Here is a 576,716-nt window from a genome sequence, read left to right on the forward strand (position 1 = left end):
AAACTCAGGTTTTACTATATAGTCTGCAGTCAATCAGGAAGTAAAGGGCGGGGAATGGGAACGGGATGGGGGAATTGGGATCATGTTTTGCTAAAGGGGGAATGGGAACAGGGACAGGAACAGGGACACAGGCAAGGCTCTGTGGTGTCAGAGCTGGGAAGGGGGACACTAAAGAAGGAAACTGGAATCATACTTGCTGGAAGTTCACCCCAATAAACATTGAATTGTTTGCGCCTTTGGACTTTGGGTATTGTTGCTCTCTGTTCATGCGAGAGGGACCAGGGAAGTGAGAGGGTGAAGGAATAAGCCCCCTAACAGGTACAGGTGTTCCTGTACCTCGACGACTGGCTGATCAAAGACCACTGCAGATCAGAAGTGGAGGCGCAGGTCTGCCTCATAAGAAGGATGTTTGATGAACTGAGTCTCCTTATAAACAAGGCCAAATCGACACTGTCCCCTCTGCAGAGGATAGAGTTTATAGGGGCAGTGCTAGACTCGACTCAAGCCAGGGCATACCTCCTGGAAGCCAGGTTTCAACCACTGGGCGACATCATATGGCAAGGAATTGCCTGAAGCTCCTAGGGCACATGGCCGCTTGTACCTACATAGTACAGCATGCCAGACTCAGGCTTCACCCACTCCAGTCATGGCTAGTGTCAGTATATTGACCAGTTCGGGACGCTTTAAACAGCATCATAACCCTGCCTCGTCCGATACTAGACTCCCTCCGGTGGTGGCTCGATCCACAGGTAGTATGTACAGAGGTCCATTAGGACAGTTGCATCAGATCTGGGATGGGAGGGCGCATTTGGGAAACCTCAGAACACAAGGTCTCTGGTCTCAAGTGGACCTTGCTCAGCATATCATGTCAGAGAACTGAGAGCGGTGCACCTGCTGTGCCAGGTTTTCAGAGCCCACATATCAGGCAGAAGGAGTAGGGGGTTGAATGGGGTGGCAGGGAGCAGTCAGGGGCAGGGGTTCCCCACAGGGGCAGTCAGGGGACAGGGAGAAGGGGTGGTTGGATGGGGCAGGAGTCCCAGGGTGGGGGCCATCAGGGAATGAGTGGGGTTGAATGGGGCAGGAGTCCCGGGGAGGGGGGCAGATAGAAGGTGGAGGCCAGGCCACGCCCCCCTCCCCTAATCAGCCCTCCATACAATTTACGAAACCCAATGGGGTCCTCAGGCCAAAAACTTAGCCCACCCCGGTGTAAATACACTGCAAAGCTTTCCCTAATGTGCTCTCTGAGGGCTGGTTTAACTCACAGTGCTCTACATCTGCAAGTGTAGCCATGCCATGAGTCAGGTCAGGCACGTCAGCATAGCTATGTCAGCAAGGGGTGTAAAAGAACCACACATCCTGGCTGACGTAGCTATGCTGGAGAAACCACCAGTGAAGACACTGCTATGCAGACAGAATAGTATTCCTGTCAGCATAGATAATGTTATTTGTGAAGGTGAACTCCTCATTCTGTTAGTATATGCTATGTCTATGCTAGGGGTTCTGCAGTTTTAGGGTATATAACAAGTAGTAGTAGTGTAGACAAGGGCTTATATTGGTACAAAAATCTATATAGAGACCAGTCCCCTTCTCTAGTCACTAGGGCACACACTTTCCTCCGAAAGCTAGCACATGCACTGGCAACTTTCCCATGTTCAGTGCCAGTAGCTGCTATTAAAGATGATAACAGAGTGAAATCCTGACTCTGTTGATGTTAATGAGGAGACTCCCATTGACTTTAATGGGGCCAGGATTTCACTGAATATTTCATACATCTTTGTGAGAATCTCTGCTATTTCACACTGGATTTTATTTTACTTTTTTGTTCCTTTATGACTTTATGATGTATAAAGCCTGAAAGGGTTGGTTGGTTGGTATTTCCCAACACCACCACAAAAGTTCTTAAAGTGCTTTAGGCTGAGCTGGGTTTGTTGTTAGAAATTTGGGTGTTGTGTACCCTGGAAAACTCTATGGACAACAGAAGAACTAGTCAGATTATGACATCACAGATAATAAGGAAGTAAAGCTTGATCAAGTGAGATGAGAAGTGATTTTTTTGTATTCAGACTGTTTATAGGCGACTTGCAAAGAAAAAAATAAAAAACATTAAGCTACTGCCTTTGTCATCGATAAAGGAAGATGGAAAGATTTATTTTACATTAAGGATTTTTTTCCTGCTTGTTTTTGCCATTAGACATTTGATTGTTAATTTTTTTTTCAAACCTAAAAGACTTTATGGTGACCAAAGAACTACAGAAGAACATAAAAAGGCCATACTGGGACAGACCAAAGGTCCACCTAGCCCAGTATCCTGTCTTCCGACGATAGCCAATGCCAGGTGCCCCAGAGGAAATGAACAGAAAAGGTAATCATCAAGTGACCCATTCCTTGTTGTCCATTCCCAGCTTCTGGCAAACAGAGGCTAGGGACACGATCCCTGTCCATCCTGGCTAATAGTCATTGATGGACCTATCCTCCATGAACTTATCTAGTTATTTTTTTAACCCTGTTATAGTCTTGGCCTTCACGACATCCTCTGGCAAGGAGTTCCACAGATTGACTGTGCTGTGTGAAAAAATACTTCCTTTTGTTTATTTTAAACCTGCTGCCTATTAATTTCATTTGGTGGCCCCTAGTTCTTGTGTTATGAGGAGTCAATAACACTTCCTTATTTACTTTCTCCACACCAGTCATGATTTTATAGACCTCTATCAGATTTTCCCTTAGTCATCTCTTTTCCAAGCTGAAAAGTACAAGTCTTATTAATCTCTCCTCATATGGCAGCCATTCCATACCCCTAATAATTTTTGTTGCCCTTTTCTGAACCTTTTCCAATTCCAATGTATCTTTTTTGAGATGGGGTGACTACATCTGCACGCAGTATTTAAGATATGGGCGTACCATGGATTTATATAGAGGCAATATGATATTTTCTGTCCTTTCTTAATGATTCTCAACATTCTGTTAGCTTTTTTTGACAGCCGCTGCACATTGAGTGGATGTTTTCAGAAAACTATCCACAATGACTCCAAGATCCCTTTACAAAAACCATGTTGACTGTTCCCCAACAATCATGTTCATCTATGTGTGTGACAATTTTGTTCCTTACTATAGTTTCAACCAGTTTGCTGGGTACTGAAGTCAGGCTTACCGGCTTGTAATTGCAAGGATCACCTCTGGCACCCTTTATAAAAATTGGCACCACATTAGCTATCCTCCAGTCATATGATACAGAAGTTGATTTAAATGATAGGTTACAGACTACAGTTAGTAGTTTTGCAATTTCATATTTGAGTTCCTTCAGAACTCTTGGGTGAATACCATCTGGTTCTGGTGACTTATTACCTTTTAGTTTATAAATTTGTTTCAAAACCTCCTCTATTGACACCTCAATCTGTGACAGTTCCTCAAATTTGTCACCTAAAAAGAATGGCTCAGGTTTGGGAATCTCCCTCACGTCTTCAGCTGTGAAGACGTATGCAAATAATTCATTTAGTTTCCCTGCAATGGCCTTATTGTTAGTATCTCCATCATCCAGTAACCCCACTGGTTGTTTATTAGGCTTTCTGCTTCTCATGTACTTACATTTTTTTTTTATTACTTTTGAGTCTTTTTTCTAGCTGTTATGACATCCCAAGAATCAGAGTGAAAGTTTACCAACTGAGTGGAGAAGAGCCTTTTAGTCTAACTTTTTAAAAGCTTGTGCTAAATATTAGGATACCACCAGTGAGTCTTGGAGTACAATCAAATTTGATATTTCTGAGGTTTCTCAAGTAAAAACCACTTAGAAAAAGCTTTATGAAAAATGCTTTCATTGTGGCTTTATGCATCATAAAGATGCATAAAAGAGCACAGCCCCTCCTATTTTGTTATTAAGTTCAGTTTCTGTTAGGCCTAAAGGTTGATTTCTTAGGAAAAGTGCTCGGGAATGTCAATTTACCCATTGTGAAAACACTTTGCTGCTTATGCAGATAAGTGATAACTGATTACACAGCTTTTAACCTGTGTCCAAAGGGCCGCAAATTGAAATCAAGGAGCTCAAAATGCCCTGCTAAAGTAATTCCCAGTCATTCTGGGCTCAGAGTGTATCACGCGCTTTCCTGCCAAATAACAATGTCCCTTTGGAACATTTCAGTCTAAGGCTGACTGCTCTTCCTCAAGCAAGCATCAGATTCACTAAGTTCCAATGGGAGCTATTTACAGCAGATAGCCAATGAATCATTGAGGAACTCCATTTTTTACAAACAATGGGGAAAATTCCCAGGGAAGTCTAAGGCAGTGGTTCTCAACCTGGGGTATGTGTGCCCCTGGGGGGGTACACAGAGGTCTTTCAGGGGGTATATCAGTTCATCTAGATATTTGCCTAGTTTTACAACAGGTTACATAAAGAACACTAGTGAAGCCAGTACAAACTAAAATTTCATACAGACAATGACTTGTTTACACTGCTCTATATCATATACACTGAAAAGTAAGTACAGTAAAAGCTTTTTTATCCAGCATGTTGGTGGAATGGGGAGTACTGGTAAGTGAAATATGCCAGTTAACTAAGAGGGATGGAGTTTAGTGTGGGAGGGGGCATGGGGCTGGGGCATGGGAGGGGGGATGTGGGGCGTGGGCTCTGGGAGGGAGTTTGGGTGCAGCATGGGGTACGGGGCTAGGAGTTGGGGTATGGGGGTGGGGGTGGGGTGCTGTGCCAGATCTGGGGAGCACTCATTTCGAGCGGCTCCCTGCAAGCAGCAACCTGTCCCACCTGCTCCTCGGCGGAGGTGCAGCTAGGCGACTCTGCACGTGCCTCCAATGGCAGGCACCGCCCCCGCAGCTCCCACTGGCTGTGGTTCCCAGCCAATGGGAGCTGCGAAGCCAGTGTTCAGTGCAGGGGCAGTGCATAAAGCTGCCTGCCATGCCTCCGCCTAGGAGCAGGCAGGACAGGTCGCTGCTTCTGGGGAGCCAGGCGGAGCTTGCTAGCCCCGCACCAACCAGACTATAAATGAGACTTTCTATGAAGATTAGAAATGCCAGCTTATAGAGCTTTCTGGCTGGTACAGGGCTGGATAACACAGCTTTTACTGTACAATATTTATATTCCAGTTGATTTATTTTATAGTTATATGGTAAAATGAGAAAGAGAGTAAATTTTCAGTACTAGGGTGCTGTGACACTTCAATATTTTTATGTCTGATTTTATAAGCAAGTAGTTTTAAGTGGGATGTAACTTGGGGGTACGCACGACAAATCAGACTCCTGAAAAGGGTACATAGTCTGGAAAGATTGAGAGGTACTCATCTAAGGGATTCTCAGCATCTTATACTTTTTTCTAGGCCCTTCAATGTTGCACTAAGTGCAATCAATGTTGCACTTTTTTCTAGGCCCTTCAATGTTGCACTAAGCTCTTCAATGTTGCACTAAGGCAAGGTTGCAGCTACATCGCTGGAGCACTTCTGGGTAGACACTCACTATAGCAATGGATGGAGTTCTCCCATCCCTATAGTTACTTCACCTCCCCGAGAGCCAGTAGCAGTAGCTAGCTAGAATTCTCCTATCAACTTAAAACTGTCTATACCAGGTAGGTCGGCTTAACAATGTTGCACAGGAGTGTGAATTTTTCACACTAATTTTTAGTGTAGACCTCAGCTAAATTAGGGGAAATTCATTCCTGTGCCCATGCAGACACCGATGCAAAGACCAAGAATTGGGACCCCAATCTTTGGGTTACCAGAGAATGATTCAACCCCAGAGGTTGGACTTGCACCCTGGCTGCAATGACCTCTATGATCTTTGTGGCACTGGGGAACAATTGGCATATAGAAAAACCTTGGCCATGCTTCCTCCTGCCTCTGACTCACTCCTGAAGGACCGCTGGCACGTGCTAAGGAGGCTTTCTGCATTCTGTGCATTCTCCAGTGCAGGCCTTACAGTTCCTTTACACCAACTTCATGTTTCCCTCAGTCAGTGTATCTAAATTCAAAGGTGATTTAAAAGGGGAGGAGTGTAAATTACACTTCAATTAATGAGCTTAAGGAAGCCTACATCAGTATAACATACATACTGAAGGACCAGAAGGCGTGCATTTCACCAGTTTAGACTCAATTACTCATTTGGCCCCAATGTGCTAATGGAGTAAACTGCAGGATCAGAGTCCTAGTTTACAATCAAAAGCATAACCAAACGGGGGTGGGGGGAGGGGGAAGGGATGCTGACTACATGGAGAAAAGTAAATTAGACTTTTACTGTTATATTAGTAACTAGTGCTGGCTGAAAAATGAAAAAAAAAATTGCAAGAAAAACTTTGAAGTTCTTTTCTTTTTCCAGAATTCAAAAGAACTTATTTTTCGTGATTTTTTTTTATCAAAATGGTCACCAAAATGGTTAAAACAATTTTAAAATAATTTTATAAAAATGTAAATTAAAAAAATGAAACATGTAATGCAAAATATTGATATACAAAATTCTGAACAAAAACTTCGTTTAAAAAACAACCATTGCCTATAAAAAGAAATTTAGTTCCAGAAATTCCATCCAGTCCTGTTATTAATTAACATGGATAAGGTATTGTTATCACTTTTTTACCTCAGCGATCAGCCAATTTTCAGAGTCCAAAGGCATCCCTCCATAAGGAGGCAAAACAGATAATAGTCAGCGATGGAGGGGGGTGGTTATGCAATCCTGTTTACTTTTAAAGAATGTACAAAATTGTTTTTTCTCTGAACACAGGAGGAATCAAACGACAGGAGACAGTTTCTTTGCTTATAGTCCAAAGCTCCTTTCCAGTCAGCACTCTAACCAAAAGCTCTACCCAATAGTTCTCTGTTTTAGCATTTTTTCTCAGAGCCGTGCTATCAAGGTTTCTTTGGCTGTGTCTAAGCCTTCTTTATTCCTTCTCTGTGTTTCTGCAGCTTCATGCACACATACCCCACCACTCAGGGCCGATGCAAGGATATTTTGCACCCTAGGCGAAACTTCCACCTTGCGCCCCCCCGCCCCACCGAGAATCACTTATTAAAAACTTTCAAAATGAATGCTGCATAATGTGGCATTGTTCATTAGAATTAATACACGTTTGTCTTGAAAATTTATTTAATTATTTAGTCTACATATTTAATGAAAATAAATGAATAACCTGACAGTGTTGACATTGTTATTGTTTTCACTTTGCACAACATAGCATGGATCTTAAAATAAATCACAGACCTTATACACAATACACTGTCACAGAGTAACACATTATAATTTATTTTTCTTCTTCGAGTGCTTGCTCATATCCATTCCAGTTAGGTGTGTGCGCGCCGCGTGCACGTTCGTAGGAAGATTTTTACCCTAGCAACACTCGGTGGGTCAGCTGGGCGCCCCCTGGAGTGGCGCCACTATGGCGCCGGATATATACCCCTGCCGACCCAGCCACCCTTCAGTTCCTTCTTACCACCCGTGTCGGTCGTTGGAACAGTGGAGCGCGGCTTAGCTGACCTCCACTTCCCTACCTACTCGTAGTTGTGTATATAGTTATATAGTTATAATCCTTTTATATATATATTTATATAATTATACATTTTTTCTTTACTAGCATAGTTAGTTTAGTAATAGTTAGCGGGGTTCGGGGAGTAGCCCCTTCCCCGCACCTAGTGCCGGAGCCCATGCCCGGCTCACCGAGTTTTAAACCGTGCTCGGCCTGCCACAAGCCGATGGCGACAGGAGATCCGCACGACTCCTGTTTGAGGTGCCTCGGGGAATTGCACTTCACAGCTAAGTGCCCCATTTGCAAGGCTTTTAAGCCAAGAACAGAATGGAGCGGGACTTTCACTTATCCCTCCACCTTCAGCACCGAGCGCTGGTCAATCGGCGGGCAGAAGCGCCTCCCCGGCACCGGACCCTGCTGGCACTGCCAAGGCCTCTCGGCACCGGCCGTTGCCGGCACCGAAGTCGACTCTGCATCGCTCCCTCTCTCCGAGGTCAAGAAAGCCCATAACTCCTCCTACCAGTGCCTGACAGCTCCCCGGCACGCGCTGTGGTTGAGCTCCCTGCTCCTGCTGCTTCCATGCCGACGGCACCGCAGCCAGAGAGCTTGTCCAAGTCGGATCACCCAGCACCGACACCGGAAGAGGCACCGATGACGTCAGCACCGTCGATTCCGGTCCCGCGGGGCCGCCGAATCCAGTGCCTGACTGCTCCCTGGCGCGTGCCGTGGTTGAGCTTCCTGCTCCTGCTGCTTCCGTGCCAACTGCACCGCAGCCAGAGAGCTTGTCCAAGTCAGATCGCCTGGCACCGACACCTGCTGAAGCACTGACGACGTCGGCACCGTCAATCCCGGTCCCACGAGGGCCATCGAATCTGGTGCCTGACAGCTCCCCGTACGCGCTGTGGTTGAGCTTACTGTTCCCTCCACGCCAGAGACATTCCCAGTGGCGAGGGATCTCATTGCCATAACAGAGTAGATGCTGCGTGAACCCCCGACACTGCTGGTGCGGGTAATACAGTCTCTTGCAAGCCTTCCTTGATACGACCATCCTCTGTCGGCACAGCAGAGCGGCACCGTTCATGATCAAGGTCCCGCAGACGCTCCAGGTCCCGTCGGCACTCCCGCTCCCGACGCCACTTGCAGTCCCGGTGCTGTTCTCCTCCTCAGTACCGGTTGCACTTGCCACACCAGTCGGTGTCCCGTTCGCCGACCCACTACTCTTGGCACCGTTCCAGCTCCCGGCACCGCTACAGGCACCGTGACTCCCGTAGCCGCTCCCGACATCGAGCCTTGAGATCTCGGTTGACCTCCCGGCACCACTCTGGTCGCAGGTCCAGATCTTGTTCCAGGTACCGGTACGCCCCCTGGTACCGGTCCCTGGTGCGGAGTTGGGCAAGGTCCAGTAGAGTCAGAGACTCTGACCATGATTTTTCAGCACCTCCATGGCCATCCAGACATGCATCAGTGTCATCCCACGCGGACAGCTCTTATGCTCAGGACCGCGATTCTGATGTGCCCACCAACAACTTGAGAGCCCATCAGGACCTCCTAAGGAGGGTAGCACTCTATATGGACCTCCAGGTGGAGGAGGTCCCGGAGGTAGGGGACTGGGTAGTGGACATTCTATCGGCGGTTGCCTCGCTAGAGGGGCCCTACCCGTTTATTCAGACCATCCAGGCGAATGCCGATACTCTATGCGGAGTACAACTACTTGTATGTCCGTCCTCCTCCCTGCTCACTAGTCGTTCAGTCTGTTAAGGAAAGGGAATGGCATGGTCAGCAGGCGCCAGCCCCAAAATCGAAGGAGGCTAGGCGAATGACCCTACTCAGCCGCAAGGCGTACTCTGCAGGGGCCTTATAGCTCTGCGTGGCAAATCAACAAGCCTTGCTTAGCCCATATCATTATAACACCTAGGTGACGGTGGATAAGTTTATGGAGCGTCTCCCTCAAGACTCCCGCCAAGAGTTCACTGCCCTCTTGGAGGAAGGAAAAAAGGTGGCCAGAGCTTCCCTCCAGGCCTCGTTGGATGCAGCAGACTCAGCAGCCAGGGCTCTGACATCGGGTGTTACCATGAGGAGCATCTCATGGCTTCAGGTTTCAAACCTCCAGTCGGAGCGGCAGTGTACCATTCACAACTTACCATTTGATGGTAAAGGCCTCTTTGCTGCGAAGACAACCCCAGGCTGCAAAGCCTGAAGGACAACAGGGTCCTAATGTGCTCTCTCAGCGTGCATACCCCGACGACCTAACGCAGGCCTTTCCGTCCCCAGCCACACTGCCGTACTCTGTGCCTAGCCACAGACAGGTCTTTGGCAGACGGCCCGGCCGAGGTGGTCGCAGACGACCGTCAGGACCCCTAGAGGGCCAAGATCGAGGTCCCTCGCAATCACCACTGGGACCAAAGACGAACTTGCGAAGGTGCACCCAAGAGCGGCGTATCAGTTACAGGCGAGATCCCACTCCTACTTCCTCTTAGCATGGTCCCAGTTAACTTCAGATCGCTGGCTCCTACACATGGTGGAGTATGGGTACCACCTTCAATTTGTTCCAGCCCTGTCCCTCTTCAGGGACCCCTCTCAAGAGCAATTCCTCTTACAAGAGGTGCAGACACCGATGGACGAAAGGGCAAGGGGTTTTACTCCCGTTATTCCCTAATCCCCAACTCGTACGGAGGTCTCAGACCTATCCTAGACCTGCGAGGACTCAACCAGTTTATGATAAGGTTGAAGTTCCGCATGATATCTCTGGGAACCATTATCCCGTCCTTGGATCATGGAGACTGGTATGCCGCCCTCGATATGAAGGACGCGTACTTTCACATCGCCACCTTCCCTCCGCACAGGAGATACCTCCGCTTCTAGCTACAGCCCCACGGGTATTAACCAAGTGTATGGCCATAGTCGCCACCCACCTCCGCCGACGTCGGATATGTGTTTTCTGTATCTGGACAATTGGCTTATCCGAGGAGACTCCGAGACACAAGTCACTCAGCATGTGGGCATCATCAAGGACCTATTCACACATCTAGGCCTGATGATCACTATAGAAACATCCACTCTGGTTCCCACGCAAAGGTTAGACTTCCTAGAAGTTATCCTGGGCTCCGACCTAGCTGGAGCCCACTTACCACAGCCGCAGTTTCAGGTGATGGCAACAATCATCCGAGGTCTGCAGACTTTCCCAATGACCTCGGCTCGCACTTGTCTCGGTCTCCTGGGTCCCATGGCTGCCTGCAAGTTTGTAACCAAACATGCCAAGCTCCGCCTCTGTCCTCTCCAAGTTTGGCTCAAATCGGTGTACCGCCCGGACAGGGACCCAATGGTCACGATAGTCACCATTCCCTCGAGCACCCTAGGCTCCCTAGAATGGTGGCTAACTCCCTCCCTGGTGTGGGCAGGGATGCCGTTCCCCGCCCCAGCCCTCACTGTCCCTGATGATGGATGCGTCATCTCTTGGCTCGGATGCTCACCTTGGTCACCTTCGAGCTTAAGGCCTTTGGTCTTCTCAGGAGCTGGCGTTCCACATCAATGTCCAAAAATAAGAGCAGTCCGCCTGGCGTGCCAGGGGTTCCAGCAGCAGCTGCGAGGCCATGGTGTCTCAATGTTTACAGCCAACACAACGGCCATGTGCTACATAAACAACCAGGGAGGGACATGGTCCTCCTCCTTTTGTCAGGAGGCCATCCATCTCTGGGACTTTTTCAGAGCCCACTCGATAAATCTTGTAGTGTCCTTTCTCCCAGGCATTCGGAACGCCTTAGCGCTTTAACTCAGCAGGTCTTTCCTGTCTCACGAGTGGTCGTTCTGCCCCGATGTGATGCATTCTGTTGCCAGAAGTGGGGATTTTTCCCCACATAGACCTGTTCGCTTACCGCGAGAACAGGAAATGTCCGAGGTTCTGCTCCTTCCAAGGTCTCTCCCTGGGATCGATCTCGGATGCTTTCCTCATGCCGTGGAAGGGCCAACTCCTTTATGCCTTCCCACCATTCACCCTGGCTCATTGGGTCCTGCTCAAACTTTGCAGAGGCAGGGCGCGCATCATCATGATCACTCCAGCGTGGTCCAGGCAGCACTGATACACCACGTCGCTCGACCTGTCAATAGCCAACCCAATTACCCTGCCACTCCACCAAGACCTCATAACTCAGGACCATGGCAGGCTTCGCCACCTGGACCTGCAGTCTCTTCACCTCACGGTGTGGCTGCTGCGTAACTAAACCGGGGTAGCAGGAAGCCTTCCACCTGGTCAACGTACCTGGCTGAGTGGTAGCGTTTCTCCTACAGGTGCGAAACGCTTGATCTTACTCCTACTGAGGTCTCCATCCCCTCTGTTTTGGACTGCCTTCTGGCCTACAACAGCAGGGCCTAGCAGTGTCATCACTGAGGGTACACTTGGCAGCCATCTCTACCTTCCACCCAGGCTAAGGTGGTCGTTCCGTGTTCTCATACTCTATGGTTTCAAGGTTCCTCAAGGGCTTGGAGCGCTTACACCCTCAAGTACGCCGGCCAGCCCTAACCTGGGACCCCAACCTGGTTTTAACCAGACTTACGTCTCCCCCATTCGAGCCGTTAGCGACCCACTCGCTGCTATACCTGTCTTGGAAGACAGCTTTCCTCGTAGCCATTACATCGGCCAGACGAGTCTCCGAGCTCAGGGCTCTTACAGTGGTTCCGCTGTACACTATGTTCACAAAGACAAGGTGCAGTTACAACCACACCCGGCTTTCCTCCCTAAGGTGGTTTTGGCCTTTCATGTTAACCACACTCAACGCAATGGGGGCAACAATTGCACTCCCTGGACGTCTGTAGAGCGCTCGCATTTATATTCAGCGGACAAAACCATTTCGCAAAACGCCCCAACTCTCGGTCGCAGTAGCAGACCAAAGGAAAGGCCTACCTGTTTCCTCTCAGAGGATCTCATCTTGGGTGATGACATGCACCCGCACTTGTTATGATTTGGCTCACATTTCCCCAAGCCACATCACCGTGCATTCTACCAGGACTCAGACTTCATCTGCCGCTTTGCTGGCTCATGTACCTACCCACGAGATCTATCGTGCAGCTCCATGGTCCTTGGTCCATACTCTTGCTTCGCATTATGCTCTGGTTCAACAGTCAAGAGATGCTGCAGCCTCTCAGCAGTTTACATTCTGCCACATTTCACTCCGACCCCACCGCCTACATAAGGCTTGGGAATCACCTAACTGGAATGGATATGAGCAAGCACTCGAAGAAGAAAAGACGGTTACTCACCTTTGTAACTGTTGTTCTTCGAGATGTGTTGCTCATATTCATTCCAAACCCACCCTCCTTCCCCTCTGTCGGAGTAGCCGGCAAGAAGGAACTGAAGGGTGGCTGGGTCTGCAGGGGTATATATCCAGCGCCATAGCGGCGCCACTCCAGGGGGGCGACCAGCTGACCCACCAAGTGTTGCTAGGGTAAAAATATTCCGAAGAACGTGCACGCGGCGCGCACACACCTAACTGGAATGGATATGAGCAAAACATCTGGAAGAACAACAGTTACAAAGGTGAGTAACCGTCTTTACCACACTTTCAGTTTAGCAAATTTAGAAACAAGTTCCTCCAAGTCAATGCTGCGAGCAATGTCATGTTCTGCTGACAAGGTAGGTAGCCCAACAAGTCTTTGTTGCAACATTGATGTTCACATGTATGTTTTTATCAACTTGAGCTTCGAGAAGCTTCGCTCACCACTGGCCACATAAACTGAGAGAGTCAAGAGGATGCGAAGAGCAATAACTGTTTTGGGGACACTATCCGTCAGTTTATTTGTGCATAGGAAGTTCAATATATCCTGCAGTGATGCACTCTTTTGGACTTGTCATGCAATAGCTTGCAATTCATTGCACAAGTCAAAGGCATCAATATCTTTGGATTCACCATGTTGCAAAGCTTGCTCCAGATTCAAGCAATCTTCCATAATTTGCTTTGGTGTTGTATTTTGCAAACTGTAAACATCATATAGGAAGCCAAATACCGAACTAATTTGCTGCATCAATGTGAATCTTTCTTCAGCTGAATGTATTGCTGTGTCAATGACTGCAAATTAATAGTTCACTTTGAATTTTTCTTTCAGATTATAAATAGGTTCGTCATCTGCTTCATATGTGAACTGCTTACTCTTTTTTCTAATACGGGATTGGATCTGGTTCAAAAAGTGCCGGTACATCTAACTCCTCCACAAGTTCACCTGCATCTACCAATGTTTTCTCAAAGTCTGCATCACTTCTGCGGCCTACAATAAACTTCTTGGTTTCTCCAAGTTCATTAATGGCGTCACTTATGTTGAATTCTTTCGCCTGAAGTTGTTTGCTAGTCATGTTGATCTCAAACAATATATCATACCACACAACAAGAGAAACAAGAAACTTGAAACTAGAAATAGCTTTTGCAAGATCCTTTGCATCAATTCGTGACCTATTGCCAGATGATCCTGTTAGAGTAGTGTCATCACAGATCTCTATCAGAGCATCATAGATGTCACCAAGCTGATAGCAAAGAGGTTTCAAGGCATCAATTCGACTTTCCCATCTTGTTTCATTCAGTGGTTTAACTGTGAGATTAGATATGTGGTGTATTAGAACTTCCTAGCGATGTGTAGAAGCTGAGAACTACACATAAACACATTGAACTAAATCAAAGAAGGCAGTTGCCTCCAAGCAACACTTTGCAGCATCATTAACAACCAAATTCAATGAATGTGCACTGCAAGGAATGAAAAAGGCTCATGAATTAATATCCAGAATTGGTCGTTGGACACCATTTTCTTTCCCTTTCATATATTGCTCCCATTATTGTACCCTTGACCACACAAGTTTTCTATAGGCAGTGACATCTCTTCTAACTGGTGAAGAATAGTTTCTGTCATACCAGCTCCAGTTGTCTCCATAAGTGACACAAATCCCAAGAAGTGTTCCTTTATGCATACTGATTCAGTCTCATTCTCTGTCTCTGAAGTAGGCCTATCCACAAACCTAATGATTATGGTCATTTGTTCAATGTGGCCTGCATCTGGTGCACAATCTAGAATGATTGAAAAGTATTTTGCAGCACAAGCAGATGCTAGGATTTTTTGTTTGATGGCATTGGATAGAAGCTGAATAAGCTCATTCTGTATGTCTTTCCCTAGGTGACGTAAACATCGAGTAAGAGATCAGGATGACCTCTCCTGAAAATTATGGAATGTTGATTGTAATCAGAAATACACCCTTTCTGGTCACCTACACTTCCTTCCTTCATTCTTTCATATCAAAATCTACTACATTTTATTCTACCTTTATAATATTGAATTATTTTCATTAATAAAATTTATAAAATTAGAATGGCAGATACTCGGTCATACTGGGGTATCGGGTTATATGAGGAAGGGAAGCAGACTGGGTTTGGTCAGTGGGGGTTCAGGTTTGGCTGGGGAGTGCAAGGGGAGCAGACCAGGTTTGGGTGTGGAAGGGCATGGCGGACGGGGTAGGATTCAAAGAGCCGCAAGGTGAAATGGGCGCTCTCCTCTCCAGTCCCTGGCATGCAGCAGTGCGCCAAGTCTGTGCAATTGCAACAGGGCAATGGGAGTGTGTCACCAGTCCGTCCTGCACCCGGGCTGAGGAGTTGAATGCTGGGCTCTTGCTCTGGCAGGGGGGTAAGGGGCAGGCAGAACTGTGAGGCAGAGAGTGTGCGGCCCTCACACCAAAGCAGGGTTGGGAGGGTAGAAAGCTGGGGCACAGGGAGGTGAGTTAAAGCAGCTTAGCCGCCCCTCCACACAAGAGAGCCCACAGAGCTGTCAGCCTTGGCCTTCCTCCCTTCTCTTCCCAGGGAGCAGAGCCTCTGCCCTGGAAAACCTGCAGCCTGCTCTCCAAGGAGCATGCCATGTGCAAGCTGGCCCCAGCTGCACCGCTCTGACAGCACAGCTCAGCCCCAGCAGGGGAGGAGGTGTCTTACACACCCCCATTGTCTTACACACTCCCACCCCCAAGCTGCTCCACTCTTCTTCTAGCTGCTGCTGTGCAATCTACTACAAGACAGAGGAGGAGCTAGTACTGTAATAATGTATCTACCAACACAGCAATCTGTACAATGAATGATTCACAACCAAAGGACTTCACATGGCAGGAGTCAGAGAGCAACTGGAACTTCGCTGGCTTTCTAAATGGCAGGAGCCAGGAGTCGGAGAGCAACTCACTGGGAGCGTGGTTCTTATCACCTTCTCCTCCCTATAGTCTGCGATCTAACCAAAGGACTTTGCTGGCTTTCTAAATGGCAGTAGTTGGAGAGCAATCAGGGCCGGCGCTTCCACTTAGGTGACCTAGGTGGCCGCCTAGGGCATCAGGATTTGGGGGGGTGGAAATTCAGCGGTGGGTCCTTCACTCCTCCGGGACCCACGGCCGAAGTGTCCCGAAGACCAGGAGCGTGGAAGGACCCCCCGCCGCAGAATTGCTGCCAACAATCAGGCGCGCGGAAGGACCCCCACCTAGGGCACCAAAAACCCTGACGCCGCTCCTGAGAGCAATTCATTAGGAGCATGATTCTTATCACCTCCCTATAGTCTGTGATCTAACCAAAGGACTTCCCTAATCACTGCCTTTGTAAATAGCAGGAGAGCAATTCATTGGTTGCGTAGTTCTTACCGACTTCCTCCCTATAGTCTGCGATCTGCAGCCTGAGCCTGCATCTATTTTTAGGCACCGGCTTTTCAGCGCCCCCCAGATCTCGGCGCCCTAGACGGCTGCCTAACTTGCCTAGTGCTTCCACCGGCCCTGCCACCACTCAATGCCCCATTTTCTACATCGGTCTCCAGGGAAACCACAAGCTACTCAAGGCTTGCCATGTGCCTGTGTTTTGGGTGGTGGCTCCTACTCTTACAGCTACTACTGGCTAAAAAAAGGAGCTTGTTTCTTATATTTTTCAAGAATGATGGACAGTGGCTATGCCCATCAGCGTCAATGAGGCTTTTATGGGCTAAATTCCTCCCTGGAATAACTCAGTTGCTGTAAATGGTCATCCAAGATGAAGATGCCTGAAATCAGAGTGCAGTCAGTGGTGCCAGCGCAGCCCCTCTGTGACATCTGCAACCCCTTTCAATAAGCTTCATACGCACTGCTGTGCATGGACTGACCCAGGAGCAAACTCATCCCACCATGGGTCTAGAAGCCAGGTAAAGCCTTAGGCTGGAGTCTGAGCTTATCTACAAAAAGAACAGGAGTACTTGTGGCACCTTAGAGACTAACAAATTTATTTGAGCATGAGCTTTCATGGGATACAGCCCACTTCATTGTATGCATAGACTGGAGTCTGGAAGGTGCCACAAGTACTCCTGTTCTTTTTGGGGATACAGACTAACACAGTTGCTACTCTGAAACCTGAGCTTATCTACAGTCCCGTAAATCTTGGTCTTTGCAACAAAAAGTGTAGGGTGGTGATACCCATGCAAGTGATATAAACTGGGGGTGGGGCAGAGTATCACCCACAGAAAGGGTCTAAAAATTAGTGGAAAAATAAAAAGCAGTGCAAGGTTCACCAGCTCGCCAGGGACCCCCTATTGCCAGCTACAGACAGCGCGGCCCGGTGGTACCCCCAGCCCCAGGGAACCCCCGCACCACACATAATACATTGGCTAGGTTTATGTCACACAGGTCATGGGCTTCAAATCCCCAACTTCCAGAGACCTCTGTGCCAGTCTCTGCTTCACCCTAGGGGCTGTGGGACTCTGCAGCGGGCAGCCAGCGGGGCACTGCAGGGTTCCAGGGACAGGCTCCTGGGGGGGGGGCCGAGGGCAGCGAAGGGCTGGGGTGGGGGGGCCGTTTTCCCTGTGGGAGCTCCCGCCCGGGCGCACCCCGCAGCAGCAGCCGGGCGAGCATGTCAGCGGCGGGGTGACGCATGTGGCGGCGCGCGGGAACCCGCCTAGCGCATGAGGAGCCCGTAGCGCGCGCGCGCGCTAGTGCGCGTGCAGGTCCGCGGCGGCGGCGGTGGGGGCGGGTAGAGCCGCCCGCGCGCCGTGTGGGGCACCACGTGCCGCGAGCCCAGCGACGCGAGGGGGCGGGGCGATCCAGCGCGGCTCGGGCCTAGCGGGGCGGCGGGATGGAGCCGCAGGAGGAAGTCGGGGCTGCGGGGGGCGGCGGCGCGGGGCTGCTGGAGCTGGAGCTGTCGCGGCGCGGGGCGGGCGAGGCGGGCGCGGTGGCGGCCGAGCTGGAGGCGCGGCGCAGCGGCGAGACGCGGCGGCTGGTGCTGTCGCGGCGGCTGTCGGGCCCGCTGCCCGCGGGGCTGGCGCGCTGGTTCCCGGCGCTGGAGGTGCTGGACGTGAGCGGCACCGGGCTGGCGGCGCTGGGGGCCGAGCTGCTGGAGCTGCCGCGGCTCCGCACCCTGCTGGCCAAGAACAACCGGCTGGGCGGGCCCGGCGCGCTGCCCAAGGGGCTGGGGCAGGCCCCGCTCGCCCGCTCCCTGCGCGTCCTCAACCTCAGCGGCAACCGCTTCGCCGAGCTGCCCGCCGCGCTGCTGGGCCTGCGGGGGCTGCAGAGCCTCAGCCTGGGCGGCAACCGGCTGCACAGCATCCCGCCCGAGATCCAGGCCCTCAGCAGGTGAGAGCCGGGCCGCTGCCGGAGAGCCCCGGGCCGCGCTGGCGGAGCCCGGCAGGCCCCCGAGGGGCAGCGAGGATCCCCGGCCCCGTTTCGGCTGGGGAATCTCAAGCGCAGGGAGGAGAACACAGGTTCGCTGGTCGGGCCCTGTGCGGCCCTGCACGTTGCCACTGCGAGCTCCTGCCCCTGAGGAGGTGGCGAGGCTAGGGCAGAAGGTGCCCCTAGAAAGGCCCAGCTGCCCTCCCCTTTAACACGTCAGCCTGGCCAAGGTGTCCCATAGGGCCTGTCAACTGTTGGGAACAGGCCACGTCCACCTTGATTGAATTGGCCTCGTTAGCGCTGACCCCCCTTTCCCCCCAAACTTGGTAAGGCAACTCCCATCTTTTCCTGTGCTCTGTATTTATACTTGTCTTGGATTTTCATGCCATGTATCTGATGAAGTGGGCTGTAACCCATGAAAGCTTATGCCCAAATAAATTTGTTAGTATCTAGGGTGCCAAAAAAACTCCTTTTTTTGTTTTTGTTTTTTTCTGATACAGACTAACATGGCTACCCCTCTGTAACCTGTTGTGACAGTAAGGCTGCTTGTGGTTTTCATATGAGTTAAGATGGTCAGGGTAAACGCCTACGTGGCCCCAGAGTCTCTACCTTATGTGATAGTGACAAACAGCCTTAATGCCTTCACTTGGATTTTACCTCGTTAGGTAACTTAAGAACACACCTATTTTTTTTCTAGTGAAGTTGTGTCCTGAGAGTATGTCTAGGCTATGGGAAAAGATGTGGTTTTAATTGATTAGCTCGTTTGAGCTAGCCCACCCCATTTGAAATACTTGTAACGTAATCTAATTGCATCAGACAATTTAACACTCGTACACCCCTGTTAGCTGGTAAATGCTGAATCTAGGAGACAGCTTGAGGTAGCTGTTTAAAAAATGCACTTTCTGTACTATAGAGTATTCTAACTAGATAGACAAAATTGAGTGTTTTTTAGTGCTCTATCAGGTTACGTGCTACAGTTGTCCAGTCTTGGATGTTAAACGTTATGGGTTTCTAGTTAATACTTGAGGTTATTTTTCCAGTTTTAATCAAACCTCTGATGATTTAGCCAGTCTGGTGTTGTTTCTTGGACTGAGAAAGTAGTGAGTAATGATTAAGTTTTTTAATTGGGGAAGAGAGGTTATCCCATTAAAAATAGTTGGTGTGGGAATATCCATCTGACGTGCAATGTCTCCCTCACTAACATACCACGTTTTCACTTTAATATAGAGCTTTAAGTAGCATATTTTTTTTTCTTCTCCTTTCCTCCCATCTTATCTGACTTTAGGCTATAATAATAGCTTCATACGTGCAGCCAAAGAACATAAGAACGGCCATACTGGGTCAGGTCAATGGTCCCTCTAGCCCAGTATCCTGTCTTCCGACAGTGGCCAATGCCAGGTGCTTCAGAGGAAATGAACAGAACAGGCAATCCTCAAGTGATCCATCCGCATCAGGGAACTGACTGTTTATTTTTTGCAACATCCACTAACCTCCAAAGAAGAGAAGCAGACATTAAGCATAGCTTGGTATAAGGGAAAGAATTTCTGAGCTCTGCTCTTGACTAAGCTACTCAGAGGGATCTAGATCTTCTGTCAGAAGCTTGATCTGTTTACCTTATGCTGGATAGGCTGCTGATGTCCCTGGGCAAGGTTCAGGAAGATGTAATGTAAGTATAGTGAATCATGTGGAAACCCTGTGTCCTCTTACTGGAGTCTTCAATGTGCTTCAGAGTTTGAACCTATGTACACTTAAGCAGTGACCACTTATTCAAAAACAAGAACCCAGATGTCTGAGAAGAGTATATGTGTAGGAGAGTGGGGAGAGAAGTGTCAAATCACCTGTAGGTCTTGTCTGTCTAAATTGGTACAGAAACTGCTTTAGTTAAAACAGTGCAACTTCCTTGTGTGGTATTGTGTGGTATTTTGGTTTTAAGAGTGCCTTATACTGATTTCATATAAATAAAATCTTTAAGGCACTCTTAAACCAAACAACGACACAAGGGAGTTGCACTGAATTAATTAAATTGATTTCTGTACTAGCTTAGGGCTTGTCTACACCGGCACTTTACAGCACTGCAAATTTCTCGCTCAGGGGTGTGAACACACCCCCCCCACCTGAGTGCTGCAAGTTTCGGCACTGTAAAGTGCCATTGTAGACAGTGCACCAGCGGTGGGAGCCATTCCCCTCGTGGAGGTGGGTTTTTGTATCATTGGGAGTGCAGTGACTACACAGCCATGTTAAAGTGCTGCCACGACAGCACTTTAACGTTGCTAGTGAAGACGTGCCCTTAGGTTACATTGGTACAACTTTCTTACCTTGACAAGGCCTAAATTTTCCCCCATGTCTCTAGTCCTCTGTATACTCAGCCCTAATTCTCATTTGGTGAACTGCTGTATAATTTGGCCATTGAGGTGACTAGGGGCATGTTCTCAACCTATTCAAGATCCTGTGCTAGTTTCAGACTACAATGTCAGTTGTGCCTACACTGTGCAATAGAGCTTGGGTTGCTGCAGATTTTAGTTTAACAGTCAAGAGTAGCTTATGCTTTGTTAGTGGTGATTCAGTGGGGCCCAGCACAGAAGCTCACTAGAAGCCTAGAATATCAGGCTCCAATTCGAAAAGCCAGTGCTGGTCCATGTACCAATAAGTGAAAATGCTGTTCTGTAGCTGTGGAGCTTCACTATTAACAGATACCCAAGTGTGTTTTTGCCTTAGAAAAACAGCTTATTGGTCACAATACAGCAAAAGGTAACTTCATCTAGTGTAGGCCAAGCCTAATAAATATACTCACAGCTTCCCAAGCTATCTGTAAAGTTAAAAGTAATCAGGCCTGTGCCCTCTCTTGCTACTTCAATGTGTAAAGAGAACCTGGATGATAGTATGCACCCCTCAAAAGCATTTCTGACTGTTATATTAGAAATAAAGTATGTTCTCAGAGAGTCTTTGAAGAAGCAATAAGGGCATAACACAGCTACAAAGAAAGTAAACGTCTAGTGCATGCCAGCAAGGTCCATGCTGGCCGGTTAGTGTGCGACACACAGGTATGGATTAGTACAGGGATCAGCAACCTTTGGCCCGCTACCCGCCAGGGTAAGTACCCTGGTGGACCAGGCCAATTTTTTTTACCTGCCGCATCCGTAGGTTCGGCTGATCATGGCTCCCTCTGGCTACGGTTCACTGCTCCAGGCCAATGGGGGCTGCGGGAAGCGACATGGGCTGGTGCTGGCCGCCACTTCCCGCTGCCCCCATTGGCCTGGAGCGGCCGAACCTGCAGATGCGGCAGGTAAACAGACTGACCCGTCCCATCAGAGTGCTTACCCTGACGGGCCGCGGGCCAAAGGTTGCCGATCCCTGGATTAGTATTTACCCCACACTTTTATGTACGCTAATGTACTGTGTGGGCAGCCTGCGCAAAGAGGTAAGTTTTAAGTTTCCTCACCTTGACTTGTTCAGTTGAGTTATGAAAACATTCCCAATCCACTTTGGGAGGGATAGCTCAGTGGTTTGAGCATTGGTCTGCTAAACCCAGGGTTGTGAGTCCAGCCCTTGAGGGGGCCACTTAGGGATCTGGGGCAAAATCAGTACTTGGTCCTGCTAGCGAAGGCAGAGGGCTGGACTTGATGACCTTTCAAGGTCCCTTCCAGTTCTATGAGATAGGTATATCTCACTCTTAAGTCCTCTGTCGAAAACAACAGACTTGATATCAGTAGTGCTGAGAGAGAGAAATAAGCAGACAAACTAACCTTTCAGACATGCTTCTTTGGATTTATGCTCTCTTTTCACTATTCTTTTCCTCACAGGTCACTTTAAACTGTGTTAGCTGTTTCTGATATGTATTGCCCAATTTTGCTGTTTAACTTCTTTCCACAAACCATTATATGGGAGTAAAATAAAAGAAACATGCTCTCTTGCTGCTAGTAATTCATAGTTCTTTATATTACTCATTTGATGCACCCTGGAGGAGCCATTATTTGCAAACTGGCATGTGTAATATAACTTAACAGTGCCTCTCTTCTAGTGGAGGCAGAGATAATATTTGGGGCTTGCATACATGTGAAAATTCAACTGGAATAAGGTAGGATAAGAATTTAGAGTGTATTAAATATTCTGAAAAATTACATATGTGGATGCTCTTATTCCACAATAAGAGTGTCTTATTCCAAATTAGCTTAAACCACTTCAGATAAGGCAATTTATTCTGGAATAAGAGCACCCACATATGCAGTTACTCCAGAATAGCTATTCCTGACTGACTGCCCTTGTATAGTAACCATTAGTGTGGGGCAGTGCTACTGTGGTTCTGATATATACACCTGCAATCGGAGTAAGCTTCTTCACAGATGAGTTTCAAAAAAATGGGGCTCAGTCTTTGTAATGCTACTCAGACTTGTCTCAAAGTCATTACATGAAAGGATCTCAGTGGAAATTGTTAACAGCTTAAGTAAACATAGCAGTTGGCATCTTGATTTTTGCTGTTAGGAACTTGAGTATTCTATTCTTGCAGTTGTACCGGTCTTTGGGTAGTTTAGTTCCTCTTCAGTGGAGTTACTCCAGATCTGCATCAGTGCAAATGAAAGGGGAATCATTGTGTTTCAAACCAATTGGATATCAAGAACACTTAAACTAAACTGGTTCTCATCCACTTTCTTAACTTCATTATTTTCATGCAGCAGTTATTGTTGTCTTTCGTACTCCTGATTAACACACAACTGTTGAAGCAGTGAGAGTGTGTGAAAGGCTCAAATGAATGTAGCTGGGTCCTACAGAGCAGTCTGCTGAGTAGAGCAATCACCAAAATTATTCACCAATTCACATCAGGGTGGTTACAGCTGAAAAAAACTGTTGGTTTTTTTTTAAAGGCTGAAATATTTTGTTTTGACGTTGTGTTTAGAAATGAAATGTCACTTTCTTTGACCCAAAGAGGGTTTTTGTTTTGCTTCTCATTTTAGCAAGGAAAAAACCAAAATAATTCAGTGTTTGGTTTGAAATGAAACAAAAAATTTTTCTGGATTTTTCAGTTTGGCTGCCAAACTGAAAAATCAGTTACTCATTTAGCTCTGCTATAGAGCAGAGTTTCTCAAACAGGGATCGCCGCTTGTGTAGAAAGAGCCCCTGGCAGGCCGGGCCGGTGTGTTTACCTGCCCCGTCCGCAGGTCCGGCCGATCACAGCTCCCACTGGCTGCGGATCACTGCTCTGGGCCAATGGGAGTTGGTGGAAGCAGCGCCAGTATGTCCCTTGGCCTGTGACACTTCCAGCAGCCAAGTGCTAAGTGTGTGGGTAGACTTGCAACTGGAGCTGTGGTAAAGATACGATGTTAGAGGCAACCCACTAGAATTACTTTCTTCAAACATTTTGCCAATAATTTCAGGAGACTGATCTTAAATTTGTTGCGTCTCAGCATCTGCTGTGTTGTTCTCTGTAGAAATGACAAATCATAGAAAGTGGTGGGGATAAATGTATTATCAGATTAAACTCTTACTTCCTCGCTCCACTTGCAGACCGGATGGGGAAACTTCTTGTTAAAATTTGTTTTAGGGAAATTTTGATCTCATACCTGAATTTAAAGTTCTGGGGAGATCTTTCCACTGCCAGCTGTTAAGTTTTATGCTAGTCAGCATCTTTGGGCAGTGGGGACAGGCATCATTAGTTGTAAAGAAAGGATAGATCCAAATGTTGGAGCACTTCTACGCTGGGAAACTAAATGTTAAAGAGCATGGCCCTGAGGTGGTATGGTAATTAACAGGATGTTAAACGTGAGTTAGTACTCAGCGGAGAAAGGAACTGTTGTGTTTATCATAAATCAGTCAGAAATTACTAGGCAGCAGGTTTAAAAAAAGAAACGATATAGTTCTTCACACAAGGCACAGTTAACCTGTGAAACTCTTTGCCAGAGGATGTTGTGAAGGCCAAGACCTATAACAAGGTTAAAAAAAGAACTACATAAGTTGATGGAGGATAGTTCATCAATGGGCTATTAGCCAGGATGGGCAGGGATGGTGTCCCTAGCCTCTGTTGGCCAGAAGCTGGGAATAGACGACAGGATGGATCACTTGATGATTACCTGTTCTGTTCATTCCCTCTGGGGCACCTGGCATGGGCCACTGTCAAGAAAGCAGGATACTGGGCTAGATGGACCTTTGGTCTGACCCAGTATGGCCATTCTTATGTTTTTAATAACTTTTTCAGTAGTGTATCCTTAAAAGGGTGGAGAATCCCATGCTGTAGCTGAGATCAGTGTAGGGAGGGTTAGAACAATAATTTGAGCCCAAGGTGTACATGCAAAAAAAATTAGATCCATGTGATGTTGTAAATATCTGATTATTTTTGAGATGAAGCTCCAGAACCCCTCAGTCAAGTGACCCCAAATTTGGATGCTAATCCTATTCCACACAGCAGATTTCAATACCATCTAAGATGCAATGTGGATTTTGGTGCACTTAGAGAGTCAACTAAGCTGTAAGTGACACTCAACATTAACTGTAGAAGAGCTGCTCCACTATCATCTTATTATGGTCATTGATAATGAGTCAACTTTCTCTTCCTATGGTATGTCTTAAGAAAAATTGTTTTATCTACAGTGCAAGCTGTAAATCTCTCGTAAACAAAATGAGACCAAGCGCTAAGTGAAACTGCAGAAATGAGATTAACCAAGTAATGAAGTCGTCTTCTCTTTCAGTTTAGAGTTTTTGTACCTTGGAGGGAATTTCATTACTTCAATCCCACCTGAGTTAGCAAACCTGCCTTCTCTAAGTTACCTAGTGCTGTCTGACAACAAGATCCAGAGTATTCCTCCTCAGCTGGCACAGTGAGTATATCCAACTAATTTGCTGTCTTCAGCCACCAGCCAATGCTCAAACCTCTTTATTCTGCAAGTGTAGATAAGAGTACCTGGGAAGATCTGGTTGCTCTTTAGTTCTTAATCACAGGTTAGGTCTGCAGGGGGCGATTCTCAGCGCCAGGCAATGCAAGGAGGACTTGTAAATTCAAAATATTGTGAAAGTGAATGTCCATTTTAGGATTTCGTATAGCAGCCATCACTGTAACATCTAAGCACGGACACAGGAAGTGTGAAAGTTGAAATGCCAATAGCAAAAATAAATGCCATGCTATACGTTTTTCATCATGTTGTGCTCAGCTTCCTTTGCCTTCTACCCAAAATCTTTTCCTGGTTTTATTTGCATGATACTCTTGTATAGCGTCTCATTCAAGGATATCAGAATGTTTAAAACATTCACTAAGGTTCACAACACACCTCTGAATGTAAGATTTGTTTTATCTACTACAAAATAGAAAAAAATCTACATGGTAGTTCGATAGAAAATAAAGACTACCCTGTGCAATTGAATCTCCAAGCTAAGGTGATAAAAGCGTGGGGGTTTCCAAGTTGGAATTTCATCAGGATAGTAGGGTTTAGCATTACTACTCTTGACATGGGATCTCTGATATCAGGTGTTCATAACCTTAGTTTTGTTTCATTTGAAAGATGATTCTTCTGGCAGTACGATGTCCTTATGCAGTATGAGGAATATTGGTTTGGTGCTGACAGAGGGAAGAGCTCTACATACAAAAATATGTCTCCCAGTCACTCACCTGCTCTGACCTTGCTTAGCTCTTGAGCTCTGACAGGATCTGAGCATGCGGTGATGCAGGTGCAGACAATGAAAGCATGGGGTTTGCCAGAGTTGGCTAACTGGTAGTGTGATCATCTTTAATTTTTGAGTGAGAACCAGTGACCTATTCAGAGCATTGTGTGGAGCCTTTTGCGTACATACCCTTGGTGCAAGGAAACATCCCTCTAAAAAGCATCTTTTTGTGTAGCACTATTTAGTTCCATACTAGTTTTTTAGGGTGGGTTGGCAGACACATTTAAGACCCTGCTTATTTCTTTAACATGCATTGAGGAGCTGAGCCAAGTTCTGCATAGGCTAATCTGTGTGCTAGACCAGCAGCTCTGTTAGCATGGCTGTGTGCTTAAAGGAAAAAGCCAAAGGAAACAAGCTAGTGAGAGAGGTAGTAAATGAGTGGTGCTTTGTAATGCTTGTTCCTCTTAGACTGTCTTCCTCTTGATTTTTCAGGTTGCATTCCCTACGTTCCCTTAGCCTTCACAACAACCTGCTGACATACCTCCCCCGGGAGATCCTCAACCTGGTTCACCTGGAAGAGCTGAGTTTGCGAGGGAACCCACTGGTTGTTCGCTTTGTCCGTGATCTGACTTATAATCCCCCAAGTCTCCTGGAACTAGCTGGACGCACCATGAAAACCCGCAACATTCCCTATGCTTCCAGTGATCTCCCAGGGAATCTTGTCAGATATTTGAGCCTTGCCAGCAACTGCCCCAATCCTAAGTGCGGAGGTAAGTTAGCTGCTCTCTGCTCCCTGTTCTTACCTGGCGGCTTTTCTATTTCTTTCTAACCTAGCTCTTCTTTTAGTAGCTTAATTGCATGTGTTGTCATATCAGTCAGTTCCTGCTGTGAGCATTTCAGTAGCCCCAGGTATTGTCTTCCTCAAGGGACTGTCACTGCATCTTAACTTGGGCTGTCTCTACCCTAAGCAAGAAAGTCCCTGCAAGGTCATTGATTGCTTAAAATCTTAGCACTGGTTTGCAAACACTGCACAGGAGCACTGTTTTTGATAGAACTGTGTTAGCTGGTACGCAAAATGCACTTTTAGAACTATGCGGCTGTACCAGCATGTTCTGGGATTTCAGAAGCGTTGAGCACAACTGTCACATGTAACCTGTATGCAAGGGGTTTTACAGGCATTATACAAGACTGGGGAGTTCCAAGTAACACTTTGCAAGGGATTTATTCTAATTCAAATGGTCTATTTCTTAGTCTGTTCCTTAACTGCCACTTCGGTCATGGTTCTGTCTGCTTCTTACCACTTAGTATGATAGCTTCAAAACAAGGAGTGGATGGAGGATGGAGAGGCCATAGATTGGGTTGCGTTGAGTGGGAGAGGAATTTATTTCCTTGCATTTTACACATCTTGGACAATGAAAATAGATCGATTGGTTTCACTTTATCATGAACTAGCAGTGTGCTGCTACAAATGCTGCAGAGGCATAGTTAACTCAGAGGCAGCTACAATTCAAAAAAAAAAAAAAAAATCCACAAGTACACCTCTAGCAGCATTTCTGAAAATGCCTGCGTCTGAATAAGAACAATCTCCCTGCAGTAGTAGGAGAACATAACTGTGTCTTACGGCTTTGTTCTGTTCTTTTCTTATGGAAAATAGCATCCAAGTTCAGCATGGTAACTTCAGTCAAGCAGAAGAGAAATGGGGTTTTGAGGGAGAGAGCTTTTATTTATATACACACACTATTGATAACTGTTAGAAGGGGCCTGGTAGACTGGAAAATACAGCGGGTAAATGGATTTAACATTTAAAGACATGTTTGACAGTCCCCAGCATGACGTTCCCACTTAATTCTTAGAGAATTTTCCTTTTCTGTGGAATGAATTGGCCATTGTTTCTCTCTTCAAATAGTACTTTTCCCTTCTGTAACTCTTTCACCTGGGTGTAACAAGTACTTTAGAAACACAAATTCTCTCAAACCCCCGGGAGGTAACTAAGTATTATCTCCATTTTACAGGTGGAAAAACTAAGCATTTAAGTCCCTTGAGTTGTAAGGCCACACAATGAATCGGGGACAGAGCTGGGAATAGAACACAGGTGTCCTGACTTTCGGTGCCCCACTTCCAGCCACTTCAGCAACTACTTAGCAAACACTCTCCTAGGATGAGAAAATTGTTGGCAAAATTAGGCAAACTGCTACTTTCTCTGAAAAAATCCAATAAATGTGTTACTAGAAGCTGCACATAAACTGATCCTTTCAGTTTCCCCTTCAGCACACAGATACGCTCCTCCCCACCAAAAATTTCTTATTTCCCTAACTTTTGCTATTTGAATTCATCTCTAAGATGAGGCCAGGTGCATTAGAAATCATGGCTGGCTTGCTCATTTCTGTAGAGCATGCAGGTTTCAAACCGCTGAGTCATTGTTCTAAAAACTGCCTTGCTTTCCTTCCCCTTGCAGGTGTCTACTTTGACAGCTGTGTCCGACAAATCAAGTTTGTTGACTTCTGTGGGAAGTACCGCCTGCCGCTGATGCACTATCTGTGCTCCCCAGAATGCTCCTCCCCCTGCAGCTCCGCCTCTCAGAGCTCCACTTCCCAAAGCGAGTCTGATTCAGAGGATGAAGCCATTGTTGCTGCACACAGGATGCAGAAAGTTCTTCTTGGATAAAAGGGAGTGGTGGACTAGAAAAGAAACTGTCACTAAAGCAATAATGGAAATGCAGAGCCGGAGGCTCTTCCGTGAGGGGCTCATTAGAGACAGTCCTGTAAGCGGCAGCACATCTGAGCAAATCTGGAATTGCTTGGTATGATCCTGCTTAGAAGAACTAACTCAATGCCTTGCCTACATGGGGATGTGGTGGGGCTAGAGTTATCACTAAACTACCATGGAGATCTGTGTAAAGGGAATCGGGGAGAGCAGACCTGCCATGTCTGGGAAACCTGTCTAAAGGGGTTTTTGATAGCATGACACTTCAGTACTGTGATTGGCTTTAGCACCATATGGAGCAAAGAAGACTGATCTTGTTGTGGGGTATTATGCTGCGGTAAATCAGCGAGAATGTAACTCTGCTATTCTGGGTATATGGTCTCCAATGCTGTATTTATCAGCAAATCTTTCTCGTGTCATCTTCAACACTGTGCTCTCCTACTTGATTTCCGCTTACATATTTACATACTCCCCCCCAAAAATTAAAATTGTTTTTGTTGGGGAGGGATTTTTTGAAGATCTGAGTACTGTCTTCCTTTGCTCCAGACTTAGGGTCGTCATCTACTGTAGATGTTAGTTTATTACAGCACTAGTATTGAGCCAGTTTGGTATTTATCTCCTTTTTTATACTAGGCTGCTGTTAGTGTCTCCTTCTGACTCATCTTTATCTCCTCTTTGCAACTGGTGCATCCGTGTCCATGCAAAGCATCTCACTGAGCCTTGCCACCAGTATAGATCTACAGCCGTATGCCCCTGTCTAAAGGACCAAGTGCATTGCCCTCCACTGTACTTTAAACTCATCTGGCCCCAGTGGAGCAAATGTGTGCCTAAGCTTGTGTAAATTCCATAGTGCCTCTCACTCGATCTTTCTGTTGTCCTCTTATTGAGGATAGCTTTTCACTTTTTACAATATAACTTTGCATATTGGAGGCCACTCACTAAGGCTGTCATTGCCTACATTAGGCGTTAAGCAAAATCTCTGTGTGAGAATCTTATTCCACGGTGTCAGCAACTTGTGCCTTGAAAAAGCTCACTACTTTCGTTCAGCTGAAATACAAATTGAGGAACATTGCAGAGCACTATTCTTCCTCCTCTTTCCCCCCATCCCAGTATGAAAAGAGAAGCTGGTAGGTGGAAGTGGAAGGGAAGCTACTTTGAGCATGTTGTGTGGGAGCCAAATTGGTGTTGAAGGCTGTTGTATGTTTTAGTTTTGCATTCACTCTTGTTCATGCATTCCTTTGCATTGTTCAGATAACGTAGCCACTTACCTTAAACTGTATTTAAAGGGAAACTGCAGAGATTAGATATAATTCTGTAGCTAAATATTTAATACATATATCTTTTAAAGAGTTAATGAAATTGACAGGTATTTCCATCTCTTTGCCAAGGAGAGCTGATGGTGAGTTTCTGAGTGCAGGTAGTTAATGTGAACAGTGGGATCACGTTTTTTTTTAAAAAAAAAAGCAAAAATATCTACTTGATGTGAAGCAGTTTATACAGTTGCCAATTCTTTTATGTATCTCTCTGTTCAGTAAGAGGCTAGACTTTCAGAAGTCAATAAGGAATATCTGAATGAGTTCTGCAGTTGCCAAATGCAATTTCTCATGGACTTCTGTCCTGCTCACTGTCTGCTTTTAAAATCTTTGAATGAATTGTATGGGGACGAATTGACCTCTTTTTGTTCCTTACTCCTGTTGGCAGTAATGAATGGAAGGGATTTAATCCACTGAGTAATGAAACTTAATCCCTACAATGCATCTTTGTTACCCAGTTCAAATAACTGTTTTTAGTGCATTTTATTCACACCAGGGAGATTATTTTTCCCCTTCTGCTTGAATAGTTCCAAGATACTTCAAATAGACTTCTTCAGGGTGCACTCTAATACAGGAATAACTCCATCTTGGAAATCTCTCTGATTGTTTTGTTTTTCTGAAGAGAGCATTGGTGATTTTGTACTGAACACTATAGGATTAAAGGGCTTTAATTCAGTCCTCTTGTGGAATTTTATCATGAGCAGTGTGTTACTTTACAAAGTCTTAAAGGTGCCTTATGGTTTATAAAAGTATATTTTGCTAAAAATGTATGAATATAGAATATTTCTAACAGTATTTCATTATGACCTGTAAACTGATTGTAACACCTAAGTGAAAAATGTTCTTTCTGAAAACTGTCTCTGTCCATTATTTGGTAATATCTCAATTCTAGTGTGGTGAGAAATGGAGGATTCCATCACCAGAGTCATAGAAATTGAAGATTTTCTCTTTCCCCATTCTGTATAGGATTAGAAAGTAGAACAGTCTCCTGGAGGAAGTAGTAACACTCTTGCCCCTTGGGTCAAGTAAAATTATACTGTAGGCAGGATTGTGTATATTTTATGAAAGTCATTGTAGAATTTTGCTGCAGAATCTAGATTTTAAAAAAATCTTGACTTAATGGTTCTACAGATAAATGTGAAAACACAACCTGATTGTAAACAGAGTGGGTAGTTTTCCTGAATCTGCCAGCAGCCTGAAACAGTAGTGCTAAGAGGTGTGAACTGCCCTATTTATCTCAATGGGGCACTAATGCTGAAACCAAAAGGTGACAATTTAAATATCAACATAGCTTTCTGCTTCACTGTTGATCATTTTAGAAACTTTCAGTAAACCTGCTTATCCTACAATCCTAAACTGCCTCCTAGGTGCCAGTAGCTTCAGCTACCTCCCTCTTGCCACAGCCTCCAGCTTTTGCACTGCAGTTAGCAATTGTCAGTACAAAAATCTGTCCCATATTGGAAAATGGGACAATGTAAAACACGAGCTTCTTTTGAGTGTATTCAATTTCATGTTTAATTATAAACCTCAGTATTTTAATTTAAATGGAGCTGCTGCAGACTTTCTCAAGTGCTGCAGATTCTACAAAACTTGTCCACTGCACATAGGTCCAGATTACTGTAGTTTGGGGGGCTTTGGGCTGTCTTCTGCCACCAGCAGTCTTCTGCTATAGTAGAAGAAAGACTAAATCTGGCTTCATGCTGTACCTGATTACAAGGCAGCAGGCATATCTCCCTGACCCCGTTGCTTGTCTTTCTGGGAGCATGCCCCATAGCCCTCTTAACTTTTATCCTGGCTATCACCACTTATGCTTTGAGGGCTTTGTATGTGATCCTTAACTGAAATGAGTTAGATGACTGCCTGAAGCTGATAAATGTTGAGCAAACCAAATGACAATTTACCTGCTATTACAGAATTGCCAAGACTACATGGCATTTCTCATGTAGGTGAACTGGAAACACTTCCTATACAGACATGAATTTTCCCCCATTCCCTCACTGGGGAGGTATACACTCCCCCACCCCGAACTTTCCCAAACCCCTCCAGTTACATGTTGCCAATTCAGTCAATTGGAAATTTGAATTGAAATTGAAACATTAATACACCCTTTAAAAGCATGTACAGTCTATGCAGGGCCCTCCCAAATTCACAGTCCATTTTGGTCTATTTCATGGTCACAGGATTTTAAAAATTGTCAATTTCATGACTTCAGCTATTTAAATCTGAAATTTCACAGTGTTGTAAGTGTCAGTCCTGATCCAAAAAGGAGTGTGAGTGGGGGGAGGGGTGTCACAAGGCTACTGTACTGGAGTTGTGGTACTGCTACCCTTACTTCTGCACTGCTGCTGGCAGCGGCACTGCCTTGGAGCTGGCTGCTGGAGACCAGTGGCTGCTGACTGGAAGCCCAGCTCTGAAGGCAGAGCCACCGCCAGCAGCCGTGCAGAAGTAAAGGTGCATGCTATGGTATTGCCACCTTTACTTCTGCACGGCTGCTGGCGGGGGGCTGCCTTCAGAGCTGGGACCATGGCCAACAGCAGCTGCTCTGCAATGGCCCAGCCCTGAAAGCAGCACAGGAGTAAAGATGGCAATACTGTGACCCTCCTAACATAACCTTGTGACCCAACCTCCCCTGAAACTCCCTTTTGGGTCAGGACCCCCAAGTTGAGAAATGTTGGTCTTCCCCATGAAATCTCTATAGTATAAGGCAGGGGTAGACAATCTATGGCACACATGCCAAAGGCGGCATGCACGGTGATTTTCAGTGGCACTTACACTGCTTGGCTCCTGGCCACTGGTCCAGGGGGCTCTGCATTTTAATTTTAATTTTAAATGAAGCTTCTTAAACAGTTTTAAAACTTTATTTACTTTACATATAACAATGGTTTAGTTATGTATTATAGACTTACAGAAAGATACCTTCTAAAAATGTTAAAATGTATTACTGGCACATGAAACCTTAAATTAGAGTGAATAAATGAAGACTTGGCACACTACTTCTGAAAGGTTGCTGACCCCTGGTATAAGGTAAGAGCACACCAACCACTAGATTTCACAGGCAGAGACCAGTTTTCATGTTGGTGAATTTGGTAGGGCCCTAAGTATATGAAAAAATACCTGTACCTGAGAAAGCATAATGGGTTTGAAAAGTATGAGCAAAGACTAGCTTCCTCACACAGCTGTTATTTATCACTATATTAGTGCATTTGTTTTGGCTGTATTTGCCTACCTAATTTCAAATTATTCTTCGTAAGCAAGGTCTGAATGAACTCTCCCTTGATACTCAGGGTTTAGCTACACTTGCAGGTGTGCCGCTCTGGGAGTTAAAGCTGTTTTCATACAGCTGTGTAGGGAAAGCGCTGCAGCGGTGTTGAGAGTGGTGCATTATGGGCAGCTATCCCACGGAGCACCTCTTCTGATTTTGGCATTGTGGGGAGGGGGCAGGTCATTCTGCTTCCTGTCCCAACACCCCGTGATGCATCGCTTCACATCCCAGCAATCCCTGTTTTTCCATCCATGTTTGGCACCATTTTGACTCTCTCAACGGTTTCTGTGCAGCGCGATTTCTGTGGGAAATGGAGCCCGAACTGCTGAGGAGTATGCTGACGAGTCTCGCCAGCACATCATGTTTGGCAGTTGAGCTATTGCTTAAGATCCAAAGTGATGAGAAGTCCGACGATGATAGCGAGTCACGTGATGCGTACAACACGAAATTGCTTGTGGCATTCACGGAAATGCTTAGCACAGTGGAACGCCGCTTTTGGGCTCGGGAAACAAGCACTGACTGGTGGGATCACATCGTCATGGAAGTCTGGGATGATGAGCAGTGGCTGCAGAACTTTCGGATGAGAAAAGCCACTTTCATGGGACTATATGAGGAGCTCGCCCCCACCCTGCAGCGCAAGGACACGAGATTGAGAGCTGCCCTGTCAGTGGAGAAGCAGGTGGCTATTGCAATCTGGAAGCTGTCAACTCCAGACAGCTACCGATCGGTCGCGAACCAGTTTGGAGTGGGAAAGTCGACCGTTGGAATCATGTTGATGCAAGTTTGCAGGGCTATTAATCACATCCTGCTATGAAGAACCGTGACTCTGGGGAACGTGCAGGACATTGTGGATGGCTTTGCACAAAAGGGTTTCCCTAACTGTAGAGGGGCAATAGATGGGACGCATATTCCTATTCTGGCACCACCCCACCTAGCATCCAAGTACGTTAATCGGAAGGGGTATTTCTCCATGGTTCTCCAGGCGGTTGTGGATCACCGTGGGCATTTCATTGACATTAACACAGGCTGGCCCGGAAAGGTGCATGATGCATGCATCATTCGGAACACTGGCCTCTTCAGGAAGCTGCAGGCCGGGACTTTTTTCCCAGACCGGAAGATCACAGTAGGGGATGTTGAAATGTGCATTGTGATCCTTGGAGACCCCGCTTACCCATTAATGCTGTGGCTCATGAAACCATATACAGGGAACCTTGACAGCAGCAAGGACCGGTTCAACTACAGGCTGAGCTGGTGCCGAACGACTGTGGAGTGTGCTCTTGGCCGTTTAAAGGGGTGCTGGCGATCTCTGTATGGGAAGCTAGACTTGGGGGAAAGCAGCATCCCCGTGGTTATATCCGCGTGCTGTACCCTCCATAATATTTGTGAAGGGAAGGGTGAAAGATTCAGTCAGGCATGGACCTCCGAGGTTCAACGTCTGGAGGCTGAATTCGCACAACCAGAGAGCAGGGCTACTAGAGAGGCCCAGCACAGGGCTGCAAGGATTAGGGATGCCTTGAGGGAGGAATTTGAGGCTGAAAACCAACAGTAATGTTTGGTGCTTTGCACGGGAGTGAAGTGCAGTGGTTACAATATTAGTAGGAATCTGTGTTTCCTAAGCTGATTTGCAGTGCCTGTTTCTTTCCTGGGCTAAGGTATCTTTGACTTTCTGCAATAACAGAGACTGTTTTTTCAAAGCCAAGAATTCATTTATTGAAAAGAAAATTACTTTATTGACAGACACACAACTTTTTGGGAACCTAAAAGGGCAGGGGGGTGGGATGGAGAACTGTACAGTCACAGGTTTGAATATGTCCTGTCTGGAGTGCTGTGCAATGACTGCTGCACTTCAGGATGGCTGTACTGCATGGTGATGGAGGTTGAGTGCAGAGGGTAAGGGTCGTAGTTCTCAGGGCTGGTTGGTGAACATACAGGTGTTGGAGGCAGCTGGTGGTGGTAAGAACCTGGATGCTGGGGAAGGGGGTTTTGAGCTGCCATTGGGGCACAAGGGAAAGAGCTTTGGGATGGGGTGGGGGGAGTCGGGCGCAGTAGTGCTCTGCCTGCATGGCTACGAGCACCTGGATAGAGTCCGCTTGGCGCGCCAGGATGCTTATCAGCTGCTTTATGCTTTTCTTCCTGGCCGCTGCATTTTTCTGGCGGATCCTGCTTTCCCTTTCCATCCAGTCCTGCACTTTTTGATTCTCTGTGACAGAGTGATCCATAACTGGTTGCAGCATGTCGTCTTCGTTTTTTCGTGGCTTCTTCTGGAGGTCTTGTAGTCTTTGAGACGTTGATAACACGGGCAGCCGAGCTCTCAAGTTGCTTCTGTAAAGGCAAAAAATGCAACACTTAAGAGGCAGCATTGTTTATACCAGACAGTTATTCCCGCACAGTTAAGGAGTGTAACAGTCTTCACAATAGCATAATTTTCCCATACCAAAGAGAGTGCACGTAACCCACGGGAGCCCTGAAATGGTGAGTAAGGGGGACTGATTGCTTCAGGGCTCTACTGTCCTCAGGGTTTCTGTGCATTGGGGAAAGCAAACAGCTGCAGGGGGCACCTACACTGAACACTATCCCAACATTTTCCACAGGAGTTGATCCTGGAAGATATCTCACTGCTGTGGGTCACCTGGGAAGAGCGGGAGGGTCTTCTACAGCAATGCGGATTCTGCCCTGGCCCCTATGCAGCTTGCCTGTGTGCAGCAATAGGCCCCCCCCCCACCCCTTGCGGCACAGTGACGCGGACATGTTAGCCTGACTGGGACAAGGACCACAGTGGCTCTCTCAATAAACTTGCGCAAGCGTATTGCCCACGCTCTGGCTGAAACTTTTGAAGAGATTACCGAGGCCGATTACCGCAACGTGATAGACCACATCAATGCACTATTCCGTATCTAGGCATGCATGCATGTATGCAGCCCTAACCCTCCTTCCTTTCCTGAAAAATTTCCATCATGAAAATAAAAGCCGCTTACCAAGAACCTGCTTCTCTGTTTGTCCTCCACCAAGTACCGGCTGCTGCGACTGGCTACCTTCCTCCTGGCTTGAGAAGAACTCCTGGCTGTATGCCTCCTGGGACTCCGGTGTGTCTCCCCCCACCCCAGTACCCTCACTCTCACTTTCCTCCTCCTCCTCCTCCTCCCCCTGCTCTGATGCGTCCATCGTGGTCCTCGGAGTGGAGGTGGGGTCACCCCCAAGTATTGCGTCCAGCTCTTTGTAAAAACGGCAGGTCGTGGGGGCAGTGCCGGAGCGGCGGTTTCCCTCGCGGGCTTTGCAATAGGCACTCTGCAGCTCCTTCACTTTAACCCTGCACTGCAATATGTCCCAGTCATGGCCTCTTTCCAGCATGGCCCTTGATATCTGCCCATAGGTATTGTAATTTCTACGGCTGGAGTGCAGCTGGGACTGCACAGCTTCCTCCCCCCAAACACTGATGAGGTCCAGCAACTCACCATTGCTCGATGCTGGGGCTTGTTTGCCATGTGGAGCCATGGTCACCTGGAAAGATTCACTGATTGCACTCCACACCTGGCTGAGCAAACAGGAAGGGGATTTTTAAAATTCCCAGGGCATTTAAAGGGCGGGTCACCTGAGGCCAGGGCTGTAGAGTTTGAACTGATGAGCAGAGTGGCTGAACAGGCATTCTGGGATACCTCTGGAGGCCAATAACAGTGCTTTTGGTGGCCACACTGGTGGAGCAGTGCTGCATGAGCAGTGCTATAGTCCTTATTCCCCAGGTCGAGGTGGAGTACAACCAGCGCTGTAGCCAGGGAGATACAGCGCTGTATGTGCCTTGCAAGTGTGGACGGTGAGTGAGTTGCAGTGCTGTAAAGCCGCCACCAGCGCTGCAACTCTCCAGTGTAGCCAAGCCCTTAGTGATGAGCCAGAGGTGAGTGGAAAGGTATCAGGACCAGACTATTTACATGAACAGACAGAGCTAAGCTGCCCACGTGAACAATTTTGGCTGGTATTGGGTTACAAATCACTTTAGTATACGCCATCCGATCTTAAACCAAACTTTGCATCCCTTGATAATCTACGTTATTCCCAGATCACCAGAAACTTCTACGCTTAAACACTGTACCGTTCACTTTCTTTTTCTTGTTTTCTTTTTTTTTTTTGTTAAACACGATCTTAATTAAATGTAACGTTACCATCCCTACTGTAAGAATGAAGGACAGCAGAACTGTACTTCGCCTGCCTGAAGGAGGAGGGTTTCCGTCAGTGCTTAATTTTTGCCAGGGCTGAGGCCTGCCACCTCTAGGCTTGGCAGTTCATAGCTCTGGGACCTCTTGGCTTATCAAATCAGTTACAAAAGAAACAAACTTGCCTGAGTCCTGGCACCTCTTTCATTACAAATAAAGCACTGCACATCCTCAAGTGCACTCCTTAAGCAGGAGGTTTGGAGGCCGTACCCTAGTGAAGAGAGAGAGTGAGTGGGCGGGGCACAGGTGTTCTTCTTCGAGTGATTGCTCATATGCATTCCAGTTAGGTGTGTGCGTGCCGCGTGCACGTTCATTGGAGAAACTTTTACCCTAGCAACACACGGCGGGTCGGCTGAGCGCCCCCTGGAGTGGCGCCGCTATGGCGCCTAATATATACCCCGGCCTACCCGGCCACCCTTCAGTTCCTTCTTACCACCCGTGTCGGTCGTTGGAACAGTGGAGTGCGGCTTCGCTGACCTCCACCTTCCCTAGCTACTCGTAGTCTCTTCTAGTTATATTCGTAGTATAGTTTACTGTTATTGTATATATATAGTTCATTAGAGTTAGTTGTAGTTCATAGTTATAGTTGTTAATTAGTAAGTGTTGCGGGGTTCGGGGGATAGCCCCTTCCCCGCACCCGGTGCCGGAGCTCATGCCTGGCTCACCGGGTTTCAAGAGTGTTCGGCCTGTCATAGGCCGATGCCGACAGGAGATCCCCACGACTCCTGTTTGAAGTGCCTAGGGGAATCGCACTTATCGGCTAAAGGCCCAATTTGCAAGGCTTTTAAGCCAAGGACAAAAAAGGAGCGGGACATTAGATTGAAGCAGCTCCTGATGGAAGCGGCCCTGACACCGTTGCCCTCGGCACCGAGCACGAGCCAGTCGGTGAGCAAAGGCACCCCTACGGCACTGGGCGGCGCTAGTACGCCTAAGGATTCCCGGCACCGGCCACCGCCGGCACCGAAATCGACCCCACGCCGCTCCCTCTCCCCGAGGTCGAAGACGGCGAAGGGTCAGATGACAACGCCAGTATTGCAGCCAGAGACTGCACCTAAGGCTGACTGCCCGGCACCGATAACTGCCGCGGCACAGCCAAAACCGGTGCCGTCGACTCCAGCTCCACGAGGGCAGTTGAGTCCGGCACCCGACAGCTCCCTGGCACCGGCCGTGGTAGAGCTCATCTTACCATCAACTCCGGAGACTTTCTCTGCGGTGAAGGACTTGATTGCCATCACTGAAGTGGCACCGCCGGTGCGGGTATTGCAGTCCCTGGGCAAGCCGACCCTGACCAGACCGCCGTCGATCAGCGTAGGGGACCGGCACCGATCAAGATCACGGTCCCGCTGCCGCTCTGAGTCAAGACGTCGCTCCCGATCTCGACATCGCTCTCGGTCTCGGCACTGGTCCTCGCTACGGCGCCAGTCGGGCTCTCAGCACTGGTCTGGTTCTCGGCACCAGTCAGTCTCTCAATCACCAACACGCTACTTGTGGTACCGCTCCAGCTCCCGGCACCGTACCAGGCACCGTATCTCCCGGAGCAGATCAGGGCGTAGAGACTCAAGATCCCGGTCGACCTCCCAGCACCAGGCCGGTCGCAGGTCCCGGTCTCCCTCTCGGTACCGCTATGAGTACCGGCACCGGTCCCCATGATCAAGAGGTGCAAGATCGGTCGGGACTTCGGCTCCAGGTTTTGCTGCTCCACCTTGGCCGTCCAGACACATATCCGCATCCTCCCAGGCGGACAGCTACTACGACCGGGACCGGGATACAGAGGTACCGGTAGGGGTGTTCCAGGATTCTCGGCCGCAGGACATGGGACCTCAGCAGTGGTCTTTCTGGACACCCTGGGCTTGGTGGTATGCCCAGGGTGCTCCTCTGGTCCAGACCCACTCTGCTGCCTCAGAACATCGGGCACCAGAGGCCACCATTTCTCGCCCCCCCACGGTTGAGTCGGAAGAGCACGTCACACATCCTCCGGACTCCCCGGGGCATCTGGAGCAGGAATCGTCCCAGGAGCAGGAGGCCATCCAAGACCCCCACATTCCAGGGTATCTTCCTCTTCCTCACCGGATGAGGCTGTGCAGATAGCTAAGGGTTAATGTCTCTTTCACCTGAAGCACCTGACCAGAGGACCAATCAGGAAACCGGATTTTTTCAACTTTGGGTGGAGGGAAGTTTGTGTCTGAGTCTTTTGTCTGTCTGCCTGCTTTCTCTGAGCTTTGGAGAAGCAGTTTCTACTTTCTAGTCTTCTGTTTCTAAGTGTAAGGACAAAGAGATCAGACAGTAAGTTCTATGGTTTCTTTTCTTTGGTATTTGCATGAATATAAGTGCTGGAGTGCTTTGATTTGTATTTTTTTTGAATAAGGCTGTTTATTCAATATTCTTTTAAGCAATTGACCCTGTATTGTATCATCTTAATACAGAGAGACCATTTGTATGTATTTTTCTTTCTTTTTTATATAAAGCTTTCTTTTAAGACCTGTTGAAGTTTTCTTTACTGGGAAATTTCAGGGAAATTGAGTCTGTACTCACCAGGGAATTGGTGGGAGGAAGAAATCGGGGAGATCTGTGTGTTGGATTTGCTAGCCTGATTTTGCATTCCCTCTGGGGGAATAGGAAAGTACTTTTGTTCCAGGATTGGGAACAGAGAGGGGGAGTCACTCTGTTTGGATTCACAGAGCTTGTGTCTGTGTATCTCTCCAGGAGCACCTGGAGGGGGGAAGGGAAAAAGGATTATTTCCCTTTGTTGTAAGACTCAAGGGATTTGGGTCTTGGGGTCCCCAGGGAAGGTTTTTCAGGGGGACCAGAGTGCCCCAAAACACTCTAATTTTTTGGGTGGTGGCAGCAGGTACCAGGTCCAAGCTGGTAACTAAGCTTGGAGGTTTTCATGCTAACCCCCATATTTTGGATGCTAAGGTCCAAATCTGGGACTAAGGTTATGACACCCCCCCACGGTTGAGTCGGAAGAGCACGTCACACATCCTCCGGACTCCCCGGGGCATCTGGAGCAGGAATCGTCCCAGGAGCAGGAGGCCATCCAAGACCCCCACATTCCAGGGTATCTTCCTCTTCCTCACCGGATGAGGCTGTGGCAGGGACCTCATCATCAGGGACCCCGCCGATAGACCTCAGGGCCCATCAGGACCTCCTGCGCAGAGTGGCCCTCAACATCAACCTCCCAGTGGAGGAGGTCCAGGAAATCGAGGACCCCGTGGTGAGCATCCTCACCGCTGATGCTCCCACCTGGGTCGCGCTGCCGTTCATTAAGACCATCCAGGCCACTGCTGACACCCTCTGGCAGTCTCCAGCCTCCATTCCACCAACGGCAAAGGGAGTTGAGAGAAAGTACATGGTACCCTCTCGGGGGTACAAGTACTTGTACGTCCATCCTCCTCCCTCCTCCTTAGTTGTCCAGTCGGTCAACGAAAGGGAACGACATGGCCAGCAGGCACCGGCCCTGAAGTCCAAAGAGGCCAGATGAATGGATCTCCTGGGTCATAAGGTGTACTCAGCGGGGGCCCTACAGCTCCGTGTGGCCAACCAACAGGCTCTACTGAGCTGCTGTAACTATAACACTTGGGCTGAAGTGGGTAGGTTCTCCGAGCTGCTACCCCCGGACTCACGCCAGGAGTTCAATGCGTTCCTGGAGGAGGGCAAGAAAGTGGCCAGGACCTCTCTCCAGGCCTCCCTGGACGCGGCCGACTCGGCAGCCAGAACCTTGGCCTCGGGGATTACCATGAGGCGCATCTCCTGGCTCCAGGTCTCTAACCTGCCTCCGGAACTGCAGTACACCATCCAGGACTTACCCTTTGATGGCAAGGGTTTGTTCTCGGAGAAGACCGATCCCAGGCTGCAGAGCCTGAAGGATAACAGAGTCATCATGCGCTCGCTGGGGATGGATACCCCCATAACCCAGCGTAGACCGTTCAGGCCCCAAACTCACCGCCTGTATTTTCCACCTCGCCAGAAGCAGGACCTCAATAGAAGGCGCGGGCGGGGAGGCCGCAGACGCCAGTCCGGTTCCCAAGGAGGCCAAAACCAGGGACCCTCTAGGGCACCACCGGGCCCCAAGGCCAACTTTTGAAGGTGCGCCCGGGGACGGCGTACCAGCCTCAGAACAGGATCCTCTCCCTCCCTTCTCCAACCGCCTCTCCCACTTCCTCCCGGTGTGGTCCCAATTAACATCAGACTTTGGGGTTCTGCGCACAGTGAAGCAGGGATACCACCTCCAATTTGCTTCATCACCACCCTCCCGCCCCCCTTCCCGGTCCCTCTTCAGGGACCCCTCTCACGAGCAAGTCCTCCTACAGGATGTCCAATCTCTCCTCGCTGCAGGGGCTATAGAGGAGGTACCTCTAGACGAGAGAGGAAAGGGGCTTTATTCCCAATATTTTCTGATTCCCAAGTCCAAGGGAGGCCTCAGACCTATCCTAGACCTGCGCGGACTCAACAAATGGATGCTCAAGCTGAAGTTATGCATTATCTCCCTGGGAACGATTATCCCCTCACTGGATCCTGGAGACTGGTATGCCGCCCTCGACATGAAGGATGCGTACTTCCATATTGCCATCTTTCCACCGCACAGGAAGTACTTTCGCTTTATGGCCAACCACCAGCACTTCCAATTCACAGTCCTTCCCTTCGGCCTCTCCACGGCCCCGAGAGTGTTTACGAAGTGCATGGCCGTCGTTGCCGCCCACCTCCGCCGGCAACAGATACATGTGTTCCCGTATCTGGACGACTGGCTCCTCAAGGGGTCCTCTCAGTCTCAGGTACGGCAGCTCGTCAATGTAGTTATGGACATATTTTCCCAGTTGGGACTACTCCTCAACACCGAGAAGTCCACCCTGGTCCCCACGCAGAGGCTGGACTTCATAGGGGCAACGCTGGACTCCCCTCAAGCCAGGGCCTACTTGCCTCAGCCCCGCTTCCAAGCGATCGTATCAATCATATGAAGCTTACAGGCCTCCCCGGTCACCTCAGCTCGCACCTGTCTCGGACTCCTGGGGCATATGGCCGCATGTACTTATGTGACAAAGTATGTCAGGCTCCGCATGAGACCCTTCCAAACGTGGCTCCATTCGGTCTTCCGCCTGGGCAGGGACCCTATAGACGTCTTGGTGACAGTTCCCCCCAGCCCCCTCCGCTCCCTCGATTGGTGGCTAACTCCATCCCTGCCACAGCCACCATCGATGACCTTAACGACGGATGCGTCATCCCTCGGTTGGGGGGCCCACCTAGGTCACCTGCGTACCCAGGGCCTTTGGTCGTCCCGGGACCTGACACTCCATATAAACGTCCGTGAGTTGAGGGCAGTCCACCTTGCCTGCTAGGCGTTTCAACAACATCTGCATGGCCGTTGTGTTTCGGTGTTCACGGACAACACAACGGCCATGTACTACATCAACAAGCAAGGAGGGACCCGCTCATCTCCCCTGTGTCAGGAGGCCATTCAACTCTGGGACTTCTGTATAGCCCATTCGATAGATCTAGTGGCGTCCTTCCTTCCGGGGGTCCAGAACGCTTTGGCAGATTGGCTCAGCCGGTCCTTTCTATGTCACGAGTGGTCAATAAGACCGGACGTCATCCATTCACTCTTCCGGAGGTGGGGATTTCCCCGCATAGACCTGTTCGCCTCCCGCTCAAACAGGAAGTGCCAGGAGTTCTGCTCTTTTCAGGGTCTCTCCCCGGGGTCAATCATGGACGCATTCCTCCTGTCGTGGAGGCACCACCTGTTGTATGCCTTCCCTCCGTTTCCCCTGGTTCACAAGGTCCTGTTGAAGCTCCGCAGGGACAAAGCGCATCTGATCCTGATCGCACCTGCGTGGCCCAGACAGCACTGGTTCACCACCCTGCTAGATCTGTCTGTAGACACCCCAGTTCCCCTCCCTCTCCTCCCGGACTTGATTACACAAGACCACGGCAGGCTTCGTCACCCAGACCTGCGAGCTCTCCACCTCACGGCGTGGCTCCTGAGTGGCTAAATGCGGCAGAGTTGAGCTGTTCCGTGCCGGTTCAGCATGTTCTCCTCAGCAAGGAAGCCTTCCACCCGCTTCACGTACTTGGCAAAGTGGAAACGCTTCTCTTGCTGGTGCGCAACTCAGGGCGTTACTCCTTCGGATGCCTCGATCCCCACGGTCCTAGACTAGCTCTGGTACCTTAAGCAGCAGGGCCTAGCGACATCCTCTCTGAAGGTGCACTTAGCGGCCATATCCGCTTTCCGGCCAGGCGAGGGCGGCCACTCCGTGTTCTCCCACCCCTTGGTCTCTCGGTTCATTAAGGGCCTAAAGCGTCTCTATCCCCCCGTACGTTGCCCTGCCCCTACCTGGGATCTTAACTTGGTCCTAACCAGGCTCATGCTCCCGCCATATGAGCCGCTAGCGACTTGCTCACTCTTGTACCTATCGTGGAAAACAGTGTTCCTGGTGGCCATTACATCGGCCAGGCGGGTCTCCGAACTAAGAGCTCTCATGGTGGACCCCCCCATACACTGTTTTCCATAAAGACAAGGTACAGCTGCGCCCTCATCCGGCGTTCCTCCCTAAGGTTGTGTCTGCCTTCCACACCAACCAGGACATCTTCCTCCCAGTCTTCTTTCCAAAGCCCCACTCTTCTCGGCGGGAGCAGCAGCTACGCTCCTTAGATGTACACAGGGCACTCGCCTTCTACATTGAGCATACGAAGCCGTTCCGAAAGTCTCCCCAACTGTTTGTGGCGGTCGTGGAACGGATGAAAGGCCTGCCAGTCTCTTCCCAGAGGATCTCCTCCTGGGTGACTGCATGCATCCGCGCATGCTCTGACCTAGCTCATGTCCCTTCGGGCCACCTTACGGCGCACTCTACTAGAGCTCAAGCTTCATCAACCGCCTTCCTGGCGCGCGTGCCTATCCAGGAGATATGCCGTGCAGCGACCTGGTCATCGGTCCACACCTTCACCTCGCACTACGCGCTGGTCCAACAATCTAGAGATGATGCAGCCTTTGGCGCAGCGGTTCTGCATACCGCCACATCTCACTCTGATCCCTCCGCCTAGGTAAGGCTTGGGAATCACCTAACTGGAATGCATATGAGCAATCACTCGAAGAAGAAAAGACGGTTACTCACCTTTGTAACTGTTGTTCTTCGAGATGTGTTGCTCATACCCATTCCAAACCCACCCTCCCTGCCCACTGTCGGAGTAGCCGGCAAGAAGGAACTGAAGGGTGGCTGGGTTGGCCGGGGTATATATTAGGCGCCATAGTGGCGCCACTCCAGGGGGCGCCTAGCCGACCCGCTGAGTGTTGCTAGGGTAAAAGTTTCTCCAACGAACGTGCACGCGGCGCGCACACACCTAACTGGAATGGATATGAGTAACACATCTCGAAGAACAACAGTTACAAAGGTGAGTAACCGTCTTTTTCGCTTGTTGGCTCTGCAAAGGGCCGGTGCAAGGATACTTTGCACCCTAGGTGAAACTTCCACCTTGCCCCTCCCACCCACACCCCTTCTGCTGGAGCATCGATTATAAACTTTCAAAAATGAATACTGCATAATATGACATTGTTCATTAGAATTAATACGTTTGGCTTGAAATTTTATTAATTTCATTATTTAGTCTACATATTTAATTTAAATAAATTAATAATCTGACAAGGTGCGGGGCTGGCTGGCTTTGGGGAGGGGGCGTGCAGCGGGGTTGGCTGAAGATGGGGTGCGGGGCTGGCTGGAGGCAGGGGAGGGTGTGTGGCAGGGGTTGGCTGGAGACGGGGTGCGGGACTGGCTGTGGACAGGAGGTGAGGGGCTGGAGGCAGGGCGGGGGTGTGGGGCTGGCTGCGGACAGGGCAGGGTGGTGCGGCAGGGGTTGGCTGGAGACTGGATGTGGGGCTGGCTGCGGGCAGGACATGGGGTGTGGGGTTGGCTGGAGACGGGGTGTGGGGCTGGCTGTGGGCAGGGCAGGGGGTGTGGGGCTGGCTGCGGGCAGGGCAGGGGGTCTGGGGTTGGCTGGGGGAAGGGGGTGTGGGGCTGGCTGTGGGCAGGGCAGGGGCTGCTGGAGACGGGGTGCGGGGCTGGCTGCACATGGGGGTGCAGCAGGGGTTGGCTGGAGATGGGGTGTGGGGCTGGCTGGAGACGGGGTGCGGGGCTGGCTGTGGGCAGGGCAGAGGGTCTGGGGTTGGCTAGGGGTAGGGGGTGTGGGGCTGGCTGTGGGCAGGGCAGGGCAGGGGTTCGGGGTGGCTGGAGACAGGGCAGGCGGTGCAGCAGGGGCTGGCTGGAGACAGGGGCTGGCTGCAGGTAGGGGGGTGTGGAGCTGGCTGTGGGCAGGGCAGGGGGTGCAGCAGGGGCTGGAGGCAGGGGTGCAGGGCTGGCTGCAGGTAGGTGGTGCAGGAGGGGCTGGTTGCGGGCAAGGTGGCAGGCACTGGGGCCGTCCCTAGATATTCTGGGGCCCTACGCCGCCCCCCCCCACGGGGGGGTATCCCAGGCCTCTGCAGGAGGAGGATCCTTGGGGTGGGTGGGGGCACCCCAGGCCTCTGGGGGGGGCTGGCTTGGGGGCAGGGGGGAACCACCCCCCAGCACTCCCCAGCGGCACAGCTGGGGCTGGGCCTGGGTCTCCGCACTTTCCCCCGCTGGTGAGTGCAGGCCTGGCCCTGCTGCAGAGCTCAGGGTAGTGGGGGCGGGGGCCCTGGGGAAAAGCCAGAGCAGCAGGGAGCAGTGCAGCGCCCCCGGCGGCTGGAGGAGGAATGACATCACTTCCCAGCCTGCTGGAGCTGATTAAAGCTGCAGCACCGGGTGAGCGTTTTGGGCACCGCTTTTTGGCGCCCTCAAATCTTGGTGCCCTAGCCGGCCGCCTAGTTTGCCTAATGGTTGCACCGGCCCTGGCTCTGCATAAGAATCACTGGCACTTATTTGACTTGAACCTCTCTCCTGTTTAAAGACAGAGCTGATTAGGCTCCATAGAGGGCCTTTCCGTTGGTTAAGTGACCAATAGAGCTGAAATCACTGATAATCAGGTCTAAGTACTTAGATCTGCTGGAGGACTGTGTTTCTCTGGAAGAGAGACCAGCCTGCACTAGTACCAAGGTACCCCTCTGAGAGCTGCAATATCCCTGCTGGTTGGGTGGGAAACTCAGGTTCGATTCCCTGACAGGGAGGGTGGTGCCTTTTGACTGAGGGAGAAAGAAATGCCTTCCCCAGGCAGCTCATTCCTCACCCCCTCCATATATGGTGACTTCCGTTCACGCCCTATAGTACTGATTTCCACCTCTAGAGAGACAATTAGCCCGCGAGGCCACCCCTGCCTGCTTATCCTAGCGAAAGCCTCTCCATGGCCTTCTGCCACTGCACCCAGCTTCAAGACCTGCACATGGGGGCATGCTTCAAAGTCGCCAAGGGAAATACTCCAGCCAAGGGCATGAGGACAATCGCTGAGCGAAACGGGGTAGCAGCTGATCAAGAGGTGAGGAAGAGAGAAAAGCTGACAGACAGCAGACTGGCCTCCTTTTTTCCCTTCGTGATGATTTTAACTGTGACAGTAATGGGGAGAATTAAGAAATACCTGTGGCTGTAGGTGAGGTAGATGGCCACCCCAAGAGCACAGAACTGAGCATTTTCCACCCTGCTTCTGGGTCACCGTACGGCTGGCCGTGATCATATAGTGGTTAGTACTCTGCCCCGTGGCCGCAGCAATCTCAGTTTGCGCGATGGCCTTGCTTTTTCTTGGGGGAGCTCCTGACATGTGCCTAGTGGCTCAGCCTCAGGGCCGTCCTTAGCCATAGGCAGAACAGGCAGCTGCCTAGGGCACCACTAGGTCTGGGGGCACCACTCTCCTGGGAGCCTGGACAGATGGGAAGCAGTGGAGCATGTAAGATCAGGGCTGCTGGGTCCTAGGGAGAGATGAATGCAGCACAGTCTGAGGGAGGGGGTTGGCTGCTGGGGTCTCTGGGAAGGAGTGAGGGAAGGAACTCACCTGTAGGGTGACCAGATGTCCTGATTTTATAGGGACAGTCCTGATTTTGGGGTCTTTTTCTTATATAGGCTTCTATTCCCCCGTACCCCCATCCTGGTTTTTCACACTTGCTATCTGGTCACCCTAGCTGGTGGCAATTGGTACCTATATAAGACAAAGCCCCAAATATCAGGACTGGCCCTATAAAATCAGGATATCTGGATCTGGACACCCTAGCAGGAAAGCAAGTCTCTCCGCCGGGCTGACACTGATCCATCTCATCCAGGGGGAGCTGCACAGGGCAGGATGAGCTGCTGTGGCTTCATGGGTGCCCCGTCCCTGAGATCAGATGCTGTGCCAATTTCACCATGCTCAGTTGGGCTGGCGGTGGTGCCCATTGGCATGTGATCGGACCTGAGGGTTTGCTGCTGCTGTTGCCACTCTGCACCCCAAGAGGTGGAATTTGGGGTCCTGCAGTTTTCCACCTATCTCCTCCTCTACTGCAGCTGTTGGACCAGCAGGCTGGGGCGTGAGCCAAGCATGAAAGCAGTACTTTGTTTCCATTTAGATTGTCATTTAACAAATTTGGTCCCCAAAAATGCTTGCTAACAATCCTGAATTCAATTTCAATATTTTTTTTAAAATCAATATCTTAGCCAAAAACAGAAAATTAAGTTGACAATTATTTGTGACAAGTTTGGTATGGGGAAGGGAGTGGGCCAGTTTTCATCAGAGAAACAAAAAATGTTGACTGACTTTCCTATAGCCCTGTTACTGCTAAATAGAGCCCTCCAACAACTGTAATATGCTCATCTCCTCACTAACATATAGAGAAGGGGTTGGCAACCTACAGCACACATGCCAAAGGTGGCACGCGAGCTGATTTTTGATGGCACACAGCGGCAGGCTGAGCGGCTGAGCCTACCACTGCTCTGGGGTTCTGGCGGCTGCCCCATTGCCACCTGGGGTCCTGGCCGCTGGCCCCACTCAGCACCCACTGCTGGCCTGGGGACCCCTAAGGAACCCCAGGCTGGCAGCGGGCTGAGAAGGCTGGCAGCTGAGACCCTGGCTGAGCCACTCAACCCACTGTCGGCCTGGGGTTCCATTCACTCAGCTGGTAGCGGGCTGAGCAGGACTAAATTCAACGAAATAGGAAAACAAGAGCAACTAATGACAAAATGCAAGAACCTAGAACAGTGGTCCCCAACATTTTTCGTCTGGTGCCTGCCAGACAAAGGACCGTGGCAGTGGACGAGCATCCGCCAAAATGCCACCGAAATTCAGCAGCATTTCAGCGTCAACGCCTCTGGATGACGCTGCTTATCGGCAGCAAGCGGCGTCATCCAGAGGCATCGCCGCTGAAATGCCGCCAAATTGCGCTGGCATTTCAGCAGATGCTTCTCCGCCGGCCAGTACGCAGGTGCACTGAGAGGCCCCTGTGAGCACCATGGCACCCACGGGCACTGCGCTGGAGACCCCTGACCTAGAAAGCCTCTTAAAGCCTGGCTATCATTTTGATTTAAATGGACTTGAACTGTATGAAGAATTGAGTATACTGTCATCTGTGTTGCCACATGCAAAATCGATGATGGACATTGTACAGTTTACTCATACCAGCAAACTTGTTGACATATATCCTAATGTGTACATTGCCACTTGTATTCTACTGACAATTCCTGTAACAGTAGCATCAGGAGAATGGAGTTTCTCAAAACTAAAACTCATTAAAAACTATCTCCGCTCTACAAGGAGTCAGGAACACTTGACTGGTTTTGCTATTCTTGCAGTCGAACAAGACATCACTTTGTCTTTGTCATACGATGATATTATTCCTGATTTTGCAGCTAAAAAAGCCAGAAAGATTGCTTTTAATTAAAAACAAATCCTTGTTTCAATACCTCTTCATATAAATTTCGAATAAAATGTTGACAAATTAAAAACATTATATTATTTGCATCATTCTGTCAAATCAGAATTTTTTCTATAATGCTACTTTACTGCTAGTCCATCAGCATTACAGTGTGCTTAACGACATTAAACTGGTTTTAATAACGTGCATGTGGCAAGTTTTCCAATAGTGTAAGCTTATGTTTGTGTTGCTAAGAGCAAGACAGGCACAGGGGCACCAGTTTAATAATCCCGCCTAGGGCACCATAAATCCTAAGGATGGCCCTGCTCAGCCTGATGGCATCCATTTGCAAAGAGAGCCAGCAGCTGACACCTAGTTTCCGCTTGGTAAAGGAAAGTCAATCAGGTAAATCCATCAGGAAAAGAATAACGGGGAAGAGTAACAGGCATTCTCCCTGGATGCCTAGATCCAGAAGCAGTCACTATCCCCAGGACTTCCATTCATGCCCTGCAGCGCTGATTTTCACCTCCAGAGAGATAATTAGCCTGCAAGGCCACCTGTGCCTTCTTGCCCTAGCGAAAGCCTCTGCATTGCCTTCTGCCACTGGGCCCAGCTTCAAGACCTGTATGGTGGGGCCCATGGTGTGGTGTAAGCTGACCATAGCTGGTCACTTGGAGCTACAAGCATTGTGCGAGGCTCTGCCCTGTTCCTCCTTAGTATAGTGGCCGTGCAGGAGGGAATGAAGGGCTGCGCACCTAATTAGTGGAGGTGCTCAGGTGTGGCTCCACTGATTAGGTGCCTCCTGGACCCTGGAGAGAACGTGAAGGAAGGTGAGGTGATGGGTGAATTAGGGGAATGTTGGGGAACAGGGAGTGGGTGAGGGTCAGTGGGGTGAGGTGGGTGTGGGGAGTCCTGACTCCCAGCTTGGCTGCAGCTGCTGTGGAGGGACAGGACTCTCTCCCAGCCCCAGGCTGTGCTGGGGGAGCAGGCTGCATGGGGCTAGGTGTGGGGAATAGGGGGTGGGTGGGGTGATGGTGCTGGGGAATTTGGGGTATCCCCTTGTTTCTGGGGAGAGACAGTCACAGGACTCTCTCCGAGCCCCAGGGTGGCTGGGAGGAGCACGGGGAGGTGGAGGAGCAGGGGGGAGCAGGCTGTACGGGGGGTGGGGTGCCAAGATTTCAGGCGGGTTGGTGGCAATTGGTGGCATGGGGGGATGTGTCTATATGGAAGGTGGGGTGCTGGGGAAAGTCCATTGTCTGATTAATTACCAACTGACTGTTGATATAATTACAAGATCTGAAATATGCTGGGGATAATATGATGGGAAAGGCATAATGTGGCACCGCCACTATTTTCCACTGTTAGATGGGGAAAAATTAGTGGATGCTCTGCACACACTAGCAGCCAAGCTCCCCTCACCCCCCACTATCCCTCCTCCTCCCCCTCCTCCCCTGAGTGCGCTGTGTTCCCACTTCTCCACCTACCTCCCAGCACTTCCCACCAGGCTGCCGCCAAACAGCTGTAGGGAGGGGGAGGAGTGGGAACATTGCACATGCAGGGGAGGAGGCGGGGAAGAGATGGGGCTGGGGCGGGGATTTGGGGAAGGAGTTGGAATAGGGACAGGGAGACAGCAGAGTTGGGGTGGGGCCTCAAGGAAGGAGTGGAGTGGGGGCAGGGCAGGGGGCAGAGTGTGGGGGTCGAGCACCCAGGGGAAAGCGGGGAAGTCAGCACCTATGCTGTTAGAATTATCGAGCAAACACAAAACTGTGAATCAACTGCAGTTCTAGACCAAAATATTTTTCACCTGGCATCAGCAGGGAGAGATAAAGAGCTTGCTTTTGGCCATGTTGAGTTTCAGTTAACAGCTGGTGGACCTCTGCCAGGAGATGATAGAAAGTTTGGGTTAAGATTTAGTTTGATTGGAGGGAGACAGATCCAGAGCAGAGAGAAAAAGAGGGCTGAGGAACTCTGTATTAGCAGATCTTAATGTGGGATCTGACTTGGTGTTTTTTTATTGTAAAGCATTTAGGCCGCTTTTGTAGATAAATGTTAATAATTTGTCCTCTTCCTAGAGTTCTGAGAAGGTTATATGAGTATTTTTAAAGAGTGCAGATTAGGTTGCAGTGAGGTCTTAATATGTGCAGGATCAGACTAAAATGATGTCAAGTCCACACAGTGAACAAACTGAAAAAACACTTTGATCTTTCTGTTGTAGTGAGCTTATGGATAAAGTACAGCAATCCCTGGTTAAAAGCAATAATCTGTGATTTTATTTTGATTGGTGTGGCTTTAAGAAGCTGCTTTCATGCTATTTACTCTCTCTATGACTACACAACACAGTATTTAGCACAGGAGTAGGCAACCTATGGCACATGTACCAAAGGTGGCACGTGGGCTGATTTTCAGTGGCACTCACACTGCCCAGGTCCCAGACACCGGTCCGGGGGGATCTGCTGCCGGCCTGGGGTCCTGGCTGCCAGCCAGGGGCTCTGCAGCAGCCCCCAGCTGTGACCCATTGGCCTCAGACTGGGGCAGTGAGAAGGCAGACAGGGACAAGAGGGGGCGCAGTCCAGCACCCCCACCTCAAAAATTGTTCTAGTGCCACTGTGCTGGGATATTTTTAAGTCCTGATTTGCTCCTTACATCACTATCATGCCACGTGGAACAGCGCACTGCGTTTGACGTTGAGATTAGAATGTACATCCAAGAACAAGAATCAGAATTTTCTCACAGATTTCAAGATTTCCAGCAATTTGGCCCAATGCTTTCTTTTCTAATTAAACCTGAAAAGGTCAACAAAAGCGACTTGAATTTGTCTGTATTTCAGTGGATGGGTGTTGAGGATTTTGAAATGCAGCTTTCAGTTAAAAAGCTCAGAATTGTGGGCATCAAAGTTTGGAGATCTGCGGAGAGAGATCATGAGGCCTCTATTCTGACCTGCTGGACGTCACCGTTTGAAGAAAATTGCATTTGCAATGCTTTCAGCATTTGGATCCACATAGCTGTGTGAACAGGTATTTTCACACATGAAATCTGTCTGTCCCTCTTGGAGCCTGTTAACAACTGATCACTCAGAAACCTGCATACACCTTAAAGTATCCAAATATGTGCCAGACACTGGAAAACTCAGCAAGGAAAAGTGAGGGCAAGGATCACACTAAACTGATAAGATCTGCATTTTAATTAAATTTTAAATGAAGCTTCTTAAGCATTTTAAAAACCTTATTTACTTTACATGCAACAAGAGTTTAGTTATATATTATAGACTTCTAGAAAAAGACCTTCTAAAAATGTTAAAATGTATTACTGGCATGCGAAACCTTAAAGTAAAGTGAATAAATGAAGACTTGGCACACCACCCCTGAAAAGTTGCCGACCCCTGATTTAATGACATGACTGTGTCACCACAGCCATGCCACTAAAAGTTGTGCAGTGTAGCCACTGTTTGTTGGCTCTCCTGCCAACAAAAAACTTCTACCCCCCAATGAGAGGCATTCACGTTGTCGGCAGGAGAGCGCTTCTGCCAACAATGTGCTGTTCACAGCAAAACTTTTGTCTTTCAGTTTGTTTGTTTTTTAACACCTCTGAAAGACAAAAGTTTTGTCGTTCAATTGCCAGTGTAGACATAGCCTTAGATACTGAGCCTGCAAACAGTTATGTATGTGGAGGGCTCCCATGCATAGGTGTTTGCAGGACTGGGGCTTTAGTGAATGAATACTGGAGCAAAAGCATGTGGATAGGCCTAGTTCATGACATTTGCATGGTAACATTTCAAACAAATTTGCATAGGTGTTAATGGCTTAAGGCAGGGGTCAGCAACCTTTCAGAAGTGGTGTGCCAAGTCTTCATTTATTCACTCTAATTTAAGGTTTTGCGTGCCAGTAATACATGTTAACATTTTTAGAAGGTCTCTTTCTATAAGTCTTTAATATATAACTAAACTATTGTTGTATGTAAGGAAATAAGCTTTTAAAAATGCTTAAGAAGCTTAATTTAAAATTAAATTAAAATGCAGAGCCCCCCGGACTGGTGGCCAGGACCCGGGCAGTGTGAGTGCTGCTGAAAATCAGCTCGCGTGCCGCCTTCGGTACGCGTGCCATAGGTTGCCTACCCCTGGCTTAAGGTAAGAAAGAAAAGGATTCTTTTAACAGCATGATTCTTTTAACAGCATAATTCTTTTGGAGTGTTGTAGATATCTGAAAACTGTGATCTTAATGATTTTTTAAAAAAAATCTTGTGTTCCTAATTAATACATGGTAAATTGTTAAAACTGGGAGAACTTTACCATGGATATTGTTTATTTGTTTGGCCTTTCAATCAGAGTTGGATACCAGACAAGTAATTTCCATTAAGTTTTAGAATTTCTTTGGGGAGAGGTATTGGAAACCATTAAGGCCAAATCTTTGCTATCTAGTATAGTTCTGGCTCTTCAGAATACTCCTATTGATTCATAAGTAGCAGGCACTAGGTGTGGTGCTAGGTGTTTTCTAGAATGAAGTCCTTATTTGCAAGCTCTTTGAAGCAGGGATTTGTCTGCAAACTCCATAGCCATGTGTTAATGTGCTCCTGGGCTTCTGCTCTGAATTTCTGAGCTGGTGACACACACACAATGTGAAACTAGAAGAACTTTGACTATTTCTAGAAGTCTCTATTGCACTTGCAGTGTGGGTCCTCCTAAACACTCATTTAAAATACCCATAACCAACCATGTGATGTTTTACTTCCCTTCATATTTTCAGTGTTGTCACCGGTTTGTTTGTGGTTTTGTTTGCTGTCTGTGTCACTTTATTACTCATTTTTACTGTTCTATGTGTCTCCAGAATTAAATTAAGAGTTGACATCCCAGAGAAATTGTATAAACCTGAGCGAATGCTTTTTTCTCTCCTTTCCAGTATCAGAAAATATTGTATTAATATTTGCAATGAGAGCATGACTATTTCTAGTTGACTCATAGATTTGTTTAGCATCTTAAAGCTGAGCTATGTGTGAAGATAATATGCAAGCAAAAGGGATAGTATTGTGAACTGTAAAAGTCCGCAGCATGCTAGTGTTTTGGCAGATGCTTCATTTTTCGAGAGCAGTTTTCCCGGAAGATTTAGTGGTCTATGGTAGGAGTAGGTTATTAAATTGGGCCTCTGATGCATATTTTTTATGCTTTTGCTTAATGCCCATGACTTTGTTTTATTTATATAGCTGTTTTCAGTATGCCACATTTGGTATGTTTACTAGCTTGACTTGTTACAAAGGATGATAAAATACATGTACTCAAGAGCAGTGTTAATTTTCTTTTTATTTGATTTGATATTAAATAAACATCTTAAGCAGTGCACCTTGTTAATTATCCCTTGTTTTAATATTTCTTCTTCTTCCATACCTATGAACTGTTTTAAAATATATATTATTTCTAGGTTTTTTATTTGTAGTGGTGGCGCACATCCGCACATACCTCGATATTGGTGCTGCACATAATAACATTCATTCAGCACAATGATGGAAAAAATTAGAGGGAACGTTGCTCACCACTATACTAACAAGGAACAGGGCAGGGCCTCGCACTACACAGCGCCCCAAGAGACTGACTATGGTCAGCTTACACCACACCAGGGGCCCTATCCAGTAACAACACCCCTTGCTCTCTTCTCCTGCCTAAAGGCTTTGGCTGCAGCAACAGCCCTGGGAAAAGCCTTGGCCTGCCTCACATGGCCCTGCCCAGCAGGCCATCTTTGGGGGCTACACAGCTCCTCCCACAACACCTGCCTGGGACTTTTCCCTCACTGATGAGCTGCTCAGCACCTTCTTCCTCTCACAACCATTTCTTTCTACCCTCCCCCTTCTGCACTTCAGACGTTCCTCAAAGTCACACCATCCCAAACTTACCCAAGACCCCTTTCACTTTAGAAGCTCCTCTTGAGGGCTGTAGCTTCTCAGGCCTGCACAACCTTTCTCTCACTGCGTAGTGGCTGGACATTCGAAACACAGCGGTTTCCATGATGAGCTACACTGCTTCTGGACCTTGGTGCCCAGGAAGAATTCCTGTTAACCTTCCTCATTACTCTTTTCCTGATGGATTGGGATAGAGATGGGACTAAGCCCTTCATTGCAAGTGTCTTTCCTACCCTGGCCCTCAAATGAATGTAATGGAACTCTCTAATTTGTCGAGGTAATTTTTATTCTAATCCTGTCCTCCAAAGTACTAGCAACCCCTTTCAGCTTGCAGTCATCGGCAAGTTTTATGATCATGCCTTCTATTATACAACAATACATTAATGCTATTCATGCTATTAAAGGAATAGTACTGGACCTGGGATAGACCTTGTGGGGCCCCAGTAGATACATCCTGCCAATTTGACAGTGAACCATTGATAGCTACTCTTTGAGTATTGTGTTTCAGCCTCTTTTGCACCCAACATATAATAATTTAATCTAGACCACATCTCCCTAGTTTGCTTATGAGATTGTCAGATGGGAGTGTGTGAAAAGCCTTACTAAAACCAAGAGAGAGTCTGACTACAGCTCCCCTCCCATAACTAAGCCAGTGATACTCAGCTCTCAGGAGTTCAGTTGCCAAATTAGCCACCAACATTACCCAAAAGAGCCACAGTAGTGTGACTTCATTGTTTCATTTACTATATATATATATATAATTCTCACAAAAAAATGACTGACCGAGTATTGTTTGATCAACTACAATTGGTTAATAATATAGTAAAAGCATCCTAATTTGTTAATAACTTAGAATGGTTAATAATTAAATCACACAGTGTTTTAATATCATGTGCTGGAAAGAGTTGCAGGAGACACATTAAAAAGGCACTTGTTGCTTGCGAGGCTCAGTCTGATTATCACTGCACTAAGATAATAACCGTGTCAAAAAAGGAAATGGGTTGGTTTGGCATAATTGGTTCTTGACAAATACATTTGGACTATTACTTATAATTCTATTATCCTGTAGGGCAGTGTTTCCCAAACCTGGGACGCCGCTTGTGTAGGGAAAGCCCCTGGCGGGCCAGGACGGTTTGTTTACCTGCCGCATCCGCAGGTCTGGCCAATCATGGCTCCCACTGGCTGTGGTTCGCTGTTCCAGGCCAATGGGAGCTGCTGGAAGTGGCGCAGGCCGAGGGACATAGTGGCCACCCTTCCCGCAGCCCCCATTGGCCTGGAGCCGTGAACAGCGGCCAGTGAGGGCTGCGATCAGCCGAACCTGCGGACGTGGCAGGTAAACAAACTGGCCTGGCCCACCAGGGGCTTTCTCTAAACAAGCAGCGTCCCAAGTTTGGGAAACACTGCTGTAGGGGATTACAAACATTGTTTTAATAATTTGTTCCACTATCTTTCCAGGTATCAAACTTAGGCTGACTGGTCTATAATTCCCCAGGTCCTCTTTGTTCCCCTTTTTAAATGTAGGTACTACGTTTGCCTTTCTCCAGTCATCTGGGACCTCACCCATCCTCCATGAGTTCTCAAAGATAATCACTAACAATTTACCAAAAACAATGAGGAGTCCTTGTGGTACCTTAGAGACTAACAAATTTATTTGGGCATAAGCTTTTGTGGGTCCATCTAGCCCAGTATCCTGTCTTCCAACAGTGGCCAATGCCAGGTGCCCCAGATGGAATGAACAGAACAGGTAATCATCAAGTGATCCATCCCCTGTCACTCATTCCCAGCTTCTGGCAAACAGGCTAGGGACACCATCCCTGAACTTCCTGGCTAATAGTCATTGATGGACCTATCAATGGTGACACGTCACTACTGACCAAGCCTTCTTGTTCTCCTATCTCCCCACTTCAACAATGACATCTTCAGAGACCTTAAAGTAACTGCACCTGTGTTGGAGGAACAGCCTGGGATTCTACTGGGAAGAGGAAAGGAGGAAAGAAAAAGCCTACTAGACTGGCATGAATACACTGAAAGAGAGTCCAGCCTCAAAGGAAGAAAGGGGGTACTTACCAACCATAATTCTTGCTCTCTGAATGTGGAGCTTACATAGATTCCCCACCGCAGGAGTTACACGGTAGCCTTGGGACTATTTTTGAAGAGCCTTTGACAGTTAGGGCTCAACCGCAACACTCCAGACAATAAATACTCTACCCTCTCCATCTCCATAGTCTTCTGTGTATCTGGGCTCTGAAGCAAAGCAGTGAAAGTGGGTCTGTGTGGCTTAGTGGAAGCAGTGCATCAAGAATAAGAATTATTGTTGGTAAGACGTTCTAGTAGGGGACTGGCGGTCTTGCTGCACCATCGTGCTGGAACAAGAGATCTTGACTCAGGGAAAGTGGGAAAGTCCTCTTGGGGAAAGACCCTCAGAGAGTGTCTGACACTTAGTCCTGGACACTCAGATAGTGGAGGCAGAGGCATTCCTTCAGGAACCTTTGGGTTTTTTTGGAGCAGAAGACCTTAAACATGTCACCATTCCTCAAAAAGACTAGTGATGCAGGAGACAAAGAACCACGGGGTCAAAAGCTCCAAGGTGCACAATACCTGTATCTGGGAAAAAGTTAAACTCTAGAACTCCCTGGGCTCACATCTGAAACTCTAAAGGAGTCCCTGTGCCCAAACAAGGATCCTCTTGAGAAGAATTGCAGAAGAATGGCAAGTAACCTGCTTTACTCAATTCTGGCAGGAACTGTAGACCTCATGGCTCCAATGACAGCACCAACTTGATCCAGAACAGTGATTTTTCACAGCGCAAAGAGCTCATCTACCTGCAGTTGGAGGATAGGGGAGAAAAAGGGGGGTCTGAAGAAACTCCTCTGAATTGAGCCAACTGATCCAAAAGGGTAACAATTTGGGCTTAGCACCAACGACTGGTCTGAGTTCTCTGACATCCCCTCCAACAAAGCCTGAAGAAGGTGTTGACTCCTGATACTTTGGCCCAGACAAAGCCAAACTTTGGATGTGAGAAAGCTAGGGCTGTCAAGCAATTAAAAAAATTAATTGCAAGATTAAAAAAATTAATCTTAATTAATCATGCAATTAATCACACTGTTAAACAATAATAGAATACTATTTATTTAAATATTTTGGATGTTTTCTACATTTTCAAATATACTAATTTAAATTACAACACAGAATACAAAGTGCTCACTTTATATTTATTTTTATTACAAATATTTGCACTGTATAAAAACAAAAGAAATAGTATATTTCAATTCATCTAATACAAGTACTGTAGTGCAATCTCTTTATAATGAAAGTTGAAATTACAAATGTAGAATTATGTACAAAAAAACCTGCATTCAAAAATAAAACAAGGTAAAACTTTAGAACCTAAAGTCCTCTCAGTCCTACTTCAGCCAATCAGTCAGAAAAACAAGTTTGGTTACAATTTGCAAACAATAATGCTGCCCGCTTCTTGTTCATAATATCACCTGAAAGTGAGAACAGATGTTCGCATGGCACTGTTGTAGCCAGCATTGCAAGATATTTATGTGCCAGATCTGCTAAAGATTCATATGTCCCTTCATGCTTCAACCACCATTCCAGAATACATGTGTCCATGCTGATGATGGGTTCTGCTCGATAACGATCCAAAGCAGAGTGGACCAATGCATGTTCATTTTCATCATCTGAGTCAGATGCCACCAGCAGAAGGTTGATTTTCTGTTTTGGTGGTTCAGATTCTGTAGTTTCCGCATCTGAAGTGTTGCTCTTTTAAGACATCTGAAAGCATTCTCCACACCTGGTCCCTCTCAGATTTTGGAAAGGCACTTCAGATTCTTAACCATTGGATCAAGTGCTGTATCTATCCTTAGAAATCTCACACTGGTACTTTCTTTGCATTTTGTCAACTTTGCTATGAAAGTGTTCTTAAAATGAACATGTGCTGGGTTATCATCCAAGACTGCTATGACATGAAATATATGGTAGAATTTGGGTAAAACAGAACAGGAGACATATAATTCTCCCCCAAGGAGTTCAGTCACAAATTTAATTAATGCATTATTTTTTTAACGAGCATCATCAGTGTGACGGATTCAGTCACAGAGACCCCCTTGGGCCTGTCACCTGATGTGCTGAATTTGCCTCTGAGCCCATTTTCCCTGCCAGCTTGGGACTCCAGAACCAGGGCTGGCACTTACCATGAGGCGAACTGAGGCGGCTACCTCGGGTGCCAGAGTCGGGGGGCGGATGGAGGGAACGCCACTAGGACCCAGAGTGTAGAAAATTGTGTCTGCTGCTGGTGCATATGTATTCTCTCTGCTCTAGATGCACAGAGATAGAGCAGTGCTGCGCTGGAGGAAGGAGGGGACAAGAGACATAACAGGCAGGCAGTAGAAAAGGTAAAAGGGAATAACAGAAAGCAGCAGGAGCTGCAGGGAGAGAGAGGAGGAGGAGCCTCATATGTACCTCTCTAGCACTCCCAGGAGCCTGGACTGATTAACACCAGCTTCTCAGGGAGCTTCCTGTTTCCTGCTGCTTCCCTGAACCCACTTGAGGAGAACAGGCAGTCAACTGAAATAGTAGGAGCCAGTTAGGCCCTTAAGATGCTGATATCTTCCCTCACTCAGGCCCTGCTACCAGCCTGCTTATTTGTCCCCTTCAATTGAGTGTTCAGAGCCACTATAGCTGGCACAGAACAGCAGTCATGAGTGAAAGAAGAAAACGCCCCTCTGGGGCAGCATTCATAAAAAGAAAGAAAGCAAAGGAAGCTTTTCTATCTAAGCAGGAGGGAGCTCTCCTGAGATACATAGACACAGATGTTCATGGTGAGCCTTCCGGCCCCAGTGAGGATGTAAGTGGTGAGGAGATGCCTGATCTTCCAGTTAGTCAGAGTGTAGGTGACCTGGCAGCTACTGCAGCATCCATATTTCCATCTCAAATGGATGTAACCATGCACATTCCTGAAGAAAAGTGTAGATCAGAGAAGAATGTGGTGGAGATGCAAGAAATGGCTGCTGCTGAGTTTAGTTCCTTAAGTCTAGATGATCCAGGACTGTGTACCCACTTGAGCAGTAGCCTGAGGGACTTCATTGTACTGCATGGGCAACAGCAAGGGGAAAACTTCATGTTCCCCAAAAACAATGAAAATAGAAGTTTCCATCCAACACATTACTGGCATGAAATCCCCAATGGTGACAAAATGGAGAGGCCATGGCTTATGTACTCAAAACCCCAGAATGCTACATACAGTTTTTGTTGCAGACTCTTCCAGTCTAATGTTCCAGCCACATTGGGTTCTACAGGAACAAAGGACTGGAAAAATCTGGCTAGAAATCTGGCATGCCATGAGAAGGCAGCAAATCAGCAGAGAGCATTCCATAGGTGGAAAGAGCTTGAGACGAGACTAAGGTTAAAGGCCACCATAGATGATCAGCATCAAGAGAAGATTGCATTATGATCTCTTTACTGGCAAAATGTTCTGAAAAGGCTCATTGCCATTGTGAGAATGTTTGCTACTCAAAACCTAGCACTGTGTGGCACTTCAGATCAGCTGTATGTGCCAAACAACAGAAACTTCCTTAAAACTGTGCAGCTGATGGCTGAGTTTGATGCTGTACTCCAGGAGCATCTAAGAAGAGTCACTACCCAAGAAATGTACACACACCACTACCTTGGAAAAACAATTCAAAATGAGATCATAGAGTTACTTGCAACAAAAGTCAAACAGAAGATTGTGGCAGATCTGAAGTCAGCAGGATATTGCTCTGTTATTCTGGACTGCACACCTGACATCAGCCATACGGAACAAATGACTTTAGTCGTGCATTTTGTAACAACAACAGAATCTAGGGAAAATGTCCCTGCAGTGGTGACTGTCAGAGAGCATTTTCTAGAATTTATTGACACTGATGATACTACATGAGCTGGTATGACAAATGTGCTTCTTAAAAAGCTGGAAGATACAGGAATTGCGATAGTTTACATGAGAGGTCAGGGCTACGATAATGGTGCCAACATGAGAGGAAAGAACAGAGGAGTGCAGACAGGGATCCAAGAATTAAACCCTTGAGCTTTTTTGTCTCATGCAGTTCTCATTCATTGAATTTGGTGGTCAGTGATGCAGCATCAACTTCTAGTGAGGCTGCCGAACTTTTTTAATGTAATTCAAAGTATCTATGTATTTTTCTCTGCATCAACTCATCGATTGGAAAATTTTGAAGCAACATCTGGGAACATCCTCTCTGACACTGAAACCACTGAGCGCCACATGATAGGAAAGTCGAGTGGAGGCGATAAAGCCTATCAAACACCAAATTGGGAAGATAGATGATGCCATAGTTGCCATTATGGAAGATAATTCTATGACAGGAAGTGTTCATGGGAGAACAGTGGCAGAGGAAAATGGAATCATCAGAAACATACATAACTTCAAATTTCTGTGTGGCTTAGTGTTGTAACATGACATACTGTTTGAAATAAATGTTGTAAGCAAGAGACTCCAAGGTGTTAACCTTGATATATCTGAAGCAATAGAACAACTGGACAAAGCAAAGTCATACCTATAGTCTTACCGGTCAGATGAGGGATTTCAAAACATTCTGAAGAGTGCACAGAAGTTGGCAGAGGAACTTCACACTGAAGTTATTTTCCCACCCATTCAAGAATACAAGAGTCACTGAAAAAGAAGACATTTTTATTACGAGGCACAGGATAATCCCATAAGAGACCCCAAACAACAATTCAAAGTTGAATTCTTTAACTAGGTTCTGGTACAAAGACTTACAGTTCCTTTAGGCACTTTTAGAAAATGTTTATCAGAGCTATTAGATAGGGGGCCTTCCCCAAGGCATGAGAGACACTTGTCATGTCTATCTGAACCAGAGACCATCTAGGGTTAAGAGGAACACCTCCTAAACCCCAGCTCACTCCCTCTCAGATAGGTTCACCATCTTGTGGAGGACACCAGGCAACCTAAGAACACTCAAAGTTTGGCAAGATCATTGCAAAATTAAAACAATTTTTTTCAGACACAATACAACTATATTTAAAGCTGTTTTAAATAACATGATAAAAGAGAGAGTTGGTTTTTTGCTTCCTCCATCTATCCAAGAACAAAGAAAGTGCTCCTTGAGAACTACTGCTCAAAAATGGTCCCAGGGCTAGGCAAGCAACTACTGCAGTGCGGTTCTGTAGAGGCCATGTCATGAAGGAGATATTTTTTTTTAATAAAATAAGCTTTGGAGCATTGACAGAGAGACCCTGGACCCAAATCCCCACCACAACCTCCTGTTTTTGAAGGTAGATTCAGGCTGGTTCGTTCTAATTAGAATCAAGACTGCTAACAATGCAATTCCTATGGATATTTTCCACACTACACCACTCTGCAGCTCACACTGAAAATTGCCAGCCAAAGGAATTCCTGAAACTGTGGATTTCATGGACGTTTAGCTTCAGTGTTTAAACAAGCTTTAAAACCACAAGCCTCCATTCCCCCTTTCCTAGAAAGAGCGAATAATTAACTCTGCATCCTCTGTGACCTCCAAGATAGTAATGCTAATGAGGTTACAGAGTAAATCTTCAGAGCACAGGACATATTTGCACGGTGGTATCTGGACAGAAGATTAAATGTCTGCAACACATTTCAGAAGAGCTCAGGCTACATACACCCAACACTAAGGCTCAGGGCAAGACAGCTGCATTGTACAAATTAGATGCAGAAAGACACTTCCAACAAACTAGGTGCAACTCTGAGAAGATCTGACATGGATATGGATAATGAGAACGTTCACAGTTACATTAGCTAGGATTTAAACAATTAGAAGGAATATAAAACCCTGGTGTATAGGGGATGAGCTCACCTCCAACTGAAAAAAAAAAAATCAAAAAACCCCCACCAAACTTCAGTGAGCTGGATATTCCATTGTCCATCATGGTGTTTTTTGCACATGCCTCTGAATCATGCGGTGTCGGAGAGGTTACCGAATGAGCTGGCCACTGGTGTGACAATTCCTATGTCAACTAATATTAAGCCCCATAAGCAGAGGTGAAAGTAAGCCAGTCCGGTCCAGTACGGTGTATTGGCAAGAGCCAGTATGCCATGCCGGACCACATCGGCTTCTGCGGCAGGGATTTAAAGGGCTCTTCGGGGAGCCCCGAGCCCTTTAAATCCTGGCCCGCAGCTCCAGCGGACGGCCCCGGGCTGGGATTTAAGTCGCTCCTCCAGGCTTCCCTGGTGGGAAGCCTGGAGGAGCGCTTTAAATCCCAGCCCTGGCCTGCCGCGGTGGCCGGGCCGGGTCGAGCGGCAGGGAACTTGGAGGAGCCCTTTAAATCCCAGCCCTGGCCTGCAGCCCCGGCCCACAGCTTTGGCAGTTGGGCTGGGGGCCGGCATTTAAAGGGCCCGGAACTCCACGGAGGCTGGAGCCTCGGGCCCTTTAATTCGCCCCAGGGGCTACCAACCACCTCTGCAGCTGGGAGCCCCCTGGGTAATTTAAAGGCCCTGGGACTCCCCAGGGCCTTTAAATCTTGAGGCCCCACCTCTTCCGGTTGAGGCCACGCCTCTTCTTTTAAAGCTTTTAAAACTTTTAAAGCAGTATAAGTGGGACCTTAATTGGTTCCAGCTGTCTCTATTAGCTAACTGACCCTTTGTCAGTTAATTGAGGTCAGGTGCCGGCATTAGCCTAACGACCTTAACTGGTTAAATTGGCGTCAGGTGTCTTGATTGGCCTGGAGTAGCCCTTGTTTGGCCATCCAGGGAATAGGGATCTGCTCATTCTAAGGCTGATATACCTGCCTTCCACTACCCTCTTATATCCTTCTGGCCTGAGTGTATCACACTCTGTCAATCTGTTTCTTCACTTCAGCAGGTGGGTATTGTAGTTTTAAGAACACTTGATAGAGATCTTGTGGGTGTTTGTCTCTGTCTGAGGGATTGGAGCAAATGCGGTTGTATCTTAGAGCTTGTCTGTAGACAATGCATCGTGTGAGGTAGTCTGGATGAAAGCTGAAGGCATGTAAGTAAGTATAGTGGTTACTAGGTTTCCGGTATACGGTGGTGTTTATGTGACCATCGCTTATTAGCACCGTAGTGTCCAGGAAGTGGATCTCTTGTGTGGACTGGTCCAGGCTGAGGCTGATGGTGGGATGGAAATTGTTGAAATCATGGTGGAATTCCTCAAGGGCTTCTTTTCCATGGGTCCAGATGATGAAGATGTCATCAATGTAGCGCAAATAGAGTAGGGGTGTTAGGGGAAATATATAACATTCAAAAACCAATCAAAGAACACTTCAACCTCCGCGGTCACTCAATTACAGACCTAAAAGTCGCAGTACTCCAATAAAAAAACTTCAAAAACAGACTCCAATGAGAAACTGCTGAATTGGAATTAATTTGAAAACTGGACACCATTAAAATAGGTTTGAATAAACACTGGGAGTGGATGGGTCATTACACAAAGTAAAACTATTTCTCCATGGTAATTTTTCTCCCACTGTTACTCACATCTTCTTGTCAACTGTTGGAAGTGGGCCATCCTGATTATCACTACAAAAGTTCTTTTTTTCTCTCCTGCTGATAATAGCCCACCTTAATTGATTAGTCTCATTATAGTTGGTATGGCAACACCCTTTTCATGTTCTCTGTGTATATATCTTCCTACTATATTTTCTACTGCATGCATCCGATGAAGTGGGTTTTAGCCCACGAAAGCTTATGCCCAAATACATTTGTTAGTCTCTAAGGTGCCACAAGTACTCCTCATTCTTTTTGTTGATACAGACTAACACGAGTACCCCTCTGAAATCTGTCCTTTAATGTAAATAAACAGAAATCTAGGCACATGTTTATTGTCTATCAGGATGAAGGAAAAAAAGGACCCAAACCCAATTTCTTTGTGTTTTTGTGTGTCAGTGTGGATCCCATAGTAGATGGACAGGGGCCTCATGGGCGCAAGATTGAAGTCTTCTGAATAGCATGGTCCATCAGGGCCATTCATGCGCCCTGAGCTTCCTTGTGCTCCTATGTAAGGATGTGATGGGTGGGGTGGCCACAGTCCCTCACTTGATTCTGCTTACTGCCTGTGGCAACAAGACAGAACCCAGTAAGTGTCCGACCCACTTCTCTCTTGAGACACACTAAACAAGTTATTTTTCAAACTATTTGGTGAAGAAATCTTATCTTCACACTTTCATCTAAAGGACATTCCTTTAAAAGAAGGGGGGGGATTGATTGGCAATCCCCTTGTACACCTCTTTTACAATGGGGTGAGGTGCTTGGTGCCAACTGCCACCCTTCATGGCAGACTCCAAACCCTGCAACAGACTGATCTCCAATAAGGACAGACACAGCTGATGTCTTTTCTGCCTAGAACAGGGCCATATCCCAGACAGGTTCTCTATGTACAAGTCCTTCTCTTCCAGGACCCTAGAGCAGTCCATGGGAGTCACTTTGGACCCAGAGGTGACCATCGCAAGACTGGATAAACCATCACTGGCCAGTGCTTCCTTGAGTTCACATTCGACCATGGGTTGGTGTCATAAACAGATAGCTAAGGGTTAATGTCTCTTTCATCTGGAAAGGAGTAACCTGAAACACCTGACCAGAGGACCAATCAGGAAACAAGACTTTTTCAAATCTGGGTGGAGAGAAGTTTTGGGTGTGAGTTCTTTGTTCTTTGTCTTGTGTCTGATCCTCTCAGCTCTGAGAGTGATTTTTCTGTCTCCTGCCTTTCTAATCTTCTGTTTCCCAGTTGTAAGTACAAAGAGATAAGACAGTAGGTTTATATTGTTTGTTTTTTGTATTTACATGTGTGTAGTTGCTGGAATGTGTTAAATTGTATTCTTTTTGAATAAGGCTGTTTATTCATATTTCTTTTAAGCAATTGACCCTGTATTTCTCACCTTAATACAGAGAGACCATTTTTATGTATTTCTTTCTTTCTTTTTATATAAAGCTTTCTTTTTAAGACCTGTTGGAGTTTTTCTTTAGTGGGAATTCCAGGGAATTGAGTCTGCAGCTCACCAGGGAATTGGTGGGAGGAAGAAGTCAGGGGGAAAATCTCTCTGTGTTAGATTTACTAAGCCTGACTTTGCATACCCTCTGGCTGAAGGGGGAAGTACTGGTGTTTCCAGGACTGGAAACAGGGAGGGTGGAGTCCCTCTGTTTAGATTCACAGAGATTGCTCTGTGTATCTCTCCAGGAACCCAGGGAGGGAACACCTGGAGGGGGAACGGAAATGGTTTATTCCCCTTTGTTGTGAGACTCAAGGAATTTGGGTCTTGGGGTCCCCAGGGAAGGTTTTTCAGGGGGACCAGAGTGCCCCAAAACACTCTAATTTTTTGGGTGGTGGCAGCTTTACCAGGTCCAAGCCGGTAACTAAGCTTGGAGGTTTTCATGCTAACACCCATATTTTGGACGCTAAGGTCCAAATCTGGGAAAAATGTTATGACAGTTGGGCACGGGAAACAAGGCAAAGAGGATGCCAACAGAGTTGACACCAAGCACCTAAACATGAGTGAAGTCCTTGGCGCACAAGACCTCTACATCAACAGTCTTGGCACTGAGTGCCTTGGTAGCAACAGTCTTGGCACCAATTACCTCAGCACCGATAGCCTCAGTACCAGTGACTCCGATTTCTATACTGGCTACCTTGACACCAGCACTTTGGGCAACTAGGCCTGTTCAAAATGGGATTCTCGTAATTGGACCAAGCTTAATCATAGTGCTGAACCAAAGGGAAGTTGCAGAAGGAGGACATAATATATCACTCCTTTAAGGAAAAAGCCCCACCGCAGGTGGGCAAAGCAAGAAACCCAGCACCCATCCTGGTACCATGATGGAGTTGAACAAGGACCTGAGATATCCATATAACCTCCAAAGACTCTCTTTGTATCAAAAAGTCAACCAGAACCAGATCTGGCACTGGCTCCATACCACCCCTCCATGCCACCCTTTGAAGAGTAGATAAACTTCTCCTTGCTGAGACTGAGCACAGATTCTTCTTTCCTGCCATCAGAATATGACCCTTAGGAGGGCTCCAGGGAGGCCCCATTCAGATCACCACCCCAACTTGCATAGGAGTGACACTTAGCCCAGCCAGTCTCAAGCAGGCCAGTATCCATACAGCATGCCACATGGGCCATATTGACCTTACTGGGGACCATGCTACCATGTTTTGAGGAGCAGTTCAATCTCCCATGCACCTAGGAAGAGGAGAAGATCCCACTCCCCAGTGTCTTCACTTGCTAAGCCCCCCACAACTGAACCAGATATAGGCCCAGAGGAAGAGGAGACAACAGAGGGATGACTACAACAACCCCTGTTTCTACCCCAAAATTTTCCTCATGGCTGGACAAGGCAGTAACACGAGCACCCACTCACCCTTGCAATAGATGACTTTGGAGCCTCTTTAGAATCACACTCCCTATTAATGAAGGGATTCTAGAACTGGCCACAGCACCGCAGCCCCAGCCACTTGTCTTTCCACCTTCACGTGAGTGGAAGAAAGGTATCAGGTGCCTCTGAAATGTTTCAAGCTCTTTTGCACCCACTCAAACCAGGGTCCTTGGCCGTCCCCACAGTGGAACAAACATCAAAACTTACTAAAGGCACTCCTGAGGACAAGGACCATAAGAATTTAGACCTGTTTGGATGTGTCATAAACAGATAGTTAAGGGTTAATAGAACAGGAGTACTTCATCTCTCTTTTGCCTGTAAAGGGTTAACAAGTTCAGTGAGCCTGGCTGTCACCTGATCAGAGGACCAATCAGGGGACAGGATACTTTCAAATCTTGAGGACGGGAAGTTTTTGTGTGTGGTGTTAGTGTTTGGTGGTTGTTCTCTCTGGGTTCTGAGAGCAACCAGACGTGCAACCAGGTTTCTCTCCAATCTCTCTGATATAGGCTCTTATGTGCTCAGAATAGTAAGTACTAGGTAGATAAGGCGAGTTAGGCTTATGTTTGTTTTCTTTATTTGCAAATGTGTATTTGGCTGGAAGGAGTTCAAATTTGTATTTTGCTGAAAGGATTTTAATTTGTACTTGTATACTTAGGCTGGGAGGGTATTCCCAGTGTCTATAGCTGAAAGACCCTGTGACATATTCCATCTTAAATTTACAAAGATAATTTTTACAGTTTTTCTTTCTTTAATTAAAAGCTTTTCTTGTTTAAGAACCTGATTGTTTTTTTTTATTCTGGTGAGACCCCAGGGGACTGGGTCTGGATCCACCAGGGAATTGGTGGGGAGAAAGGAGGGAAGGGGAAGAGAAAGGTTAATTTTCTCTCTGTGTTAGGATTACTTTCTCTCTCAGGGAGAGTCTGGGAGGGGGTGAGAGAAGGAGGGGGGAAGGTGAATTTTCCTCTCTGTTTTAAGATTCAAGGAGTTTGAATCACAGTAATCTTCCAGGGTAACCCTGGGAGTGGAAGCCTGGGAGAGGCAACGGTGAGGGAAAGGATTTACTTTCCTTGTGTTAAGATCCAGAGGGACTGGGTCTTGGGGGTCCCCAGGCAAGGTTTTGGGGGGACCAGAGTGTACCAGGCACTGGAATTCCTGGTTGGTGGCAGCGCTACAAGTACTAAGCTGGTAATTGAGCTTAGAGGAATTCATGCTGGTAACCCATCTTTTGGACGCTAAGGTTCAGAGTGGGGCATTATACCATGACAGGATGAAAGGCATATTTTTCAGCCTCAGTGCAGTTTTGGGTGGCAACCATACCAGGTATTATTCAGCAAGTATAATGACCTCATGTGATATAGAGTCACTCCTTCCTTTCAAAAATCCCACCAGAGTACAGGCATGAAATGAAGGAGAGCATCAAGCAAGGGCAAATGGTCATGAGAATGTCACTGCAATACAGCATGGATGCCTTTGATATGGCCACAGCTGTCACAATGAGCCAGGCTTGCGGCTGTAGGTATTGAGCATATCACACAAGTGCCTGTCAAGTGCAAGACATGATAGACAACCTGCTTTCGGGGGGATGGAGCTCTTCAGCCAGGAGGACAGATGAAGCACTCCATTCCCGCAAGGGCTAGATTATGGCCTCTGTTCCCTACAAAAAGCCCCAAAAGTATCAGCTCAAATAAAGGCAAAGGATGCCTTTCTACTCCTGGGGCTGACAGTCAGAATGCCAGCAAAGGAAGAAACCTACATACTCTTGGGGGCACTCATCTTCTACTTCTTTATCAAACACAGCACCCTCTCAGAGGTAGCAAATTTCTCAGAAGTGTTGAGAGTCACATCGGAGCTTGCCCTCACCTTTGGGAACCATCTTGCCCCATTCCCTCAGGCCTGGGAAGCTATCACAGCTGACAAACTGGCATTAGACATCATTGCGTAAGATCACGCTCTACATTTCCATTCACAAACCACTATCTGCGTCCCGTCCCTGTCCCTCTACTGGGACCCTTCTCACGAGAGCCTGTTACAAACAGAAGTGGCTTCATCGCTCTGTCTAGGAGTCATTGAAGAGATATGACAGCAGTACAGGGGAAAAGGTTTCTCATGCTAATATTTCCTCATCTGGAAGAAGAAAGGGGTCTTGGTCCTGTCCTAAAGCTGGGGAAACTGAACAAATACTGTGCATATACCACCTTAGATTCAGGATGGGAAGACTTGCCTCCATCATTCCATCTCTGCAGGCTCCAGACAGGTTTGTGGCTCTTGACTTGCAGGATGGTCCATATAGCCATTCACCCTGCAGACAGGAATTACTTGAGGCTCACAGGGCCACATCACTACCAGGACAAGGTACTGCCATTAGGACTCTCCATAGCATGAAGAGTCTTTACAAAATGCCTAGTGGTGTTATGGGCATCGCATGCCTCTGAAGATATCCACATCTACCCTTACTTAGATAATAGACTGATCAACGGCAGGTCCCAGCAGGAGACAGCAGTCTAGAATAAGCTCATTTTCTGTTTGCCTAGATGGGCCTTTGGTGAAATACAAAAATAGACTCTCATCCCATCACAGACGATTATGCTCATAGCAGCCCTAATAATCTCCAGGTCAGTGAGAGCATACCTTTCTGAAGACAGTTTCCTGCCAATGCTGTTGCTAGTGCTTGGGATAGAATCAGACTCTACTACAATGGTATGGATGTGACTGGAGCTGCTATGCTGTGTGTGCATGTATGTAAGTGACACTATTTGCCGGACTTCACCTGTGACTGCTCCAACTCTAGCTTGGGTCGGTCTATTCCCCAGAAAAATACCTGATGGACAGGGAAGGCATGGTCCCTCCTCATCTTGTCACAGACCTGAGTTGGTGGAAGGAACCCAGAAATGTGCATGGAAGGGTACTATTTGGTGCACCCTCCTCAACAAAACCTGTTAGAAGCACAGTGGGGCCATCTAAAAATGCAGGAGACTTGGTCCCCTGAGAACATCTAGCTCCACATCAGTGTTCTGGAGTTCAGAGCAATCAGGCTAGAGGGGAAAGCAGTGGATGTGTTATTCCTTGACTTTAGCAAAGCTTTTGATACAGTCTCCCACAGTATTCTTGCTGGCAAGTTAAAGAAGTATGGGCTGGATGAATGGACTATAAGGTGGATAGAAAGTTGGCTAGATCGTTGGCCTCAATGGATAGTGATCAATGGCTCCATGTCTAGTTGGCAGCCAGTATCAAGCAGAGTGTCCCAAGGGTCAGTCCTGGGGCTGGTTTTGTTCAATATCTTCATTAATGATCTAGAGGATGTTGTGGACTGCACCTTCAGCAAGTTTGCAGATGACACTAAACTGAGAGGAGTGGTAGATATGCTGGAGGGTAGGGATAGCATAGAGAGGGACCTAGACAAATTAGAGGATTGGGACAAAAGAAATCTGATGAGGTTCAACAAGGACAAGTGCAGAGTCCTGCACTTAGACGGAAGAATCCCATGCACTGCTACAGACTAGGGACCGAATGGCTAGACAGCAGTTCTGCAGAAAAGGACCTAGGGGTTACAGTGGATGAGAAGCTGGATATGAGTCGACAGTGTGCCCTCATTGCCAAGAAGGCTAACGGCATTTTGGGCTGTATAAGAAGGGGCATTGCCAGCAGATCGAAGGATGTGATCATTCCCCTCTATTCGACATTGATGAGGCCTCATCTGGAGTACTGTGTCCAGTTTTGGGCCCCACACAAAAGAAGGATGTGGAAAAATTGGAAAGAGTCCAGTGGAGGACAACAAAGATAATTAGGGGGCTGGAGCACATGACTTATGAGGAGAGGCTGAGGGAACTTGGATTATTTAGTCTGCAGAAGAGAAGAATGAGGGGGAGATTTTGATAGCTGCTTTCAACTACCTGAAGGGGGGGTTCCAAAGAGGATGGATCTAGATGGTTCTCAGTGGTGGCAGATGACAGAACAAGTAATGGTCTCAAGTTGCAGTGGGGGAGGTTTAGGTTGGATATTAGGAAAAGCTGTTTCACTAGGAGGGTGGTGAAGCACTGGAATGGGTTACCTAGGGAGGTGGTGGGATCTTCGTTCTTAGAGGTTTTTAAGGTCAGGCTTGACAAAGCCCTGGCTGGGATGATTAGTTGGGGATTGGTCCTGCTTTGAGCAAGGGGGTTGGACTAGATGACCTTCTGAGGTCCCTTCCAACCCAGATATTCTAAGATTCCCTGGCTTTCCTACCCATTCTTCTGCACAGTTTCTGTGATGCCTATTGCATCATTATCTTCATTTAATACAAGGAACTCAAGTTCACCCACTGTAGTATTTAGACTGGTTGCATTTGTATACAAGCATTTATAAAATTTGTCAATATTTAGTTGTCTGCCTTCATGTGATGCAATTGAATGGGTCTTTCTTATGTTTGACTGTTTCTTTTGAGTTCCTACCTGTACTTAATCAACTTCTGTCCTCTTCTCTTTACTGGGATATAGAGAATCCTCTTTAATAAATCCTCCTCTAAAGGATATCTCTGTTCAAACTGTGTGCTCCTCTTTACCTGTCATTTTTTTCCCCAGCCCTTAGTTTGAAAATTCCTCTATGACATTTTTAATTGTGTATGCAAGTGATCTGGCTCTGTTTTGGTTACGGATTTGATCTGAAAGTAAATATAAGATCTCTGCTGATAAAATTTGCAAATTACACAAAAATAGCAGATAAGTAAATTATGAGAATAAAGCAATCTGGATTGCTGAATAAACTGGGCCCAGTCAAACAAAATTAGTTTTAATACAGCCAAATGCAAGGCTGTACATTTTGGAACAAGGAACGTAGGTCGATCAGACAGAATGGGGGACTGTATCCTGGAAAGCTGAGACTCTGTAAAGGATTTAGGACAAACAACTGACCATTAGCTCCCAATGTTAATGCAGCCCTTGGATGTATAAAGAGGGGAGAAGTGAACAGAAGTACAGACGGGATTTTACCTCTATATATGTCATTGGTGAGACTAATACTGGAATACTGTGTCCAATTCTGGCATCTATATTTAAAAAAAGATTTGAAAAATTGGAGAGGGTGCCAAGAAGAGCCACAAAAATGATTCAAGGACTGAAAAAAATGCCTTACAGAGAGAGGCAATCTGTTTAGTGTATTAAAAAGGAGACTGAGAGGTGACTTGATCACACTGCATAAGTAGAGAAAATATGGTTACTGACGGGCTCTTTAACCTACCAGAGAAAAGCATAACAAGAACAAATAGCTGGAAGCTGAAGCCACACAGATTCAAGTTAGAAATAAGGCACAAATGTTTAACAGTGAGGATGATCAAACATTGGAACAAACTACCATGAGAAGTGGTGAATTCTCCATTTTTTGATGTCTCAGATCAAGATTGGATACTACCCCTTAAGCTCTCTTATGGAAGTAGTTGCCACAGGGATGCTTTGAGGCTGTGTATGGGAGAGGAGGTGCCCACCAGACAATCACTGTAGTAAGATGTGGGCCACGCTACAAACTGCTGCCTTCAGTAATGCTGGTGAAAGTGTCCTTTCTCGGGATGTGTGATGTGTATGTCTCAATAATATTTAATTTAGATACAAAACAGGATTCAATCCCTGAATTCTGGGCAAATTTGGTTCCTAATTCAGGTTCAAACTACACAGCTGCTTTCCTTTGTTTCCATAACCAAAACAAAATCAGAGAGCCAAGAACCCCCTAACTGTGGGGCTCTGATCCATCTCTAATTTCAATAAAAATGTTTTAAAAAAGCAAATATTAATCAATTATTATTTTACAGTAGATGTTAGGCACTGTATAAACATAGTCCCTGCTCTAATGATTTTACAATCTAAATCAGGGGTCGGCAACCTTTCAGAAGTGCTGTGCCGAGTCTTCATTTATTCACTCTGATTTAAGGTTTCGTGTGCAAGTAATACATTTTAATGTTTTTAGAAGGTCTCTTTCTATATGTCTATAATATATAACTAAACTATTATTGTATGTAAAGTAAATAAAGGTTTTTAAACTGTTTAAGAAACTTCATTTAAAATTAAATTAAAATGCAGAGCCCCCCAGACTGGTGGCCAGGACCCAGGCAGTGTGAGTGCCACTGAAAATCAGCTCTCTTGCTGCCTTCGGCACCCGTGCCATAGGTTGCCTACCCCTGGATTAGAGAGAATAATATGATGCTAAAAGGGTTAGTCTGGCAGCTTTCACTACACTCTTAGAAGCAGTGCTGATTATGCTATATTGGCTGCATCAGATCTGCAGCTCTAGCAGGTTGCACTATGGTTCTGTTAGCATTTCCCAGCTAAATAAGTCAAAATGTGGCTGGGAAAGTCCTATAGAAAGTGTGTGTGGCTCAATCGAGGTCGTTCTTTCTGCTGGGTCAGAATTGAGTCGGGGTGCTGCGGCTGGAGGCAGTACAGGTCTCAGAGCCTTTTCCTGTTGGCCATTGCAAGTCCTGTGGTACTCATGGCAAAGTCAGGGTCATTAGCACCACTGGCCAAAGTCCAGTCGTTTGACCTCTTCGGTTCCCCTAGTTTTCGCTGCCCCAAGCAGCGCACCGGGGGCCAGTCCGTGTGCCCTTAGGGCGGCAGGCGCATTTCTGTGGTGGCGGCAGCTTCTCTGTTTAGCTGAAGCCGCCCCGGAGAGCTAAACAGAGAAGCTGCTGCTGCCAAATTGCCGCAGCTGCGGAAAGCGCCTGCCACCCTAAGGGCACACGGAGTGCCCTCGCCACCCGCGGCGGCAATTCGGCGCGCTGCGGGGGGCAAACCAACAGGGACTGCCGCCCCTTGCGGAATGCCGCCCCAAGCACCAGCCTGGTGCCTGGAGCCGGCCCCGGTTTGCTGGGCTCAGTCACTGTCCTTCGCGCCCCTGGCCTGCGGTGTCACACGGCAGCCGCCCGCGTTCCAGCCCGAAGCCGGGTGACGCCCCCGCCGCTCTCTCGCTCTGCAGCTCTGCTGGGGGCGGGGGAGCCTTAAGGGACGAGGGGGATCGCTTGAAACGCGCCTGGCCTGAGCCTGTTCGCGGAGGCGCACCAGGGCCTGGGACTGCAGAGCTTCCCGCGCACCGAGCAGGGCGGGGGCCGGGCGCGCTCTGACAGGCTCCTGGCTGCTTCCCCGCGGGGCGGGGCGCTGGGGAAGGGGCGGGGGCAGGCGGAGCCTGGCAGGGCGGCCCCTCCTTCCCTTCCCCGGGCCCCGGGTTCCCCCTGGGCTGCCGGACCGTGGAGCCGGCATAGCGCTGAGCTACCGAGTGACTTTCCTGCTCCCCTTCCCGGGATCCTGGAGGCGCGGGGCGGGCCGGCCTGGCAGCGGCGGCTTTTCTACGCCCATCCACAGTGCCCGCCCCCGGGGCACCCACCGCCCCAGCCCCACACAGTCGCCGGCGTCGTGACTCTCCCCAGCCAGCCCCCCCCCCCATATGTGCTCGCCTCCCTGCGCACAGAGGGGGGACCCGGGGCTGGCGCTGCAGCCTCCTGCTGGGCAGGAGTGACGGGCCCCCTGCCCCGCACCTGGCCGAGGAGAGCGCCTGCTCCGATGCGTGAGTCTGAGAGTTTCTCGTTCATCTTAACCCCCTTCTCCGAGCGAGAATTGTCTGTTTCAAGTTCCCCTCCGTTTGGGAGGCACCCCCCGCCTCAGACCCTTCTCCGGGTGGGGTGACAGATTTTGGGGGGCTCTACTTACAGTACCTGGTTTTCTTTCTTCAGCCAGGGGTGGTGATGGGCTATCTGGAATCTCCCTGCACCTTGCTGTGGGTGGAGGATAAAGAATTGCACAGGCTTCCTCTAGCTGGGCACAACAAATTTTAAACAAGAAGCACAGAAACTGTTCTTTTTAATGTGTGTGTGTATTTTCACCGAAAAATGCACTGGCTGCTCAGATAGAGATGAAGGAGGGCTGATAATTTTTGCAGAGTTCATGGAAAGTTCAGCTCACTAGTTTATCTGGGTTAAAGGGTTAAAAAAAGTTGTAAAAATAAGGCTGTGATCCTGCACCTAGTTCTGTGCAGGCACAGGGATCTGTCTAGACTCTGTGTGGAACCAGTTACAGGACTGGGACCTAAATGCCCTCCCAGTGTTACTAACAACACAGGGAATTAACTTCAGGTAGTAGTTTATTAAAATGGAAGGACAGTTAAAATCTGACTTGCTTTTCTACATTAATGTTCTGTTTACTTTTGTGTTTCATTCAGTTTGGACAATCAAGCTAAAATAGTTAGTTCCACTTATTCCTTCTAAGAACATAAGAATGGCTGTACTGGACCAGACCAATGGTCTGTCTAGCTCAGTATCCTGTTTTCTGACAGTGGCTAGTGCCAGATGCTTCAGAGGGAATGAACAGAATAGGGCAATTATGGAATGATGATCCATGCCATGTTGTCCAGACTCAGTTTCCGGCAGTCAGAGATTTAGGGACACCCAGAGCAGGGGATTGCATCCCTGTACATCTTGGCTAATAGCCATTGATGGACCTGTCCTCGTATTCTTTTTTTAACTCAGTTATACTTTTGGTCTAAGTCTTTTTATTACTATGGCAGTGCTCCATACATGTTCACAGAGGAATGAGCAGTGCTTTCTTGACTCTCCTGCATTAACACAGGGCAGTAATGTTTGGGTTGCAAATACTGTAGGTAAAATTTGCATGATTATAGAAATATCTCCTATGTAAATTACTAAACCTGCATTTGGGGCCTGACTGGCATTTTTTGAAGTGACAGGCAGGTGTAATCACAATTTGCAAATGTCTTGTTGCAGATAATTTTTCTGAAAAAGCTATTGTGTGTAAATACAATTATTTTGACAGCATCCTGGAAACACCTCAGCTCTCTAAAAGACAGTGCATTAAAAACATTTTTGCTTTGTTGTTTGGCATTTTGTGGTGACACAGCTGAGTGCCTCACTGAACAATTTCTAAAAATTAAAAGCAATCTTCTGGAAAGATCCTGTTTATAGTGGGATCCTACTGGTGCTTGGTAACTGCAGGGACTTCTTGCAAGAAGATTTGGTAGCAAGATGCCAAATTACGGATCTGTTCAACTACTTGTTTCACAGAAGGCCAAAGGTCCTCAGCAAGTTTGTTGGATTGTGTATTTTATTTTTGGGCTGGGGTGGTGAGAGGGGATGAGATGTGAGGAACCCTACTGTTAAAGTTGCCGTACAATCAGTCAGCATCAGGGAAGAGAGAGAGGGAAGCTGATGTGTCTTTCAGTGTTGAACCATCGTTATTCTACTTCTAAGCAATGGGAAAACTGGGAAGTACTTGGCACCCAAGCCTGAGAGAGACTGAGCCTCTTCAACTTCACGAGTCTTCCCTGGGAGTTAAGGGAGCTTAGCACCTCCTACCTCTTGGCCCTTTGCATATTTCAGAGAATGCAGTTTAATTTTTTTTCTAGGTGCCTTTGCCTAAGCCTGAATTTTCCATTGCAGGTAGTTTGCAGACTAGAAAGGTCTGAGGAGTCGCCTGCCACTGAAAATGTTGCCTGTAGGAAATTAGATCCCAGGTAACTCGGAGTTGTCTGTTAGAAGCCGTAAGTATTGTATTTCAGCTGGCATTTCTTATGCATCCTTTGTGTATCTCCTCCATTGCCTTATACATACAGCATAACTGCATTTTGTATGTATCTTTCATACATACCCCAACACTATACAGTTAGCCCCAGATCCTCAGAGGTTCTTAGGTGCTTAAATGCCTTTGAGGATCTGGACTTGAGCCTGGGTGTTTATGTTCTAGTGCAACAAGTAGATACGGATTTGATGCAGGAATCACTGGGGAAGTTCTATGGCTTGTGTTATGCTGGAGGTCAGATTCAATGAGCATTATCATCCCTTCTGGCTCTTAGATCTGTGTATCTGACTTTACTGCCACAAAAATATGTTTACTCCTATTAGGCCAACATAACTATGATGGAACAAGCTGGGCCCCATTCTGCCTCTTCATCAGCAACACAACTATTAACTAAATTGCACAGCTGCCCTAGTCCTGAAAAAAGATGTTACACTTCCTGGGGTTATCAACCATCCTGAAATTTGTGCCATCCGATTTTTGTAGCAGTGCTGCTTTGCTCAGCTCCCAGAGTTACTAAGGAGACCTCAGTATGTTTGGAATGCTTGGGTGCTATTGTGAGGGATCTCATGAAAACAGTAGCTCTACCTTGAAGCCTGGCTTAGAGCATCTTTAGAGCACTGTTCTGCTCTGAAAAGTGACTTATCTAAAAACAACTCCTTCTTTCTCCATAGCTCTTCCTCTTAGGCATATAGCTGCTGACTTTAATGATTAATTACATTGTATTTTTAATTAATTGTTCCCCTGCACCTGCAGTGTGAGCTAGATGCCTATTGTTTTATAAATCAAATAAATAATCAGGTTTTACTGCCTTTTACTCCTGTGAGCCCTACAGAAACAGCACAGCTAAGAGGGGGAGAGCTGTAGGCTATCCTTCTTTGTGCATCATTGCATAATTATTCACCATGCTCTGGTGACACCTGTACAAACTCATTGAAGGCAATGGCAGTAGGTGTCACAGAGGAGGCATAATTTATCCTGCAGAATCTTTACTGCTGTTGATGGAGGTGACAAGGAAAGAGCCCAGCATGACCCTGCGATCCCAGAGTCAGTTGGCAGGGCTGATATTTAGAAACCCCTCATTTGACTTGCAGAATGAGCACATTTGGTATGGATATTACTGAGACCATAAACCAGAGCCCCACAGTGCCATTTTAGAATCACTTTTCAGAGTAGACCTGTACATTAAACGCTGGGTGGCGTTGGCAGCCTGTGATATACAGGAGGTCAGACTAGATGATTCCTTCTGGCCTTAAACTTTATGAATGTATGACACTCTGACTTGTCCTTGCATGGCCCATCACCATATAGCTGGGCATTGGGCAAAGGATGAAGCAGCAGTAATTGAGAGCTGTGCCCAGTGGCACAGAGATGAGTAATAATTCAACAGCCAAGCAAGATGAAATCTCCAAACAGTGGGAAAGGACATCACAGGGAACCTCAAATGTCTTGGAAGGTTATAGAGGAAAAATGGTTGTCCATGGATCTCAAACCTAGATTATTGAGGCATGATGAGTATATGCCAGTATGCCCCTGATATTGCATCCCACTATGAGGATAATAGTCCACAGCATGTTGATTTAGAGCTACAGTGAACAAGTGCAAATGTCAGACTGTCATGATACAACATCATGACGTGTCTTTGTCCTGCAAGACAATAGAGCACAGGTGGCTGCCCTCAGTAGCTTTGACTCTCATGAGTAGAGCATTCAGGGGTTTGTACTATGGAGGAGTTTAAATATTCATGAGAAGAGAGATGCCTGGTTCAGAGTCTGAATCTGTTGAAATATTCATTGTCCTCAGTGATGCTTATCTTATATTGGAGTAAGAAAGCACAAAGTGGCAGAGAGTGGCTCCTCTATTGGGCAGTGGAAGCAGGTGTCAGGATGTAGAAACTATAGTTAAATATTTCAAAAGATTGGCAGGCTCATGGGGCTGGTGGTAGAATAGCTCATCCTTCACTCTAGGGGACTACTTGGAATCCAGGCTGGGCTAGCAGGGTTGAAAAGCGATGATCATTTCATGGGTGTTTGGTGATCTCTATGAAATGAGTCTGGGGGAAGAGAGCGTCAGTCCAGTTCCCAGTGGACAAGTGTCCACAAAACCACCATCACATCTGATCCCCTAGTAGGCATTCTCAGCAAAGGAGATAAGGACTTCCAGGCACAGGGACTGAAGTGTGCTGGTACCAAGAGGTTTGGTGTGAGACACATTGGTGGGTGGTAGAGTGTTGTGGTTTGCCCTGTTGCTGTTTGTGGCTAAACAGAGGCTACAGATTTTCTTTTAAAAGTAATAAAAGATCTAATTTCACTTCATTATTTCATTAAAATGTAAGAGGGTTGTTTCCTTCTCCCAGAGTTCCTCTACATCCATGCTGGGTAATGGACTGATGCGTGTGCACCCTTATGCCCTCTGCTTGATGGGGATAGGGTGTGCATGTGTGCGTGCATGATGTACTGTTGTCCTCTGTTCTGTGCGCTGAAGTCAGTGTTTGGCGGTCAGATGATTCCGTCATGATGGTAAGTTTCCCAGCATCATGCCATTGCATTGGCACAATCTAACCTTTAATCACAACATTGTGTTTCAGCAACATGCCCTGCAGTGGTGTGATGGATCATGACGAGAGGTGATTTGTGGGAGAGGCATGAAGGGTCAAGTGCCCCTTCAGCAGGGAGAGGAAGGGGCGGGACCAGAGCTGGAAGAGAATTGACAGGGCCAGAGTTTCTTCCAGCCACGCTGCCTAGGATGCTGTCCGGTGCAGCGCAGCAGCTGACTGGGAGATTGCATGGCTACGGCAGCAGCAGGCTGCGCCCCACCCAGGCTCAGCTTCTGGGGACAGCGGCTGAGTGAGTTGGAGGCCCCCCCCCCCCCCCCCGCCTCTCCAGCATGCCCAGAGTTGGCTCCTGTGCCCAGAAGTACTCGCTGCCCCCTCCACAGCCAGGCTCTCTCACAGCCAGCTGTTGCTGCGCACAGAGCATGCCGGAGGGCGGAGGGGGCTCCAACTCACTTAGCTGCTGTCCCGGAAGCCAAGCCTGGGTGGGAGGCAGCCCAGCACTCTCCCAGGTAGCTGCTGTGCTGCACCAGGCAGCATCCTGGAGTGGCTCCAGGGCTTGGCTGCTAGAGAAAGCAGCCGAACATGCGGGGGGAGCTGGCACAGTGGGAGGATAGAGCCCCTCCAGGAGGATGGAGAGGGGACAGGGAGAGCACAGGGCCCCTTGACTGGTAGCAGCGGGGTGGGGAGAAGTCACCTGGGGAGGTCACAGGTCCTCCCCTTCAGCAGGTGCCCCCAGTATGGGGGGGCACCATCATGGGGAGGAACATCTTGCACATAGTGACAAAATTTGAACAATTACATTAGATCTGGGGGGTGTAGTAATCTTAGCAGGTTAGTTTGCTCTTGGTATCTCTCTTTATTGATTGAGGCCTGAAAAAAGCCAATAAGCCCCAACATTGCCCAAGTGATATTAACCTGGCTTTGGGGGCAGTGATCACAATTCCCTTCCCCACTGCACAGGTGATACAGCTCAAAACAGTGACATCTCGGTGGAGGTGGCTACAGCTCTCCCTGAGGTCACTGAGATCTGGTGTCATGACCTGCAGCCTTTCAAACAAAGTTGTTGGTCAGGGCTGCGTCTTAATTGTCCAGCTTGTTTGCAGTTGAGTAATCTGCAGTTCTCCCTGCCCTCAGCCATTTAGGGTCCAGCCTCTGCAACAACAGTGATCCCAAGCCCCTGGCCTGAATGCTGCACTAAAACAGGCCCCTGGACTGGGATGCCAAGGGAAGTTAAACCAGTGGTTCTCAACCAAGGGTCTGGGGCCCCCTGGGGGGCTGCAAGCTGGTTTCAGGGAGTCTGCCAAGCATGGCTGGTGTTAGACTCGCTAGGGTCCTGGGCAAAAAGCTGAAGCCCCACCATGCAGGACTGCAGCCTGGGGCCCTGAGCTCCAGCGTCTGAGGCTGAAGCTGAAGCATGAGCAACTTAGCTTCATGGTGCCCCTTGTGGCATGGACCCCCAGGCGATTACCCTGCTTACTACCCCTTAATGCCAGCCATAGATTTTACATGGAGAAAAACAATTGTTGTGGTACAGATGGGCCATGGAGTTTTTATAGCATGCGGGGGTGGGAGTGGGGCCTCAGAAAGAAACAGGTTGAGAATCTCTGCGCTAAACAACCCTTTCAGTGGAGCCACTCTAGGTAAGATCTCTTGCTGTTTCACTTTCTGCATTTGCAGAGCCTGCCTGATACTTAGGGAAAGTGCTGTGAGCGCTGCCACGCTTGTCGCCTGGAGCTGTGGATTATCTCAGCATGATGGAAAAAGAGAATCCAAACATGGAGGCTGCGTTGTTTCCCTGTTGCTTTTGGAAGGCAGAGCTGTTTACAGTTTTTCTTCATTTAGTCCATGCTGCGGACTTACACATGGCATTCAGCAATCACCATAGGAGGCTTCACTATGGGGAGGGGGTGTTTAGATGGTATGGAATTGTTTAGAGTCCGTTACAGAGCCAAGGACTCTTGTTCTCTCCATCCAATAAATTCTTTTCATGTCATAAGCAGCTTCGGTGCGTCTTTGCGCCAAATCTCCTTTTACTGTAAGTTTTATTTCCCATTTTTCTTTCTTTGGGAATCTATCCATCTCTTCTCTGTGTATTTCTGATGTGCTTATCACTATACTGCCAATAGGATTAGGCAAATATTCTGCAAGGTGCAAAGAGCTCTTAACTCTGTAGTGGAGGATTTGAGTGCTTAGCACCTTGTAGAATTATCCTCATGGTTCAGAAATTCTGAGTGCTGCTTTTTTTTTTTTTTTGGTGCATATAAATATCCTTTATTGCTGAATATAAACAGTAGATCATGGAGTTAAAGGGCCTGGACTTTCTCTCTCTCTCTCTATGTTTTATATATCCTAGAACTTAATAGTGATAATTTTATATTTCAATGCTAATGAAACTATGATCACTTTTTTACATTAATACCTTTTGCTTTAGTGAATGAAGCCAAACACAGCTGGACTTCCCTCACTCTGAAAGTCAGGAAGTGAAATTGCCTAAAAACAGAATGTAATTGACCAGCCTGCTTTCATCTCCCAAGGTAAACAAAATGCAAAGAACAAACAAGCAGCATCAGTGGCAATAAATTAGATTTTTTAAAAAATCATTGTTTTAATAAGCTTGGGTATTAGCAGCAAAATGGTAAGATTTAAAAATTGAAAGAGGCCACCTGGGTCTATTTATGTGGAAATATCTCCCACCAGAGGAGGGATCCCAGCCCTGCCCACATAGAGTGGTTACCTACCTGCTTCAAGCCCATTCTCTTCCTCTTTCTTTGCACTGAGCTGAGGGTGGGATTGCACTGAGCACAGGGCTAGGGGTGAAGGAGTAGGCTGGGAGTTGGGTATAGGGGCTGGCCAGGAGCTAAAATGAAGGAGGGGGCTCAGGGTTGGGCCAGAAGGTTTGGGTGTGGAGTGCTTACCTGGGCAGCTCCCATTTAGTGTGAGGGGTGCAGGTGGGAATGGGGGGGCGGCAATGCAGGAGCTCCCATTTGGTGCTCGGGGTGGGGGGGGAAATGGTGGTGCAAGAGTCAGGACATGGGGGTGTGGGGGGCTGGGGATGTGTGGGGGTCCAGGAGTCAGGGCAGGGGGCTGGGTGTGTGTGAGGAGGGTGCAGGAGTCAGGGCAGGGGGCTGGGGCCATGTGGGGGGGGGGCAGGAGTCAGGGCTGGGGTTGTGGGGGTGCAGGGGGCAGGGCTGGGTATGTGTGAGGGGGGTGCAGGGATCAGGGCAGAGGGATGGGGATGTCGGGGGCGCAGGGATCAGGGCAGGGGCTTGGGGTGTGTGTGTGGGGGGGGAGTGGAGCAGGATGGGAGTTGGGACTCCTGGGCTCTGGGAAGGGGCTGGTGTCTGATGCTCAGGGGAAGAGTGCTGGGAGCAAGGACTCTGGATTCCTAGGTTTCCAGCTGGGCTCTAGTTGTTCGAGGGAGTGGGGGGCAGATGGAGACTAGGGCTCCGGACTCCTGAGTTCTGCCCTCAGTGCCAGAGGGGAGCAGGCTCCAGTGACCTGGGGTGGGGAAAGAGGCACGACCCAGCTGTTCCCAGGGTCCAGCAGGCGGCAAACTGCAGCTCCTGGGCTTGGGTTCGGGCTGTGGGATGCGGCCTTCCCCAGTATCGAGCTGAATTCATCCCGGCACCAGGGCTTCAACCCCAGGGCAGCCTGCCGAGTCCAGGGAGCGGGGCTGGCCATGCTCTGGGTACGTGGGCGCACGGCGCAGCTGGGACCCAGGACCCTTCCCCACTTACAAGCCTCGCAGGCGCTGCAACTTCTGTGGGGCCAGGTCCCTCTTCCTGCCCCTGCTGGCAGGGCCGCTCAGACTCCATGGACACCAGGTAGCAGTATGGAAATGCTAACCTGGAGAAACAACCTCCCGCCGAAAGTGACAGAGGTCAGGAAAGCATGTGCAAATGCTGGCGGAGAAGAACAAGCTGGGCAGGATCTGGGAGCAGGCTGAGTGGGGCTGGCGGCTGGGACCCCGGCAGACAGCAGCATGCCATTAAAAATTGGCTCGCGTGCCGTCTTTGGCATGCATGCCATAGGTTGGCAACCCCTGGTCTAGATGCTACACCCCTCTCCCCAACCAGTAATGACTTCACTTGTTTCCCTTCCCCTCCCCCTCTAGCATATTGTTTCCTAACAAGCCTAACGGGCATAACCAAAAAGCTTGACTTTCTTGTTACTTTCTGAAAACTTCTTAGAAGCTGAAGCACTTAAGTGAAGATGCTGCTACACCAAGGGGAAAGCTTCTCTTGTCAGCATAGTTAATTCACCTCCCTCAGCCACAGTAGCTATGTCGATGGGAGAAGCCTTCCTGTTGAGATAGCTCTCTCTGCATGGTTGGTATAACTACATTGCTCAGGGGTGTGGATTTTTCATACCCCTGAGCACCATAATTATACCGATATAGGTCTGTAGTGTAGACCTGGCCTGAAATTGGAGGCTATGGGTTTCTAACAGTGATCTGCTAAAATCTTAACAACCAGTTCCCTAAAAGTTCTGATTTAAGGGATGTGCCACAGTATGTATTTTGTACCACTAGGGGTACCATACCTCCGTATTTTTCCGGGAGGAATTTTTAAATTTAAAAAATTCCCCCGAGACAGTGATTTAAAAACTGAAAAGCCTGATATCTCCGGGAAAATACAGATGTATGTTAACCCTACCTAAAGTTCTTTTTCAAAAAGATGGGCCTGAACTGGAAATGAGCTCCGTTTCACATGTGTGGATCCCCGTCACTCCCTTGGGGTGTGCTAGGGTGACCAGATGTCCCAATTTTATAGGGACAGTCAATTTTTTGGATTTTTTTCTTATATAGGCTCCTATTACCCCTCACCCCCTGTCCCGATTTTTCACACTTGCTGTCTGGTCACCCTAGGGTGTGCACATGTGTGGGTCCCAGCTGCTCCCTGCCCCCCCCCCCCCATTGAAGCAGGTGTGCAGGGTTACTGCCCTGAGAAGCAGGGCACCAGTGGACATGGGGCTGGCTGTAGACAGGGGTGTGGGGCAGGGCCAGCTGGAGGCAGGGAGTGTGACATGGGCTGGCTGCAAGAGGGGCTGGCTGTGGGCAGGTGGCGCGGGTACTCACATGGGGAGAGTGGCTGGGAGCAGCACGACACAGCCGGGAACCCACCATGCAGCAGCAGGAGCCCCAGGGCCAGAGGTCCAAGGAGCAGCAGCAGCAGCAACAGGGCCAGGAGGCAGCCCACATGGCTCCTGCAGCGCAGCGCCCCCCGGTGGCCGGGAGGAGGAATTACACCTTCCCAGCCAGAGCCCATCAAAGCTTCCCTCAAAGGGAAGCCAGTTAACAAGCTGTTCTAAACCCACTTCTAAACTTAACAGCCGGTTCCTGCGAACCGGTGCAAACCGGCTCCAGCTCACCCCTGGTTTCTAGTATCAAAACCCTTTCAGTTATATTCCTGTAAATATGTCAAAGTGACAGAAGCCCAGAAAAGGAGGGGGGAAGACAACTTGCAAACAATCAATGTGCTTCAGTTTTGTGTCAGTGTGATGGGGTGTGACTCACCACTGTGGCACCCCCTGTTGGATGTCCCAGGACCACAGCATCCTCTTCATGACACAGCCCTCTGGCTATGCTGCACTCTGTGCTCCCCACTTCCTTGGGCACAGCAGTCCACTGTCCAGCCACTTCCCTAGTGGTGAGTGGGGGCAGGCGGGACCCACACCTACCCACTACTCCAGGTCCTGACCCAGAGACCCTGTAGATGGTAGCCACATGCTGCAGCCGCTTCAACCTCTTAGTCTACTTCCCTGGGCCACTTCCCAGCAGCTTCTCTGCCCTTGTCTCAGGGCCTCAGTATGCCAGCAGTCAGCTGCGAGCTCACTCTCATGATCCTGCTCTGCTCTGCTCTGCTCTGCTCTGCTCTGCTCTGCTCCTGCAATGCAGCAAGTTCTCCCTCCTCAAGCTCCAGGGAGTGACTGAAGCTGCGCAGTAGCCCTTCTTATATGGGCCAGCCCAGCTCTGATTGGCTGCTTCTCACAGTCCTTCTCTAATTGTCTGTCTCCTGCGCAGTCTCCATAGGGCTCTATTAAGTCCTTGTGGGGCACACACCCCATCACAGTCCCCCTCAGAAAACACAGATACCTGCACATAAACCTGACCCACCATTGTTAACCTGACACATTGCAACATTAGTTCAACACTGACTTGAAGGAAGGGTGCCTGTTGCATCACAACCATCACTTCCTGCAACACTCGGGCTTCTCGTTGACATGCCAGCCCTGTTTTGTATATGAGAGCTGACAAGATGGCCACCTGAGCTTCCTGATTGGAGCTGAGTGCAGCAGTGAACTGCAAGTGACAGGGCACCAGCCCTAATTATTACTGCGGAGTGATGTGATTTGCACTGCAACACTGGCCATTGCATAGCAAAGGCATTGGAGCCTTCCCAAAAGGGGTGGGGAGGCAGGTGCCCTCACCCCCAAGGTCCTGTCCTCCTCCCCTCGGAGACTCTGCCCTGGCTAAACCAGAAGTCGGAGTGGGGTTGAGGAGCCCTGCATCTGGGGTGAGGCCAAAAGCATCCCCCCTACCTGTGTCCCTGCCCCTCAGACGCCCCTCCCAAGGCAGGTGGAGGGACCCAGGCTCCCCACAGCTGCCCATGCAGCTCTCCCCAACCTGACTCTGGCTGTGGGAGGGGCCTTGGAGCCATCACCTGGTCCTAATAAGAGCCATGTGGGCAGCTGTGGAGAGCCACGACATGGATGCTCCACCTGCCTGCGGTGCAGGGGGTCTGGCAAAAGCAGCCCTGTGCACCCCACTCAGGGCAGTTGGAGGGATCCAGGCTCCCCACAGCTGCCTGTGTGGCTCTTCCCGTGGCCAGACTGTGGCTCTGAGGCCCCCCTCCCAGCCAGAGCCAGGTCGGGAAGAATCACGCAGGCAGCTGTGAGGAGCTGGCACAGAGTCACAGACCTTCCACCTCTACCTGTCCTGGGTTGGGCAGGGACACGGGCCAGGGGCTGCTCTCAGCCCCCCTGCATTGCAAGCAGGTGAAGGGTTTGCATGGCCCACACCAGCTGCTGGCCTGGCTGGGGCTGCCACAGAGAAAAGTGGATGGGCTATGGTCCCCGCCCCATCCCTGTACCGGTGCCACTGTCGCATAGAGTTCTGCTGCTGGGGGCTGCCATGTTGGACTTATCATGGGGGGCCTTAAAGAAGCCATCATCTCCTGTTCGCCTGACAGCTTTCTGAAGCTTGATTGATGCTCTTTGCTTTTCTGGGCTTCTGTGAAAGGAAGTAGTGTGATTTCCACAAGCTCTAATTAGAGGAGGGAGAGCAAATGAGATGGCTGTTGCCTTTTGGCAATATTCACATCAGCACTTTATTGCATACTAATGAATGCTAATTGTCCTTGGTGACCAGCTTTTATGGAAACACTACTGAATCCATTTGCATAATAGCATGAAAGTGTTTTTGAGAGGCTAGGACCTTGGAAAGTTTGAAGAATCCCCTTCTCCTGCAAAGGGGCAGCAATGCACTGGAACGCAAAGCCTGCTTTGAACTTTGCTTCCTGAGCAAAGGCTCTGATTCCCTGCCAGCTCTCCATGTTATGCCTGAAGCAAAGCAATTTCTAGATCTCTGGGCTTCCACACTTTTTTTTTTTAACCTTTTAGCTCCCTTTTAGATTCGTGGATTGTGATATTCTAGTTTGACCTCCTGTGTAGCACAGAACTCCCTCAACATAATCCCCAGAGCAGATCTTTTAGAAAAACATCCAATTTGATTTAAAAATTGTCAGTGATGGAGAATCCCCCACACCTGGCTGGATGAGTATATGAGTGTCCCTTCCCTTATTCCCTCCAGCCTTGCATCCCGTGTGAGAGGAGTTCCTTTGTTGAGAATTTCTCAGATATTATTTTGTATTCAGTTGCTAACAAACAGGATAGCCCATGTGTGCCACTCTGGGCAGGGCTTGCGTGGGCAGGGGAAGTGTACAGAGAGCCTCCCCCTCTTTCTGCACTGTCACAGTCGGAGTCCCTGTGCTAGGGAGAATCTCAGATGCCTGGAGAGTTCAGGAATGGTGTGGCTCTGCACAGGTCCCTATACAGGGCAGGGAGCAAAGCATACAAAGTGGTCCTCTTTGGGGAGTGTGAGGTTCACCTTGTTGGAAAAATTTGGTCTTAGAATAAAGATGTGAGCATATGGGATTTACGGTGCAACCTTTGCTTTCCTTGCTGAGAGAAGCTCATGGCCATCTGTTATTAGGTGTGCAAGACCACTGGGGTGATCTCTTTGGGGGAAGTCACAGAACTAACTTATTTCCTTTCTAAAGAGCTTGGCCCTTTCACTTGGGCCAGGCCATACTCTACTAGTGGCCCAAATTGTACTCCAACCAGGGAAATCCCAACCCTCTGTGCAGGAACTCCATGAGCTTTTTTAGAGTTTCCTATGAACTTCTTCATGGTGGGGCGGGATGGGGTTTGCCTCTCTCTGGAAGAAACAGGGCTTTGGCCTCCAGATCATACAGATCTTATGATACATGAAAGTACTTGTGTCTGGGAGATTTGGTAGGGACTAGTGCTACCCATGGTGCAGTCCTGTATTTGCACCAGCTCCAGAATCCTGTGTCCGCTTTATCTGGCTCTCTGTCCACGTGCTCCAGTGACCTTCTCATGGGCAGGGAGAAAACCACATATGGAGTGGGAGAATGACCAGGCATGCTCTGGGCTATTAAATAACATGACTCATTTGCCATGGGTGTGCCTTTCTCTCTGTAGCTCTCTGCATCCTGATACCGTGTCTGAGGGCTCTGGCACACTGTGCATTGGTAAGATTAAATCCAAACCAAATTTTTCCTGCAACAGTATCCCTTTTTATTTGTTCAACCTGTCATCTGTGCACTGGATTATAAAATTTTACATTGATTTACATAAAAAAAACCCTCAATGACTGACTCTGGGATATATAAGTGGCAGTTGCTGCAGTGATCTGAAGTCAAAGTAGCAATAGTTTGGGTGCTCTGATCTATCTTGTCACCCAGATAAGCTTGCCATTGTGATAGACAGCCCCTTACACCTAAAAATCACAACAGTATTCAAGTTACTCCCTGTCCCAAAGGACTAGTCACTTACCCCAGGTCAGTTGCGCCTTAGATCTCTCCCCAAAGACAATGCTTGTAGTGGATCCTATAACTTCTGAAGATTTATTATATTGGAAAAGGAAACGAGAGTTATTTACAAGATTAAAGGTGGGAAACATAGATACACACAAATGAGTTCCAATCTTAAATTTCAAAAAATAATAGAAGATTCTATAATAAGCAAGTTCTCTATGTCCTTTAGGGCTAACCCAGGCCAAGCACTGGGGATCTTTTGCTTATGTTTAGTAATCCTTGCCTCTCAAATTTGAAGCAGCATAAAAGATACACTTCCTCCTTGTCAGAACTTTTTATTCCTTCCCCTCTTCTGCTTTGAGTTGCCAGTTCAGCTGTTGGGAGCAATTTACTTGCACAGCTCCTGTTCCTGGGGTGGTGGGGGTGATCAGCAAAGTCTTTTGTCCTCTGAAGTTTCACAATGGTTCGTCTGGTACTGATGGGCCTCCCTTGGTTGGGCAGAAGATAACATCTCCTGTTGGAAACTGGTATTTCACACTTGCTAATGCTTCTCTCCTGTCTAGTGATTTACAGTTACGGAGCAAACCGCTTACATATTACCTTATACATGGGTGGCGGGTGTCGTAGGTATGGGAAGTCTCTGCCTTTCCAAACAGCCTGATGTGTTCCCACCCATGCTCCACTCCCAACCCCCATCCTGCCTGCTATAAGGCTGTTCCCTTTGTGCCAGAGGCTGGGGCAGGAAGGTTGGGGGCCAGGCTACGCCACCCATCTTCCCGGCGCTGGGGCCATGCTGCCTGCCCATCTGGGGGGAGACTTCAGGGGTGAGGGAGCTGGCCTGCTGGGGGTCAGGCTGGGTGGCGCGGCCTGGGGAGGCTGAGGCCATGCTGTCCAGCACTCTGGGACCAGGGGTCTGGGGCTGTGCTGTTTGGTACTCAGGGGCCGGTGGGGCTAGGGCCGCCCTGCCTGGCGCTCCGGAGTGTGTGTGTGGAGAGGGGCTGGGGATACTAGCCTGGGACAGTGCCAGTGGCCACAGGGAGAGGGGGTAGACTGGGGGTGCTGGGCAGGGGCCTCGGGCGGAAGGGGTGCCCATGAGCTTATACCATGGGATACAGATGTTATAATGCTTGCAGCAACTCACACACATTTCATAAAAACTTAACACTTTCTTAGAATTCTAATACCTTTTTTAACAATACTAACACAGGTGAGCCAGATGGCTTCCAGCTATGTATTGGTCAGCGTTCAGTTGAGACCTGGGGCTCTTGGCATAAGCTGTCACCTGGCCTGCCACACCACAGCTGGATTCTTGAAAGAGCAGAATTGTGTTGGTATTTGGATTGGGATATCTCAGAAGGAAAAAAAATACAGTCCTGTGGTAGGCCAAGCAATTGTAAAGCCTGTATATGGTTGGGAACTGATCACAAATAAAGAACATGGGTGTTGCACCAGACTGAAGTGTCCCTGATTCACGGAGGAGAGGGGCCAAGGGGCTGAATCTGGAGGGACACTGTGGGTACCTTGTTACACACATGTACAATTTTTTTGCATAAACCTTTTAGTAATAGGCTCATATAGGACAACTACTGAAACAGTTGCTTCTCTTTTCACTAAAGAGGTAGCCCTCCTGCTTTTTGGATGCAGAGGTGTGGGGCTCAGTTCCATGCTGGAATGGATACTTCACAAATACAGATAATCCTGTGGAGATGTTTTAACTTACTGGGGGCCACATTCTCAGATGATGTAAATCAGAATCTACACAAATTACACTAGCGGAGAACCTGCCCTTACGTTCTGTGGCAATATGAGCCTTTCAGAGTAGCAGCCATGTTAGTCTGTATCCACAAAAAGAACAGGAGTACTTGTGGCACCTTAGACACTAACAAATTTATTTCAGCATGAGCTTTCGTGAGCTACAGCTCACTTCTTCGGATGCATAGAATGGAACACACGGACAGTAGATATTTATGCATACAGAGAACATGAAAAGGTGGAAGTATGCATACCAACAGGAAAAGTCTAATCAATTGAGATGAGCTATCATCAGCAGGAGAAAAAAAACTTTTGAAGTGATAATTAAGATGACCCATAAAGGTGTGAAGAGAACTTAACATAGGGAAATAGATTCAATTAGTGTAATGAGCCAACCATTCCCAGTTTCTGTTTAGGCCTGAGTTAATTGTATCTAATTTGCATATTAATTCGTGTTCAGCAGTCTCTCTTTGGAGTCTGTTTTTGAAGTTTTCTTGTTGCAAAATTGCCACCTTCAAGTCTGTCACTGAGTGGTTAGAGAGGTTGAATGTTCTCCCACTGGTTTTTGAATGTTATGATTTCTGATGTCAGATTTGTGTCCATTTATTCTTTTGCACAGAGACTGTCTGCTTTGGCCAATGTACATGGCAGAGGGGCATTTCTAGCGCATAATGGCATATATCACATTGGTAGATGTGCAGGTGAACGAGCCCTTGATGGTGCAGCTGATGTGATTTGGTCCTATAATGGTGTCACTTGAATAGATATGTGGACAGAGCTGGCATCGGGCTTTGTTGCAAGGATAGGTTCCTGGGTTAGTGTTTATGTTGTATGGTGTGCGGTTGGGAGGCTGTCTATAAGCGAAGACTGGCCTGTCTCCCAAGATCTGTGAGAGTGAGGGATCATCTTTAAGGATAGGTTGTAGATCTTTGATGTTGCACTGGAGAGGTTTTAGTTGAGGGCTGTGGGTGATGGCTAGTGGTGTTCTGTTATTTTCTTTGTTGGGCCTGTCTTGTAGTAGGTGGCTTCTGGGTACTCTTCTGGCTCTGTCAATCTGTTTTTTCACTTCAGCAGGTGGGTATTATAGTTTTAAGAATGCTTGATAGAGACCTTGTAGGTGTTTATCTCTGTCTGAGGGATTGGAGCAAATACAGTTGTACCTTAGAGCTTGGCTGTAGACAATGGATCATGTGGTGTGTCCTGGATGGAAGCTGGAGGCATGTAGGTAAGTATAGCGGTCAGTGGGTTTCCAGTATAGGATGGTGTTTATGTGACCATCGCTTATTAGCACAGTAGTGTCTAGGAAATGGACCGCTTGTGTGGATTGGTCTAGGCTGAGGTTGATAGTGGGATGGAAATTGTTAAAATCCCAGTGGAATTCCTCGAGGGCTTCTTTTCCATGAGTCCAGATGATGAAGATGTCATCAGTGTAGCGCAAGTAGAGCAGGGGTGTTAGGGAATGAGAGCTAAGGAAGCGTTGTTCAAAGTCAGCCATAAAGATGTTGGCATACTGTGGGGCCATGCGGGTACCCATAGCAGTGCTGCTGACTTGAAGATATATTTTGTCCCCAAATGTGAAATATCATCTAAAATAAAATTTAATAGTTGTAAGTCAAATCATGAGACCCTTTTTCAGTTTTCACCCAGTTCTTCCTTACACATTGAAGTCCGTAAGAGTTTTGCCTGAGGAAGGATCTCAGAATCTGGCCATATTTCTGATCAAAGGGAATTAATTTTTATCTCAGGGAAGCTAGCAATACAGTGGAGAAAACAAAGCAGTCATGAAGGAAAGGCCATCTAAATGCCAATGTACCTGATTTGCATTTAGGCTACAGTCGTGAAGATACGTAGCTGTTAAACAGCAACTAGGAGAAAAGTCACACTTCAAAGTGCTGCCGCGGCAGCGCTTTGAAATGTCAAGTGTAGCCATACCCTGAATGTTGCACTCACCTAATTTATTGTTAGGAGCAAATAAATAGTGATCTACCGCCCTTCTGTCCCTCTTCTACAACTGCTAACTACACTGGACTCACTTCTGGTTGTGTAGCGGAAGCCAATTAAAAATGTTGCCCATGCTAATTGAATAAGGATGCTTGAACAGAAGTGTGACCTCATGTCTAAAATGGTAATGAGGGCTGTTAAAACCCCACAACAAAGAATCAAAGAGAAAATAGAAACTAAGGTGATGAGGAGAACCATTGCAGAGTGACATGATATAATACCCAGCAGCCAGAGCGCTGCGAGAGGAAAAAAAATGGAGAGATGTTAGACTTTTAATCCTACTTAATAAATAGACTGGTCCAGTGTCAATAGCTAAACTGTCACTCAGACCCCCATTCAGAAAAACACTTAAGCATATTCATAGGTCCATAGATTCCAAAGCCAGAAGGGAGCATTGTGATCATCTAATCTGATCTCCTGTATAGCACAGGCCATAGAACCTTCCCCCAAATAATTCTCGGAGCAGATCCTTTAGTAAAACATCCAATCTCGATTTAAAAATTAGCAGTGATGGAGAATCCACCACAACCCTGGGTAATTGTTCCAGTGGCTAATTAAGTCTCTGCTAAATTTTACGCCTTATTTCCAGACTGAAATTAAGTTTAATTTAAACATACAAGTAATCTCTTCCTTGTTAAACAAAGCACTTAAGACCATACTTAAATTGCATTAAATTTCAGGTGATTGTGTTGCTGCTTGTGTTCGTCCTTCATTTAATGATCTTGTTATTTGCTGAAATGAGCTGAATCCCCAAGAAGTCAGCTGCAGCCTGCACGGAGGGATCCAGTATAGATTTGCACTGGAATTCTTCTGCTGCTAAATAATGAGATCATGGCTGAAAGCAGTCAGTTCATGATGCTGCAGAGATTGTAGCCATGCACATGGAAACTGAAGGGTACTCTCACTGGAGGGCCCCCTCTTCTGCATGGGAGCAAGAAGAGTCATGTGACAGGGTCAGCGTGGCACCCCCAAACCTCTGAATCTGAGCAGGGATGAGCCTCTGCAGAAGGGTTCTCTCTGGTGTGCTTGTTCAAGCCAGTGGGAAGACCTCATTTGGAATACTGTACACAATTCCAGTCACCCATGTTTGAATTTAAATTGGAACAGATGCAGAGAAGAGCTATTAGGGTAGTCAGGGGAAAGGAGGGCTTTTCTTATGAGAGGAGACTGGAAGAGTTTGGCTTGTTTAGACTAGCAAAAGAAGCCTAAGAGGGGATATGATTGTGTTCTATAGATACATGAGATGTAAATACCATGGAGGGTGAGGTGCTATTTAAGCTAACCGACAATGTTGGTACCAAAAACATGGGTATATGCTGGCCATGAACAAATTTAGACCTGAAATTTAAAGGTTTCTAACAGAGGGGTGGAGTTGTGAGAGCAAATGACAAAAATGAGAGCCGGGCAAATTTGTGAGAGCAGTTGTATGCCCGGGTTGCTTGTGATGGTGTGGGGGGACTAGTTCTCTTCTGCTTTATGGCCTGTGTCCTAAGTGTCATGCTTCAGGGATTCAGCTGGCTGCTGGCAGGCGGTTGTTTTTCCCCAATATATTCTGAGGGTGGAGTTTTTAAATATATTCTTCCCCAGAAGGATCAGGGATGATGATGGCTGGAGATGGGACACTGGGCAGGGCGGCCAGGGCTCTGAGATGGAACCGAGTATTCTCTCTTTCTATTCTCAAGCTCATGCTTGGCTGGCTGGTTCTTGCTCACGTGCTCAGGGTCTAACTGATTGCCGTATGTGGGGTCAGGAAGGAATTTTCCCCCCAGATCAGACTAGCAGTGACCTTTGGGGGGTTTCACCTTCCTCTGCATTGTGTGGGTGTGGGGCACTTGCCGGAATTATCTGAATATATCTGACTTAATCATTTCCTGCTATTTCAGGGGCATCGAGCACTGGTGCACCTTGGTCCCTCCTATTCTCTGCCTGGAGCCCATAATAGTCTAGTCTCCTATGGATCTTATTTTCTTTGGTCTCATTTCCATTGTTGGGTTTAGTGGTAGGTGCTGGGTGGCACTGGTGGCCTGCTATATACTGGATGTCAGCCCAGATGACCTAATAGTCGCTTCTGGCCTTCAACTCCATGACTCGGTTCTTTCCTTCCTTCTGCGCCAGAGTGAAATCCTCCAGGGGATTCCCCTCTTGCAAGTGCTCCGAGTGGCACAGCCGCAGCACCCCCAACCCTAGAGGTCTGAGCAGTGCGTGCTCCTGTGGAGCCAGCCCCAGAGCACCAGGTGGTGCTGTCTGAGCCCCAGCACTGCCCCACCACCAGCCATCCCCAGTCCCTGCGGGAGGCAGGCCAGCCAGCCTGGGCCAGTCAGGGCGGAGCGCTGAGAACTGCAGGATGGGGCCTGGTGTGTGGGTGGGGCCACACTAGGCTGTTTGGGGAGGCCCAGCCTCCCCTACCTACGATACCCACCTCACCGCCCATGTGGACAGCCTTCTAAAGTTCTGCAGCCCTGCTAAATTTCCCACTTCCACCTTGCTCGGAAATACTCACGGCTACAAATGATTTAATAACTTCTAGACAATCAGTCCTTTGGGGCTGTGTCTTGGCATGAGCTTGTGCAGTACTCAACATAAAGGGGGCCCCAATCCTGGTCAGGGCCTCTGGGCACTACTGTGATATAAATGTTAAATATATTAATCATTTAAACCATATGGACCCTAGAGATGGTATATTTTACTCCATGTGCCATCTCAGATAACCAGCGTCTGTAATAATTGCTGTTCTTTTTGGTTACAGGGTTAATGGCAACCTTCCTTCTCTATGGCCCGCAGGTGCTATCTTCATTGCGGAGTGAGGAGAAGCTGGGGCCGGATCCATACAACAGTGGAGGAGGCTGCCACCTGGTGATGAAACAGTAAGATTGTCATGTTATTTGAAGAGGATCAATACAGCTGATTTATTCAGACCTGTGTGGACAGCCAACAAGACACTGCCTTGACTGGGTGTGTGGAGGTGGAGGTTTGCACTCGTGCAGTATGGGTTCCTGCTGTGACAGAGAATGCCTGTTAAATGGTTGCCACCACACAACTGTGACTGAGCGTAAACGTGTCACTGGCTGCAAGCCCCCTGGCACACCTGAGACATGGGGGAAAATGAGATGAATTTCACGGTTGTTATTGTCACTGGAAAATGTGAACTGCTGGAGGAACTTGGCCCAGTGTTGGCTTTCCCTCCACTACAGGACTGACCACCATCTTCCCTGCTGCCCAGAAAATATGGCTGAATGAAGACTAAGGATGTGCTATGGAGCCTGGATTCAACTGCTCTGACCTGTGTGACAGGTACTCCAGTTGGAACAGCCAGGTGCAGAGGCAGAGGACCCTGCAGGATCTCTGCACGATAACGATTGTACGTACCAAGATGGGGACTGGGCTACTCTGACCTTGAATGCTAGGTTCTACGCAGAGGAATGAGTTTGAGGGAGGCCTCTAGGGAGGAGGAGCACACTAGAAAACTTTCTAGGGGAAACTTCTCCCCACTGGGAGTGAGAACACTTGGCTTGTCGAGCAGTCTGCCAAGGGAAGGAAGGACACCCCAATACTTGCGGTCTTTAAAACTTGTCTGGGTAAAAGCCTGGCAGGTAGAGTTTAAGGAGACAGCCTGGGGAAATAGCCAAGGAATTTGAAAGAATCTTTCCCAGTGAGCTAATGTGAGAGTGGAACTGAAATGACCTTCCGTCCCCTTGACCTCCTACCTTCCCTGGAACTTCAAAGTGCCTTTCAAATATTAATAAAGAGGGATTTAATTAAAAGCCACCATCCATAATAGATGGGACCTCCTCTCCCCCGCCCCGTATGTCATTGAGCTCTTGGGGATGACCCAGGAATGATCTTAGTTGGCTAAGTCTATTTTGATATAATTTTGGAAGAAGAATGTAAGCCACTGTTTCCAGTCTGGGGCTGCTGTCTTTGTGCCTGTCAGCATTTGCATGGGCCCAGCTGGGCATGAATGCTGCTTGGCCTTCTACTGAATCCCATGCTAGCCTCCACGCTGACCTTTAATTAGAAGATTAAAGCTCTTTGGCTCCCCTAGCTCTGGCTGCTTTATTACAACTAATATTCCCCTGTCTGGGCCATGAGTTATACTCCACTCACTTGCTGCTGAAATGCTTCCCCAGAGTTCAGAGCCCTGTGACCTCCAACAGAACAGTGATTGTTTTTGGTGTGTGTGTGTGGAGGAGAGGAATGTCCTATGTGTAGGAATGCTTGGCTTCCCCAGGTGGTTCCTGAGATAGAGTTTGCAACTATGCTTCAGGCAGGGGCTGCTCAAGGCAATTTGCTGTCCTAGGCAGAACATCACTATGTCCACCTCCCCTCCACTCCCTTATAGCAGCAAGCTCCTCCATAAACAGGCTGCCCTGGAAGGGCCCCCACTGGGATCCGCCAGCCCTAAGAGCCAGCAGCCCTGCCCAGCCCCACCCCTCATTAGGGATCTAGCTCCAAGAGCACTCGCGGCTTAGCATTCCATCTGTTCCCCCTCCTCATTGGGCTCTTCCACCCCCATCTCGAGTGTACCCCTCTGGGTGTCAATCCAAAGTGCAGGGGCAGCTGCACCAGGATGGGGGGAAGTCCCTGACATGAGGCTGGTGGGGAGGGTGGCTATGCAATCCATGAGTGGAGCCATGGGGGATAATACAGGGGGATTGGAGTCTGGACAAAGAGTGGGGATGGGGGCCAGGACATGAGACAGATGGGATGGGGTTCAGGACATACTAGGGGGGAAAAGGGCTAGAGGAGTAGGACATAAAGGGAAGATGGGGGGACTAGGGGCAGCGAGTAGATCATGGGGCAGATAGCACGGGGGATAGGACACGGGGCAGATGTGGCAGGATGCTGGGGAATGGGGCTAGTGGCTTGGACGGCAGCAGGATACAGTGGGACAGGATCCAGTGGGAGGGGAATGACTGAGGGGGCAGACACCAAGGTGTCAGGGGGCAGATGAGGTGAGAGGTAGGTGAGGGGGCAGAACCTTGGGGGGTAGCTGGGCCAGGACAGGGGGAGAGATGGGGCCAGGAAGGCTAGGACCGGGGGTTAGGACATGAGGTGAAGTAGGGGACAGCTGGGGAGTGGGTAGTATGGGGGGAGGGGCAGGGGACAGATGGAGGACATGGGGTGTCACATACCTGGTTGCCTCCTGCCCTGGAGGGCCCCTCATCCTTGAGTTTGCCTGGGGAGAGATCAGCAGCAGCTGGGCCTGGCTGTGAGCTGCTGCTGAGCTGGGCCCTCCAGCCGTGCGCTCCATGCCAAGGCCTCTGTGCAGATGTTAATGCACCCAGATGCTGCACATCCTGCTGATCCACATTAACAGTTCGTTAATGCACTTTGATCTAGTCCTGTTTCAAAGAGTAGATCAAAGTGTATTAAGAAACTGTTAACGTGCGTCTGCAGGGTCCGCATGGACAGTTAGTCTGTGTGGGGTAGATTCACATGCCAGCTTGCCATGAACTAATCCAGGGGTAGGCAACCTGTGGCATCGGTGACGAAGGCAGCACACGAGCTGATTTTCAGTGGCACTCACACTGCCCGGGGCCTGGCCACTGGTCCGGGGGGCTCTGCATTTTATTTAATTTTAAATAAAGCCTCTTAAACATTTTAAAAACCTTATTTACTTTACATACAACAATAGTTTAGTTATATATTCTAGACTTATAGAAAGAGACCTCCTAAAAACGTTAAAATGTATTACTGGCACGCAAAACCTTAAATTAGAGTGAATAAATGAAGACTCGGCACACCACTTCTGAAAGGTTGCCGACCGCTGAACTAATCTAAGGTTCTGTCTACACTGACACTTTTGTCAGTAAAACTTTTGTTGGTCAGGGGTGTTTCACCGACAACAGCACCGGTGTGGACAGAGCTATGTTGGGCGGGAGACGCTCTCCCACTAACATAGCTATTGCCACTCGTTGGGGGTGGTTTAATTATGCTGGTGGGAGAGCTCTCTCCCTTTGGCATAGAGTGGATACGCGGGAGACATTACAGCTGCAGTGGTAAAACTGCGCTGTTGTAAGGTCTGTGGTGTAGACACAGCCAAAGTGTTCATTTAGAAATCTGCCACCCTAGGCAGCTGCCTAGCTTGCCTGTGTCTAGAGTGGCCTCTGGCTTCAGGCATAGACCAGAGGAGAAAAGGGACACACGCCACCAGAGAGAAGCAGTGTTTCTATGTGCTTTTTAACTGAAAAGTTACTAGCAATAGTCCTTTGGGCTGGGCTGGCACTTCTCATATTCAAAGCACTTTAGGGAAAGAGACAAGAGGGAAGATTACGAAGCCTCCCTCTTCCCCTATGCCCCCCATGCAGGGCCCAGGTGCAGTTGCACTCCCTCTAATCTCCTGAGCATAGGGACTGCTTCCAGCTGGTGCCCCTTGGGGCGCAAGAGGAAGGGAGGTCAGGGCCTTTCCCTCTTTTCTGACTGCACAGTTCCTCCTGCCCCCTGCTCCCCATCCAAAGCACACCAGGGCCCAGTAGTCACAATCTGGCCATAGCTAGTCAAGCTTCACAATCCTGCTCCTCCTTCTCGTGTCCTCAGAAGTTACCCTGACTGGCTTGTTTGGCTTTTGTTTTTTTAGGCACCCACCCAGTCAATACTCATCCCCCTCTCTTCATCCCTCCTGCCTTCTCCAGCCCCCTGTAGCACCCCTCTCCCTGCTTGAAAAGCTCTATAACAGACCTGCACAACATACAGCTCGCGGGCCACATGCGGCCCGCGGAGGCTCAGTGTGCAGCCCGCAGCAGGATTCAAAAGGCTCTGGGCTGCCCGCAGCCGCGGGGAGCCCAGAGTCCTTTAAATCCCAGCCGCAGGCTGGATTCATAGGGCTGTGGGCTGCCCGCAGCCGTGGAGAGCCCTCTAAATCTCAGCCGCTAGGGCCAGCTTTAGGCCAATTCAACAAATTCCCCTGAATCAGCCCGCCCCTAAGAGGTCCCCATGCCCAAGCCCCAGGACGGTGTATCGGGGGGGCCCCATTCCCAAGCCAGTACGCTGTATCGGGGTGGCCCAGCTTCCCCAGGGGGCAATTTAAAGGGCCTGGGGCTCCCAGCAGGGGCTGGAGCCCCAGGCCCTTTAAATTGCCATGAGAGCACCACTGCTGGAGCCCTGGGGTAAGGCTGTGGGGCTCTGGGGGCTATTTAAAAAGTCTGGGGTTCCCATCGCTTCTACAACCCCGCCCCTTTAAATAGCCACCGAAGCTTCACCACTTCCCCAGGGTTCCTGTGGCTATTTAAAGGGCTGGGGCGGTAGAAGAAGGGGAGCCCCGGGCCCTTTAAATACCCCCAGAGCCATGGGGTAGCAGGGGGCTCCGGGGGTATTTAAAGGGCCGGGGCTCCAGCTGCCTCTGCCGCCCCAGTCCTTTAAATAGCCGCTGAAGCCACATCGCTTCCCCAGGGCTCCCTCGGTTACTTACAGGGCTGGGGCGGTAGAAGCAGGGGAGCCCCGGGCTTTTTAAATAGCCCCCAGAGCCCTGGGGTACCGGGGTGTGTGTGTGTCTCCAGCTGCCTCTGCTGCCCTGGTCCTTTAAATAGCCCCCAGAGCCCCACCACTTCCCCAGGGCTCCCTCAGCTAATTATAGGGCTGGGGCAGTGGAAGCAGGGGAGCCCCAGGCCCTTTAAATAGCCCCTGAGCCCTGGGCTGCTGCTGCTGCTACCCTGGTGGGGGAGGCAGAAGGAGGGGACACTCACCATACAGGATGGACTGTAACCCCTGTACCTGCACCAGCTGCCCGCAGCCAACCCCTGCTGCACCCCCTGCGCGCACCAGCCCCGCACCTCCTGCCCTGCCTGCACCAATTGCTGTCTGCAGCCAGCCCTGCACCTGCTGCCCGCAGCCAGCCCGTCTCCAGCCAGCCACACACCCCCTGCCTTGCCTCCAGTCCTGTACCAACCCCTGTCTCCAGCCAGCCCTGCACCCCCTTCTCTGTCTCCAGCCAACCCCTGCCGCACCCCCCTGCCTGAATCCAGCCAGTCCCGCACTCCTTTGTCTCTAGCCCTGCCAACCCATGCCGACCCCCCCTGTGGCCCTGCCTGAAGCCAGCCAGCCACCCCACACTCCGTCTCCAGCCTGCCCCACACCCCTTGCCTAGCCAGCAGCTAGACCTTACCTCCTGCTCCCTCCCCCGCCACCTCCAGCCAGCCCCATATCCACTGGTGCCCTGCAGTTCCAAGGGAAGTAATCCTGCACACCTGCTTCAATGAGGTGGGCAGGGAGCAGCTGAGACCCACACATGTGCACCCTAGCACACTCTCAGGGAGTGGCGGAGCTCATTTCTAGTTCAGACCCATCTTTTTAAAAAAGAACTTTAGGTAGGGTTAACACACATTTGTATTTTCTTGGACATGTCAGGCTTTTTGGTTCTTAAATCGCCATCTGAGAGGAAAATACGGACGTATGGTAACCCTATTGGTACAAAAAATACATACTGTGGCAGAACTTTTTATATGGAACCGGTTGCTAAGAAATGAAAAGCTTTTTTTTAACATTTTTTTTTCCAGTCATCCCTGCCGGGGCCCTGCCGAAAATGTTCAAATTGGGCCCCGCACTTCCTAAAGCCGGCCCTGCCAGCCACGGACGGGATTCAAAGACTCTGGGCTGCCCAGAGCCCTTTAAATATCAGCCGCGGCCAGGATTCAAAGGGCTCTGGGCTGCCCACAGCTGCGGGGAGCCTTGAGCCCTTTAAATCTCAGCCGCAGCCAGGAATCAAAGGGCTCTGGGCTGCTCGCAGCGGCAGGGAGCTCAGAGCCCTTTTAATCCCAGCGGCGGCCGGGATTCAAAGGGCTCTGGGCTGCCCGCAGAGATTCCCGGCCGCGGCTGAGATTTAAAGGGGTAGGGCTCCCCGCTGCCACGGGCAGCCCAGAGCCCTTTGAATCCTGGCAGCGGCTCCAGCGGATGGGCTGGGGCTGGGATTTAAAGGGCTCGGGCTCCCCTCAGCAGCAGGAGCTCTGGACCCTTTAAATCCCTGCCCTAGCCCTGCAAAGCTCCGGGTTCCCCCAGCTGCCGGAGCCCCGGGCCCTTTAATTTGACCCTGGGGGCTCCTAGCCACCTCTTCAGCTGGGAGCCCCTGGTTGATTTAAAATCAAGTATCACCTCCCCACCCCCAACCACAGCTGTTTTGGTGTGGCGGCGCTGGGGAAGGAGGGTTTGTTTCTGCAGGGCTGGGCGGTGCTGGGGCGGGGTGTTTCTGCTGGGCCGGGAGGTCCTGGGGAGGGGGGTGTTTCCGTGGGGCCGGGGGGGTTTCGGCCCTCAGCTGTTTTGTTTGGAGTAATGTGGCCCTCGCCGCTTTACAAATTGCGCAGGCCTGCTCTATAATCTGATCCCCTCCCACTGCCATTCTCGGCCTGATGTGATGGGCACTCCTGACTGCTATCCTCTGCCATCTTCTGTGGCTTCCCATCAGTTCCTTGTATGAACCTCAAGGAGTTGAGATCCTAACTCACCTCTTTTGCCCCCCCCAATGGCTCCTAACTCAGCAGTTTGCTGAGGAACTAGAGAAGATAAGGTGTGTAGTATCTGCATGCTGGGAAATCAGAAATGGACTTGCTCCTTGCAATGATTAGCCCTCCTTTGTGCCCCAACTAGTGCTGCCAAACCCTCAAGGTTGGTTTTCAGCTGTTCTCCATCTAAGAATGGCTGGTCAGGATGTGGGATGAAGCCCGGGTATGTATGTGGGTGTTTGTGAGTAAACCATTCACCTTCCCCGGCAACTTCTCTGCACCTGCTGGCAGCTCTGCTCGTGAAGAAATCAACCCACTTGACTACACAATAGGCATGGTGTGTCATACTTTGTGGTGTTGCTGGGGGCTAAGGGAACATGAAGCCCTTCTCCTAAGATACCTTGGACTCCTCTGAAAGATAGTGGAGAAAATGAAAGATTGGTCACATTGGCCCAAGGCATCTGTACAGGTTCTAACACTGGGCCGTGGATGCGGAGGGCTCGGTGAAGGGAATTCTGCCGTGAAAGGTGAGTTCAGATGCGAATGGGATTTCCCTCCATTACTATATTTAATCACAAACTGAGTGTGTAAGTTCAGTGGATGGTGAAAGGTGGCAGACTGAGAGACTTGCAGAAACAAGTCTGTATTAATAGAGCAGGCAGCAGCTGGGCAGAATTCAGTGCTAGCTGTAGAGGCATTTTTTACAAGGTGGGCACCTCTCTCCTGGGAACCCTCAAGATTTCCCTCCACACCTACAGTCTCCACCCTTTTGCCTTCTCTCAGACGGCCTACAACAGCAGCAGTAAGACCTTCCCCACCTACTCGGCTGCCCTCCTGGGAGTTGTGTGGACCTTCCTCACTGGTGGAGTCCTATTGGCTCTTTTCTTTCTTGTCTTCACAATTCACTTCAGGAAGAACAGGTGAGCGATGTACCATTTGGTTCCATCCTCCATTATGGACTTTCCACACTAGCTGGGAGAACAATTTCGAGGGCTCTCATTCCTCATAGAATCATAGACTATTAGGGTTGGAAGAGACCTCAGGAGGTCATCTAGTCCAATCACCTGCTCAAAGCAGGACCAACACCAACTAAATCATCCCAACCAAGGCTTTGTCAAGCTGGGCCTTAAAAACCTCTAAGGATGGAGATTCCACCACCTCCCTAGGTAACCCATTCCAGTGCTTCACCACCCTCCTGCTCCCCACCATAAACTGATCATCAGCTGGGGGTCTGGAAGGCATTACTCCTTTGGGATAGAATTGGACTATTAGGGGCAGTTATGCGGGTCCTACCTGCCTCTGTCACATCCAGCGTGGAGATAGCTGGAGACAGAACGGCATGGACCTTGGGTCTGACTTTGTAGGGTAGAGAGATGAGCTACTGGACGAGGTGACCATAGGCCTGATCTGCTGTTGCATCACTTATGTTCCTAAGTACTGATGTAGTTTCTCCCTTTGGCTGGGGTGACCACTCACACCACCATCTCTGAGGTCGCCATTGATGATCCTTAGCAGAGCAGTCAGCAGAAGTAGGAAGAAAGAGAGATGATTCCCACCTTCACCTCAGAGTCTGAGGACATCACTTCAAGCAATGCATCTATGGGAGTGAAGACATCCTGGTTTCCAACCATAATAAACATAAGAATGGCCAAAGTAGGTCAGACCAATGGTCTATCTAGCACAGTATCCTGTCTTCCAACAGTGGCCAATGGCAGATGCTTCAGGGGAAATGAACAGACCAGGGCAATCACTAGATGATCAGTCCCCTGGTGTCCAGTCCCAGCATCTGGCAGTCAGAGGCTTAAGAACGCCCAGAGCATGGGGTTGCATCCCTGAGTAGCTTGGCTAACAGCCATTGATGGACCTATCCTCCATGAAAGTATCTAATTCTTTTTTGAGCCCAGTTATAATTTTGCCCTTCACAACATCCCCTGGTAATGAGTTTCACAAGTTGGCTCCGCATTATGTGAAGAAGTACTTCCTTTTGTTTGTTTTAAACTTGCTGCCTATTAATTTCATTGGGTGACCCCTGGTTCTTGTGTTATGTGAAGAAGTAAATAACACTTCCTTATTTGCTTTCTCCACACCAGTCATGATTTTATAGACCTCAATCATATCCCCCCCTTTTTTTTTTCAAGCTAAACAGTCCCATTCTTTTTAATCTCTCCCCACATGGAAGCCATTCCATACCCTTAATCATTATTGTTACTCTTCTCCATACTTTTTCCACTTCTAATATATCTTTTGTGAGATGGGGCGACCAGATCGGCACGCAGTATTCAAGGTGTGGGTGTACCATGGATTTATAAAGTGGCTTTATGATATTTGCTATTTTATTATCTATCCCTTTCCTCATGGTTCCTAACATTCTGTTTGCTTTTGTGACTGCTGCTGCACATTGAGTGGATGTTTTCAGAGAACTATCCACAATGACTCCAAGATCTCTTTCTTGAGTAATAACAGCTAATTAAGATCCCATTGATTGTTGGGATTATGTTTTCCACTATGTATGACTTTGCATTTATCAACATTGAATTTCATCTGCCATTTTGTAGCCCAATAATCCAGTTTTGTGAGATTCCTTTGTAATTCTTCACAGTCTGCTTTGGACGTAACTATCCTGAGTAAGTTTGTATCATCTGCAAACTTTGCCACCTCACAGTTTACCCCTTTTTCTAGATCATTTATGATTATGTTGAACAACACAGGTCCCAGTACAGATCCATGGGGAATGCCACCATTTACCTCTCTCCATTCTAAAAACTGACCATTTATTTCTATCCTTTGTTTCCTATCTTTTAACCAGTTACTTATCCATGAGAGGACCTTCTCTCTTATCCCATGACTGCTTAGTTTGCTTAAAAGCCTTTGGTGAAGGACCTTATCAGAGGCTTTCTGAAAGTCCAACTTCACTATATCCCTTGGATCACCCTTGTCCACCTGTTTGTTGACCCCCTCAAAGAATTCTACTAGATTGGTGAAGCATGATTTCCCTGGACATCCAGGTTTCCTTCATGACACCAGACCATTCGTGGTTTGGATATAGGTTGCATTTTATCTAGGGCCCTAGGTACTATGCAGTGTATTAGACCAGCATACAGCCAGGCACCTGGTATGGGTTTATATGGTAGAACAGCATTGCAATCTAAATTGATTACAAAATGACTTACAAACCTTCTAAGAATGTTCTCACTGTGGAATTGGAACAAATGCACAATATTTATTTGCCCTCTCGCAAATAAACATAGATGTGACTGATGAGCCTAGGAAAGCAGTGGGAATACCCCATATGCAGCTAGAGGAGTTGGCCTGGCTAGTATCCTAAACCAGTGGTTCTCAAATTTTTTTTTTTCACAGACACTTGAAAATTGCTGAGGGTCTCAGCAGACCACTTAATGATCTTTCTGAATGTTGTTTGTACCATTAGCTAACTATTGTAAAGTGCTTTGGATAGAAGCCTTATACAAAAAAAACCTTAATAATAATTAATGGTTTTTTTTGTTCTACAAATAAAAGCACACAACTCATAGTCTTACCTTTCTAATGTGATTGATGTGACCTCTCTCCCCTGCTGCAGCAGTCCCCAAGCTGGGGCTGGGAAGGAGGAGTGTCTCTCCCCAGCAGCCACAGCCATGGAGCTGGGGTAGGTCGCCTCTTTCTCTGCCCACTGCAGCCCTGCACGTCCCAAACTCCCCCAACCCCCTCTTCTCACCCCACTGCCACCCTCCCACCTACCCTCTATTCTTCCCAAGGCCACCACCTCACCTTACATGTGCATCTTCTCCATGGTCCAGGCATTAATTAGTGGAGCCACGCCTGCGTCCTAAACCCTGCTGGAGTGGAGCTCTGAGGAAGAGAGTGGGGTGGAAACACCTGGAATGTTAATTCTGGGCTCCATGTTACCTCAGAGATAGTGCAAAACTGGAGAGACTTTAGAGAAGAGCAATAAAAATGATCTGGGGCTGAAGGCACTGAGTTATAAAGTGAGATTAAAGGAGCTAAATCTGTCTGATTAGACTGTGGTGACTAAAGAGGGGAACACGTTAACAATCTGCAATGATCTGAAGGGTGGGAGTACCAGGGATGGAGAGGAGTTATTTATGGTTTGATCTGTGTGTACAATTAAGAGTAATGGGATGAAATTAAGGAGGAGGAACTGCAGACTAAATATTGAAGGAAACTTTCTGGATCTGAGGTGTATTAAACTATGGAATAATCTCCTCTAGGTAAGGGGTGGGAATGCCATCATTTGGGACATATAAGACTGGACTAGACTAAAGTACTAGACGTGCTCAGAAACTATGGTGATAAGCACAGTATAAGAACCTATATAGTATAGAATGGAACAGAACATGTACAACCAGGGACAGTCCTGCACTGTCCCTGGAGATGGACTGGATGATCTAATAGGGATTGTCTATCTCCAACTTCTGTCATTCTATGACAGGTGGAGGGTTGTCCAGTGGTTAGGGCCCTAGTTTAGGACTTAGGAGGGCCGTTTAATTCCTTGCTCTACCAGAGACTTCACGTGTGACCTTGGGCAAGTCACTTAATCTTTCTGTGTCTCAGTTCCCTATCTATAAAAGGGGATAATATCACTGCCCTACCTCACAGGGTGTTCTGAGGATGGATAGATTAAAGATTTTGAGGTACTCAGACCTAGAAGATGGCAGCCCTAGAAGAACCACAGATAAATAGATCGCAGAGTTCCTAGTGAAGAAGTTCAGCTGGTGCATAGGAGGCTATTTCCTGGAGGCAGGCCCTGTGAATAGCAGCAGCCAGGTAAGAGGCCTCGCCCCTTGCTGGTATGTAATAATGCTGTGTGGGAGGCTAGTCTCTATCTGTTGTATAAACTCCCCTTTTTTTAACTATCACCCCCTCACTTGCTTTGTTCCCTGGAGAATTGTGAAGATGTCCAGCCCCAATCTGAACATTGTGACCCTGCTGGGCAGTGGCTTGACTTACTCTAGCGCTTACCTCTTTGGGATTCCAGAGCAAAGTTTGGTTTTTGGAGCCTCAATGGAAATGCTCATTCAGGTGAGTGAAGTGAACCAGGTGGGTTGATTGTGTTCTTGATTTACCAGGAAAGGTTTTTAATGTACACACCGCCCCTGCTGAACTGTGATAGTCTCCCGTCCTAGTGCCCTGGGCACCGTGTTGAGCTTGTGTTTTCACATACGCAAAGAGAAACCAGATGCTTCCAGTCCGAATGACCTCTATTGTTAGACTGAGAGCAAACAACTAAACAAGAGAGAACATAAGTAAGGGTTCCAGGAGCGAGCACAGTTTGTGTAGCAGCTGCTCCTGCAGACAGGCAGCAAGACTCCTGCACTTTTAAAGGAGTGGTACAGAGCATGTAAAAACTTATAGCAGTTAGTTATCTATATATAGCACAGGGTCCATGGGCAACTAGAGAATGGGCACAATATCTTGGGCACAAATATCACTTGGAAATCTTCCTTAATATCACTTGGAAATCTTCCTAAAAACTACACTCTGCCTAATTAATTCCTGATTTCTGCCCTGGGCATGGTCCCTGCCAGCTAGGGACTCAGTGCAGAGCAAACGAGGTGTGTGTGTGTGTACGGGGTTGGAGATGAGAGCACTGCAGAGAGAAAGAACATCCAGCTCTCGGAGAAGGCAAACACTGTGGAGAAAGTAAGAGGCAGGGAGGTTGTGTTAAACCACCTGGATGAAGGTAATTAGTTGAGGTACCAGGTACTGCTTTATTGATGCTCAAGTCATGTATGTGTTTCAGTCACTCTTGTGCTGCTTTGGTCTGTTTGCTCCTCTGAAAGTTACTGTTGGGGGAATTCTGCACCACTGAGCATGCAGAATTTGCGCAGAAATTAATGTTGTGCATGCAGAATTTCCTTCTCTCTCCCCACCAGAAATGGGCTGTAGAGCTGATGGCTGCCACTAGGGGCTGCTGGATCTGGCAGATCCCAGCTTGCAAATAGAAGACACTACCGGGGCTGGGGAAGCTGGAGGGTTCCCAACAGCTACAGTTCTCAGCATGCCCTGAAGGAAGGAGACGGCATGCAGGAAACTCCACACAGGCCTGGGACCCAGCATCAGGCTGTTTCTCCTTCTGGGTCCCTGGGCTCTGGAGGGGATGGGGTGCAGGTGTCTAGGCTGGGTGGGTGCCTCGTGATTGGGCTCTTCCGGGAGGGAGCAGAGAAACAGGAAATAGGTTGACATAGGAGTTTCTTTATTTCTACTCCTGGGGGAATTTGTGTATGTCTGTGTTGTTACAGAGATACTGGCTGACGGGAATTTTGAACTAAATTACCAAAATAATTGAAACTGACATGATTATATAGTGTTATTTTGATAAATACAATGCCCAGAATTTTGCAGAATTTTAAAATATTGTGCACAGAATTTTTAATATTTTTGGTGGAGAATTCCCCCAGGAGTAAACAGTAGCCTTTGGTTCCTCCACAGACTGGCAGCAAAGGAAGGGATTGCATCCCCACAGCCTGCTCCTGGCTTGTTTTGCCTCAGATATGCATGTTGGGTGGCTAGTAGCTGCTCCTGATGATGACACTGGGCACAGCCCCTTCCCCAGGGTGGATAGTGCCACCTCCCAGCCCTGTGGTCCTGTCCAATAACATGAGCTCTTTGGGCAGAAGCTTTGCTGTTAAAGCGGCGTCTTTTTTTTTTTTAATTGGGAATTCCTGAGGATGGAAGGCCACTGCCCACTGTGGTGTCCTGATTGGGAGACCTTCTGTACTAGGTTTGTCTGGAGTTCCTAATCCCAAAGTTTTCTGTCTACCAGGCACAGACTGGTTGGCAGATATGGGGTCCCTGTTTACTAGTTTTCCTTTCCTTTCCTTTCAGTGAGTGTTTGGAACATGATTTGGCCAGGGAAGGGGGCAGAGCTCCTTTGGGAGCAATATGGAAGCCCAGCAGGGAAAGTGCTACTTGTAGCTGCTGGGTTTCACTGCCTGGTAACAGGGACCTCCAGTCCCATCTCTCACTCTCTGCCTCCTATCTGCAGGTGAGACTCTGCTTGCTGTGTGTTGGGAGCTCCCTGGTCTTCGGGCCCATCCTAGGCAAAAGCTGGCGCTTGTACAAAGTGTTCACACAGCGCGGTCCAGAAAAGAGGGTGGTAAGTACTCGCAGTACATGCCCCATCCATGGGAACACAGAGGCTCCTCACCTGTGAGGTGCTGGGGCTCTCCACATGGGCTGCACCGAGAAGCAAAGGGAAATGCTTGACAAAAATCAAACTCTGCAAGGTCCACGAATCATTTGCAGAATGTGGATGGGCTTGAAATGAGAGGTAATAGGGAATGAGGGGACACACAGGACTGACAGTGGGATATAGCGCTTCAGGCACTTAGATACCAGCATTACAGGCGCAGAGTAAAGCAAAACTAGACCGGGCCTCATACTATTGGCAGCTCCTTTATTTCAATCTGAGGGGCCTTCTGCGAGACCTCTCCGAGCTGCTGGTCTTCTATCAGGACCTCCTCTGGACCTGGAAGCTGTTCTCTGTGACCAGGTCCATGGCGGCCACCGAGGGGGCAGATCTCCTCGCGGAGCCCCTGCTACACAAACCCAGCTCCGTGTGCAGGTGGCAGAGTCCCCTGCAGTGTGCCAGAGGTTGGTCCTGGCAGAAGCTACCAGGGTCGGAGACCTCCTGGATTACGACCGGGGATTCTGGCTGGATCCCCTGATGCTCACTCGGCGGATGGGGCTCTCCAGACCTTGTACCCCCCGGTGCGTACTACAGGAGGTGAAGGCCGCTTTGCTGCCCGCAGCTTGGGCCTACCTCAACCGGGTCCTGCAAGAGGGCACGCCCTGCCCACCCTCCACCCTGGGCCCTCCGGACCTTTTCATCGGGCCCCTGCCCCATGGACCCAACCGTCCCCTCCGCCCCTTCTCCGTAAGCCGGCTGCACGATCTGCAGCCAATCCGCTTCCAAACCACGCCAAAGAAACATCTCTACACGCTCGTGCTCCACACCTTTCACTTCTCACCCTCGTGTCCCACCCTGACACAAAGTGGTGGGACCTCCTGCCACCTCTGGAGGGTGAGGAGCCCCGGTGGGCCAGCCCATGCCCCACCCTGGTCCCTAGGCCCACCGGGGATATCAGCTGGTGGCTCCTTCATGCAGTCATGAGCACGGGCGTGTATTTGGCGCAGTTTACCCCTATCCCAGACACCTGCCCCTTCTGCAGCGCGAGGGATACCCTGGCGCACGTTTACTTAGAGTGTGCCAGGTTGCAGCCCCTATACCGGCTCCTCACCAATATACTGTTGCGTTCCTGGCTGCCCTTTTCCCCTCACCTCCTTCTCTATGCACTCCCTATCCATGTCCCCACAAAGTCACAGGACCTCCTGGTCAACCTCCTCCTGGCCCTGGCTAAAACGGCCATCTGCACAACCAGGGAGAGGAGGTTGGCCAATGGAGACTCTTGTGACTGTGGGGCTTGTTTCCGATCCTCTGTCCATTCACGCATCCGGGCAGAGTTCCTCTGGGTGGCATCCACTGGCTCCCTTGATGCCTTTGAGGAGCAGTGGGTGCTGTCCAGGGTTCTCTGCTTGGTGTCCCCGTCAGGCTCCCTCCTTTTGACCCTTTGACTGCACTCCTGTCCCTGTTCTTTTATTAGTTGTCCCTCAAACTCATTGGGTTTTTGAGGTCCTGTGGATCCTCCCCTTAGGCTGGTGGGGGATCCTTTAGCAGTGGGCGGACTTCTGCCCACCCACTTCCTGGAAACCCAATAGGTAGACTGGGCCTCATTCCCCACTGACATTTGCCATCATTTACACCTGTGAAAAGCAGGGGTAAAATGCTACCAAATCAGAATAGTGGAAATGACACGAGCAGCAAGGCAGTGGAGAATCAGGCCCGTAGAACAGAGAGGGAGGAGGAGTTTAGATACCCAACTTATCTAAAGCATTTGTTCTCCTTCCAGGTGGGGCATGCCCATCTGGTGATAATCACTGGTCCCTTTGTGAAATGATGGTTTCTTACACTGTCCAAGTGTCCCCATCACAAAACCCACCAGCAGGATTGCCATTTGTAGATCCTCTTCTTGTTAATCGCACATCAATGAGTTCATGGAGACAGCACTCCCTTCTCACTCCTAAAGGGGTCTTCTTTAATGAAGCATTGAATGAAGGAAGTTTGCCTTGCCGCTACCCATGCTTTTTGCTCATCCTGTGGATAGAGGTTGCCAGTCTCCAGGAGTGTTGGGTTGGTTCCTTCTACCAGCACTAAATTCACACACAAGTATTTTAAGAAAGAAGAAAATACATCTCTTACAAAACAAAAAAAAATCTGAAAATCACTTAGTACCAGCTTTTTCCAGCACACCCCAAGCCCGAGCTCAGGTCATAATAGGTAGAATAATAATATTTTCAACTGTCCTTTAAGCAAAGACCTCTGAGTGCCCTACCTTTGCTGGCTGGGACTGAAGTTTCTTTATATCTAGGGTGACCAGATGTCCCTATTTTATAGGGACAGTCCCGATATTTGGGGCTTTTTCTTCTGCATGTGTCTATTATCTCCTACCTCGTGTCCCGATTTTTCACACTTGCTGTCTGGTCACCCTATTCATAACAGAATTCTCCAACCAGCCCTATTGCAGGGCATTGCTCATGTATCCTCTGGGGGTGGGATGTAAATCAAGTGTCTTTTCCAGAGTTCACTCTCTGGAAAAAGATACCAGGAGGCCGAACTGCCAAAGCAAAAAAAAAAAAAAAGCCACTCGAACTGTGCTGCCCCAAGAATGGACGGAATGCCGCCCCTTAGCATGTGCCGCCCCAGGCACATGCTTCCTCCGCTGGTGCCTGGAACCGGCCCTGCCAGAGCTCAGTCTCTGGGTTGGTGGCCTGGCACTTAGTTTTCAGCACCACTGGGGGAGGCCCTAAGCTCAAACATCTGGATCTTGTTCCCAAAGTTTGTTTTAATGATGATGCATCCAAGCTTCAGAATTTAGACTGGGATTTGGAACAATTCTAATTTTTGGAAGAGTAGAGAGAGAGTCAGATTCAGGGATTTGGATCAGATCCTTAAGGAGAGAAAGCCCTTTGTGAGATTTGGTCTGGATGTGGGTTTGGATCTCCAATCATACCTGTAGTTTGGAGCTGTTTGGACCTGGGTTTTTGTTCAGAGCCATTTCTGGTTTTTCTAGTTATTTTTAGTATAAAAACAAGTGAAACAAATGTCAGCAAGTATTCCTGACTCCCCTCTCCTGGTGCAACCACTTCAGGAAGGGCTGGAGCAGACTCTCGTTCTGCCGGGGGAGGGTTCTGAAGACCTCTGTGCAGCACAGGACACAAGGGGGCATGCAAACTGTGAAGAATGTGGGAGTTATCTGTATTGATTTTTATGCATGTTATCTATAGATCTGTGTGGACTTGGGGGTTATTTTGTTGCTGTGCAAAGGGGAAAGAAGATGCTAAATCCGTTTGAGCTAACTTTGGACTGCATGTTCCAAAGGCTACTGGGTGTAGATGGCCATAGGCAGACAGATAATGCCTTTGAAGTTTACCTCCACAAATTGAGATTTGGTGAGTCCTGCAGTCTGAGGTTAGTCTCCAGCTTGAAATCCCAGGGCTTTGAGGTGGGAACTTTCAAACAAGAAGATTTGAAGCAGTTAAAAAACTGAGCCTGAGGAAAGGAGAGACAGAGAGTCAACAGGGAGACTGACTGTAACATAGTCTCCAGGTGCTGGGGCCCCAAGATAAATGGGGGGCCTACCTAAACATGCAGGTAAGGCCAAGCTTAGGTAAGACAATATGCATATATTGACTTTTGTTATTTTTAACCTTTTTCTTTCTGCTTGCGGTGTCCGTATGGATAAATAAACCATACTCTGCTTTGGAACAAGCTGTTTTCTGTCACTGTATTCACTGCTCCCAGGGAGGTATTCTAGAGCAGGAGCAACACCAAGTTGGACCTGCTGCACATAATATGGTTGAGAAACAAGAGGCACTGTCAAAAATGGTCCATTTTAAATCAGTGGGTTGAATTGTGGGATTCCACTCTGGGGGAAGGGGCAGGTATAGACCTGTCATTTGAAAGAGCCCATGAAGAGCTAGAGAGGTCACAGGTGCAGCTCATCCCCAAACCATAACACTGACCTTATATGTGTTGCAGATTATTAAAGACCTCCAGCTGCTGCTGATGGTGGTGGTGCTGGTGCTGGCAGATGCCATGCTGCTCACAACATGGATTTTCTCTGATCCAGTTCAGTGTTTCCGAAGCTTCAGTGCATCCCTGAGGGTAAGAGGACAATAGCAAGAGGCTGAACACTGTACTTATGAGTCTATGTCATGCTATGATTCAGCCCAGCAGATCTCTGCAGGCATGAAAGATGGAAGGGTTTGTTTTAGAGAAGTTTCTAAGCCATAAATTTTGGAGCTGACCTTCCTCAAAGGTGTGAGGTGTTGTAAGATAGAGTTAGGTTTGGATCCTTATAGAGACAGATGCCGTTTGCGGAGTTCCAGTCAAACATGGCTGAAGCTGGACAGGAGGATCTGGCTCCAGAGCTTTGATTTGCTACCATTCTAAGTTCTAACCAATGCCCTGTCTGCAGAGAGCATGACCTGGATTCTCCCAGTTCTCCAGCATGGGAGACTGGAGAGTCTGTGGCAGGTGCAGAGAAATTTGAAAATTGAAGCTTAATGAACATGTTGGCAGATGAATACCGAAGCTGGGTATTTTTCCTCCTTGAATTCTCTGCTCTCAATAGCACTTTCCCAGTCATCAGACAAGCTTTCACTTTTCCACTTTGAAATTTGTGCTTAGACACCCCTAAACCATATGTCCACTTGTCTGTTTGTCCATCCCTATGGGCTGGAGCAGGAGCCTTCATGTCTGTGTTCTGACTGCCTCCCAGGTGACTGACAAGGGCATGACCTGTTCGGTGGGTAGGATGCAGTTCTGCGCGTCTCTCTACTCCGAACTTTGGCTCATTCTCATTTTAGGGTTTAAGGTATGTAACCTCTCTATTCATCCCTGCATCTCATCTCACCTCCCTCCAGTCTAGCTACAAAATGCTGCTGCTGCTAAAATTCTCTTCCTCCCCTAATACGTTGGCCATTTTACTCCCTTCCCTGGCTGCCTCTCACCTTCAAATTCAGGATTTTAATGCTCATCTTGAAGGTTCTTCCCATTCCCATCCAATTCTGCTTCTGTGTTCTCTTTCCTAGTTATCCATCTCCCCTGCCAAGACTCCCTCACAAAAGTCCCCTTTGTATCTTTCTCCCAGTCTCATCTTCATGCTTTCTTCCTTCCTACCCGTTATGCTTGGAACCATCTCTCTCTCTTTGTTTGCAAAACAACATCTGTCACCTCATTCAGATCTCTCCTTAAAACTCACTACTTCCATGAACCCATAGACAAACTGCACAGCTGGGGTAGGGGACCCTGAGCTTGTGCAGCAGAACTGTATTAATAAACACTTAGGTGTTGTCTATATGGGGAAACTTACCAACATAATTATACCAGTTTAATTATACTGCTGTAGTTATACTGGTTTGACTTCCTGTGTGGCCAGTCCTATTGTAGAATTAGAGTGCCACACAGGGACTAGTACTGACATATCAATATAATTACAATGGTAAATTTCCCTGTGTAGACAAGATTTTACATCTTACATAGCACTTTTCATTTGTAGACCTCAAAGAGTTTTACAAATATACCATTAACTCCATTTTACAGGTGGGGAAAACTAAGGCATCCAAGGCCCAGATTTAAAAAAGTATTTAGACATTTCTGAGGTGCTTAGGAATTTAGATCACGGTATCCAGGAGCCTTAGACAATGTCTAGCCTTCAGCCGTGCCATTGTAAGGTGCACAGTGTAGCTGCTCTGTGTCACCAGGAGAGAGCTCTCAGTGACAAAATAAAACCACCCCGAACGAGGGGCAGTAGCTTCATTGCGAGGAGTGTGGCTCCTGCTGACAAAGTGCTGGCCACAACGGCGCTTTTTGTTGTTCATGGGGGTGCTTTTTTTCACACCCCTGAGTGACAAAAGTTTTAACAATGGAAGTGCATTGTAGACATAGCCTTAATCTCATATTCAAAAGGGATTTAGGCATTTATGATCCAAAATCCCATCGGCAGTCTGATTGGCTTCTACTGGAAGTCCCTTAAGTACACACTATATAAGCAATTACTTGGCTGTTCTCCTTGATATAATATGTGTTGATCATCTACATCAGCTATTTTGTTCCTGTTCTGTATTAAGTTTTCCCCAAATCTAGAGGGATTATCTTTACAGTCATTGGCCTCTATGAACTCTTACTGCTCTTGCTTTTAAAAATAAAATATTCTCTTCCTGATGCCAGCTGCCCATGTTTAATAATTCACTGAGCCTGACTCTGGTCTCATCTGCAGGGTTTCAAACCCATGTAGCCCCATTGTCTTCCCTGGAATTAAGCCTGATTTACACCAATGTAAGTGAGAACAGAATCAGTCCCTTTGTGTACATATGTCACTCTTTATCTTCAAGGGCATTAATGTTCTCAACCCCTTGGGAGGCAGTTCAGTTCTGTATTCTATCCGCATTTTACCGGCACAGAAATGGAGTGATTTGCCCAAGGTTGCACATAGAATCAGTAGCAAAGCTCTTTCTAGAACTCAGGAGTTTTGAATCTGTCCTGTGCTTGTTCCATTAGAGCAACATCCCAGTTTGCCACAAGATGATATCTTAATCTGTCCCCTGGATATTGTTGCCAAGACAATTACATAGTTTTAAATGGGACATAGATGGCTGCCTGTTCTGGCTCAGGGGATTAGAAATTGGCTGTAGAGCTTTTCACCTTTTCGTCACGAGTAGCTTGTGGCTGAAAACTGTGATAGTGCAATGTCTGCTTGATGGTGTGTATGAAATGATTTTGAGTCTTGGTTCAGTTCCTAGTGAGACAAACATCATAGAGTCATAGAATGTCAGGGTTGGAAGGGACCTCAGAAGGTCATCTAGTCCAACCCCCTGCTCAAAGCAGGACCAATCCTCAGATATTTTGCCCCAGTTCCCCAAATGGCCCCCTCAAGGATTGAACTCATAACCCTGAGTTTAGCAAGCCAATGCTCAAACCACTGAGCTATCCCTCCCCAACATCACAGAAGCACCATCAGAACTGAACTAGCTGGCCGTCCCAGCAGAGAGGCCACCAGGAGTCATGGTCTTCGAAGCGGAACTCCCTTCTTGCCCATAAAGATGGGCTCTCCAGGCCGATGAGCATCCAGCCTCCCTGCAGGTGCATGCTCATTACAAGGCATTGTGAGGGGGCAGTTTGCACTGTCACTATTTCTGTTCTGTGGACAGAGTGTCAATTGACTGCATGCAGGGGTGGCAGGTTTGTATAATTTTTGATGGTGCCCAGAACGGGTCAAAGTCTCCTCCTCCCTCCCCCCACCAGCCACCTGCCTTGTAAGCCAATATATATTTTTTAAAATAATGTAAAAATGTGAGGGTTGTGGGGTGGGGCTGGGGAGGAGGGGCTTGGACAGAAGGTTGGGATGCGGGGATTGGGCTGTGGGGTGGGGCCGGGGATGAGGGGTTCGCAGTGCAGGAGGGGGCTCAGTGCTGGGGCAGAGGGTTGGGCTGTGGGAGGTGAGAGCTCTGGCTGAGGATGCAGGCCCTGGGGTGGGGTGGGGTGAGGTGGAGTGGAGTGGGGCCAAGGATGAGGAGTTTGGGGTACAGGCAGGCTGTCCAAGGCTGAGGCCAGAGAGGAGAACTCCCGTCAGCTCTCTCCCTACCAGCACCACACTCACTTCACACCACTGTCATTGCACGTGCTCTAGGAGCCCACTCAGGTCCAGGAAGTCCCCTCACCTCCCCTGTGGTAAGTTCGGGAGGAGGGGGGCCTGCCATCACACCTGCACCTCCTCCCCTGCTGTTGCCACTCACTGTAGCCTCACTGGGGGTGGGGGATGGGGCTGCCTCTTGTCCAGCTTGGGGCAGAAGTGATGACTGCGGGTGGGGAAGCCCCCTGTGCTGGTAGAGGGTCCCGCTGGAAAAGGGAAGGGTCCATCTGTCCAAGGTGGAAGGGCAAGGTCAGCCTGTGTCAGCCTGCCCTGGCACTAGTGGGTGGCGGGCACTAGGACCCTGTTGTGGCAATTGATGCCAGGAGCCAGCAGAGCGCAGAGCTGCAGGGGGCAGCCATCTGCTGCCCAGTGCTCAGGCAGGGACGTGCAGGGGAGGCGTGTGGGGGCAGCAGGTGGGACGGGGGAGAGACTGGCCCCGAACATTGGTGGAGCCAGGCCCCCATGCCCTGAATATTGCTGGAGCATGGGCACCACGGTCCCATATAACTTGCCACCCCCCACTGCGTGCTCCCCTCAGCACCTTCCACCAACACTCAGGAAATTTTACAGAAGAGAAGAGAAAATAATTGTACTTTACAGGCCAATAGTTTCCCAGATTTCCCCTTAAAATATGCACCATTTTCCGCTCTTTCTCCAGTCCACTATTTCCTAGTTCTTCCTATCTTGCCACTTTTTTTTTTCAATTTACAGATGGCTCCTCTCTCTTTTCTTGGAGTTAGACTCATCGTTCTTTAATGATAGAACTACTTTCTTCTGTTTCTTTTTCTTCCTTTAAGGAGTTTCTGTCTCTGTCCGTCAGTCTCTGGTGTTGTTTTTCCAGAACTCCTTTCCATTTTGGGCTCCTTTACAATTCTTACTATTGGTTCTGATCAGCCACACCCTCTGTCAATCTAATCCTGGACTCCCCCCTGACAATTCATCTAATACTTCTCAATCTTGACCTGCAGCACCCTCTATTATTCCAGTTTTGCCCCTGTCTCCATCCAGCTCTGTCTATGCACCTCAATTCTGACCTGCAGCAACAAGCTGAGTATTTGCTGCTGAGCTACCATGTCAAACTGAATTTCTGCATTGTAGATCAAAGAGTGTTAATTAGAATTGCACTCAATGTATCTGAGCTTCATTGGCTCAGTATGGGTTGGAGGAAAGACTGTGACATACAGTAAATTTTCATATTCTGGAAATCTGTAAAACCTCTTCTCCTAAACCAACCCCCTTATCCCTATTTTCTGATTCCAGAGCATCCTGTTGATATATGGGACGTACCTGTCTGGTCTGACAGATAATGTCAGCGCTCCACCAGTGAATCAGTCCTTGATCCTCATTGTTGGGGTCAACCTCATTTTCCTTGCTGCTGGGACAGTTTTTTTAGTTAATTGGTTTTTCTACACTTGGCACAACCTAGTCTTTGGTTTTACATCTGGAGGCATCTTCATCTGTACAACCACAATCAATTGCTTCATCTTTGTTCCACAGGTATGAAACAAACTGTATTCTAAAGGCCTGGCCTGAAAGGTCTCCTCAGATATGAGCACACGTAGATAATGTGTTCTGAAATGCTCACTCTTTTTCTTCTGGGATAGCACAACAATACAAATATACAAAGTCTGGGAGGAAGCTCCAGCTGGCTCAGAGGCTAGAGTTGTGATATGGAGCCTTTCATCTTTAAGTGCTGATCATCAGATCAAATCCAACCAAGGTGGTGGCAACTAAAAAAACATTCCAGTCTGTTTGCTGGTCAGTGGCTTGTGTGAAATGAGTTTTGGGGCCTCTGGTTTTAAGCATTTATATTACACTCATTTATACCAGACTGCTTGGGCTTGGTTTCCTCTTGACTGAAAGCTGGGAATCTGGAAGTGGTGGTTTGGGAAAGGAGGTGGTATGCTGTACTGCTGCTTTCTTCCAAATCTGAGACCTGCAAACAATGCAGGAATCCCTTTCTTACATGACATACCAGACTGGGATGTGTTTGCCGAGCACCCCAGAAGGGGTTAGGGGAGGAAGTTGGGGTTTATCCCTGTCCTTGCATTCCTGGGGATCTGTGGTGTCTGCAGAGCGCACAGGATCTCAGGTCTGCAATTTCTTTTCAGTAAATGAAACCTTGCACTTCAGTTTTTGAATACTATTTCAATTAAATGTTGATAAATAGTGACTAAAATATCACCCCAAAAAAGTGACACTGCTTTCTCCTCTTTGGACCAAAGTGGCTCAGAAGCTGAAGAACTGAGCCAGATCTTGTGGAGTTTGAAGCTCTGGTTCCAGGGAGTTTGGACAACCACAGTAACCACATGGCCTCCATCCACATATCCACAAGGCAAATTTCCTTCTAATTCCTCCTGCCACCTCCCCAAAATATCCAGGGTGACTCACACCACTATCTACTTAATCCCAAGTCCACAGCAGCTCTGTCCCTCTGGTCAACCCCCAAGAATCCAGTAGCTATGTGTCTCTTCCCAATCCTTAATGAGTGCCTCCTTTCCCTCATGGTACTGGTGTTCTGACCCCTCCTCCACTTCCCACAGGGCCCTGGTGTCTCTGCTAATCTCCTCCTCTCCCCCTTCCCTCTCTGTGACTCTGCCTCTTATTTATGGGGTTTGGTAAAAAAAGTGGTCACTGCCATCTGCTTCTCCCCTGGGTAAGTGACCACCTCCCCACATATTGCTCCCATTGCAAATCCAGGGTGCTCCAGGAGCCATCAGAGGAGTTTGTGGAGTGGAAAAGGAGCAGGCAGATGGGCGAGAGGCTTCAAAGGAGACACTAGTTGTTTTTCTAACTCTCTGGCAGCCGTGGGCTCTTCCTGCCATGGGAGGGGTGAATTTGGCAGTTTCCCCCACCCTATTATTTCTCTGCTCTCCCCTTCCCTGCCCTGACAAGCAGCGATAGGAGGGGCAGCCCTTGGAGCCACCCCTAGACTTGTGACTACCAACCGCCACTGGATTTGGTCAATTCCCCTGCAGGGAATACTGGTGTTTGAATCAGAGGTCATAATATGAGAGAGTGAGCCCAGCACTATACATGGGTGTAAAGGGTCCGTCAACAGGCTGTTGTGCACATGGACTTGGACAACGGGATTGGTTACCGCTGGTGAATCTAATCTGTTCTGCTGAGGTTCTTATACCACACCCATCACCATAGTACTGAACACCTTACAGCCTCTACTCTGTCTCTCTTGTCCTTCTCTCTCTCTCTCTGCCATAGTGTTTCTCTTCCAGAGAAGCAGGGCAGTGAGCAAGCCTGCGTGCTGCAATGCAGGCAGGCAGCCTCACTGGGCTCTGATGCTTCCTGGGCTGACAGTGGGTTTTGCTGTCCCCTGGGACGTCTGCTCTTCTCCACACTCAGATAGTAAAGCCCAGCTCTCCAGTGTGGGAGGGGGAGGAGTGGGAGCTATTTTAAGAAAAGCTATTGGCAGGGCTGTGTTCATTGCTTCCTGTGTATTTCAGGAGGAATCTGCTGTGCTAGGCCACAGTCTGTCTGTGTTAATGGATGCAATCCGCAGGTTGCTATAATAAGAGGGAAAAGAAGAAATGGATGGTGATTGGTTTCTATATTGGTTAAAGAGTTGAGGGCTCAAGGGAATGAGCCGGGGAGGGAGAAACAGAGATAGAACTGTCTTAAACCAGGCCCAGGAAAGAGTGGGTCTGTGCAAGTGCATTTGCTAGCACCCCTCAATCTTGACCTGCAGCCCCTTGCCACTCTGTCTGTGAGACTCACACAGCACCACAAAACACCTCAATCCTAGCCTACAGAACCTCCTGCTCTTTCTGTCTACCCACAACTCATTCCTGCTCTGCATGATGATTCCTCCCATCTGGTACTTGCATTACTCCCCAAGCCCAGTTCTGTCCTCAGTGAAATATGGAAGCTACAGAGAGGGGTGACAAATACCCTTCTGTTCTGTTCAGCCAGACGGTGAGGCACTTTGGCTACCTTACTTTGTGTTCCCCACCTTGAGGCCCTTCTGTCTCAAACACTAAAATCTGCTTCTCCCTAAAGAATCCACCCAGATAGTGCTTTGCCCTCCTCTAGCACCTTCACTCCTGAGCTTCATCAACATGAATTAAACTTCACAATCCCTGGGGAGGTCTGTGAGCCCCATTCTACAGATGGGGAAATGGAAGCACAGTGAGAGGCAGCAGTTTGCCTGAGCCCACACAGCAAATTCATGTCAGAGCCAGGATATAACCTGGAACTTTTGATTTTCAGTTTCCATCTTCTACCACTAGATGACAGTTCTCCCTATAAAATCACCTGAGTGAACCCTGCCTTCGCAGTCTGTCTCCCTGGGCTGTCAGTTCAGTATAGTGCATGCTGCATTGTTATCTTCCACCTGCTCTGATGAGGACACTGGTGGTCAAATGATGAGGAAGAACAGGAGGAGGAGACTATGTTGCTGTGAAAGCAATTGATCAAGACAGTGGAGTGGGGACCAGATCATTGGAGCAAGATTCCTGGGACAGGGGAAAAAATTAACTAAACGGATTGCAGAGCCTGTCACTTTAGGGTGTCTCTTTTAATCTGGATTAGGTTAGTAGTGTCAAGGGTCATCTCTGGTGGCCCATGTGAAATTAATTAGTGGACAACTGACCACATCACAAAAGACACCCTCACAACTGATGCTTGCAGTCTCAAAGGGGAAAGCACTGAATGGACCACTGAGTTCCCCTTTCACTCCTAGGGAAGGTACCTTTTGTTTATAGCTGAGCCACATGGGTACGCGTGGAATAGAGGAAAGTTGACCTGCTGTTGCTTCCTGGGTAGTTCATGATCTCTGGTTAAAGGCAGTGACTCTCCAGGGCTGTTGATCCAGTGCCTTTCACAGCACTATATGCATATAAACATTTTTTTTAAGCTAGTGCAATTTTTTAAAAATACCTGTTTAAAATTCCATATAATAACAGAAGTACATAAAATAATGAAGTGCAGAGAGAGGCTAAATCATGTGCTCCTCTTCACTGTCATAATACAGGATTAATACAACCCATTTAAAGAAAAAGCCCATTGTATGATTAACCCATGGAACTCTCTGCCACTAGTTATCACAGAGGCCAAGAACTTAGGAGGATTTAAAAAGGATTGGCATTTAAATTGATAATGAAAACATCCACAGTTGCTATCTGTGATACATAAATGTATAAACCCTCATTCTGCAAGGCAAAAGCTAACTTCTGACAAGGGTTAGGCAGAAATTTTTGCAATAAGCAAATTATTCCATAATTGTCCATTACAAGGTTTCTTGCACCGTTCTATGAAATCCTTGGTACTTGCCATTGTTGGAGACAAGATAGTGGACTGGATGGCCTAGGGCTGGCAATTCCTATGTTCCTCTCACTAGCAGAATACATGTGCAAACTGAAGGATAACAAGTAATTACCTTTTATACCCAAATATTGATGAATAATTCCCAACTTTATTTCTTCCTGACATTGTGAGGTCAGGTCAGGTGCCTATTTCTTCTTCAGGAACTCATGTCCTCAATAACTTTGTCTAGGGAGGGCTGGAAGTTGCTCTGTGATAGATCAGCTTTGTCAGGAATCAGTTGTTGCAGTGGAATTGTCTTGATTAGCTAGACTGTAAGCTCTTTGAAACAGGGGGCAGATCCTCTCGGTAAAGTGCCTAGCATTCTGTTGGTGCTATTCAAATAATAATATCTTTTCAAGTAGGAGCTGATTTCCAGCTGTTGAGCTGCACCATGCAATTTATCATAGAGTTCCTGCATGCGCAGTTGTTCTGTTGCTGATCTGAGAGCTTGAGCTTTTTATCTAGCTCAAGCTTTGTAATTCACCTTTTGTTTTGTCGGCTTGATTTTCCTAATAGTTTTGCTCTTCCATCATTCATCTGAAATAGATGAACAGCTGGAGCCTGAATACACTAGGTTTTCATTCTGACACCAGTGGAAAAAAAGCAGATATTGAGTGGTATTGGTTTTCAACATATCATTCATGATTCAAGATTAATGTGTGAGACATTGTCTTTGTCTATTTCTGACTCAGAGGGGCCCTGGTTTACAACACAGTTAAAGACTGTAGCATAGGCAGGATCTAACTGTGTCTACACAAGCAGCCAAAACCAAAGGCTACACAGGATGGGGCTGAGGGGAGGATCAAGGCGCACGTACGTGAATTTACCCCTTTGTCTCTGTCTCTGTGCATGTCTGTGTCACGCCCTCTCTTTGTCTCTCCCTGCTCTTTGTGTGTGTGTGTGTGTGTGTGTGTGTGTGTGTCTCTCTCTCTGTATCTATCTGTCTGTCTCTCTGTGTGTATATATATTTCATATGTATATAATGGATGTTTGCACTCAACAGCTCAGGCAGTGGAAAGCCTTTGAGGAAGAACAGAACCAAACCATTAGCCACATAGCAAAATATTTTTCCAGCCCCAGCAAGAGCTTCCACTCCATGTACAGTGAAGAGCAGATCTGGCAGCTGATAGGGGAGAAGAACTCCATGCAACGGCTGCTTACTGAGGTAATCTGCACTCATAGGCAGCTCGTGCTAGTGGAAAGAGCAGTCCCAGCCATTGATCTCCCTCTGGCTCAGTGGCCAGCAGCTGTTGTCCTCCCTCTGCTGTACTCTCTCCCCGCCTCCCCCTTTGTCTGCTGAAGGATTTGTAGGTTAGAATACCCTCTGTCACAAACCGGTCAAAGTGGAGATTTCCCATTGCATCAGCTTCCCTCAAGAAATAATACCTGGAAAGGAATTTTTAAAAATGATTTTACATCTTTTCTCCAGATTATCAAACTTGATGCATAAATTAGGGAAACTGGCAGAAAAATGGCCTGATTTTTTTGAGCTCACACAAAGATCTAATTTAGCGGGGATGTGTCCTATCCCAAAAGGTCTCCGGCTTCCACTCCCTTTTGGCTTTCTCCAAATTATACAGCCAGAAGTGTTTTGGTTGTTAGAACAACAGTATGTTCCAATATAATTGGTGCAAATGTTTCTATATGCAATCTCTCAAATACGCGCATCTTGCAAATGTTCAAGGACATGTTGAGGTGCATCTAGGAAAGCAACGGGTTGCACATGCTTCACATTTCATTTTAAAGATGTGATTCTGCTATTTCAAACTATATTATTTAAAATCTGGAAGGTAATGGGGTAGAACTGTGCAGGACTAGAATTCTAGAAACTAGAGGAGATAGTTCTATATGGGACTTTGAATAATTGTCGCTGGATTCTCCGATCTGTACAAACAAGTGCCATTTCTGTACTGCAGTATAATGGTTTGCTTCCCAGTAAGTAGGCCCCAGTGGAGCAATTTTTTCCTGCTGCATTTTCTTAATGTTCCACTCTTTTGTCTCTAAAAGACATTTATCTATTCTAAATAGACAGCTCAAAGACTAGGTCTAGACTCAGGAATTAAGTTGCTCCAGCTACATCACTCAGGGGTGTGAAAAATCTACACTCTGAGCATCATAGTTAAGTCAACCTAATCCCTAGTGTAGTCAGTGCTAGGCAGGGGTGTTGGAACAGTTTTTATAGTAAGGGAGCTGAGAGCCATTGAACCAAACTAAACGCTGGATATGATGGAAACCACTTCAAGCCAGGGGGTACAGCAGCACTCCCAGCACCTCTAGTTACCACACCTGCAGTAGGTCAATGGAAGAATTCTTCTGTTGACCTAGCTATTGCCTCTCAAGGAGGTGGATTACCTAGGCCAATGGGAGAACCTCTCCTGTCACTGTAATGAGTGTTGCACAATAGCGTTTCAAGAGACAAGCCCAAAGACTGACACACTAGCATTTCCTCTGAAAAACAGACTGACTTCCTGACCTGTTTGCCTTTAAATCCTTAATCTTAATGTAGTATTAGCATTGTTTTCTGCACCAAATTTGATGTATTTATTTATTTATTTATTTATTTTTGATTTGTTACAGAAAAATGCTGTGATTGAAAGCCTCCAAGAGCAAGTGAACAATGCTAAGGAGAAGCTGATGAGGCTGATGTCTGCAGAGTGCAGCTATGATTCGATGGGCCTTGCTGTTCCTTCCACATCCTTCTCCATCTTGGCTCAGAACACAGATAGTCATGTTGAGTCCAGTGGCTGTGCCATGGAAGCTGAAGGGCTGCATGGAGACAATTTCCACCCTGGTCAAGAGCAGAACCCTTGGCGCTGTCCCAGTCTCCCACATACACAGTGCAGTCCAGTGTCTGTTGGCAAACAAGTTTGTGTTGGTATCATCCAGAACCATGAACATATAAAGCACCAAAACACTTCACCAGAAGATCGAAGTTGCTATGAGGCACTGTTTTATAACCCTATGGACATCTCCGAATACAGCTCGAAGGATGGCCAAGAGCAATGGAGGCCTCCAAACAACAAGAAATGTATCGACAATCCACCAATACCATTGAGCCAGAATCTCTCAGCAGTTGATGGGAGAGCAGAGCAACCAGAGAGCTCAGCAGCAACCAAAGAGCAGCCCTCAAAGGTCAGTGAAAAGTTGCAGGAAATCTTGCAAGAGCTGAGCAATGGCAGCATAGTTAGTGCCCAGGCATCACCCAAGGGGCCTAGGCAACCGAGCCACAATGCAGAACATGAAAAGAGTGCAGCCTGGAGACCCTGGGAGAGTTACACAGGCATCTGCACTTACCTTAGTCCTTACAGGACAAGACGGCGAAGAAGAAGAATCCCAGTCCATCCACCTTCCACCTACTTTCCTGCGTCCATAACCCCACAAGCGTGGTGTCTCACGAACAAGCCAGTCAGCAGGACACAGAGCGGACAGAGCACTTGGAGCCGTGACGGATTAACTCAAACATCTCTGGATAAAGCAGGTGACACAAGTGATGGAAGGTTCCTCTATCAGCCATCACCCTCCTCATCAGTCATCAACAAAATGTCCAGCTTCCAGCTGAAGCATAGGAAGAACTGGCCTGAAGAACAAAGCCGTGAAGGGAACGGCCTAGTTTCAAACAAACACCAAGGCTCTGCCCAAGTGAAGAACTCCAGTGCTCTGCTGTATCCTCCCCATCCCCTCAGCCTCCAGCAGCAGCAGGGGAATGCTGGGAGGGACCTGGAACAACCTCTTGTGCCTTCCTTGTGCCTTTATCCAGACTCTGACTCCAGTAGCAGCTCGGAGGAGATGTTCAGCTGCTGCCACAGGCCTCACTGTGAAATCTGCTTCCACAGCCCTGGTGACTCCAGTGACAGCTGCACCACTGACACAGACCCAGAGCCTGGCGGGTCCCTAGCCCACTGGACAAAGCTTTATGGCAGGCCTCAGCCCATTGTGAACTTCAAAGATGATCTGAAACCTACGTTGGTGTAAATGTAAATGAAGACATCCTATTCCAGAGGCATTCCCCCAGACAAATAGCGTTTTAAACAGTATGGAATGAACGCACCATCTGAGGAAAGTGGGTTGCTCAGAGAATTGGGAATGGGATATAAAGGCTCAGATTTATAAAGCTGCTTAAGTGCCTAATTCCCACTGAAATTAATGGGAGTTAGGTGTCCAAGTACCTTTGTGAATCTGGGCCAAATCCTTTACTTATCTAGGATGCTAATTCAGATCCAGTCTAGGTCAGGTGTGACTGACAGTCACAACCATCAGATAGCTGATTAGTGGTATTGAAATGAATTGGCTGTTTTAATCCAGTTGCTATGGACAGGTGCTGACATCACATACAAACTCATCACACTAATTGGCCTTCTTGTCAGCACTCTGAGCAAGGAGGTCAAGGATTGAATTGACCAGGCTGACTGTACTACCCTCTCATCTTAGAGGGCTCCTTCTGGGTAGAAGGTGATTTGCACAGATGGGGAGCAGTGTATGGGGAAGACTTGAATAGCTTTGACCCATGCTCTTCCTGCTCTGTACAGCACACAGCTAAACAGAGACTTTCAGTCCCCCGGAGTTGTCAGTGTGGAACCTTTCATCAACATTTCATTCAATTAGAATTTGTAAAAAAGAAATCTGGAATTATTTTCACCTTGGCATTCAGCCTTAATGAGCTAGTCTCTCAACACAGCAAGAATCTGGGGGTGGCAGAAAACACTAGACTTCCTATTTTTGTTTTGTGGTCTCTAAGCAAGCTAATGAAATCCAAGGCTGACTTCTCCAGATCTGACTTTGTATTTCACTCAGTTTAAATATACAGCAGCAGGTAGATACTGAGCAGAGTTGAAGGGGGAAAGCAGAAAAAGCTTGACAGCACTGCAGATGTTTTTTTAAAATTGGGTTTGTGCCCTTTTGTGCTTCTTTATGGTGGACACAATAGGTGAGAAAGGTTTGAAGTTTCTTAGTATTTTCTGCTCATGTCTACCTTAGATATATCAGGAATATCAAACCTGGTATCCCTGCTTTTGCTGGAAGACCTCTTGGGGGAGACAACCTCAGATAGTTATTGCGATCTGACACGTCTTTACATAGGAGGAGAGGGGTGCTGACATTTGGTTGAATGGAGGTCTGTGTTAGACAGGCATCAACAAAAATGAAACAGTTTTAAACAATGTAAGTAAAAATCCCTTTTCAATTACTCTCTGGCAATGTCAGAATTCTACTAGTGTTCTAGCCCAGGGGTTCTCAACCTTTTTCCTTCTGAGGCCCCTCAGGATACTATAAAAACTCCATGGCCCACGTATGCCACAATAACTGGTTTTCTGCATATAAAAGCCAGGGCTGGCGTTAGGGGGTAGCAACCAGGGCAACTGCCTAAGGCCCCATGCCACAGAGGCCCCCATGAAGCTACATTACTCAGGCTTCAGCTTCAGCCCCAGGTGACGGGACTCAGAGCCCTGAGCTTCAGCCCCATGTGGTCGGGCTTGAGCTTTCTACCCTGGGCCCCAGCTCGCTCCAGTCCAATGTCTTTCTACTCTGGGCCCCAGTCTAATGCTAGCCCTGCTTGGCAGCCCACCTGAAACCTGCCTGTGGCCCCCCAGAGGGCCCCAGACCCTGGCTGAGAACCACTGCTCTAGCCCACATAGAATCTTCCAGGCTTGACAAGGCCTGGATTTCCAAGGTAAAAACAATGAAAAATGTATCTTTTGAAGAAAAATATCCCACCTTTCAGCCCTGCTTTGTCCATAATAAAGACACAAACAAGAACACCATCCCAATTTTGTTTTCCTTCACTTGTCACCCCTAACAGTTAAAGAAAACCAGTTTCCCTCTAGCTGTATTCATTCCTGAGCTGCTGTTCCCATATCTGTCTAAGTGTCTGGGGCTGCCCAGCATGACAGTTCTGTTGCTGATTAAATGCATTGAATAGGTGGAACCTACTGACACAAAGTAATCACACAGCATGGGCCACCTATACAGGTGCACAAGGTAGGGAAGAAACAAAAGACTTCTCTCAGTGCACCCCAGCACTGGGGCTGGCACCAGCTCCCCTGGCATACGAGGCGCCCTAAGGAGGTTGGGGGACACAGAACAAAAAGATACAGCAATATGCCCTCTCCCTGTTTGCTCGTGACCTCCAGCAGGCATTAATGCATAGGGGCTGGCAGTGCTTCCACAGGGGAGAGGTGCAGAGTTAATTTAAATCTGTGGACAAGCCCCAGCTGAGCTCTGCATGGCCAACCATACCTCTTGCACTGAGGGGAAGATGCTAGAGCCTGGTGCAAATGTGTGGTGCATAGAATAAAATTTTGCTGATGTTTTATTTATAGCCATTATTTTTTGTGACAGGCTGCTTGGAGCTCAGCTCGGCCAGCTGGAAGTCACTCCAGCTCTGTCTCTTGTAAAGCTGGGACACCCTAAGGGACAAGTGCAGCCTGCAGAGACCTAAGCAGTGGCCTCTGGCCGAGCTTTCCCTGCAAGTGCAGGCAGTGTGCACACATCTGAAGGACTCAAACATACCATGGCGGTTCTTCCATTGAGGCAGGTGCTGCTACAAGGCTCAGCAGATCTCGGGATGCTCATGGATATGCAAATCAGAGGAAGCCCACAGAACTCGGGGCAAATTGCCAGGGAGTTCCTTAGTGCTGTACAGTTGGGGCACCCCTCTGAGGCACTGGCAGGTGTGTGAGCATCTGGTGGGTATTTTACACCAGATAAGACAGGGAACGTTATTGGCAAGAGCAAACAGTCCCTAGCCTTAGGCAGCTGAGCCTGGAAAAAGTAGCCATAGTTCTGAACTCTGACCAGGGAAGACTGCTGCTGCCCTGCATCCCCTCCCAGCTCTCCATCCCTTTGCTGGTGGCTCCACACAGGATGGGGAGCTAGAGTAGGGAGGCAGCAGCTGCATGCATCCCACCCGAACTGCAGTGTAGCAAGTGTGTAACTTGCTTGGAGACTGAACTGTACTTCTGGGCCCCAGTCACCTGACCAAGGTCAGGATTACAAAAGGTCAATAGCCTTGTCATGTGGGCAGTGTTGGTGTCTAGGATGCCACCCTGTGCAATGGACAAGGCTGGCTACAAGTGAAAAGGAGGCGGTATAAAGCCTTTTGTTATTATGGGGTCTTTGTGCTGGGCACTGTACAAACACAGACAAAACTAGTCCCTGCTCCAAAGAGCTTGCAATCTAAGACTGTCTTCCTAGGAAGGATACATTTTCTCGCTGTCCTCTGAGCCAGCAGCAAAGAATGCGACCACTGTCACATGGGACTCAAAAGGCAGGGAAAGTGCCTGCTCCGAGTAACCCCTGGCAATCCCTTATTCTGCTTGCCAGGGTTCTATAACTCTTTCACAGCGTGAAGAACATTTTAATAGAGAGGTTGTGACTTCACATCCCTGTGGCAACTACGGCATTTGCTTACATTGAAAATAACATTAAGAAAGTATTTCATGGATATTTAGCATCTTGTAATGCAATTTAGCGGCTGCAAAAGAGAAGAGCCAGCTCTCTGTGGTCCACCAGCAAGTGTTCTACAGCCACCAGTGGTTCACAGACCACAGTGTGGGAACTTGTGCCCCATGCCGTCCTTTACGTGCTGCTACCATTTTGCATGCGCCAGATATTGGGCTGTCTGTGGGTTTGGGAACAAGCTGGGAAGAGGACTCTCATTAAGAGGGTATCTCATTCATTTATTTTGTCCAGTTAGCTTGATTTGTACTTTACCTTTGGTTAATTTATACTTTCCTTGGTTTCTATTTCTCTTAGCTTGTTCAAAACATTGTTTAAAATTAAAGGTATTTTCACCACAGTCTCTTGCAGTGACGTTTGTGTCTCTTACTTCCCTGAGTGGTTGTAGACCCCTGGAAGATAAAAATCATACTACTACTAGTAGCAAAGGAATGTTCCTGTGTAGCTCAAGTAGACAGGACTTGTGTCTTAGAAGCAGGAAAGTCCTGGGTTCAGCGTCCATTCCTGCAGCTAGGAGCATAGGTAGGGGTCTAAACCCAGGACTGTGTGTCATCCCTGATGCTGGATAATTCACTTCAACTTGCAGTCCCTCAAGCTTTTAATTCTGTAAAATGGGCATAATTCTTACTTTCTTGGGGGTGAAGGGTTGGGAGGAGTGATTCACTGGTGCCTGTACAGTGATTTATTCTGTTCAATAAATTACAAACATAAATTTTTAAATCATTAATTGTATTTATTATTTAATTATGATTTAGCTGCTGACTAAGTATATGGACAGACAGTTCTCCCTTCCCTGTATTCTCCATTCTATGCCTCCTGGTAGAGAATGAATCGCTTCTCTATGGTCCCTGTTACACTTTGCATGGCCCAGCTGGATCCAGAGTTCCTGACCCTTTCCCGCTCTGCTCTTTTAGGTGCTAACAAGCCCATATCCATTCCAGCATTGCACTATCCAGCCTTGCAGTGAGGCAGTGATTATTGTGTTTCTGCTGAAAAGGGTTTTCTAGAGGAGCCTGATAACAACTTCCCCCTCGACTATCACTTGACACGAGGAAAAAACAAACTTCAAAAGATAGAAGGAAGACAGAGCAGCACTCTGCCGTGCTCCCCAGAGCAAGCTCATTGGGGTACAGGAAATGTGCACTGGTTCTGCCCCTAGAGCATGTTATTAACAATAACTAGCATTTTCATATCACTCCGCATCTTCTGAGCGCTTTGCTTATTATTACCCAGTGGTAGATAATAGCTCTATCTCTCTATAATAATGGGGAAACTGAGGCCCTGAGTGGTAAAGTGACTTGTCCAAGACCAAACAGTGAACCAGTGGCAGAGCTGGGGCTAAAATCCTGGAACCCTGGCTACCTTGAAATCCTGCATTTTGGAAGTCAATTCCTGACATCCAACACCTGCCACTATTACAAGGACACAAGACTAGTCCCCAGGTGAACTCAGAGGCATCATCCTCCCTTCTAGAAAGCAACATTTGTTGGAAGGGAGTTTAGGACACTCTCTCGCAGGAAATGATAGTAAAGTGTCACTTTATAAGTAAATTTTGGTCAATTGGACAAAACAAGCAGGCAGCACTAACACAGTGACATTTAGGACACTTACTGCAACTCTTGTAGCTTATATGTAAAAAATAAAACCTACTGTGACTCTGTTTAATGAAACAGTCTATATATGTTATGGCAGCACAGATAGTGAGCTCTTTGGGGCAGGGACCTGGCTTGGATTTTCTGTGCATCACTTTACAAACCTGAGAGTATTGTAAACTACTAGTACTACTGACTTGCAGTAATGTTATTAAAAGTAAGACGATATCACCCTACTCAGAGTGTATTTGTGGGTAGTTGGGATGACCCACAAAGCCAGCACCAGTTTAATCTAAATGATCCCTACAGTTTACTCAGTGGATATCTTTTTATAATAAATTCCATTAAAAATATATCAAAATAATGTTAAGGTTGCCTGGTTAAGAACACAAAAGTCAGGAAATGCTGAGTTTAACGGTAGCACATGTAACCTTCATTCTCCTTACAATGCATTTCAAGTGTTATTACACTGTAGACCACATCTTACTAGAGTGAGTGTGTTTTTGATACCTTCCTTCCAGGATCACACAACATCCCTGTTGCAGCTACAGCAATGGTCAACACTGAAATGTATGATTAGGGAAGCACTTGGTGTATTTTTCGCTGTCTTTGTGAAAGTTAGCAACTGAAAAGCAGGAGGAGAGCTGAGCCACGCCACGCCACGCCACTCTCTGCACTTCAGCAGCAAGTGCTCCATGGACCACACTGTGAGACTCACCGTGTTACAACACAACCTGTAATTATGCAATCACATTTGGCAAGAGCCCAGGCTCATTCACTGCCCAGCATTTGTCATGTACATTGATCCATCACCAGTATCGATGGATTCACTACAAATCTATATAATGGTAATCGCAATCAGAAGGGGATGCGAATGAAGGCACAGAGCAGCCTGTATGACCCATCTCATTCACTGTGTTCCCTGCATCATTCAGCGCACGCGCTCTGATCTGTTACTAAAAAGGTTATTCATTGGGAAACATCAGAATGGCATATTGGAAGCATCAGTTTGCCCCTCTGCCAGAGCCATGCTATTGGCACAAGTGTCTCAGCCCCTGATGTGCCTCGGGAGCATCTTGGTGTCTCCAATAGCTGAGAAAGTCTATCAGTACCTACTACAACTAGATTAGGAGGCTCAGTGGCACCTCAGTGTGTCTCAGGCAGTCTGCAGGGAGGGAACATGAACAAACAAATGTTTTAGTATCATGGTAACCTCCAATATATCAGGATACAGTCACTTTATCATGCAGAGCAAATATAAATAGCTGGGAAGCCTATGAGGGGTATTTGTCAGTTTTCAGGGAGAATGCAAAACTACATACATGAGCTAAATCAAATAAGCCAGGAAGATGCTTAAAACTAGAGAGCTACAGGAAGTAATGTGGGCTAACACCTCTGCATCTTGTATTTGTAGCAATGCTGGGCAGGGCCTTGAATCGTGAGTTTCCCTATAAATAATTACAAAACATAAAAGCCCTTGTTAGAACACAGCTATTTTTTAGCTGCTTACTCAAATAATAACGATGCTGGATAAAGACTGATTTTCCTCTGACAGTTAAATCTCCCTCGGTGGTGGATTACAATGGTTGTAAATATCCGCTCGTTAGCCCATTACAATAGTTTTCATACCAATAATAGTACATCAAGTACTCTCCTGCTTCTTAATCCAGCCCCCATGCTGCTCTGATGGAGACAGCGATTTCCCAGTTCTCAGAATATTTGGTATCCGGGTCCTTCAGTAAATCGGCTGTGCAGTCCTTCCTGTCCCTATACACACTGCATTAACTGCTCAACTACTGTGTCATAGGATAAATCCTTTGGGTTATACTCTGCCCTGCAATACAAAAGCACTGAGCTCTCACTAACTTGTATTACAGCTACATGACTATATCTGAGGGCAGAATTTGGCCCTCAAAATAAAATAACAACAGAAATAGGCCCTGGGGAAGAAATGTGGTCTATTGGTTAAAGGAAAGAACTAGGTGTCAAGAATGTTGGCTTTGCTGACTGATTTGTGTAACCATGGAAAAATCACAAACTTTCTGAACGTTAGCTACTGTCTCTGGAAAATGGGGTTAATAATGATTTTAAGCTTACTTAATACACATTTGAAAAGCACTTTGAGGTCCTCAGCTGGTGGATGCTAAAGATGTGCTGAACATTATAAGAGCAACAGCATGAGAGGACATGTTCCTACTCATTCCAGACAACAGGCCTTGGGTCATAATTAAGAAACCAAAACATCTGTTCAGGAAATGAATAAGCAACCAAAAGAGCATGAATTGGGGGAGAAATGAAGGGGAAAAAAAGCTGAGATGTCAGCTCTGGAGATCTCTGTCTTCTCTCCAGAGAGATCCAATACAATTTAATGTTTAGATAATGACCACTTACTCTGTGAGGGTCAGTTTGTAATCATCGGTTTCAATGAATGCAAATGTACTTCTTTGTGTGGTTGTATTATGTGTTTGTACACGTAGAGCTAGAAAATTTCAGTTATAAGGGTCACCTGACTACTGGCTCAAATTGGAACGTAACCATAGGCTAACTAATGAGCCAAGAGCCGTTCTTACATTCAGAAACATATCTGCTACTGTAAATTTGGGATTTCTATCACACACCTATGTGGCGATTTTGCAGACCCCACTGAAACAACACCAAGAGCAAGCTAGAGAGGTCTGGTGAAGTATTTCAAAATCTCTGCCGATGGGAACTTGCCTCACTGTGCAATCAGACTGCAAGTGGCCATGGTCATGGAAGTAAAACAGAGCCTTTTATGCTGGAGCAGCAGCATCCTGTTTATTTAGTGGCACTGGGCACGCTTCCTCATAATCCAGAAAGTCGACAGTCTTGCAGCAGAAGGGGAAAGTTATGTTTCACGGTGACCAAAACCTACCATGGCTGCTCAAAATCCAGAATTTTAAAAAGAATTCATAGGATTTAGAGATTAGTTGCCAACATCTGTGCATCTGAAACCTGGACAACTGAGATTTTGCCTCTCCTTTTACAGGATTATGGTAAAATAATTTCCCTTTGTGACCAGTCTGGGTTGTTTTGCTGCAGAGTCAGAAATGAGACACTGACTTTTAAAGATCTTCCTTCCCACAGGGGTGATGGGTGAAAGAACAGGTCACAGCTTTGTTCTGCTGCAACATGTCTGGAACTGTTGAGAGAGATCTTTTCATTATAGCAAAATCTTCAAGTTCTCAGGGTTTTTCCAGGTTTGCAATCTATCTATGTTGCACAGAAGCAACCAGAATGCCTGGTGCCTGTAGCTGTTTTAAGAGCATTGGCTTAAAAATGGTAGACAGCGAAAGTTGCCCTTGTAATGGACAGTTCTGCTGAACACAACACAGAACTGTCTATGTGCATCATAAACATTGTATCTCTTCCCACAAAATCAGCAAATCTGACACAGCCCCAAGAGCACAGTATCAGAAATGCATTTACAATAGCAAGCAAGATGATTGATGGGAGAGATCCGGATGATTCATTGACTGGGGTGGAGGTCATTCAACATATTCCTTTATTTGAAACAGCCCATTGTATTTTTGTCACTGTCTATGCTGCAAGTCCAGAATGGAGTACCATTAAGTATTTTTATGAGTGGGATATTTGTGACCAACCAGTTGATTAAATCAATTAATTTTAGGACACTAGAGATCATATGAAATTGTGCTGGCTACAGGCTGAGATGCCATCCTGGGCTAGAGAGAGTTAAAGGCCAGATGGTCCCACTTGTTCTGGGTTGCTCTGGGTTTGGTTTTAAAAAGGGGGAACTCCAGTGGTGGAAGCTGGGAAGGGAAAGAGTGTAGGCAGGTATGGACAGTCAGGAACTAGAAGCCTTGCTGGGAGGCAAGGTATGGTCTGAGGACTGTGGCTGGCCAGACTCGGTTGCTGAAGGAAGGCTCAAGCCAGGAAATCAGTGACTGAACCTGAGCTTTCTTTGTGAAAGGCACGGAGTCTGGTGTAATGGCTGACTCTGTATATTCATAGATTCCAAGGCCAGAAGGGATCATTGTGATCATCTAGTCCAGTGGTTCTCAAACTTTTGTACTGGTGACCCCTTTCACATAGCAAGCCTCTGAGTGCAACCCTCCCCCCTTATAAATTAAAAACACCTTTATATATATTTAACACCATTATAAATGCTGGATGCAAAGTGGGGTTTGGGGTGCAGGCTGACATCTCCTGACCCCCAGTTTGAGAACCTCTGATCTAGTCTGATCCCCTGTATAACACAGGCCATAGAACTCCCCTAAATAATTTCCAGAGCAGATCTTTTAGAAACATCCAATCATTTAAAAATTGTCAGTGATGAAGCATCCACACCCATTCTTATTCCAGTGGTTAATTACTCTCACCGTTAAATTTTGCACCTTATTTCCAGTCTGAATTTATTTAGCTTCAACTTCCAGCCATTGGATTATTATACCTTCCTCTGCTAGACTGAAGAGCCCATTATCAAATAGTTTCCCCCCATGTAGGTACTTGTAGCCAGTAACCAAGTCATCCCTTAACCCTCTCTTTGTTAAAATAACTAGATTGAGCTCCTGGAGTCTATCATATAAAGGCAGGTTTTCCAGTCCTTTAACCATTCATGTGACTCTTCTCTGATAACCTCTCCAGCTTATCAATATCCTTCTTGCATTGTTGACACCCAGAACTGGATGCAGTACTTTAGCCACGGTTACCCAAGTGCCAAATATAGCTGAGGCAAAATAACCTCTTTACTCTTACTTGAGATTCTCCTGTAAATTTATTCAGGTGACCTTTCCTGTGGGAAACACTAGCACCACATGCTTTGGAGTTTGAAATTTAGCAGAAATTTGGCCTTTGTGCCAGACTTCTGCCTTGTTCTGATCCTGTGAAAATCTACCCAAATTTGGCCAAGCTATGGAAAAATCTTAGCTTGCACATGCTCAGTGGTGACTTTTTAGAAAGTTTAGTGGCTACGATCTCTGAAGAGTCTATGCACCCTGAGCATGCTCCATCTCCTCATAGGTTCTAGGGCTGACCAGACTGCACGTGTGCCAACCCCAGAGAGCTACTGAGCACGCTCCAGCCCAAGGCTACAGGGGTAAAATCTGAAGTTCTCTGTAGTTGCTGTGGTGCTAGGCAACAGAACTGAGAACCTGTTTCTCTTAGAATATCAGGGTTGGAAGGGACCTCAGGAGGTCATCTAGCCCAACCCCCTGCTCAAAGCAGGACCAATCCCCAGACAGATTTTTGCCCTGATCCCTAAATGGCCCCTCCAGGATTGAACTCACAACCCTGAGTTTGGCAGGCCAATGCTCAAACCATTGAGCTATCCTTCCCCTCTCTTGTGCTTTCAAAGACACATGCTCCCACCCCATCCCCTGCTGGTGCCTAGGCAGTGTGGGGAAGGAAGCTGCCCGGCTTGAACACAGTGGGGACAAGAGTCAAACGAAGAAGAAGGGAAAGGAGAAGACTGAGATGAAGAGCCTGGTGAGACTGGGACTGAAGGGTGGGGAAAGAGAAAGTAGGACTGGGAATTAGGGGGTGGGAGACTCGGAGCAGGTGAGGGACTGATTTGTGTGGGGCGGAAGATAGATCTGAAAAGGAGCTGGAGTGTGGGGGAAGCTGGTTGGGCAAAGAGATAGGGGGAAAGAGCTATGTATGGGGTGGAGGTGAAAGAGACTAAGATTGGATGAGGAGCCTGGTGAGGGACACAGGGATGCAGCAAGAATGGGACTGGGATGAAGAGCTAGGGGTAGGGAAGAGACAGGTCTGTGGCAAGGCAGAAAGGGTGTGAAACAGGCAAGAGGGTCTGTGCCCACTAGAAGACACTCCCCTCCACAGCTGGGAATGGAACCCAGGATTCCTCAGTCTCACCATTCCTTTGCTGGCAGCAAATAGCTATGAAACCCACCGCACAGTATGTCTTATATCCCTTTGGTCCTGGTCCACATAGAGGATAACATCCTACTACTGCTAGCAGTTACTTCATTACTTCAAGTGGCAGAGGTCTGTGTGATGGATTGAAAGGTTTCAGCCCTGCTTATGACCCTGTCATAGCATTCCTTCTCAGATCTGAACCTTAGAGTTCAGAAAATGAGACACTAGCACCTGAATCCTCTAAGCTTAATTACCAGCTTAGATCTGATAGCACTGCCACCACCCAAAAATATAGTGTTTTGGAGCACTCTGACCTCCCCAACCTTCCCTGGGGACCCCAAGAACCCAGATCCCTTGGATTCTTAAAACAAGGAGAAATAAACCATTCCCCCACCTTTCCCCCTCCCAGAATTTCCCTCCCTGGGCTATCCTGAGAGATACTGATCCAACCTCTTAAATCACTATACAGAGAAGCATCTCCCTTCCCTTCCACAAAGAGGGAAACAGATTCAAGGAAAACAGAGAGAGATTCTCTCTCTCCTCCCCCCCCCCCCCGTCTCCCCCACCTGTCCTGGTGAGTTATCCCAATCCCCTGGAATAAAACAAGGGAAACAAGAAAAAAAATCAATCAGGTTCTCTAAAAAGAAACCTTTTAATAAAAGAAAGGAAAAAGTAAAGAATTCTCTCTGTAACTTCAAGATGTAAATATTACAGGGTCCTATAGCTTATAGACACCTGAAAGAGACTTTCCTCCCAGTACCAATACAAATCAAAATATTCCCAGCAACTACACATATAAAAGTTAACCAGCCAGATCCACAATTGCAAATAGAGTAAAACAATCAAAAAACCTAAACCGCCTGTTTTTACTTACTATTTACTTACTATTACCAAAAGAAACTTAGAGAGCCTGTAGTAATGCCTGGTCTCTCTCAGACTCTCTGAGAGAAGAAGCCACAACGGACAAAGAACACACACAAAAGCTTCCCTCCGCCCAAATTTAAAAGTATCTTGTCTTCTGATTGGTCTTCTGGTCAGGTGTCCTGTTCCCTGCTTGTAACCCTTTACAGGTACAAGAGACATTAACCCTTAACAATCTGTTTATGACAGACCCATTCAGGGATTTTTTTTTTTAAAGTTTCCTTTTAAAAAGCCCAGAAAACTATGATAAAAGAGCATTAAGGTCGCAAAATCAAGCCCCCAAAAGTTAGGAAATACCAGAATTAAGTTTGCTTGTGTATCCTTAATTTGGCCCGCTTGTGCATATGCATTAGTATACAATCTTTATGTAATCACATACTGTTTTTCCCTGCCTCATTTAGCGCACCAGTGTTTCCCACCTCTCAGATGAGTGCTCTAGCCACTTGACTATAGAGTCATTCTCAATGTCTCTGGCCCAATTAATATTGGATTATTTATACAAAGTGGAATGGCTTCAAGAACAGAATAGGAGAGAATTATCCCATGGTCTAGTCACCTCATCTAAGAGGTGGGAAAACCCTGTTTAACTCCCTTTGCCTCATGAGGCAGAAGGGGAAATTGAACTATGGTCTCTCACCTCCTGGTTAAGTATCTTAACCACTGGGCTAAAGGTAACGAGGAAGGCTGGCCCCTCTTTTGGCTGTCTTGTGTAGAGCCAGGTGTGCTCTGAGCACCCTACCAGATCAAGCCCTGCAGGTGACATAGGTGCTGCCCTGCCTATCTTCACCTGGTTTGAGTATCATGATGGGTGTTAGGTGTGAGATAGACATCTGGACACCTGCCTGAGGTAGCAGCACCCACGCTTAGAGGCAGAAACTTAGGCACCTACTGGACCTTTTACTGCAAAAACGTAGGGACCAAGTGTGGGTTTTGTGGATTGCAGTGGTGCCTAAAACTGGGACTTAGCCACCTAAGTCTGGACTGTAGGTGCCTAAGTGCCTTTGTGGATCCAGGACTGAGTTCTTGGCCTCAGTGACATTCTGTGGCACTGAGTTCCACAATCTAATTACACATTATATGAAAAGCAGAGCCATCCCGTCCATAGGACAGACCAGGGCAACTGTCTTAGGTCAGACGTGTACCCGGAAGCCTCCTGCTACAAGACAAACCCAAGAAGGAAACCAACAGAACTCCACTGGCCATCACCTGCAGTTCTCAGCTTAAACCTCTCCAATGCATCATTAGGGATCTACAACCCATCCTGGACATTGATGCCTCGCTTTCACAGACCTTGGGAGGCAGGCCAGTCCTCGCCCACAGACACCCCCCTAGCCTTAAGCATATTCTCACCAGCAACCACACACCGCACCATAGCAACTCTAACTCAGGAACCAATCCATGCAACAAACCTTGATACCAACTCTGCCCACATATTTACACCAGGGACACGATCACAGGACCTAACCAGATCAGCCACAACATCACCAGTTCATTCACCTGCATGTCCACCAATGTTATATATGCCATCATACGCCAGCAATGCCCCTCTGCTATGTACATTGGCCAAACTGGACAATCGCTATGTAAAAGGATAAGTGGACACAAGTCAGATATTAGGAATGGCAATATACAAAAACCTGTAGGAGAACACTTCAACCTCCCTGGACACATGATTGCAGATGTTAAGGTAGCCATCTTACAGCAAAAAAAACTTCAGGACCAGACTCCAAAGAGAAACTGCTGAGCTTCAGTTCATTTGCAAACTTGTCACCATCAGCTCAGGATTAAACAAAGACTGTGAATGTCTTGCCAACTACAAAAACAGTTTCTCCTCCCTTGGTGTTCACACCTCAATTGCTAGCAGAGGACCTCACCCTCCCTGATTGAACTGACCTTGTTATCTCCAGACTGATTCTTGCCTGCATATATATACCTGCCTTTGGAAATTTCCATTACATGTGTCTGATGAAGTGGGTATTCACCCACGAAAGCTCATGCTCCAAAACATCTGTTAGTCTTAAAAGTGCCACAGGACTCTCTGTTGCTTTTTACAGATCCAGAGTAACATGGCTACCCCTCTGATACTTGTCTTGGGTCCCGTGCTTTGGGCGGCCCTGCCCTTCAGGTGGATGCTGGGGGGGCAGGGTGGCCCGGGGGACTAGTAGGGGGCCTGGCACTGGCAGCAGGGGTCAGGCCCATGCCCTGCACTCACTGGCCCATGCATTTATTTCTTTTTCTTGCCTGCGGCCCCCCCCCAGGCTCGAAATCAGTCTCTGTGGCAGCAGCAGCGAGCGACCCGGCCCCAGCCCACTCTGCTCTGCTGGCTCCTGACGTTGCCTGCTGCTGCAGAGTCTTAGCACCCCCCAACCACTAGTGGCAGGGCAGGCTGACCCTGCTCTTCTGCCTCAGATAGACCCTTCCCTTTTTTGGCAGGACCCTCCACCAGTACAGGGGGCCCCCTCACCCCAGCACAGGTGAGTGCCAGCCAGTAGTCTCCCTTATCCCTCACCCAGCACTGGTGTCCGCCTAGTACTCCACACCTCCCCCTTCCACTGCCCTTTCTCCCCTCTCCCAGCACTGGGTGGGGTCCTCCAATGCCATCTCCAGGCCAGGGACAGCCCTTATCACCCCCCTGCCTCAGGGTCCTCCTTGCCTTTCAGCTCTCCAGTCTTGGGGTCCCCCTCCCTGCAGTACCAGGACTTGGGGTCCAACAACTCTGTTCTCTCTACCACCCACCAGGACAGGGGTCCTCCATCCATCTGCTTTTCTGCCTCCCCTCCCCTCCCCCTCCCAGCCCCACGAGAAAACAGATCTTAGAGCCCCTCCTAAATGCTGGAGGGTCCTGGGGTTTCCCAGAACCAGGGCAAATATAGACCCTCCAAAAGCCACCCAATTCCCGAGATATGGGCTCTCAGTGTTGCGAAGGTGTAATTATACTTAAAAATAATCCACGGACGGTAGCAAGACCATACACACCTGGGAAGTGAGTTTGCTGCAAAGAAGTCCAGGAAGGTGGATTTCAGAATGTAAGCAGTGCGACACTGATTGCAATCTGTGATTTTTTTAAAATTATATGAACTTAATAATTATTAAAAAATTACAATATAATATAACATTATAATTATACAGCTGGGCACTATCAATACTGAACCTGTGGCCAGCATCTGCCCTTGAAGTTCACTGTAACTAGATTTCACAGGACTTAACTTTTCAGTGGTAAAGGATTATAGTTTCTGTTCCTGTTAGTTCATGAGATCCAGACCTTAAACAATCTCTGGTCCCTTGGACTACTTAGAAACATAGGTAATTTCCCAGAAAGACCAGAATACTTCCAGCAAGCATCCTTGGCTACGCTGCGCTGGGGTGAGCAAAGGACCATTTTGAGTTAGTTTGTTTATTTTTAAAGCAGTATTTCTACTTGGAAATAAAGTTGTTATAAAGGATAGGGTTTTAGTTACCCTCGGCCAGGTCTGCATTAGAAATGTTTGCTGGTATAGCAATTTCAGTTAGGGATGTGATTTTTTTCTCAATACTTCTATGCTGGGAAAAGTCCTAGAGTAGACAGAGTTATACTGGCAAAAAAAGGGCTTTTGTTTGCTCAATGAACCAGTATAAGCTACACTGTCAAAAACACTTTTTTGTTGTTGTTGTTGAAACTGTATATGCATTAAGGGTTTTTTTGCCATATAACTACACCAGCAAAATATAGACTAGGTCTTACTTATCCTTTTTCAGTTTTTGGTAAACAGATCTGATAGATGGGTACCATGCTTATGTGGTTTGATATCTATGGGATGAAGAAACCTGTACTAGGTTTCCCTTGTCTCTGAGATGAGCAAAGTGCTGAGCAGGACCATTTTGAATTAATTTTAAACTTTATCACACGGTTCTTCAATTTATCACACACCATTTACCAACTCCTCCTGTTCTGCTCTGTTTGATAATCCCAGGCTACTTCTAGCTTTCCAAACCTAGTCTAAGCAGTTTCTCATCTTGTTTTTTAAAAAGCAACCTTTCACAGAAATGTCTCCTTTCCTCAGCTGTGGAATTTCTCCAGAAAAATTACCCAAGGCGTAGGACAGGCACCATTCAGTGCAGTAGCTGTGACAGATTGGAAGTCTGATCGTCTATGGCTTGGCAGAGATAGGAATGGTAACTTTATATAAATACACACTGAAGATTCACAGCTTCCCCCCAACACTTGCTTCTAGGAAATTCCCAAGATACTAGACATTAAATCTTAACATTGTTACACTATTTTTGGACATTTTTAAGACATCTCTGGTCCCTGTAGAGCCAAACTCAAGGTAATTTAGACATTAGCCTTAAAGTCAAAAGTTACATAAAAGTACCCCAACTCCATTTTTAAACTCTTTGAAACATTCATTCCTGTTACACCTGCGGCACACAGAAAATGCACAAGGGTGTGCTTTGATTGACAGGCTTTACTAGCAGAGCACAGGTGTGGCTCATGCTTAATGCCACCACGCCACATGCCCCCTTAACATTTGCCAGCCCCCCTCCTGTACCACCTATTCCGTGCCAAGCCCCGGGAAGGGAACAGGTGCAGAGTTACACCTTCGTCAGGAGAGGGCACTGCACGCGCAGTAGGCAAAGCTGGCGGCCGTGAGGGGCTGTGGGGTCAGGCTGGCTCGGCACAAGGAGCGGGTGCCGGCGCGCACAGGGCAGAGCTCGGTTGTGGCTGGTTGTGTCCCTGCAGCTTCCAGCACGTGACACAATCTTTAACGAAAGATGCAGCTTTCATTGCTGGAGACGCCCGACGCCCCCGGCAGAGCCAGGGCTGCGCTGGCATGTCCCGGCCGGGAGCCGGGCTGGCGGGGCCCTGGGCCGCCCTGTGTGCGGCCCCTCCCGGTGCCACGTTGTGCTGCGCGGGCGGAGCCAGCGCCCCCGACTGCTGCGTCCCCTTCTGCCGCCTCGTCGGGTCACGGCGGGGTGTGGGGGCGGCGCCTCCCCTCCGGCAGGAACTGGCTCAGCGCCGCCCGGGCCCCTTCGGCCCTCCCCCAATAGGGATGCGCGTTACAGGCAGCCCGTCGCTGGAGACTGGTACCGCGCAGAGAACTGGCCGACTTCCTCATCGCTCTTAGCCAATCACATGACAAGTTACAGCACCCTGCCCGGATAGCCAATCAGCCTCAGCCGCTCAGCGCCCCAGGCTTCAGTTTGAAGCCCTGTAGAGGGACTGAGCGGCTCCTGATTGGCTTCAGGAGAAAGCTCTTTCCATTGGATCGGCTCGCGGGGCTGCTAGGGCGGCGGCAACGTCTTTTGATTGGGTCTCTGATGCTCTTCGGGTAGGTTCGGCTATTTCCGTAGCGGCCTAGCGATTGGCTCCGATGTATTCCGGATGTTTCCGTTCCCGCTCGGTGATTGGCCCCACGCTGGTGAGGTTATTACCGTAACCACCGCTGGATTGGCTCCGATGTGCTTCGGGTGTTGCCGTGCGGGGGCCTCGGGCGGTTTGACTGGGTATTCACGGAGCCTGCTTAGGGCCGTTGCGCAGCGTAGGGCGGCGGCGGGGATAGGCGGCTGCGCGGCTTTGGCGCACGCACACACAGAGCGCAGCAGCGGCAGCAGGAGCCCGGCACGGAGCGGCGGCAGCAGCGGGGACAAAGGGACTGACCGGCGCGGCCGCGGGGGCTCCCGGCAGGACGCAGCACTTTCCGGCGCCGGAAGCGGCGCGGGGGGGACCGGCAGGAGGGTCTGGCCGGGTCGGCGGGTCCCATGTGCCCTGGGCGCCCAGGGGAGCAGCCGCCACCGCCAGGGCTCTGAAGCCGGCTGAGGAGGAGCTGGGGCCGGGAGCCACCGCCATGGCCTGTGCCGCCGCCTCCGGCCGCCGCCCGCATTGCAGCCGCCCCAGCGTCAGCCGCCGCCCGCTGCCCCTGCGGGCGCTATGAGGAGCCGCGCCGGAGCCGTCGCCTCATCCCCGCACTGAGGAGCCGGAGCGAGCGAGGACGCCCGACCGCTTCACTCCCCTACTCCGCCCGCGCCGGATCCTCTTCCAAGCTCGCGAAGCAACGAGCAGACTCGGAGATCCTTGCGCGGGAGAAAATAGTCCCGTCGCTGCTGCCTCCCGAAGAGGCGAGGGGGGCGAAGGAGAAAACCCAGCGAGGGAAGACGAGGAGCTCGGCTGTAGCTTGCGCCCCATGTGACTGGCTCTCAGGGTGAGGGCAGCAAGGCCTAGCAACCCCCACTGTTTCCCAGGCCGCAGCAGGAGCAGCATCGGGGGGGCTCGTGTGCTGGGTGGAGGCAGCTGTTGGACCCAGTGGTGCTGCTGGGAAGGATGGTTTTATAAACGAGGAGTGAAGAAGCCCTGAGAAGAGAGATCCAGAGGGGGAGAGGATTTTCCCTGGGGGGGGAGGAGGGCTGGAATTTAATGTTGCATTTTTGATCCCTCTCCACCTGAGAAAGAGGCACGCACACCAACCACCAGGAAGAGAAGAAGGCGAAAGGAAGAAAGGAGGAGAGGTGATCAGAGGGGGAGAAAGAGAGACCATGTCAGGGCGGCCCAGAACCACCTCCTTTGCAGAGAGCTGCAAACCAGTGCAGCAGCCTTCAGCATTTGGCAGCATGAAAGTTAGCAGTGAGTATTGATTCCGCACCCACACCCTGTGCAGATTAAACATCGGGTTTTTAAAAGAGAAATTGCACTGTTGTTTGTCAGTAAACCTAATTGTGTGAGGGATTCTGGGCTGGTCAGTGGAAGAAGATCTAGACTGTTTCTAGCACTGGATGAAACAGCTCCCTTTCCCTCCCCCTCATTAACCTTGAATAGGCACGCACCATGGTTTCCATTTGGGCCTGTTTTACAAAAAATATTTGTTTGGTGCTCCTTTCTGCCTCTTATCTGTAACAATATTGTTGTTGGTTTGACCAGCTAGTTAAAGGGGTATATTTCAGTTGCAATTTGGTTTTAAAGAGCTATGTGCTGCATTTCTGTCTATGGATCAATGGAGGGAAGGAAATGAATTACATGCACATGTGATCATTTCACATGTTTGTACAGTTATGCTTCTAAACATTTTCTGTTGTGTGATGCATTGGAAAGTGCAATGTTTGCTGTATGTATGCACCCACAACTGGGGTGTGAGCACTTTTTTTGTGCAAGCTTAGCAGAAGGCTTAGAAAGGACTATTCCCATAATATCTTGTGTTTCAGGCTCTGTTAAATGTGCTGTGGAAAAAAATTCCTGAATATGATGTATGTGAACACATTGAACTGTTAGAAATACAGGATGTTCTTTTTCATTATCTTTCAGAATTTGATTTTTTTTTTTTAAAGGATGAGGGTCCTGTGGCCCCATTCTAAACAGTAGTATTACATGTATATTGTAGATTGGGTAAGTGGTTTAATATGTGCTCATCCTTGATCTCCCAGCTAATGGCATTAGGATTTTGAGGAGAATTAGAAATATATGTAATCCTATTAATCAAAAAGATAAAGTGTTGGAGGAAAAAGACCCCATTGTGTGTTTCTAAAGATCAGTTACATATTTATAACCTGGAATTTGTTGATTCTTGGTTTAAATATATCCATATGCAAAGGTAAAATGATCTTGCTCATCTATGTGAATAATTTTCATTCAAAGGCACTTCAGGTCCACTCTTGTAGAAATCTGGATGGCTTTATAAAAGGACTGTGAAGGTCTGATATACATCACTATTATTTAAACCGATGACTTTGAGACTTGCATTTTGATAGTTACACCTGGCAAAGCTGTGTTTGTATCATATTGCTTTATTGTACACTTGGAGTTTTAGTTCACTCCAAAGCTTTAGGTAATTGTGAGCTTTCAAACAGTTGTCAGAAATTCTTGCATTTTCTAGTCTAAGATACCTTCCACTGTGGTTGGAGCTTTGAAGAAAATATTGGGTTTATGGTCTGAAGTCTACCCTGTCATGTCTGTGTGATCAGAGTACTTGCAGTATTTATAAACATTTTGAGTAGATAGCCCATATTAGCAACATGAGACTGTGCAGTTGATTAGATATAGCAATAACACATTTCACTCTCCATTTATATGGAGAATATTGTGTGATTTCATTTTATTCTCACTCATTCTCCTTATATGAGAGTAGCAGAGGAAGGAGGAGATGTTAATCAATATTACTGCATGTGACTATGTGTAAAATTGACCCAGATCTAGAGCTGTCATGATCAAAAACTAAAATGGTCTGACCTAAGCTTTTCCTCTTATTTTTGAAGGTTTGGTTTGGGGATCTCTTCCTATTTGAGGTCAAAATCTAGGAAGATGTAGGCCCATAAATTGGCGTAAGCTAGCAAGTACGATTAAATCCCGAATTTGTAACACAGTGGGGAAGCAAAGGCCTTAACATAATAAAGCACCCACAGTGGTGATCTTCCTCTTTCCCTCTCCCCCATTATGATCATGTGCTGCATGTCCTGTTGGTGTCTTTAAAAGGATATATAATCAGAGCAACAGAAGCAGAGGCAAAGACTGTGTGGAGTAGGAGATAGTGTCTGTTCTGGAGGACAGCAAGACTGCTGTATGCTGAAAAGGGTAACTTCTAATGGGCATCAGAATTTTTGGTGGCCTCTTTGGGTATGATGAAGCAAGATTCAAATAATCAGAGTCCAGGTCTTGGAAAAGTAGGCATTACTTTTTTCAATGATGTTTCTAGCCATTTTGGTTGTGGGAAAAAAAAATTCATGTATATGACCAGATGTATATTAATGCAGTGCTGTTTCCAAAGTCTGCAGGCAGCTCTGGTGCCTCTGCCAGTGATCAGAGCTTCCTAAACTGTAACAGAGTGAAAACTGGACCTATTTTGGGTCTGTTTCATTACTACTCACAGAATTATGAATAGAAGCAATGAAACTGAATGACCAAATAAATCTTGCTCTGTTGCTGCTGTGGAAAGCCAGGAGGAGCATCAGCAGTTGGGCACTGAACTAGTCTGTAGGAAGAGAGGACTCCAAAAGTGGAGGCAGTGGGAGGGCAGAGTAGCAAGGACTCTACATACACCGCTACCTCAATATAACACCACCTGATATAACACAAATTTGGATAGAACGTGGTAAAGCAGTGCTCTGGAGGGGCAGGGCTGCGAAATCTGGTGGATCAAAGCAAGTTCAATATAACACGGTTTCACTTATAACACGGTAAGATTTTTTGGCTCCCAAGGACAGCGTTATATCGAGGTAGAGGGTATACCATCACAGCATCCAGGAGGATCAGGGGTGGAAACACCGTGAATGTGCCTTCAGTTCAACAGCAGGGAGTATATGTGCTTTCCCTCTAAATTTATCAGATGCTCAGTCACTACAAGCTGTTTCGAAAGGATGAGTCCTGAAGCTAGATCCAGGGACTGGCATAAGGTTCCCAGCACCTCTCTTTTCCCAGCTACAGTAAAGGGAACTTGTCATTTGTGCTTCACCCTGGACAAAACATGCTACCCACCTCTCTGGGATAACAGTTGTAGGGATTGTGGTGTCCCAGTATTCTTTCACCAAAGGTAGAAATAGTAGATGTTACCATGTCAGTGTTAAGAGCATCTTCCAAGATCCACTAGATGTTTCTTTGTTTTGGTTTTGAGAACACTTATGTGCCCCTCAATTGTATATTTTTCAATTTAGTTAACTTCAAGTGCATTCTGTGTTTACAGTTCTGTAATATTGTGTTTGCAAACTTTTGTGCAAAAAAACATTTTTTGTGTTCCTTAAAAAGGCATACTGGTTGGGCCTGTACTAGTTCCTAGGAATGAATTGAGGGCAATATAAAAAAATTAGATGCATTTATCATTTTGAAAGGTCTAGTTGTGATCTTAATCACATTTAAAAGATAAATGTTAGTTGGATTTGCAAGTTTATATTTAAACATTCAACTAATAACTTCTGGATTGCTGTTTAAATTTGATGCTTGACAGTAAAATCTGCTGAAATTGAGATATGGAGCTTACCTTACTATGGCTTAGTGCTGCACCTAGTTGTTTTATACTTGGAAATAATGTACAACTGGAAGCAAATGGGAGAAATTATCCTGAAAATGAAGTGTGCTCTGGCAACACACAACAAAAAATGCACCTCTTCATTAAAAAAAAAAAAAGTCTTAAATGGGAAAACTCACAACTTGCAAACTTAAACAGTAAACTTTAATGACTGAAACTTACTGCCGTTGATTATGAAAGACAGTGTTTTAAAGAACATTTAGGACTTGATACTTTAATATCAATAATTAAAAATACTTTAATACTGCTGTCTTCAAACGGTTACTTTGTCTCTGCTGGCAGCCCTTCATAACAGGCTAGTTCTTCTTAAGGGGTACAGTAAACTTTTCACTGCATTTGTAAATGTCATATACATGTAATAGAATTACTTGTAATTTGTCATAAAAACAATTTTAGTGAATGCTGTACAGCTACTCACCTTAGGCTAAATGCCCAAATCTAGCTATTTTCTTGCGTAACGTGGGTAAGTTGATGACGTCTTGAATTTTCATAATTTAGACTATGTAGCAATTAATTCTGTGACTTGTTGGAAGAATTTTGCCCCAGCAGCAAACTTGCCTTTTGTTCAAGTTCATTGTTTCAACTACTTACTTAAATGTAGTGGATTTTTTCATATGGAAGGGTCCAAAAGTGCACAAGAAGCTCTGTGTGAGTACATATTACTCCAGTGCTGAAATGCAGTCCCATACAAAGTGGAATATAGTAGCAGCTTGACAGTTGCACAGCCTATTAGTTTAAGATGATAATGGTATCAAAATAAATCTGTGCAAAAGGTTTTGGGTAGGAGGCAACAACTTGGTGAAAAGCTTAAGATTAATGATACCTCCCTCCCCCCACCCCACCGCCCAAAAATAGAAAATCTGTCCTAGCTGAAAATAAATGATTTTTCTCTCTCCAGAGGCTCCTGGCTGCTGAGAATTATGTATGGGTTTTAGCAACCCTATCCCTCATCCAGATTTTTGGCTACTTGTGGGAGGGGGCGTTTCCTCTGCACAAAAATTGGAAAAAAAATTACTTGACTCCATACCAGGGTGAAAAATGCTTTTGTATTGTCATGCCCCAAATCCCTTCTCCTGCAGTTTCAAGAAGGGAATATAACAGTTGTGTGGTGTATCTACATCCTCAATCAATTTCATATTTATACTTTAAAAAAAATGTTACTAGGCCTACTTGAGTAGAACAAAAATGTATCTCTTAAATCTTTATTTTATTAACTATCAGTCTTCATGAATGCCAGTGAAATTTGTCAAATAACTGCTAAACACAATTCTACCAGTCCTTTTTACTTCATCTCCTGCCCCTGATACAGCACCTTTCCCTTTCCAGCTTCACTGGTTTGGTTGGTTGGGGTTGTTTTCTTCCTTGTGAATATCTTTTCTGAGGTCTCTTATTTCGTTTTTGTTCTTTTCTCTGCCTTCGCTTCCTTGATGTATCTTCACTCTTTTCCCCTGTCTCCGTTGCATCTTTCCCCCACCCACCCAAGCAATTTACCCTCTTGATACTGTATTTTCCCATCATCCCATCAATCTTGTCCTCTTTCTCTCCCACCCACCATTAGATTACCTCACATACCAGTGTGTGAACCCACACATTGAACTTGGAAACTTTACCTGTCTACATTATGCTGGTTCTAGTTAGTGATGCTGTTTCCTTGCTTTTAATTGTGTCACAGGATGTGCTACATTATCATTCCTGTGCCCGTGGTGGTTATGGGTTCTGCAGAACTTGATTTCTTTTTTCAAGCTAACATCTGTAGTCCATATTGATGAAGAAAGCCTTTGAAAAAGTAAACTGATACAGGACTTAGGGATGTAAAATATTAAACTGTTAACTGGTAAACATTAGTCTTCCTGTTAACCTACCCTAATCGTTAACCCCCAGCCCCGGGCTGGCTGGAGCAGCCCTGTCCCTAACAGGACTATCTTCCTGGGGCTGCCTTACTCCCCAGATTAATTTATCTGTACAACTTATTCTCATTGCTGATGCAGCACTGGTACAAACACTAGGTTAGGCAGTGCATAGGCATTTTTATAACACTATCAACGGACCTTATTCAGAGCAGGTCTAGGTGACTATGGTAAAAATACTAGCTACTAGTCTGCGCTTGTTCTCTCCCCATTAGAACTGATGAAGTTGCGCTGGTGCTGGAATAGCGGTGGAAGTTCTAGAGAAAATCCTGAGGGTAGACAAAGGCTCTGGGTCTGCAAAACACTTGCAGTAGTAGGTCTAAGAGAGGTATGAGCTGCATGCATTGTCTCAGTGTGGCATTAACACTAAAGCTTTTAGTCATTTGAACACACTTTAGTTAGTATGCTTATTCAGCATGGTTGGATGTGATAGGTCTTCTCCACCACTAATACTTATCTCATGCTCATCTCACTATAGCCAGTACAGAATTTTTGTATTCTGTAGAAGTTTATCTAATTCAATTTAAAGACTCAAAGCCTCATCACTTTACAGTTTGAAGAAACTATTCTGTGGTATCTCAGTGCCTGCATATAGACAACAGATTTCTTGGTGTGTCTGGGATGGCTACTGAATTTGTGAAAGTAAGTGTGGTGCTCTTCAGGGTTTTCTTCAGGTTTTTTTTTTTTTTTTTTTTTTGGTCTGTAATTGATTGTAGTTCCATTGTTAAAGCTGATCATGGTGTCTAGGATGTTGATGCTGGCGTGGGAGAGTTCTAGAGAAAGAGAGGGATGGATGGGTGGTCGTGGTTGATGTTTGTGGTTGAAGTCTATGAGGGAGTTTAGGTCATCTGTCCAGAGGATGAACGTGTCATTGAAGTATCTCGGTATACAGTTTGTTTTGTGGTGCATTTGAGGTGGCCCTTAAAGAGGTTGGCATATTGGGAAGCCATCCTAGTACCCATGCCTGTTCCCAGTCTGCAGACTGAAGACAGGAAAAATTTCCAATTAGTTTTTTTTTTCCTAATGTAAAGTTTCTTTTTTAAATTTCATCCTAATATTCTAACTCTGCCCCATCACTTGAAGTCAACTACAGTGGGAGAGATTGGAAACATTAAAAGGCTGGCAGCAGTCTTCAACTGAAATCCCACAGCAGTTAGACTTGTACCACTTAACACTTGACTTTAATGAACACCAGTTTAGCATATACACCTATACCCCGATATAACACTGTCGTCAGGAGCCAAAAAACTTTACTGTGTTATAGGTGAAACCACGTTATATCGAACTTGCTTTCATCTGCCGGAGCTCTGCTTTACTGCGTTATATCCAAATTCGTGTTGTATCCGGGTGCGTTATATTGGGGTATAGGTATATTTGAAATATAAGTACAGCATTGAGGGAACTTGTTCAGTACTTTGTAGATATTTGGATTTGCGCAAAAATAAAGGAGAGCTATCCAAAACCTTAGGGGCATCTGGTGTAAGTTACAATAACAAACAATGACAGGAGTTTACAGCCCCTCTCCTCTTTACAGCTAACAAATCCTAAATCCTTGTGAAACACAAAACTTCATGTAGACATAGCCTTATGAACCACCTCCTTCCACAGAAAACTGGTGTGTCCTGAAGGTTAACAGAAGGTGACTGTTTTGGACTAAGGAAAGCTGATTCCAGATCTGAGGATAATGGATCTCACCAGCTTCCTTTTTAAATCAGAGGGATCCAGTTTATGTGCCTCCACTGATAACATCTTTGGCACTATGGCGTGAAGAAAGAGTCCACCTCTCAAGCCACAGATATCCAAACCTAGCTTTATAGGCCAAAACTAGTGCCTCTAATTACAGTTTAGAAATCCCCAGGCAGCTAATACAGACCATGGAGCACAGGTGTCATATAATGCCACCAGGTAGCATAATTAAATAGGTGGACTGCCACATGCTGTACCAATTCAAGATTTTGGATTGGTTTAAAATGTAGAGAGCATTGTAGTAATCCGGTCATGAGGTGACAAAGGGATGGGTCATGCATGGTAGCAAGTCTGCATTTGAAATAATCTCTCAGGTAGGCTCAAATGGTAAAAAGTGTTTATGGACATTGCTACTGTATGATCAGTTAAAAGTAGCTGGGGATGTAGCACTACTACCAGATTGCAAACAGGACACATGACAGGCATACAGCCCCAATTATAGGTGGGAGAATCATCCTCGCCACATCTGTTGATTATTTCCCCAGCCTACCAGCATCACCTCAGTGTTGTCAGGATTGAACACCAATCTCTCATCCATATGCCAGTCACCCTCAGAAATGGTGCCGTGTGTTCAGCAGCACTGTTTGGGTACACCAGTCTCCCTACACCACCTTCTGAGAATACCCAGTCAAGAAAGAACAGCCACCCTAGAATAGCACTTTTTATCAGTGATATCGAAGAATTTTGACAGGTCTAACAATATTAGCATGGGCACTTAGGCATGTACACTAGCACATTTGTTGGTTGTGGTGGTTTAATTATGCCAGCGTCAGAGCTCTCTCCCGTTGGCCTACAGCAGCTACATGGAAGACTAACAGCGGCACAGTTGCAGTGGCGCAGATTGTGTGATAAAGTAGTCCCAACATCTGTAGTATCACAGTGCGCATCTAAAGACTAAACTTGACTGAGGACCTAGGACGGCAGGTCTTAAATCACCCAAGGCCAGTGGCTCAGCATACTCAAACTGTATCAGTTTTGGAAAGATGTTTTCTTAAGTTTCTGCACTGGTAGCATGGAGATTGCTTTACTGAAATAACTCTATTATGGGATTCAGGAGCAATTGGGTATTTACAGTAGAAATGTCACGGAAACAAGTACTTTGTTTCCAAGACAAGTGGTTTGCTCACTCAGTTCTGTGTGTGAGTCTACACATTCTAACAGATTTTTATAGGTCAGAATGTAATTATGAGCAAGTTGTAGCACTTCTGTTTTGCTGGCTTTAGTAACCATAGTAATCCTACTGAATGTAACAAAGTTGTGTATTTTTTGCCAGTATTACTGTAAAGTGTGACTTGAACTTAAATACATAAATTTTGTGGGCTAATTCTTCAATTAAGTAATCATCAGGGAGAGGAGACAAGGGGAACAATGTTGCTGTGCTGCTGTTTCAGTTTAACTCTTTTTTGGTTCAAGTAACTTTTGTTGACTTTGGTTTTGCATTTGGAAACAGATCTTAGGCTTAAGAGTTCAGAGAATTAAGTGGTGTATATAAATAGATGCTGTGGTTGTCTCCAGTCATCTGGCCAAATTTGGAGAAAACCTTCTGCCAGAACCTCTGGACTAGTAAGTGCTATCTGGGAAAGAACAAGTGTTGGATTTTATGCCTGCTATCTGGACTAGGACAACAGAGAAAGTTAGAGTAGGCTGAGTGGTGTTAGGCACATCACTATTAAGCAGTTGGCCCAAAATGAGGGGGAATGGTCTTAGTAAATAGCAACTATGCAAGTAATGTCTTGAAAAGGGCATGGGATCAGGGAGAAGTGTGCTGCTGAGCATGCATGCATGCATCCCTTGGAACGTGAGCATAAAGCATTTAGTATGGTTTCATTATGTCTACATCGCTGATCACTTGAAATTTGTGGATGCAGAAAGTCCTTTTGTTCATAAGAAACTTCTGTAAGTAGATTGTTCTGTAAAGTGTAACACATGAGAAGCAATGTTTGTTACCATATTGAACATCACATCTGCTATTGCCAAGTATAATTTCAGTTTTAGAGACTTCAAAATATAAAAAATGGCCTTAATTTTGGGTTAAACAGATAAACACGCATGGAGCGAGAGACTTCAGAGGCAGTTACGAAGTGTTGTGGGCATATAGAAAGCTAGGTTTATTACTGTTCTTGCTGATGAATTCACTGGGATGTGTGTAGCTGAGCAAGAGTCTTGTGTATATATCAAGTTTGTGCAGTGTGGGGAAGCTTGTACTCTTTACCGAGGTAGTAGACTTGGAATCTAGGACAGCTGATGGCATCACAGTGGAATTAAAAACAGCTTTGGGAATTGTGAGGATCAAGACAGAAAAATGAAAACATTGTTCATCATATTGATTTTAACCTTTAGCTTGTGTTTCCAGATCTCAAAAATTATCAGAAGCATGCATTTATTTTCAGATGCATTCAAATATTGCTACTTAAGTGACCAGGAAGTGGCAATTGGAATCTGTTTGAGGCATGTGCCGTGTTTGCTGGATTGGTTGTCAGACCACAGTGATAAAGGCAATGACCAAAAATGATCATTTGGCTGTTGTTCATCTAGACAATATTGCAGAAACCAAGTAGGGTTGATGTAGCCCAAATAGAAAAATTCCTTAAGGAAATCAAGACAGGGAATTTTGTATCCCCGTTTATATTTCATAATGGACACAAACGCCAGTGTGACTAAAGCTTACTTTCAAGGCAAGAATCTCCTTCTCTGAGGCTCTGGGAAGGCTCCGAATTGCTATGCTGGAACTTATAGTAATAAAAGACAGTCCTAGCCATTTCTCTTCAGGATGGCAGACCCTGCCAGAGCAACAGCAGGAGAGGTATATGTGCAAGTTTTACATCTGTGATGATTAATACCCCCCACAAGTTGCCTTTCAAGATCCATAGTTCCTGCACATGTCTATCACAACATATAGTACGCCTCATCCAGTGCACGAAATGCCCCAGTAACAACTTTGTGGGTCAAGCAAAGCACTTAGTATGCTATGGAATGAACGTGCACAGAAAAATAAGACACACAAACTATATCCCCTGTGGGTGAACATTTTTCACAAAGTGCGCCAGATCTCTCAGTTCTTGTCCTCAAAAGAAATCCACATAACCAAAAGATGAGCCTAGGAGTTTAAGTTCATAGCTTTGTTAAACACTCAGAAATCATGGACTTCATAAAGATGCTGGATTAATGGCTCATTACAACAATCTACAGCCCTCCCTTCCTTTGCTCTGTGACTGCAGAGATGTTTACTACCCACATCATCTTCAATGGTCTCTTATAACATATTCATTATTTTTGCGAAACAATCTATTCAACCTTGTCTTTAGCTATGACACCCTTGAGTACCTTTCCCAGTTCTGAAGAACTCTGCAAGCTAGAAAGCGTCTCTTTTCACAGACCGAAGTCGGTCCAATAAAAAGTATTACCTCACATAACTGAAGTTATAAGCAGTTTAAAAAAATGTTTAGTGTGTATGTGGGCTTACAAAAATTGTAAATTTTATAACTGTCTGCAAGCATTTTGGAATGAAATAATAATTGTATATCTGCTGGAAGACAGTTTAAATCCTGTGGATTTTCCAAGATTTATTTGCATGACTTCATAGTGCAGTGGGTGCTGTTCTAACTTTTTTAAAATAAAATGCAAACCTTACATTAATTGAATGATACATTTACCAATTTAAATGCCAAGAGTTAAAGGAAAAAACTAAAGATAACCATGTTTTTACATCTTATGTGTATTGTTGTAGAATTATTTCAATCAAAGCTGTAGCTCTTTTCTTTCATGACTTTTGGGTGTAGTAATTTGTATCCTTCACTGTGCATTAATATAGGTTTTTCCGAATTCATTTTCAAGCAAGCCCATGGAATCCTTCCCTGGAGGAGCTTAGAAGCTAGATTTGCAATTTCCAGAATTAAAACACTGGTTTATAATACTACTTTCCCGCCTGATTCTGGCCATGAAAATTATTGTGATGGAGTATAGTGTATTTTTTATGGTGGAAGTGGGTGTGTTGGCTTTCTCAAAGTTCTTGTGTGGGTCTGTGCTTCCCAATTTGCTCTTACACCTAAGGATAACTGTCTGTCTAGCAGCAGCCAGATTGGCATAAAAATGGTTTACACGTGGAACCAGCTGCAAAGAGACTCCGAGGTGATCATATGATTATACTCAGTTTTCTTCTGCAGTCCTTCCTAATGCTGTTGCTGATGCTGTTGAGAACAAAAGAAAAGCAGATGGAGATAGAGCAAAAGGACAGGATGAAGAGAAAAGGAAGACTGAGGACAAAGGAGATGGAAGAGACAAAGATGGGGGGAGAAAATGACAAAAGGACAAATAATAACAGTGGCCTTAATGCTAGCATCCCAGGATCTTTTTCTGAGAAATAGATCAAATTTTAAGTGAACATTCGAAATGTGTATTTTAATAATACCCTAGACTATCACATAGAAATCCCCCAAAAGTCTTTGAGAGGGGGAGGGGAAATGACTTTCAAAAACACCTGCTTGTGCTGTTAGTGTTCAGACACCATTTACTCTGTCTAATGCCCTGAGGCTGGGAATTAATGTGTGTGTATGTCACAGAGTTGATGTTGCTTAATTCTGCTGCAAGATTAAATGTTGGTATGTGCAGTAAATCCCATTCCAGCCTATCTCTAGAAATTATCCCTTTTTTGCCCTTACAAATTTCCCAGTCTGAAGAACCCTCCCCCACCTTGGGGAGAGGGTGAGGGATGGAATATGGGAAAACATCCATTGCTTCACATTTCATGTAATACAAATTTTTACTTTACTATTCAGTTTGTAAGCATATTTGTTCTCATGCATAACAAGGAATGTGTATTGTCCAAAATGGAAATCTTACAGTTCTTCAAGTAGTATCCCTATAGGTGCTCCACTTCAGGTGTGCATGTGCCTCTTCGAACCCTTGATCAGAGATTTTCAGTTAGCAGTGTCTGTTTGGTCCACACATGCGCTCTATATGATCTCGTGCCACACTCCTGAGTGCATATAGGGCTGCATGGGTAAACTGCCTTTCAGTTCCTTCTCTAGTGCCTCGGCCTGAGACACCGCTCCAGTGTGTTTGCCTTGTGTTTGTATCAGTGTGTTTTGTAGTTGTTGTTTAGTTTATGTTAATTGTTGGTGTAGAATTAGCTATGTAGGTGTGAGAGATGCGGTTTTTACTTTCCCCTTTCTCCTCTTTTTTTTTTTTTCTGGGGAGCTTATTTGGTCTAGTTAGGCATGTCTGGCTTACCAGCTTTCAAACACCACCTCTCTTGTCAGGAGGCTGTCCCAATCAGCAACAGCCACTCTAAGTGCATTCATTGTTTGGGAGAGTCCTGTGTCTCCCCAAAGTGAAATTTTTGCCTGGCTCTAAAATCCTGTGGTTGGAAGACTCAGGAGGCCAAACTGAATCTGCTGCTGATGGAATGCTCCTTTCAGCCTGCTTCCAGGTCATCTCACGAGACCTGCCCCCTCCCTCCAGACAGATCCAGTGCCCCTTCGGCTAATGTCTTGCCTAAGAAGGACTCGGGGAAGGCTCGAAAGAAGAGGGGTGCAGTTTCCCACCACAAGGAGCCAGCTCCCAAGAAGTCCTGATATCCTGCTAAGTCTGTGATGTCAGAGACCTCGACCTCTCAATTTGGTATCATGGAGGCAAAAGACTGTTCATCTGGTACTGGTGGAGCAGGGAAATTCTAGAGTGCTTTGGAGAAATATGGTGCTAGCAGGGCCCCAGTATTGTCCACCTCCAGATCGGCACTGTCTGTTTTAGACTTAATGGTGCCTTTCCACTCCGCTCCATCAGTACTTCAAAATTGAAGCACGTACTTTCAGCACTGGCACCTACGTGATCCAAACCAGCGGTATTACCCAAGCCGATTGCTGCGTTGGTACCAACTCACTTGGTACTGGAGGAATTCTGTTACTCCAGGGACTTGTCAGCATTAGATGAGCTGGAGTCCCCGTTGCTTGTGGGTACTAAATACCCCTCAGTAATGAGATCCTGGTCTCTGGATTACCAGTGCTTATCAGTACCACCAGATTCTCTGCTTTTATTTTACTGGAGGCCCCTCCTGGAGGACACTGAGGCAGATAAAGCAGACATTGTCAGCCTCCTCCTTATCAGTGCAGGGTTCTCCTCTGCTTCATTACAAGAACCCAAACTTGGGCAAGGCCCGTTGCCCACGTCGGGGAGGGTGGGATCAGTGCTGGGTACCACCACCTCTCCTGTCTGTGGGTCTCCCCGCTGGTCATAGTGGGTGGTGTATGAGCAGCAATTTGCCAGGTCTCCAGGTCCATTTTACCGGAGAAGGGTCACACAGTCTCCTCCACCAGAACCTCAAGATGAGGAGACCCTTTGAGGAGCTCGAGCCTAAGGCAGACAAAGAGGCTACCCCCTCAAACCTCTGTTTCATCTAAGAGGCAGTCATGCCCCCACCACTGTCAATAGCTGACTATTTTCATCAATTTCTTATACTTCCTGAGGAGGTTAAAGATGCACATCACAAGCTCCTGGACATTTTGCAATCAATGACACCCACCTGGCTTCTGCTACCATTAATGAAATGCTCCTGGATCCAGAAAAGACCGTGTGGCAAACTGTTGTCATCATCCTGCTAACTTGTAAATGGGTGGATAAGAAATATCCAGTACCCTCAGGGACTCAGCATTTTTTTTCCCCCACCCCTGCACCTCATTCGTTGGTGTTGAATGCTGTAAATGAGTGGAGTAAACATCATTATTGTAGGTCTACTCCTTATGACAAGGACCAGATAAGGCTGGACCTGTTTGGACAGAAGGTCTAGTCATGTACAACGCTCCAATTTTGGATCACAGACTTTCAGGCAATCATGGCCTCGTATGTCTGCATGAATTACAAGTTTGCATCCTTCATTGAACATCTTTCACAGGAGCATATAGAACACTCCAAGCCATCATTAAAAGGAGGGCCAGTTATTAGCCAGAACCTCGCTCCAAGTGTCTTTGGATGCTGTGGACATTGCCACTAGATCCATCTCCACAGCAGTTGTGGTACAAAGGATGTTTTGTCTCTATTTGTCAAGATTCCTGAGGTTGGTTTAGAGTGCAGTTGAGGATGTCCTGTTTTGATACCAGAAGTTCTTCTCAGGAACTAAGAATGAGATTCTGCACATGCTGAAGGACTCCATGGTCATGGTTGAGGTCTCTGGGTGTATCTAGCTCTACAGACAAGAGGAGATGAAGCAGGTCTCAAACTGTCCAGAAGTTGTGCCTGAGTCATGGTTTTCACAGAACGACTGAACCTGCTAGAAAGACAGATTCCAGAGGAAAAGAGCTCTCCACTCTTTCAATTAGCACCCAGTCACCATTGGAACAGTAATTTTGACAGGTTGGGCAAGGGCTTGACGACTCCTCCCTTGCCTCTAGTTTGTAAGCTGCAACCTTTTGTCCACCTTTCTTCTTTTGGAGATCATCTTTCCCATTTCCAACAGGCCTGGTGATGTATTGCAACATACAAGTAAGCTATGGATATAACACCAGGCTATACTATCCATTTCACAGCTCCCTCCGTCCCTGTCCCCTTTCAGAGACCTCTTTCACAATACTATAGTGAATCAAGTACACTCCCTCCTTTCAGAGCAATAGAATAGGTCCCATCCCTTTCCCCAGAGGGACAGGGTTTTATGCAAAGTATTTTCTCATGCTAAAGAAGGATAAATGGTGGAGAGGTGTCTTGGATCTAAGACAACTGAACAAATTTGTAAATTCCCATAAGTTCCAGATAGTGATTCTGACAGCTGTAGTCCCTTCTCTAGAGGCAGAAGACTGACTTTTGGTTCTCAACGTATAGGATGAGTATTTTCCGATAGTGATACATCCTGCACACAGGAGACACTGCCTTTTATTGTGGGCCAAGATCACTTTCAATATCGAGTTCTTCCTTCGCTGTCTATTTGGCCCCAAGGGTGTCCTTTGAGGTTTTAGTGCTAGTGGCTGCTTACCTTCATCAAAAAGCAATTTTAGTGTTCCCATATCTTGATGACCAGCTGCTCAAGGGCTGATCTTATAAAGCAGTTCTAATTTCTATCCAGTCAGCTTGATCTCTTCCAGGAGTTGAGTCTCCAGCTAAACATGAAGTCTGAGTTAGCCCCTGTACAGAGAATACAGTTCATAGGGGCATATTTGGATTTGTTAGCAATCAGGGCCTTCCTTCCCACAGACAGATTCATAACTTAGTTGAATCGATTGGGACAGTGGAAACCCCCATACTACAGTAAGGAATCATTTGCAGCTCCTGGGTCATATGGCAGCATGCATTTTCATGACATGCAAGATTATGCCTCTGCTGCTTTCAGGGCTAGTTCAGGAGGACCTGTTCCTCAACAGGAAGAATGTGGATAAACACGTTATGGTTTCCCTCAAGATGAAGAACTCCCTGAATTGGTGGAAAGATCAATGCAGTGTCTGCGTGAGCATCCCTTTCCTCCGCCCAGCTCCAACAGTAACTGTGACGACGGATGCATCACTGTTTGGGTGAAGAGCACACCGTAACACACTCACAACTCAGGGCAGATGGTCCATCTCAGGAAACTGGTCTCCATATCAACTTGTTGGAACTCAGGGCAGTCAGGAATGCCTGCCTTCAGTTTCTACTCCTCATCAAGGGCAGATTGATCTGAATCATGATAGAACATGCATGCCACATTGTCCATATCAACAAGTAGGGAGGAGCAAGATCCCCCACGCTGTACGCCAATGCCGTGAAGTTATAGAACTGGTATATAGCTCATCAGATTCAGATCTCAAGTGATTACTTTTGTGGAGTTTAGAATGTCGCAACGAATATGCTCAGCCGGTGCTTCTCCCAGGACTACAAATGGGAGTTGTATGCTCAAATCCTTCATAGGATGTTCCAGAGGTGGGGAGCTATTTGCCACATTCAGAAACAGGAAGTGTTTCTGAATGTGCTCTTATTCTGCTCAACAGAAGGCCTAGCCACCTCTCTCTGGAGGTAGTAAAGGGCCTGTTTCATGCATTCCCTCCAACACCACTAATTTTAAGAGTAATGGCCCGGGTTATCCTTGTGGTTGCCTCAAACAAGTTGCTAACTTGGTATCCTTACCTGCTTCACCTGTATCCAACTGTCCCATGTCTCCTCTCCCAGGATGTGGATTGTGGCTTCACCCAAACCTAGGGGTCCTTCATCTCCAAGCCTGGCTCCAAGGTGGTTCATGAAATTAGAATCCATTTGCTTGACAGGAGTACAAGAAGTATTACTAAACAGTAGAAGGGAGTCAACTTGAATTCCTTACCTTTAGAAATGAAAAAGGTTCAACCATTGGTGTTGCAGTCACCACCTTATATCTGAATCTTCTCTGCTCTCAGCCATCTTAGATTATGTGCTGGACATTTAAAAATTTTTTTTATCCGTTAACTCTATTAAGGTTCTTACTGATATCAGCATTTTATTCCCCAGTAGAGGGGTCTTTTATTTTTGCTCACCCTCTGTCCTTGAGATTTAGTAAGAGTCTTGGGGAATCTTCCCCCTGCCCCCCCCCCCCCAGGTTAAAGCTCCTACTCTGCCTTGGGATCTCAAGCTGATACTTAAATACCTTATGAAACCTCTGACTGAGCCTGTGGTGACCTGCCTCTTGCTTCATTTATCTGTGAAAATGGCCTTTCTAGTAGCTATCATGTCAGCCTGCAAGAAATTGAAGCCCTGATGGCAGGACCCCTCCCCCCGTTTCAAATAATTTTCAAGGACAAGGTCCTCTCTATGACAGCACCCAAGGTTCTTATCTAAGATGCTGTTGGATTTCCATCGTCACTGATAGATGAATAGACTTTTTTCCCCCCTCTCTTCTAGAGTGCACAAATCTCAGTGGGAAACTTTCCTTCATACTTTAGATGTACAGTGGGTGTTGGGCTTTTATCTGGATAGGACTGAGCAATTTCAGAAATTACCTGACCTTCATCACTATCGCGTATAGATCACTGGTGCCTGCAATCTCTTTGCAGAGACTGTCGAGGTGGATCTGAGTGTATTGCTGCTTGCTGTGATGCAGCTGATGCCTTACTTCCCCAAAGGATTTTATCACACTCTACTAAATTGCAAGCAATTTCCACCACATTACTTAAAAACTTTCCAGTGTCTGAGAGATGCAGAGTTGCTACACAGGTTTCAGGGAATACATTTTCTAAATGCTATGTCTTGGTCTGTGCTATCAGATCAGATGTGGCACTTCATTCTGCTTAACTGTATTCAGTCTTCACCTTGATTACGAAGGTCCCTCCTCACTGTGAGGATACTGCTTGGGAGTCACCTCAAGTGGAGCACTCGTAGGGACACTGTTTGAAGAAGAAAAGGTTACTCAGCTCATGTGGTAAATGTGGTTCTTCAAGATGTGCCCACTAATGGTACTCCACTACATGCCCTCCTTCCCCTCTGCTTCAGATTGTTCTTGTTGGGCATTTGGATAGAGAAGGAACTTCAGGTGGTTCACCTGTGCAGCTTGCCATCAAATTTTATAGAGCACATGTGCAGGCTGAACAGACACTGCTAAAAGAAAATCTCTAATCAAGGACTCGAGAGACGCATAGACACCTAAAGTGATCCTCATTGGGGGACACATCTCGAAGAACCACAGTTACTGCACAAGGTGAGTAGTAACCTTTTTCGCTGTAAGTAAAGCACAAGACAGTTATTGAGTTCTCAGCCTGCCAAGGTTGTGGTGATAAATCACAAGAAACAAGCCAGTTTTTCTTTTTTTTTTTCCCCTTTTTTAGTTTATCACTGACATATTTACGTGACCACAACTTATTTGGAAGATTTTTTGATACTTGAAACATTAGGTTCCAGTATGAATCTGTGACTGAAAAACTAACAGTTCTTAAAAAACATAAAAGGGAAGTGATTTGAGGTTTTTGTTAGAAAACAATAAAAGTCATGGAATTGTCTACAAACTAGAGGTGAAGGGGAATGTGTGAAATCATCTTACATTAGATGCTGATGAGAGGGGCAGTGAATGGAGTTATGAACGGTTAGGGGGGTTTGATTTGGTACAGTGTAGAAAGGTGGATTGGTGGCATCTGATGTGATGTGAAGCAAAGGTGCCTAGTTCGTATCAGCAGGTTTCATGTTTGCTACAATCAATCACTTCAGTCAGTCAGTTGTTCTTGAACTTATTTACCTAGAACTCTTTTAAGAGGGGAAAACCCAAGATTACTATATCTAAAATATTAGAGCAGGGGTTCTCAAACTTCATTGCACCGTGACCCCCTTCTGACAACAAACACTACTACACGACCCCAAGAGTGGGGACCAAAGCCTGAGCCCTGCTGCCCTGGGTAGGGGAGTCAAAGCCAAAGCCTGAGCTCCATTGCCTCAGGCGGGGTGGAGGAGGCAAAGCTGAAACCCAAGGCCTTCAGACCCAACCAGAGGGCTTGTAATCTGAGCCCCGCTTTCCAGGGCCAAAGCCCTTAGACTTCAGCTTTGGCCCTGAACAGTGAGGCTTGGGTTTCAGCCCTGGGCCCCAGCAAGTCTGAGCCAGCCTTGGCGACCCCGTTAAAACAGGGTTGTGACCCACTTTGGGGTCCTGACCCACAGTCTGAGAACCACTGTATTATTTTCACTCTGTTCATTTTTTAGGTTTGCGAGCACTTTGTGTTTGGCTAGACCAACACAAACACAGGAAATTACTTGCATAGGAACTGGAGAGATGGAAATAGGACAGACAATCTTATTGTAAAATCACAAAAATTGGGAGAAGGATTAGGAATGGTATAATCTGAAAAGAGACAGTGAATATGAAAACCAGTTAGTTTTCAAAGATTTAATGGTTACATCCCTCAATTATACTAGATTGATGTTATCTAATGTGCTTTTTGTTTTGAATTTAGAGCAAATAAAGGTATCACTTTAATTCCCTGCAAATAACCGTTCGGGCACTTGACCATTTTATACTTTTGAATTTCTACCATCAGGAGTTCTCTTTGTGATTAAAAGAACAGGAGTACTTGTGGCACCTTAGAGACGAGCAGATTTATTTGAGCATAAGCTTTTGTGGGCTAAAACCCACTTCATCGGGTGCATGCAGTGGAAAATACAGTAGGAAGATGTATCTACACAGAGGATATGAAAAAATGAGTGATGCCATAATAACTATAACAAGAGTAATCCGTTAAGGTGGGCTATTATCAGCAGGAGGAAAAAAAACACTTCTGTAGTGATAATCAGGATGGCCCATTTCCAACAGTTGACAAGAATGTGTGAGTAACAGTAGAGCGAAAAAAAATTATCATGGGAAAATAGGTTTCACTTTGTGTAATGACCTATCCACTCCCAGTCTTTATTCAAGCCTAATTTAATAGTGTCCAGTTTGCATATTAATTTCAATTCTGCAGTTTCTCATTGGAGCTTGTTTCTGAAGTTTTTTTGTTGGAGTATTGGGACTTTGAGGTCTGTAATCAAGTGACCAGGGAGGTTGAAGTGTTCTCCGACTGGTTTTTGAATGTTATAATTCTTGATGTCTTATTTGTGTCCATTTATTCTTTTGCGTAGAGACTGTCCAGTTTGGCCAATGTACATGGCAGAGGGGCATTGCTGGCACGTGATGGCATATATCACATTGGTAGATGTGTAGGTGAACGAGCTCCTGATGGTGTGGCTGATGTGCTTAGGTCCTATGATGTTGTCCCTTGAATAGATATGTGGACAGAGTTGGCACCGGGCTTTGTTGCAAGGATAGGTTCCTGAGTTAATGTTTTTGTTGTGTGGTTTGTAGTTGCTAGTAAATATTGCTTCAGGTTGGGAGACTGTCTGCAAGGGAGGACTGGCCTATCTCCCAAGATCTGTGAGAGTGAGGGATCGTCCTTCAGGATAGATTGTAGATCTTTGATGATGCTCTGAAGAGGTTTTAGTTGGGGGCTGAAGATGATGGCTAGTAGCGTTCTGTTACTTTCTTTTTGGGCCTGTCCTGTAGTAAGTGGCTTCTGGGTACTCTTCTGGCTCTGTCAATCTGTTGCTTTACTTCAGCAGATGGGTATTGTAGTTGTAAGAATGCTTGATAGAGATCTTGTAGGTGTTTATCTCTGTCTGAAGGGTTGGAGCAAATGAGGTTGTATCTTAGAGTTTTTGCTGTAGACAATGGATCGTGTCGTGTGGTCTCGATGAAAGCTGGAGGCATGTAGGTAAGTATAGCGGTCATAGGTTTCCGGTATGGGGGGTGACGATCGCTTATTAGCATTGTAGTGTCCAGGAAGTGGATCTCTTGTGTGGACTGGTCCAGGCTGAGGTTGATGGTGGGATGGAAATCGTTGAAATCAGGGTGAAAATCCTCAATGGCTTTTTTTCCCATGGGTCCAGATGTTGAAGATGTCATCAATGTAGCACAAGTAGAGTAGGGGTAGGGGGATGAGAGCTGAGAAAGCCTTGTTCTAAGTCAGCCATAAAAATGTTGGCATCCTGTGGGACCATGCGGGTACCCGTCGCAGTGCCGCTGACTTGAAGGTATACATTTTCCCCAAATGTGAAATAGTTGTGGGTGAGGACAAAGTTACAAAATTCAGTCACCAGGTTTGCTGGGACATTATCGGGGATACTGTTCCTGATGGCTTGTAGTCCATCTTTGTGTGGAATGTTGATATAGAGGGCTTCCACATCCATATTTCTGGTTAGAAGCTCTGAAAGATGTCTGTTAGGATTAAATTCTTCTTTTAGATGTGCATTGCTTCCAGTGAATAGTCTCCTTGTGGTGAAGTGGTTCTTTGTTGGAGTTCAGTGGGAGTGGAGTCAGAGTTGTAAAACTTTCCCTATTTTTGAACTAGTCAGTGAAGCCCTGGAATTTATTTTAGGGCTTGTTTACACAGGGATTTATTCCAGAATAACTATTCCCGATTTACTCCATGTTTGGGTGTTCTTATTCCAGAATATAGTACCTTATTCCATATGGTCTTAACTGAATTAAACTAACTTGGAATAAGGAACTCATTCTAGAATAAGAGCATCCGCTCATGGAGGAAATCAGGAATAGTTACTCCACTTTGAATTTAAACTATACCTTATTCCAGATAATTTTCCTGTATAGGCAAGCCTTTAGACAGAGGCCTTTTCCAGTTATAATAGATTTAGCCCATGTCTACAGTAGTGGGGTGTGGGGTGGGGAAGTCGACCTAAGATACGCAACTTCAGCTGCGTGAATAGTGTAGCTGAAGTCGGCATATTTTAGGTCAACTTACCTGGCCGTGAAGACAGTGGCGAGTCGACCGCTGCTGCTCCCCCGTCGACTCCGCTTCTGCCTCTCACAAGCTGGAGTTCTGGAGTCAATGGGGAGCACGATCGGGGGATCGATTTTTATCGCATCTACACTTGACGTGATAAATCGACCCCCGATATATTGATCACTATCTGCTGATCCAGCAGGTAGTGAAGACCTGCCCTTAGTAACCTGGTTTAAGCAAAGGCATGTTTCAGCTTTGAAAGATTTGCTCCTACCCTGAAATAATCCTTTTAGCTTTGGAGTGTAACCCAGACAGAGATGTACTCTGACCTAGAAAGTTTTTATCCACCTAGGAAAGCTTGGTTAGGTAGAGATCTGTATCAGCGATGAAAGAGTCTGTTTAATGTAGGTTTCAGAGTAGCAGCTCTGTTAGTCTATATCCTCAAAAAGAACAGGACTACTTGTGGCACCTTAGAGACTAACAGATTTATTTGACCATAAGCTTTCGTGGGCTACAGCTCACTTCATCAGATGCATATGGAAAACTTGTTATAACTCTGGTGCTTTATACTTTAGGTGGGAGCTATGTGAAGAAGTTGTTATGTGAATCTCTGTAATGTATGTTAGTTTCTTTGGGACCAAAAATAAAAAAAAATTGAGTGTTTTCTGGCTTTCACCTTCACAGAATCTGAGTCTGACTCACAGTTCACTTGAATCACATTATTATTATTGTTTTTATTATTATTACACTTGGGGGCTCCAGACAGAGACCCTTTTGTGCTAGACATACAGATAACAAAATCAGGTCCTGTCCCAAAGAGCTTGCTATCTTAAGTAGTTTAATTAGACTAGTTTGCTGCCCCTATATCAGCAGTATTTGGCTATTATGGTACTTTCCCTCAGACCTGAATTCTCTGGAGCAGACTTAGATACTGCAACTCTGTCACCTTGCCCACGGTCTAAAAAAGAAAAATAAAGTAGTAAATCTAGCTAAAGTTGTGCAGCTTTTGGCTGCCTCTTTATTTTGTTTTTTCATCTCATTGCTCTCTTCAGCTTGTTTGCATGGAAGACTTTGGCTACTATCATTTATTCAGTTTCTATCTGATAAATGGGTAAATGTCTGAAGCTTTACTATGAAAGTACAAAGTTTGGTTTTGGTCCTTTGTAAAAACTAAGGGCTGAGCAGCACTAGGGGGTCAGCTTAGACTCTAAAATAAAACCTCCTATGGGTGCCAGAGAAGATTGGTTGTTTACATCTTTCAGCTTCTGTGGAGTGTCTTTTCATCAGAAATGCTATTTTGAAGGTGGGAGGCTGTATATTTGACCCAACTATCCCGCATAACTTCTCTAAATCTTGTAACTTTGCAACATATGTGCTATTGACACACACCATATTTCATTTCTTTTTAGCCAAATTAGAGTTCTTTGTAGGCAACAGAAGCATAATTCTACAGAAAATGAGTCCTGAGATTGGATTTGCCCTCAACTGAAATAGCTTGGTTTAGAGTTCTTGGTGCAGGAAACGGACATTAAGTTTTAGTAGAACAGAGTCTTGCATTGCTTCAAATCTCTCCTGTTCCATTTGAGAATGAGCTACTGAGGTTTTTCAGAATTTGTGTTTCTGCAGCCTTTTTGCAGTAGTGACTTTCTTCATTACCCCACTGTTCAAGGGGGAAAATCCAGGCACCAAGTTTTCATACCAGAAAAATATTTTTTCAAAGCCCATAAAGTCTTAATATTAGAACATTTTTTGTTCTGAAATAGTGCTAGAGCTGATATGATGTACTGATATAAGCCCTGTTTTCATAGCTTGTTTAAATCTGGTAAGGATGGGTGGAGTCTTTGTGGTGGCTTCCTCTACTTAGTTCAAGGACTGTAAAGGATTATATTGGGCAAATACTCTCTCCCACCCCTCCCGCCCCTCATATTCATCATGTATGTGGAGCTATCATGAAAGACTGAAAATTTGAGCTACTGTTAGTACAACTTCTTCTAGATCAGGGGTTCTCAAACTAGGGGTGGGACCCCTCGGGGTCACAGGGTTATTACCTGGGTGGTCACAAGCTATCAGCCTCCACCCCAAACCCTGCTTTGCCTCTAGCATTTATAATGGTGTTAAATATATAAACAAGTGTTTTTAATTTGAGGGGGGAGGTCATGCTCAGAGGCTTGCTACATGAAAGGGGTCACCAGTACAAAAGTTTGAGAACCACTGTTCTAGGTTGTTCATTGGAGTTCAGTTCTGTAGTTGCCTTGCTTTTCCCCACACCTAGTCAAGATATGGTATTAAAACCAGTGGTGGTAAGATCCACACAGACAAATGGATGTGGTGCTGGTTGGCAGGTGATAATGAATTGAGATGAGAGAAATTATGGGGCTCTGTCTGCCTTTTTCTCAAAATGGCATTCTGTTCCATGGTCTTAAATTCTCCACTTGCCGTAGTGACCTGAAATGCCTTTTTTCATCTTTGGGTGATGAAGAGATTACAGCCATTTTTGTCTGATAGAGGAGGATTTTTTACAAGTGACTCATAGTCTTAGCACAACCTATCTTTAGTGTCTGCTCATTTTAGCTAGTATAGAACATGGCTGCCTACCTTTTAGGTGGAGTAGACTGGCAAATATATGCTCTCAATCAGTTTTAGTTGTAATTGCATGGTGTTTGACGCACAGAATAATTTGGAATGTGCCTATCTTGGAGCACACTTTAACTAATTTTGGAGTGTTTTCTCTGTGTCCTTTTTGTGATGGATAGGTTTGGTTGGGAAACTTCTCTTGTGATTCATTGAGGTTAAATTTTTCTGTGTTGCTAGCAGCAGGACAGTTCAGTGTATCTTTGACCCCAGAGTATGTAAACTTTCAGGGAGTGCTTTAGGATTTAAACTAGCTTTTTTCTGACTTGAGGCATTCAGATGGGTGGAATTTTTTGATAGATGTGGAAAGCAAAAGACAATATTTAGTTTTACCTATACATTCATATACTTTTAATTTCTATGTTCTAAAGTGTGAAGGAGATATAATACAATTATATTAAATATAATGTTCTAGCTGAAATTTGTAAAGAATTGTGTTCTCAATCCTGAAGCAACTTTTCCCCTCCTCCTTAAGAGCACGTTCAACTTGTTAACTTTATTGAAATCTAGAAAAAACTTGTGGAGTTGGGGAAAGAGAAAGAAAGTGTGTGATGTGTGTGAGGGGGTGGGGACTGGAGTAAATAAGACCCACTTTGGAGAGTTGTTCCTCATTTGGGTTTGTATTCTTTCTTATTTACAAGGCATACTTTTCAGCTAAACAAAAAGTAAGAAGGTCATAACAACAAAGAGAATAGCTTTTCCTGCTCTTTCTCTGCGGTATTGGCTCATTATGGTGGCCTCTGGGTGCCAGTCCTTCCCCAAACAGTCTATTAGTTGGGTTGCTCTCCCTACAGGGAGCAGAGCAAGTCTTCCACTCAGGAGAAGCCTTTTTCCTTGCTGCCACTAGCCCTGCTGCAGCTTACCTTCCATCACTTCTCCTCCTCTCACCAGAAAAGAGGTTTTTAGAGGTCACAGGCAACTCTTAATTGGGCTCAAGTGTCCCTGGTTGACCTGAGGTAATCTCTTTTCAGTTCATGGGAAAAGGGCTTTTACCATTCTTGGGCTGATATACCTGCTTTGTCACAGTAGGCGAATAAGGATGGCAGCAGCCTTAATATCCTTGCTTTACTGATGTTTGAATGTGTTTTTATGCATTGTTCGTTTTAAGACCTTTAATAAATTGCTTACAATTATAAAGAATTTTGGATCAATCAAGGTGAAATTTTATTTTTCTGGTAGGAATAATTTTCTAGAACTTGACAAGACTTTTGTCTATTAATCTTCAGCTCTGTATGAAACTCTGATGTTGCTTTTAATTAACATGCAGTTTATTAACGCATGCACTGTACCTGAACACAAAGTATGCCTATACTAAAACAATTTCCAAAATTAGACCAAAATGTAACCTGGTTTATATGTTGTCTCAATAACTGGGTGCAGTTTGATGTCAGAATAATCTTTTTGTCAAATAATCAATGTGGCAGATTGAAATACCCCAGAACCAGCAGCACTTCCAGAGTAGCTCCTTTTAATTATATGTTCTACAACAGACTGATGCAGACCATATACAAACTTTTTGAAAGAGTGTGGGATAACTAGTTGGAAGTGGTTAACTTGCATCTTCCAGTGGAAGTATAGTGCACACTTCAGCTTCCACACAAAAAAAATATCCTTGGCCAAAACCATTAGTTTCCTTCAAGAAGACAAGCCAGCACGTTAAATATAAGAACCAGAGTATTCCCCTCTCCCTTCAAACTCTTTCTTTTTTTACGAACTGTATGTCTGTTTCTGCTTTTGAATATGTTACTGATGTTTAGCAAAAATAGTTCTATGTTAGGTTCCCAGAAGGTGTGGTTCTATGTGGAGATCAATGAGCTCTCCCTTTTCCTCTTTTGTCCTATCATCTCCTTGAAGTTTTCATATAGAACAGGATTTATCTTTACAAAAGAAAGAGGAAACTACATGTCTGGCCAAACACTCCACCTATTTCCACTGACCCGTCTCATGTCTTTGACCTACTGGCAGGGAAAAAATGTTTTTTTCAAAGTTTATTTTTATTTCATGCATCATGGAACAAAAGGTCAATTTTAGATCAGCTAAAATCAGGACTGACTGTTAAAGCTCTGAGTAGTGTTTGGTTTGAAGTTGGTTTCCAGTGTTTCTTTTAAATAAGGAGGCTCAGCAGCATGGGTGCTTTAAACCAGAACAAAACCTTTTTCAGAGGAATTAAACCTAATTAATTTAAGCAGTAAAATGTGATCAGCACATACTTTGTGCCACATTTCCAGACATGTGCAGGAAAGACTGGATCAGCTTTCATTCAGAGAAGTGATTGTTCTTTCTATCCTCTTCAATCTTTTCATTTGATTTTATTAAAATCTTCTGCTGGACTTGTATACCTGTCTGCCTATTTTGATTCTTCTCTAATTGCGAATTGTTTAAGCACTTGTTTTCTAGTTTTCAGCATTTTTTCATGATCCTGTCAGTCTGTAAGTCCTTGTGGGCAACATCTTGCAGCATTTCCCTATGAATTTTTTTGCTAATCTCTTGATTCCATAGTATCGCCTTGTTGGTAGCATTTTCTGTAGCAGTGCTTCTATGTTAAAGCATTTTATTACTGGATTGCCTTTTTGTCAGTGTAGTATCCAGTCAGTAAAGTGAAGTAATCTTTGTTGCTGGGGATTCTAGTTGTGTGTTTGTGCTGATCTGGGTAACCACATCAGTTGTTGCTGGGATGATAGAGGCAATTGTGTGTGTGTGTATATATAGGTTTGTTAAACCAAACGAAGTAATACAGACAGCAGGCACAGTAAAACCTTTGTTGGAGGAGGTGTGTGTTTTTGGTGTCTCAGTAATGCCTTTTTTTTTTTTCTTTCAGCTTGGTTTGTTTGTAGTACTCCAGAATCCATGCTCTTCCTTGTCTCAAGAAATTTGTATGTGTGACAGATAGTTGAGTGGAGTATTCTGCACTTGGTTGGCATTTTACCATTCTTAATGGTGTATCAGGATACATCTATCTGTCTGAATATTTGAATGTGTGACTCCTTAATTGAGTAGGCGACTTCACTAATTTTATATACATGAGTAACCAGTTCAGTCACTTACTGGTATCGCTTTCTCACAAATAAGAACAGCCCTTTATCTTGTTTTCAGTCACTTGGTTAACTTTTAAAGTTGAGAGAGAGTGCTCTTATAGGAATCTTCACATCAAAATTTAGAGAGAGTGCTGTAGTACAGGGGTTGGTGACCTCTGGCACGCGGCTCGCCAGGGTAGGCACCTTGGCGGGCCGGGCCAGTTTGTTTACCTGCTGCATCGCAGTTCGCCGTCCCAGGTCAATGGGGGCAGCAAGAAGCGGCACGGGTGAGGGATGTGCTGGCCGTGGCTTCCTGCCACCTCCATTGGCCTGGAACAGAGAACTGCGGCCAGTGGGAGCCACGATCCGCCAAACCTGCCAACGCGACAGGTAAACAGACTGGCCCGGCTCACCAGAGTGATTACCCTGGTGAGCCATGTGCCAGAGGTTGCCGACCCCTGCTGTAGTGTATGAGTCTTCTCATCATCCCATGTCCCCTTCTCAGCACTCAGGAAAGTATTATCTTTCTGCTTGGGAGCAGATGTTACTCTTCAAATGACTTCTGTGGTGTCTGGTCTCAGCACTTCATGTATTTAAAGAAATCTAGTCCTTCTGGTTGTTGAGGACCCATCCAGATATGAACTGGTGGTGTGCTAGTTGTACTGAGCCTGCAAACAGGCATCCTGAAACCAAGTTCTCAGAAGCATAAACTGCAACATGCATCTTGACTGAGTGACAGTCTGCCTTTTAGTGATGCCATGCAATAACCATACAGCTGTGATTGGTACAAAACAGTGTTTGTCGCCCCAGATTAGATGAAACTGGAAAAAAAACAAAAACCTCTTTTCAAAAGTCAGTTTTTCTTTGGGTGTCACTACTGGGTGTAATTAAGGTTGCTTTAATTGTTCATTTCTTTACCATAATGTGTTTAGGTTTTTCAAATGTAATGTTAACTCTTACTCTGTCTACACTGGAAGTTGAACGACAAAACTTTTATCTTTCAGAGGTGTTTTAAAAAACAACAACCCACCCAAACCCTGAAAGACAAAAGTTTTGCCAGCAACAAGTACCAGTGTGGACAGCGCTTTCTTGGTAGGAGTGTTCTCCTGCTGGCAATGCAAAAGCCACATGTTGGGAGTAGAAGTTTTTTGTCGGCAGGAGAGCCGACAAACAGTGGCTATGCTGTGCGACTTCTGGTGGCACGGCTGTAGTGACACAGCCCTGTCGGTAAAAGATTTGTAGTGTAGACACAGTCTTAGTCTTATTTTCCAGGGTTTGAAATGGCTTTTTACCCTTGAGTTACTGATATGTACTCAACCTCAACTCCGGTTCAACATAGTTTTTATGTGGCAATTGCATTTTAGAAAAAAATTGTCTAAGAACACTAAAACTCATAAGATAATACTAGTTAATATTTATACTCAGTTAGAAATATGAGCCTAAAACCTTTAACTTCAGGTGACTTTTTATTATTATTATTATTATTATTATTTATTATTATTTATTTTTAAAATTCAGATTTACCAGTATGCTGTGGCTGCTTTCTTTTTTTAGAACAGTGCTAAGCAGCCAGAGCATATACTGTGTTTCTTGCAGCTCCTGGCCTCTGCATTCCCCTGCATATAACCAAATACTGGTTTTCTCTCCATCCTACCTCCCATGTTTTTCTATCTACACACTCCAAATTATTGATTGTTGGCTGTTAATACCCAAACTTTTCTCCTTCAGTAGAGCCTGAAGAATTCTTCTACAAAGAATTCTGTGAAGAACAATATGGCTGCCATCTTTTGCTCTCAATAAGAGTGAGGTTAAGGCTGAGCTTAAGCAAAGATGCCCTCTTTCAAAGTGGCTGCTGCTTCCCATTATCCCTAAAGGTAGTGAAGCCAAGCTGCTCTCAGCTGCTCCCTTTAGTATCGGAAGCTGCTATCTTACCTGAAGCAAGCACTATGGCTTCTCTTCCACTGGGGTCAGTGTGTGTGGGGTTGTTGGCATCTTGAAAGGGAAGAGGTCTTTGTGAAACTTTCTGAAGAACACTATTTGTCAGCCCCAGTTGAAGAATAAACTTTGTTTTATAAAATTACAACAGCAAAAAAACACCATTCTGAAAATTTCTTCAGCTCTAGCCAATGCATGAGTTTTCAGAATGTTTTAACCTTATCAGATGTCTGAACAATCTTATTCCGTTACGATTGTTTGGGACACTGGGTACTAAATTGGGACACTGGGTACTAAATTCTTAAAAGACCAGTTTTTAAAAATCACAAATGAATTAAGATCTTCTCATAATTTCGCAGAAAATTAATTCTATGCTCGAAGTACTGTAATTTTTGGGAAGGTGTTATTTTTTATATATAACAAAGTGGTGAATCCCTACTTTAAGTACAAAACTCAAGCTTAACTAAGACAAAGTGGTGCTTTCATAATAACTTTAAATATCCCTCTATAGTGTTTTCAGCTAGTGTACATAAAAGTGGTACATTCTAATTTATTTCTGGAATATGGTGATTTTACCAGTGATGCCATATAATTTAATACGTGGAGTATTAAAATACATGCAACATTTTGCTTTAATTCCTTTATGAAAATATCATCTTGGGGCAACTCATTTTTTTTCACTAGCTGCTGCTTGTTTGTGTGGTGACAACTATAAAGACACTTTAGTTCTGAATAGCTACAGGACTTCAGTTTTCTTCACTAATAGGTAGGTTGGCATATGGTGAGTCAAATATAATGATTGACAAACATCTGAGTGCAGGTCAAGATGTTATCTTGTTGCTTAGTTCCAGAAAAATGTTGCCTAGCTGCATATTCATATTCTATAAAATGTGTCATGGATGGTCTCTTGTGACAAGTGCCCTACAATATAGTGACTTGTTAATGTATTGCAGTGGTTTAGATAATGATTTAGATAATGGCATAGAGAGTACACTTATAAAGTTTGCGACTGATACCAAGCTGGGAGGGCTTGCAAATGCTTTGGAGGATAGGATTAAAATTCAAAATGAGCTGGACAAACTGGAGAAATGTTTTGAAGTAAATAGGATGAAATTCAATAAGGACAAATGCAAATTCCTCCACTTAGGAAGGAACAATCAGTTGCACACATACAAAATGGGAAATGACTGCCTAGGAAGGAGTACTGCGGAAAGGAATCGGGGGTGGGGGGGGGTCATAGTGGATCACAAGCTAAATATGAGTCAACAGTGTAACGCTGTTGCAAAAAAAGCAATCGTTCTGGAATGTATTAGGAATATTGTAAGCAAGACACGAGAAGTAATTCTTCCGCTCTACTCTGTGCTGATTAGGCATCAGCTGGAGTATTATGTCCAGTTCTGGGTGCCACATTTCAGGAAAGATGTGGACAAATTGGAGAAAGTCCAGAGAAGAGCAACAAAAATGATTAAAGGTCTAGAAAACATGATCTTTGAGGAAAGATTGAAAAAATTGGGTTTGTTTAATCTGGAGAAGAGAAGACAGAGAAAGGACCTAAGTTTTCAAGTACATAAAAGTTTGTTACAAGGAGGAGGGAGAAAAATCGTTGTTCTTAACCTCTGAGGATAAGACAAGAAGTAATGGGCTTAAATTGCAGCAAGGGTGGTTTAGATTGGACATTAGGAAAAACTTCCTAACTGTCAGAGTAGTTAAGCACTGGAATAAATTGCCTAGGGAGGTTGCGGAATCTCCATCATTGGAGATTTTTAAAAGCAGGTTGGGCAACACCTGTCAGGGATGGTCTAGATAATACTTAATCCTGCCTTGAGTGCAGGAGGACTGGACTAGATGACCTCGCGAGGTCCCTTCCTGTTCTATGATTCTGTGAAAACTCTGTGGAGAGATTTTGTTTTGTCAAGTCTGGAACTGCTATACAATGTATTTCAAGATTCAACAGAAGAGAATTACCTTGTGCTTGCTACCAGTGGAGCCAAATTGAGTCGTTTCTCTGGTGAAACCACGTTACTGTCTACTGCTGAAGTAGCACTTATCTTGTGAGATTAAATGCAGTTTATTTAATTATTTATAAAAATTGGAATCCGTTTGTTTAAAGTGTTCTAGTCTTTCTCTGAACTGGAAATAACTTGACAGTTTTTTATCTTAAATCTTTTAAAAATCATTCTAATCATTTAATTTTGCTGGTTGAAGTCCATTTTTATTATATTGTACAGTGATTATCTATACCTGCAGCTCAGTCCAGCTAGATTAGAGGGAGGGGAATGCTGTCTGGACTTGTGAATGCTTTTTACCTATAAGCTAGCCATTCTCAAACCCTGGACCTCTTGTGGCAGGATATCTACTCCTCTTTTTCTCTGGATGGTGAATCACCTTTTTTTAATTAAAAAAAAAAAAAAAAGACCAAGAATGTTCAGTGTCATCCTAATATAGTATTTCTCTATAAAGAGTGATAATAACTGCCTCATGCTGTCACTAATAGCTCTTCTACTCTTAATAGGAATACGTCTGGAGTAAAAATAAAGCATTTTTTAATTTATTGGATAGTTGTTAAGCTTATAGAACACTGAAAACTGGGAGCATGTTGGTGGTTGTGCAGTTGCGGTCCCAGTCCATCACTGGAGCTTCTAAGCACTATGATAATACAGATAATAAAATATGCTCATATAGATCTAGTTAAAAGGAGATGTACCATTTTCTGTTGTGGACCATGATTTGTGTGTGTACTGTACACTTTCATTTATTCTGCTCATCTTTCTGTAGGGTATAGGCAGCTTCTGAATCTTTCCAAAGTTGTTTGCATATTTAGCTGTGACTTTTTCCAGACCTGAAGAAGAGCTCTGTGTAGCTCAAAGGCTTGTCTCTTTCGCCAAAAGAAGTTTATCCAATAAAAGATATTACTGTGATACTACACCCCATAGTCTTCATAGCGATATTATGATGATGATATGGCATAACTATGATGTACTTTATGCAAGATAGGTCATGTGAGATCATTTAAAAGGCTATGATTTACTGAATATGATTATCCTATTTGTGCATGTAGCACTTTGGTATCTGAAGTTAGGAATATTTGTGCATCTATTACAAATGGGTTTATACATTGGGAACGCCCGCTAGACAGAATGCAATTGGTCTAGGTGGCTGGCTGGGAACGGCTATTAGAGAGAACAATAGGTTTTAGAAGATGTTAATCTCCCTCTGGGGAGCCTTCGTGAGGACATTAGAAACAGCCTCTGACTCATGGCTGCTTTGGCCCTACAGAGGCATGTGACCAAGTCACCTGGTACTAGACTCCATCATGGAATACTAGTGTTTTTTCACTGAACAGCATGGGAACTAAAAGTTAGAGAAAAAGGGTTCCTGCCATATGCAAAAGCTATTTAAGACTGGGGAGTGACATCGTGTTTCATTTTTCACTGACTCTCCACCTAAGAAGACTGCTGGAAACACCTGAGAAACAGACTGAACTGAGGGAGAAGGGCTGAATCCAGGCTAGTGAGATTTCTAGCCTGTGAAAGGAATACGTGTCCTGGAGTTTCAAGCTGCAAGCAAGTGCAGCTTGCCTTCAAGAATCTCTGCAAACTGCCTAAAATAACATTTAGGGTGAGAATTCGCTATTCATATCCAATTTCTTTAATATATTAAGCTTTAGATTGTGTTTTTGTTTTATTTGCTAGGTAATCTGCTTTGATCTGTTTGCTATCCATTATAGTCACTTAAAATCTATCTTTTGTAGTTAATAAACTTGTTTTGTTTTTTGTCTAAAACCAGCGTGTGGAAATCAACTTGGGGCAGAAAGCTGTGTATATTCGTCTCCACATTGAGGGAGGAGGCGAATGTCATGAATTTACGCTACAGATCTCTGCGCAGCACAAGACTGTATAATTTTGGGTTTACCCTCCAGATATGGTGTGTGCCTGTGAAGCTGGTTAGTGACCTAGCTGTATAGCCTTCCAGTGCAGGAGTGGTCAGAAAGCCTGACTGCATGTTATTACAGCTGGTTGTGTCCTTACCTGTGTGCTGGTGAAAGTGTGAGACTGGGAGTGTGTCTGCAGCTTGTCACAGCATTTGCAGGATTTGTGGGAGCCCAGGCTGGTGGGTCGGGGGTGCAGTGGTGCCCTAGTTCAGGTGGCATCCTTAAAGGGGGAACTCATCACAATATCCTCACCCACTTTTCCTCCCTAAGAATACAGAAGAAGTTTTCTTGCTTACAACGTGTGGTTCTGAGGAGGATGATAGGTATGTAGCCTTTCTAGAAAGCAAATTCTGGATGCAGTGTGTGTTCTACAGCTAATAATAGCCTGTGAGGTGAAACCAATACCAGTCTGCTTTAAGTATCTGAAGGCGATGTGACACATGTAATAGGCAGTTTTGTTCCCAGTGTGTTTGCATTTTAAGCATACGGTTATCAAATGACTGAAATAATTGTAACCACATTGATTTGGGGAAGGGGAGGGAAAGGAGGTCATTGTTCTAGTAGCAGGTCATGTACTACAATAGCCAGCTTCATCTATATTTTAGATAGCTACAGAATGTAAGGCCAAATTATTGCTGTTGCAAAACCTGAATTATTTAACTGTTTTACTGTATGTCCAGAAACTGAATGAAAGGAGGATGGGACTTTCAGTCAAATCGTAGTTGAAAGTCCTTTAGATCAGTGCTTCGCAAACTATCTGATGTGGTGGACTGGCAGTCCCCTCCCCCTCCCCCAGTGTGCCGGGGACCGGTACCATATTTCCCAGGGACCGGTACCATATTTGTGCCATATTATCATTTTTGCATAGGCATGCAGCGCATCAGATCAGAAAAACTAACATTCTTCACTGTATTAATTGGAATGGGAGTGTGGCGTACATGCAGAGATGTTCCCATTTAAATACATTGAAGACTGACTGAAAAGCTGTGCATCTGGGCTGATAGTATAAAATGACTATATCCAAGAAAATATTATTTGAACATTCGTAGTAATATTAATTTATGTCCAAAACAATATAATGAATAAAATAAAAATTGGCAGACATTTTTTATTTTGTTTATGAATATTATATGTGCTTCTGAAAACATATTATTTAATATTGTCGACTTTTATCAACTGATAATTATTCTTGGTGGAATTCCAGTGTGATTTTAAAATTATACTATTATTTCTTTCCTGGAAACTCGCCGCAGACCAGCAGCCAATGGCTCACGAACCGGCACCGGTCCACGGACCACCACTTTGAGTAGCACTGCTTTAGATGTCAGTATGTGTTGGTGTCTTTCTGACTGGTGTAGGAAAGCTATTAGTCATTTAGGACCATATTTTCTCCAAACTTTAAAGTTCTGAAGTAGGCTGCAGGCAGTTCAGGTCTCGTTAACTATCTTGGAAGCTCAGCTAGGGTATTTGCTCTTGCTTGCTATAGCACTTACAGGAAAGCTGCATTTCCTTCAGTGTTAGTTTTTGATTTAATGTTCTGTTAAAAGGGGTATAGAGAAGTAAAGGCAACTTGAACATCTGATGACTATTATGTCTGCAATAAAACCAAATCAGTAGAACCAAGTAATGTTTTTTTGGCTCAGTTGAGCAGCTCAGGGTGTACCCTAGGTGGGACGTGAGGTCCTACCTAATACAAAGCAAGAATACTTGCCAAGGGTACAGCTTATCCAACCTAAGCTTGACTTTTTTTCCAGAGTAGATAATCTTTTGGGGAGAGGTTTATGTTGTACCTTACTACCTTCACACAGCAGTTTATGGTCTTAATTCCTACGCTAGAGTGAACAGGACAGCGGCTCTTACCTGTTGCATAGAAACATACGTGGTGAGTAACCCAGCATTCAGAGTAAACTGTACAAACCCACACCAAGATTCTCAAGTAATTCTTTGGATAGAATGAGTGTATGATGTGGTTAGGGTTGATAAGGCAAGAGAGCCCACTTTCAGTGCACAGGCCTGCCTTCTGCCAAATGAAAGCTAGTACAGAGTACAAGTTATTGGGAAGTGTCTTAATAGCCTAGTTTCCCTAAATCATCAGCACCTCTTTTCTCCTCTACCTTCAAAACCTCACTACAGCATGGGAATTGGCTGTTTTATGGTAGTGAATTGACATTCGTCTGTAGTCAAATCTCTCTGTAACTGCCTTTAATTAGCCCCAGCCATGATGGGAGTGTCTGAGCTCATAACCTCTGTGCAGATCTTGATCAGGTGCCACTGCAGAGGCTCGTTTATAGTTCAGTCTTTTCTGTCGAATTGCACATTCTCCCACAGAACATCTACCAGGGAGAGTAGCAGTGTAAGCAGACAGAAATAGAAACTGTATTGCTGCCAGGCTGGATTGATTTTAATCCAAAGCAATTTAAATCACTGATTTTTTAGTTATGATTTAAATCAGCAAGTGGGAAATCTTGATTTACATCACGGATTGTTATGTTGTGTTATACATTTTTACTTTTCAGTTATTTTCGTAAACAAAAGTTGTTTCTCATTGGTTGGTAGCCATTTAAAACATGTTGATATCAAAAGCTGGCTTAGCACTTCAGTAAATTCTGATTCCAGATTCTTAGCCAGTGGCTTCCACCAGTTCAGTGGCTTAAGTTTCTTTTAAAATTTGGAAGTGAACATGTCTGCTTAATGTTTTTGTATGCAGTTAAAATTATTTTAATAGATTATACTGTAGTAGGTTAAGGCGTTAACATAGATGGTTAAACCTATTTTAATTTAAAAAAATAAAGAAACTTAATTAAAACACAGCTTATTTTAAATAAAATTCTGACTTTTTTTCTTTTTAATTGATTTTTATCCCCCCTCATTGCTGCCTTGTCTCGCTTTAGAGCACCATTTGAAATACTGTTCTAACGTTTACCCATTTAAAACAGAACTCTTCAGTTCAAATTTATTTTAAATGCCAAGATTAGAAAACAATTTTTACCTTGTCATGTAACTGATCTAATTGGTGAAGGACAGCTGGATTGTTTAATTTGGGAATCTTGTGTTTAACAGATTGTTAAAGGTTTCCTTGCCTTATTTAGAGTGTCTTCCTGTCTGCTAGTCTAGTCATGTACTGCAAAGATATGAAATGACTAATGCCCCCAACTCATGAGTGGGCTGTGTTTTTGTTTTGCCTCTCAAGTAATCCTGCCGGCAGAGTCTGGTGGTGGTGGTGGGTGAGTGACTTAACCATTAAAACAGTGGCAGGCCGCCACAGTAGGAAATGATGATATCATGCATTCTGCTGAGGGTTGGATGACTGTCAGTTGAGGACTGCTTTTGAATCGTCTTTGTGGGAGGTCGAGTAAGGATTCATCATGTACCTGGCTAGTGTAAAGTTCCCTTTACCTTCAGGTGTTACCTTCTTGCTGCCAGGTATATCTGGATTTAAAAAAGTGAATATTATTTATTAACCACATCCTGCATATGGTATAAATAAATACCAGTGTTCATAAATGATTTGCCTAGCATGTTTGGCCCCACCATCAAGCACTGCGCCCACTAATCTCTCTTTATCTCTCAGGACTTATTCTGACATCCCAAAATGCTGAGTAGCTTTCTGTCACCACTTTTATTAAAAAAAAATCAGGCATAAAAAAACCCCCCGCCTTTAAAAAATCCTTAAATCAAACTCTAAAGTTCTCAAGCAGCATTTTTCTTACCTTGCTTATATGTAAATTTCGATCGTTGATGGAAATATTTTTTCTTTGGTTTGTACAGAAAAATCGACGTTTACTTACATTTACTGAAAAATTGAATCCTTGCAAACCTGCTTGTAGCCATAGATGCTCACTTGCACTTTACAGTAGTAAACATACATAAAAGACACACTTTTGAAGAGCTTATTGTTTTAATCTCCGTAATAGACAGAGGATACAATCAGTATAATTTGTGTATGGTGATGCTGATTTGGATCTAAGCAGAACTTTTGGAGCAGCATGCTTTTTTTAAAGAGGGATTTGAAATAGAAGGAAAGTATTGTCAAGTGTTGATTAAAAAGCTTTTCCAGACTTAGTAGGAGATGTAGACCGAGGAGACCAAGGGAGCAGCTAGAGCAGAAATAAAGTCCGATGTAGAGGGATGACTTCTGTGTCATCCATTGCTTTCAACTTGTCTCTTCAGCCAGAAGTTTCGTTCTTTGACTTCAGTTTGCAACTGTCTTATTTCTAGATTTTTGCTGTGACATTCGTCACCATAATAGGAGTGTCTCACATTGATTGGTAATTGACATTATCCTCATAATACCTCTGTATAGTACAAAAGCATTATCCCCGGTAGAGTTGTACGTCTCAGTCTGCTTCCTTAGCCCCAAGGTCGTTCTTCCTAACTGTATTATAGGTGGGACAAAACAAGGAGTCAGACTACTTTTATTGTGCTGTTCTGTGGTATATAGATTCAGAGGCCTTGTTTAGTGCAAAGCTCTTCCGAGCACTTAATTTAATTCCTTCCGTTGAGAAAACAGAACCCCAAAGATACTTTGAGAGGAAGGAATGATCCAATGGCTAGGGCCCTACTCTGGGACTTGGGAGAACCACTTTCAGTTCTCTGCACCACCACAGACTTTCTGTGTGACCATGGGCAAATCATATAGTCCTGGTCCACACATGAAAGTATAATTATTTCAGTTAGGAGTATAACTTTTTTTTTTTAAACCAAAATAGTTCTACTGTTTATAAGTGCTAGTGTGGGTGAAGTTATACTGGTATAATGGTGATTGGTATAGCTACTTCTCTTCCTTATTGGGAATACCTCTACTGTATGAAATACCTTTTACATCGTTAGAATTGCATCCATACAAGGAGGGTTATACTACATTAACTGTACCTCTGCAAAATGTGGTCAAATAGCACTTCTCTACTTCAGAGGGGTGTTATAAGGTTAAATATGTTAAAGGCTGTGAGGCATGGAGATGCTAATTTAATGGTGGAGGCACAGAAATACTTAAGATGTTTGGGGCTATTTTCCAGCTTAGTTCAGTTTCTTTAAATTTTGTGCACCAGTCTTCGCTCTTGTGGGAAACAAGTCTTTCCTTTTTTTCTGAAAGCAGATTTCTCCCCCTGGCTCCTGCTTGGCTTTGCTTAGCAGGAGAGAGTCTTTGCAGAAGCACTTTGGAAAGGGCTGGGGACTTGTGTAGTTTAGTGGTACGTTCCCAACCTTTATATGTTGTTGGGCAGTGGCAGCATTAAAGTGCTCCTACTTCAGGAAAGGAATTTTGCATTAGGAATGGGAGGCAGCACTTAACGCAGATTCCTTTTGCAGCATGGATTCTCCCAGATCTTACCATCCCAAAGGGATATGCCAGGGTTTGTCCTCTTGCAGCCAGTGACTTAGCTGCCTCAGGCTTTGCTGTACAGTACATTGGGGACATGCTGAAAGGGGTTTTAGTTCATGATACCGATCTGCTTTTCCTTCAAGATCTTCACTTAGCGGGCAAAGAATTTGTGATTATTTTGGGGATGTCAGCAGAGCCATTTTTGAACCCACACTGTGACCGTGTCTGCTCTTTACCATAATGTTGTTGTGCCATAAATCCTGCAAACAAGGTCAGATGATGAGAGGAAAACTCCCTCTCAGGGTATGTCTACATCTACAATTTTGCAGCGCTGGTTGTTACAGCTGTATTAGTACAGCTGTATAGGGCCAGCGCTGCAGAGTGGCCACACTTACAGCAACCAGCCCTGCAAGTGGTGTTAGATGTGGCCACACTGCAGCGCTGTTGGGCGGCTTCAAGGGGGGGTTCGGGGAACGCGAGAGCAAACCGGGGAAGGAGACCAGCTTCCCCGCGGTTTGCTCTCGCGTTCCCCGAACCACCCTGCAAACCGCAGGGAAGGAGACCTGCTTGCACAGGGGTTCGGGGAACGCGAGAGCAAACCGGAGGGAAGGAGAACTGCTTGCTCGGGGTTTGCTCTCGCGTTCCCCGAACCCCCCTGCAAACCGCAGGGAAGGAGACCTGCTTGCACGGGGGTTCGGGGAACGCGAGAGCAAACCGCAGGGAAGGAGACCTGCTTGCTTGGGGGTTCGGGGAACGCGAGAGCAAACCGGAGGGAAGGAGACCAGCTTCCCCGCGGTTTGCTCTCGCGTTCCCCGGACCCCCCTGCAAACCGCAGGGAAAGAGTCCTGCTTGAAGGAGAGGCTTCCTCAGGTATTCTGGGATACCTGCTTATTCCACGGAGGTCAAGAAAAGCGCTGGTAAGTGTCTACATTTGATTACCAGCGCTGGATCCTCTACACCCGAGACAAAACGGGAGTATGGCCAGCGCTGCAAACAGGGAGTTGCAGCGCTGGTGATGCCCTGCAGATGTGTACACCTCCTAAGTTGCAGCGCTGTAACCCCCTCACCAGCGCTGCAACTTTGTGATGTAGACAAGCCCTCAGTGGGGCCCCATGCAGACAACCTGCTCCTGTATTCCCACAGGGTCATTTACAGTCAGATTCCATGTTCTCTCTTTTCTCTGTCACTAACATGCATCCGATGAAGTGGGTATTCACCCACGAAAGCTCATGCTCCAAAACGTCTGTTAGTCTATAAGGTGCCACAGGATTCTTTGCTGCTTTTACAGATCCAGACTAACACACGGCTACCCCTCTGATACTAACTAGCTGTAATCCAATCAGCGGAGTGAAGGAATTTCCTGTGGATTTCTGTGTGTTGGGGGTGGGGGAGGAAAGGCTACGTTACTTCAAAGATTGATTTAAAGCCAAATGGTCTTTCTATGGTTCTTCCTATTGAAGTGTCTAAGCAGGAGTCACTCCTCCTCCTAGGTTATCAACTCTTGTGAATTTGTGAGTCACGTGAGTTTGGCTGGTGCTGATTTTGCGAATTTCAGCCCTGCCTGGTGACGGTAACCCCTCTGACTGCCTTCTCAACTGTCCTGTGTCTTGGGGAACAGCTGCTGCAGGAAGCAGTTGAGACCGTTCTCACAGGTGGGGAAGAGGGAGCAAAAAGAGCCCAGCACTTCAGTGCAGCTGTGCTCCCTCCTTCCCTCTGCTGAATTGTGAGCAATAGGACACCTTTCTCTCCCCTCCATCTCCCCATATAACAGCAGGCCTGGGAAGGTGGAGAGCTAGTGAAGAGCTTCTAGAGCTGCCTCTCCCAGCCTGGAAGGGTCCTGCTGCAGGCTCCACCCTCAAACCTGGAAGAGGGGGACAAACAGCCCCAGGAGCTGCAGAAGGAGCAGAGGTGTGGGGGTGGGTAGGAACTGATTGGCCCAGAAATGGGCAGGTGTGAGGATGAGGATTCCTGAAGCAGGGGACAAAATCATCTTAATGCATTTGGAGCCATTGGGACTGTTACTTGACACACATTCTGTCAAGGGGTGAGCAGGGGAAGTTAAAATATCAAGATGGACAAAAACCACAATGTAATCTTGTTAAAACAATTTCAGTTTTTGGAGGGGGTGGTGAAGAATGGGGGTCTGACTCACGATTTTTGAATCTTTGGGGTTATCAGTACTGCTACTTATTCTTATCCTTCCATTTCTGCCATATTAAGAGCCAACATTTTTCAATAATTATGAAGATGATGATGTTCAGTGGCAGAAATTTAGATGCTTTGTGGAATCTCTAGTTTTACAATCCAAGCATGCAAAAATGTTGAGTAAAGGCCCTCAGAAGTCCATGAGGTCTTAGATTGTTTTAAATCTCTCTTTGTTTTTTGAGGCAATGCCTTATTCAGAATTAAACTTAAAATGTGTGTACAGAATTGCAAGCCTCCGCTATTTACTGATTGGAGGGGGATATCTCTTAAGTTGTCTTAAACCTGTGGTGAGGAACTTGCCAGTCTTTTCCTCTCTTTCCTCCTCCCTTTTCAATATTCCACCTTGTTCCCTGCCCCACCCAGTCTCTTGCCCTACGTTGTCCTTTCATGGTCTCCCACCCATCTCCTACATTAACTCGCCCCCATATTTACCTTTATTAGCCCTTTTCTTGCTAAAATGCTGAAGCTGGCTGTATGGGCTACACTTCTCTTTCCCCTTGAAATCATTTGATCTTCATCATATTCCCTGCTCTCTGTACTTTTGTATCATTCCTCAAGCATTTTCCTGCTCCTTATGTTACCTTGCCTCTCCCACAGTCTTCCTCCTACATACCATATTACCATATCTCTCTATAGTTGTCTGTCTGGTTCCCTAACCATATAGTTCGGGAGCTGCTATCTTCTCTCAAGGTTGGCTACCGTTTTTGTTGTTTCTGTCTCTATTAGGACAAAACCTACTTACATATGTAAAAGCTGTAGGATACGGGGAGCTATCTCTAGTTAGGTCATAGTGCTACTTCACCTCCATTTAAAGTAATAGAAGATTGGGCCATTTGAAGAAGCGCAAAATTCACCAATTTAATATAAGAAAATAGGAGATTGCTAGAAACAGAACACCTAAGATTATGAGGCTTGTGATAAAATCACAGATTTGGTATATGTTGCCTTTTTTCTTCTGTGCTGGTTAAATTCTGAATTTATAGGTCAAGATTTTCAAAAATAGGTTCCTAAATTAATATTTAGATTCCTAAGTGAATGGTCTGCTTTTTCCTCAAATGCCTATCACACATTTGAATTCAATAGGAGGTGTTGGATTGGCAGTTTTTGAAAAATCAGGCCACTGATTAACAGATAAGGTTGAAAATCTTGGGCCTAAAGGTTACTTATATGTTTGCACACATGCCCAGCACAATGTGGCCTTAATTTTGATCAGGGCGTCAAGGTGCTACACTAATATAAATAATAATTATCCCATGTATCAACATCTCCTTTAAGCATTTGTTTCATCTAGTGTGATCTTACTGGCCTGGTTGGAGACCAAAGGCGTTCACATGTTCATATCCTGGATGACTCGCAGACATCCTTCCTTGAGTGGCAGTTTCCTTCCTTGGATAGAAAACTGCAGCCAGCTTTTTCAGATGTAGATCTCAAGACAGTCCTTCTTCTGAATTCCAGATGTGGTTTAATCTCTTGGGTTAGGGAGTCTAGATGGTAATTCATTTTGTTTAGGATAGAGGTTCACCATAAGAGCCATTGGAAACATTTATCAAAACACCTTTGCACTCTTCTTAGGCTGGCAGCAGATGGTGCAGTACGACTGCTGGCCATGGTCATTTCCTGGATGCTTGTCATAATGCAGCATCTTCTGCTTGCTAGTCCTCATCATCTGTTGGGTGCTCGGCAGAAGATGGGAAATGACCTGGCTGAGTCACACCATCTCTGTATGGTGACGATGGCTTTCAGTCCTACTGCACCGTCTGCTGCCAAAAGGCAGTGAGCTGCTGTTGTGTAGCAATGCAGTCCCGTGTCTGCCAGCACCGAGGAGACTTACGGTGAAGGTCAGCTGTGTGGGCTCCATGCTTGCCGTGGTATGGTGCCTGCAAAGGTAACCCAGGAAAAAAGTCGCGATACAGTTGTCTGCCATTGCTTTCATGGAGCAATGGGAGGAGGGAGAGGGGGGCCTGATGACATGTACCCAGAACCACCCGCGACAATGTTTTTTGCCCAATCAGGCGTTGGGATCTCAACGCAGAATTCCAATGGGTGGGGGAGGCTGCGGGAACTATGGGATAGCTACCCACGGTGCAACAATTCAGAAGTCAATGCTAGCGTTAGTACTCTGGACGCACACTGCTGAATTAATGTGCTTAGTGTGGCCGCATGCACTCGACTTTATACAATCTGCTGCCGAAAATAGAATTCTGTAAAATCTGAGTAATCCCGTAGTGTAGACATACCTGTAGTCTGACCTCCTGCACAACACAGGCCACGGAATCTCACCCACCCACTACTGTATCAGACCTATGTCTGAGCCATTGAAGTCCTCAAATCATGGTTTAAAGACTTCAGGGTGCAAAGAATCTTCCAGCAAGTGACCCATGCCCCATGCTGCAGAGGAAGGCGAAAACCCCCAGGGCCTCTGCCAATCTGCCCTGGAGGAAGATTCCTTCCTGACACCAAATATGGGGATCAGCTAAACCCTGAGCATGTGGGCAAGACTCACCAGCCAGACACCCAGGAAAGAATTCTCTATAGTAACTCAGATCCCACCCCATCTAACATCCCATCACAAGCCATGGGGCATATTTACTGCTAGTAGTCAAAGATTAATTGCCAAAATTAGGCTCTCCCATTATACCATCCCCTCCATAAACTTTACAAGCTTAGTCTTGAAGCCAGATATGTCTTTTGCCCCCACTACTCCCCTTGGAAGGCTGTTCCAGAACTTCACTCGTCTGATGGTTAGAAACCTTCGTCTAATTTCAAGTCTAAACTTCCTGATAGCTAGTTTATATCCATTTGTTCTTGTGTCCACATTGGTACTAAGCTTAAATAATCCTCTCCCTTCCTGGTATTTATTCCTCTGCTATATTTATAATGAGTAATCATATCTCCCCTCAGCCTTCTTTTGGTTAGGCTAAACAAGCCAAGCTCTTTGAGTCTCCTTTCATATGATAGGTTTTCCATTCCTCAGATCATCCTAGTAGCCCTTCTCTGAACCTGTTCCAATTTGAATTCATCCTTCTTAAACATGGGAGACCAGAACTACACACAATATTCCAGATGAGGTCTCACCTGTGCCTTGTATAATGGTACTAACACCTCCTTATCTCTACTGGAAATACCTCGCCTAATGCATCCCAAGACCACATTAGCTTTTTTAACGGCCATATCACATTGGCGGCTCATAGTCATCCTGTGATCAACCAATAGTCTGAGGTCCTTCTCCTCCTCTGTTACTTCCAACTGATGTGTCCCCAATTTATAACCAAAATTCTTGTTATTAATCCCTAAATGCCTATCTTGCACTTTTCACTATTAAATTTCATCCTATTACTATTACTCCAGTTTATAAGGTCATCCAGATCTTCCTGTATGATATCCCTGTCCTTCTCTGTATTGGCAATACCTCGCAGCTTTGTGTCATCCGCAGACTTTATTAGCACATTCCCACTTTTTGTGCCAAGGTCAGTAATAAGATTGGTCCCAAAACTGATCCCTGAGGAACTCCACTAGTAACCTCCCTCCAGCCTGGCAAGTCACCTTTCAATACGACCCATTGTAGTCTTCCCTTTAACCAGTTCCTTATCCACCTTTCAGTTTTCATATTGATCTCCATCTTTTCCAATTTAGCTAATAATTCCCCATGTGGAAGTTTCAAATGCTTTACTGAAATCAAGGGAAGTTAGATCCACTGCATTTCCTTTGTCTAAAAAATCTGTTACCTTCTCAAAGAAGGAGATCAGGTTGGTTTGACGTGATCTACCTTTTGTAAAACCATGTTGTTGTATTTTGTCCCAATTACCATTGACCTCAATGTCCTTAACTACTTTAAGAACATAAGAACAGCTGTCTTGGGTCAGACCAAAGGTCCATCTAGCCCAGTATCCTGTCTACTGACAGTGGCCAATGCCAGGTGTCCCAGAGGGAGTGAACCTAACAGGTAATGATCACGTGATCTCTCTCCTGCCATCCATCTCCACCCTCTGACAAACAGAGTCTAGGGACACCATTCCTTACCCCATCGTGGCTAATAGCCATTAATGGCCTTAACCTTCATGAATTTATCCAGTTCTCTTTTTAAACGCTGTTATAGTCCTAGCCTTCACAACCTCCTCAGGTAAGGAGTTCCACAAGTTGACTATGTGCTGTGTGAAGAAGAACTTCCTTTTATTTGTTTTAAACCTGCTGCCTATTTAATTTCATTTGGTGACCCCTAGTTCTTGTATTGTGGGAATAAGTAAATAACTTTTCCTTATCTACTATCTCCACATCACTCATGATTTTATATACCTCTATAATATCCCACCTTAGTCTCCTCTTTTCCAAGCTGAAAAGTCCTAGCCTCTTTAATCTCTCATCATATTGGACCTGTTCCAAACCCCTAATCATTTTAATTGCTCTTGTCTGAACCTTTTCTAGTGCCAGTATATCTCTTTTGAGATGAGGAGACCACATCTATATGCAGTATTTAAGATGTGGGCATACCATCGGTTTATATAAGGGCAATAATATATTCTCCTTATTCTCTATCTCCTTTTTAATGATTTCTAACATTGTTTGTCTGCTTTTTTGACCGCCTCTGCACACTGCGTGGACATCTTCAGAGAACTATCCACGATGACTCCAAGATCTTTTTGCTGATACGCTGTAGCTAAATTAGCCCCCATCATGTTGTATGTATAGTTGAGTTTATTTTTTCCAATGTGCATTACTTTACGTTTATCCACATTAAATTTCATTTGCCATTTTGTTACCCAATCACTTAGTGTTGTGAGATCTTTTTGAAGTTCGTCATAGTCTGCTTTGGTCTTAACTATCTTGAGCAGTTTAGTATCGTCTGCAAACTTTGCCACTTCACTGTTTACTCCTTTCTCCAGATCATTTATGAATAAGTTGAATAGGATTGGTCCTAGGACAGACCCTTGGAGAACATCACTAGTTACCCCTCTCCATTCTGAGAATTTACCATTAATTCCTACCCTTTGTTCCCTGTCTTTTAACCAGTTCTCAATCCATGAAAGCATCTTCCCTCTTATCCCATGACAACTTAATTTATGTAAGAGCCTTTGGTGAGGGACCTTGTCAAAGGTTTTCTGGAAATCTAAGTACACTATGTCCGCTGGATCCCCCTTACCAACATTTTGTTGACCCCTTCAAAGAACTCTACTAGATTAGTAAGACACGATTTCCCTTTACAGAAACCATGTTGACTTTTGCCCAACAATTTATGTTGTTCTATGTGTCTGACAATTTTATTCTTTACTATTGTTTCGACTAATTTGCCTGGTACCGACGTTAGACTTACCGGTCTGTAATTGCTGGGATCACCTTTAGGGCCCTTTTAAACTATTGGCGTTACATTAGCTATCTTCCAGTCATTGGTTACAGAGGCCGATTTAAAGGACAGGTTACAAACCCTAGTTAATAGTTCCGCAACATCACATTTAAGTTCTTTCAGAACTCTTGGTTGAATGCCATCCGGTACTGGGGACTTGTTAATGTTAAGTTTATCAATTAATTCCAAAACCATCTCTAGTAACACTTCAATCTGTGACAGTTTCTCAGATTTGTCACTTACAAAAACTGGCTCAGGTTTGGGAATCTCCCTAACATCCTCAGCCATGAAGACTGAAGGAAAGAATCCATTTAGTTTCTCCGCAATGGCTTTATCGTCTTTAAGCGCCTCTTTTGTATCTTGATCATCGAGGGGCCCCACCGGTTGTTTAGCATGCTTCCTGCTTCTGATGTACTTTAAAAACATTTTGTTATTACTTTTTGAGTTTTTGGCTAACCGTTCTTCAAACTCCTCTTTGGCTTTTCTTATTACATTTTTACACTTAATTTGACGGTGTTTATGCTCCTTTCTATTTACCTCACTAGGATTTGACTTCCACTTTTTAAAGGAAGTCTTTTTATCTCTCACTGCTTCTTTTACATGCTTGTTAAGCCATGCTGGCTCTTTTTTAGTTCTTTTACTGTGTTTCTTAATTTGGGGTATACATTGAAGTTGGGCCTCTATTATGGTGTCTTTAAAAAGCGCCCATGCAGTTTGCAAGGATTTCACTTTAGTCACTGTTCCTTTTAATTTCCGTTTAACTAGCCCCTCATTTTTGCATAGTTCCTCTTTTTGAAATTAAATACCATAGTGTTGGGCTGTTGAGATGTTCTTCCCACCACAGGGATGTTATATGATGGTCACTACTTCCAAACGGTCCTGTTATAGTTGCCTCTTGCACCAGTTCCTGCGCTCCACTCAGGACTAAATCTAGAGTTACCTTTCCCCTTGTGGGGTTCCCATGCCAGCTGCTCCAAGAAGCAGTCATTTCAAGTATTGAGAAATTTTGTCTCTACATTACGTCCTGAAGTGACACATTCCCAGTCAATATGGGGATAATTGAAATCCCCCACTATTATTGAATTCTTAATTTTGATAGCCTCTCTAATTTCCCTTAGCATTTCAACATCACCACTGTCCTGGTCAGGTGGTCAATAATAGATCCCTAATGTTATATTCTTGTTAGAGCATGAAATTACTGTCCATAGAGATTCTGTGGAACGTGTGGATTCACTTAAGATTTTTACTTCACTTGATTCTACATTTTCATTCACATATAGTGCCATTCATCCCCCTGCACGACCTGTTCTGTCCTTCTGATATATTTTGTACTCTGGAATGATTGTATCCCTTTGATTGTCCTCAGTGCATCAGGTTTCTGTGATGCTTATATCATCAATATCCTTCTTTATCACCAGGCACTCTGGTTCACCCATCTTATGATTTAGACTTCTAGCATTTGTGTACAAGCACTTTAAAAACGTGTCACTGTTTATTTGTCTGCCCTTTTCTGATGTGTCCGATTCTTTATGTGAATGTTTCTCGTCTGATCTGGCCCTTACATTAGCTTCTTCCATCCTCTGCTTCTGACCATGACCTAGACAATCTCTATCAATAGACTGTCCTTTAAGAGAAGTCTCTGCCCGACCCACATGCTCCTCTGCAGCAGTCGGCTTTTCCCCATCTCCTAGTTTAAAAAACTGCTCTGCAACCTTTTTAATGTTAAGTGCCAGCAGTCTGGTTCCACTTTGGTTTAGGTGGAGCCCATCCTTCCTGTATAGGCTCCCCCATCCCAAAAATTTCCCCAGTTCCTAATGAATCTAAACCCCTCCTCTCTACACCATCGTCTCATCCACGCATTGAGACTCTGAAGTTCTGCTTGCCTACCTGGCCCTGCGTGTGGAACTGGGGAGCATTTCTGAGAATGCCACCATAGAGGTCCTGGATTTCAGTCGTTTCCCTAGCAGCCTAAATTTGGCCTCCAGGACGTCTCTCCTACCCTTCTCTATGTCATTGGTACCTACATGTATCACGACCACTGGCTCCTCCCTAGCACTACACATCAGTCTATCCAGATGCCTTGAGAGATCCGCAACCTTCGCACCAGGCAGGCAAGTCACCATATGATTCTCCCGGTCATCACAAGCCTAGCTACCTGTGTTTCTAATGATCGAATCTCCCATTACTAACACCTGCCTTTTGCTCAGTGCGAGAGGCTACTCTGACACCATCTGGAAGGAGGGTCCCAACTATGGGAAGGTTTCCCTCTGCTCCCCTTGACTGCTCTGCTTCCCTGGGCCTTTCATCCTCCTTAACGGCACAGGGACTGTCAGACCAGAGGTGGAACAATTCTACAGAGTCCCAGAAAGCCTCATCAACATACCTCTCTGCCTCCCTTAGCTCCTCCAGTTCCGCCACCCTGACCTCCAAAGCCCGTACGCGGTCTCAGGGCCAGGAGCTCCTTGCACCGAATGCACACACAGGCTACAGGGCAGGTAATCATAGATGCTGCACTCAGTGCAATAACCTGGATAGCCCCCACTCTCCTACAGGGCTTCTGCTTGCATGGTCTCCTAGTTAATGAAAGGGTTTTGTTTAAATCAAGAAGTTTTGAATGTAGTTTAGTTTATAGTTTTACAGAACAGCAAGAGGCCCTTCCCCCTTCCCACTCCCCTTCCAAACTCCCTTGCAAAACTCCCTGTTAGCAGCCCCTGTTCTCCTTCAAAAATTTTTCCAAGGCCTTGCATACTACAGATGTGAAACTGAGAGGCCTGTAGTTGCCTGGATCACTTTTTTCCCTTAAAGATAGGAACTATGTTAGCAATTCTCCAGTCGTACGGTACAACCCCTGAGTTTACAGATTCATTAAAAATTCTTGCTAATGGGCTTGCAATTTCATGTGCCAGTTCCTTTAATATTCTTCTCTGAAGATTATCTGGGCCCTCTGATTTCGTCCCATTAAGCTGTTCGAGTTTGGCTTCTACCTCGGATGTGGTAATATCTACCTCCATATCCTCATTCCTATTTGTTATCCTACCATTATCCCTAAGCTCCTCATTAGCTTCATTAAAGACTGAAGCAAAGTGTTCGTTTAGATATTGGGCCATGCCTAGATTATCCTTAATCTCCACTCCTTCCTCAGTGTTTAGTGGTCCCACGTCTTTTCTTTGTTTTCTTCTTATTTATATGACTATAGATCCTTTTACTATTGGTTTTAATTCCCTTTACAAGGTCCAACTCTGCATGGCCTTTGGCCTTTCTCACTTTATCCCTACGTGTTCTGACCTCAATAAGGTAGCTTTCCTTGCTGGTCACTCCCATCTTCCATTCCTTGTAGGTTTTCTGCTTTTTCTTAATCACCTCTCTGAGATGCTTGCTCATCCAGCTTGGTCTGCAACTCCTGCCTTTTGTTTTTTTTTTTTCTTCCCCCCCTTTCTTGGGATGCAGGCTTCTGATAGTTTCTGCAACTTTGACTTGAAGTAATTCCAGGATTCCTCCACCTTGAGATCCCCAGGTTCTTCAGTCCAATCCACCTCCTTAACTAATTTCCTTAATTCTTTAAAGTTAACCCTTTTGAAATGAGAAATCCTAGTCACAGATCTATTTTTGTTTATCCTTCCATTTAATTTAAACTGAATTAGCTCATGATCGCTTGAACCAAGGTTGTCCCTTACAACCATTTCTCCTATGAGGTCCTCACTACTCACCAAAACCAAATCTAAAATGGCTTCCACTCTTGTTGGTTCAGCAACTACTTGGTGAAGAAATCCATCAGCTATCACATCTGAACCCTATTATTATTACTAGCGCTTGTCTTCCAGTCTATATCTGGTAAATTAAAGTCTCCCATGATCACACAATTCCCATTAGTATTTACTTCATTAAAAACATTAAAGAAGTCTCTGTCCATATCCAAATCAGATCCCGGTGGTCTGTGGCACACCCCAAGCACTCTCTCAGGGGAGGCTCTAGTAGCTTTCTTTCCCAATGTGATTTTTGCCAGACAGACTCTGTCTTATCCATTCCATCCCTACTTATTTCTTTACAGTCTACCTCATCATTGATATACAATGCTACTCCACCCCTTTGCCTTTATTTGTCTTTCCTAAACGGCACATATCCTTCAGTACCTGTACTCTAGTTATGACTAATGTTCCACCATGTTTCTGTTATACCTATAATATCTGGTTTCACTTCCTGCACCGGTAACTCTAGTTCCTCCATTTTGTTACCTAGGCTCCTCGCATTGGTGTACAAACATCTTAATTTTTGCTGTTTAGCTTTACTGACATTCTTTACCTGATTAGGCCCAGACGTTCTACCTCCAGTATCACCTATTAGAATTGTATCTACATTACCGTTCCTCTGTATGTTCGTTCTCCTACCCACGACAGTATACTTTCTTGCTTTGTTTTCTTCCTTCTCAATGTTAAATTCCACCGTGGAGATTACCTGGACATCTCCCAACAATTCCTAGTTTAAAGCTCTCATAATCAGTTGTGCCAGCCTCCATCCTAGAAGTCTCTTTCCCTCCCTACTCAGGTGAAGTCCATCCCGAGAGAACAGTCCTCTGTCCATGAATGCTTCCCAGTGGCCATACATCCCAAAGCCCTCCTTATAGCACCACTGCCTGAGCCATCTCTTGATCACCATAATCTTGTCACACCTTTGTTGCCATTCTCTGGGAACAGGCAGAATCCAACTGAAGATCACCTGAGCCTCGATTTCCTTAAGTGTCTTCCCCAGGCTGGCATAATCTCCCTTGAAACGTTCCAGCGAGAATCTAGCCATATCATTCATTCCCACCTGAAGGACAATCAGCGGATTCTTTCCTGCTCCCATTAGGATCATCTTCAGCCTCAGGTCCACATCCTGTAACTTAGACACCCGGCAGACAGCACACCCTTCTGTTCTCCAGATCAGCTCTGGTTATCGGCCTGTCTGTTCTTCTCAGTAAGGAGTCCCCAATCACATAGACCTGCCTTTTCCTGGTGACGGTGCAATTCTCTGGTCTATCCTCTGTTCCCTCTGGCTGCAAGTCGTCTTGATTACTATTGTCCCTTGCAATCCTCGGCAACTCATCCCGTATCTTCCTGGGGCTCATGTTTGGTGTCATCTCCATTGATTCTTCCCCTCTCTTTATAGGGCTAGCTGCTTTTCTCTTCTTCCTTGCCCTCTCACCTTCAGCAACCACCTGCTGTACCCCTTCTTCATTTTCCAACTCCGCAAACCTGTTCCTGAACTCTGTTGCTCCGTCACTGGCCCATCTTTTCCTCTCAATGGTTTGCATAGTCACATGCTTCCACCATCCACTTTTCCCACTCGGCAGTCTCCCCCTCAGAATTCTTTGGTCCTGCTTCCATCTGCAAGTCTGAGCTTTTCCCTTCAGCCTCGTCATGTCTTTGCTCCATTATCTGCTCAACCCCCCTTCTAAACTTGACCAGAGTTTCCACCTGCATCTCCAGTCCTCGGATTTTTTCTTCCATCATCTCTATCAGGCGGCACTTCATGCAGACAAGACTCTCTTTTCAGGTACCGCCTCCAGGATCATGTACAAGCCGCAACTTCCACATCCAGTCATCTTTATTGTGTCTTCCACTGCTTGGGTCATTACAACTGCTGTGTCTCTATCTGTCACAGGCTTCCCACCTAAATCCTGTAAATCTGGGAAACACAAACCGACCCAAAACACCACCACCCAGAGCAAAACAAACCCTCAACAAGCACCAAGACACTTCTAGAACACTGCACACTCCCTTCAGTAGCCTGTGTTCCTCTGCCTGCCTCTCGTAGTCTTCCCCCAAACTCCCCCTGCAAACTGCCTCTCCAACTCCCCTGTTTACAGCTCTGTTGCTGGCTCCTGTGCCGCTGCTGGTGGTTTTCCAATACTACTTCTGAGAGAGGCACAGAATGAGTTAAACAAGCTCAGACTAGCCATGGCAGGTGGGAAATGTATTGAAGTTTACTTGGAAGAAGAGTTGCTGTGTCTCTTTGAACTTGTAAGTTCATCTAACTAGAGTAGAAACTTCTTCCTGAACAGAGAGGGAGTTTCTGTTCAGTGATTTTGTAGATCAGCAGCATGATTATCTTTATACTGTGTCTCTAAATGCTAGCTGGGATGCTGGTTTTGGATGATAGTGAATAGTGCTGCTGTTACAACTTAGCTGCTGGATTGCCTGTCTGTTTTCCTCACTTTCCATTTGATGGCGCTTTTCTGTAAAGCATAGTTCAGTTTGGGTCAGTAGTTTTCAACCTTGAGATCACAAAATTTTTGTGATTCATCCTGATGTTGAAATTTTCTATATAATGTGACTGGGTCAGGCCAGATGACTACAGGAGAGTGGTGGAAGGCAAATATATTAACCTCAGGATAAGCAGGTCCCTTTTCCCTTGATGACTGAACATGGGATCCTCCAGTTTAATTACAACACCTGGGGCCAATCTGGGGGCCTGCCAGAACCTGTTAAGAGCCTCCCTTCCAGTCAGATAGGGGCACTTGATAGGAGCTGTGGCAGGAAGGCAAACTACAGGAGAGCTGGGCGGTACAGACGTGGGCAAGCACCTGGAGGGAAATCCCACAAGTACACAGGTGGGCAAACAGCCCTTCCGGGCCCCAGAGGTCTGAGGGAAGAGGCCCCTCCAGACAGGAGAGGCTGAACCGGGTGTCTGGTTTGTTGCCACTCCCCGGAGGGGCTAACAGAGACTAAAAGTCTCCCTTCGTCTTCTCTCCCCCCCCCAACTGTCAGTGAGGCTGGGGGGGAACCTTGCTCAGATGAGGTGTGGACACCAAGCCCAGGGGCAAGGGGAAATTGAAGGAGAGAGGAATAGCCTGGCCCGCTGCTAAGCGGAAGCGTAGAACCCACTGAGGTAGAGAATGAGCTCCTCTGTCACAATAATCTAAGCTATTATTTTTTAAAAAATAAAGAAAATTGGATTGTAGCTGCCTTGGTTGCAGGGACAACCTTCCAAATGTAAACATTCAGTAATAATATTTGACTGTATGGAGCTGGGAAATATACAGTTAATTGATAAATAGATTATATGGTTAAAGGGACCATTGTGTTAATCTGGTCTGACTTTCTGCATAGCAGAAGCCACAGAATGTCCTGAATTAATTAAGAGCAGATCTTTTAGAGAAAAATCCAGTCTTGATTTTAAACTGCCATGATGGAGAATCCACCACAACCCTTGGTAAATTGTTCCAATGGTTAATTACCCTCACTTTTTCTAAAATGTTTTGCCTTATTTCTAGTGTGAATTTTTGTAGTTTCAACTTCCAGCCACGGGAACTTGTTAGCTCTTTGCTAGATTGAAGAGCCCATTATCAAAATTATTTTCCTCATGTATTTATAAATTGTGAACAAATCACCCCTTAATTGTCTCTTTGGTAAGATAAATAGATTGAGCTTCTTGAGTATCACTATAAGACATGTTTTTTCAATCCTTTAATTATTCTTGTGGCACTTCTCTGAATCGTCTCCAATTTATCTGCCTCCTTCATGACTTTAAATGTTATGTAGAACTTAATTCTGGTAGTTACACATTTTTTAAAATGTCAAATTTATAATGCTCTTTAATCGTTTTTTTTTGACACAATAAACTGTTGTAACAGTGCAGAAGATTTTTGAGACATGGCTTCATGGGTAAAGGCAGTAGTTGTCAGACCCAGGAGTCATGCCAACACCCCCACCCCCACTCTAAGTGATTGGTAGTCAGAGCTAATTCTGAATTAGGCAATGACAATTCTTGGGGTGGGGGTGGGGTGCGTTGTTTTGCATTTTGTGGCATCAGTTTAGATCAGGGGTAGGCAAGCTATGGCACATGTGCCAAAGGTGGCACGCGAGCTGATTTTCAGTGGCACTCACACTGCCCAGATCCTGGCCACTGGTCCGGAGGGCCTCTGCATTTTAATTTAATTTTAAATGAAGCTTCTTAAACATTTTAAAAACCTTATTTACTTTACATAGAACAATAGTTTAGTTATATATTATAGACGTATAGAAAGAGACCTTCTAAAAACGTTAATGTATTACTGGTACACGAAACCTTAAATCAGAGTGAATAAATGAAGACTGAGCACAGCACTTCTGAAAGGTTGCCAACCCCTGGTTTAGATCATCATTCCCAGAGGAGGAATTAGAAATTTTAGGGATTAGCTTCTTAATTAAAAAAAAAAAAAGGGGGGGGCAGCAAGTTACTCTTCAGTCTGAGTGCTAATAAGGGGCTAGTATTTCCTATAACACGATGAGCTATGGAGGAATCATTTGAAAGAGACTGACTTCTGAAGCCACTAGAGGGATCCAAAATCTATGTAAGAATCAGTTCTACTGCTTGCCATTATCTGAATAAACAACCTGTCTGTCCCAAATAGACAGACATATAAAGATGTGGCAAAGTAAGAGGAAACAATTCTTATTTTTAGAGGCAAGTAATAAAATTGGTTTCTTGAGCCTCAAGAGTGGATGGAAAGTGGATGTTACTTCCATAAAGATGTTAGCACTGATTTCACAGCAGTTTCCTCCTTTTGATAGTTACAGGGAGTTGCTTTGCCTTCATTTCTCTCTCTCCATCTTTCATGGGGAAAGGCTCATTTAGTGGTAGCTCTTTGCCAGCGGATCATGTGGGCTTCTTTTATTCCCTTTTTAGCAATGCTGGGGATGCTCTTAGGTAGGTTGCACTAGAGAGAGAACTCCTGCCTTGTATTCCTCTGTGTGGAGATAGGTGACATGTGTCAACTATGGCTGAGCCTTCTCAGTCAGCTGCCTTATCTGATAAGAAGTTTGTAGCCCAGTAGCAGCTACTTAAAGGGTGACAGCTGGCTTTCCATGCTGAAGTCAGTTTTTGTTCTCGCCAAGGAGACTGCCTGAAAGGCTCTCAGGGAAGTTGAGGTAATGTGTCCTGGGACCCATTCAGAGATGAAGCCACTATCATGCTAATTGGTACTAGAGTCAACTATAGATGATGACTAGTAACTTATCATGCCACCTACCTAGCTCTTGTCAGTACGTCTCAAAGTGCTTCCAGGCACTCCTATGAGAGAGAGAAGTATTATCTCATTTCTGCAGAAGGGGATCCAAGGCACAGACTTCATGCAGTAAATTGTGGGAATCCAACCAAACAGAGGCTTATATACCAAAATGCTTCACCAAGAATAAGGAACAATCAGAACAGAAGAGGGAGTTTAAGGGGTGAAGTGTCTGAAAGGGGAATGACAATAAACAAAAAAGAGGACAGATGTGTGGAAAAGCAAGGCATGGAAGAGTTGCTGTGAAATCAGAGTTGATCTAGGACTGTGGTCTGTAGATGGGAGAAGACTCTGGTGCAAAAGACCAGATTTAATGCATAAATGTACTTAAAAGTTAATTTTTGGATCCTTCTGGTCCCATAAAACGTTTGAAATGAATACAGTGAATTTGTTTAATTATGTGCCTGCCTCCAGTGAAGAAAAAGACAAACAACTTTAGTTTCTTGTTTGCCTGACTCCCATAAACTACCTGTTGTACTTGACATTGCTGACCCCAAGTTTAAAAAATCATGAGTCAGGCACTCCCTCCCTTTCCCCCTCCCCTCCAAATCATGACATTAGCTTAAAACTTGAGAAGCCTTTTACATTTTTTTTAAATTTGGGGGTTTTTATTTGCCTCTTGGTATCTGAACCTTTTGGGTTATATCTGGCCAGGTTTTCCATCTTTTTTTCCCCTTTGCTATGAAGGCTAGAAACTTTGAGGGCGGGGGATTTGTTTTGTTTTAAATGAAAGCCGAGCTTCTCATGTAATCCCATAGCTCCAGAATCTAGGAGTTTAAGACACGCATTAGAGTAAGCCATAATACTGCATATTTGGCGGGTAGCCTCAGCTTTACTAAAGTGCACAGTTCTTGTTTTTATTAGCCACATTAGATAAGTGACATTTGAAAGATCATTATTTTTAGTGTGTTTTCCAATCTCTAATTCCCCTGTCAGCTGAAGTACAATGCTTAAACCATTCCTAATTTATTTCTTTCAATTTTTCTTTTAGACCCTTGCTATTGTACTATTGACCTCTGTTTGGAAACTTTATCTAGTCCTCAATTTCCCTCTTTGCATATGTAACTTAACAGCTGGTTGAAGACTTATTATGGATTCCTGCTTAGTTTCAAAAGCTCTCCCTTTGTCCTCCACTACTTAAACTGAAGGACTGGGTTGGGAGGAGCATACTGCAGATAGTGCTGCTGATGCACTTTTAATGTCTTTCAATTCAGTTATATACAGTTGACACCAATTTATTAAATAATTAATTAAGAAAGCTATTGCTAATATACTTTAAACATTGAAAGGACATCTTGCTATTTAGGTTAAACCTTTGCTGCTTCCCTCTTTTCCTCATTTTAACAATTCAAAAGAATGAAATTAAGTAATTCACTGTGTTGGCCATCTCATACAGGGAACAAGTTGAGGAATTTAAAGCTATTATTAAACAAGGTTTAAGAGTTTGATAACTGTTAGTTTTGGTTTAAGTCACAGTTCTTCAAGGATTAATGTACTCAATGAACTGTACTGGCTTCTGTCTGTTTTAATAACAGGATGCATGCACAGCTATGAATTAATACAAAATTTGTACATTTTGAGTGCTTTATTCAGATCCTAATAACATGCATTTAGTGGATCAAATGGATAGATCAAATTTTTCCCCAGGGTCTGGAGTTTTCCCAGATGGAATGTACTACAGAAGCATCATGCTCAAGCCCTACAAGTAGTAGCCCTCCATACCTCAAATGATGCCACTACCCAGCAGGTGTTGTTTAGAACAGTGCTAATGGGCTCTATCTTCATAATGCTGTGCTTTGTGGGAAAGGGAAGGAATTTGGCAGGGAGGGGAGGCCTGAAGTGTGAAATGCTGTTGCTCACTTGTGACATGAGATGGGTGCTTTCCTTCCATCTCTGAGGGGGCACAGTTTTCCTAGTTCCTGCCAACCCAGGGAGTCAGGAACAGAGTGTTGGAATCTGATCTCTGACTCATTACAGGGTACATTTCTCCTGACTGCCTACCCCACTTCACATAAAACCCAAGTGAATTTTGCTTGCTTATAACAACTTTCAGAGAAAATGGGTTTAAAAGTCTCATTTGGGAATTGTCTAAAATTCACTCTTTTGGGCATCCCAGTTAACACCAACACATCCCAGTGACCGTCACTTATAGTTTTGTTTTTTTTTTTTAAGTAACCAAACTTGATGTATAGAATACAGCAGTGAAATGCAAATCTCAGGAGGAAAAAATATACATTTCTACGTTAACTTTTAAATGTGCGTAATTATGAAACATACAGTTGGTGAATTTGGATTAAGACTCTCGTGAGTAACTGCATCACAGAAAAACATCTTTACCAGGGGAAATAATCCTATGCAAACTGATTTCTAGAATTGAGCTAGCTATTGAATGGTAGCACGGAGCCCTGACTGCGATTCAGAAGAGTTCTTGTTCCAATCAGAGTCCAGATTATCTGGCTAGAAAGAGATTGGAGAAACTGTGAAGGCAGTGTACTCTTGCTATGTTGGGGACCTAGGTAAGAAGGAAACACTCCCATGGCTGCTTTCCGGTAAGTCCTTCAGGCTGACCCAATGCCTTCTACAGAAGAGGGAAATGAGAAATACTGAACCCCTGTCCTTTGTGTGCTATAAAAACAAGCAGGGTAGGTAGGCTGAAATGCCTTTTAAATGGGAGAGAGGACAAATCAGGGGTCTTCTGTGCCCATGATAGCCTGTTCACTTACATGTTACACCTTCCTAGGTAGCTCCAAAATTCAGAAAATATAAATTTGTTTACTACTATAATATAAAAAGTAGAGACTTTTTTACTTTTTTTCCCCCTAATTTCTGCAGTCAACGATATGGGTGTGGAAATCTGTCATTATCAGAGTTTCTAATAATTTCATTCTACTTTCCTCATTGTTCTCCTATATCTGCCTCTGGCCAGGTTTAGTCCTCTGGTAACTTTTTCAAGGTCTGTCAATACTATAGTGAGATTTAAAAAATTCACTTTTAATTTCCATTACTTATTCTGTTTAGTTTCTCATCTTTATCAATAAAAATTGGTGAGGCCGCTTACACCTTCACATTTTCATTACTGCAGACTCTGTTTAAAAGCAGTTACCACCACTGAAATTTAAAATATAGAAACTTTTCTGTTGAGAGACATCGGCAGTGTCTTCATTTTCAGTGCTCTGAAGATGTAAATCACTATATGTATTATACACAAACCAATTGCGTATAACTTTATAATTTTAATGTTTTCCTACCTACTTACACACACACGCGCACACACACGCGCACACACATGCGCACTTTTAAAGGTCAGTGTGGACTTTTTCTAAATGGGGAAAGTATGTATCTTATCACCCTTCTTAAATAAGGTATTTTTCCTCCTCAAACTTAAGCCATCCTATCTCACTTCATTCTTCTATAGCAGTTGCATGGTTTATAGGTCCTCCCAACCAGCAGATGGAGACAGTACATCAAGTCCTGTGGCATACCTCCTTAAGCCTCTCAAATTGTTTCTATCTCTAGCATGTGGATGACCTATTTCCCTAGCAGGGAAGCTACCTAGAAGGAGTACAGGGAAGTAGACCTAGAGGCTTAGAAAACTCCTTGCAACTCCACTGTGTGCAGCTACATTGGCGGCCCATATGAGGCACCGACTTCTTTAAGGGTGCTTGTTCATACTTGTGCTACGCTACCCTGCGTCTCAACGCCTGGCATGGCTGACCCTGGCAAGAGTGCCAGGTGCCAGTTTGGGGTCAGGAACTGCAAATGTTGCCAGGCCTCAAATCAGCCTAGCATTGCTGGATTCTTTTGCCTCAGCTGCAGTTGTGGCTCAGATACTGAGGAACTGGTTAGCAAAGAGGAGTTTCCCCTAATGAAGTGCACATCTGAAGGTAAGAGAACATTGTCTGAGAAGCCTAGGCCAGCTCAGCTCCAACTCTGGCACAGAGCTGCCAGCCTGGGCACCTGCAGCTTGAGCTTTTTTTTTAATGCACGCTCACCATCCCAAAGGCAGCCCCTGTTCCCACACTGAGGGCTGGTCTACACTGGGGGGGAAATCGATCTAAGATACACAACTTCAGCTATGTGAATAGCGTAGCTGAAGTTGAAGTAGCTTAGATCGAGTTACCTACCGTCCTCACGGCGCGGGATCGAAATCCGCGGCTCCCCCTGTCAACTCCGCTACTGCCGTTCGCATTGATGGAGTTCCGGAGTCGATGGGTGCTCATTCGGCAATCGATATATCGCGTCCAGATGAGACGCGATATATCGACTCCCAAGAAATCGATTGCTACCCACCGATACAGCCGGTAGTGAAGACTTAACCTCAGTGTTCAGGAGGAAAGAGCAGATGCAGGCACAGCCCTGTCTCTTTGAGGAATCTGACCCTCTACAGGGCCAGTCTAGTGGGGGACATCTCTGTCCAGCTATGGAGGGTTAGTTGCGGAATAGAGCAGCTGTGGCCCCCTTTCCGCTTCCACCCCCTCTTGCCTTAGAGGCCCTCTCCGAAACAGCGCCAGCCCAGGGCTTTAAGTATGCAAAATACCCTGCCTGTTTCTTTCCCCACACTCCCAATTCAGAAGCAGGAAAGCAACAAAGTATCCACTAAGAGAGCTGCTCTGTTTCAGAGCAGTTTACTGCACCAGTGGAAAGTACCAGTAGGAAGAACTGTGCCAGCCTCAGCTTGGGCAGGTGGATGCTCCATCGTAGAGAAGCCGCTCAGGAGAGCAGGGTATGTTGGTATTCAAATAGTTGATGCTTCAGTGAGAACCCTCAGCATCTCCCTGCCCCTAGCAGTATTGGTCTGCTTGGGCCTAATTTTTGACCCAACTCCAACCCTTCCCCCCCCAACCTGAGTCAGTGCCATCACTGCCACCTCCTGCCTGTGGAACTCCTTCTTCCCGTGGGGTTGATGTGGCAGTGGCTGCATTTGCTGGTGGCTCCATGCCCTGCGCCTTCCGTCTAGTGCCCCTCTGCACGTTGTGTGATGTGGAGCGAGTAGTTCTGGGAATCATCAGCACGCTTACCTTAGAGTGCATTCAATGCAGCGAGGTGGCAGGAGCATAGTACGCAACCACCCTCATGCCCGCCCACCCCATGGGGTGGAGGCATGCCCAAGAGGGTTTAGTTGTTTTCCCACCCAATCTGGACTCAGCATTTGTATTCGGGTCCGATTGGTTTGCAGGGCTCTACCTATCAGGGTGGCTCAGATGGGGAGAGGGAGCCATTCAAGCAGTAGTGAGACTCCCACAGTTGCTAGTCCTAATCTCACTTTCCACCCCATCATGAAGAGTATTTGAGATGGCCTTGGCACTGTTTGAGGCAGGTCTCAAGGGAAACCATCAAAAACCTGATTGGACCAGAGAGCACAGTGAAATTCAGGATCATGAGGACCTATGAGGGAGATGCACTAAGCTCCATCTGTCCCTCCTCAAGTCCTCCCTTCACCACCACAAAGGAGGGGAGAGAACAGATGTTGCCAGAATTTCAATTAACAGCAGGATACCAAGGGAGGAAAAATAAATGGGCCACTCTCATTACCACTACAAAAGTTATTTTTCCTCCCTTGGTATCCTGCTATTAATTGAATTGTCTCGTTAGACTGACCTCACACTTGTTAAGGCAACTCCCATCTTTTCATGTATTTATACCTGCTCCTGTATTTTCCACTTCATGCATCTGATGAAGTGGGTTCTAGCCCATGAAAGCTTATGCCCAAATGGATTTGTTAGTCTCTAAGATGCCACAGGGACTCTTTTTATTTTTTATTTTTTTAAGTCGAATCTTTGTGTGCTAACATCAGAGAAGTGTCTTTACTGTAGATCTGTAAGATAGCCAGAGGGGGCATCAGCCCATACCTAACCTAAATGCTAGAGATAATGTATTTATTTCCACAGATGTGACGTTTAGCAGAGAGGTGTTTGGCTGTTGGATGCTAATCTTTCCCACGCTCAAGCACAATAACTGCTTAACTAGGTCCTAAATGTCTGGACTGGCACAAAGTATCAAGTAGGGGCAATTTTCTTTTTCTTTTTTTGAGCTCCTTCTGTATTAGTCAAAAGACTCCAAGTGTTTAGCTTAGCAGCTACTTGTCCTGTTCTTTTTCAACATCAGAGTTTATTGAAAGGTTCTGGTTGATATTCTCATTATCACTAAAGTTGTATGGTCTAGCTTCTGTGGAACTACTATTATAATATTAAGTGGGAGTCTGTGAGATCCCTGTATCTTTTATAGTAGGGGATATGTTAACATATAAGTCAGATATCAAAAATATTGAAAGAGAACTGACAGGCTGAAAGCAAGCATAACCAAAAGGAAAGGGTTTGAAAACTCTGAAGGTGAAAACTGGATTATAATGAAAGTGGTCATGTAGCCTTTGTAGCCCACATGCAGTAGTGCAGCGTGAAGCATATTGGACCTAAATTATGCACAAGGCCATGTGTAACTCAGTGCAAATAGAGGCATAATTTACCTTTCTGTTGAATTTGTGCTGCCTAAAGCCACAAAAAAAGTGTGTGTTTCTGTTTGTGAACTTCACTATAGTATCTGGATTATATTTACATAAATTCTGAAGTAAAAACAGTTCCCTGGATAATAAGGAACAGAGCTCTTTACCCTGTCGATCTTTCTGCAGCCCACCTCCCTGTCCTGTATTAAAGCCACTAAAGAGAAGAGACATAGCTGTGTGGTACATCTACTGTTCTCTTCACAAAATACATTCAAGCGTTGGCTGCTGTGGCTGCAGTCCTCATGCCTCACTGTGGTATATAATGCCATTATAGAGTGGGCAAACGTATGAGGGATGGGTGTTGCCTTGTTGCCATTGGGCTTGTTAACAAAATATGGCTGTGCTGGCATTGCTCACATTTCTGAAATGACTCTCAACTGAGTCACTGATTGAATCCTAGCAATAAGTATAAATGGCAGTAGCAAATTGCATATTTGCTTGAACTGGCTTTTTTTTTTTTTTTTTTAATCCTTTGAAATTGTCCATGTTGTTACTCAAGCGAAAATAATGGATGGCAGGACACGTACCTTTGCAAATTGAAATGTATTCATGCCATTCTTTATTTGGCACTACATCAACTGTGTTCATGTGATCTAGCAAAGTTTTCAGGCTGGATGGCTGCATGTTTCTGGGGCTCAACCTCGTTGCTGGCATTCGCTACAAATGACTCATTAGATAGGGGTGGTTCAATATACAAGTGCTTAATGGAAAAATGTGATTCAGCGCTTAATTTCACCTTGTCAGATGAAAAATTGGCTTGGAATGTGGTGCAGTGCCAAATTGTGTTTTAAAATGGGATGTGTGTATTCTCACTTGTGGATTGTGTCCGCTTGAGAACCTTCTGGAAAGCAGTACTTATTGGAGCTATATGAGCACCCTCTCCTGGTACCAGGTGTTCAGAGTTCAGGGTTTAAAAGAGCTAAGTGCCTACAGCTACCATAGTTTCATCTGTATCATGGCTAGAGGCAGGTGTAGGCACCGCCTTTCCATGCCCAGAGCAATTTCACATATTTTTTTTAATCTAAAACTCTAACTCTTCTTGTTAAATAGAATTACTTACTAGTTGTAAATAACTTTGCCATTGTGTACTTTTGTTTAGTCTGGATCCAGGGTCCTTTGATGCTCTAGGTCATGCCAAAGAGGCCTCTAAGGTTCTGGACTGGAAAGGTGGATTAAAGTTTTGTGTGTGCTCTTCCGTGTTTCTGAAGGCAGATATATGTTCCCAGGGTTCTATCTTATTGAAGCCCATTCCTGAATCTCTGGCTAATGTTTAGGGTCATCACACTGAATCTGTGCAGGCAAGAAGGCTGTTACCTCACCAGGAGGCTTTACAAATGCAGTCCCTGAGAAGTGAGAAGCAGGTCTCCTTTGACTTCAGAGCCAGGCAAGTTAGTCAACACTGCAAGTCTGTGCCAAGAGGATTTGGCTCCAATGCTGTAGTGCCTGTATTTTCAACAGGCAGAGAAGCCTCTCAGTTCCTGGAAGTGATTTGTCAGGTAACAGTGAGAGGTCCGTATTAGTTTGAGGCTTATTTTAGTGTGATGGCAAATTGTTCTTAAGTTTGTTCTCCATCCCTTCTCCAGTAGCTGATGCTCTAAGTTTCATGGGGACGTGAACGCCACAGGAGAAAGCAGGCTGTGTTATTTTTATATATATATATATATATATATATATATATATATATATATATATATATATATATATATATATATATATATATATATATATAAAAATTTTTTTAAAGGACTCTGTAGCCTTCTTGGGGATTTCTTATTTGAGTACCTAGGTATTGCTCATCACTAAGGCTGAGATTTTGTAATGGTTATTTTTAGTAAAAATCATGAACAGGTCATGGGTAATAAACAATCGCAGAAACCACTACCTTTTTGTGACTTTTGCTGCTGTGACTCCATGGTTTCCCCTGCTACTATAGTGGCTGGGAGCTGCGGGGTTCCCTCTCTGCCCATGGCAGCTGAATGCTGCAGCCCCCCCCTTCACCCACAGCGACTGGGAGCTGCAGAGTGACCATCTTTCCCAAAGACAAAACGAGACACCCCCAGCCGTTCGCCTGAGGTGTGTGTGTCCTCTCCATCCCATGAGTCTGTCTTGTGTCGCTGGAATCCTGCTGGGGCCCCACTGGTTGCCAGCTCCAGTCTCAGCAGCCCCTGGGGCTGAAACAGAAAATGTCAGGGAGGTCTCTGGAAGTCAGGGATTCTGTTACCTCCATGACATAAATGTAGCCTTACTAATCACCTTAATGGTGGTTAAATATATTGAGGAGCATAATCTGCAAATATGGAAGCCTTTGGCACAGGGAGTTAGGGATGTTCCGTAGTCTTGAGGTCTATTTATCCCTCTGTCAATGGGCAGAGTGGAAAAACACGTAGGAAAACATTGAGTGCTAATTTTTATGCAACGTGTACAAACCATCAAGCCTGATTTGGCCTGTAGATTGGCCTGGTGATGACAGTCTCTTGCTAAGTCTGACTGTGTGTGACTGGCAGCAGCCTGGCATAGGAGTGCTGGATTCATAGATACCAAGGCCAGAGTGGACCATTGTGATCAACTAGGCTGACCTCTGGTATAACACAGACCATAGAACTTCTGCAAATTTATTCCTGGAGAAGATCTTTTAGAAAAACATCCAATCTTGATTTTCAAAATGGTCAGTGATGGAGAATGTCTGTCCATAATATCTGCAGGTGTTAGTTACATTGCTTAATGCACCATTGTAAAGTGCTTGGATATTACAGTGATGAGTGCAATATAAAAATCCATAAAGAATAAAACACTGTCACACAAGTGGAATGGTTTTGAATGGTGGGCTGTCTGGCTAATCTCTACCACTTCCATTTGGTTACAGATTTTCTTGCTGTGAGGGATTTTTCAATTTAACTTTGCAGGTAAAATTGCATTGCTCTGGATTGATCTGGTTACCTTTGTGGTGATAGTTCAGTGTGTCAAGGGAATGCAGATATAAAGTATTCGTCATTCTTCTTTTCCTCCTATGAAACAGAAAGGAGGAAAATCTAACTCCATTTCACCCAAAAATCTCTGAGTTGCCTTACCTCTAATTTAATCCAGACTTTTAAAATATACATTAGATACTGTGTCAGGTAGCCATTTAAAATAGTCTGTTTCTCTAAAAAATGTTGAATTAGCATACTGAAAATTATGAAACTAGTAAAACTGCACTATAGGTAGTGTTTCTTGTTAGGACAGTATAAATGACTAGTTGCTTTCTATTTTGTTGTCACTTTCAATTTTTCATGCACTGGTACAGTACTCCAACTTTGGGATCTTCAGAGAAATGTTTGTGTGGGTGGTGTGAGAATGAGTTATCTTAAACGGATAGAAATATTTCTGTTTTTAAATTTTAAACTTTTTCATATAAGGTAGTCTTTCACTAATTCTGGTGGTGCACCTTTATTAGCTAGTTTTTAGAAGCAGAATGTGGTGTTCTGATTCCATTAGGCACAGTGGCATTGATATGATTAATGATATTATGTCATTGATACCATCAAGTACTGTATTTAAAGGTCTAGGTTTTCATTATTAAGTATGGTTTAGTGCCTAGGTATTTTAGTGATGATGGTGCATTCTTAAATGCTTAGAAGTATTAAAAAAAAATCTCTGTAAACTCACCATTTATTGGATTCATCTTTGTTTACTGATAGAGGTTTGTGAGAACAACTGCTCCCTGTTGATCTTTTAAATCAGGAGTTACTTGGAGAAGGGCAGGGGAATAATTTTCCAGTATCAGAAGTGAAATAAAATTAAAAATAGATGGGGCCAATTATTGAGACTCATTAAACTGAAAGACCTACCCTCTCATTACAGCAACATCACTATTTCTTTATCTCTTGCTTCATTGGAAAGTTTGGTTTGGGGAGTAGGAGGGATATTGATCACTTATTGGCTTGAAACTTCCCCAACATGGCTGACTCCTTTTAGGCTTGGAAGCACTCGTGCTGCTAAACTTTCACCCATTGAGTTCCATTTGCTCTGCCAGGGGTTCAAAGGATGAGGAGATTTAGTTTGTTGGTTTTTTGAGTACAGGGAGACACAGGTGGAAGAGCTAAACCTTTTCTCAAGACTTGCTAAGCTGTGACGGAGTTTGTCATCTGGGCAGAGCAAAGCAGGTTCTTTTTCCAAAAAAGAATTCTTGCTGCCTCTATCCATGGCAGCAGTGCATATTCACCTAGAATGCCGAGATCTGGTGAAGAATTTCACTGATACAGTAGACAACATGAGCCTGAAGTGATCCTCCATAGCCAACCATACAGAAATTCTTTCGCAATGACATAGAAAAAAGGATGTGTTGGCTCCATATTTATGTATTCCCTTTTCAGTGGGGAGGTCATGGTTCTGCTGTGTACGCTTATGTTTGTATTATAATAAATATTGCATACTAGCATAGAATATTTTGAAATGTCTTCTGCAGTTGAACTATGTTAATTTATTGGCCCTATTAAATTGGAAGAAATCTTGCTCAACTGGACGTTGTAGCACTTATCAGAGAAAGCTGATTATTAACGTTTTCAGAAGCATCTAAGGACATGTCTACTCAACAAAATTATACATGTGTAAGTTAGGGTGTGAATTTAAACTAATACAGTTACACTAGTACAACTCCCTATGTTATCCCTATGTAGTTACACCAATTTTACTGTAGTGGTGTAACTGGTCTATATAAGAGAGATTTTTGAAAACACCCAAATGCCTTTGGGCTTATGTCCCATTTTCAAAAATGACTTTAGGAGCTCAAGTGTTATGACTTTCAATGATATTGACTCCTAAGTGCCTAAATCACTTTTGAAAATGCAGATGGGTTCCTAAGTAATTCAGATATTTTTTGAAAACTTTGCCCAATATCTTTACAATTATGTGTCACTAATATTAGTAAAAAGGAATCCAGGCATGATAATTGTAACACTAATGAAAGATTGGTGAATCCAGCTTCTAAAACGCTGTCTCATCTGAATGAAAGAATAGGTCCTTTTGCTAAGACCTGGTCAATACCTGAAACTTAGGTTGACCTAACTACATCGCTCAGGGCTATGAAAAATTTGCTCTGTGAGCTGTAGTTAGGTCAAATGTAGATGAAGCTAAGTCAGTGGAAGAATTCTTCTGTAGACCTAGCAACAGTCTCTCGGAGAGGTGGATTTACTACAGCAACGGAAGACTCCCTTCCGTCTACACTACAGTGGTGTAGTTTACAGCTGTAGTGCTTGTAGTATAGGTCTCTAGTAAATTTCATTGTTTCCATGGGCGTTGGTGGTTCTGCTGGATTACGGGCAGCCCAGCCAGATTAGCCTATATTTCCTGCTGAATTGTCACCTTCCTTTTCTCTTCTGCTGCAAGCTGGACCCTAGCTCTGCATCCCTGATCCCCTGTTGCTTGGCTTTTGGGGAACATTACAAGGAGCATGTGCTGTAATCCTGTAACTGCTCCCTTGTCAGGAAAGTTGGAGAGCAACAAATCCCAGCAGGAGACAGAAAACAAAATGTCAGGCACTGATTGGAGCAAAATGGTGAATTCCACAGGAAAAATCTAGAATCGTGGCATTTTTCCAAAATGCCAGTGGAATATGGGTCCCGACTGAGATGAATGGGGCAGCTCATACCTCTTCAGAGCTATTGAGGCTCTTCACAGGCTTGGGCAGATCTCACTGTGTTGTGCTCAGTTCACATTTTCAGGGTTATCAATGGCGAAATGCAACTATGAGAGCTATAAATGTTAACTTTTTTAATATTTAAGCTGAGTTTCTGGAGTTTAATTCTGCAGCAAGAAGTTGATTCTGAGGTATGTTCTGCAGATTCAGAATAAACAGGCTTGTCTATAAGACTGTTTACTACTTTTGTTAGTATAGTACTTGTCACAGTGGAACCCCATGGTTGGTCCTCAGGTGGTTGGTCCTTAGGCACTGCCATAATCAGCACGGTGATGAAAATCTTCTCAAAGTGGTAAAATAGAGATTGCTCTTAAGGTGATGGTATTGCATAGATTAAGATACAAGTTTCAGTAGTTAGACTCTACATAACTTGCTGCTGCTTCAGAATCTTGAGTCTTCCATGGTAGAAGACCATTATTTGGTACAGAAAGGTGGTGAAAATATGTTAGTGCAGTGATGGTCTCGGGCCTCACGGGAGTATGTAGGAGGAGCACACTTACATTTAACAAACTTCAAGAACGATGACATTATAAATTTTTAACTGCTAAGAAACAAAGAGCCAGGATGCATTCTGAAGTGAACAAAGAGCTGCATAATTGAGCAGTTTATAAGAAACCATTTAGTGCTGTAAATAAGCTTACAGATGACACCAAGTGCTTAGATAGCACAATGATAGGGGCCTTAGAAATTCCAGAGAGGTGTGTGCACTTTAGCAGTATGTTAGTCATTGAAATGTATTGCATAGAATTTGTTGTCTGGCAATCACCCTAATTTAAGTGAATGTGCTAGTTCTTGGAAGCCTGAGTGGATTTTACTGTACCTGCATTGCTAGAAGTCACCATTACACAGATTGAGGGTTACCATTGCGTGGCATGAACATGTTAAGTGAGTAAATGAATCACCGAGTAAATAGGGTCCATTGATAAATTGGGGTTCCATTTTCAGTATTCGCCACAAATTGTATGTGTGTATTCTCTACAAAGTGTTGGATGCTGGTAGTGCTGCATAGACTGAGCTGGTGTTTGTATGTTAATTGTACGTGTCCATATTTTCTTCTTGGAATGCTTGCTCATATGTATTCCACAGCAGGTGTGTGTGCTTGCCACATGCACCGGTGCTGGAAGTTTTTCCCTTAGCAGTACCCGTAGGGAGAGTGCTGCTGCGACCCCTGGAGTGGCACCTCTATAGTGGCACATCTATAGTGCGCTATAACTGGAGCCACGCACTCCCCCCCCCCCCAGTTCCTTCTTGCTGCCAGTGAAGGTGCATCGGAACTACTTGCTCCAGCTTTGCTGCAGCTCACTCCAGAACTCTTTTTGTGTTAGTAGTACTCGTGTTAGTTAGTTCAATAAGTTTCAGCTTAGTTACTTAGTTATTGAGTTAGTTTTCTGGCCAGGGCATGCCCCGGGCCCCAGGGTTTAAATCGTGTGAGTCTTGCAGGCGTTCGATGCCCAGGAGTCACCTGAACTCTGACTGCCTCTGCTGCTTGAGTGAATCCCACATCAGTGACCGTTGCAAGATCTGTAGGTCCTTTTAAACCTAGAACTAAAAAAGAAAGAGACATCAGACTTCAGGCCCTTCTCATGGAGTCAGCACTGGCCCCAACTCTAATGCGCAGAGCAGATCCGTCACCGGGCACCTTGTCTTCGGTGTGCAATGATCCCCCAGCACCTTCTGGTGGCCAGCACCGCTCCCCCTCTAAGAAGCAGAAAAAAACCCTGTCTTCTCAGAGGTGTCAAGACAAAGCAGGGGTGAGGCTAGATCTGCATCGAGCAGACCCAGTTCCCCCCCGGGCTCTAGAGCTCTGACTCAGATCAAGCGGAGTAGCCCGGTTGCGTCAACTCAGACCTCTCCGGATATCTGGATGCCTTCGACGCTGGAAGCCCTGCAGGCAGCTGTTACTAAAATATTGGGTCTGCCTCCCTGAGAGCTAATTAACAGCCTGACAGGGATAAGGAAAAATGCTTTATTTTGCAGAAAAAGGAGAGCCTGTACCTTGGTACAAAAGACTCTGTCTTACACAAATTTTACAAACCTTTTATGCATATTTAGACAAGGACCCTTGCGTGTTAATACTTGATTGGTAAGTGTAAAATTTTATGTTTCCCTTATTTGGGTAGTACTGACTGGTTTGGAGCAGGATCTTCCTGCTTTGAGGCAGAGGAAAAGAGAGAGTGAAAAAGTTTAGGCTACTGTGTTCATGAGCAGTACTCACCCCCCCCCCCACCTACTGGCCGCTTGTAATCTATTAAGGGGGGTTAAGACCTGCTCGATGCGGGTCTATTAAGGCTAGACCCGCATCGAGCAGCCCCAGTTCCCCCTCGGGCTCTAGAGCTCTGACTCAGGTCAAGCGGAGCAGCCCGGTTGCGTCAACTCAGACCTCTCCGGATATCTGGATGCCTTCGACGCTGGAAGCCCTGCAGGCAGCCAGAGACATTATGACCCTGCAGGTACGCGAGGCACCACCGGCACCCGGACCCCGGTCTAGGGGCAAGCCGCCCCCAAGCTCTTGACGCTCAACGCCGACGCGACGCTCTCGGGACTGCTCACTGCTTAGTGTCTTGTCAGGACACAGTCTCCGGCCTCTGCTTTCGTCACCCTCCAGATTGTCAGGTTGGGTGCCGTCGGAGCAGAACTCCTGACACCACTTCATGCCGAGCAAAGAGTATCGGCAGGACAGGCACAGGCGCCGTAGAGGCTCCCCGTCTCGTCGGAGCTACTGTAGCTGCTCCCGATGCGGGCGCCATCACCATTCTCTCTCCAGCTCTCTCTCTCCTCAAGGCACTGTGCCCACCACAACTCCTGGCGGGGATCACCAGTTTCTCGTCGTCACGGACCCAGGTGTCGCAGCATCTCAAGCCGTAGTATCTCGAGGCGGCATCATTCCTCATCGTTGGAGTCCCGGTACCAAGAACGACGTCTGCCACGGTACTATCAATCATACTGCTCCCAGGATACCGACAGGTCGTTAGTAACCCCAACCTCGACCCACACACGGCCCCCTGCGACTCAGCCTAACCAGCTGGTGCCACTGATACTGCAGCATAGCCAGTGGTAAGGGCCCCCATGGCAGGGCCAATGGTGCCAGTGGACCCCTGGCCCCCTGTACATGCCCAGCAAGGACCTCATTCAATAGCAGGGGCATAGGATGCTCCCTGAGCAGCACTATCCAGACCTCCAAGAGATAGATCAGCAGGTCATGGATCCTCGGCACCACACGAGGAATCCAGTCAAGGGGTGGATCCTGCGGCACTGACCGATGTGCTCAGCCCCGTACCGGCCCCCTCCCCCGCACCGGATGACAAGGTTTCAGCCCCAGCCCCTTCTGCACTGCAAGAGGACTTCAGGGCTCACCAGGAGCCACTGAAGCGAGTAGCATCAAATCTCCAACTCCAAGCTGAGGAGATGGAGGGGCCCTTAGACTTGCTTTCTAATGTACTCTCGTCTTCGGTACTGGGCAAAATGGCCCTCCTGCTGCACGAAGGAGTGTCTAACATTTCCAACACCCTCCAGCGAATGCCAGCCTCCGTTGCACCAATATCGAAAAAGGCAGAGCGCAAATATTTCGTGCCCATGAAAGAGCATGAGTACCTCTATACCCAACTGGTCCCCAACTCCCTAGTGGTGGAGTCCGTGAATCACAGAGAAAGACAAGGTCAGCCAGGACCCACACCCAAAAATAAAGACTCTAAAAGACTGGACTCGTTTGGCAGGAAGCTTTTTCTCGTCGGCCAGCTTCCAGCTCCGTGTGGCCAACCCCCAAGGCATGAGTTTAACTTGTGGAGGTCGCTGCCGAAATTCGAGCCTTCCCTTCCAGAGCGCAAAAGGAAGGATTTTAAGGCGCTAGTGGAGGAGGGTGCCGCTGCTGTAAAGGCTGCTCTGCAGGTGGCATCGGATGCTGCCGACACAGCTGCTCGGTCCATGGCCTCAATGGTGTTGAGCCAGTAGCCATGTGCAGTAGCCATGTGCAGAGCGTCGTGGCTATTGCTGTCTGGGCTCTGCACGGAGGCACAGTCTGTGATGCAGGATCTTCCCTTTGATAGCAAGGACATGTTTGCAGAACAGATAGACGTGAAACTCCATGGCATGAAGGACTCATGTACTACCCTGCAAACCCTCGGACACCTAAGGAAAAGCCTAAGCCGCAGACGGCCATCCTGGCGCCCCAACCAAAATACGAGCTTGCCTACAAGAGGTCCAAGACCCAAAAGAGGCGACCTCAGAGGCAGTCTTGCTCTGCCCCGCAGCCTGGGCCCTCGAGGGGCAAGCAGCAGGACAAGAGGCATTTTTGACTGGTTGCAGGAGAGTACCCAGGTGGCCTCCGAGAGGTCCCTCCTTACCAATAAAGTTTGCCTTCAGCAACCGGTTGTGCGCATTCCTTGCGGAATGGTCCCAAATAACATCGGACCACTTGGTCCTCAACACCATTTCCCAGGGTTACATTCTACAATTTGTCTCACCCCCGCTCTCCCACCACCCTCCCTTGGATGGCAGGGAGGACCTGTCCCATTTACCCTTGCTTCAGCAGGAAGTGGGTTGACTCCTCAGCTTAGAATCTGTGGAGAAGGTTCCGTGGGAGTTCCGGAGAAAAAGGTTTTACTCCCGTTACTACTTGATCTCCAAGGCCAAAGGGGGGCTCAGGCCTATCCTGGATTTGCGAGACCTCAATCAGTTCATGGCAAAATGCCAGTTCTGCATGGTCTCTCTGGCATGCATCATACCCTCTCTGGACCCTGTCAATTGGTAATCGGCTCTGGACCTTCAGGACGCATACTTCTATGTCCATATATTCAAAGGGCACAGATGTTTCCTTCGCTTCCTAGTGCGACAGGACCACTACTAATTTACGGTCCTCCCATGTGGCCTGTCCACTTTGCCCAGGGTATTCACAAAATGTATGGCAGTTGTGGCAGCCTACCTCAGTTGCCAAGGGGTACAGATATTCCCCTACCTCGACAACTGGCTGCTCAAGGGCAGCTCGCAGTCCCAGGCACAGAACCATGTGGAGCTGCTATTGGCTATGTGTGCCAACCTAGGCCTTCTAGTAAATGAGGCCAAATGGATGCTGGTTCCGGTGCAGCGCATAGAATTCATAGGCGCTCTCCTGGATGCTTCCAGGGCCACAGCCTCCCTTCCCCTGGGCAGGTTCCAAACCCTGAAGGAGCTCATAGCTTTGGTTATGGAGTTCCCAGTCACCAAGGCCAGGGCATGCCTGTAGCTCCTGGGCCACATGGCGACATGCACGTATGTGGTCCACTACGCCAGTCTTCGAATGAGGACCCTCAACTCTGGTTGGCCTCAGAGTTCTCCCAGGCCCGGGACAGGCTGGACAAAGTCCTCGTGGTACCAGTGCCGGTGATCGCCTCACTACAGTGGCGGTCCTGCCCGGCCAATGTGCTCCAGGGAATTCCCTTCCGGGACCCAACCCCATCACTAGACCTGGTGTCCAATGCGTCAGACTTGAGCTGGGGGGCCTACGTAGGGAACTCAGAAACCCAAGGGATGTGGTTGGCCTCGGAGTTGTCCCTTCACATAAATATCAGGGAACTCAGGGCAATACGCTTAGCCTGTGTGACATTCAGCTCACAACTGCAGGGCAAGGTGATCAGAGTACTCACAGACAACACCGCCGCAGTGTTCTACATCAACAGGCAAGGCAGAACGAGGTCCTCGGCCCTTTGCCAGGATGCCCTCATCCTGTGGGAGTTCTGTATAACCCATGACATCTTCCTGAAGGCTTTCCACCTGCTGGGCGTCATCAACACACAGGCCGATTGCTTGAGCAGAGTGTTCTCCTCCCAACATGAGTGGTCGCTCCATTCAGAGGTCACTCACCAGCTATTCCAAGCATGGGGCACTCCCCAAGTAAACCTGTTTGCAACCTGAAAGAACTGGCGTTGCCACCGGTTCTGTTCCAGAGAGGGGGTGGGGAGGAACATGATCTCAGATGCCTTCCTCCTATTATGGTTGGGTCAGCTCCTCTGTGCCTTTCTCCCATCCCTCCTTGTAGGCAAAGTCCTAGAGAAAGTGAAAATGGACGAGACACGCATCCTCATCACCCCGACCTGGTCCTAGCAACGTTGGTACGGTACCCATTGGTATGGGACCACGGCCGATGGCCCCTCCACAGCCGTTGCCGCTCCACCCGGACCTACACTCCCAGGACCAGGGCCGCCACCTCCACCCCAACCTGGCCACCCTCCATTTGACAGCGTGACTGCTCAGTGGCTAGATGCGGAGAAGGCAAGGTGTTCTGAAGGGGTCAGGCCTTTCCTCCTGGAAAGTAGGAAGCTATCCATGCGCCAAGCCTTCCTAGCAAAGTGGTCCAGGTTCTCCAGGTGAGCGGGTGAGCAGGGTACTTCCTCAATGTCTGCCCTGCTCCAACTTATCCTTGAGTACCTCTTCCACCTTAGAACTCAGGGCCTGGCGCCTTCCTCCATCAGGGTGCACCTGGCCGCTATTTTGACATTCCATCTCCCGCTCCAGGGCTGCTCTGTTTTCTCCCATACCATGGCTGGGCGTTTTCTCATGGGGCTAGACCGGGCTTTCTGTATGCTAGAACACCTGTTCCTCAGTGGGATCTAAACTTGGTGTTATTCCGCCTCATGGAGCCCCTGTTCAAACCCCTGGTCACATGCTCATGGGCTCATGTTTCATGGAAGATAGCCTTCCTCGTGGCTATCGCATCAGCCCAGCGAGTCTCGGAGCTCAGGGCCCTGACTGGGCCCCCCCCATCCCCCAGTCTTTTACAAGGACAAGGTGCAGCTCCTCCCACGCCCTGCATTCCTCCCTAAAGTGGTCTCTGCCTTTTGCATGGGCCAGGGCATCTTCCTGCCTGTCCTCTGCCCCAAACTTCATGCCTCTAACGAGGAGTGCCGTCTCCATACGCTCAGTGTGCACAAGGCACTCGCTTTTTATCTGGATCGGACTAAGCCGTTCTGCAGGTCCTCGCAACTCTTTGTTGCTTCAGCCAAGCACATGAAGGGTCAACCGATCTCCACCCAGAGGCTTTCCCGGTGAATTACATTGTGCATCCACACATGCTATGACCTAGCAGGGGTCCCCGCACCACCTGTTGTGAGGGCTCACTCGTCAAGGGCTCAAGCCTTGTTGGCTGCCTTTGTGGCTCATGTCTCTATCCAGGACATTTGTAGAGCCGCTACCTGGTCCTCAGTACACACGTTCACGTCCCATTATGCGATTGTCTTCCACACCAGGGATGAGGCTGTTTTCGGTAGAGCTATGCTTCAGCCAGGGAATCTGTAAACTCCTACCCACCTCCATCAGACATAGCTTGCAATCACCTACTGTGGAATACACGTGAGCAAGCACTCGAAGAAGAAAGGACAGTTACTGGTTCCGTAACTGGCGTTCTTCGAGATGTGTTGCTCATGTCTATTCCGCATCCCGCCCTCCTTCCCCTCTGTTGGAGTTGATCTGGCAAGAAGGAACTGAGGGTGAGGGGAAGTGTGTGGCTCCCCTTATACTGCGCTATAGAGATGCCACTCCAGGGGTTGCAGCAGTGCCCCCCGCTACAGCTTCTGCTAAGGGAAAAACTTCCGGCACTGGTGCACGTGGCAAACACAGACACCTACTGTGGAATAGACGTGAGCAACACATCTCAAAGAACGGCAGTTACGGAACAGGTAACTGTCTTTTCTGAAGTAGAACTGCAACTTTAAATTCTCAGGTGAACGTTTATTTTGTCAGTAAAGTACTTTCTCTTTTTATGGTTGCTTCTTGAAGTAAGGTTGTTTTTCTTTTTTCTTTTTCTTTTTCTTTTTTTTAAATCTTAGCTGCAGATCAGCAAAGCTTTTTGCCTGGGAATTAGGTATGCTGGTCTATGTTTGCAGTGATACTATAAATATCTAGGATATGCATTAACTTCTGTTATGAGACACCTTCTCCAAGAGAGTCCTCCAAATGTGCTGTTTATGGTTGTGAGGAGATTGGTGCAAGTCCTAAGCAGAAGTTTCAGAAAAAGACAAGCATTTCTTGTTGCTCAATAATACAGCCTGCTGATGAAGTAAGTCTTTCCTGCTGAGTGACAGATGGATAAACTAGGTAGGCAAAACTACTGCCCACACTTTCCATTCTATGGTATTCATTTTCTGAGAGATGGTTCAGAGTAAACTCTTTGATGCTGGGAAGGATGGAGAAAACTGACTGAACTGTATCGTGGGTGTCCTGTTGTGTTTTTTCTCTTGATCATTGCTTCTTAACGGTGTAAAATGAGGCAATCTGTATGGTAAAAAGAAAGACAGTATTCTGAGGTTAAGTTTTATTGTGACTATGGGGTGGATATGTAAATAATTTATTATGAGTGTTGATATACCTACACACACAAACCTTCCTCCCTCCCTGTCTTTCCCGAACAATATTGCATTATCAATATAGTACTAAACTTGCAAAGAGTAAATTATGTAACTGACGAGGCTGACTGACCTCCAGCACTGAATGGAATGACTAGAACAGAAACTATAATTGAATCCCTGGACCTACTTCTGGATGGTCTTTTGATGGGTATTTTCAGCTGCTCAATTTATAGGACAGAAGAAAAGTGCCACATGTTGATTTTAATGAGTATGGCAGATAAGAGGCAAGTATCTACTTACCCGCAGTTTCGCTCATTATTAGGTGGCAACCCATGTACTTACTGTTACTTCCTGTGGCATGTAGTGATTGAGAAAGGGCAAACACCATAAAAATCTGTTGAGCTGCTTTCTTATTAAAGTCATAATGAGTTTCTAACTCCTTGATCCATTTCCCCTTATTCACTGTGATACTATAGCTGATTTTAAGAATATAATTGTGGTGTTTATTTTTACATTAAATTTATTTTAGGCAGCCCCTAGGTTTTCAGTTTTCTATGTATTATAGATTTATGTATTGAAAATGCACAACACTATGCTTTAGAAGTTGTCAAGTTGCTAGAGATGTTGAGGGCTTAGATCAGGAGTGGGCAAACTATGGCCTGTGGGCCACATCCGGCCCATGGGACTGTCCTGCCTGCCCCTCGAGCTCCCAGCTGGGGAAGCTAGTCCCCGGCCCCTCCCCTGCAGCCTCAGTTTGCTGTGCTGTCAGCGCTCTGGGTGGTGGGGCTGTGAGCTCCTGCCAGGAGCACGACTGCGAGAGCCACCGGGTGTAGTGTATTAAATTGCTCCCCCTAGGAATTTGCTACTTACAGGGCACCAGGACAGGCAGCCCTAAGTAATACACTGTAAGTAGCACATTCTACAGGAAGCCATTTAATACACTACACCTGGTCCTCCATACACTTTCAGAAGCCTGATGTGGCCTTCAGGCCAAAAAGTTTGCCCACCCCTGGCTTAGATGCAGCTTTGGCAGCCTATGAAGGCATTGGAATTCTGTGTTTGACTTTTGGCATCTAGGAGACATCATTAGGATTTTAGTGCTGGAGGAAGGAGTATTGCCTTTTCTGCCCACATTTTGGGAGGAAGGTGTTTTCTGATACGTTTTCTATATCAGCAATTCTTGACAGTAACTTTGAGCCCTAGTGCATCCCTCCCCTATATTTGTCACTACATTCAAGAGAAGTGCATAAGCACTAGAGCTGCTCAGAAATTTTCCTCCAAAACTGTTTCATTGGAAAATGCCAATTTGGCCGAGCAAATTGTTCTGTCAAATCTATTAGATTCAACAGTTTTTTTTGTTGAAATGTAGCAGATCACCAGAGAGATCTGCCTCCTCACCTCCATTCTTGCTCTGGGGGATGGATAGACGGAGCAAGAGCAGTCTTCCAGATTGTGTAGGTGACGTAAGAGCAAAAGTCCTCTTGAAAATAAGTGGCAATCAATCACTCAGGTGCTTTTGAAAATCTCACCCAATGTGCTTTGAGAAGCTGTCCCTCCAAACAAAAATATACCTCAAGGTATTTGAGTTAAATGTTACATCTGTATATTCTTCTTCTGAAACATTGACTAATGCTTGATCAAATGAACCAAAATTCAAAACAGCTGCAAGTGTAAGCAATTGAGCTGAATTGTATAGAAGTGCTTGTGACATGAAAAGGTTGTTTTCCCACCCCTGTTGCTCATCGGGAGAGACTTGCCCAGGATTCAAGAGTATTGGAAAGGGCCCTATCCAGGCATGGGATTTCTAATCCAGACAAGAACTAAGAGGGTGCATGCCAATTTGTCTCTTCGCTTCAAACCACCATATGAATGATTTGGGAACACAGAGCAGTTGTAGAGGAGAAAAAGAAGTTGATGGAGCAATTACAGGAGAATATCAAAGGGAAGGATGGAGTCACAAGCCCAAGGTCTTCAGGAGAAGTGGCTTGTTGACTGTCAGGCATCCAGGAGATTGAGGTGCATGACTATAGAGAAAAGACCTCTTAGACTTAAAAAAGAAATGGGAATTAGTGATTCTAGTGAGGACATTTTTTAATGGAGAGGATGAAAGCCAGATTGGAGGGGATTAAAGGGGGAATTGGGTTAAAGAGAGGGAAAGTGCCAGGCATTTGGATGGACCTCTCAAGGAGTATAGAGATGGTGCAATGTGGGGTTGATTGAGGTTTTGTTTTAGAACAGTTAAACAGCCTGTCTGAGAACAGGGAGGAAGGAGCCAATATGTCTCTGTGTAAGGGAATTGAAATATGGGTGGAATGAAAGAGGAAGTAAGTGAGGCCCTCAAGCTTCTGTTCACAAACTCCTCTGCTTGTCATGCTTCAAAGTAGCGCATAGAGTTCAGAGGACACAAAATAGGAAGAAAACAGGTGGCGAGAACCTGCTGGTTTCTCACTTTTGCCTTCTAGTGTAGAAAGAAGAGAAAAGAGGTGGCATGTTTACACACAGCTGACAGTGATGAAGAGCTTCCAGCAGCTCCCATTGGCCTGGAGCAGCGAACTGCAGCCGCTGAGAGTCGCGATTGGCCGAACCTGCAGATGCAACGGGTAAACAAACCGGCCCGGCCTGCCAGGGGCTTTCCCTGCACAAGCGGCGGAACAAGTTTGGAAACCATTGTACTATGAATACATAAAGAGTAGTGAAATTGGTTGTTCCTTCAGCTGTTCAGATCCTGACCATAGGGCAAATAGTTCTGGATTTCTTCCAGTCATTCAGTAGAGTTTATGGGAGAGCAGTCTGAAAAACAACCAAATAAATCTTTCATAGTTTCTCATCTGGAGAAACATTTGCACTCTATATTATTTTACGAAAGTATGCTAATGTAACTGGAATATGCTTCATGCAAAAGGTCTCTTGTAAGATATCATCTGGCAAAGCTTATAATCTACTGAGTGTGATCATCCTGTTTGTATAAATGTATCATTCTTGCATCTGAAAGTAGAAATATGAAATATAACTCTGAGGGCCTATTGTAATTATGCAAAGTGTGGGCCATTAATGGTGGTTTGAAATCTTGATGACTCCTACTAACCAGGACAATTGTCTGTAGATGGCTCTGTTTTACCTGTAAGTCTTCCTGTATATGTGTGTGCTGGCAAGTGGATAATGAAGTCTTACATATCATGTCACCTGAACTGGAATCCATTTTTAACCTAGTGCTTTTCCATTGAGGTCAGGGGGGCAGGGGGGACGGGACCCAGAGGGACAAAGGATTCCCGCCTTATGCAAAAGATATATGAATGAGTGGAACAGAACAAAGAGAGGGCCATCATGAGGAATCCCCTAGCTACCACCTGAGCTGGAACAAGAGCTGTACCAGGGGAAAAAATTGTGTCCAGGCTAGGAAGGTGTCCAGTCTGAGGAAATAAATTTATTGAAACATCTCTAAGGGTGAGATTTTACCTGTATTCAGTTGTATTACTGTATTAGGTTTAGATTTGCATGTTTTATTTTATTCTACTGGTTAATTCACTTTGTTCTGACTGTTACTACTTGGAACCACTTAAATCCTACTTTCTGTATGTAATAAAACCACTTTTTATTAATTAACCCAGAGTATGTATTAATATCTAGGGGCACGGACAAAGCTTTATAAAGGGTAAAACGGATTTATTTGGGTATAGAACCCGTTGGGAGTTGGGAATCTGAGTGTTAAAGACAAGAACACTTCTGTTAGCTGCTTTCAGTTAAGTCTGCAGTTTTGGGGCAAGTAATTCAGACCCTGGGTCTGTGTTGGAGCAAACAGGCATGTCTGGCTCAGCAAGACAGAATTCTGGGATCCCAAGCTGCCAGGGAAAGCAGGGGTAGAAGTAGTTTTGGCACATTGTTTGTCAGTTCCCAAGGGGGTTTCTGTGATCAAGACTGTTACAATAAGATTCCTAGAAGCTTATCTTTTGTTCCTAAAACTCAGAAATGTTTCACTGGGAGTAACTGTCGATGTTTGGCTATCTCAATTTACATGAGTTGTGTAACAGAGCAGGCACTCAAATACATTAGCTTTTATGTATGTGTGAAGTTGGGTTAATATTCAGCTTGAAAGGGTCTTGATAGAGAACTTTGGTGGAGATTAAATAGTAAAATAAGTCTCAAGTTGTCATCAGGACACATTGCAAAATGGATTTATGGATTAAAATAGCATTTAATAGAGCTATAGCTTGTTAGTATAGTGTGTCTTCTTTTCCCTAGAGGAGATACCTAAAGAAGATACCTGCAGTTAGTACCTTGAGAACAGGATACATTAGTGTTAGTGACTGAAATGTAGGAAGCAGGGAGTAAAGATCAGAGCAGTTGGCAGTTAGGACTTCTAGATTCTATTTCCAGTTCTGCATTTGACTTTTGGAATAACCTTTGCATCAGTAGACTTTGTGATATACTTCACAGGTACTAAACCTTACAACATCACTGAAAAGTCCTTGAGGGCTTAAGGTGAAAAGTGCAGCAGAAGTGCAAAGTAGTATAAACATAGAGTGGTACCAGTTCCCCATCCATGCACATGTTCTGGATATTAAAAAGGCTATTTGCTTAGCTGTAGTTCGATTTTATGATGGAGGGAGTTGTGCAGTCTCACATAGCTACAATAAAGATGGGCCATTCTGCCATTAGCACTTCAGTCTACTAGAAACCAGCCTCTTTCACATTGTTGTGGACTCTTTCCCTGGGAGTGCGAGATGCTTTGAAGATTGCTTGGTATTTGGAGGTTTGGTCTTTTCTTTAGATTTTCAGAAGAAATAATTTAAGTATTTTAGTTCTCTTATAGGCATTTTGCATTCAAAGGCCTCAAGATGTATTGTGTGCTTCTAGGACAAATGCTTTCCAAGGACCAATGAGTATAACGCTGAGGCCACGTCTACACTTGCGAGCTTACAGCAACCCAGCTGTGCTGCTGTAAGAGTACTCACGTAGCCATGTTATGCTGACGGGAGAGAGCTCTACTGCTGACATAATAAAACCAGCTCAAAAAGTGGCGATAGCTATGTTGGCGGGAGAATCTCTCTTGCCAGCATAGCGCTGTGCATTCGAGCGCTTATGCTGGCAAAATTTATCAGAGTTGTGTTTTTTTCACACTCCTGACTGGCAAAAGCTTTGCTGACATAGGTGCCTAAGAGAAGTACAGAATCAAGTACTTAGTTTCTCATTAAGTCCAAGTTTGGTATAATGCTTGCTGTTTTTATTACTACAAGTCACAACTCGCACATAGTGGTGAAGCCTTCTGAGAAGAATTAGTATTTGTAAAAGCCATTCTCTAGTTAGTAGCTTCCCATCTATGCTGGGTTTAAAACCAGTGTTTGCCAGATGTTTAAAACCAGTGTTTGCCAGGGGGGAAGGATAGCTCAGTGATTTGAGCATTGGCCTGCTAAACCCAGGGTTATGAGTTCAATCCTTGAGGGGGCCACTTAGGGATCTGGGGCAAAATCAGTACTTGGTCCTGCTAGTGAAGGCAGGGGGCTGGACTTGATGACCCTTCAGGGTCCCTTCCAGTTGTAGCAGATAGGTATATCTCCTTTTTTTTTTTTCCTCAAGGTAAATTCCGTTTAAAGGCTGATTAGCTGTCAAGTGCAAACAGTCAAATCTTGCTGCTCAGGCCCTAACTAAGACTAGGACACATGTACAAATATTGTATGGTCCTTCATTTACTGTTCAACTAAATATTTAGCTGTGGAAAGTATATGATGAATACAGTGGCTAATGCATTGTGGACTCCTGGTGCTATCTCATTATAAATAAATAATGTGTATATACTGAGTTTGTAAATATGTATTATGGTCAGAGTCAAGGTTGTGAAATGTGTAAGGTGAATTTTTAAAGGTAGGCAACACTGATGAACTGGAAGGGTAGTGGAATGTTTATAATTACTTGTACTGGTCATGTCCATACTTACTAATCCTTAGTGCTTGTGACTGTGAAGTTCTTACTATGCATTTGTAGATTAACCAGTGGAACTACTTTAACTGGGGATTTACTACGTTTTTGTGGAGGAAATTCCTAGGTTTTTATTAAAAGAAATACAAGGAAAAAGGAGTCTAGGCTGCCTTGGATCTCCTTAAAGTATAAGCTGGTAGAGGCACAATAGCTCTTAGTTGAGCTAACTAACTACTTTAGTGCATACATTTTTAAGCCCTCAGTGGGTACAATTATGAGTCAGTTTTCTTGCAGTCCAAGGAGAATTTCAAGGATCTGAATAGGTTCTAGTACCTGACCCTGTCAGCTTGGGGGGGCGGGGGGCAGGTAGTCAAGGACCCGTGGGTAATGCTGTTTTTAAATCCAGCTTTTGTTGCCCAGGTACCTGGTGAAGGAGTGCCCCAGGAGAGTTTTTGCTGGCAGAGCGAGCTCCAGCTCTGAGAAGAGGCTTTTGGACAGGTTTCCTGACAGCTTTCTTTAAATCCTGCTCCCTTTGCTTTCAGCCTGTCTAACATTTAAGTGCTTCAGAGTTTAACTGGCTTGTCTATAAAACAGTTTCCTTCTACTCCAAAATTTTAATAGCAAAGTTTTTGAAAAATTCACCAGATAACCTGAGGACTTCAGCCTGCTAGCCAGGATGAAAGGTACTTGTGCCCTTCCCCCTCCCCCCCACCGCTTTAAAAGAAAAACTGTGTGGTGATTGTCCTGTATTTGATGGAATATTGTCAGTCAGCGTTCTGTTCATTCATTTTTTGAAAAGTGACTTAATTCTCACTTTTATTATATTTTTTCCCTTCCTGGCTTCATTCCACTTTTTTTCTTTTTCCTTGTCATGTAATAGATTATGGGATATCTCCTAGGGCTTGGGGATGTGGGGTTTTTTAAACCAGATTAAGTGCACTATGACACAGTTAGTTATAGCTCACTGACTCTGCATTTATTATGAATTCTGGAGTCCTCTTTCAAAATAAACTACATTTTGATAAAAATTGAGTTAGTTTGGTGTATTGTTTGTATTTGTACACTACTGCTGTGCTTTACTTTAGCAGTCCTCCAATTGCTATCCCACACAGCTATGCAGGCATCCTTTACTGACATGTCTGTTTACCTGTGTACCCTCCACTGTTCTGATGTCACACTGACTGGATGCCTCCTCCCCAATTTAAAAACTGGCATGGTGCCAAAATTGGCCTATTTGCTCCTGGATTTGAGTATATCAGTGTTGCTGCAATAGTACTCCTCCAGAAGCCTTACAACATGCCTCCAGCAGCCACCTGGAGCCATGCTGGAATCCTGGATCTCATTACCACTGGGAGAGAAGCATCAGTGCAGGAAGCTCTTGCAGCCAGCTAATGGAATAAAGCTCTTTTTGTGGACACTGCTAAGTAGAGGCCCATGAGGGCTCTCAACTGGGACACCAACTAGTGCAGGATAATAAAACAAATAGCTGAGGAGAATGTACTATACATTAAAACCAAGGTTGCTAGGAAAAGGTACAGCAGTGGAAATATGATCTGTATTTTTGAGGAACTACACAGGATTTTGATCAGTTACACCACTACTGAACCCTACCAGGTTATGGACTCTGCTGCCCACTCTGCTGCCTTCCTTGATACCTCAAGGATGAGCACCAAGAGTCCTCAGACTATGAACAGTGATGAACTGTCCCTGGAAAGCCAGGATCTCTTTGGGGCTCAGGACCCTGATGGCTGAGTAGGCAGTGAGCCTGATTCCCTGCCAAAAACTTTAGCCAGTATAGGATTCAATCTCGCATGTAAACATCTATATTTAAAACATATTGTGCTATACTGCAATGCTAGCTTCAGTTCCTGGTGCCCCGTGGCCACAGATATATTTTTGTTGGATGTGTGCCAGAAACCTCAAGTCTTTTTAAAAAGTTACCATAGGGATTATTATTCCAGCCAGGACAGGTTAGGCATTTTGGAAATCACTACTCAAATAATTAAATTTAAGCATAAGAGAAATAAAAATTATGAAATGCACAGACCAGTCAAAAAACTAAAAAACACACTTTGAAACAATAAAATTAGAGAGACTGTATGTGCTTTGCAGGAAGTACCAAGAAGTAACAACAGCAACAACACAAGTATGTGTTGGGAGACGAGTGTGAAAGTAAGTGTGCATGCACGTGCATGTGTGTGCATGTGTGCGCGTGCTGGCTGCTGGGGAAGTCTGAGACACCATGTGCTGTCTCATTAAGGCACTCACTCACCGCCGGAAGGCTTGTTTAGACCACATCTGCTCTCCTGCTCCTGAGCCATGTCCCCCTTTCTCGGCGCTGCAGAGATGGGGAACGTGGGCAGGGAGGAGGACACCCTGACATCAGTAGTGCCCCCCCCCAATCTGCGCCCGCCCCCCCAACTCTGCACAGCAGCCAGGAGTGTCTGGAAGCTGTTGGCCAGGGCTCCAAGGCAGAGGGCAGGAGCAAGGTGGCCGCAAAGCAGCGGCAGGAGGGGCACCTGAACACACATTGCCAGATGTGCGTGGCTCTGCTAATGAAGTGCGTGCCACTTGATTAACTTCTGAGCAGCTGTGCAATGATGCAGCTTAGAGGGAATACAGGTGCTGTCTGAAGACTTTGCTTAGTGGTTCCATCTCGTCTAGTCTTTGGCTAGTAGGTGAGCTGATCATTTTGAAACCTCATGTTTGTTCCTGCACCTTTTGACTGCTGACAGGGAGAAATAATATTCATTTCCAAGACAGTGACGTTGATCTGATTCTGTATGTGGGCTACTGCTGGTCACAGGATTATCAGTAGTAACAGTGAAAAAGGAAAGCTAGATTCTGCAGAAATTGGTGGTACTTTCCTGGAAGAGATTGAAAAGTCCATTCACCTGTGGAAGTAACAAACTCACATTTTAAGAGTCATGTTTACTGCTTGAGTCCTTGAGCTACTAGATTGTCCCTCCATCTTACCTCTCTACCTTATAAAGAAGGAGAGTTTGGGTATCCTGCAGAGTTAGGAGCTTTTGTAAGGTAGCAAGAACTGAAGAGGATAACCGGGTAGCTCAGGGACCCTGGAGAATTAGCAGCTTTCCAGAACACAGGGAGCTAAAGGTAGGGATAGAGGCTTATTCACCACTTCAGGGTCTTCTGGGACTTTAAACAAACTGACTCATAACTGAGACAGTTATGTGTTTATGCATTTGATTTTAGAGCTGAATGTTTTAAGAGTGTAAAACAATGTGTTAACTTTTACACACAGCTTTGCTGACAGTAATCCAATAACTATGAACACTATGAATAACTTTACTATTTAAAAAACATGTTTCTAATACATATGTTATGCATGAGTATGTACATTTGTGGATTTTAGAAATGGTACAGTTTCTGAGGGAAGGGAATCAAAGAATCATAACACATCTTGCGGATTTGAAAAACGAATCACTTTAAACATTTATCCTGAACTTCTGAAACTTCATAAAAATTATTTTTCTTAAGCTAAAGTGACTACAAAATGTATAGGACTAGCTTGTTTCTATTAAAAGTTTGGGGGTGAGAGGGATCATTTTGTCAAATAAGGCTTTGTTTGCATTGGGAATTTTATCTTGGTTATGCTCGTTAGTAGCTAGCCACCAGTGTAAGTGAAGCAGTGCAAATGCCTAGTTTAGGTAGGTCAAGTTGTGATAAACTTTAGTTTGTATAGATATAGCTTAATCTGGTTTTAAAGTGCGTTAAGCAGCAATGATGCCGTCTGTCTATGGTAGTGGGGTTGTACTGGTGCAGCTAAACTGGTGTCTGGATGCTGAGGGCTGAACTCCCCAGTATAGACAAGGTTTCAGGTTCTTAATGGATTGCCGATCGCAGCCTTAACTGTGGAATTGTTGACAAGCACTTCCAAAGTTGTTGTTGTTTGTAGCTAGATATATATGTTTGAAGGAAAGAGTTCTTGCTCTACTGGTTAAATTGGCAATTTGGTTGCGGTAGTTACAGTAAAATATTGGGAAGTGGATTGTTGTTTGTTTCAGCAGTATAAATAACAAACTGTATTGCATGGAAGAAGTTAACTGTACCAGAGTACCAATTTCTATCTCACTAAATATGTGCCAAACAGTATATTACATTTTTCTTTGCATGGTTTCCTTTCTCTTCCCTTCATGTTAAGATGGTTCAAAACTGAGTAAAGTTACTCTGTCTTCAGTGATAGTCTGTCTGATAGTCTCACTCACGCCCGTATCTTAACTCAATGTTCTCTGCTTTTCCAGGAGATAAAGATGGCAGCAAAGTGACTACGGTGGTGGCAACTCCAGGACAGGGTCCAGATCGACCACAAGAAGTTAGCTATACAGACACCAAGGTGATTGGAAATGGATCTTTTGGTGTTGTGTATCAAGCCAAACTCTGCGATTCGGGAGAGCTTGTGGCCATTAAGAAAGTTCTTCAGGACAAAAGATTTAAGGTGAGATTTATATGAAACCTAGATTGTTCTTTAAAAATATTCCTGTATTTCTACTCTTTCCGATGGCAGGTTCTTTGGTGGCTTCCTTTTCATTGGTGTACGTAGACATAATGTTGTAATGTGAATCACTGTCATTATAATTTATTTTGCTTTGTGCATAGGAAGAAGTTTGAAATCCTAATTTGAAGGTGTTAGTGATATTTCTTGTATCAAAGTATTTGTGGTCCCAGATTGGGTTCCAGTAGCAAACAATTAACCTAGGGAAATAGGGAAAAGTGCTTCATTAAAAGTATTTTTTGACATGAGGAAACTGTCCTGATCATTAGTAAATAAGCAAGTGGGAGAGGATGGGGACGTTGAACTTTGTTCTAGATAGCCTAGCTTTGTAGATATAGCTATGTGGAGGGCCCTTCTCAAGCATTGAGAGAGGCCCCACACCAAGTGAGAAGGCAGTAGACAGAATGAGCACAGGGGAGTTGAGAGTCAGTGGGAGTTAGGCGCTAAGGGAAATTAGACCTCTAAATTTAATCACTTAGTCTATCTAAACCTCCGTATTAATAATAAGAAAACATGCAAAGTGAATCTATCTCTACTCAGTTTAAATGCACACTAACTATGGAGGGAGAAGGCAAGGAGTGGATTAATCAGGATAGGTGCCACTCAGTGTATTGTTCCAAGTATTGCAGCTGTGTAGGTCCCACGATATCAGAGGGATAAGGTGGGTGAGGTAATATCTTTTATTTAACCAATTTCTATTGGTGAAAGAGACAAGCTTTCAAGCTGCAGAGCTCTTTTCAGGTGGTCTTATATTGCAGAGAGTGCTTGCTTTGTGGTCAAGTGGTGTATGTCTGCACCTAATGCAAGCAGCTCGTGGCTCTCAGAGCTCAGGTACAGTATCTTGATGCCAGTGTTGCTGGACATTAGGAGCATCTAGAGATGGTATATAGGGATAGGATTGGCATGGTCCAGATACAAAGATTTCCAAGACAAATGTAAGCAAAAGGTGCAAGTTAAAGAGAAATGGTCAATTTGAAAATCAAATTTTCATCTTAAAGTTGGACGCCTATTTGTAACAAGTAGTAACACCTCAGATTGATTCCCCCAACCCAGTCTATCTGTCTTTTTTTTTTCCAGTTTGCTTAGTTTGTGCATTTGGCAGCACTTTGCGTGTAGTCATTTTCATTGTTGGTGGTTGTACGTCTGGTTTCCTGTCATAGCATGATGACATCACTCTCATGGACTGCTTTACCAGAGCTCACGTACATGCTCTTTCTCAGGCTTTGCACCACGGTTGTTACCAGTAATGGCATCAGCAAACCTGAATGGCACTGAGTAGGCAGAGACAGGCAAGCACACAGAAAGGGGGACAGAAGGATATATCTATGTAAGGAATCTTGCACTCATTTAAAGCATTTTGTTTTAACTCTTCTGAGTGAGAAACGAGAAATGTAACTACTTGCATTGTTCTTCTGTCTACCAGAGTGCCATTCCTGAGCCTTTTACACATCTGGTAATGGCTGGCCTGGGAAGGCATGCAGCGTATTGTGAGGGCAATGAAGAGAGAATTCTATGGATGGGGATTAGGTAAATGGTGGAGCTAGTCTGTTTTGAGAGAGAGGTATTACAATCCTCTTTTTGTGCGTTTTCAAGGGAGGCCAGTTAACTATTACCACTGCTAATGTTATAATTGTAAAATGCAAGGTAGTACATCGGACCAAATTCTTTGCTGCCTTACAGCTTGTGCATTCTCATGGACTTTACTGGAATTTCACTGGGCTTAAAAGTCAGAATTTGGGCCAGAATGCTAGTTTCTGTGGGTCAAACTCTTAAGACATTAGCAGTGGTAAGTTAAGTCATCTCATCTTTTCTTTATAAATCAGCATAGGTGGTTGTGTGATGCACTTAAACATAGGCAGTTGTTCCTTCTTCAATAACAGTGATGCAGTGCAGTAATGTTCCTAAGTTATAGCGTCTAACTTTTCAACTTCCTTTAAGCAATTAAGAGAAAATAAATTGCAGCTCTGAAATTAACATCTGTATTACATGTGTCTTCTTTATTCATTCAGGAAAGGCTCCTGATTTCAGTAGGATCGCTCACTTGAAGTGAGCACAATATTATCATCCTCCTCTTAACTGGCTCCTAGCTAATTGGTTAGGTAAGATGTGTATCAGCAGTACATATGTCCAGTTTGCAAAGACCTAATATTTCCTGGCTAGGTAGAAGTAATAGTAGGTTTATACAAAGAGATTTGAAGAATGAGCAGCAATCATATAGATTGTAGGTTCCCTAGGATGGGACCCAAGTCTTTCCTTTTTCTTGTACAACACCAAGCACACTGTCAGCTGAGTAAGGTGTGCAATTTTGCGAGACCTATTGGATATGCACACCAGTTCAGTATATGAAACTGAAGGCAAAATCACACTGGCCACCCAAGAAGCCAGGGCATCAAGCTGCACTGCTGCTCTTGAGGTGCTATGGCTTTTATTTTGGAGGAAGTGTGTGTGTGTGTGTACACATGCACATGTATATCACGGTCTGTAAGTTCCATATCTGATTCCAGAATTGAACTTGATCATCCTTCTGACCAAAGAATGTGGTTAAGGGCTGTGGTTAGGTTCAGTGTCCTTTAAAACCTGTCAGCCTTGCTTCTGAATCAGCTGGAAGGCATAAAAGGAGCACTAGGGGCTCTCCTTCCTTCTGCTGATTGAGCTGTTGCATCCCCAGCATTGCTGACTTAGGAAGAAGGGCTCAAGCTCAAGTCCTTAGCCTTGTGTATGCTAGATTTCCTTGGAAATCTGTCACCATTTCACTATTACTGGTATGGCTCTGCTGGTGGTGGTAGCTCAGGAAGTACTAGTGTAGACAGGACTCAGGTGCCTATGGGAGTTATCACAGTATGATCTAGATCTGCTCTGAGCAGAACTAGAGAAGACAATGATTAAAAGTAAGTGCTGTGTCTGTACTGGGGCTCCCAGGGGTGGAGGTGCACTGTTGATAATGCAACATGTGGAAGATTTTTCTAAAATGTCTGTCGTAGACACAGTCTTCGGCTGTTTGCCTTCTGTGGGTAGCAGGCCTAGCCTGTCAGGTTCAACCTTTTAAAATATCTTAGTAGATACCTGTAATTTGATAAATCCTTTATTGCTTCCATCTTTCTCATACAACAACCTTCAGAAGTTGGAGATCCGGGCGTGCTTGCTGGAGTTTTGGACTTCAGTCCTGTGGGAGGCACCTTCTGGCTTCAGCCCTGTGTGGACTGGGGTCTTGAGGCTTCAGCCCTGTGGGGCACGCCAGCTGGGCAAGGCAGCAGCAAACACTTGGGAGCCACAGGGAGAGCTGCTGCTTTTGCTGCTGCCTCTCCCAGCGGAGCTAAAGCAGCAGCCCCTCCCTGCAGTTCCCAGCTGTTTGCTGCTGTCTCTCCCCACTGAGCTAACACCTGGGAGTGGCGAGGAGGGGCTGCTGAGAGAAAAGGGGGGGGCATGACTCAAACTGCTGGGGTGAGGGGAACCTTTTACACTGTATCGCTCCACTCTCAGCAAGCACCAGTAGTCTTTGGCAGAAGCCTTTAGCCTAGGTTGACCAGATCACCACACTAAAGTATTGGGATGTGTTGGCCCTGCCCACAGTCCACCCCTGCTCCTCCTTATCTCCACCCCCACTCTGCCTCAGGTCCCGCTCCTTCCCCACTCTGGGGCCCCCCCTCTTTCTCATCTGCTGGCTTGCTGCGTCCCTCCTCAGTCCCCCACCCACCGCTTGCATCCCCGGCTGCCACTCACCCATATGGCACTGACTTCCCCTCTCCTGGGTGAGTGCTTGCCTACCCCCCCTGCCTCTTTCCTTCCCTGTGCTGTTCTTGCCCCTCCCCCATCCCACCCCCTTCCCCCAAGTCTCCACCCCTGCCCTGCCTCTTCTCCACCTCCTCCCCTGAGCACGCCACATACCCGCTCTTCCCCCCTCCCTCTTGGAAAGCAGTTTGGCAGCGGAAAGCGCTGAGGGGGGAGGGGCAGGATTTGGCGCGCTGTGGGGAGGTGGGAGAAGGAGGCGAAGAGGGGGGAGCTTGGCTGCAGTTTTTCCCTGTGGGTGCTCCGGAGCACCCACAGGGTCAGCGCCTCCTTCCCACTTGCCTCCTTTACTGAATATCAGGACAAATGGCGTCCTTATTGTACATTGATCAGGAAAAAGGGTTAAATATCGGGACAGTCCCGATTTTATTGGGACATCTGGTCATCCTACTCTAGCACCACCACCTCACTACAGGGCAGAAGTCCTGAGCGCCCCTCCCTCCCCTGCTGTCTGGTAGGCAGAGATTGGGGGCAGGGGGAGGGGAATCCGTGGGCTGCACTTAAACAGTTAAAGAACTCTATGTAAAATCTCTCGAGCCACGGTTTGGCCACCCCGGCATAGTTTAACAAGCGTAACACTGAGGGCACTCCTACTAAATTGAATCTGTCATCTTTTTTCTGGGTAATATGTGCTAGTCTCCAAATCTGTGCCTACTGAACTGAGAACTGCTGTATTTGATAGCTTTGTGTGTGTGTGTATGTGTGAGAGAGAGATGGGATCTGTGGAATCTTGGAGGGCTGATTGTTGGACATTCATCAATGCTTTCTTGGAAAAAGAATACTCTTCTGAAGGGCAGATTAGACAGTCTTGCCTCAGACAATTGCTTTAGCCACTCCTGGCTGAGTTGGAGGCTGCAGTGGAACAAAAAGTTGCAGAACAAATACATATATGAACCCTCAAAAGTTTGGTAGCATATTGGTAGCAGATGTTGCCTGTGTGGAGAAAAGACCATGGTGGCTGGAACAACTTTTCAAGAGTGCATTCCTTTTATTGCCAAAGAGCAGTAAACAGTTTCCAAACTCCATCACTGCCTGTAAAAATTAGTTTGATATGATGGCCTGTGCTTGGGTTAGAAGCTTGACACGAAGATAGAAGTATTCTAACAGATCCATTTGTACTTCCACTTTTTGCAGGTTTTAAACTGGACAGTGGACTAGTAAATGTACAAAATGGAACATTCTTGCTACTGGCTTGACAGGGAAAGAGCTAGATGTGACCCTCAGGGGTCTCTTATTCCAATTTGTGTTTCTTAAAACATCAGTCCATGGTGGTAGTTCGTTGAGGTTTTGCTTCTCAACAACAGTTAGCTTAGAACTCTGTGCGTAAATACCTGTGTTCTTAAGGCACGTCTACACTGGCAAAGTTACAGTGCTGCTCAGAGCACTGAAGGGAAACCACTATTGTGTGTTCACCCTGTCAGCTGCCTGCACGGTAGCGTGTTCACACTTACGGAACTTGCAGTGGTATTCGGAGCGGTGCACTTTGGGCAGCTATGCGCTATGCCTCTTCAGTCTGCAGGAATGGATCCCACACTGTTGACCAGTATGCTGCTTGCTGTGACCAACACAACACGAGTGTCAGTGGAGTTATTCCTTAAACTACAAAGGTAAGAAGAGTGTGACATTGATCTCGCCACGTGTAGTAGCTATGACATTGCTTGTGGCATTCACAGAAGTGCTGACCACATTGGAACGCCACTTTTGGGCTCAGGAAACAAGCACTGACTGGTGGGATCACATAGTCATGTATGTCAGGGATGACATCTGTGGTTGCAGAACTTTTGGGTGAGGAAAGACACATTCATGGGACTGTGTGATGAGCTCACCCCAACCCTGCAGCACAAGGATACGAGAATGAGAGCTGCCCTGTCATTGGAGAAGCATGTGGCGATTGCACTTTGAAAGCTGGCTACTTCAGATTGCTATCAATCGGTCGCTAACCAGTTCGGAGTGGGAAAGTTGACCATTGAACTTGTATTGATGGAAGTGTGCAGGGCCATTTTTCGCTTCCTGCTCCGAAAGACCGTGACTTTTGACAACTTGCATGACATTGTGGCTGGCTTTGCACAAATGGGCTTCCCTAACTGTGGAAGGGTGATAGATGACACGCACATTCCAATTCTGGCACCGACCACCTAGCCACCAAGTACATTTAATCGCAAGGGATATTTCTCAATGGTTCTCCAGATGCTTGTGGATCATCGTGGGAGTTTTTCAAACATTAACGCGGGCTGGTCTGGAAAAGTGCATGACGCGTGCATCTTTCTGAACACTGGTTTGTTCAGGAAACTGCAAGCAGGGACTTTCTTCCCGGACTGGAAGGTCACAGTAGGGGAAGTTGAAATGCCTATTGTGGTTCTGGGAGACCCTGCCTTCCCCTTAATACCGTGGCCTATAAAGCCATACACAAGACAACTTGACAGCAGCAAGGAGCAGTTCAACAACAGGCTGAGCAAGTGCAGAATGACTGTTTGGCTGTTTAAAAGCCCGCTGGCGCTGCCTCTGTGGGATGCTGGACCTGGCGAATGACAATATTCCTATGCGTATAACCGTGTGCTGTATGCTTCATAATATTTGTGAAGGGAAGGATGAAAGCTTCTCTGAGGGCTGGACCGCAGAGGCTCAGTGTCTGGAGGCTGAGTTTGAACAGCCAGAGACCAGGGCTTTTAGAGGGGCACAGCATGGGGCCATAAGGATGCTTTGAGGCAGCAATTTGAAACTGAAAGCCACTAATATTTGTTGCTATGCTTGGGAGTGCAGTGCTTGTAATGCTAGGAGGTGATTGGTGCACATGATGCAATAAGCGGGTTTAACATAATTGTATGTTGCTTTGCAGGGCTCTTTTTGTTTTCAGTTAATAGAATAAAGATTGCTTTCAAACCAACACAATTCTTTTATTTAAAGACAACCACCAGAGGAGAGAGTCAAACAAAAATAAAACAGCAGGGATGGGGATGGGGAAGGGAAGGTCCCAGGCGTTGTCGTCACCATCCCAGGATGGCTAAAGATTTGTGTATGTCCAGGAATCATATCCAGCCTTCTCCTTTGGAGTACGATGCAACGGGTTCTGTGCTTCAGCAGGGCCAAACTGCAGAAGGATGGGTGTTGAGTGCAGTGGGTAGCAGGAGTCCACAGTGCTGGACTGCGAAGTGGGAGGAGTGGAATGCTGCGGGTATAGACTGCAGCCAGGAGGTTGATAAGAGTGTATTGGCAGTGTCTGGAGGGCTCATGGGAAAGAGTTTTGTGACAGCAGCTGCAGGGGAGGGCGGGTGCCGCTCCATGGCTTCAGTCGGGCATGCCGTGTTCTTCTTTTGGTCCCTCTTCTCTCTGTCCTGCCTCTTCTTCAATTCCTGTTTCTCGGCGGTGGAGTGCATCGTAACTTAACGCAGAAAGTCCTCCTTAGTTCTTCTTGGCTGCTTTCTAATTCTGACCAGCTGTTCAGCCGGTGATAACAAAGAGGGAGGCTGGGCTCCCAAGCTCATCTCTGTGAAGTTTAAACGCAACATTGTGCAGAAGCAGTATTGTTTGCAACACACAGAACACTGATTCAGTGATTTAAAACACAGCCAGTATTCACACACATGTCACTAACTGGCTGACCCCAGGCAAGCACACGTGAGCCCCCAAAATGGTGAGTAGCTGCAGGGGCAGGGTAAATCACTTTTCCCGGACCCTGCTGTACACTGGGCATGTGGCTTTTGGGGAGAGCCAGCACTGTAGGGAGGGCCTGATAATCATTCCTGTCCCCTCACTTTCCACAGGATGTGATTATCATGGAAGATATCTTGCTGTTGACGGTGAGCAGGGAATCAAGGGAGAGTCTTCTCGAAGCCTGCAGCTTCTGCCCTGGCACCTTTGTGGCTTGCCTGTGTGCGGCAATGGTCCCCGCCCCAACCCTGTGATGGCACAGTGGTGCGGGAAAGTTACCCTTAATGGGGCAAGAAACAAAACAGCTCTGCTGAAGAACCCGTGGCAGCAGATTGCCCAGTATCTCCACGAGAGTTTCCTGGAGATCTCTGAGGGAGATTCCTATGATGTCAGAGAGTCAATCAGCAGCCTGTTCCTCAGCTCAGACTAGCCTGCTTTCTGAAACCCTCCTGCCCCCAACAACTCGATTCAGCAATTCCCAAAATTAGTTCCGCTTACCAGGAGCCTCCTCTCCTGTTTGCATTTCACCAAGATCTGACTGCTGTGACTGGCTAGCCTCCTCCGGGGTAGAAAAGAGCTCCTGGCTGCATGCATCTCTGGCCCCCGAGTCATCCTCTGCCTCTTAGTCCCCCTCCACATCATCAGCCAAGATTTTCCTCCTCCTGGCTTGGTCTACTCTCAAGTGGCATGTGAGCTACCAAAGTATCCACAATGATCTTCGCAGTGGAGGTGAGGTCGCCGCTGAGTATCGCATCCAGCGCTTTGTAGAACCAGCGGCTCCTGGGCACAGCACTGTAGCACCAGTTTGCCTCCTGCACCTTGTGGTAGGCGTTCCGCAGCGCCTTCGCTTTGACCCTGCACTGCAGCATGTCGCAGTCATGGCCCCTTTCTGTCATGAATCATGAAATCTGTCCATAGGTATCATAATTCCTATGTCTGGAGCGGAGCTGGGACTGGACAGTCTCCTCTCCCCAAATTGTGATGAGGTCCAGCGGCTCGGCATTGCTGCAAGCAGGGGATTGCCTAGTGCAGGTGCAGGACTGACTATCTGGAAAGATGCTCTGAGACCACTGCACACATCACCGAGCAAACAGGAAGGGGACGTTCAAATTTCTAAAAGATTTACAGGGTGGAGATGACAGTCACCTTAGGGTAGGGCAGTAGAATTCAAACCGATGACCAGAGAGGTGAGACCAGGCGTTGTGAGACACCTCCCAGAGGCCAATCACAGCGCTGTAATCGCCACGATATCTGTAGTGGTACTGTAGCCCTGGTGCAGAAAGATCTTCGCCTCTCGGGGTGGTTTTTTTTTAAAGTGCTGCAACTGCCCAGTTCTGTGCACTAGGTGGCTTGACAGTGTGTACATCTCAGGAGTTATAGCGCAGAAAGCTGCTTTACTGCGCACAAACTTGCCAGTGTGGACAGAGCCTTATTCTCTTAGTCCATGTGTCCAGAGGGCTAGATATATAATAGAAGATGCAGGTCTGACTCAGTTATTAAAACACGAGGGCTGAGGAGGAGGTCTCTAGTTCAGGGGTTTGTCATGTGGGGAGAATGGAGCTTGTACCAAGGAGACTGTGATTTAAATTTCCTTTATGGCTGGTGAGGTTGGACCGGAAACTAATTAGTTTGGGAATGCAAAATTCATCAGTTATAGTTAGCCTAGAGGATGAGAAGGAAAGGTTTGTAATCTGCAGGTTTGGTAGTGGCTCTACAGTGTGGAAATCTGTTCACTGATTGGGAAATATCTGGCATAGGAAGGTGTTTTCCCCTCACACCTACTTTTATTAAAGCAACTGAGCTCAGGCCCCATCTTCATGTGTGCTAGAGACATTATACATATGTATATACAGGTAATGAAATATTGAATACTAATGTACATTTCCAGATAGAATTCCTACATTAAGGTTGGGAGTACATATTGGTAATGTAAAGATAAGAAACATTATGGGGATGTTGTAATTATTCCAAAATCAGGAAGTTCAGAGTTAAGGTTACATACACATCAAAAGAAATCCAGACATGGATTAAGACACGGAAATGCACACTTAAGGTATCCAAACTGCCATAACTGTGCCTTGTAGTGACACCATGCAATAGCCAGATGATTATGGCTAAAACAGGGGTCCCTGCCATGGTGTCCGCTGGGACGTCTAAGTGCACCCGCGTACTGGCCGGCAGACAAGCATCTGCCGAAATGCTGCCGAAATTCGGCTGCATTTTGGCGGTGACACCTCTGGATGACACCGCTTGTCAGCAGCATTTCAGTGGATGCTTGTCTGCCGCCATGGTCCTCCGTGGCTTGTTAGACGAGAAAGGTTGGGGACCACTGGGCTAAGAGACTGTAGTTGGAGCTGGGATATTGGGAATCTGCAAGGAAATCCTAAGCAGCAATTTACATTTTCTTATTTTTGAAGTTTGCATATAAAGTGAGATGAGTTTCCAATTCTGGTCAGAATCGCCACTTTGAGAGACTGATAGATGGCATGTGTTCCTCAGTAACGTGTTACCAGAGTTGTCAACACAGTTTAAACTTTAGTTTGACATCTTCATCATCTGGACCCATGGGAAGGAGACTCTGGAAAAATTCCACCATGATTTCAACAGCTTCCACCCCACCATCAACCTCAGCCTGGACCAATCTACACGGGAGGTCCACTTTCTTGACACCACGGTGCAAATAAGTGATGGTCACATTAACACCACCCTATATCGAAAACCCAGCGACCGCTATGCCTACCTTCATGCCTCCAGCTTCCATCCCGGGCACATCACACGATCCATTGTCTACAGCCAAGCACTGAGGTACAACCGCATCTGCTCTAACCCCTCAGACAGAGACCAACACCTACAAAATCTCCACCAAGCATTCTCAAAACTACAATACCCGCACGAGGAAATAAGGAAACAGATCAACAGAGCCAGACGTGTACCCAGAAGCCTCCTACTGCAAGACAAACCCAAGAGAGAAACCAACAGGACTCCACTGGCCATCACATACAGCCCCCAGCTAAAACCCCTCCAACGCATCATCAAGGATCTACAACCCATCCTGGATAATGATCCCACACTTTCACAGGCCTTGGGTGGCAGGCCAATCCTTGCCCACAGACAACCTGCCAACCTGAAACATATTCTCACCAGTAACTGCACACCACACCATAATAACTCTAGCTCAGGAACCAATCCATGCAACAAACCTCGATGCCAACTCTGCCCACATATCTACACCAGCGACACCATCACAGGACCTAACCAGATCAGCCACACCATCACTGGTTCATTCACCTGCACATCCACCAATGTAATATACGCCATCATATGCCAGCAATGCCCATCTGCTATGTACATCGGCCAAACTGGACAGTCTCTACGGAAAAGGATAAATGGACACAAATCAGACATTAGGAATGGCAATATACAAAAACCTGTAGGAGAGCACTTCAACCTCCCTGGCCACACTATAGCAGACCTTAAGGTGGCCATCCTGCAGCAAAAAAACTTCAGGACCAGACTTCAAAGAGAAACTGCTGAGCTTCAGTTCATCTGCAAATTTGACACCATCAGCTCAGGATTGAACAAAGACTGTGAATGGCTTGCCAATTACAGAACCAGTTTCTCCTCTCTTGGTTTTCACACCTCAACTGCTAGAACAGGGCCTCATCCTCCCTGATTGAACTGACCTCGTTATCTCTAGCTTGCTTGCTAGCACACTTATATATACCTGCCTCTGGATATTTCCATTACATGCATCTGAGGAAGTGGGTATTCACCCACGAAAGCTCATGCTCCAAAACGTCTGTTAGTCTATAAGGTGCCACAGGATTCTTTGCTGCTTTTACAGATCCAGACTAACACGGCTACCCTCTGATACTTTAGTTTGAATGGTTGTCTTGATCTTTCAGGATTTATTTTAAAAACAGCGTCGAAAATTTGGTTTTCTGGATAAAAAGATCTGAAAACTCAGTGCCAGTGGTGAGCCCAAGGCTAAAAGTTCGGTGTTCTGAGTGCATTTGTGAGGTTAATGCTAAATAACAGATCACCATAATGCAGTGAAATATTGTGCTTAACCTACTTGCAGAAAAGCAGCACGTGTAAACTGGCTTCTGAAGCCCAGCAATCCAGTGATCTGTTGCCATATGAGATCACACTTCAGTTCCGGCCCTCACAAAAAGCGGCATTGACTGATTCAGCCATAGCTACTGCTGACCCTCTTCAGTCATAGGGAATGTTGCTACAATATGGGACCCTGTTTCCAGACCCCTATTCACACCCCTGCCCTCTGACAGGCCCCCCCTTGCCCCAGGACTCCCATGCTTATCCAACCCCCCCGTCCCCTGACCACCCCCTAGAACCTCCGCCCCATCCAACCACCCCCTGCTCCCTGTCCCCTGACTGCCTCCCCCGGACCCCTGGCCCCCTTACCATGCTGCTCAGAGCAGCATGTCTGGCAGCCGTGCCACCCAGCTGGCGCCAGACATGCCTCCACACTACTCGACAGGCGTGCGCAACCCCGCCTCCCAGAGCGCTGCCTGCGCCGTGGCGTGGCTGTGGGGGAGGTGGGACAGTGGGGGAGGGGCCAGGAGCTAGCCTCCCAGACCAGGCAGGACAGTCCTGTGGGCTGGATATGGCCCGCGGGCCATAGTTTGCCCACCTCTGATATAAGGAGATCAGTGAGCCCTGTTTGAATTAAAATGCTGCATTTTAGGTCATTGGGAAGGCCTGCCTCGTACAAGTCATTTTACAAGTCAGTTAGCAGCGTTGCATACTGCCTTTAAAAAGTCCCACAGAATAAGGTTGCCCAGCTGCAAAGGGTTTTCAACACCTTTCACATTTGGGCTATGTTGTTTTTTAGCCACACTTACGATATGTGTGAATGCATTATTATTTGGCTGGTATAACCTCAGCACAACCTGTTGTTTTTAGGAGGAATATAACTGGAATAGATGGCCAAATATTCAGGCATATTATACTGCTGGGAAGAGATTTACCTATTCAATTTGTGCCCCAAAGCAGGGCTTTTTATTTTTAAAATGCTTGGCTCCTAACTCAGACCATTACCAATTTTGTGGTCCTCTTTGAATTCACTCTTCGTTTCTTACCTTATTAAAATGTTTTACTAAAATAGCTCATCAAAATTTTTTGGTTTTGTTGGTTTGTTGATTTGTTGGCTATAAACGTGAGAGAGGCAAGACAAGCACATCCCATCCCAGTGTCAATGAGCCCTAGTGTTCAGTAACATCTTGCTCCTGTTCTTTCAGGCTGCTCCATTATGTTGTTGATCAGACGGGCTGTTAAGTTCTGAACCAATTGTAGTTTGTTTTTTTTAAAAGGTTGCAGTCACTCCAGTGCACCACATTCTTCACTGGCTTCCTGTTGAGTACTGGTTCATATTCAAGGTTTCAGTTTTCCCCTTCAGAGCCTTTAATGGGGTTGGCTTGAGTTACTGGAGGGGACTATCTGCCCTGTGTGATCATGACATCCAGCAATTATCTTACACTGGAGCAATGGAACTTCAAGAGTGAGATATATGTGTGTGGGAGACAGAGCTTCCTTGGAAACTAGCCCACAAATCTGGAATCCACTCCTAGGAAAGATCAGGGGGAGCACACATTTTCTATGGTCTTAGGGCACAATGCAAAACCCACATTGACTGAGCCTTCTCACAATAATCTCATTTAAAACAAAATATACAGAATAAACTGTCTGGTCCCTTCAGACTGGAGGTGTGTGCAGGGAGGGATGTATCTCTATAATTTTGGGAAGTGCTCAGCACTTTAGTTATGGGAGGCCACATAAAGAGGGAAATTGAAAAAAGATCTTTTCATTACATCTCAGCCAGGCTGCAGGGTGACTTCCTGCTTGACCACCACTCAATTAATTTCAAGATCTCTTGGCTTGTTTTGAAACTTCAATAATATGTGGTAACATACTTGTACATGGGTTTTGCCTTGGGTAGAGGACATTCAAATTCAGCATAGACGTGTATACAGTTGGGGAATTCTTTGATATGGGAAAGGCGAGCAAATAAGGGATGACATAGAGAAGGCAGAAGCATTTAATGTCTTTTTTTACTTAAGTCTTCACTTAAAAAAAAGTTAATTGTGACCAGGTGTTTAACACAGTTTAACAGGGGAGAAGGATCTCTTCTTATGGAAAGAACAAGTTAAATAATACTTAGATAAGTTAGATGAATTCAAGTCATGAAGGCCTGATGGAACCAAAGTAAATCTCTGGCCTATCAGCTGTTGTCTTTAAAAACTCATGGAGGACAGTTAGACTGGATATGGGAAAGCATAGTATATATTTTCAAAAAGAGGAGAAAGGAATACCTGGAAAATTATAGACTAGATCAACCTAACTTTGATATCCAGAAATATTCTGGAACTAATTATTAAACAATCAGTTTATTCAAACCTGGAGGATAAAGTAATAAGTAATAGCCAACATGGAATTGTCCAGAATAAATCAAGCCAAACCAACCTAATTTCCTTCTTTTACATGATAACTAGCCTAATGTATGGGGGGAAGCAATAGACTTGAGTCTTTAATAAGGTTTTTCACACTGCCCCACATGACATTCTCATAAGCAAACTATGGAAATCTGGTCTGGATGAAATTACTATAAGGCGGGTGCACAACTGACTGAAAGACCATACTTGGAGTAGGTAAGATTTGCTGTGAGACTAGGAGTACTGATCTAGTGGGTCTTGCATGGGTCAGTCCTGGGTCTAGTACTAGTCAATGACTTAGATAATGACTTAGATAATGGAGTGGAGAGTGTGCCTAAAATTTGTGGATGGCACCAATATGGGAGGGATTAAAAGCACTTTGGAGGACAGAATTAAAAATTATCTTGATAGATTGGAGAATTAGCTTAAAATCAATAAGATGAAATTTAGTAAAGAGAAGTGCAAAGTACTACACTTAAGAAAGACAAATCAAATGTAAAAGCAGTACTGCAGGAGAGGATCTGAAGGTTATATTGGATCACAGATTGAATGAGAGTCAGTAATGTGATGCTGCAGTGAAAAAGGCAAATATCTTTCTGAGTATATTAATAGTAGTGTTGTATGTAAGGCACATAAAGTAACCATTCTGCGCTACTCTGCATTGGTAAGGCCTCAACTGGAGTACATTGTCCGGTTCTGGGTGCCATACTTTAAGAAAGATGTGAACAAATTAGAGAGTCCAGAGGAGAGAAACAAAGAGGCTTAGAAAACATGATCTGTGAGAGAGGTTGAAAGAATTGGGCATCTTTTTAGTCTAGAAAAGGCTGCGGGGGAGAGGGGGAGGCATAAGTCTTTAAATATGTCCTTTTTATAACCTTTCTGTGATCAATTGATCTCCATGTCTGCTGAGGGTTAGATAAGAAGTAATTGGCTTAGTTTGTCACAAGGGAGATTCAGGTTGGATTTTAGGAAGAATCTTTCAAATTGTAAGGATAGTTAAGAATCAGAACAGGTTACTTAAAAAGGTTATGGAATCCCAGTTACTGGAGATTTTAATGAACAGGTTAGACAAATGCCTGTCAGGGATGGTCTAGGTATACTTAATCCTGTCTCAATGCAGGGGATGACCTAGATGAACTAGAGTCCCGTCCAGCTCTATATTTCTAGAATTGCTTCCTTTCTTTCTCCCATCTCAGGTGGACATGAAGTTTTAAAGCCATCTTCCATGCCCCTGAGAACTATGGTTTTCAAAGTATTAAAGGCTATATATAATGGTTGCATGTTTCTTGGTCGCTAAAAGTTAAATCACCTCGTCAGCCTTGCTCTGAGAAGTAGCAACAAGACATTAGAAACTAATGCAAAGAAGCAACTTTTGGCAAGTATCTGTAGTGCAGAGACATGCATACTATCTAGGAGTACTCCTCGAGATATGGAGGTAGAGTGCCAGCCTTGCCTCAGCACTCCCTGGGCACCACTTGCTTCCTCCTCCTATCAAACAGAGTTGTGAGCTCCAACACCAGCCTCTGTGCCCTTTAGACCGGCTCCTTTGAGTGCTCCTGCTTCCTTGGTGCAGCAGACATCAGACCAAGGCTGCCTACTGGTGCTGAGAATTCCAGAGTTGTATGCTGCAGGTAGAGATTTACTCTGCCTCTTGGTACCAGGTTCTCTGCTTGTCCAGGATGTAGACCAGGGATCTCAAACACGCGGCTCATGGAGTTATTTGCTGCAGCTTGCTAAGCTCCCTGCACCTGTACCCGCCTCCCTGGAGTTATTTCTTGCTGCCTCCACCGCCCTTCTCCCCGGCGCCGCCCTCCCGCCCCCACCCCGCTCCTCTGCCTTCCTCCAGGCACTTCCTGCCACCCATCAGCTGTTCGGCAGCACTTAGTGCTTTCCAAGAGGGAGGGGTGAGCCGTGCGCTCAAGGGAGGAGGTAGAGAAGAAGTGGGGCAGGGGCAGGGATTTGGGGAAGGGGTTGGAATAGGGCCAAGGAGGGGATGGAGTTGGGATGAGGACTTTGGGGAAGGGGTTGGAATAGTGGTTGGGAAGGGTAGGAAGAGGCGACGGGGCTGGGAGCAGTGGTGGGCGGAGTTTATACCTTTATATGAAAAGGTGTCAGTGATGTGGCCCTCTGGCCAATGTACTAATCCTCATGTGGCCCTTGTGGTGATTTGAGTTTGAGATCCCTGATCTAGACTTGCTGCTACTGATTGCATCAGAGGCTCCAGCATGGTCTGTGTCTGCTGGGGTATTCCATTCCATTATGGCTGCAGAGTCTCAGCCTGTGATGCCAACGGTGGGCAAGGTTTTGGCGCAGACAGCCCTTGCCCAGCCAGTGCTGTCAGGAGTTAAGCCACATATGGTGTCCTCAGTACCAACTACATCAAATCTGAGACTCCATTCTCCAGCACTGAGTGATACTGCACTGCCGTGACTGTCGGACTGTTTCGGGTCTTCCTCAGAGTTGGAGATGGGGTCTACGTGCACTGTTTCTGAGATGAAGCTTTACATTCCTTCGCCCTCACCGGGAAGATTCTAGTCATGTTAACCATTTTATCCATGCTCTTCTTTTCTCACTCAGTTTGCAGCCAGTCAGATGTTCGTAGCGCTAGTGGGGATGAGAGTTTCATCCATTCATCTCTGTGTGTTGCTTTTAAGGGGCTCTGTAGAACAGAGTAGCTAATAACTTCCTGATTAACATACAGAAAATTATATCTAAGTTATGTAGTTGGTACAGATAGAGAGTGCACCTTTAAATCTGCATTGCATTTTCAAAGGGGAGTAAGCCCTCTGCTCTGACATTCTTATCTAATCTATGTGTATATTTACACCACAGCTGCTACAATGGCACGGCCACAGTAGGGATTAGGTCAACCTCATAGTGGAGGTTAGGGTACAGAATTTTTCATGTAGCTAATTTTTAAGTGTAGCTTAGACTTAAGTGTCTGTACCATGCTCACAGCGATGAAATCTGAAAAGCGTTACAAGAAAATCAGTGGCTTTTTGTCATGTTGTCCTTTTCCTCTCATGGCCTATTGTAGTTGGGTAATATGCGATAGCAGGAATGAATCTTAAAGAAAATAACCTAAAAGAGAAATCTATGATGCAGAAATGGATCTTGCATTTGGATTTGAAAGTTGTGAGATTAGTAATCATCCTGATAGCTTTAGAAGTGGGATTATATCATCATGAGCTGGATGCTGTAAAAACTAATTTCACAAGTTGGCCTGTTCCTGTGGGTAGTTTTATTTAAGGCACATATTTGTCAAAGCTGCAGAGACAGGAAGGACTTGGCTGTGGAATGAAAGTTGGTCCTGCCCCTTGGACAGCTCCAAAAATTTCAACCACAACCTTGTGGTTGGTCTACCAGTCCGTGAAGAGTTGAGATTGGCTGGAGGCCCTAACGCAGGGGTTCTCAAACTGGGGGTTGAGACCCCTCAAGGGGTCGCGACATCATTACGAGGGGGGTCGCGAGCTGTCAACCTCCACCCCAAACCCCACTTGCCTCCAGCATTTATAATGGTGTTAAATATATTTAAAAGAGTGTTTAATTTATTAGGGGGGTTGCACTCAGAGGCTTGCGATGTGAAAGGGGTTGCCAGTGAAAGAAGTTTGAGACTGTCTGCCCTAATGTGTTCAGGAGATGGCTAATGTCTTTTTGCTGGAGTGTTGGGTGTATCAGTTGGTCAAGGCCCGGCTGCAGAAATGTTTGGCAGGATAGTCATCAGTCTAGACTGGCAGAAGCAAGTCACAAGACAATCCTTCCCCATGTTCTACTGCACTCTGCTGTGGTGACATAAATAAATATATGTAATCTTTTTAGTTGACTACAGAGCAGAAATACTTGCTATTTCACCTAGCTAGTCAAAGGTATATATTTTTATAATGACTGCGTAGATTTTGAATTTGGTACAAACAAAACTTCAGACGTAAGGGAAATGGGCAAGCTAATCCTGAAGGAACTCCCTCAGGATATAGGTTTTTATTGGTTTATCTAGACAACTGTCTTATCGGCTTGCCTGCTTTGTTTGCAGAATGCCTTGTGTCAGGACAGGTGTCCTGTCTAAATCAGTTACTTAGTGATCTGTTCACTAGTGCAATTTCTGAATTGCAAACGCTGGTTGTTTGCACCTGTCCAGATAATGGATACATGACCTAAAAGGTCAGTTTGGATTTTTTTGGACTAAATAAGCATCTTGTTCTATTTTAAATAATTGTGGGAATTGTCCTAATCATCTTATAAAACTGATTTAAAACTTGTGGCATGAATTTCTAGGTAAATCCATTTCAGTCATCCAACACAGCTGAAAGAGGGACCTGTGGTAGTAATTTTAGCTGCTTTACTACCGGAGTGACATAAGTAAGAGCAGACATGTAATTTGTTTGAAATGTATGTGAGAGAATCCGTACAGTGACAAGGACCCAGCTTTCTCCTTTTTCTGTGCTATTGAATTGCAAGCCATATTCGTATTTTAAAAATGAAAAATGTAAAAGCTTTTTGTATAAATTAAAATGTAAATGATTGTGTTTGCTAACAAGGTGTGGAAATTAAGATACAATAATTGTGATGTAGATTTGACTTTCCAGTGGGCTGAACTAGATTAGCACTGTTTTATTATTCAATTTGTTTTGTGCTGTCTGCATGTGTTTTTGAAGTCTGTGTTTTAATTTGTGAAGTATGAACTTGGAAAGTTGTAGTTTAGTGTAATTAATGGTGTTTTAAATGACTTTTCTCCTCTGGGCATGTGGGTGTAGCACTGTTAATGGTGGGCATTTATATGCAAAGATGATAGCAGAACCCGTAGTTTTGGAAGTAAAAAACAGGCATTCTTTTGTCTTTTAAAAATGCATTATAAAACTAAAAGCTTTGTGTATCTTTTTGGAAGTTTTACAAGTATACAAAGTTTTACCATGTTTATGGCTGTTACATCATTTTTCCTGACTGCTGTTTTTCATTTCTAATTTTGCATAGCTAATTGTAATTTGCCTCATATAAATGAGATAGCTAAGGAACAATTATGTGCGATAATACATTAAGCGTATGAAAGCAACAGTTTTCATTATAGAAGTTCAACAATTTAATTAAAGTAGCAAAATTATATTAAAAAGAATAGGTTCAGTGCCCCCAGATTCCCAAAATAGCATAAATGAGTTGGTTCAAATTCTGATTTAAAGTGTTAAAACTTCCTGATACTCCTTGATGACTCTTAGGAGCAGGAATTGTTTTTTGTAGTCAGTTTTTAGAGTTCTGTGTTCAAAATCAAAATCTCTATACCAGCATATATTTGTTCAGGATTGTAGCCAAAAGAACTATTGAAAAAGGAATATTTTGTTATAAATTCTTTATAAATAAACCTCCAAACTTAGTTTGTTTTTAACAGACTATGTAAATGAATTTAAACAGATCTCTTAAATTTGATTTCTTTGCTCATAATGAACCCACAACTTTAGTTTGAAGAATGTTTGTTTTTTGTTTACTCAAAATTCTTTTACAAAAGTCTTATCTACACATTAACACTTTCTCCCACTTTGAGAAATGTTTCTGTTTGATGTCATGCATTTGGCAGATAGGTTGCACTTGCTCATACCTCAGGTAAAATATTACATATGTACATTTGTACATGAGAGATGATCCATATGGGTAAAAATAGTATGTGATCATTCTGATAAACCATACATACAAGAGAGCAGAATTGAGGTTGGACAGGTACTCTTAATTTTTGCACTTCGTAACATTTTGGTGCTTGACTTCGCAACCATAACATTTTTTTAACGTAACTTTTTTCTGCTTATAAGTTACCCTGTGCCCCAATTTGTGCCGACTCAGGGCATTGTCATTTCAGCACATTTCATCTGTAGACTACCAATCTGGATTCAGCCTGGCTCAGTAGAGTTTAAAAGTTGTTCTCATGTAAAGGAAAGCTGATGGTTCAGGTCTTGGTTCTCTCATAGGTCACAAACTCATGGTGGACCACACTTCATAATAATTGACAGACTCTCTCGCAGGGAAACAAAGAATCATGAGCCATAGAAACTTGCCTCCTGACCTTACTGAGACCATACATGATTTCTTTGCATCAGTCTTCAACACAGAGGCTGTTGGGGAGATACCTGCTCTTTCTGGTAAGAAAGATGAGGTACTATTGGAGACCAAGGTGTCTTTGTAACAAATTGAAAGTCTCTAAAAAAACAAGAAGTCACGGGGTCAGATGGTATGTATCCAAGCATTCTGAAGGAGCTCAAGGATGAAGCAGCTGAACTGCTAGCAAAAATATGCAGTGTCATTAAAATAGCTGCTGTATCAGGTTTGGTGGAGGGTAGCCAATGTTGGGACATGATCGAAGTATAGAAAATGACATTTTAAAAAAAGCCTATGTTTAAAAGAACATTAAGGTTGCATAGTCTAGCATTCAAAAGTTAGGGAAAGATTGATTTAAGTTGTCTGATTCTTAAAGTTTGTTTTCAATTTAATTTTTTTTAAGAGCTTAGGAAATCACATTTTTTTAAAAATTGCCACATAGAACAATGACCTCCATATGGGCTGTTAGCAGGGTTGAAATTCTTAGATCCACAACACAGACTTCTACCACTTGAACAAACAAAGTAAGTGGTGGTGATAGTAGGCTGTTCCTAGAGGGAGATGACACACATTTTGCCGGTGGGTTTCAGAGATTTGCTAGACTTCAGAGGAATGTTGAGTCAGAATGGATTCAGTTCCATGTTCTGCAGGGGAGTGTGCTCTAGTGTTCACAGCAGTATTACCAACCCCAAGTGTTCAAAAAGGAGTAATTGAGCCCCCCAAAATCATGATTTTTTAAAAATAATAATGTTGTGGTTCTTTGTATCTGCCTTCTAGTTTCTGAGCCTTTGGAGTGCTCTGGGGTTGTTTTTTTTTTTTTTCTTCTCTGCAGCAGTGAATCCTAGAGACATACTTTCTGTTTAAAATGAAAGCAGAGATTCTCTCCTAAGCACATGTATTCAGGAGATGGGGTTTTAAGAAAACCCTTGTATGTCATGAAAATCAGAAGGGTTGGGATCTGTGTTACTGACCTTTTGCCCTTGTTTGCCTCCTTCTGTCCAATTCTTCCCTTGTCTCCATCATGCATTTTTCTCCTCCAGAGCTCCTGCCCTTAATCCCCGCCTTTTTCCTCCCTTCCCCTTTATTCTTTACCCCTCTGCATTTGAGTCAGGCAGCTTCCTCCTTTTCAGCATTACCTGGGCACCAGCAATGGGGTCACTGAAAGCACTTAAAGTATAGCCCTGCTTGCAGCTCCTATGCCTGGCACCACAGCAGCTGGGAACAGCAATTCCAGGGGAAGTCCTGCTCAACCCTTGCAGCCTTGGGATGCTCAGTTCTGTGAAGATTGCACATATGTTGCCTGGTTGCAGATCAGAGCTGTAGGGGTGGAGGAACATGCCCACTGCAGACAAAATCTTCAGCTCATTTAGCTGCTGAACTCTTAAGTCTCTACTGAGCTGGTGTTTGTCAGTGTTGAAGCTGGGGTACTGGACTAGGTGGACCACTGGGCTGATCCAGTTTGTCAATTCCTATGCTCATTCAGTCCCGTGGATTCCTTAGTTCTCCCACTTCTTGTTCTCCCCGGTATGTCTTGTGTATGCTCCTGTGACAGCCCCATTTCCTCCTGGTGGCTCCATCCTTTTCTCTGCCACCCACAGTTATCTCTTCCTTATACCATGGCTGTCTCTTTACCCTCACGGGTGCCTGCCCCTAGGGATTGAACCAGGTCCCATAAAAATTGCTGTTCTAATAGCAACTTGGTGGACCCCCTCTCAGCAGTCTGCTCCAGCTATTCCCCCCACTGTTAATGGTTAAGGTGACAGCAGGCGGGAGCAGCTGGAGCTGGGTGCTAAGTGGGGGGTCAGCCATAGGGAGGGAGGGTGGGGCCACTGAGCTGGAAGAGCAGGAGAAACAACTTAGGCTGTGTCTACACTGCCACTTTGAGCACTAAAATATTAGTACTTCAGGGGTGTAAAAAACCACCCGCCCTGAGTGACGAACATTTTATCACTGAAAAGCATCGGTGTAGACAGACAGGAGCCGCGCTCACAGAAAAAGCTACCCCCCTCATTTGGGGTGGGTTTTTTAAATCACCAGGAGAGCTCTTCCCCAGTGATAAAGCATGTCTATGCTGCCTACGTCACAGCGCTGCCGCGGCCGCACTGTAATGTAGGCAGTGTAGACATATCCTTTGTCTCTCTGTCCCCAGCTGCTTCCTCTTGCAACACATTCCCAGGATATTGGCTGTGACATCAGCTGCCTCAGGCAGATTTAAAAAAAACCCTCAGGACTATCCCAGCCGGGGAAAGTTAGCAACTATGCCAGATAACTTGACCCAATATCTGCAGAGGCCAAGGAATGGAATAGCATATAGGATTTAGCTTCATGAGGAGGACTTGCATGGTAACCTGCCTGTACTGTTCCCAATGCTGTTATTCGTATCTGTTTCTTGTGAACATAAGTTTTGGGTTTTTTTTTTGTTTTTTTAATTTGGCATCATTTAACAGACTAGTGTATTTTAAAAATATGATAGATTGCACTTCTGGTAATCCAGAATGCTGGGATGGTGAATCGAATTCCTCTCTCTACGTCTTTCATCTTTAAAGGTGCTTGCTGTTTTTTTTTGTTTGGTTGTTTTAAGTAAATGGAGCTATCAGTGGGTAGAGTAATAGGGATGCTGTCTATTTTGTACTTTTTAGACTATTTGTAAGCAGCTCCTTTTTTTTTTTAAACTGGTGGAAAAACTGTTTTGTGATTTATTCAATTAACCATATGTACTGAGTTGCTGGCCTTTGTCACAGTGTTTCTGGGATTCTGCAGTAACCGTTATTTTGAAGAGTTCCTGATCTTTTATGTTTCAGTGCTGCAGTGCTGTTTAGCATAGATGGGGTTTTTGAGGGGGTGGTGATTGTATGAAACTGGTCGGTGCTGACTAAGGAGAAAACTCAAAAGCAGCTCATCTGATAACCCGTCTGTTACGAAAAGTGAACTGTAACTTTTTCTAGTAGCTTATGCTGCGTTTGTACTTTAGGGGAGAAGCCTGTTATGTAAAAGTCGCATGATGAAAAATCTCTGGTATCTAGCAAGTGGTCAGCCTATGAATTACTTTTACTACAACCGGAAGTAGCGAGCGCTAGCTCTTAATATGAAAATGTATACTTGGGGAAAGTTGAACTGCATTTATTCTATATAAAATGCATAAAGACCCAAGTTTGTAATGCCTATAAAGGCATATTTGCCTATGATCTGAAGTTTGCAAAGTACTTAATATTTTAGAAGACAGATCTGCTGAGATTTTCTTGGTGTCTCATTATTTATTTTGTTTACATCTGTAAGTACTGACATTGCTGACTACTTGCTTGCGGATTGAACTTCAAAGAAAAACGCCAGTAATATGTTATACGTAAGGCAACTAAATAGATAGGCCATGACTTTATAAAAAGTTGATAGGTTCCATTCTGTGCAAGTCTGTATTTAAACTGCTGAATAAATGACCTGATTTTCAAAAGGGCAGAGCACCCACTCTCTCCCTGTGAATTCAGTAGGAGTGTTCAGCCCTTCTGAAAATTAGGTTACACATTCAGGAGCATAATTATAAGAACCCACCCTTGAAAGTTTTAGCTCTACTGGGTAAATAACTTCCTAATGATTCCAACCACTAGCCAAATTTCTTCTCTGGTCATCAGTGACTCCATCCATACTGCTTCCTTGCTATAACATTTTATTGTGGCCTTATAGACATAATAAAAACATTGATGATCTCCTCGCTTTCCTTTTAAACTTTTTAGAATTGTTGAAGTTTTCACTGAGATTGAAATTGGAGCCCCTAATTTCTAGTATAAAAGATCTTTCAAATATGTTCATATAAATACTTCAGCATGTTGCAGACATTCAAAGAATGAATAAATGGGGGAGTGGGGGGGAGGAGAATTAACGTTCTCCCCAAAGAAAAGCGTATGGTTTTGTTGCATTTTTTTCACAACTCTGTTGGAATCAGCTTGTGTGTGGTAGCTACTGTATCATGCTTTATATTAGTACACTGCGTATCTCTTTTTACATATAATTAATGTTTAATAAAATACAGTGATGAGCAACTCAGAAAATATCTTGTATCCAGAAGAGATTGGGTCTTATTTTATTAATGGATTATTACAGTCTGTTCCTGTTGTGATGAGAGGTTGCAATGAATGTTGTGGATACTCTGTATAATGGATGAATTTTTAGGCTTGCTTTTTTTTTTTTTTTTTTGGTCTGGCAGGCTAAGCATCTAATAACTAGGACCACCTCATATGTTTTCCCTGAAGTGGAAAGTGAATATAATGCCAGAGATCTGCAATGGCAGCGTCTCCATGCTATGTCCTTGCCCAGAGGCAGCCATTCTCTCAGAACGCAAAGGATTTCTCTTTAGAAAATACTCTTCCTGTTAATAGCAATCTATGAAACAAAGAAATAACCATCTGAGCTCATTATAGTTGTTATACTGCGCTTAAATCAGAACCTTGGGTTTCTGTTCTAGTTTTATTCCTCCAAATTAGGACTTAATTTCTATCTTGGATACACAGTAACTATTGCTGTACTCTGCTGTAGAAAAATCAGCAACTCTGTGAATAGAGTTGCTGATTTTTCTACAGCAGAGTACAGCAATAGTTATGAATGCACATGCATATTGGCAGGAGATGATAGAAGCAGCAGATCTGAGGTTAGAAAAGAGCTGTTCATCTAGCCACCAAATGTGAAACAACTATTTGAAAATGATTTTGTGTTTCAGTTTAGTTGTCTAATGGCAGAACAATGCAGTAAATTGGAGTTTGTGTCCTAAATTTGATCTCCCTGCTCCCCGAGTCATCAGGAGTTTAAAAGTGGTATTCTCAGTCTCCATAAAGAGGTCATGCTACTCTGAAGCAAATCCTTTTACTATTCAAGAATAGGTTGTACTTTTTGGTCTGGCTGAGGTTCAGACAGGCTAATCTTTTCATGTCAGGATTTGTAATGGGGCTGTAAAAATTAATAAAACAAAAAGCAATTGACATGCAGACTTACGGTATGAAACAAGGCACACATTCTCCTCTCATCCCTTCATTCAAAAGGATTTGTACAGGAATCACTGTGCAGTTGTGTGTTTTTTAGAAAGCTGGAACCGGACAACTCGCACTATCCTTCTTGTGATTAGGATTTTAAATCCATCCAGTGTTTAGGGAGTTAATATTGTCAGAACAGATGCAAGTAATTTTAAAGACTCTCTTGCTGCACATTTAATTTCAGCCTTGTTCGGTTTCACATTTCATATCAGTCAAGCTTTAATAAAACACTGGCATGCTGGCTGGCCGTTCACCCGTAGCTCCACCTATGCTTGCTTGTACCATCTGAGGCTGTTGGTTTGGACTCAGATGCTGCCAAGTGTGCTGTGCATGCTGATCTCATGAGGCCGACTGCGGCTGTTGCATCATTCTGAACTAATGCTCACCTCTGTAATCTGAACATGTGCCAGGGCTGAAGGTTGCTGTGCACACTGGTAATATTTGGCTAAAATGTAGCTAACATACATTGCTTTGTCTCTGACATTTGTGGATGTTCTGCATTAGTAGTTTTTTGGATGTTGGCCTAAAAACAAGTGTCACATGGCCCACCATATCCCATAATCTTTTTGTACCCGTAGGATTATGGGATATGGGTCAAGGGAAGTTTCTGGGTACTGTGGGATTTGTGGATGATGGAGGAAGCTTGTGCCTTCACATTGCTTTTAGTGACATAAAATAGAATGTGCTTTTGCGACTATTTATGTTTAAAGGGACTATGACCAGCGAGCACATGTACAAAAACATCTGATTTTCTGTTGGAATGACTTGATGGCGAGGGGAACATCTGAGTATTTGCTGTACTGTGTGCACAAATTGATATTTTTATTATTTTACATGTGGTATTTTAAACATGGGATTTACCTTGTTTGAGGGATATGGGGGGAGTAGTGTCTCAGAAAACATGTTTGTAGTCGTTGCTTTAAAATTATTATGCCACATCTCAGTGGTCTCCAACAGTGGCGTGCGTTTTTTCCTAGGGAAATCTTGAACATTAATGTTATACTAATTGATATAATTCATATGTCTCCAGCACCTTTGAGGATGAATGTCAAAGTATTTTATGAACAGTAATTAATCCTCAACCCCCCTCCTATGATATTTGTGCTGTTCATTGGCAGGTTTCAGACAGAATCCTGACTTCCTGACCTGTGCTGTAACCAAACTAGACTGAAAGTAATTAATAATCACCAGTTGGCCTGCACTAACTGGATGATGGCTGGTGTGTGTGTGTGTGTGTGTGTGTGTGTGTGTGTGTGTGTGTTTTTAAATAAAATATCATGGATATGGATTACCTGTCATCTTGATATATATCATTATTATTTTCCCTGGTGTTGTCCTGTATTAACCCAGACAGTAGATGATGATGATATGAGCATTGATTGGCTTTCCAAACTCTCTGTTCAGGGGCTTACTATTATTAGTCATGCTATTATTCCCTGGGACTTGCACGCCCCATGCTAAAAAGTGAGACATTGCAGACTTTGGTCATGTCTGCATTGGAAGTTTGCAGCAATTCCAGCCATCAGTGGCCTGCACCATTTCAAATCCTAAGCATAGACAAGGAAGGCCATGATTCACATGGGAGTTTATCCCTGCCTGAAACTTCTTGTCTGCAGTTGAAACGTGCATTGGTGACTAACCATTGAGTGTGGGCCTTGGGGCAAATTCCCAGTCTAGAGAAAACTTCAGGGATACTAGTTGAACACTAGGACCCAGTTCTACATTCCTGTCCCCCCCCACGCGCACACATTCTATTTCAATAGCAGTTTTGGACAAACAGGAAGAAATGCAGGATTCTGCAAGATGGTGGACTGGCACCTGCCTTTTGAAATGGAACTAGGTTCTTGATTCCTAGATTAGTATCTTTGATTCCTAGAGACAGAATTAAATAAATTAACATACCCTGTTATAGGGAGTAGGGACAGCATTCAAAGACCTAATGAACGGGAGTCTTTGGGACACATTTCAAGGAGGACATTTGAAAATGAGGGTGGGTCTGGTTGCTGGCTATCTCTATATAATCTGTTAGGTTCGTTTTAGTGAGAGAGATTGCAGAAGTTGGGCTCTGCTAGTGGGGTTCAGGGAGAACAAGCTCATCTTGATCAATTCTGCTTGTGTCTTGGCAGCATGGTGTCCTCTGTTATGGCCTATGGAGCACTGTGGCTCAGTAGCTACTCTGACGGTGCTGCAGCCAAACACTGTTAGATTCCCTTTCCCTTTCCTGCAGCTGTGGTGTGCTTCGATTTCGTAGAGCAATCCAGATGCTTGGGTTATAATTCCTCTCTGCGAGCAGGTCTTGATGGCCATAGTCCCCCATATAATAAAGTTTAACCATCTCAAACTTCCACTTGTTTGTTTTTCAGCATGTGGGGGAGGGATCTCACTCTCTAGTAGGAAGGTGGTTAGAAAGAGGTCTAAGAAATGCCCTGTCACATCACATCCTATGTGCGTCAAACTCCTGCAACTGGCATCCAAAGTGGCTGGCCACTGCGAAGGTGATGTTGCCAGTATGGGTCTTAGTTGCCAGTTTTGCATTGCACCTTTCTTCTTCAGACAAGGAGGGGGGCTAGATGGGAGGAGGGGCTCCTTCCCTTATCAAGGCTGTCTTTTTGGAAGCATTCTGGAGAACCCAGAGATGGACTTATCTAGCGAACAGGTCCAGAAGTTCCATTCAGCTATTTTCAGCCACTGCAGCAAAGGTAATTTCCACTCTCTGGCATAGCAGGATGGAGAGGGAGGAGAGCAGATACAAGCGATGCTTTTCCCCTACTTTACTTGACTTTATCATCATTCAGGACTAAGACAGAACAGGCTCAATCTCCTGTCCTACAGGCATAACAGAGCAAAGTCTTCTAGCTCAGCCCCATAAACTTCCAGAAGCACACCTGTGGGCTTGGCCACTGGGAGCACTCAAGGGACACAAAATAATCTGCTTCTTTGCTCTGTGTGTTGGTGGTGTAGAAAGTTCAAAACAGCTGGTTTGAGAGTGGTAGCCTCCCTTTAACAGCAGCAGCTTAAGCAGGCACTCCCTCACCAACTCCTGGGTAGCAACCCAGATGGGGAAACAGAGAAGCTGCTCTACTTGGCGTTCCTTCTGGGAGAGAGGAAGAACAGATCTGGCAGAGGGCAGAAGAACTACTTGAATACCAGGAGGAACCACTTGATTAGCAACTCAGCCATGATCAGATGAATCAGTCCTCTGTTGATGATGGCCAAGGTGGGGACGGGGATGCAATTTGTTTAGCAGTTTGTCTGATCAGGTGAACATCCCCAGCTAAACAAAGGCAGGATTGCTCAAACAAGGGTACAAAGCCAACCTTGCTTCTCTTTCCCTCATTGTCCTGCTCTTCACGGCCCCCATTGCAAGAGGGGAGTATGGAGGCCAGAAGTCCAATGTTCCCTACCCTGTGAGATCTCATCATCACATCGCATGGATCTCTTCACCTGTTCACTAAGAACAAAATTCTGTAATACAGAAGACTCCACAGTAGTTCTAGATTCAATGGAGTTCTTGCACTTTACCATTTAGGCATCCAAGCAAATGCAGAAAGGGAATATCTCTGATGCTCCATCACTGCCCTCCTAACTCATGGGTGAAGACTGCATTAGTTCCTCTGACCATTTGAGGAGTATACAGAGGAAATTGAACCTAATAGGGTCATAATAGTTGACCTTGGCTGAAGAAGATGATCTGTGGGAGGGATGGAGATGATGATGAGGATGGGAAAGAGGAGGAAGATGCAGACATTTTGTGTGAGAGTGCAAGGGGCGGGGTGCATTTAGACAATTGGACCTACTTGCACTTCTCCCCAGATCAGTCACTGAAGCTCAAACAAGAGAGTCTTCAGGAATTGAAGCCTGGGCAGATCCCATAAAGCCTTCATCTTACAGGGCACCCAGGTTCCGCCTATTTGGAATGAGGCACTCCACGTTACTTTTGCAGAAGTGCAGCTTCTAGCAGAACCATTAGAACTCTCTGGTCTCTGACTGTACAAGAGACAGCTGTGTTCATGGAAAATCCAGGATAGATGTGACAATCTCCAGACTAACAAAAAGAACAATGCTATTCTAAGGGTGAACAGCCCTGTAGGAAGGTCAAAAATGATAATCTTTGGGCCTGTCTCTGCAAGCGACTGTTATGCATTTGTGCTTTGCCATCAGTGGTAAAATGGTTACAAAATTTTTGCTTAGAAGGTTCCTGGAGGACAAGGACAAGAAGGCTGAAATTATTAAAGTTTTTACTGTCCTTGGGTCAGCTTTCATTTGTCTGCAGTGTAACCGTGTAACATGATACAAATTCATAGATTCCGAGGCCAAAAGGGACCATTACTTAAAGCCGTGGCCTGAAAGAAAGGAATTCTGTTGCTGAAATAGTGGGCAGTGGTTCATTTCTACATTGCAGTCTGAGTGAATTAGATAAGATTCAGTATGCCTTGTCTGATCCGAAGAACCAGGGCCTGTCACCAGCTAAGACACGTGGGGCAGAGTGGGTTCAAAGTCTCCAAGGGCTTGTCTACATATGTAGCTATTCCTGAAAAAGTCTGTGAGTGGAGCACTCTTATTCCAGATTGAGTACTGTGTTCCGTTTGTCTAGTCCACTAAGCTAAACTTGTGTAGACAAGTCTTGATGCTCATGGCAGAGGAAACCAGCCTCAGCAAACTCCTCTGAGGTTTTAAAACAGTCATTGTGAAGCACAGGGACCCAAACCCAAAGCCTTTATCTGGGAAAAACTGAAGGAACTGCATATGTTAATAGGCAGCAGGTTTAGAACAAATAAAAGGAAGTTCTTCACGCAGCGCACAGTCAACTTGTGGAACTCCTTACCTGAGGAGGTTGTGAAGGCTAGGACTATAACAGTGTTTAAAAGAGAACTGGATAAATTCATGGTGGTTAAGTCCATAAATGACTATTAGCCAGGATGGGTAAGGAATGGTGTCCCTAGCCTCTGTTTGTCAGAGGGTGGAGACGGATGGCAGGAGAGAGGTTTTGCCTGTTAGGTTCACTCCCTCTGGGGCACCTGGCATTGGCCACTGTCGGTAGACAGATACTGGGCTAGATGGACCTTTGGTCTGACCCAGTACGGCTGCTCTTGTGTGGACCCAGATGATATGTTGATATGGATATACAGTTGATATCTATACAAAACCTTTCAGCAACTTCTTCATTCACTGTACTTGCTCCAACTCAAGGAAGATGCAGTTCAGAAACACTAAACCATCTGAGAATATAGGTTAATGTCCCCATCACAGAAGTCAGAAATCAGGTGGAAATGAGGTAAAGGAAGTGTAACTTCATCTCCTATATGTTGCTGCTATAAATAAGAGGAAAGCAAGCAAGGCCTGTCTTCAGCAAGTAGGGATACCAGTGAGACTGAGGATTTGGCTACACTTGCAGCTGTACAGCGCTGCCACGGAAGTGCTCCTGCGGCAGCGCTTTGAAGTGCGAGCGTGGTCACAGCGCGAGCGCTAGGAGAGAGCTCTCCCAGCGCGGCAGGTACTCCACTTCCCTGTGGGCATTAGCTTGCAGCACTGGGAGCACTGTTTACATTGGCGCTTTGCAGCGCTGTAACTGGCTACGCTCAGGGGTGTGTTTTTTCACACCCCTGAGCGAGAAAGTTGCCACGCTGTAAAGCACCAGTGTAGCCAAGGCCTAAAACTTTCGGCCACCAGCAGGAAAGGTTTGTCCTAGGAAGCATCTAGTAAAGAAAAAAGGCAGCTTGGCTGCATGTCTAGGTTAGCTGCGGGGGGAGGAGGGGTGGCACAGGCACAGTGCCTTCCATTCGTGATCAATTTCTTGATTAAGAAAAAGTTCATAATATGAATAACATTGTGAACTTCTGTTATAAAGAAAAGCTGTTTTCCTGGTCTATAATATCAGAGTATAGCAATTCAAAGCCATTTCCTGCTTCTGCAGTTCTAAATTAGTTGCAGTTTACTTGTGTTCTGATTAATTTTCACTGCTGGGTTGGGACCTGTGGGGGAGACTAGTCCTTCATCCGGAAGGCTAGAAAGAAGACATGAAGCAACCTTTATTTGTTATATTACAGGATTATTATAATCTGAGCATGTCCTGTCAACCTTTTGTAACTCAAATGTGGGATGGGAAATCAGGTTAATTTAAAATAATAAGCTATATAGATAGTCTCTCTTTGGCAGTCAGGGCTAGGAAGAGTGTTTTAGGAGTGATAGAATAATCATTACTGAAGGGGTACTTTTGGTACATCAGATTTTATAATTTTGTCACCAAGAAAAATGTAGAGTTGAACTTTCTAGATTCACATGTAAACACCCTTCCTTCATTCTGGATTTAGCTGAGTAACACAAACTGCAGATAAGTTGCAAAGAGATACGTTTGTGGCCCCTTAATGCTCAGTGTTTCTCAAAGGAATGTGTGCTGCAAGAATTCTTTATTTCAGTATAAATGAAGCTTTATTTTGTTCTACATTGTGGCAATTGGGGATGAGGGTTGCACATTCACTAATGCTTAGTGAGATCATAATTCAGATTTAGACTAACTGCTCTGTGGTTTGTAGCTATGGTAAGCAAAGGGTTGTAGAAATTTGGAAATGTACAACCTGGAAAAATCCATTCTCTACCCCCAAAGAAAATGTTTAAAAGCCTTTTTATACCAGGCCTTTTCCTTGCTTTTAAGAAAACTGGGATGGTAACATATGGTGGGATTGTTGATAGAAGATAGTCTAGGACAAGGGTTCTCAAACTTCATTGCACCGTGACCCACTTCTGACAATAAGAATTACTATGTGAACCCAGGAGGGGGACCAAAGCCTTAGCATGGCTGAGCTCTGCTACCCTGGGCTGGAGGGCCAAACCTGAAACCTGAGCCCTGCCATCCCGGGTTGGGGGGCCAAGGACAAGCCCCAAGGGCTTCATCCGGAGGTAGGGGGAGGGCTTTAACCTGAGCCCGCTGCCCAGGGCTGAAGCTGCCCCAGCTAGTGAGGCTCAGTCTTCAGCTTCGGGCCCAGGCCCCTGCAAGTCTAACGCTCGCCCTGGTGACCTCATTAAAATGGGGTCCTGACCGAAAGTTTGAGAACCACTGTGCTAGGAGAAGCTTGTCTTTGCACATTGGATATATCACACAAGTCATTGGCTGGATCATTGCTTCTGGAACACAAAGAGGCATTGCCAGGTATGAGCACAGGTCTTGTGCTTTTATCCACCCTCTACTTTGGATGTGCTCTGTCAGCCTTTCTTGACTGTCTCTCTGAAATGATTTTTGTTAAACTGTATTTAGACAAGCATTTTATCTGTTCTAATTGTATCTAAGGGAGCCATCACTTATTTATGTAATAAGGTTCTCGCTAATAATATAAGTTGATTTCATACGCTGTATTCCCTTCGCACTTTCTCATTTGCTTGTGACATTTTATTTGGAGCTTTTCTGTTTGTTTCAAAAGCTATTATTTGAGTGATCTTCAAGGCAAGAAGAGTCTTTGTAGTTGTGAACTACTTGATAATATGTTACATTGTAAAGTGAATGGCTATTGTGTATTTAGGCTGTGTTCAAGGAAATTTATATGCTTGGAGTACTAATATGAGAAAAACGGGTCTTTAGAAGCTTACAGCATTTCATATTTTAGCATTAGACTATTTTATTTTAATCCTAATTAACTTTAGTATGTGTTCCTTGTCACAATAACTTGTAATTTCACAGCTGTTTATGTATTTTTGATCTAATTTGTTCAGGTGAACTGTGATTCAGAGATTGGCTTGGTTTTACTTTGAAGAAATAAAAATCTTTCATTTTATCCTGTCGGATTCTAGTATGTGAAATGTTAGTTTTACTGTGTATTTGGTTGAATTAACTCTCCTGTCACCACTCAGTAATGAGCTGTTCATGGAGCTGCGACAGATGGTCAGAGAGAGCGCCTAAGGAGATGGAGTGTGAGGCGTCAAAGCAGCAGAGATCACACTTGCCCTGGAATGGGATACTGACACACAATAGAACTTGTAACAGTGTTAGAATAACATCTGCTGGTTTCCAGAATATATTATTATGTGCTATCAGACATACAGATCCTAAGATCATGGAGCAACAGTATGAGCTGGAGTACACACACTTATTCAAGAGTTTATAAAGATACTGTTGAAATAATACTTGTCTGGTGCTTTACACATTCAAAGCACTGTACAAACATTGATTTATCTTCCAATACCCGTTGGAAGTATGAAATTATTACTATCCCCATCTTCAAGCTGTTGAAACAAATGCAAAAAGACATTACTTGTCCCAAGTCATGTAATGAAAAAATTGCTGGTGGAGCTGGGTTTCGATCTCAGAACTTCCAGACTTTCGATTTTGTGTTCAGTACTCCAATGGAAATGTGAACCCTCCAGAAAGTATTAAGATTGCTATCATAATAGAAAGCCTAGTGACTGATGGCATATGGAGCCTTTCGTATTTAGGATCAGTGGTTCAGATTTGATCTGTTTAATGACTAAAAGCTGATACTATATGATGAATGTCCAGTGGTTAGTGTGAAGTATTGAACTCATTCTTTTTCCCAGTGAATAAATGTGCCTTACAGAAAACACCAGCATAGCTGGTAATATTTGTTCCTTTTTAGCAATCTTAATAGAGATCAGGGACAGAATGATTGAAGATTTGAACTCCCCTCTGTCCCTTGTCCCCATCCCCACCTCCACCCCCCTCCTCGAGCTGACTTCTCTAGGTTAAAAATTAAGCACATTAGAGAGGTAATTTGAGGAAGCTTATGTGCCTGTCGTACACAGAACCTGCACTATTTCCATGGATTTGCCACAACCAGTGGGACTTTTGATCAATCATTTCTCTGAGCCTCAGTTTCCTATAAACAAAGATGATTGCCGGTTTCATAATGGTGTAGTGAAATGTCAACGATTGTAAAGTGCTATATAATACAAAGCGTTATTTAAATTCAGTCAGTGACAGTGATAGGTTTAAAACTCAAGGCCTCCTAGCTAGCACCTGTACTTAAGGCTATATGGTAATGGATTTTGAAGCAGGAGGCAGGAAGCGTCTTGAACTGAGGGTCAGAACCATGCACACTTTAAGACCTCCGTATGATACATAGAGTTTCTGAAGTTGGCATAGTAATGATTGGGGGGCGGGAGGGGGGTCTGATGCATGGCTTATGAAGTGCATATTATGACAGCGATGCTTTACAAAGTAAACATTAGCTATGTGCGCTTAAGTATATGGAAACATTCTCTCCCTCCCAAATCTTCCCAAAGTTAGTCAGAGGTAACAGTGCTAACAAGACAAATTTAATATTTCTAAATCAAGCTGTTTTGGCCAGGCATGTGACAAAGAAAAAAAAAATTAAGAAAATGACCCAGAAATGTAACTAACCTGAATTTTTTAACCCTCCCTACCCTCTAGCTCTCAAATCTGTTTTCCCATTTGCCCCAAGTCTTGCAGAAAGATTTTTCCTCTAAGATGCTGCATGCCAAATTTCAGATGCATCAGTTGAAATCTGGCAAAGTTAAGCTGTACGGTATATTCAAAATGGGAGGTGTTTAAAAAGCTAGCTTCAGATCTGATTTTATAAAGACTAGTCTCTATAAGCATGATCATCTTTTGCTGCTGATACAATACGCTGTCTCCTACAGTTTAGGTAGAGGTAAAAGAGAGATGCAAAAGAGAACATGGAAGAAGTGATTAGGGGATGGTGTTGGGGGGAATGTACCAATAGCAATATATGAATTGGCATAGCTTTGAGAGTTACATCTCCTTTTGTGTTCTGTCCCCATCCACACTTCAACCTTTCATTTATTTTTGTTTTTAGAGTGTAAGCTCTCCGGGAAAAGGATTGTTCCTTTGTTTGTACTGTAGGCTCATCACTGTGGGGCCCCAGTCTATTTCCCTACACACCTATGTTTGTCACCATCTCACTTTATGTCTTAAACTTTTTGAGGCAGGCCCATTGTCATCTGTCATGAGCTAATGCACATTTATCATGCTGTATAAATGTATTTAAAATTAATGGCTTTTTTGGATTGCTACAAAGTGAAGATGTTTAGTCACTAACAGTAATTGTCCTTATTCTGCCAAGCAAAACAGAGTGTTCTTCTGATAGTTCTGTATAAATCTTGTTAGACTTCAGTTAGTAGAAGTGAGATTTGAATGCATTGTTGTCAAATTCCCAGCTCAGAGAACTGTCTTAGGCAACAGGAGTATTTTGTGTGGAAATGTGTTCATATCTCTCTCTCTCTGCGACAGCAGCTTAGAAACATTGTGAAGAAAAAGAGAGTACCTGCTTTTCTATAGTATTGTCCAAACAAAAATCAGATCCATGAGCTCTAGACATTTCTGACAAAAGGGTTCCAAGAAAAGGTGGAATCACCTCTTAAAATTTTTGAATTGTTATTTTTGTTTACTTAGTTGTATCTACCCAGCCTGCACCAAACCAGCATGAAAAAATAAAATATTGTCAGTTAACGTCTGTTCTGGTTTTTTTACATCTTTTACAGCATCTTCAAAATGAAGATTTAAAACCCTGCTGCAGCCTTAACTGTGAAATCACTACCATTCCACTCTGAACAGTTCCGGCTTGCTGACCATTCAGACTAGAATATGTAGCTTTCAAAGCTTAGAAAGTACAAGCTGAAAACTAACTCTGAGTTTGAGTACAACATTTATTGCATCTGCTTGTCAGCAACGAGCTCTGGTGCTCAACACCTTGGGTTGGTTATTTAATTACAGTGCTCTTTAGTTTAAGAAAATCAGCACCCTTGAATACTATAGTTAAAACAATTGGAGGAAGAGGAATGAGGAGCAACATGTGACCAACTAAACCACATTTGGTACTTATGGCAAGGGAGCTACTTACATTCCTATTTAAGCTTCCAGACTTTTTTCTTTTTAACACCCCATTCCTAATGCATTCCTGATTCAATGGCTTTCATGTGCTCTTAGCCAGTACATTTAAGGTGCACAGTACACTGTAACACTGCTGTTTTTCTTTAAACAAACAAACAAACAAAAAACAATTTCCCTAACCTTATGGTGCTTTTACTCTTTCAGAACCGAGAGCTCCAGATCATGAGAAAGTTGGATCACTGTAACATTGTCCGATTGCGATACTTCTTTTACTCTAGCGGAGAGAAGGTAAGTTAGCATTGAGAGGCTCACAGACAATAAGCTTCATTCAGGCTACTTAGTGGTATTATAATAATACTGTACTCTTTTTGAATTTTTAGGACTGTTAAAAACAGTATAAAAATAGTGGAGTCTGGAATAAGAGAACAATGGTAAATCTGCATACCAGGAGCTCAGATTTTCCTGAGTTGAGGGACATCAAATTTGTAAGGCAGAGCATGTTAGAGCTGATCTTAATTTCTCACTATGAAGGTGTAGGCCATGGGTACTGTGGCTCTTAGTATACAATGATCAGTCTTGATTCCAGCAACCTTCTGTTTGGGTCAAGATGAAGAATTACATAGCTGCGATTTCTATAGGTGTCAGTTCTTTATTAGAGGTATGAACTGCCACCAGCACTTTTTAGAACTCATGTGTTAAACTTGGTCACCCCTTGTGTCATACAGGGGTCAAGCAAGACTACTGAAATATCTTCAGTTCTGAAATCCATCAGTATCTCACAACTGTCCCTCATATACCAAAAACTGTAGTTAATGATGTATTAAATGGAAAATGTAGAAAAATGACTTAAAATAAACAAACCAAACAAGAACTTTCTGTTCAGTATTGGTGTCAGAAAGTGACACTGGAAGTGTGCGCAAGAAGCAGGCCTTGGGATTTCCCCCCCTCCCCTTTTATTTTTTTGGGTCTCTCTACTCTTCCAGAATGATGGGGGCAAGGGCTTGTGGGGAGTCTAGTCTGGGTCTTTCCACCTTGTCCATGGGTTGGAGAAGCACTTTCCTCATGTGATGACCCCAGAGGGCAAAATGGACTCTTCAAGCCATGTGATAGACGTTGTGGTCAGGGGGAAGTTTGATCTGGCTCTCTTCTTCCTCCCCTCATCCTAGGCTGCTCTGGTAGTTCCCTGGCATTTTGAGTACAAATTTGTGCCACTGCTGTTTGAATGGCAGTTTAGGCTCTGTTTGTTACCATGTTGGTTTCAATTTTGGCATGTTGTCAGAATTTTCCTTAGGATGCAAGTAAGAGAAGGGAAGTTGTGGTTTAACAGTTTATATCTTAGCCATGTTGAATAGAATTTCATGGCATAAGCAAAAGGCACATATTTAGTCTGAGGGCTTCCTCCATGCAAAATTTCAAAGGCCTGCTGCAAACAATGTTGGGGTTAAAATGTCTCAGAAAAACATCCAGGACTTTTATAGCAGGAACCATTAGGCAGCATAAATACAGGGGTTCTGCCAGGTTTTACCACATAGCAGTGGCGTGTATAAACAACTAGATCACTGGCAATGTTAGTTTTAGTGGAAACTGTTTTTCACTTGAGTACAATGTTTGTATATGGCAAGTGACTCAAAATGTTGAGATGAGCAGCTTCCTTTTAAATGGTGATACTTCTGCTGTAATTTTCAAGAAAAAAAAGCATAAAATAGTGTAGTTGTCCACGATCCCTCAGAGTTCAAGGATGGTTCTCTTCCATATAATGATAGTCAGTTATTGCTAGTAGATCTGCAGGTGGTTAATGAGACCAATCCCGGATCCACAGATCTTGTCACAATCACGTTTCCCAATGCAAGGGGTGGATCAAGATTGTTGAGTGGGGCTGTGGTGTGCTCTTTCCGTCTACCCATTTCTCTATTTCCTGTTGGATCTTGAAATACTGGGATCCTTGCCACAAAGTCCTTTTCCATTTTGGTCATTGAGGACTTGGGTTTCCCATGAGTTTGTCAATATTGCACTTCTTCATGTTGGCTTTGAGGATGTCTTTGAAGCACCCCCCTCCCACCCTCTTGTCCATTGGCCATGGCACAATCGTGAGAACATGACCTGCTTCCGGATTTGATTTTCTGGCATTCGGAGAACTTGACCAGCCCTGTGGAGTTGTTGGTGGATGATCATAGCTTCAGTGCTGGAGGTGGGCTTGGGACAGAACACTGATGTTGGTGCCTCGATCTTCCCGCCTGGTTCGGAAGATCTTGCAGAGGCATCATGGCTGGTATCATTCAAGAACCTTAAGGTGTCTACTGTACCTGACCCAGGTTTCAGCCCCATATAAGAGAGCAGGGACAACAACAGCCTGGTACATGAAAAGCTTGGTTTGATTCTTGATGTCACAATTTTTGAAGATGTTTTCTCAAGTTTCCAAAAGCTGCATTGGCGCATTTGAAAGCACTGTTGAATTTCCTCATCAGTGTCAGCTTTGTGTGACAGTTAGCTGCCGAAGTAAAAAAAAAAAAAAAAGTACTCATTCTCCAGGATTTCTTTGATCAGAATTACGGGAGCAGGATCCTGGTGATTCAGAGCTTGTTGGTGGAGTACCTTAGTTTTCTTGGTGTTGAGTATGCGACCAAGTTGGTTATAGGCCTCAGAGAACGTGTTGGCTATTTTTTTTTTGAAGATCTTCTTCCAAGTGAGCTCACAGGGCACAACCATCTGCATATTGGAGTTCAGTGGCTGATTTAGTGATAGTTAAGGCTATATTTTAGTCATGGCTATTTTTAGTAAAAGTCATGGACAGGTCCCGGGCAGTAAACAAAAATTCATGACCCATCCTTAACTAGTTCTGTGTACCCCTGACTAAATCTTGCGGAGGAGGGGGTCAGCCCGGGGGTGCAGCAGGTGCTGGGGGAACGGGTGGGGCTGGCAGGCTCCCTGCCTGGCTTCACGCCTCCCTGGAACCAGCAACATCCCCCTCCCTCTGTTCCTAGGCGGAGACATGGCCAGGCAGCTCTGCATGCTGCCTCTGCCCTGAGCTCTGGCTCCACAGCTCCCATTGACTGGGAACTGCAGCCAGTTGGAGCTGTGGGGGCGGTGCCTGCAGGTGGAGACCTAGGAACCGAGGGATGTTGCCGCTTCCAGGGAGGAGTCCGTCCCCTCCCAACCTCCGAGGTAAGCACTATCCAGAACCCTCACCATGTCCTGCACCCCAGACCTGAGCCCACACCCAAACTTCTGCTGCTGCTGGGGGAGGAGAGTGTGTTGTTACGAGACTGCCCCAGCAATGGCTGTTGTGGCTGACTCAGGGGCTGCTTGAGCTGCATCGACCCTTGCAGAAGTCACGGAGGTCCTGGAAAGTCACGGAAGCCACGATTTCCGTGATCTCTGTGACAAACTCGCAGCCTTAGTGATAGTTTTGGTCTTGGATCGGAGGCATCTGAGGTTGAAGAGCTTGCTGTCCATTCTGTGTTGGGTGTCAGGTCCAGAGAGGAGCTTGTCACTGATGAGAAGAAAGATGATGGCAAGGAGTATGGAGAAAAGGGTTAGAGCTGACACAACCTTGCTTACCTCCTGTCTTGACTAGGAAGGGGTCTGTTCCAGAACCATTACCACCAACAGTCACAAATATGTTGTCTTGGAGTCAGAGAGAATGGCAATTTTTTTGGCAGGCATCCAAATTTAAGGAGAATTCTTCTCAGCCTCATGATTGGTGGAGTCAAATGCTTTTGTGAGGTTATTGAAGGCCAGGTATGGCGGTCACTGTTGCTCACAGCACTTTTCCTGAAGTTGATGGGCAGTGAAAATCATGTCGGTGATATATAAAATAGTATTCTTAATATATTTGCATATGCAGCTGAGAACAGCTAATTTTGTCTTTGCTTGAGACTTTAACTGTTCTGTTGAGAAATGGGACAAATTCCAGCCTGTCAATGTGGGAGGGGTTGTACAGGACAGCTTAAATAATGTAGTTTTTCTCGTTTGGTGTCGGGCTGGTTGCAGCCATCTTCGCTGGTGCTATGCAAAATGGCACTTGAAAAGCTGGCATAAAGGATAATAAATATTTCCATATCTGGTTACTGACGTTTATTTCAGACGTGCACCAATTTTGAAGTTGAGGGGCCACATTTCATAAGTGCTCAGCTCCTGGCACATCATTGTTCTCAGTGGTTGCTGCTTGGTGCTGAGCTGTTTTGGGGGGGGGGGGGGGGGGCAGCACCAGATGTGAGTGCAGAACACTTCTGAAAATATGGCCTTGAGATGCCTGATCACTGGAGCTGATAGTGTACAGGAATCTTCCCCCAGTGTAAGTTATTAAAGTAGTTGGCTACCTTGCAGTTTGATGTATTGCCCTCTGAGAAGCAAATCTGAGAGGCCTAAAAATCTTCGGGTTTGTGTTTAGTAGGATGACACAGGGAATCTTCTGCTGTATGCAAAACCCACCTCTCATGTGATGTCCACGGTAATCTACCTAATGGTAGTGGCCAGACCTTTAGAAATTCTTTGATGTGAATCTAACTTTTTTAACAAATTAAACCTTGAAATCTGAAAATTACACTTGCATGCAGATTTAACTCCCACAACTCCCTATATCTCTGACTTGTGTTTATAGGTGGACAGAGAAAATGGCCTGCTGGAAACTTCAGTACTTTTAAACTAGTTTCCCTTTCAAATCAGAACAGAGACAAAATATCAGAAAATTCTTAAGGAATGAAAAATAAGAAGTTTTGAATCAGAAATTTCAAAACAAAACTTTTTGACCAAAATGAAAATTGTTTTGAATGGATATTCATTTGAATATATTACATTTGTCAAAATGAAAACATTTTGAAACAAATTTTTTTGTTTTGATATTTCTTGATAGTGATTCACAGACCGCTAGATGGTCACATGGTTCTGGCTTCTCATTTCCAGCTGCTAAATTATATTAAGGGAAGCTAAAAATACATGAGTGCTTTCCTAATATTACTTCATCCAGGCGAGCAGTTGCTGTAGTTGCAACAGGGATGTTAAGGAATTGTGAAGGTATGGGGGAGGTCTGTGCAATCATCAGTGAGTAGGTAGATAATCTACAACACACAGTTCTAAAATGTGCCCCACACTATGAAAATGTGTGGGAACTTCTCTAGCACAGCAAAATTCGAATTTATTTTTTTCATTAATTTATTCTTAGTAAGTTTAAAAAAGTTGTTCAGTGCTTTTAGCCCATAATGATTACATGCATCAATGCTATGCCTAAGTAGAATTCCTTCTCTTTAAAAAATGAAACTAAACAAAACAAAAAAAATAAGGTTTCCCAGCATTAAACTACAGCATTGACCTACCAGAGCAATACAGGTTTGAAAATCTTATTATAATCTTATAAATAATGGTTGACAGTTCAATTCTAGCATCAAACCCCTAGAGCCAGAGGCTTCCAAACTGAAAAGTAAAAGGTTGTTTGCCATCTCAGTCACCTTCATTGTAACGACTTCTGAGGCTCTATTGAGCCTCCAAACTGCACAAATAACGATTTTCTAAGATAGGCCATTGGTAAGCTTTTAGAGAACAGGGCCAAACCCCCTCTCCCCATCACCATCAGTCACTGGTGAGTAGAAAGCATGTCCTGACAATTGAGGTCCTAACCCATCAATATCTGCAGAATTTAAACTTAATTTAATTAAGTTTTTAACTTGTATGTTTACAGAAATTTATTTTCTTAATGTGATCTAATATAGTGTTCTCTTGAGTCTGCAGACAGGCATTTCTTGGGACACCACTGCTGCTCAGAACTTATTGAATCAGAGTACAATTTTAGTCAGTGTAACAGCTTCCATCAGAACTCTGTGGGCAGTAGTGAGAATGAATGAAAATAATTACATGTTTGCTGTGTTGTACCCATATTGGTTGTAGGATATGAGACACACAAGATGGGTGAGGTAATCTTTTATTGAACCAACTTCTGTTGGTGAGAAAGACAAGCTTTCAAGCTCCATAGAACTCTTCTTCAGGTCTGGGAAGAGCGCTCTAGAACCTGATACAAAGAGAGACTCTTAAAGCAGGGCCAAGTGACATAAGAATCCCAGGGAGAGGCAGGGGTTTAGCATCTCACCAATGAATTGAGGATAAAGTTGCTGTGTTTGTGAGTAGTGTATTATCCATGTCCATTTTTCTGTCCCCAAATACGTGCTTAAATTTCTCTCACACGGTGTGGCCACATTACTCACATGTTTCACACACTCCATGGTCTCCCCCTTCACTTTATGAGACGTCAGTGTCTTTTCACACTTTCACAAAATCTGTCTATAGTTGGTTTGAAAATCTTTTCCTCTGAAGTTGTGCCATCTGCCACAACCTTTGTGTATCTCTTCACCTCAGTGGTACCAAATCATTTCAAATCTCAGCTGAAAATCTTTTTTTCCTTGTCCATACCTTTCAATTTCTCTCCTTTTAAGCTATCATGTTCTATTTAGCTTAACTGCATTTAACTCTGCAAAATGTTCTGGGCTACAGTTCGTCTGAAATGTGCTATATATAAAATTATGCTTTGCATCAGTTTCCCCATCTGAAAAAATGAAGTTGATACTTCTATTTTAAATCACTTTGAGATTTGTGTATGGAAAGAGCTATGTAAGTGGAGTGCCAGTATTATTGTTATTGTGCCATTATGCATTAATTAATGAGGAGAGTTTGGTTTCTTCTTTTTCATTACTATTTCCCTGTAGCTTTTGATTAAGTCAGTTTACAGCAGGTAGTTTAACATATTTTTCTTTAAAAAGCCTATTTTTTCCTAAACCTCTGGCCATGAAGTTGATGGTGGAAAAGGAGGTGGGGTAGGATTGTTTGGGGGTATCAGTAGTCCCATTACTTTGGACATTGATATGACATTCCAGGGTGAAGTCCAGACCAGTAAGAGGTTGTGTCACCACCTGCCCTGCCATCGTGGGGGCCTCACAATGCTTTGTGCTGGGGCTCCCACCTGGGCTGCTCACAAATAACCTTCCAGGCTGCAGGTAACACCATTGAGTGTCTGTATATAGCTGCAGCCTGGCAGCCACACATTAGTCATACTTTGGCTTCACCAGCCTCAGCTGCCGCTTGCAGGGTGATACCAACGCAGTCCCAGTCCTGGATTTTCCTCCCAAAATGTGTGTTCTGCATTGTCCAGCCCTCTCCTGGACAGTCAGATATTGAAGGTTTGTTGCTCCTGTAATGGGTCAACATACAACCATTTGCCACTTTAAATGGAGTTACCAACACAGTTCAGTTTAAAGACAACACTCAATTAGTTTTGATTAAGGAATAAAACAAGTTTATTTAACTACAAAGAGAGATTTTTAAGTGAGTACAAGTGGCATGATTGGAAGGTAGTTTCACACCTGCTATGGCCATTTTAAATACCTCATCATGCCCTTCAGTCTTTCCAACAACCCAACCACATTCCTGCATTTTCTCAATGACACATTTAGGGAGGTTCTGGACCAGTTTGTAGTGATTTACTTAGACAACATTCTCATCTTGGAAAATCAAGCCCTATACCTAAATAAATACTTTGCCTCAGTCTTTAATAAGGCTAATGAGGAGTTTAGAGATAATGGTAGGATGACAAATGGGAATGAGGATATGGAGGTAGATATTACCACATCCGAGGTAGAAGCCAAACTCGAACAGCTTAATGGGACAAAATCGAAGGGCCCAGATAATCTTCATCCAAGAATATTAAAGGAACTGGCACATGAAATTGCAAGCCCATTAGCAGGAATTTTTAATGAATCGGTAAACTCAGGAGTTGTACCGTACAACTGGAGAATTGCTGACATAGTTCCTATCTTTAAGAAAGGGGAAAAAAAAGTGATCCGAGTAACTATAGGCCTGTTAGTTTGACATCTGTAGTATGTAAGGTCTTGGAAAAAAATTTTGAAGGAGAAAGTACTTAAGGACATTGAGGTCAATGGTAATTGGGACAAAATACAACATGGTTTTACAAAACGTAGATCGTGCCAAACCAACCTGCTCTCCTTCTTTGAGAAGGTAACAGATTTTTTAGACAAAGGAAACTCAGTGGATCTAATTTACCTCGATTTCAGTAAGGCATTTGATACGGTTCCACAGTGGGAATTATTAGTTAAAATGGAAAAGATGGGGATCAATATGAAAATTGAAAGGTGGATAAGGAGCTGGTTAAAGGGGAGACTACAACGGGTCGTACTGAAAGGTGAACCGTCAGACTGGAAAGAGGTTACTAGTGGAGTTCCTCAGGGATCAGTTTTGAGGCCAATCTTATTTGATCTTTTTATTACTGACCTTGACACACACAGTGGGAATGTGCTAATGAAGTTTGCGGATGACACAAAGCTGGGAGGTATTGCTAACACAGAGAAGGACCGGGATATCCTACAGGAAGATCTGGATGACTTTGTAAACTGGAGTAATAGTAATAGGATGAAATTTAATAGTGAAAAGTGCAAGGACATGCATTTAGGGATTAATAATAAGAATTTCAGTTATAAATTGGGGACACATCAGTTGGAAGTAACAGAGGAGGAGAAGGACCTTGGAGTATGGTTGATCACAAGATGACTAAGAGCCGCCAATGTGATATGGCCGTTAAAAAAGTTAATGCAGTTTTAGGATGCATCAGGCAAGGTATTTCTAGCAAAGATGAGGAGGTGTTAGTACCGTGATACAAGGCACTAGTAAGACCTCATCTGGAATACTGTGTGCAGTTCTGGTCTCCCATGTTTAAGAAGGATGAATTCAGACTGGAACAGGTTCGGAGACAGGCTACTAGGATGATCCGAGGAATGGAAAACCTGTCTTATGAAAGGAGACTGAAAGAGCTTGGCTTGTTTAGCCTAACCAAAAGAAGATTGAGGGGGGATATGATTGCTCTTTATAAATATATCAGAGGGATAAATATTGGGGAGGGAGAGGAATTATTTAAGCTTAGTACCAATGTGGACACAAGAACAAATGGATATAAACTGGACACTAGGAAGTTTAGACTTGAAATTAGACGAAGGTTTCTAACCATTAGAGGAGTGAAGTTCTGGAACAGCCTTCCAAGGGGAGCAGTGGGGGCAAAAGACATATCTGGCTTCAAGACTAAGCTTGCTAAGTTTATGGAGGGGATGGTATGATGAGATAGCCTAATTTTGGCAATTAATTTGGCAATTGATCTTTGATTGTCAGCAGGTAAATATGCCCAGTGGTCTGTGATGGGATGTTAGATGGGATCTGAGTTACTGCAGAGAATTCTTTGCTGGGTGCTGGATGGTGAGTCTTTCCCACATGCTCAGGGTCTAACTGATCCCCATATTTGGTGTCGGGAAGGAATTTTCCTCCAGGGCAGACTGGCAGAGGCCCTGGAGGTTTTTCGCCTTCCCCTGCAGCATGGGGCACGTGTCACTTGCTGGAGTATTCTCTGCAGCTTGAGGTCTTCAAACCACACTTTGAGGACTTCAGTAACTCAGACATAGGTTAGGGGTTTGTTATAGAAGTGAATGGGTGAGATTCTGTGGCCTGCATTGTGCAGGAGATCAGACAAGATGATCATAATAATCCCTTCTGACCTTAAAGTCTGAGCAGTGCATCTGGTTGGTACTTAAGTGTTTTGGAGCAAATGGCCTGTATGGGAAACCCAAGAACTGAGAGTTCAATGCACCTCTGAGTTTAGGCTGTATCATTTCCCCCAATGGGTAAAGCATGAGGTTCCTGAGGTTTGCCACCTTCTACCTATGGTTCGTCAAGGGATGTTTGAAGGTGGTTCAGTTACCCAGCTGCTCCTGAAGGACACTGCCTTTGTTTGGAATCAGGAAGCCTAGCCTGTTTTTGATAAACTGAAAGAAGCATTTACATTAGTGCCAGTCATATTTCATCTGGACCTGTGCTCAGACTAAAAAAAAAAAAAAATCCTGTATCAAGTCCCTGGGTGCTTTGGTTCCTCTGCCAACTCCATCTGAACCCTGCTCCTTTCTCTATGGTCTTTATCATTGACCTCTCCAGTTTCCAGGCTACATGGCCATATTTGTTCTCATCACAAAGATGGCTGGAAAATCCCTACCATGGAGGTGACAGCCCAACTGTAATTTTTTAATTATGTCCTCAAGCTCCATGTTTTACCACTGCATGTTACCTGTGACCAAGGATCTCAGTTTGTTTCTCATTTCTGGCTCTGGGATCTTTATCTGCAAGCCTCCTTGGCTCACCACCCTCCAACTGATGGAGAGAGAAAATAAGCTAACGAAATTCTGGATCACTGTCTCCGCTGCTTTATCCATTACTATCAGAATAATTGGGTGCTGCTTCTTCCTTTTGCCAACTCATGTACTATAATTACGACCACATGTCAGTCCATCAAAGTCCTTTGCAGGCCAGCTATGATTTCCACCCTTGGCTTCACCAGTCTGTGCTCCCAGTTTCCCACTTTCCTGCAGCCTCCAACCTGGTTAAGCTCCTACACTACTTCCACAAAGAATTGGAAACCCACCTAAAATCAGCCCAGAGGGATTATAAATGATAAAGCAGCCTCCGTTGTCAGGACACTCCTCACATTATGGTTGTGGGTAAAGTATAATACTCGATGCAGGACCTGGATGCTCCCTAGCCCTTAAGAAAGCTGGATTACAGCTATCTCAGTCCATTCCAGGTCATCCAATAGGTTAACCTGGTAGTCTTTAAACTCCAGTTAGCCAATAGGATGAGGTATTCCATATAGCCGTGCTGAAAAAGTATATTGACAACACCTTTCTTGGACAGAAAAAGCCACCTACTCACCCCACTCCCCAAAAAAGTCATGGTCCAGAGACAGCAAGTATACTAGGTGTGGCAGATCTTGGATTTAACGTTCTCCAGGAGAAGCTCATGTACCTCATTGATTGGGTGGGCTGTGGTCCAGCTGATCACTCATGGGAAGCAGCTGACAGGCTAGATGTACCTTCCGCTGGTCATATCCCGACAGACTGGGTTTGAAGATACCTGGTAAACACCTTTTGAAGTCGGGGTGATGTGATATCTTTGAGCCTGCTAAAGTCTGAGTCATCCCTGACCCAGCCTAAGCCTGATGAGTCATCCCTGAGCCAGAGTGTGAGAGTTATCAAAGGTAATTACCTGAAGGTCTTGTGATAGGCCCCACACCATTCAGCCAGTTCAGAATTGAGGACCCACCCAGGTGATACTGAGGTAGGTATATAGACTCCAAAGGGAAGCAGTCTGTCCAGTCTTTTCAACCTCAAACCTGGTCAGGAGCATTCCTATTGCAAGTAGTTTCAACAGATTGTTCCAGCCAGCCCTTGCTCCTGCTCCTGCCTGTTTCCACACTAGCAGCCCCAGCTCCAGTCTGCATCTAGTCCTGCTTCAGTTAACCACCTGCTGACTCTGACATCACCGCCTCAGGGATATGCCTGTGTCTTTCAATTTCAAGATCTGCACAAGCTTCAAGAGTTGCTTCAGATGGATAGAGAGCTAAAACTTGTGATGGAGTGTTCCCTTCATCCGGCTTCAGATTCAGGTCCAAAAACTCCCCTGGACCCCAGCTCCTCATCAGTTCCAACAGCTCAGTTGCCTTGTTCGTCTTTGAAAGACAGATTGAGCAAAACAAGGAAAGCCGTATGCAAGAGGAGTGCTAGATCTCCTCAGAGAGACCATATTCCTGTGAGAGGAGATGTACTGGAGACCCTGCGCCCCTTAATAAATTTCACAACTAGGACACTTCCTGCCTTCCTTCCCTCCCCAACCCCCTGAATTTTCTAGACTAAATTTTTCCTTTCTTTAATTTCTGTTACTTGTAGAGACTTGTAGAATAACTAAGTGAACTAATGAGAAAGAGGGCAGCGGTTGCCAGTGGAAGGGAGTATCAGGTACAAAGGGAGAGGGAAGGAGGAGGGTATAGCAGCCACCAAGAGGAAGATGGGTTTTGGCAAGTGGACCATGAATAGAATTCCATTACTTTGATCCTAGAGAGTCTTTGATTTCAGTGAGTGAGAACGTGAAAAAAAATATCTGTGCTTTATTTTTCCAATAGGTATATCTCATGCTTCAACAAGAAGATGAAGGCTTTCAGTGGATTCATCTGTAGATGTCCTCTTCTGTCACTAGGAATTTAAGCTATTGGCTGCATCCCATATAAACTTTCATCACAATTATTAGTTTGAGTTATGAAAAAGATATAGATAGATAGATAGATAGATTTTAGTATATGTATACAGTAGTGGGCCAGATGACTACTAAGAGGGACAGAACAGTCTACCATTATTTATTTCAAAGATATAAATTCCGAGGAGGGGGGAGTTATTTTTTTAGGGTGGTGCAGAGCCAGTACCAAGCAGTAGTGCAAAGGAAAAGAGAGGCTGAATAGTAGGGAATACTTCCCTAAAGGGAAGATTGATTAATTGGAAAGCGCAATATTCTCTTAATGAAAGCAAGTGTTTTCCATACCAACCTTTGGCAATCTTGTCTGTCATCTGTAGGGTTCTAAACAGTCTTCAGAGGGACAGACAGGATTCTAGGCATTGTGGGCAGGTCCAGGAGCTCTTGGGTATGCCAACCTGTTGGGCTTAGCGATCATGTTGCCCTTTTGGCTTGTGTTGAGCAGGTTCTGCACAGGAAACCTGTGTGCCTGTCAGCCTGGTTCTGGAAGATCTAAGCATAATAGGAAAGTGTGCTTTTCTAATTTACTGATTTTCTGTTTTGCTATCATTCCACTTCTGAAGATTGATGTCTTGCATTTAGCCTGTCACACAAATGTAAAATTGTGATTGACTGAAGCATTGGCTATCTTTTTGACAGGACTTTGCTGAAAGAAGCTTTTTGAACTGTATTCCAAGTGAGAATAAAGCTGGGCAAGCCGACTGTTTCTTTCAGAATATTCTCATGTTTTAAAGCATTTTTCTGTGCAAGGCAATCCGCTCGATCAGGGACGACTCAGTAAAACTATTCAGCTGAGTGAAACCAGGTATAATGGAGGTCGTAATGCCAAATTTTATTATCTACATTCTCATTTAGTTTCACTGAAGTATTTCATAACTGTTTTTATGTGGGTGTGTTAGAGCATTTAATAATCTGATCAATCCATTTATTTAATTTCCATGCTCAAAACAGGGAGACAAAACAGTGGAGAGATGTGTGCACAACCAGAAGCATAATTACCAAACAAAAACAATATTTGCTTTTAAGTTTATGTAACATTTAATCTGTTTCAAATAGGTGTTTGGTGTTTACAGTAATCAAAAAGCATCAAAATGGAAACGTGGATAGTACATGAACAGCAGGCAAAATGCTGACTGTTTTTCTGCAAGGTGTAATCGATTTTAGTCATGTTGGCCTTGCCTGTAAGGGCAGACAGCCAAAAATCCATCCAGCTCAGGAATAGAAATTTACTCCCATACAACACCCTCGGTCTAAGTGTTAAGTAAATGTCAGGATAGTACTGTGAACTGCAGTTAGCAGATTGGATTAAATGTATAGTCTCTTGCTATCTTGCTCATACTCCAGGTCAGCAGAGACTTGCATATTTCAGGGGCCAAGTGTTGAGTCTGGTGGAAGAGGATGGGGAAAGGCAGTGATGGGAATAATTACTGCTGAGCCATCTGATTAAGAAAGAACATTAACTGGCTCCAGGTGGGGGTTTATCCAGGCAGCCTTGGCCAGAAGGATAGTGGTCATGACAGTGTTTGAAAGATTTGGGGCGGGGGGAGGGAGAGGAATGAAGGAACTTGCTGGATTCCAACAGGTCCTGGAGAAAAAGGAAGTATTCAGAGGGGCTCCAGCTTGCATGTCAGTTATTCATACACTTTTTTAAAAAATCAGCAGGACTGGTGCATTGTGGCAGATTGTCAGTCCTGGAGACTTGCGGTGTCTGTATTCACTGAACAGGTATAGCTTGGGCAGCAGCTGTGTGACTTTCCCAAGCAATGTGTTGTAGACACTTGTACGAAGGACAAGCTCTCTAGCTTTTAGCTATTATTTGTAGCTAGTTCTTTGAGCTATCTATTCTGTTAGGTTGGTCATTTTAATCTTCTAGTTTGTTTTTTTCCGGGGGTGAATGATTTTTGTGGAAGTGGAGGACAAATAACACTGGCGAGAGCCAGGCACAGTTTAGATAGTTGGTGGAGCAAGCTTCCTTACATGACTCAATGCACTTTAGTGTTGTCCTGTGTCTCCTGACCATAGATTTCCCATCATGCTAAATTGTATGAATTTGTGTCATGTCTGCTCGGGTTTTGGTTAGGAAAATCAAAGTCCTTTCAGCTTGGTGGGTAAGATTTATTGTTCCAGGGATTCTTTAATCACTCCCAAATAGTTGAGGGATTAAAGAATTTTGCAAGTCTAAAGTAAACTCTTTGAACAGGCAGGAATTCATGGACAGTCTTCATGAATGAATTTTTTGTTCTTTTTTTATCACTATATATTTTTGTAGAAAACAGATTGTATGAGGAAAATAACCATATATGAAATCCTAGGCTGTGTCTATGAATGGAGAAAGGCAGCGTTGCTATACCTGCCTGAATACACCACCCAGTAATCCAGATTCATTCAAAGTTACGAACTACAGAAACTTTTGACACAGTGACCAGTCCTTCATCAAACTTGGCTTAGATCATAAGCCAATTTAGAGGGCTTGACTTTGCTCTCACTGGACATAAGCCTGCTACAAAGTCATCTCAGATTTGTTAGTAGGCAGTTTCTACACCAGGTGTTGTCCAAGGCTAAAATAAAGGGGATTACAGGTCAAATTGAGGAGGATTGATAGAGCAAGGTGGCAGTGGAAGACTATGATAACTGGGAGTTCTGCAGTTCAGCACTGAGCACTGGGAGGAGGAATTTGTATCTTCCATGCTACTATTATGGGTGAATATTTCCGTGAACATTAAAAGTGACCTAGTTGATCCAAAAATAATTTCAGAGATGGAAGAGAATTTGTACTAAGTACACTGTAGAACTAGGGTAGTGTGTGCGCTTTTGCACACACTCACCATATATCTTTGTTCTAGAACAGTGGTTTTCAAACTGCAGGTGAGACTCAGTACTGGGTCACGGTGGCTCTGGTCAGCACCGCCCACTGGACCAGTAAAAGTCCTGTCAGTGGCGCTGCCCAGCTAAGGCAGGCTAGTCTCCAGAAGGAGCCAGCAGAGGGTCCGGCTCCTAGGCTGGAGGAGGGCGGGCACGGAGCTCTGGGCACTGCCCTGAGCACTAGCTCCACACTCCCATTGGCCTAGGGGTAGGGTGGTGCTTGCGGGTGAGAGCCATATTGAGCCACTTGCACGCCTCTGCCTAAGAGCCAGACCTGCTGCTGGCCACTTTGGGGTGCAGCGTGGTCCACGGTGCCAGGACAGGCAGGAAGCCTGCCTTAGCACCTCACCCCTGCGCAGCTGACCGGGAGCAGCCCAAGGTAAGACTGCACCACAACCCTGCACCCCAGTTCCCTGCCTGAGCCCCCCCAAACCTGGAGCCCCTTCCAGCACCCCAAACCCCTCGTCCCTGGCCCCACCCCAGGGCCTGCACCCCCAACCCTGACACCCTCCTACACTCCCAGCCCTGAGCCCTCCCAAACCCAGAGCCCCTCCTGTACCCCAAACCCCGCAGCCTTCAGCCCTGCACCCCAACCCTCTTCCCCAGCCCTGAACCCCTCCCACACCCCAAACCCCTCATCCCCAGCTCTGTGGCGTCGTGGGCATCAACACTTTTTTCTTCATCTGGGTCGCCAGAAAAAAAAGTTTGAAAACCACCGTTCTAGAACTCAGTTCCATCTCTGCGTTGAGATACCTGTAAGCTGTGAATTGCAAGTAAAAGCATACTCATGTGGCCACTGGGTGTCACCATTCATTCATAGAGATAAAACCAATTACAGTTTTTCAACTCCCAAACTCCTCTAGAAGATTATGGCTTCTTGATGCTTTGAGTGAAGAAGCTACACTTCTCAAATTTTTGCTTTTTCTTAAAAGCGGTGCAGAAGTTTTTATGCCTGGTAGCATTTTTTATGGCCATGTTTCTTGGGCAGTACCTCACCTTGGTACAATGGAGGAAGCCATGGCTTCTTATAACTTTCTAGGACGTGGTGTGGAAAATACAAAAGTGGAACAAAGCTGCAGAAAGGACATGTTATTTTTTGCTTGTTTCTAGGGCAATGAACTTATGATTTTGAACTGTATGTTTTTAGGTAAGTCAGATCGGTCCAACTAGTAACACTTTTTTATTGTTGTACCTTAGAGACTAAAAAATTTATTTGGGCGTAAGCTTTCGTGGGCTAAAACCCACTTCATCAGATGCATGCAATGGAGAATACAGTAGGAAGATTGTATATATACAGAGAACATGAAAAAATGAGTGTTGCCCTACCAACTCTAACGAGACTAATCGATTAAGGTGGACTATCAGCAGGAGGAAAAGAAAAACTTTTGTAGTAATGATCAGACTGGCCCATTTCAACCAGTTGGCAAGAAGCTGTGAGTAACTGTAGGGGGAAAATAGCGTGGGGAAATAGTTTTTAGTGTGTGTAATGACCCATCCACTCCCAGTCTTTATGCAAGCCTAATTTAATGGTGTCCAGTTTGCAAATTAATTCCAGTTCTGCAGTTTCTCATTGGGTCTCCAGGGAGGTTGAAGTGTTCTCTGACTGGTTTTTGAATGTTTATAATTCTTGATGTCTGATTTGTGTCCATTTATTCTTTTGCGCAGAGACTGGCTGGTTTGGCCAATGTACGTGGCAGAGGAGCATTGCTGGCACATGTTGACATATCACATTGGTAGATGTGCAGGTGAACGAGCCCCTGATGGTGTTGCTGATGTGATTAGGTTGCTGATGTGATGGTGTCCCTTGAATAGATATGTGGACAGAGTTGGCAACTGGCTTTGTTGCAAGGATATATTCCTGGGTTAGTGTTTTTGTTGTGTGGTGTGTGGTTGCTGGTGAGTATTTGCTTCAGGTTGGGGACTGTCTGTAAGTGAGGACTGGCCTGTCTCCCAAGATCTGTGAACTTTTATTGTTGGGTTTGAATTTCCTGGAGTTCGAATGTCACACGAGGATAATTGGTACTTTTTTTCTAATACTGTGTTGCTACGGGAAGGTGATGCACTCTTAAAGCCTAATCCAGCTGAAATGTTAAACTGCATCCCCTGCCTGTGTCCGGCTGCTCAGATTAAGTTAAACATCCTTTGGGAATTTCTGAACAGAACCTGATTTATACTATAGTGTTCCAACTCACCTCTATCAATAATATGTGGGAAAAAATCAAATATCTTTAATACAATACAGAAAATGTACCACTTGAATACCCTAGCGGCTCCATTTTCCTGCACAGCCATACTTCCTTGTTCCATAGTGTTTTATATTTTACAAACTCTGGTAATAACTTCAATAGGAAAAACAGATTCTCTTCTTGGTTTTACATCTAGTGCTAGAGTTGGTGTCATTAGCCTTTCATTCTCTTAACTGTTGTTTTAAGCTGTCCTCTTCTCCCAGCAGATGACTTAGTGGAAGGTATGTTCACTTCATGAATTTTCTGGAAAGGGGAATTACAAATGGGTAGGTTTAGTTTTCTCTCTCCAGTGTGCCATATCTGTCACCAGCATGCACGCTATCACCCAAATAAAGAAAGAGAAGATGTCCAATATAGTTTCTGAAGCTGTCTCTATCATGCTACTGGTGACTAGAAGAAATTCTTGCAGATAACTGGATAAATTATTGACAGAATTGAAAGAGCACTGGAGCTTTCCGGTCTGAACGATGATGTATTCCTCAGGGAGAACAGACCCTGTAGTTCATTTCTAGTTTGTTCTGAGTCACTTTGATAGGTGAACTCTAGCACTTCCATTATCTTTTTATCTGTAGTAAACACATATGGGAAATGGTGGTGTCCCTACAGCCTAATTAACCACATTACTCTGATTGCTGTAGTATTTAATAGAAATTGCTCCCCCCCTCCAAAAAAAAGAGGCTTATACAAAAATCCACGTGTTGCTTGGTGTTTTGATGGGTGAGGGACAGGGAGGAGATGTTTGACCTTCATTCTGTACAAGAGTGATCAAGGAGGATTGAATCCCTACATCCCACAACTTGTTGACTCATATTGGCAGTAGTGATGGCTAGCTCGGTGGTATTTCCAACACTAGGGTTTTTTTTCTGTATGGTAAAAGACAGATAGGCTTGAATGTAGGGTTTAGCTTGTGACCTCTCAGCATCTTTAGGGAATGTCAAAAGCTGCAGCATTTCATTTCCCTGGTTCCATATGCACACATTTAAATAATGCAGCAGCTACACAGATGCCAGAGTGCTCAGTCTTCTTATAGGCCTATTTCAGCTCTAATTTCTGAGACAAAGAAAATGAAAAAGTAAGCAGTTAAAATATTTTGACTTTTGGATCTTTCTCTTTCCCACACTTCCATAATGGGGAGGCTTGTAGTGAGTGGGGTGTGTGTATATGTGTAATATATATGTATATGTGTATGTATATTGTAATTGACTGACATGATTTTGTCTGCATTGACAGTTCTTGAGCATTGCAGACTAGTTCAGCAACAAGGCCATAGTTATTTTGCTCTGAATGTTTTGAACCGCTCTGGGGTGGGATTATTTGCCAGGTGGCAGAAAGCAAGGTCTTTAATGCCTGAGGTTCATAGCCTAGTGCCCAAATGCAAAAAAGCTAGATTTCCAAAGATGACATCTTAAAGAAATCAAAACAACAAAAAATAAAACCCTGGTGAGATTGATGATTAATGAGAAAATGGTCAGAACACTAGTGACAAATACAGAAAGATATAAATGCTCACATACTTGCCTTAATTTAAGGGAGCTTTAGCTCTAGTATCTTGGTTTATTCAGTCCTAATAGCTGTAAGGAAAAGTGCATTCACCCATGCTAACCCCATCTCCTCCTCCTTATTCCCTCCAGTTCTGTGATGCCAGCTGTTCTGGACCCTGCTGGATCTCTGACAAACCCCCGCAAACATGTTGTTCTAACTGATCTGCTTTCTCTTTTCTACTTCCCCAGCCCAGTGATGTTGAATGGTAGTGTGGAAGTGGGTCACATGGGGAATGCATGATGAGGAATGAAGAGGGTTTCTGATAATGGAAAGACAGGAACCATTCATGATCCTTGAGTAATTGCTACCAACTGGCAAACCCTTTGAAATAGTTAGTTCCCTTATGCGACACACTTATCTCACAGTAAATTGTTTTGTTTAGAGAATGCAAGAGGCAAGAAAACCAGGTTACATCATCCAGGCAGAGAGCTTTACAGTCATGTCACTTTCTCGCTCACAGCAAATCTCCTAAAGGAAAATTCAGAAAACTCATGGATTTCTTTGGCCCTATTTTTATGTTTGCAAAGAAGGGATAATGAAAAGTATCACAACAGTATAGTGAGTGATGTATGAGAGTCACGCCACAGTATTTGCAAGAAGAGCTAGCTCAGAATAGTTGACTCATCTTTTGCTGATAAAAAACATCATTTGCATGTGCACTTTTAAAATACCACTTGGTTGTGGTAGGAGAGAATAGTAGGCTGTATAAGATTAAAAAGTGTCATATACTTCAAGGCTGCTTTCACATCAGGGTCCAAAGCTCTGAATGTACAGATATGAAGTGGTGTTTGCCAGTTAGTCTACGTGTGTATATGATACATGTGTATGTGTGTGATTGTTTACATAGGAGCAGAAGTATGTAACATATAATGTATAGATTTTTGAATAAAGCTGATCACACTGCTGGGGGGGGAGGAATTCACAAAAATGGAGCGAATGTATATATAGGCATGACACTACACCTATACATACATTCGAGAATTGAGGTTTGACTGATTGGCTAGGGCATCCTTCCTTATTCTCAAAACCAACACTACCAGAAGAGATAAGAGCCGAAGGATAGATACAAGTCATTTTGGCAGCAAAAAAAAGGCCACAAAAACAGGTGGGAAAGTTTCTGGGATGATGAAGGAAGAAGAAGAGGTGGAAAAAGAGAGGACAGGCTATTACCATCAGAGAAAAGGAGAGAGAGCAACAGTAGAAGCAGGTCTGCAGGTGTGGATTTGTGAAATGAATCTAAGTAGTAAATAAAATAAAAACACGCAAATAGTTACTCAAGGATCTAAAACTGTCTCTGGGTTCTGGTGATTTGAGGTTTGTACTCATGGGAATGGAACCCTTGCTATGGAATTAGTCCTATATCTGGCAGAGCAGAAAATAAAAATCAGAATGAAAATAAAATAAATCACAAATGAAAGATTGTAAACTAGACCTGTATCACAAAGTTGTTGGACTTTGTCTTGTGGCAGTGAATTCCATGGGTTAATTATGTACTCCATGAAAAGTGTTCATTAATTTTAAACTTTCTCTCTCTACATTTTTCATTTTATTCTCATTTATTCTTGTATAGGGAGAGAGCATAAATGGGAGTGTCAAGTTTCCTTTTTCTATACTTTTCATTATTTTGTGTACCTCTTCAATCTTTCCCTTTTAAGTTTTGAAACTGAGCTCTTGAGTCTTTAGAGTAAAAAATAATTGTAATCAACTCTGATGATGATAGTGTACTTTGTGCTGTACCTTCTTGCCAGTATGATTTTTTTTTTCTCCAAGGTACAAGTATCCTATATAATTGCACACACTCACTCATTAAAAATAAATCATATTACATATTCAGAAGGCTGTATCTATACTGAGGCAATTAGAATTATTTACTTATGAGAATGAAATTTCTTCCTTGAGGTACAAGGCCTTCTTATCAAGTATGTACCGTATATACTCAATCATAAGCCAGTTCGTTTATAAGCCGATGCCCCCTCACCCTCCAAGATGGATAAGTAAAATTGGGAATTTTTTATGACCCATTCATAAGCTGACCCTATAATTCAGGAGTCGGCCAACTTTGGCTCCTGAGCCATCAGGATAAGCCTCTGCTGGGCCGAGATGGTTTGTTTACCTCGAGCGTCCACAGGCACGGAGGTAAACCTAAATAAAAAAAGTGTCCCGACCCGCCAGCTGCTTATCTTGACAGGCTGGACAGCAACCGGTGGAGAAATTTAGGGGAGAGGAGAAGCTTGGGGTTGGGGGAGTAACCCCTGTGACCACCCCCCACATGACCCCACCCCTAGCCTGGGACCTCCTCGCTCTCCCCATCCCACCTTAGCTGGGGTGGGCCAGGGGAGACTGTCTCTGGCCTGGCTGGAGTTGCCCCGTTGCGCCAGGCTGGGTGGCATGGCCACAGCCTGCTTCGGCGGGCTGGGCTGGGCAGCACAGCCACAGTGTGCTCCGGTGAGCCAGGCGGCGCAGCCGCAGCCTACCAGCTTCGGAGGCTGGGGGGAGAACAGCGTGGCCAGAAGCAGAGAGAGATTGGCCCCACCTCTTCCCTTCTGGCTCTGCTGGCTGTGCTGCCTCTCCTTGCCCCCTCTGTTGGGGAAGACGGGGAGGCTGTGTCCCACCTCTCCCTCTCTCTATCCCCTTTCATAAGCTGATCGCCTTCTCTGATGCTTCCCTTTTTTACTAAAAAATTCGGCTTATGAATGAGGGTACATGATATAAATTTGAATGTCAGTGAATTTTATATTTATATAGAAAATGTATGTCCTGAGTACAAAAAGTCCTGTTGTTGCTACGTATGGCTTAGCTTCACTTGTGGTAGCAATAGTGAGAGTGCTCATGTAGGTAGGCTTTCTGAGTCTATGACTGGTACTTACCTTCATATTGAATCATTCTGGACATAGCAGATATAAAAGATAGTACTGTGTTTTGTTTTGTTTTTGTTTTTTAAATAAACTTGGAACCTTTTCTATGCTGGCACTGCCATCAGTGGAACTCAACTGGTAGTAACAAAAGTATGACTTATTTCTGGGAGAGAAGACTAATGTAAACAAGTCCTTAGTGATTTGCTGGGTGGCTCCTCTTTAGGTTAAGCGGTACCAGTAAATGCTCTCAAAATGTTCCTTCAAGTACTTATGTTTACCCTCAGATAATGATACTGACCCACCTCTGAGTTTGTGAGATGCTAAAATCCAGAAATTCTCCATGGGTTTCATGTGCACATGATGTGCATATGTTATATGTCATCAAAAATTCTCCGTCTTCTTTATTTACTGGAGGTCACTGCTGTTTGCTTGGGCAGAGTAGAGGCAGTTTAAATAATTGAGTGAGCTATGAGAGAAGCACAACAGGTTGTGCACTCTAATTGGCTAATTAAGTCACAGCATTTAAGACTAGGACAATTGTGATTAAATGACTACCGCAAATGCATCTAGAGGTTTTCTTTCAAATTGGGAGGTATTAATTAAAAAGTGTAGCCAGAGGACCCACTACTGACAAGAGTCTCAGCTGAAGTCTGGGAGTACTGTGCTCCACTTCCATCCACATGAGGCCTCTCTAAGTGTCATGGAAATCTGTCATCTTTTTCTATAAATATCTCTATAGTTATGGGAACCAAACAGAAAAATCTTGACTGCTTTCCCTGCTGTCTGTTTTTATTTTTATATTTTAATTAATGATATTAATTCTCAGTTTGTATAGTTGGAAATGATTATACAATTCTGAGTTTCAGAATAGGGTGGGAAGACTATATCAAAATACTTGAGATTTCTAGGGCCTATTTTGCCTCTGAGCAGCTGAATTGTAGAATCATAGAAGATTAGAGTTGGAGGAGACCTCAGGAGGTCATCTAATCCAACCCCCTGATCAAAGTGGGACCAACCCCAACTAATTCATCCCAGACAGGGATTTAGCAAACCGGGCCTTAAAAACGTCCAAGGATGGAGATTCCACTACTTCCCTAGGTAACCATTCCAGTGATTCACAACCCTCCTGGTGAAATAGTTTTTCCTAATATCCAACCTAGACCTCCCCCAATGCAACTTGAGACCATGGCTCTTTGTTCAGTCATCTACCACCACTGAGAAAAGCTGAGCTCCATCCTCTTTGGAACCTCTCTTCAGGTAGTTGAAGGCTGCTATCAAATCCCCCCTCACTCTTCTCTTCTGCAGACTAAATAAGCCCGGTTCCCTCAGCCTCTCCTCATAAGTAACGTGCACCAGTCCCCTAATCATTTTTGTTCACTTCTGCTGGACACTCTCCTATTTGTCCACATCCTTTCTGTAGTGGGGACCCCAAAACTGGTTGTAATACTCCAGATGTGGCCTCACCAGTACCAGATAGAGGGGAATAATCACTTCCCTTGATCTGCTGGCCATGCTCCTACTAATGCAGCCCAATATGCCGGTAGCCTTCTTGGCAACAAGGGCACACTGTAGACTCATATCCAGCTTCTCGTTCACAGTAATCCCCAGGTCCTTTTCTGCAGAACTGCTGCTTAGCTAGTCTGTCCCTAGCCTGTAGCAGTGCATGGGATTCTTCTGTCCTAAGTGCAGGACTCTGCACTTGTCCTTGTTGAACCTCCTCAGATTTCTTTTAGCCCAATCCTCCTATTTGTCTAGGTCACTCTGGACCCTATTCCTACCCTCCGCATATCTACCTCTCCCCCCAGTTTAGTGTAATCCGCGAACTTGCTGAGGGTGCAATCCATCCCATCATCTAGATCATTAATGAAGATGTTGAACAAAACTAGCCCCAGGACCGACCCCTGAGGCACTCCGCTTGATACCAGCTGCCAACTAGACATTGAGCCGTTGATCACTCCCCGTTGAGCTCGACGATGTAGACAGCTTTCTATCCACTTTATAGTCCTTTAATTCAATCCATACTTTTTTTAACTTGCTGGCAAGAATACTGTGGGAGACAGTATCAAAAGCTTTGCTAAAGTCAAGATATATCATTTCCACTGCTTTCCTCGTATCCGCAGAGCCAGTTATCTCGTTATAGAAGGCAGTCAGGTTGGTTAGGCATGATTTGCCCTTGGTGAATCAATGTTGACTGTTCCTGGCTAATTTCTAGTTAAATTAAGCACTGTGTGAATGTGATGTCTCATTTCATGTAATTCTTCTTTTAACACGAATAACTTAAGGTGGGCAAGAGTTTAAAATCAAGACCCCTTATGTGAGGTCACAGATTTTCATCCCTCTCCCACCTCAGTGTGAAGTTTGAAATTAGGTTACAGATCTCTCTGAAACTGACAAGCTGGAAATGTTAAACATCCTGCTTGAAGCTTTGTTCTTACTCTGTTGTATTATGTTTAGGGTTTTTGTTGGGTTAAAAGAAAAATCTCTTTAGTCCTCAAAATACTTATAGCAATGTTACCATTTCAGCAGGATCAGATTAACCTTTCTAAAATGTGCTGTAATTAAAAAAAAAAAACAAACCTTTATCGATAAGTAATTAAGTAGGTAGGGTGTGTCAGGGAATTTGAAGTTAGCAATTCTTGTAAAAAGTGTGAGATTGTGAGATGGAAGATATCATTCCCTCGAACATCTTTTATGGAGACTTGAATGGGCAGAGTGGTCATTGACCTGTTTGGCCTCACTTGCACTGGGAAAATGCCTCATGTTAGAAAACCTGTTAACTAATCAGTTTTAATTAGCATGGTGTTGAATGTAACTTAGCAGTAATGGGCAACTCGTGTTTAACATTGCATTAGCTTAAAAAATGTCAGCATGTTTTCTAACATAAGGCACTTTTGGAGCATTGACATTCCCTTTGTTAAAACCTTAGAACCTTGCAAGCTGACATATTTCTTAAGCTGACAGCTCCCTTGAATACTGTTCTTGTATTTCCCTGTTTTGAATCTTTTCCTTATTATTTCTTCTGTTCTCTCTTCCAGAAAGACGAGGTGTACCTCAACTTGGTGCTGGACTACGTTCCTGAAACAGTATACAGAGTCGCCAGACATTATAGTCGGGCCAAACAGACACTCCCTATGATCTATGTCAAGGTAGGTAATTATAATTATAAATTGAAATAGGAAGTTTGCTGTAACACAACATTTCTAATTGTTGTTAGTTTTCCTCAACCTGAACTTTAAATTCTCACACTAAACTGCAGGATAGATTAAACAGTAAAGGGTTTATTTCAAGGCAGCAAAATCTATAAAAAGAAATGATTATAAGAGGAATTTGTTGGAGCCTAAGTGTGTATATAAAAAAATTTAAGATAGCAAGTTTCAGCAACACTCTGTGCTGTTGTTTAGACTCCTACATTTTAAGAGAAATGATAACCCAGCAGCGATGTTTTGTCCCAGAGACAAAACAATATATCTGGGCTGTTGTTGAAGTAGAATGTTTACAATTTAACTGTATGCCCTCCAGAATTTGCGCAGTTGTTTGGATCTTAGGTTGTTAAACATTTTCAGGTGTTTGCAATTACAATAAGATCATGTCCTGCATAAAGGTTCTTAAGTTTAAATGCTCATGGCTTTCCTACATACACACTCTGGGGAAACTGGTTTTACCTGAGCACCTCCTTTCCTGTGAGATGCGATGTGGCATCAAGGCCTTTGCAAATTCTCCTGGTGGGGAAATGACAATTTTGGGAGCTGTGGGCACTGTCATTCCTTCTGGACCTCGGAACTGTTTTTATACTCTTTTTCTGACACAATAGTCTTTTCTTTTCATCCTACTATTGATAAAGAATATGGTCTTGATGTCCGGAACACTAATTTACCTCAGAGACATCTCAAAGGCAAGAAGAAAGACTACATCTATCTGTAGAATTTTTTGTATGTATGTACGTATGTATGTATGTATTTTAAAGAGTAACTTAGCAAGGTAGGATAGTGTCAGAGTTTTATTACTAAATAAGTCAAAAAACTGTTAAGCCTCTTTGGAGTTGTCCACAATATGAATTCTGGCAGTGGAGGTATATACTAAAATTATACATATAAAGTATAACATACTTTACTCCACTTAGGAATGAATAATCAGTTGCACACATACAAAATGGGAAATGAGTGCCTAAGAAGGAGTACAGCAGAGAGAGTGGATCACAAGTTAAATATGAGTCAACAGTGTGACACTGTTACCAAAAAAGCAAAGTTCATTCTGGGATGTATTAGCAGGAGTGTTGTAAGCAAGACATGAGAAGTAATCCTTCTATTCTACCGTGTGCTGATTAGGCCTCAACGGGAGTAGTGTGTCCAGTTCTGGGTGCCACATTTCAGGAAAGATGTGGACAAATTGGAGAAAGTTAAGAAGAGCAATAAAAATGGTTAAAGGTCTAGAAAACATGATCTATGAGGGAAGATTGAAAAAATTGGGTTTGTTTAGTCTGGAGTAGAGATGACAGAGTGGACATAACAGTTTTCAAGTTAATAAAAAGTTGATACAAGGAGGAGGCATAAAAATTGTTCTCCGTAGCCTCTGAGGATAAGACAAGAAGTAAAGGGCTTAAATTGCAGCAAGGGTGGTTTAGGTTGAACATTAGGAAAAACTTACTAACTGTCAGGGTAGTTAAGCACTGGAATAAATTGCCTAGGGATAATGATGGAGATTTTTAAGAGGAGGCTAGACAAACACCTGTCAGGGATGGTCTAGATAAATTTAGTCCTGTCATGAGTGCAGGGGACTGGACTAGATGACCTCTTGAGGTCCCTTCCAGTCTTATGATTCTATGATATAGCTTCTAACATTATATAATATGGAAGATAAGAAAGTAGCAATGTAAAATGACCAAAAACAAACAAACAAACAAAAAAAACCCCAAATACCAATTTGCATCCAGTTGTACTCTGAGATGGAGCATCATACTAAATTTTGTATATACCTGTTTTTGACTCCTTGAATAATAAAGAACACTCTTAGACTTTTTGGAGTAAACTTTCAAAATACTTGTATATTTATATAGGTAAATTCAGACAACAAATTTGATTTGTTTGTAATTATTACATGTTAAAGTTAACATCTCCTTATGGTGCATCTGGGGTGCTATAAAATAACAAAAACTAACTTGAAACTGGAGGCCAGACAGGTTTCAGGCTGTTGACAGAAATGGGCGAGGGGGAGGGAAAGAAAAAATCCACAAAGAATAGTTAGTGATACAATTGAGACAGATATGACCTTATTGCTATACCTACCAATTAAAAGACCCTGAACGTGATTCTGAAGGCAGCGAAAGATAGGCAGAAGGATCCTGCTTTGCAGCTGGACATGCTTGCTTTGGCCAGTAATCTGCCAGATAGAGCTCTCAGGTAGGTGAACAGCTTCAGATCAATTCCCCATTCCCATGTTTGTAGCTATCATGTGTTTGACTAGAGTTTTGGGTAGGGGGAGAGTGGATACTTATATTTAGTGTGGTTAGTTGTTCCCACTCCAAGTCAAGTCACTCCAAGCAGTAGTGAGTGTTCTCACCTTCTTCCACCCAGAGCTTTAAGCAAGTCTAAACCAGCCCTGGCAACCCCATTAAAATGGGTTCCTGACCCACAGTTTGAGAACTGCCAGCATAGAGGAAAGTATGCTGTGCTAATAGAATACAGCTAGGAAGGAACTTCCATTATAAGATCCTATTTTTCAGGTGCCTACAACTTTAATCTGACATTTCTTCTGTTTGTTCTCACTGATGAGGTTTGTGTTTAACCAGACTTTCCAGATATACTAAAATCTGTTTGAAGAAAGATGGTATTCATGAACTAAGGGTTTTTTTAAAACTTTTGTCACACATCTCACTGTTTATACTTTAATAGAGCTCTGGATTTCCCCACAGAATTATGCCTTTGGCTTGAATACATTTTGTTTACAAATAAAGTTATACTCTTGCGGGGAGGGATAGGTCAGTGTTTAGAGCATTGGCCCACTAAACCCAGGGTTGTGAGTTCAGTCCTTGAGGGGGCCATTTAGGGATCTGGGGCAAAAAAAAAAGTTAGGGATTGGCTCTGCTTTGAGCAGGGGGTTGGACTAGATGATCTCCTGAGGTCCCTTCCATCCCTAATATTCTATGATTCTAAAAGTAAAACTGGGTGGAGGGAGGTGGGGATGTCAGGACACAGCTCAACTGACTGACTGGTGGAAGGACAGCATACAAGAAACACTGGAAGTGGGGTACAACAGGGAATTGTTGTAGAGGTTAAAAGTAAAACCAGAGAGGGATGGTCTTTAAAATTTCCCTCTTGATGTATTGGACCAAACCTCAGGACTTTGATTGGGATAGGCAGCTAGGAAGTAGAAGCAAAAGAGACTAATTTAGGGTGGTAATTGTATTTTACTTGGGGCTGAGTGTCCAACAAATTATCATAGTTAAATTGAAAAACTGTCTCCCTTTCTCTCCTCCTTTCTTCCTAACCATTTGAGATCTGTAGGGAGATACCCACTACAGTTAAAAATGAACCTGCTGTCCCATGGAATAAGGAGAAATGGATGCTCAACTACTTCTGGCACATATTAATTGTATGTTACCAGTAAGAGTAAAAACCGATGTAATATTTAGAGGCTTTGTAGAGGCTGTGCAATTCAAACTGAACCTTGACAATGCCTTTATCTGCTCCATTCTGCTTCCCGCTCCTCACTGGCCATAATGATGAGATTTTAGTTCACCTTCAAAATACCACAGTTCCACTAACACAAATTTTAACCAACAAGAATATTTTGCGAACACTCTGTTAAGCTCTCCTGGTCTACTTTATTTTTCCATTGCTGCTGATCACCAGGATTGCATTCATATTTGCATGGTCTCAGTCTAGTGGATGTGATTCACCGCCATTGAATGAAACTGTGGAGAGTAAGAGGAGGCTGGTTAAAGAAGAGCAAATTTTGGTTTGTAAACACCATGGTACCTTGATGATCAGCTCTGAGTAGTAAAATGAAGGACACATACAGGACTGTTTAACAGGGTTATGGTTAAATGTTTCTGCAGACTTTGTGTGTACAGTCCTCAGTATTTATAACATCCCCTCTAGGGTGTGTTTACACAATGCATGGAGGGCACTGAGGAACATTCTCTGCATGAAATGATGGGTTTTCCCATCCTTGGTTTTTGCAATGGCCCAGTGCTCTTTTGCAGGAGTAAGGTTTTAAGCAAAACCATTTTGGCACTTCCTCACACAGTACATCCTACAGTCACAATTGCACCAATGCATTCTGGAATTCCTGAAGCACCTATTCTCTTTCAAGTGGCTCTTGCATATGCCCACTCGTGATGCACCAGCCATGTGCATCTCAAATGGTGGGACCTTGATAGTGGTGTCAGTATGAGTGCTCATATACTCCTCTTGCCCTACATTCCACATTGTATGGATGAGGCTTTAAAAGGGGTGTGGTGCATTGGCTCTGTGTTCCGTCCAACTCTGTGCAACTGGAATGAATCAGGAATCTACCCAGACCTTATGTTTGGATCTTTCTCTTAGATAAAGCCAAGTTAGTTACGAAATGCTAGTTTTAAATACAGTTACTGGTTTTAGTTTAATTAGCTTTTTTTGTGTTAGATAGCGTAGCATTCAGAAGCTTTGGGTCTGTACTAAGATTTGCTGCCAGATCCAAAAATAAAAACAAATAAAGCTTTAAATCATGTGGATTCTGCGCTTCAGTCTTTCTAGCATTGGATGCTCATACACTGTGTCTTGCCTGCCTTAGTGAAAGACATTCACCCTCCAGGTGCTCCATCTGCAACATCTTTACCCTGAGAGTAGAGAAGAAGAGACAGAATGGACTACAAGTAATCAACTTCAAGGAAGCAATTACCGCTCTACCTACCAGATGGGTAATATGGTCGGTTCCAAGGAGTGATATACACCAGTCTTGGCACTGGACGTATCGAAGAATGAGTCATTTACGTAAACCTACGTATCAGAAATCTACGGAGAGAGCCATCGGTGAGATTGCAATCAGTCACAGCTTCTGTGAGGAGAGCCAGTCCACAAACAAGAAGCTCCTCAGATCCTATTACACTGGAGTCAAGTAGAGGACCATGGTGTAAAGACTCTGGAAATAGAGCTAAGAAACATGCAGCTATGACACCAGATCCAGCTGTCACTCTGGTTGCCAGAGACTTTGATCCAGTAGGAAAATCGAAGGATCCAAAAATTCACTTATCAGGACAAAAAGAGGCAGCAGAAGATAGTGTCAGATCCAAGTATCTGTTCCGATTCCCTTACCCAACCCTCTTTGATGGGACTGGCACGAATCCATCATTCTGCTCCAGTGCCGCCACCTCAATCAAATTTAGAGAGAGAACTACTACAGAAGAGAAGGAACTCGTCTCTAGATTTGACTGTCGTAGGGAACAGAAGGGTAAAAGAACAACAAATGTCTTCTCCTCTTCTATCCCCCTAAAACAGCATTGGTTCCCCAGTAGGTTTCTTTCCTATATTGGATCCAGTACTATCGCCTCTTGGCTCCTGATTGTGTCTAAGAATGGCAGGTGCCATCTTTGTTCTATCCACCATTAAAGAGAAAATGATTGGGCTCTCAACCTTTCTCAGAGAACCCCCGTGGTGGGATCATATTATGAATTGGACCCAAATATGGACTACTGGCCTGATGGGAGAAATGCCCCCATGGCACAGAGATGGTCTTATTGGTCAGCTCCATCTTACTAACCAGATCTGCAGCACTAAGGGTATAGTGGATATCTTCAGTCCCCAGCACCATTGGAAGCAGGCCCTACAGAACTAAAGATACAGGATCTATTGATATCACATAGAAAGGAGACCAGTCTCCTGCTCTAATGCATGACTCTTTGTCTGATGTAGAGGAACAGATCACCCTTCAGGAGTTTGAAGAATTATATCCTGAAACTGACAGTGGATATCTTCTGAAGAGAACCTAGGTGTCTGCACTGCCACATCTCCATCAAGGGTGAACACAGCCTTTCAGGTATTAGCTTAGTTTATATCATTTACCCGGCAGGGAATTTCTTTCATACTCTCCCCGTGCCAGATTCCTTAGTAGTGGAAGCAGCTGTTTAAAGATCTAAGAGTGGTTCCATTTACTTTACTTCCTTGGATAAATACAAAATTATGATGGATGAACTGGGAAGAACAGTTCTCTTCCATGTAAAGCTTAAGGGTTGTGAACTACCAAGTTGTTATGGCACATTACCAATACTATCTTTGGAAGAAAATGTCAGCCTTTACTAAAAGGCTGTGCCAGATGAACAAAAGAAACTTGCTTATGCTTTTGCTACAGAGAGCCAGCAAGTAGTAGTAAAGCATGTACTGCAAGCATCTTTTGATTCTTCAGAGTAGACAGCTAAAATTATAGTATCTGCAATTCCTCTTTGATATGTCTTGCTCAAATTTTCTAGACTACCCCAGGAAACTAAAGCTGATATAGAAGACTTTCCCTTTGAAAAAGGTCTATTTAGTACCAAAACTAATGACTTTCTGGAGAAGATGAGGAAAACACTTTATGCAGGAAGACCTTTTGTCATTGATCAGCAAGCCCAGAGAAGACAGTACTACCAGTATTTAGATACCAAAGATAGCTTCCTTCATTGCCATCTTCCCTTTTTTTTCAATACAGAGGATATATTATTACCAACAGCAATATCTTCCTCAACAGTCTTTCCAGCAGAGGAGAAGAAACTTCAAAACAAGGGCAAGAGGTAAGCAAACATCTTTGGCAGCTATGGTGTCAAACCTTAGCCCACAGGTTTGAGGCATTTCATGACTGCAGTCCAGTCTTGACCGATGCTTGCTTTTCCCTCTTCAGAGAGCTACTTTATCAATATTTCTGCTATTGAACTTCTATAACTATGGACAGGTGGATTTTAGAATTCATCCGAACTGGGTATTTGATTCAATTTGAATACCTCGCCTCTTCCAACTCACCTCTCTGTTTCTGTTCAGGAACCTCTCTCACAAGAACCTGTTTAAAAAATGAGGTTCTGGCTCTACTCAAAATGGGAGCTGTAGGAGAGGTACCAGGGAGATTCAAGGTGCACAGGATTTTATGCAAGGTATTTCATAATCTCCAAGAAAGATGGAGGCCTTTGAATGATTTTAGACCTCAGGAAACTCAGTACATCTCTCAGGAAGTTCCATTTCCATATGCTAACCCTAGCTCTGTCATACCCTCGCTTTCTCCAAAAGATGGGTTTTCAGCAATTGATTTGAAAGAAGCCTACCTTCATATTGCTGCAAGTCATGTATATCAGAAGTACATTTGATGTACAGTGGAGAGAAGACTATTTTCAATACAAGGGCCCTCCATATGAACTTTCTCCTGTCTCATGGCATTTATTAAATGTCTCTTGACAGGGCAGCTCACCTAAGAAAAGAGGAATTTTTGTTCCTGTATCTCTGATTGCTAATAAGGCCCATCAAACGATTATCTAGTCATTGCCATCCTTTGCATGTGTACTCTCTTCAGAAGTCTAAGTTTCATGATAAACCAGAAAAACACCCACTGATACATACAGCCTTCTCAGAGAATCCTTTTCATAAAGGAGTATGCAGAGGCCACTCAAAGAAAAAATGAAAGTTACTTGTAACCAAAATTCTTTGAGGTGGGACTCTGCATATTCACACCCCCTACTCACCTTCCCCTTTTCATTGGGAGTCTTAATTATAACCTCCACCAGAGGAGGTGGTGGGAAGGAACTGAGGTGGCCAGAGCTCCAAAAGGCTCCACGCTCCAGAAGGCGTTGCTAGCCAGGTTCCACCATCTGAGCTGCACGTGGCTAGTGCATCTCATGACTGTGTAGGACGTGTCTTGAACTTCAGTTACAAGTAACCAACATTCATTTTCATAGTGCTTGGCGCCATTCCTGGGAGCAAGGACTTCGGGACAGTTTCAAAATATCTAGATTTTACTCGTTCCTCTAGATTTGATCTAAAGGCTATCCCAAGCAATGCAAACTGCTAGGACAACCAATACTAGCAAGTTGTTTGGTGTGGGTGTTGTGTGTGGATGCACAAAGTTGTACCAGTGTGGCAAGCTCAAGGGTTCCATTCAAGAATTTGTCACACTGCCTCTTCACCTAATATAGACAGGACTTTAGAAATCTGACATGGAAGTACTTTTATTTGCTGTGTGTGTTTTTCTCTCTGTCAGCCATCACTCCTTGTATGGTTGCTTGTGAATGCTGGATTGCTGTCATGAATATTCTTTACAAATAAAACATTTTGTATTTGAGAGGTCAAGGAATATTTGTATAACAGATTACACTGACTTAAACAAAGAAGTGTTGAGGTTATGTGGAAGGGAAGAAAAGTGAAGTCCAACTTTTAGGCCTTACTTGTCTTGCCATCATTGCTTTAAAATTTGTCTGTCTAGTTTTTTTATTGGTGAGCTGTAGAATTCACTCTGGCTTACTATGTAAGTTTTTTAGTATGCTAATGTCTCTCCCACTCCTCCTCCTCCTCTCCCCCCCCGCCCACACACATTCTCTTTGTTACAAGAAGTTGTACGTTATACCTTGTCTGTTTGTGTTCCAGTTGTACATGTATCAGCTGTTCCGAAGTTTAGCCTATATCCATTCCTTTGGAATCTGCCATCGGGATATTAAACCACAGAACCTCTTGCTGGACCCTGATACAGCTGTCCTAAAACTCTGTGACTTTGGAAGGTAAGTCTGTCTCTTTGGCCTGATATGCAGTACACATAACATTTATACTGGCATAGCTGAATTACTTAAGGATGTGATTTTTCATTACTGACATAATTATGCCAATATAAGTCCTGATGTAGACACACTTATGTCAGTATAAAAGTGCCAGTATACCTTATGTCTCTTTGGGTACTACAGAAGCACTTTTATGCTAGTATAAACTGTGTCTTCACTAGAAGGGCTTGCCAGTGTAGCTATGCCAGCAAAGTTTTCCTAGTGCAGACAAGCTCCTTGTATTCCAAAGCCTGGTTAAAACTAATTTATCTGAAAAGAACCATGACCTAATTCGACACAGAGACTTTTTTTATATCACATGGAACAGTGTCTTAATAGGGTTCCCTTCTAGTTGGGGAAAGGGTGAGCAACAGAGGCTTTTTATCTCAATCCTCCCCTTTTTCTGCCATTTGTGTGTGTGTGTGTGTGTGTGTGTGTGTGTGTGTGTAATTAACTCTGAGAGAGAAAGAGATTGGGTGAATGCAAGAGGATTCACAAAGAAGGGGAATTTAAAAAATCAAAACATTGTATAGGTATGCTTTAAAAACGTATACAGATGTGTAGAGAAAATATAGTGGCTAGGAAAGAACAGCTATCTGAGTTTAACTGTTGGGTGATGGGTGTGATATAGTAACCCCAATAGAAAAATATAATGCTAATCCAATACTTCTTGAATATGTATGTTCTGAATCCATGGTTATACCAATTAGTATAGTATTTCAAATACCAAAGGATTTAATCAGCTGGAGGTAATAGACTTTTAACTAAGGGTCTTAGATACTGAGATTTACAGGTCTTTTGTCAAAAGGCACATTCTTTTTCTGGTATCCATAGAGCAGGATTGTCACTAGATGCTTAAAGCTGTAAATGCCTTTACATGGGCAAGATCACTGGTAGAAATCAGGAATCCACTTTCTTTCTCTCTGAGTCCCTTACCCAAAATGCCCTTTAACTGTAGTAGACTTAAGTAACTTGGAGAGTATGTGTGTATGAGATGTCACCAGAGCAGTTGCTGCTAAACTAGCCTGACTATTGGAAATTGGAACTTTGAGTGGTGGTTGAAGCGCTATAGATTCATGCACGGTGGTTCATGAATCTTTTCCTGAGATTAACAGAAGACTGTTAAAATAAGAGTGACAGACTAAAACTTTTTTTATAGGCAAAATTAAACTAACACTATTTAGCTACATAGGATGCTCCATGGAAAAAATAGGAGTTTCAGATCAGGTTAAATGAGAGAGACTAAATATTCGGGGGATGGGTGGTTGGGCTGTTTGTTAATGTAACTGAGCGTTTGATTTGAATTGCTTCCACAGCATATGGACAGGATCAGATTACCAACTCTTTCAGCTGCATTGCTTTTTTGAATGATGATGATCCAACCCAAAATGCGTGTTAAAGTATAACTCACATGTTTAAGACACAAAAATCTTTTTTTAAATGATTACAATACATGAAGCTAACACCAAATGAGAAGGAATCAATGACCTTAAGGCAAAACAGGGAGAATGCTACTTTTAGAATTTGACAGATACTAAATGTTTTGTCTGCCACTCTCCAGAAAGAGCCCCATGCCAGTTAACCCATATTGCTATCATTTTAAAAACAAAGTAATCAGGAGCATTCAGTAGAAGCTGTTGGTTAGATTGGGGCTAAATTCTGAAACCTGGAGTGAATCTTCTCTCAAGAATATACATTGGGGTTTCATATGGTCCAGGAGACTGCAGAAGGAGAATTAAAGATAGAGAAAACTAAAGGATGAGTTGAGAAGGGAGAAGAAAATATATGGAAGGAGATAAATCCCTAGATTTGCATCTAGCATGAGAGTGGTCAAATATCCAGTAAAACACAAAATGTATAATGTTTAAGTATACATTGAAAACATGGCTGTGAAGTTTACATTTCTACTTATTTAATTTTGAAAAACCCTTTTATTTAGAATATAAATGATTGCTCTAAAGGCACATCAATGTAATTTATACTAACTGGAGCAGCAGTAGTAACAACTCAGTGCCCTGCCATGTGAGGGGATCTTCATTTGGATCTGAGCTTGTCCAATTGTCCCTTGATTTTATATATGGTTGCATTGTACAAAAAGATGCTGTGGGCATAACTTGGCTGTGTTTGTTTAATCATTTCAGCTGTGTGGCACAAACTGGTTACAAAACTATGATTATACTGAAGTGTAGATAGCACTAGCCTCTGTTTGCCAGAAGCTGGAAATAGGCAACAGGGGATGGATCACTTGATGATAACCTGTTCTATTCATTCCCTCTGAGGCACTCGGCATTGGCCACTGTCGGAAAACAGGATATTGGGCTAGATGGACCTTTGGTCAGACCCAGTATGGCCGTTCTTATGTTCTTATATCTTCTAAAAGCTACTGTGGTTCACACTTTGCTTCTACTGCGTACCCCATATAATGTTTTCCATCTATATCAACTAAAGCTGTGGGAGTCAGCAGGCAATAGATATGTTCACTGTCTGATGTTGCAAATAAAACTTCTTGAGTTGCTTCATTTTCTTCGGTGGGGGGATAACTTGAGGTGACTGCTGCTTTGGCAGAGGCACTTCTGCAGCAGTTTAGGGCCCAGGCCGACATTGTGCAGTGTAGACAAAGCCTTAATGTTAAGTCAGGGCAGAGCCCATTGTCAGATGCCTGCTGCCTGCTCTTTCTCCTGTTCGTCCCACTGCAAAATATGAAAATAACCTACCATGCTTCCCTGAGCAGTATAGAACCAAAGGAGTGCTGATGTGATCATAAAGAAAGGTGATATTTAGGTTTGAGTGAGTGAGTGGTAGAGGGGTTTGAACCTCAACAGTTGACTAAATTGGACTGAACCATACTCTGTCAAGCCTTTATCCTCTGTAAATAAATCTTTGCACCCAGCATAGTAGTATAGTGTTATCCAGGAATATGAACCTATTTGTCTGCTGGATTGTGTGGCCAATGTGTTATCATAAGATAACTGGCTGCTGGTTTGAGTGGGTTTGACAGTAAAAAAAGTGACTTTGTCGCATGCATCTGTAATGGGTAAGACCCCCATGTCCAGGATGCTACCTGATGTACTGGGGTTTCACTGAGCTTCTCCTGCTCCACCAGCCTGGATTCCCTCTCCCTGCTTTGCTGAATCAGGCTCTCTGGCCCCTGGCAGCACACACAGACAGGTAGGGCCACACCCTGCTGCAGAGACAGACTGAAGTCAGCTTTGTGTGAGAGGACTCCCGCAGCACTCACGTGCACACCCCTTTCGGGAGGTAAACCCAAAATAATACAGTCAAACCTCACAATAATGCGCCCTGCCATAACGCAAAATCGCATGTAATCTGATCACAGATTGGCTCCCTTTAAGGCATAATACAGGTAGGTACTGTACCAATGGTCCCCAACACTATGGCAGGGGAGAGAAGCTGCAGCCCCGCACCTGCCGGGGACAGAGAACTCCTAGGCTGCGGGCGCTGGTGCTCTCTGTCCCCGGCTTCTCTCCAGCTTCAAGAGGAGCCGCGGCTCCCCGCCTGCCGGGGACAGAGAACTCTGGGGCTGCTGGCGCCGGTGCTCTCTGTCCCTGGCAGGCGCGGGGCCGCAGCTTCTCTCCAGCTTCAAGAGGAGCCATGGCGCCCCGCCTGCAAGGAACAGAGAACTCAGAGGCTGCTGGCACCGGTGCTCTCTGTCCCCGGCAGGCGCGGGGCCGCGGCTTCTCTCCCACTTCAAGAGAAGCCGCTTCTCCCCACCTTCCGGGGACAGAGACCTCTGGGGCTGCGGGCGCTGGTGCTCTCTGTCCCCAACCGGTGCAGGGCCACGGCTTCTCTCTGGCTTCAAGAGGAGCCATGGCTCCCCGCCTGCCTGGGACAGAGAACTCCGGAGCTGTGGGCACTGGTGCTCTCTGTCCCCGTCAGCCGTGGGGCCACGGCTCCTCTTGAAGCTGGAGAGAAGCCGTGGCCCCGCATCTGCCGGGCACAGAGAGCACCGGTGCCCACTGGAGTTCTCTGTCCCTGGCAGGCTGGGAGCCACGGCTCCTCTCTCCTGCTGGGCACTAGGGGCACTAGGCGGCGCACATCGATGCACCACGTTGGGGACCACTGACAAACCCCACTATACCGCGACCCTGCATTTAACGTGATGGAAGTTTTTGGACCCCAAACATCGTGTTATAGCGGGGTTTCACTGTACTGTCTTGCACTGTATAGCAAAATCTGCACAGCACAAGCTCATAAAATGTCACACTCCTCTTCCTCAGTGTGAAAAGAGGATAGGCATCACTTCTTGTCCCCTCCAGTTAGATTATATAAACTGGGTTTAATAATAAACAAAACAAATTTTATTAACTATAAAAGGCAGATAAGTGATAACAAACAGAACAAAGCAGTTTACTAAGCAAATAAAACAAAACATGCAAACTAAGCTTGATTCACTAAAGAAACAGGTTACAAAATGTAATTTCTCACTCTAAATGTTGAATTAGGCGGGATGCAGAGTTTCTGTAGCTCAGAGTTCGTTATTTCTCCTTACAGACTGGACCCACCTCTGTCTTTCTATTCATGTTAGTTCCTTTGTCCCTTCAGGATCTTTCAACACTCCTCCTTCTTGAGCAGGCAATGGAAGAGAGTCCCATTTGCCTTCCTCTCCACCCTGAAATAAGATTTACATAAGACAAAATCTTTTGTTTCCCAAACTTGACCCCCCGCCCCCATTCTTTTAGTGGAAAGTTACAAGAAGTCCAAGATAATGTTTAGTATCTGGTGACAAGACCACCTGACCTAGTGGTGTCACAGCTATGTCCCAGGATGCCTCCCAGGAAGGAAAGAGATTAGGATCTTCACAGTCTTGTTGCTTCTTCCTAATGGCCCATCAAATCCAGTGGCCTGTTGACCAGTGGGTGTCTTCCCAATACACACCCAGTTGTAATTGTTATTAGTCCATATTCCTAACTTTAGATACAGAAATGACACAAGCATATAAATTGGATAATCTCATTCAGTAAATCATAACCTTTCCAGTGATATCGTACGAGGCATCTTGCATGAAGCATATCTTAGTTATTCCATATTCATATCATAACAATATTTCTATGAAGAATATGGATTGTAACATCACAGCATCAATTCAGAATAGTTTGGAAATGGGGGGTGGGGGAAAGAGAAATAAAACTAAGTTTGCCTGTGCTGAAGTGTGGTAAAATCTTCTGTCACTGAAGGAGATCTCTGTTTTGCTTCTCTCTAGTGCAAAGCAGCTGGTTCGTGGAGAGCCTAATGTCTCTTACATCTGCTCTCGGTACTACAGGGCACCAGAGTTGATCTTTGGAGCCACCGATTATACCTCCAGTATAGGTATGTATATCTTTTTGTGTATTGCACTCTGTACTGACTGCACTGTTTTTGATTGCTTTTATTGTGAACAAAATAGATTTATAAATAAGTTTATAACTGTCCCAAAGTGCTCAAGTGTGACCGTTGAAAGGAGGACCTGGTTATAGGTGGTGAAAGATGGTTCTTGAAGTAAATGCATGTCCGTTCACGTTTCTGAAGTTATCACAATATGATTTTCTAGCTTCTAGACTTCAGTGTGGGTTGGGAAGTTATTTGTGTTTGGCTAAAAGTCAGACTTCAAATAGCTGGGTTTTTTTCCAGCTGTCCAGACAATTTCAGTGGACCAGTTTTCTTGCTCAAGCGTTTGGTTGAATTTTATTAATTATTTTTAATAATAAAGAAAATGAGTTGGGTATTGGCTTTACAGTGTCTTGGAAAAACTCTGGGCAAGGATCTGTGTAGTTTATAGGACATGAAAAAATCTCAACAATTTAAATCAAATATGAAAAAGAATAATATTATCTGTGTAATAACTTACCTACTTTATGCTGACCCCACACCTCAAGTTTTAAAATGTCAAAGATTATTTTTTTGTTTAGATAACTAATAACTGCATCATAGAAGCTGTCAAGAAAGCTGGCACCTTTGTCAGCCAGTGTGAGAAGACTTGGGGCTTTTGGTACCTATGGAGGCATAGGAGGCAGTAGATTTCTGCTATAATGAACAGCAATAAAATAGCTAACAATGTTGGTAGTTTTGGTTTCTAAATCACAGAATACACGGGGACCCTGTCTGTGGGCTGGCATTAAAGAGGTCGTAATTCAGATCTCAAGCTTCCAAGTGATTATTAGTGTTTTCATATGGGTCTTGTCTATTCCAAGTGATTATTAGTGTTTTCATATGGATCTTGTCTGCACCAGGAGAAGGAGGTGCTTTTAAAAACATACTAGTAATCACATTTTAAAATATTTCTTAGTACCTAGTGTAGGCAAGATGTAACACCTTTAAAAATGTTAGGAGGTCATGGTCAACCCTGGGAAGAGTCTAGGACTGACTGTAACCAGTTAACGTATTTTAAAGGTGTTAAGCCCTGTCATACACCAAGTGCTTAGTGGTGTTTAAAAACTAATTTAAACAAGTTAACTAATGTAATTTTTTTAAATCTTTTTTCCTAGTCTAGACAGCCACAGGCAGCACCCCCAGCTTTTGCTTAGATCTGTGATGTATCCAGTAGAAATACAAGCACTTAGTTTCTAAAGACTGCACATGCCATCACTACTTTTCTCCCAAATGAAGTGATCCAGTTGTATATGACATAACCGCACATGAGATCACAGGGGATTCATGAACAAGCATTAGGTGCAGACGCGCTCTGGGGAAACTAATATTCTGTTTTCAGGCAAATATTCTGCTGTAATGAAACAAATATTGTAGGCGCCACTAAGAGAGACTGTTATAGTTTAAATAAGTGTTTTTCAACATTAAGTCTTTCTACATGATAGTGCTTTTCAGAACTCTCACCTTTTCTGAAGTCCTTGCTTGGTAATGTTTTCCATGCTTGATTTTTCTTTGGAGATGAATTTTTGTTTGCAAGTTTGAGCCAAATCGATGCAAAATTTTTGGAGTTCTGGGCAGGTTAAACACTGTAAAAAAAATATTCATTTGTAAGTGCTGTTGTAGAGGTTGATAAATATGAAAACAATCTGCATGAAATTGACTGTTAGCATTTAACTTGAAACATAATACACAGCAAATCCTTGCTTTCTTCCACCTCAACTCCCCTACCCCCCCCCCAAAAAATAATAAAAAATAAAAATAAAAAAGAATCCTTACCTTCATGAAGAGGAAAAGGTTTAAAATTACAGGCATATCCTGAAAATTTAGTTTCTCCAGTTTGGCTGCATTTTGCAAAATACTACACATTTGGGGCTTGCCTTTTTTTTAAACCCAATGCTAAGAGTCTTCACGAAGTAAACAGATACACAGCTGCCAAGCTCAAAAACTCTTGAAAGGCAAAACAGCAACAGCAAAAGTGGGAACTCGCCCTCCCCTCCTTCACTGGCTTCAGTGAGGAGTGAACTTCAAAGCCAAAGTGCAACTATTTACATACCAACATAAAAGCACAGATCGTTTTTGTTAAAAGGAAGAGGGAAAAAATTAAATCGTATCTTTCAAAAAAGTCATTAATATTGCGTACTTTAAGTAACAGAAAAGTCAGGAAATGCTCTAGTACTTCCAAAAACAGCATTAACTTAGCCACATTATACATATGTATATGTTTTCTTTTCCTGTTTTTCTAACTGAATGTGTAGCATAACCCTGTTTTCTTGCTAGGATAGACTGGATCCTGTAAGCATACGAACTGGGCAACAAAACCAAGTAAATACTGCCATCAGAATCTTAATTTTTGCACTTTCTGACTTTTAATTGTTCCTGCTTAATGTTATGTTAACCTGTTTTATTGCTTTTAATAATATATAACCAGAAGTATGTTTCAGGAGTAGAATGTTTTCTTCAAAGTTTTCCACGAGGCATCAGCTACTCTTGAATGATAGTGGTACTCCTTAGTGCAGCTATAGTAACACGATATAATGCAGCAACCATTGGAACTGCTCCTGTTCCAGATGTGCTTCTCAAACCCATTCTGTAGCTCTGCATGTAAATGTGTGCATAAAGAGCAGACACAAATGTACAATGAGATTATGGTGGCACAAGAGCAACAGTCCAGTCTCAGTGCATCACACCCACGTCAGTGGTTGGTTATGATATTCTGCATTGTAACTAACATGTTCTAGTCTGCCTATTTTCGGTATCTAGGTTGTAGTCTACTTGTTAGCAGGGCTGGTGTAAGGAAGTTTCGTGCCCTAGGCGAAACTTCCACCTTGCTCCCTCCCCCACCCCGAGCCCTGCGGCAGCTCCCCCCCACCCCGCGGCAGCTCCTCCACCTGCCCTGAGGCGCTCCCCCCCATGGCAGCTTCATTCCCCCCCCTCGGGGATCCATGCAGCACCTCCTCACCCCAACTCACCTCTACTCCGTGTCCTTCCTGAGCACGCTGCCCTCGCTCTAATTCTCCTCCCCTCTCAGGCTTGCTGTGCCAAACAACTGATTGATAAGCCTGGGAGGTGAGAGAAGTGGAGCAGAGACCTCTCGCTCGGGGAGGAACCGCTGTAAAAAAAAAAAAAAAAATCGGGGGCACCTCTTTCTGATGCCCCCAAATCTTGGCGCCGTAGGCAACTGCGTAGTTCGCTTTAATGGTAGCACTGGCCCTACCTGTTCGCTATTTAGTGTCATCATGACTGACTTGGACATACGAGAATCTAAGTTTGGGTATAAGACAGATCTTTTTTGACTGTAGTGATCAGGAATAGAAATATAAACAATCTCTTAAAAAAACAATTTCTTCAAAGTGCATGACATCAAGGAAGTTGATGAAATACAGTGTAAAAATAACATATTTTAAAAAAAGCTGTACGGATGCATGAATCCTGTAAATGACCACATGATTACATTGTCATCACTTTCTTCATCACCTTATCCCTCAACCTCTGTTTGTCACCTCTTGTCCTTATCTTATGTTGTAAGTTTCTTTGCACTGACACTCCATTTAAGTTTTGTAAAGCACCGTGCAAATTTATGATACTGTATAAATAAGGTTACATGTCTTTCATGGAGGTCATGGATTTCGTGACTTTCTGTGACTTCTGCAGTGGCCGGTGTGGCTGAGCAGTCTCTAGCCACCACGCCCTCCTCTCAAACAGCAGTAGTTTGGGTGTGGGAGGGCTTGGGGTTGGGGTACGGGGCAGCACTTACCTCAGGGGCACTCCCCTGAAGCGGCCAGCATGTCACTGGAGCTCCTAGGTAGGGAGGCCATGGACCTCTGTGTGACAGCCCTGCCTGCAGGCACCGCCCCTCGCAGCTCCCATTGGCTGGGGTTCCCAGCCAATGAGAGCTGCGGAGCCAGTGCTCGTGGTGGGGGCGGCACATGGAGCCCCCCTGGCCTTCCCTCCCCCTAGGACAGTGGGTCTCAAACTTTTTTTTTTTTTTTTTTTTTTACTGGCGACCCCTTTTACACAGCAAGCCTCTTGAGTGCAACCCCCCAATAAATTAAACACTTCTTTATATATTTAACACCATTATAAATGCTGGAAGCAAGCAGGGTTTGGGGTGGAGGCTGACAGCTCATGACCCCCCATGTAATAACCTTGCGACCCCCTGAGGGGTCCCTGCGCCCAGTTTGAGAACCCCTGACCTAGGAGCTTCTGGTCCCTGCCCTAGGAGATGCCAGCCCTGCCTCCCATGCCCCCCCAGCATCAGTGGGAGTCCTGGGACGCCCTGCCCCCCACCACCTGTGACACACCCCAGGCTGTCCCTCCAGAGCACCCTTGGCCCAAGTTTTAGTTAAGGGTATATAGTACAAGTCATGGACAGGTCACAGGCCGTGAATTTTTGTTTACTGCTCGTGACCTATACATGACTTTTTATGAAAATACCCATGATTAAAACATAGCCTTATGTATAAATAATTACTGTTTTGGTACTGATTCTTATTACAGTTAGATGCCTCAGTAGATCATCCAACAGCCCTGATTATATTATTTAAATAAAGAATTAGACAATTATTCTTTCTAGTCTTTAAAATAATTTGTTGCGAACATGGATAAAGGTACATAAGAAACAGGTTAGTAATGAAGCCGTGTGTATGTGAATAAGTGTTCCTACACTAAGACTTTTAACAGAATTTTTAACGGTATAGCAGCTGAGTCAGCTGTGGACATGGCCAGTACTTAATAACTGTGGCAACTTAGCAGGGTTTTGCTCTGACGAGTAGTTTAGCTGGCAGATGGTTGTCTTCTTGTAACCATTTTGCAAGAGATTCTCTTCCTCTCTTCTTTCCCCCCCGCCCCCCCGCTCCCCTTTGCAGTGTAGGCTCAATCCCTTAACTGTATATGTGGTTTAGTGGCTGCACCTTCCTTACAGCTCTCTGTGTCAGAGGGCACCCAGAGTATATTGCATCCCATGATCCTAGTTGTGTTCTGTGTGCTTGTCCTCTGAGTACTCTGACCCTTGCAGAGGTACTATGGGAGAGCTGCCCAGATTTTCCAAGAACATTCTGATACGGTCAGGAAGTGTGGGGTGAATGTACAAACATATGATTGTTGTTGTGAAAAAAGCTGCTGTGTGGGCACAACTTTGTGTATTGTAGCCAGGTCAGATGAATTTGTCATGTACTAGTTACAAAAACACAGTTGTACGTGTAGTGTAGCCAGAACCTTTGAGTCTCTAGTGCAGTTCCTCACTCACTGTGCTAGCAGGGGATTGGGAGCATTCCAGAGAGAACATTTACAGCCACTGGCAGGGGAAGATTGATCTGTGTGGTCATATCACAGACTTCTGTTGTGGCTATCCAAAACCAAGGGGTCACAGAGTAGTTTAGATTGAAGTTGTGAGAGAGAGTGATAGATTCATCTTTTAAAGAGACTCTGAAGAATATTTCCTATGGGTGTGCTAGACCAGACAGCTGGCAATGAGACTTTTGTGAGCAGTCACTTTCAAGGTAAAGCAGTGAGCCCCAGCTGCCACACTAATAAGATGTGGTTTCCTTCCGCACCTCATCAAGCAATAATTTTCAGTGCTGAAAATAAGTATGTGCTAACCTGTTAAAATTGAAATAACTCGTAATATTAGATTAATCTATTTGTTAATTGAAAAGGACAGGGAAACAGTGATAGATGAGTATAAACAGCTGTTGTGGTTCTGATGACTTCTCAGACTCTTCAGATTCTTCTTCAAGTGCTGGTCCTTGTGTGTATTCCACGTGTGAGTGGGCATGTGTGCCATGTGTCTGTCTGGAAACAGTGTCCATTGGCCCACATGTGCGTAATAATTCTTTGTGGTGTTCTTCTGGTGATTGCTCATGTCCATTCCAAGTAGGGGTGTGTGCGTTGCATGCACAATCGTCAGAAGGCTTTTCTCTAGCGCTACCCGTGGGGTTGGCTGTGGAGCCCCCTAGAGTGGTGCCTTCACGGCCGTGTATATATTTCCCTGCCGACCCGCCGCCTCTTCAGCTCCTCCTTAATGCCAGTGATAGTCATTGGAGCAGCTCCTCTCTTGCGTTTGTACGTGATTCCCTAGTGGACTCTTTTCTTCTCTATCTATCTGTAAATAGTTTGTATAGTTGTAGTTAGTTAGTTAGTACAGTTAAGTTTATGTTGGCAGTTCCCTTTCCCCCCTGCCCCAAATCCCATCCCATCCCTGGGACCAGAGCATGCCTCGGTCTCAGGGCTTCAAGTTCTGTGGGTCCTGCCTCAAGCCTATGCCCAAGGAAGACCCACATGACTCCTGTCTCAAGTGCCTTGGAGAAGGCCACCAGTCCAACAGGTGTAACATTTGCAGGGGCTTTAAGCCCAGAACAAAAAAAGAGCGGGACTTTCAGCTGACACTCCTTCTAATGGAGTCAGCCTTTTGCCCCCAGGTGGAGTCAGACCGGGCACTTCGGTGTGTAGCGTGCCGGCCTCAGTGTGGTTAATCACAAACATCAAGGATACGCCATAGAGTTTCTTTCCCTCCCTTCTTGCAAACTCCCTTCCCAGCCCCCCTTCAAGGACCATTCTCATGAGGTGATTCTTAACTAGAAGCAGACTCCCTCCTCCAATGAGGGGCAATAGAGCAAGTGTCACCTCAGTCTTGAGGGAGAGGGTTTATTCCCTTTATTTCTTAGTCCCCACAAAAGTCAGAGGGTGAAGACTCAGTCTAAGACTTCTGCAACTCAACCAGCTTTATTCAAAAGTTGAAGTTCGTAGTTCACAGCTTTCAATGAAGGGTATGTAGATATTCATTTGTCCTACAGAGAGTTCCTTTGGTTTCTAGTGGATCAGGAATATTTACAGCACAATATCCTTCCCTTTGGACTAGCGGTAGCATCCAGAGTATTCACAAAGGTCTTCTTTGCGGTGGAAGCCCAAATGAGACATCAGGGTTACACAGTTTTCCCAGGTCTTGACGATTGGCTCCTAGGTAGGTTAGGTTGATGACTTTGTTCCTGCTCCATCTTCTAGCGGCACTGGGCACTTGCGTGAAGAAAGAAAAGTCTATTTTAACCCCTACATGGACATTAAATTTATCCAGTGACACTGGACTCCATTTTGCAAGAGCTTTCCGCCCCATGGAAATATTTCAATTAATGAGCAATCTGATAACACAGATTACTTGCCGACCAAGGGTTACAGTCAGAGCGTACCTCATGGCCTTATGACACTGTTCACCAGACTTCATCTACAATGTCTACAGGTCTGGCTTTGGTTGGTCTACTCACCGGGCAAGGATCACCTCAGCACCAGAGTGACTGATTCCCCCTAGAGTCATCAACTCTCATACCTGGTGGTTGAATCCAGAACGAGTGAGAGTAGGCTTCCCCTTCAACACTCCTGCCCCTAGTGCCACCATCATAACAGATACATTCTTTCTGGGTTGGGGTGCTCACCTGAACACCCCATGTGGTACAAGGTACCTCTGCCCCACAGAAGGCCAGACTGCACATCAGTCTGCTGGGACTAAGGAAAATCCACCTGGCATGGAGGGCTTTTCTCCCCCTTACGCGTTCACTCCATATCCAAATAATGTCAGACAACATCACCACAGTCTTTTACATAAATAGGCTGGAGTAATATCTCTTCCCTTCTGCCTAGAAGTGGTCAGGCTTTGGAACAGGTACTTCAGAAACCACATCACCATCCAAACCACATACCTTCCAGGTGCTCAAAACTCTTTAGCAAACAACCTGAGCAGACATTTCTCTGGTGATCGCAAGTGAGAGATGCACAGCTCTGTCCTGAGCGAGATACTCACTCAGTGGGGCATGCCTCAATGGGATCTCTTAGCATTCCAAATGAACAGGAAACTTCCCCTGTATTGTCCCAGAGGAGCTATGGGTCATGGCTCCCAGGACAATGCTCTCCTGTTGGCATGGACTGATGAACTCAGATACGCTTTTCCTCCTATTCCTCTGCTACCACAAGTATTGAGAGAGATCCATCACGACAGAGTCACAAGCATTTTCTTAGCACCCAACCAGCCCAAAACATTTTGGTTCCTGGAGCTTCTGAAAATGTCAGTCTGTCCTCTTTTCAGGATCTGCCCCTTGCCAGGAAGGGGAAAGAATCAGACTCCCCAGTCCAGACCCACTCCACCTCACTACCTGATATTTGGATGGGCTTCAGAACTAGAACATTCTTGCTCAGCACCTATCCAAACTATTCTTACTCAAGGTAGGAAAGGTTCAACTAGGACCTGCTAACTAGCTAAGTAGAGATGTTTCTCTACTTTGCTTGGCATAATCAGCCTTTTCCAAGCTCTTCAAATATCCCAGTCATTTTAGATTATCTCCTGATTTAAAAAAACAAAAACTCAAGTCTTTCCATTAGCTCAGAGTGATCAGTGCTTTCCTTCCTCTACTAGATGGATGTTCCATTTTCACTCACCCAACAACAGTGAGATTCATGCCAGGTTTAGTCAGGACTTTCCACCAGTGGTCAAAGTTACATCTCAATGGACCTCAATCCAGTGCTTTCAACACTCACCAGACAACCATCTGAACATTTGGCAATATGCTCCATGTCCCACCTGTCTATGGAAGTTGCATTTTTAGTTCTTATTACCTCAGCCAGAAGGGTGAGCGGGATGGAAGCCCTCATGACATACCCACCATATAAATGTTTTTCTTAAGAAAAGGTCTCCCTTTGCCTTATCCTAAAAATCCTCCCCAAGGTTATTTCTGAAATTCCATATCAGTCAAACTGTCCAGTTACCTGTTTTCTTCCCAAAATCCACACCTCTGCTGAAGAGAGGAGGGAGACTTCATTCCCTTGATGGCAGTGGTGCCTCTGTGTTCTACGTGCAAAGGACCAAACCTATCAAAAATCACCACAGCTATTTCTTGCCACAGGAGAAAGGTCATGAAGACAAGGGTATGTCTATGCTGCAATAAAACACCCATGACTGTCCTGCGTCCGCTGACTCTGACTCAGATTGTGGGGCTGTAAAATTGTTGTATAGACTTTCAGGCTCAAGCTGGAGACCAGAGTCTGGGACCTCTCCCCTCACACAGTCCCAGAACTGGGGCTCCAGTCTGAGTCCGATGGTCTACAATGTAATTTTATAGACCCGCCAGCCAGAGTCAGCTGATGCTGGCCTGATGTGGATGTATTATTGCTGTTTAGACATATCCTAAGTGGATTTCTGGGTGCTTCATTGTGTGCTGCTAATTAGCGCATATCTCTATGCCTGATGAGGTAAGGACATTCTCCATGAGAGCACAAGCTGCCTCTGCGGCATCCCTGCAGGAAGAGAAGATACTGAATATATATGGAGCAGCTACTTGGAGTTCCGTTCCCATGTTCACAAAACACTGCATGCTAGTTCAGGCCTCTGAAGAGAATGAGGGAAAGAGAGAGCACTAGATGACAGAGGAAAGGGAGTGGGTGGGTGTCGACCCTATTAGGATGAGGAAAGGGGAAAATACATAGTGGATGAAGGAAATTATTGGGTGAAGGGAAAGAGGGGTAAGGTTATTACAGCCCATGAAGATGTCAGAGAAGGAAGCACTTCTATTCGTTATCCCAAATAGCACTAGATAAAAATGAGTAGGCTTGTAGCATCATTATAGGTGGGGGGAATCAGGGCCTGCAAATGTTTGTTCTTGTCTGTACAGTTATAGGGCCTGGCTGAAGCCTCTTTAGGTTCTGATAATCATCCAAATTTTGGGATCTGAGCACTGAACCTTTTTAGAGGGGTTTCCCATCATGATTTGTCTGCTATATTGATAGCAGGGTTGCAGAATTGTGAGAAAATATTACAATTGCTGTAATATTATATATGAGGCAGGAAATTAAGGTTGTAAATAGTTTTTTAATCTGGTAGGAGAGCACACTTTTTAAGAGCCTGAAAATTATAATTTTTGTTGCCATGACAAGATATTTATAGTTAAACAAGAACCAAAATTCCAAAGAGCATGCACATAGTCAGCTGCAGCCAGAAATTAGAAAATTTATTCAGTTGGTAGCAATTACCCAAAAGTAGGAATTGAGCAATTAAGCAGTCTTTCTGTGAGCTCCTGGCTGAATCCCTTTAAGATCAACAATCATGTGCTAATTTTTGTTTCCTCACCTGAGTAAAACACATAAATAGCTGTCTGAGCCTCCATGGAATTTGTTGGGCACTAAGACAATTTCTTCTGCATTTGAAATCAAAACTCAAAGGTCTAAAAGAATGGAGCGTATCAAGAAGGGGGGAGAGATAGCTCAGTGATTTGAGCATTGGCCTGCTAAACCCAGGGTTGTGAGTTCAGTCCTTGAGGGGACCATTTAGGGATCTGGGGCAAAAAATTGTCTGGGGATTGGTCCTGCTTTGAGCAGTAGGTTGGACTAGATGTCACCCTGAGGTCCCTTCCAACCCTGGTATTCTGTGATTCTAAGACAGACAAGATGGTAGAACTATGCAATCAGCAAAACCCTGTGATTTAGCTAGTGTCCACAGCTCAGTTATCTACTTAAAGAATAAAGCTGAAGATATTGAAAATAGAACTCAGTATATAATTTCTCAGTCTCCCTGAAGAAGTGACAAAGAGTCCTGTGGCACCTTATTGGAGCATGAGCTTTCGTGGGTGAATACCTACTTTGTCGGATGCATGCGTCCGACGAAATGGGTATTCACCCACAAAAACTTATGCTCCAATACGCTGTTAGTCTATAAGGTGCCACAGGACTCTTAGTCTGGATCTGTAAAAGCAGCAAACACGGCTACCCCTCTGATACCTGAAGAAGTGGGAATCCTGATCCAATTAGATTCATTTTTAAAAAATAGCTATCTGCTAGAGCTAATGTTATAAAGGATCTAGTGAATAGATAGAATCCATTGGGTGCCAAATACGGTGGCAAAAGACAACCTTCATCCCAACCTCTAATTAGCCACCTACTTAATTTTGAAGATAGGCAGTCTTTATTTTAAAGTCTGTCATGAAAAAGATCTTTCTTACTCAAATGAGGAAAAGTATGGTTTTTTTCTCCACATATTTACAATGACAGAACTACCTTCAAAGGCAAGAAAATTACTCAGATCAAGGTATTAGAGAAGTTACTGTATATCCAGCAACCATGAAGAACATTTAAAGGAACAAAAACCTTTATCTTAAAAATATGTAATAAAAAATGAAGCCCTGAAATTTGTAAAGACTCAAGAACAGAAAATCTTAACAGTCTTAAAAATAGATTACAGGAACTCTTTGTGGGTTAAACTGTGCATGTGGGTAATACTGTTTGTCAAAAAAAAAATTTAACTTTTCTCATTAGTTATAACATATTTGGTTAGCTACAATGATAGTCATTTAATAAGTTACATTTACTGTAATATTTCTGTGATAGCCTAGTTTTTGATGGTTTAGACTAATAGGGGTCTATGCTTTCTGTACAGGCTACAGCAGTGGTTCTCAACCTGTGGGCTGCATGTAGCCCAATTAGCACACAGCTGGGCCACAGCTGTATACTAAAGGCTGCCTGGCCCTGCGCAGCAGAGTCACAGCTTCCCAGCATGGCGGAGTCTGGGGTCCCAGCCATTTGGCCCGGCCCGCTGGTGTCCAGGGTCCCAGCTGCCTTGCAGCCCAGCTCGGTGGGGTCCAGAATCGGGGCTGCCCTGCCAGCAGGCCCTGTGCCTGGGGCTCCGCTCCTGTCCCCACTCCGTGGAGGAGTCTCTGTGCATACGGGTCTGTGGGGTGGTTGGAGGGGGCCACTATGGTTCTCAACTTGCGTCCCAGATAACACATTGTGGCCCACAATGATGAATAGGTTGAGAAGCACTGGTCTATGGCAGGGATTCTCAAGCTGGGCGTTGGGACCCCTCAGGGTGCTACGAGCTGTCAACCTCCAGCCCAACCCCCGCTTTGCCTCCAGCATTTATAATGGTATTAAATATATTAAAAAGTGTTTTTAATTTATAAAAGGGGTCGCACTCAGAGACTTGCTGTGTGAAAGGAGTCACCTGTAAGAAAGTTTGAGAGCCACTGGTCTATGGGCTATGTAGTCATTAAGAGGGCCTATAGAAAATACCTTCTGATATTCTTATCTATAGAAAAAAATACCTGATGTTATATCTTCCTCTTAGGATCCTGTTAGTACCAACTGTTGTTCCTTATATGTGACTAAGATTGCTAACTTGTTTTTTCTATTCTTTCTCAAAGGCATATTTTACTTTATTGGTTAACCAATTTCAGCAGTTTGACATCCACTTTTGGCCACGGTTAATTCTATTTACTATTGCAAACAGTAAACAAAATATATAGTGCTGTAGAACCTTGATTTTTATGAACATGTATCTTATGAATGACGGAGTATATGAACAAGTTTTCTGCCACTGCATGTGACTTCAGTCCTCCAGCCAACGTTCAATCAGGTGTGCATGTTTGAAAAGACAGATCTGGTGGCAAGGAGGAGATGCAGTTCTCTCAAACAAAGAAAAACCAGGCACACTGTATGAGTTTGTTATACATACTGTTATTGAATGATTAATAAATTATACACTGTACCTACTGTAATTCTGAGATGTTTTATAAACTTTTTTCTGAACTCTTAACTCTCCAATTAATTACTAAAATAGGGGTTCCACTATGATAGAAAAACTCCCTCTTCTAGAAATATAAGGATGTAGAAGGGGAGAGGGTTAGCTGTTGGATAGATAAAGTTGTAAATCAATTGGGAACAACTATTGGAGTATAATTTTATAGTTATTAAATGGTCCTAGTTAAATATAAATAGAAGGTCCAGAGAGTAATGCACAGAGCACTCCTATTAACTAATTTAGAGAGACACGGCTGAGGCCTGATTAGGAGGCCAGTAAAGGCAGCCAAGGGGCTGGCCAGTGAGCAGTACAGGAGCCAGCAAACAAAGCTGAAAACAAGGGAGTTTTGTAAGGAGAGTTTGGGAGCGAGAATGTGTGGGGTTGTAGTGGTGTTTGTTTTTCTTGACAGAAGCTTGAGAGGGAAGTTTGACAGGTACAGAGGCAGCAGTGGTAGTCACTCAATGAATGGAAGAGAATGAAGATGATGATTTGATGTGGAAGCTGCAAGATGTATTTTATCCTGGAGTATGTGCCTGAAAGATGCTTCATTTGTATCAAGTGCTGCCAGATAGATCAGATGGAAGAGAAGATCCAAGGTTTGGAGATGCAGATTGAAACTGTTTGAATTTTGAACAGATGATGTAGGAAAGAAAGAGGAGACTGAAGGGAAAACTCAAGACTTGTAGATGCAAGCTGGACTGGAGAACTGTGAGAGTAGAGTACTGGATGAGAAAAGTGGCCAGTGGAAGCATGTGACTACGTGAACAAGGCAGAGGAAAGTGAAGAAGTGAAGCTGAGGCTAGTGAAGAAGAAATACAGCTGAGAAACAGGTTTGCTGAGTTGGAAAATGAAGAGGTGCAGCAAGCAGTAACAGAAGGTGGGATGGCAAGGAAGGAGGAGAAAACTGGCTAGCCCAACAAGAAGAGGGAAAGAGTCAATGGAGAGAGGCCAAGTTCAGCCCCCGGAGTGATAGAGGATGACTCATAGAGGATCACAAGTGAGAACAAAAGACAAGAGGACTTGTAGTCAGAAGGAGTAGAAGGGGAGAGGCTGGAGAATTGCACCAACACCAGGAAGAGGCAGGTCTACACGATGGGGGACTCCCTAACAAGAATGGACAGGCCTGTCACTAGAGCCGATCCAGAGAACAGAAGAGCATGCAGTCTGTCAGAAGCTATGATATGAGATGTGGACCTGAGGATGAAGAGGCTCCTAATGGGAATAGGAAAGAATCCACTGATTGTCCTTCACATGGGAAAAAATGATACTACTAGACTCTCACTGGAATGTATTAAGGGAAACTATGCCAGGATGGGAAGAACCTTAAAGAAATGGAGGCTCAAATAATCTTCAGTGGGATTCTACCTGTCCCTAGAGAGTGAAGACAAGACAAGATTGTGATGATCAGCAGATGGCTGAGGCACTGATGCTGTAAGGAAGATTTTGGGATGTTTGACCACTGGGAGACCTTCGTGAAGAGAGGCGTGTTTGCATGGAATGGACTCCACCTGAATAGGGATGGAAACAGACTTCTGGGTTGGAGGTTGGCTTTAAAGAGCTTTTAAACTAGGAATTCAGGGGCAGTCTGGAGATGCTCATGTATAGGGCCCTACCAAATTCATGGTCTGTTTTGGTCAGTTTCATGGTCATAGGATTTTTAAAATAATAAATTTCATGATTTCAGCTATTTAAATTTGAAATGGCACGGTGTTGTAATTTTAAGGGTCCTGACCCAAAAAGGAGTTGGGGGAGGTCACAAGGTTATTGTAGGGGGGTTGCGGTACTCCAACCCTTACTTCTGCACCGCTGCTGGCAGCGGCACTGCCTTCAGAGATAGGCAGCTGGAGAGCAGCAGCTGCAGACCATGAATCCAGCTCTGGATGCAGAGCTGCTGCCCACAGAGCTGGGCCCTCAGTCAGCAGCCACCACTGTCTGGCTGCCCATCTCTGAAGGCAGCAGTGCAAAAGTAAGGGTAGCAATACCTTACCATGCCATCCTTCTGCCTTCAGAGCTGGGGTCCCGGCCTGTAGACACTGCTCTCTGGCCATCCAGCTCTGAAATCAGCGCAGCAGTATGGGTGGCAATACTGCAACTTCCTAAAATAACCTTGTGACACTCTCACCCCCCTCCCCCCGGAACTCTCTCTTGGGTCAAGACCCCTAATTTGAGAAACATTGGTCTTCCCCGTGAAATAAAGGGTAAAAGCATGCATCAGACCAGATTTCATGGTCTGTGACACATTTTTCATGGCCATGAATTGGGTTGGGCCCTACTCATGTAATCTCCATGCCTGATTCTGATATTAAGCCCCAGGAAAATAAGACAGGATACAGCAATGGAGAAAGGTAGAACAGAGGGTAGGAGATTGGACATCAAGACGAAAGATAGTGTCAATACCAATGGCACTAACAGTCAGGTAGGCAATACTGAAAGTAGAATGACTGCACCTAAACAGGCAAGGAATCTGGGCGAAGCCAAGCAGAAGAAACTAAGATGTCTATATAGCAATGCAAGGAGCCTGGGTAACAAAATGGAGGAATGAGAATTGTTGGTGTAGGGAGTAAAACCAGGTATTATAGGGATAACAGAAGCTGAATTCTTTAAGGTTTCTCATTTCCCTGAATCAGTCTTCAGTGATTGCAGCAATCAGGAATGGTAATAAATTGATCAGAGAATTATCAGATAAGAGGCACTTCCTTACAAGAGCATTTAAAACAACTAAATATAGTGTGAACATTGTTTCCCAGTGATCTCATTTAAACACACAAGAGAGATATGGAATATTAGTTCCCTTGTTGTTTTCAAGCCAGGCAGAAGTCTGAAGAGAATCTCTTTTTTTTTTTTTTTTTTTTTCTTGCCATTAACACAACTGTAGCCTTTCTGAGTCTCCTATTAGCATTGGTTGATTATGAGTGACTTTTAGTGTAGCAGGGCAGATTTGCATTGAATAAATAATTGATTTCCAAGAGAGCATCTGTCTTTACAAGTGGCTGCAAAACTTTAACAGTATTTCAGTATTTGATGAGGCGTTACATCATAAGTTCCCTTGCAGAGGCTTCAGTTGTGTAATAGTTACCGCATGCTATTTAGTATGGTTTCTGTTTTGGATTAAATTTGTTTGAGAACAGACTGTTTTATAGAACAATAAAGCACTACAGCATGTACCAAGATTCTTCAAGTTATTTCGACAGGTATTTCCCATCAGGATGTGCTTGTACCCATACACTGGAGATTTTTGTAAGCAGTGTCTGTGCCTAACGCACCCTTGTGTTATGGTGTGAGAGTATATAGGGACGAGAAGACTCTCTGCTGCTCCAGTTCCTTCTCAACAAACTGTAGCATGAGACTGCGTGTCGCAGTGTCCCCATGCTAGCTATGCGGCCTGCTGACTTATCTTTCTGACTTTGTTTCTATTTCTTTAATACAATTATTTCATTTTTATCATTTTTACTTTTTAATTTGACACTATTGTATGCTATTGGGGGTGTCCCCATCCCCCCGCCCCATCCTTTCACCCAGTCAGAGCCTGTGTTCCTCTTGGCCCTCTACATCTGCCTGTCCTTTCTTACTGGGTTATGCGCAAGACCCCAGTCTACAAACCCTGCCATGCCTACCATGGGTCCTTTACTCTCAGCAATGGGAATTCCAGCTGCCTTGGAGAGCTCACATTCCCTCCAAGGGCAAGGTTTGCTTCAGATGCAAAAGTAGATTCAGAAAGCAGAGGGAGGACAGATTGAAACTGCTGCTTATGGACCACTCTGTGAGAGCTGCAAGATCCAAGTCCCTCCACACGCGCGCACACACACACCAGCCTCAACTGCTCAACTCTAGTGAGTACACTAGCCCTGGCTCTGGTAACCAAAACCCTGCAGCCCTTTAGAGTCTTCAAGATTATCTAAAATGAAGAGACCCCACTCTCCAGAAAGAGAGACTCTAAAAAGGATAAAGTCACCTTCTTGCTCTGAGAATAAGGAGATCTCACATCTTGGTAGGGGTACCACTGAGGCTTTTTCTTCCCCTCTATAGAGGTCCCAGTCACCTTAAAAAAAAAAAAAAGAAAGAAAAAAAAAAAGAAAACCAAACTCCAGCAGACTGTACTGAGAAGCTTCCCAGCAAGCAATCTCGAGCATCACCAGTGTCAGTGCCAGAATCAGAGCCTTCTAAACACAAGGACTCCTCCAAGACCACAGTCCCAAAGTCATCATCCTCTGTACCATCTTCCTCAGGCCATGGTATAGAGTGCCAGGGTGACCTTGCAATCCCTCAGTATGTACACACATGACCAAAAAATAAAAGTTAAAAAAAAAAAATACAGCATATCACAGACCGTGGTCTTGCCCAATTTACTTTAAAATAACAAGATCAGCTGAACCACCGAGAGAGAAACCTAGTTTTTCTAAGGAAGCGCTGTCTTCTCTAATGCCATCAGAATTAGCAACTTCTTCTGAACAGCTTTTGTGATCCACTGTTCAAGGGTCACAAGCAATCCTCACATCATACTCTACACCAAGCCTGTCACCAGCCTGATGGGGATCATCGCTCCCATTTCCTGTCTGCCTGAGAGTTGATCACCTTGAACGGGTGGATCCTGGAGATGGTTTCAGCATGCTATTCCATCCAGTTCAGCTCCATCCATTCCTGTCCTAGGGATCCTTCTCACGAGGGTCTTTTAAGACAGGAGGTGCAATCTCTCCTATTCCTAGGGGCGATCTAACCCATTCCACTGGACTTCCTGGAGAAAGTCTTGAGAAAACGTTCTTCTTGAGGTGTTTCCTGGTTCCCAAGAAAAGAGGAAGAAGACAACCAAATCTGGACCTCCTGACTTCATCCATTCACGGTGGTACCCATGGTGATTTCCTCTTTGGAGCTGGGAAATTGGTTTGTCTTCCTTGATCTCCGGGACACACATGTCCATATAGCTATACACTCTTCCCACAAATATTTCACACAATTTGTCATGGGCAAGGACCACTGCCAGTACTGGATCCTGTCCTTTGACTTTTAACTGTGCAAAGGATCTTTACAAAGGTCCTCTCAGGTATCGCCAGCCCATCTTCATTAGATGGGAATAATAGTCTTTCCCTGCCTGGATGATTAACTTCTCAAGGGTTGCTCCTTTCTCAGGGTGCCATCAGCAACCAAAGGGTCCTATCCCTCTTTCACTTCTCCAGCTTCCACCTCTACTTGGAGTAGTCTACATTTAGAGCTGTGCAACAAATAGACTTCATCAGAGTCACTTTAGACTCCATTATAATCAAACCATACCTGCCCACGAATAGGTTTGCTATGATGTCCAGCCTTAGTACCATGCTACAACAGAGCTACAAACCACAGCAAAGAGTTCTGTTCAACTCTTGAGCCATGTGGTAGTCAGTAAATGTATAACATCCCTGACAAGACTACACTCCTGATATATTCTAGCTTGGCTCTGGTTTGTCTACATCCCTCAACAAGTACAAACTATGGGTGTCAATATCTCAGAGGTTATTTCTCTCATTTGAGGTTCCCCGGGTGTCGATCTTTTTGTGACATTGTCCGATGCAGATGCTTCTGCTTGGGAGGGCATAGTCTCAGCTTGTTGGGAGATGCCATCCTTACCCTTGACCTCTGTTCTTGGTCTTGCTCTTCGCTTGTCCCCCAAAGCTGTTGTTCCTTAAAGTCTTGAATACTTGAAATGAGAGATTGGTAGCCGTCTTCATAGCACCGTCGTGGCCAAGACAGAGTTCCCAATTTTGATTTGCCTGTCCCTGCAATCACCCCTTCGCCTTCATCTGACTGCGAACTGCCTCACCCAGGAATTGGGCACCATGACCAACCCTCACCTCTCTTCGTTCCACATCAAGGCCTGGCCCCTAGATGGCTTTCTGATGTAGAACAAGACTGTCCTCCAGAGACCCAAACAGTACTGCTCAAGAGTAGAAAACCTGCCACAAGGAAAACTAACCTGCAGAAGTGGAAACATTTGTAAGCCTGGCATACACAACAATCTATATCTCCTCTCGAATCTCTCCTCACACACATTCTCGATTACCTGCTACAAACTACAGGTTTATCACTTAGCTCAGTCAAGGTTCATCTTTGCTTCCATTACAACCTTTCACCCCTCGGTTCAGGGGTTTTAATCTTTGCTTATCTGAGCATTGCAAGATTAAGGATCTATTTGCCCTTTTACCTCCTATTAAAGAACCTACTTTACCATGGGACCTTAACTTAGCTCTCAATGCCCTGAGAAAACTCCCATTTGAACCTATGGGATTCATTTGTCCTTTAAGACTTTGTACCTCATACAGAAGGATAGGAGAACTAGAATCTCTTTTATGGCTGATCCACTGAACATAGTGTTCTATCACAAAACAGTGATATTGCATCCTCATCCTTGCTTTCTACCTAAAGGTTCATCAGAATTTCACATTAATCAGGACACTGATCTAATGATGTCTTACTCCAAGCTCTGTTACTTGAGAATCTTCACACACACAGGGTGTAAGAATCAATCTCATCTTTTACCTCAATATGACTAAGTCCTTCAGGGCTTCTCACAGTCTGTTTCCTTCACAGAAAAAATGAAAGGGTACTCAGTATCCACCCACAGATTGTTGAAATTGGTGACATCTTGACCTGTTTTGAAGCCTTGGAGGTGCCTTTTTCACCGAGGGCGATTGTCCATTCCTCTAAGGTTTGGTATATCTCTGTGGTCTTACTGAAGTACATATCCATCTCAGACATTTGTAAGGGCATTTTCCCCAGCATTTTACTGTTGTGCGTGCTTCTTGAGTTGACATGGCCTTCGGTGATGCTGTTCTACCTCCTCAGCACCCTCCTCCATAATTGGGGTACTGCTTGTGAATCTTCTGATGTTGGGCACTCATAGGGAGAAGGAGAGGTTACCTTGCACAGCAATTACCTTGCAAAGTAATTGGAGTTCTAGATGTTTTGTTCCTATGGGTTCTCCATTCCCCTCTGGGCCCTTCTTCCCTTCAGCTTCAAACTCATACTCTGGACGTTGTGGTTGAGAAGGAACTGGAGAAACAGCAGCAAGCCTGCCCTATATACCTTGTACCAGAGCACGAGGGTGCGTAGGACACAAGCGCAGACCCACACTTCTGACAAAAATCTCCAAGCAAGAGTGCGTGGGCACATATTGACTGCAGCACCCCTAAAGTTATTTGTAAGTAAATAAAAATTAGGTACAGTGATGTTTAGCCCAAAGGAAAACATCTGCTACAAGTTACCATAATTCTGTATATCTAGAATGTAGCTAAGGTCTAGTTGCAGCACGTGGTATATGATTGAATATAAATTGGTGAGTAGTCATTGACAGTTGATGTTGAATTCATTAAGCCATCTTCTACCACATACCCCATAGTTCCACAGTCCAGCTAACCAGTTTGCAGGGCTCCACTCTGTAGTTTGTGGAGGGGTCAAAACTTGAGTGCCTCTTTTTCTGGTCCCACTGCTTGGGAGTTGGGATTAGGAGGAGAGAAGAAACTGTAAATGTATATAGCACAGCTGTCTTTCAGCTGAGCTGTAAGATGTTCCTGATCACTTGTCATTGGCCATTGAAGCCCACATGGCATTTTTTTCACAAAGGTTCAGAGGTTAATCCTGATGTTATGACTGTGTTCCATCTCTAACTTCATTACATCTACCTATGTCCCCCAAATGCTGCATGTGAAATTTTTACTCACTTTGACTGAGACTGTTGTGAGACATTGCTGTGTGCTTCTAAACTGTTGTCACCTTCTATCTCAGAGGAAACTGCATTTCTGGCGTGAGTGTGTCATACCTATGCAGTATGGGTAAAATTTACAAAAGAGCCTGTCACTTAGGCACTTTTGAAAATATTTCTTGTGGGATAAAAAGCAGTATAAGATATTGGGATGCCAAATATATTTTTAAGCTTTACACTTTGTGTTCAATCTCCATTGCACATACTGTCTTAGAAGCTTAAAATAGAATTTCTTCCCTTATAGATCTTTTCTTGAGTATGTTCTCTTCCTCTGTTTTTTCCATTATTTTCCCTACTGTTTTTCTACTTGAACTTAAAATGGCTGTGGCTTTTTGTATATGTTCTTCTTTGTGCAAGAGCTTCAATGTCAATACAGTTTTGGAAACTGAGTGTGAATACTGAATTCCAGCTCGAGAGGGGACGCAAGCAGAAAGCGTATCGTCTTGCTGTCTCTCAGTTATGATTACATTCAGTACTTTAGAGGGAAAGGTGGATATTTTAAGAGGGGATTTTTAGAATTTAAATTCCCCAACAGATTTCTTCAGATAATGTTTATAAATTTCTCTGAAGTTTGAAAGTTCTCATAAGTTTCATAATTCCAATGTGACCATGTCAAAGTGGGTAAAATTTGGAGCTTACATTTTGTGCCAATATCTGCTGTCTGTCTGAGTCTGCTGTCCTTGCACAACCCACATTCTTTTTGAGTTAATGCTAGCAGTATTCGCAGCTCTGATTCATCTTTTCGTATATGTAAATTATAGATATAAACTGACACAACAGTGAGTCTGTACTCCTAAGATTAAAAAAAAACCCAAAAAGTATCACCTGTCCTTTGATAGAAAATGTCTTTACACACTCGGTATGTATAACATGACTAAAGATGTGATATGAGTAATCACTAATCTTTCAGTTAATATATTCTGTCTGTGTGTGGGTGGGTGTTAATATGTACTGATTGATGGACTTTTTTTAAACATCTTATATCTCTGATTCTACTAGAGAATCTCCATGTTTTCATTGTTTGTCTTTTAGATATAAAGGCTGAATGCTCTTGATTAATTGTACCTTGTACAGAACCAAACACAGAGTAATGTATTAAATGGGTTACATTTGATGTGATATATATCTTTCACTGAAACACTTTTTCCCCCTTTTCTCTTCAGATGTGTGGTCAGCAGGCTGTGTATTGGCTGAACTGTTACTTGGACAACCAATCTTTCCAGGCGACAGTGGTGTGGATCAGTTGGTGGAAATAATCAAGGTATGGAATTCAAGTTACTCTTGGGTCGCCACCTCGCTCCTTGAACATAGATGTATTGCACATAAAAACTAGGTTAAAAGAATGTTATTAAGATTGCAAAGTAAATCACTTGAAAGTTAGAATTAAGGTTCTGGTTCCTCATGTGATCTCTCTCCTCCACTGGCTTCCAGGCTCCTCATCCAATCTCTCTCCCCTCTTATGTCATCCCTGGCTCCTTATCCCAGTCTGTTCATTCTGGCTGGCCCAGCCCAGAGCAGCTGGGAGCAGCAATTACAGAGGAAGTGCTTCTGTCCCCCACCTCCAATTAGCCCTGCACTGGAGCATGCTCAGTCACTCTTGTGGGGATGTCAGTTGCACAGTCTGGCCATAGGTGGGAGCTGGTAAGTGATGGAGCATGGTCATTCAGCCTGCAGAGGTGGTGCACTGGCAGTTTATTTAGTCAGCACTTCAAGCTGTGAGGGGGTCTAGTGTGCTCAGAGAATTCAGTCTTCACAGATTTTAGCTGCTAAAATCAAAGTCTGTTCTGAGCATGTGCAAACTGCAAGTTTTCAGTGGCTTGTAAGTTGGTGAGGTGTAGGTGGATTTTTATGGTGACAAAAAAAATATTTCAAAGCATGGGGGTTTTAGGGCATTTCAAGGAAAATAATCTGAATTTTTTATCATGAGCACAACCTATTTTTCCCTAGCCTCATTCTTGGAAATTGTTGAACCATTTTGGCTAAAATTTTCCAAAAAAGATTGGCCTACAGCTGACCCCTGGCATGGAAAATTTCAGCCGAGACCATTAGTTTTATCACATTATAAGCAACTTAAAACAGGATCTTTGGTGGGAAGCGTCGAGCAATTTTAATAGGAGATGCTAAAAGACGAGCATATAACACAATTAGAAAAAAGTAAAAATCTAGATAGGAACAGATTTGCCTGCTGCCCTGTAGCACCTTAGCCTGTGAACATGTCGTAACTCACAAGTTAAACAGGTTTAAGCTGGGTCCGTACTTGCAGAGAAACCTCAAAGGATAACTTGAGAGGCTCTAAGAAGTAGTGTTGCTTATTCCTTAAGTGGTAGGTTCCTTTTAAGTTGTACTGAAACAGTGTCCTAGTGTGGTGTGGTGCTTCTCACAATGCCATTCTTTTGTATGAGATGTAAAATCTACAGTTGCAAACATTTGTGGTCATTAAAGGTACAAAGCATTGCTTACAAAAAGTTGTGGTACACCGCTGCCTCAATATGATGCCACCCAATATAACACGAATTTGGATATAACGCAGTAAAGCAGTGCTCTGGGGGTGTGCACTCCAGTGGATCAAAGCAAGTTCAATATAACATGGTTTCACCTATAACGCAGTAAGATTTTTTGGCTCCCAAGGACAACGTTATATCGAGGTAGAGGTGTATTTGCTCTGGAATCTCTGTTTGGCTAGGTACCTAAGTTTCCCCCTGTAGTTTCATAAATATGGTGGTATTTACAGTTTGCCCTAAACTGTTATGAACAGCTAGTATGGTCTACTCCCTAATCCACTTTATTCATCAATGAAATGAGTAAGTGATTATTGTCTGTATATCAATATATAGTTTCTTCAGGAGTAAAGATATTATGTAAATATAAGATCATTTAATTGTGCATCAGGGAGACATAATCCAAAAAGTCACATCTCGCTCCCTTAGAAATCTGGTTATTTAGGGATCTGGGGCAAAAATCTGTCTGGGGTTTGGTCCTGCTTTGAGCAGGGGGTTGGACTAGATGACCTCTTGAGGTCCCTTCCAACCCTGGTATTCTATGATTCTATGATTTCAATAAAACAGATCTATCTAGAGTTAATGAGTGTGCTTTGCCTTTCCATTGACTTGGTTCTGAGTAAGTGGAAGTATAGTATTTAGAAGACAGATGTATTCTGGTTGACAGGCTGTCTGCCAACCGGAGTTCATGGATTGACATAATACTTGTGTAGTTGTTTTTAATTAATTGTACAGTATCAGCCAGTCAGTACAGGAAGTGTTCATCCATGACTCATAACGATACAGAATCTATGTAGAGACAAGGTGGTTGAGGAAATAGCTTTTATTGGACCAGCTTCTGTTGGTGAAGAGACAAGCTTTCGAGCAACACAGAGCTCTTCTTCAGGATCCATTTATTCAGTTTGGATGAGATGATTCTGTTTTAGCTCAATTTAGTATAAACGCAAAGGAAGAAGAGAAACAATTTAATAGAATTGTCACTGCATGTAGACCTTGTATACATTTTGAACACCACCTTCATAAATTTTATCCTCATTTCTAATTGACAGATCCATAGCTCAATATAAAGAGTACTGGTGTTAACAGTTTTATCTATCATAGTTGGAAGATGTGCATTCTGGAAGCTTGGACTTTCAGTGAGCTGTATTTGAGATGGTTTTCCACTCGGCAGATGTAGGTTCTTGGAGCATTGCTCTAACTGTGGACATGGAAATCCTGAATGATTGTATTGTCCCATTATTAGATGAAAATCAAAAAATGGTACATGCTCCCCTAGATACACATTAACAATTATACATGTGAGATGTACTCCACTGTGTGGTAAACCCTGAGATCTTCACTTGAGAAGACACAGTGGTAAGAGAGTATCCAGAGAGCAATGACTATGATGAAGTGCTAGATGTCATGTTCTCTGACCAGCTAAGGGAACAAGCTCTGTGAAGCTTAGAAGAGGAGAGAATGGTCTGGGTTAGTAGCAAAAGGGAGTGGAATTTCCCAGGGATGTCTAAAGCAAATGTGACAGGGATTGTGAAGTTTAGTGGGCAGGTGCCATGGAACATTATTCTGGCCACATGCTATTTGTTACCAAGAAAATGTAGGTGCAGATTCTAGAAGCTCTCCTGGGGGAAAATGAAATACAAATCACAGTAATGGAATTTCCTGCAGTATGAACATACAAAACTCTGCAACACAAAATTTGGTAGATTGACAATGCATAGGTACATTGTTAAAGTTGACAAGGGGATGGGATGGGAGGATAGAGATTGTAGTTTGTTGGGTAGAGTGCATTTGAGGCTTTTGGCATCTGAGAGAATTTGGAAGGTGGTTTGGGATTTTGGTACCCAAGAATTTGTTAAGGCTTTTGGCATAGGCCTTGGAGAGGGGAAAGGTATTGAATGCCCAGTGGAAAAACTTCAGCTACAGTAAACAAAGGGTTTATATCAGAAAGTTGTTAAAGATGATTGGATAGGAAATGAGAGTTGGTACCAAATAGGCATGTATCCAGTCTCCTAAGCTTCCACTAGAATTTTCTGAGCCGCTTCTTTCAAAGGCTGTCTCTTCTTAAGTTGTTCAGGAAATTCTGTGTTACTTTTGTTACTTTATCTTGAAGTTTGGTTGTAGGTGAATTGGTGCATAGAAATCAAGGTATCCTAAGTTCTTTTGCCACTATAGGAACTGTATCAATAAAGACATATCGGACAAATACCTTGTAAACAAGGCGTTAAAACAAGCTGAGTCTGAATCAGATAGCAGATTTTGAGTCCAGAAGACTGAGACAAGTATTCATGGTGAGCTGATAACGCAGAAAGCGTTGTTGCTGAAAGGATAATATAGCATAACAAAGAGAACTGGAGAAGTTACAAATAAAACAGTGCTATTGAAAGTATTGTAGTTCAGGGCGAGAAATGGGATGGGGACGTAGATGTAGTTTCAGTTGGAGTGAGAAAGAAACGATGAAATCAAGTGTAGAATTCACAATAGTAGCGGGGAAACAAGTGAGGGAAATACCCACAGTTTCAGCTGGATATGAAGGTTCCCTAACTACTTTCAGAAGGAGGCATCCATGTTTTTGTGCCTTTGAGGAAAATATGAGTGGTACGTGTTAAAAAGTAAGTGTGTGCTTCACCTCTCGTCAGTATTGTAACTAATGCTCATACTAGAAAATCCACATTCATATTAAAAATATACATACGTTAGATTGAACTTAAACTGAAGGACTATGAACACTCATGCATCAGGTATAAATCAGCCACTAAATGATGGATTGGGAAGAAGTTTCTTCTGTGGGTTAGTTTTTCCATAATTGTCTATTATGGGATTTCTTTGTACCCTTTTCTGAAGCACTTGTTAATGGTCAGCATGTAGTATTAGTCTGATCCAGTATGCTAATTCCCTGATAAGATTCAAGATAAATGTGATAGCATGGCTATCCATCCATTGGCCTAAAAATGTGATAGCATGGCACATCCATCGGCCTAAAAATGGGGCTGATGAAGGTTATACAAATATACCTGTATCAACAGCAAACAACTTTGACAAGTGGATAGAAGCATAAGTGAGACCTGTTTCACCTTGAACAATTTGAGGGTTTCTCATAAGAATTTAACTAGCATTAGAAAACATAAAACAATCTAACAGGTTGCTGAGTTGGCAGATTAGTAGTAGATTAGTTGGCAGATTAGATGCTTGAAGGTATGAAGGTGAGACTAATGTAAAGTTTAAGGGGTAGCATGCACATTATTCGTGAACCAGACCATCTTTACACAATCACCTGAAGAAGCAAATGCACACTTTAAGGAGAGTTTGTGCTGGTTGCCCAACCCAGAAAAGCCAGGGATGGCGGGTTCTGAGACTAGTACCCATACCTCTGTTGTATGCATTTGAGTGAGATAAGTATTACTGTTACCATAGGCAGACTTGGAAACTGAAGGACACAGTCACACTGAATCAGTGGCAGAACCAAGAGTAGATTCCAGTAATCCTGACTCCAGCTTCCCTCCTCTAATCATAAGCCAACGCTCCCTCTGTTTTTTCAGACATTCATAACTTTATTTCAAAAACAGCTTTTTTTCTAACTTCGCTCAGAAGGCACATGTCGTATGATGATCTCAGTGAAAAACATAAAATGTACAAACAAACGCACCCAGTTCAGTGCTGGATGCTGACATCCAGGAGTAGGCAACAACAGAGAGACAGCAGCAACCTCAGTCCCTGCCTAAAGAATTGTCGTTGCTAGATGCAGACATGGCACTGGAACTGGTTGACTGTAAGGATTCCAGAGCCTTCTGTCCCAAGTCATGGAGACCTGGAGATCAAAACAACAGTAATCCAGGAAAGGGCTCTCAAGCTATTTGATTAAACTGAGCTCTACAAGCCAAGCCAGGATTGCTCTCCTGATCAACGAGGGTTTACTTGATCCAGCAGAGGCAGACTCTGGCCACTCTCTGCTCCACAACTAAATTTGTGGAAGAGAGTACTGAGTGCCTTCAAAAGAAGCCCAGGTCCACAAAAGGCACCTTGAAGGAAAAAGACCCAAGAAACTGGACCTCTTTAGGCACAGGGCATGTTCCTTTACCTCAATGCAGCTCTGCATTATGAATTACTAGGCCCTGTTTGCAAAATATAACTTTGGATGGGAGAGTCATCCCTTTAATGTCCAAAAAATTCTACAGGAAAACAGAAAAGAACTAAATGAGATCATAGGGCCATGGACACGTCCAACCCAACTGCGAGATCAGTTGCCAATGCCCATGGCTGTCACCATGAGCAGGTCTTCATGGCTGCTTTACATCAGGCATCCAGAAAGAGGTACAAAGCACCATCATGAATCTACTCTTTGGGTGGATGGAGTTCTTCAGCAGGAGAACAGATGAACTGCACCATGCACTGAAAGATTTGAAGGTCACGTTAAGATCCCTTGGGATCTATACACTATCTCTTTATCAAAAGATATGGAATACCAGTCTCAGTAGGATGCTATCCTATTCCCGGAATAGGTAGCCTGAGTACCTGCCAAGGGGAAAACCCCTCAATTCTAGGAGATATGCCTTTCATCGTCATACTCAGTCATTCACCCTGCACCATCACAGAGGCAACAGGTTTGATGGATATATCAGGAGCCCCCTTCCCTTTTTCACTGGGCTTGGTTTGCTATCAGACAAGTGGATTTTTGGACATCTTTCACTCATGGCTACCTTGTTCATGTCTACTCTTCATACTCCTGCACAAACCCCTTCCTTGTCCCCTTCAGGGATCCTTGTGATGAGAGCCTGTCACAAAGAGAAGTGGCCTCATTGCTTTGTCTGTGAGCCATAGGAGAGCTCAGAAGTACAGGGATCTTAAGAGGCTTTTATTCCTGATATTTCCTCATCTCAAAAAAGAAGAGAGATCTTTGTCCTGTTCCCGGCCTGAGGAGGCTGAACAAATGCAAATGCAGCCCTGTATTCAGAATGGTAATGCTTGCCTCCATTATTCTATCTCTGCAGGTTCAACACTGGTTCATGGCTCTTGTTTTACAGGATCCATACTTCCACATAGCCATCCTCCCAGCTCACTGGAAGTACTTCATATTTGCAGTAAAGCTAATCACTACCAGTATTAGGGGCTGCCATTCATACTCTCAACAGCACCAGAAGTTGAGATGAGCAAATAATTTTATTTTTTCATTTAGAACCAAAACTGAAGGTCTGTTTTTGTCAAAGCAAAACATTTTTTAAAACTGTGTTCATATCAAAAATGAAATGTTTTGGACATCAAATAGACACATTTTCTAAACGAAATGTTGAATTTCAGAACGGTTGGTTTTAATTTTATTTTTTTTTATGAATTGTTCCCAAAATTTGTTTTGTGGGTTTTATTGTTTTTTATTGGGCAGGCAGGGTGGTTTTGGTGTGGTTTTTTGTTTGGTTGGGTTTTTTTGGTTTTGTTTTGGTTTTTTTGCCAGAAGTAGTCACTGAAAAAAAAATCACTCCATCCTGTCATAGCATTCTTTCTCAGATCTGAACCTTAGAGTTCAAAAAATGAGATACTAGCATGAATTTTCCTAAGCTCAATTACTAGCTTAGATCTGATAGGCTGCCACCACCCAAAAATATAGTGTTTTGGGGCACTCTGACCTCCCCAACCTTCCCTGTGGACCCCAAGAACCCAGACCCCTTGGGTTCTTAAAACAAGGAGAAAAAAACCATTCCCCCACCTTCCCCCTCTCAGAACTTCCCTCCCTGGGCTATCCTGAGATACTGATCTAACCTCTTAAATCACCATACAGAGAAGCATCTCCCTTCCCTTCCACAAAGAGGCAAACAGATTCAAGGAAAACAGAGAGAGATTTTATCTCTCCCCCTGCCATCTCCCCACCCATCCTGGTGAGTTATCCCAATCTCCTGGGATAAAACAAGGGAAACAGAGAAAAAAAAAACAATCAGGTTCTCTAAAAAGAAATCTTCTAATAAAAGAAAGGAAAAAGTAAAGAATTATCTCTGTAACTTCAGGATGTTGATATACAGGGTCCTATAGCTTACAGATACCAGAAAGTACCCCAGTACCAGTACAAATCAAAATATTCCCAGCAACTACACATATAAAAGTTAACCAGCCAGATCCACAATTGCAAATAGAGTAAAACAATTAAAAAAAAACCTAAACCGCCTGTTTTTTACTCACTACTTGAAAAGAGACTTAGAGAGCCTGTAGTAATGTCTGGTCTCTCTCAGACCCTCTGAGAGAAGAACAAAGAACTCACACCCAAACTTCCCTCCACCCGAATTTAAAAGTATCTTCTGATTGGTCTTCTGGTCAGGTGTCCAGCTTCCTGCTTGTAACCCTTTACAGGTATAAGAGACATTAACCCTTATTACTCTGTTTATGACACACCTTAACCAAGAGTCTTCACAAAATGCCTAGCAGTGATAATGGCATGCCTTTGAAGACAGTGCATCCACATCTATCCTTGCATGGAAGTTAGACTGATCAGGTCAGGTCACAGCAGAAGGCAGCAGTGAGTCTAAAATATGCAGAATCTCTGTTTGCCTGACTGGGCTTTCTTCAACTATGAAAATATCACGTCTTACACCATCTTAGAAGATAGGAGCTATGATCAATTTCAGGTCAGAGAGCACGAACTTGTCTGGGGGCAAGTTCCTGTCACTGCAGTCACTACTACTCAGGATAAAATCAAACTTGTCTATAATAGTGCAAAGTTGGCTTGGAGTATTCGATGACACATTGATGTGCATGTACATGACACTGCTTGCCAGACTTCATCTGTGGTCCCAAAAACTCTGGCCTAGATCAGTCTACTTTCCGTTCTATCACCAGATGGACAGGAAAGTCTGGTGTCACCTCACATCCTTGCAGAACTGAAATGGTGATTAGAGACTGTACAAGGAGGCATACAATTCTCAGCCCCCTCTCTGACAAGGACTTTAATTGTGGATGCGTTAAGGACAGGAGAGGGAGAAATGCCTGGACCACCTATAAGCACAAGAGGCCTGGTCCACGGAAGATGACCTGGGACTTCACATAAATGTCTCAGAACTCAAGAGCCAAAAGGAGTGAGTGGACTCCAAGCACGTACAGCTGACCCTCCCTACATGACATTTCATAGGTACCTCACCCCAAGTTCCCTCCCAAGGTAGTCTAAATTCAGCTTGAGTTAACCAGTTAACCTGCCTGTCTTCTTCCTGAAGCCCCACACTGTATCAGGAGAGAAGTTACATTTTATTGGCTGTTTCCAGAGCGTTACTTTACATTGACAGTCTGCACAATTTGATTCTATCTCCCCAGTTGTTTTTGGTTGTAGCCAGCAGTTAAGTCTCCGGGCCATCTCATCACAAAGAATAACAAAGTGTATATGATGGCATATCTTGCTGTTACTAGTTGAATGGTGTACCTCTCCCAATGAACATCAAGGTGCACTCTTCGCAGACTACAAGTGACATTCTCTGCCTGCTTCAGAACCATGTCAGTTTCCAAAGTATGCCAGGTGGAGATGAGGAGAAACCCACTGACTTTTGTCAAGCATTGTGCATTGGACTTGGATGTCAGGGCAGATGCCAAGTTTGGGAGAGCAATGCTGTAGTCCATTGGATACAGCTAAAACCCTTCATCCCAACAGCCAGAGGAGGTACTGCTTGCCACTCCCCTACAGTGGAGTCCACGCTGACACACACTGAAGAATGAACTTACCTTATAGTAACTAGTTGTTGGAGGAGTTGTACTCAGTGTGGATCCCACTACCTACCTTCCATGCCTGCTTTTGGAATCCTCAGCTACCATGGCAAGAGAACAGAATGAGGTTTGCAGCCGCTCTGCTCTTCATGCTCTTACATGGGAGTATTCGGAGGCTCAGGGGCACTCCTGATGGGCACTGCTATTCAAAACAATTCAATCTTGAATGACTGAGGCACATGTTCACCTGCTCTGGGATCCACATTGATTGCAGCATCACAGAGTTCCATGGTTACTGTAGGGTAAATAAGAGTTCGTTCTTCTTCCTGTGAGAATCAGCCTGTGAAACATAAAAACAAGTTTGTGTTTTTAAAGGAGCAATTCATCATCTGAAGGATAAGTCTGTTGCTGCAGTTCCCACATCACCGTTAAGAAATCATCTAAAGAAAAGGAGATTCTCATCTTCTCCAAAAGAATGGCAGTGATAGTGACCTAATGCATTCACTCTGGATACTGACAGGCCTTCATTTGTCAGTTTGTAACTAAACAGGAACCACTTACAATAAAAAGAGAATGAAGGGTGAAGTGGTTTTCCCATTCCAGAATTACTAAAAATCCATTCCAAATGGTGCAGTCCAGACTGAAAAAGGTATTAATAAAGCTTCTCTAAAGTTATCTCCATGTACAATGAAGCAAAGCCAGCAAGTTTTCTTTTGTTCCCAACCTGGACAATGACTCCTTGAGCTAACAGCAGGATTACACCTATTATAGGAAAAACTAACAGTAACTGTCCCCTCTCTTCCAGTGCCTTTCAGGCTGGAATAGGAAGAATAATTTTTGTCTGGTATTCATGAAGGAAAATGTTAAAACATGAGACCTGTTAAGTGTCAGGAATCTAACCAGTGAGTAATTTTATGGTCTGTAACACTTTTACTGAGCTGAGTGTTAAAAATGGATTGCAAATATAATACATGGCTCACTCTCAAATATCATGGTACTATTTTGGGCTCAGTTTTTGAAAAAATAAATACATACATTCATTTATAGTAGCTAAATGGCAAAGAAAAGCTGCTTCTACCAAAGAAGAAATTGTGGGGTGGGCTGTCTGTGCTACAGAACACCTGCTAGTATTGACATGGTTTTAAATTAATCCTCTCTCTCCATGCATGGAGGAAGTGTTCTGGCATTTCTTTCTTGCCATTGTGCAACCCCTTCCCTCAAAAAGCTCAGTTCTTTCTCTGCATAAGGTAATTTCCCCACTTTCAGCAATTGCTGGCAACATAAGAAGATGAACAATTGTGTGCATGTCAACCATGCCAATGGAGTGTCTTACTAGGCTAGTGTATGGTTGTGCTTGTTTCTGTTAACAAAAGAAATTCATGTTTCTGGTTGGCTTTTATTTTTTCATTTAATGTTATGCTATTCTGTCAGAGCTGTAGCTTTCTCTGTCACCCATTCAGATTATTTACTTCAAAGTTGATTGTATTGTAGGTTGAGATTCCTCCATCCTAAAATCTTTTAATAAGTACTTGGCGCATCTCTAGCACCTTTCTTCTGTGGTTCAGTTTGTAAACAGCTAATTAATTATACCTTTCAACAAACCAGTATGAGAATAGTAGTTTTATCTTGTCAGTATAAATCCCCACCTTTAGAAGCATGTGCACTCCTAGGGCAAATCTACACTATCACTTATGTCAATATAACTTACATCAGTCAGCAATGTGAAAAAGCCACTTCACTGAGCAGCACAAGTTACAGCGACCTAAGCGCTGTCAGCACTAACACTATGTTTGCAGGAGACACTCTCCCACCAAAATAGTTTCCGCTTTTCATGGAGTTGGAGTAATTATGCCAACAAGAGAACCCTCTCTCCTGCTGGCATAGAGTGTCTTCACCCAGATTCATAGATTCATAGACTCTAGGACTGGAAGGGACCTCGAGAGGTCATCGAGTCCAGTCCCCTGCCCTCATGGCAGGACCAAATATTGTCTAGACCATCCCTAATAGACATTTATCTAACCTACTCTTAAATATCTCCAGAGATGGAGATTCCACAACTTCCCTGTGCTACAGCAGCACAGCTGCACTGATATAGCACTTCTAGTGTAGACTAGCCCCTAGTGTTAGGTTCAGCTTTTGGGCTCTTCTTTATGTCCTGTCACACAACCTTACATTTAGCTTCTGCAAGCTTTATGTAAGGAGGTGGTGGCCCCCGTTCCCTTCAGCCACCAATTCCTGAGTTCTCAGCACGTTTAGTCTCCTTTACTTCTGTGCAGCTGATTTTTCCTCCTTAGCTTTTTTTTAGCTGTAGTATTATTTATTAGCAAAGAGGATTCAATTCCAGAAGAGGTTGGTGTGGGGCTTGAGGCTGAATACACCTATTTCAAGATAAGTGCAGCCTTCTCTCTTCATGCAGAGTACACTGTTGCCACCAAGCACCATTGGTTTCTTTGTGCAATGCCAATCATACTTATATGGTGGCTGCTTCCTGAGAGGTATCTTATCCACCTTCCTACAGTGCAGTTGTAGGTCACTTTCCTGCATTTTTTCCAACTGAAAGCATGGATCCAAAAATTCCCAGGATTGGACCTAATGCCACTTGTAACCGAGTCCAAGGTATATCCTCGGGACTCTCAGATCAGAAGCCTGTCCCTTCTGACAAGGCCTTGGGGGAGAGAGACCCCACACATTTCTGGAGGTGGGGTATCCAGGAACAAAGGTTCCCCAGAGGCCCGCTGAGGTATGTCCATGAGTCAGTCACTTTTTCTTCGGGAGCCCTGAAATAATGGCCTGGGTGGACTCCACCTTCTGTGGATCAGTTGTCAAGAGAGAGGTCTCCTGTAAAGACTCTGAAATCTGGTCTGTCCACCACTCCCTCTCTCGAGAACTATGAAAGCATCTACTTTGTCAGTGAGTATTTTCTCCTGTAATTCTTTTATGGATGATCCTCCTGATTATTCAGATGGGAATGGTCAGGATATACCAAAGAACAGTGGTGTCTTGCTCATTGTCTTCCACCCCAAGACGCTCTCTTGTTTGCAAGCTACATCCAGCCCTGTTTCATTCTCAGATTCACTCTCCAATCAGGGGCGGCTCTAGACATTTTGCTGCCCCAAGCACGGATTCGTGCCGCAGGGGGCGCTCTGCCAGTCGCCGGTCCTGTGGCTTCGGAGCCGCGGGACCAGCGGACCCTCTGCAGGCATGCCACCCCAAGCATGCTCTTGGCGTGCTGGGGCCTGGAGCCACCGCTGTCTCCAGTTCAGCTCCAGCTGCAGTTGCTTCCTTCTGTCAACTGTCATTTTTCAAACAGTTTAGGTAGTCTCTTAGACACACCAGAAAGTTCACGTCTCTTTTTGTGATTGCTACTGTAAACAGACATACTAACTTGTGAATATTGCATTCCAGTATACCTAGAACTCAAAATGTAAAAGAACAAAGTACAGTATTAGATATATTCAGCAGATCTATGTCTAGTATTATTTTATTAGAGGACATGTCCTGAATATGTAGAACACCAACATAGTTACCATTTGAGGTAACTGTTCTGCTGATTTTTGGGATTGAATTATGTGATTTGGTAGAAGTAAAAGGTTAAAACATTCACTAATCTATTTTCCTTTCTTTCTTTTCTTTTCTTTTAATCTCTATCACCCCTATGAGCTGAAAGCAACTGGATTCTGTTAACAGCACAAAGTTGTTTTCATACTTTCATTAGATACACATGAGAGAGCAGAGTAAATACATTGAGTGCTAAATAAATCACTCTAGAAGCATGTGTAATTGAAGGATCAAGCTTTTACCTCCTTGTGGTAAACAGATTCCTTCACACACACTTCCTCTGTTTTAGCATTCAAGAGCCATGGCCTATTTCTGAGAATACAGCTTCTTAGAAAGCAAGTAAGCCAAACTTCTCTGACCCTCTGTACCTTGCCACAATGGATTTGTTAGCAAACCACAGATGTTTCACAGAAAAGAGGGAAAGATCTGGAAAATCAACATGATCACAGATCTTTTTGGATGTGTAACTGCAGAAATCCGTCAGACATACACACTTTATATTATCCAGGCTTTTTATGTGAAAGAGTATCAGGAAGTGTCTGTCTCTGTATTTGTGTGCAAACTTACTGTCTTCAGTACTGCAGGGCTTACTATCTTCAGTACTGCAGGGCTATTTGAGGCAAAAGGTTCCTAGTATATAGCATGGAAGTTCTAGTATTCCAAATGAATATTGATATTTTCAGAGAAATATTACTGCATTCCAATCAGACACCAATTTCATCTAGGATTTGCTAACCTGAATTTGAAAGAGTTTGGAATATAATCTAAAACTACAAATGGTTCTTTGGAAATGGAGGAGGAAGCTAAATCAAAGTCCTCTGAGTTGATCTATTCTATATAGGTTCTTCACCATAATTTCTGAGAACCTTCCAATAGTGCATTAAGTGTCATGACTAACAGCTATCACGTTTATCTCATCTCCAAAGGGGGTAAAGTATGTGCAGTGGAGTGTCCTGTTCTTGTTGGGGTCTTTGTTTGTTTTGTTTTTAATGTACATGTTGCTATGCATGCATTAGAGAAGGCAAGATCAAAGAACTGCACCTTACACTTGGAGTGGAAGATGATGAGGTTTGTGATGGTCTTTAGCTCTGGGGGAGTTCATTCCACAGTCTTGGACAAGCCACTGAGATAAAGTTCTGTGTCCCACACAGCTAGAGTGTGGTGAAGGATAAGTAGAGCTGTATGTCACCTGCATGTTGCTGGCTCTTGAGTTCATGTCCTCTGAGCAGTTCACCTAGTGGTTGTATGTAGACATTGAAAAGGACTGCAGAGAAAATTGATCCTTTTAGGACTTCGTAAACGAGGGGTCTACTGATAGAGTTGCATTTTCCCATAATTACTTATTAGGTATTGTCATAAACAGGTAGCTAAGGGTTAATGTTCTTTTACCTGTAAAGGGGTAACACCAGTAACCTGAAAGACCTGACCAGAGGACCAATCAGGAAACAAGACTTTTTCAAATCTGGGTGGAGGGAAGTTTGTGTGTGAGTTCTTTGTTCTTTGTCTTGGGTCTGACCCTCTCAGCTATGAGAGTGATTTTTCTATCTCCAGCTTTCTAATCTTCTGTTTCCAAGTTGTAAGTACAAAAATAGTAAGGCAATAAGGTTTTTACTGTTGTTTTTTTTTTTGTATTTACATGTGTGTAGTTGCTGGAATGTTTAAATTGTATTCTATTTAGCAAGGGCTGAGGAGTGTCAGAGGGTGTTTTGTAGGTTGCTTACAAGTCCAGAATGTTAGTCCCTGGAGAAGGGGTAAACCCTTCCCATTGCTGCTTCACCAACTGTAATGGCCCCTTAACCTCGTGACCATACACAAGCTCAAATGGTGAAAACCCTAAACTGGGATGTGGTACAGCCCTGTAGGCAAACAGCAACTGCTGCAACACTAGGTCCCAATTATTGGAGTGTTCGTTGACGAATTTACGTATCATGGCCCCCAAAGATCCATTAAACCTTTTCACCAGGCCATTGGTTTGATGGTGGTACGGGGTGGCAACCAAGTGGTTCACCCCATGAGTTTCCCACAGTTTTTGTATGGTCCCTGCCAGGAAATTAGATCCTGAATCTGTAAGGATGTCGGAGGGCCAACCTACCCTGGCAAAAATGTCCGTTAGGGCCTGACACGCAGCGTTAGCCCTGATGTTGCCTAGAGCTACTGCTTCCGGCCATCGGGTAGCAAAGTCCACGAAAGTCAGTACTGCTTTCCTCTAGGTGTCTTTTTTGGGAAAGGACCCAGAATATTCACAGCTACTTGCTGAAATGGGACCTCAATTATGGGGAGTGGCTGGAGAGGGGCCTTGACCTGGTCTTGGGGTTTTCCCACTCTTTGGCATACCTCACAAGACCGGACATACTTGGCAACGTCCTTGTCCATCCCCTCCCAGTGGAAGGACTTCCCCCACCGGTTCTTGGTTTTGTTCACCCCAGCATGGCCACTGGGATGATCATGGGCTAAGCTTAAGAGCTTCCCCCGGTACTTAGTTGGAACCACCAACTGTTTTTGCGGCTGCCATTTTTCCCGGTGTCTACCAGAAAGAATCTCCTTGTATAAAAGTCCTTGGTCTATAACAAACCGGGATTGATTAGAAGAGCTGAGAGGCGGTGGGGTGCTCCGTGCCGCCGCCTAAGCTTTCTGAAGGCTGTTATCTGCTTCCTGCTCAGTCTGGAACTGTTCCCTTGAGGCTGAGGTCACCAGTTCTTCCTTAGACTGTGGACTTGGGCTTGGTCCCTCTGGAAGCGATGTAGGTGATGGGGTTGTTTCCGTTGCTGGTGAACCGCTCTCCGCTGGTGCACCTGAGGGTATTTCAGGCTCTGGCTGAGCCCCTTGGGAATGGTTGTCTGCTGCTTCTGCCAGTTCTGGCTCGCTGGCGCCCTCTGGCGTTGAGTTTGAAGATGTGGTTGCAATTGCTGGTGCTAGTTGTTGTTCCAGTTCCGGGCCTGGGACTGGAGGTGCTGTGGCTGTTTCAGTGGTTGGCATGGAATCCGGGTCCACTACCTCTGTCTGGGTCTGTGGTAACACAGACGGGGCGTCGGTGGACGGCTCAGGAACAGGAATGGGTCTGGAAGCTTGCCTGGTTTGGCTACGTGTAACCGTTCCCACTCTCTTGGCCTGCTTCACCTGGTTGGCCAAGTCTTCTCCCAGTAGCATGGGGATGGAATAATTGTCATAGACTGCAAAAGTCCACATTCCTGACCAGCTTTTGTACTGCACAGGCAGTTCAGCTGTAGGCAAGTCTACAGCTTGAGACATGAAGGGTTAAATTGTCACTTGGGCCTTTGGGTTGATGAATTTGGGGTCTACGAAGGATTGGTGGATAGCTGACACTTGTGCCCCCGTGTCTCTCCATGCAGTAACCTTCTTTCCGCCCACTCTCAAATTTTCTCTTCGCTCCAAGAGTATTTGAGAGGCATCTGGGCCTGGGGATCTTTGGTGTGATGGTGGTGTAATGAACTGCACTCGGTTGGCGGTCTTTGGGCAGTTGGCCTTGATATGTCCCAGTTCATTACACTTAAAGCATCTTCCAGCTGACTGGTAACTGGGTCGAGGTGGGTTACTGGAGACTGGTGAGGTGGAAGAATAGTGTGTCTGTGGCTTTCCCTGGGTTGTAGGTGGGGTCTTTGGTTGTCCTCGGTTGTAGGGTTTATGGTCGGTGTGCCCTCTGGGGTATTCGTTCCCCTTGACAGTAGCTTTCTTTCTTTCTGCCACTTCCATCCATTTGGCTCCAATCTCCCCCGCCTCGGTGAGATTTTTGGGTTTTCCATCTTGTATGTACCGTGTTATGTCCTCAGGAACACCATCTAAGAACTGCTCCATTTGTATGAGGAGGTGCAGTTCGTCCAAGAATTTAACATTGTTTCCTGATATCCAGGCCTCATAATTTTTCCCAACGTAGTAGGTGTGTTTGGGAAATGACACATCTGGTTTCCACTTTTGGGTTCTGAAACGCCGACGGGCATGATCCGGGGTTATCCCCATTCTGTATCTGGCCTTGGTTTGAAAAAGTTTATAGTCGTTCATGTTCTCCTTAGGCATTTCAGCTGCCTCCTCTGCTAAAGGTCCACTGAGCTATGGCCTCAATTCCACCATGTACTGGTCTTCAGGGATGCTGTACCCAAGACAGGCTCTTTCAAAATTTTCCAAGAAGGCCTCAGTGTCATCACCTGCCTTGTAGGTGGGAAATTTCTTGGGATGTGGAACCATAATTGGCGAAAGGTTGTTAGGATTGGCTGGAGCATGTTGCTTAGCCTTTTCTAATTCCAGGGTCTGGCGATGGGCCTCCCTCTGGAGTTCTATTTGTCTTCTGTGGGCTGCATCATCTTCTTCTTGTTTCCTTCTGTGAGCTGCCTCTTCTTCTTCTTGTTTCCTTCTGTGAGCTGCCTCTTCTTCTTTCTTTTGTGGGCTGCCTCTTCCTTGGCTAGTTCTGCATTAATTAGTTCTATCCGTCTCTTATGTTCATTTTCTTTGTCTATGGCTTGTTGCTGAGCTCACTCCTGCCTTAGGCTTTCCTTGGAACTCATGTTTTCTGCTTTCTTGTGCTGAGGCGCCCTCTGGTGTTTGTCTGAACTGTAGCTTCTCTGTTGCCTCCTGGGGTCTGCCTAGCAACAGTGCCTTTTTCCCTTTCTTCCTCTAGCTAATCTTTTAAATGTAAAGTAAACCAGAAAAAACACTTTATTTGCATGTGTATTGTGCTGGTACTTGACTCTCAATGGGAGTGCTATTGTCTCACAAAAGACCCTTAATAGTTCCTTAATGGTTCCTGGCTTAATATGCAAGCCAAAAACTGCAAGAGAGAGCAGAAAAAAAAATTCTCTCTGGTTCCTTTTAAAACCAAACTGTTTCTCTCTGCTTAAAAGCCCCTAGCAGAGAAAAGGAAAATAATATTTCTACTGGCTTCTGGATTCGTCTATCTGTCCCGCTGCTGCCACCATGTCATAACATTTTTCCCAGATTTGGACCTTAGTGTCCAAAATATGGGTGTTAGCATGAAAACCTTTAAGCTTAGTTACCAGCTTGGACCTAGTAAAGCTGCCACCACCCAAAAAATTAGTGTGTTTTGGGGCACTCTGGTCCCCCCAACAACCTTCCCTGGGGACCCCAAGACCCAAATTCCTTGAGTCTTACAACAAAGGGGAATAAACCATTTTCCCCCCCTTCTCCCTTCCAGGTGTTCCCTCCCTGGGTTCCTGGAGAGATACACAGAAGCAAGCTCCGTGAATCTAAACAGAGGGACTCCACCCTCCCTATTTCCAGTCCTGGAAAACACAAGTACCGAGAGAGAGCTAATCTCTCCTCCTCCTCCCTCACCCAGAGGGTATGCAAAGTCAGGCTAGTAAATCTAACACAAAGAGATTTTCCCCCTGACTTCTTCCTCCCACCAATTCCCTGGTGAGCTGCAGACTCAATTCCCTGGAGTCCCCACTAAAGAAAAAACTCCAACAAGTCTTAAAAAGAAGGCTTTATATAAAAAAGAAAGAAAAGGACATAAAAATGGTCTCTCTGTATTAAGGTGACAAATACAGGGTCATTTGCTTAAAAGAAAAAAATGAATAACCAGCCTTATCCAAAAAGAATACAATTTAAACATTCCAGCAACTACACACATGTAAATACAAAAAAAAACCAATATAAACCTTATTGCCTTACTATTTTTGTACTTGCAACTTGGAAACAGAAGATTAGAAAGCTGGAGATAGAAAAATCACTCTCATAGCCAAGAGGGTCAGACCCAAGACAAAGAACTCACACACAAACTTCCCTCCACCCAGATTTGAAAAAGTCTTGTTTCCTGATTGGTCCTCTGGTCAGGTGTTTCAGGTTACTTCTTTCCAGGTGAAAGGGACATTAACCCTTAGCTATCTGTTTATGACAGGTATGTCCCTCCATAAAGAACTCAAACCATTTTAGCACATAACCCTGGATGCCTGCCACCTGTCTCAGGCAAGACAATATCTCGTAATTGACTGTATCTAATGCTGCAGAGAGGTCAAAGAGGGTAAGAAAGGATGTCTGCTCTCTTTCTACTGACAGGAGGAGATCATTCATCAGTGCCACTAAAGCAGTTTTAATTCTATGTGCTGGCCTGAATTCAGATTGTACCAAGTTAAGTTTCCTTCAGTAAGATGAGCTTGTGATTGGCCTTTGACTAGCGTCTCTGTGAGCTTGCTTAGCTATGGGAGGCTTGATACTGAGAGGTAATTGGCTAGAACCAGTGTGTCCAGGGAGCTTTTCTTTGGCATTGCTCAGACTACGCATGTATCAAGGAGAAAGGGAAGATTCCTTCCTTGAATGAGATATTGATTATTTTGGTCTGGTGTGGTACCAGTTGCTCATGATTCTTTCACAGGCCAGGAAAGGCATAGGTCAGATTCACAAGTCTTGTGTCAAGAATCTCTGAGTGTCTAAAACTTCTCTGAGTGAAAATACTGAACTCTGGGGATTCAGGTGGACTGGTGGTTGGTGAGTAGATAGTGCTTATCATCCCCAAATACTTTACAGACTATTACTCAAACGTTTAGGCATCATTTAATCACGGAAATGCAGCAGCTCTCTTAAAAGCACCTAAAAGCCCTGTTAGGGCAGGAAGTTAAGGATTCTGTGTCCCAGTGTTTCCCAAAGTACAGTGGGTGACTTGAGTTTTGTGTGTGTCTGCGTCATGAAGGACTAACTAGAGAGTATGGATAGACCACTTAGTTGGTCTCCAGAGTGTCAGCTCTTATTTAAAAAAAGTCTCTTAACTATTATGGTTGCAAAGAAGGCCTTGAAAATGTGACTCAGAATATAACCAATACAGGTACATCCTCCTCCGTTTGCAGAGAGCTTGAAACAATAGCTCTGAGGTGAGAACTGCTCTATTCATTTCTATAGATGCTATCTCAGGATGCCAGTGATACTTAAAAGTTGACATTGTTAACTATTTCACTGTTCATAGCATGTAAGAAACAAGAGAAAGATCTGAGGGGGATGGCAGGACATGGACAACACATAAATTCAGATGGGTAGGCTTCTAACAACACATAGCAGGGTTGCAAGGGTTTGGTGGAGGAATACAGTTGATGTTCGTTTCCCATATGGGAGTTCAGCTTCTAAAAATTTAGGTAACATGGCTCTATCTTACTTCAGGGGAATTCCAGTAAGCACAATGAAAATTCAAATCTGTAATTCAGCCTATCTATAACACTTGAATCCATCTTTAAAACTCTGAGGATGAGTAGACTACTTTTGGTTCCAAACTAAATAGCCAAGGGCTAGTGTGCTTAACTTCAGTCTTCCCCCCCTCAACACTTGCCCAGGCAACTACCTGCCTCTCATGTCTAACTTGTCCACCCCATTGCTTCCAGCACTTACCAACAGGTGTTCTGTAGTGGTTTCCCAGTGAAATTGTTATGATTAATCATATTTTGAGATCTAGCAGAATTAAAACCCATTGTAATGTTTATGCGGATCTTTAAGAGTTTGTGCTTAGTGTAATTTATTCTGAGAAGCTTTGGTGTTTGGCTTCACTTCTTGGATTCAGCAGATTTGCAAAAAAAAATTTTTTTTTTTTTTGAGAAAAGCCCGTTACAGTAAAAAGTGCTTTTGTGAAAAAATAAATAGCTATCCTTTAAGCAAGTAGTTTTACACTGGGGAAACTTTTAAACATTAGACTTGGGGAATGGGGGGCTAGCATTGTGTAATGCAACTGGAGCTAGCTAGGAAAGTAAATTTCACTTCTATGAAAATTTTTGAGGGTTTTTTTGTAATTTTGTTTTTGTTTTTTTAAAGTGGGGAGCAGGAGAGATGTTGTCCTGATCAGGATATAATGTCAAAACCATGACAGTTTTTGAAGAAGAAAAATTCTACTGTACTTTGGGAACCTTGGCTGCAAGGCAACCTGCCAGGCGAGCTGTGGATGAGCTTGGGAGCCAGGGCTCTTGGGCTTTCAGGCTCTCAACAGCTAGGCAGACTGCTGTGGAGCCTGGCTCCAATGCTCCTGGCAAGTGGGCTGCAGGGGAGACAAGTAGGCAAGCTGACAAGAAACTTGCCTGGTTTCATTCAAAAGATTAGTTGAAATCGATAAGTTCCTGCAAAATGTTTCACTTTCAATGATGGAAAGACGTTCTGTCAGAAAATTTCCAACCAGCTCTTAGTGTGGTCTTTCACACATAGGTTCCTTGTTCAAATCAAGCCGGGCTGTTTGCAACCCCACCTTTAGAGATTTTTGCCAGGTTCTGGTTGACATCCATTGATAGGTGGTTGTGTAATGCAAGCTTGCACTGCCGCACCCTGGATTGTGATTTTTATATGGTTAAATAGAGGATTTCACTTGCCAAAGCAGTCAGTCCTGCACCTTACACAACTATTAAATTCACACTCAAAATTAGAAAATAAATCAAAATATGAGATTTAAAAAAAAACTATTATTCACTTTTCATAAATGTTGGCCACCATCTTTAATTACTTGAGATATGTTTAACCCATGCCTTTTTCTTTCTCTTTGCACTTTCCACTTATTTAAAAAAAATCTATTGATGTAAAATAATACAAAACTTCATGAATACAACTGACAATATTCAGCAGGATGTTTTTCATAACATCTAGACATGTTCCTGCTTATCCTTGAATTGAAATCCTAGTGATGAATTGGCAACATGACATCTTTTTCCATGGCAAAAGATTTGTCACAAGGCTGTAACATGACTGTGAGGGTAGTCTGTCAGAAGAGGCTCCTGAGTTTCAGGCTTCCTTGTCCACAGTGCTTTCTGTAATAGCAAAACCCAGAGGAACTGAATTTCAACAAAAAGCAGTGGACTGCAAAATTTGCTGAGGAGTTTTTTGTCCCTCTTAAATGATTTGAAGTTTTTCTGAGACTAATGTTAATTGAACAAAAACTACTAATGTACTCATAATATGTAAAACTCACCAAATCATCTCATAAATACAATCACATATTTCTCTATGGAAATGTACATACAGATAACATCACACTGATTGTGTTTTTGTTGTTGTTATATAAACATAGATCCTTTTATATTTGAATTCCTAGAATAAATGTCTAAACTACAGGTACTTGAATTGAACGCCTGTACGTTAGGTGTAGTTAAGTTAACACTCTGTCTGCATTTAGATATGAAAAAATCAATCTCCATCTGATAAAATCTGTTTTACCCCTCTCAGCAATGCTTGTCTGATCTTTTAAGTTCATCAGAGAGCTCTCACTCGTGACTATTAAAATGCATTGGGGTGTGTTATTGTTCATTATCTTAATCAGGGTGTAAGACTGCAAGCTACAGCCTATTACATTAAAGATATTCATGAAATAATTCTTTTTATAAAATTCCTAATCTGGAGAAATTCTGCTCTGTTCTTTTTAGAAGCATCATTGAATTTGAGAAATGCCTGAATTTTATGAAAGGCCTTCATCAGTTAAGTAAATTTGCAGAATTTGAACTGTCCAGTCTGTCGTGCCTCAAATCTCAGTGCATTGCAAAAACTGCTTGGTACTAGTGACTAGTTATGTTTTGCCAGACACTCTATGCCTAGTCTTTCTACCATACTGCACATTACAAAAAATAACATTCCTTGTTGTAAGTTTGATCATATGGTCAAGCAAGTTTTATTAGGACCTTTATCACTTTGTACATCTGAAGTATATGTAAACAATTTCTTTTTTCTCTTTCTAGGTCCTGGGAACGCCTACAAGGGAACAAATTAGAGAAATGAATCCAAACTACACTGAATTCAAATTCCCTCAGATTAAGGCACATCCATGGACTAAGGTGAGGCTGTCTGAGTTGGATAATGATGATGTGTGGGATAAATGTAACATTGCAGAGTTTAAGTCCAGATCTTGATTTCTGTGCTTGGTTGCTTTCAAACTAACCTGGGAACCTATAGTTGAATCAGAACCCAATAACTGTTTATGTAGGGAAGGAGGAAGAATGTACCTAGGCTCTGCATTGAATTGTCCATGGCTCTGTTTTTTTGTGATTTGCCCATAGATATTTTCCAACCTGGGTATGTATTTATAACCCATTACAATGCACTTATATTTCATCATAGCACAATTCTTGACCTGTGCAAAGAATCTCCTATAAATAAATACATTCTGTGGAGGTGGGTGATGCACTTTTATGGTACAAATACATCATCTCTGAATACAGGAGTGAGACCCACAGTGCAAATCAGTCCCGTTTCCTATCTCATAAACATAGTAAAGATCATTAGATTTGGAACCCCAGTAATATGAACTAGTTATTTTTTCTTATATTACTTTTAAAAGATTTTTTTTTTGTTTAGTTCAGTTTTTCAAAGGACGGACTGCTACAAAATATCTGAATATGCCCAGGACTGCTACAAAATATCTCAACAGCAAGTTAGGAAACCCAGCAACACAAATATGATGGCTTTCAAATTCTGAGGAATGAAGTGCATAGATTGGCTTGTGGAAGAGTACATATGTTCCCTTAGTCCTGTCGGTGACTGGTTCAAAATCATTTTGAACCAAGCCTTTCACAGTGCTAGAGGCATCAAGCAGATGATGTAACCTACTTTAGGTTCTTCGAGATTGTGGGCTATGCACATTACTGGAAGTCAAATCAATATTTTGTGATTTCTTCTCAGATGTTCTAAATACATGCTTCCTCTTCCCAACAATCCCTGGGTTGCATTTCCAGATCTTAGTTCTTTATTGCATGTTGGTTCCAAGACTGAGTGATTTATAATACTCAGAGGCTGTTAAGTCAGCAAGCCTGTTTATATTATGTGTTAATAGAAAAATTTCCATGATAAGTAAAATTTATGAAACTCCATGAATATTAGCCTTACTTTCATTATTTCAAAATAAATCATGGAAAAAGCTACAAAAATTAGCCTAAGACATTAAAACAGTGAAGTTGTAGTGGAAAATGGTTCCAGTGTTATATCTGGATGACTTGGTGTTGAGGGTGGGCTTTAACTGAATGCAGTATGTAATGGAGCCATAGCCTGTCCTGGTGCCAGAACACATTATAAGTAATCAGGATTGAATATCTAACCTGGTTATACATCTCCCCTACCCTCTGTAGATCCGTGGGTGTCATTTGTTTGCATTTGACTGCCCACTGAACCACAGTAGAGACCTTTTTGTAAAGCTAGAGAAGAATGTAATGTGATCTTCATGCAGAAAGTGAAACTGAGAGTTCCTTCTATTTTTACCTTTTTATATGCAAGTGAGTGCTTCTCTGGGCTTCTAAATGACCACAGGTGAAATCAGGCACGCATAGAGCAATGAGAGGAGCTTGCCAGAAGGTTGAATTTCCTTTTGCATTAGCACATGGGATTGTTTTGGTATTGAGAACTGTGCTTTCAACATAGTGCCTCATTCTCAGATTGTTATAAAACAACAAATTCCTCCCAGTACCAGATGGGTACTGAACAGCATCTAAATTAATTTATTGGATGGGTGGGGGGGTGACCACCTGATCACGAGTTTGTTCTTTACTTGCCATTTAAAGTCTCAAGTAGCAAGAAGACCAGTCTAGAATGACCTTTCTAACAATCCTCTTTCCCTACTCTTTTAAAAACTCTCTTCCTCCAACGTTTTGCCATTCAGCCATGAAAGTTTTCTGCTAAGTGCATGGAGGAAAATATCCACACCTGGATGTTTCCCAGCTATTCTTGTGCCATCTCTGATGGGATGGGAGGGAAACGGTGCTGCCTGTCTTGCCCTTCAAATTTCCCACCCAATATTTATCTTCATTTTCTTTTAAACTAGAGTTGCAGAAACATTAATTTGTTAAACTGCAATTGTTGTTGTTGAGCAGAGGGGAGGAAGGAATGAAAATTAGAAGCATTTGCTGAAATTTTGGTTAAATGACATATGCATGTGTACTGACAACCATTACGGATGATCAGCAGGGTTTGATCTCCAGAAACTTCACCATCAAATACAAACATCTATTACTTGAGCTAATGGAGTAACTTGTTAGCTGGCAGGATTAATAAGTTCTGTTCTCTTCTGTGTGGGCTAGCCATGGCAGGGACATGGAATACACTTTACTTTACCACATCTGCATACTAATGAAGGCAGCTAGGGAGTTATAATGTAGAACTCCATTATCTGCATTTTGTTCCTAAGCCATACATTGGCCACTCCTGACACACATGGATATGCTATTTCATCCCCCATATCCATAGTATTGTTTCTGTTCATTAGTGGCTGGTAGGTCAAAAGGAGAGCAGCAGCTGCTGCTACTTTAGGTATCTATTAGGAGATCTACTTTCTCAAGTTTTAGAGCAACTGCTTTATTGTGTGAGAGTCCTGCGTTCAGGTCTCAGCAGGAATATATCCTCGTATTGGCATCCAATTTTAGGCATAAAGCAGGATCCTGAGCTTAAGTTTTATTGCTCTGTACACCGAGTTAGAGCTCACATTACCTGACACAGTGTAGAATGGTCAATACCAATACAACGATGATGTCCATGTACGGAACTATGGCTAATGACATATAATATGAAGGATTGTTCATGTGTTCATATTACAGTAGTGGTGTGTGATTCCAGTACAAACTCAGTTTGAAAACAAATCTCTGGGTGATACCAGATTTGGCGCTTCTAGCCTTCTTATTGTTTAACAGCCTGAAACCTAGTTCAAAGTGTATGTATGTCTAACTCTCCAACATTACTCTGTATAGGCTCAGATAGATGGATAAGTTCCCGCTTGCTAGGGATGGAGACAGAAGACAATTGAACCTTCTGCTGCAAAGGGAACAGATAAGCCTAAATTTGCCTCTCAAGAAAGGGAATGTTCTTCTCTAATATTTATACCACAATCTTTATACTTTTTAGTTCTTGCATATCTCCATTACACGAGGTATGTATGCATCTTGTGCACCAGTGCTGTAGAGTTTTCCCTAGCGGTACCAGCAGGGGCAGCCATACCTGCACCCTGCTTTTCCTTGTGCTGCAAGTTGAGGGCATAAATGGGTGGAGTCACCCCTCACATCTTGTTGGTCCTGCTTTGAGCAGGGGGTTGGACTAGCTGACCTCCTGAGGTCTCTTCTAATCCTAATCTTCTATGATCTTTCAGTTCCTTCTTATCTTCAATGGTTGGAGCATGCTGTCAGGTCATTCCTCCTGCAAATGTGCTGTCTTAGTTAGATGGCATTATACTGTTGTTGTGGCTGTCAGTAGTCAGTGTACTCCGGGCTCCACCTGATACCAGAGGAGCCTACACCAAGGTCCCTGTCTTCAAACCCTGCCCTGGATGTCACAAGCTGATGCCCATGAGAGACCCTCGCTCTCATGGCTTGAAGTGCATGGGTGAGGGTCACATTAGGGACAGCTGTTTGATTTTGCTGGAGCTTCAGGAATGAGACCAGCTGCTTCCTTGGCACAGACAGCAGAGCCATCAACCACGTTGACAGGAAAACAAAGGCCTATTTCTGTGTCAGCCACTCAAGAGGCCTACGGAACTGTGAAGGATCTACGGAGCTTCTCAGTATGACCCTCACTGGTCATTCAGCTCCATGGTACCTTGCTGGGGCCATTGCACATGGTGCATTTGTTGGCTTCCATGTAGTAGTCAGCTACAGTGCCAACTACACCAGGTCATGTGCTGCCTCCCTTAGTCCCAGTGCCAGCTCCAAGACCAGCTGTAGCTACTTTGGCTCAGCACACAGTACTGATAACCAGTGAGACCCAGATGTGGTTGCTAGTATTGCAGGCCCATTGTAGATCATGATGACTCTGCCCAGGACTGCTTCACATTGGCCTTTGAAGTACTCATGCTTCTCCTCAAGAATCTGATGTGGATTCCTACATCTCTGACTTTTGGGAACCTGGGGCATCCTCCCAGGGATTATTCACATTCTTGGAGTTATCCTGAGTAGGTCAAAAGAATGGGAGTACCAGGTCTAGGCACAAGTCCCCCACCCCCGTCAATAACCCTAATGGGTACCATGGGGTATATTTCCAGTGTCTAGATTGTTCTCTGCTGCATCACAGAAGTCAGTCAGTGAGAAGATAAGTTTCACTGCCTAGTACTGGCAGACGATCCAAAGTCTGTACTGGGCAACCACTACACTACAGAAATATATCCCCAAAAAGGAGAAGTTTCGCCACACAGGCCACTCGATGTTGGTTCCAAGATCCCACGGGACACTGAGGATCAGAACCGCCCATTACCTGCTTCAGGTAGGTCTTCTACATTGGCAATTCAAGACTAGCCTCAATAAGGTCCAAAAGAACCTGCCTCTTCTGAACACCTTATCCTCCTCACCAGGTGAGACCCTGGTACTGGAGAAATCTTCTCTAGTATTGGATGATTTTAAGTTCTACCAAGAACTCTTGAAAAGGATGGCTGTGTCCCCGGGAATATAAATAGAGCTTTCAGAGAAAAATCCCACAAACTAGATATTTTACACCTGGCTGTAGCAGGGGAAATTGCTCTCCTTATAAATGAGGCAGTTACGCAACCTATACAAACTTTATGGCAAGCCCCCTCATCCCTCATGCTAGTGGCAAAGCGCACAGAACACAAGAACCAAGTTCCATTGCAGGGATACAAACAGTTTTACCCACACCCCTCAGTAGAGTCCTGATAGTGGCAGGAGTAAATGTGAGACGCTGCCAAACAAAAGCAAGTCCTAAAGAAAAGGATACAAAGAAATTGGGAATTTTTGCTAGAAATGTGGATTAGTCAACTATGAGGTTACAACTATGTATAGCAAACCATTAAACCCTTTTTGCCTATTATGATTATTTAAATTGGGATGCTATGTCCAGATTCCTCAGTTAGCTGCCCAGGGACACGAGGGGCAAGTTTAAATCTTTCCTGATGGAAGGTCGACTGATTGCAAGGTCTACTCTGCAGGCCTCCCTGGATGCAGCAGACTCAGCTCAGCTGCCAGAGTCATGGCAACGGCAGTAACTATGTACCATTCCTCATGACTCCAGTCATCAGGGATTCCTGTAGAAGTACAACTTGTCCATCTCGAGCTCATTTTCTCTTCCCCTGTGAGGAGGACCTGCTCTGTGCTTATCCTCCAGTGCCATTGGTTCCCAAAATAATTCTCTAGTTGAAGCAAGAGTGAGGCCAAATGTTACTCATTGTGCCAGCCTGGGCAAGGTAGGCATGGTACTTGGACCTGTACAAGTAGTCCATTAAGGAGCCTTAATCCTCCCCTGACCCCCCCCCCCCAAACCTACCTTTAGTCAAGGACATAATATCACCGAATCATGAGCAGGTGTTGCCCTGGAACTCTCAGTCACTACACCTCATGGTCTGGTTCTTCAGGTAGCTAAACCCAGAGGAGGCACACTGTTTGGAAATAGAGCATAATGTCTTACTTAATAGTAGAAAACCATCCACCAGAGCTGCTTACCTTAGTAAGTGGAAGGATTTCTCTACCTGGGTGGCTAGTGACAATGTGTCTCGTACACAATCAGTGATTCAAGAGATTTAGGACCGTTACACCTAAAAGAGTCAGGTTTGGATGTCAGCTCTGTCAAAGTGCACCTTGCTGCAATATCAGTGTTTCGTGCCCAGGTAGGACTGTATTATGTAAGGGTATGTCTACACTGGCAGAATTATGACGCCGGCAGTTACAGCGTTGCTCAGAGAGTGCTGAAGGGAAGCCGCTTGTTGTGTGTTCCCACTGTCAGCTGCCTGCGCAATAGCTTGTTCACACTTGTGGCACTTGCAGCGATATTCAGAGCAGTGCACTCTGGGCAGCTGTCCCACGGAGCGTCTTTCTTTTCTGCCGCTAAGAGTTGTGGGAAGGTGGAGGGGGTCGCAGGGCATCCTGGGTCCTGTCCCAATGACCCGTGATGCGTTGCTTCGCATCCCAGCAATCCCTGTGCTTCCATCCACATTTGGCTCCATCTTTCAACAGTTTGTGTACTGTGCACTATGCCTCTTCAGTCTGCAGGAATGAATCACGCACTGTTGACCAGTATGCTGCTAGCTCTAACACATCACGGGTGGCAGTGGAGTTATTCCTTAAACTACAAGGGCAAGAGGAATGCGACATTGATCTCACCACGCGTAGTAGCTGTGACACAAGATTGCTTGTGGCATTCACGGAAGTGCTGACCACAGTGGAACCCCGCATTTGGGCTCGGAAAACAAGCACTGACTGATGGGATTGCATTGTGACGTACATTTGGGATGACGAGCAGTGACTGGAGAACTTTCAGATGAGGAAAGCCACATTCATGGGACTATGTGATGAGGTTGCCTTAGCTCTGAGGTACGAGGACACGAGAATGAGAGCTGCTCTGCTGCTTAAGAAGCCCGTGGCTATTGCAGTATGGAAGCTGGCTACTCCAGACTGCTACCGATCCTTTGCTAACCAGTTTGCGGTGGGAAAGTTGACCGTTGGACTCATGTTGATGGAACTCTGCAGGGCCGTTCATCGCATCCTGCTCCAAAAGACCATGACTCTGGGCAACCTGCGTGACATTGTGGATGGCTTTGCACAAATGGGCTTCCCTAACTGTGGAGGGGCCACAGATGGCGCGCACATTCCAATTCTGGCACCAGACTACTAGCCACCAAGTATGTTAATCGCAAGGGGTATTTCTCAGTGGTTCTCCAGGCGCTTGTGGATCACCGTGAGTGTTTCACAGACATGAACGCAGGCTGGTCCGGAAAGGCGCATGAGGCACATGTCTTTCGGAACACTGGCCTGTTCAGGAAACTGCAATCAGGGACTTCCTTCTCAGACAGAAGATCAAGTAGGGGAAGTCAAAATGCCAATTGTGATCCTGGGAGACCCTGCCTATCCCTTAATGCCGTGGCTTATGAAGCCATACACAGGGCACCTTGACAGCAGCAAGGACCAGTTCAACAACAGGCAGAGCAAGTGCAGAATGACTGTTGAGTGTGCTTTTGGCTTTTTAAAGGCCCACTGGCACTGCCTGTAAGGGAGGCTGGATCTGGCCGATGACAATATTCCTATGCTTATAGCCGCATGCTGTAAACTCCATAATATTTCTGAAGAGAAGAGTGAAAGCATCACTTGGGGCTAGACTGCTGAGGCTCAGTACCTGGAGGCTGATTTTGAAGAGCCAGAGACAAGGGCTATTAGAGAGGCGCAGTGTGAGGCCGTAAGGATCAGGGATGCCTTGAGGCAGCAATTTGAAACTGAAAGCCACTAATTTATTGCTATGCTCGGGAGTGCAGTGCTTGCAGTGCTAGGAGGTGATTATGATTGGTAGAGATGATGCACTATGAAGGTTTAAGAAAATTGCCCGTTGCTTTTCAGGGCTCTGTTTGCTTTCAATTAATAGAATAAATATTGCTTTCAAACCAACACAATTATTTTATTAAAAGGCAACAGGAAGAGAGAGACAAACAAAAAACACATCAGCACTGAGGGAAATGGGAGAAGGAAGGGTCCCAGCAGTAGGTGGGATCCCGGAAGGGTTAAAGATTTGTGTATGTCCAGGTATCATGTCCAGCTGCCTTCTTTGGAGTACAGTACAGCGGGTACTGTACTTCAGCCGGGCTAAACTGCAGAGGGACGGGTGTTGAGTGCAGTGGGTACTGGGAGTCCGCAGTGCTGAATTGTGACGGGAGGAGTGGAATGCCGTGGATACAGACTGGAGCCAGGAGGTTGATAAGAGTGTGTTGGCAGTGTGTGTGGGGGGGCGTATGGGAAAGAATTTTGCGACAGCAGCTGCAGGGGAGGGCAGATGCGGATCTGCTTGGTTTGCAGTGCTAGTATCATCTGGAGCATGTCCACTTGGCACTCCATAATGTTTAAGAGCACTCTGTGGCTTTGTTCTGGTGTGCCGCATTCTCCTTTCAGCCCCTCTTCTCACTGTCCCACCACTCCTTCACTTCTTGTTTTTCTGCCTCAGAGTGCATCATGGCCTCACGCAGAAAGTCCTCCTTAGTTCTTCGTGGCCGCTTTCTAATTCTGTGCAGCTGTTCAGCCAGCGATAACAAGGAGGGAGGCTGGGATCCGAAGGTCATATCTGTGAAATGCAACATTTTTACAGAAGCAGTATTGTTTGCAACACCCAGAACACTGATTCATTGATTTAAAACACAGCCACTGTTCACCTATCTGTCACTAACTGGCTGAGCCCAGGCAAGGTGGTGGGTTTTTTTACAGCGCTACAACTGCTCAGTTTCTGCGCACTAAGTGGCTTGGCAGTGTGTACGTCTCGGGAGTTAAAATGCAGAAAGTTGCTTTATTGCACAGAAACTTGCCAGTGTAGACAAGCCTTATCTTCTATCAGGTTCCTTAAAGGCCTAGGAAGATTGTTCCTATCTATCAGTGATCCTACTCCAGGGTGGGATTTGAACGTAGTGCTATTAGTTCTTATGGGTTCCCCAGCGTGAACCTTTAGCCTGTGGCTCATTTTTACTCCTCTCAGCAAAGGTGGCCTTTCTGATAGCCATCACCTCTGTGAGGAGAGTAGAGGAGCTACATGCCCTGGTGACAGATCCTCTATATGCTATCTTCTATAAGAACAAGGTACAGCTTAGGCCACATCCTAAATTTCTTTTCAAAATAGTATCTGATTTCCACTTCAACTAATCAGTATATTTACTCTGAGCACTGGCTTTTTATCTGGATAGAGCCTAGCCCTTTGGGTCTCTTTTGGAGGATGAATGAGCAGGCATCACAACAGTGCAATGACTTCCAAGTGCATCACCAGCTGTATTGTTATGTGCTACAAGATCAAGGACATACCTCCTGAAAATCTCTTTGTGTGCGCTCTGGTCGATTGCAGTCTCTACAGCATTTGTAGGAAACGTCTCCATCATAGACATCTGCAGAGTAGACACATGGGTCTTCAGTCTACACTTCTGCAAGATGTTCTGCAGTTACTGCTACATCAAGGAAAGAAGTGAAGCAGGGAAAGCAGTTCTGCAGTCTCTCTTCTGATGAGACTTCTAGCCCCACCTCCATTGGAAACTGCTTGTGAATCACCTAGTGTAATGGACAAACTGAAGCACTCCCATAAAAAAATGTTGCTCATCTCTTGTAACTGTTGTTCTTTGAAATGTGTTGCATATGTTCATTATAAGATTCACCTTCCCTTCTGACTGAATCAGTCTATCATCTCAAAGCCTGATATGAAGGAACAGAAGGAGGGCTCAGTCAGCTCTACCCCTTTGTCCTTGGCTTGTAGCACAAGGGACGTCATTGCACAGGCCCGGGTGACACAAGGAAAGACACTCTGGCACCAGAGCAGAAGACACCTGCACACACCTAGCACAGTGGACATGTGTAACACATCTCAAAGAACAACAGTTACAAGAAGTGAGTAACCATTTTTTGTGAGGAGCCAGAGATTTTCAATTCCTTCCCCCTTTGCCTGTTTCATAATGCAGGAATTTTTAACACAGGGACTTAGACATCCACTTTAACACCATTGGCTTATTTTCAGAAGAATGTGCAACAGTCTGTATTCAAGAAGATGCATCCTTCTACTTATCTATCTAATTCTGCAAGGTCAGTTCAGTACTGTGTGTCAACCACAATTACTCTGAATTCCTTGAGCCTCCTCCCATGTGTGACTGACCACATTTGAACGTGTTTCTCTTGCATTCATTAAGCTTCATCTGTACAATTGTGAGACTCAGAAGCCAAAAAGGATGAGATCAAATCTAAGCCTTTCCAAAACAGGGCTTCTCAAGCCTAAATTCTGGGGTTAGGTTTTCCATAAATTATGGGGGGTATGAAAGCATCCCTATTCAATTGGCATTACTTATCATAGCCTCTTTACAGGTGGCCTTGACCCTGGTCTTACTCAAATACTGCATTCTGAGTTCTTGGGGACTCAATCCTTTGCCCCTTTGAAGAGGCCACAGCATTCTCGGTACCCTGCTGCTGTTTCTAGGATTCAGTGCCTTTCTTCAACCCACACTCTTCAGTTGTGTGAGAGGAACGGGATCTGTCTAACTGTAATTCTATGGCTACAATGTAATTTAGGGCTTTTCTGCATGGGAAAAACTATTGGCTTTACTATACCAGTATAATTACACTGCTGTAGTTATGACATAAGCTAAACCAAAGAAAAACCACTGTTACTCCAAATAGGAGTGTCCACACAGGAAGTTATACTGGTATAGCCAGAGTAGTATAATTATAACAGTGTAGTAATGCTGGGAAATGTCTCCAGGTAGACAAACCCTTAGGCTGTTCAGGGGGAAAAGAATCTTCCTTCCTACAAGAACTTTCTGTCTGAAGCTGGAGGACTTGTCTTGTCTATTTTCAGGATGTCTCCAGTCATACTTCCCAATACAGCCCTTTATAACAAAATTAGTATGGGCAGAGTCATCTACTTTTATTTATATTGATTTAATTTGAAGCACTTATCTTTGGCTCTGTCTATCTTTACAGCAGTTAATTGTCAAGTTACCAAAATACACACTTGGCTGCCTATGAAGAACCAAAATAATTCTCACCTACAAAACTAATCTTGCATCAGACCTCCAGCCTTCAGCCCAAGCTTTTCCAAAAGCGAGGGGATGGGGAGGGGAGGAGGTTACAACCTGCCCAGAAAATCAGCAAGTCCGGGCTGTGATGGACTAAGGAGGGTTTCATTTTCCTAGATTGTGAACATCCAGCAACAAATTACAGAAGAAACTACTTCATGTGCTTTTCCGAAGGCCAGTGCTTGATTCTTTCTTTCTGTAATAGCTGCCTTGAGTATCATGAAAAGAACTATGAAGACAACTTTGGAATGAGGTGTAGTCCCCAGTGAAACAATGGCAGAAAGAAAAGTGACAGTCCTGTAGAGTTCATGTGTGTCCCTCCAGGCAATGATACATGCTATGTATTCTTTTTGCACTTTGAGTGCTTGCTCATATAGATTCCAGTTAGGTGTGTGCACACAGTTTGCCGGAAGGTTTTTCCCCTAGCAGCACCTGTCGGATCGGCTCTGGAGTTGAGCTTTCATGGCACCGCATATACAGTCTTGCTGACCTGCCACCTTTCCAGTTCCTTCTTACCGTCAGTGTTGGCCGGTGGAGTGTTTCGTCTCTCATCTTCAACAAGTGATCCTCTAGCATATTTTCTGTAAATAGTTAAAGTTTTTAAAAATTGTTGTAGTTAGACAGACACCTGGACTTGGGGTACTGGGGGATGTTTCCCTCCCCCGCTTCACCATCCCTCTCCTGGGCCAGGGACATGCCTCAGACCCAGGGGTTTAAGCCATGTGGTGTTTGCCAGAAGCCTATGCCAAAGAGTGACCCACACTTGGCTTGGGGGAGTCCCAGGCAGGTGCCATATCTATAGGAGCTTTTGCCCCCTCAGGATGACGGAAAAGGACCACAGACTAAAGTTGCTGCTAATGGAAAGCAGCTCTCCGCCCTCAGTCTGAGTCAAGACTCATGGATGCAGCACTGGGCTCCTCTGTGTTGGTGTGCAGCACTCCAGCTTCGGTCCGGGAGGCTCCAAGGAAGGAGTCTGGAGTTAGAGACCTTCGGCACCGGCATTCCCCGGCACAGAGCACGCACAGGATCAATTTTGGCACCACTCAGTCTTCTGTCTCAAAGACGAAGCACATAAAGACTGATAGAAGGCCCTCCGCTTCCCGTGCACAGGAATGTGAACCCAAGGGAGGGGGACCAGTGCAAGACCCCACCTCCCTCCAACTCAACAGCCGGCACCATCGACTCTGGGCCCCTGGGAGGGACTGTTGAGTCTGGTGCCACTAGAGGAGACTCAGGTGGAGGATTTGGACCTCCCTTTCATACCCGAGACTCAGGGCCGGTGCTACCATTTAGACAGCATAGGCAATCGCCTAGGGCGCCAGAATAATTGGTGGGCGCCTTTTTGCCGGAGAGGGCGGCAGGCAGCTCCGGTGGAGCTGCCGCAGTGGTGCCTGCGGGAGGGTCTGCTGGTCCCGCGGCTCCGGTGGAGCTGCTGCAGTGGTGCCTGCGGAGGGTTCGCTGGTCCCATGACTCCGGTGGAGCTGCCGCAGTGGTGCCTGCGGACGGTCGGCTGCTCGCGCGGCTCCGGTGGACCTCCTGCAGGCACCACTGCGGCAGGTCCACCGGAGCAGTGGGACCAGCACGCGGGGTGGCAAAATTGCCGTCCGCCTAGGGCGCTCAAACCCCTAGCGCCGGTCTTGCCGAGACTTATGAGGCTGCGTGGGACCTGATAACGTTTTGAGTCATCCCCACTCTCCAGACCATGGTGTCACAGCACCGATCCTGAGTCCCCAAATGACTCAGAGGCCACTGGTGAAGTCCAGGGGCAAGCAGGCTATGACTTAGCAATGATCTACGTTGCCCCGGCACCAACAAACATGGTGCCACTATGGTCCCTGCGCTCGGACTCATCGGAGTCCGCATCAGACACTGACTCGTGTCACGGAGAAGCTGACACCGTAGCCGCCGGCACTCCCAGTCAAAGGGGATGATCTAAACTTTTTCCCCAGTACTGTGGCCACCACAATGGTAGGTACCAGCTCAGTTGCCGACCCAGTGGCCCTTCTGGACCCCATGGGCTTGCCAACAGTCTCAGAGGTCCGCCTTAGTATGCTTCTTTTTGGTCACATCTGAGAGAAGGACTGCGTTCAGAGCCAGAGATTTCTACCAGGCATCAGCCACTGCTGCCACCACCAGCACCATGACTGGTGATGTGCCGGGCACTGAAAACACACCCAGCACCATGGGTACACTCAGTACCATGGACGGTGCTGCTCTGGTACCGGGGCCAGCACCAAAATAGAATCCAACTTGGGTGTGGAGCCGCAGCTTTTTGAGCCGGATGGGCAGGAGGGCCCCTCCCATATTCCAGGATCATCCTCCTCATCTCCAGATGAGACAGTGGTAGGAACATCCTCGGGGTCTCCCCTTCCTAACAGCAGAGCCCACCTTGAACTTCTAAGGTTGGTCACCTAGAACCTCAGGGTTCAGATGGAGGGGTCACTGAGGTGTCAGAACCAATGGTAGACATTTTATCCCCAGCAGGACCCACCAGGGTGGCCCTTCCCCTGATAAAGACCATTCAGGAGAACACACAAACCTGTGACAAATACCATCCTCTCTGGCTCCTACAGCTAAGAGAGTCGAGAGAAAGTACTTTGTGCCCTCCAAGGGCGATGGATGCTTGTTTATCCAGCTGCCGGACTTGGTAGTGGTGACTGTTAATGCAAGGGAAAGGCAAGGGCAGCAAGGACTTACTCCTCGAGCTTAGGAAGGAAAGAAGCTGGATCTCTTTGGGAGGAAGATATACTCCATCGGAGGGCTCCAGCTTCGGATGGCTAACCAGCAGGCGATCCTTAGCCAACCTAACGTCAAGTCATGGGACGCAATGTCCAAATTCTCAGACCTTGTCCCACCAGATAAGCCGGAATTCTCAACTCTCATGGATGAGGGCAAGATGGCCGCCAAGACATCACTACAAGGGGCATTAGACTTAGCGGATTCTGCAACATGGACAATGTCTTTGGGCATCGCAATGCACCGTTGCTCATGGCTGCAGGCCTTGGGCCTTCCTGGGGAGGTCCAACAGACAATTCAGTACTTACCGTTCGAGAGAGTCACATTATTTTAGGAGAAAACGGACTGAAGACTCCACAGTCTGAAAGACTCCCAATTCACTGTAAGATTGCTGGCTCTGCACACACCTGCCACCCGGTGTAGACAATCTAGGCCTCAACCCACGACACAACTATACCAGGGACAGTTTAGGCAGGACCAGAACTGTAGGCATCCCAAAAACCAGAACCACTGTTGTTTGGGGACTGGGGTTGGCGTCATCCAGGTAGCCACCAAGCCCTAGGCAGACGTTTTGAGGATGCGCCCAAGGGAATTATACCAGCCTCTCAACTGGATCCTTCTTTCCTGTTTTCAGAACATCTATCCCATTTCTACCGAGCATGGTCTCAAATCACCTCAAATCATTGGGTCCTCTGCATGGTAGAGATGGGATAGTCTCTCTCCAATTTTCCTCTCCCTCCCCTCTTCCCCTTCTCTCTTCAGAGACCCCTCTCACAAGCAACTTCTGATCCAGGAGGTACAAACCCTCCTATTGGCAGGGGTTGTGGAGGAGGTTCTGCCAGAGCTCAGGGGAAAGAGGTTTTATTCCTGGTATTTCCTAATATTGAAAGTAAAAGGGAGCCTCAGACCCATCTTGGACCTGTGCAATCTCAGCAGGTTCATGAGGAAACTAAAGTTTTGAATGGTCTCTCTGACCACACATCAGCACAAAAAGTTTGACAGATTAATTTCTGTTGGTGAAGATCTGGACATCTTTGAATTAGTGTCTTAAAACTGTTGTGTGAGGATATTCTGACAAAATTTAGACCTGTTTGGCTGGGGGGAGGGGTGGGACGGGACACTTCAGCATGTAAGAACCTTGCCCTTGAAAACAGCTATACTATAAATGTTGGACTATTTTCAGATGCAAGTGACTTTTCAGGTTTCCTCTGTTCAGTAATACCTAGGGATGCAAGACTTACATCCCCTGGTGTCTCTGAACAGCATAAATGGTGATGGTGTTGAGTCTCTGACTGGATCCTTCTGCTATCCATTTTTAAGTTGTACTATATACCTTCTAGATCAGAGTTCGGCAACCTTTCAGAAGTGGTGTGCCGAGTTTTCATTTATTTGCTCTGATTTAAGGTTTTGGGTGCCAGTCATACATTTTAACGTTTTTAGAAGGTCTCTTTCTATTAGTCTATAATATATAACTAAACTATTGTTGTATGTAAAGTAAATAAGGTTTTAAAAATGTTTAAGAAGCTTCATTTAAAATTAAATTAAAATGCAGAGTCCCCGGACCGGTGGCCAGGACCCGGGCAGTGTGAGTGCCACTGAAAATCAGCTTGCGTGCCGCCATCGGCACCCGTGCCATAGGTTGCCTACCCCTGTTCTAGGTGCTACCTCCATATCTCCTTCTAATGGGTCAGTTGAAATTCTTATGATTCTGAGCATTCTGATTCAGTTTAGGAGTTGTTTCCAATACATTTCGTAATCTCCAAATGTGAGCCTGCACAAAGGCCTCTTTAGTCATGTATCTGTCTAGATGTTGTCTAGCCTCTTCTCCAGATGGTTGGCTCATCCATGGGAAACTGCAGTCAACTATGTTGGATATTCTTGGATATCATAGATGGATGGTGAATGGAGAGCAGAATGCCTTTTATGTTGCTTCATTTGTTGCAATAGCTGAGAATCTTCCTTGATCAATTTCAGGAGCAAAATTTCTCATGGCATGTGCCACTGTAAACTGAAATCAGAAGTAGAACTTCAAAACTTTTCTGAATCAAAGCTCTGGGATCTATGGTGGCCTTCATTTAGTACCTTGGTCTGGGTCTGAGAACATTAGGTGCTCACAGGGCTGGTGCAAGGAAGTTTCGTGCACTAGGCAAAACTTCCACCTTGCGCCACACCCACCCCAGGCTAACCCCACCCCCCTGCAGCAGCTAACCACGCCCACTCACCCCCCACCAGGGGAGGCCCCCCCCGTGGCAGCTAACCCAGCCCCCCTTGGGGAGCCTGCTGCCCCCCCTTCCCGGGGAGCCGCCCTTCCCCGCGCCCCTCAGCAGCTACCCCCCAGCAGCAGTTAACCCTGCCTGGGGAGACGACCCCCCCCACCCCACCTCCCCGTGGAAGCTAACATCGCCTGGGGAGACAACCACCCCACCCCCACAGAAGCTAACAGTGCCTGAGGAGCCTGCCCCAGCTCTCTTCCACTCCGCGTCCTCCACTGAGCATGCCGGCGTCGCTCTAATTCTCCTCTCCTCCCAGGCTTACAACACCAAGTGGAGGAAACTTAGAGCTGGGGCTGTGCGCTCAGCGGAGGAGGCAGAGTGGAGGTGATCTGGGGTGAGGAGCGGTTCCCCTGTGCACCCCGCCGACCCCACCCCCCTCCGTTACTGCAGGTGGCTGCCTAGTTTGCCTAAGTAGTTGCACTGGCCTTGGGCACTCCTTATCTAATGATTGTCATCAACATCCCAAGATTTTGGCTGCTGGTTGAGACTGCTGCCAAGAGTCAAAATATTCTTTAGACAGTGAATGGTAGGACAAAAACAGATTAAAAGTAGATCTCCCTAGAATCACAAGAATGGGTAGTATGGACATCTACCTCTGCAGAAAAAAACATATAGTTTTATCGGGAGATTAAATGTTAATGACAGAGTAGACAAAAGTAATTTAGAAAGCACCGTTGTGCTTGCAAAGACCTAAATCAGACAGTGCAGCCACAACAGGTCTTGCAGTTGATTTGTGAGAAGTGGCAAGACCTGTCAGTTGGGCACTCAGTCATTAGTTACTTTGCAAAATTTTAGCTCAGGATCCCTGCAGAAGATATAGGAATAGTAGTTCTAGAAGCCGTACTAAATAAAACAAAGTTTAAAACTGTTTATCCTCTGAAACAGAAAAAATGTAGAGCGTTTCCCTGCCCTGGGCCCATATTCCACTGCGTGTGGGACTGGGACTGCCCCTTATTTAATCAAAAATTCAGAAATGTTCATGGGACCAAATGGGTTTGGCCGAGTCATCTGTGTTCTTGGGTTGGATTGCAGATGGTTGGAGATAGGCAAAGTTGTAGATGAGTTAGCATTTTGGCATCAAGTATCAGTTCTTGCCATTTACGCTATTTAACAGTTTTATCAATGACTTGGAAGAAAACATGAAATCATCATTGATAAAGTTTGCAGGAGTGGTAAATACGAAAGAGCACAGGCCACTGACACAGAGCAATCATTTGGTCAAGCTGGTCGCAAGCAAAAATAATAATTGTAATATGTCCAAATGAGAAGTTACTCACTAAAAAATGAGGAACAAAAAATGCAGGCCATATTGACAGGATGAGGGACTCTATCCCGTGAAGCAGGGACTCTGAAAAAGATTTGAAGCTCATGGAGGATAATCAGATGAACATAAGCCCCCAGTGCAGCACTGTGATTTAAAGGGCTAATGTAATTCCTGGAAGTATAAACGGGAATATTGAATAGGAATAGGGCACTTGTATTACCTCTGTATTTGGCAGTGGTGCAACCACTATTGGAATACTGTGTCCAGTTCTGTTGTCCACAATTCAGAAAGGTTGCTGATAAATTGGACAGGGTTCAAAGAAGAGCCATGAGAATGATTAAATGTCTTCTAGTGAAGACTCAAGAAGCTCACACTGTTTAGCATAACAAAGAGAAGTTTAAAAGGTGATTGCCATAGAATCTGTAAATGCCAACATAGGGAATAAATATTTGATAATAAAGGACTCTTCCACCTTGCAGACAAAAGTATAACAAGATCCAGTGGCTGAAGTTGAATCCAGACAAAGTCAGACTAAAAATAAGACACACATTTTTTAATAGAGTAAATAATCATTGGAAAACATTACCAAAGATTATGGTGAATTCTGCATCACTGGTGACTTTTTAAAAATTAAGATGGGATGTTTTTTCTAGTTTAAACAGGAATTCAGGGAGGTCCTGTGGTCTATGCTGTGTACAGGAGGTCAGACTTGATTATCATAATGGTATCTGTGATTTCTGAAAGGGTGGGAAATTGTTCGGAGCAGGGTAGGGGTATTGGATAAGCATTAATAACTATAGGTAACAGCATAAATAGGAATTTGTTAAGAAAGGTAACAAATGTTACCAAAATAGGAAAGGATTAAGTCATAGGAAAGATCTAAATCATTTTAGGAAAGAATTAGTTTAATAAAACTATGTTGGAAATAAAAACCATTTAAAGCGGAGTAGAGTGGAAAAGAAATCTATCTATTGTATGTACCATGTTGAATAAAGGTTACAAACCCTTAATCATAAAGTAAATATAAAAAGATAATTTATTATAAAGATAAATAAGTAAAATAGGCAAGGGGAATGAAGGAAGATATTTTTAAAACATTGCAAACTTGGCTTAAGTATTCTTGTTTTACATACCACACTCTGCCATGCTCTCCAGTTTTGGTCTTTGTGTCATCTACGTCGATTACAAGGTCTTTGGGGCTGGGACCTGTTGTCTTGGGTATTTCTAATGCATTTAACGCAATCTCTAGACAGCAATGGCCATGTGGGTCTCAGAATTGGAACTATTTTAAACTTCTTAGCGCTGCATACACTACACTCGGGTCCCTGTACATGGATAAACTCCACTTAAAATTATATTACCCACAGACTTTTACTGTACAGTCCTTATTCTTGATCTTTTCCTGTGATCTGATAGAGACGGTACCACCATCCCATTATGCCACCTTGCCTTCGTTGAGGAGAGCACATAAACCCAGTAAACCTAGTTTTATTTAAAGACATCTCATCTATGTAAACTCAGTATAATATCACTAAGTACTGTATGGACATGGATAGGGACTGTAGGTTTGCATCCATATGTCGGAGATTCTTGAAAGTGTTTAACTGAACATTTCCTTCCTGCAGGTGCCAGTCCTCCCCAACCACCCATCCCCCACCCCCATTGACATGTATGTAGTTATAAGTAAGGCTATGTTTTAGTCACAGGTATTTTTAGTACAAATCATGGACTGGTCACAGGCCATGAAGTTTTGTTTTCTACCCGTGACCTGTCTATGGATTGTTCTATATACCTCTGACTAAATCTCGTGTACTCTGGGGGGGAGGCTGGAATCCCAGGTGCTTGGGCGAGTGGTGGCCTGGTGGTACTGTGGGGGAGAGGTGGTAGGGCTGGCAGGCTCCCTACTTGGTTCCACACAGCTCCCCAGAAGCAGCCAGCATGTCCCTTGGCTCCTAGGCAGTGGTGTGGCCAGGGGTCTCTGCCCGAGCGCCAGCTCTGCAGCCGCAAGCAGCATGGGCCCTCTTTTTGAGCCATTCCCCGAGAAGTCTGAAAGATGGCTCACATGGTTACGTATGAAGCTGGCCTTTGCACTGATGAAGGTTTTGGTCACTGGCCCATTCCTGCTCTGAGAAACACACAAATGCCGGAGACAGTCTCAGCTTTTATTTTTAAAAGCCTTGTTCTTTTCACCATTGTAAATCAGTTGCTAGGGTTGAAAGCTTCTCTTCAGTATTTCCTGAGAATCACAGCTTATTTACAAAAACAATGAGGAGTCCGGTGGCACCTTAAAGACTAACAGATTTTTTTGGCATAAGCTTTCATGGGTAAAAAACCACTTCTTCAGATACTTGGAGTGAAAATTACAGATGCAGGCATTATATAATGACACATGAAGAGAAGGGAGTTACCTCACAAATGGAGAACCAGTGTTGACAGGGCCATTTCGATCCGGGTGGATATAGTCCACTCCCAATAATTGATGAGGAGGTGTCAGTTCCAGGAGAGGCAAAGCAGCTGTTGTAATGAGCCAGCCACTGCCAGTCCCTATTCAAGCCCAAATTAATGGTGTTAAATTAGCAAATGAATTTTAGTTCTGCTGTTTCTCTTTGAAGTCTGTTTCTGAAGGTTTTTTTGTTTAAGTATAGCTACTTTTAAATCTGTTTATAGACTGTCCAGGGAGATTGAAGTGTTCTCCTACTGGCTTTTGTATTTCACCATTCCTGATGTCCGATTAGTGCCCATTTATTCTTTTATGTAGGTACTGTCCAGTTTGGCTAATGTACATGACAGAGGGGCATTGCTGGCACATGATGACATATATCACATTAGTAGATGTGCAGATGAATGAGCCCCTGATGGTGTGGCTCATGCGGTTGGGTCCTCTGACGGTGTCGCTGGAGTAGATATGGGGACAGAGTAGGCAACGAGGTTTGCTACAGGGATTGGTTCCTGGGTTAGTGTTTCTGTGGTGTGATGTGTAGTTGCTGGTGAGTATTTGCTTCAGGTTGGGGGGCTGTCCGTAAGCAAGGACTGGCCTGCCTTCCAAGGTCTGTGAGAGTGAGGGATCATTTTCCAGAATAGGTTGTAGATCGTTGATAATGTGCTGGAGAGGTTTTAGCTGGGGGCTGTATGTGATGGCCAGTGGTGTTCTGATATTTTCCTTGTTGGGCCTGTCCTTTTAGTAGGTGACTTCTGGGTATCCGTCTCGCTCTGTTTCCTCACTTCCCCAGGTGGTTATTGTAGTTTTAAGAATGCTTGATAAAGATCTTGTAGGTGTTTGCCTCTGTCTGAGGGATTGGAGTAACTTCAATTGTATCTTATGGTTTTTTACCCACGAAATCTTACGCCCAAATAAATCTGTTAGTCTTTAAGGTGCCACCGGACTCCTTGTTGTTTTTGTGGATACAGACTTACATGGCTACCCCTTATACTTGACAGGTTATTTACAGTCCCTTAAGCTGTCGAAGGCTAATCACTAGGGTGTATGTAAACCATAGTCACAGCTCTCTTGATTTCTGCATGGACCCTTGATCATTTTATTGGTGTGGGGACTCTGCTGTCACTGGAAGCACCTTCCCAGCCAGCTGCCTACAGCAGAGCTAGCTTCTCTACTGAGCTACCAGTGTGACTTCTGGCCATGAGGGTAGCAGAGTAGCATGAGAGGTATGGGCTTTGTTCCTTTAGTCAAATCATTTCACCTGACTGCTGTACTTCTGTCTCTATAAAGTGGAGATAATTCTTTCTACCACACAGAACTGTTGTGAGGATGGCTGATGTTTATATGGGTTATAGATAAGACTATGATTTAATTGTGGGTATTTTTAGAACAAATCATGGACAGGGCACGGGCAGTAAACAAAAATTCATGGTCCGTGACCTGTTCATGACTTCTATTAAAAATACCTGTGATTAAATCTGGGGGGGCACTGGGGTTTCGGGGGGGGACGCGTAATTGAGGGAGCACCCAGGGCCAGCAGCACCAGCTGACAGGGACCACGGCTGCTCCAGCCGGCCAGCGGGATCGCTACCCGGACCAGCAGACCACGGCTACTCCAGTCAGCTGGGGACCACTGCCTAGGGCTGCCGGAGCAGCGGCTGGTTTGGCTGTCCTGAGGGCCAGCTACTTGAGCAGCCCTGAGGTCAGCCACACTGGCCTTTGCAAAACTCACGGAGATCGTGGGAAGTCATGGAATCCATGACTTCGGCGGCTTCCATGACAGACACAAAGCCCTAGTTATAGGTGGTAAAATTCACCAGAATGTGCACACTATCTTTTGGCATGTGGTGTTATTTATAGTTGTGATAACCTTAGTCCCAGATTTGGACCTTAGCGTCCAAAATATGGGGGTTAGCATGAAAACCTCCAAGCTTAGTTACCAGCTTGGACCTGGTACCTGCTGCCACCACCCAAAAAATTAGAGTGTTTTGGGGCACTCTGGTCCCCCTGAAAAACCTTCCCTGGGGACCCCAAGACCCAAATCCCTTGAGTCTCACAACAAAGGGAAATAATCCTTTTTCCCTTCCCCCCTCCAGGTGCTCCTGGAGAGATACACAGACACAAGCTCTGTGAACCCAAACAGAGTGAATCTCCCTCTCTGTTCCCAATCCTGGAAACAAAAAGTACTTTCCTATTCCCCCAGAGGGAATGCAAAAATCAGGCTAGCAATCCAACACACAGATCTCCCCGATTCCTTCCTCCCACCAATTCCCTGGTGAGTACAGACTCAATTTCCCTGAAGTAAAGAAAAACTCCAACAGGTCTTAAAAGAAAGCTTTATATAAAAAGAAAGAAAAATAAGTACAAATGTTCTCTCTGTATAGATGATACAACACAGGGTCAATTGCTTAAAAGAATATTGAATAAACAGCCTTATTCAAAAAGAATACAAATCAAAGCACTCCAGCACTTATATTCATGCAAATACCAAAGAAAAGAAACCATAGAACTTACTATCTGATCTCTTTGTCCTTACACTTAGAAACAGAAAATAAGAAAGTAGAACTACTTCTCCAAAGCTCAGAGAAAGCAGGCAGCCAGAAAACAAAGACCTTAGACACTCAATTCCCTCCACCCAAAGTTGAAAAAATCCGGTTTCCTGATTGGTCCTCTGGTCAGGTGCTTCAGGTGAAAGAGACATTAACCCTTAGCTATCTGTTTATGACAATAGTCACCCTGGTTTTTCTGGTGTCTTGGGATAACTGTCCCTTGCAAGACTTTCACACCTGAAGTCAATTTTCTCACATAAAACAGTAGTCTATTAAATTTGGGTGTGCTCCAAAGAGTAATTTCATTAACTGCCCCTAGAATCTTCAGGCCAATGGTGTGATGATGATGGATGAGAGTTATTTTGGTAGTGGAAATGAAAAATGAAAAGAGTACAAGAGAACAAGTTCTGTTTTTGAAGGGGATTGTCTTCCTTCCCAGCAAAATAGTAGTAGGCACAGGTTATGGTCTATTCTCATACCTCTAAGATGCCCTCTGATTTTCACATAATTTATGAAGCAGTGTTTTTCCTTCCCTGTGAGCAAGCCTCAAAGAACATAAGTGCAGCCACACTGACTCAGACCAATGATCTATCTGCCTCAGTATCCTGTCTTCCAGTAGTGGCCAGTTGCGCAGATGCTTCAGAGGGAATGAACAGAACAGGGCAATTTCTAGTGATCATCCCCTGTTTTCCAGTTCCAGCTTCTGGCAGTTGGAGGTTTAGGGACACCCGGAGCATGGGATTGTATCCATGACCATCTCAGCTAATAATCATTGATGGACCTATCCTCCATGAATGTATCTATTTATAAGTTTATAATTAGTTTATATAACTGGAGAAGATAGTTACCACTTAAGATGAACTGCATCCAGGAATCTTGTATTGCTGGGATTGAGCCCTCCTGATATTTCTCCAAGCTTATTGACGCAGCCTGGTTTTCATTTTGGAGCTGTGCAGGGCAGTAATCTGGCCATCTGTATAAACATTCGGGAGGCATTATAGACTAGGTTGGTGGATGCTGTCTTTAGGAATGTGTTCTTCACATAGTACAGTGGAGAACTAATACCAGGAAGAAGGATTTGCCAAAGTACTGTATTATTATAAACCTATTTTCTTACTAGCTTTTATCTCTCTATGTTTGCACATTTAAATAGTTTGGTAATGACTGAGCCGGAACTTGGGACCTTTTGTGTTAGCTGCAGGCCAGCCTTGTTCTTTTCCCCTCAGTCTGAGCTTAAGGTCAAATAGCACAGTCTCATGTGAGAGCTTTTCTCTCTCCTCTTGCTGGTACTAACTATCTCTCTCTATTGCTACTACCTTTCCTTCCCGCTGTTGCTATCCTCACTTTTTTCCCCAGGATTTATGCAGATTCTGTTCTGCTTCTACAGCTTCCAAAATTCATGATCAGACTATAGTTTTGAGGGGAGATTATCAAACAGATTATTCATTCTGTTCTTTCTCATTCTAATTGATATAAAAATGTTTGTGGGACGTAAATAATTTTGTTCTATTTTTTTGTATTCTTTTGTCATTAATCTTACGAATTGGCCTACAGGAAGGTGGCCAAGGAAAGTATGGGCCCCTTACTGAATGGGGGAGGCAACCTAGTGACAGAGGATGTGGAAAAAGCTAATATACTCAGTGCTTTTTTTGCCTCTGTCTTCACGAACAAAGTGAGCTCCCAGACTACTGCACTGGGCAGCACAATATGAGGAAGAGGTGACTAGCCCTTTGTGGAGAAAGAAGTGGTTTAGGACTATTTAGAAAAGCTAGACAAGCACGAGTCCGTGGGGCCGGATGCACTGCATCCGAGAGTGCTAAAGGAGTTGGCGGATATGATTGCAGAACCGTTGGCCATTATCTTTGAAAACTCATGGCGATTGGGCAAAGTCCCGGATGACTGGAAAAAGGCTAATGTAGTGCCCATCTTTAAAAAAGAGGAGGAGGATCTGGAGAATTACAGGCCAGTCAGCCTCCCCTCAGTCCCTGGAAAAATCATGGAGCAAGTCCTCAAAGAATCAATTCTGAAGCACTTAGAAGAGAGGAAAGTGATCAGGAAGTTAAAATAGTATGGGCTGGATGAATGGACTATAAGGTAGATAGAAAGCTGACTAGATCATCGGGCTCAACTGGTAGTGATCAATGGCTCCATGTCTAGTTGGCAGCTGGTATCAAGCGGCATGTCCCAAGGGTCGGTCCTGGGGCCGGTTTTGTTCAATATCTTCTTTAATGATCTGGAGGATGGTGTGGATTGCACCCTCAGCAAGTTTGCAGATGACACTAAACCATTGCCCCTTACACACAGAGTAGGATGGCCTGAACTTGCCAGTAAAACTTTAGTGGTTTTTTACTTATTTTTAATGCAGTTATTTTCACTGTTAGACTAAAAAACACGGGCAAAATAACTTTGGAAATATGGCACAGCCATAACACAGATTGTGAAAAATGGGAGAGGGGAACTTTTGAAGAATTATGAAAAACTACATTGTTTTGGGAGAAATCATCAGTCTCCGTTACATCTGTGTAGACAAGAGAGACTCCAACCACAGGAAGTTTAGCAGAGTTTGCCGTTTTAACTTAACACAAACATAGAATATCAGGGTTGGAAGGGACCTTAAGAGGTTATCTAGTCCAGCCCCCTGCTCGAAGCAGGACCAATCCCCAGACAGATTTTTGCCCTGATCCCTAAATGGCGCCCTCAAGGATTGAACTCACAACCCTGGGTTTAGCAGGCCAATGCTCTCAAACCACTGAGCTATCCCTTCCCTCCATATATTGCCTCTATATAGATCCGTGGTATGCCCAGATCTTGAATATTGCATGAAGATGTGGTCGACCCATCTCAAAAAAGTTATATTGGAGTTGGGAAAAGGTACAGAAGAGGACAACAAAAATGATTAAGGGTATGGAATAGCTTACATATGAGGAGAGATGAATAAGACTGGGACTTTTCAGCTTGGAAAAGAGACAACTAAGGGGGATATGATAGAGGTTTATAAAATCATGACTATTGTGGAGAAAGTATATTAGGAAGTGTTATTTACTCCTTTTCATAACACAAGAACTAGGGTCACTAAATTAATTTAAGAGGCAACAGGTTTAAAACAAACAAAAGGAAGTATTTCTTTGCACAATGCACAACCTGTGGAACTCTTTGCCAGAGGATGCAATGAAGGCCAAGACTAGATGAGTCAAAAAAGAACTTGATGAGTCCATCAGTGGCTGTTAGCCAGGATGGGCAGGGATGCAAAACCATGCTCTGAAATGTCCCTAGACGCTGTTTGCCAGAAGCCGAGAATGGGCGACAGGGGATGGATCACTTGAGGATTGCCTGTTTTGTTCATTCTCTCTGAAACACCTGGTATTGGTCACTGTCAGAAGACAGAGTATTAGGCTAAATGGGCCATTGGTCTGACCCAATATGGCCATTCTTATGTTCTTATGCAATAGCAACATAGTTATTTTTAATAAGCCTCTGCTCTCCTGAGTGTCACAGCATGCTTACAGTTGCCAGAATCTGCATGCAAAACACATAGTGGCTGATGGCATGAAATAATGTCTTGTAATACATATGAGGATAGACAAGCACATTGGGGTAACATTGTCAAGTCTCAGATTCGGTGCTTAATTATACAGAGAAAAGAGAGTTCCATGTTGTGCATGAAAAAAGGTCTGTTATGTCAGTGACTGAAAGTCAGACTAGCCATTTGGTTAAAACAATACATTGCCAGTACCCCATGTGGTCTAGTTTGAGAGCTGAATGCTGATGGAGTAAAGCAAGATGTGTGTCCGTCCTAAGCCCCATCTGTTCTCTTTCTTCCCACTCTCACTGTAGAAAGATTTTAAAATTCAGCCAGGTCATGAGCACTGTTAACCAACTGCAGCTAGTTTAAATTAAGATTAAAAGTGAATATGCTGCTTGTGAACAAAGACTTCACATAAGTTCTCTCTTAATTCACCTTCTGAGGAATGGAACAGTGTGTCATATTAGTGACGTTTAACTTGGCAATGGTTTTTGAAAGGTCTAAAATGATTGCCAGTCTCTGGAAAGTGGTTAGTAAAATGCACATTGATCACAGTGTATATTAGGAAGAAGGGACCATTTGGAAGAGGCAGCAGACTTGGTTTTCCTATTTAGCCATGGAAGTTTATTAGCATTTGAATATCGACAACAGACTTGAAGAAAGGACGAACTAGCATTGTATTCAAGCTTTTTGATATAGTATAGAGTCATTGGGGAGTGGAGGGAAAAAACTGTATGGCTATTCAGGTGAATCTACGTGTCCATTCTACACAAGAATTTTCACGGGATTTGTAACTCAGCCATAAAAAATGTGATCGTGGCTGAAACTCTGGCAAGCGAGGTCTCAGCCTGAAAATGGTTGTTTTGGGAAATTTAGTTTTTGAGTTATGCAAGTGCAAATTCTGCTTGAGATATGTTATATGTAAAGACTTTTTTTTGCATTTGTTTATCTCCAAAACACATTCATTTTTTGAAAATGAAATGTACTAGTCTGTCCCTACTGTGGACATCTCCCCTTGAAAAAAGGAGTCATTTCATTTTATAAAAATGAATTGCTGCGCAGGTGGGGTAGTATTTGGTCACTTTAAAAGTTCCTGTCAGTGGTTTGTTTTTTGGTTTTTTTTCTTTTTTTTTTTCTTTTTGTTTTTGTTTGTGGCCTTGCTGTGCATTTTGCCCAGCCATATTTAGTCTGCATACTAAATGTTAGTCTCCCCAACTATATTTACTTTGTGAACTTAGCTTTTTTTTCCCTTCACCCAGATGTATTGTAAATTGAAGTAGATTTTACTCTGACGGGCCGGATTTTAGTCCGTGCACTAAATTTTAGTCCGCAGACTAAAAAATAATCCGCGGATTATTTACTAAATCAATTCCCTCACTGAAAACTACATTAAGAATGTTTAACTGTCTCACCAGAACATAAAAGTGAGGGAGTTCACAGCTAATGGTGAGTCACGTCCGTTCTCTAGGCACTTAGGCACAATAGAGCACTGACACCATCCCAGCTTTCAGGATGCGCCCCATTGTGCTTAAGTGTTGGCATACATATTGTTGTGCACTTCACCTCTAACTGTGACTGTCCCTTGCTCTTAATGTTTAATGTTGTACCCTTTTGTGTAGTTCTTGGTGGGTGAATTAGTCAGAATTTCAGGTGGAACTGTGTTGAATTACTATACCTAAAAGATGCAGGTTTTTGCTTTAAGTAATGGGTGCAAGGGTATGAGGGGGAAGATCCCACAATAAAGTGAGAAAACTAAGTCCATACCCTCACTCCTGAGGAGACATGTCCAGTTCCTGAAGAATCCTAAAGAGGATAACATCATCAAAACAAATCCATTGGTGGGGAAGTCAATCCAAAATGGAGAATAATCCGCGGCGGCCTGGTACACTCATAGCTCACACAAATTTAAGACAGCCAAATTAGAAATACAAATTAAAACTTCTTATTTTCTCTTCAGCAGAAACCATAAATTGGTTTTTTAAAAAAATTTCACATTGTGTCTCTGGGACAGATTTACAGAGGAAAAATATGTATGTAGTCTGTGCGTGAGGGGTTCACACACTAAGACAAACTAATTCAGCCCCGTTGTCTATGGACATTTATATCCAGGACAGAGAGGACTGCAAATTCTTTAATATGGCAGCTCAGTTACCCTTTTCTTTCTAGTTAGAATTATGATTTCAACTTTTTTTGTTATTTATTTTTTTAGTAAACGCACTGGCATTGGAACATAAATTAACATAGAAATGTTTCTATACTATGCCTCACCATTGCACAATCAATTTTTTTGGCATACACTGTGGTCAAGTTGGACTTGCTGCTATGGAGACTGATGTTTAAAGTTTCTAATTGTATAAACATTTTCTATGTCCCCCACGCCATGGATTTCTTATAATATTGGATATATTTTTCCTTGCTGGACTATTCTCTTTTGGATTGACTCCCCCTGTTTGGATTATTTCACTGCATTATCATCTTTAGGACTCGTCAGGAACAGGACATTTCACCTCAGGAGTGCGGGTATGTACTTAAACATTTTTTCAAATTATTAGGGCTAGTCTTGAAAAGAGGAGAGAGAAAAGCTAGAAGTGGAAAAGTTGGGTTCAAACAGCCACACATCAGCTAGCAGCCAGGTGAATATTTTCCCCTTGTCATACAAGAAGGTAATGATTAGATAGGTGTAGATCTGCACACATTTCACTTTTTAATTACTCTTTATTTGTGGAGGGTGGGTATTTGTGTGGGTTTTTTTTGGTTTTTCAGTTTCTGACGTATAGATTATTATAGTAATTGCTTACCTTGAGTGACTCATTCCCAGTCCAGACAGAGGCTGAGCAGTTGTTTCTTAAATTCTATAAATGTTGACAGAGGTTCACTGACCTGAAAGATAAAGAATTTAAGGGAGTAGGGGGTCAGAGGAATTCCTTTGTTAAAGGGCAGATTTCAGTGGCTCTCTGTTTTCTATCTTCTTTTAATAAAAGGAGACTGTCCTGTTCTCTTGTAGGCTGTAACTGGGAAACGTATGCCACTGCACCACCCTTGTATTGTGGTCAGTAATCCAAACTCTGGAGGCAATGGGTTTTGACATGGAATGTAAATAACCTCCATCTACCCCTCCCCCTAAAAATTTACACACAGCTACTTCAAGCGTGGAAGTCAGCAGAAGTTCTTTGACTGCAGTGGCTACATCATTTGGGCTTTAGTGCCAAACTGAAGCTTTTTCTTACGTTGCTGTAGCCTCCTCAGTATCTTCCCAGCAACTTGAACAAATTCTGCTCTCTTAGGGTATGTCTACATCTACAATTTTGCAGCGCTGGTTGTTACAGCTGTATTAGTACAGCTGTATAGGGCCAGCGCTGCAGAGTGGCCACACTTACAGCAACCAGCGCTGCAAGTGGTGTTAGATGTGGCCACACTGCAGCGCTGTTGGGCGGCTTCAAGGGGGGTTCGGGGAACGCGAGAGCAAACCGGGAAAGGAGACCAGCTTCGCCGCGGTTTGCTCTCGCGTTCCCCGAACCACCCTGCAAACCGCAGGGAAGGAGACCTGCTTGCTCGGGTTCGGGGAACGCGAGAGCAAACCGGGAAAGGAGACCAGCTTCGCCGCGGTTTGCTCTCGCGTTCCCCGAACCACCCTGCAAACCGCAGGGAAGGAGACCTGCTTGCTCGGGGGTTCGGGGAACGAGAGAGCAAACCGGGAAAGGAGACCGGCTTCGCCGCGGTTTGCTCTCGCGTTCCCCGAACCACCCTGCAAACCGCAGGGAAGGAGACCTGCTTGCTCGGGTTCGGGGAACGCGAGAGCAAACCGGGGAAGGAGACCAGCTTCGCCAGCGGTTTGCTCTCGCGTTCCCGGAACCCCCCTGCAAACCTCAGGGAAGGAGACCTGCTTGCTCGGGGTTCGGGGAACGCGAGAGCAAGCCGGGGAAGGAGACCAGCTTGATTACCAGAGGCTTCCTCAGGTGTGCTGGGATACCTGCTTATTCCACGGAGGTCAAGAAAAGCGCTGGTAAGTGTCTATACTTGATTACCAGCGCTGGATCACCAGCGCTGGATCCTCTACGCCCGAGACAAAACGGGAGTACGGCCAGCGCTGCAAACAGGGAGTTGCAGCGCTGGTGATGCCCTGCAGATGTGTACACCTCCTGAGTTGCAGCGCTGTAACCCCCTCACCAGCGCTGCAACTTTGTGATGTAGACAAGCCCTGTGTACCTTAACTCTTTGGCTCCAGGAGTCAGGATTCCCTAACATGATGAGTTAGTACAGAATGCATTAGAACTAACCCAGGTGCTCCTGACCCAGCTGGGCACCAAGGGGTTAAAAAAAAAATCAGTCAATTGTTGTCAGTGACCTGATTAATTTTAATTAATATGAACATAAATGTCTTCAGTTTAAAATCTACCCAAGCAGAGCCTATCCAGGTGCCTCGGGCTGCAGTCAGTTAGCATGTGATGTATGGGTCATTCCTTGGTGCTAGGTGGTTTGGATTCACCTGCATTGGTGCAAAAGCATTTTGGATTAGCTCAATTGCATCAAAAATGCTGACATCAGAATTTAACACTCCCACCCCACTTCCCACCGCACTTCTCCCTGGCCTGTATTCCACGTGCAACAGAGTGAACGGAAACTGCTCGAGCAGGGTGTTAAGGACATGGATGTGACTGTCCAATTTTGCCTTGAATGTAATGAGATGGGGAAGGCAGATTTGGGGTGTCATTCTGGCTATGTAGGACCATTTTTAAGGCGTCTGAACTACAACTTCAAGGAAGAACTGCTGTGAACTCTGGTATATATTCTCAAGGTAAACTTCTGAGAGAGTCAGATAGCTTTCTCACTCACCACCTTTTAGTGTTCTCACAAACTCCAAATGTGCAGGAATTATCCCTGTTAATAGGAATCACTTAACTCAGTAAGGTCAAGAAGAAGAAGCACCTGTAAACTTGAACTAGAGAGCTTTCCTGCAGCACGCCTGTTCTTTTCCACACTCACCACCTTTTAGTGTTCTCACAAACTCCAAATGTGCAGGAATTATCCCTGTTAATAGGAATCACTTAACTCAGTAAGGTCAAGAAGAAGAAGCACCTGTAAACTTGAACTAGAGAGCTTTCCTGCAGCACGCCTGTTCATTTCCAAAGTTGAACAGTGTCATCCATAGCAATAATCTGACCAACTTGCCTGCAAAAATCCACATTAGGGGGAAAAATCATTTGTTTACTGCCAAAATGAATGGTGTTGACCTTTTTAATTTTAACTTCTAGTCAATCCTGCTCATTTGAACTCCATCATATGCATGGCTGATTTCACCCACTGTGTGTGTTGTCATAAGATCAATGAATTTTCCTTTAATTCTTAAAGTTGTTTTTTCTGAGCTCTCCCATGCAGCCTTTCACTATCATTGCACCCTTCACCCACACAGTGAAACCCTTTGCACTAAACCTTTTCAACCGCAGAAGCTGGATTCTCCCATCCCAACACATGAGGACCCATTATATTAGCACAAATAGCATTTAGTTTCAACTCACTAGGCACTGAGAGATTTAACTGCTCAGACTTGCTGCAGTAATAAAAAAGAAACAAGTCCAAACAATCTGTCTCTTGTTTTTCTGTAGGTCTTCCGACCCCGCACTCCACCAGAAGCAATCGCACTATGTAGCCGTCTGCTGGAGTACACCCCCACTGCCCGCCTGACTCCCCTGGAAGCATGTGCGCACTCTTTCTTCGATGAACTACGGGACCCAAATGTCAAACTACCCAATGGGCGAGAGAAACCTGCACTCTTCAACTTCACCACTCAAGGTAGCCTGTGAGCATTGAGGAGCCTTCCATTGGGAAGAAGCACTGTGCCAAACGTTCTTTCATACAAATGCCATTCCCCCAGTAGTAAAATCAAGAGGTGGGGGAAGAACATGGACCAGTTGTATAGCCAGTGATCGTTCTCAAAAGTGGACTGCATCAGCTTCGAGGGAGGGGAGGAAAGGGTTATGAAATCGTTATCCTCTTGCATTATTGATTCAAACTCAGTTCATGGGACTGGAAGTCGTTACTATCAGATTGCATAAAATAAGTTTGCAGCTTCAGTCCAATTCCTAGTGTCCAAAGTCCAAGTGACAGCTTTGTTTGGAGTCTCACCACAAAGGCTGAGGACCCAGTGGACCACGGGAGACTGAATTGCCTTCTAAAGATGACCCTGTTCATCATGTTTGAAGCAGGTTGTTGGGAAGCAATGTGGAAAAGCTTGCATTGCTGCTGCCCAGGCTGCCTGGTTCGGGGGGGACCGCAAATATGGAGTCCTTGGTTCTCCAGAGCTATAAATACTACATCTGTCATTCAACAGTAAATAGAGTAAGAACTTTTGAGAAAGTAACTTTTTAAATTACACAGCATGACCCTGAAATGTACCATGTTGAACTATCTGCAGCCACACCAGTAGCCAATTAGCCATCCTTGCCCTCCTTTCCCCCCCAAAAAATGTACATGCAAAGCTTACATCCCTTACGTCATTTATTCTCTCCATTCGCATTTGATGAGTCTTCAGGGTTGGTTTGGTTAAGTATGGAGTGCAAGAAATGTGGTGTACACGCTTGTTAGTGATGTAGTGTAGTCTTCTACATAAATAGCTGCAAGCTCTTAGCATTAGGGCAGGGAAGAATCCCTGTGCACTATTACCTGCTAGGAATCCATTCCCATTCCAGTTCAGCTCATGTAGTGTAGGCATTGAGGCCTGCTCTGCAGTAAGTGCAAGATCCACCTTCTTATGCCTGAAACAGAGTCCTGTCCATGCTCCCAGCTTTGGACCGTGGTGCCCAGTTGTAACCCAGCTAACTGAAGCGAGGTTTGTGTCCGCACAGCATAACTTTTAAACCGTGCTACTACACTAGTTCAAGCCCTGCCGGGGGGGTAAACACAAATGTAGTCTTTTGACTTAACATGATTAACACTACCCATGTGGGAAGTTCACTGCATTGGATGTACCAAAGCGCTTCCCAGAGAGAAAAAGTGGACAGGCTAAACCAATTTGTAATGTAGTTTTAACAGCACACACAGGGCCGATATACATTACAAGGGGAAATTGTTGTACTGTTTAGTCCAGCTCGATCTGTAAAAAGCATTGTCCACACACAACACTGTGCAAGTGTTGCTAGTATTGTTGAAATTGCACAGCCTCCCACATCACTTCGAGCAGGAGGTTGGACTAGATGACCTCCTGAGGTCTCTTCCAACCCTGATAGTCTATGATTCAATGATTACTTCCATCCACAATCATTTACACATTTTTGCCGCCCTGAACTACCAGTGTTGTAACAGAGCCTACCAGCTCGGTCCCACCGAGGCATCTGATATTCCTGTTATTACTGTGCTGTGTTAGTCATTACTAACGTGGAGTTTTGCAGTTGAACCAGCAGATCAGAAAATGATTTTCTGCCTCTGACACAAAACTGCCATTTTGCCAGTGTCTTTTTAGGCAGTAAAAAGCAGTCAGTATATTGTTTTACTTAGTTTTTTTAATCAGAAAGTTCCATTTGAAACCTAACTGTGTCTCCACATAACTAGAAATCTTCGCACTATAACCTTCTGAGTACCATGCAGGTCCAGTTTACTTTCAGACGAAATAGCTTGGCTTGGAAGTGGGTGCAACCTGTAATGTATGGGGGCTGAAACTCTGAAGGGCTTGTTTATGTTGAGAAGAAAATATTGCAGGGACATAATTGCGTGAAAAGTTTAGTCCTCTCACTTGTCCTTGTTACTGTTTAGCAATGCTTGCAAATGCAGCAAACAGGTCTTAAAAATGTAGTTTTACCAATGCATTCTGTGATTGCTGAAGTAACTAGCCCATTGATACTGGGAACAGGGGCTACGGGACTATTTCTAAACACAAGACATTACGTTGGGATGGAGCTAGGAGGACAAGCTGAATTGGTACATCTATAACGTTTGATTTCCTTTTCCTTGATAGGGGTATACGTCTGTAAACTGCACTGATTCTGCTAGAACTGAACTAAAGATATGGTCCCAGTTGTGGCAGCCAGTCGTTGTAAGATGTCTTGGACAATTGTGTGTGGACAGATGAAGTCTTTGCAAGCTAAAGGCATTCCAGGCAAAGGCTTCCTACAGCCATAACAGAGTGCAGAGAGGATTCAGAGTCCTGAGCTGGGGATTTGATTCAGTTAGGCACCCGGAAGTTAAGGTTCTTTTTCATATCTTGGGCTGGAAATCTTCTGAGAGAGAAGGGAGGGGGAGGCAGGCAGGCTGCAGATCACACAAATCCAGCCATTTCCTGCAGTATTTTGGCATGTCCAGTACTGGGCAGAACCAGGAGGTGTGTTGCAGCTACACACAAATGGGAGAACACATATTTAATCAAGTTTTTAACCAAATCTTGAATTAAACTTCAAAAAATTGCAATTTGTTTTGGGTCAGTTATTTTCTCTGAATTGAGCCATCCCTCTCTAGTTGAAAATCCTGTGATATTCACAGCATCTTGAGTTTAGATTCGTGGATACAATGGGGAGGGTGTGGGCCTCTTCTGCCTATTAACTCTACTCTCTAGTGTAGCTTCTAACATGTGTGCACTTCTAGTAGATTTTTTGCCTGAACCACAGGTGGGAAGATGCTTAGTGAGTGAAAGTGGCTATTCTGCCAGTGTGAGCTGAATTCTTTAATGTCTGGATGCAGGAAGAATCACTGGAATGGAAGCTGTGTTGACTCATTGTAGTTATACTTGGTCAGCCATACCTTTTAGACATTGGGAGTCTGGCTATTGACACTTGGCCGCAATAAATTTTAACTAGGTTTGCTATGTCCTAAACACTCCCGTCAAGGGGTACTGTGTCAAGCAAGATGAATGACTTTTTACTGCGCTCTTGGTAGAATAAGTGTCCATATTTCCACTTCATTTCCCTGTTGGATTACATGCCAGTGGCTAACAGAACAGTATATTTGTTTGCACTAGGATCTGGAGAAAGAGCGAGATACACAGTAGGTTCCCTCTACCAACTGATTTAAGAAATTACTCGGGGGGGAGGGAATAGTGGAGTAACTTCTTTGGGTGTGGAGCGGCTAGTAGCCGTGTGCTCACAGTTAGATTGTGTTGATCTGGTTTCAGTTATTTCCGTGACTCATGTTTGTTTATGCCCAGTCAGAATTTCTGTGTATTTTGTGGAAGCACAGCCCAACACTGTACACTGGTGAGAGGTTAGTAAGTAGTCGAAATGGGCTTTCTCCAGCTTGGCTTCTCAGTCAATTACTTTTTCTTTTTACATTATTTGTTGAGAAGAGGAAAAAAATCAAATGGCCACGTCAGCCCTTATAGGCCCTAAATTCAATATACATGTTACAGCAAAGTACAGGCTCCTTAATCTGCCTAGTAGATGAAACCCAGTAGCTAGTGACAGCCATGTACAAAACCACCCAGTGTGTCTGCGGGATGATTGGACTTGGTTTCAGGACAGATTTTTCTTTCTTTACAGGGTTTTCTAATAACTACTGTCTGCATGCGTGTCTCTCCCAGGCAAGTTCTTGCAGTGCCAAGGGTTGTCTTTCTCCTCCTTCCTTGAGGTGACTTCCCCGTTGCTTTATCTGGATGTGGCTTCCTTTAGAGGCAATTGTTTCCCCTTCTGGAACAGCCTGCAGGAGATTCTCCTTCCTCCTTGCTCCACTGCCAGTTTCGGTGTAGTACTAGACTGATCCCCTTCAGGGCAGCCTGCAGTATTATCACTTGATGACCTAGTCAGCTCCACCCCATCACACTTAGCTCATAGTGTTACCACCAGTTGCTATTACAGGATGCCTGTTACTCTGATACATATTGCATCTATTTTAAATTTGGGGCCTCAGCAGCTTGGCTCGTCTGTTTTTCTTAAGTTACGTTTCTTAGAAAGAACAATAGTAACTTTTGTGTTCCATTTAACTGACCTGAAAATCAAACCCTTCAGCTTTTCACTGTGCCTTCAAAGGAAGTATCAGCCCTTTTAGGCTGCTTGGCAGCATTTAAGGAGACTTAACTAGGTCACTGGTGTTGGGTTTGTAGGTCCCTGACTAGTGGAGTTTAATGCAGTGTAGTTGTAGCTGTGTCGATCCCAAGGTATTGGAGGGACAAGGTGGGTGAGGTAATAGCTTTTATTGGACCATCTGTTGGCGAGAGAGACAAAGACACCGTCCCATCTCAGCAGTATAGTGGCCTCTCTCAAATGCTTGCCTCTCTCACCGACAGAAGTTGGTCCAGTAAAGGCTATTACCTCACCCACCTTGTGTCTCTAATGGAGTTTGTGAGCCAAGGAACTGACACCCTGGAGCTGTTGGAGAACCTGTAACAGTCAATTCCCAAAGCAGCACGCTGTTGTCATCAGCCTTCTCCTTTAAGCTTGCTGTGAGTGGGTGTGTTCATGAAGGGAAAGGGTGATTCTCAGAATGAAGTCGTATTAAAAGGCTGTGTCCAAGGACCAGGATTGGTCGGTGCTTTGCTAACTCCACGGTCCTCTCCTTTCACTGGGAAATGATCACTTCTTGTAGCTGATACTGTACAGAGATGCTTTGCTCTGGAAATACCCATGCTGGATATCACTGTGGCTTCCTCTTGCTCATGGACATACATGACAGTCTAATGTGACCTTGTTGATTAGGGCATGCATTTCATTGATGGTTACGTTTGCTGAGAAACCCAAGGAATTAATCTGCATGCAGAGGTTGTGTGTGGACTATAAGCTAACTCTGTTTGTTCCACCTCCCCTCCAGAACTGTCAAGTAACCCATCTTTGGCTTCGATCCTCATCCCTGCTCATGCTCGGAATCAAGCAGCTGCTTCAACCCCTACAAATGCTACAGCAGCCTCAGGTGAGAACATGCGCCTGCCTGCCTGTCTCCCTTCTCTCTCAAACTACACTCCTTCCATGAAGAAGCTCACCTTCTAAAGATCCTCCTGGTCAGTTAACTGCTGGACCCCACAGACGCTCAGCGCTGAGTTTGTTGAGCTCTGAACTTTAACTAGCTTTAGAGATGCCGAGGAAAAAGATAAATAATCAGCGCGGTAAATGTAGCTTCATCCGAAAGGTTTATTTCCAATCAAAGTTTGACTGATTGTGGATAAACAAGATTTTCTCACTAATTCAAAATATATTAGCGCTTCCAGAAAGGATTACCAAGGGGTTCACTTGTATTGTGGATGCCCTTATACCAGCTTTGGGCACCAAACAGTGCTCTGGCTTTTTGCCCAACCATGAGTGGTTCTCTTCTTTGTCTCTGTCTCTTGCTGTCAGAAACTTATAAAACCTCATTACTGGTCTGGAGACCCACCACGGTGTGGTGTTGATCTTATATTAACTTACAAGTTGAGCAGTGTTAGAGCTTGGCCAAGAGATCTCCAAGGAAAACTTGGGAGTGCAAGTATGAAATAGTGTTGATGATTCAAGAGAGGGCACTCTTCTCTCCGAGGCAGTGCTGAGCCAGTGCCTCAGTATGCTCTCAGGGGTTTTGTGTGGCTGAAGGTGTTGTCTTTCAAATGAGCCACAGGATGTGCACAGGGAACAAAAAGGTGTTGCTTAGAGGTGATGAGAAATTAACTAGTGTGAGTTCAAAAAAGCACTGTCCTTGCTTTGCTTAGCACAGCTTTCGAAGAGCTCACATTGGGGAAAACATTTCAGGTCAAGTCCTAAGTGTGAACTATACTAAAAAATGGCTAATTAGTGTCAGCATTTTAACCCTCCTGTTAGTATCCACTATATTGCTGAGGTGGGCCGGTGTCTCTGATCCTCATGAGAATCTTTTGCAGCTACAGGGGAATTCTGAGATATAGTTCAGTATTCGATAACCTTCAGTTACATCTTCATAGTCTTTTGCATACACAGCTATTTGGATGACCTTGGACCCAAACCTGTGTAGTTCTTACTCAGACAAAATTCTTATGCTGGGGGAATTTAGCCCAAATTAAGATTTCAGGATTAGGCTCTGTTGGAAATTGTGCGAACCTGATTTGCTTTAGCTCTGACAATAGAATTCACTGTCTAGACCAGGGACCGCTCTGACAATATTTCCTAAAATACTTCAGGAAAAACAAATATGTATATTTACATGTCCAAATCATTGTAATTGATTGATGTAGGGGGGTTTTTGCAGACTCAATAATAAAAGTAATGTAGTTATAGTTTGGTTCCCTCGCCTCCCTTGGTTCCCACTGCTTTCTCCCCATTTCCCCAGGCTTCCCCCACTTCTTGCCTCTGGACCACAGCACCCAGTAAGGCTGGCCCTGCAGAAGCCCAGAGCCCCATAGCTGGAGCCGGGGGGGGGTGGGGAGTGGGGGGCTGAAGCCCGGAGTCCACAGCCAGAGCCCTGCTACCGTGGGGGTGGCTGAAACCCGAATCCCTGAAATTAGGGTGTGGGAGGGTGAAGCCTGCTGCCAGAGCCTCTGGCTGAACCAGGGGAGGGGGGCTGAAGCCCAACCTTGAGCGCTGCAGGGAGAGGCCACTGCTTTGCCCCCTCCCCAATCTCTGCACAAGAAGCTGTCGTGGATGCAGGAAAAACTCCTGGCCACTTTTGAGAAGCACTGGGACCCTGAGAAGCAAAGTTCTTCTAATCATTAAGCCAGTATCAGAGCAGCATGGGAAGGAGTTTGCCATCTGACACGGTACCCACACTGACAATGACACTTTTCAGCAAAGTTTGTATTTGTAAATACATTATTCAAAGCCACTCTTACAGTGGTGAGCTGTTAGCTGATTGTAGACGTAGAATGAGATTTGAAAAAGTTGCACAAGTTAGTGCGGGTTATAATTGCATGGTAATACGATGTGGCATTTTGTCCCCCTCTAGTGGCTAGACCAGTTATAGTGTCTGTTTGATTTTGAGTCATAGTGCCTTCAAGCCAGTGGACCTGATCAGTTAGCTCAGGTAGTAGCCGCTCAGACTTCAAAATCCAGAGAGTCCAGGTTTAGTCCCTACAAACAACCCACCTTAGGGCCTTGTTATGTAATCGCTGTCACTTCTGACGGTGCTGAAGTGTTATTGTTACATAGCGACATTAAATCTGTGTCTTTATAATGCAGTAGCTAAAAATTCAGGTTACTCGGCTGATCAGAACTGGGATGGAGGAGCCAATTTTTTTGTGTTATGATCAGCATGACAGAACACTGTCTGCATCTTCCCGAGTCCAGAGCAGAGTCATGGTTGGATAGTAACCTCTAAAATATCCTCTGGTTGGTAGTTTTTCCCAAGCCTAGCATGGTGATGCTGGTCAGGAGAGTTGGACTTTCTCTCCCCAAATTCTGTTAGCATGTAAACTTCACTCTTTGGAATGGTAGCACACCTTTATTTAACATTTGTTACAATAGCACCTAGAAGATCCAGTCACACCCATTGTGCTAGGTCCTGTACAGACACATAAGATGACATAGGCACTGTGCAAATTGCCCTGACATCTGTAGAATCATATGCTGGGGGAGGAGTGTGTATAAAAAAAGATTTAAGAACTGATGGGTTGAATTTCTGCTTTACGTGAAAAACTCAACTCAGCTTTAACTGTGGAATCCCAACCAGCATCTTGAATGCACACGCTGTGTGTGAGAGACATTATATGTGTAGTCACAACCAGCATTTGATTTTCACAGTGATTTACACCCAGCTGAGTATCTGGATCAACACCAATTTACTGCAGATGAGAATCTGGTGTATAATGTGTCTCTGAATGTGTTTGCAGCCGTCAAACATGTGGTGTCAATAGCTATCTGCTGAAACGCATTTATCATGCAACTTCTACAGCTTTATCTGAACTTCACCTGCTAAACTCCCAGAACTTACTGTAACATCAGAGCTTCAAACAGCTCCTGTGTAAAATGTTCCCAGAAAAAAAGCCTCCTAGGCAACTGTTACCTGATTTCCTCAAAAATGTCTTTGGCCTCTGTCTCAGGCTGGGCAATATTCAGTCCTGGATGAGTGAATGTCACTTGCTTCTAGCCCAGTGAAATATCAGCCCTTGAAATGCTGACAGTATGTGAAAGGGAATTATTGTGTGTAATTTTGAAGAGATTTCCAAATACATTGGTTATAAATTCCCTCTCCTTCAGATTCCTGTACGGGGGGGCTCATGGCACTGATGGGAGCTGGCTTTTCAGGAAGGTGGGTATGAAATTTTGCTCCAATACCATTTGTAAACTTACTCAAACACCCCTAAACTGGAGTTCTTTGACCCAGTGGCATGTTTGAATACATGATGGTTTGAGGCAGGACGAAAGTTGTACTTGCATCAAGTTTTGAATAATTGTATTGTTCACAAAGTGCTTTGCCACTTGTGCCTTATGCAGGTCATCCTAAAAGTGCCAATAAAGCCCTTATGCCACAACATCATGTATTTTTCCTCCTGGATCAATAAGCTGCCAGATAATTGCTCTGCTAGTCAACATTTCTACCAGAGGGGGGGTGGGTGCCTTCGTGCATGGGACTCTGGCCATCATAGCTGCAGGGATCATTTTCTGATGCATCATGCTGTGCTAATCCCTTTGATCTTAAATGAGATATGTTCCAGCATCCTCAACAGCAAGGTGGGAAAGAGCAGAACTAGAGTTGCCTGCCAGCGCAGGGCAGTTGCACAAGACCATGACGACACTCATAATAAAGTAGTATTCATCTCATAGATGTGCAGTTGCACCTTGAAAGCACTTGGAAAGCATTTAATTCTCATCACCCATGAGAGAGAGGCAAGTATTATCCCAGTTTTTAGACAAGGAAAATGAGACTCATAAAGGTGCACAGATTATACAGGGTGTCAGTGGCTGAAATTTCTGGCTCCCAGCTTTGGGCATAGACCACTAGATCACAGTTCTCTAAAGAGAGCAATAAAGTACAAGATGGAGCCTGGATTTTTAAGATCAAAGAACATCTCTCTGACGAATTTTATCTCACCCCACCCTTTCCCTTGAGTCCTAAATTGTCCTTTTAAGGACCCTCAGACTATTGGTAGGGTTACCTCAGTGTGTCCTTTCAGGTTAGCATTGCAGTACATCAGGAATGAAAATTCCCGTAGCCTTTGGCAAGTTCTTAAATCAAGTAGCATCTGGGGGTTGTAATACCCTGACTGCAGCTCCATCCTATGCAGCAGCCCTTCTGGTAGGCTTCTGAGGGACACCACATCCCTGACCAGAAAGCACAGGCAATTCCGGAAGTAGGACTGGGAGAAGCATCAGCAACACGCTACCTAAAGGAGCAGTAGCTCACCACCACTATTGACAAGACTGTGAAGACAATAACAAGGCCTAAGCCCAATACATGGTATGTTTCCATCGGGTGCAGAGCTATCAGGTTGATAATCAGGAGGCTTCTGGCTGAGAACAGTCTCACCCCCGAGCTGGGGAGATTTAGCGGGAACCAGCGAACACCACAGTCACAAGTGCTTATCACAGTGGCACAAACACTAATCTACCAAAAAAAAAGGCTTTTTCTTTTTTTGCTGGTTCTGTCAAAGGCACAGATTTCCTCCTGTACTCTGCTTAACTTCTGACTCCTCAATGAAGGAGGGAGAATCTGAGTGTGCAGGGCCCCTTTCTGTGCTGTGTGCTTTCAGTGCAACATCTTAGCATGGAGGGACTGAAACTAGCATATAGCTGCTCCCCAGCCTGCACTCTGTTGATGTGGCAGCACAGAATCTGCAGAAAAGCCAAGGTGGTGTTTTTCCTAGAGTTCACAGTGTACAGTACATGGGTGTTTGCAGGCATGTACCAGCTGCCTGAGCAACATGCACAGTCTGATCCCAAATTGGAAGGCATATATTGTTGTAGAAGAGCCACAAGTATGGGAACCTAGGCTGTCTCCTTGCTTACCCTTCCCTCTAATGCGTACACACAGCTGATCAGAGGCAAATGCTTTGCAGGAACTCAAGCTAGCAAACTGACCATGAGAGAAGCAGGTTTTACGTACATCGCTTGGGGGTAGACTTTTCCCCATTTCTCTCTGTCCATTACATCTTAACACTTTTAGCTGCGCTGTCTTCAGGGGCAATAAATCAAGAGTCATAGCATATTCCAACAAGTGGTATACAGAACACACAGTGACGCTGTCTGTTATATGCATTCTTATACCCAATGAGACTGGGACTTTTCAGCTTAGAAAAGAAATGACTAAGGGGGGATATGATAGAAAAAGCAGAGACATGATAGAGGTCTATAAAAACGGGGGGACATGATAGAGGTCTATAAAAGCATGACTGGTGTGGAGATAGTGAATAAGGAAGTGTTGTTTACTCCTTCTCACAACACAGAACTAGGGTTCACCAAATGAAATTAATAGGCAGCATGTTTAAAACAAACAAAAGCAAGTATTTCTTCACACAACACAGAGTCAACCTGCAGAACTCTTTGCCAGAGGATGTTGTGAAGGTCAAGACTGTAACAGGGTTCAAAATAGAACTAGATAAATCCATCAATGGCTATTAGCCCAGATGAGCAAAGATGCAACACCATGCTTTGAAGTGTCCCTCACCTCTGTTTGCCAGAAGCTGGGATAGGGCTACAGGGGATGAATCACTCGATTACCTGTTTTGTTCATTCCCTCTGAAGCACCTGGCATTGTTTCTGGCACTGTCAGAAGACAGGATACTGGGCTAGATGGACCACTGGTGTTACCCAGTATGGCCATTCTTATGTTCAGTGTGATGGTGAGTTAGCTAGTTAGCGTGAACGAAGAGCTGTCAGAATGCCAGGAACTGTATTTTAAATCCAAGGGTTGTCGATAATGCCAACAACATACTGGTAAAATATTGGATTGCTATCTTAAGTACATGGGGATGATTTTTACTGCATTTGAGGAACCATCCTGGGGTGGAGGGAAGCCAGGACTGGAAAATAACCTGCTATCCGTAGTACGATTTCCCTTCTCAGCTTGATAACCAGGATCAGAAGATGGGGTTATCACTTCTCAGATGTGGGTAGGTGGTCACCCTCTTTTTCCATTTGTCTCCTAGGTGATGATGTCCTCTTAGCCTTCTCCCTCCTGGGCATATTGTCTCACTCTTCTGTCATCCAGTGCTGTGCTTTTCTGGGGTCTCTTCCTTATTTATCGGTGTCCTCTTTCCAATGCGGTGCCCCCTACTTTGGTCATTATTAATTATGGCTAGATAGAAGAACTTCATCAACAAACGTGTGTTCAGCTGCACCATACATCCCTAGAATTACTGTTGTATTTTTTATTGCAGCTGCATTGCATAATAAGCTCTTTACTGGCGTGGAGATGGTGTCGCCCCCAGTTTTTCTCTACACAGCCTCCAATTTTGTACTTGTGCTAGCCAATGCTTTCCTTCAACTGTATTGTTATATTTACCTACATTCAATCTCTGCCCCCTTTTAATGAGCCTGTTTCTCTCAAGATCTCCAGTTTATGTTCATCCAGTCTAACCTCAGCTGTGTTGTGATAGCTTCTTGTGTGATAGCATCTACAACACTGATTTGTTTACAATTACTTGCATTTTTTTAGTTTGTTAGTGGGGAGGAGGGAATAAAAGGAAGAGTGCCCTGTGCTAATCCTCAATAGTTACCTTTCTCCAGCTTGGTATTTTTGATGATCATAAATTTCTTTCTTCATGGTCTATGTCAGCCAATTTTGTGTTATCCATACTCACCAGATAACAGCTTAGTTTTCTGCGTGGGACTAAACCAGATAAATTTTCCTTTTCCACCAGAGCTGTAATTTTGCATAAGATTTATCAGCTTTGTTTGTCCTCTACAAAAACGTGGTTACTTGGCCATCATGTTGTTTTTATATATAGGTTTCTGTGTTGTCATCTCTAATATTTTACCCAGTTAACAGCATCCTGACTTCTGTTTTATCCTTTTTTAAATATTTGCTTTTTCCAGACTTCTTACACCTCACCTATTCTCCTCAAATATTCACGAATGCACCAGCAAAACATTGAAATTCTCTCTGAAAGGACCTTTCGGTCACAATCAAAGATCTTGCTTGCCAACAGATTTCTATTTTGTTATGAACTGAAATAATCTGTGCTGCTTCTTGTACAACAAATGAAAGAATTCCATTGAAATGACCGAGTTTCCAAAGAAATAGGAAAAAGAAACAGTCCTTTACTGCACTTGCTTAGAAAACATCTTGACACATGCCCACCTTACACTATAGAGTCTCTTTTCAGTGAACACTGTTGTCTGAGTTAGGGAAGAGAGAGAGCGTGTTTCAGGTTTCAGGCACTGATCCTCCAACAGTGCAATATGATTTTATAAGCCTCATTACTGGCTTCAGCCTTGACATTCATCTGCTTTCAGCAGTTAGGAAGGTGGCAAGTCTATCTTGTGTTGAGCAACCACAAAATAAAGCAGGGTGGATAAAAATCAATGATTTTTTTAAAAATGGATTTTTTTATTTAAATTAGATTTTTTTTATAAAATGCTTTTTGAGAAAGAAACCTATCTAAAGATTGTTTTAATTAAGATACATCATAACTCAAAGATAGAATAGGAATTATAAACTCTAATTCTATAGCATGAGATAATACATTCATGTAATGTTTTTAAGAAAATTTTGGTAAATGAGTTCCAATAGTTCATGGATTAGGGACACAATCGTATGGAGTTCCACAGGCTTCTGTATAGATTATTTAGGTTAATCTTTCTATCTACGCAATGGGACTCTGTGCTCAGCCTAGAAGATACATCAGAGATGCTTAGTTTTGATGTTCTCAAACTGTGGATTTGTCTCTCCAGAGGTAACATGCTTGTTAACAGCAAAAATGTTTTTAAATAAATAATATAGAGAGGTGAAAAATAACAGACCTCAACCCTGTTGTCCCTCTGCAAATTTGTGTATACAGAGTCAATCCCTTACCTCTCTCTAAAAGTGCAGAGTTTCAAAAAGTTCAATGAATAGAAGATTGTTGGAGGCAGAATAGATCTGGACAAGGAGAAGAAGTCTGGAGATAAACATCAGAAGGAAGGGACATATGCTTGTTTTGTTAAAATATATGTTTGCTGTTGAAGAAAAAGATCCAGAATACCTAACGTTGTTTTAGTTAAATAAAACAATGTAAATGTCTGTCTGGTGATGTTCTCCTCCTAATACAGCATGGCAAGAAAATCCTCCAAATATTAATGATTAACCTGTTGAACTGGAGATAGTTCACCTCCCTGTGACTTCATAAATATCTGCTTCAGTTATCTTTGGTAAATGAAATAACCAAACAATCATTCATTTTCTGATATAGCTGTAAAACTAACCTGAAAAGTTTTCAAAATAAATCACAGTTTAAAAATGTATAGTGTGCACCTTCTAAAAATGAAACCTACATCTATGAATTGGGAAGAATACATATTAATGTTATAACAACCAACAAGAATGCACTTTTATGTAGAAAATCATGATTGTCAAGTCGAGTCTTCCTGACTAGTGATTTAAATCAAATCCACCCTGAAATAAAGCAATAGACTTGAAAGACATCTATTGAGGGAACCAGTGTATGAATTACACATTAATACACAAGCTGTTTCTACCAGAGACTGTGGCCGGTTGCTTGCATCATCTCGGCTCATTCACACATTTAGCAGATGGCTTCATTGCATGATGGACACAGTATAAAGCCTGAGCACCAATGGGAAAGCTTGTGGTAGCCATACATGCTTTGGGAATGCGAGTGTGCCTTGCCATGCCAGTAAAGTTACTGAATTCTAACATGACAGTGAGCGTTGCAGCAGGTTTTCCCACTGGGCTGTCTCTGGCCTATGCACACTTGCAGTTTAAAGTGTGAGGTAGTGCTAGTACCCTGGTGACTTCAACCTTTGAAAAAGGCTTTTCTGCAGCTCCATTTGAGTCAGTAATATGCTGCTTGCAAATCATGCCCCATCACTCCCTCCTCACCCATGATTGCGTTCAGGAGAACACCTTAACCCCACAGCACGGCACAGTGATGCAGAGTACATCAGTTCTAAGTTGGTGGGGGCCGTAGGGCTGTGCGCTCCATAAAGGTCAAATCCATTGATTAAAGTGCTTGTTGCTTGGAAGTAACACTGCTTTTTGCTCTCCCCTTTCTGTCGTTGGCAGATGTTAACGCAGGAGAGCGAGGTCAGACCAATAACGCAGCTTCAGCATCAGCCTCCAACTCCTCCTGAAGTGGTCCCACGCAACCCAGCTGCACAGGAAAAATCACCAGTTATTTGAGTCTTGCTCAGCAACACTGGTCACATTTGGAAAGAAAATTAAAAAGAGGAAAAAACAAAACAAAACAAAACCCTGTTCATTTTAGTGTTCAATTTTTTTATTATTATTGTTGTTCTTATTTAACCTTGTAAAATATCTATAAATACAAACCAGTTTCATTGTATTCTCACTCTGCGGGGTCTCCAGGGCAAGGGAATAGGTGGGGGGGAGAAGGAAAAGTGGAGCAATAGAAACACACCAATGTCTCTTCCCTTGACAATCTCTTCATATGGAAAGTTTGCTGTTGTGTACTTCAGAACCAGGACTCTTGCCTCATGCCCCCTCCCACAACAGAAAGAAGGAAAACAACCTCATTCTCTGCTGACTTTTTTTTTATAACCTCTTTTTTTATTTTCTTTTTAAGTGAAGTTTCAGACTTTGGTATAGTGCACAGCTTGAATTTGGTTGGGAGCTTAGCCAGGGTCATTCAACAGAGCTAAGTGTTTCTTGTAAGTGAATCCATATCTAGGCTATCTGAAGAACTGCCTTTGGCTTGGGCTGGGAGGTGGGGAGGTGATAGGATAATAGGTAGCCCAGGGGGTGGGGGGTGCTTACTGTATGTCTAAACTTGGAACTGCTAGTGGAAGACTTATTTTAAAAATTAGCGCTTGCAATAGAGAAACCTGCAGCTTCAAAATGGAAAAAAGTCTATCAAGTGGGATATATATATATATTTATAATATATACACACACGCATGTCAAGCACATCCAGTTAGCTTTATTGAAGCAGCTTGTTTGCCTGGTCTGAGCTCCTCCACCAAGTCTTTGAACTTTTGTTTTTAAAAGAGCCATATAGTGCAAGAGAATGGCCAGTCAGCTGTAATCTCCAGCAGAGAGCTGATGATGAATGGAATCCCACAGGAGGAGGGGGCAGGCGGAGTTATGGGGCCTTATGGAAAGTGGCCACTGTGAAAACATTTTTCAGTTTTTTGCTCTGAATGGGATGCCCTTTCCCAAGATGCACACAGGAAAAGGACACCAGGGTTTATAATGTGAACTGTAACAATCTACTGGTTTATTTGTAATATTTTTTTACTGCAGTTTGAGCTTGCAGATTGCCACGCTCTGTAGATCTAATTTTAAATCCACAGCGAGAATCTGTATTTAATTTCATCATTTTAACCTCCTGCTTTTTTATCTTTATTTATTGATGCATGTGGAGTTGCCATTGTGATGTTTTTACATTGGTAGAATAAAATACACATCAAAGTGATATCAACAGTAACTTGTACCTGCTGACTTGAGGGGAAGCTGCCTACATAAGTGTGTGTATATAATATAAATAGATATGTGTATAACATAGATACAGTACTGCTTTTTGAGTTTTATTTTGTCTACAGTTGTTAAATGGTCTGATTGAAGCATAAGATGAATGTTTTTGTTGCCAGTCTGAGTTTAAGGGTTTTTTTCCTGTAGTGGTGAATGGTGTAAGAATCAAAGTCTCCATTAAGTTAAAGCAATATTCTTGGAAAGAGTCAGTTGAGCAGCAGGAAGTTGCAGCTGCAGTGTAGAAATAGACTTTTGAGACCTGGTCTGTCTTATCCTTGACGTTGATGTCCATGTGGGCCTTATACACGTTCAGAGAAACCTTAGTCACCTTGGTGCTTGTGGGCTATTACTTGACCTGTGGATCTTTAAGGCACAATAAATTGTTTCTTACATTTACAGACTTTTATGTGTGGCCCAGGAGTAGCCAGCAGTAGCGGCTAAATAAACTCAGTCCCTGCAGGGTGGCAGGAGGTTTGTTTATGAATTCAGTACATTTCCTGTCCCTGTGCTTCATATATGCCCCTGTTCGTGGGATTTTTTTGAAGGAATGTTTCTTAGCAGCCGTAGAGGTCTCTCTGTCCTGTCTGATAAACAGTGGATGTCTGGGAGGGGAGTTGAATGTATACCTGGAAAGAGAATGGATAATTCACCTTAGTTATGTCCCTCATTATTTAGTGAAACCGGGGGCAACAGAAAAGATTTTTAAACCGCTCTAGGCCGATTACAGCTGAAGAGAAGGGAAACCACATTTTTCAATTGAACAAAAACACCCCCAGCTCCTGTAATAAATAACTGAGGCCTGAAAGGAGTGTTTAATGCAAGAAATCAGCCAGTGAGTGCCATGGATGACAGACTAGAACCTGGATGATCAAATGTCCTGCGAGATTTTAGAAGACTTGAAAAGCAGGCGACAGTAGCAGTGACTGGATCTGCTTTATAGACAAGACAGCTGGAAGGCTGGGCAAAGACATTTACTCTGGACTAGGGACAGTAAATTACCAAGTTGATAAAAATCGCTGCTTGTTTCAGGTGCCGTCTTAGATGATTTGTTTGGTTTTTTTCCATTCAAGGTTGGTAGAGGAGGAGAGTTAAGAGTTTTGCTCTCATTCTTTTAGTTCTGCTTCATGACGGTGTAAGTGTGTGTCTGTCCGTAGGCTGGCGTCTCTGATTTTCTTTTTCAAGGATCATGGCAGGATCACAAACACTTTTATACATGTTAGATCCAGGCCTTGGAATAACTTTGATTCGTTTTCTTTTGTTTTGTAAATAAGGGTATGGGGGGAGCTCCTCACCAAATTCAAGCTTGTACATTATTTTTGATTGTTTTTAAATTTTGAGTTTTATTGTTTTTGTATGTAAATATGTGGACCCAGGAACTGTTATTAATGAGCAAAAAGTTACCGTTCAGGGCAGTGATTCTGTTTAATAATCAGACAAAATGTAGACGAGCTTTTTAAAGCCATATAGTTTTAACTCTGTACAGTAGGTACCGGCCTGTATTATTGTAACAATAACTCTAGCGATGTATAGTGTATCTATATAGTTTGGAGTGCCTTCGCTTCCATGATTTTTTTTTAATTGTATTTCCCTTTTTTTTTCTTTTCTTTTTTTTTTTTTTTGGATCCTTTTTAACAGCTGTATCCCAGACAAAATGGCATCTTTGCTCCCCTGCTTTCTAACCCTTTGGAGTGCTTGTAAAGTTTCAGTGATACCATGGTCAGTAGTGGAACGAAAGGAAATTGTGTTTGTGACTCATTTCATTCAAGCAGTGGCTTTGCTCTGGACGTTCTAAGGTTGCCCATCACCGCACCCCAATAGCAATGACTGGTTTCATTTTACGCTTGCCCTCTTGGCACCTAGTAGCTAGCAGCTAGATTAGACTTTGCTCGTCTCTCCCTATTCCATGTGTCCAGAGGTCTTGGTGGACAGCAGCTTCCAGGAGCCTTTGGTTTTTTTTCCTCTCTCCCTTCACTATTAAAGAGAGAGCAAATTGGGCTTTTACAAACAGAAAAGAGTTAAAAATCCCCCTAGTGTTCTGCACTGGTAGCCAGCCAGCCAGCAGGATAGCTGTGGTGCTCTGGGGCCGTTACTGTAGAACACTATAGCAGCTTTGTAATAAGGGAATTTGCTGTTCCCCAGCCCCTCCCCATCTGTTTATTTTCTTAAGATGATAACTTTGTTGTTCTTGATTTCTTGTGCCCAGCACAAAGGCCTTGTTTTTAAAACTAGTTCTCTTGTGTTTTCTACCTTGTTAGTATTCCACATATGATTGTCTTGAATGGGAAAACACTTAACTCTTTACCAAACCAAAGGTTGCTGTTTGGGGGGGGGGGGGGGTTTTTTGGTTTTTGGTTTGTTTGTTTGTTTTTGGATCCATCTCGTGTCCATTCCAGTGAGGCAGAAGCTGCACTTTCTTTCTGGTGACACGAAGGTCAGTGATGTCAATTTGGTTTTGACTCCACTCGGAATTGTTACTAGCTTTTTTTTTTTTTTTTTTTTAATTTTTGGCTTGTTTTTAATGAAGTATGGTCTTGATCTGTCATTTTGTCTACTCTGCAATTGCATACGTTTCTGAGATGTAATTAATTACATTCTCTGTGTCCCCTGGTGGACGTCAATCAAGACACTGGTATTTTAATTTCAAACTTAGCTACCTTTTTAAGGAAAAAAATGAATGATGGTCATTTACCTATACGTTTAAAAAAGAAAAAGGAAAAAAAAGGCTGATCCAAGATCCCAGTTCACTTTTCTAGTTGTTTTAAACCAAGTTTTATCTAAATAATGGCAGATGCCTGCAATTCACAACTAGAGATCATTTTAAATGTTTCCAGACTTATGCTTTAAAAAAAAAAAATTGCCAGTAAACTTTTCTGTTAGAAATCTCAGCTACTGAAGGTGTTTTTAAAAAAAAAAAATAAATAAAAAATACAATAGCTATAAAAGCACAGTAGAGTATTCGACCCAGGAGCTACTTTTCTGAGAATATAAAAAGGCATCTTTGGTGTTCCCATTATTTCCACAGGGGGTTTAGTCAGTTTTTGTTCATGGAATTTGTTTCATTTCTTAACACTGCAATAACAGCAAAACAACAAAAAAGGAAAACTAAAAACCAGTACCTAGGGGGTTAGCTTGAGAAAAGTAGCTTCCTTGTGTTGTTCTTCCTCAATTTTTTTTAATATATATATTTATATATATATATATATATAATTTGCTTGCCTGTAAAATTTGCGTTCATTAATGTGTTGCTGATGGATCACTTGGACCTGTACACACACAAATTAGCGTGACCACTTCCATCTTAAAAACAGAAATCTAAAAAAAATGAATATATATATTAAGGACTGTGGGTTGTATTCAAACTATTGCATACACTTGTGCAAATCTGTCTTGATTTAAAGGAAAAGCAAAACCTGTATAACTATTACTACTTGAATGCCTCTGTGACTGAATTTTTTTCATTTTAAATATAAACTTTTTTTGTGGAAAGTATGCTTAATGTTTTATTATTTCCCCCGGCCTTCCTACCCCTTTGTAAATACATTTTGTTCTGTGTGACTCGGTTCGGAAATAGTTAACTGGTACTGTAATTTGCATTAAATAAAAAGTAGGTTAGCCTGGAAATTAAATTTAAAAATGCAAAGTGTGTGGTCTTTATTTCAAAACCCTGCCTTTTCTCTCCTCCTCTTCCTGCTCCACCCCATTCCTCACCCCCACACCTCTTTCCACCCCCAAAAATAGGTGGACATGACTTTGTGTAATAAGTAAAACACAAGAAATAAGCATGTTTTCTTAAATGATCTGTGTTATTCCATGATACTTTCCCAAGAGATGCCGGCTTCTGTCTGCGATTCCATTTGGTTTGATGGAGCGAGGAACCCTGCAGCAATACATCTAAAACCACAAAAAACGTTACCCTCCACCTATAGGGGCAAGCTAAGAACCTGTGTAAATTGCTGGCTTTGAATACCGCACTCATCTTTTTTTGATTTGATCCCATTAGTAATGTGGTTACTTGGTGGTGATCTGTAAAGTTTGTCAAGGCCACATCCAGTGGGGCTGTTCCTCCAACAAATCAGCACATTGCTCTCTCTGAGTTGGGTTTTCCAGCACTGGGTATTGTATGTATGAAACACGACTTGTCTGTTAGCACAACAACAAAAACCCTTTTTGGGCTGGCTGACCTGGCCACATCCATCTGTCGCTATCCTAAAGTCTAGATGCAAGGTCATGTGACTGCTGCTTCAATAAAAACAAATTTATATTGCATAGAGGCTCCTCTTGGTTTTTTCCGAGAAATACGTGTCACATTGAGCTGTCCGAACAGTAACTCTCAAATATGCACAAACCAAGCTTGTCCCAGTCTTGCATTTCTATAGCGCCTTTCCTCCCCGAGAATCCCAATCCATGTTATGAATCTACAACAGGGATTGTTTAAATCACTGCTGGCATGCAGGTAGCTACGGGGTTGCTGCTAACAGCGCCCAGTAACATGACACATGGGGTTAGGAGAGGAGCTGTGGGAACATCCAACTGAAATTTTCAGGAGAATTTGGTTAAGTAGAATGTTCCCCTGGTTCTGGAATGTGGCCAGGACCCTGGAGCAAATGTATAGTGACTAGTGTTGGGTGATCTTTAATGAACACAAATGGGATTTATGGCTCCTACAGCACAACATCCCTTCAACACTATCCTGGGGCATTGACTCTAGAACACTGTATATTACCTCTTGAAATGCCAAGACGTGTTTAAGGCTTATGGGTTTGTGTTTTCCCAAAAAATTCTGGAAAAGCAAGTGTGTGTATTTCCTGGTTATTTCTGGGTGGCAAAGGGGCTGATGAGATGTATCAAATTAGCATCTACCCTGTTCATGTTTTTTCTGTTTAAATCCATATCATTAAGCCCATGACCTAACTGAACCCAAACCCACAGTTCCCCTCCTGGAGGCCGTGCTAGTGGCTTGGTCTCAGGTGGAGTTTGTAAATTCCATCTTGCTCTGGTGCTTCCTTTCACTTCTCCATGGTCTGCAACTTAGTTTCCTCGCCCAAACTAATCAAGGTTTCTCACTGCCTGCCTGAGCTGCCCTGCTTCTCATTCCATGCTGCTGCCTAGTACTGAATCCCCCTGACGCCCTTGGGACTGTTATGATCCATTTCTGAGCTGCTCTGATCCTTTGTCCTCCAGCCTTCAAGAACACTGCATAATATTCAACCCTAACCTCTTGCCCTTTGTCACAGCTCACTGGGTTACTCTAGCCCATTCTCTCAGCTCTGTTGGCAGTAAATTGGAGCAGCCAATTTCTCCCTGGGAGCGCTCTCAGAATCTAGCTAATGTGTTCTCTCTGCTTCAGCAACTAAAGTAGATCCAGTGCAGTGAGGCACATAGTCAGGTGGGTTCTATATATGGGGCAGGGTAGGGCTGAATTGTGATCCCATTACCCATCTCGTACTCAAGGGAAGAGTGCTGTAGTGGGCACACATGATGCTGCCTGGCCTTGAGTGAACTCTGCCTCAGACATGAGCTGGGAAGAGGAGAGATGAGCTCAGTCTCTGTGGCCCATTGAGGGCCCAGTCCAGTAGGGTGGCACTGTCTGAATGCAGTGCTCCCGTTGGCTTGGAAGTGTTTATAAGATCAGACCCTGAATCTTTGACCTCTGTCCCAGGTGTAGTGCCCGGGGCAATATGGACTGAGGCCATCAACTTCCCATGGGAACCCGTGAAAAGGTGTCAGAGGAGTGACATGGTGACAACCAAGCTAGGCTGGTTTTGAATGGGTGCTCTATAAGTAAAAGGTTTTACAGGCTATTCCCAATCACTGCCACCAGCCTGTCCTCCAGTTAGTATGTTCCAGTTTACCTCTCAAGGGCTTGGTAGAACCAGGTGACCAGGACCTTGACACTGCATCTCAAATTTTCTACTGCAGGTGTAAAAATAGGCAATAAAGAGGGTTAGTGTTAGACCAGGTGCTTCACTTGCATAGCTAGGTTCATTGCACAGTGGTCTGTGGGTTGGTAGACAAGGTGCAGAACATCTGGGAACCCAGCATGTTCCAAGAGCAGAACAGAACCAAGGCTGGGTGTGGTGGCATCAGCCCTGGAGCCATTGCTATGACAGAAGAGGCATGTTATCTCTCAGTTGGCCAATGGCTGTACGTGGCTTTCTGAGTTGGGGCTGGCCAAGGCAATTGGGTGACTTGTGAGTGAAATGCAGGATAGAGAGGGAATGACAAAGTGCAGGAAGGAGGCAGCAGTGGAAGGAGGCGCCACACAGCCATGAAACATTTAATTGCCTTGTAGTGGGGCAGACTGCTCCATTCCCAGTGAGAATGGGCTGCAGCAGACCAGGGGGCCAATGCGAGAAGGGCTTGTTGTGAGCCAATCAGGGCCAGGTTCACCCATATATAAAGGCTGCCCGGAGCAGGAGCAGTCAGTCTGTCCCAGGCCTCTGACAGGGGAAGGTCAGTCTCCAAGGGGGAGACTAGCACAGCACAGCGCAGCGCGGCGCGGGCTCAGGGAGGCTAGAAGGTTCTAGCCCATAGCCACTAGGCTGCAGGCCCTGAAGGGAAGGGCCTAGAGAGTGCAAGGGGCTGTAGGGGAAGCAGCCCAGGGGAACAGACAGAGGAGGGGAAAGAAAGAGGACAGCGAGGCTGATGCCAGAGGGTCCTTCAGCCGGGACCCAGAGTAGAGGGTCGGCCTGGTTCCCCCCCGCCCCTTCCTCCTTGCGGTACACCCAGCCATCAGCCGTAGGGAGCGGCCATTACAGCCTATGCCAGATCCTTGACAAAAGGGATTAGACTTTGGGGTGTGGGGTTGCACATGGTGGCTGGAGTAGAGGACTGCTGATCACCAATCCCCGGAAAGGGGTCCAGATGGACTAAGGGACACCGCTGGAGGGCAGTGGCCTCGAAGAGGACGCCACTGAGCAGGGAGCAACGCGGGTCCAGCGACAGCAGCAGAGGGCAGAACAATGGATGGGACACCACCAGGAGGGGACGCTCCACTGGAATCGAGCTAATTCCCGGAGTCACCAGCAGGAGGCGCCGCAGGTGGTGAGTCCCAAATCGTCTACATGCCTGGATAAAAACAGGGGATCTGGAAGACTGTTGCTGGACCTGCTGGGAAAGCCACTGACATTCAAACCCTGGCACTTACTTCATGGCCTCATTAAGCTCCAGGACCCAATCATGCTGTTTTCACTGTGCAGTCCGCACTGGCACATGCATTGCTTTGGGAATGACCCATACTGCTCACTCCTCACCCACAGGCCCCCATATCGTCCTTTCACCACTGAATCCCTTTCATCAAACACTTTGTGAGTGTGATCTTCTACACTGACCAATTCAGCAGGCAGGTTCCAGCAGCTGCATTAAGCCACTTGGCTTGTTAGTGACACACTAACCTGGGGAGGCCACAGTTGGCCTGAGTGTCAGGAAAGGCAAGGTCAATACTTGCATTATGTAGAGCCGATGTGCTTTAAGAATTGTCCTATGTGACGCCTGCCTGCCTGGACCATGGCTATCAGGAAGGCAAAATCCCTTTGCCCTTTTTCTTCTCTTAGGCCTGGGAAGGAAGCTGAGGAACTGTGGGCATGCTGCAGCTGGCCAGCGGGGGAAGCAGGGCCATAGGACGTGCAGCCAGCTGCTGCAGCTTGTCAGAAGACTCTGCAGGGCCAGATATCTGAGCCACAAGTGACACAGCTGACTTGTCACTGTTCTAAACAGCAGGGAGCTGATCTCAACTGCCTGGGAGCCAGTGGCAAAGCCTGTGAGGGCAGCATGAGCCAGGTGCTGGAGCTGGACGCTGATGACGAGGGGCTCCAGGCAGCAGGGGAAGATGAAGTGCAAAGCCAGCTGGGAAGGGCTGTCAAGGAGCTCAGCAAGTGCAGTGCAGTGGGCCTGGGCCAGAGGACACTGCCATTACAGATTTGTCTGAGGGCATCTGGAGACATGTCAGGGTGACCCTTGTCCCACATGCCTGGGGAACAGAGCCAAGAAAGCAACCTAGCAGTACTTGGGAGCTTGCCAGGGTCTAGGTGTTGCACATTGGGCCCTTCCAGCATCTAGCGCAAGGTAGCAGCGGTAATTGCTGCGAAGACGGCAACAGGTAGCAGGAGGGAGCAAGACTCCTGGGCCACTCTATGATCTCTGAGAATTTACACTCTTACGAATAAAGAAAATTTAGTAGGTCACAAACTGCCCAGAGATCCCATCCAATCGTATTTTCTGGTTTCCAAAGATCCACTGAACCCTCAAGAGGAAAAAAAGCCTCATCCACCTGGCCCGAATATAGCCAGCATCAAAACACCAGTTTTGATAGGTTGGTTGAGGGTTCAAATCCTCCCAGTTTTTTACTTCACCACACTCAATAATTTTCCCACCTCCCCCCCATTTGAAGTCCAAAGTCCCCATTTTCAGCATGCATGGGTGCAGATTATTACAAATAAATGGATCTTTGAGACTTTACCATTGAGCTATACCATCCACATTACATCCTTCCGTTCTCTTTCACCCACTCTTTCCCACCTTCTCATAAGGGGTCTTTCAGGCAGGACATAAATGCCCTTCTTTGATTAGGATCGATAGACCCTGTCCCTGCTGAACACAAAGGAAAAGGAGTTCTATGTCAATTAGTGCCTTGTACCGAAGAAAAATGGAGGCCGGAGACCTCTTTTCGATTTAAGGTTACTAAACATAGTTCTAAAGTCTCAGAAGGTCAGGATGGAGATTCTGGCAGCTATTATCCCTTCAACTAAATTCTGGGGATTGTTTTTTCAGCTCAACTCACAAGATGCATATTTCCATATAGCGATACACCCACCTCACAGAAAAATCGCATTTTGTTATAGGTCAGAATCATTTTCAACATCAGGTAATCCCCTTCCGACTCTCCTCAGCTCTGAGAATGTTTTCAAAGGTTCTAGTAGTGGTGGCCACTTACCTTCATTGAGAGGTGATTTTTTTAGTATTGCTAGCCAGCGAACAGGGGAGTTTGAGAGATGGCGAAGGAGAGCCCCCTGCTGAACAAACAAGGTGCAAGTACTAATTTTGGGGTGAGTGAGTTTGTTTGGCTATTTGCATTTTTCTCTGTCTTTCTGGTTATTTCAGTCACAGGGTCAATTGGAATTGTGTATTTGGGGACTGATTGAGCCTTTGTTCCCTGGATCAGCCTCAATCAGCCTTGTGATCACCCTTCCCTGTGTGATTAACGAGGGGGTAAGGCTGACCTAGGCAGGAAGACCTTAAAAGCCAAAGGCTAAGTGACCAAGGGGAGCTAGCGAACAGGGGAGTCTGAGAGAGGGAGTTGTTTTTGTGAGAGGGAGACAAAATAATATCGCTATGGTTAGGAAGGGCGGGATTGCCAGTTCCAACACTGCTCCTGTCTCCTCCACCTGCACCTGTATCCTGACATAGAACCTAACCGTGGATGCCTCTACCCAGATCCTGGTGTGGATTTGCAGAGACTGGGGCCTGCATTTCCCACTCACAGAAAGCTAGGCTGTGGGGGACCATCCAGTGTGAGAGGTGCCTGCTGGTGGAATCTCTCAGGAAGCATGTGGGAGAGCTACAGGAGGAGGTGGCTAGGCTGAGGAGCATCCGTGCACATGAGGAATTCATTGACAGTGTTCATATGGAGACTTCTAAGGCTGAGGATACTATCAGCTAGAGATGACTGCTGTCATGCCACTGGGGGAGGAGGATAAGGCTCTGGTACAGGGAGGACACTGGCTGCTGGTTACTTCTGGCAGTAGGCAGTGCTCCACCCCCTACTCCCAACCCACCCACTAGAGTGATGGAAAACTGATATGCTGCCCTGGCAACGAGTGATGAGGAATCACCCCCAAAGGTTAAAGAGGAGAAGCCATGTATCCCCAAGGCTGGGAGGATCGCAGCCACCACTCCCAGGAGGAAACTTAGGGTAGTGGTGGTTGGAGACTCTCTTCTGAGGGGAACAGAGGAACCCATCTGTTGCCCTGACATGGCATCTCAGGAGGTGTGCTACCTGCCAGGGGCGTGTATCCAAGATGTTACCAAGGAATTGGTCGAGGATCATCCAGCCCTCTGACTACTACCCCATGCTACTCATCCATGTGAGCACTAATGATACTGTGAGGTATGAGCCTCAGCAGATCAGAAGTGACTACAGGGCTCTGGGAGTAAGAGTGAGGGAGTTGGGAGCACAGGTGGTGTTCTCGTCAGTCCCTGCAGTCAAAGGTAGGGGCCTCGGCAGAGACAGATGCATCCTGGAGGTGAAGGCCTGGCTGCGAGGATGGTGTTGTCAGGAGGGCTTTGGATTCCATGACCATGAGATGCTGTTCTAGGAAGGACTGCTGAGCAGAGATGGGGTCCACCTATCGAGGAAGGAGAAGAGCATATTTGGCTACAGACTGACTAACCTACTGAGGAGGGCTTTAAACTAGGTTCAGTGGGGGCAGGTGAACAAAGCCCACAAGTAAGTCAATAACATGGAGACCTGGGAGAAGGTTTGGAATTTGGGGGGAGCATGGGAGGAATAATAATGGGCTGTTATAGCAGAAATAAGGGAGAGACAAGACAGAAAAGGGGATGGGGGAGATCAAATCAGTATCTTAGATGTCTATATACTAACACAAGAAGTATGGGGAATATGCAGGAAGAACTTGAAATACTAGTAAATAAACACAGCTATGACATAGTTGGCATCACAGAGACTTGGTGGGATAATACGACTGCAATATTGATATAGAAGGGTACAGCTTGCTCAGGAAGGACAGGCAGGGAAAAATGGGAGGAGGTGTTGCCTTATATATTAAAAATGTACACACTTGGACTGAGGTTGAAATGGAAATAAGAGACAGACTTGTGGAAAGTCTCTGGGTAAGGATAAAAGGAGTAAAAAAACAAGGGTGATGTCATGGTAGAGGTCTACCACAGACCACCAAACCAGGAAGAAGAGGTGGATGAGGCTTTTTTTAAACAACTAACAAAATCATCCAAAGCACAGGACTTGGTGGTGATAGGGGACTTCAAGTACCCAGACATCTGTTGGGAAAATAACACAGCAGGGCAAAGTTTATCAAAGAAGTTCTTGGAATGTATTGGAGACAAATTTTTATTTCAGAAGGTGGAGAAAGCTACTATGGGTGGGGGGCTGTTCTAGATTTGATTTTGACAAATAGGGAAGAACTGGTTGAGAATTTGAAAGTGGAAGGCAGCATAGATGAAAGTGATCATGAAATGGTAGAGTTCATGATTCCAAGGAATGGTAGAAGGGAGAACAGCACAATAAAGACCATGGGTGTCAAGAAGGCAGACTTTAGCAAACTCAGGAGTTGGTAGGTAAAATCCCATGGGAAGCAAGTCTAAGGGGAAAAACAACTGAAGACAGTTGGCAGTTTTTCAAAGAGACATTATTAAGGGCACAAGAACAAACTGCCCACTGTGTAGGAAAGATAGGACATATAGCAAGAGACTACCCTGGCTAAACTGGGAGATCTTCAATTATCTAAAACTCAAAAAAGAGTCCTACAAAAAGTGGAAACTCAATCAAATTACAACAGATAAATATAAACAAATAACACAAGTATGTAGGGACAAAATTAGAAAAGCCAAGGCACAAAATGAGATCAAACTAGCTAGGGACATAAAAGGTAACAAAATAAAACATTCTAAAAATACATTAGAAGCAAGAGGAAGACCAAGGACAGAGCAGGCCCGTTACTCAATGAGGACGGAAAGCCAATAACAGAGAATGTGGAAATGGCAGAAGTGCTTAATGACTTCTTTGTTTTGGTTTTCACCAAGAAGGTTGGTTGCAATTGGATGTCTAACATAGTGAATGCCAGGGAAAATGAACTAGGATCAGTCTCAAAAATAGGGAAAGAACAAATAAAAAATTACTTAGACAAGTTAGATGTTTTCAAATCACCAGGGACTGATGAAATGCATCCTAGAATACTCAAGGAGCTGACTGAGGAGATATCTGAGCCATTAGCAATTATCTTTGAAAAGTCACGGAAGATAGGAGACATTCCAGAAGACTGGAAAAGGGAAAATATAGTGCCCATCTATCAAAAGAGAAATAAGGACAACATGGGGAATTACAGACCAATCAGCTTAACTTCTGTACCCAGAAAGATAATGGAGCAAATAATTAAGAAATCAATTTGCAAACACCTAGAAGATAATGAGGTGATAACTAACAGTTAGCATGGATTTGTCAAGGATAAGTCATGTCAAACCAACCTGATAGCTTTCTTTGACAGGGTAACAAGCCTTGTGGATGGGGGGAAGCAGTAGACATGGTATATCTTCACTTTAGTAAGGTTTTTGATACTGTCTCGCAAGACCTTCTCATAAACGATCTAGGGAAATACAACCTACATGGAGCTACTATAAGGTGGGTGCATAACTGGTGGAAAACTGTTCTCAGAGAATAGTTATCAGTGGTTCATAGTAAAGCTGGAAGGGCATATCAAGTGGGATCTCTCAGGGATTGGTCCTGGGTCTCATTCTGTTCAATATCTTCATGAATGGTTTAGATAATGGCATAGAGAGTATACTTATCAAGTTGGCTGACAAAGCCAAGCTGGGAGGGGTTGCAAGTGCTTTGGAGGATAGGATTAAAATTCAAAATGATCTGGACAAACTGCAGAAATGGTCTGAAGTAAATAGGATAAAATTCATTAAGGACAAATTGCAAAGTACTCCACTTAGGAAGGAACAATCAGTTGCATACATACAAAATGGGAAATGACTGCCTAGGAAGGAGTAAATAAGCTAAATATGAGTCAACAGTGTAACGCTATTGCAAAAAAAGGAAACATAATTCTGGGATGTATTAGCAGGAGTATTGTAAGCAAGACATGAGAAGTAATTCTTCCGCTCTACTCCGGGCTGATTAGGTCTCAACTGGAGTATTGTGTCCAGTTCTGGATGCCACATTTCAGAAAGATGTGGACACATTGGAGAAAGTCCAGAGAAGAGCAACAAAAATTATTTAAGATTGAAAAAATTGGGTTTGCTTAGTCTGAAGAAGAGAAGGGGATATGTTAACTGTTTTCCAGTACATAAATGGTTGTTACAAGGAGGAAGGAGAAAAATTGTTCTTCTTAACCTCTAAGTATAGGACAAGAAGCAATGGGCTTACATTGCAGCAAGGGTGGTTTAGGTTGGTCATTAGGAAAAACTTCCTAACTGTCAGGGTGGTTAAGCACTCGAATAAATTGCCTAGGGAGGTTGTAGAATCTCCATTGTTGAAGATTTTTAAGAGCAGGCTGGACAAACACCTGTCAGGGATGGTCTAGATAATACTTAGTCCTGCCTTGAGAGTAGGGGACTGGACTAGATGATCTCGAGGTTTCTTCCAGTTCTATGATTCTATGATGGCTGTACCTCAACAATTGGCTTTTCAAGGATCGGTCTCATGAAAGAGTGCTGTCAGCCATGCAGAGGGCCCTTTCTCTGTTCCTGGAACTAGGTCTTCAATTCAATGTAAACAAAAAAAATCCATGTTGACCTCTGTTCCAAAAATACAGTTCATAGGGGCATCCTTCGATTTGTTGGAAACCAAGGCCTACCTCCCCATGGACAGATTCATAACATTATCAGATCTAGTCAGGACTATTCAAGGGAGCCCCCAAAACCACCTTGATGGGGGGTGGGGTGAGAAACTGCCTCCAACTCCTTGGTCACGTGGAAGTTTTCACTTTTGTAAGAGATCATGCAAGGTCATGCCTTTGCTTTTAGGAGTGGCTCAGATCAGTACTCACCAAAAAGACACAGCTTAGAGAAACAGGCTTCAGTACCCTGCCAGATGAAAGATTCTCTAGACCGGTGGGAAGATCATCATAACACTGGTGCAGGCATTCCTTTTCTCCAACCTATCCCTATGATCACTGTAACAATGGATGCATCTCCGTTAAGATGGGGAGCTCATCTCAATGCTCAGACAATCCAGGGCAGATGGTGACCTCAAGAAACCAGTCTCCACATCAACCTGTTGGATCTCAAGGGCCAGAAATGCCTGCCTTCATTTTCTGCCTCTCATCAGGGACAGCTCAGTCAGACAATATAGCAGCAGGGAGGAATGAGATCCCCCTCTCTGTGCACCGAAGCAATAAAGATGTGGAACTGGTGCATAATCCACGATGTACTTATTTTGGTAAGCTACCTCCCTGGCATTCAAAAAACACCATACTCTCAGCAGGCATGTCTCACAGGCCTATGAAAGAGAGCTGGACTCTCAGACCCTCCATGGCATATTTCAAAGTTGGGGATTTCCAGAAGTGGACCTCTTTGCCACCGCAACAGACAGGAAGTATCACCTGCTCTGTTCAAGAGGAGGTCTTGGCCACCATTCTCTGGGGGGTGCCTTCTTCCTGCCTTGGATGAAGGGACTGTTCTACATGTTCCGCCAACGCCTCTGATACGGAGGTTGATTAACAAAATCAGATAGGACAAAGCCAGGGTTATTCTAATAGTCCCAATGTGTCCATGGAAAGCATGAGATCCTTACCTGTTCACCTATCCCTCTGTCCAGCAATCAAGCTTTCCTTACATCCACATCCTATATTCCTAACTAAAGTGTCATTTGAGTTTCCTCTTGATCAGTCCATTCATTTACTTCTTTTTTTTCTCCTGAAACTATAATTCTCAACAGGAGGCATCCTTCCATATTTTAGATGTGAGAAGAGCACTGACCTTCTATCTAGATAGGACCAAACCACTTTGGAGGTCTCCTGTCTGTTTGTTTCCACTGTAGACTGATCTAAAGGATCCACAATCTCCTCCCAGAAGCTATCAAGGTGAATCTTTGGGTGTGGTGTTGTATGTTACGAAGCGGATAGCATTCAATCTCCTTCCAGGGTGTTAGCATGCTCTACAAGGTCCCAATCAACATCTATGGAATTACTTAGACTATCCAATATCTGAGATCTGCAGAGATACTACGTAGTCTACAAACACTATGCCTTGGTTCACGCCTCCAGATGTGATGCAGCTGTGGGCAATGGAATTCTGTCTTCAGTTCTGTACGCAATACGCAAACTCCCTTTTTCTCGTGGGAATACTGCTTGGGAGTCACCTTGAGTAAAGCACCCAGAGGGACACTACTCAAAAAGATGCAATGGTTACTCCCCTGTGCAGTAACTATCTTTTTTAGATGTTTTTTGAAATTTGGTTCCTAGAACTGGCAACAATACTCAAGATGAGGCCTTATCAGCATGGAGTAGAGCAGAAGAATTACTTCTTGTGTCCTGCTTACAACACTCCTCTTAATACATCCCATTATGGTTTTTTTTTGTTTTGTTTTTGCAGGTTTTACACTGCTGACTCATATTTAGCTTGTGATCCACTATAATCCCTAGATCCCTTTCTGCAGTACTCCTTCCTAGGCAGTCATTTCCCATTTTATATTTGTGCAGCTGATTGTTCCTTCCTAAGTGAATTACTTTGCATTTGTCCTTATTGAATTTTATCCTATTTACTTCAAACCATTTCTGCAGTTTGTCCAGATCATTTTGAATTTTAATCCTATCCTCCAAAGCACTTGCAACTGCTCCCAGCTTGGCTTTGTCAGCCAACTTGATAAGTGTACTCTCTATGCCATTATCTAAACCATTTATGAAGATATTGAACAGAATGAGACCCAGGACTGATCCCTGAGAGACCCCACTTGATATGTCCTTCCAGCTTTACTATGAACCACTGATGATTACTCCCTGAGAACAGTTTTCCACCAGTTATGCATCCACCTTATAGTAGCTCCATGTAGGTTGTATTTCCCTAGTTTGTTTATGAGAAGGTCATGCAAGACCGTATTAAAAGGCTGGCTACAGTCAAGATATACCACTTTCCCCTATCCACAAAGCTTGTTATCCTGTCAAAGAAAGATATTAGGTTGGTTTGACACAAGTTTTTCTTGACAAATCCATGCTGACTGTTACTCATCTTACTATCTTTGCAAACTAATTGTTTGATTATTTGCTCCATTATCTTTCCAAGTACTGAAGTTAAGCTGACTGGTCTGTAATTCCTCAGGTTGTCCTTATTTCTCTTTTTATAGATTGGCACTATCTTTGTCCTCTTCCAGGCCTCTGTAATGTCTCCTGTCTTTCATGAGTTTTGAAGATAATCATTAATGGTTCAAATATCTCTTCATCAGCTCCTAGCCTCAGTGTGGGGTGCAAGAAGTGCGTGCACAGGCCAAATGGACACTGCTAAGGAAAATTGCCAATGGGAGGTGTGTGATGTGTGCATACACTTGAAATGGAGCACCCACAGGGACACATCCTTGAAGAACCACGGTTACTACAGAGGGTGAGTAAGCTTTTTTACCTACCTTATAGTAACTGGAGTTTTTCAAATTGAATACCCTGTGGGTATTCATGACCAGCCTTCCTTCCCCTCTGCTCAGATTCTCTCTTGATTTGCAATAGCATGATGGTCAGTCCTCAGTGCCCCCTATGCCCTCAGCTGGGAGCATGAGGAGGAGAAGGGCACAGGAGTCGACCAATGGTCACTGCTGCTGAAGAATTTCCAATCCTGGGTGCGTGGAGCTCATGCACACCCACAATGAATATCATAGGACCAAACATTTAGAAGAACTCCAGTTGATATAAAGTAAGTAACCTCTCTTTCTTGTTTTGTGTAACAAAGATTTTTGACTTAGAAGAAGGGATCTAAAATGACAAAGAGTCCAGACAGCAAAGGGCTTCTTGGTTAATGAGGAAACATAAAAGGAAAAGTAAATGACCACTTCTGGATTTGGCTGATCTGTGCAGAGATGTGAGCCATGTTTAGATGTAAATGCTGATCTGCCTCAGATACATGGTGGGGAGAGTGGGGTCGCACTGAGGTGACCTCAGTCATTCTTCTCAGGCTGCACTTAGACAGTTGTATGACATCTGCTGTGTCCCTCACAAGCCCTCATCTATGGGTCCATCCTCTTCACTGTTACTTGAGTGCGAGTCTTTTGGGAGGACTGTCAAACAGCCTGGATTAAAATGTCAGCAATAAGTGGATGACACCCAGCTCTGTATCCTCTTCACATTAGACACAATCAGTCCAGGGTCTGGCTGGGAGCAGCATCTGGAAGAGCAGCTGACTGGAGGAAAGTCTGGGAAAGACTAAGGTGATGCTGATGGAGATAGGAGAAAATAATTGGAGGAACTCATCACTTCTTAAACATCCTCTTGCATGTTAGTCTGACAGTCTGCGGCCTCGGTGTTCTTCCAGGATCCTCTCTGATTCTGTGTATCCATATACGGACACTCTTTTCCAGGCATCACTGGCAAGGCCGTGACATCCCCTGTCAGAATGGGATTTAGCCCCTGTGATCCAGGCAATCACCTCTAGGCCACAATACTGTAAATCTCTTGTAGCTAGGTATGAAATCACCCTCCCTTCAAACAGCTACAGTCAAGTCCAGTCCCTGCTCACTGGAGGGAAGGGAGAAATGTATCCTTGAGTGCTCACTTTGTATGTCTGGGAGGCACTCCTCAGATACTACAGTAATGGGGTCATCTAAGAACCCACCTAGCCTGACTGTAATAAATCCTCTTCTTCCCATCCTCTTTCTGTTTGTATTGTGGCTTTAAAGGGTTGCTTGAAAGGCTCTTAAATGGCATCAATTGTCCTTGTTGGGACCAAAGGAGACTCATTTAATAAGGGCAGAAGGGCACCACTGTGCTCATCTAGTCTGAGCTCCTGTTCAACACAGGCCTTGTTGTTCAGTCTTGATTTAAATATTGCCAGTGATAGAGAATTGACGTCAACCTTTGGTAAGCTGCTCCAATGGTTAATAATTCTCATTGCTATTTACACCTTATTTCTAGTCTGATTTTTATCTAGCTTCAGCTTCCAGCCATTGGATGGTGGTGTACCTTTCTTTGGTAGATTATAGCTCCCCTTATCAAATTTTTGTTCCCTCGTATTTACAAACTGTGATCAAATCACCCCTTAACTTTCTCTTTGTTTAGCTAAATAGATTGAGCTCCTGGAGTCTATCACTCTAAGGCAGGATTTCTAATCCTTTAATCATTGTAGTGGCTCTTCCCTAAACCCTCTTCAATTTATCAACATCCTTCTTGAATTGTGGACACTAGAGCTGGACACCATATTCCAACAGTGGTCGAACCAATGCCAAATACAGAGGTAAAATAGCCTCTCTACTCCTATTTGTTGTTCCCCTGTTTATGCACCCAAGGACCATATTAGTCCTTTTGTTCAGTGTTGCACTAGGAGCTCATGTTCAGCTGATAATCCACTATGAGCCCCATGTCTTTTTCAGTCACTTCTTTTCCAAGATGGAGGTCCCCCAACCTGTAAGTATGGTCTGCATTCTTTGTTCCTAGATACGTCTCTTTTCATTTAAACACGTATTGTTTGCTTGCGGCCAGCTTGTCATGTGATCCAGATCGTTCTGTATCAGTGACCTGTCCTATTCATTATTCATCACGCTTGCAATATTTCTATCTTCTGCAACTTTTATCAGTGATGTTATGTTTTCTTTTAGATCACTGATAAAAATGTTAAATAGTGTAAGGCCAAGAACTGATCCTTCTGGGATTCCACTAGAAACGCAACCACTTGATGATGATTCTTCATTTACAATTATGTTTTAGAAAGCTATTGTTAGCCAATTTTTATTCCATTTAATGTGTTGTGTTGATTTTGTATCATTCTAGTTTCTTAATAAAAATGTCATGTTGCACCAAGTCAAGCACCTTACAGAAGTCTATTACCACAATCCTATTAACTTTATCAACCAAACTTGTAATCTGATTTGAAAAAAAATCAAGTTAGTTTGACAAGATCTATATTCCATAAAGTGGTAGCTCTCGGGCTGCTGCTGTGAAAGTCTGATCCTGTTTCTCTAAGAGAAGACAAATGGACAAAATGGAAGCGACAGGAAAAATAGCAAAATAGAGGGAAATATAGCTTCTGTGTCTGCTACTTGGAATCCAGCTGCTGGGTGACCGCAGGCCCAGCAGATAATACATGACCTCACTAACCGTTTCTAGACCCCTGCTTGACTCCCCTGTCTATGAGAAGTGTATGGCTCCCATTCTCTCTGGCCAGTTAGTGGGAAGCAGTGTTACTTACTGAGGCCAGGGCTGGTTTGGCATCATTTAACTTCCCAAACTGGTCATGGCAAATTGTTGCAAAATTAGATTTGTCCTGGCTGGCTAAGCCAAACTTCTGCTGGAGACGAAAGCAGGAGGAGGGATAAATTGAGGACAAAGACTAATGTCCCCAGAAGGGACAGCAGGAACCCTTAATTCACAACTCAACTCCAGTGAGAGAGATCTACCAGCACCTTGGTCCTTTTGCAGTAAGACGTTAGACCAGGAAATACCATAGCAATGATCCTAGCAGAACAGATAGAGGTCAAGCACCACTGCACCTACTACTTGCCCTCTCTGGAGCATTTGATACTGCACCAAAGATCAGGTGACCTGCCTACATGACATGGCTAGAGTAGACAGTCCAGCACTACACTAGCTCCAATTGTTCTCCACCAAGACTAGAGATTAGTCCTGAGTACCTGTTCCTTCTCCCCAGTAGCCCTTGATCCAGAATCCTATAAATATCTAGCCTATCCCCATCTTCTTCTGTACCTACATGAAGCCTCTTGCAGAGAGAGGGAGACTCCACAGGTTCTGCTGCCAACAAGTTGCTGATGGCACCCAGCTGCTTATCGCATTCTCTACAGACACAATGAATGTTCCAATGGCTGCCAACAATCACCTCCTCAGGGAAGAGCATCTGTGCAAACAATGATGCTGGTGGAGAGAGGGAAACACTTTAGAGAGTTCAATGAGACACTAGCCTTCTATGAAAGGCAGCTGTCCTTCATCACAAAGCCATTTAGTCCTGCTCAGTTCATCACTAACCCTGGTCTGCAAGGCAGCATTGCCTTCTTCCACCTTTAACTTGCTATCACATTTTGCCCCATCCTCTCAGCTGAGGCTCCACATCTCATTACCCCCTTTCTTGGATTACAGTGATTGGGATTGACGGTGGCAGCTATTCAGAAGCTCCAGCTGCCTGATTCCACAGTGTCCCAAACTGGAAAAGCAGCAAAGAATCCTGTGGCACCTTATAGACTAACAGATGTTCTGGAGCATGAGCTTTCGTGGGTGAATACCCACTTCGTTAGATGCATGTGACAAAGTGGGTATTCACCCACGAAAGCTCATGCTCCAAAACGTCTGTTAGTCTATAAGGTGCTACAGGATTCTTTGCTGCTTTTACAGATCCAGACTAACACGGCTACCCCTCTGACACCAAACCGGAAAGACATCATACCATTCTCCACTGGCTCCTGTTCGCATCTGGTGCCAACTCACAGCCTAGGTCAATCTTCTAGACCAGCTATGGATCAAAAAAACCTTACTAGGTCAGTGCCTCCCACCTCCATCCATGTTCCCATGATCCAGCTGGGCTCCTCTGGGACAAAGCTGACTAAAAAAATCCCAGGGTGAAGATTGCAAATGCCAAGAGATTGAAGAGTTCTTGATCAAGAGGTGCCTGCAAACACAGCCAGCCAACATTGCATCAGTTCCACTTGATGCTTGTTTTCAAAGTTTTCTTCCTAAAAAGAGTAGAAACAGAGACTGTTTTATGAAAGCTCAGATTTTCGAACATACTTCTGCAGCAAGGGGTGAATACTGTGGCTCTGAAATAATGGCATATACTGGCCTTTGACTATAGGCACTACAGAAATAAAAATTAAATAGAGACGGGCACCTAGAGATATTTCACAGTTGGGGAAACTGAGATACAGAGATGCAACAATGTTTGTAAGGGGCTTTAATTGCTAAGGATACTCATTATGGGTTCATTAAAAGACTACTGGAAAATACAGTCTGGGGAATAATCCCTGCAGTGGCTTCAGGGGAAGTCTCTCTGTTATGCTATTGACAAGCTGTTGTTTTCTAAATAGAAAGGTAACAGGGAAGTGGTGTTGATCCAGCTGGGCATTCAGTGGGGCAGAAGGTTAAATAGTCCCTTGATCTAAGGGCTGAACAAAGCTTTTGGTCAATACTTCAGGCTTCTTGATGGGTGTGTACTTACAGCACCTGCTCAGTGCCAATGTTGTCACCAACATCAATAGTGTCTGCTCCTTCCATTACAACTGCAATTATCTCAGTGCAGTTAGCACGGTGAGCTTTCAACATCCATCATGGAGGCATGGGTTATGGTCCCTGCTCACAGCAAACCACCTCAGTTATTGAAGCTGCCAGAGAGCATCCTCCGTGAGGCTCCATTCTAGGTAAGGGGCTCAGCATTCGTATCAAAATGCACTGTCAGTGGAAGAACTAACTCCTGGTAAAGGTTCAGCAGGTGGTCGCTGGGCTTTGCAGTTCATCTGTTACCAAACAACTTTGGGTCAGCTGCCAGGCGGTGCTGTGATAACATACAGTAGTTGTAGTTGACCTGATGTGCAGGGGAGTAACAGGAATCACTGTTGCAGAGCTGGCAGGTAGTTGTGAGGGGTGGATGCTAAGGAGCCATTCTATAGGAACCAATAGACATGGAGAGCTGTCCATGGCGGCCTGCAAGGTTTGCTTTCTTGGGAAGGGACCCTGCCCTTTGGTAAAGGAGAGCTGTACAGGAATAAATGTGTTTTTTGTCGGGGGGGGTTAAGCACTACATAAATTCACAGTATTGATTTGGAGGAGAGGAAGGGTACCCAGGCTGAAGGGAACCAACTGGTAGTGAGGAAATGAAAGGAATGTCAGGCTCACGTGTGTGGGGGGCAGGGATGGGTTGCAGAGAGCACAGTAGGAAATGACAGCAGAGATGAAGCATGGAGCTGAGTTGCCTTTACTCCCTCCTGCTGTTTTTCACTTCCGCGTGAGCAAAGAGGCTGCCCAGCCTCAGCGCCTCTTACAAAGGTGCCACATGCTAGTGTTGGATGTCGTTCTCTCACCTGGCCCCTTTTCAAGCAAAGGTTTGGATGGCACAGAAACATCAAAAGTTTACGTGTTTAGCTGAACCTAGAAGTCTCCTGTTCCCACCCCCTGCCCAAATCTCCAAGACGGAGGGAGGGGGCCAGTAATTTCCTATCCTTCCACCAAACTCTTTTGGGGGGGGAGGAATGGCCTGCAGGCCTGTTCCCTGCTTACCTTAAGGACCCTCATCCCCAGTTTCCCCTTCAGAGGGCTGCATTCCTGTTTGTGGTGCTCATGTGGCTAAGGCCTGGGCTACACTAGCGGTGTGGGGGGGTCAAACTAAGATGCGCAACTTCAGCTAAACTAGTTGCGTAGCTGAAGTCGAAGTATCTTAGTTTGACTTACCTGGCCGTCCTCATGGCGGCGAGTCGATTGCCGCGGCTTCCCCGTCAACTACACTTACTCCTCCTGCCGAGGTGGAGTACAGGCGTCGATTAGCGGATTGATTTATCGCATCTGGACGAGACGTGATAGATCAATCCCCGATACATCAAATACTACTCGCCGATCTGGCAGGTAGTATAGATGTACCCTAAGGTAGTTTCTCTCATGGCTGGTGTGATCCCTCAGCCTTCCTGTGCAGTCACCTTAGTCAGGTCTCATTTCCCCATTGCCCTGGTGGTGGTCTCCTTCTGTCCCTCTCATACACTGCAGTTGTCAGAAAAAAGGCTGATGTGCTCATTTGGATGGTGCTTTTTCAGTCACTGGCGAATGCTGCTTCTCTTTGAGCGTCAGAGAAGTGCATGAGGCCAGAATCTGATTGACTTTGTGCTGGAGTAAATCAGCAATAAAGGCAGGGGTTAGATGCTATTACATTGGAATGAGGCCCAATGCTTGTGTCTAAGCGAGGGAAATGAACTTATTTTGATGTGTGTAAAAAAAAAAAAAAAAAAAAGGCTCCTCATCTCCACCCCTCCCACGTCTGTATATATGGTTAGGGGAGGGTTGCACCAGCTCATTTTCCAAGTATAGACAGGACCCTAGAGAAAACAAACTAGGGATGAGCAGCTCTTCTTGGGTGGCTTACCCCAGCTTCAGCATGTGTGAGGAAAAAAATACTGACACCCCCTCCAAAAAGGTGTGGCTGCTTGGGGAAGCTGAGTGAAAGGAGGTTCAAAATCATCTACTGACTAGAGAGCAGGCCAGAGCCAAGGCTACTAGGAGGAGGAAATTGGTAACAGTGCAGCTAGGACCTGGCTAATAGCAAAAGCTTTAGTGCAGATGCAGTTCTACCCTCATAAAATGTGCTTTAGGGGTATAATTTATTTTGTTTAGGAAACTGGTATAAGGTAAGTCAGCATAAGAACTCATGTGCCTGTGTTCCCACTCGGAGAGTTTGCCCATATAGCTATACTGGCAAACCCTTTCTAAGGTAGACAAGGTTTTAAATAGTTTGCATTAAAGCCTCAGGCCTGTTAAATGCCTGGCTTTCAGGAATGAGACTCCTAGCCTCCCATTATTGCATCAAGCCCAGGGGCCATATTTCACCAAGTCAACAGATCGTCATAGCGATCAAAATCCAGAACCTCCCCATACAGTCCAGACAGTGTCAATTACCATGGCAAGTTTGTAAAAACAGCAGCAAACAAGAGAGAATGTTCCCAATCTTTATTACTGCAGACCCATAGGAATCCATTGTGTATATTTCAGATATAAAAATCACTCCTGAAGACTTCTCTTTCCCTGCTAGGAGAGGGAATGGAGTGTTCTTGTGCCTCTTGTCGCTGAGCCTCTTTCCTTCTTCAAAGCGCATTTAGCCAAGTCTGACAAAGAAACCACACATGACAACTGAAAGCAATTTCTAAAGCACTGGCAGTGGAATCTCCATCAATAAAATGGTATTTCCACCACACATCCGTCCACAGACCTAGCTTACATGATACATAAAAATCAGTGCAAAATGCTGCACTACCCTGAGAGTGTCCCTTAAAATTTGGGATGTTTAAAGATTAGGGTTCTTACACTCCTGGATTCTACCCCCTACTGCATATACATAGCAGAGAACAGAGAAGGATGCCTTTATGATCAGAACAAGTTCTTGAACACTTTGTCCATTAAAACTCATATCACACAGTGAAATAAATGCAGGCATCATATTTATTTCAACACGTGATTTTAGGAACAAGAATTGAGACTGGATCATATCCAAGATCCATCTAGTCCAGGCTCCTGTCTGATACTGATCAGCACCAGAAGCTTCAGGGGAAGGTGAAGGAAACCCTATTGCAGGTAGCTGTGGGATAATCTGCCCTCCAGGAAGGCCTCGTTTTAATCCCTAATAGTTAAGAGAGTGATTTAAACCTGACACACCAGGTTTTATCTCTCTTCCAATTTTTTGCTAACACTAACTTTTGGAAGACTGACTGTTTTTATTATCCAGGTAAGTGTCCAATCCCTCTTTGACTCTTGCTAATTTTTTGGCTTCAAAGACAACCTGTGTCAGTGAGCTCCACATTCTAATTATGTCTTTCTATTGGATTTGCATTCACTATTTTTCAAATTTCTTTGACTATCTGTTCATGTTGTGAGACAAGGAGAAGAGAAACTCCTGCTCTACCTTCTCTAGACCAGGCATTATTTTATGTTTACTTTTATCATGTCCTCTCTTTCTCACCTCCTTTCTAAGGTAAACCCTAATCTTTTTCATCTTACTTCATAGGAGAAATTTTCCTTGTCTTTAATCATTCTCATCACCCTACTCTGAACCCCCTGTAATGCTGCAATAAAACCCAGCTATCCTTTTGGCCAGCATACATATACAGCCATAGCACCTGCACTGCAGTGATTATTTCAGTGTGTAGTCACATGGCTTTGTTTTTTGTTTGTTTCCTCTCCTGAGCCCCCATCTGACTCATGGCTCACAGGAATACATACAGTGTATTCACTCACCGTTCTTTCATTTGTTTTATTCTCCCCCTAAAAAAAACAAAACAAAGGAAATTTAATGCAAAAATCCTATAGTAATGCACTGTTGAGTTTCAAAACAATGTGTTGTTTGTATTTCAAAAGGATAGAATTACACACTGTGGTAGCAGTTACTCAGGGCTTGTCTTCGTTACTGTGCCAAATTGGTGCGGCTATCTTCAATCCAGCAGCGCCAATTTAGCACATCTGGTGGAGACGCATTATGTTGCCAGGACAGCACTCTCCTGTCGGTGTAACTACTCCACCTCAACAAGAGGTGGAAGCTATGTTGGCAGGAGAGTGTCTCCCACCGACATAGTGAGGCGTAGACACCGCTTTACGTCAGTGTAACTTACATCATTCAGGGGGTATTTTCATACTCCTGAGTGACATAACTTACATTAACTTAAGCGGTAGCGTAGACAATGCCTCATTCACAGTATACCTGATGTTCTACACGCACATAATATAACCTGGTACACAGAATGGCCAGGTGGTTATACAGGTAAGGGATGGAAAGGGGAAGTACACAGCGCTATTATAAGTTCATTATACTATGGTGCAGTAAGTCAATTTGTAAACAAATAGCTAGAGCTTGGCGTGGCTTGCTTTCTTTCAACATGCGTAAGCACTTCTGATGCCTAGTGTGGCTATGCTATGTTTCCATGAACAAGCTGGATGCATGTGGGGTGGGCATTTATTTGAGTTTGTTTGAGATTCTAAACCTACAAAAATCAGGACTTTGAAAAGGAGCGATCCAACAGCTCCGTGGGTCTCTTGCACTGCGCGCATTTGCAGGATGTTGCTTCCAAACATTCTGAGCTTGAGCAATCACACACTTGCAATCAAGGCAAAGTCAACACATCACCAACTGTAATTTATGCTCTTTCCAAATACATTCACCAGGAAAGTCAGACCAAATGGTAACATTTCAGGGAAGTTATAAGCACTTGAAAATGTGGTCTCTGAATGAATGTGTCTCATCAGCCATAGTCATATTTCTGCTAGCACAGCCGCAGTACATTAGGGCCAGATGCTGCTTGACTTGCTCATGTGAACAGCCCAACTGCCGCTAGTGGGACCACTCCTATGAGCATGGGGTTATTAACACAAGGAAGCTGGGAGTGAGCCTCTCACCCTAGGCAGACAGGCATGTGCTAGCTCAGTTTCAGCTAGTGTGCTAAAAATAGCAGTGTAGACACTGCAGCTCAGGGAGTCCCCCAGCTTGAGAGCCCAACCCCAGCCTCCACATGCTATGGACAGTGGCAGAATAAGGAAGAGATGTACATACTGCAAACTCCCAGTTCCCTGAACTAACCTTCCCGTCCCTTGATAACCTTCAGTGGAATTTCACGGTTCAATAGTTAAATGACATCTTTAAGGGTCAGGGTAAAAATCTCTGAGAGTTAAACCAAATACAGTGACAGACTCCTTTGGACAGGGGATCCTATGGCATAATGCTCTCATTACTGCTTCCGGGCAACAATGCTGGCAGTCTGCAAGAGATCCAGATGCTGCTGCCTCTGAGGGACAGTCTGATGGAGAGAGGGGTGCTTCTCCATCCTGTGTAGTCAGGATGATGCCCTGAACAAAGTGGGTGCAGCTTCCTTCCCTCCCCCAGGGACCAAGCCCCAATGACTAAGGCAGGAAAAACAGATCTCAAACTCACCTGACTCATCTTCTCTTTTTGCAGGGGCTATATCAGCCTGCGATTGCCTGTCTGATGTAGCAGAATGGCTCACCACCAGCCCTCCCTGCTGGGTCTCGTCAGGCAGTGCATCATACAATGCTTGGCTGGCTAGGACAGCATAAGGGCTCTCTATAACCTCTGCCGCACTCTGCTCAGCAGCTGTTTCACTGAGAGCAGAACAGGCTGCCACAGGAGGAGGACTCCCTAGTATCTTGGTCACAGATTCTCCATCACCCAGTGACTGCTGTCCCACCACTGAAGAGTTCTGAGTCACTGCTATGTCTGTGCTTCTGTGGATGATCTGATGAGCAGCACTGATGTGTTTCCGCTGGGACTGTCTCACTGTACACAAAGAAGAGAGGATTTTCACTTGGAGCCATATTGCATGAATTTTCTGCATGGACACCCACCCTCCCCTACAAGCAGCTCTTAGCTTACAGGAGCTATGAAAAAACCTGTCTCAGGAAAAATCATACCTTTCTGGTTTGGGCTGAGAGGGTTCTACTGCCATCTAATAGCAGCAAGCAACCTTGTATTTTGCTTTGAAGACAAGCTGTGGAAATGGACAGAACTGCCAAGTGAGCTTCTTTCCTACTCAGGGCAAATACTCCTGTGTTTTTTAAAATCATTTCCCCATCACTATTTGTTTATTGAAACAAATCTTTGAAAGAGTGCATCTGAAATCTGTCCTCTAAACCACAGGATTTTTACTCTAGCACTGGTGCACACACTGGCTTTTTAAAGCGTTGTTATTACATGATTCCTTAGGAGTGCTGAGCTGAGTTCACTGTAGGCTACTGCTTTGTTATTGTAGGTTTGCTGATGAGTGCTGAGTCAAAGAATACCTGAAACTGGAGACAGAGTAGACCCAATAAGTCATCTAGTTTATCTCCCTGGGACAATACTGGACAATTCCTTACTGTACATTTTATAGTTTTCCTCCAATCAAACACTCCCATCCTTTGCTTGAGTGACAATTCCCCAGTCTCCCAATCTGTGTAGATGCAGGGAGGGGCAGTGTGGGTCGGTGATGGGGCAGAGATGGTACCCCACAGGCCCGGTAAGGGTCTCACGAGGGCCAGTGGGGCCAGACAAACAGATCTGCAGGCATCAGCAGTCTCCAAGGGTTACAGAATTGTCTCGGCGAAGGGACCATACACAAGTGGGTAGAGCTGGCACTGAGAGTTCAGGCTATAGGAATACAAAGGTGAGAAGGCATGTTCTGGCTCAGAGGACCTCTCCAAACCAGAAGACAGGTCTGGTAGAGGCAGGGCTGTCGTGGTGTGAGGCATGGCGGTCCAGGAGCAGGAGAGGTTCGGTGGTCAACAGTGTCAGCAGAGACAGGCAGAGCGGAGCAGGATGCTGCCAGACAAGGAGAGGTTCATCCACCATAGATGGAAGCCTCACAGCAGCTGGAGATCCAGAGCACTGAGGGGAACCAGCGTATGGCAGCATTGGCTCAGCCGCTGGCATCAAAGAGGACAAGCATCCCAGTGTGCGTGGGACCAGGCGTGAAAGTCTGGATGGTCCCGGCCGTGTCGACAGTTCTGGGGGTGAAGGCAGTGGGCAATGCATCACGGCTGGAAGTGGCACTGGCAGGATGCAGTGATGTGTGGACTTACACTCCATAGAAGACGTCTTTGGAGGTGGAGCGGCTGGCTCAGCACACAACTGGCAGAGCTCAGGGAGGCAATGCTGCATTTGGAGGTGCTTCCCATCGGGGAGTCACCCTTACATCCATGTCGGTGTTTCTTATGCACACGGTGAGGCTTCAGCAGTACCACGAGAAGGGCCCGGAGAAGCACTCACCGTCGGCGACAGCCAGTGCTCTGGTGGATCTGTCGGCACAGGATCCGATTGCTCACGGGGGTGCATATTCTCCTCCATGATGTGTCTGCAGAGGCGAAGTTCTCCAGCTTCCCGAGTTCGAGATGGGAAGGAGCAGCAGATAGCACTTTGGGCGACGATGTGAGCTTTGCTGAGTCAACAGAGACAGCATTGGTGTTCATCGCTCACAGAGGAAGAACATGGGCATGAAGCACAGCTTTTAAAGGCAGCTTGCCGGGGCATAGCCTTGGGATGGGGAGCACCCCATGAAGGGAAAAAGGGGAGACCTAACTAACAATAGCGGACAACTATACGCAACTAGAAGAAACTGTTTACAGGAAAAAAACAGACAAAAGGTTCTCTTAGCAGATTAAGAGCACCGAGGAACAAGGGATTCAAACTCTGGCCAAACGGCGGTAAGAGGGCACTGGAATGGTGTTGAGCCTTAAAGCCTCAGGATGTACCATGCAGCCAAAGCATGTGTGGGTCAACAAACACTACTATGAACAGTTCTGGCTGGGGTGCATGGCACACATGTGAACCCACATTTGGAATCCACATAGAGACCATCATTCCAAAAAGAATTCCAGATGTTATACCAATTATATTAGACCAATAAAAACCAGCAGGATCTTATTAAAGAGTACAAGACATTTGTCACATTTATTGTAAATACCATAATAAAACAAAAGATAACAGTAAACAACGTTGTTTGGCTACTTATTTCTATTACTACTTACTTATTTCTTATACACTTTTTTATATATACATATATATACACACACACACACACACACACACACACACACACACACACTCTCATTCGCACAATCATTCATACAAGTTCTGTATAGATACTGAATTTTTCAGGCTGGTAACTCCCTAACCATTCATTCATTCATTATTTAAACTAGGCACTCATTCACATACATTCTCTATCTTAATCCCATCTATTTCACTCTCTCTTTACCTTCCGGGGTGTTACCAATTTATGTGAGACTCCCTGTCTTTTATCATTTAAAAATGAAGTGAGATGAAAATTTACAGAGGGTGGGGGTCTCTATCTATGTACTATAACAGCTACTGTTTTGGCTTACCGCGGTGATTACAAAGTAGTAATTACACAGTTTTGCCTGAGGCACAGAGTCAATTGATGGCTTGAGTCAATTAACCAATTAACAGCTTACAGCAGCCGTTAAAAAGTAAAGTAGCAACTACAAAGTGTCACTTAGAGAACGGGCACTTAGAGTCAATTAACGTTTACCAAGTTTTATACAAAGTATTTCTTTGAGCAGACTTCACACAGATACAGCTGGTGGCTTGCAGGTTAGAGGTTATGTCTCGGGAATCACATTTATTTCTAATATAACCCTTTAGTTATAAAGTATCAATTAACAATAAATTATTTTTAACAATAAATCATTTTTCATATAAACTATGTCTAATATAAACCTTCTTTAATATCCCTACACAGACTCCATCAACTTCTACTCCCAACTGGAACATCCACAGGATTCTGAACTTAAACTTGCCAGGCACATTGAAAAGGGAAAACAATATGCATCCTACTATTTTGTTTCTTTTTTGCCTCTGCTCAATATGGAGCATAGGTTTTCATTGAGTTATTTATGATGACATCCTTATCTTTTTCCTGAGTGGTTACCTCTTGTGTTCTCAATTAAATGTACGTTGCTAAAATATATCAATGGAAAGATGGCTTTTTTGTATTTAAGTCCAAAAAATAACTCACTGCAATACATTTTGCTAATTGTAACTCTCTAATGCACAGATCTACTCTGAAAAGTGGCTGTAGAAAAGTGGTCCTATCTGATCCCTGGATGTAGCTGCAGACTTCAATGACCATAATTGGTTTGTACTGACTACTCTGTTAGCCCTGCAGAGCCTGCACAGATAAGAGAGGGAGCTATTCTAGCTCACACACCATCAACAGAATTGTTTGCTAGGTGCTTGATTGTTGTTGGTGGTGATACACAAGCCAGGAAGAAGCTAGCATGATTCTTAAAGCCCAGCATGTGTTCGCAGGGCTTGTAGTTAGCAAATATTTATATTTTTAATCAGTAAACTGTGAGCACATTTGCTCTGGAGTCAGAGAGAGACAATAAAACATAGAACCCCTATTATGCTATTTTTTACATTTGCTTTTCAAAGTCAATACACACTTTATGGGGAGCATGTCTGCAATCTTCTGAATGGACCAGGCAAGAGAAGTCTGCTGATCAAGAATAGTCATTCTATCCCAGGGGTAGGCAACCTATGGCACGGGTGCTGAAGGTGGCACACAAGCTGATTTTCAGTGGCACTCACACTGCCCAGGTCCTGGCCACCGGTCCGGGGGCTCTGCATTTTAATTTAATTTTAAATGAAGCTTAAACATTTTAAAAGCCTTATTTACTTTATATACAACAATAGTTTAGTTATATATTATAGACTTATAGAAAGAAACCTTCTAAAAACGTTAAAATGTATGACTGGCACACGAAACCTTCAATCAGAGTGAATAAATGAAGACTTAGCACAGCACTTCTGAAAGGCTGCCAGCCCCGGTTCTATCCTGATCATCATCATGACACATGGATTTCTAATGGCCTTCCATTCTCTGAATTATGGAGCCATAATATTCAGACTTGATTAAAACAATGCCTTCCCTACAATAGCATAAGATTTTCCACTGGAAACATGATGTCGCAGAATCAACCATAAGACATTATATCTGTTCCTAGTTCTGGGCAAATTAGCAAGGAACAAAGAACAACAATATAAGTTTCCTTGTACATTTCCTATTTGCATAAATTAAATACATATTAGGGACTTTTGCAGTCAGTGGGAAATTGTTCCATACTCAGTAATTCAGACTAATTCAGTGCTATTCAAACACTTGTTTCAGTCTGTTCAAGAAACAATGGACTATTTTGACTCTAGCATAAGTAGGTGCAGCTCCACTGATTTCAGTGGGGTTATACCTGCTTACACTAGAGTTGAATTTGAGCCACTGTGCCTAAAAGGATTAGAGCACATAAATAGCAGTGTAATTTTTCAAGCTCAGCCTGGAACCTGGGCTCCAAGACTCTTCCCCACTTGCCAGGTTTCAGAGCCCAGACCCCCGCACAACTACACTGCTATTGTTAGCCCTCAGTGTTGGCCCCACAAGCCCAAGTCAGTTTACCTGGGCTCTTACACTAGCTGTCATGGGGCTTTTATTGCTGTGTTGACATATCCTCAGACTCTACTGAAACCCCTGGCAGATGGGCCTTTCAGCCAACAAATCATGGTTTAAGAAGAGAACAAAGCTATTGGCTTCCTTACCTTTCTCCTTGACAGAGATTTTCTGTAATTCTGGGATCAGGAAACCATAAACCAGCTCTGCTACAATCTCTTCTGATTGCAGACAAGTTCGGCTACAGAACCAACACAGAGAGTGAAATTAACATTTATTACTTTACTTCCCACCGCACCACCACCACCACACTTCACTTGACATTTTAAAAAATTGTTTAACTATTCTGAAGTGACCTTAGTGCTGGTGAAAGCAATTGTCAGCTAGGGAAAGTGAAGGCCTCCATTTACCCACAAAAATTGATACACAGCCGGGACCCTAAGAGCATCCCTATGCCAGAAGCCAAGGGACTCCCTGGTATCTAGCCCTGAATTTCAGCTGGCCTGACCAGCTCAGTGTGTCACAACTCATTATTGTTATAATCTGTATCTAAAAGGTGTCATGTAACATGTCACCAGAAAACCAGTAACTTGCTGATCATTAATATTCTTGCATGATGCAGCTACGGTCAACCCACAAAAGATTATACAGCTATATACTGGAATTATGACTAAAATGTGTTTAAACCAGGCATTGTTAAACACTTTTTTCCAAAGGAATGTGGTTCTACCTGCTTGAATACGTTTCCCCTTTAAATTGTGCAAAGTGTGACCAAAGGCAAAGACAAGCACATTTGCATTCCTGGTAAACACAGCCGTTAGGAGATCAAATGGGAAAAAGTGTTCACTTAAAAATGTCAACAGGGGATGGAGACTGCACTCACAGGAAGCCCTCCTGCCTCTTAAGGCAGGGTCCATGAACTGTGAGATACATACTTTTCTAAGGTTTACTGGAGAGAGGCAAAGAACCGTTAAAGTTATCTCTCCCCTGAGGAGACAAGGAAAACCAGCACCTTGGACTCTATGAGTAGCCTGACTAAGAGCTAGTCAGTCATTGTTAGAAAAGGAACACTGGTGAAGAAACTACCTTAAACAAAGACTGTAGCTTGTTATGTTAGGTCTTAGCCATCAGAAAGCATATTTTTACTAGTTTGTTTGCAGGGGAAGCAGGTTTCTATAATTTTTGGTGGTGCCCAGAACAGGTCCAAGTCCTGGCCTCCCCCACCTGCCATGTAAGCCAATATATATATTTTTAAAATAATGTAAAAATGGACTGGAAACAGTAAGTGATCAACAGTTTCCCTATATTGCATAATATGGGGCGGTGTAGGGAGATGAGGGCTCTGACTAGGGGTGAGGGCTCTGGGGCGGGGCTGAAGATGAGGGATTCATGGTGCAGGAGGGGGTTCAGGGCTAGGGCAGAGGGTTGAGGTGCGGGCGGGGGGGGAGGGCTCTGGGGCGGGGCGGGGCTGGGGATGAGAAGTTTGGAGTGCAGGCAGGCTGCCCCAGGGCTGGGGTCAAAGAGGACTCCACAGCCCCCCAGCCCTCTCCCTGCCGGCAGCAGCAAGCTCCAGGGAAGGGGTCCCCCTCCTGGCAGCATACACACCCAGCACTGTCACTGCACTATGCTCCTAGGAGCCAAGTCCCTTTCAGGTCCAGGAAGCCCCCTCGCCTCCCCTGTGGTGGGTGCCAGAGGGGGGAGGGCTGCCATCATGTGTGCACCTCCTCCCTCCGCAGGCGGCGGTTGTGCCACTGCCTCAGCCTGCCGCTGGCGCTGCTTCCTTTTGTAGCTGGCAGCGGCCGGCGAGGCAGCACAGCAGGGCAACCGCCCGCTGCCCTGGGTGCAGGCAGGGACACTCTGAGGAAGGCACGTGGGGGCATCAGGAGGGGACGGGGGTTGCTCCAGGGGATAGCAGGCAGGGCCAGAGGAGAGACCCTGGGCCCTAAATTTGCTGGAGCCTGGGCTCCACGGTCCCATATAACTCGCCACCCCTATTTGTTTGCAATGCTTCTATATTTATCCTTTATATCTGAACTCACTCACAACCTCTCTTTTTTGATTGAATACATGTGTTTTACTTTTTATCTGCACAAGTGGTTCTCAAATTTCATTGCACTGCAACCCCTTTCTGACAACAAAAATTACTACATGACCCCAGGAGTGGGGACTGACGCCTGAGCCCACTTGAGCTCTGCCACCCTGGTGGATGCCAAAGCTGAAGACCAAGGGCTTCAGCCCCAGGCAGGTGGCCTATAACCTGAGCCTCACCGCCCAGAGCTAAAGCTCTGAGGCTTGGGGTTTGGCCCCAGATGGCAGGGCTTGGGCTTTGGCCCTGGTCCCCAGCAAGTCTAAGCCAGCCCTTGTGAGCCCCAGTTTGAGAACCACTGATCTATACAAAGCCAGTGCTTCGATTGAATTGAAGTGAGTGTTAACTAACATCTGCTGTTTCTGTCTCTTTAAAGCAACAACCAGCTTAACGTCTGTTACTATTCCGGGAGAGGGCTGACACGGACACAGCAGGGAGACCGTTTTAGGGAAATTTGGGGGTTGGGATCACTCTGAAAACAGTGGAAGCAAGGGTGTGACCTGCAAGCTTGTAGGCTAGCTGTTGGCATCTGGGCTGTGCGCCATAGCACCACAGCATTTAAGGGACCCAGAATTGCAGGGCAGGTGGTGACACAACCCTTATTGGTCTGGGTTGACCCCCAAAGAGACACAACAGCCCTGGTTATATACCCCTATGCTGACGTGTTGATGTGCGTTACTTCTGCACTGGAGAGACTCTCTCTGCAGTGAGAGGATCGCTAAGTCTGTCAGTTTAGTCTTTGGGTCCTTGTTGAATCGGCCAATTTCTTCCCTTTTGTAACTTCATTTTTGGCTAATCCCAGTGCCATCTTCCATGCCACATCTCAGGTCAGAGTTCCTCCTTGGGGGCTACCAACCAGTCCAGAGGCTGAATGCATTATTTGCCCTAGCAGAATGTTAAAGACCTGCGGAAAACTCATGTGGCTACACAATGCACAGCTGCTTTGCCATGAAGATAGGTTCTGAGTCACTGTGTTTTTAAGGCTAAATGCCAATAGGGGTCAGAGAGACTGAACTGGAGGCATGGCAGCTCCTAAATGACAGTCACTTCTGAGTAGGGTTACCAGATAGCAAGTGTAAAAAATTGGGACAGGGATGGGGGGGTATATAAGAAAAAGCCCCCAAAATCAGGACATCTGGTCACCCTGCTTCTGAGGCACGGCTGAACACCATACTGAGATTTTCAGCAACATGATGAACTCAGCTCGGAACTACATAAGGAGCAGCCAATATGGCCGACCTCATTAAGATTAGCAGTTTCTTTAAAAAAAAACTTCTTCTGACTTCTGAATGAAAGGTGGGTTTATTTCTAGGAGGCTCCCATATCTGTTGTATTTCCTTCAAAGCCTATCTGCTCTAAAAACACTTGTAAGCCTTAGAGGACAGACCAGTTTCCAGATTAAAGGACACCAGCATGTTAGCTGTTTTCTATGGCTGGGGTTTTCAAAGGCGTATAAGGAAGTTAGGTGGACAGCTTCCATTAAATCTCAACAAGGCGTGGGTATCTAACTCCCTTGCATGCCTTTGAAAATCCTAGTGTAAAGGCTTTGTGGGGGAACATTGGGAAACTCTCATCTTATGGTCAGGGCACATTAGCACAGCTGCCAGGACTAGGTCCTACCTTGCCCCATCTGAGCTTGACTGGGAACCACCGTATCTGCACATTTTTAGGAGTAGTTGTTACACACTTGGCTGTGCTTCCCTAGTGGATGAAAACTGCAGCATGTCTATGTAGTGTTATGAACAGTATTGCCACACCCTCAGTGCTGGCCCTAGACTATAAATGTAGCTAGCCAGCCAGGGTCTGAATTGTGCAAAGCAGTGTCTATCTGTATTTTGTCCACTCCAGGACATACCGGCTTTCCATTTCATAAGCAATGTCATTGATTTCCACAGCCACCTTCTGAATCTCTTCCCTGGCTTGTTCTTCAGCTGTGCTCTCCATGCTGTTCAGGATAACATCTTCCAGGTAAGAATCAACAGTACTCTGGTGCACTTTAACCACCTGAAACAAGCATCAAGATATCTCTCTGACTCAAGATACAAAATGTTCATTGCTATGTAGTACCCACTTGCTGGGATCGTCTGTGGAGAGAGGCAAAGACCATGGTGTGTCAGCTGAGACTCACCACTTAATCTGAGCAATCTGAGGGCAATTGATGTAGAAGGCAGCTGCAGTCTATGAGAAGTTGTCTTACATTTCTACACTGCACCTGGAAGCGTGCTTTCCAGCTCAGACTGACAGACACACAGTAGTTCTGCTCAAGCCAGCATGCTAAAAATAGCAGTATAGCCAGGGTAGCTTAAGTAGAGGCTCAGGCTAGCCGCCTGAGTACAAACCTGCCCAGTACCCCAGGATATGTAACTCAGGCAATTTGCCTTAACCACACTACCAAATTGCGAAGCTGCCATTTTTAGCACACTTGCTTGAGCATGCTTCCAGCTGCAGTGTAGATGAATCCAGTGTGAGGTGTGACTCTCCACACCCCAGGGGAGCACCCTTTAACCCCCCTATTCATCACTTGTATATCATTGTGATATTGCATACAAAGCATGCTTTGAAAGATATCACGGGAAAAGTTATGATCTGCTGAAACCCACTGTTCCATCTAAATAAATATATAAATTATATAAATATAATGAATGCATATGTAGTTATGAGTACTGTGTTATATGATTGTCACTAAAATATGCTGTGGGTTGGGGAACCGCCCAGATACTAGATCCCCAAAGACAGTAACCAGAGAGAGAACCAATGCCTGGGCGGGTGTTGAAAAACCAACAGCCATTGTCCAGCAAGGGAGCTACGTAACAATGCAATGACTCACTTGCCCAACGCCACACCAGTTGAATTGCTCAACCTTGCCTGGTGGTGACTCAGTAATGCCCACCAGACATGCCTGGACTTGTGTTCTCCCAGCACATGGACGAAAGGTATAAAACAGAATGCAGTGGCCCCATGCTTGGACTTTCTCCTCCCCACACCTATGCTGCAGGCAACAAGGTCACTCAGAAGAATGAAGACTCCAACAGAGGAGACTGGCCCAGGTTTCGAGGGTGAAACCCATGTCCTATGAATTGCAATATCCAGTGGGGCGAGAAAAACTGCTCAATCTAGATGTGGCCCAGTCTAACAGGGTTGAAAGTTTAGACTGCATGCTTATATTTTATTATCTTTGGTAGCTTCTATCACTTGATGTTTAGCCTATCACTTCTAATCTATATTTTGTAATCAGTAAACTAGTTTTACTGTTTATCTTTACCAGTGAGTTTGCTTGAAATGCTTGGTAAACTGGCTCAGGTGGTGTATATCCACTTTCCATTGATGAAGTGGTGAACCAATTAATAAACTTGCATTGCTCAAGAAATGATCTTGAGCAGTGCAAGATGGTATATTCCTGAGGTACCAGGCTGGGAGCTGGGGAATTTGGCTGCTGCCTTTCTCTGTGTCCATGAGTGGCTCTGGGAACATTCATGCAATCTAGCTGGGTGTGGGGCTCCACATGTGCTTGTGCTGAGTGATAACAGCGCATGGAAGGGTTTGCTGCTTGTCACTGGCAAAGCATTGAGAGAGACAGCCCAGGCTGGAGAGTTAGGGGGGCACAGCGGTCCCACAGTCCCAGGCTGCACCTCAGGGATCGCATCATATGAGAATTCCTTCTCTAATGGCCTTTTCCTGGGGAACTAGTTGTACAGAAACAAGTACAGAAAATGACCTGTGCCCAAGGCAAAACTCTGATTTTTATGTTTGTGGACACACTCTCCTATCTCCTGTACAATGTGCTAGCTCCATTAACTGAATGCCAAACACCAACTCATTTCACATAGTCCTCTGAACAGCTGGCAAATAATGCCTTAAAGCATCAGGGCAGTTTAGATGTGATTAAAACTACCACAGCTTCAATAAATTAATTTTCTTGTAGTCACTTGAATTCTGAAGCAAAATACTTTATCAAAGTAATGTGGAACAGAAGCAGGATGAACACACTGGATTTCTATAATGCATTTAGTTCCACCCCATTCATGCTCCCCTCATGTGAGCTGGATTCTGGTGGACTTATCAAGTCTGAGGTCCTCTCCCTGACCCCCACCATATGAACAAGGATATGTGGAATCCCTGCCCCCCGAGTATGAAACTGGAACAAACATACTTGTGGCATGCACCAAGAATACACTGCTACCACAGAGGAGAAGAGTTGAGCATGGGCATGTTTGATGCATAGCATGGGTTCTTTGACATGAATGGAGCAGGTCATTCATCTCAGAGCTATTGTTTCAGGTTCTATTCATTTGCATGGGCTGTTCACATTCAGCTGAGAACACCTCATTGAGATGAATGGGCCACTTCACACTCCTTGGATTCCCATGTGCTGCAGATGGACGTGTAGAGTCTCTTTCCTCCATTCTCCCCCTATCCTTACTAAAAAGTCCTCCTTTCAGTATTGTAATGGAACATCAAGTCTACTATAGTTAAGGTCTACATCAGCTCTCTATCTACTGCTTGACTCTAAGTGCTCTAAAATTCACATTGTTACTCAGAATGCCTTCAAATTTGGTGTCCATCATCTAAATCCAAAGAAGAGATATAAGAATCCTCTTTTGGGAAACATGAAGCCAGTCCAGTACGAATTAGAGAGCTTCTTAAGGAAAGGGTACCATGGTACAAATGTGGACAATGAAATCCAGTCAGCATTGAAGGAGACACCGTTGTTGGTATCAGTACCAGTAGGAATAATGAAGTTGTAGAGGTAGGTAGTACTGAAGTTGAAGACAGCTATAGTGATGATGGTACTCAGGTCACAGACAGTCTTATGTCCTGTGTGGAAGCCAATACAACAGATGGTACCAAAGCAGCTGATGATGAATAGCTGTAGATTCATATGGCACTATCACTACTGAGGTAGGAATCAATGAAGATGGTAGTACCAGTGGCTTCTTTGGAAGTGGGTACTGAATGTATAGGCTGGGACTAAACAGATGGTTCCAGTTGCTCCAACACTGATGAGTCTAGTACTGGGAGGCATAAGAGGTCCTTTGTAGCTGTAAAGGCCTGCGACATGTCAGGCACGGAGAGTGGAGGCAACATTTCAGCTGATGCCTCAGGAGACAATGTAGAAGGTGCAATCTCAATGATACTGAGACTATCAGTATCAGAATCAACAGCACTGTCTCATATGGTACTGGGGATTGCCCCTTGCAGCCTGTTGACTTGGTACTGGAGGACTTATGCTTGTGCTTCAGGGTCGAAGAAGCAGAGATTCCAAGGCCAGAACGGACCACTGAGATCATCTAGTCTGACTTCCTGTATAATACAGGACATAGAACTTCCCCAAAATAACTGCTAGAGCAGATCTTTTAGAAAAAAACATTGTCCTGATTTAAGTTCCCAGTGACTGAGAATCCATCACAACCCTTGGTAATTTGTTCCAATGGTTAATTACGCTCACAGTTTAAAAAGTACACATTACTTTCTATCTGAATTTGTCTAGCTTCATCTTCCAGCCATTGGATTGTTATACTTTTCTCAGTTAGATTGAAGAGCCCGTTATTAAATATTTGTTCCCTAGGTAGGTATTACAGACGGTCTTTGTTAAGCTAAATAGTCTATAAGAGTTTGACTACACTTGCAGGTGTGCAGCGCTGGGAGTTAAAGCTGTCTTCGTACAGCTGTGTAGGGAAAGCGCTGCAGTGTGGCCACACTGAAAGCTACCAGCGGTGCAGTGTGGCCACATTTGCAGCATTTGCAGTGGTGTTGAGATTGGTGCATTATGGGCAGCTATCCCACAGAGCACTTCTTCCCATTCTGGCACTGTGGGAAGGGGGTGGAGGGGGCGGGTCATTCTGCTTCCTGTCCCAACGCCCCGTGATGCATCGCTTCACATCCCAGCAATCCTTGTTTTTCCGTCCACCTTTGGCGTCATCTTGCCTCTTTCAACGGTTTCTGAGCAGAGCTATTTCTGTGGGAAATGGAGCCCGAACTGCTGAGGAGTATGCTGACGAGTCTCGCCAGCACATCACATTTGGCAGTTGAACTATTGCTTAAGATCCAAAGTGACAGTGAGGAGTCTGACGATGATGCAAGTCGCGTAATGCGTCTGACACGAAATTGCTTGTGGCATTCACGGACATGTTCAGCACCGTGGAACGCCACTTTTGGGCTCGGGAAACAAGCACTGAGTGGTGGGATGGGAAGTCTGGGATAACGAGCAGTGGCTGCAGAACTTTCAGATGAGAAAAGCCACTTTCATGGGACATGTGCTGAGCTCGCCCCCACCCTGCGGCGTAAGGACACGAGATTGAGAGCTGCCCTGCCGGTGGAGAAGCGGGTGGCTATTGCAATCTGGAAGCTGACAACTCCAGACAGCTACCTATCAGTTGGGAACCAGTTCGGAGTGGGAAAGTCAACAGTTGGAATCGTGTTGATGCAAGTTTGCAGGGCCATTAACCGCATCCTGCTAAGAACAACCGTTGACTCTGGGGACCATGCAGGACATTGTGGATGGCTTTGCACAAATGGGTTTCCCTAACTGTAGGGGGGCAATAGATGGGACGCATATTCCTATTCTGGCACCACCCCATCTAGCATCCGAGTATGTTAATCGGAAGGGGTATTTCTCCATGGTTCTCCAGGTGCTTGTGGATTACCATGGGCATTTCACTGATATTAACACAGGCTGTCCCGGAAAGGTGCATGATGCACGCATCTTTCAGAAGGAACACTGTCCTGTTCAGGAAGCTGCAGGCCGGGACTTCTTTCCCAGACAGGAAGATCACAGTAGGGGACGTCGAAATGCCCATTGTGATCCTTGGAGACCCCACTTACCCGTTAATGCCGTGGCTCATGAAACCGTACACAGGAAGCCTTGACAGCAGCAAGGACCAGTTCAACTACAGGCTGAGCCGGTGCAGAATGACTGTGGAGTGTGCTTTTGGGCTTTTAAAGGGGCGCTGGCAATCTCTGTATGGGAAGCTAGACTCGGGGGAAAGCAGCATCCCCGCAGTTATATCCGCGTGCTGTACCCTCCATAATATTTGTGAAGGGAAGGGTGAAAGATTCAGTCAGGCATGGACCTCGAGGCCGATTACCGCAACGTGATAGACCACATCAATGCGCTGTTCCGCATCTAAGCATGCATGCATGCAGCCCTAACCCTCCCTCCTCTTCCGAAATATGTCAGTCCTGAAAATAAAAGCCACTTACTGGGAACCCGCTCCTCTGTTTGTCCTCCACCAAGTACCGGCTGCTGTGACTGGCTTGAGAACAGCTCCTGGCTGCATGCCTCCTGGGACTCCGGGGTGTCTCCCCCCACCCCAGTACCCTCACTCTCGTCTTCCTCCTCCTCCTCCTGCTCTGAAGTGTCCATTGTGGTCCTCGGTGTGGAGGTGGGGTCACCTCCAAGTATTGCATCCAGCTCTTTGTAAAAACGGCTAGTCATGGGGGCAGTGCCGGAGCGGTGGTTTCCCTCGCGGGCTTTGCAGTAGGCACTCCGCAGCTCTTTCACTTTAACCCTGCACTCCAGAGTGGCCTGGTCATGGCCCCTTTCCAGCATGGCCCTTGATATCTGCCCATAGGTATCGTAATTCCTACAGCTGGAGCGCAGCTGGGACTGTGCAGCTTCCTCCCCCCAAACACTGATGAGGTCCAGCAACTCGCTCGTTTGCCATGTGGAGGCATGGTCACCTGGAAAGATTCACTGATTGCACTCTACACCTGGCTGAACAAACAGGAAGGGGATTTTTAAAATTCCCAGGGCATTTAAAGGACGGGTCTGACACTTGGTCACCTTAGGCCAGGGCAGTAGAGTTCGAACTGATGAGCAGAGTGGCTGAACAGGCATTCTGGGAGACCTCCAAATACCTCTGGAGGCCAACAACAGTGCTTTTGGTGGCCACACTGGCAGAGCAGTGCTGCATCAGCAGCGCTATAGTCATTATTCCCCAGGTCGAGGTGGAGTACAACCAGCGCTGTGGCCAGGGAGACACAGCGCTGTATGTGCCTTTCAAGTGTGGACGGTGAGTGAGTTGCAGGGCTGGAGAGCCACCACCAGTGCTGCAACTCTCCAGTGTTGCCAAGCCCTAAGGCATGTTCTCCAACCCTTTAGTCATTCTTGTGGCTCTTCTCTGAATTCTCTCCAATTTATCAACATCATTCCTGAATTTGACACAGTATTCCAGCGGCAGCTGCAGCACTGCCAAACAGAGGTAAAATAACCTCTCTACTTCTACTCAAGATTCCCCTGTTCATGCGTACAAGGATTGCATTAGCTTTTTTTGGCCTCAGCATTGTACTGGGAGCTCATGTTCAGCTAATTATTCACCATGATTCCCAAGTCTTTCAGGTGATGAAGGGAGGATTTTTTGTCTTCCGAAAAACCCCTCTAACCCAACCGATCTGGGGAAGGAAATGAACATTTCTTCTCACCAAAGCTTTTGTGAGACGTTTTAGGCTGAAAAGGAAGAGCAGTTGTGTTGAAGGTATCTCAGATTTCTAAGCAGCTGAGTTCTCAGATGCTAAGGAAAGTCTCATCACCTACTTAAGATAGTGCTCCCTCAGGCAACACACTCCGTTTCTTTGTTTGGGAGGGGAAGGATAAGCAGATAGAGCACTTGTATTGGAATGCCCCTCTCCTAAACAAAAGAAGCAGCTAGAATGTCTGTCCTTAGCAGGCACAGTCACTTTACAATCCAGGACATTTCTGCATAATTAATACAGACAAAAAGAACAATAAAAGAAAAACTTCCCTTAAGGGGATGGTACTACTACTAACAACTATGACTATTTACAAAAAGCTAGTGAAAAACACTTTGTGAAGATAAAATAAGTTTCTAAGGCCTTGTCTACACTACAAAGTTGCAGCGCTGGTGAGGGGGTTACAGCGCTGCAACTTAGGTGGTGTACACACTTGCACAGCACGGCCAGCGCTGCAACTCCCTGGTTGCAGCGCTCGCTGTACACCCAGTCGAGCATCGGGTGTAGAGGATCCAGCGCTGGTCAGCAAGTGTAGACACCCACCAGCGTTTTTATTGACCTCCGTGGCATAAGCAGGTATCCCAGCATACCTTAGAAGCCTCTCTGGTAATCATGCAAACTCCACTGCCCTGGGCTCATCTGACCCCTCCTTTAAATGCCCCAGGAATTTTAAAACTCCCCTTCCTGTTTGCTCAGCGAGGTGTGGAGTGCAATTAATCAATCAATCACTCAGCGACCATGCCTCCACGCACCAAACGAGCCCCAGCATGGACCAATGCAGAGCTGCAGGACCTCATAAGTGTTTGGGGAGAGGAGGCTGTGCAAGCACAGCTGCGCTCCAGAAGGAGAAATTATGATACCTATGGGCAGATATCGCAGTCCTTGATGAGAAGGGGCCATGAACGGGACGCGTTGCAGTGCAGGGTCAAAATTAAAGAGCTGAGGAGTGCTTACTGCAAAGCTCGTGAGGGAAATCGCCGCTCAGGAGCTGCCCCCACGACCTGCCGTTTTTACCAGGAGCTGGATGCCATACTTGGGTGTGACCCCACTGCCAATCCTAGGAGCACGATGGAGAGTTCAGAGCAGGGAGAAGTGGGGGAGGTTGTAGAGGACGGTGACAGTGAGGCTACTGGCGTGGAGGGAGACACCCTGGAGTCCCAGTACACATGCAGCCAGAAGCTCTTCTCAAGCCAGGAGGAGGCTAGCCAGTCGCAGCAGCTGGAAGTTGATGGTGAGGAAGAAACTGAGGATCGTGCTCGGGGTAAGTAGATTTTTATGTTTTGGGAGAGGAGGGTTTTGGTTATGGCTGCCTGCATGCATGCCTAAACATGGAATAGCCCATTGATTTGCTCTATCACGTCTCTGTAATCTGCCTCAGTAATCTCTTGAAAAGTTGCAGCAAGAGTGTTTGCAATTTGCTTTCTCAAGTTGATCGGGAGAGCCACCGTGGTCCCTGTCCTGGTCAGGCTAACTCGTCCAATCCACTGTGCAGCGAGGGGTGGGGGGACTATGGCTGCACACAGGCAAGCTGCATAGGGGCCAGAGCGGTATCCACATTCCTGTAGAAGACCCTCCCTCTCTTCCCAGGTAACACGCAGCAGTGATATGTCTGGCAGTAGGAAACCCTGTTGAGAGTTTAGGGATACTTGAGTGCAGGGCGCTAGGTTCGCGTTTCCCCAGCCCATGGCGCTCTGTTGTTAACCCCCCCCCCCCAGCACGTAGCCAGCCAAGCGGTGTGCTCCGGTGTTCCCCACCCCCCCTCCCAGCACGTAAGCATCCACGTGGTGTGCTCCGGTGTTATGCACCCCCCTCCCAGCACGTAAGCATCCACGTGGTGTGCTCCGGTGTTATGCACCCCCCTCCAAGCAGGCATCCAGCACTGCGGTGTGCTCCTGTGTTCCCCACTCCCCCTCCAAGCAGGCATCCAGCACTGCGGTGCGCTCCGGTGTTCCCAACCCCCCCTCCAAGCAGGCATCCAGCACCGCGGTGCGCTCCTGTGTTCCCAACCCCCCCTCCCAGCACGTAAGCATCCACGCGGTGTGCTCCGGTGTTATCCACCCCGCTCCAAGCAGGCATCCAGTACCGCGGTGCTTTCCCCCACCCCCACCAGCAGGACGGCGTGAACGCAGACCAAAGAACAACCTCCCCCACCCAAGCAGCTCACCACCTTCCTGTTCACTACTGTCCCCTCTTCAGGACACCAGCTATCTCCTGTACCCATTGCTGATAAACCCCAGTGACCCATTGGTCAATTCCCACTCCCAAGGGGAAATCGGGGCAAAACCACTCACCCCATTGCTCGCCATGACTTAGCTTCCCTGCCCTCTCTGTGTTATGTGAGGTATGTGAGAAGGATGCTACCAAAAGTCTAAAAAGTCCTTCAATGTGTGATAATAAACAATGTAGCCTCTGTGTATTACATGGGTCTCTCTCTCTTTTTTCTAGTGACCTTGACTACTGCAGCCGGATCACCGGCCTCACGTAAGTTGCAGAACTTGAGACGGAATCTTAGAAAATCAAAAGAGGAATTGATCAAATCTGTTATGAGCCACTACAACAGAGAAAGTAGGAAGACACAGGAATGGAGAGAGAAGATGTATGAATGGAGACAGAGTGTACATGAATGGAGGCAAACAGAAAGCAGGAGAAAGGAATTGTCTGCCAAAAAAACCACAAAGCAGATGATAAGCCTCCTGGCTCGCCAAACTGAGTCTTTCGAGTCTCTTGTAGCCATGCAGACAAATATGTACCGTTGTAACCCACAGCGCTCCCAAAGCCCTCTTCCTTGTTCCCCAGTATTTCCACAAAACAACTTTCTCCAGCAGCCAATTCCTTATTATCCCCAGCTGCCTCCAACACCTATACGATCACCTACCAGCCCTGATAACTATAATTCTTACCCTGTTCACTCCACCCCCATTATTCTGCAGCATAGTAATCCTGAAGTGCAGCAGACATTGAATAGTGATCAAAATAGGACATATTCAAACCTGTGAATGTACAGTCCACCACCCCAACCCCCTTGCCTGTTATGTACTGTAAGTTGAATAAAGGTTTTTTTTCTTTTTCACTATGTTATATTATTGCTGGAAGTGGTAAATATTATACACCAAGGTAAAGCAAAGCACATCAAATGCATCAAACATTACTGTTGGCTCTCAGCATCAAATTGCTCCCTTAAAGCATCCCTAATCCTTGAGGCCCTTTCCTGGGCCTCCCTATTAGCCCTGCTCTCTGGCTGAGCAAACTCATCTTCTAGGCTTCGAACCTCGGAGGTCCATTCCTCACTGAATCTTTCACCCTTCCCTTCACAAATATTATGGAGGGTACAGCATGCAGATATAACAGCGGTGATGCTGCTTTCCACCAAATCTAGCTTCCCATAAAGACAGCGCCAGCGGGCTTTCAAACGGCCAAAAGCACACTCCACAGTCATTCTGCACCGGCTCAGCCTGTAGTTGAACCGGTCCTTGCTCCTGTCAAGCTTCCCTGTATATGGTTTCATGAGCCAGGGCATTAACGGGTAAGTGGGGTCTCCAAGGATCACAGTGGGCATTTCGACGTCCCGTACTGTGATCTTGCGGTCTGGGAAAAAAGTCCCGGCCCTCAGCCTCCTGAACAGGGAACTGTTCCTAAAGATGCGTGCATCGTGCACCTTTCCAGGCCATCCTGAGTAAATGTCAGTGAAACGCCCACGGTGATCCACAAGCGCTTGCAGAACCACGGAGAAATACCCCTTGCGATTAACGTACTCTGATGCCAGGTGGGGTGGTGACAGAATAGGAATATGCATCCCATCTATTGCCCCTCCACAGTTAGGGAAACCCATTTCTGCAAAGCCATCCACAATGTCCTGCACGTTCCCAAGAGTCACAGTTCTTCTTAGCAGGGTGCGATTAATGGCTGTGCAAACTTGCATCAGCACCATTCCAACTGTAGACTTTCCCACTCCAAACTGGTTCGCCACCGATCTGAAGCAGTCTGGAGTTGCCAGCTTCCAGATTGCAATAGCCACCCGCTTCTCCACTGGCACGGCAGCTCTCAATCTCGTGTCCCTGCGCCGCAGGGTCGGGGCGAGCTCAGCACACAGTGCCATGAAAGTGGCTTTTCTCATCCAAAAGTTCTGCAGCCACTGCTCGTCATCCCAGGATTGCAGGACGATGTGATCCCACCACTCTGCTGGTTTCCCGAGCCCAAACGCGCCGGTCCACGGAGCTGAGCACGTCTGTTACTGCCACCAGCAATTTAGTGTCTTCACCGTGAGGCGATTCAATATCATCGTCTGACTCCTCACTGTCACTGTCACTCTCACTTTGCAGCTGAAGGAATAGCTCCACTGCCATGCGTGATGTGCTGGCAACATTCATCAATAAGGTCGTCAGCTGCTCAGGCTCCATTTATAACAAAAATCGCAGAAAAAGCGCTGTAGAATCACAATGCCGCCAAACTGCTCGGAATGTGTAGCAAAGCACCACGGGGCGTTGGAACAGGAAGCGGAAAGACACTCACACTTCCTTCCTCCCCTTCCCACAAGCCACAGCACCGAAATGGGACGAGGTGCTCTGTGGGATAGCTACCCACAATGCACCACTCCCAACAGCGCTGCAAGTGCTGTAAATGTGGCCACACTGCAGCGCTGGTTGCTGTAAGTGTGGCCACTCTGCAGCGCTGGCCCTATACAGCTGTACTAACACAGCTGTAACTACCAGCGCTGCAAAACTGTAAGTGTAGACATGGCCTAAGGAGAAATGGGGAGCTCCAGTTTTTGCCATGGATGATAAAAAGGATCTGAGAGGGAGGTGGAGCAGCTCTGTCCTTTACACCCTTGGGTCTCAGCACAAGGATACGCAGGGCACACCTGCACCCCACCAGTACTGCAACCAAAAGTCTCTGACCTGAGTATACTGAAGGCACACACACTTACAGTGGAATGGACATGTGCATGAGCACTCAAAGGAGAACCTCTGGTTGAAAACATCCTGACAACAAACGGACCCAATGCTTTGACCCTGCGGGATGACTTATGACAGAGCATTAGCCTTGGAGATGATCCAGGCACAGCCACAGCTGGGAAGAGGATAGAGGAGCTATATGTGTTGCAGGGGTCTAGAGACCTAGATTAATTCATGGCAAAGGCAAAAGACTGAGGGCTTGTCTACATGTAAAATGTTACAGTGTAGACACTAGCTATGATGATGGGAGGCCTTCTCCCATTGGTATAGGTAATCCAGCTCCCCGAGAGGCAGTAACTAGGTCAATAGAAGAATTCTGTCTCCTCCACTTGCCTGTTTGAAGATCTCATCCTCTTCCCGCCGTCGCCTCTCTTCTACCTGGCGGCGTCCACTCTCCTCTGCTTCCCGGATGCGCCGTTGCCTCTCAGCCAGCATGGCAAAAGCATGGATCCTCCTTTCTTCCTGAAGCCTCACTAGCTCTTTGGACAGGAAATCGAACATGTTCACTAAGGCCCTCCCTTCTATCCCAGCCAAGTGGTTCTCAACCAGTGACAGCTTAAAACAAAAACAAACAAGAATTGTATTAAATACCGTGAAGAATGCAAGTCCCTTTGGCATAGAACCGCCACAGGCACATGAAAAAGCACAACCCCCACCCCCACACACACAAGGCATAAGGCTAATTTATGTGTTCTGCATTTTTCTTTTAAAAACAATGGACTTGATTCTGAGCTCTGCCATGGCCTCTGTATGAAAGCTCTGCAGAACTAATCAGTTGGGAATACTTCCGGAGAATTCCCTGTTGCCAAAGGACCACAGGAACGCTCCTATGCTGCCCCCTTTGCAGACCTTGGCCTAGAGGGGTGGCCAGAGTGCACTGTATGCCAGCTATTCTGGGCTGCTGAGACAATGCATAGATTGCCATTGCAGCAGAGAGTAAATCACAGCAGCTTTTCAGGCTACTTTCACTTAGACTGGGGATTGCTCCAGTTCTCAGACCCAGAATGTGGGAGATACAAAAGTGACATAAAACCACCTTCAGCAGTGCTTCCCCCTCATTTCTGTGCTGAGTTTAGCTGAGCCAAAATGAAGAATGAGGGTCAGTAGTTGCAAATACAGCTTCTACTTGGGATTGAAAAAGTCAAATCTACGCCTTTATACGTCAGATGTGTGCTAGAATAAATTGTTTAGAGGGCTGCATAATCACAAGCGCAAATAAATTTCTAACTCTTCAGAGGATACAAAATGTTTATTGTTTTGTATGATGTGTGACATCCTGGCACCCCAATATTCACCACTGTCATGTAATTAGGATATGTTTTGTACAAACTATGCCTTGTGAGGTATCATTCTAAAAGTCGTAATCTGCTAGACAATAATATCTCATTGGATTGTATGTGCCATCATCGAATGTGAAGTTATGGAGTTTGGCTGTGTATGTGTTACTAAAACATGTTGTGAGGCTGAAAACACCCACAGGTAGCCTTTCAGGTACAACAGTAAAAAGGCCAAACAATGTTAATGGCTCATTGAGAAAATGCACACAAGGATTACCCCAGGAACTGTTTGCAATAGAAACCTCTCAGAGATAGCACTACACAATGGGAAGTGTTTGACCCAGGTCACAGCAAAAGAGCTTTCTAGCAAGTGGGAGGAAGATATAAAAGGGGGCAACAGCATCATGAGGGTATGTCACTTTTGCTACAACAACACACCTGAAAACACTTGAGGGGCGAGGACTGAACTGTGGGAAGTGATGGTCCCAGGCTAGAGGGATGTTTTGCCTGTAAATGAAAACCTGGGACAGCCAAGGCTACCTGTGCCTTAAGAATCTGCCAGCCTGTTTATCACTCAGGGTGAGAATTTGCTAATTTATATCCTACCAACTAGTGTGTTAAGCTCAGTTTGCGGTTTTGTTTATATACTAAGATAGTCTGTATCAGCAAAACCAACAAGGAGTAGATTAACATGGCTACCACTCTGAAACCTGCTTTGATAAGTTTGCTATATCTTATAATCACTTAAAATCTATCTTTTGTTTTGTTGTTTTATACTTTATACTTGTTTTGTCTACAACCTGTGTGTGGAGATTATAACTTGGGGCAGAATGCTGTCCCACATTGAGGGAGGGGGCAAATTTTATGAGCTTAGGCTGTACAGTTCCCTGTGCAGTGCAAGATGATACAATTTTGGGTTTACACTACGGGGGTGAGGGGGGTGCATGCCTCAGCAATTGGGAGGTTGCCTTCCCATGCAGAGCTGATCTCTGCAAGTGTCTGTGAAGCTGCAGCAGGGTGTGCCCCTCTCTGTGTACACGCTGGTGACAGAGCAAGCTTGGAGAATTTGGCATCTTATCACAGCCCCACAGTGTGAAAGGGCTCAGTGGTACCCCAGTGCCAAGTGGCACCTCATGGGGAACCCACCACACTATTCTCTTGCTGGGACCATCTGTGGGGACAGACAAAGACCTCTTGTCATGGTATGTTACCTCTTGTCATGGTACATTAGGGAGGGAGAGGAATTATTTAAGTTTAGTACTAACGTAGGCACGAGGACGAATGGGTACAAACTGGGTATTAGGAAGTTTAGACTTGAAATTAGACGAAGGTTTCTAACCATTAGGGGAGTGAAGTTCTGGAACAGCCTTCCGAGGGAAGTAGTGGAGGCAAAAGACTTATCTGGCTTTAAGACTAAGCTTGATAAGTATATGGAGGGGATGTTATGATAGGATAGTTTAATTTGGGCAATTGATCTTGGATTATCACCAGATAAGTCTGCTCAATGGTCTGCGGGGAGATGTTGGATGGGATGGGAACTGAGTTACTGCAGAGAATTCCTTCTTGGGTGCTAGCTGGTGAGTCTTGCCCACATGCTCAGGGTTTAGCTGATCGCCATATTTCAGGTCGGGAAGGAATTTTCCTCCAGGGCGGATTGGCAGGGGCCCTGGAGGTTTTTTGCCTTCCCCTGCAGCGTGGGGCATGGGTCGCTTGCTGGTGGATTCTCTGCAGCTTGAGGTCTTCAAACCAATTATGAGGATTTCAATAACTCAGTCCTGGATTAGGGGTTGTTACAAAAGTGGATGGGTAGGGTTCTGTGGCCTGCCTTGTGCAGGAGGTCAGATTAGATGATCATATTGGTCCCTTCTGACCTAATTCCCCACTCTGAACCTTAGCGTCCAAAAGATGGGGTACCAGCATGAATTCCTCTAAGCTCAATTACCAGCTTAGAACCTGTAGCGCTGCCACCAACCAGGAATTCCAGTGCCTAGTACACTCTGGTCCCCCTCAAAACCTTGCCCGGGGACCCCCAAGACCCAGACCCTCTGGATCTTAACACAAGGAAAGTAAATCCTTTCCCTCACCGTTGCCTCTCCCAGGCTTCCCCTCCTTGGGTTACCCTGGAAGATCATTGTGTGATTCAAACTCCTTGAATCACAAAACAGAGAGGACAATTCACCTTCCTCCCTCCTTCTCTTTCCCCCTCCCAGACTCTTCCTGAGAGAAAGTAATCCTGGCACAGAGAGAAATCAGCCTCTCTCTCCCTCTTCCCTCCTTTCTCCCCACCAATTCCCTGGTGAATCCAGACCCAGTCCCCTGGGGCCTCACCAGAATAAAAAAACCAATCAGGTTCTTAAACAAGAAAAGCTTTTAATTAAAGAAAGAAAAAACAGTAAAAATTATCTTTGTAAATTTAAAAAAAATGGAATAGGTACAGGGTCTTTCAGCTATAGACACTGGGAACACTCTCCCAGCCTAAGTATACAAGTACAAATTAAAATCTTTTCAGCAAAATACCAGTTTGAACTCCTTTCAGCCAAATACACATTTGAACTCCTTCCAACCAAATACACATTTGCAAATAAAGAAAACAACCATAAGCCTAACTCGCTTTATCTACCTAGTACTCACTAGTCTGAACTTATAAGAGCCTGTATTGGAGAGATTGGAGAGAAACCTGGTTGCACGTCTGATCCCTCCAAGCCCCCAGAGTGAACAACCATCAAAACTAACAGTACAGCACAAAAACTTCCCTCCCTCAAGATTTGAAAGTATCCTGTCCTCTGATTGGTCCTCTGGTCAGGTGACAGCCAGGCTTACTGAACTTGTTAACCTTTTACAGTCAAAGAGATATAAAGTACTTCTGTGCTATTAACTTTTCTTATCTGTTTATGACGCCTCTCCTCCCTCCTCTGTACACTGAAGTGTAGCAAGATATAACTACTATACTTTGCCTGACTGGCAACTTCCATCCAAGGAGCTCACAACACTTAATAAACATTAATTAATAAAACCTCACAATGCCCCTTGAAATGAGTTAGGTCTTATTCCCATTTTACAAATGGGGAAACTGAGGCACAAAGACTTACTGAGGTCATACAGGGATCCTGATCCTCTACTGTTTTATATATTGTGTTGTCATTTATACAAGTGTAACATGCCTGCAGATCCAAATGGTGGTGATTTACACTCACTTCACCTCCGAAGCAAACAACACAAGATTCATGGTAGTGGAAACCAGAACCAGGGAATTTGTGACAGAGCCGGGACTAGAGCCCAAGTCTCCTTAACCACCTTCCACCCCTCTAACCCTAATCACATTGCTTTATAGGATTTGTGAGGATGTTTGTGCTCTGGAAATGTAATGATATTGTGTAAGTTCATTATCTCTAGTATGGACTACATGGCAATAAGCCTAGGCAAAAAGTATTTTCTGAAGCTGGTTCAGACGTTGTGCCATTGTTGCAATGGCTCAGCAGGCAGTGGAATGTGCCTGTTATAAACTCAAGTAAACAAAACAAAACAACCCTGACTAGCAGCCAGTACTAGACAGGCTTTCCTGTGTTTTATACCAACTTCCAAGACACTACACATTTCCAAACCAGCATCCAACAGAATGTGAAAAAGTCACTAACACAGGGCTGGAACTGAAAGTGTTCCTCTCATGCCCCAGAGGCTGTGAGGATGATGGAGGGAAGAGGATTTAATTGTCTCACTATACCAGCAGATAGTGGACTACCCTGAACCACTTCTCCTTAATGCTTGGTTTTTGCTGTGTGTAAGGATTTCCAGGGCAGGAGAGAGATACTGCTGAAGACATTCCAAGCATGGGAGGTAAGTTTGTAGAAATTTTGGTGGTGCCCAGAACCCTCCCCCCCCCCAACTCTGCAGGCCGGGGGAGAGACCCAGCTCCAAATATTGCCGGAGCAGGGCACCCAGCCCTGAATATTCCTGGAGCCCGGGCACCTCGAGCCCATATAACTCGCCGCCTATGATTCCAAGATTAATGCTCTATCAGAATTTTGCCTTAAGTCAACATTCCCCCAAAACATATGAGATTTCTGATCATACTCCTCTGTCCAAACTGATTACAGTCCTTCTAGCTGCAGAATCACTAGTAGTTTTATTCTCCCAAGGCATTCTACGTAGGGAAGTACTACCTGACAAAGTCAGTTTTAAACCACAATCTGCTGACATATAAAACGGCCACAACAGTCTCCTACAAATGAGAGTTCCTAAGAGGTTTCTGAAATATGCACACAAATATAAAAATATTTAACAGGCTTTTAGGTCAGTTGGGAGTTTTCCTTTTAAGAAAGTATACTTTAGTAAGAAGGACATTCACAAAACAGTACTGCTGTCATTAACTGAACTGCATAATGCACATCTCAGATTTTTTTTTAATCCATGTACACTTGTTCTATTTTCCCATAAAGAAAAGTACATGAAACTTACTACGAAGTTGTAGGTGAACCCTTTGCATGTGTTAATTAAGTTAAATGCCTGGAGACTGGGAGAATTGTAGTCTCTGTTCCTCGGGCCCTGGGAAAGCAAAGCAAGGGATGGAGGACATGCCAGCAGGGTTAGTTTAGATTCCACAATGAGATTCTGAGATATAAGATCAAACAGATCACTATCTTCACCCTTTGATCTCTTTCTCTCCGAATGTTATTATGGAGACTGAACTGACCCACTGCTGGTATCTCCCCTCTGCCTTGGCTCTGCTTTCCCAGGGCTTGATGAAGAGACATCTCAAGTCTCCAAATCTCAGGGCTTTTAAATTTCATTTTTCCTTAGTTCAATAAAAGGGATTGCTCACCTACACCGCCCCCCCCGTAGTATCGTGTGTGTGTTATACCTAGAGTCTTACACTTCTGCCCTCTACACATGAAGCAGCATCTAGAAATACTGAAACCTTTGAATGTCACTGCTCTGCTAAGAGCTTGGAAGTGAACAGAAAGAGATGAATGTGTAAAATCTCAAATAGATTTTGGCCAGCTGGAGAGGTCCAGGCCTATTTTCTCTCTGGGGAAGGGGGACAGCGACTGCTTTAGCAAAGGGACTCCACTTACTGGGGTACCATAGGCCATTCATCTAGTATTAGTTGGTGAGTAAACTCTTTCATGGCTATTTCTGCACAGCAGAGGCAGCTGAGAGGGCGTGAAGTTGCAAGGGGATGCGATGCCTATAACTAAGGGTATGTCTTCACTATCGGCAGGCAGCGATCAATCCACCAGGGATCGATTTATTGCATGTAGTCTAGACGCGATAAATCAATCCCTGAGCTCTCTCCTGTTGACTCCTGTCCTCCAGCTTGGTGAGAGGCGCAGGCAGAGTTGACGGGGGAGCGGCAGCAGTCGATGCACCATAGTGAAGACACCATGGTAAGTCGATCTAAGTATGTCCACTTCAGCTACGTTATTCACGTAGCTGAAGTTGTGTAACTTAGATCAATTCCACCCCCCCAGTGTAGACCAGGCCTAAGGGTATGTCTACACTTGAAGCTGGGGAAGTGAATCGCAAGTTGAGGAGACATACCTGTGCTAGCTCTAATCAATCTAACATACTAAAACTAGAATGTGGCCATGGCAGCACAAGCTGCAAGAGGGACTAGCTTCCCCAAGTACATAGCTAGCCTCTCTGATGGGCAAGCACTCAGGGCAGCTAGCTCCTCCTGCCACTCATGTTGCCATGGCTCCATTCCACTTTTAGCATGCTAGCTCAATCAGAACTACCACAAGTGTGCTTCCTCAAGCTGGGAATCACACCCCAGCTCCACCTGTAGATGTACGCTAAGTACAACGAGACACAATCTTTTCAGCAAAATGGCTTACTGAGGGGGTGACATGCATGCCTCACTATGCCAGCTGAAGGAAAGGCCGTTGTCAACTGCAGAGGAGTCAGCTGACATCAACCATGTGGATCATAATCTGAATGGACTGAGGCTTTCATGATGAGGCAAATTTTTCATGCATTGAGAGCCCTGGAAATTGAAGTCCTCTGTTTAGCCACAAAGCAGGTACAGCATGGGGGGCAGCTATGCAAGCTTCTCAGGATGGGACCCATTATAGCAATCACAGAACACTTCAGTGCCCATGTCCATTCAGTCCTTGCTCTCAGCAAGGAAGCCAGTTTTTGTCACCTGTGATGGATTCTGCAATGTGGACAACACATTCAATTTCTATAAATATGTTGATATAATTACAAGAAAGAAACAGAAAATTTAAAAAGGGATGGAGGAATGGATGACTGGGGTGTGTGTTAGCCTCTTTATGTTAATAGCCAAACCTTGTGCTCATGCAAGTCGCGTTGTCGCTGTAAGGCCAGTGTTACTTGCTTCTCTGCCTTCTTAAGCAGCTTCCCATCCTCCTGAAGCGCATGAGTGGTGCGCAGTTCCCGGATCAGTTCCAATCGCTTCTCCTTCCCTTCAAACATCTTCCAAATAAAATTAACAGCCATGGGAATTAAACAGAAGATAAAATCTGAGAGTTTTGCAAACAGAAACTATCCTTTTCCTCCAAAGTTAGAGTCATCGGTTTCCGATACCAAATTCTCTATCTGTAGCACATGAACCTTTGAGGAAAATCCCTGGTGCTACTGACAGGAAACCAAACTGTCTGTAATGAATCCAAGGCCATATCCAGACACACCCCATAGCTGTCAGCTAAACCCCACATATGCTGGATGAAGGGCAGAACTCAGGGCCTTCTGCTCCAGAGAACAGACAGGTCTCTATTACTCAAAGAAGAACCTCTATTATCTTTCAGTTGCATTAAGACTCACCCAGCCTTCTAGCCACTGGAGGGCATGACAAACAGACTTTGCAGATAGATATCTGTATACCCAGAAAGGGTTAGCGTTAAACACATTCTGGACTGGACTTTAAATTGCGGGCAGAATTGCCAGCCACATCAATTTAAAAAAAATCAGATATTCCCCTCCCCCCCCCCCCCCAAAAAAAAAAAAGATTTCTTTATGATGTTTAAAAGCGAAATCTCATTTCTTTAGGCAGTCTACTGATTTTTGAATTTTGAGAAAGACACTCTTCCCTCCCCTGTGGGGAGGGGGAGAAGGTGGGTCTTGTTTCAGGCAGAAAATTCAACCTCAAGTATGCACTGAATACCATAAGAAATCTGGGGCAAGCCAATCTTCTCTTTCCCTTGACTAATAGGAATGGCTCTCTTCCTCATCCCTCCTCTGCCAGCTCCACCATGCACCCTCTTGGACACTCCTCAGCTCTTTCCCCATGATGCCCCTTGCCCCCATCTCCTCCCCTGGACCATGTCCTTTTCTTTTCTCCCTTGTTCCAGTATCCATTGTCTGCTGCCCTTCCTCATACATAAGCCCAGCAATAGAAGGACAGACGAACAGATAGGGTGCCTCTTCCTCACCTCCCTCAGGGACTGTTCAGATTGTTTAGCACCATTCAGTGCAGCAGTAAGGTAGTGGGGAGGGTGTTGCTACTGCTGTTGCCCTCTGTGATGTCCCCAGAACCAATCCCTTCAGTTTTCCCTGCTTGATGCAGTGACTGCTGCCCTGCTGTGTGTGTGCAGTGGTGGGGAGTGGAGGCTCTGTGGGACAGAGTGGTGCACTCTGGGGTGATAGGTAGGAAACGCAGTCCGAGTCACCAGCCCACATGTCCAAAAGCGTCACACCCAAGTCAGACAGAAATTTCTGAGCTGGACCACAGTTGCTGGTAAGAAGCCTCTAAAAATTATGGGAAGCCTTGGTGGGGAGGCTCTCAAAATTTTTGTGCGAGTCAACATCTCTACAATGGAGTCAAAGACATCATTCCTATCAGGCCACTTCGAATGGGGGAAAGACTCAAGAAACCCAATTTTCGTATCAAACCATTTTCAAAACTGCATTATTTATTGTCACAGAGGCTATCATCTCTCACCTGTGCGCTGTATAAAAACTAAAACAATCGTCAGTAAAACAGCTAATCCCAATGGTACAGAGAGAAGCAGCAGGTTTATAAAACAGACACCTCTCCCCCCAAGATATGCAAAATGATCAAAAGTGACTAGACCTGTACAGAAAGGCCCAACACCAAGTCCTGAATACAGCCATAAAGGATATCAGCGGATATTCTCAGGGAGCGTCCCACAGATAGGAACCTAGGAGTTCCTGTCAGAAATTTGAGATGGAAAGCAAAGACTTCAGCCTTGGAAGGATATGGATACGAGGACATGTTGCTCAACCACCTCAGGCCTGGATTAGTTCAGTGCTATTAGGAACAGATTTTTTAATACACTCTCAATAACTCCTTTCAGTATTTTGAAGACAGAAATAGTCAAAGGGACACAGAATACCATGTTCTGAATAGCTCTGCCTCGGATTAACTTCTGCAAAAAGATCACTGCCAGTTCCAGCTCCTCTTCTCTCTGCCAACACACAACAATAATCCAGTTACAATTATGTATTTATTTTAGGGAGGAAGCAGAAGGAAAACTGAATGAGCCATCCATCTAACTAGCTTTCTCAGAATACAATTAATATACCTAGTTTCTCGTGGGTTTTAATCATCACTCTTCCGATTTCCAGAGAACGGAAGAAGAGTCAGAAAAATATAAATGTCTATATTTTAACAAAATATGGGACAGACAGACTACACAAAGATTTACACTGGGGATTCTGAAAGGGAGTTCCGTGAAGAGTAACATAAATGATATGGAGGGATGGCAAGAATTACAATCTGGATTAAAAGAACTATATAACGTAGCTTGACTAACTGGTGACTAAAATGGGAACACAATTATCATTCATATGTATTAATAGTTCTAAACACTAAAAAAGGGGAACATTTAGGAAATTTCCCCTGAGTTTCATTCTCCTGGTAAGGCTTATTAGTGTAGCATAGTGAGTTTGAAGACCCAGTGAATGAAAATTTTGAAGTAAAGAAGGTGTATTATTTTGGGGTTTGTAACAGGGTGTGCTGTCCCTTTAAGAAAGGCTACAGGCCTACTGTAGCTTGTTCCTGATTTCAGCTCAGCACAAAGGCATAGTGGCACAGGGGCCATCTTTTCTTGGTGCTCGCCCCCTCCCCTCCACCCCTGCCCCGTCCCTCCCTCGCCCCCTTGCAACCCCTTCCCCAAAGTCCCCATCCCAACTCCGCCCCCTCCCTGCTCCTATTGCACTCCTTCCCCAAATCTCCACCCCGGCCCCGCCTCTTCCCCAAGCATGCTGCATTCCCCCTCCTCCTGCCTCCCCTCCCTCCCAGCGCTTGCCGCCACGAAACAGCTGTTTTGTGGCGGGAAGTGCTGGGAGCTAGGGGGAGAAGCGGGGATGTGGTGTGCTCAAGGGAGACGGCAGAGCGGAGGTGAACTGAGGCATGCAGCTGCTGATGGGTGCAAAGCACCCACCAATTTTTCGCTGTGGGTGCTCCAGCCCCAGAGCACCCATGGAATCGGCACCTATGCATAGCGGGAAATGGGGCAGGACTATGTAAGGCAAACTCTTATGCTCAGTCTAGAGTTATCAGGGCATGGTTCCTCTTGCTGAGGTCCCTGGAAAGGGCCAGGATGGGACAGCTTAGGAGCTAGAAGGTCTGGGAGGAAGCATGTGAAAGTGCTTGGTGAGGCCTGGAGAGGAGACGGGGATGGACTCCCAGAGAGGTTGTTCAGTGGAGTAGAAAACAGCTTGTGTGCCCTGCACTGTGGGGAAAAGAATCAGACTTGTGGGGAATGCAGAAGGAAAGGGCCTAGGATGAGAGAAGTGGAGTGGGCTTGGGGCCTGGTGCATGCAACTGCTCTAACTTAAGGGTCTCTCCCAGCCTGGAGCTTCCGAAAAGCCCCTTCCCTTCCTTGTATCATGCGGGAAAACCTAAACAGACTATGTTGTTACTCCAGAAAGAAAGAACTTTATAGTTTGGTTGGTAAGTTAAACCATTGAGAATCACCCAGCCAGCCAGAGGAGAAACTGAGGCATAAAATGCCTTACTGGCAGAGGGAGACTGTGAACCAGAGAGGAAACTAAGACAGCTGCCACGTGTTGTATTAATTAGGATGGAATATACAGTCCAAAGACTCAAAGGTGTTTACATGGGCCTGAAACTACCCTATATTAAACCATTTTAAATAAGGTTTGGGGTCTGGTATACAGAGAGCTCAGCTGGTTTAGCACCATGGCAAATACTAAAAAGGATTTTTAAGGGTTTTAGATTAAAGATACAGGAGAGAGAGAAAAACAGCATTTGAAATGTAAAGTATTAAGGTTTTCATTTTAATAGCACTCCTTATTTCCTCTCCCTTTAGCTGGAGAGACTTGTTAGAAAGAAGCCCCCTCGTTTAACAGTAATGTATAGTATATACAGTACATACGGTAATAACTGTCCTTATTTGGGGGGAAGGGGAGAAGTTAGTTAAGATAGACTGGAGCTGCTGGAGTTTTTAAAGTCCAATCCTGTTTTCTAAAAGACAAAACAAGATGAACACACACAAAACAGAGAGCGAAAAGAACAGCAGAGATAGACAATACAATTTCCATCTCTGACGTTAAGTCTCACTTGCACTTCATCACCAGAGAAACACAGACACAGCACATGATCTTATCAGCCACTCTGAGACCCGGCAAACTTGTACTAAAATTGGGCTGTTTAGGGCACTGCATTTAGCTGCTTCTCTCTGGTCACAGGCTTACAGCAGTACTGCAAAATACAGTCTTGGTTGCCTAAGCCAGACTCTTATTAGAGAGAAGGAAAAAGGAGAGGGACAGGAGAGAGAAGAAATTAGGTGGAGAAGGGGAAGAACACACAAAGGGTCGGGGGATATGTGTGACGGTCTCATATCCCAGGTGGTGGCTGTGACTGAGCCAGAGCCAGTGGAGGTGGCAATATCATTTGGCTCCCTCTCTGTGGTCAGGATTAGGATGAAGAAGATCCAGAGTCCCAGGAGACAGTGGGGGATGGCAGCCACAATGGTTGCCATCTTTCAGTCAGCTAGAGACACAGTAGTCAGCTTTCTACAGTCTCTTTTTCAGGACACCAAAAGAGATTGATGGATGGAGTAGCCCATCCCCTCATTATTTTGTCCACAAGCCAGGCCCAATTTCTCACACATCAATTTTGGTTCACTGATTTCCAGTCTCTTACTTTTCTTGTTTACCTGGAATGGCCTTAGCACAGTCCGTGAATTACAGCACTAGGCCTTTTCGTTTTGACTGATTCATTCTGTCTGACTGTTCTACTTTTTCTCCCATCAACATTTACTGTTACAGGTAATTGTGACACTTCACACGTTTTTGCTCACTTTTTACAGTTGAGCTCACAATTAGAATAAATTTATAGGTCCAATTATGACAAACATACACCAAATGCTAGAGAAGTAAAAACAACCCCCTACAGGGTTTATTTACATTCTTGTGGGATGGCGGATGCAGAGCTACTCCCTGTATTTGGAGCTGTACAGCTGGTAAGTTTTGTGCAACTCCATGAATGATTTTTCTTGACAGTGAGGAAAACGTCACTGCTTTTCTCTTCCCAGCAGAATTCCTGAGGGGATGCAGAAACCTATCACATGCACCCTGAAGAAGCAGGAGGGGGCAGGGGATCTACAGGCAGAATGAGGATTAGAGGAGCCTGGAGAAGACAGTGGGGACTGCGTAGGGTATTGGAGCGAGCAAAGGACAGCCTCTGAGGTTGTGAGTGTCACAGTTCCTGAGATAAATGCACCTCTGACGCTTTTATGGCCTTGTGGGAACATCCACTTAAGTCTCTAGCTGTCACCTTTCTTGGAGCAGTATCCTGTCATCTACTTCTTCTAGACCTGGGACTTAGAACAAAAGTATCAGAGAAATCATATCCTGAAAACAACTAACAGTTTATATGCCTGAGTACCTTACCAGGTGTCACCCATCTCTCATAGGGAGACCCTGGTAAGTTTCAAGTACTTCAGGTCCTTTCTCGGGGCCCATAACTGGGTCACAGTCTCATGTCAGTTCTTGGCTTGAGTGAGAACGACCTCTCTCCCTCTGTCAGGGTGGTCATTTGATACAGTTTTCAGTTCTTTGCCAGGCTGTTGTGAGGGAAAGGGGAAGAGTTGTGGAGAACTGGATAAGTCTCTTCCATTCTGTCAGTCTTCTATTACATTCCCTTCTGTCCCTGTCACTCCAGCTTGCCACACATGGCCTCCTGAGATGCTCATCTCTCAGCCAATACCTCCATGATGGTTGTGACAGAAGTATCATCTTGTTCACAGAAAGCCCTGGCATCCAAGAGGGGTAATTGCAGAAGAAGCCCTACTCAGTCCCTGCATGATGAGAGATTCTAGCAGGGGAGGCTTGATGAGACTGCCGCATGCATGAGTGTAATGCCTGATGCAAGACGCTCAGCAGTCCTGCAGAGGATGTGAAAGCATCAGAAGCTGAAGCTAGCCTGAGGTATTACCTATCTAAGGCCATTTGAATAGAGCCCTGCAAATCTGTGGATATCTGTAAATGCATTGTTTACCATCTTTGCCGATTAGATAAGGATCCACATTTTTGTATGGTTCTACAGTAAGACTTCAACTGAAGAACTGGACAGGAAGCTGGTAGGATTTATTTGGGTGAAATTCAATGGTATTGGATCTATCATAATGAAGCCACACAATCTCTAAATAGACAATCAAGAATGACTGGTGTTTGGAAAAATGTTTATCATGGAAAAAAAAAAAAGTACTTTGGAACCTGCTTTAAAAAAAAACCCAACAACTCTTAGGGAGTATTTTTTGGGTTAAGGAAGAAAAACCCTGAACAGCTCACCAAGAAGGGACAAGGTACGGGGGTGTAAGAAGACCCACCAAACACTAATTTATTTTGGACTAATATTATAGCCTAATGTTGGAGAATGTTGTGCTACTTAAAACTGATTCTCTGTACCTATCAAGGTTCTCATAGTGCAGTAATCAGGTGAAAGTCTAATGCTATGCTGCCTGTCAGTTTTATTTTTAAGTAAAAAACATTGTACAGAAGACAAAACTAACTAGCTCTCATATTTTCCTGGACACTCCTTGAGTAACTTGATAGTGACTAATACAGGATTTACAGTAAAAACTTCTAAAAACATCAAACTTACAGTTGACGGTCTTAGCAGTGTTGGAGTTAGGGGCCGAGGAACAGGTTTTGTTATCTTCTGAAGGAAACGAAGGGGCTTCTTTGGCTCCTTAACTTTATTCTTCTTCTCTAGCAGTGCCTGAAAAAGTCATACAATTTAGGCTCTTTCCATACAGGGTTCGAAAACTGTACTAGATAGCACACGACACTAGGGCTCAGTCTTGCTGTTATGGAATTACAATGGGAGTTGAGGGCATTCAGCACCTTGCACAACTGTACCTTTAATTTTCTTACTACTCCTTCCATCTCAGCTCAAAAGTCAGGTGTTGTACATTATTGTTAAATAAGGTGGTCAGAAGACCTTGATGGAGTTTCAAGTAAGGCATGGGGATAAGTGTATATTTACAGTACCTTGCTGGCAAGTGCATAGACTGACACTCACTCTCTGGAAATGAGTCCAGAAGGTGTTTGATCTTAACCCCTAATATACTACATTCTGGAAAAGCACAGCTGGAGAATGAGTTTACATTTCTAAAAAATGGAAATTCTGCTGAATCAATTACCTATGAATTATTTTTGCACTTTAAGTAATTACTTAGTATCAAGTACAGAGGCAACTTTCTTTGCAAACTGAAAGCAGTTAACAGCCTTTATAAACCAATCATAAATAATATTCTTCCATAACTGGAATATGACCCCCTCTCTAGGCATATTTGTTAAAAGTGCCAGATGTTAGAGTGCACAAAACATCACAAATACAGTGTTTGAGGACAAAGCGAAAAATGATATTTGAGGGGGTCTGTGACACACCGTACCTCAAAGTAGCACCCTGTAACCCCCTATATTCATCATTCGTATATAGTTGTGATACTTCATACAAAAGTAATGTAAGATATAAAAGATCATGATCTGCGGGAAAATTTATTGTTTTGTCAATATATATTATTGTTAGTGTGTATGAAGTTATGAGATTTTGCTATACAGTTGTTATTCAAATATGTTGTGGGTTTCCAAGTCACCCACTGCTATTTCCCAATAAAGGAGGTGACTCAGGCGGGTGTTAAATGACCACTGACCATCAGGAGAATTGTAAACAAGAGATCTGCAATTCAATAAAGAGACGTTGTGCAAGCACCACACAATGAAGACTGCTCAACTCTATGACTCAGTTGTTCAAACAATGGGGATTGCTGAACTCTGTGACTCAGCAAGGACATGTCTAGGCCAGTATCTTCCCTGGGATATTAATTGAGAGTGAAAAAATAAGGGACAGGGGCCTCATGAGGCTACTTCTCTTCTCCCCTACCTAAACTGAAGGCAAAAAGAATGCTGAGAAAACAAAGACTTTCAACTGAGGAGATTGGTCCCAGGCTAAGAAGGAAATTCAGCCTGTGTATGAAGGACTGTAACCTACCTGCAACATCCAGTGAGAAAAGCTGTTTGATTCAACTCTTGCTTAGTCTAAAGGTTTAGGATTTAGAATGCATGTTTACTTTTTATTTTCTTAAGGTAACTATCTCTGACCTTTATGCCTTCCATGTATAACCACTTAAAATCTATCTTTCTGTAGTTAAACTTATTTTCATGTTTTATCCTTACCAGTGAGATTGTCTAAAGTGCTTGGGGAATCTGCTCAGATTACAAAGGCTGGTGCATGTCCACTATCCTTTGACAGAGTGGCAAACTAATTAATGAGCTTGAATTGTTGAAGAAAAGGTCTTGAGCAGTGTAAGAAGGTATATTTCTGTGGTGCAAGGCAGAGGGCTTGGGAGATTTGCTGGTGTTTCCCTGTGTATAGCTCAAGAGTGAGTTGGAGATCATTCATGCAACTTAGCTAGGTGTACCTCTGCATGTTGGTGGACAGCACCTGGAGGGGTTTGCTGCTTGTCACTGGCAAAGCAATATGAGAGACAGCCTCAGCTGGAGAGTTAAGGGGGCACAGCAGTCCCACAGTTCCAGGTTGTACCCTAGGAATCCTGTCACAGATTTGCAAATTTCTTCAGTCTAAATCAAATCTTAGAGTCTCATGTACACATCTCCTCTTATATAAAGTTTCAGAACACTTCCCCTCCCATTCACAACTGTATACTCTTGATACCTGGAGGGCTCTAAAAATCAATATTGAATGCAGGGTACACTTCAGAAAATATCTAGCTCTGTTGGTTATAATCCATATAAAATTTTAAAAATACTGCTGTTATAGCTTCAGTTATTAGATAACTAAACTGGTACATTTCAGAAACTTTTGAAGATAGAAGTTTTTTCCCCTCATATGTTCGCACTTTTTTATTCAGAGCCAGAGAATACAAAGATGTTGCATGAAGAAAACAGAACAAGGAACCAGCAAAAAAGCTCTCAGCCTTTCCAGACTACTGTACTCTTTTCAGGAGTCTGATTTCTCTTGCATACCCCCAGGTTTCACCTCACTTAAAAATCACTTGCTTACAAAAGCAAACATTAAATACAAAGAACTGTCACAGCACACTATTACTGAAAAATTGCTTACTTTCTCATACTTACCATTCAATTACAAAATAAATCAATGGGAATATAAATATTGTACATATATTTCAGTGTATACTATACAGAGCCATACAAACAAGTAATTGTCTATATGAAATCTTAGTCTGTACTGACTTTGCTAGTGCTTTTTATGTAGCCTCTTGTAAAACTAGGCAAATATCTAGATAAGTTGATGCACCCTGGAAGACCTCTGCGTACCCCTGGTTGAGAACCATTGACTTAAGGAAATGGAGGCTTAGGTGACCTTTCAGTGGGATTCTATTTGTCCCTAGAGAAGGAGAACAAAGGCAAAAATTAAGGGAATTTAGCCAGGAAAGTGGACTGAAGAACATATACACCAGGCCCTTTAAGATAACCTTGAGAAAGTATTCCACAAACAGGGTAAAAAGTGTAAACATCTGAATATCCCATTTTAATTAATACTTCTCACATATTAAGTTGTTAGACAATTTTTCTGAACTTGGGTGCAAAATATTTTCCTTGAGAGTAGATCCTTCTTGTAGAGGAGACAGAACTGAGTGGTGCGTGCCAGCTGATTAGATACAAGAACCAGGACCACCCTGGACAATGTGGGACCACCCAGATCACTTGTGCCCCTTTTTCATTGTCCTGGAGAACACTGAACAGAAAAGGATAGTTATGCTCTTGGCCGTTAGAGAAAATGCATGACTGTAGCTACGGACACTGTATGACATCACTGATACATCTTGGCTGACCAGGACTGGAGGTTTAGCTCTTACGACCTATTTAATCACTCTAATCTTTTGTCATTAACTTTGGATTAAGTTGTTCCATGAATGATTTTCCCTGTTCTTGAAACTGGCATCAATTTACCAATTAACCCTGATTCCAACTAACAGTGACCTTCTGAGTTCCCCCAGGCAACAGCACAAAGGAGGACAGGGATGATGGACCCTGAAAGATTAAGCAACTTCTGGAGAAGACAACTGGAATCTCTCACAATGGTATGTTGGTGTGAGAGACCTTCGTTCTTATCCAAGACATCACAGACCTGTCAGATGTGATAATCTGACATCTATGACTATGTCCAGAAGTGACAGACTGCGTGACATCATTTAGCTGTTGGCAGTGTTGACAAATTCATGTTATTACAGAATACAATCTGGACTGTGTGACGGCTCCCTTATGGGCCTTTTCCAGAAAGTGTGCTCCAATGAACAGGTCGTCTTAGCACAGGTATATACAAACCCTTTTTTGCCCAAAGAAAATACTTTGGAAAACATCCTTAGAGGCAGGTAAGCCAAAAGCAAAGCAGCATAGTGGTAACATTATGTGTTGCATGTGAAGTTGAGAGATTTTCTCTGAGAGGCTTGTGTAATAAGTGCAAATAGGTGTTCTTAAGATCAATTAGTGATAGATTTTTTTCTTTAGAACTTGTTGCTATGTTGGAATTCAGGGTATCCATCCTGAACTGTGGTGATAACAGGAATCTGTTCAAGAATTTCCAGCTGAGCACTCCTCAGACTTTGGCATTTTTGGGTACTGGCAAGAGGATTGACTAGAGCCCTAAGCCTTCTTGTTCCCTAGGAAATCAATTATCCTAGTTTGAAGAAGATGGCGTTTTAGTCTTCATACTCTGAGGTTTCAATTGGAGGAAGAGGGAGATGCCAATAACCCTGGTTTTAGAGTGTGTCATTTAATTCTAAAATGTAAGCCAAGCTTCTCTCCCATTTCTTCCCACATTTCCTTTTTTACAGGAACTTGTATCTGGAGGAATACAGAGTCCACCTAATACTCTGGAGAATGGTTTCAGGTTACTTCTCAAAAAACTGATTTTGAGTTTTCTACTGTGTGGTATCTAGCCCCAAGTCTGAAAAAAGCTGCTTATGCTCTCAGAAAGACAAATGAGTATCCTCTGAATTTCCTGGGCCTTTTTGTCCCTTTAGAGCCTTTACCATGGGAAAATTTGTATTGTGGTAAACTAGAAATGGAAGAGATGGAGGAACAGAGTGTCCTTGAATGGCTTGCTCATCTTTTACTGGGAAAACCGAGTCTTAGAAATTTCCTTTGTAGAGAAGTGACTCCTGGGCTCAGAATCTGCAGCTTCCTTCCTGATGCCTTTAACCTTTCCTCCACTGCTTCTCAGATTTATAGGGAGGAAAACAAGATTAATTAGCCTCTCAGGGCCCAACCACTGAGCATATTCTGATTTTACAAGGTTCCCTCCTCCTATTATTTGTAGGACAGAAGGAGACTACCACTAAAGAGGGGATCTGAAGGGAGAACTGTACTGCTGCTGTGCTAGAGAAGTAAGGGTAACACTTGAAAAGATCACTCTTAAGATGATCCCTAAGTGGTTTCCTTGAACTTTATAGCTGCTCTCTAAATCCCTTTCTGAGAAAAGGCCAGAGGAAGCTTTCGCATGGCACAGCCATGTTGATTCACCGAATCCTGCAGAAATAGCTCTAAAAGAGCTGACTCACACCTTGCTAAAGAAAGCAAGGTAAACAGTCAGAAATAAGTGGTAAGCCAAGAGGCCTTTTACTGCCTGCTTTTTTCAAGTCTGGGTTGCTCTCTCTATCATCCCTCCAGGGCTGGCTGTGTGGATGAGAGTAAGAAAGCGGCAGGGCTTGGTCAACCCACAGCAAGTAGGGTTATGTTAGTCCATGCATTTTTGCACCCTTTTCTGCCAACTTCTTTCTCTGGCTGCCTGTGAGGTGTTCTTGACAGAACAGCCTGCCCAGACATGCTACACTAGAAGCTGCTGCAGCCAGCTACCTCAGTATCAGAAAGGAGTTTCCCGCAATCTTGTTGCAGAGCCCCCCCACAGCTAAACAACAGCCCAACCATGCTTAGAATCCAATAAGCTGACTATTAAGATTAAAACAATCAGAAAAGAATTCTTTTTTTCCCCTTGTTCCTTGGAGCAGAAAAACTTAAGTCTCCCTGCCATTGATGGAGCCAGTTCAAGCTGACTAGCAGGATCTTCAGGGATGTGGCCATCCCCATCCTGCCTTGATTGACAGGTCTGGCTCTGCCTCCAAGTAACCACAGGTAGGAGTAAGACCCATTGTAATAGATTTGCAGATTTTCTCAGAAAAAAGAATGTGTATTTTAGGTGTTTTTAATGCAATAAATAGATGTTTTTGAAAAGTCCATCACAGTAGACCTGATCCATAGCTGGTGTAAATCAGTGATGCTCCATTGAAGTCACTGGAGCTATGCTGATTTATACCAGGCAAGAATCTGGCCCACTATCTCTATTTTCACTCTGAATTAAGTCTCCCCTTCTCCATCTATTTCTCTCAGCTGACACCAAGGACAAGAGCCATCATTACTGACCAGCCAACTCTGGGGATCACTTGTAATCCATGACTACAGTTTGGGAATCTTCACTATAGTCTGTCAAAAACATAAGAAGTCCTTTAGACAGACAGACAGACAATGCAGTTGCTGAAATTGGAATTTAGCCAGAAAACCATGAGCTAACATCTCTAACTCTTGGAAGAATGCCAGGAGTCTCTGGTCATCTGATCATGACCACAGGTGGTCAAGACCTTGGTTTTATGCAGAAGACACATGACACCTCCAATAGCATAGAGCAGGGGCAGGCAACTATGGCCTGTGGGCTGCATCCAGCCCGTCAGACCTTTTCATCTGGCCCTCAAGCTCCACTGCTCTTCTCCAGGACTCCGGCTGGGAAGCGGGGTCAGGGGCTTGCCGCGCTCTGGCTGAGGTCTGGTGCTTGTGTGATGGGCGTGAGGGCATGCATGTTACTCTGGCTGCACAACCCAAACATGCCTCCTGTGCCATCAGAGCCTGGAGCGTGCAAGCCCACTTGCCTGCTACTTGTTCGCTTAGGTGACTCTGATGTTTTAGTAGTGTTAATTTTCCATTGTTGAAGATAAAACAAAGAGTAGTTGGCCAGGGAGTGCTCAGTGACAGTTTTCAAAGTTGTGGGCTGTCAGGACCTACATGGGAGGAGATTTCTGAGAACAGGGGGCTGGTGAATCTCAATTGCAATGACTGGAAGCTGATGCCCAACAAATCCAGGCTAGAGAGAAAGGGCGTAGAAAGGGGGTAAGTTTGGTTAATTATTGTAATATGTTATGATGGTATATTTATAATAGTAAGTAAGGTTTTATGTTTATTTCCAAAGTGTATCTTCAATAAAGTTTATTTGAATATCTCTGAAGTGTTAATTTCATGAGCATTCATGGTCCACCATACAATTTCCATACCCAGGTGGGGCCCTCAGGCCAAAAAGTTTGCCCACCCCGGCATACAGTCTACAAGCGTAGGGGGCATTCGTTCAGTACTGATTCCATAAAAGATAGCTCCTTAGCACTTCCTACACATCTCAAGTTTTTTCCTTGAAAATTTTCCCTCCAAGTAGCGACCAAATCCAACACAGTCTATCATAAGGTTAGATGACTGAATTTGAGGTAGTATGGTAGTTATTTCAACGCAAGATTTCAGTTCTATTAACAGAAAGTTACTGCCTGTATTAAATATATTATTGTGCTACACTAAAACAAGAAAAAAAATTACACACACACACACACACACACAATGCATGACTAAATATTTCTTATCAACTGGATTTGAAGATAAATCTAATAAAACTGACAACTGTGTATATAATAAATATTATTTACTTTAGGAATACTTTATCCAATAGGCCTGATTTTCAAAAACACAAGTCTGTAATTGCAACACAAGATGCATGCCTTACAGTTCACCTAATTTCAAATGTAAATTGACACTGGTCATTTACATGTGTGGACAACAGATTTGCTTGCACAGTTGTAGTGACGGCATATGCATTTTATGTATTCAGAAAATCAGACAATACTTATCTAAGTTGTTAGGTAACTGCAGTGATCTGCTTCCTCTGTTCTAATCCAATTTGGATAAGTTGGGACAATTGACCTACTTTACTTCAGATGTGCAGAATTTTGAAACTTCTGATCCTGCATTGATTTAAATAATAATAATTTGACATTTTAACCAATAGGTTTGCCGTATTTTTTAAATATTTTAAAGGGATGGGGGAAAAGAAGGCAAGCATGAGGAGGAGAATTGCTGATTTACATCAGATTTCACAATCCTATCACATTTTCATAGGGCCAAAGAAACAAATAGGAGGAAAAATGGATGTTCGTGAATGACTGGGGATGGGAAAGAAAGCAAGCTACTCCTTTCACTAAACTAGGAAGCTTTCCACAGGGTAGGCACAGAAGACGGAAAATGTGGAAAAGAGAAAAAAAAAAAAAGGGAGACTAGTTGAATTCAGAACAGTACCCATCACGCCACGTGACAACCTGCTAGTTATTAATGTTTGATATGTTCTCTCCCTGAAGATGGCCTTATTTCAGTCTTTATAAAAGCATTAAGAGGGGAATTTAGGAAGTGAATTTGGAGATAGTTGACAGATGTGCCTTCCCAATTGCACTTCCATGTAAGGTGCATCTCAAATCTAGAAAGAATTTGCTTGCTCTTGGCTGCAGCACCGTACCTGGTGAACCTGTGCCAGCTCCATATCTAGCCTAGAAGTCCGCTTAATAAATCCTTCTTTAGTGGTGGTAGTCTTGGGTTTCGGCGCTTTGGTCTGGGGCTGAGTAACAGAGTGTGGGAGAGATGCCTCCAGTTCAAGCAATCCTAGAAAAGGGGGAGTGGGAGTACGAGACAGGGTGGAAGAAGAGAGAGATACCTGAATTGTTGTACACACTTATGCCAACATTTTTAGCCAATATCTAATTTAAGATTTTCCAAGCTGCCTTACCCTCATAGGTGTTAAGAAAGTGGTTTTTTACTACATAACGTTCAGAATGGTTGTCCGGAAAGTAACCAATTCTGGACAGAGGTCCATAGGGCTGCGACGCATAGTCAGTATAGTCCCTGATGACATCTCGTCTCTCCAACTTCCCCTCCACATTCTTCCCTTTAGCTATCAGCTTTCTCATTGCTGAAAAGGAATTGCAACCATGAGACATTCCCTGACACAAACAGTTCTGAAAAAGTCATAACCTAAGAAATTCAGTCAGGCTGTCATTCCTCTAGTAAGAAGTGTGGACGACAGACTAATATGGCCCAAGGAGTTTTACCGTGTGGTCTGTGGATGCCCTCATCTTGAATACACAGCTTCAGCCTTGTAAAAATGGAGTGGAGGGAGATAGCTTGGTATGGAAACTAAGTCCCCCTTATAATAATTTTCCTTATCCTCCAAATTACCTTTTATATGTTCATGTTTAATTTTTCTCACTCTCTCTTCTTTGTCTTGCTGACGGTTAAACCAGTGGGTGTCCAAGCGATTGACATCCACTTCGTTCTGATCCTCCTCTCGTCTCCTCAAAAGGTTCTTTAAAACTTCCAGTCGAACATCTTGCAATCTTCAAGAGAAAAAGAGGCATGATATAAATGGAGGTGCTCATAGAGCTCCCAAGCCGCACTGCTATATTTAAACACAACTTACCTAATGACCTATCTGTAAAATACATCCAGACTGCAAATACAACATTTTAGTCTTTTCATTTTTAAAAGTGAGTTTATCCTTGGTGCAAGGTGTTGGGTAATAGCTTCTTTCACCAAAAAGTGTCCCAAAATCAGTGTACTTCAATTTCAGTTTGGTTCCTCCATGCCCATTCAGAATTACCTCTATTCTGAATACACCAACAAGAGTGCCATTTGTGGTGGTGGGTTTTTGGATGAATTGAGGAACTGGACTCAAATTACAAAAAATGATGACCTTCAGTCACTAATGAATACGCAACCTAGAGATAAAAGTTCATGCATCCTACTGCCGATCCCCTGACCTACCTGATTTCAAATTCCACCTAGGTTCCTTACAACTGAAAGAGCAACACTGCATATAATTTGTACCTACTTTTCTATTTCCTGTTCTCTAAAGGCCCATTCCTTCCTTTCCATGTCATCCATCATCTTCCTCCTCTTCTCAGTTTGTGAGAGATCACTAAGTGGTGGCAGAGTTGCTTCCCAGGCACGTTTCTCCCGGGCACGTTCAATCATCTCCACCTCAGCTTGTCCTGCTGGAAGACCCCGCCCTTACAGGGAAAAGAAGCAGTAGTTCTTTAGAAAGACTGTGGGGCAGGGCAATATCCATGAGTAACATATAAAGCTATTATAGCGATGAGCACAGTAGAAAACCCTACAGTAAATAGAGACTAAATACTTGAAAGATGGAAGTTAACAAATCTAAGGCAACTAGCTCAGTGAGTTTTTAAAATGTGAATAGCCTGCAGTTACCATGGTTATAGTAACATTAAAAAGGCGGTTGTAATTCCTCTTGCTCCTGGGCATAAAGAGATCCATTTGGGGGCAGGAAAATGTAAGAAAGAAACTTCCCTTCCATGGTACAGCATTACATATTTAGATACATTTTGAGGATAGACACCTTACTTTGCAGCATCCAGCATTTACCACTGTTGGAGGCAGGTGGCATTCATAGTAGTGGAAAGAAAAATGAAAATCATCATCATAATTTGCACTTACAATATCTATTGCCATTTAACTAAATGATCTAAAAACATCTTACAAAATGCCTCACAACTGGCCTGTTGTGTAGGTAAATATTTTTATTACACCCATTTTAAAGCTAGATAAACTGATATATCCCAATGAAACATGGCAAGGTAATGTTAAAGCTGAGAGAACTGACATCTGACAGAGAGAAACAGCAATTCTGCCATTCTCAAGGGAAGAGAGCACAATTATTGTAAAGAAATGTTTCTGGTTCTTCCAACTCACCCCAAGTGAGAGTGGCAAGTGTCAGCAGTTCAGGGATTGAACCCAGAGGTACTACATATTCTGGGGAATACGGGTCAGTCTGAGCTTCACCATCCCGGTAATCCGTCTGTGTACCCAGAGTTCGTGATGTGGGGGAGCGTGATCTGTCACTGGTGATGGAGGGGTAAACATATGGCTCTGTTCTAAAAAACAAACACAAGCCAGAACATGTTTTTGTATATGTTGTCACATTAATGTTTTAAAACCTGAGATAATATTCATTACAGATGCGATTTTCAAAAGTGCTCAGCTTTACCTTAACTCTGCTCCCATTGAAATCAATGGAGTTGACTTGAGTGAGAGCAGTTAGGCCTTTGCTGAGCACTTCTGAAAATCCCTCCCTACGTGAACCTAAACCATGATCTTTCTGCATCAAGAAGCTTAAACTGTTACATGCAAGTATCTAAACACATATGTATATTACAGCATTGTATTTAAGGATTAAGGGCCAAATGTAGCCTGATGCAAGTAGCTGCAACTTGATGGAAGTATTTGGGCCAAATTCAACAGTGAGATAAACAATGATGTAAGTTTCATGTCTGGTGTAATAACTTGCACTGATCTGGCATTCAGTGGGTAGGCAAAATAAATCTATTGGAAAGGGGTGTAGCTTGAAAAACAATTAACAGAAGAATACAAGATAAAGCAGGACTGCTGTATTTTAACTTATCCCTGTGCCTTTTCAATACAAACAGGAAATAATTCAATTCCTCCATACGTAAGCACAATTCCAGTGATTTCACTGGGAGCTGTACTCGTTTATGTCACGTCTGAATTTGGTGTGTCGTCATCCCCCCTGCTTCCCCACCCCACCCCTAGGAATACCAAGGATATCCTAATATAAGAATATTGTATGCAAACAAACAGTAGTGCAACCCATTTGATAAAATCAGCAACAAACATCTCAAAGTGTGGCTATATCAGACATTTCCTCTCCTCTAAGACTCAGACATTTGTCTCTCTGTTTCTTGCACCATGTGGTGCTGCTTACAGATCCCAAACACTGTCTGAACTAAGCTGTAGGCATCTGGCCCTAACTTGCTTTTTCTGGGATTTCATATTGGTGGACAGATTCTTTCTGAACTTTTAATGAGTTCTCACTATTGCTTCACTTTTAAAAATAATAGTCTCCTGTAGTCATTTGTGGCTAAAGATTGACCTGTTGTAACTGTTTTTCTAAACCTCACCACTTACTTTGCCACTGCATAAGCAACATTTAGTGGAAATGGCTTATGAAAGGGGATGAAAGGTCTGCAAAGAGAGAAAACATGTTTAAGACAACAGCCATGGGAGTAAGATGCACAATAACACAATATTACAGCTTAGCAAAACTGTGGACCAGATCCTCAGATGTTGTAAAACAGTGTAGCGCCACTGACTTCAGTGCTGATTTACAACAGCTAAGGATCTGTTTCTGCACGTTTAAGAACACATATTAGTTAGGAGTTCTTTAATCTCTTACAGAGACTCTGCCATTATTTCTTAACCAATATGTGAGAACTGTTGTTCTATCAAAATGGAAAAATTCTTCCTCATTCAAAGCGCCCACTTTGCTTTTAATTTAAGCAACTTCCTACACTGGCCCAACACCATTAATTTAAAGGGACTCACCATTGATTTACAGTGGGGTGAGAAGAGGAGAATCAGGACCAACATTGTTAATGGTTTAGTTCATATTATATATATTTATTTTAGTTAGGATTGAGAGAGACAATATGAAGACTGGTTGGCTCAGATGTAGGTCTGTTACTATACTGTCCCACTACAAAGTTCTCCCCTTGTACATTACTACATATTTTTCTCCCCACCAAAAAAGCACTTGCCTTGAAAACCTTCACATAATATGAGGTGTGTGTGACGACAGTCCAATTCACATTCACTATTTATAAAGTTATGCACTGGTTTATTGTGATGTTCACTGTTCTTTATACAAGTCTCCCCTCTTCAGCTTACTCCGATCTTTCTAACTCTCCCCCCCTCCAAAAAATATATATATTTCTCCCACCTAAAAACAGCTTTGAATTCTATCTGCCAAAGAATTAAAGCATTAGTTGTTAATGCTAAAAAATTCAGAGACAATGGCTGCTAAACTAGGCCAGTAAACTCTTTAAACACTAAGCTGGGGTAGTGGGACAGCATGGCTGGATCTGTGTCCTCAAGTTCTAATTTCTGAGATACTATATAATAAATTTTGAGTGCTGGAAGGTCTCAAGATAGCAGCTGCTAAAATCATGTTGTAATTCAAGTTGGGGTTGAACAGAAAGAGAGTTACCAAAATAAGGTTACTATTGAGTGTATTCTCGGGATTGTATGTATGTTTGGGTTTCTTTAAATCCGGAAGTGGAATCCTATGACATAAATCAGCTTTAAAGGTCCATCATATTTTAAGTTTATCTAATATGATTGTTTCCTTCAGTGCAGGAAGATAGTTTTAAAGTGAAATGTGCTTGAAGTCCTAAGTATTATTATTATTACTACTATTATTTGGTGGGAGGGATAGTTCAGTGGTTTGAGCATTAGCCTGCTAAACCCAGGCTTGTGAGTTCAATCCTTGAGGGGCCACTTAGGATCTGGGGCAAAAATCTGTCTGGGGATTGGTCCTGCTTTGAGCAGGGGGTTGGACTGGAAGTCCCTTCCAACCCTGACAGTCTATGATTAATAATTCCTGCTTAGAAACATACACTAGGAATTTCCATGTCAGAGGAGACTAAATATTAACCTAGTTTCATTACCAAGCATTCCTAATAGCCTCTTTAAGACGCTTTTAAAAAGTTTAAGTTAAAATTGTGGCAGTGAACAAGCCAGTCTGTGTCTTCCTTTTGCTAAAATAACTCTAAACATCTTTGATTAATTTTTACCAGACTAACAAAATGTGCTGGATTTAAAAGGGGCTAAGTTCATTAATAGCATAACACAAGTCCCCAGAAGTAAAGGCAGTTGAGCCTGCACACGAGCCATGAATATGTGCCAAACTGGAAACTCTTGTATCGTGGCATTTAGCAGTTGTTTCAAGTCCTATACTAATTGAAACCAATGCCAGGACTCCAGTATAATTCTAGGGGAGGTGTGGTTCTGAAAGAGGAGTCATTCTTATGATGAAAAGTTAAATTGTAGTTCCCTCTGCCTGTTTCAGTGGTAGCAAAACTGAAGTTAAAAATCCCTCTTTTATATTTCCAAGAGACTGGAAAACCACAATAGCTGGGTCAGCTGCATTTCTCCCTTGGTATGACTGGGTCTAATGCCAAAGGCTATGCGTAAGCAACTACTAAGCAGACTGGCTGTTGAACTTGCCTACACAAGTTAAGTATTTCACATTTTTTCAGTGCTCGGTCACACAACGGACTGGATTCTAATCTCAATGGCGACAGTGTTCCAGAGCAACTCCACTGATGTCACTGGAGTTACACCAGTGTCAGAGGCAAAGTGACAGATTGGAATGTGGCCTATTCCATATATGGTAGTCATTAATTCATTCCTTACCGTTCAAAATACTTGTAGCGGTTCCTTCCACTAATTTCAGGATCTTCATACACAATTTGAGGAATCTGAAGAGAAGGTTGAGATCTAAAAAGCCAAAACCAGATCAAAATATTTTCAGAGAGTATGTTCAAAGCAGTTGATTTTTTTTAAGATACTGTTTTAACTATACTTCAATGCATCATCAAAACGTATACACCTCAAACTCTATAATGAAGTAGCAGCAAACACCTATATCTGCATAAGTAAGATCGAGATTATGAGTTTACATTACTCTATAGTCTGTCACATGACACTGCAGCTCTAAACTTAATGAAAATTTCACACTGTGAATATATAAAGTCAGTCATTTATTACTTCTGTTAAAATAAAATTCGGGACAGGAGACTATTGCTCAAAGAAGATTAACCACCTGGAAAATCTGAATTTGTAAAATTCTGTTACTTTTATTTGTATATGTGGGCATGCAAAAGAATCTGAATATATTTGTATGGTACAAAATACAAGGGAGGGGACGAAGCAAATGAAGGAGAAGAGTCTCCCTCTCTAACTAAAAATGGCTACACAGATTTTGATCAAACCTGGAAATGACAGACTGGCTCTAAAATTTTCATTCCACATTCTCCACCAGTAAAGAATTAGGCTGACCTTGCGGATAGCTTAAGGAGTGTACTGGCTGGAATACAGCCTTTGTAAAAATAGCCAATACTCCCCCCACCACCACCGCAATTTTCCATCCTGGAGAACCCTACACTGAGTTTGAAGTAGGGCAACAGACTGTATAATTTCCTGTCCATGTCTTCTTAGAGGTTGTACATTACTTAGAGAGCTCAAGAGACCATGAATGAAAGAGGTTACAGACAGGAAATAAGAGTTCCCTGAAAAACCTCATGCCACGGCACCAGCTAAGAACCCTAGGTAAGTCATTCCACAAGTTCAAAAAGGTCACACTTAGCCATTTTTAAGACTATCTTTGGCAACTTACCAGAAGCCTGAAACTAATTTATATAAAATGAAGCTGTTTGTTGTTGCCCTAATTTTAAATCCAGAGGTGTGGCTTACACAGACAGATTACCAGTAGGAAATGTGGTTTGACTATTTGGATTGAACAGAGTACTGCCTGCTGTGATCTGCTGAGTCCAAGAACCTCATATCACAGGTTCAAGAGTTGCATTCTGGAACTCAGAGACCCATAGTTTAAGCCAACCACTACCACAAACACTGGACAAAATGAGACTTCATCAACCTTCTCTGGCGTACAATACATTGCAGAGGTTGTTTAAAATCATCCTTTCCCAGCACCTGATGTATTACCTGATGTATTGCAACAAAATAATATTTGGGTCAAGATGCTGGTATCTGAACCTGAAATGCTTTCTTGGCTCTGACAAACCTTTAATTGCAAAATTTTGCTTACAGTTCAAATTGGTTAATTGAGCAGATGGCTTTTGCTACTGGCATTGTCTCCACATGTCAGAGTGCTTCTCCATCCAGATTCTTATTTCATTCAGCACATGCGGGTACTTATTTTCATGATCTAACTGTTTTAGCATAAGCTACTTATCTCATTATAGTACAGCTATAGCCATAATAGGGACTGGGCAAATAGCCCCTTCTTACTCCACATATCTGCTCCTTGTGTATCTCTGAGTTACATCTGCTGACTTTACTGACACAAACAAGCATTCACTCCTGTTAGCCATGCAAAACCAACACAGCTACTGGTGAGCAATCTGGGTTACGTTCTGCCTCTTGCATCAGCCACACTATCAACTAGAGCTGATGATGGGGATGCTGGACATTTTTCATTAATTAATTTCTTTAATGTTTTATTTTAAGAAATCTGTTCAAATTTCAACAAATTTCAAGCAGTTCTACTGTCAATTAACTTCCTGTTGCAAAACTACTACTAATGGAAGTATAAGAGGCAGAAAAAGCCCAGTTAGATTTTCAAGTCCTGGGTGCAGTTTGAGGTGCACAAAGTTAGAAAAAAAAAATCACCTTTTAGTTTGTAAAATGATGAGATATACTTTGGGAATCACTAAACAAGAATAGGTATGGAAACCTGCATGTCACTCTGACAGTCACTGTTTCATTACTGTTAATTATATTTTAAAGCTCAATCACTTTCAACCATAAGGAGATGCATCACAAAACCAGGTTAGAGTCTAGATGCAGCTTGTTGATAGAGTTAGTGCAAGAAGTAAATGTGAGAACAGCCAGTGCTATTGTCACCTGATACTTTCATGCTGATGCAAAGATGATAAGATCGGAAAGCACCACTGCGATGATCAGGACCAGCGCTAGCGGTTTGAGCGCCTTAGGCGGACTGCAATCTCGCCGCCCCGCGCGCTGGTCCCGTGGCTCCGGTGGAGCTGCCGCAGTGGTGCCTGCGCAGGGTCCGGTGCTCCGCGGCTCCGGTGGAGCTGCCGCAGTCATGCCTGCGGCAGCTCCACCGGAGCCGCGGACCAGCGGACCCTCCGCAGGCACCACTGCGGCAGCTCTACCGGAGCCGCGGACCAGCGGACCCTCCGCAGGCACCACTGCGGCAGCTCCACCGGAGCCGCCTGCCGCCCCCTCCGGCAAAATGGCACCCACCAATTATTCTGGCACCCTAGGCAATTGCCTAGGCTGCCTAAATGGTAGTGCTGGCCCTGGCGATGATCTAGTGTGATCTCCTGTATAATACAGGGTATAGGAGTTCCCTCAAATTAATTCCTGTTTAAACTAGCACATCTATTTTAGAAAAGCATCTAATCTTGATTTAAAAGTTGTCAGATAGTGATGGAGAGTCCACAATGGGCCTTGGTAAGTTGTTCCAATTTTTAAAAATGTACATCTTATTTCTTAAATCTGAATTTGGCAAGCTTCAACTTCTGATCAAAATAAGCTGAGAGGAAAAGAGCACGGCAGTGATATTTAAAACTTGAAAGTGTAACATAAAGATTCGACAGAGTAAATAATTGGTTCTTGTATGCTTAAAAAAAACCCCTGTGAAGTCTTCATCCAGGCCAACATCCCTCCTTGTGCGGCTACTGTCTAGCCTTTCCAAATAGCCTTTCTGAGTCCCAGCTCTTTCAATAGTGCTGCCCATTTTCTGACAAGCTCAAGTGTCTCCTTACATTACTTTACTCCACTGGCTCTCGATTCATTTCAGGATCCAATTCAAATTTGCCCTCTTTGATTTTAAACCCCTCCACAGACATGACACAGCCTATTGTACTTTTCAAACCTTGTGTTCCTTTCCCTACTCTTTCTGCATGCCTAGCACTATTCTCTTTTCTATTCCTCCATGTGAGCTGGTGCAAAATCTCTTTCTTCTGCAGTTCATATTGTCTGACTGGAACAATCTCTCTATCCTCAGCTCCCTCTTTCTCTGTACCATAATTCTCTGAAGTGGTTTGGGAAGTAAGTTTAGATGTAACATGTTATTCAAAATAATATTGTGTTATTTTGTTAACTGATATAGCACCTGTTGTACAGTGTCCTAGATTCGCATAAGGGAAAAAACAACAAAACTGTATTTAAAACAACTCTAGTCCAAATGGACCAGGTAATCAGCAAATCTAGTCAAAACAAATAAGGCAGGCTAAGAAAAAAAGAGACCAAACAAGATGAGGCATCCGAAAAAGGGAGGGTAAATGGTCAGATGCTGACCTAAATAGGAAGGCCTCACACAGAATCTTGAATACAGTTACAGAGGGACTCCAGCCCTTGATTCACTAAAGCACTTAAACACTTGCTGAGTACGTTGCTGAACTGGGATCCTAATGGCCATATTCCAGGAGAGAGTTCCTCAGACAGGTCTCCTGCACTAAGAAGGCCCTGCCCCAGGGCTGCCCAGAGGATTCAGGGGGCCTGGGTCCCCCCGCCACTGAATTGCTGCTGAACATCCAGCACTTTGGCGGCGGGTCCAGGACGGAAGGACTCCCCACTGCGGGTCTTCGGGGCACTTCGGTGGCAGGTGCTGGAGTGGAAGGACCCCCCACCGCTGAATTGCTGCCAAAGACCCAGAGCAGAAGAAGCTCTGGAGGCCTGGGCTCGTGAGAGAGTTTTCCAGGGCCCCCAGAGCAAGTGAAGGACCCCGCTCCAGAGGCCCCGAAAAACTTTCATGGGGGCCCCTGCGGGGCCCAGAGCCTGAGGCAAATTGCCACACTTGCCCCCCCCCCCCCGGGTGGCCCTGCCCTGCCGTAGTCCAGTCCAAATAAACCCTTGGGCTGCACAGCAAGGACAATCCAGTCAGCTTCAGCCTGGGAGGGACAAAGGAGAAAGACTATCACTTCAGTGATCCAGGCTGGAGCTACTTAAGTTTTTACAGCTCACATTGAAAACAAGAGCTTTAAAAAAAAAATATTTAAAATATAGTCCAATGGTAGGACACTTACCTAGAAAGCTGCTGAAGAACCTCTAGGTGCTGCTGGGCCCTGCCTCTCCACCTTTGGTCAATAAATGGGGGCACAGGATTTCTTTCCTCCAAATGCAGATTGTACCAGGGATAATGGATCAGGCTGCTAAACATGGTTTTAAAAATCGGCATCTTTTTCTAATTTTAATATGTAGACAAGAGAAATGGCAGTTGTTATTTAGCAGTTCCATAAAACACTAAAGAGAGCATCGCTTCAACTAGTATTTTTGAGTCTATATGTAAACAAGGCATGAGAAATATATAGAGATTAAACAAGTTACTGTGAATTACAGAGCTATAAATCTGGGTGGTGAGGTGACGACAAGCTCTAATGACATCAATCAGTAAAAGAGTGCTTCCCAAAATGAGGAACATACAGGACTAAAAGGCAGGGGCATGGAGAGGCTAAGTATCAACTTATGTAGCTGCAAAGAAATCCTTGAAAATATGGCCTAAGTATAACTGATGCAGCTACATTTGTTTAAGTTGGCAGAAAGCCTGAAATCAGCTTTAAGATATGAATTGCCCCATTTATTTCAGTGGGTGTTAACTTAGGAGCCCACTTAATGTACTGTAAGGGTATGCCTACATTGCAGCTGGAAGGTGTGATTTCCAGAGCAGGTAAACAGACCCTGTGGGCCTGGCTAGCTGCCAGAGTCCAAGCCCACCTGACCACTGGAGTCTGAGCTCAGGAGACTAACCCAAGCTCCAGCCTGTGTTTCAACATCCACACTGCTATTTTCAGCATGCTAGCTCAAGCAGAGATAGCAGAAGTCTCTATACCAGGTGTAGGCAACCTACGGCACGTGTGCTGAAGGCAGCACACAAGCCGATTTTCAGTGGTACTAATACTGCCCGGGTCCTGGCCACCGGTCTGGGGGGCTCTGCATTTTAATTTAATTTTAAATGAAGCTTCTTAAACATTTTAAAAACCTTATTTACTTTACATACAACAATAGTTTAGTTATATATTATAGAAAGAGACCTCCTAAAAACATTAAAATGTATTACTGGCATGCAAAACCTTAAATTAGAGTGAATATATGAAGACTCAGCACACCAGTTCTGAAAGGCTGCTGACCCCTGCTCTATACCCATGCTGGGAATAACACTTCTCAACTGCAGTACAGACATATGCTAAATGTCAACATTGTGCTACAGATGCCCCCCTGACTTATGCAATCGTTCTGTTCCGGAAAGCCTTGTGTAACTCGAATTTTGCGCAAGTCGAAAACGTATATTTGTACATGACACAAAAATTTCCACAACTTGAAAATCCTATTTCTGGTTTATGGAACTTTTTCCGTAAGTGCAAATTTGCATAGTCAGGTCTTGCGTAACCCAGGGAGCATCTGTATTTCACTATTCATCAAAGTACGTAAGAAAGGAAGTGTCATACTATGAAGATCTATACAATCTACTCTATATGACGACTCATTATGACTAAGCATTTAACGATAGATTGCAAGGTTGAATGTTGGCACCATTTGTCTCATTTTCCTGAAGGAGGACTCAACTTTCAAAGTTTGTGATAACTTTATGACAGCATTTCCCAATCATCCTCATCCCATCAGATGACATTATAGCCCCAGAATTCAAAGCCATCTTGTTTTGTATTATATACCAGACAGCAGCTTATTCAGATGGTCAGAGCTTTGGATAAGCACATTTTAAACAAATCAAAAGGAAAAAATAAATAGGATGGTGGAACATGGGCTTTATTTGGCTAAACAGGGATTTTGACATGAAGGGGAGATTTTCAAGTAAGTGATGCACTTTGGGCCTAAATTTGGATTCTGGGGTTTTCAGACAAGAGGGAATACCCCATACATAGGCTGGATATGTAGCAGCCAATATACAAGGGCTCCCTTTCAGAAGTCTGGTGTTTCTGGTGCACCATCAGACATTTTAAACAAAAAATGCGCTCAGAGCTAGAAGTGACAGAAAGATCTGTGGGTATTTCTATTCTCTTTGCTACCTGCACGGAAGCCATACCAGAAACCATAGTGACAGCAGAGTCCAACAGGGTCAACAACTCGGTGTAACTGGTAGATTCCCATCATGCCATTTACATCCTTGACCTACAGGGATTGAGGCAATGTCTACACTACATACACTACACAGGCACAACTGTACCACTGCAGCTGCACCACTGCTGTAAGGTCTCCCATGTAGCCACTCTATGCCAGCAGGAGAGAGCTCTCCCACCAGCTTAACTAAAGAACCCCAACAAGCAGCAGTAGCTATGTTGGCACTTTTGTCAGTGAAAATTATGTTAGTCAGGGTCTGTTTTTTTCACATCCCTGCCTGACAAAAGTTTTGCTGACAAAAGTGCTAGTGTAGACAAAGCCTGAGTGAAAACACATCCGTGACCTTGCGCAAGTCACATTACTGTGTGTGCCTTAGCCGCCCATCTGTAAAATGGGGATACTAGTGTTTCCCTGCCTCATTAGGGGTTTGTGGGGATAAATACAGATTACGTGACTCTCAGATACTATAGTATCAGAGGGGTAGCCGTGTTAGTCTGGATCTGTAAAAGCAGCAAAGAGTCCCGTGGCACCTTATAGACTAACAGACGTTTTGGAGCATGAGCTTTCGTGGGTGAATACTCACTTTGTCGGATGCATGCATGCATTCACCCATGAAAGCTCATGCTCCAAAACGTCTGTTAGTCTATAAGGTGCCACAGGACTCTTTGCTGCTTTTACAGATACTATAGTAATGGGGGCATACACACACTAGATCAATTAGAGCTAGTGTGAATATAAAATTAGCGTAGTCATGGTAGCATGGGCAGCAGCACAGCTTAGCTGCGTTGAGTACAAATCCAGCTGAACTCCGTAGGTACATACTCGGCATGGCTTAGCTGTGCTACCATGGCTAAACTATTTATACTCCCACTAGGTCTCATTAAGCTACTGTAAGTACATCTAGGCAACCTGAGAATCCCACCCCCAGAGGTACTGTGAGTACATGTAGGCAACGTGGGAATCCCATAGAGTTGCCTCTAGGATTGTCCTGGAGTCTCCAGGAATTAAAGATTATGTCATGTGATGAAACCTCCAGGAATCCATCCAACCAAAATTGTCAACCCTAGAATCCCACCACTAGCTAGTACTGTAGACACAGCCATAGAGGACATCGAACAACTTCAGAGAAAAAGTATTTAGGATAAGTGGGAGGGAGGAGACAGGAAACAGGCTTTGAATAATGCATTTTTATTAGCTCCATTGTATGGAAGGCATCAGCTTGCTTTAGAAGGGCTGTGCATCAAGAGTTGAATGCCTCCCAACCTACTCATTCACAAAAAGTCTGAATAAACCCAGGATGACAAAACCAAAGGTCCTTGTTTGTCAACCCCTGGAGTTATACCACATCCCTCTTTCTTTTGCATGCTGCCTAAATGGCTCACCTGCAGCTATCAAGATAAGTAAGAGGCATTGTGTGAAACGCTACTTACAATTCAAGTGCTCTGTTAAAAAAAACGGCACAATAACCCAATTCTTTTATTGTGTCTAAAACTTTCCTTAACGAGCCATAGACTAGTTGTCAGAGGTATCCAGCGGTGTCCCATTCTTAAGCACTGATACATGACTTACGGGTTTAGGAACAGAATAGAGAACTGTTTATTTCTAGACTACTGGTATAAAGTCAACCCAAGACAGTGGTGGCCATGGTTATTAAACTATTCTTGTGTTTGGTATAAATGTTTTCCTTGCTTTACAGAGCTTGTGCTGGTCTAAGGAAGTTAAGATTGCTCAAGTGCAATCACATTTTTTACATATTGTGGTAGAGCTCGGACCTTGTCCCTGTGGGTCCCGCCCCTCTAGGCGGTTTATGCTAGCCTCAGTAGCTCACTGTGACCCTTCACATAGCCCTTCTCTCTCTAGGACCAGAGTTACAGTCTACTGAGCCCTTTTCATCATAAGCCAGCAAGGAGGTTGGTGAGCAAACTCCCACAGTCTCTGTTGTCTCTAGGGCTCATTTCAGAACAGTTTAGTCTCCTGTCCTGACAAGGGCCTGTCTTCCCTTCCCAGGAGGCGTTGCTGTAGTGGCAGGTTGGAGGGAACCCAGGCCCGCCCTCTACTCCGGGTTCTGACCCAGGGACCCCAATGGTAGCAGCTGTTGACAGCCAACCTTTCATTGCCAGAGTTGCTACATTTCCCTGGGCCACTTTCCCATAGCTCTCCTGCTTCTCCCTTTTTCACTCTTACCTTAGGACACCCTCAAATCATCGTTAAGGGAGTCTTCATTAACCAACCCTTCAGCCACACTTCCTCTCCTCTGGCTCTCTCAAGACTGGCTGGAATGAGCCCTTTTATAGTATCAAAAGGGCCGTAACTACAGTCAGGTGTTCACATTACCTTAATGGACTCACCTGACTCTTTGCAGGTTAATTGGAGTCAGGTGTTCTCATCAGTCTATAAATAGCCCCTGCTCTGGTCAGTCAGGGAACAGAAAACTGCTAATCCAGTGGCCGGTATATCTGCCTTCTACTACTTTATTGTACCCAACTGGCCAGGGTCTATCACAATATATAGTCATATTCCTTTAATATAAGGAAGAATGTGGTAAAATCCTCTCCTGAAGATGTCTTAGGCTGAAACAACCTACCATCTTGTCAAACATGAGATGAGCCTGGACATTTGCCTTTGCATGGTCCTTCTCACTTGATAACTCATACAAGGGATCTGAAATATAAGCAATCACATGGATTCAAAGAAAATGAAGGGAATATTAGCCAGGCTCCTCTTGACAAGAGGTCAGTTTTCCTACTTCACAGAATAAACAAGACAAATAAAAATGAGCAAGTATCCTTTTACACATCAGATTCCACCCCCCCCCCCCCCGTCAGCCTCGATGCTGCTGCTGTATTGAATGGACCACGCTCTGGTGGGGAGAAAATAATGCTCATAATTATTAAAGTACATGGCCGTGAACGGAAGCAGCGGCAGTCAGCGTTTGCTGCTTCCCCATGGATTGATGCGCCAGGAATGGCCTGGCACATCCGCAGGTGACTCCATGCTCTGCCCACGCCTTTTCCCCTAAAGGTGCTTTCAGCCATTTAATTTCAGCTCTTCCCCCCCACCGCGTACTGGGAGCAGCCCCTTTTCCTCTTCCAGATCCCCTTTCCCAGCCTAGTCTCCCAGCGCCGACTGACGGCTCCACAGCACAGCCCAGGCTGGCTCAGCGGCTCCTCCTGCGGCCGCCGGCTGCATCGCACCACGCGGGGCCCAGCCACGCTGCATCCCACCGCGCGGAGCGCTGGACCTGCGGTGGCGCCGGCCCCTGCAGCACAGCTCGCGCGAGCCCGCACGCGGGGTACGTGCGCAGGGGGCGGAGCCCCGCGACCCCGCCCGGCCTATCAGGGGTTGCGGGGCCTTGTCGCCAACCCGCCCCCTCTGCTGCCGCCCGGGCGGGGCCTGCGGGGTTGGCGCCACCCCCGCTCGGTCTCTGGGCCCAGCCGGGTGCGGGCCGCTCGCCGGTACCGTATAGGAAGTCGAAGGCTCTGCTGGGGGCCATGCCCGAGCGGTACCGGCCCCCGGGGCTCGGGCCCCCGCCGCCCGCCGGAGCCTGCACCGTCCCCGTCACCGCGTAGCTGCTCATCCCGGCCGCTGGGTGCCGATTCCCATGGCAACGGGGCTGGGCGGGGCTTCCCATCCTGAGGGGCGGGGCTCGCTCTGGGAGCGGGGAGAGTGCGCGAGCGCTTCTCAGTCTGCCCCCGCCACATCCCTCCCTCCCAGCTCTTTACCCAGCCGCCCTTCTCCCCTGTACTCCAGCACAGCTCCACATTCTGCCCCCCAAGATACATTATATTGAGGATCCTTCCTCCCCTCCCCCCCCAGCAGGAAGAGAGTGGGACTTGGGAGCAGCCGAAACGGGACAGGGCAGCCTTAAGTGCAGTGCTATGCGCCTGCTGCAGCATTGGGGGTAGGGCTGAGACCTAGCTCCCTGCATCGCTTATTAACTTTATTATTATTTACTTTATTGACTTAAATATGATTAAATATTGACTTTATTATTATAATTTATTAATTCATAGTGCCTCAAAGTGTGCAAAGTGATTTACATTCAGTTGAAATAGACACAGCCCTTACCTACTCCAAAAAGTTTATAATGTAATCTGTAAATCTCATTGGTTTGTTGCCCATTTTTATTACTCAGTTCTCAGGTGGTATTTGTGAGGATTAATTAGTGAAGTGCTTTGAAGATCACCAGTTCATCTGTCACCACACAGAGCTAATCTAATGTAAAGTGCCTATCACTCACAGCTGAGGCTGATAGTGCTGCCTATTACTAAGGTTGTACAACACTTCCCACCGTAAGACCCTCTTTTTAGTTGCTTCTCATTTTGCCAAAGTTTAGCCATTTGGGCTGAAATTTTACATGTCAGATTTCTGCCTCAGTCCTAGCTTAATCATTTCTGAGACCGAGGCTCAATGAGGATGGACAGGCAACCTTACGTCTGGCATTTCCTAGCCATTGGGTGCCTGACTTTGCAGCCTTAATGATGTTCTTTTAACATTATTAGCCCCAGTCGTGGACCAGGACCCCATTGTGCTAAGCACTGTACAAGCAGACTAAAAAGACAGTCTCTGCCCCAATGAGCTCACATCTAAGTATAAAATGAGACAACAGACAGATACAGATAGGGGTGTATAAGGAAACAATGAGACAGTATTAGCCTGAAAGGAAATGGTATCCATGCATCAGCAGCCTAACATATTTTTTGTGATTAATAGTATTTAAGGTGCTATTCAAATGCTAACTACCATTGTGTAAAATCAGTACACTACTAATAGAACCATAACATAGGAAAGGCAGAAGGAACTTGTCATATTCCAGTCTTGCCACTGGGTGTCTCAGTCACTCTACCCATTTTTCAAATAAGGCCATTACAGCAACAGGCGCCTGCTGTGGTAAAACAGAAGAACATGTTCTGGGGCCAATTCAGCCCTGGTGTAACTCCGCTGCAGTCAGTTAAGTTACACCAGGGTGAATTTGGCCTAGGATGGAAGCTCAGTGCTACTTCTATTCACAGTCTACTCTTCTGTAGCTCTGCCAGCTACTGAATATAATGAGTCTCATTTCCCAGATGTGTACTGGGTAGGGTGACCAGATGTCCCGATTTTATAAAGACAGTCCCGATATTTGGGGTTTTGTCTTATATAGGTGCCTATTACTCCCTCATCCCAATTTTTCACACTTGCTGTCTGGTCACCCTAGTAGTACTGGGCAATATTGGACGGGTGAAAGGTTCAGCAGTGCACATATGGATTGCAGCTGCCATTGGCCATTCCTGCTGTTTGGCCTGGTTAGTGGGCTCTCAAGACTTCCCATCAGCCAAGCAGAGCCTGCAAATATATCATATGCTCTATTTCTGACCAGGAAAGGAGACTGAGGCTTGATCTGTATTATTGAGTTAGGTCGAAATAAGGCAGCTTACGTTGACCTAACTCTGTAAGTGTCTACACTAAAATGTAGCTCCCCCTGATGTAACTTGCCCACTACACTGACTTAATAACTCTACTTTCAGGAGAGGCGCAGTGATTAGGTCAATGTTAGGGTTGCCAACTGTCTAATCACACAAACCCAAACACCCTCGCCCCGCCTCCTGCCACAACCCTTGCCCGAGGCTCCACCCTGCTCACTCCATCCCTCTTCCATCAGTCGCTTGCTTTCTAAATTTGGATCCTGGGGTTTTCAGACAAGAGGGAATACTCCATGCTCTCCATCACTCACTTTCACCAGGCTGGGCCAGGGGGGTTGTGGTGTGGGAGGGGGTGCAGGCTCTGGGCTGGGGCCAAAGGGTTTGGAATGTGGGAGGGGGCTCTGGGCTGAGCATGAGGCAGGGGGTTGGGGTGCAGGAGAGGGTGTGGGGTACAAGAACTGGGAGGGAGTTTGGGTGCAGGAGGGGGCTCAGGGCTGAGGCAGGGGGTTGGGGTGCAGGAGGGAGTGAAGGCTGCAGACTTTGGCTGGGAGGTCCTTATCTCAGGTGGCTCTCAGTTGGCTGTGCAGTGGGGCTAAGGCAGACTCCCTGCCTGCCTACCCTGGCCCCACGCCACTCACGGAAGTGGCTGGCATGTCCTTGCAGCCACTGGGGGGACAGGGGGCTCCGTGCTGCCCATGCATGCAGCCGTCCACGCAGCTCCCATTGGCTGAAGTTCCTGGCCAATGGGAGCTGCAGAGTTGGTGCACAGGGCAGGGACAGCATGCAGAGACCCCCCCCACACACCTAGGGGCCTCAGGGATGTGCCGGCCACTTCTGGGAGAGGCACGGGGCCAGGGCAAGCAGGGATCCTGCCTCAGCCATGCTGCGCCACCGGACTTTTAGGACCTAAAAATCTCCTGGTTTGGCTTCAGTAGCCTCTGGGAGATACAGGAGACTCCCAGAAAAGCTGAGAGGGTTGGCAACCCTAGCTGATGTAGTTAGGCTGACACAGTGTCAGTGTAGACGGGTGTAAACACTGTGTTGCTTACATCGACTGCTGCTGCCTTTCAGAAGCCATCCCACAATGCCCCACACTGGCAATTAAGTTAGTACCAGCGTTCCTGGCGAGGACACGCACCATCGACATGAGCATAGTGTGGACATGCAAAAGCAATATAATTACTGCGCTGGCTGTTTGTTGACCTAACTTAGGTCGACTTAACTTTGTAGTGTAGACTTGTCCTGAGTCAGCGTGAAGCAACTGTTTCCTGCTCTATGTAGGAAGCAGATACATGCACAGCAGAGACTGGGAGAAGCAAATATTTCTGAACTGATCTCTAGGTCTTGTTATCTCATTGCCTTTGCTTCCTGCTGGCAGTTTACTGCAAAACTCTATGACTGGAACTTAGACTCATGCACACACCCATCACACACACTTCACTCATGCAGCCATGGATGCAACACATGCATCACACGTGTACTTCTTACCCTGCACATGCACACAAACACCAAACATGCACCCACATCCTTACCAACACTCCATATGTGTATGCATACACAGAAGCATGCACTGTTCTGTTTTACTGTGCACTAGAGGCTTCACCTGGAGCACTGTGTCCAGTTTTGGGTGCTACACTTTAAGAAAAACATGGACAATTTAAAGAAATTCCCAAGGACACCAACAAAAGTGTCAAGAAGTTTAGAAAACATGAACTATGAAGAAAGGTTTAAAGATTTGGGCATATTTAGTCTAGACAAGAGAAGACTTAGTGGAGACAGGATAACAGCCTTCAAATATGTAAAAGGTTATAAAGAGGATGGTGATCAATTGTTCTCCATGCCCACAGACAGTAGGGCAAGTAGTAACTAGTTTAATCTGCAGCAAGGGAGATTTAGGTTGCATATTAGAAAAAAGCTTTCTAACTGTAAGGATAGCTAAGCATAGCAACATGTTAGGGGAGGCTGCAGAATCACCGTCACTGGAGGTTTTTAAGAACAGGTTAGCCAAACAGCTGTCAAGGCTGGTCTAGGTAGGCTTCATCCTGCTTCAGTCTGGGAGAATGGAACAGACTCCTTTAGGGCCCTTCCAGCCCCATATTTCTATGATTCTCTGAAAACTAGGAAATGCAAAGTTAAGGTACGTGCTGCCCCCACAACACAACCTGAATTATGCCCCCTATAGTTGGTAGTAAGCACTGGGAATCAGTCAGTGAGAGTGATGCAGATTCCCTCTCTCTTGAACACATCATGACTAGATGTATTCCTGGAAGATATTTTAGTCAAACACACGGTATTAGGCTCAATACAGCAGAAAATGGATGAAAAATACAGCCACAGCACCTGGTCTTATCAGCCACTCTGAAACCTGGCAAACTTGAATGAAATTCTGTGGCCTGTGTTACACAGGAGGTGAGAATAGATAATCAAATGGTCCCTTCTAGCCTTAAAATTTATAATAAATATATATGACACCACAACCTCTGGCTAAATGCCAAACACCACCTGGGATGTGAGACTTTGTCCTTTTCTTTCCCTGTTATATTTATTCTTTTCTCTCTCTCTCTTTCCTTCTGTCTAAGAAGAGTCCATTCTGCAGGTATGGCCTTCATTATTTGTTCCTAGATATGTTACATATAGCTAGGTTTGGCAAAATTCAAGTTTTATTTTTTTGCAATTTTGATGATTAATATAGATTTTTTTCAGGTTTTTAATTATGTTAATTTTTACAGATGCAGGAAACTAATGGGGTTAGGGTTAGGGCAGTGCAGTCAGCAGGGCTGAAGGGGTTTCCACCACTGACAACGGGGCTGCAGAGGGCTCCCTGCATAGCCAATGGGCTCAGGACACCTGGATGCAAGATGTAGGGGAGCTGTGGTCCTGGCCCAGTGGAGCAGAGATCCCACCACTTCCTTATTTACATTCTTCACACCCATCATGATTGTATAGACCTCTGTCATATCCCCCTTAGTCGTCTCTTTTCTAAGATGAAAAGTCCCAGTTTTATTAATCTCTTCTCAGACAGAAGCTGTTCCATACCCCAAATCATTTTTGTTGCCTTTTTCTGAAAACTTTTCCAGTTCTAATATATCTTTTTTGAGACAGGGTGACCACATCTGCATGCATATGTGGGCATACCATGGATTTATATAGAGGTAATATGATATGTTCTGTCTTATTATCTATCCCTTTCTTAATGATTCCCAATATTATGTTAGCTTTTTTGACTGCCGCTGCACATTGAGTGGATGTTTTCAGAGAACTATCCACAATGACTCCAAGATCTCTCTGTTTAGTGGTAACAGCTAATTTAGACCCCATTTTTTTATATGTATAGTTGGGACTATGTTCACTTCATTTATGATTACGTCATTTATCAACACTGAATTTCATCTGCCATTTTGCTGCCCAGTCACCCAGTTTTGTGAGATCCCTTTGTAGCTCTTTGCAGTCTGCTTTGGATTAATGATTTTAAGTAATTCTGTATCACTTGCAAATTTTGCCACCTCACTGTTTACCTCTTTTCCAGATCATTTATGAATATGTTGAATGTGCAGGTCCCAGTACAGACCTTTGGTGGACACCATTATTTACCTCTCTCCATTCTGAAAGCTGACCATTTATTCCTACTATTTGTTTCCTATCTTTTAACCAGTTACCAGCCCCTGAGAGGACCTTCCCTCTTATCTCATGACAGCTTACTTTGCTTAAATAAAGCAGAGGCCACCCTACTGCTGAATGGTAGGTGAGAGGTCCTGGAGGTAAAATGTAGCTTGTAAGGGAAAAGACTAAAGTCCAGGACTTCCATGATAACATTCTCTGGAATATTTCCAATTCCACATTCAGGGCCAGAAAGACAGGCAGAACTGCAGGGTCTCAATTGGTTGATGACACGATGGTGTAAGGAGGAGGGCTTTAGGTTTATTAGGAGCTGGAGAACCTCTTGGGAAATGAGTATTCCATATGGGAAGGATGGGCTCCACCTAAACCAAAACAGAATCAGACTGGTGGCATGTAAAATTAAAAAGGTAGAAGATTTTTTTAAACTAAGGACTGGGAAAAAGACAACTGGTGTGGAGAAGCACATGGTTTGGGTGCAGATATCCCTTAGGGATGAATTTATTAAAGGGGACTCTACATTCTAGTAAAGAAGATCGGAATGAAGTTGGTAAAGTGCAGGGAGGAGCTACAGAGGAATAGTCAAACGAAATAGAGTCCCGTATAAATGTAACTCATGAAGGCAGGCAACTGAATATTGTCAAATTGTACAAATGCTTATTTCAAAATGCTAGAAGTCTACATACTAAGAGGGGTGAACTATGGTGGCTGGCATTAAATGAGGACATTGATATAATAGGCACTGTGGAAGCTAGGTAGAATCAATGTAGTACCCGGGTACAAAATAAATAGGAATGACAGAGTAGGTCACGTTGGAGCAGTAGTACTATATGTGAAAGAAAGCATAGAGTCAAAGAAAGTGAAAATCTTAAATGAATTAAAATGTACCATAGACTTTTTATGAATAAAAATTCCATGCCTGAATAGGAAGAGTATAGCAGTAGGAATATACTACTGATCACCTGACCAAGATGTGACTGTAACTGTGAAATGGTCAGGGAGCTCATAGAGGCTACTAAGGCAGAAAATGCAGTAATAATGGGACATTTCAACTATCCTCATACTGACTGGGTAAATGTCACCTCAGGAAGAGATGCAGAGATAAAATTTCTAGACACCGTAAATTACGGCTTCTTGGAACAGCTTGTCCTGGAATTGGTAGAGGCAATTCTTGATTTAGTCCTAAGTGGAGAACAGGATCTGGTCCAAGCTGTGCACATAACTGAACCACTCAGTAATAGAGATCATAATATAATTAAATTTGACATCCCCATCGGGGAGAAAATGCCAAAGAAACCTACCACACTAGCATTTAACCTCAAAAAGTAGAAGTACACAAAAATGAGGAAGCTAGTTAAACGGAAATTAAAAAGCAGTCACAAGGGGGAAATTCCTGTAAAGTGCATGTAAACTATTTAAAAACATCAAAAGAGAGGATCAAAACAAATTTATACTCCAAATTACAAAAAAAGTAAGAGGACCAAAAAATAAAAATAAAAATAATAATGCCACCAGGGTTAAACAGCAGAGTAAAAGTAGCAGAGGCAAAAAGGCATCCTTTTAAAAAAAACAGGAAGTCAAATCCTAGTGTGGAAAATTAGAAAGGAACATAAACTCCAGCAAGTCAAGGTAAAAGTATAATAAGGCAGGACAAGAAAGAATTTGAAGAGCAACTAGCTAAAGACACAAAAAATAATAGCAACATCAGAATCAGGAAGCTGCCAAACAGTCAGTGGACCACAGGATGATCGAGGTGCTAAAGGAGCACTCAAGGAAGAAAAGGCTGTTGCAAATAAGCTAAATTAATTCTTTGCATTAGTCTTCACTACAAAGGATGTGGGAGAGATTCTCACACCAAAGTCATTCTTTTTGGTGACAAATCTGAGGAACTGTCCCAGACTGAGGTGTCAGTAGAGGAGGTTTTGGAACAAATTGATACATTAGACAGTAATAAGACACTGGGACCAGACAGTATTCATCCAAAAGTTCGGAAGGAACTCAGATATGAAATTGCAGAACTGCTAACTGTGATATGATTTCACCTGTTAAATCAGCTTCTAAACCAGATGACTGGATGGTAGCTAATGTAAGGCAGATTTTTAAAAATGCTTTGGAGGCAATCCTGGCAATTATAGGCCAATAAGCCTAACTTCAGTACTAGGCAAACTGGTTGAAATTAGACAGAGGTGAAAGTAAGCCGGTAAGCCCCGGTACTGGCAAGAGCCGGTGCACCAGCTTCCCCAGGCAGCAATTTAAAGGGCCTGGGGCTTCCAGCAGTGGCTGGAACCCCAGGCCCTTTAAATTGCCACCAGAGCCCCACTGCTAGAACCCTGGGGAAGCAGCAGCAGCGCTCTGGGGGCTATTTAAAGGGCCTAGGGTGGTAGAAGCAGGGGAGCCCCAGGCCCTTTAAATAGCCCTGGAGCCCCAGGCCCTTTAAATAGCCCCTGGAGCAGCAGCGGGGGCTTCAGCAATGGTTTAAAGGTCCTGAGGTGGTAGCGTTGCCCGAGCCCTGGGTCCTTTAAACTGCTGCTGGAATCCCTCGCTGCTGCTGCTACCTCAGTGGGAGAGGGGGAGGGCACTTACCGGTATGGGGCAGGCCGGGGCTGGCTCTGACCCCCACATCCCCACCCCTTCTCCCCAAGACCCCACCCCTTCCAGGGGCCAGAGCCGGCCCTAACCCAGCCCTGTACTGGTAAGTCCCTATTTCTACTTTCACCCCTGAGTAAAGAACAAAATTATCAGATACAAAGGCCTCCTCTATACTATGAGTTTATCTCAAATTTAGCAGCGTTAAATCAAATTAACCCTGCACCCATCCACACAACGAAGCCCTTTACTTTGATATAAAGGGCTCTTAAAATCAATTTCTGTACTCCTCCCCGATGAGGGGAGTAGCACTGAAATTGACATTGCCATTTCGAATTAGGGTTAGTGTGGCCGCAATTCGATGGTATTGGCCTCCGGGAGCTATCCCACAGTGCACCACTGTGACCGCTTTGGAAAGTAATCTGAACTCGGATGCACTGGCCAGGTAGACAGGAAAAGCCCCGTGAACTTTTGAATTTCATTTCATGTTTGCCCAGCGTGGAGCGATAATCAGCACAGGTGACCATGCAGTCAAAGAATAAAAAAAAAGCTCCAGCATGGGCCGTACGGGAGATATTGAATCTGATTTCTGTATGGGGAGAATTCCAATGGACGGGGGAGACTGTGAGAACTATGGGATAGCTATGGGATAGCTACCCACAGTGCAACGCTCCGGAAGTCAACGCTAACCTCGGTACATGGAGGCACACCGCTGAATTAATGTGCTTAGTGTGGCTGCATGCACTCAACTTTATATAATCTGTTTCCAAAAATCGGTTTCTGTAAAATCGGAATAATCCCATAGTGTAGACATACCTATAGATGAACACATTATGTTGTGGAAGAATCAACATGGCTTCGCCAATCTATTAGAATTTTCTGAGGGGGATCAACAAGCATGTGGAAAAGGGTGAGCCAGTGGAAATCATGCTCTTGGACTTTCTGAAAGCTTTTGACAATGTCTCTCATCAAAGGCTGTTCAGCAAACTAAGCAGTCATGGGCATGAAGTAACACAGGAATCTGTCTGAGCACCTGGTTGGCTGCTATTATGTACCAGTTACCTGGCTCCTGAGCCTGGTTCCTAGCTTCTTTATTTCAGACCCCCATCTATTCCCAGTTCCTGCTTGCCTGCCTTACTCCAGGTCTCCACTCCGATGCCTTTGCCCTGATGCTGTCTCTGACTCTGATCCCTGGCTTGGCACTAGGAGCTGTCTCCAGCTCTGACCACTAAGCCTGACCACCCACATCCCAGTCATTGCAATTACCCCATCTCAAAAAGGATATAGTAGAATTGGAAAGGTACAGAGAAGGGGAAACAAAAAATATTAGGCGTATGGAACAGCTTCAGACAGACACAACTGTGCCCCCCAACTCTGCATCCCATCCCTTTTCATTCATCTAGTTACTTTTTCTGATATGTTACAAAGAGCTAATTTTTACTGTTGATCTTTCAGAGATGGAGATGGACTCTGATATTTACTTAAACCTTATATTTTATTTGAATTAGTTATAGTCAATACAAAAATATTTTTGTTTCTAGTAACACCATAGATACAATAACACAGAACATGCTGTGAAACATCCATTTCAGAAGCTTCACAAATCTCAGTCACATCACCTTCAACCACATAGAGACAATGAGCATTCTCACCCTCTGGCCACCGCGCTGCAAACTTTGGAGTTCTTTCTGTGGCTCTGAGAGCTTCACACAAATTCCAGGCAAAATTCAGTGTTCTCTGGTCCATACAGCAGAGTTTGACTAAAGGATTTTCTCCCTGCATACATGAACTTTGAGGAATTAACCATATATAGGAAAAAACAAATTCAACAAGCTTTCAGTAATTGGAGGAAATAGTACACTGGGCACTGGTATTTAAAATCCAACTCAAAATAATCTGGATATGGGCCCGAGTTGAAGGAGAGTGCAAGAGGGTACGACTCCTGTCTCAGACTGAGAAAGCGGGACAATCAGCGGGTTATCTTAAGTGCCTATACACAAATGCAAGAAGCATGGGAAACAGGCAGGAAGAACTGGAAATCCTGGCACAGTCAAAGAACTATGATGTGATTGGAATAACAGAGACGTGGTGGGATAACTCACATGACTGGAGTACTGTCATGGATGGATATAAACTGTTCAGGAAGGACAGGCAGGGCAGAAAAGGTGGGGGAGTTGCATTGTATGTAAGAGAGCAGCATGATTGCTCAAAGCTCTTGTATGAAACTGCAGAAAAACCTGAGAGTCTCTGGATTAAGTTTAGAAGTGTGAGCAACAAGGGTGATGTCATAGTGGGAGTCTGCTATAGACCACCAGACCAGGGGGATGAGGTGGACGAGGCTTTCTTCTGGCAATTAGCAGAAGTTACTAGATTGCAGACCCTGGTTCTCATGGGAGATTTTAATCACCCTGATATCTGCTGGGAGAGCAATACAGTGGTGCACAGACAATCCAGGAAGTTTTTGGAAAGTATAGGGGACAATTTCCTGGTGCAAGTGCTGGAGGAACCAACTAGGGGCAGAGCTCTTCTTGACCTGCTGCTCACAAACAGAGAAGAGTTTAGTAGGGGAAGCAAAAGTGGATGGGAACCTGGGAGGCAGTGACCATGAGATGGTCGAGTTCAGGATCCTGACACCAGGGGCGGCTCTAGGGTTTTTGCCGCCTCAAGCAGGCTGCCTTCAGCGGTTTGCCTGCGGAGAGTCCGCTGGTCCCACGGCTTCAATGGACCTCCCGCAGGCGTGCCTGTGGAGGGTCTGCTGGTCCAGCGGCTACTCCTGAAGCCGCGGGACCAGCGGACCCTCCACAGGCAAGCCGCCGAGGGCAGCCTGCCTGCCGCCCTTGTGGCGCTGGCAGAGCGCCTCCCGCGGTTTGCTGCCCCAAGCATGCGCTTGGCATGCTGGGGCCTGGAGCCGCCCCTGCCTGACATAAGGAAGAAAGGAGAGCAGCAGAATACGGACCCTGGACTTCAGAAAAGCAGACTTTGACTCCCTCAGGGAACTGATGGGCAGGATCGCCTGGGAAAATAACATGAGCGTGAAAGGAGTTCAGGAGAGCTGACTGTATTTTAAAGAATCCTTATTGAGGTTGCAGGAAAAAAACATCCTGATGTATAGAAAGAATAGTAAATATGGCAGGCTGCCAGCTTGGCTTAACAGTGAAATCCTTGCTGATCTTCAATGCAAAAAAGAAGCTTACAAGAAGTGGAAGATTGGACAAATGACCAGGGAGGAGTATAAAAATATTGCTCAGGCATGCAGGAGTGAAATCAGGAAGGCCAAATCACACTTAGAGTTGCAGCTAGCAAGAGACATTAAGAGTAACAAGAAGGGTTTCTTCAGGTATGTTAGCAACAAGAAGAAAGTCAAGGAAAGTGTGGGCCGCTTACTGAATGATGGAGGCAACCTAGTGACAGAGGATGTGGAAAAAGCTAACATACTCAATGATTTTTTTGCCTCTGTCTTCATGAAAAAGGTCAGCTCCCAGACCACTTGTCATGCTATAATTCCCCACTCTGAACCTTAGCGTCCAAAAGATGGGGTACCAGCATGAATTCCTCCAAGCTCAATTACCAGCTTAGTACTTGTAGTGCTGCCACCAACCAGGAATTCCAGTGCCTGGTACACTCTGGTCCCCCCAAAACCTTGCCCGGGGACCCCCAAGACCCAGACCCTCTGGATCTTAACACAAGGAAAGTAAACCCTTTCCCTCACCGTTGCCTCTCCCAGGCTTCCCCTCCCTAGGTTACCCTGGAAGATCACTGTGATTCAAACTCCTTGTATCTTAAAACAGGGAGGAAAATCCACCTTCCTCCCTCCTTCTCTCTCCCCCTCCCAGACTCTCCCTGAGAGAGAAAGTAATCCTAACACAGAGAGAAAATTAACCTTTCTCTCCCCCTTCCCTCCTTTCTCCCCACCAATTCCCTGGTAGATCCAGACCCCGTCCCCTGGGGTCTCACACCAGAATAAAAAAAACAATCAGGTTCTTAAACAAGAAAAGCTTTTAATTAAAGAAAGAAAAAACAGTAAAAATTATTTTTGTAAATATAAGATGGAATATGTTACAGGGCCTTTCAGCTATAGACACTGGGAATACCCTCCCACCCTAAGTATACAAGTAAAAATTAAAATCCTTCCAGCCAAATACACATTTGAACTCCTCCCAGCCAAATACACGTTTGAACTCCTCCCAGCCAAATACACATTTGCAAATAAAGAAAACAAACATAAGCCTAACTTGCCTTATCACCTAGTACTTACTATTTTGAATCTATAAGAACCTGTATCAGGGAGACTGGAGAGAAACCTGGTTGCACATCTGGTCACTCTCAGAACCCAGAGAGAACAAGAACCAAAAACTAACAGCACACACAAAAACTTCCCTCCCTCAAGATTTGAAAGTATCCTGTCCCCTGATTGGTCCTCTGGTCAGGTGACAGCCAGGCTCACTGTACTTGTTAACCCTTTACAGGCAAAAGAGACATGAAGTACTCCTGTTCTATTAACCCTTACTTATCTGTTTATGACACTACTGCACGGGGCAGCACAGTATGGGGAGGAGGTGACCAGCCCTCTGTAGAGAAAGAAGTGGTTCGGGACTATTTAGAAAAACTGGACGAGCACAAGCCCATGGGGCTGGATATGCTGCAATCAAGGGTGCTAAAGGAGTTGGCAGATGTGATTGCAGAGCCACTGGCCATTATCTTTGAAAACTTGTGGCAATCAGGGGAAGTCCTGGGTGACTGGAAAAAGGCTAATGTAGTGTCCATCTTTTAAAAAGGGAAGAAGCAGGATCCAGAGAACTACAGGTCAGTCAGCCTCACCTTAGTCCCTGGAAAAATCATGGAGCAGATCCTCAAAGAATCAGTTCTGAAGCACTTAGAGGAGAGGAAAGTGACCAGGAACAGTCAGCATGGATTCACCATGGGCAAGTCATGCCTGAGTAACCGAATTGCCTTCTGTGAGGAGATAACTGGGTCTGTGGATGAGGGGAAAGCAGTGGATGTGTTACTCCTTGACTTTAGCAAAGCTTTTGATATGGTCTTCCACAGTATTCTTGCCAGCAAGTTAAAGAAGTATGGGCTGGATGAATGGACTATAAGGTGGATAGAAAGCTGGCTAGATCGTCGGGCTCAATGGATAGTGATCAACGGCTCCATGTCTAGTTGGCAGCTGATTTCAAGCGGGGTGCCCCAAGGGTTGGTCCTGGGTCTGGTTTTGTTCAATATCTTCATTAATGATCTGGAGGATGGCTTTGACTGCACCCTCGGCAAGTTTGCAGATGACACTAAACTGAGAGGAGTGGTAGATATGCTGGAGGGTAAGGATAGGATACAGAGGGACCTAGACAAATTAGAGGACTGGGCCAAAAGAAACCTGATGAGGTTCAACAAGGACAAGTGCAGAGTCCTGCACTTAGGAGGGAAGAATCCCAATCATTCTTACAGACTAGGGACCGAATGGCTAGGAAGCAGTTCTGCAGAAAAGGACCTAGGGGTTACAGTGGATGAGAAGCTGGATATGAGTCAACAGTGTGCCCTGTTGCCAAGAAGGCTAACTGCATTTTGGTCTGTATAAGTAGGGGCATTGCCAGCAGATTGAGGGATGTGATCATTCCTCTCTATTCGACATTGGTGAGGCCCCATCTGGAGTACTGTGTCCAGTTTTGGGCCCCACACTACAAGAAGGATGTGGAAAAATTGGAAAGAGTCCAGTGGAGGGCAACATAAATGATTAGGGGGCTGGAGCACATGACTTATGTTGAGAGGCTGAGGGAACTGGGATTATTTAGTCCGCAGAAGAGAAGAATGAGGGGGGGATTCTGATAGCTGCTTTCAACTACCTGAAAGGGGGTTCCAAAGAGGATAGATCTAGACTGTTCTCAGTGGTACCTGATGTCAGAAGAAGGAGTAATGGTCTCAAGTTGCAGTGGGGGAGGTTTAGGTTGGATATTAGGAAAAACTTTTTCACTAGCAGTGTGGTGAAGCACTGGAATGGGTTACCTAGGGAGGTGGTGGAATCTCCTTCCTTAGAGGTTTTTAAGGTCAGGCTAGACAAAGCCCTGGTTGGGATGATTAGTTGGGGATTGGTCCTGCTTTGAGCAGGGGGCTGGACTAGATGACCTCCTGAGGTCCCTTCCAATCCTAATATTCTATGATTTTAGGGTACAGTTTTCAAAAGTGAGTTGAGACCAGCTTTGTAAAGGCATTCAGGCACCTAAAGATACAGATAGACATTTAGTGGGATTTTCACAAGTGCTCAGGCACCTAACTCCCTGAGAAGCACCGAACTGTATCTTTAGGTGCCTAAATACCTATAAAAGTCTGGCCCTTAGGAACTTAAGTCCCATTGACTTTCAAACACTTACATCACTTTTGAAAATGGGAGTTAGGCTTCCCAACTCCCTTAGGCACTTCTGAAAATTGTATCCTTAGTTCAGTACTGAAAGGACAATAGGATCGATCTATATAAAAGTCAGCAGGGAAGGCAAAGGCAAAGTGATTAGGTATTTTGAAGATAATAAGTTAGAACCTGACCTGACTTGAGCCGAAATAAACTGCCTAAAAAGAGCTCTGTTTTCTGCTTCATTGCTTAATTCTCCTCTCCAAATTGCCCAGTGGATAACACATCTGCATGTGCTGAACAAACGCAGAAATGCAACAGAGCTGCATGAGGATAATCAGCTTGCAGAGCTGAACTCAGAAGAGAATTCTTCCCAGAGATTGACTAAATCTCAAAAACCTTTGAGACGTGAGACGCACTGGTTCATTCCTTCACACATCCCAGCAGCTGAAATCTGTGACATATCAGCAGTGGAATGGCTTTTGTATCTGTAGACACTGACTACTCCTTTTTGGCTCCTCTTCATCTTCAGCTCCTACAGTTTGTCATGGCTGTTACGTTTTATTCTGTTGCATAACTTCAAGTTCTGCAAAACATGATCCAGAGACAGATTTTAAGACACTCAAACAAACCAAGTTTGCCTACACAGGGTGTTTAAACTACACTAAGTTGACGGAAGTAGTAACTATGCTGACGCTTGCTTACACATGATACAAGTCATTATAGTACATTAACTCCATATTTATCATGAACTCTGGAATCCTGTTTCAAAGTGAACTATGTTTGATGAGACATGAGTTAGTTCAGTCTGTTGCTTGTGTTCATGCAAAGCTGCTTCACACTGCTTTGGCAGTCCTCTAACTGCTATCCCACACAGCTTTCCAGCCAACCATTACTGACCTGTCTGTTTACCTGCATGCCCTCAGCTGCTCTGGTATCAAGTTGATTGGATGTCAACTGGCTGTTTTTCATTTTTCTATTGGAGGTGGTGTCTCTGCTGCTATCCCTTCTGCTCCTGGACATGTGTCATTCTAAGAACTGCAGTGTCCTCTTCATTACACAGCCCTGCCACACTCTGTGCTCCCCCTTTCTGGTACATGGCAGAGGGGCATTGCTGGCACATGATGGCATATATCACATTGGTAGATGTGCAGGTGAACAAGCCCCTGATGTTGTGGCTGATGTGGTTAGGTCCTATGATGGTGTCCCTGGAATAGATATGTGGACAGAGTTTGCAATGGGGTTTGTTGCAGGGATAGGTTCCTGTGTTAGTGTTTTTGTTGTGTGGTGTGTAGTTGCTGGTGAGTATTTGCTTCAGGTTGGGGAGCTGTCTGTAACCCCTCTGCCATGTACATTGGTCAAACTGGACTCAAAAGAATAAATGGACACAAATCTGACATCAGGAATTATAACATTCAAAAACCAGTAGAAGAACACTTCAATCTCCCTGGACCCTCAATAAGAGACTTAAAAGTGGCAATTCTTCAACAAAAGTCTTCAAAAACAGACTCCAATGAGAAACTGCAGAACTGGAATTAATTTGCAATCTGGACACCATCAAATTAAGCCTGAATAAAGACTGGGAGTGGATGGGTCACTACAAAAACGAATTTCCCCATACTAATTTCCCCCGACTGTTACTCACACTTCTTGTTAACTGTTTTTAATGGGCTCCCCTGATTACGTTGGCCTTATTAAAACTACAGAAGTGATTTTTCCTCCCTTGGTATTCTACTGTTGAGAATAGCCCACTTCCACTTTAATTGAATTGTCTTGTCAGCACTGACTCCCCATTTGGTAAGGCAACTCCCATCTTTTCATGTACTGTGTATATATACCTGCCTACTGGATTTTCCACTCCATGCATCTGATGAAGTGGGCTGTAGCCCACGAAAGCTTATGCCCAAATAAATGTGTTAGTCTCTCAGGCACCACAAGTACTCCTCATTGTTTTTGCTGATACAGACTAACACGGCTACCCTTCTGAAACCTGTAACTGCAAAGATAGCTACTCCCATGCAAGTGATATGGCATGACAGCCACATGCAAATATATTCTCACACGCATGGCATGCTGAAGCCACAAAAGAGAGGCATCTGGCCTGGTATTGAAACATTTCTGCCTTCTTTATGCAAATGTAAACCCCAGTCCTGCCTTGTAGCACACATACGCCCCTCCTCCCCCTGCTATTCTAGTCTTATTTGTATTCGTAGTGTTTTAAACTCTCTGGGCTTTGTTTGTTATTATTAACATCTATTTAACACAAATGCTGAAGAAACAGCTGAAAGAAAACTTCTCTTTGTTACAGATTTAACACTCCTGTTTACTCATCAAGGAAGCTGCTGATTCACACCTCTGAAGAGTTCTTCAGCAAAACAGTAAGGCAAAGACCTGGCATTATTGATATTTCTAAGGTAAAAAGGAGCAGTTTTTAAAAATTTTTAAGAATAAAATTTCAAGCCTTTTTCCCACATCAGAAAAATGCCCCCAAAAAGAAGGGCAGGGAGAACACAAAGTCTATTTCTTTTTCCTTTTTATGACACCTTTAAAAACAAAACTCCCCAAAATTACACTTTAATATAGGGAAATTTTGTTAAGTGTTTCTTGAGGAAGCTTAGCTATACACACACACAAAAATGTGTACAATTCTGTGGGTCTTGCTTTAAAAAAGAAAAGTTCATGGCCACAAGTTCTAGCAAAGAGACAGCAGAGGGCAGCAGAATGTGGGCTAATGAAACCCATTCACCATGCCAATCGCTTTGTAATCCAACTGTCTCTCTTCCCTCCCTCTCCCATTGGTCTTCCCCCACCTCACTGAATTAGATCTGGCAGAGTTAAGAGTTTGTATTTGGTTACAACTCACAAGCCCTGGTTAGAGCACTTGGAGGGAGAGAGAGACACGCACACACATACCCACATCAGACAAGACTAAGAACATGTCAGTGCTGCCAATCTGGCCTGAGGAGGGAGGTGGTGGCATCTTTATGGGGGAGAGGACTGAAGGGTCCAACTCCTTGGGGAAGGATGAGAGGTGGACAGGGTTAAATCCATGTCCCACTATTACCCCATTAATCAGGGCTGGCTCCAGCTTTTTTGCCACCCCAAGCGGCAAAGTGGGGGGAAAAAAAAGATAAAGCCGATTGGCGGCAGCTCAATTGCGCCGCTTCATTTTTCTGCAGCAATTCAGCATTGGGTCCTTTGCTCCCTCTCTTCTTCTTCAGCGGCACTTCGGTGGCAGCTCAAAGAGGAAGAGAGGGACGGAGGGACCCACCGCTGAATTGCCACCGTAGACCCGGACGTGCCACCCCTTTCTACTGGCTGCCCCAAGCATCTACTTCCTTTGCTGGTGCCTGGAGCCAGCCCTGCCATTAATCCTCCTGTTAAAAGTGTTGCAGCGTTTGAATCCCCATGGCTGATCTCCTTCCAGGGAAGGGGAATGAGTGTATTTTGGAGGAGCACAATGGCCCCACTCCCCAAGTAACCCACAGATTGGAACCAGGATGGGAGGAGGCCACTAACCTGCCCAGATTTCCAGACCACACCATGTGGAGAGGGAGAGAATAATAGCTAGACTTTGCACAGCCCCCCCCCCTTCCCTCAAAAGGGAGTCACAGGAGAAGGGCCCAGGCATGGCTGGGGATCACTCCCCGCCATGCTGAGGACCTTTGGACTCTGAACTGCTGAGCTGGGCAAGCTCTCAAGCTGACAACAAACACAAGCTGAACCAGGTGGCCCAAACCCAGGCAGAGGAAAACCTTCAGAGCTTATAGGGCTGGATCTCTTACTGTCAGGGATTCCCTGCCCCTCCCCCCCCCGAATTTCCCCATTAACCCCCCTACTTTTGTGAACTAGTTACATGCAGTGTTGCCAATTTAGTGATTGGAAATTTGAATTGAAATTGAAACATTAATACATGCTTTAAAAGCATATAAAGTGTACGATAAAATATGTGTATCTGAAAAAGTATAATAGATTTGAAAAGTATGAACATAGACTAGCTTCCTTCTACAGCTGGTTTTTTTTTATGACAATGTCAGTGCATTCATTTGGTGATGATGGCCAAACTAATAATTTCAAATTATGATTTGTAAGCAAAGTCTAAATGAGCTCTCCCTGATAGCTAATGATGAACTGGAGGCTGGGGGGAAAGGCTTCAGGACCAGACTGTATTTACAGTCATACCTAATCTACCTAGATATCCAGCAAACAGAGATGTGTTGCCTAACCCCAAGTGATAGATTTTGGCTAGGGTTGGGTTACAAATAACTTAAATGGGGGAGTAACAAAATGTTGTTATTCTTATTGTAGGAGTAAAAGGCAGTAGAACTGTTCTTAGCCTGTGCTGATTGAGGGCATCAAGAGAGAGAGTGGGGGCAGGTGTTTTGCTTAATGGTCTACCTGAGTCACAAGTACAGTTTGATCTTCCTCTCTCCCCTGTTTAAAGATAGAGCTGATTAGACTCCATAGATAGTCTTTTGTTCTGTTAAGTGACCACTGCAGCTGAAATCGCTGATAATCAGGTCTAAGTGCTTAGACCTGCTGTGGGACAGTGTTTTTGTGGGAAAGATGGCCTGCACTAGCAGTAAGGTTCCCTCACTGAGAGCTCAGCTGAAATCACTGAGAGCTGGTGGAACCTCAAGAGACCAATTCGCAGAGGTCACAGTGGCAGGTGGCAGCAGAAGGTGACTGTGCAGGGCCATTGGCAACAGAGCGGTGGAGTGAACAGTGGCACAATGAACAACTGTGGCCAGAGTGAACAGTGAGCAGCTGGAGGAACGATCAAGATGCCTTCTTGCCCCCACCTGGGAGGTGTACTCATGTGAAAGCACCTCTGAACTCTGAGTCTCCACTGACCAAGGACAACACCAGTGAGTGAGGTGCAGTGGAGGGAAAAGTGAGGGGCATGTTAAATGAACATTTGTTTGTTGGACTATATTTTAGTGACTTTGCTCCAGGATGCTAGATTTGTGACTGGGAATGGAAACTTTTATAAATATATTTTCTAGTATGCCAAGATTTTTAAAATACATTATTTGCCAAGGTTGTTATCTCACATTGTTGCTAACTTGAGAGGTTATTATGCTGGGGAGTTTCTGTACTAAACATTTTTATTATTATAATTAATTTTTACATAAGAATGGTCATACTGGGTCAGACCAATGGTCCATATAGCCCAGTATCCTGTCTTCTGACAGTGGTCAAGGCCAGGTGCTTCAGCGGGAATGAACAGAACAGATAATCATCAAGTGATCCATCCCCTGTTGCCCATTCCCAGCTCCTGGCAAACAGGCTAGGGACACTCAGAGCATAGTGTTGCATCCCTCCCCATCCTGGATAACAGCCACTGGTGGACCTATTATCCAGGAATTTATCTAGTTCTTTTTAAAATCCTGTTATAGTTTTGGTCTTCACGGGGAGACCAAAACTAGCAACCCCTGACAAAGAGTTCCACAGGTTGATTTTATGTTGCGTGAAGAAGTACTTCCTTTTGTTTTTTTTAAAACCTGCTGTCTATTAATTTTATTGGGTGATTGCTAGTTCTTGTGTTATGTGAAGGATTAAATAACATTTCCTTATTCACTTTCTTCATACCAGTCAAGATTTCATAGACTTCTATCATATCTCCCCTTAGTCGTCTCCTTTCTAAGCTGAATATTCATAGATTAATAGATTCATAGATTCCAGGGTCAGAAGGGACCAATGTGATCATCTAGTCCGACCCTCTGCACAAAGCAGGCCACAGAACCCTACCCATCCAGTTCTATAACAAACCCCTAACCTATGCCTGAGTTATTGAAGTCTTCAAATTGTGGTTTGAAGACCTCAAGCTGCAGAGAATCCACCAGCAAGTGACCCATGCCCCACGCCGCAGGGGAAGGCGAAAAACCTCCAGGGCCTCTGCTAATCTGCCCTGGAGGAAAATTCCTTCCCGACCCCAAATATGGTGATCAGCTAAACCCTGAGCATGTGGGCAAGACTCACCAGCCAGCGCTCAGAAAATAATTCTCTGCAGTAACTCAGATCCCATCCCATCCAACATCCCACCACCAACCACTGGCCATACTGATCTGGCGATAATCAAAGATCAATTGCCAAAATTAGGCTCTCCTATCATACCATCCCTTCCATAAACTTATCAAGCTTAATCTTAAAGCCAGATATGTCTTTTGCCCCCACTACTCTCCTTGGAAGGCTCTTCCAGAACTTCACTCCTCTAATTGTTAGAAACCTTCGTCTAATTTCAAGTCTAAACTTCCTAGTGTCCAGTTTATACCCATTCGTTCTTGTATCTACATTGGTACTAAGCTTAAATAATTCCTCTTCCTCCCTAATATTAATCCCTCTGATATATTTATAAAGAGCAAGCATATCCCCCCTCAGCCTTCTTTTGGCTAGACTAAACAAGCCAAGCTCTTTGAGTCTCCTTTCATATGACAGGTTTTCCATTCCTCGGATCATCCTAGTAGCCCATCTCTGAACCTGTTCCAGTTTGAATTCATCCTTCTTAAACATGGAAGACCAGAACTGCACACAGTATTCCAGGTGGGGTCTCACCAGCGCCTTACATAATGGTACTAACACCTCCTTATCTTTGCTGGAAATACCTCGCCTGATGCATCCTAAAACTGCATTAGCTTTTTTAACGGCCATATCACACTGGCGGCTCATAGTCATCCTGTGATCTACTAATACCCCAAGGTCCTTCTCCTCCTCAGTTGCTTCCAACTGATGCGTCCCCAATCTATATCTAAAGTTGTTATTATTAATCTCTAAGTGCATGACCTTGCACTTTTCACTATTAAATTTCATCCTATTACTATTACTCCAGTTTACAAGGTTGTTCAGATCTTCCTCTATGATATCCCGGTCCTTCTCTGTGTTAGCAATACCCCCCAGCTTTGTGTCATCCGCGAACTTTATTAGCACATTCCCGCTTTTTTGCCAAGGTCAGTAATAAAAAGGTTAAATAAGATTGGTCCCAGAACTGATCCTTGAGGAACTCCACTAGTAACCTCCTTCCAGCTTGACAGTTCACCCTTCAGTACGACCTGTTGTAGTCTCCCCTTTAACCAGTTCCTTATCCACCTTTCAATTCTCATATTGATCCCCATCTTTTCCAGTTTGACTAATAATTCCACATGTGGAACCGTGTCAAATGCCTTACTGAAATCGAGGTAAATTAGGTCTACCGCATTTCCTTTGTCTAAATAGTCTGTCACCTTCTCAAAGAAGGAGATCAGGTTGGTTTGGCACGATCTACCTTTAGTAAAACCATGTTGTACTTTGTCCCAATTACCATTGACCTCAATGTCCTTAACTACTTTCTCCTTCAAAATTTTTTCCAAGACCTTACATACTACAGATGTCAAACTAACAGGCCTATAGTTACTCGGATCACTCTTTCTCCCTTTCTTAAAGATAGGAACTACGTTAGCAATTCTCTAGTCGTACGGTACAACCCCTGAGTTTACTGATTCATTAAAAATTCTCGCTAACGGGCTTGCAATTTCATGCGCCAGTTCCTTTAATATTCTCGGATGAAGATTGTCCGGGCCCTCCGATTTTGTCCCATTAAGCTGTTCAAGTATGGCTTCTACCTCAGATATGGTAAAATCCACCTCCATATCCTCATTCCTGTTTGTCATCCTTCCATTACCCCTAAGCTCCCCATTAGCCTTATTAAAGACTGAGGCAAAGTACTTATTTAGATATTGGGCCATGCCTAGGTTATCCTTAACCTCCTTTCCATCCTCAGTGTGTAGCGTCCCACTTCTTCTTTCTTTGTTTTCTTCTTATTTATATGGCTATAGAACCTTTTACTATGGGTTTTAATTCCCTTTGCAAGGTTCAACTCTACTTGGCTTTTAGCCTTTCTCACTTTATCCCTACATGTTCTGACCTCACTAAGATAGCTTTCCTTGCTAATCCCACCCTTCTTCCACTCCTTGTAGGCTTTCTGCTTTTTCTTAATCACCTCTCTGAGATGCTTGCTCATCCAGTTTGGTCTACAACTCCTGCCTATGTTTTTTTTCCCCTTTTTTGGGATGCAGGCTTCCAATAGTTTCTGCAGCTGCGACTTAAAGTAATTCCAGGCCTCTTCCGCATTTCGATCCACAAGTTCTTCAGTCCAATCCACTTCCCTAACTAATTTCCTTAATTCTTTAAAGTTAGCCCTTTTGAAATCAAAAACCCTAGTCCTAGATCTATTTTTGTTTATCCTTCCATCTAGTTTGAACTGAAATAGCTCATGATCACTCGAACCAAGGTTGTCCCCTACAACCATTTCTTCTATGAGGTCCTCACTGCTCACCAAAACTAAATCTAAAATGGCATCCCCTCTTGTCGGTTCTTCAACTACTTGGTGAAGGAATCCATCAGCTATCACATCCAGAAAAATCTGAGCCCTACTATTCTTGCTAGCACTTGTACTCCAGTCTATATCTGGGAAGTTAAAGTCTCCCATGATCACACATTTCCCGTTAGTGTTTACTTCCTTAAAAACATTAAAGAGGTCTCTATCCATATCCAAATCAGATCCCGGCGGTCTGTAGCACACCCCAAGCACTATCTCAGGGGAGGCTCTAGTAGTTTTATTTCCCAGTGTGATTTTTGCCCAGACAGACTCTGTCTTGTCCATTCCATCACTTCTTATTTCTTTACAGTTAACCTCCTCATTGATGTACAACGCTACTCCACCACCTTTGCCTTTATTTCTATCTTTCCTAAAGAGCACATAGCCTTCAATACCTGTACTCCAGTCATGACTACTATTCCACCACGATTCTGTTATCCCTATAATATCTGGTTTCACTTCCTGCACCAGTAGCTCTAGTTCCTCCATTTTGTTCCCTAGGCTCCTCGCATTAGTGTACAGACATCTTAATTTTTGCTGTTTGGCTTCACTAACATTCTGTACTCTGTTAGACACAGACATTCTACCACCAACATCACCTGTTAGTTTGTTATCTACACTACCCTTCCTCCTTATGCCAATTCTTCTCCAATATTCCCAGTCATTTTAATTTTTCCTCCTGTTTCATACCCCTAATCATTGTAACTGCCCATCTCTGTACCTTTTCCAATTCCAAAATATCTTTTTTGGGATGGGGTGACCAGATCTGCACACACTATTCAAGGTGTGCACATACCATAGATTTATATAGAGGCAATACAATATTTTCTGTCTTATTATTTATCCCTTTCTTAATGATTCCCAACATCCTGTTTGCTTTTTTGACTGCCACTGCACGTTGAGTGGATATTTTCAGAGAACTATCCACAATGACTCCAAGATCTCTTTCTTGGGTGTTAACAGCTAATTTAGACCCCATCATTTTGTATGCATAGTTGAGGTTGTTTTCCAGTGTGCCTTACTTTGCATTTATCAACATTGAATTTCATCTGCCATTTTGTTGCTCAGTCACCCTGTTTTGTGAAAACCCTTTGTAACTCTTCACAGTCTGCTTTGGACTTAACTATCTTGAATAGTCTTGTATCATCTGCAAATTTTGCCACCTCACTGTTTACCCATTTTTCCAGATCATTTATGAATATGTTGAACAGTAATGGTCCCAGTACCGACCCCTCAGGGATACCACTATTTATCTCTCTCCGTTCTGAAAGCTGATAATTTATTCCTACCCTTTGTTTCCCATCTTTTAACCAGTTACTGATCCATGAGAGGACTTTCCTCTTATCCCATGATGGCTAACTTTTCAAAAGTCAATTTAAATTAAATAATTTTTTTTTAAAATTATATTTGTTTTAGAAATCTAGAACTGTTATGAGTTTTGGTGTAATTTGCATTATCCTTATGTTAAATTTGTATTATTCTAACAAAACATTTAATTTATTCATATCTCTTATGTATGTTGCAGGTCAAAGTGAAAATGAAAATATAAAAAACAATGCAACAATTTTTCCACTCAAAGTCCTCAAAAACAACCACGGTGAAGAACACAACAAGAACATATCAACATGTCATCTGAAGGTTCAAGTGGTGTACCTACATCCGACCAGCCTGAAGCACAAATACAGCTACCTACTAAAGAAACAGTGTCTCCAAAACCTAAAGACAGTTCCCGATGTTTGTTGGTCAAAGTGTTCCCATGTATTGAAGTTACAAAAGATAGCTTCTGGTGCGCCTCTGGTAAAAAAGCTTATGAAGAAGGGAAGCTTTCCAGTGCTATAATTGGTAAAAGTGGAGGAGCTTGGTTTGTCAGACCGATCAGCAAAGCCAATGCTAACAAACTACATGAAAAGGCTGCAAAACACCATGTCTTTGGAGTGCATCAACATGCAGAAAGCCTTATAAGCCCACTTTCAAAGTCAATTTTAGAAGTACTTAATAAGGCTGTTAAGAATGCTGGAGACACACAGTTCATCCGAACAAACATAGCTGTGGCATCATACTTTTTATTTAAGCAAAATATACCACACAATACAAACTGGAGGCCAATTGTCACTTGTTCATCCTAAAGTTGAACAATGGTTCCAAACAAGACCAGCAAATGGTCACTCTCTTTCTGCAAGAAACTCAACTGACTGGCTAGAAGCATGCGTTGCAGCAGTGAAAGACTCAACAGTTGAAAAAGTGAAGAACTCTCTCATCACATTCAAAAAATGTGCATACATGGCTAATGAATGCACTGATGCAAATGGACATCAAGTATTAAGTCATTGTGTATGTTAGCTTGATGTCCGTGGTAGGCCAGTAGATGCATTTGTAGATGTTCAAGATACACTGGCTGCATCTGAGCAACCCACATCTTAGAAGAGTTAAATGCTTGTCAGTTGGACCCCAAACAGATGGCTGCTTGTGCATTTGATGGAGCTGTAAACTTTTCTGGAAGACATGGTGAGGTGCAAGCTTTGCTCAGAGAAAAATGTAACCCTAATCTCTCCTATACACACTGCAGAGGTCATCTACTTCAACTAGCGCTAGTATGAGCTGCAGTCTCTTCAAAAGACATTTTAAAAGCTATACATTTATATTCTTCAGTATATTCTTTCTTCCGCAAGAGTCCAAAAAGACTGACTATCTTGGAAAATATAGAAGATACACTGGGACTGAAGTTCAATTTAGTCCAACCTGGGAAAACCTGCTGGCTTTCTCATGAGCAATCCTTGGCTGTTGTCTTAAAATTACTCCAGCCATTATTACTGGCTTTGGAAACTATCTACCAAGATGGGATGATTCTAAGTAGTGAGGCTGGTGGATTACTTTTGCTACTATGTTCAGAGAAGACTATTGCCATTCTCTCTCTTGTAAGTTTACTGTTGAAACCACTTGGGTCATTAAACAATGTCACCCAGGCTTCTGCTACAACAGGAATAGAACTTTGTCCAGCAGTAGAAGCTACATTTGTATCGATCAGAGAGTTATCAACTGAAAAAGTACTGGAAGAAGCAAAGACTTCAGTCCAGAAGTTGACTTATGAAGACATTTATATTGATCCTTATGTGAAGAAGACACAAAGTGTTTGTTAAGACAACTGAAAAAGTACACAGACTTGATTCTTAAAAATCTACAACAGTGACTTCTAGATATTACTCAACTTCTGTGTCCTATAAAAACACAGACAGTTGAGTGGAGTGAGGCACTACCAGCAATGGGGCTGCCATGTGCTCAGGACAGAAAAGAGAATTTGGAGTCGTCAGTTCCAGCCCAACCCCAAGGAAGCTTTTTGGGGAGATCATGTCCCCCAATTACCCCAAGCCATACCCCAACAACAACATCAGCACCTGGGGCATTACAGCCCCAAAGGGCTTTGTGGTGAAGTTGAACTTCTGGCAGTTCGACCTGCAGCCATCTGAGTCCTGCCTCTCTGACTACGTCAAGGCGCGTACAGCAGAGACCTGGGGTAGGGCTGGGGAGGGGAAGCTGGTGACCTCAGGGTACAATCATTTTTCAACAGCAAGCAGGGTCTCCTTGCTATCCAACAGGCACAGAGGAGAGGGAGGGAGTTGGAGATGCATAGACCAGGTAATGGTGATACATGGAGCAGGTTGAACTTCATGAATTCTCATAATTTCCTCTCTCCCTTTCTTCTTGACAGATCACAGCAGATAAGAAAGACCTGGGTCGGTACTGTGGCCAGCTAGGCTCAGTGACAGGCAACCACCCAGGACTCAGGGAGTTTGTGTCCAAAGAGAACTGGATGAGGCTGATGTTCCACTCTGACTTCTCCAACGAGGAGAACAGCACCCTTATCCCCTACAAGGACTTCCTGGCCTGTTACCAAGCTGTGGGTGAGTATGAGAACTCCACACCATGCAGGAGGAGTGCATAGGGCTGTTCTTCACTGGGAGAATTCAGAGGAGTTCTGGGCCTCATCCCCAACAGGCAGAGACCCCAGGACAGTAGCAAGACCCGCAGCACCACCATTACAGAGCTTTCAGTCAGGTTTAACTCTTTCTTCTCTTTGTCCAGCACCCCCTCTCACCTCAGATCTGAATGAATGTGCCCATGGCAGTGCCCTTCAAGATAGGGTGACCAGACAGCTAACTTGAAAAATTGGGAAGAATATGGGGGGTAAAGGCTAAAGCCTTGCGTGTTCCCCCAACAGGAATCCAGTGCCCACAGCCTGTGCCAAGAGATCAGTTCACCCACATCAAAGACTTGCAGCCCCTGTACCGATTTCGTGACTACGTCAATGTCAGCTGCCAGACTGGGTATGAACTGATGGAGGTGAGGCCCTCCTTCCCCCTGACCCTTCTGCTCTCTTCTCCACTCCTCCTTTCTTCTCTTCTGCTGAAGTCTCCTCCTTTCCAGTCTCTTCTCCGTCTTCCAATCTCCTCCCTGCTCTTCAGTTCCTGCCTTTTCACAGGAATGGGTGATATCAGGCAGCGGCAACTCCAGGCACCAGCGCCGCGAGGTCCGCTGTTCCTGTGGATTCGGTGGCAAGTTGGTGGCGGGTATGCCGAAGCCACGGGACCAGTGGACCTCCTGCAGGCAAACTGCCGAATCTGTGGGACTGGGGACCTCCCCCAGGCAAGCCGCCTGACTGCCATGCTTGGAGTGACAAAAAAGCTAGAGCCAACTCTGATGTCAGGAGATTAACAAAGAACATTGTCATCGCTCTCCAGAATGTTTGGGAGGCAGGACTCACTCCCTGGAGGGGTCCCCTAGCGTCTCCAGTACTCTGCTCAGGGATCTGATAAAAGGCAGAAGGACTCCCCTGCCCTTCTCTCCTGCCCCACCCCAGGAGTGGGTGTCTCTGGGGTAGAATCAGAGATTACCGTTTTGGTGACTGCAGGTTTTTCTGGCTGGAATAAAAGGGCTGCATCATGAGCCTGCTGAAATAAGGGTAGCCAAGGCCAATGCATGACGAAGGGGTGGGAGGTTTTTTGCTGCCCCAAGCAAAAGAAGTTTTGGCTGCCCCCTACCCCAGCCCTGGGATCTCTTCCCCCCTCCCCATCAGTGCCCTCCCTCACCTGCATCCTCTGCCACCTCAGTCCTGGGCTCTCTCTTCCCCCCCACCCGTACCCCCTCCTGCCCCAACCCTGGGCTCCCCGCCCAAACGTGACCACCTCATTCACCACAGCAATCCTCATTTACACTTGCAGTGGGGATCAAACTATTTATCCTATTTTTATTTCACTTTAGTATAAATCTTACCCCCGCAACCCCATCTTTAGTGCTTCAAATGCACATGGAAGGCATAGGAACTAACCCTCAAACATTGTACCCGGAAAGGGATGGGGATCTAGTAAATAGGGTTCAGGCAGAGGAGCGGGTGTGAGGGCGCTTGGGGGCTCTACACTGGCAGAGAAGCTGGGTGTGATGTACTCGTGGAGGAGGAGAGGGGTATCAGGAGGGTTGTGGGAGAAGAGGTTCAGGAGAAGGGGGAGGGGAAGGAGGAGAGGGCTGGGGGAGGGTACAAGGGGAGAGGTGCGGGTGAAGGGAGAGTACAAGGGGAAGGAGCGATGGGGGGGAGGTACAAGTGAAAAGGCTGCGAGTGGGCTGGGGGGTGCAAGGGCTGAGAGGGGCAGGGGCTGACAGCTGCTTCCCCAGCCTCGTGCAGGCAGAGCCGAGAGGACAGACACTGACACTCAGGTGCCTGAGCCACGGGGGTCCCCTGGTGGGGCAGTATCCGCTGCCCCACTCAGAGCCAGGCTCTGCCTCTCTCCGGCCAGGACAGGCAGCACGGGGCTGAGGCAGGGGAGGTGTGAGGCGGGCTGGGTCCGGGGGCAGCTCCCTGCCAGCTCGGGCTGCCCAGCCACTCGCCCCATCAGCAAGCAAGCTGGAATCGGCGTCCCCTGTTCAGCCTGGCGGTGCCTGCACAACCCACTCGGGCTGGGAAATGCCGCGTCGCCCTGGGGAGACTCAGAGCAGAGCAGTGGTAGCAGCAGGACCCCTCCTGCATCCCGGGCCTCGCTTCCCTCCCTCCCTGGCTCCTTACACACAGGCTGGACTGCAGTTCAGGCTGCCCTGCCGCTGGAGGGCATCATCCCCTGGAGCTGAGCCCCTCTCGTTGCCGCAGCCCAGGCTCAGCTCCGGGAGATGATGCTTGGGCTCTCCAGCGGCAAGGCTGCCTGAACAGCAGTCCAGCCTGTGCAACTCAGGCTGCTGTGAGCGCATCTAGCTAATGAAGATAGAACGGCAGTGTCAGTTCCAGCTCAGCCTGAAAGCCTCGGCTGAGCAGGAACATCATGGTTCAAGGCCGGCTCCTGGCTTTTTGTGCCCTAAGCAAAAGAAAAAAAAGGAGGGGGGGCTGGAGTGCCACCCCTTGGAAAGTGCCACCTTAAGCACATGCTTGGAGCACTGGTGCCTACAGCCGGCCCTGGGCCTGTCTCTGAATTAGCACACAGGCTCCCAAGAGAGGGGTGGGGATGAGGAGCTAAAGAGTTCTGTGCTCTGTTCAAAAGTTAATAAATAAGCCAGTAAAGGGGTAATCTTGGTCTAAGTACTGTGGTCTGGGAGTAAACCATTGCAAGAGCCAAGAGGGATGGGGGTGCAGTGGAACTGCAGGGCCATGCTGTGCCACATGGGGGTGTGCTTGGGGACAGTGCCTCCTACACTCCCTCAGATCCCGTCTCCCCAAGCAGCCCCTTGGGCCTAGGCTAGAAGTATCCCCCATCCATTCTCAATGGCTCCTAGTTCCCTGTGCTCTGGAATGGGGCTCTGCCCCCCCGTTTGGGAGATGATACCTCAGGCTCACAGTGCAGGGGGAAGACTCTTGAGCTCCTTTCTCTTAGCTCAGTCTCAACCTGTTCTCACCTGCCTCCCGCCCACCTTCACCCAAAAAAAAAAAAAAACCAACAAAACTTCAGAGGCTTGAACCCCTCAGCCACTTGCAAAGATCCTCACATTTCCCCCACTCCCTCTCTAGTCATGACTGTTCCATGCCAGGTGGATTTAGCTCTTTGAATCTCTCTCAGAACTCAATGTCATGATATGTGGAATCAAGAAATCCCCGTCCTTCTTACACAGGAGGGATGTGTTAGATAAACCAGCTGTACCCGACAGATACAGATAAACCAGCTCAAATTGACCTGAGGTCACACCCTGAACTCTATTCAGCACTCAGGTCATCTAGTGACTGAATAATATAACTTCCAATGAGCATCTCATTACTCCAAAATCCCCCCCAGCCCCCTGAGCCTTTCTGTGGTTCTTCTCTGAGCTCCCTCAAACTTGTCACTTTCTCTCTGGAACTGAGGGGCCCAAAGCTGAGCAGAGCATTCCTGCTGGAGGCTCTCCAGATGGGGCAGAAAGGGACCATCCCCTTCTTGTCTGATGTGTGTTGCCTCTGGGATTGAGGGGCCCACAGCTGAGCACAGCATGCCAGGTGGGGTTGTTCCAGTGCCCTAGAAAGAGGGACTGTCTCCCCGTTTCCCCTGTGCCTGATGATCGCTTCCTGCAGTCTTTGGTTTCATTATCTTCTTCTCTTTTCCCTCAGATACATACAACTGCTCCGCTCAGGGCTCCTGGGCAGACCAAGATGGCCATGAGAACATCCCAGTGTGTTTTACCAGGTAAGTAGGGAACATCTGACTGTGTTCACCACCCAGCAATATGCCTTCAGAGTCAGCACAAACCAAGGGAGACAAGCAGAAAGGGGGAGAGACAGATGGAGAAATGGAACTGACGGTAATATGGGACTGTCTGTGAGGGAGATGGCAGTGTAGGAGATGGAGAAATCCAGGTGGAAAGGTAGCAGGAGGGCAAGGAAGCAGGGAACTGAAAGGTATGGGGAGACGAGAGAGACAGCAGGAGAAGAGAGCATGTAACAGCCTCTTTGGTTCCTGTCCCTTCCCATAGTGTTTGGGAAGCCAGACAATCCCATCACCAGAATCCAGCGGATCTTCGGTGGCAGCACAGCACCGCTGGGAAGCTTCCCATGGCAGGTGAAGACACACATCTTTGGGGTCGGGGGTGGGGCGCTGCTGGGTGACCGCTGGATACTGACAGCTGCTAGCACCATCTACGCCATGCAACACAGCTCAGTGACAGGTGGGAGGATGATGCTTGCTGAGGTGGCTGAGAAGATTGAAGTATTTCTTGGTCACACAGAGGTGAATAAGATCCACGAGATACGTAACCACCCCGTCCGCAATGTGTTCGTGCATCCCCACTACGACCCTGATGATGAGAACAACTTCAATGGGGACATTGCACTGATTGAACTGCAGAAAACTGCCACTGGGCCCCAACCTGCTGCCTGTCTGCCTCCCAGATGCTAGTAATAGCACTTTCTACGCCAAAGGATACATGGGCTACATGAGCGGCTTTGGGGTGGAGAAAAAAGTTCTCACAGATCGACTAAAGTATGTGTCACTGCCAGTGGGTGACCAGAGATCCTGCAAGAAATGGCTGCAGGAAAAGGTGGTCAGTGGGAAAGCCAAAGTGTTCTCTGAGAACATGTTCTGTGCTGGCTCGCCCAGTGGCGAGATACCTGCCAGGAGGACAGTGGGAGTGTTTTCATTGTGCAGGATTCAGAGAGTGAGCGCTGGATAGCCACTGGGATTGTCTCCTGGGGCATGGGCTGTCACAAGAGCTATGGCTTCTACACCAAGGTCATCAACTACCTGGACTGGATCAAAGAGATAGCAGGGATGTAGAAGCTCTGAATGCCACTATCCAATTGGCTGACGGCTCAGTGATCTCATAAAGGATTGTGATGTCAAAACTGCCATAGCAGTGGCTGAATTCTTGGTGACATCATCAAAGCTTCCCAAAGCCTCTGTGCCATTGATTGAAGCTTTGTTGATGTTCTAAGGTTTCCAAATGCAACTTCACTATTGGGTGAAACCATGACAATGTCAGGAAGTCTTGTGAAATCCAACATGTTATTGGCTGAAGTCTTGGTGATGTCATAAAGATTTCTGAAATATGTGGCACTATTGTTTGAGATGCTTGCAATGTAGTAGAGCTTCCTGGAGGGTGCTAAGTGTAGATTCTACTCATGTCTTGGCACCAATGAGGTTCTGTCAATATTAAAATCATTACTATAGGAACCAGCTGTTTTTATTTCACTGTCTTCCACTCCCACCTGGATTTTTTAATAATTAAAAAGCACCTTTCTCCCACCAGGTTCTTAAAGGATTAAAACAACAAAAAGCCTACATTGCAGACTGTGCCTATACAGAGATTGCTTCATCCAGACTGAAATGCAGCCCCACTGGAGTAGGGTTGCCAGGCATCCAATTTTTGACTGGAACGCCTGCAGCACCACTGGGGAGGCAGGCTCTGTGTTTTGTTCTGTGCAGCTCCTGGGAAGCGGCGACATGTCTCTCCGGCTCCCAGGCAGAGGGGCAGCCACGGGGTTGCATGCACTGCCCCTATCTGCAGTTCCTGCCTCTGCAGCTCCCATTGGCTGGATTCCCTCTCCCTACTCTGCTGAATTAGGATCTCCGGCCTCCTGCAGCACATGCACACAGGTAGGTCCACACTCCGCTGCAGACACAGACTGAAGTCAGTTCTGTGTGAGAGGACTCCCCCAGCACTCACGTGTACACCCCCTTTGGGAGATAAACCCAAAAGAATACTGTCTTGCACTGTATAGAAAAATCTGCACAGTGCAGGCTCATAAAAATCCACCCTCAGCCTGGTGAAAATGAGGGAGTGAAAGAGGGTGGGAAAGAGCGAGTGACAGAGGGAGGGGGGATGGAGTGAGCAGAGGTTGGGGCCTTGGAGGAATGGGGCAGGAGTGGGGCGTGGGGAAAGAGACGGGGCAAGGGTGTTCAGTTTTCTCCAATTAGAAAGCTGCAATTTCGGTTAGACATATTCCTGGAGGTTTCATCACATGACCTAATCTTTAATGAAAGATTAATTTTTAATTCCTGGAGACTCCAGGACAATCCTGGAGGGTTGGCAACACCACTCTGTATAGCATATGTTGAATAATCATTTGAATAGCAACACTGAACAGCATTTAGTACAGATTAGAAGGAATTCAGTGACCAGTCTGAAACTGTAAGGAAGCAGAAAGGAATTGCCTGAATCATGGCATGTTCAGGACCCAGAGATTAATAGCACAGCACATGGATGAAAGAGCCAAGGAATCTGTAGTGACCACAAGGGGCCAGGACTTTGATTTTACACACTAGATGAAATGAGCAGCATGGCACCCCCTCCCATCATGCTGAGGCATTGGGGTATTAGTACTGACTCAGATGGGTAGAGCATCCCTGAAGCATTGTGGGTATTCACTGGAGATCTCCCATCTAAGTACTGAACCAGCCCACACCTGCTTACATTGAAAAATCTAATGGCCTGTCTCACTCATAGTCATAGAGTTTAAGGCCTGAAGGGACCACCATATCTTCTGGTGTGATCTCCTGCACATCACCGGCCAAAACCCCACCCAGTTACCCTCTCTTTCAGTCCAATAACCCAGATTAGATTAAAGTATTTCAGCCTTCAAGAGACTAAACTATGGTAAGGCACAAGCGGAGAATAGGAGAGACTAAGGTTCCACCTGAGGCCTGCACTGTGTCAGGGAACTGACTACGTGACATATACAGAGCTGATTCCAGCAAGTGACCCATGTCCTGTGCTGCAGACCCCACCCCCCAGGAGAAAATTCCATCCCGGCCCCACATATGATGATCAGTTAGACCCTCCGCATGTGAGCCAGAACCTGTCAGCCAAGTAGCTGAGAGAGAATTCTTAGTACCACCTCAGAACACTGGCCCACCCTGTCTGGTGTCACATATTCTGCCATGATCCTCTCTGATGCTTCAGAATAAGGAGACAAAAAACAAAACAAAAACAGAATACATCAGGCAAAAATCCTTCCTGACAAAATTTCCTTCCTGCCCCCCCAATAACTATTTTCTATACCCTTGTTCTTGTGCTGCTGAGTGACTCTGGTGACAGTCTCATAACCATGCTGATGTTCTCCAGTCCCAGTTCCCTCTTTCCTCCTCTAATTCTGCCATCTTCTTAGCCAAACGTCCCTACTTTTCCTCCTTTATCAAATCCTTGCTGTCTCTTCACCCCCTTGGTCACCTTCCTCAGATCCTCCCTATTCTGTTCCCTCCTCGCTTTCCTTGCTGATGTCCTCAAAGAAAAAAATCATAGATTCCAAGACCAGAAGGGACAATTATGATAATCTAGTCTGACTTCTTGTACAACATGGGCCATAGAACTGCCCCAGAATAATTTGTTTTGAACAAGAGCCTAATCAATAAGCTCTAGGATCAGCTCCCCACTTCCCAGCACACTTTCCTCCTTCTCCTCTGTCACACACTGAGATATCCGTCTGCTGTCCTCCTTTAGCCCCTCTTCCGTTCTGCCCACGTGACCCCTCCTAACTCCCTCACCCCCCTCTCTCTCCTCAATCTCTGTTGGCATGTGCCTTTTCCTCCGAGTACAAATATGCTTTGGTCTCCCTATCTTATTAAAAAACCCCACTGTCATAGCTCTGGGCTAGCTGCGCCTCTGTCCCCTCATGTGTTCTCCTGTGAATGCTCCCCCTCCAGGTCTTAGGCCTCAAGCTTTCACCTCTCTAGGGTGGAATCCTGCATCTCTCCCACTCTTAGATCATTGTCCCATGGTTTGTGTATCAGCTATGCTTCTCGCCAACAAGTGCTACCTTGACTTGGTATCTGCACTTTTCTTTCCTCCAGGAGTTTGTGACTAGCCATTAATACAGTGATCCCAACTAGCCTTCTTAGGGTATGGTTTAATCAGAAGAGTGGGACCACAGCATAACAGGAGAAAAGGATTAAAACAACAAAAAGCCCATATGCATCTCTATCTTACCTAAACCTTAGGTAGGCCTCACTTTTCCCAGATACCCCAGCCTGTGGAGACTGGGCTTCAGTCTGCTGTCAGCAGACTCTGCCTCTCTCCAAAGAGTGGAGGATTGTCAAGCTCTGTGTGAGGGACCCCAGGAGGACAGCACAGAGGAGGAGATGCAACTTGCCCTTTATGAAGCCATCACTGGTAGTGTTAGAGGCAGTGAGGGGTGCTGTGTTGCTGGAAGTGCCATCCTTCCTGCTCTGGACACATGCCATCTCCCAGCATCCCGGTCTGTCTTTCTGACATCTCTTCCTGTCCAGTTGTCATCTTAATCTCAATTTGACCAAAACTCACTCTTTCTCCCCACCAGTCTCCCTTTCTGTCCCCTTTCTCCATCACCAGGGACAGCCTCACCATCCTCCCAGTCATTGAGGCCCATAAGCCAGGGTCCGTCTTTGAATTACCTCTCTCACTGGACCCACATGTTCAGGTCATTTTTAATCTGGCCTCTTTTTCTCAAATGACATCTCTAAAATCCAGGCTTCCCTCTCTGTCCTCATGGCCAAAACTCTCCCCCCACCCCCTCATTTCACACCTTGACTACTGTGACCTCTTTTTCTCCACCCTTCCTCCTTTCAAGTCTGTTAAGATCTTTGCTGTTAAAATCACCTTCTCGGGGGTCTGACCACATCAGTCTCCCCTCGGCGTCCCTCTGCTGGTTCCCCCTGTACCTCCCTGTCAGACACAAACCCGTTGGCTTTCCCAGTAAGGCCCTTTGTGAGTTAACTCTGCCCTGCCTGGCTGATCTAGTGAGACTGATCCCCACGGTCACTTTGCCAGTATTCCCACCACCAACCTCAGTCAGTTTCTCCCTTCAGCCCTGTGTGCTCCCTCCCACACTGCCCCCAGTGCATGGGGAAAACACTTGGGTAAAATCCAAACAGCCACTGCCTCATCCTCCTCCAGTCCCCTCACCCCTGCCAGGAGGCCTCCCGAACTCAGCCCCCCCAGTCACAGCCAGGCAGGTCACAAGCTGCGGCAGTCTCTTTTCCCATCCTTCCCTTCTACTGCTCCTGTCCTCCCCGTTCCTGCATAAACTCCTAACCCCACTGAGAAAGCTCCTTGGAGCTAGCAAACTGAGCCAGTTCTTCCCCAGGTTCACTGCTTGCTGTTGTAGCCCCATCACCCACTCTTTGTCAGCTTCTGCCTTTAGATCATAAGCCCATCAGGGTAGAGAGTTGTAGGGGAACAGACCCCTCAGGCTAAGATGATGGCCAGTCCCTTGGCTGCGGGATGCAACTCCTTTCCTTCCCCATCTGGGAGCCCTTCAGGTCTCTGTCCCGTTCATCTTCTGGAGATCCTCTGCCACGGGAAAGGGTCTGAGACATGAACAGGGCAGGGCTGATAAACATATTGATGCTAATTATAATATTTGCCCTCTCTCTAGGAGCTCAGTCCCCTATTCGTTTTGAAGGATGGTAGAGGGGAATGAGAGCACACGCAGAGCCCTCTACATAGGGAAAACGGGGAACCTTGATATGGAGGAAATGGGGCACACGCAGATCCTCTGGCATGGAGAGGGGGAGAGTGGAGGACCGGTACTGGTATGGGGGTAAGAGGGCCATGGGTCAAGAGAGAATGGGGAGCATGTAGAGATCCCACGGGAGAGAGAATGGGGGAAAATGTATGGGGAAGGGGAACATGGGGGACATGCTGAACCCTGGCCATGTGGCAGATGGGCACATGGAGCCCCAGACATGGGGTAAGAACTCAGGAGTCTGGGAGAGGGAAGAATGGCAGATACATGGAGCCCCTGGAATGAGGACGGGGGATTGCAGGGTGTCCCTGAAAGAGGCGGATGGGAGGGTAACACACAGGATGCTTGCAGGGGTGGGAGAGGAGGAATGGAGGGAGTCAGGGAGCCCTGGTGTGTGCAATACGCTCAGCCTAAAGAAGCTACAAACCATGCAATCCCTGACAATTGTAAAGTAATCAACAAATGCTAATGAGAGAAACTCCCTGTAAGTGTCCCTCATGTTACATGTGGAGAAACTGAGGCACAGAAAGATGAAGTGACATGCTCAAAAGTCACATAGGAAATGTGAGTCCAAGCTGGGAATATAATCCCTGGCCTCCCAGTGCCTGCTTGTGTTCTTACCCCTTGTCCTGGCCCATTCAACTTCACCTATTTCTGTTTTTCTCTTTCCCCTTCTTTCTTCTGAATTGCTGCAACATTTGGTCCCCCTGGCCTTCCTGTTGTGTAGAGGACTGTACTGTATTCAGGACAGCAAAAGTCCAACTCAGCCTGTGACAGAAACATTTTTTTCACACAAAAGAGGGACAGGGAATAAATAAATCCAAACAAAAAGGTCTGCTGATACTACCCAAGGGCTCTTTAGAGATTATGAGGGATAAACAAGGGGAGAATGGCATCAGAACTTAATGAAATGATATTGGGGTGTTGGAAATTAGGCCTAACTGATGGACAAAATAATGAGGGGATGGGCTTTCCACTTATCACCTTCTTTGGGGGTTCTTTAAAAAGAGATTGCGGGGGGGGGAATCAAAACAGGGGGATGGGTGGATTGAAAGGAATGAGCTTCACCATTCTGGCTGCCACCCTCGCTCTCTACCTTCTTCTGGGACCCGGAATCCACCATGCCATTGTTAAGCTGTCATCGTCCTGATCCTGAAAGGCGTCCTAACCACACCAGGCTACAGAAAGGGAATCGATCACTTCGCCACCCCACCGGCTTCAGCTAAGTCCTGAACAACTCCTGGAACGTGACCCTTGGTTGCCTCCTGTCACTCCCTCCCTCGGATGTCCTTTTCCTTCCCCATCTGATTTTTTTCTCTCTCCTATCACTCTTGTTTGCCTTCTGTTTATTAACAGACTGGCTTAGCTGGCCAAGACTGTCACTTTCACAATACTGCTGTGAGTGCATGACCAGAGGGGCAACTAAAAGCAATGTCTGAAACAGCCTGATGCTGGTGTAAGTTTGTCAGGTCTTGTCCCGGCCATGCCTGTTTTCTCTAAGTAGTGAGGCTGCAAGTGAGAGTCAACACCAGAAACAGAAACTGCATTTTCTATCTTTGCTGTTCTTTTCTGTCCCCTTTTGGGTGTGTTTGTCTTGTTTTGGCTTAAAGGAAACAGGATCAGACTTCAACAACAGCAGTAATGGCAGTTGCAGCTAGGGTAGCCAACACTTGTATTTCAAAATCAAGGGGCTGTTTTCTTAGCACCCCTGCCCCACCCCACCTCCATATATATACATATAAAATTATTATTAATAATATTTAATAAGCTGTACTCACCTACATTCACCAAGAGTATTTCTTGCTGCTTTTTGCAGCACTCAGCAACTCTCTATCTTATTGTACAGCAATAAAAAAAAATAAGGGACGTCCCTTGGAATAAGGGACTGTTGGCAACCCTAGACTCTCAACTGTTTCTCTTTTTCCCACAAAGGACTGTTAATATCATCTAAGGACAGGCAGACATGGGAGGTTCCTATGTAAGCTCCCTACAGCAAAAGAGAAAGGGAGGAAGCGATATTGTTAAAATGAAAGCCTCATTTAGTATTTTACATTTCAAATGTTTTAATTATTTTTCCTTCTTTTTCTATATCTTTAGTAAAAGGTTATTCAGATTTTTAATGGTGGTTGTTGGCATGGAATTAAGTAGGCCAAGGTGTCTGTATTCAAAACCCCAAACAATGTTTAATTTTTTAGTGTAGTATAATGACCAAACCATGATAACATATTTGACTCTGGTCCATTTTATTCCATGAAAATTAACATAATACTTCCCAGTACCCATAGGAAACAATCTCTCTCCAACAAAGGCCCAGTGAAGAACTGAGGGATGCTGCTTGGCTGAAGTGAAGAGAAAAGACTAGAGTTTCCTGGGGGATAAAGAAATGTCTTTGTTTAATTTGGGGATCCCCATTTCCATAGCTTCCAAAGGATCAGTGTTTCCCAAATTGAACTCTGCAGAGCTGCTTTTGCTGAAGTAGCCATCAAACATCAGACACTCAGGCTTTCTGCTAGCCCAGATCTGGCTATTTTTAGGACTTCGGGTGGTTTTTTCAACTGACCTCCAAAGCCCTTTCTGATAAAGAGGCCCAGTTCTGAAAGCAGGCCCTCAGGTGAGGCCTGTCCAAGGCTGAATGGAAAGATAGTGTTGAGACTCAAGGGCCCAGACCAGAGCAGAGTGCCCAGGTGGTGTCTCCCCAAGAGCCATACAGAGAGGTGTTATCTCCTCCTTGCTCCAGGACATGAAGCCTCAGAGACTGAGGATCCCAGAGCGGAGCACAGTAACTCTGGTGATGTCTCCTCAGAGCCACAAACAGAGGAACTATTCCCTCACTAGTCCATAACATGTATGGAGATTTCAGGACTGGGAGCAGCATGCTGGAAAGGAAGGTGTCTGTGAGACATTGATGATTGACAAGTACATCCCTGCTGTACGTCCACTGACCTCCCTGGACTTTGTGTATGTTGCACAAGATGACTAAGTTTGAAAATCTGCCCCTGAGGCAGGCGAATGTGAGAAGAGTCACTCCCCTCAGGTTGATTCCTAGTCCTGGATCTGTGAAACAACCACTTCTCCTTGACAGCAGCTCCCAGTGAGGATCCAGCCAGTACAGCTGTGGCTCATATAAAGGTCCCAGATGCTGCAGTGAGGTAGCATGAGCCACAGCTTTTAAAAGGCTTACAGCTATTAGCATGGGAGTGAGGGGGGAGATGGGTTACTTTAGTTGGGAACCTAGATCTAGTCCGAGAAGAAAGGAGGAAGCACACGTGGAGGTGATTTGGTGATCCTTTAATGCAGTTAGATATTGTGAGTGATACAGAGAATATGTGAGTCGGAAGTCAATGAGCCTGTATTGTCTCAGGGCTGGTCTACACTAGGGGAGGGGATCGATCTAAGATACGTAGCTTCAGCTACCTGAATAACGTAGCTGAAGTCGAAGTATCTTAGATTGAGTTACCTACCGTTCTCACGGTGCAGGATTGACCATCTAGATGAGACGCGATATATCGATCCCTGAGAAATCGATCGCTACCTGCCGATATGGCGGTAGTGAAGATGTACCCTCAGTGAAGAGAAGGAGCAGCCCCTCATCTATTGGTGGCCAGGCTCTGAACCTAGTCCTTGTGGACCAGCAATTACCCTCTATTGTCCCCACTGGTAGGTTTCAGCCTCAGAGCGATCATGTGGATGCGACCTGGCTAGCTTCTCTCTAAAAACCAAGGAATTTGAGCAAAGAATGTGATGGGTAAAGGTAAAAGGGGGCCTCTTTACCCAGCATGCGTTCTGCTCCTGCCCTGGCAATTGCAGTGGAGGAAGGAAGAGAGATGCCCCTCCCTGATGTAGTTACAATGGAATAGATAACCCATTGTTTCTGACTCCCTACTCTGGCACAGACACAATGCAGTTGGTCTGTTGCACAAAGAGTAGATGGGATCAAAGGGCAGCCAATCTGCTGGGACATGTGACCTCAACACCTGGTGAGATGGCAGTGCCCTAGGGTGAGAAGGCTCTATTTGTGTGATGCCTCTGCCTCCTCATATCGGTTCATGGTCCCCATGATCCAGTCCTGGTAGCACCCCACTCTGGTGTAAAGGCCATATGTACCACACTGTGGTCCCCAGGAGACCAGGCCACCCACATAGTACTGTCTGTCATTGTGGGGGTCTTTGATGGCATAGGCTCCGCCACTGTCCCCGGAACAGCTGTCCTTTGTGCCATCTCCAGCACAGACCATGTTGTCAGTGAATTGGAAAGTGGTGGAATCAGCAGGTGGCTTCGGCTTCACACCACAGCACCATGACATGTCCACCACAGGGATCTGAGCCTTCATGAGATGGTAAACTTTGTTTCGGTCCTCTGTCCGACCCCAGCCAGATATGTAGCCCAGTCTGCCTTTCTCCAGCTCATATTCAGGAGAACCACCAGGGAGGCAGAGTGGTGAGATCCTGGGGCCCATCTTCACAGGCGCCGTCAGTCTCAGCAGTGCAATGTCATTATCAAAATTTGTCCGAGCTTCTGGGTTTGCCACCTTCGTCCAGTTAGGGTGAATGAACACTTCTTCTTCAAACAGCTATATGGGCTTCTCCTTCTGGAACCATTGGTTGATGCTGGTCACTCCAGCATACATTATGGGCTTGCTATTTGAATCATCCAGCACATGAGCTGCAGTCAGCATCCAGCGGTCTGAAATAAGTACCCCACCTCCTCATGGGTTTTGGAATAAGACCTGCCAGGGGAAGTTGCCTGGCTTAGCACGGGTGCCCCCCAAAATCCTCTGCAGCTCCTGGATGGGTATACTGGGGATTCCACAGACTATAAGGGAAATAAAAAGGGAGAGACACAATGGGAGAATTACCACTTGCCAGTAGGGTGGTTCTTTGTGCATCACTAAAAACTGCATAGTCCCCTCTCTCCTGTCTCCTTGACATCACCCTGGTTCAGAGTAACCCCTGTCCATGGCAGTTCTCTGTCAAATAATCTGCATCCAAAGTTTACAGAAAGGAAAAACTAAGGAACAGGGTTGTCAAACGATTAAAAAAATAATCACAGTTAATTGTGAGTTTAAAATAATAGTCGTGAATAATTGCAGTTTTAATTGCACTGTTAAGCAATAATAGAATAGCAATTTAAATATATTAGAAATATTTTGGATGTTTTTCTACATTTTCAATATATTGATTTCAATTACAACCCAGAATACAAAGTGCACACTGCTCACTTTATATTATTATTTTTGATTACAGATATTTTGCACTGTAAAAAAGATAAAAGAAATAGCATTTGTCAATTCATCTCACACAAGTACTGTAATGCAATCTCTTTATCGTGAAAATGCAGCTTACAAATGTAGAATTTTTTTTACATAACTGAACTCAAAACCAAAACAATATAAAACTTTAGAGCCAGAAGTCCACTCAGTCCTACTTCTTGTTCAGCCGATTGCTAAGACAAACACGTTTGTTTACATTTATGGGAAATAATGCTGCCTGCTTCTTATTTACAGTATCACCTTAAAGTGAGAACAGGCATTCGCATGGCACTGTTGTACTATAAAGTGAGCACTGTACACTTTGTATTTTTGTTGTAAATGAAGTCAATATATTTGAAAATGTAGAAAAAATCCAAAAATAATTATAATAAATTTAAATTGGTATTCTATTATTATTTAACAGTGTGATTAAAATGCAATTTATTGCAACTATTTTTTAAAATCTCATTAATTTGTTCTGCATTAATCACTTGAGTTAAATGTGAATAATTGACAGCCCATACTAAGCAAATTTGGAAATAAAAAAGTTTGTTAACTTCCATGAAGTATAAAAATGCCCATCCTGAAATTGTTTGCATTGTTGTTGATGCCATGTTGGTTGAAGAACTCAGTGTAGCTCAAAAGCTTGTATCTTCCACCAACAAAAGCGGGTCCTCACCCACCTTGTCTCCTATGCATCCTCCAATTCTAATGTAAGAAGTCAAGAAATTCACTGTTACATCACCCAAACAGGCTCAGTTCTGCCCTTTTATCACTGCCAAGCTCATATCGTTCATCCACTGTACCTATCATTCTTGTTTTGCAATATATTCCCTTAGGATGAAGGATTTCTTTGTGAAAGAGTTAAAGGCCATAGAAAGAATTAAATCAGACAAACCCACTCTTCTGGAGAATTTATACATGGACTCTGGATAGTATGAAGTATAATGCACGGGTTTTACACATAGTTGTCTTTGATCTTTTGCCATCACACCCTTCCTTGCTTGTGGTATGTAAATCCTATAGTGTAGGGGCATTGGTTAGGAGAGTCACAGGCAATGAGTCTCATGGATGCAGTGAAGCTGTGTGTTCTTTGGGGATAAAGTTGTCTGTGAGATTCAGCTTATTCAGTGATAATTCAAGGGCCCACATGTAAGGCTGCTCACATTATCATAATCTGTGAAGGCTGTGACTTTCCATCTTTTGTGGATTTTATTCAGTTAAAGTTAATGTCTCTAGTTTAGAATGTTAGGTTGTACAATTGCCAGACTAACTTCACTTAATTCATTCTTCTGTCATGGAATTTCCTTAGTTTTATTTTTTAAAACATGTTTCAGGAGTTGCCGTTTGACAGGAGTCTATGCAGACATTACAAGGTTCATGTCACAGAGTGGGCTGGCCCTTTCAGGGGGGCTAGCTCAGCCCCACCAGTGCCTAGTTATCCACCTCCCAGATGGTGAGTTTGAGCTGGACCTGGTGGTTGGTTCAGGTGACCAGGCATCACATACCTGTAGCCACGAGGTGGTGCTTCCTATCAGAGGGAGCCTGCTGAATGAGTCACAGGTGAGAGACCTACAGGAGAGCCAGAGAACACTAGGGAAGAAGCTCTCCATACTAGCTAGAGGGAAAGGCCTGGCTGGAGCTAACTGCAGCAAGGGGCAGGAGCAACTCCCCCTTAAGGGGCAATTAGAGGCCCTGAGAAAGGATATTCAAGTTAGTCTGGCCAGGAGAGTACTGAAGAGTATTGAAGTATATTTATGCTTCCCTAGGGGTCTAGGCTGGGCTTTCCAGCGAAGGTGGGTGAAGTCCCCTGTCTATTGCCCTGTTCCAACAGCACATAATGGACTGCTGAGCCCAGGAGGGGGCTACAAGTGAAGCTACATCCAAGAGAGGATGAAAAGTTTATGTGGCCTGGTGAGGATGCACCTGACTAAACTCAGGAAGACCCAGCATGAGATTGCTGGATGTCTGTTTTGGTTTTTAGACTCTTTTTGTTTACCTGCTGGAAGGGGATGAATTTTAATTTGTCTGAAGGGCTAAAACATGAGAACCAGGATAGCCAATAGTAGGGAAACAGAGGTGGTAGCAGGGTCCAATACTGGCTGTGGTGAGACAATGTTCTGGTTCACTAGAAGACCGGTAGGGCTTATGTACTTCCCAGCTTCCTTCTGCGGCCCCTCTGATCTTTCTCAGGAACCCAACTATCTCAGAAACACCCGATCTAATGCAACTCAAATTACCCTGGAAAAGGAAGCAGCAATTTTTCAGGCAGATTGGTTCAGCTTTCTTTAAATTAGAGAGAAGTGGTGGAGAGAAAACTGACTTTTAATGGAGATTGGGTCACCACAAAACACACATACACACACAGAGAACATGCACACATAGACAAAGTTCTTTGTGATACCTGGGACACACAATGGAAGCTCTGTTCCCATCTCTTTGCTCACCCATTTCCCGCTGGCTGAACACCGATAAATCACTTGGAAAACACACAGAAGCATGGAAAGGATTTCAGTACAAAACATCACGAGAATGTGACAAACGACTCTGGGGAATTGGTTTTCTTAGATTCTGTGGCCAGAAGGGATGACTGTGATCACCTAGTCTGATCTCCTCCAAAACACAGGGCACAGGACTTCCCTTAATTTATTATTTCCTGTGTGAGTTAGAGCAGTTCTTTTAGAAAAACATCCAAACTTGATTTTAAAATCGCCAGTGATGGAGAATTCACAATGATCCTTGGTCAGTTATTCCAATGGATTAGTTTCTCACTCTGATAAAATTTTGACTTATTTCCAGTACGAATTTGTCTAGCTTCGATTTCCAACCATTGGATCTAGTTATCCTTTTGTATGTGAGACTGGAGAATCTATTATCAAATTTCTGTTCCCCCGTAGGTATTTATAGACTGAAATCAAGTCACCCATTAACCTTCTCTTTGTTAAGTTAAATAGATCGAACTTCTTGAGTCTAACACTATATCGTGTATTTTCCAAACTTTTAATCATTCCCATAGCTCTTCTCATCATCATGGTTGTAGTCGGGATGCACAGACATGTTGTGGATGGGGTAGTTACCCAGCTAGTGGATCTTATTCACCTCCATGTGGCCAAGAAACACTTTGACCTTCTCAGCCACCTTGGCAGGGCTCATCCTCCCACCTGTCTCTGTCACTGAGCCATGTTGCTTGGGGTAGATGGTGTGAGCAGCTGTCAGAATCCAGCGGTCACCAGCAGCGCCCCACCCCCGACCCCAAAGACATGTGTCTTCGCCTGCCATGGGAAGCTTCCCGGTGGTGCTGTGCTGCCACCGATGATCCGCTGGATTCCAGTGATGGGATTGTTTGACTTCCCACACACTGTGGGAAGGGATAGGAATTGAAAAAGCTGTTACATGCTGTCTTCTCCTGCTGTCTGTCTCGTCTCCCCATACCTTTCAGTTCCCTGCTTCCCTGCCCTTCTGCTGCTTTTCCATATGGATTTCGCCGTCTTCTGCACTGCCACCTCCCTCACAGACAGTCCCACATTACTGTCAGCTCCACTTCTCCATCTCTCTCTCCCACTCTCTGCTTGTCTCTCTTGGTTCGTGCTGGCTCTGAAGGTATATTGCTGAGTGGTGAACACAGTGAGATGTTCCCTACTTACCTGGTAAACACACTGGGATGTTCTCATGGCCATCTTGGTCTGCCCAGGAGCCCTGAGTGGAGCAGTTGTATGTATCTGAGGGAAAAGAGAAGATAATGAAACCAAGGACTGCAGGGAGCGATCATCAGGCACAGGGAGATAGTCCCTCTTTCTAGGGCACTGGAACAACCCCACCTGGCATGCTGTGCTCAGCTGTGGGCCCCTCAATCCCAGAGGCATCACACATCAGACAGGAAGGGGGCGGTCCCTCTCTGCCCCATCTAGAGAGCCTCCAGCAGGGAAGCTCTGCTCAGCTCTGGGCCCCTCAGTTCCAGAGAGAAAGTGACAAGTTTGAGGGAGCTCAGAGAAGAACCACAGAAAGGCTCAGGGGGCTGGAGGGGATTTTGGAGTAATGAGATGCTCATTGGAAGTTATATTATTCAGTCACTAGATGACCTGAGTGCTGAACAGAGTTCAGAGTGTGACCTCAGGTCAATTTGAGCTGGTTTATCTGTATCTGTTGTATACAGCTGGTTTATCTAACACATCCCTCCTGTGTAAGAAGGACGGGGATTCCTTGATTCCACATATCATGACATTGAGTTCTGGGAGAGATTCAAAGAGCTAAATCCACCTGGCATGGAACAGTCATGACTAGAGAGGGGGTAAGGGAAATGTGAGGATCTTTGCAAATGTCTGAGGGGTTCAAGCCTCTGAAGATGTTTTTTGGGGGGAAGGGTGCGGGGGGGCAGGTGAGAATAGGTTGAGACTGAGCCAAGGGAAACGAGCTCAAGAGTCTTCCCCCTGCACTGTGAGCCTGAGGCGTCATCTCCCAAAGTGGGGCCAGAGCCCCATTCCAGAGCACAGGGAACTAGGAGCCATTGAGAATGGATAGGGGGATGCTTCTAGCCTAGGCCCAAGGGGCTGCTTGGGGAGATGGGATCTGAGGGAGTGTAGGAGGCACTGTCCCCAAGCACACCCCCATGTGGCACAGCATGGCCCTGCAGTTCCACTGCACCCCCATCCCTCTTGGGTCTTGCAATGATTTACTCCCACATCACAATACTTAGACCAAGATTACCCCTTTACTGGCTTATTTATTAACTTTTGAACAGAGCACAGAACTCTTTAGCTCCTCATCCCCACCCCTCTCCTGGGAGCCTGTGTGCTAATTCAGAGATATGCCCCCTCTCTTAAAAGGTCAGGAGTCCCACAGCCCTAGTCGGTTGAGAGAGAAGGGAGCCTGGTCTCCACCCAGGGCCATCCCTCTCCATAAGCAAAATATGCAGCCACATTGTGCCCTATGCAGCTGCGTGCTGCTCCAGCCCCTCCTCCGCCTCTTCCCCATGGCCCCTGCTCTGCCTCTTCCCCATGGCCCCTGCTCTGCCACTTCCCACCCCTGCTCTGCCCCAGCCCCACCCCACCCCACCTCTTCCCACTCCTGCTCTGCTCCAGCCCCACCCCCGTCCCGCCTCTTCCCGCCCTTGCTCCGCTCCCAGCCCACCCTTTCCCGTGAGGACTCCAGCAGGGGCCAGGCCTGCCCTGCACTCACCAGGTGGCAGAAAGTGGAGCGACCGCTGGCTCGTGCTCGGGGGTGGTTTCCTCCCTGCTTCCCAAACCTGCTTCTGCCCCCTGGTGGAGGCCTGGGGCCCCCACAGCCCTCTGCGAGGTAGGGGTCTGTGTAGGGCACCAAAATGGCTAGGGACAGCCCTGTCTCCACCCTACATTAGAAGGCTCTTGATTCTAGGTCCTTTAAGAGATAGTAGCCTTGGTTTTCCCCAAACACTAATTCCCTGCAACAGCTTCCTTTCTCCTGCATCTGCCTCTGCCATTCCCCAGGTCCTTGTGTTCCCCCAAACTCCTGATTCCTGAAAGAGCCATGCCATGGAACAGAGGTTGACTGACGCCTGGACTCTCTATTGCCCTTAAGGGGGACGGGCCACCCTCGTTACCGAGGCTTTCCCAGCTCAGATTGCTATGGCGCTTCCTGGGTCAGGACTCACTGCTCCCGCTGTTTGTGAGTATGTGGTAATAAGGCTCCTTGCACCGGTAGGTGATCACTGACTGGTAGTTGTTGTTCCCATGTTCGCTAACATAACTGAGAGCCCCGTTGGTGAGATTTTTGGGGTCACCACAGCTCACAACTACAAAAGAGAACAAGGAGAGGAGTCAAGGGGGAGCCCCAGTGCTCACTGCAGCAGTGAGGTTTGGAGAGACATGCTGGTCTCAGTTGGAGCCCATGATGTGAGGGAGGGATGTGCGGACTGTCCATGAGCCCGCTGGAGGGGAGGCAGGTGCAGTCCCCACTTGGCAGAGACTATCGTTGCTTGGAAAGTGGAGAAAAGGGCACACAAAAATTCAAAGTTGTTCAAAGCTGACCTAGTTTTTTAATGTAATGACATTATCAACATTTTTATCCAAAAGGGTTACATAGTTCAATAATAATTCTGATTAAAGTCATATTAATATTGAAAAAAAAACAAAAACAAAAAATGAGAACAGCAGTAGGTTTTTTTGCAATAGTTTTTTTATGGGGGGAAAAAGGCTATTTTTGTACTAACCAAGTTTTTATTTTAAAAATGTTGCCCAGCCCCAGTGGAAAGCATGGTGGCCATTCGTCACCTCCCTGAGTGCAATGATTTTGGGGAGGATTGGACTCAGTCTAGGTCCCAGTAGGACCTATGCCTAAGGATCACAATGCCTAAGATACTATCAGAACTGGCATTTATGAGTCCCCTTGCTGGCAACAGAAAGGCCAAGGACTATGTGGGTTATGGAGGATGTACTCCCCACTCACCTCTTTGGGTTGGGGACTGGTTGGGAGAGGGGATAATCCATGTGTGGGGGTGGGATTATTGACTCACTTTCACACCAGGGCATGGGTCGGTGCCAAGTCCCATCATCCTGGCAGATAGCACTGAAGGATGCCAACTTCCGGTCACCCTGCAAGAAAAAGAAGAGAAGAGCTGAGGACCACATGTAACCTCAGGTCCCTGCCCCCAACCCCAAATCATGGGGATGTAGCCTGGCATCTGCCTTCTCACTGCTGCTCAACTCTGCTCCTGATGTCCACTTCAGTGCCCTTCTGTGACCCCTGAACCTTTCCTCCTTACCCAACCTCCTACCCCTTTGTCATGCATTGGCCTTGGCTACTCTTATTTCAGCAGGCTCATGCTGCAGCTCTTTATCCCAGCCAGAAAAACCTGCAGTCACCAAAACAGTAATCTCTGATTCTACCCCGGAGACACCCACTCCTGGGGTGGGGCAGGAAAGAAGGGCAGGGGAGTCCTTCTGCCTTTCATCAGATCCTGGAGCAGAGTGCTGGGGACCCTGGGGGGCCCCTCCAGGAAGTGAGTCCTGCGTCCCAAACATTCTGGAGAGTGATGACAATGTTCTTTCTTAATCTCTTGACCCCACCCGTTCCTGTGAAAAGGCAGGGAGTGAGGACAGGGTAGGAGATTGGAAGGAGGAAAAGAGGGAGAAGAGACTGGAAAGGAGGAGACTTCGGCAGAAGAGAAGAAAGGAAGAGTGAAAGAGAGAGCAGAAGGATGGGGAGAAGGAGGGCCTCACCTCCATCAGTTCATACCCAGTCTGGCAGCTGACGTTGAAGTAGTCATGAAATTGGTACAGGGGCTGCAAGTCTTTGATGAGGGTGAACTGGTCCCTTGGCACAGGCTGTGGGCACTGGATTTCTGTTGGGAAACACGCAAGGCTTTAGCCTTTACCTCCCACACCCTTCCTGATTTTTCACACTTGCTGTCTGCTCACCTTATCCTCAAGGGCGTTGCCTTGTGTACAATCATCCAGATTTGAGGTGAGAGGGGGTGCTGGGCAAAGAGAAGAGAGAGTTAAACCTGACTGAAAGCTCTGTAATGGGGGTGCTGCGGGTCTGGCTACTGTCCTGGAGTCTCTGCCTGTTGGGGATGGGGCCCAGAACTCCTCTGGATTCTCCTGGTGAGGGGCAGCCCTGTGCACCCCTCCTGCATGGTGTGGAGCTCTCATACTCACCCACAGCTTGGTAATAGGCAAGGAAGCCCTTGTAGGGGATAAGGGTGCCGTTCTCCACGTTGGAGAAGTCAGAGTGGAACATCAGCCTCATCCAGTTCCCTTTGGACACAAAGTCCCTGACTCCCGGGTGGTTGCCTGTCACTGAGCCTAGCTGGCCACAGTACCGACCCAGGTCTTTCTTATCTGCTGTGATCTGTCAAGAAGAAAGGGAGAGAGGAAATTATGAGAATTCATGAAGTTCAACCTGCTCCATGTATCACCATTACCTGGTCTATGCATCTCCAACTCCCTCCCTCTCCTCTGTGCCTGTTGGATAGCAAGTAGACCCTGCTTGCTGTTGAAAAATGATTGTGTCCTGAGGTCACCAGCTTCCCCTCCCCAGCCCTACCCCAGGTCTCTGCTGTACGCACCTTGACGTAGTCAGAGAGACAGGACTCAGATGGCTGCAGGTCGAACTGCCAGAAGTTCAACTTCACCACAAAGCCCTTTGGGGCTGTAATGTCCCAGGTGCTGACATTGTTGTTGGGGTATGGCTTGGGGTAATTGGGGGATGTGATCTCCCCAAAAAGCTTTCTTGGGGTTGGGCTGGAACTGACGACTCCAAAGAGGAGAGACTCCCACAGGAGGAGCAGGGGGAGCCTGTGAACACAATTGTCATGGTATAATTCCCCACTCTGAACCTTAGCATCCAAAAGATGGGGTACCAGCATGAATTCCTCTAAGCTTAATTACCAGCTTAGTACTTGTAGCGCTGCCACCAACCAGGAATTCCAGTGCCTGGTACACTCTGGTCCCCCCAAAACCTTGCCCGGGGACCCCCAAGACCCAGACCCTCTGGATCTTAACACAAAGAAAGTAAACCCTTTCCCTCACTGTTGCCTCTCCCAGGTTTCCGTTCCCTGGGTTACCCTGCAAGATCACTGTGATTCAAACGCCTTGAATCTTAAAACAGAGAGGAAAATTCACCTTCCCCCCTCCTTCTCTCTCCCCCCCCCAGACTCTCCCTGAGAGAGAAAGTAATCCTAACACAGAGAGAAAATTAAAATTTCTCTCCCCCTTCCCTTCTTTCTCCCCACCAAGTCCCTGGTGAATCCAGACCCAGTCCCCTGGGGTCTCACCAGAATAAAAAAAAATCAGGTTCTTAAAGAAGAAAAGCTTTTAATTAAAGAAAGAAAAACCAGTAAAAATTATCTTTGTAAATTTAAAATGGAATAGGTACAGGGTCTTTCAGCTATAGACGCTGGGAACACCCTCCCAGCCTAAGTATACAAGTACAAATTAAAATCCTTTCAGCAAAATACAAATTTGAACTCTTTCCAGCCAAATACACATTTGAACTCCTCCCAGCCAAATACACATTTGCTAATAAAGAAAACAAACATAAGCCTAACTCGCCTTATCTACCTAGTACCCACTATTCTGGACATATAAGAGACTGTATCAAAGAGATTGGAGAGAAACCTGGTTGCACGTCTGGTCCCTCTGAGCCCCTACAGTGAACAACAACCAAACACTAACAGCACACACAAAAAACTTCCCTCTCTCAAGATTTGAAAGTATCCTGTCCCCTGATTGGTCCTCTGGTCAGGTGACAGCCAGGCTCACTGATCTTGTTAACCCTTTACAGGCAAAAGAGATATGAAGTACTTCTGTTCTATTAACTCTTACTTATCTGTTTATGACAACAATGTACGTGGAGTGTGAATTACAGACCAGCCATAGATCTGGGCCATATGCAACCGGTGGAAACTTCATGCGAGGCTCTTGCGCAGTCCAAAGGACCCCTGGGTACGCTGGGTACTGACCAGGTGTTATAGAGCCAATAGAGACATTGAAGAGACCCAAGATCCAATCAGGTACCAGCTGGGCATCAGGCACTAGCCAAGGATATAGTTCCCAGGAAGCCATTTCAAGGGAGACTAGGCACGAACCCCGTGGGCACTGGCTCTTTGTTATACACCAGCCATGGACCTGGGTCTTGTGGAACCAAGGGGAGGAACAGTAAGAGATCCAGTCTTATAGGCTCTGAAGGTTTCCCTCTGCCTGGCTTTGGGCCACCTGGTTCAGCTTGTGTTTGTTGTCAGCTTGGGAGCTTGCTCAGCTCAACAGTTCAGAGTCCAAAGGTCCTTGGCACGGCGGGGAGTGATCCCCAGCCATGCTTGGGTCCCTCTCCTCTGACCCCCTGTTGGGGGGGGGGTGCTCTGCAAGATCTAGCTATTAACCTCTCCCTTTCCACAGGGTGCGGTATGGAAATCTGGGTAGGTTAGTTGCCCCCTCACATCCTGGTCCCAATCCGGGTGTTACCTGGGTAGTGGGTCCATTACGCTCCTCCAAAATACACTCATTCCCTCTCCCTGGAAGGAGATCAGCTGGGGGGATTCAAACACTGCACCACTTCAAACTGGAGGATTAACGGGGTAATAGTGGGACATGGATTTAACCCTGTCCACCTCTCATCCTTCCCCAAGGAGTTGGACCCTTTAGTCCTTCCCCCCCATAAAGATGCCACCACGTCCCTCCCCGGGCCAGATTGGCAGCACTGACATGTTCTTAGTCTTGTCTGATGTGGGTATGTCTCTCTCTTCCTACAAGTGCTCTAACCAGGGCTTGCGAGTTGTAACCAAATGCAAACTCTTAACCCTGCCAGATCTAATTCAGCGAAGTAGGGGAAGACCAATAGGAGAGGGAGGAAAGAGAGACAGCTAGGTTACAAATCAATTGGCATCGTGAATGGGTTTCATTAGCCCACGTTCTGCTGTCCTCTGCTGCCTCTTTGCTGGAACTATGGCCATGAACTTTTTTGTTTAAAGCAAGAGCCAACAAAGTTGTACACATTTTTGTGAGTGTGTGTGGAAAGCTAATGTTGCTCAAGAGACACTTAACTGGAAATTTCCATATATTAAAGTGCAATTTTGGGGGAGTTTTGGTTTTAAAGATGTCATAAAAAGGAAAAAGAAATAGGATTTGTGTTCTCCCTGCCCTTCGTTTTTGGGACATTTTTCTGATGAGGGAAGAAGGCTTGAAATGTTTTTCTTAAAAAGTTAAAAAACGGATCCTTTTTACCCTAGAAATATTAATAATGCCAGGTCTTTGCCTTGCCGTTTTGCTGAAGAACACCTCAGAGGTGTGAATCAGCAGCTTCCTTCATGAGGAAGCAGCAGTGTTAAATCTTTAACAAAAGACACATTTCTCTGTGCTCCCTAGGAAGGGTTCTGTCTTTTGTTCAGCTGCAGCTAACAACTGGAGGTTTGGCTACACTTGCAGCTGTACAGCGCTGGGAGTTACAGCTGTCTTCGTACAGCTGTGTAGGGAAAGCGCTGCAGTGTGGCCACATTTGCAGCATTTGCAGCGGTGTTGGGAGTGGTGCATTATGGGCAGCTATCCCACAGAGCACTTCTTCCCATTCTGGCGCCACGGGTTGTGGGAAGGGTGCGGAGGGTGTGGGTCATTCTGGTCCTGTCCCAACGCCCCGTGATGCATCGCTTCACATCCCAGCAGTCCCTGTGTTTCCGTCCACATTTGGCGCCATCTTTGCACGGTTTCAGTACAGCACAATTCTGTGTTCCATTTCAGTCTGCGGGAAATGGAGCCCGAACTGCTGAGGCGTATGCTGATGAATCTCGCCAGCACATCACATTTGGCAGTTGAGCTATTGCTTAAGATCCAAAGTGACAGTGAGGAGTCCGATGATGATAGCGAGTCGCGTAATGAGTACGACACGAAATTGCTTGTGGCATTCGCAGACATGCTCAGCACCATGGAAAGCCGCTTTTGGGCTCAGGAAACAAGCACTGACTGGTGGGATCACATCGTCATGCAAGTCTGGGATGACGAGCAGTGGCTGCAGAACTTTCGGATGAGAAAAGCCACTTTCATGGGACTGTGTGAGGAGCTCTCCCCCACCCTGCAGCGCAAGGACAGGAGATTGAGAGCTGCCCTGCCTGTGGAGAAGCGGATGGTTATTGCAGTCTGGAAGCTGGCTGTCATGGTATAAAGTTTTTTTTTTTAACTCTGTCGGGAAAGACTAGTTAGAAGGAGTTAGAAAAGACTCTGTTGCTAAGCAACCCTAAGAAGGCAGCAGAGAAGCAGCATTTCAGGCAGTAAACACCAGAGGGCGCCCCAACACAAGAAAGCAGGAACCATGACTACCAAGGATGCACTGAAACAGGAACGGGCAAGACTGGATACAGAGGAACAAATCAAAGACGCAGACCACAAGCGAGACATGGAAAGAAAACAGAAAGAAATAGAAATAAGAGAAAAAGAGGTGGAGCTGAGAGAAAGAGAAGAAAAAACCAAACAGGCAACCCACAAAAGAGAACAAGAAGCCAAAGATGCGGTCCACCAATGAGAAATGGAAAAACAACAAAAAGAGATGGAAAAGCAACAAAAAGAGAGGGAAGAGAGGGAAAAAGAGAGAAAGCATGAACTGGAATTAGCGCAGACCAGACAGCATGCTCCAGCCAACCCTACCAACCCTTTGCCAATTATTGCTCCACATCCCAAGAAATTTCCCACCTACAAGGCAGGTGATGACACTGAGGCCTTCTTAGAAAATTTTGAAAGGACCTGCCATGGGTACAGCATCTCTGAAGACCAGTACATGATAGAGCTGAGGCCACTGTTCAGTGGACCCTTAGCAGAGGTGGCGGCTGAAATGCCTAAGGAAAACATGAACGATTATAAACTTTTTCAAACCAAGGCCAGAATCAGAATGAGGCTAACACCTGAGCATGCCTGTCGGCAGTTCAGAGCCCTAAAGTGGAAGCCAGATGTGTCATTCACCCGACACGCCTATCACATTGGAAAGAATTATGATACCTGGATATCAGGAGCCAAGGTTAAAACTCTGGATGACATGCACCTCCTAATACAATTGGAGCAGTTCTTAGAGGGTGTTCCTGAGGAAATAGAAAGGTACATCCTAGATGGAAAGCTCAAAACTGTAACTGAGGCGGGGGAGATTGGAGCCAGATGGGTGGAAGTGGCAGAAAAGAAAAAAGCTACTAGCAAGGGGAGCAAATATCACAGGGGTCACACCGACAATAAACCCTATACCCAAGGGCAACCTAGGACCCCACCTACAACCCAAGGAAAGCCGCAGACTCCCTATTCTCCCGCCTCACCAGTCTCCAGTAACCCACCTCGGCCCAGTGACCAATCAGCTGGGCAATGCTTTAAGTGTAATGAACTGGGACATATAAATGCTAACTGCCCCAAGAACCCCAACCGAGTGCAGTTCATTACACCACCATCACACCAAAGATCCCCAGGCCCAGATGCCTCTCAAATACCCTTGGAGTGAAGGGAAATTTTGAGAGTGGGCGGAAAGAAGGTTATCGCGTGGAGAGACACGGGGGCACAAGTGTAAGCTATCCACCAAGCTTTAGTGGACCCCAAATTCATCAACCCAAAGGCCCAAGTGACAATTTACCCCTTCATGTCAAAAGCTGTAGACTTGCCTACAGCTGAACTGCCTGTCCAGTACAAAGGCTGGTCAAGAATGTGGACTTTTGCAGTCTATGACAATTATTCCATCCCCATGCTACTGGGGGAAGACTTGGCCAACCAGGTGAAGTGGGCCAAGAGAGTGGGAATGGTTACACGCAGCCAAACCAGGCAAGCTTCCAGACCCATCCCTGTTTCTGAGCCATCCACAGGGGCCCCGTCTGTGTTACCAGAGACCCAGACAGAGGTAGTGGACCCGGATCCCCTGCCAACAACTGCAACAGCCACAGTGCCTCCAGTCCCAGACCAGGAACTGGAAAAGCAATCTACACCAGAACCGTTGCCAGCACTAACGCCAACACTTGCAAACCCATCTTCAACCCCAACACTAGAGGGCGCCAGAGGCCCTGAACTGGCAGAAGCAGCAGACAACCACACCCAAGAGGCTCATCCAGAGCTTGAAATACCACCTGGTGCACCAGCGGAGAGCAGTTCACCAGCAATAGAAACAACCCCATCACCTACATTGCTTCCAGAGGGACCAAGCCCAAGTCCACAGTCTAAGGAAGAACTAGTGTCTCCAGCCTCAAGGGAACAGTTCCAGACTGAGCAGGAAGCAGATGACAGCCTTCAAAAAGCTTGGGCGGTGGCACGGAGCACCCCACGGCCTCTCAGCTCTTCTAACCGATCCTGGTTTGTTATAGAACAAGGGCTTTTATATAAGGAGACTCTTTCTGGTGGACACCGGGAAGACTGGCATCCACAAAAACAGTTGGTGGTTCCAACTAGGTACTGGGGAAAGCTCTTAAGCTTAGCCCATGATCATCCCAGTGGCCATGCTGGGGGGAACAGAACCAAAGACAGGTTGGGGAATCCTTCCACTGGGAGGGGATGGGCAAGGATGTTGCCAAGTATGTCTGGTCTTGTGAGGTGTGCCAAAGAGTGGGAAAGCCCCAAGACCTGGTCAAGGCCCCTCTCCAGGCACTCCCCATAATTGAGGTCCCATTTCAGCGAGTAGCTGTGGATATTCTGGGTCCTTTCCCAAAAAAGACACCCAGAGGAAAGCAGTACATACTTACTTTCGTGGACTTTGCTGCCCGATGGCTAGAAGCAGTAGCTCTAGGCAACACCAGGGCTAAAGTTGTGTGCCAGGCCCTAACAGACATTTTTGCCAGGGTAGGTTGGCCCTCTGATATCCTTACAGATTCAGGGACAAATTTCCTGGCAGGGACCCTGAAAGAACTGTGGGAAACTCATGGGGTGAATCACTTGGTTGCCACCCCTTACCTCCATCAAACCAATGGCCTGGTGGAGAGGTTTAATGGAACTTTGGGGGCCATGATACGTAAATTCGTGAATGAACACTCCCAATGACTGGGACCCAGTGTTGCAGCAGTTGCTTTTTGCCTACAGGGCTGTACCACATCCCAGTTTAGGGTTTTCACCGTTTGAGCTTGTGTATGGCCATGAGGTTAAGGGGCCATTACAGCTGGTGAAGCAGCAATGGGAGGGGTTTACGCCTTCTCCAGGAACTAACATTCTGGACTTTGTAAGCAACCTACAAAGCATCCTCCAACACTCTTTAGCCCTTGCTAAAGAAAACCTAAAGGATGCTCAGAAAGAGCAAAAGGCCTGGTATGACAGACCTACCAGAGAGCGTTCCTTCAAGGTAGGAGACCAGGTTATGGTCTTGAAGGTGCAACAGGCCAATGTAGTAAGAGGAGGCCCTAAGATGTAAACCTTGGTATCAGAGGCCTGGTATGAAGCCTAAGGCCTGAACTAAAGTAATGGTCAAGACTTTGCTAACATAAAGCAAAGTGAAGCTGTGAGCCAGAGGCAGGCCCTGCTCACAGAAGCTGGCAAGGAAAGGGCTGATGCTGCAAGAAGATACATACCTAAAAGGTACTGAACACTAGAGATCAGAACATTCACATACTTGCACATTCCACACAGATAACAAGGAACAGGCTGACCCATCCCAATGACGGGCAAAAGGGTAAAATGATGGATAGAGTTGTTTTGATCGAACCAACATGTACAAGGTGAGAGGTGGCACCTTACTACGTAGAGGGGTTGTACCTTGCTACGTAGAAGGGTTGCACCTCAATACCTCAGGAGTGATGTGTAACTTGTTTGTACCTGTGTATAAGAATACATCCCTGGGGCGATGTCTTTGTCTGGCCGAGGGGGCAGTGGAAAGTCCTGCCACTGACTGGCCAGGTCCATTGCCAAGAGGCACTTTCTCGTAGTATGCCCTGAGTTAGGCTAAGAAACCTACAGGGAACTGCCATTGCGTCCAAGATCGCAATAAACCTAGCAGACGTGACTTTGCACCTTACTAGAGTCTGTGGTCATTGGGGGTTCTTGTTGGGTCTGCTGCATCAGCTATCTGCAGAGCTGGGGCAGCACACGGGTGAGCACACGCACACAGCCAAGTGATACCAACAAGGAGAGAGCAGAGCAGAGCACCATACCGGTAGCATCTGACAACAGCCCATACGATGGAAGCATCATGGGAAGGGCCATTCACGGTTCAAGAGCTCCTGGGAGCTGTTAACTACCTCATCGCATTTCCCAATTCCTCCCTCAAGCCCAGAGTGTACCATGTTAATTCTCTCAAGCCCTTTTATTCCAATGACTTAAAGGTTTGTCAGTTTACAGCCCAGGAAGGAGATGATGCTGAGTGGCCTGAAGGTGTCTACTATGAAGGAAAAAGTGACGGTGGCATGGAAGAGGTGACCCTTTCCACAACCCTGGAACGTCTGCAGTGGCAACAGATCAAGGAGCTGTGCACTAGCTTCGCCCCAATGTTCTCAGCCACCCTAGGACGGACTGAACGGGCATACCACTCCATTGACACAGGTAATGCTCACCCAATTAGAACCTCACCCTACCGGGTGTCGCCTCATGCCCAAGCTGCTATAGAACGGGAGATCCAGAACATGCTACAGATGAGTATAATCCACCCCTCTAACAGTGCATGGGCATCTCCAGTGGTTCTAGTACCCAAACCAGATGGGGAAATACGCTTTTGTGTGGACTACCGTAAGCTAAATGCGGTAACTCGTCCCGACAACTATCCAATGCCACGCACCAATGAGCTATTGGAGAAATTGGGATGTGCCCAGTTCATCTCTACAATAAACTTAACCAAGGCGTACTGGCAAGTACTGCTAGATGAACCTGCCAAAGAAAGGTCAGCATTCGTCACCCATGCAGGGGTGTATGAATTTAATGTGCTTCCCTTTGGGCTGCGAAATGCACCCGCAACCTTCCAAAGACTTGTAGATGGTCTCCTAGCAGGATTGGGAGAATCTGCAGTGGCCTACCTCGATGATGTGGCCATTTTTTCGGATTCATGGGCAGAACACCTGGAACACTTGGAAAAAGTCTTTGAGCGCATCAGACAGACAGGACTAACTGTTAAGGCTAAAAAGTGTCAAATAGGCCAAAACAGAGTGACTTACCTGGGACACCAGGTGGGTCAAGGAATGATAAACCCCTTACAGGCCAAGGTGGATGCTATTCAAAAGTGGTCTGTTCCAAAGTCAAAGAAACAGGTCCAATCCTTCTTAGGCTTGGCCGGATATTACAGGCGATTTGTACCACACTACAGCCAAATTGCTGCCCCACTAACAGACCTGACCAAAAAGATCCAGTCAAATGCAGTTAAGTGGACTGATAAGTGTTAGAAGGCCTTTACCCAGCTTAAGGCGACACTCATGTCTGACCCTGTGCTAAGGGCCCCAGACTTTGACAAACCATTCCTAGTAACCACAGATCTGAGTGTGGTGTAGGAGCAGTTCTCATGCAGGAAGGACCAGATCACAATTTCCATCCTGTCGTTTTTCTCAGCAAGAAACTGTCTGAGAGGGAAAGCCACTGGTCAATCAGTGAAAAAGAATGCTACGCCATTGTGTATGCCCTGGAAAAGCTACGCCCATATGTTTGGGGATGGCGCTTCCAGCTACAAACCGACCATGCTGCGCTAAAGTGGCTTCATACTGCCAAGGGAAACAACAAAAAGCTTCTTCAATGGAGTTTAGCTCTCCAAGATTTTGATTTTGAAATTCAACACATTCCAGGAGCTTCTAACAAAGTAGCTGATGCACTCTCTCGTGAAAGTTTCCCAGAATCAACTGGTTAAAAATTGTCCTTGAAATGTGAAAAATCTTGTAGTTTTACATAATTAGTAGTATATGTAAAGGTGTATGTGTTCTATTTATCTGTTTATTCTAAAGTTCTAGGAAGAAATCACCGCCAGTGTGGTTCCACACTGTCTGAGATTTGGGGGGCGTGTCATAAACAGATAGTTAAGGGTTAATGTCTCTTTTACCTGTAAACGGTTAATAAGTTCAGTAAACCCGGCTGACACCTGACCAGAGGACCAATAGGGGAACAAGATACTTTCAAATCTTGGTGGAGGGAAGTCTTTGTTTGCGCTTTTTGTTTTTGGGTGTTGTTCGCTCTTGGGACTGTAGCAAGGTGGATTGGCTCCCAGCCGCGCCTGAGAGGGCCAAGCGAGAATAGATGCTGAAGTGGGCGGAGTTACTGCCGCCTGTTCCCGCCCCTGGAAGTCAAGGGGCGGAACAGGAAGTATAAAGGCCCCGCTCCAGCGCTCAGTTGACCGCTGGCCGCCGGAGAGGACAGACGCTGGTGCCCTAGCTCCCGCTGGGCTGAGCCTGCCCCGTGCTCGCTACCTGGAGGACTGGCCAAGCCTGCCCCGGCCTCGCGACCCTGAGGAGGACCGGCCGGGCCTTCCCTTCGCTCGGTACCCTGAGGAGCCGCCTGAACTTCCCCGCGCCCGGTATCCCGAGGACCAGCCCCGCTTACCCAGCGCTCAGTATCCTGAGGAGCCCATGGTGTGGGATATTGCAGAAGACGCCGGTGATCCACAGGTACCAATAGGGCGGGAGATTGGAAGTGGCCCGGGGGTAGCTGACCCTAGTCTGGCCCCAGGAGACCCTGAACCAATGTCAGTGTGTTGTGGCCAGGATCCCTACTGACACAGCAGCAGACTGCCTGCCGCTGTTAGGGCCCTGGGCTGGGATGCAGTGGAGTGGGAGGGGCTGCATCCCCCCGCCACCCTTCCAGGGGTGGCAGACTCCCCCTCTCGGTGGCCCGAGGAGACCTCTCTTCTAGACTTTGAACTGCTTTTTGCCACGCCCTGCCCAAGGGCCTGGGCTTATAGACTATTTGTTTGCTCAGCCCCTGGTAAGGGCCTGAGCCTGGAACTGTTTGTTGTCCCGCCCTGCCCAAGGGCCTGGGCTTATATACAGTTTGTTTGCTCAGTCCCCACCTGTGGGCCTCAGCTCCTAACTGTTTCCTGCCTCACCAGGCTAGGTCGACAGCTCACCCAAACTCGTGTAGCGAGGCGGGCTGGCTCCCAGCTGCGCCTGAGAGGGCTGAGCCCCCACACCGGACCGTTACACGTGGTGCCTTCTCTGAGGAGTTCCGCCCAGGATGTGGGCACGGGCTCTCGACACTGCTGAAAAGGGGGCTGGGGGAGAGAGACCTCCCTCCCGAGAGATGGATCTGTCACAACTCTTCGCTCTTGTGACGGAGAACCAGGAGCGACAGCAGGTGGCCCAGTCGCAGCAGCAACAGGAGCAGCAGGCCGCCCAGCTCCAACAGCAACAGCAGCTCGTTGAGCAGCTAGGAACCCAACAGGACCAGCTGGTTCAGGACCTGGTCACTCAGCACCAGGATTTCCAGCGGCAATGTATCCAGCAGCTCACGGTGGCGCTGGCCTGACCTGGGGAACTCCAGCCGGGAGGCACGGCCGGGGCCCCCTGGCCCACCCCCGCGATCCGGCTGACGAAGATGGGTCCCGACGATGACCCTGAAGTCTTTCTCATCACTTTCGAGCGGGTGGCCGTTGTCGCGGGGTGGGCCCCGGACCAATGGGCTTCCATCCTGGCCCCGTATTTGACAGGGACTGCTCAAACAGTCTATCGAGGCCTGTCTGCGGAGGCAGTCCAGGACTACAGCCAGGTAAAGGCCGCAATTCTGGACGCCCTGGAGGTAAGTCCAGAGACGTTCCGACAGCGGTTTAGAAGCCTGGCCTACCCCCCCGGGGCCCAACCTCGGATGGTGGCCCAGGAACTCTGAGAAATCTGCAAGCAGTGGTTGCAGCCCAAACACCGGACGTTGGAGGAACTAATGGAGCAGGTGGTACTGGAACAGTTCAGCTATGTTCTCCCGCCACGAGGAAGGGCCCGGGTCCTCCGCCAAAGGCCTGAGACACTGGCCACTGCTGTCTCCTTGATGGAGGACTTCCTTGCGGCCGAACCGCAGGTGGGCCCGGCTGGTAGAGCGGCCCCACTGGGGGCCGAGTGCCCTAACCCCAAAAGGAAGGGGGCGCCCGCCCGGACTGACTTGCAAGTTTCCTCCCAGGAGACGGATGCCCGGACCCGGACCGCGACGGCACCTGGGTGACCCGCTCGGGCCCCAGCTCCAGCGGCGCACGGGGGTTACCGGAGCCCTCCTGGGGACAACCCCGGGACTCGGCCACCGAAGAGGCGGGCAGACCTCAGGCCCTGTTTCTCCTGCGGGGAGTATGGCCATCTGCAGCGGGACTGCCCAAGACTGGAGTGCACCTTCGGCCAGGTCTGCTCGGGGGAAGCCCGTGCTCGCCGTTCACAAGCAGCCAAAATCACCGTGCCTGGGGCCATTGATGGGTACCCGATGGTGGCCCTCCTCGATTCGGGCTGCGGGCAGACGCTGGTCCGCCAACGCTTAGGACCCCAGGCTGACGCTCGCCTGGGGGAAATCTGGCTGCAATGCATCCATGGGGACATACGACCCTACCCCAGTACCCGGGCCCAACTGACAGTTGATGAGGTCACCCGATTGATGGTAGTGGGACTTGCGCCGCGACTGGCATACCCGGTGATACTGGGGTGGGACTGGCCCAAGTTCCCCGCAGTCCTATGCCATCACACCGAGGGCAGCCCCTGGGTCACACCAGCCTTGGAAGGGGAAGCCCCCGAGGCCGAGGAAGATGAGGGGGAAGCCCCCGACCCTACCCACCCGACGGGAGAGCCGGAGAATGCTTCCCTTGGGGCGTTGGAGGATCCGCCAATCCCCATGGACTTTTGCTGGGATCAAAGGACCGACCCCATACTCAAGCGGGCATACAAACAGCTGGCCGCGATTGATGGGACCGTCCTGGATCCACGTCGAGTGGCACAGTGGCCACACTTTGAGCTGCGGCAGGAACGCCTGTATCCGGTTGAGAGGGATCCTCACACGGGGGAGACCCAGACCCAACTTCTTGTACCCCGGTGTCATTGGCGGGTGGTTATGAAGCTGGCCCACGACGTCCCGGCAGCCAGACACCTGGGTCACGAGAAGACTCTATCCCGGATACTGAGCTGCTTCTGGCTGGGAATACACCAGGAGGTAAAGAACTACTGCAGCTCCTGCCCAGCCTGCCAGTTGGCCACCCCGGCACGAACTCCTAAGGCGCCCCTGATCCCCATGCCACTAATTGAGACCCCCTTCGAAAGCGTGGCTATGGATCTGGTGGGGCCCCTCCCCAAAAGCACTGCGGGGTTTCAGTACATCCTAGTTATGCTGGACTATGCTACCTGGTTCCCCGAGGCAATCCCCCTCCGGAACATCACCACCCGCACCATCGCAGGTGAGCTGGTGAAAGTCTTTGCCCGTGACGGCCTGCCCCGGGAGATCCTCACGGACCAGAGGACCAGCTTTACCTCGCAGCTACTATGGCAGGTGTGCGAACTCCTGGGGATCAAGCAACTGTGGACGTCGGTTTATGATTCCCAGACCGATGGGTTGGTCGAAAGATTCAACCGGACCTTGAAAGACATGCTGCGGAGGTTCCCCCAGGAAGATCTCTGCCGCTGGAACCAGCTGCTTCCGGCGGTACGGGAGGTCCCCCAGTCATTCTCCCGCACGTTTATGGTGCAGCCGGGATACATCTCCCTGGTACATCATAGGATTCAGACTGAGCCTGGGGTGGTGATCCGGGGCGCAACCAGGCCCTTGCCGTGTCACAGGAGACGGGTCGTTGACGAAGAGGTATGGGCTATTCTAGACTTGGGGGTGGTTGAACCCTCGCAAAGCGAGTGGCGTAGCCCAGTAGTCCTGGTACCGAAGCCCGATGGCTCACAATGGTTTTGCATCGACTTCAGATGCGTTAATGCCGTCTCCAAGCTCAATGCGTATCCCAGGCCCTGAATAGATGAGCTGTTGGCCTGATTAGGGGAGGCCCGGTATATTACCACCCTGGATCTTAGCAAGGGGTAGTGGTAGATCCCCCTCGAACCAGCCTCCAGGGAGAAGACCATGTTCGCCACTCCTATGGGCCTATACCAGTTTACTCAAATGCCTTTTGGCCTCCACGAGGCCCCTGCCACGTTTCAGTGCCTGATGGACCGCCTCCTCCAGCCCCACCGGGACTATGTGGCGGCCTATCTGGATGACGTGGTCATTTACAGCCGCTAGTGGGAAGACCACCTAGAAAAGGTCGCCGCCATCCTGAGGTCCTTGTGGGTGGCCGGGTTAACGGCCAACCCTAAGAAGTGCCATGTCGGCTGTCAGGAAACCACCTACCTGGGATACACTATCGGAAATGGGCAAGTAAAACCCCTCGTAGGCAAGGTTCAGGCCATTGCAACCTGTCCGCCGCAAAACGCCAGATATGCCAGTTTCTGGGGCTGGCGGGGTATTATCGACGGTTCATCCCCCAGTTTGCAGCGATTGCCGCCCCCTTGACTGGGCTCCTGACCAAGGACAGCCCACGGCAGGTGAAATGGACCCAAGAATGTGATGAGGCCTTCCAAACGCTTAAAGCAAGCCTTTGCCATGAGCCAGTCTTGTATAGTCCCGATTTCAACCAGACGTTTATCCTGCAGACGGACGCCTCGGAGGTGGGGCTCGGGGCTGTCATCTCCCAAGAGGTAGATGGGTAAGAGCATCCAGTCGTCTACATCAGCCGGAAGCTGTTCCCCCGAGAGAAAAGCTATGCAGTGGTTGAAAAGGAAGCCCTCACAGCGAAGTGGGCCTGCGACGCCCTGCAGGATTACCTTCTTGGGGCCTCGTTCACCTTGGTCACCACGCCGCCCTCCAGTGGTTGGCCCGCATGAAGGACTATAATATGCGGCTGCAGCGATGGTACCTGGCACTGCAGCCCTATGCCTTCACCGTCCCCCATAGAGCCGGGAAGGACCACACCAATGCGGACTTCCTTTCCCGCCTGGGGAGTATGGAAGGGTCTGGCCCCGCTGCACGGGAGCCAGCCTTGAGGGGGGGACGCGTAGGAAGGCGGACTGGCTCCCAGCTGCGCCTGAGAGGGCCGAGCGAGAACGGACGCTGAAGTGGGCGAAGCCACTGCCGCCTGTTCCCGCCCCCTGGAAGTCAAGGGGCGGGACAAGAAGTTGACCGCTGGCCGCCGGAGAGGACAGACGCTGGTGCCCTAGCTCCCGCTGGGCCGAGCCTGCCCCGTGCTCACTACCCTGAGGAGCACTGGCTGAGCCTGCCCCGTGCTCGCTACCCGGAGGAGGACTGGCTGGGCCTTCCCCTCGCTCGGTACCCTGAGAAGCCACCTGAACTTCCCCGCGCCCGGTATCCCGAGGACCAGCCCCGCTTACCCAGCGCTCAGTATCCTGAGGAGCCCATGGTGTGGGATATTGCAGAAGACGCCCGTGATCCACAAGTACCAATAGGGCGGGAGATTGGAAGTGGCCCGGGGGTAGCTGACCCTAGTCTGGCCCCAGGAGACCCCGAACCAATGTCAGTTTGTTGCGGCCAGGATCCCCACTGACACAGCAGCAGACTGCCTGCCGCTGTTAGGGCCCCGGGCTGGGACGCAGTGGAGTGGGATGGCCTGCATCCCCCCTGCCACCCTTCCAGGGGTGGCAGACTCCTCCTCTCGCTGGCCTGAGGAGGCCTTTCTTCTAGAGTTTGAACTGCTTGTTGTCCCGCCCTGCCCAAGGGCCTGGGCTTATATACTGTTTGTTTGCTCAGTCCCCACCAGAGGGCCTGAGCTCCTGACTGTTTCCTGCCTCACCAGGCTAGGTCGACAGCTCACCCAAACTTGTGTAGCGAGGCGGACTGGCTCCCAGCCGCGCCTAAGAGGGCCGAGCCCCCACACCAGACTCTTACAGGATGAAGAGGGACCAGACGTACACCCAGGCTCTCCAAATCTTTCTGAGTCAGTCTTTCATGTTTCAAACTTGTAAGTAGCCAAGCAAGGTGAATTAGTTTTAATTTTGTTTCCCTCAACTTGTAAATGTTGCTTTTGCTGGAAGGATTTTTACCTCTGTTTGCTGTAACTTTGAACCTGAAGGTAGAGGGGGTTTCCTCTGGGCTATATAAATCTAAGTACCCTGTAAAGCATTTTCCATCCTGATTTTACAGAGATGATTTTTACCTTTTCTTTCTTTAATTAAAAGCAAGGAAGTATCAAAGGGGACTGGCTCTGAACTCACCAGGGATTGGTGGGGGGAAAAAAGGATGGGGGATGGTTAATTCCTCCTTGTTTTAAGATCCAAGGAGTTTGGATCTGTGTGAAGCCTCTCAAGGCAACCCAGGGAGGGGAAAGTCTGGGGGGAAAGGAGGGGGGATGGTTAATTTCTCCTTGTTTTAAGATCCAAGGGGTTTGGATCTGTGTTCCCCAGGGAAGGTTTTGGGGAAACAGAAAGTGTGCCAGACACTGAATTTCTGGCTTGTGGCAGCGTTACCAGATCTAAGCTAGTAATTAAGCTTGGAAGTGTTCATGCAGGTCCCCACATTTGCACTCTAAAGTTCAAAGTGGGGAAAGAAACCTTGACAGTGGTGTTAACCATATATAGGGAAAAGCAAATACTGGAGTCAAGATCTTGAAGTTCTTGGCACAACAGAGGGCAGGGTGGAGACACTATCAGTAAATATTAAATATAATATATGAGAAGGGACTCCAGAAATGATCTGTTGTAATGTAATGACAAGAAGGATACAACTATATAATATGTAAAGTGAGGCTAGAAATGGGCCCAAAATAAAACTCAGTAATGAACAATAGTGACCCAATAATGGGGTCTTAGAAATCCTGATATATATATTTGCAATTTGCGTCTATCTCTAATAAAGCCACCAAAATATCCTAGTAACATCAACAAAACATGAAAGCTTTTCAAAGACACTACAAGAAGTCTAATTATCTTGACCTGCTTTGACTTTGCCCTGTGTTTCTACTATAGAGATGGTTTGAGACAGGTGTCATAGGTGAGTGGAAGAAAAACAGAACAGAAAGGAACACCACTGTTGTGATGTGTAAATAGCATCATGTGAGAGCATAATAAAAGCTCTGCCTCTGTTATATTGTCCTGGAAAAATCCCCTTTGTGATCCTGACTAGGAATTTGGGACAACTAACACAGAGACCAGACCTAGAAGAATCCAAGGTTTTAGGTGATCCCCAGTTGAAATTTTTGTTAATGCTGGCTAAAGGTCCAGAGTGGATGTGTTCAGTAAAATTGATACTTATATATAATTCAACAAGCTCTCAGTAATTGGAGGAAATAGTACACTGGGCACTGGTACTTAAAATTCAACTAAAAATAATCTGGATACAGGCCTGAGTTGAAGATTTAGGGTACAGTTTTCAAAAGTGAGTCGAGGCCAGCTTTGTAAAGGCATTCAGGCACCTAAAGATACAGTATCAGAGGGGTAGCCGTGTTAGTCTGGATCTGTAAAAGCAGCAAAGAATCCTGTCGCACCTTAAACTAGCAAAACGTCTGTTAGTTTATAAGGTGCGACAGGATTCTTTGCTGCTTCTAAAGATACAGATAGACATTTAGTGGGATTTTCACAAGTGCTGAGGCACCTAACTCCCTGGGAAGCACCCAACTGTATCTTTAGGTGCCTAAATACCCATAAAAGCAGCAAAGAATCCTGTGGCACCTTATAGACTAACAGACGTTTTGGAGCATGAGCTTTCGTGGGTGAATACCCACTTCCTCAGATGCATGTAATGGAAATTTTCAGGGGCAGGTATATATATGCTAGCAAGCAAGCTAGAGATAACGAGGTCAGTTCAATCAGGGAGGATAAGGCCCTGTTCTAGCAGTTGAGGTGTGAAAACCAAGAGAGGAGAATACCCATAAAAGTCTGGCCCTTAGGAACTTAAGTCCCATTGACTTTCAAACACTTACATCATTTTTGAAAATGGGAGTTAGGCTCCCCAACTCCCTTAGGCACTTCTGAAAATTGTATCCTTAGTTCAGTACTGAAAGGACAATAGGATCGATCTATATAAAAGTCAGCAGGGAAGACAAAGGCAAAGTGATTAGGTATTTTGAAGATAATAAGTTAGAACCTGACCTGACTTGAGCCGAAATAAACTGCCTAAAAAGAGCTCTGTTTTCTGCTTCATTGCTTAATTCTCCTCTCCAAATTGCCCAGTGGATAACACATCTGCATGTGCTGAACAAACGCAGAAATGCAACAGAGCTGCATGAGGATAATCAGCTTGCAGAGCTGAACTCAGAAGAGAATTCTTCCCAGAGATTGACTAAATCTCAAAAACCTTTGAGACGTGAGACGCACTGGTTCATTCCTTCACACATCCCAGCAGCTGCAATCTGTGACATATCAGCAGTGGAATGGCTTCATCTTCAGCTCCTACAGTTTGTCGTGGCTGTTAAAGTTATGCAACAGAATAAAATGTAAGTTCTGCAAAACATGATCAAGAGAGATTTTAAGACACTCAAGCAAACCAAGAGTTTGTCTACACAGGGTGTTTAAACTAGACTAAGGTGACTGGACTAATATCTATGCTAACGCTTGCTTACACATAATACAATTTATTATAGTACATTAACTCCATATTTATCATGAACTCTGGAATCCTGTTTCAAAGTGAACTAAATTTGATGAAAGCAGCAAAGAGTCCTGTGGCACCTTATAGACTAACAGAAGTTTTGGAGCATGAGCTTTCGTGGGTGAATACCCACTTCGTCGGATGCATGTAGTGGAAATTTCCAGGGGCAGATATATATGCAAGCAAGAAGCAGGCAGGAGATAACGAGGTTAGTTCAATCAGGGAGGATGAGGCCCTCTTCTAGCAGTTGAGGTGTGAAAACCAAGGGAGGAGAAACTGGTTTTGTAGTTGGCAAGCCATTCACAGTCTTTGTTTAATCCTGAGCTGATGGTGTCAAATCTGCAGATGAACTGAAGCTCAGCAGTTTCTCTTTGAAGTCTGGTCCTGAAGTGTTTTTGCTGCAGGATGGCCACCTTAAGGTCTGCTATAGTGTGGCCAGGGAGGTTGAAGTGTTCTCCTACAGGTTTTTGTATATTGCCATTCCTAATATCTGATTTGTGTCCATTTATCCTTTTCCGTAGAGACTGTCCAATTTGGCCGATGTACATAGCAGAGGGGCATTGCTGGCATATGATGGCGTATATTACATTGGTGGACGTGCAGGTGAATGAACCGGTGATGGTGTGGCAGATCTGGTTAGGTTCTGTGATGGTGTCGCTGGTGTAGATATACGGGCAGAGTTGGCATCGAGGTTTGTTGCATGGATTGGTTCCTGAGTTAGAGTTACTATGGTGCGGTGTGCAGTTACTGGTGAGAATATGCTTCAGGTTGGCAGGTTGTCTGTGCGGTGTGCAGTTACTAGTGAGAATATGCTTCAGGTTGGCAGGTTGTCTGTGGGCGAGGACTGGCCTGCCACCCAAGGCCCGTGAAAGTGTGGGATCATTGTCCAGGATGGGTTGTAGATCCCTGATGATGCGTTGGAGGGGTTTTAGCTGGGGACTGTATGTGATGGCCAGTGGAGTCCTGTTGGTTTCTTTCTTGGGTTTGTCTTGCAGTAGGAGGCTTCTGGGTACACGTCTGGCTCTGTTGATCTGTTTCCTTATTTCCTCGTGCGGATATTGTAGTTTTGACAATGCTTGGTGGAGATTTTGTAGGAGTTGGTCTCTGTTTGAGGGGTTAGAGCAGATGCGGTTGTACCTCTGTGCTTGGCTGTAGACAATGGATCGTGTGGTGTGCCCGGGATGGAAGCTGGAGGCATGAAGGTAGGCATAGCGGTTGGTAGGTTTTCAGTATAGGGTGGTGTTAATGTGACCATCACTTATTTGCACCGTGGTGTCAAGGAAGTGGACCTCCCGTGTAGATTGGTCCAGGATGAGGTTGACGGTGGGGTGGAAGCTGTTGAAATTGTGGTGGAATTTTTTCAGAGTCTCCTTCCCATGGGTCCAGATGATGAAGATGTCATTAATGTAGTGTAGGTACAGAAGGGGCATAAGTGGACGAGAGCTGAGGAAGCGTTGTTCCAGGTCAGTCATAGAAATGTTGGCATATTGTGGGGCCATGCGGGTGCCCATAGCGGTGCCACTGATCTAGAGATATATATTCTCATCAAATTCGAAATAGTTGTGTGTGAGGATAAAGGCACAGAGCTCAGCAACCAGTTGTGCTGTGGCATCATCAGGGATGCTGTTCCTGACAGCTTGTATTCCATCTGTATGTGAGATGTTTGTGTAGAGAGCCTCTACATCCATGGTGGCTACGATGGTGTTTTCTGGAAGGTCACCAATGCATTGTAGTTTCCTCAGGAAATCAGTGGTGTCACGGAGATAGCTGGGAGTGCTGATGGCATAGGGTCTGAGTAGAGAGTCCACATATCCAGACAGTCCTTCAGTGAGAATGCCAATGCCCGAGATGATGGGACGTCCAGGATTTCTGGGTTTGTGGATCTTGGGTAGTAGATAGAATAACCCTGGTTGGGGCTCTAAGGGTATGTTGATTTGTTCCAGTGTTGGTGTAGGGAGTGTCCTGAGTAGATGGTACAGTTTCTTAGTGTATTCCTCAGTGGGATCTGAGGGAAGTGGCCTGTAGAATTTGATATTGGAGAGTTGTCTGGCGGCCTCCTTTTGGTAGTCAGACCTGTTCATGATGACAACAGCACCTCCTTTATCAGCCTCTTTGATGATAATGTCAGGGTGGTTTCTGAGGCTGTGGATGGCATTGCGTTCTGCACGACTTAGGTTATGAGGCAAGCGATGCTGTTTTATCAACGATGTTGTTTTGATGAGATGTGAGTTAGTTCAGTCTATTGTTGGTGTTCATGCAAAGCTGCAGCACACTGCTTTAGCAGTTCTCCAAATGCTATCCCATACAGCTTTGCAACCAACCATTAGTGACCTGTCTATTTACCTGCATGCCCTCAACTGCTCCGGTATCAAGTTGACTGGAAGTCCCCTCCCCTGTTTAAAAACTGCAGTGCAGCCAAAACTGGCCCATTTGCTCCTGGATTTGAGTATTTCAGCATTGCTGCAATAGTACTCCAGAAGCCAACATACCTCGAGCAGCCCCCTGGAGCGATTCTGAGACACCAGATCTTCATCATCATCTGCTGAGAAGCAGCAGTGCAGGAAGCTCTTGTGGCCAGACAACGGAATAAAGTTATTTTGTGAACATTGTTAAGCAGAGGTCTACAAGGGTAGTCACAGCCAGGATGCTGACCAATGCAGGATAAAGAGCAAACAGCTCGGGAGAATGTACATTGAAACCTAGGAAAAATAGAAACGGGAGATGCAGAGGCAACTCCTGGAGGCAATACAAAGCCGGAATGCTCTGCTCAGGCCAGTGAGAACAACTGCACCTGGGACCCCAGCTCTTTTCAGCTATCTAATGTCTCTGATAACTTTGAGTCTCGCCAGTCAACGCCAGAAGGCCCAAGAACAAGAAGAGGCAGTATCCAGGCATATACTCATCTGTGACTTGTATCCCCCCCTCCTCTTGTTGTGTTCTACCCTCCACTGCTCTGAGTCACTTTGAATTTTTGCTTAGTTGTTGTTTTAATTAAAGGGTTATTTCTGACAGCTACATAATTGACTGTTTAATAGAAACAATTAAAAATTATTTCATAGTCATCAATGCACACAGAAAATTTATAAATTTTAAATAATTCAGAGGGTTTTACAAAAGCATCTAGGCAGGACACAAGGTAAAATAAGGACTGACACAATGTTCCACTCCCCCTACCCAGGAACAAGACTTCACTGCTAACAATCCATCCCAACTCCCCTGCATGGTTTAAAAGCTGGATGTCCAGCTGCATATTTTCAGGCCTGGCATTCAAAGTAAGAGCAACAGGCATGCCTGACACTATTGCCCTGGGTGTTTTTCAATTTTCTATTGGAGGTGGTGTCTCACGTGCTATCCCTTCTTCTCCTGGACATGTGTCATTTCAAGGACTGCAGCGTCCTCTTCAGGACACAACCCTCCAGCTGTGCCATACTCTGTGCTCCTCCTTTCTGGGGGGCAGTATCACAGTCCAACGGTCCAGCCACTTCCTCAGTGGTAAGTGGGGGGGGATGACCTGCGCCCACTCACTACTCCAGGTCCTGGTCCAGGAACCCTGTAGATCTAATCTCTCAGTATCTTTCCCTGGGCCACTTCCCCATGGCCCTAGTACTTTCTTCATCCTTATCTCAGGGCCTCAGCTTGCCAGTCTTAGCATGCAGCCAGGAGCTCGCTTTCATTCCCCTGATCATGCCCCGCATTGATCTGTCCAGGATGCTAGCTTTTTTCCTCCTGCAAGGCAGCCAGTCCTCCCTCCTCAAGCTCCACGGAGCAACTGAACCTGCTCTGCCCTGCAGCTCTTCTTACATAGGCCTGCCCAGCCTTAATGGGCTGCTCCTCACAGCCCCTGTCCTATTGGCTGCTTTCTGCGCAGCCTCCCTAGGACTCCATTAACCCCTTACAGGCCAGTGTGGGTCAGAAGCCCCAACACACTTGTCCATTTAGCAAGGTAAATAGTCTTAGCTGAAGGCTTTCTACTATTTAGAACTTCCTGAACTTCCTTAGAACAACCTCCTTCCAAGATATTGGCCAGAAAGCATCCAGGCTGTCAGGTGGAGGGCCTGCATGTTGGGATGAAGGAGGAAGCCATGGTTCTGGGAGATCACATACATGATCTGTGGGAATGACAGTGAAAGTCTGACCAATAGGGTTAATAAAGTCAAGAATGTTGATGGGGGTCATGCTGGCGCCATTAGTATAAGGTGAGAGCAGTCTTGTTTGACTTTGGACAAGACCTTGGGCAGGAGTGGAGTTGGAGGGAAGGCATACAGCAGGGTCTTTGACCAGAGTGGCAGAAAGGCATCTGTCAATGAACCTGGGCTGTGGACTGCTCAGGAACAAAAAAGATAACATTTTCATATGCTTGTTTTGCAGACAGGTTCACTTGGGGAGTTCCTTACAGCTGGAAAATGGACGTGGTGACATCTGGATGAAGAGATCACTCATGGTGACTTGTGAATGACCTGATTAAGTGATCTACCAGACCATTCTGAGCCCGAGTGGTAAGCAGCTCTCAGGATGATGGAACTGGTGATGCAGAAATTCCAAAGCAGAAATGCCTCTTGGCATAACTTTGTCAAGTGGGCCCCCCACTTGTTTACACAGAAGATGGCTGCTGTGTTGTCTGTAAGCACCAACACATTCTGCCCTTGATATGTGGAAGGAACACCATGCAAGCCAAACGAATGGCCCGAAGCGCCCTTACATTTATATGGAGCTTTAGATCTTGAATAGACCAAAGACCTTGTGCTTGTTAGGGACCTAAGTGAGCTCCCCAGCCTAGAGCCAATGGTTCTGTGACGGGGTGAGTGTCTGCTGTAGAGCACCAAAGGGGACTCCCTCGCAAACATTCGAGAGTTCTGTCCACCAGTCCAGGGAGGACAAAACCTGAACCACCATGTCTATATGATGATGAGCTGGTGAATACACCAAAGCTAGCCAGCCTTGTAGCTCCCTGAAGTGCAGCCTGGCATGCTGTACTATCTAAGCGCACGCTACCGTGTGCCCTAGAAGCTTGAGGCAATTTCATACTGTAGTGACAGAATGTGCGTTTCGAGCTAGAGCAATGACCTGCATTGCTTGGAATCTTAACCCTGGCAGGAAAGCCCTGGCCTTTGTAGAGTCCAGGGCTGCCCCAATACATTCTATTGTCTGTACAGGAGTAGGGTATAGTTCACCATATTCATTAGAAGCCCTAGAGCACTGAAGGTGGACTGTATGGTGGCCATGCTGGACAGTACCCGAGACCTGGACCAGCCTCTTACTGGTCAATTATCTAGGTAAGCGAATATGTGGACTCCTGACTTTTGCAGGAATGTTGCTACCAGCCATGCACTTCATAAACATGCAAGGAGAGGCTGACAGGCCAAGGGACAGCACTGTGAATTGGTAGTGGGATCCATTGACCATGAACCTGAGGAATTTTTGGTGGCTCTGGTGATTTGCCACATGAAAATAAGCATCTTCTAAGTTGAGGTCATCATATCAGTCCTCAGGATCAAGGGAAGGGATAATAGAAGCTAGAGGGACCATTCAGAATGTTATTTTCTTTAGGAACTCTGTGAGATATAAAGTAAACCTGAGGACACCCCACCCACCCACTACTTTGCTTATGGGATTAGGAAGTATTGGAAATAAAATCCCTTCCCCCTGAGCAACATGGGATCTTCCTCTATGGCCCCCATGAGGAGAGACTGGTCCTCCTGAAATAGCACCTGTTTTTGAAAGTGGTCCCTAAAGAGGGATAGGGAAGACGGATAGAAACAAATTGAAGAGTGTATCCCAATTCCACCATGCTTAAGACCCACTGATCCATGGTGATGCAGGACCAAACACTTAGGAAGTGAGACAGTTGGATAGCAAATAGTGGGGTGGAGAAAGATGTTACCCTTGGGAGAGGTAGGCTGCTCTTGATGAACAGTTCCAAATGTTTGTTTAGAGAGCCCAGCTTCCCTAGATGAACTGGCAGCTGCAGAAGATGAGGAGGATGCCTCTTATAACTTCTCCTGTTTCTGCACGGGTCCTGGGTACGAGACATGAAAGGTGAAAACTGCTGGCAATGCTACGGGTGGAAAGTTTTCTTTTTGTCGCTGATATATAAATCCCCAGAGACTTAAGGGTTGCCTGTGAATCCTTAAGAGTATGTAGCCTCTCATCAGAAAAGATTGAGGGGCCTTCAAATGGGAAGTCTTGGATGGTTTATTGAACCTCAGGGGGAAGATCTAACAACTGCCACCAGGAGGAGTACTGCATAGTGATGGCGGAAGTCAGAGGTTGAGAAACACAGTTCACTTTATCTAGACTTGCCTGCAAGGGCCATTCTGGCAACTAATTTGTCCTCCTCCACCAAAGAAGTGCACTCCTACTTTACCTCATCTGGAAGCCTGTCCTTAAGTTTCAAGACATTATCCCACAGGCTAAAACTGTACCAGCAACGGATTCTGGAGGTTCACGATTCTAACCTGTAAACCTCCTGTGGAATAAAGCCTCCTTTGGAATAGGTCCAGCTTCTTTGCTTCCTTCTGTTTTGGTGTTGAGGCTTGGTGTCCTTCCCTCTCCTTTTCGTTAGTAGCAGAGACTACCAGGAAGCCTGGAGGAGGAGAGTTATAAAAATGTCTGAATGTTTGCGAAGGGATGCAATATTTCTCTCTACTGTTTGTGCAGTGGGAATCAGGGAAGATGGGGTCTGCCATAGGGCACTGACAGGCTCCAGGATAGCCTCATTAATAGGGAGGCTACCCTAAAGAGTCTCACTGAAGCCAAAATGTCCACCAGTCTGTGTGACTTTTCCTGTAACTCTTCCACCTGGATATCCAGAGCTGCAGCCACCCTGATCAACAAGTCCTGATCAGCTCTATAATCATCATCATCATCAGGAGGAGGAGAAGCAGACTCTGTTATCCCTGCCTCATCAGGCAATGAAGCAGTCAAGGGGCTGTTTGAGGTGGACCCTCCTCCAATTTCTCCACAGGAGAATACAGAGCACAACCCTCCCTGTGCACAGGACCAGTTCCAGTACCAGGGGTGGGCAGATAGTGACCCTGTTGTAAATGCTCCCAACACCTAGCTGAAGTAGAAGGGTGGGAAGGGAGAAGAGATGCTTTAGATGGTGGAGGGAAACCCCACGGATTCCAAAAGGGTCACTGATATGATGGTGGGCCTCAGTTATGCTGGGCCATTGGTCTTTGAAATTCTGAGTCTGTGGCTGGTACCACAGAGGACAGGCACCCCCGGGGGGCTGTAATGAAACGATAAACTGCATTACACTGTTCAGCCACTAGGTGGCACTGAGTGCAAAATACCTTATTTAACAACCTCAGCTATGTCCAGCAGAGCATTAAAGGATCTAATGATATATGCCTAGGCAGCGGGTACACATTAGTAAGCAAGTTCTTTAGCCAGTCCATTTCTGATACAAAAGAACATGACAAGGTCTGTTGAACTTATCAAGGTCAAACTTGAAATCTTATAAGGCATCTGCTCATGGGCGGTGGGTATAACAGGCCACTCACCGCTGCCTCTGACCTGCTGCCAGACACCTGGGCCATGGTGGCCCCACCTGCATTCTGCCTCTTCCCTTTCCTGCCCTTCCCCTTCCCTGAGCCCGCCGCCACCCGCCGCTGCCTTGCTAAGTCCTTGCTTTCCTCTACTCAACCCCCCGCCCCGTGAGGCCTCCGCTGCCCACATCCCTCCTCTCTTCCATCCCTCAAGGCCGTCCTGCCCACCACGTGCCTCCTCTCCTCCACCTCCTCTCCCAGGAACTCCCACTTCTGCCAGCCGCTCACCGCATCCCAGCAGGTGGCCGGGCCTCAGAGGAAGAAGGGGTGTGGAGGAGAGGAGGGACAGGTGGAGCAGGGGTGGAGTGTGGGTGGGGCCATGGGCAGAAGAGGCAGGACAGGGAGCTAGCCTTCCTGAGACAAAGCTTCACCCACCCCCAAGGTCTGCCTCCTCTAATGAAGGGGGGAGCTGACTCTGTCAGATCAGTTCTGAGCCTGGAGATGGAGGTACCAGCAAGATCATTGCTAGCTTCCATCTAAAGGGAGACGTTTTGAGAGGTGCACTAACGGTACTGCTGCCGATACCGAATGGTACATCGAGGCTGGGGCTGGAAAAGTTGAAACATGTATATTAGACCCCAGTACTGGGTAAGAGTTTTGAATAGCTGGGGAAAACTAGTACTGACAGTTTCAACAATACCTGAGCTGCTTCATAAGCTTTGGGCATAGATGGTACTGGAAAAGGCTCTTGGCTCTGCGGTACCGAAAGCTGTGCTGCTGCTGATGCAATAGGTATTTCAGGGATCGGTGTCAATAGGCCCGTCCTAAGCTCCAGAGTCAACCACCCCCCTTGGCTTTTAAGGATGGTACCTGGGAGTGCCTCTTTGTTGAGTGCACTTTGTGTCCTTGTCTCCACTCGGTGTTCTCACCAAAGATTTCGAAGACTCCAGTACTCAGCTTTAGGAGACTTATGTTGCTTTTTCTTCAGTTCTGACGATGAAGATCTGCCTCTCGACTCCGTCAGATCAGGAGAAGCACTCCTAACAGCCGTGGACGTGGTTGGTACCTGCTCTAAATGGGAAGACTGTGATGGTGGGAGGAGCACAGACTCCATCAGCAGACATTTCAGTATGGCTGCACTGTCTTTGAGAGAGGTTTGAATCCCCTATAAATGTGACATTTGTCACTCAGATCTGCCTCACACTTAGGCAGCTGGGGTGTGGGTCACTCACTGGCATGGACTTGTTACATGAGTGACAAGACTTGATGCCTGGAGAACAAGGCATGAGTTTGGTACCAGTACCCAAAATGGGAACTGGCGAATCAATGCTACTAAATACTAATTTAAACTTGATCTTATATCTTAAATTATGCACAAAAACTCTAAACAAGTTGTGACAGGGTCAGGCTAGTTGGCTATGAAGAGTGATAGAAGGTAGATATATTAGCCCCAGATTAAGCAGGTCCCTTTTCCCTGAGTAAGATAATGGGCTGTTCCAGAACAATCAGGAAGTTGCTGGAACCAATTATGGCACGCAGGCTAATTAGAACACCTAGATCCAATTAAGAAGATGCTAGAATAAATTAAGACAGGCAGGCTAATCAGGACACCTGGTTTAAAAAGGACCTCAGCTTGTTAGTAAGGTGCATGCAAGGAGCTGAGAGTGAGAAAGCGTAGGGCTGGAGGACTGAGGAGTACAAGCGTTATCAGACACCAGGAGGAAGGTCCTGCAGTGAGGATAAAGAAGGTGCTGGGATGAGGCCATGGAGAAGTAGCCCAGGGAAGTGTAGCTGTCACGTGGCTGTTACAGGAGACACTGTAGACAGCTGCAATCCACAGGGCCCTGGGCTGGAACCCAGAGTAGAGGGCGGGCCTGGATTCCCCCGATCCTCCCCCCACTCCATTGGATATAAGAGGAGTTGATCTGAACTGTGGGTCCCACCAGAGGGGAAGGTCTCTGGCCTGTCCCCCGACCCACTAGGGGGGTCTGCAGAGACTGTTCTCTTCCTTTTCCCCGTGCTAGCCAGTGACGAGGTTAACTGAGTGAATGGCAGGTTTGAGCCACTGGCAAGAGTGGCCAAACTGAGGGCTGCCATGAATCTCTGAGGCAAGTAAATCCACCAATAAGCGCAGGACCCACCAAGGCAGAGGAGGAACTTTGTCACAGAGGCTAAAACTATTAGAACAGGTACTACACCAAAGAGGGTGGGACTGCAAATGCAAGGAAAGCAGCTCCAACATCATGGGTGGTAGGAAGGAACTGAGGGGGAATGGGGTGGCTCTGCCTTTATATCTGCATGCAGTGGTGTGAGGCAGTAGAGGACACTCACGCTGCCCTGATGGGTACTGCTGAGGGAAAAATATCTAATAATCGCACTAGGTGAGCATGCATTGACTGTGGAACAGACATGTGTCATCACTTGAAGAAGAACATTGAACACTGTGTAGTTCATCCAGGAACCGCTCCTCTAATATCAGTTGCTTGGTGTTCTCCTCTTCTAGTCCCTGTCCTTCCACTGCTGCTGAAGCTGCTGGAAGAGTTGCTGCCATGACAATGTAGGGTGACCAGATGTCCCGATTTTATAGGGACAGACCCGATATTGGGGCTTTTTCTTATATAGGTGTCTATTACCCCCCGACCCCCTGTCCTGATTTTCCACACTTGCTATTTGGTCACCCTACTATAATGTCATCTGCTTGGTGGTGTGTTGGGTGAAGTCCAATGCTGAATTTCATCCAACTTTGAGTGTTGAAAGTCTCTGTGTATTTGTGGTTGCCAGCACAGTGCCGTGGGGCATTGCTGGGTCCATGCTGACCAACAGCAATTCAAAAATGTTGTTAGTCTGCCTAGAAAGGAAGCATGGGGTGGAGACAGCGGAAACATGGGATTTTTAAAAATGTGAACACTCCTGGCTTCTGCTACGCATCCCACAATGCAGAGTGAGAAAAATCCCAGAATGCACAGTGCACAGCAGTGAAACAAAGGACCACAGGATACTCTCTAAGCAGCAAGCTGCTACCATCTGGACACAACAATGCAAACTGAAAGAGGCACAGCTACCCCACGTGCATGCTATTAGTGCAGGTTACTTGCTGTGTGTTAAATAACGTGCATCAAATCAATCTGGTTTGACACCCTTCACGTACATATGCCAAGATTGCTACTAGCAGTGACACCAGCCCCAAGATTGCTACTAGCCGTGATATTGTAACTGGTAGAATAAAATCATCTGGTGTGGAATCCATAATGGGAAAACAGATAAATCTAACAAGAGCAATAAAGAACAGGACCTGGAATTATCCCTCTTTTCAGCTGGCAGATGGCAACCTTGAACTATAACCCTCAGAGCCACTTTAGATCACAGTTCTATAAAAGCACTGCCTGGTTTACAGCAGAATGCATCTAATTAAGATTTAAGTTAAAAATAGACATGGACACAAATGGTATCACAGGCTATAAAATGGGATTAGATACTTAACTATGGTGATCTTTACCCAGGAACCATGAGTTTAGGTTCTGAAAGGACCATTCCCTATTTTATTGGCAGGGACCTTTTGCCTTCTGTGGGACCACTAATCAAAGATCATCAATTAGGACCATTAGATTAGTATTCAGGGGGAAGGTTGCCATCCCTGGCATCACCAACAACAATCTCTGCGTTACCTGGGGTTTTATATGGAAGTCTACCTTTTAAAAACTGACCAGGTGTGACTCTGCTTATCTTACAAGACAAGAATTAGTGTTGAGTCCAGAGGAAAAAATGTTGCTGAGTTAGTACAGTACCTGGGGGAAAAGCAGTCTTCTGGTGTACATGCTCATTTAATGCAATGGTAAAATTAATAGGCACCACAGCTGTCTGATCACTTTGTGGTTAATTCACTTCACAGCTCCTGCCCTTACCAGAAGAATTGCAGTAGTCTGAAACTCTTATTCTTTCAAGACACTAAAGGGGGAAAACCAACAGATTTCCTGTGTCCATTTCTCTATTTCAGAGGAACTGTGAACCGTGTGCTGACTTAGCCAATGCTAAGTTATAGAAACTACTGAAGACAGCAAAACTTTCCTCTGTACGGCCAGCTGCTTCCAGGGCAGTCACATGCAATACCTTCAGTTAAAAACACAAGGCCCCTTTTGGCATGACAGCTTTTAACAGAAGTTGTAACCACTCAGCTCTGTCACACAACAGAGTTAATACTCAGTAACCATAGGAGCTCAGTGTTTCACCATGTTAGTAACCTAGGAGGATACACAACTGTCTGCATGTAACCAGTTCAGCACATTGTTTTGTAGTGTAGATGGGACCCCCAGCCATGCCCGTGTAAACAGTTTGGCCTTCCCCCCTTCTAGCAGTCTGTGATGTTGGTTCTGCTCTGCAAGCATGTCCTCTGGTAACTCTATCCCCTGGCAAGGCACTGTATGCTAGCTGCCCAGATATCCCAGAATGCACTAAAAGAAATGTGGCTTGGCACCATGGTTGGCGGGATGCACAAAGTTGTCTGGTACATGTTTGTATTGTGAAAAAGCTGCTGTGTGGGCAAAATTCAGCTGTGTTTGTTGTACCTGGCTCAAATGAGTGTGTCACACACTGGTTACTGAATATAGTTGTACCTGTAGCCTGGATGGAATGATGAATGTGGGAACTTTTAGTAGTACATTTAGAATCCATGTGTATGCCTCAGACCATTTCTACACTCGACAGAGGCTACAGCGGCATAGCTATGCATAGCTATACTGTCACCCCCACCGTGTAAGTGCAGAGTACAGAGACAGAAGGGTGTTTCCGTCACTGTAGAAGCTCTACCTCCCCAAGTGAAGGTAGCTAGGTTGAGGGAAACATTCTTCTGTTGACCTAGCTACTGCCACTTGGGGAGGTGGATTACCTACAACGGAAAGACCCCTTCCATCGATGTAGGAAGCATCTTACACTACAGTACCACAATGGCATAATTGAAGCACTGCAGCTGTGCTGCTGTAGCACCCGTAGTCCATAGAGACAGGGAGACAGGATGGATTTGAGGAAGATGTGGAATAAGGAGGCAATTGCGTCTGCCAGCATAGACTCACAGACTCATGGACTCTAGGACTGGAAGGGACCTCGAGAGGTCATCGAGTCCAGTCCCCTGCCCTCATGGAAGGACCAAATACTGTCTAGGTCATCCCTGATAGACATTTATCTAACCTACTCTTAAATATCTCCAGAGATGGAGATTCCACAACCTCCCTAGGCAGTTTATTCCAGTGTTTAACCACCCTGACAGTTAGGAACTTTTTCCTAATGTCCAACCTAAATCTCCCTTGCTGCAGTTTAAGCCCATTGCTTCTTGTTCTATCATTGGAGGCTAAGGTGAACAAGTTTTCTCCCTCCTCCTGATGACACCCTTTTAGATACCTGAAAACTGCTATCATGTCCCCTCTCTGTCTTAACCTTTGCTTCTCCATGCAAACCTAAAGTTTTCTCTGGTGCTGATTTCCAGTTGACTAATAAATGCTGCCTTGTTTTGAAAAGGTATCTGTGTTGCTGCAGATACTTGCTGGGTTGCATTGGTCCTAGAGAAGGTAAAGCCTCTCTCAGGAGCATGTGTAATTACTGCTGAGGTTCTGTGCCTGAGTACACCAAATCCTTAGGGTGCCAATAGCTTGCCAGGTGTACCGCAACTCAGAGGCAAGCACTGTAGATGCTTCGGCAGCTAGGCCTTGTAGGCTGGTGGGTCCCAATAGCCACTCTGAGACATGGCTAAGGGAAAGGTTATTTTACTAGGGCTGGTGGGAAAGGTTACAAATACCCTAGGTACAGAGGCTTGAACAGTTACTGTTCTAAATGTGCACCAGCGGTTCCTGTTTCGATCCCTGTGGCAGTCCGACTGAGAGTCAGGGCTGTTCAGGGCTACTGCCCAGGGTGCCCTATCGAGTCCAATCTCTGTTCAAAGCAAATTGGAGTTTTGCAGATTTCCAAGCCAGGCTCAGTTAGTACCTTTCACCAGGCCCCACTGCGCTGGCTCCCTGACCAACTGCTGCTGCTCCATAAATCCTATACTGAGCTGCACCTAGCTGTGATGTCCAGCAATCACAGCTTGTTTCCCATGTTGCTCTGCATTTGTTCCTGTATCCAGCCTCTGGCGGTTTGCCTGCGGGAGGTCCGCCAAAGCCGCGGGACCAGCGGACCCTCTGCAGGCAAACTGCCAGAGGCAGCCTGCCTGCCGCCCTCACGGCGCTGGCAGAGCGCCCCCTGCGACTTGCTGCCCCAAGCATGTGCTTGGCGTGCTGGGGCCTGGAGCCGCCCCTGCTCTCTCCTGCTCCCATGCGATTGCTGCTTCAGCTTCCCTGCAGCTCCCCTTGCCATGCGCTACCCCTCCAAACAGAGCCTGGCCACTTCTGGCTCAGGACCTTTCCCCTTACCTGGCCAGAGGAAAGGGAAGGGCAGTGGGAACAGGGCTGATGGGAGTGGTAGTTCTGTACTGAGCAAACTGATGTAGCTGCGCTGCTGTAAGATTGCTCGTGTAGCTGCTCTATGCCGATGCGAGAGAGCTCTCTCGTTGACATCATAAAACCACCTCAATGAGTGGCGGTAGCTATGCACACTCTGCCACTTATGCCAGCAAAATTTATGTCACTCGGGTGTGTTTTTTCATCCCCCTGAACAACATACGTTTTGCCAATATAAATGTTAGTGTAGAGATGGCCTAAGATGGACATGCTGTGAGAGCTCACAGTGAGAGGTGCTGGAGCCTGAAAGCCCAGAGTTGGAGTGGGAAAGCTACACAGCTCACCCTTGTAAAAAGTATTGACCCATTGGAATCTAGCACCCTTAAGGAGTTACTCCCCACCAAAAAGGTGGGGGGCAATAGACAGACAGATGGGCCCTAACACTATTTCCTCCCCGTTTCTATTGACAGGGAGCTCAGACACAAGACTCACCAATCAGGCTTTCACAGTTATGGATGGTGCACTTTGTAATCTCCTCTCCTATCTCTGGATATGTCTCCAGCAACTCCTTCAATTCATCACCAGACAGTGAGAACAAATGGCACATGGTGAGAGCTGTGACAGTCATACTCCGAGCACACTCCTTAAACAGGAAGAGCACTGCACAGAAAGATGTGAGGAAGGAGTTAAGGTTCTCCCTGTTCTCAGTTCTGTACCTGGCACAACAGCAATCTGGAGCAGTAACTTCAGGGAAAGTCCTGCTCAGCCCACACGTGCAGCCCTGGGATGGTGCATGCTGAGTAGCATTGTGGGGATGGTGCACGTGCAGTCTGGTAGGCACTAGGGGCTGTGAGAGGCTGAAGCAGCTCAGTGGAGAAGGAATCAATGTAGCAGCCAAACTCTAACAAGTCTCTATTGAGCATATGCAAATTGCAATTTTTCAGAAGGCTCAAACCTTGGTCAAATTTGGATCAGTTTTCATGGGTCCAGCAAAGGCACATCTCTAACACTAGGGTGACCTCTCTTGCCAAATTTCAAGTCCCTGCTCCAAAGCATGAAGATGTTAGAGTGTCTTTAAAAAAAAGGGTTCTTACAATGATTTTGTTAACATGGGCAAAGCAACATATTTTCCCAAATCCCATTTGTGGAATGGCTGAACCATTTTTGCTGAAACTAAAAAAATCACAATAATTGACCAAGGGATTCAGGGACAAGAATAAAACCTAAAACTTCCTCTAACTAATTATTTTGTAATTTACTAGATTTCAGTTGACATTGCCCCTTTAAGCTCAAGACTGTTTTCTCTGCCCAGAACAATGTAGTGACTTATGTGCATCTATTTAGGATTCTAGGGTCAATAAGTAATGAGGCCAAGCAGTCTCTGCCCCACTGCAGGGCAAAGGCAGATGAGGAGACCTACATTATGGCCCAAAGACGTCCTCATGTGGGGGGTTGTAGACCTCAGAATACTGGTCCCAGCATTGCAATGCACCATGATCCAAGAGTAAAGCCTTTCTGTTTGAAATGGATTATAGGCAGAAATCTCGGAGGGCAGCATCTCTATTTTAAAATGAAGGTGCACCTGCATATTAGCTGCTTCCCTTGGGCTTCTGATAAATTGAAAACATGGCCACTGATTGGGCAGAATTTGGGTGTCTCGTTTGCTCTAGACTAACGCTAGGAAAACTATTATCAAAACAGGCAGAAAAACCTCCAAAGTAATCTCCTGCCTTCAATTCTTTTGTCATGGACTTGCTCTCTATGAGGACTCTCTCATATTCAAGGAAGTTCATCCTACCTCCACAGGAGCCCTCTGCTATGATAACCTCTCTAGGCTGGAACAGTTCAATACGGAGATGCATAATCACTGCATTCAGGAAGTTCAGATCACAGTGCTGGAACAGTGGCACTTTCTTTACCAGCCTGGCACAGAGATGGTGCTTCACCTCCATAATAGATAATGCAAAAGCAAATGGTCAGATAGTGTAGGAACTAAAGGGTTAAGTTAGTTTGAAATGTAAAAAAATACATGTTTCTGTAAGGCCATGTAAAGTGCAGGCAGGGCTGTCCCTAGCCATTTTGGGGCCCTATGCAGCCCCCAGTAGGGGGACTGTGGGGGGCCCCAGGCCTCCATGGGGGGCTGGCCCCAAGCCTCTGTTGGGTGGGGGAGGCTGGCCCTAGGTCTCTGCAGGGAGAGGGCTGGGGGGCAAGGGGAAAACCGCCCCCCTGATCCCAACCTGCTCCACTTTACTCCCTGGCTCCCAGCCTTGGGGGGCAGAGGGGAATTGCCCCCCAGCACTCACCAGTGGTGTGACTGGGAGCCAGGGGAGTGGAGCAGGCTGGGGCCGGGTCACATTACTTACCATATGGTGAGTGCAGGCCCATCCCCTGCAGCAGTCCTCAGGGGAGTGGAGGCGGGGCTCGGGTGGAGCAGGGGCAGGAAGAGGCAAGGCGGGGCAAGGGCGGAACAGGGCAGGGGCTTTGGGGAAGGGATGGAGTGGGGGTGGGGCCATGCGGAAGAGGTGGAGCAGGGGCTGGAGCAGTACGCAGCAGCGCAGGGCACCAGGAAATGTGGTGCCCCAAATTCCCTGGTGCCCTATGCAGCTGTGTACTTTGCATATGGGTAAGGATGACCCTGAGTGCAGGTCTGTTAGCAGTCATGGGAAGGCCTTGAAAGAAAATGGCTTAATTGGGAATGCTGGACCGGAAAGGTAATTGATAAAATAGAAGGAAGAAGCAGCCCCAATTGTCAGAGGTAGTTAATAATGAGAAAGGATTGTGCACCATGAACCAGCAATGCTCCCAAACCAGCCAGAACCTGTTTAGTTAGCTAAGTTAGTAAGAGGCAATAACATCACTTGTTTATTAAAGGGTATAAAAGGGTGAATTCTTGGAGGGTTCATTGCTAATACCGGTCTGACCCAGTTAGCGGTGACCAATATGGATTTAAGCACCCCTGACTTTAGCCTTTTTGTAAGTATTTTAATCAAGTGCTTATAACTGTTTTTTTATGGTTTGGAATGTAGTATATTAATTATTTAGGCTATTAGACTGCAATGAATTGGTTCAACTGCTTGTTTGGGGGATTTAAACCTTCTGTCCTCCCCTTGAGGTGAATGAACCCTGATTGTCAGTCTGATTACTTGAATCTCTATACTTTACACACATCTCCATTCAGACAAACAAGACATTTACTGAAGGGTGTAATGCAGTGGTTCTCAATCAGAGGTACGTGTATCCCTGGGGGTATGCAGAGGTCTTCCAGGGAGTACATCAACTCATCTATATATTTGTCTAGTTCAGTGTTTCTCAACCTGGGAGTCACGACCCCCAGGGGGGTTGCAGGTTGGGTTTTGGGGGGACACACAAATGCAGAGCTGGTGTTAGGGAGTGGCAAGCAGAGTTATTGCCCAGGGCAGCCACAGGAGGCCCCATGAAGCTAAGTTACATGCTATAGGCCTGGTTGGCTGAGCTTGGGCTTCAGGTACATTGAAATGTAAGTACAATATTTATATTCCAATTTATTTTAGGATTACATAGTAAAAATGAGAAAGTAAGCAATTTTTCAGTAATAGTGTACTGTAACACTTTATTTTTATGTCTGATTTTGTAAGCAAGTAGTTTTTAAGTGAGGTGAAAGTTGAGGTATGCAAAACAAATCAGACTCCTGAAAGGAGTACAACAGTCTGGAAAGGTTGAGAACCTCTGGTTTAACAGAAGTAACTATATTCATGCTAGGGCTGATTCAGACAATGCTGCCAAACCCGCAGATGTAGGAAGCTGTAGGTTGTAAAAGCCCCACTTGGCATATACTCCTTGTACATGGTTGGTTGCAGGGCTGCTATTAGTAGGTCAGGCCCTTGTCCTAGGTATGGACTAGCTACAGAGCTTTCATCCCAGAGAGATGCACGAGACATGTTCACTTTAAGATACTACCAGGAATGACTGTTCTCTGCTCAGATAGGGTATGTTACACACAGCACTACCTAGTGGCTGGACAGCATAATACAGTTTAGCATTCCTTTACATCTCCCCCAAAAGTTTTCAAAATGTACATTATCTTTAAAGTTCAGTACATATTACTCTGTTAAGTGTCTCTAAATCATACTAGTTTTCTAATTACACAACACAGCACATAAAAACTTGCTTGTCTCGCTGTCTCTGGTCATTTGGAATCCTTGCACCTTCTTCTCATTTTGCATCCACCATCTGTAGAGTTTGCTTCATTGCTTTTTCCTTCTGAGGAACAAACTGTAGATGTTGACAATTTCTATTGAACTCTCCATTATCAGTCTCACTCACATATGATCCGGATGATTAATTATTTTTCTTTACAACAGCTGGATCTGTCCCTTCTTTTTCTCCATCCAGTTTGACACAGATGGTCACCAGGTTCTGAATCGTCAATTCTTTAACTGAGTGTCATTTGTTACAAAAATATCTGTAAGCTCTTTTTGCCTTTTTATCAGATTTGGCTACTCACTTCATGTCTGGCCACTTTAGAGATACCATATCTGGCAGTTTCCAAAGTCAGAACAGTAGTAACCATCAGGAGTTATGCTGGACTACATCCAAGAGCTGCTATTGCTGTTGATCCATAGCTAAGAAGAGCAAGGAATGGCTCTCCCTTCTGTAGGATTTTCTTGGCTGTTTATATAGTTCTCTCAACATCTATACTCATTTGTGGGTAATGTGGGCTGCCAGCAGGGCCGGTGCAAGGAAGTTTCACGCCCTAGGAGAAACTTCCACCTTGCACCCCACCCCCCCAGCCCTGCAGCAGCTCCCCGCCCCCCCCCGCCCTGAAGTGTGCCGCCCTCCCCCGTGGCAGCTCCCCACCCCCTGGCCTGAGGAGCCCTGCGGTACCTCCCCACCCCAGCTCACCCCTGCTCCACATCCTCTCCAAGCAGGACTGCGCAGTGGAACCCCTGGGCTGGCGGCTGCCGGTGTGATGACACTTTGAGCAACTCTCCTGTTTTGCAACTAGGTGCAGTTTCTGCCACGTAACGTAACCATCTGTGCGCCTGCTCAGGAAATGCTGCCGCCTGGTCCATGGGGTTGTCACTTTGTTACACCAGCAGCTGCGTGCTGACCCAGGGGACCTCCCTGGGTTGCCAGCGGCGCACTAGGGCAGCCCAGAGGATTCTGGGGGCCTGGGGTCTTTGGCGGCGGGGGGCCCCTGCTTTGGCAGTAATTCGGCGGCGGGGGGCCCTTCCACTCCAGGACCGGCCACCGAAGTGCCCCGGAGAGCTGCCGCGGGGCCCCCCCACCGCCGAATTGCGGCCGAAGTGGGACCAGCTGCCGAAGTGCAGCCGGGTCTTCAGTGGTAATTCTGTTGCAGAGGGCCCCCGCCGCGGGTCTCCGGAGCACTTCGGCGACTGGTCCCAGAGCGGAAGGGCCCCCCGCCGCCGAATTACTGCCGAAGACCGGGCTGCATGTCAGCAGCAGGTCCCACTTCGGTGGTAATTCACCGGCGGGGGGGTCCTTCCGCCCCGGAGCAGAAGGACCCCCCGCCAGTGAAGACCAGGAGCAGAAGAAGCTCCAGGGGCCTGGGCCCCGCAAGAGTTTTCCGGGGCTCCCAGAGAGAGTGAAGGACCCCGCTCCAGGGGCCTCGAAAAACTCTCATGGGGGCCCCTGCGGGACCTGGGGTAAATTGCCCCTCTTGCCCCCCTCTCTGGGCAGCCCTGCTGGTGCGCTGACCCAGAGGAAGCCCTGGGCTGCCGGCAATGGCGCACTGACCTGGGGGACTCCCTGGGCTGCCGGCTGCCAGCTGCCGCAGCGGCGCCCTGACCCGGGGGATCCCCTGGGCTGCTGGCTGCCGCGGTGGCGCCCTGACCTGGGGAACCCCCTGGGCTGCGCGGTGGCGCCCTGACCTGGGGAACACCCTGGGCTGCCGGCTGCCATGGCGGCGCCCTGACCCAGGGGACCCCCTGGGCTGCTGGCTGCCGTGGCGGCGCCCTGACCCAGGGGACCACCTGGGCTGCCAGCTGCCGCCGGCAGCTCAGACTCCCTCTCTGTCCCAGCAGCAGCGACTGCTCAACCATTTAAAAAAAATTTGGGGGCGCTTTTTGGCGCCCCCAAATCTCGGCGCCTTAGGCAACCGCCTAGTCTGCCTAAATGGTTGCACCGGCCCTGGCTGCTGGTAATATGATCAAAATCATATTTTGCTCAGAATGACAATTTCCACTGTTATTTGTCACTAGTTGTTCTGGAATACTGAAATTTTAAAAAGGGTACTTCAGTTTCTCAATAATACTGCAACATATTATGTCTTTCAAATTCACTATTCCTATATATTTGGAAAAACAGGTCACTACAACCAGATAATGATGTCCTCTGAATTTGCATAAACCTGCAGCTAATCTCTTCCAAGGTCTGTCCGGTGGAGGTGTTATTATAGGTTCTTTGCATAGTATTGGTCTGTTAGCTCTGCAATGTTCTGTGCAGATACTTTGTTCTTTATGTCCCTGCTGATACCTGGCCACTACCCTGACTGGGTGGCCTGTTCATGACATTACAGCAATGTCTATATTTACAAGCTTACAGCAGCATAGCTGTACTCATACAGCTGTGTCGCTGTAAGAGCGCTCGTGTAGCTGCGTTATGCTGACAGGAGAGAGCTCTCCCACCGACATAGCGCTGTGCACCTGAGGTCTTATGCCAGCAAAACTTATGTTGCTTGGGGTGTTTTTTTTTTTCACACCCCTGAGTGACAAAAGTATTGCCGACATAAGTGCTAGTGTAGACATGGCCTTAGTTAATCCTTAATATCCTCTATGGATGAGGGTTAAGATTTCTCCTCTCATTTCATTTGGAATTATATGATGCAATCATCTTTAATCATGAGCCCATTTGATTCACTTAATTATCCACATACCACAAAGTAATCTCTCTTCACTTCCTTTGTGTCCTTTAGATACTTGGGCCAGCCAGCCCTAATGTAACTTAACTTCAAAAAGTTCTGTGTCTATCAAGGTTGCTTTTAGTAGTTGGAGTAGTCTCCTTTCTGACACTGGTCTCTATATGTCCACAGCATCCACATATGCCTGTACATCATCTTTGAGCTCATGGGTAGTCAAGTATGATGCTGGGATTCATGACAGAGTATCTGCTACTACCAGATTTTTCCCAGGAACACATTTAACACTTGGGTTGAATTGCATTAACCTTATCAATAGACACTGGCATCTCAGCGGTGCTTCATTCAGGTCTTTTCCACCGATAAGAGTCATAAGCTGTTTGTGGTCTGTTATCAGAGTAAAAGAATCACAGATATCTGTAAAAGTTCTCACATGCCCATACGCTTGCCAGGCACTCCTTTTCAATCTGTGCATGTCATTTTTCTGCTTCTGAGAGTGTGCGAGAGCAAAATGCAACTGGGCTTCCACTCAGAGCTGTGTTGTTGTAACAATACACCACCTAGGCAAAACTGCTTGCATCCACACTCACCATTGTAGTTTGTTCACATCATAGTACTTGAGAACTGGAGCTGTTGAGATAATTTCATTTATCTTTCTGAAGGCAATTTCTTGATTTGGTCCCCATAGCCACAATCTGTTGGACTTTAATAGTTTATTCAGTGTTTTTTGTCACTGTAAAGTGTCTTGTAGGTTTCAACCAAGGTAATTTACCATCCTCGATATGTCTCAGTTTTGGTACATTAGTTGGTGCATTCAATTCCCAAATTAGTTTTACTTTCTCAGGGCTAGGATTGATTTCATCTTTGTTTATTGTCAGTCCCAAACACTCTATTTGTGGTAAGTGGAAAATGTTCTTTCCTGTTTAGCTTCATTCTAGACCGGGGGTGGGCAAAGTTTTTGGCGTGAGGCCCACATCCAGGTATGGAAATTGTATGACGGGCCATGAATGCTCACAAAATTAACACTTCAGAGATTATTAAATAAAGTTTATTTAACAAAGATACATTTTAGTGGAAATAAAACCGTACTTACAATTGAAAATATACCATCATAATAATGTATTACAATAATTAAACCAAACGTACCCCCTTTCCACGCCCTTTCTCTCTAGCCTGGATTTGTCAGGTGTCAGCTTCCAGTCATTGGAATTAATTGAGATTCATCAGCCCCCTGCTCTCAGAAATCTCCTCCCACGTAGGTCCCGACAGCCCACAACTTTGAAAACTGCCATTGAGCATTCCCTGGCCAACTACTCCTTGTTTTATCCTCCACAATGGAAAATGAACACTACTAAAATGTCTGAGTCACCTAAACCAACAAGTAGCAGGCACGTGGGATTGCACGTCCCAGGCTCTGATGGCACGTGAGGTAAGTTCGGATTGTGCAGCCGGAGTAACGTGCGTGCCCTCACGCCCGCCACACAAGCCCCTGACCGCGCTCTCCAGCCGGAGAGGGGCAATGGAGCTCGAGGGCCAGATTAAAAGGTCTGATGGACCAGATGCGGCCCCCGGGCCATAGTTTGCTCACCCCTGGTCTAGACTGACTGATACACATAGAACCTTATTGGTTGGATATATCAAAATATCATCCATGAAGACAACACCTGCATTTATGTTCATTAACAGTTCTGCCATCTTTCTTTGGACAGTATCCAGGTGCACTGTTAATCCTGAAAGGTAATCTTTAAAAGCAAAATCTCCCAAAGAAATGTAATCAGTTTAGCACTCTCTTTGGCTAAAGGAATTTGCCAGAATCTGCTTGAGGCATCCGTCTTGGAAAATGCTGTCGCTCCTTTCACATTGCGGATGAAGTCATTCAGTATTGGGAAGATATATTTTTCTCTCATAACTGCTTCATTAAGTCTTTTAAGATCCACACAGATTCATATTTTTCCATTTTTCTGTATAACAAGTACTAATGAGGCACACCGTGCTACTGGCTCAGAGATGATCTTGGTTATGCCAATCTGTTCCATTCTCTTTAACTCAGTTTCCACTTTACGAAGCAACAGGATCAGAATCCTGCCAGGTATATATACACTGTATAGTTCAGCATTGTCTCTTAAGGTTATTTGTACTGGATCTCCTTTCAATAGTTCAATATCACCAACTGCTTCATCGAATTATTCCATCTTTCTCACTAGGCCCATTGTGGCTGTCAAGTTGCAGCTGTGAAGGTGTGGGTTTTTGATCCTTTGATCACTGTGGAGGAAACAAACTCCACTCTTAGGTTGGAAGCAACAAAATCAGAGAGAGCTTTATTCAGGACATGTAATTGCAAGGGAAGAACACAGCTGACAGAGAGCATCTCTGCCTTAGTTTCTTCAAAGTACAAACAATATTACACAAACATTTATACATTTTAATGGCATGCATTAATTAAAAACATCTGCAATTTGTTTATTTTATGTCCTGCCCATTTTTGTATTTTTTTACTTTTGTTTTTAAAACATTGCTATCTCAAGGCTGGGTCACGCTGACTCTATTCTGCTGTTTTTCCACCTGCTTCTGATGTGAGCCCTGCTTCTACAGGTCCTGCGATATTAGGCTAAGACTTAGCATGACAGTTACTTTGTTTCTTTCAACTGAGAGGCCTATATTTAAATCCTTTAACCCTGTTTCTATGTCACATACACCCCGAGTGCAAAGATTTTGTCTGTGTAGGTTGTTTCTGTGGTGAACAGGATCATGCAGTTCAGAATACCTCCAGGGCTAGTCAGGGCTGTGTCTAGTGATTTCAGCTCTGGGAAGGGTTAAAGGTGATTGTAACTCCCTTCTGAATCTGCTCCTGAGTCAATTTTAACGTCAATAGTCTTTCCATGAAAGACTCCAGGCAGGCTCTGTATTATCACACATGACAGGTCCCAGAAACAATGGATCCTTGGCTACCTTAATGTGAGAAACAGGTGCAAAGTGTCCATAGTTTGTGTATTTATTACATCTTGCACCTTTGGCTGCACATACATCTCTTGGGCATTTAGTCTGAAAGGCTTTGTGGTTAACCTGAGAGTTCTCTCTCCTTGCCTCCCAGGTTGTATAACAACAACTTTTAGAATTCATGCTGTGCCTGTTTACAGATGGTTTTTCAGGTTTGTCGAGTTTGTTTTGCTGCTTCATAAGTTCAGACTGATTTGTTATTTGAAAAGCTGTGTGTGGGTTAAGTCTATTTTTAACTGGAGCTGTTGTGAGTGACTTTTGGCTACATGCCTTCAAAGCCCTGACAAAAGAGTCAAACAGGTTTCCCTGTTTCCTGAATTTTCTGGTGAAACGGCCTTTTCATAAACCATATTTCTCTGAGATATAAAGTATGCATCAAACATAGCCAGAACTCTATCACAGTTATATTAGTGACTGTTGTCAGTAAAGGCAAAGGATTTAAAGATATGCTCTGCCTGCTTCCCCATAGCATAAATAAAAGATGATAGCTTTATATCTCCAGTTTCCTCGTGGAGTTTAATAGCAATGCAAACTGTTGCTTCCAGTCTGAAGTTCTCTGGGGCACTGAAGAGAGGCATGGTGATGTGATCCATTCTGCAGCCTTTCTTGCTTTTTTTAAACCCCTTCTGTTTGCAATCTTTCTTGCTACCTTCTTTCTGTTTCTGTTCTCCTCTGGCACAAGTTAGGCTGCCTTTACTTCTGACACCATGTACATGTAGGTTGCAGGACAGCTACTAGCTGGTCAGGCTCTTGCACTAGATATAGACTGGCTACAGAGCTTCCATCCCAGAGAGAGACACAAGATATGTTCCCTTTAAGATACTGGAATATACCGTGAGGTATGGCTGGTCTCAGCCCAGGTAAGGTTATGTGTGTGTGTGTGTGTGTACACACCTCTACTCCAATATGGTGGGGCCCATGCTCTGGTGTACCATGACCATAGCTGGTCTCTTGGAGATGTGTGCAGTCAGCAAGTCCATTTCCTCATTAGTATCGTGGTGAGTAACCCTGCCTCTCATGTGGGAGACTGGGGTTTGATTCCCTGATGATGAGAATGACCCCTTTCAAATGGGGGACAAAGAAATGCCTGGCCTGACCAGCACATGCCTTGCATTCTCCTTCTAGGGCAACTTCTGTTCACACCCCGCACTGCTGATTTTCACCTCCAGAGAGGCAATTACCTCGTAAGGGCACCCCTGCCTGCTTGCCCTAGTGAAAGCCTCTCCATGGCCTTCTGCCTCTGGGCCCAGCTTCGGAACCTGGCTCTGGGGGCACATTTCAGAGTCACAAAGGGAAAGATGCTGGCCAGGGGCATGAGGACAATGGCCCAGACAAACAGGGAAAGACTTGGTCAAGGGGTGGAGGAAGACAGAAAAACAGACAGGCATCGGATGGGCTTCCTGTCTTTTTTCCTTTGGTCACGATTTTAACTGGGACTGTAATGGGGAGACTTGAGAAATACCTGTGGCCGCCGGTGAGGTAGGTGGCTGCCCCGAGAGCGCAGAGCTGAGCGTTTTCCACTCAGCTGTTGCCTCCACAAACAACTGGCCATGATCCTGTAGTGGTTAGTACTCTGCGCCGTGGCTGCAGCAACCTCGGTTCGAATTGGGGTCCCGGCATTGCTTTTTGGTGAGGGTATATCCTGCCGCATGCCTAGTGGCTCAGGCTGATTGCGTCCATTTGCAAAGAGAGCCGGGAACCAGTCCCTAGTTTCTGCTTGGTAAAGGAAAGTCAGCAGGGTCCATCCATCAGAAAAAGATGAAGAGGAATTCTTCCTGGGCGCCAGAGTCCAAAAGCAGCACATTTCCTCCTGGAAACCGCTGTGTTTCGAACGTCTGTCCAGTGCACGTTGAAAGGGAGGATCTGCGTGCTTGGGAAGCTGCGGCCCTCCAGTGGCGCTTCAAAAGCCAAAGGGGCCATGGGTGAGTTTGTGATGGTGTGAGTCTGTGGGGCGTGAGTCTGAAGTGTGGAAGGGGGAGGGTCAAAAGACCTGGTTTTGAGAGGAAAAAGGTGCTGATTAGCTGGTAGGTGAAGGCAAGGTCCCAGGCGGGTGTTATGTGAGGAGCTGTGTAGCCCCCAAAAGGCGGCATGCTGGGCAAGGGCATGTGAGGAGGGCCAGGGCTGTTGCTGCAGCCAAAGCCTTCAGGAAGCAGAAGAGGGCAAGGGGTGTTGTTGCCTGGTGGGGCCCATGTTATGGTGTACACTGATCATAGGTGGTCTCTTGGAGCTGTGTGCACTCAGCATACCCCTTTCCTTGTTAGTATAGTGGTGAGTATCCCCGCCTGTCACACGGGAGACTGGGGTTCAATTTCCCGATGAGGAGGGTGACCTCTTTTGAATGGGGGACAAAGAAATGCCTGGCCTGACCAGCACATGCCTTGCATTCTTCTTCTAGGAAAACTTCTGTTCACACTCCGCACTGCTGATTTTCACCTCCAGAGAGACAATTACCTTGCAAGGACACCCCCGCTGGCTTGCCCTAGCGAAAGCCTCTCCATGGCCTTCTGCCTCTGGGCCCAGCTTCGGAACCTGCACCTGGGGGGCACGTTTCAGAGTGGCAAAGGGAAAGACGCCGGCCAGGGGCATGAGGACAATGGCCCAAACAAACGGGGAGGGACTTGGTTAAGGGGTGGAGGAAGATAGAAAAATGGACAGGCATAGGATTGGCTTCCTGTCTTTATTCCTTTGGTCACAATTTTAACTGGGACTGTAATGGAGAGACTTGAGAAATTCCTGTGGCCAGTGATGAGCTCCCCAAATCCTAGGAACGGGTTCCCTACCAGGTCCTTGGTGGCATTTCGGCGGCGGGGGGATCTTCACTTGCTCCGGGTTTTCTGCGGCATTTTGGCGGTAGGTCCTTCACCAGGAACAAGTGAAGGACCTGCCGCCAAAGTGCTGCCAAAGAACCAGTAGGGAACTGTGCAGTAAGTATGGGCTCAGAGCCCTGCAGTAGCGTGGGGTCCAGGGGCTATTTAAAGGGCTGGGGCTCTAGCTGCCTCTGACATCCTGGTCCTTTAAATAGCCACTGGAGTCCCGCTGCTTCCCCCAGGGCTCCAGGCAGGCGAAGGGGGAGTGGGGGAGGGGCCAGGGGAGCCTCCCCAGCTGGGAGCTCAGGTGGGTCAGACAGGACGGTCCCATATATGGCCCGCGGATCAGAGTTTGCCCACCCGCCCCTTTAGGAACCAGTTCTACACTGGCTTCTAAATTTAACAACTGGTACTTGTACATATTCCTGCATGTCATTTATCTGCCATTATAGAAAAGACAGGCAGCGAGTGATAGAATACCATTAAAGCAGAATGCAGTTTTCACACAAAATGGAACAAATGTTTTACACCTCTGTCACAGGCTGGCTAGCCCTCTAAGGTAAACCAGGCTCAGTCTTGCCTGTGATCTAGCAGCTAGCCCCAGTTGAGGTGACATGGCAACTTAATGATAACACTGGTCTACAATTTTTGAGAAGTCGTCTGCTTCAGAGATAAAATGTGATATTTATTATGTATTTTGATGTGCTGAATTCAAATATGACAATTAAAACAACTGCTTGGCTACTGTTTCTAAGATATTTAAGTTTTTACATTTTATGTCTATGTATATTGTGTAGATAGTAGAGTTTTAATCATAAATTGTAAACCTAGGTCTTTTCATGTGTTTATGGTTGCTTTACATGTGTAAGCAGAGTCAGGATAAGCTCTACCCTGACATCTGGTGGAAAGAATGTCAGAGAGTGTATTTGCATAGGCACGCCTACCCTATCCCAGACTGCTGAGCGGTGGAACTGCTTGGTGACAAATAACTCACCCTCAGTTGGGTGGTACTTGCTAGACAAGGGACATGGGTTCCAAAACCCAGTGAACTGAGAGAGGCTGGGGACAGGTATCTGTGGCTGGTGGTGCAGTCTCCTTGTGGAGCCAGAAGCACCAGTTGCACCCCCTCCTCTCTCCACTGTGGAATGTCAGAGTTGATTTTTTTTATTCCCTCAAGAATCTAAATACAGGTTACTGAGCTGAATGCACTTTGGGCTAATGGTGCACTAGCACTGGGGCTCCCCCACTAAGACCTGAGATCACTAAGAGTTGAAATCACGAAAGAGCTGAAATTACTGAGCTGAGAGCACTGAGTACTGTGCTAACTAGTGGGGGAGCCTGAAGATATACTGTGGAACAGAGCAGCTGGCGGAGTGGAGCAGTTGCGGGGACGGCTGGCGTGGATCACGGGACAGCTGGTGGCAGCAGAGTGGCTGGCAGAGCAGAGTAGCTGTGGGACGAGTGGAGCGGCCCACAGAGCGAGCGGAGCTGAGCAGTTTTGCAGAGCGGCTCATGGAGCAGAGCAGCTGGTGAAGCGGAGCAGTTTGTGGAGAAGGCGGAAGCAGAACCCACGGAGAGGCAGGGCAGTTGGCCCCGGACCACATAAGGTGCCCCTTTCTACCCAGGCTGGGGGGAGGGACCTCTACAGATAACTCTTGAACTCTGGGGTGGCATTGACCAGAGACTTTTGGGTTGTTGGACTTTGGGGTGATTGGACTTAAAACCCTAAGGGGAAAAAGGACAGTGCCAAACGTACTTGGAGGTGGGTTTTTGTTTATGGTTTGTGTTATAACCCTGTTTGTGGTGTTTCTCCAATGGGATGCCGCATTGATTCCTTCCTTTATTAAAAAGATTTTGCTACACTCAGACTCCGTGCTTGCGAGAGGGGAAGTATTGCCTCCTAGAGGCGCCAAGGGGGGTGTGGTATGTGAGTGTCCCAGGTCACTGGGTGGGGGCTCGAGCCGGTTATGCATTGTGTTACTGAAACGGAACCCCTGGATACTGAACCCGGCCCTTGTTGCTGCCAACTCAGAGGGGCAGAAGGGTTACATTTTTTGGGGGCTCGTCCGGGATTCCCTGGGTCAGTGCCCCTCGCAAGCACCTGTTGAGTGTTCCACTGTATTGGGAAATAATTATGTTTATATTTTGAGGAAACTACTGTTTGTATAATGGCTAATATGTCGGGTTTGTTGGGCCCCAGTCCTGCAGCCTCTAGCTCAGGGGCGGCAGACTCAGCCTATGATTGGGCAAGAGCACTGGGGCATATATTGGAAAAGATTGTGTTGGCCTATGCTACGTCGAACTCTTGTCGTAAGTTAAGGTTATTTGATGGGGAAGAAGAGTTTGAACTCTGGTCGGAGCATACTACTGAAATGCTGCGGGAGTGGGCCGTACCCGATGTAGAAAAGCGACGATGTCTAATAGAGAGCCTTAGTGCCCAGCATTAGATGTAATTCGCACCCTGAAGCTCGCTGACCCTGAGGTCAGTGTGAAGGACTGCCTAGAGGCCCTTGATAATACCTTTGGGAGTGTAGAGGGCCCTGAGGACAGTTACTGTAAATTCATTAATTCCTGACAGCAAAGGGGTGAGAAAATTTCAGCCTATATACAGAGGCTGGAGAGACTACTTCAGAGAGCTGTTATGAGGGGAGCAGTGACTGCTGAGCAGATGGATCAGACCAGACTGGCTCAAGTTGTAAGAGGGACTCAGTATCGGAACCCAATCCTACTTCATCTCCGACTAAGAGAACGGCAGGAACATCCCCCAAGTTACTCCCAGATGATAAAGGAGGTCAGGGAAGAAGAAGAAAGGGAGGCAGCCAGCGAGTGTTGGGAAGCCCAAACATTGGAACCAGACAGCACAACGCCACCGCCAATGGCCAGTGTACTGATGGTGAGCACCACAGAGGAACTTGCCCAACAAATGCAGGTCCTGACAGAACGGATAGCTGAGCTGCAAAGCATCATTGACCGAGCTAAGATTTCCAGGAATAAGGAGCCTCAGACTGTGATGATAGAGAAGTCAGTATCTAGAGTCACCGTCCCACCTCGCCGAAT

The 576,716-nt window shown here is 45.4% G+C and overlaps 4 protein-coding genes and 3 pseudogenes across 11 annotated transcripts; 4 read left to right on the top strand and 3 right to left on the bottom strand.

Moving 5' to 3' along the window:
- Positions 1–13,375: 13,375 nt before the first annotated feature.
- On the bottom strand, positions 13,376–17,339 carry LOC127043145 (uncharacterized; annotated as a pseudogene).
- A 199-nt stretch (positions 17,340–17,538) lies between these two features.
- Positions 17,539–29,805, top strand: LRRC58 (leucine rich repeat containing 58). The gene is made up of 4 exons (XM_050936961.1): positions 17,539–18,035; positions 24,749–24,877; positions 26,148–26,425; positions 28,111–29,805. The coding sequence occupies exons 1-4, from the start codon at positions 17,539–17,541 to the stop codon at positions 28,317–28,319; spliced, it is 1,113 nt and encodes a 370-aa protein (XP_050792918.1). The 3' UTR covers positions 28,320–29,805.
- Positions 29,806–74,439: 44,634 nt separating this feature from the next.
- GPR156 (G protein-coupled receptor 156) lies at positions 74,440–129,216 on the top strand. Of its 5 annotated transcripts, none has more exons than XM_050957642.1 (13): positions 74,440–74,700; positions 76,586–76,686; positions 81,707–81,809; positions 94,834–94,951; positions 95,279–95,445; positions 102,302–102,438; positions 106,420–106,555; positions 108,522–108,632; positions 112,635–112,760; positions 113,377–113,472; positions 117,550–117,786; positions 122,612–122,773; positions 124,186–129,216. In XM_050957642.1, exons 5-13 carry the CDS (start codon positions 95,341–95,343, stop codon positions 125,578–125,580), a joined length of 2,505 nt encoding a protein of 834 aa, XP_050813599.1. In that variant the 5' UTR covers positions 74,440–74,700; positions 76,586–76,686; positions 81,707–81,809; positions 94,834–94,951; positions 95,279–95,340; the 3' UTR covers positions 125,581–129,216. The 5 variants fall into 5 exon arrangements, with proteins under 5 accessions (XP_050813599.1, XP_050813608.1, XP_050813617.1 ...); XM_050957651.1 differs by having other exon boundaries at positions 94,869–94,951; XM_050957660.1 differs by lacking the exon at positions 81,707–81,809 and having other exon boundaries at positions 94,869–94,951.
- A 13,661-nt stretch (positions 129,217–142,877) lies between these two features.
- GSK3B (glycogen synthase kinase 3 beta) lies at positions 142,878–398,978 on the top strand. Of its 4 annotated transcripts, XM_050959745.1 has the most exons (13): positions 142,878–144,027; positions 229,305–229,498; positions 265,558–265,641; positions 290,008–290,118; positions 298,549–298,679; positions 303,937–304,043; positions 325,519–325,616; positions 347,739–347,834; positions 375,759–375,797; positions 378,881–379,067; positions 384,003–384,101; positions 387,323–387,374; positions 393,288–398,978. In XM_050959745.1, exons 1-13 carry the CDS (start codon positions 143,940–143,942, stop codon positions 393,292–393,294), a joined length of 1,293 nt encoding a protein of 430 aa, XP_050815702.1. In that variant the 5' UTR covers positions 142,878–143,939; the 3' UTR covers positions 393,295–398,978. The 4 variants fall into 4 exon arrangements, with proteins under 4 accessions (XP_050815702.1, XP_050815716.1, XP_050815692.1 ...); XM_050959735.1 differs by lacking the exon at positions 387,323–387,374 and having other exon boundaries at positions 142,880–144,027; XM_050959759.1 differs by lacking the exons at positions 384,003–384,101; positions 387,323–387,374.
- A 19,259-nt stretch (positions 398,979–418,237) lies between these two features.
- CFAP91 (cilia and flagella associated protein 91) lies at positions 418,238–479,835 on the bottom strand. The gene is made up of 19 exons (XM_050962842.1): positions 479,718–479,835; positions 478,843–478,919; positions 474,209–474,366; positions 469,827–469,910; positions 467,541–467,597; positions 466,308–466,489; positions 465,427–465,604; positions 464,775–464,932; positions 464,326–464,508; positions 464,059–464,201; positions 456,079–456,195; positions 451,340–451,411; positions 449,313–449,459; positions 442,081–442,302; positions 430,182–430,330; positions 426,390–426,481; positions 421,218–421,580; positions 419,534–419,560; positions 418,238–418,407 (listed from the first exon to the last, which is right to left on the bottom strand). The coding sequence occupies exons 1-18, from the start codon at positions 479,833–479,835 to the stop codon at positions 419,550–419,552; spliced, it is 2,511 nt and encodes an 836-aa protein (XP_050818799.1). The 3' UTR covers positions 418,238–418,407; positions 419,534–419,549.
- An 18,929-nt stretch (positions 479,836–498,764) lies between these two features.
- Positions 498,765–511,265, top strand: LOC127043156 (complement C1r subcomponent-like; annotated as a pseudogene).
- Positions 511,266–519,938: 8,673 nt separating this feature from the next.
- Positions 519,939–531,129, bottom strand: LOC127043162 (complement C1s subcomponent-like; annotated as a pseudogene).
- Positions 531,130–576,716: the final 45,587 nt, after the last annotated feature.

This window comes from Gopherus flavomarginatus, chromosome 1 (assembly GCF_025201925.1).
Source record: "Gopherus flavomarginatus isolate rGopFla2 chromosome 1, rGopFla2.mat.asm, whole genome shotgun sequence".
Lineage (NCBI taxonomy): Eukaryota > Metazoa > Chordata > Testudines > Testudinidae > Gopherus > Gopherus flavomarginatus.

Coding starts and splice junctions, on each gene's coding strand:
- LRRC58 (XM_050936961.1), top strand. CDS start 17,539: ATGGAGCCGCAGGAGGAAGTCGGGGCTGCGGGGGGCGGCGGCGCGGGG. Junction 24,878..26,147: donor ATTCCTCCTCAGCTGGCACA/GTGAGTATATCC, acceptor TTGATTTTTCAG/GTTGCATTCCCTACGTTCCC. Junction 26,426..28,110: donor CCCCAATCCTAAGTGCGGAG/GTAAGTTAGCTG, acceptor TTCCCCTTGCAG/GTGTCTACTTTGACAGCTGT.
- GPR156 (XM_050957642.1), top strand. CDS start 95,341: ATGGAGCCTGGATTCAACTGCTCTGACCTGTGTGACAGGTACTCCAGT. Junction 106,556..108,521: donor CAATGGAAATGCTCATTCAG/GTGAGTGAAGTG, acceptor TCCTATCTGCAG/GTGAGACTCTGCTTGCTGTG. Junction 113,473..117,549: donor TTCTCATTTTAGGGTTTAAG/GTATGTAACCTC, acceptor TTCTGATTCCAG/AGCATCCTGTTGATATATGG.
- GSK3B (XM_050959735.1), top strand. CDS start 143,940: ATGTCAGGGCGGCCCAGAACCACCTCCTTTGCAGAGAGCTGCAAACCA. Junction 290,119..298,548: donor TCCCTATGATCTATGTCAAG/GTAGGTAATTAT, acceptor TTTGTGTTCCAG/TTGTACATGTATCAGCTGTT. Junction 298,680..303,936: donor AAACTCTGTGACTTTGGAAG/GTAAGTCTGTCT, acceptor GCTTCTCTCTAG/TGCAAAGCAGCTGGTTCGTG.
- CFAP91 (XM_050962842.1), bottom strand. CDS start 479,835: ATGAGCAGCTACGCGGTGACGGGGACGGTGCAGGCTCCGGCGGGCGGC. Junction 478,920..479,717: donor AGCCTTCGACTTCCTATACG/GTACCGGCGAGC, acceptor CTTATATTTCAG/ATCCCTTGTATGAGTTATCA. Junction 474,367..478,842: donor ATCTCATGTTTGACAAGATG/GTAGGTTGTTTC, acceptor TATTAAAATTAG/AAAAAGATGCCGATTTTTAA.